Genomic DNA, 576,716 nt, shown 5'->3' with positions numbered 1-576,716 from the left:
GGAGGGGAAGAAGTAGAAGATTCTGGAACTGATTAGAAGGTTATAGACAGTGAAGCGAAAATATTTTCAGGGAAATTGTTATGACATGTGTTTGGCAATTTCAGTCCTTAAACCATCACTTACCGCAAATATTTTAAGGATTTTACCTTTATACGTCATCATTTACTTTTTAAAATGTTGGCTTTTGAAGTGTACGAAATACCTTGAGAAACTCTGTTTTCAAAAGATCAGAGTCAGGCACGTACTGGACAAAGTCATGTGGCTCTGTCTTGTCAAGAAGATATCACAGTTACCAGAAGGTTCGGCAATATCTGTTCCTTGCATAAACAGAATTAGACACCTACATTTACCCTTCGTTTGGATGACTTTTATTAGATTCATTTGTTTCAATGAATTTTTATATGAGTAGGCACTCATCACATCAAGAAGGAATAGAATCATATTTGGCAAGACCTGGGTAATTTGTAATAACATTCAGTGGCTGTTTATAGCTGAAAAAAAAAATGCAGAACTCCCTCTGTAGTCATACTTGGCTTGATTTCTCTGGGTCCTACAGATGATTCTCCTAGTAGTTCTTGCCCACTTAGAGTGGAGATGCAAGCTCCTGAGAATTTGCGATTTGTGTACAAAATTAGTTTTACTTTGCCAATAACATTGGGATCTGTCATAGACCTGTCATGATATATCTGCCATTCCCTCAATTGCCCGAAGGCTATGAAGGTTAAATCAGAGTTTTTACTCTGGTAATGAAAAATATTGAAAAGCTGAACAGCGGAGTGAAGAGTGAAGGTCCCATCAAAGCTCTGGTGCTCTGAAATGGAGCTGTCTGCACCACTCCAGCGGCTTATACAGAAATGTCTATGCTAAATTAATCCCATGGCTATTTGAATTTATAGACAATGAAGTTTTCTAAACACCAGAGTTGATAAAGAAGCAACCTTTAGTTTAGATCCCTTAACACTGTCTTTGGGCTGTTTTGCATCAAATTCCTTTAATACATTTGTGTTGCTAAATCCTACATTGAGGTTCAAACCTGAGTGGCTGTTTTTAACTGTAACCGAACCAAAACCTGTACGAGTTCATAGCTCTAAAAGTTTTCTAGCCCGAACTGTAAATTCAAACTTTCAACAATGGTTGTTAAATGGAAATGCAATTTCTGTTTTCAGGCTGGAATGACTGGCTTTTTATTGTCTGTACTTCGTTTACCCAAAACCTGTGGTTCTTGTTCAAGTCTTCATTAAATGCTTTAATCTAAAGGCAGTGCTTTCTTTTGTAGTTTGTATTTCAACTACAAAATTTTTTATGAAGTTTATGGCTAGCTCTACTTTTGACTTCTCCGTGCCTCAGTACCCCATGTGTAAAATGGAGATAATGCTGCTGCCTTACCTTGTCAGTTTAATTAATGTTGCGAAACATTCAGATAGTGACAAACAGCAGAGAAAAGCCCAAAGGAAATGAAAAATTCTTTATTCAGAGCAGTGTTTGGACAGTAGGTAGGAGATAAGGCCTTAGACACATTCTGAAAAATGAGGCGAAACCAAAATATTAAATACGCGTTCATCAAGTAAAAGGAATTCATTCCATGTGCTCAGGGAGGCAGAAGCACATGGGAAAGTGTTGATAATGCAATTAAAGATGTGTAAATAAAGAAGATGCTAAGATGGTGGAGCTGAGATTGCAGAGGCAATGTTACATCATGCATTTCTTTGGACGCCTTAAACTGGGCGTTCCTTCTGTGGGTGTGTTTTGGTTTTTATTTTTTGATTTTTTTATTTTTAAAATGTAAATGCACTAAAAAGACTAAAACATAAGTACTCTTATTAAAAACATAGACCACTTCAATTTTAAAAGTATTTCCCTGTGAAAATCAGTACTTTTCTTATTGCTCTGAGTAACTTCTGATGGGAAAATATTATGGGTTACAGGGCCAGGTAGCCTATGAAGGAAAAAAAAAAACACACGCTCTATTCTGCATTTAACATTTAAAGAACAAAGAAATGTAGACAGGCATTGAAGTGTTGGTTTTTTTTAGTTGGGGTTTTTGATTAATACAAGGTTGCCCTAACATGGCTAAAAAGCTGAATGCTTCAGGATGTATTAGTTTTGTCATGCACACAATTTTGTCAGTGACATCAGGGAATGATATCCAGTGCTCTGGAGCTTCTAGAAGAATTTTGACAGTTGGGAGTTCATGGGATAAGTGGCCTGCACATATATTAATTCATTACTTTTATTGGCTGCTAGAGAATCTCCAAGCAGATAATGACTTGATTTAGATTTTACTCTTGTATTGCTCTGCTGAGGCTGTGAGGAAACATGAAGTGAAGGTTGCTTAAGAAAATGTAAGTAGTGCATGTTTGTGGTCTTCTGTGTTTTAGAGGAAACACAAAACATGTTGTAAATATTTACTACCACATTGCTCCAGCACTCTCATCTAGGTCAAGCATCAAATGTTCTCTGCGAAGAAAGTCTTCAGCTATCTGTTCACCCATTTAGCTGTGTTAACCCAAACAACTGCATGCTCCATGAGGGCAAGGAGTTGATTAACAGATGATTTCCTAAGCAGTATATGAGAGTGAATTGGATTAAAAAGATCATGACTTGTAACCAAGGTAATAGTTCTGTGGATGGATAGTCCAAGGGCAGCCAAAATGTCAGTCTAGTGAAACAGGCAGCCTTTCAAGACACTACAAACTTTAATTGTGTATTATGGAAGGCTTGAATAGTAATACACAGGGCTTGGAGATCATAACCATTTGTCCTTTGGAGACCTACTATGGCGTTTGCAGGATTTCCTTGGGTAGCTCTTGAACTCGGAGGCTGAGTGTGAAGCTACTGTCATTGCTTGGATATGTCTCTTCTCAACAAAATTATTTTAAATACCTTTTTCCCCACCCCCTCTTCTACTAGGAAGATTTGAGTTTCCTTACTGAGACACATTGGTGCCCTTGATGTAATACCTTTCACCGAGGAAGATGTTGACATTTCTCCTAGAATTCAAAAAGACCACACTCATCCATTTACTTTCTGCTAGCTGGATGTCTGACCTTACTGCGCTGCCCTGCTGATCGCAGCGGGGTGATCTTCCCTTTGTTGCAGAGATCTTAAACACGTGGTGTGAATTACAATATTACCCGGGTACTTCTTTTCACTTTTTATACAAAGTAGTACAGCTTCATTATATACAGCAAGAAGGTTCCTGGTGCCTTCTGCCCAACACAGTGTCATATTTTTTGTCCAATATCATTCCTGTCATTTGTGATCTACCGATGTCTCTCGGGCTGCAGGAGCTGCATGCTAAGAGCAGCTTTGTCTGATCATTTATGTAGTGCTGAGCTGGCCCAATTGTCAGGCAGCAGGTCAGTTGTTTTCCTTAGAAAAAGAAAAAAGGGGAGAGAGAAGAAGGGGGGGGGGGGGGGAAAGCCCAGAAAGGGAGGAGGGAAAAGAATTAAATAATTAGGCATAGGTCATGTGTGGTTCATATAAGGGCAAAATTTAAGTTCTGAAGTCATGATGTGCAGGATCCATGAGATGCTCTGGGTTGCAGTGAGGTCAAACACCCCAGTGACAGACCTCATGTCCTCCTCCTACTAAAAAGCAGGATGAGTTCAACTCTCTTCATGCTAGTTAACACAGATACGCAGGGTAGTTGCTGCTCTTCATATAAGGTGAAGGCCCTCATATACATATACACAGAGATCCTCATTAGAATATTAAAATTATTAATTGCAATTCAATTCAAATATTTCAAAAAAATGATTTTTATTTTTCTTTGACATGCAATTATGTAAATTTTTTTCAGGGTCTGCACCAGGAGACAGTGTCTCTGAAATTCTTTCAGGTATGTAGTCAAGCTACATTCATAATTGAAGGCTACAGTAATAAGTGTAAAGTCTGAGTATAGAATGAAGCAAGATTTTCTGTTAAACATCTAGAGCTATTGTTGAATTATGCATGTTTAAATACGATGCAATACTCTCTCTTAAGAACTCTGAAAAGAAATAACGTGGGATAATCTGTGAACTACGGAGGAATGGAATGAATTCTTACGATTTACATTTGTTTTATTCCTGAAAAGATAAAATGCTTTTCCTTGTATATGCATAAAGAAACTTAAATAAAGAATCTGGCTGCAAATTTCCTGTTTTCTGAGCCAATTAAATCTTTTTCAGATGCTTAAAAACATACGGATTTTTTCTCCACATGTAATGGCATCTCTTTGTTGCTGGATGTTAAAAATTGTGACTTTCCTGAAGTGTTCATATGCTTTGTAAATGCATGTGAATCTTCCCATATTTATTGAAAGCAGTCTTTTCTGGGAGGCTTCCCAGTACTCTTGCGTGACATAGTCTTTTATTGAGAGTGCAGACTGGTTTGATGTTGTTTGTGGTGCAATGTAAAGCAATCTGACATCTCCTATGATCTTGAGGATTTGGGGGTGAAGGATCCTGTGAAAATAAAATAAGCCCTTATTTTTTTCTGACAGTAGTGAATGCCTGTGAACCCTCCATCATTCATGCCACTTCTTGCATCCAGGGATGTGAAAAGTGATAAATGCTGAGAGCATAAACCCACGTGAAAGCAATGTGGCACTGCTGCCACAGGAGAAGGAAAATTCTGTTTAGTGAATATATCTGAAATGTTAAGCAGAAAATCCATATAAATCTATACCTGTTCAAAATGTGCCATTGTGAAGTTGTTGTCACAGATGGCATGGAGAATAACTTAAATAGTGTATAGATGCATAGAGGCGCTCATTTACATAGTTTTCTGAAGTAATTTTTTACAACACTTTGGGTTTCACTGGGTTTCTGTATTTTCAAGAAGATTAAAGTAAACTAATATATTATTTTCTAGATTGACTTATAGGAGAAAATTATGGCTTTTATTGAAATGATGAGCAAATCTTTTAGGAGACACTAACCATGTAGTTAATTGTGGTTCCATCCTATGTGGTGTGAAATGTCTTTGGAAAAGGCTTATGACATGTACTGAATGAATTTTCTTCAACTACTTAGATGCTGTGATCAGTCAGATCTGCTGTTTAAACATATATCATGATTTAACACCAGCTGACAGCTAAACACCGCACAGCTGCTTGTGCTCAGCACGACGCATTTCTGTGTTATCAACACTCTTTCCAGCAGAAATCCAAACCATGGTGCCCCATATAAGATGCTGTGAAGAAAATTAACTCTCTCCCAGCCAAAATCTGTGAATGGGGACTAAGTCTAAGCCAGTGGACATAGTCTTCATTGGTAGAAATATGATCCCTAGGAAACACTTTGTATGCAGATACACAACCTTCTATGTATGATTGTAGTGGAGAGAACTGATTTCCCGGGTTACTGTAGTGGCTTCCTACAGCCTGTTCTCATCTGGATTGTCTAACGTTGGTGCCACTGTTCCTGTCAGCTCGTGCACCGAGAGATGGACATGATGAGCTGGCGTACAAACCCCTCTAACAGGGATGGACCTGTGTATCCGGCTGTTCCAGCGCTCGTGATGTTCTGCTTAGAAATGCTCAGTTGCTGAAACAAGTTGTTTTACAAAGGCTGCCTGTCTGTCATGAAACTCAGTGGGTGGATACGAGCTGAAGGCAGTTTATCTGGTTTATATACTAGTTATATTCAGCCTTGCTATCTGCTTTTACCCTAGTTAGGTGAGAATTCTGTTTATCAGCATGCACCGGCCTGATGCTAGGACCTTGCTGTGGCTGTACAAAGATGCTGCTGAGGATGTGTGAGGCTAAGCCGGGTGAGGCAAACTCCTGAATCGCAAGCTTGAACACGCCTCTGCCTGGGGAAGTGCCTGGGAATATTGCTTAATTGGTTCTCAATGAATTCTTCTGTGCAAAGAGAGTAATAGTACCTTACGGTTCTACAGGGATGTTGAGAGCTATAGCTAACTGCTACCTGTGAGTTCTTGACGAATAACTCTCTCTAAATACAGAGTATTTTTAAGCAAGAACTTGCAATGAGTCTGAAAGGAGCTGCCATATTAATGATGTTTCATCACAGCTGCGTGGCTCTGAGTGTATTAACTCCCTTAGTCCTTCCTTGAACCAGCCTGTCAGCAAGCAAGTTCTCCATTTTGGTGGCCCTTTTTAGCACCTGTCATGGCGAATTTTCTTGAAGCAAGGATTTATTGCAGTACCGGCACAAGTCAACCCCTACTTCTTTGAATTACCCGCCTTTATTTGTTGGTTTGCAGTCAGTTTTAAAAGATTGTCTAAAAAACATAAAAATAGAGGAGGAAATAAAATGCTTATGTGCCATGGAGATGGTGCGATTTATGCATGTCCCTAGAGGTCAGAATAAATTGCTTTTCAAGGCTATGACAGAAAATTACATTGAAAGAGGGGTGGGCAAAGGTGTTTTTCTTAATTCCTGCTAATGGAATATCGAGGATTACAAGTTAAGAAAGTTTAAACGTCTTTTCTTCATAATTCTTTAGGCTTTCCATATCCTCCAGCAAAGCATTATCTGTTGCTCTGCATTGGTAGTACTAGATACGGAAGACAGATGTTTTGTTTCTAGGTGTGTGTCAGTCTTTCCACATGAGTTGGTCAGAATATTTAAGGTGAAATCCAGCAAACTGTACACTTAATTTTCCTGTATGTTGTCCTTTCGGCTCTTTGTGAAGTGGATGCTGTTGTTTTCTCTATTTTGCACATTTAGGCTGTAAACTCTTTGAAATATGGTTGTGGTTTTTTTCTTGTATAGATACCTATTAAGTCTCCAACAATGGATCTTTGATTTCAATTGTGCTACTGCAATACAGGTGATAATAACGCTACATGCAGATATGCCCCCTATTACTTCTTGCAAGTTGATTACAGAGACTCCACAACTCCACATGCTGTGAGGCTTTGACCTGTGCAGGATCTGCCACCCAATAATTTTTGTGACATTGGGAAATTTGATGAGATATCAATTCCTGCACAGATTGTGGTAAAAGCAATGGATACATTTCCCCAAATGTATCCTGACATATACAGTCAGCTTATTAGGTGTGTTTTCAGTCTTTCTTCCAGTGTAAGAGCCCACGTTTACAGCATGCAGTGAATTTCTGATTTGCACGTGAACCTACGTTGTAAGTTTAAACTTACAACTTGGGAACTTGGAGAAAAAACTGAATATGGTCAGCTAGAGACCATATTCTGTGCTTGGGAACTATTACTGGGGTAGCCCAAGAATTCTGACTTTCATCTGATTTTTGAAGGGGTGGGTGATGCTTTTTCTGTAACTTTTTTTACAAGATGAAATGTTCTTCAAGGGTGCTTTGGATCACTGTTCATATATAGAATTTCTTGCTTGACCTGCCATGGTTTTCACGTTTGACAAACAGCTCAGCACCCTAATTCTGATTTTCACAGTTCACTGCGTTTTCATATAGACAACATCCCTTTTTCTCCCTGTGTTTATACTGACCCTTTCATTGATTTACTGTGATAGTTCTTTTAATCCCTTACGAAAGAACAAATTGATTCTTGGTATTTCATATCTTTTAATTATAAATAAGTTAAGAGGTAGAAAATCCTGAAAAGCAAAAAAAAAAAAAAAAAAAAAATTAACTAGTTATATTTCTTACAAGAGATTTTGGTTGAAAAATAATTGAAAATAAAGGGAAGATTCTCTAAGTCTCATAAGGGAGATTATTCTGAGTTTATAATTATCCTCTGTGGCTATTGTTGTGTGTCAGTGAAATCGGACTTGCCATCTTATCTGCTATAGCTATTTAAAAGATGCCTCATAAAATAATTTCTCGAACCCCTTTTTGTTCATCACGAAATTATTCTCAAGGAAGTTATCAGCAAGTTAGAGTACCCTACTTGTGTGGCAAAAGGGGCATAAACATCTCCCACAAATTCTGATTGAGTGGAGGGAAGCAGGGATGGATTGGTGTGCTGGGCCATCAGTATGTGTAGAAGCATTTATAGAGAATCTAAGCCAGTGCTGGAATAAGAATGGATCCTTCCAGGTAGCAATGGGTGCTATCTGCTGGCAGGGGATACAGTGGCAGATGTGGTGTATGGATGAGCAGGATGTGCATGTAGAATTAAAGCAGTATAGGAGGGCATCCATCCAGGAATTTCAGACATGTCCCTCCACCAGTCCTTTGTGTTGGCATTAAGTCTTTCCCTGCTTGAATGCTGCGAAGATTTTTATGATAAATATTAAACAGACTGCTGCCGAGATGCTGAATTTCATACCCTGGACCAAGATGACTTTGAGAAAACTGATTTAAAAGCATGTAAGTCAGAACGGCTAATTCCCTGGAGCTATGGGATAAGACCTTCGTTTTGGTATCCTTGTGGTGGGCTACAGCAGAAGCTTTCCATCTAGGCAGTGCTCTTTTTTTGGAAGAGAGAGGCTTTAGCCCCTCTGGTGTCCCCTAGGAATGGGTCAGTGTTTGGGATCAGGGCTGGTTTCCTTTGTACAGGAGGAGGTTTGTGGCTGTATACTTGCCTGGTGTTTACCTTTGCACAAAGCAATACTTTCCTTCTTTGTGCAAGTTTTTCCCCAACAAAGCATAGATCAAACCCACCATTATCAGCAGATCAGATGGTGCTGAGTTAGTTTACTCTCTGTTGCTGCTTTTTTTTTCTCTTTCTTAAAAAAAGCCCCATAAAATAGCTAGAATTACCAACTTTTTACCTCTTTTTCTGGTCAAATGTTATTATCTACGTAAACAACTCCACTGAAACCCCTTTGACTTCTCCTAGCTGTTTATGTTATTTTTATTAGGATTTTTGGCTGATCTTTGGACTTATACCTGTGTAAAGGAACGGGACAGGCTTCACCAAGCTGTAATTGTAAAATCGAGACTGGGTGGAAAAGTGATGTTGGGAATTAACTGCAGTTTCCCCTCATGTATTGCAGGTGACCAGCAGCTTAAGTGTCTGTATCTCAACAGGGTTTTTTTGGGTTTTTTTTTTGTTTGTTTTGTTTCAAATGGGAGTCTGCAAATAGCAATATTTGTGCAGAGGTAAAATAGGCATTTTATACAAACTCCTGTTTAGGTGTCTAATCTCTCTTATGTTTGATTGCACATTGTCATTATGTTAAATGTGGTATTCTCCAAACAGTTCCTGTTCTACGGCTTGGATGTAATTTGAGATTTTTGAACTTCTGCTGTTTTGTTACCTTTTACAGGTTTCTCTCTCACAAACAACAGGTTCTACTTCCAGGTCTGCAGAGACATGCACTGTTTTACTGTGTAGGTAAGTTAGTAGTAAAACTTAGAAAGTCCACAAACTACCACCTGTACAGACAACTCAAATGTCGAATCACAAAGCTCTTGGATTCCTCCTGTGACCCAGTTTTCTCTAAAACCAACTTCTCTATCCATGCGGTTGAGAGGTTAAGGTAAGACCTGTTTTCAAATGGTTTGCACTTTGATTGCTAAGATAAATGTGTAACTATAAAACCCCCATATATTAGCATAAAATAAGATGATTATATTTGAGCGAGAAACTGTGTTCTGTTAATTTATTTCTGGAAGATAGTTACAGAGATGGAGCAAAATTAAATTTTTGTATACGTTCCCTTTCTAATCTCAAGTAGCAAGAAGTATGGTAATTAGCTTTCACAAAAATTAGGTATTCAAAAGAAGCTTAATTGCATAAAGTCAAGTGTATATATAAGCTGATAATTTGCTTACACAAGGCCTAAGGCAGAGCAAATATTTGAATAATTGCATTTGGCCAGGAGCCTGTGATTCTGTGAAGGAGGCACAGTTAGTGGCTCAGCCATGTGCATTTCTTCCACCTGAGTGATGGTGTTTGTGTAAAGCATTCACAGAGAGGCTTAGACTGCGCTGTGGATAAACAATAAAGTAGAGTTATTCCCTGTTGGGGATTTGGAGTCATAGCTCATTAAATTCTTTGGCATAGTACAAGTTATTCTTCTATTGTGTGAGGCACAGATAGTGCTTTGTTTTGGGCTGATTCATGTGGTGCACGCAGTATATCCCAAGGTGCTTGATTGAAAATACCTAGTCAAAACTGCAAGGTGTGCTGATGATTCTTTTGAAGTTATGTAACATCAGAGCTTATTGAATTGTTACATTTTTGGTTCCTATTGTGAATTTTTGTCATTAAATTGATTGATGTTTTCCAGGAAAGACTGATACGTATAGCTGGATGAGACTTAATTTTAGTTTTTAAATGCAGTTACTGTGTTCTGGTTTTTATGATAAACCACCAGACATCTGACTCCTTCCCAAACTGTACTCCTCTGCCCAGGATACATCTAATGTTTATATCTGAATTTTGCTGTGTGTCTTTTATTTCCCAATGTAAACCTTGTGAAACCCTATACAACTGCCGTAATGACTTCAGAGGATGTGATCTGGTTCTCCTGGCTTTGCAGGTTATTTATCAGTGTAACGAGGGTGCCTATGATCTGCCTCATGGGCTGGGAACTTGTTGTAATTTTGACCTGATCACACCTACAAATATGTCTGCATTGGCTTGCTGCAAGCCCTGGCTCTAAGATAGCAAAGCTATTTAAGCTGATTTTAACTCCTACAACACCTCCAAAGGCTGTATCAGTATCTGAAGTTCTGTACATTATCCACTCCATGTATGATGATTTAATGTTTAAGTTGGAGGTGAACAATTAATTTTTTATGTGCAAAACCCTTAAGTCTCTCAGAAATACCTGGGCTATTTCTCAGGAAGACGATTATTTCAAAAGTCATATGATAATATCAAAATGTCACTGCCTTCTGCACTTCTATTCACACCTTGGCATGAGGGAGTATAGAGAGGAATGCAGTGGGCTGTGTTCAAGGATGAAATTGTAGCAACTACTGTAGAAGTTCCGATCTGCTTTGTCTGATATTGGTGATGTTCACTCCGTCAGGTAACGTATTCAACCAACGAATACTGCAGCTAAGAAATTGAAAGGTCTGTGGATGGTTATTAATTTGCATGCACCCTGCAAGCCTGAAGATCTTTCTTCTTTTCAGAGCCACATTCAACAACTGGGACCCAACTTAGTATGGGAACAAAAGGTGACTGACTTCAAATAATGTGGCAACGTTTCAGGAACCGACTGGGCAAGATTTATAAAGGCAGACACTGGTACAAACCCATTGCCTTCAGTGAAATCCTTTTAAGAAGCAAGGCTATTGATATAGAAACCCCTGAAATAGGGGTGCCTGTTCCAGCTTTGGCTGCAATTTAATAATGAGAGTACCTTGAAAGCATTTTTGGTAGAGTGTTCAGTGTTCATTCCTTGTGCTAGTGAGACTGTAAGATAATCAGAAACGTTTTTATTTTTTTCCTATTTTATCCCACTATTGTTTTTCAAAACTGACTCCAAAGGAACAATAACAGTATATTCTTAATTTTATATCAAGATTTTGTTTGAACTGTAAGTATTTTGATACAGAGATCATAAAGTTTATTAGCTGTTTGAGTGACTTGCGTGGTTGTGTTCTGCTGCACAGCTCTTCTAGGTGATGATAGATGATGAACAACTATGTCAATATCATGGTATGTGTCTGATATGAAGGACAACTGTGTAAATTTTGTGAACCAGGACTTAAGAGAATGGAAGAGTTTGAGAAATGGGTAATACCAAAGGTTCTTCAAATTCGTTGGTGATTGTGGATGACTAAGTGTAAGGCTGGTGCAGTTGTGCATTGGTACTTCCCTAGTATACTCCTCATTTTTCCTGGGCTAGGAATGATCGCTTTGTGTTTAATAGCCTTCATTAAGTTCTGTTCTACTAGTTCTTCTGAGTAATTTCCTAAATGATGTCCAATTTATTATCCATAGCGATGAGTTGTGTAGACTGGAAAACTGTGTAATTTTGGAAATCGCTGTTATTTTAATTTTCTCTATTATGAACTCAAACAAAATACATTCCCACACGTATATATGCAAACAGTAACTCCAGATTAGTGCTATAATTCTAACAATCAGTTCTGTGGAGGGCATAATTGAGAAGTTTTTCAGGAGAAAAAAAAATGCCTAATTAAACTACTGGGAAAAGTCTCTATAGAGATGACTTTGATAAAAAACCTCTTCCTTTGGCTTAATCTGTGGATGTTGGTAGGAATTGTCTTCGTACAACATAACTATTGTCTTTACAATCTATAAAGCTTGCTGGCTTCTTATGATAGTGTGTCTTTATGATGTTTTGCAGGAATTATATTTAAAAGAAAACAATCAAAGCGTGACAAACAACGGGTCTTTTTCTTTAGTTAATCAATGCATTCTGTCCTAGAAATGCTGAACTAGCACGCGTGTAAAGCTTGGCATCTACTGGGCAGTCCTTTCTCAATAGGAAGTTATTGTTCAAAAAAGTAATTGTTCTAGCGGTTGTTATCTTGTCTAAGATGAAATGGGAGAATTTATCATATATATCCTATTGAATCAAACACAAAAAAAAAGAGGATACTACTAGTTTTGTGTAATTTCTTGAAGTGGTGATAGAAATGGGTTTATGCAGTAATTATTGGAGCAAATTGTCACGTGAGATAGTAGTGGGCCATTGAAAATGAAAGTATCAAGGAACTCTATTCAAAAGAAAGACATTTGGCATTGCTTCAGATATTGTGTAACTTGCTCAAATCTCAATGAACTTCATGTATTTTCTGGAAATGGCTATGCTAACAACCTCTTTTGTACTCCAGGGATGAGTTGTCCTTAGTAGGCTGAATTGCTATCTAGATGTTCTTCTGTCTCTCAGTTAAATTTAGAGGTAGGGAAGTTGGCTGTAAGTAAAGAGGATTTTTATTTCTTGCTATAGGAATTTTATATCCTTATCAGAAGCCCTCAAATCTTTTGTTTAACAGCCTAAGTTTGGACAGATTGAGTTTTATATGATTGACAGTTTACACTCTGGTTCTAGGTCACAAGTAAGCAACAGGGTATCACCTTGATTTTTAATGCTTAATAACTAACCAATTTACAGGCTAGGGGAATCTGTAGATCTGGAACCACAACAGAGTAATATGAAAGCTATTCTGCTCAGGGAACACTTGAGTAAGACCAGAGCTGGCTGGACGTTATGAAAATCTGACTAAAGTGTTTATGCCATGGATATAAACTTTCATTCTTAGCTCTCATGGCATGAATGATGCTTGTGCCTTTGCTCCATTATATGAAATAATCCAGCACTCTTTTTTTCTCTGTCATTTCTGCTATTTTTGAAATAATACTGTATCTCCATTATTTGTATAGTCATCAACAGGGTGTTTCAGATAATCGCACTCCTCTGATTCCAATTCTGAACTCAGCCACTGTTAACTCTTTCTGGTTATATCTAAGGTGCTTTTTTTTGTGAGACTTTATTAGCAGGTTGTTATGATGTGCCTCACTTCCCAATTGCCAAAAAATCCTAAATATTACCAGCAGAGTTTAGAGAGAGAGGGATTTACACAACTGCTGTTGGCAGATCTAGTGCTGACAGATCACATTTTAAATTCAAATCTTTTATTTAATGTAAAAAAAAAAAAAAAAATCATCGAAAGTAATATCCAAAATAAGAGAAAACAGTGGTAAAGCCACGAGTGGAATAATTTAGCTTTCCTAAGGAATGTTATTTTAAACAAAAGATTTAAACTTTTGGAGGTACGTAGACATAGGTGTACTGTATATACGTATCTAGACAAATGCTTTTTTTCTGATATTGAAAGCTAGTTTCTGATTGTTTAAGGGTGTTGCTATTTCTGTCATATCATTAAGTGATTAGATAACTGACAGAAAATTGTCTACTCAATTTTTTTCATTGTTTTTAATGCTTGGGTGAAGCTGATTCAAACCCTTTTATGAAGTCTTTTTCTTCAGATTTATTGAGAAAGACTAAACCCCATATGTTGATTTGAACCAAAACCTTTATTCTAGATTGCTGTTCTAGTTACAGATGCAGATAGCAACAACAGTAACAATCTATTGAAGAGGCAAATATAAATCCAGCATTATTTTTTGTATCCTGGATTTATATTATTTTCCACATAACATAATTTAGAGCACGTGTCATCATTTGAGCTGTTGAACATATGTGCGAGCTACTTAGTCCTTGATTGGTTTCTTTGAGATTAATTGAAAGAGTAAAATGGAACAAATATTTGCCTTTTGGGTGGAGAGTGGCAGAATGAATCTGACTGTACTGCTCAAAGATGTAGCAACTTCAGCATCAATAATACATAACATACAGCTATATGAATAAATCTCTTTTTGGTATTCAGTTCAGTGGCTCCTCATCCTTAGAAGATTAGTTTTGTAAACGCATTCTGCAGTGGTGTGGAAATTATTACCTTTCGAGAAATATAACACGTTTACTGTAGAACTACTTGGAAGGTTCAACATTGTGTTACTCGGTAATATGAGAAGCACTGACCTTGGATAGATGCACCAGGGGCAGTTATCGTGACTGACATACAATAGGGCAAAATGAATAAATTGTAAAGGAGTCCATTACTCTAATGCAGCCAGTTCATGGATCCTGTTGGATTGTGTAATAACAGGACAAAGCACCTTATTTTCTGTTCTGGTACATACTCATCTCAATAATAAAAAGATGGGAGTGAATTTATACTTTATTGCTGTAATAGTGAAATAAGTTGCTGAAACATTTTCTTTGTATTTTATTAAAGGATTCAAAGCATGTTTTCTGAGTTTTTTTTAATGAAAGAATCCCTTAATGAATCACTTTTGAAGATATAATCAATCATTTCTGAAAAATCAGTGTATGTAGTGGTCATATAATACTGTGTAGGGATGGAACTGTAATGTCTCCCAGGCACAAATAAATCATGATCAGTACTTTTAATAAAACTGGCTTGTACTTGACAATGTCTCCAAAGACAGGGGCCTCAATTACTCTTACTGCTTAATATTGGGATTTTATGGTGAACTTTTTGTTGAACCTAACTCCAACCCTTTGGAGTCCCTAAATTTGGGACTTACAGAACCGCCTAGATCTGATTCCTAGAAACTGTCATGTTCTTTCCAGGTTCCTGACCTTGGGACAGCCCATCAGCTGGGATATCCAAGAATCCAGCTCTGATTCCAGAGATGGTTTTGACATGGGGTAGCATTCTGTTTCTTAAACTGGTTTAAAAACTGGGATTCTTTTCTTCGAAATGCTGTAGATCTCACTTAATCCTGAATTGCCCCAGCCTTGCTGTTCTATCCCAAAATTCAGGGCACACCTTTTCTCATGCTGCTTTTCTAGAGGATGGTAATTACTGTGTATTATTTGATAACCTTTCCACTGATAAGATACTTTTTTTTGGAAGATTATAGAACGTTCTTGGTATACCAGTGTAATACATAAGTGCAATATACTGGTTGAAAACATAGGCTGAAGTGCCAACCACAGTTAAAGACATTTACCCCTGAGCACAATGTGATACAGAATTCCCTCCACTTTGTTCTGTGCTGCCTGGTGATGCCAGAAGCATCAAATGACCCTTCTGGAAGGGTTATTCATGAAAATATCTTGAGACTAGAGTTTCAAAACACAACAATCTGATTTATGAATAAGAGGAAATTAAAGTGCTATACCAAATTATTTTTGACTTAGAAATATCATAGCTGTCATAAAACAAAATTGTCTTCTGATTGTAGCAATGTACATTGAAATAGTCTGTAGGAAAGTTAATTTTCAGAAGTTTATGAAATATTTTTTGTACCAAGGATACATTACTGAAAGTGTTTTTTCATCTGAAATATTTAATTTAAAGAGTAAAATGAAACCGAGCATGGCACAGATGTTCTGGTGAGGTGTTCCCCCGTAGGAGGGATGGGAGGGCAGACAGTCTGGATGATTGACCTTGCCACTGCTGAGGGCTGTCTACATGTTTCCTATAAATACCAGTATGTGGGGACTTCTTGATCTTCTGTTATTGTTATGCCAGGGAGTGGGCAGTGGAAAAGATGAGGTGGTCTTATGTTGAAGTCACTGGTCTTTGCACTGTCTTTACCATGGTTTCCTCCATGGCTGTTAACAAGTCAATTCGTCCTTCTGCCTTCAGAATTTGCCTATGGGGAAAGTCTCCTAACACCTTTTTATAAAGATTTTTGTTCTTTTGAGGATGAGACAAAACACCACAGTCAGAGCACTAGGTGTGACGGCTTACATTAGATGTTGTAGAAACAAAGCTCATCCCCTCGACAGCTCTCCCTGCTGCCTGACATCTGGCCTGATAACAGATGTAAAGTTTTAAGTATTCCATTTTGTACATCATTGGCCAAACCAGAATTTACTGAATAATATTCCACGTGAAAATTGGATTTCAAAGTACCTTTAGGAGTGTTGCAAGAAAGCAACTGGTCAAACAAGATTATTTTTTGTGATATCAATGCATAATATAGTCGATGAATTAAATATAACAACCCAGAGTTAGATCTGTTCACAGCATATAAAGGAAACAGATGAAAATGAATTTTTAATTGAAAATACCATAACTATTTTTTTGCTTCAGCCAAAAAGTACATTACATAAATACATCATATGTACAGTTGTAAGGTAAATGCTGTTACACTGCGCACGTTTAATCTAAAAATAAAATAATTGAATGCTTATATTCGCCGTATATAGGGTGACTCATAATAGTGCATCTATGTTGGGAATCATGAATAATTATACCCAATACAGGTACATCGTTCACCTTTTCAGGCAGGTGGAGAATACATCATATTAATTAGAATTAATTTTAAGTCTAGTGTTTTCTCAGGTTTGTTACTTGAATGGAAAAATAATTTTCTTAGGTTGAGTTACACACAATATGCTTAATTTAAGAAGAATGTAATTTTACTTTAATGATTTGTTAAAATCCCATTTTGTTTATGGTTTCTCCTCACTTAAATTATCAAATATTTCTTTATTTATTGCAATGTAGTATAATAACTTAAAATTATTTCAATCTATGAAATCTCTACAGATCACCTATGTTGGTTGTTTAGTTGCTGAGCTATTAACAAAATTTAAATATGCAGTGGCTTTTTTCAACAAACACTTCCTGAAGTGTTCTTTTTTGACTTATTTTTCTAAATAAAAAAAGTTGAAGATTCAAGTGACGCAGTGGGATTGAAATGATAGACAGTGGAATGAATCATTCTGGGCTATCACATAAATGATCTTTGTATTAAAAATGGATTTATTCATTGAACCGTAACAGCTTCTTCCAAAATGCTTTCCAATTTATCAAATTAATAAAATTGTGCCTTTTTAAAAGGGGCAATGTATTAATGTTAAAAGAAATCAAATATATCAAAAGTTTAGGAAGAACCAGCAGGCTTTTTGTATGCAGGTATATTTTTGCTGTAAAAAACCCCACAGTCCTTTCTAGACTTTCAAGCTTGTTGCTCCTGTGTGATTACCTTCCTGCTGTATCTAGTTCAGAGAATCCTGTGGAATCCATCACTGTCACATCTAAGCTGTTCCTCAGTAAACAGTGTGCCCATTTTGCTGCCTTTGTACCCTTAACAGACACTGCAGTTGTATTTATATTATCAAATGTCTGTGACTTGTGCTGCAGTAATTAATTTAGTTTTTTCAATTAGCAGAGTGGAAAGCATCTGGACCTGTGGGTTCCTCACTGCAGGAAGTAACAAGCAGGAGCGTGGGCTTGCTGCAGAGTCCTGTTACTCCAGAAAATATTAAATATTTATATGTGAATGTTAATCATAAAGGGCACATCAGGTAAAGTCAGCAACTTGTCCTCACTTTCCCGTGAGTATTTTGAGCATTGACTAAATTATAGGCCAGATTGACTTGGTGGCAAGGTCATTTTAATTTTCAAAGTTGTACAGAGATTTGAAGAATTGTGCTCCTCTCATCGCTTGAGTTAGGACTTAAGGTTTTTTTTTAAAAAATCACTTAAGTTAAAACCGTGGCTCATGCTCCTGATTATTAGAATACCTCTAATTTTGCATGAGTTTGAGAATTCCCTCTATAGTTCAGCACTTATTTTTTCCTTGGTATTAGAGTTATATGTTTGAATAAGGTAAAATGTTAAAATTGTATGTTTTGGTGTCCTGAATTTCTCTGTGGCTTCATTGGTGCCCTCACCAGTTTGGGTTTTGATGCCTTTACATCACGTCAGGTGTTTATACATTTGTGCATGTGTATGTCTACTATTATGGTGCAACTATATATTGCATTTCTACTGATGCTCTTACATAGAATTAGGGAAATATTGATTTGGTCTGTCAGGTTTTGCAACCTTTACCTGGTGTATGTTTGAGTCCAAGAGTAAAGGCTTCTGGACACAATGGGAAATGGTGTATCAAATACCTGTGAAACAGGGGAAAGGACTGCAGGCAAGCTGAACCGTGGTGGCCAGCACCAGCTTTTGGCTCTGGCTTCAAACAGGATAACCTGTATCTGCAGGCTTGGCTCTGAGTCAATCTTCATTTCAGGTATCACCTCTCGTCTCTGGACGGTGATGAACCATCGGGTACCTTCTCCTTTTGCATCCTTATTCTCTGAGTGTCAGAAAGGTAATGGGATAATGGCAGTATGTCATTAAAGCTCTCACTTTCTGGCTGCATTTCAGAAGTGGTAAATTAAATCTACTAAAAGCAATTCAGGCCACTGTGTCTTCCTGGCAAGCCGTGATAACTGTCAGAGAGGCAGGAATTAGGCTTCTCTGAATACAGAAAATCAGAAATGTTTATGTATTTCAATGAGAGGTGCAATAGAATACATACATATAGGTTGAAGCTAAAGCACTCAAAGAGGGCTGGCTGTAATGAGATGATATATGTTATAACTACGAACAATTATATTCCCATTACTAAAATATACCTATGGAATGATGACAATTATACTGCAATCGCTGTGGGGCTGTGAACACGTTACAGAATATACCTAGGAATCAGACACGCGTTTTATAGTTTAATATGTGTACTTTGGCTCCCACACTGGCATATATCAGGAATATTTTTTTCTGAAATCAGCAGAGCCAGAAAAAGGGAAAAACAGGCCAACAGAATTCACATTTTTTTGTGAGAGGGAATGCAGGTGGAAAGCATTTTTCTGCTAACAATCAGGATCTTAGTGAAATTTAATTTGCTTTAAAGGCGTGTTGCTAGAATAAGCTCTGTCTCATGAGTTCCTGTTTTTTAGCAGGTATGTACTTTTACTTCCTGTGTGATGTATGCAAATCAACACAAAATCTTGTATAGCCATTCAGCCTGAAACTGCTTTGGGCAGCATTAATGCTGGACCCCTTCCGAAGTTCCTGTCCAACATGACCTAGTATTTTCTGATGTTTTCCCTTCTCTTGGCTATCATCTGTGGCTTCTTATTTTATGCTTTTTAGGGCAGGAATTCTATTTTCATTCTGTGTTTGTGAAGTTTATAGCATAATGAAGTTATGGTGTGCGACTTGAGATGCAAATAACTTAATTGATGACTGCTTGGCAAATAGATTTGTCCAGTTATGCAGTTAAATGTAGGGTTTGTTCCTACAGAGGTAGTTGCTTTCCTGGAGCCCAGTATCCTTGACAGAACATTGGGCTACTATGTTGGAGCATATGACAATATTTTTTTTCTCATTTGTAGTGTTTTTGCAATGGAGAGTGGCACTGCTTCAGTTTGCAGCTTTCCGCACAAACCCATTGCAGGAAATAGAAGCCTTTCTTTGTTGCACTTTCTAATCTTAGGTCAGTCAAGATACTTTAAAAATTGTTCTATATAAATTTAAAAATTAATTTCAAGCAAAACTCAAACAATTCTTGATATTTAAACAATTTTCCTCTGTCTCAGAGACAGAATAGTGACCTATTATATTTGGATGTGAAGAATTATTCTCCTGGACATTCCTGCAAGCTTTTGAGGTGTAATCAAACCTATTTGTATTGTATTTTATATAGAAACAACAGCGTGGTACACTTAGTTTCTATGTTTCATTCCACCGTGAGGAGGAAAATAAATCCTTTTTACTATAAAGGACTTATTTCCTACAAAATTTTTATGGTAATATGACCATGCAAACAAACATCCATTGTCAGCTTCACAACTGGCTCTTCGCAGTGTCTTTTGCAATGGTGTCAAACGGGGGATATTGGAGAAGATCTGTCTTTTAATGTGCTGGGGAGCTTATTTTTTCCATTAAAAATAACTTATTTATATGCTTTACTTACTTGTCCATTATGCATTTTAGAAGACTGTTATCCTTGAGTTGCCTCTTAACCAGCCAAACTCTGAGAAATTTTTCTTCACCTGGACTCCAGCTGTGTGGGCATCTATTGTGGTGCCAATTGCTCACTCCCCAGCTTCACAGATAAAATCATTCATAGTATGCTTGTGAGAATTTTATGTCTCAAAGTTGTCCTCCTCTGAAATATATCCAGACAGTTCTTCCAGGTCTTCATCTTTGTGTAGTTGAATGTAGGTGATAAATGAGCTTCACTCAGTAGATGAACACAAAGACTGGGGCTGAACTTTTGTATTTAAATATGAGTTGCTAATGTGGCCTACAGCAGAACAGCTCACTCTGAGGAATTTACTCTCCTCAAAGAGATATTTTTATTGCTACCTAATGTTAAGAAAATACACACAAAAAGAGCCTTCTAAAGGTACTTCATTCCACTTAAAATTCACTTTATTGTACAGCTTATTTCATTTGATATTTGTTTATCGTTGAATAGCATCAGCAAAGCTTTATTTCTAATTAACCTGTATACCAAGGGATTTCTCTTGATGCTCCGAATGCATGTCTTCTAAGAGATAAATTCATCTGTTCTAAAGAAAGATATGCAAGCAAGTACAGAAAATAGTCAGAGATGCTTTAGACTCTTATTAAATTTCCAGTACAGACCTCAGTGTTACAAGCGTCTGGTCAGAGACAATCATCTTTTCTCGAACTCAAGTTAATATCCCTAATTTTCCTTTATTTCCCCCCCCCCCCCCCCTTATTTTATCAGGCAATTTTCTCCTTTCTTTCTCCCTACAGGAGCTCAGACACAGAGCAGTTTTGATGCAGTTATGTTCTTAAATATGGAGCTGGAAAAGCGATGGTGCCAGAGGAGGCAATTTGGTCTGTCCTGGAGCTCAGCCTCTAACAGCTCTGTCTCTACTGCCTCTCGGTAAGGCAGAAAGCATGCATGCCTGACTGGATGTTTTGGACACAAAAGCCTTTTGACTTCCCTCCTCCTCTGCCAGAGATGTCTTCAGAACCTTGCTTTGTACTTATCCTGCCACACCATATTCAGCTTAAGTGCACAGTCTCACAAAGAGAATGTGATTTTGCAAAACATCCTATTTTTACTCAAGAGTTGTTCAGCGTATAGCCTGCCATGGTGTTTGATCAAACTGGTTCTTCTGAATCAGGTGTTCAAAGTTCCTTGTGCGACTAAAGGGACAAGCAGAGGGGTAGATGGATAAGCGAAGTGCTCAGCTGCCGTGGAAATGGATTGAAATTGGGAAAACCATTAAAACTTAAACAAGTGCCATCACTTCAGGAAGCTAACTACATGCTTCTTTGCATCTTTTCTCTAGAGCTTTTTCCACCTTAGATGTGTGTGTAGTTTAAGTTTTAATTTGTTACCACGTATCAGCTTAATGAAGTAAGTTCCAAATGAACCCAAATTACCTTGCACAAGCTACAGATCGAGTGTAGGCATAGGCAGAGAAATCCAGCTCTGTTCTGAGAAGTGGCTCTTGCACAGTAACCTACTTGTAAGTCTGAACTCCTAGAAAATTTATCCGTGAGGGCTGAATGCTCAAATGAACCTGGAAAAAGCCCATTATCAGTGACAGGATCTAGGCATCTGTGTCCTGTTAATGGCATAGCTGGTCAGTCTGGAGAGGAGTTTTCTATAAAAAGGAGTTTTCTATTTCTGCCTGTTTAAAATAATAGAAAATGTAGCTAGTGATAATGATAACTGGCTGTAAGTAGGTAATATTCATTTTATTAACTGTTTGCATGCAGTATATGGAATACACTGAGACCAGGCTGGGCTTTGTCCCTCTTAGAATCCCTGCCTGCTTTCCCTGGTCTGCGGCTGGGGAAACGCTGCTGCTTCTGCTGTGGGATGCAGCTCTCCTGTGGGATCTGTTTTGTATTCCAGCCACCACTCCCTGTTCCCTTTGGTGTTTGCTCTGTCTCCAGGCTCCTGTGGCTCAAACCTGGAGAATGGGAATCTGGAGAAGCAGCTACATAGTCTAAAGCATTTATTTAGCCTCTTGATTAATAGATCTACCAGCGTGTATTTCTATTGCAAAAGAAAGTTCTAAAATCAGTCTAGGAAGTAGAATGTTTGAAATGCCCTGGAGGGTGCTAAAGGACCTTATTCAGTGTAATTCAGTGCCAATCAAATCCCAGTCAAAAGTTCTGGCTTTTTGACTTTTTTAATTGACAATCAGAATGAGATTTTTTTTTTTTTAGCTGTCTTGGGAGTCAAAGTTCCACTGAAAATCAATGGGACTCTTACACTTCTAATGACCGAAACACCTTCAGAAATCCTAACTTTAAATTACTATCTCATTTTCAAAAGTTCTCAGCAGCTTTGACTGGGTTTTACTGCTGCTAACTACCAGTTGGGCCTTTCTAAGCCTCCTCTTTTAACAATCATGAGAGTCGTGGGAGGTGTGCTTGGGACACCTGGAACCAGGACACACATTTGTGAATTTTTTGTAAGTTCAATTTTTAGAACACTTGCTGAAAATCTGTAGCATAGACCAGAAGCCTTGTATTATTCCTGCATCCTTCTCTGTCAAGGTTTCAATTCCCTATTTGATCTGCAGGATCTAAATAAATTGGCATGTTTGCCCGTCTTATCTAATGTCTACTTTAATATGAAGATGACAGATGTACTCAAACTGAAAAATGAATGCTTGATATATTTTCATTGAGATCTGGATTTATAATTAAATGATTTATTTCCAAATGAGAAGCATTAGAAAGTTAGTGTTTGTACTTGTGATTGCTACAAAATGCTTATATTTGCATCTCATGATTTTATATAAACTCCTCTCCTCTCTTGTAGAAAACTGCTCTGAGATGATGATGTTGCCCTTCTGAGGTTTTTTTTTTCTTCCTTTGACTATACCTTTCTAACTGAGTACAATGCTTCTCTAAGGGAGAAGCTGAGCTTTAATATATCACATTTCTAGTTCCAGTAACTGAACTACATCCGAGGCTTGAAATGCCATACTAAAAATAACACTTGGGATTGCTACAGCTACTTTCTTGCCTATGGTTTAAATTTCGGATGAATTCCATAAACTTGATTTAACACTAGTATCTAGTTTGATATCTTTTCTTTTTTCCTCAGGAATATTTTTCAATTGCTCCTTAGATTTAGAAAGTGTGTAGAAGCCATAAATGAGGCTCTTCCCTCCAAAAAGTTGCTGAGATGAATATGGTGAAACATTAAACTTGTGCAAAATCACTGTTTATCTTCATGGTAACAAAGTCACTTGGTATTATTCAATGACCTAGTTGTCTTTTATTTTAAGAGAGAAGGCTGACTGATGGGAAGGGAAGCAAGATAAAAGGTATTATGGTCGTTCAGAAATACGCGGGTATGTTATTGAGAAGAGGGTGTAGTTGATGACTTTTAGCTAGTAAACAGGTGCATGTGCAGGAAGTTCCTGCTGTGCAACTGGCACAGTCAAGGTAGGAGGCACTGCGCAGACATGTTTCATGATGGTTAAAACGAGATGTTATGGAAGAAGAAGAAGAGAAAATACATAAAAACACTGATGGAAAAATCAGTGTTACTAACCTGGCTCCAGACCCCAGAACAGCCGACTGTGAAAAAAAGAGCGTGGCGACATGGACCTTTATTTCTTGGAGATGAATCAGAATTGCAGAAGAGGAAGGCAAGCGTATGTTGCGTTAGCAGGTAGAGTCCCTGGGTTACAATGCTTGTTGTTGATATGGGTTTTATTCCCCCATGGTAAGACCTGGAGTGAAGTACAAGCTAGGATTAGAAAAGACTTTGCAGTCAGTTTTGTCCTGACTTACAGGTTATTTGCAATATTGGTATTTGACAAATGAATGAAATTAAGAAAAAGATCTTGCTCACTTAATTAAGAACCATACAAATAATGGCATATATTAGTAAAAAAAAAATCTCTTATCTTTGCTTTGGGTTTCTCATAACCTGGCATAAAAATAATATGTAATATAGATGTGTTTGTAACTTAGTCTATCTTGTTAAACCATTTAAAGTTAACTAATGTTTGGCTGTTTCAAAAGTTTAATTAGCATTTAACAAGAAAGCAATAGTATAGCCAATTGGAGATCTAAGCAATAATGCACACTCACATTTTCTAGCAATTAATTGATAACTAGTTTACTGTGGGCTAATAATTAAATGAGAAAACATTCTGAGCAAATTGAAAGCACTGATGCAAATGAATTCTCCATTTATTCTTTTCAAATTCACTGACCACATTACCTAATCTGTCAGAAACAGAGAAATCCGGAATTATACTAAATATGTACTTGGGCTGACTAACCAACCCTTAAAGCAACATTAGTCAATTTCCGTAAGCTTTAATCACGCTGCTGAAGGAAAGACTTAGAGCAGTGCTGAAGCAGGTGAATGCAACGCAGCGGGATCACTGGCACACAGGGTGGCTCACGCTCGGTGGTCCTGCTGGTCGCTGCCTCGTTGTCAGGCTGGTTTCTCTCTTTTTCTTGTGCTTAAGATAGCAACACTGAACAGACACCGTGGGGATGAGTGCTGAGGCTGTGCAATCAGCTATCACATCCGTGTCTTTCCCAAGAAGAAAAATCTCAAACATGTCTAAAAACGGAGGAGTCACCGTTTCAGCTCCACTGGCCCTGGCAGCAGACACGAGTCTTGTAGGTCCTGCCAACTGCAAGACAAATGAAATGTTTGACAAAGAAGAATACGAGTTGGCAAAATCACTTGGTACATTCTGTACATGAAAATTGAAGATATTTTTCTACTGAATGTAGCAGTGATCACTGGGAATAGCTCCTTACAAACAGGAAATATCCCCATCAGCCATGCTTGAAGTATAGCAGTCTTCAGGGGATGTAGGAGAAAGTCTCATTTTGTCTTGAAGTTCATCCATTTATGATATCTTCCTCATCTGGATGGGCAGTAAGGTGAAATTGGCTGAGCTCTATTAAGCTTTAAACATCAGCCATCCATTCCAACAAAACAGTCCACAAAAGCTGGTATTTCTCAATACCACTCTCACCTCTGACTACTGCAAAACTACCCCGTTGAAATGCAGGGAATAAATCCTGGCCATTTCAAGCGCTTTTCTGACAATAGGACTGTAAAATAGTAAGATGACACCAAGTATTTTAAAAGACTTTTTTCCTCCTAAGATTCTAATTTGTTTATCTTATTTCAATCAAGTGCTGTTTTTGTAGCGTGAAATCAGTACAAGGGACCTCATGGCAATACTTGAACAAGCATTACCTGAAATGGTAATTTGTGTTCAAATTTTAACATGTTGTGTTTTCACTTACTAATGTAGATTGGGAGATTATGGAAAATTAAGAATGTTAAACTACATCTGGTTCCTTGTTTAAGACTTGTATCCTTCTACTTTCTGTATAAACACAGCCCTAGGAAAGGAGCAGGTGAGAGATGCTGAGGACAAGCCTTGGAAGTCACCAGAGTGACACTGAACTGCCACGTCTCCTGTGAGTAGATCACCTGATTTCTGCCACTGGTACCTCCACCTTAGGCTGAGCACCCCATTTCTTTGCTGCTTTATTCCCAGAGACCCCATCAGCTTTGTGGATGATGTTTGTTTTGTGGCTGTCTTGATTACAATAAATACAATCTATCTAGAGTTTTTTTTGCTATCTCTAGACAGGATGATTGACGCTATGTCACTTTCTTGTTTATTGAATAAGTAACATTTATGGGTATCCCTAGTAAGAGTTTTCTGATTCGAAGCAATCTGTCTGAAATTCCTTCTGAGCTGAAAAACAGATAATACTAGAAGTAACTTAGACATTTTGGGATATTTCGTGTCAAAGATGTATGGTAGAATTACAGAATAAGTATTGATTCACATTTATCACTGTTTCATAACACTTTTTTATTAAACTTTATTTAATCCTCACTTTTCAACTCGCTGCTTTGTCTCCAGTTGTGACAGACTTTTATGATTTATTATGTCCTCTTAATAAATATATGTTTTGACTTACAGAGGGATAGAGCCATATTAGTTCTTTCAATCTTTTCTAGTGTCAATAGATGATTACTTTGGGAAACGGTTGCTTAAAAATGCTTCCTAAAGCTTATTTCTAGCATGAAATAAGTCCAGTGATAGGTTTTAAGCAACTCAGCCCACTGCTTGAGGAAAAGGATGCTGTTTGGGAGTCTGGATAGTATTCAATAGTATTTGGTTTTCTCTTCCTCTTGAGTGTCGTATGCTTTAGTATAGGGGGTTACAGAGTTTGTAATGTTTCGATGTATGGGCAAAGCAGACTTCATCCTTACAAATTTTCAGTCATTCCCACCAGCTGTTGCAAACACAAATATTACCACATTGAATATGCACATCTATAATTTAAAATCACAGTGTCTAATTTTACGGGTATTTACTACACAGACATAAGTAGAACTAAGACTAACCAGAAAATAAAGAATATTTATGTTTTGTGTAGGTGTCAGTGTTAGCTTGAATTTATTTTAGGCTGATAAAGTATTATATATAATTTTTCATCAATGATATATTTAATTAAAACAGTCTATGATGTAATAATTAAAAGAAAAATATTGAAAAATAAAAGTACTATTTATTAGAAGCAAATAACCATGTCCAGTCACCAGAAGAACGGCTGCTTATAGTAAGTGAATAAAATACAATCCTGGTACACCTGTCATATATATTTCAGGTAAAAAAGTTTATTTTTTATATAATCTGACTGAAAGTTCCGAGATCTGGAAACATGATGAATAATAAGAAATTTATCAAAGGAATATAGTTCTTTATTTTTTTATGGTATTTGAAAGAAACATTTGAGCGTTTTTTCTCTCTTTTTTAACCTTGCTAATTTCTCCTGAAGATATAACTAAGATTTGTGGTAACCATAATACATAGTACAGTGTCTTCAAAATCAATTAATGTCCTCCAAATTATTTCAGGGAGCAATGGAGAAAATTTTGTAATGAGGTGAGGTCTGGGATGGATTCTAGCATTGGATAGCAATGAAATTTTCTTTGAAAATTTTCTTTATGCCTTGTTGCTAATAATATATAATTTCCCTATTGTTGTCACTATTATTTATTAGCCGCTATTCCGTTGCTTCAGTCATGCTTATCATTCAGTTTTACATTAGCAGTATCAGCATGTTCACCACGTCCCACGTTACCTCATTGTCATCACGACTATCTGGAGCATAGCCTTTCAGCGCAAAGATCTCTAGAGGCTCCTTGGCTCCAAGTAAGCACAAAACACCTGGTGATATTTCATAGGATGTATGATTTGATGTGCTACTAGAATGCTATATTTCCTCTTAAATCCAGCAAGCCATTGGTTCCTCAGAATTCCACAGAACCACTTTTTGATTCCCCAGAGCTTTATCTCGTCCTGTTCAACACCAATGACGTGAAGGATTTTTTAAAGACTCCTCTTATGAAGAAAGATAACGTAAGCATCTTGAAGTGTCAGCGCTTGGCTGTTAGAAGACACCGAAAGAGACCTCTTTGTGAATAATAGTTACTGGTCTATCCTGAATCCCAGTTTATTCTTGAGTGCAAGCAGTAAGTGGCTCCTGTCTTTCCTGTGTTGTCTTTTACAGGAGTTTCTGCTTGAAGGAAGAGGTGATGTTTTGCTGGCGGACATGGAAATTCAGAATAAGCTCCAGGCAGGCAAGATAAACACTAGAGTTTAAGTTCCAAAAGCAGATTTTTAATAGGAGTTTTTTAATCTGCGGAAAAAAAACAGTAACTCAAGGAACAATAACATGGAGAGCCACCCATATGGCAGGCTGCCAGCCTAATCAGCCAGCTCAATCAGCAGGAGGATAATATGGATGTAATCTGAATATTCTCTGAATGCTGGACATGTCATGGTAAGCTCTTTTGTGAACCATCTGTATTATGTGCAGTGTTTGACCATCAGAACATTTGGCTTTGTGCCCTCAGTTCAGTGACTTACAGCACCTCACTGTCAATGACAAAGACCTAGAAAACGTGTATTTATTTTATATTCTCACAGAGATATTTTGTCTTAAAAATGCACCTATTAAAACTGTTATGAGATAATTAGCTAAGTTTAAGATCCCCTTATGCCATGAGAACCTCAATAGTGCAGTCTTGGTCGTCAGAAAAACTTATTTTTTTCATCAAGACGAGTATTGTGTTCTGAGCAGTGTGTTTTAATTAGCACATGTTCTAGTCAAATGACTTTTTCACACTCCTTAATTTAAACAAATTTAACCAAAAGCCCTTTTAGTGTGTGACAGTTTCTTGTATCCTTTCTCCTAGTGCATCACTGAAGCTTCTAGAACGTGCAATGTTCTTTCAGAGAAATATCTAAGAAACCTTTCCCTTGCTGCATACTGTGGCATCAGGCTCTTGCTGTGAGCATTTCATCTCCTCCAGCCTCTCCTGGCTTTGCTTCTGTTTCTTCCTTGCCCTTCTCGTCTCCTGAGAGCTGCTGTTTTAGAGCATTCGTGCAAGGCTGCCTTTTAGACGGAGTTTCAAGTGTCCCTCACGCTTGGAGATTGCTCTATGGGTTTAAAGGTTTGTTTTTAGCTCACTGGTCTCTCTCTTGTTTTGACTGTTATAAATTTATTTCTCTCTACTTTTTTTAGCTGCATTCAAGCCCCATGAAGACCAATATGTAGTTGTAAACTAAGAACAGCAACATGCTACCTGATGTTCGCAATCAATATGTGTGCATGACTTTCTTTTCTGTGGATCAATGGGTAACTCCTATTTTTCCTTTACAGTAAGTTCAGATTGTTTTTTGACATTCTCTGAAAATGTTATTTTTCTTGTTTGTGAGGCTATGACTATAAAATGACTTATTTCTTAATTTCTCTACATTTTCTAGGATCCTAGCAAGACTGGAAGCCAACACCAGGATAAATATATCAACATTGAGATCTGCATACTAGGTAGGAAGCTACTTTGTACATTTGCATTTCTCTCCTGTTTTTCATCACTAATTAAATGTTTGACCAGATTCTACATTTTGCTGAGTATTGTTTAAGGTATGTATATGTGTCTATAGGAATTTTTATGAGAATACTTTATGAATTCATTACTTCAAGTTGAAATAATGAAGCAAACTTTCTTCATCCACAGAAGGGCTTATTAGGCATCATGTCTTGCTCAGATTGCAGAGTTGCTCTTATTGTACACTAAGATTATCTTCCGTAGTCACACCAGTGTTTCTCAGCATCTGCCAGGATTTCTTCCACTTTTCTTCCAGCAGGGTGCATTGCAGTAGTGCTCTTAGATTTTTCATGAGCTAACCATGCTTTTCTTGTTTTGTTCAGTGCGTAGTTGTTGATTTTTTTCTATTTTTTTTTTAATGGATTGCTTTTAGGGAAATCATTACCAAACACATAAAGAACAGGCAGACTGTCCTTTCCATAAGATATGCAAAGTATGATCTCCAGCTGAGATGTGATTAGCAAAAGCTTCTGCTGTCTCAGACAAAAAGAGCCGCTCTCATTCCACCTGTGGAATACATTTCTTATAGTGAATTACCCAGCTGTGCAAAGCTGGGTATGGGAGATGGAGTAGAGCAGGAATGGGCTGTCCTGTGCAGGCTGCTGAGGGAGGACAGCAGGGAGCTCTTCTGGGCACCACTCTGCTTCCACTGTCTGTATTACAGTGTTTTCTTTTTTAATGGATAAAAAACCAACACCTTTAGAGGCTTCTATGCTGGGGCTTTTTTTTTTATTTGTTTGGGTTTTTTTAATCTATACTCATAACACACTCTATCTTTGCAGTTTTCAAGTTCTCATGATTTAGAAAAAGAAATCCCAACAACTCCAAAACAAAGCATGTTTCTACCCAGAAGAATCTTTTATGACCATACTATGAGATCCTTGCGGTCATAGTTTCTGCTGCAAATCTGGAATATTTACCTTGGATATATAAATCTCGCCTATTTATCCTTGGCTTGGTGGTTTGCAGCTGTCACAGTAGTGTGAGACCCCTGACTTTGACCTTGCTGATATGAAGACTTAAATGTGAAGCACTCGCTGCTCGACAGTAAAGCTGAGATTTGCTGGAGGGGCCCTGAGACACCCCTCAGAGAGTTCTCAGACTGTTATCCATAATCACCCATCTGAACCAGCTTGACAACACACTGCGTACTAGCAGTGCCATACAAAATGAGAGCAAGAAACATTTCTTCTCCTTAGCCCATCATTGTTCAAATGCCTTTTGTGATGGTTTCCTGCAAGGAAATGCAAGTTCAAAGCAGTTATGTAACTATTTAAAAGGTCTTCCAACCAATTAACCAAAAAGCCATAAACCCTGTGTCTGTAGCATCTGGAGAAACTCACAAGTTCCTCCTAAAGCTCAGGTTTTTATCTTGCCGGTACTGATGAATGTGTCCAAGTGAAGAGGACCAACTCTATCATTGGGTACATCTTCTCAGAGAACAACTGCTCTGGTGGTCTCTGTCCCATAGTGTGAGGGCTGTGTCAACAGTGCCAGGACCACCCGAAGGAGCTGTGCAGAAACTGTCTTTGAAGGTGCGGGTTGCTGGAAGATATGACAAAAGGGGTTCTACAAGGTTGTACTTCTGCAAACAATACTAAAAGCATCACCTTTTCATGACCTCATCTTTTTTTTGGTTCCTGGATCAGTTCTTGATGTCCCTGCCCTATATTAGCATTCTTCTACAGAGACCATTTTGTCTTTTCAGCAATCTTTCAGATATATATTTCATTCCCTTCTGGTCCATTTTGTGGGAAAATTGAAGAACCTTCCAGAACATGTTGTTTTGACAGAAGGGAAATAACTTTTTTTTTCCTTTACTGGTGGGAGAAGCGCTGTCCCAATTGTTGAGCTTCTTCCACTCCAAGACACTTATGCCCTCTTGGAGAGAAAGCAGGCACTCATTCTCTTGCCACATGGAAAATGAGAGTTTAGGTATTGGATTTTAAAGCTATAACAGGATGCATATGCCTACACCACACAGGAGAACAGTATTGCAAAATCAGCTATGAAAAGAAAACTTCAGAAAAAACGCCCATGACAATGGACTATTTATAATTCATAGCAAATCAGTTGTCTGCCTTAACTGGCTTCTTGGAATATATCATCCCATGCAACAGTCTTGGAGGGGGAAGGAGGGGAAGAGAACGAAGCCCATTGTGAAATTGTATGCCCTTTTCAAAATTGTATTTTGAAACAAAGGAGTTCGGTTTCTGTTTGGATCTCTGTCGCAGGGCTGTTAACAGAAGATAATCTGTGGCAGAATTCTTTTCCCTGTTCTTCCTCCATCGGTAATTCTCTTTGAGAGAGACTAATGTATCACCCAGATTTTAGGTGTGGTGACTTTTTTTCTAAATATCTGCAAATATCGAACCAGTGCAAACACAGCGCTTAGTAAAGTAACAAGTCTTGCTGTTGTTCTGAGTGTGTGAACAAATCTCATTCTTGTACCTTTGCTTTGTCAATGAATCCATGGATGTGAAGCTCAGAACTTGTTCTGAATTGTTTGAATGAAGTGAGCACTGTACACCCCATTTCTCTTACTCAGTGACTGTGCACACTCTGGAGTGCCAACAGCGTAAACAAATGAAAAATGCAATTAAGATTGGAGAGTTCTCCATTCTTAAGCAATTTAATCCTACAGGCTAGAAAACCTTTTGGTATAGCAAAATCCAGGATGAAATATCTCTTTTATGGTCTTTAAATCAAAGAATCTTGACAATTTAATAATGGGCTACTGTGCTCTTGGTGACAACCATTTTGCAGTGGCAGCAGTTTGGCATTGCCTTTGTCATTGCTCCTGGCTGGACATGGACTGGCTTTATATACACATCGCTCACAAGTGGTGTTGCAGAGCAGGAGAAGCAGGCATGCTTATGAAATAAATCAAAATTCTATGCTTAGACTAAAGTGTGGAGGTGTGGATCCTTGAACTGGGTAATAGCAAGCAATAACATTGCAAAAGTATTGAGTAACAGCTGATTACTACAAGGACTTTTGTCTTTGTAATACAACGTGACTAAGATTTTGTTCTTGTGGCTAATTGTCGAATATTTCGATAAACATATTTACGTTACAGAATGAAAAGAGTCAAGGTCAGCTCTTCAGGGAGATGTTATATTAATAAACTGGTTTTATATACTTTCTTGTACTTTTAAGGCTTTATAAGAAAAAGTGTAGGTATTTTACCCTTGATCTTATAAACTTCTTTAATACTGTTTTGAAATGAAATTATTTCTGTGCTGAAAATTGCGTGTGCTTAAGTGTTCTTCTAGAATTGTGCCAGCACAACCTTGACACAGCTAAATCTCCATCTTTCTAGCACTTTTTTTTTAATGTTTTTAGCATCTTTCAAAGTGAATCTCAGTGAAAATCTTTTGAGTCTTTCCTGGCTAGCACAAACATGTATTTATCCAGAGTTTCTGAGAATGTTTTTGAGTTGTTAATTTAAGAGCCTTACTCGAGGTGTTTTTCTTTGTTCCAAAGTGTAATGTATTCCCAAGGAGCAGATTTTCAATGCTGATTTCAGTCTTGTTTTCCATATCCCCATTTCTGTGTTTGTTGCTTACCTATGTATTTTATTCAGTTGTAGTGCTTGTGGTTCCTAGAACAAGCTCACTCCAACACAACTTTGCTGTCCTTCTGCATTTGCTAGGTTTTGTGCACAATAAATGAATTGGCGTAAGAACAACTTGGGCAATGCAAACATGCTTGAGGCTGTGAAAATCCATCTTTCCTGATTCATGTCTCATGTGGTCCCACACTGTATGCGTTGTATGGTTTCTGGGTGCAACCACGAGTGTTGAGCAGCAGCTCGCAAGTGGCGGGAGGTATGGTGCAGCATCTAATCTGTGTTTGCATGAGTATTTGATTTATTAGTGCAGTACGCTAGGTGTCTACGTGCAAAGTAAAGGTGATGTATCTCATCTAAAGATGTGATGTGCTACATTTTGACGAAGCAAAGCCTCTATGTGAAAGGACACTTGTGGATGGTGAAAAAGATGATGACTGGAAATGGCAGTATATGCACGTGGGGAATGTTTTGCAACTGGTGTATTTTACAAGTTAACTTTAGAAAGTCTTCTAAACAGAATCGTTTATCCCATCTACACTGTATTTCTATTTCAAACAGTTCATTTGAAGTGACGTCAGATATACATCAAGTAAATAGCTTAGTAGAATGAAACTGTCAGGCAACTATAAATAAAGTAAGTTATATTAGACTTCACGGTTTCTGCAACTCCTGATACACCTTGCGGCTTTAGCATAGTGGTTGGACTGACAGTAAGACACCAGTTGACAGGATTATATTTTATTTTAAGAAGCCTATTTACTGCTTTCTTTCTCTCCTACTTTAGTTTTTGTCTTGGAAACAAATGATTATAAAACTTGAGCTTCCCTGTATCTGTCTAAATTGCCCATCAGTTCACATTTTATTTTTTTCCTCTTTTCCCCTCCATTATATGTCCCAGAGCAGAACACTGGTCATCCTTTGCTGCTGTCACTTATAAGTGAATTATTGAGGTCAGATGTGAAGTCTGATGATGGTACCAGGAATAGTGGACCAGTTCCCTTTTGATGTAGGAGCAAATCAGTGCTAGTCTTTTCATGGACAAAATAAAAATAAATGGTGAGTTATACCTGAGATTTATTGGCGGTTATTTAATACTTCTTAATACCAAATGTGCAATGGTGATAGTTTACATTAAACCCATGGAGCTCCTCTGACGTTGCCTGGTGTGGGTTGTTGGACCACACAGATGGGGCTGAACCTCTGGGCAGTCTGAGCTGCTCTGAGATTGAGTGCACACTTCAAGTGCCGCGTGCTGATTGTCATAAGAGAAAGACAGGATTAACCGATTACTCTGGTAGGGCAGGGTCCTGCAAAGATGGCTGCAATACTGCCTTCTTTAGAAGCTTTAGGCAGGGATAAAGATACAAACACTACCTTGTCCTGAGTTCTACCAGGCAACCTTATTCTGCAGGTGTCAATTGAATGGAAGCCTTCAGCGTATCTGGTAGCAGCATTTAGTGGCATCAAGACTAGAAAATGAAGTGTAGGCTTTTGTGGGTGCTATGTAGGCATGATCAGGCTGAAGTCTGCATCCCTCGTACAACTACAATGATCACGAGGACAAGGTGCTGCAGGAGGAAGGTATAGAATAGCTCTGCCCTGATATTAAATATGTATCCTATGGTGTCCTCATAATACAAAAACATGTCCTCATGTTGCTGTGGATTCCTGTGAGAAATCAGACTTCAAAAAATTCTGAATACTTCCCCACGGTCTTACTTCTGAATGTAGATTTTTTTTCTCCTGTGTTTATTTATTACCTTTTTCTTGTTCATGAATCATGTTCCTGCTTGTCCTTCAATTACAAATTAGAACATGATTAAAAATTATAAATAGAAGATATTGTGGGGAAAAAAAATCAATAGGACACTGACTGAAAATATAAAAAGAGAAGTACTGTGCTCCTGTGCTTTGCAAATTGTTATTGGCCAGAACTATGGCAAAATATTTTTCCTGCTGAAACTGTCATCTTGGGAGGTGCCTATAACAGATTATCACTGGGTTCTGTGGATAACATTTTAAATGACTCTCCCTGAATTTCCCAAGGTTTAGAAATAGAAGGGCCTGACTTTCTGAAATTTTTTGCATCTTTTATGATTAGGTTCTGAACTGAGATGAATGTTCTTATTTTGTAGCTCAACGTAATGATGATTATTATGTGGGTTGAAAGCATTGGGCAGAACCTGCTTCTTTACCAGCACATCATTCCTGCATGCTGTCCGGCTCTGTTATGTGGAAGGAGTAGCTGAGTTCTTCTGAAGTGTTACCCTGTTGTTTGGTACAAATAAAAATGCTGCTGAGGAATTAACAATAGAGCCTTCCTTGATGCTTTTCATTTGTGATGGTATGTATTTTTAGGAACTCAAGGGTAAATAATTATTTGCACTCTGGGAAAAGGAAGAGATGAGTTAATATATATTTCTTGCATGTGGAGGAATCCATTCAGGTGCTCGTACACTCGCTTGTTGCTGTAATACGTGGTTGAGTTCACCAGCTTGTGTATCTCCAGAGAAATGGACCTATCAATTTATTTGGGCATTTGTAGCCCTTCTTCCACTTCTGTAACAGCTACTGTATTTCAGCCATTTATGTACTGCACTAAAACCTTTTTTGTTCAGAAAATATTTTTGATATAACCTTAAAACGTAAATTGCAGCTGATATAGTTATAAAAGCATAGCCCTTAGAAACACAGCACTATAGAATCGTAGTGAACTTTCTCATTCTAGAGTAAAAATGCCTTTTCAGTTTTGCTTAGAATTTTTGAAAAGCATCTTAATATAATTAAAAAAAAACCCCTATAGTTATACCAAGTTCTGAATGCCCACAAGTAAGTTTTATATCGCTTTTTAGCTATAACTAGAGTACTTCTGAGCTGTGGGTATAATTGGCTGAATATCCTATCTAGCCAGGGTCTAATACTGATGGGTCTGTGGCAGTGTGAAGCACTCAAAGCTGTTGGGCAGGTTCAACCCTGGTGCCTGCTAGATTGGCCACGTTTCTTTCCTTGAAATTTTTGCATTCCAAATTTTTCTAGTACTATCCCAGAAAAACTGAGATTTGCCTTGCTCCTGTGACAGAAACAGCTACAGAAAAGCTTCCAGGAGCAGAGGCAAAGATGTACAAAACAAAGGTCAAAAGGATTGTGGTGAAAAACTAGGAGCTGAAAATATTTGGATCCTTAAACACAACCAAGAGAGAAGAATGATCTGCTCAAACTTTGTCTCCACTTTTCAGCCTTTAGGATGTTGTCTTTTCTGCAGCTCTGAGTTATGAATGGTCTTCTCTTTCTCTACCTTACAGTTCAACAAAAGAAGAAAACATAAGAAAGAATAATCCCAAAGGAAATGGGTAAATGGAGACATATGACAATGCAGCAAGGACATTTCTATTGTGTTCTTTAAGTTATGTCTAGCAAGACAATCCACTGGTGCAATGCGTATATAGAGGCTGGAAACGTGTTGTACCCTGAAGTTTAAGAGCCAGGCTCATTGAGAGCCTTCACATAGCAAACCGTCCCACAATCATGCATGCACTTGCAGGTGCACATAAGTCCACTGAAGAACTGTGGTTTATTAGGCTTTTTGGAGAGCTACACTGGAGAGGATTCATGTAGAAAAGTCAGTGTGAAAAAGGAATCTTTCATGATAGGAATTAAATAATTGTTAGCCTTCTGTCTTTTTCTTTAAGCTCTCCTGTCTAATGCTAAATACCTTCAGGATAAGAAATATGCTTAAGATGAAACAGAGGAGCAGTACTTAAAAGCATTAAAAACTGCACTCAAAGCTCAGCAAGAGGCATGGTGTCTTATGCCACTTGGAACACATCACTAAGTAAAAAAGTGACAAATTCCTCTTTCATTCCAGTGCTGTCCCTAATGAGCTTGTCAAATATGCTGGAGCCATCATAAGCCAATCACTTGGATCAGTTTGTGTTTGGCTGCTTCATAAAATGCAGTGGCAATAAACTTGCTGTTACACAAACCTGAAACAATTCCCTGGGAAGCTACTTAAAGACTGTAGGCTCAATTCAGAAAGTACAGCTTTGTACTAAAGGAAGCCCTGTGACTTCCATGGAGTGCTTTGTACTTTACCTTGTTGTACATCTGAAAGGGTATAGGATTTCCTTTGGCTGCAGAATTGTTGCTGCTTCTCAAAGAAGGCAAAACCACAGTTTCTTCTATGCTCCACTGACCACAGTGCAGAACTGTTTTCTGTGGGATTGATTTTTTTCTTTTTTTTTTGTACACGGTAAATCATAATAGTACCAGTCATTATCTTTGGTTCATTAGCTGCTGTGGAGCTCTGTTGTTTACCCCAAGAACTCAAAAAGTACCAAAATGACTATCTAGGCATGTGCTGTCAAACTAGTTTACATGTTAATGTTTGCTAAGGGTGATCTTGCAAGAAAAGTGTACTTGCAGAAAATGAAAGATTTCTATGAGGGTATATGAGAGTATTTTAATTATGATGTCTACATTTAAACAAATATCAAAGGAAAAGGGAGTGTGTCCTGTTTATAATTGCCGACTTAAGAGCAGAGTTTGTCCACAGCAGTGTAATTTTGAGTTGTACTTGGGATATTTTTAAACGAATTAACTTTGGGTACCTGAACCACATAGACATGAAGAGAAATAAATTGGCTTATGTGGATGTGTGTCCTTCCTGTAAGAAATCTAGGTCAGGCTACTTCTGCCTTGCTTGATTACAGCAGAGGTGAGCAGTTATCTTGTCTATAAAGTACTACCATCTCTAAGTCTCTCATGACTTTAACATTAAGAAGATTGTTGAAGTTAAAACTAGAAATCCAGACAAATGCAGTCATTAGTTTTTCCTATAATTGCTTTTCAAGTGGACCTTTTTTAGACCTTGGATGGGTTGATCTTAAAGCTGCAGTGTATGGTGAAATGTGCTCACTGAAAAATTGCAAATGTGGTAGCAAAAGGAGCAGGCAGAATCCACAGGCGTGCCTATGTAATGAGTTTTTTTAATGAGCATATCTAAACCTGAAGACTTCTGTTTCTTGATGATTCTCCAGGAAGACCAACTAAAGGCTACTTTATCTTTGCGTCCCTGATTAGGTCTGCAAGAAAGCAATTATAAATGATGTAATGAAGGGATGTGTCAGAAGGTAGGGGTTTTTTTGGTAGTTAAAAGGTAAAATTAGGGATAAAGAAATACCATATCCAATTATTCAATTTTTGTATGGACTGTTTAAAGCACTTTGCAGCTTTCTAGACTGACATTGTCAGCTGCCGTCTTCTAAAAAGACGAGATGAAACGTAGATTTCTAATGCTGCTTCAGTTTGTGTGAAAGCAGGAAGTTGTTAACGTTAGTACTGGGCCAGGAAATCAAGGCCAGTATGCTCACCGTCAGCCAGGAGCTCCATCCAAACATAATGAGTGTTATACAATAAAACTCTGGAACTGCAGGAAATGGAGAGAGAGGTTTGAAACAGTCACTGTAGTAATAGAATAGAAGGTACTGAGACTTTAATTGATAAAAAAAAAAATATGTTAAGCTCCAGGAAACTTATCAGTCTCTTATAGCAATATTTAACTAGAGGAATGGATTCCTTTAGAAATGTGTGTAATTCAGATCCATCTGACAACTTTCTGCTTCTCTTTCAAAGTTAAAATATCTAAAGTCTTCAAAGAATTTTATTTAAGATAATACTTTTTCTCGTAAATTTAATTCTGATTAATGTTTTGAGATTATAGGCCATCAACAAGGCCATGTAGTTTTAAACAAAACTAGTATTAATTTTCTGCTTCTGAATATTTTGTGTAAAACCACATGGAGTTAATTTTTAAAAATTGTAGCAAGGCAAGTAGTGCCCTGAGAGCTCTGGGAAGAATTCACACTTGTTGACCTTATGAGAATTATGGCCTCTGTGCTTAATAGTAAGGAAGAGGTGCTTTACCACTTCATTCAAAGTTTTAATATGACAAGGAAAAAAATGGTTTTAATTTTATAACATTCTATTATGATGCATTAACTCCATTTCTATTCACAAAACCTAAAGGTTCATGTTTTGATGCCAGCAAAGTTTTCACAGGTAAAAATGTAATGTACAACACAGATAATATTTTATTTTCAATAATTCAGTAAAATTCTGATAGAAAATAAATAATTTGTGAAGTTTCAGCTTTCTTTGTCATAGTGTTTTTAATCAATCTTGATCATTTTGGAATCTAAGAAAAGCTTGTCCCAAGAAGAGGTACTCTGAACCTTCCTGCTTATAATCTTAACATAAAATATTAATGATGCAACACTAGTTAGTAGTTCTTGCATATTACAACTTTGGTATTGTTTTAATACTGTATTATTCTAGAAGTGGACACATATGACACCTTGCCACAATGATTATGTTTCATGGCCTTTCCTGAAATGTCTGTCTTCTCTATTACCTCTTTACCATCTCTTCATAGATTTTTAAAATCAAAAGGAGATATTGTGCTTACATTGTCAGGTCTTGAGCACTCTAGAGGGTGCCTCTAGATTTGATCATCTTGGTTTTGTTCCTTGTGCTGTAGCGTATGGCTATGCTCAGTAAGTATATTTTGGTTTTTTTAGTGTTTTCCTGTGATCTGTTGTCAGGGCTACTTCTGTCCCATGTTCAACTGCGAGGGACTGCTCAGGTGTTGAGTATCTATTGGTGTTTTGACAGAAAGGGCACTGATCTTTCAAAGTGTCAACCTGTTCGCTTAACTCTGTTCCAAGAATAGTCCCATTGACATGTAGGTATGAAGTTAAGTTTATACTTAAGTGTGTAGAGTTAAAGATAGGTCATAAATTGTGGAAAATTACTCAAGGACTAGTCATGGTTAAATAACAAAATCACAGTAAAAAAAAACCTTGCACGTAACTGGTCATTTTAATCTTAGCCTAAGATAGAAAACAGTTTTTTGTTCCTTGACTCGTAAAACAAATGCCCATCTTATTTTTCCACTTGGTATAAAAATAAATGTTCTTCACTGGCCTGATAAGAATGAAATTATAATTCAGTTTCCCTTAAATTTCATGTATTCTGTACTATGGGTGTAAACCTAGGAGCTACTTAGTTTACATTTAAACCTTTGTCATTGTCTGTTGATTTCTCAGATTATTTTATCAGTGTATCATTCAGAAATGTTCCGATCAGTTCCTGATTTTACCATCAGTCTTGGAATGGAGGATATTTGGACTTAAAGAAACAGGGAGAGAGAGAGGGGAAAAAAAAGGAGGGGAAGGGGAGAAAAAAGAAAATAGATTTGAAAATGGATTCTTGCAGAGCGTATAATCAGAAGTAATTTTCTTTTTGCAGAAATACAGCAGAAGAGAAACTCTGCATGTTTCAGTATTTCCCTTGTCTTGGAAGATCATTCTCTAGTGGTTGTTGTCAAATAAATTTTTTAAAGTACAGTGAGCGTACAGCAGTCCTACATCTAATTTTGTTTTCTTGTCATCAAAATTTACTGTTTATTTTCTCCATCTTTTTATTCTTCTTTGCAAGGCTTGGTGGAGCAATTTTCTCCTAAACAATAGTGGAATTGTCTATGATCTGGTATATGTCAAAGGAAAATGAAAGCTATAGGGAAAGTTTTGATCTCAAGAGTTAGCTTCACTCATTGGCATTATGTCCTGGCATGTATCTCTTGTGTAGAGGACATGTTGATCTACCATACTCTCTGAGAGCCTTTCAGGTAGGGAGCTTTCTGAAGATGGGCAAAATGAAAGAACATCAGGAAGGGATGCTCTGAGCTTTTGCTTTGAACCCCTTGTTCTCAGTTTTCATTTTATTGATTATATTAATTATTAATAATTTGATTTTCCACTGGAAGATAGATAGAAAAGACTTATAATGTGGTTGCAGATCATGACTCTTCTTGCCACACTGACTCTTCTGTTTGCTGCAAAATCTTGGGAATTGGTACTTCATCCTCTCCAAAGAAATGCTGATGCAAAAGTGAGAATTCGGTGAGGAGTATCCAGAGTATCTTTATGCTTAGCTAAGGTCAATATTTTTGTGGAGGCAGATTGCAGTCTTTACCCTTATTGTCTGATCTTGTTATACACTGTGTGATCTTGCCAAGCCACAGCTTTTCTTTTGTATAATTAATGGAGAGTGGTCTACAAGGTTTTAGTAGCTGGAGAGAGCAAGCTGTATGAATGCCATCTCTCCAAGAGTGAGACTGATGTTCAGAAATCAGTGAGTTCAACTGAGTGGACTGTCAGCATGGTGGTGGCTGTCAGAACCAAGCATGGCTGAACTGGTGCTCAGGAGAGTGAAAAAAGGTTGAACAAATATGTCCTCTTCACGTGGCTCTATGGGAGAAAGAAACACCAGGCTAGATGTTTTTTTCTTCTTTGCACTTCAGTATTTACCTTAAGGAGAGTGAAAAGAGGGGGGAGGGGAAATGGACCTTTCTAGGACTTCAGTTATTGGAGCTGCTGTGAGACTGCTACCACTGTCCATCAGCTAATACCATCTGTCAGTGTTTTTTGGTTACTCATAAATAACGTATTATCACATCAACAGAGATCTAGTTACATCACTCATACATAGATGAACAGACACATCTACCTCCAGTGACGAAGGTAGCTCTAAAATATATCTTAAAGAAAAAAATACATTAGAAGGGATGTAGACAAATTTTAAATTTAGAAACGGGAGTAGTTTACCGTAGTAGTTTCTCCGGGAAACAGTTTTTGTTCAATTTAAATTCGTATTATGTTTCCAGGAGACGTCAACCAGTGTCTATAAAAGACTTAATGTGTCTTTGATTGTCTTATAGTTACTGCTTAACCACCTCTCAGACTTCCTAAAGGGGTTCAATAGACAATTTCCAGAAGCTGGAACTATCATCCCTGTGTAAAACAGCAGATGCAATATACTGCTGAGAAGCTGGAGAATACTTCACTTTTCTTTGGGGACAAAGAACGTAAGAAAGTGATGGGGTTGTGACAAGACACATGGGCATGCCTTACCTGGGTAGTTGCTACAACGTACAGACTTTTACTTTCCATAGTAGAAGAACAAGGAACTTATAGATTTGCCTACAGTGAGGAATTCCTACAGCTGTCTGGTGACAATGTGACTTCTGTCTTGTACCTCACTGGGAAAATAGAAAAAGAAGCAATTCATTGCTGAAACCATCCTTTCCTTCCTCTGCCCCAACTCCAGTACTGTGAGCACTACTGTCTAGTATTTATCTAATGTGGCTATTCTTTTTTAAGTGAAGATGCTGAGCTTTCCTGTGCTTTGGGACTTTTTGTTGTTAATGTTGGGATTTTTTGTCTGGTTTATTTATTTATTTATTAATTTTCCCCTCTCCACGCTCTCTTGTCAGTCAAGAGGGAGAAAAAGCGGTAAGCTGAGTAATTCGATGAAGGTGGGAAGTTTGCAAATGCACCAGGTTCCCTGTTGTGTTTGTTTTTTTTCTTGTATTGGTTTTCAATGTGAGAGATGAGTAAGAAGTGCAGTAAGGGAGAAAAGTTTGCTTTATAGTAAGTAGCCATTGACAGTGGTGAGGGGTCAGTAGTCCAAAGACCCACCTTATTTTTCTTAATTCCTGCCTTCATGTCTTCACTTAATGTCAACAAATGGGTGGGTTCTCCATGCAGATAGGTTATTCTGTTGTCTGACACAATTCATATCAGTTTCTATGGTTTATTTTTTTTTCCTTTTCTGTCTGTGCATGGATCTGCTTCCCAAAGACTATCCCGTTGATTTATTCATGAATGGTCTAATAGGATGTATTTGAAAAGGGGAGGTCAGATTTTAATTAATTTTGTTCACCTCTCAGTAACTTAGCAAATAACAAGCAAGTTTCACCACATTCTCCTTTCCTTGCTTATTAGTAGATTTGTAATTCCCATTCATGCATGTAGGCAATGAGACTCCTAAGCAGTTTAGTGGATTTAGGTCTGAATATGATGCACGTTACTTTGCACACCAAGTATGGTAGGAAAGCTTTGCTTGTCACAGTATAATACCAATGGAATATTAGTTTTTTCTGCCATTAAGCTGTGATATACAGTGATTAATAAACTATTTCCTCTTTACATGTATTCTTGTGAAACATAGTATTTTCACTAGATGTTTAGTCTTTTATTTTCTATTTAGTTTCAAACCATACTAAGATTTTCATAATAACCTTCTTGTCAGAATAATTCTTTGTCTTTAAGGGCTGAACATCACTAATTGTTAAAGACTGCATTTTACATCAAACTCAAGTGGAAAAATTGCATTGTATTCCAGGTTTTACAGTGACTATGAGCTAATTACTGTATGCTTGGGTACTGGTTTTTGTTACACCCTCTAAATCTGGGGTAATACTACAGATCTTCAAGGAGGTACTGCGGAGTTTCATCTCTAACACTAGTTCTGAAGTTCCAGTGAAGGTGAAAAGGTAACAAATTTCTTTCCTACAGAAGCAAATAAAAAATACCTGTAATACAAAATATCTTGTAGACACAATTCAAGACACTGATTTAAAACCAGGCAAAACTCCAATGATCTTCAGCCAAATGTACACAACAGCAAGGAAATGCAATGGCAACTATTAAACATATTTGCTCTGTCAAACTGCTTCCTTTATGAGCTTTTAATTGGTGTACTTGACCTATGAATTCTGCTTGGTATAATAAAGGAAACCAGTACTGGTTAACCTGAGTGAGCTGGAAGACCATATCTTTTCTTGACATCATTCAAAGATGCATAGATAAAGCTGATAATTAAAATTTATAAGAAATCATCAAGAATTCCTAGCACAGCTAGAGACTTGGAGGAAACTCTGACCACAGTTCAGCTAGGATACCAAAAGAAGTGAAGCTAGAAGAGAAAATGCGTCCCCTAAATGTGAGAGGGTTTTTTCCAGTATAAATACTGAGCTGAAATTAAACTATAATATTTAAACTAGGATAGACCTGGTGAAGAGAAATTTATTCTGGGGGTGATGTAGGTTGAAATTTTTGCATTGATCAAGTTCTCCACAGTCAGCTCCAGTAAACCTATTTTTAAAGGCTTTCAGGCACCCAGTATAATTTCCAGAAGTGTTTGTTTAATTATATCAACAGGAGGTAAGTGCCTAAACGCTTTTTGAAATACCACTGGGAGATTTATGAAACATATAAAATGATTGGAACACGGATCACTTAGTTTTATGATTGTTAATGTTGGGTCTTTGTAGCACAGGAGCTTTTGGCACTACTAATTTGACTGTAATCACGTATGAACACAGTCATATGCTTGTTGTTGTGCCCAAAGTATTTAAGGTAGATTTACATCCCTGTCATTATAGGTGTTTCCACTTGCAACATTATTTCATTGAAACATAGGCTGGTCAAATTAAATGACTTAGTCACTTAATCACCTTTGAGCATTGATCTGTCTGTAACTGTTTTTACAACAAAGATTTAATGTCATTCTTGGAGGTAGGAGCAGATACCTGCATCTCAGCTGCACTTTAGTTTAGTAAAACTGTGGACACGTTTTTATCTTTTGAAAGTACTTTTTTAAAAAGCAATGTGAGGAGAAAAATAAATCTCTTATCTGAGCTACCTTAACAAGTATTTTACTTGCTGTTCAACATTTCAATGAAAAACAGTTTTCTGTACTGGAGTCAAAGATTATTTTGAAGATCATAGTATCATATAATGGCTTGAGTTGGAAGCGACCTTAAAGCTCATCCAGTTCCCCCCTTCCTTGCCATGGGCAGGGACACCTCCCACCGGACCAGGCTGCCCAAGGCCCCATCCAGCCTGGCCTGGAACACTTCCAGGGATGGGGCATCCACAGCTTCCCTGGGCCAACCTGTGCCAGTGCCTCACTACCCTCATAGTGAAGAATTTCTTTCTCATGCCTAGTCTGAATTTTCCCCTTTCCAATTAAAAGCCATTCCCTCATCATCTTATCACTCCCTGCTCATGTAAAAAGTCCCTCCTCAGCTTCCTTGTAGCCCCTTCAGGTACTGGAAGTTGCTCTAACATCTCCCCAGAGCCTTCTCTTCTCCAGGCTGAACAAGCCCAACTCTTTCAGCCCGCTGATACTGGCTTCCTTTTAAGACATAAAATTTACTGAAGCAAGACTTCATGATCAAACATATATAGAGTGGATTCCGATCCATTCTAAGTAGTGAAGTAGTTTCATTTGTGTTTCTCCAGACTTACCCTGGAGTCGTGAGTTACTGCAGTTTGGCTGATCCTTTACAGGAATCAGAATCTTGCCTAGCAATGGAATGAAATGGTTTTGTGCAAGTGAAAAGCTCCCAGGTAATCATTCAGATCCAGGGCACACTTTTCATGGGTGTAATAGCCTGTGAGTATCACCTTAATTCATCTCTGTCTCTGAATAAGGTTTGGATGGCAGAATTGCCCTGCTAACCTGAAATTGAGTTAACTTGACAGCCAGACGGTAGCATTGTTACTGGCTGAATACCATTAATTTTGATGTTACATATTTCTTGCTAATGGGAACATTTATATTATCTGTATTTTCTAAAAGCGGGAGGAAGGAGAAAAGATCTGCCACAACAGTATCGATATTTCAAGGACAGGCGAGGTAGTAGGAAACACTGCCTTCTGCAGCGTTGTTTTTGTTGATTGCTATGGGTCCACAAAAACCATTTTCACCTTTTTTCTCCATCTCTTTCCCTTCAGAGACTGCGAATGCATGTGAAGAGAAAAATTAACATAAAGAGGAGAAAATATGAAAAAGCAACTGTAGTTCCATAAGGAATAGTGAAATATTAGATGTGTTTGGTCAAAGAGAGCACTGTATAATATAAAGATCTCAACAGGAAAATGAAGTATAAAGCAGGCTGAGGACAGTAATCACTGATGAACATTCACACAGAAATTATTTGCATATGAAATAGCTTGTATTTGAAGTCCTGGTTTGCCCTGATTCTTATGTGCTAGCAGAAACTGTACTGGTTTCTATGGGATGACACTGGATGCTATAAAGATGAATATAACTGAGAATCTCAGCCCTACAGCTACAAAGAATTGTGGTTTTATTAAAGACCAAAGAAAGAACTTCCCTGATGGTGCCCCTGCTTTTTGAAGGGCTATGTAAAGCCCCCCCGCCGGGGCTGGAGTCGGTGATGCTGGAGGAGAGTGCTGATCTATAGCTCCATTGCATCATCAGAGCAAAGAGTCTCCTTCGTATGTTCTCTGGCATCATTGTTTGTGATTGTGCTGATCTCTGTCGCCTTGTTCTGGAAAACCTGAGGGCGCTCTGCACTGAAGGACTCTTCTACTAACTTGGGAAATAGATTTCCTCTCTGCTCCCTTTTCTTGTAAATGAGCATGGGAGGTGGAGGGTGGAAAACATGAAGACTCTTGTGGATCACAGCAGGGAAAATGAGACCAGAATTACTGCTTGGGACTGGAAAGTTAAAAGGAGCAACTGGGTGAATTTTTAAGTCATGCTCTCCATCCTGTAACACTGTGCTTGAATAGAAGGGGAAGGAAACTTCAATGCTGAAAGAAAGAATATCTACTGAAATAGAAAAAAAAATGTACTGGGAAATAACATTACAAGTAGCCTATCTGTGGTGTTCACCGCTGGAAGTGGCTGTCCCCTTCTGGAGGCTGCATAGAGGTTTTCTACAGAGCTGGATAATGTGCTCACGCTTCTGCATTTGATTTTCAAAGAATTGATGTACCTGCCCCCAGACCAACTGAATCTCATTTCACAGCTCTGGATTAATGTTTCTTTAATTTAGGCAATTACAAAGTAGGAAGCTTTAAGTGAGGAGAATAATGAGGTAATCAACAGGCAAAATGAAGGAGCAAGGTTCAATACTTTGTAGACATGTGAGAAGGTACGACAGTTCTCTTCTTTGCTTCCTTCCAAGATGATGTGTTGCATTTCGTTGAATGAAGGTTATGAACAAGAAATAGGTATAAAAGATACCAAGTTATCTCTAAGTCCTAGAAGGCAAGGAGACTGATTTGTTTGTTTGTCTTTAAATTATCTATAGATATACTTTCTGGTAACTGATTTCTGGATTGATAACTGATTTCATAATGGTATGAGAAAGTAGATGAACAGTCTTTCTTTACCCAGTACTACTTAATTTTTCAAGTAGTGATAAACTTCCAAATTTAGACTGACTTTAGAGGCACAACTTCCTTGAAATAGCCAGGAGGGAAGGTTATGAGGATAGAGCCAATCTCATATAAAATACATTGTCTTGGTCTGATTTTGCAAAACTGGAGAAGAGAATAATTCAGTCCTGTAGGTGAGTTTGGTCAGAGATTTCAATGGTATTTCAGCATGTTCTTTCCACCCTAGGTTTTGAGATTTGTTAACACCTCCTCACCCCCATATACCTTTTGAGTCACCTTTTGTGTCACTTTGGCACAACAAGGAATGCTGGACTTCAGCTTGCAATTTCCCAAGAACAGCATGGAAGCTTTATGTGCAATAGGAATGAAAAGCTTTTTGAGGACTATGTGAAGTCAAAACACTTCATGTCACTCTGGTTGAAAGGATTGTTATTTTGTGAAGGGAAAGCCCATTTCTCAGCAGAATTAAAATTAATCTATGACACCAGAAAAGACAAGATGAAGTTCTCCATTGTACTTTGCTTTTGGGAAACTGTTTTTCTAGTAAAAATTGGTAGGTGAAATAGCTGTATAACAAAAGCCCTTCAGATAATTTTCCACAGACGCCAGCATTTACAGGCAGATCTAGAAAGTCTTTGTAGAGCCCTCAGCCTCTGCAGTAGGTCAGCCTCCCAAATGCTGTAGGTCTTTGCCCCTTCTGCCCCTGTACAGGCCTTGCCTTGAGCTAAGGATCATTAAAAGCTTTATCAGATTTGATTCTGCATATAAGACATCATAGACCTTTAAGCCCGTTTATAAGAAAGCAAAAAAAGTATACATTAATGACCTTTAGTACTTCAAACACTGTTTTATTTAAAATGTCTGGGTATAAATACAGACTGCCATTGCTTTCCTCACAGGGATGCCTGATTAGTTTCTAACCTTTGGCATGCCTGCATTCCTATGGTATGAAAACATTTTTGCATATTTATATGTAGAAAGATTTTAATAATGTATTACATTAGTTAACCAAGGGAAAACACCGGGTATGCTCTCATGGAAGACAAACTACTGAATCCATGCAAAGCAACAGCTCTACGCTTCAGTGGGGAGCTTTTACTGACCTTAAAATAATAGCTCTCTGGGTCCTGGAGGTACAGAACAGCACTTTTCTTTGCTGACCCTTCATGCTTCTAGAAGTTACTCTCTTTATTTTGAAGCCTGAGTTCAGGCACTCCAGTTTTACTTTTGGATGCCCAGATCTATTATTTCAAGCTTGTACCAAAAGCAGAGTGCTCTGACTTGCCTTGAAAAGTTGCATGCTTGGCAAGGAGAGAGTGAATTTTAGCAAGGCTGGAATATTTCCTTTTGGAATTTCTGGTTTCTGTCGTTTTCAAGAGTACTGGACATGAACATCTAAAACTTGTGCTCTGAAAGATGGAGGGTTAGAAAGGCTGAGCCTGACAGCTGACACTTGACAGACAGATGCTTTGCGTTCTTCAGAACTCTTTCCTTCATGATGGATCATGCACGTTAAATAACAATGTTTATGATACTTATTTTGTTTTATGAAAACCTTAAAAGGGTTATAATTTGTGCTTTGATTTTTTTTTTCAAGTGACAACTTATTTAACTTTGTTTTCATTAAATAATATGATTCTGTAATGTGCCTGGGAATATTATTTTTATGACATTGTAGGTTAATTATTAAAAGTTTCAAAAAGTAATTAAGCTAATTATTAAATTAGAGTTTCTTATTAATCACAAAGAGATAATTACCAAGGTTTGAGGCAATTTATCTTTTGTTTTAAATAGATTTTCACTTGATTAAGTTATATTTGTCACTTAGATCCATGGTTGTTGCTGCAAAGTACTTTATTATCCTACAAAGTACAAAATTTCTCTGAATTTGATCATAAATGTATGGGCAACAAGTCAGCTGAATTCAGTATGAAAGAATGCTGTCGTTTGGGAGTAATATGTTTATGCTTCTGTCAAAGGTAAAGTTCTTTTGACTGAGTGGTATTTTACCGCAGTAATAGTATAGAATATATTATATGTGTAATAACTAAACTAAAATATAGTTTTATTTCAGGAAATCATAGGTTACATTGAACATTATATGCATGCAAGTTAAGTGTAATCAAATGCTTATAGTAAGACTTAAAAACTACAATAGCAAAAGAAAACATGAATTGAGTCTGCTCTTAGACAGCATTAATGTACTGTGTATAAGTAATGTAGTGGTTGTGGACATTTTAACCCTTCAATCTTTTAACTGAAAATCTCCATAATGGTCACATTACAAATGTATGAATTTATCACTCTGGATTTTGTCTATTGTACTATGGCATGCTGAATACAAAGGATCTATGAATGCTATGAATGTTTGTGCTTAAATGTGGTTGCAAATCATCTGTGAAATAGCTTTTTTTTTTGGGCTATTTGAGTCATAAATTCCAATTTAATGACACTATAGATGAAAACGATAACAATGCACTTCAATGTTAATAGATTACAGGAGGGTTGTGGTTTATGGATACCCAGTGGTGTGCAGCACCTGTGAGATTTTCTTTTCTGTGTTATGTTTTTTTGATGAGACCAATAGAGGACATTGAAGATATTTTCACCTTAGTATTTTTCTAGCAAAGTGAAAATACATCCAAGGTTTCCTTAAAGATGAGGTGTTCAGTACACCCACTGCAGAGAGGATGAATGCTCCCTGCTTCCTTTCCTGAAATAATCAGCTTGACGGAACCAGCCTGCTTCTTGTGCTCAGTCACTCTTCATCTTAGAATTCAAAGAGCATTATTTATAATCTGCCTTTTGGAAATTCATGAAATAATGCTTAATTTCATTCTCAGCTTACTGTTCTTTTCAGTGTATATACAGAAACTAAAACAATACTCAATTGTCCATCATGTCATGTCATTGCTTATCCAAAACCTGAGAGTAGAAAGATTTCCTCCAGGAGCTATAACAAATGCTCTTCGTTAATTCATATTAAGCAAATCCACAACAGGCTTCCCTTCATCAATGGCCTTTATGAGGAAGTGTTGCAGATCTGTCTCTACATTCAGGTAACACAACTGTGCTGTAGTCAGGAGGCTTAGACAGGCTAGAGGAAAAAATGGGAAAGAAAAAATTAACAGCAAGTTAGGATGCTATTAATCACAATTCTGGTGTAAGTATTTCTCTGTGCGTTGGAAGAGAGTAGTATTTCTGTCAACGGGATCAAGAGGGAATTTCTTGCGGACTGGGCATGGGGACACTGTGAAATGTGCTGGGCCCTCACGGACCCAACCAATGCCTTGAATTGTGAGGAGATGGGCAGCAGGCAGGCTCGTATGGTTTAACTTTTTAATATATTTCTCAATCTTAAAACCCCAAAACCTCTCCTAAAAATAGGGCTTACCTTACATTCAAGGACATATGACACTCAAGGAAATGTATACTTGACTTCTTTTTGTGTATGTATTGTCGTAAATTGGGTTTTCTTCAAGAGTGATAGGGATACTGAACCCCCATGTGAGTGAATTAAGCAACCTTTCTAAGGTCACTTCAAGAGAATGGTTTCACTGACCTGAATATCATACAGGGCTTTTACTGCTGTGTTGCTTCTAGAGCAAAATGCAATATTGGTGCTTAGCAGTCCTACAAACAGTGAGTGGGCATTAACTCATTGAACCTTCCCTCATCTGTGGGAGGAAGGTAAATATTTTTTTTTCTCATTTCATAGTTAAGATGACATGAGATAAGGCAACGTAATAATATAAGAACTGTGGTGCCTGGCCAAAAGTAAGGCCAAACAAAATCTGGCAAAGCTCTAACTGAGTCTGAAGAAAGCAGGATGAGTTCTCTAGAAAGAGCTTATTTTCCTAATTAGATTTTGTTTAGATGTTTTATGTTCTTTCCGCATGTGTCACAAACAAGTTTTGTATGACAAAATAACCATTATTTATGTAAATTACAGGCTTTGGAAACCCAGTATTTTACTCTGCTACTTTTTCTTCTTTCTGCTTCAGAATGAATTTTGAAACTTGGATCTTCACTAAATGTAAGTACACATGGCATAGTTTGAAGCAGTCCTTAAAGGAGTAATTTTTATCCCTGTAAGACTTGCATGGGTCTGGGCACAACAGAGAGGCTGTTTATATTTTATGTGTAAACATACACGACTCATCCACCAAGGGGAGTAGCCATGAGATGTTACGTGGAAGCTCTCGGGTTGCAGGTTTTTCCTCTCCAAGACTGCAACTGTGTTATTGTTAATAACCCCTCCTCACAAATCTGCTATGAAAACAAGCCAGAGTTTCATTCATTAGTGCTTACTGCTTAGGGCAGCGCTGTTTTCTTTCATTCTCCCCACAGATGCTCTGTGCTTTCCTGGGGAATACATATTGGGCAGAAATTGCTTCCAATCTTCAGTAGAACTGAGATGTGGGAATGGGTTTGTGCTTTAGCTGTTTTCACGCTACCAGCTTATGAAAAATAACAAAGCAAGCAGCCAAGTTGGGGAAACAAATACGATATTATATAGCTTATTCATATGTGCTGCCTTCCATCCCATTTGTCACCAATTCATCCCACCTGCTGCTGAAAAAGATTCTGTCGCTGAGAGTTGCCTTCAAGGCGTTGTTGGCGTGCTCATCCTACAAATGAATATCAATATCTGCTTTGAATAGCCTAAATGTATTTTAAACAAGACATTTCCAAATTATTGCAGTGTAGCTGTGTATGTTGCTCTGCAGAACACCAATTAAGGATCTGTTGACATTTTCAATATGATCCATTGTGAAAATTTATTCTGAGTAGAAATTTAGCATGAAATGACCAAGACTAGGAATTATCTTTTCCCCTTCCCCCATCTTTTCACTTTTTCTCTTCCTCTTTGTCCTGGAAAAAGATATCTGATGCTCTAACTGCTAAATAATTCAGATAAAAAATTGCTCTACGTAAGAGGACAGAGCAAGGCAAGGGACTGGCTGTTTCAAAGCAACACAAAATCTGTCTAATGACTCTTTGATGGCTCTTTGATGCAGTCCAGTGAGAATGGAAAAGAGGTATTTGGGTATAAAAAGTTTCTTATGAAATAGTAATATAACGCTTTGAGGAATGGAAGCATCCACAACTAAAGTAGAGCACTGGAGGTGACATACAGTTTCTCTTACGATCATCAGACTTTTGTGCTTTTCATGGGCCAGACTACAATGGAAGAGGTAACTTGGTGAAGTGCAGTTCAATTTTGACCGTATGTCTCTCCAAGTGCAGTGTTAACCTGTACAGCAGCCACTGAGTGTGGTGCTAAGCTGCACAGCCGCTGTTTCATGGCTTGCTTCCCCTAACAGAATTTATTGCTCTGTTTTCCTGAGGTCTGCACTAAGCTTAGCTTGTGATCTGTTGTAAAAGGTTAAAGAAAACCTTTGGCCGATCTTCACTTTAAGTTGAGAACTTCTGCTTGAAGGTGGCCATCAAATGCTCTCCTGAAGTTGTATGACTGTATGTTGCTGATACCAACGTTTTTTTTGACAGTTAAAGGGACTGTGATTTGCCCTGCAATCTGTTCTTTTCATTTTTTCTAATATTGAGTACTTCATGATACAAAGACTTTTGCTGGCTTCTAACCCGTGCTTTGCCAACTTCATTAGCCACCTTCGTTGGCAATTTGCAAACTGCAGTTCACTGGTTATTGCAAGATGTTACTTCTGGATTTGTTCAGGTTCTCATCAGTAGTGAGTAGTATAAAACAGCTGCAAACGATGAGAAGAGCTGGCGTAGCGTGTTGTAATGGCAGATGACATCTGTAATGCTGGCAGCTAAAGACTGGCACAGAAGAGCTGTGCTGAGCTATTGGACAGCATCCAGAAGAGGCGAATTTTGAGATATGATCTCAAAAATATAGTCAGTGTACCACAATGAAAAAGGAAATCCTGAAAAGCGTTGGCCTGAAGCAAGGTAGGGTAAACATATTTAAAATAAATGAAGTACTCTAACTGCAGCAAAATTGAAAGGTGTTAATAGTCAGAGGGAGTGCAGATGTGAATGTAATTTGTACAATAGGATGTTTCCTTGGCCTACGCTACCTCTGCAGTAAATGTTTTATCTGTAATATTATGTTAATGCCGCTAATCTTACTATACAGAACCACGTTTGGCTCTGAAATCTGTAGTACAGAAGTACAGAGTCTGATTTCATGCATATTCAAGATTAATTCAATTGAATACTGAAATACTTGCTTCTAGAACTGGTACATCTTTGTGGTTGTGAGACGATTTCTCTTAAAGAGAGTGGAATCTGTGTGAAATAAGACATTTATGTTGAAAAATGCAGTCCCTCTTCTTTTACACTCTAAATTCTTGTTTGTTTGCAATGGTATGTGTGTTGTAGTCAGTAAATACTATAATCAATAGGGGACTAAGTCTTGTGATGTCTGATTTCAGGACTTCTCTCATGATTTAAATGACAGCATTTCTCATGAAAAAATACAATAGCTGTGGAGGGATGTTATATTTGTGTGGGTTTTTTTGTTTTTTGTTGTATTTTTTTCAGGTATTCTTTAACATATCTGGAACATCTCCTTATGTATAGTCTTTATGCGTACACTCCTTTGGAGACTTGAGATATGCAAAGAATGTAACAACAGTTTCTGTGCCTGGATAATCTGGATTTCTGCTTCTATGATTTATGCTTGTTGACTTCTAATGCTTGCCCCACCAAAAAAAGGAGTCATAAAGCTCTTGGTGTCAGGCAGCTCTTCTTTTATACAACTCTCCAGTCAAATAAAGGAATGCAGAGTGCTATAAGAGCAAAATGGCGAAAACAAATCGCTCTGTGTTCCCTGGTTTGATCCAGGACTGCGTGATCCTATTAAATAGACTTCACAGAAATGGTTACTGGTGACCACATACGTGCTGTGTGGATGGTCATCAGCCTTTCTCAAATTGCCTTTGTAAAGCTCTAAAATAATTCTTTTGTCTTTTTTGTTCTGACGTTCCTCTTATTATATTTTATCATGTAAGGATAATGGATCAAAACCTCTCTTGTCTGAGAAGGCTGAAGATCCAGTTTAACTTTTATTCCCTTGGAGTAATCCCATAGGCTTTTAAAAATGCATTCTAATAAAAGGGAACTATTAATCTTTCAGGCATTTTTCTCTGATTTGTCATGCTGAAAGCTGGCATGGCACCATATGCCTATTGTCCGCTTGGGGACAATTTCCACCTCATGATTCTGGGATGACTAAGGTAGATATTTCATTTTAACAGGGCAGATACTATGATGTTACAACTTATAGCTGAGCTGCTTCAGCGACTGGGCTGGTCTTGGAGGGCATAATTCTTTCTATAGCTCTTTTACACTGCTTTTCTACTATTATGAAACCAAAAATCCTTGTAACGCAACTCTTAGTCATTTTGCTGTGGGGAAATGTAGAACAACATGTAGTCATAGAGAAATAAGTCAAATGCCATGGATTTTGCCGAGAAGACAATGAGATTTTAATGCTGTTCTCGGTTATTATTTTATGATTTTGGAGGAAGGTATCTTCTTCATGTAATTAAGGATACATAAGCTGTCACCCTCTAAAGATGTGGTAAACATCTAGAAGTATTTATTTTACCTAATTATTTGAAAATTATTTCGAGCATCCAAAAGGACTAGGGGAAAAAATTTGGAGACAAAGGCGATAGAGCATTTGCTTATAGAAGTCTTTGGATAGGATATCTAAATTGCAAATTTCAGTGACCTCTAGGTATATAAAGAGTTTATAGGTGTCCTTAATCCAATTCAACGTTCTGTCTCTGATCTTAGTAATATTACAAAGCCCAAAACTTCACATCGATAGAAAACTTGTTCACTGCCTTTGTGACAAATATGTATTCAGTCACGCATTTTTGCTTTCCTTTTCTCCGCCTCCCCCAACCCTCTCAGGTAACTGGCAGAGAGATTTTGTTCCTAACAGTATATGTTCAGGGCAATGTTAAATGTACAATATGTAAGTGCTGAGGGTATAATTAGAAGTAAGGGGATGGAAGAATGAATCAACCTCATACTCTTCTCACTGTGAAAGCTGTTAGAAAAAGAGTGAGTCCTCCTTGTTGTGCTTCTCTCCCTTGACTGCACGCAGTGCTGGAGCCAGAGGTGCTAAATTGTGTCCTTGGAAGACAGGGCTGAAGGAACAGCATTGCAGAAAGATGGACCAAAGAGTATCATAGATATCCAATTTCTGTCTCTTGGAGGAGTCAGCTATTAGCCTCCTGCTGTAAAAATCTTGTCATCATCACTTCTTTACTGACAGTGTCCTGATGTCAGTCTGGAGGTCCTATGAGGTGGCGTTAGTCTTTCTGAGTCCTGTGAGGGGTAAGCAACCCATAAATCTCTGTGGAGGAGTACTAAATTTAAAAGTCACTTACCTCCAGCTGGGAAAAAGCACAGTGTAATTACGTAAGACCAAATGCGAGACGTCACTGGAAATGACAGCAGGAAAGTAGAGTGTCTGACCTCTCATGACTTGATATTCATCACGGGCTGACTGTGGGTCTACTTTAATTTCTCATCATTGGTAGGTTTGGCCTTGGTAGAGAAATATTCCTTAGGATCAAATGGAGTTTGCTGTGTCTAAAAGTGGTACAGGCTTAACACAGCACACAGTTTGTACCGCAGAAAATTTTAATTTGAAACTTATCCCCAGTTAAGCTCCTGTGCAAGTGAGAGCATTTTCTGCCTTTTCTGGGTGTGTTGCACCTGATTACCAGCTGATTTAATGAATAGGAGCTGAGGATGAAATACTCTATTTACACACTACCCAGAATGCCCCTAATGACATCCCCTGGGGGGAAAAAACACAAAACATCTCATATCTGCTTTGGAGTCTCTTCTGTCATTAGCAGAAAACCAAAATTAGTGGTTTTATCTGCCCATAAGTCTGAGAGCATTAATTTCTGCTCCCAGCACTGTGTTGCTGAGTGGACCTAGGAGGTGAATCCTGAGCCACATGTTCCTCTGATCCTCTGCCTCTTCAGGGCAATCAACAAAGGTGTGACCTGTGGTGCTCACTGAGGGATGTGTATATACTTCTGCCAGCAGCTGACCAAATGCACCATCCATTTTAAATAAATTTCAGGAAATCAATTGGGTGGTTGCAACACTCGGCAGCCAACAGGGAGAGGTTGTCACTCGTGATCCTGAGAGTGAATAACGGCTTGGCTGTCCATTAGGTCAGGTGGCAGCATCTGCATCTCTTTCTTTTTCTTTAACTTCTGTTTAATGCTCTCCAGTGTGGATAGCTTTTGGGAAGAAGCCATCTGCACAGCAGTAATCTGGAATCATGAGTTTCCATTTCTCACACTTGGCAAATGATGCTGGGAATGCCCCAAAGCAAGTTCATTCAGTTTTAGTGTTGCTGATTGGCCTTCAGAATCTTGTGTTCTATAAGCAGCTGATGATTCCTAAAATCAACCAGAAGACTTGGCTGAATCGGAAGACTTGGATTCAAGGATGATGAGGCTGCTATTCTTTTGTTGGAACCCAATGCTTAAATTCTCTTGCATTCTTCATTCTTTCCTTTTGTTAATTTGCATTTTAAGATTTGTAGCTAACATGGCTAAGCTGTATCCCTAGTTTATATAAGCTGCGTATATCACCCCGATGCCATTTTCTGGGCATGGCTCACTGCAAGTAAAACACTTCTTTTCTTTTTTCTGTGATAACATGTTTTGAAATATAACCTGAAGCGTAAAAGGTAATAACTTGTTTCATTTGCATTTTAAATATTTACGAAAGTGCTTGTTTTCTTGAAATGGAATATCACACCAGAAACAGCATGCATGTCTTAAAGATGAACTTCAGTACTGTGTGCTATGAAGAGGAAGGATTTGCCAAAACATCTGTTCAGTGTTGCAGCACTGTGCTCAGCATAGACTTTAAATGCAGTTAGTCCAAGGAGAAGAGGAAACGTTTATTTCAACATAATTCCATTATTCATTGTGCTGAATGCTTCATTATGAGAGGTTGCCCAACATAATAATGGTATTACGGGCTTAAAGGAGCTATAAAAATAATAGCTTACCTTACATTTATATGACGCTTTTCATTTGAAAATGCCTTACAGAATTGATTATTCTTCACACAACATCTGGAAAATAGGTAATTGTTATTGAATTTATAAAGCAGCAGAGGATGAAAGAGAGAAATGTTGAGCTTTACTTAATAATATGTGCAAATTCTTAAATATGTTGTCTGATGCGGACTTGGGTGAGGCACAGCCTGAGAGAAGTGAACTTGTGGGACAGTATATTGTGGCCAAATTTCTGATACCAGCAAGGTGAGAGGAAGAAGCTACAAAGCTGTTGCCAGCTGTGAAGAAGCCCATCAAGGAGATGAGAGCAGGAATCTGGCCCGCTGACTGGAGAGGTATGGGAAGTTTTGAAACAAAACCCAAAGGGGTGGAAAGGAGAGTAGACAGATAAAGCACATATTTCCTGAATAATGGTAGCAATGCCGATGATCAAGGATGTGCTCAGGCCATGGAAAGGGTTGCCATCAAAGCCACTGACATGGGAGAGGTGAGCACTGGTGAGAGGAGACAGGTAACTGTATCCAGCACCCCTGAACACTGTCTGGGACAGCTGCAATTCAGCCAGCCTGAAGCTGTGGAAAATCAGAATTCTAAACGTTATGTTCTTAGTACTGGTTAGTGTCAGTAAAAAGAGAAAAACGTTGTATTTGAGCAGTCCTGATGTAAATTACCTGTGTCAGTACTCTTCCTATTAAAGACATGAAGTCTTTGTCATTTTTGTACCATTTTGTCCCAGTGCCACTCGGGACACAGACAGATGTGTGATCTATCAAATTGTCAGAAGGGAGGAGGATTCAGACTGTGCTTAGATTAAACCATTTGCTGGGGTGACAAAATAAGCATGCACTTCAGGTGACTCCCTAAATGGTTTTACTAAAGGCCAGTGTTGCAAGGTAGATCTCGCATTATGTGCTAAAAGAAATACGCCAGTGAATGTGGTCTGGTGCAAGAGGCAAAAGATGTAGAGTGGATACTGAGCAACCCTGAATATAGAAGTGTAAGAAACTTCCACCCTTACCATACATAAGTTCTTGTAATTATTATTATGCTCTGTCTGAAAAGGCTGCATGAAAAGGGAATTAGATGTAATGTTTCTATGAAATAGCCTGTGGTCAAACGGACAGGCATTTCTGTAGTTGTAAATTGTTGTTTACTGTTAATGAATTGTAATTTCCCTGCAAGGAAATAATAATTACAAAAAAAAAAAAGTGCAACTCATTGTTTGCACAGAGGAAGCAGTGTGGTGGGAGGTATGCATCTATACTATATGCTTTTGAGACATAAATTTGTTTGGAAATTGAAGCTTTTCCTATTGCCAAGTGTCTTGCAGGAAGGTCAGCCAGCGCTTCAGGAAACTTGTTTTTCTAGCTTGTTAACTGATCTTTCTGAGTCAAACCATGTACAGAAGACTTTGTGCATATGAGAATCAGACTGTGGAATGGCAGGGAGAATGAGTCTTGATTTGACATCTTAGGCTGGAGCTGATGCTGCTTACAGGAGATTGCAGAGATACGGATGGATGGATTTTTAAGACCCTGCTTGTTCTTCTTCTGTGGCTCTTTCAGGACTTTGCTGGACTTGTGGAGACTGATTCCACTTTGGTTTTGGGAGTGGAGGGGTTCCAAACCCATGCTGTGAGCATGATTACAGGAAACTATATATTTGCATATTTCTCTTTCAATATTTACATGACTGTTAACGATGAAGTGACAGTAGTGATGGCTTATAAATTATCATTGCTTGGCATTTGAATTAACTACCCTTGGGTGGAGAAAATCAGACTGCTAAAAGCTTGCTTCGTGCATTTTTCACCTCTGGAAAGAATAATTTTCTTCAGACACATTAGAATGAACCCGAGTTGGAACCCATCATGGCAAAGAAGTGTATTAGTTTATAAACACCCATAATATAAGAACAAGTCCTTTTAAATAATATATTATATGTTTGGTCAAGGAGCTGCTTGGTGTGTTACTTCACAAGTAATAAAACTCAATGCCCTTTATGAGCTCTTCAGGTAATTTGTAATATGTGCAGTTTAGGTTAATATCAATACCTTGCAGGGATGTCTATCATATCAGCTAATTCACGCTGTGCAGCTCCACATCGTCTTATGTGGACCTATAAGCTCTAGCCCAGATGAATTTCCTGAGCTGTGAGTGCAGAGGCAGTGCCTTCAGCCTCAGACGCTGCTCTGAGGAAAGCAGCTATTCTGCCTCTACTCCAGCAGTTTGGCCGAATTAATTTGGGTATAGTGGGATCTGCAGAGCGAATTTGAGATTCTCCTGTGTAGTTTGATAGTGTTTGTTCAAGTGGAACATCTTTTAGAGGTAATGTGCAAAACTGAGGTCCTGTCTGCTTTTCATGAGATCCCAACTATAGTTACACACTTGGCTCAGAGCATATGGACAGTTTTTTCTTAGGTTAGGGACAGATATGTAAATTTTAGGTCAGACTGTCTTGCCTTTAAAAGCTATACAACACAGCGCAACTTACTCTTGTTTTTTTTTTTTCCAAGAAGGAACTGTGTCTCATTTAACTTTTAGTCTTGCTGCTGAAATCCTAGCATGATTTTATTTCCATCTGCAGAGGTTTTTGATGCAGCCTGACTGCGTATGGAAAGGAAAGATCTTCTTGGGTGGTATGACGTCTTTACATCATCGGCTAGAAAGATCGTTCATGTCCATAAGAGATCTTGTTTGCAATGAGCTGTGTTCAAAAACCATTAGGAGTTTTTCAAGTTTAGTCCATGGGTATTACTCATGCAACTCCCACTAGCCATTCCCTGAGTGCAGAATGCAGCGCCTTTGTTCCCACACCTGGGTAGAAGTTGTTAGATTTTCTCCTGCTGTCTGGATCAGCCTATTGCTGTGAGAAGCGATTGATGGAGGCTATTTCTCCCTATGCACCAATCTAATAATAGAAAAAAAAAGTTATATTCCTTTCCAAAGAAACAAACACAAATATTTGGGGTTTGTTTTTTTTTATTTTTATTAGCTTGGATTTTTCAGAGCTATTGATGTCAAAGATTGACTGTTGAGATATAGTGGAGGACTAGGGAATAGTAATGATACAATAGCATTGTCTCCCAAGTGTGCAAATATCTGCAAAATCAGATGGAAGCTTCTCTCACCAATGCCCAAATAATTTTGAAATGGAGTATGTAACTATTGCAGCAGTTCTTAAAATTTTATGCGTAGTCTTCACATTAGGCACGTTTCATTTAGAATTCGAAAGGCAAACTCCGTTTTCACTTACCCGTGTAGTGCTTGCATGTGTAGCTATAAATTCAGTTTGACCCAGTGTATGAGTTTCAAAACTATTGAACCTCTCTATTTAGAATATGCTGACTGATTTTTCACAGATCACTGGGAAGCTTTTACTCTGATGCTGTGTCAAAGCATATTTTGAGTAACAAATCAAAAATTCCTCAGCAGTGCATTGCACGCAATAGTAATTTGAAGGTCTAAAGCCTTATACCAGGATGTTCCATAATCCTGTCTCGATGCATTTCCCTGAGTAAATACTCCTCCAAAAGGCTTGTCACAGTTCTGGTTTATAGTGCTCTATAATTGTAAAGTGTAATCAATAAAATGTCTTAAGCAGTTCCTGAGTAGAGAAAAGGGTTCATGTGTGAGGTGTCTAATGCACAGATACATCTTAAACAGCTTCTATAGTGAAGACGAAGAACACTTTCATGAAGTTAAATGCTAAGACGCTACTGCTGAATAACTTGCCTATTTTACTAGCTGGTTTACAGTTAGTCACTGGGGGAAACCTCTATATTATGAGAAACATACTATTGTTATACTGCTATTATGTGTATGTGTGTGTAGATGTATATAAATATTGCGTCACTGCATGACTGTCCCTCTGCCCTGAGCAGTGGTAAAGAAAGGAATTACATATTTTATATATATCTCATATATATATATTTCAATGCCAGGTTGGATGGGGCCTTGGGCAGCCAGATTTAGTGGGATGTCCCTGCCCATGGTGGGGGGGTTGGAACTAGATGATCTTTTAAGTCCCTCCCAAACCTAACTACTCTATGATTCTATATACATGATGTGTATGTATATATGTATATACTGAGTAATGAAGAATATTCCTACCTCTGCTTGAGCGTGTACTCTCACTTTGTGTTTTGAGAAATAAAAATCCCGTCACAAAGACCTCGTTCTTCTTAATCTCCAAATCGATACTTCTCTTTCTGTATCACTGAGAACTGGCTTGCAGGTTCTTGAGGTCTGCACAGTGCATGGCTCATTCATGGCAGGCAAGATCCATGGTAGGCCCAGATGGCACAAAGACTACGTACATCAAATGACAAGTATAGCTCTTAATTGGTAAATACTCCATGGATTTATTGGTAGGTATCGAATGATAGATATTGTCCTAAGAATCCTAATGCAATATTTGGTAAAGTTAAAATGATGTACGACTAAGATAAAGATTTTCTTTCACTAGTAATAGACCTTAGTCCATGCTACTTTCCTCTTAAGTCTTGCAAAATCCTGATTGATTTTAGTGGGAGTTTTGCTGAAGTGTGAGCTGAACAGGGAATGATGTGCAAAGACCTTTGTCTTTGTGATGGAGTTTAGTCATAACATAAAGCACCTGAAGCTGTTGTGACTCATCCCATCCTAAGAGAAGAACTATTGGGTGGTGTTTGTCCATCCAAGGGAAAATACCACAAAAGTGTTTCAATAGATAACCTATGCCACTAGAAAGGACACTAGAGTTCATGATTTTTCCTTGTTTAAGCATGAAAAAGGAGTGGACTGTTTGTGACTTGAATGCACTAAATTAAGTGTCAGTTTCAAAAAAAAAAAACCCAGGAATATTTCTGAGCTAGCAACACATGCGCCTTCTAGGAAAGTCATATTTTGAATGTCTCATTATCCCTGCAGTTAGCAACCGTTAATAAATATTGCTTATTATTTATATTTTACAATCCTTCCGTATTGGCAGAAAGAAGTTTTTTAAAAAGCTGTTCATTATTGATTTACGGTAGTTCAGTATTGTTAAGTAAAATTTGCTCAGTTATCTATAGGGTGGAATTAGGGACTCATTAGTATATAACAGGTTGCCATCCCACAGTTTTAACAAACACTGCCTGCTATTTACCCTTCAACATTTGTAGGATTCAAAAGTTCATTTGGAGGATGGTTCACGTGGTTTTTGAGGCTGCTAGTTCGCCTTTTAGTCAAAGTCAGGCTTGAAGGCCATTCAGCTCATTCAGACTTTGGCTAATTATAAAGGAAAAAAAAATGTCCCTGGAGCTGTTACAAACCTCAGGATTTCTGAAGAATAATCCAGGACAGTCAGACTTCAGCTTTTATAGGTGCTTGTGAACCTTTGTATCTCACATAATGTTTATACAGCTTTGCAAGTGCATACTGTACATTTTAGCCCATTTTGAATGACTGACAATGTGTTTCCTTCAGCTGATAGCCAGAGTTGCCAGGAATACCACCTTTTGCCAATGCCCTGATAATCTGAATGTGGATGAGCATTTGTTGTCCAAGATAATATTTACATACAGAACTTCTCCTTTGTATGATTTCTTTTTTCTCCATGATCTAGAATGGCTTTGTTTGTACCAGAACTGAACCCAAACCCTTTGTCCTTGTTCTCTGCTTTGCTGCTGCTGCTAATTCTTCCTCCTGAAACCCCTGCAGCGTGTTGCAAGGTATAGATGTTTTGAATAAACAAACTCAGCAAGTGGAAGCAACATGTTTGCAAGCTGTTTTCTTGTTTATTTAACTTCCGCAGGTTTGTTTTATGTCCTGCAGCTTTCCACTGTCAGAAATCTGTCCCATATCTGTATTACTAATATTTAATAGTGCGAATCTAGGCTTTCACTGTGAGTTACATGTCTTGAAATTGTGGAGGGACTTTTTCAAATGATGAGATGTTGTCAGAGGTGACAGATCAGGAGCTATCAATTTTCTGAAAAAAAACCAACCCAAACAAAACCCAACAAAACAACTCAAGTTATAGATTTTGTGCATTTTTCTGCATAGCATCTTTACTTGTAACATCTGCTGTTGCTGTGTAGCAAATTCTCAGGCAAGCAAGTAAACAGCTGGTTTTTCTTTGTCATTCATCAGATGACATGGAAACTGCAGGATTTGGAGGGCTACATCTCCTCCACGTGCTTGAGTTACATCCCAGGTGTTCTTTACGCCCTGCCCAATGTGGCAAGGCAGAGCAGGGCTCACGGCTGGCTAGCCCTGCGGACACCCGGCGTCTCTAGGTGCTCGCTGCTCTAAAGAAACAGTAAAGTGCAATTAATTATTGATGTCAAAGCCTTGTTTGCATCAACAGACCTACATCTGAGACTGCTGATTTTTGCATGAGATCTGTTGTTTCTCATCAGGATGAGTGTTTCCCTGGGAAAGGCAGGAGCTGAAGGAGAGCACCTGTGGCTCGAAGAGAGTGAGCAGTGCAGAGGAGCTGGAGGGCTGAGGTGTGAGACCGTGAGTATAGCTCTGCCTTTAGGCTTTTTCATTTTCAAGATAAAGCACCTTCATGAAAAGGAAATTTGGGTACTGGCCTTTAGGCTATGGGAGCAGTACAATGTCATGCTATTTTAAAATGGCTTTTGTGTTTGTTTATAAAAATAAATAAATAAAATCTGTGATCTGAGCCTCTAACGGTGTGGCAAAATAAATCATTTCATGGTTCTGATTCATCTGTAACTGACTTCTGTGCTAACAGCGTTTCACTTCCTCTGCTGCTTCACTCTTCCAGCTTCACAGTTCAAGGCAACTGTTCTCTAGAACTTTATTTGTGAGAATGCACACAGTAAAAATCTTGCATTTCCAGCACACAGAATTGTGTATTTCTGATTGGGATTTAAGAAAGGTAATGTCAGGCAAGTATCATCATTTATCAAAAAGAATAGTTAATTCCAAACTAGTTCCTGCCAGTCTTTGTTTCTTATGAGTTAAGGTTGAAGTTGTTGTTAAAATTAGTTATTTAACACAGTTCAAAGCTAATGCAGGTTCTCTATTCCTAACATTTTGTTTCTGCAATAGTTACATATTAATTTTAAAGACTGTAATACCAGTATTCTGCAAAAAAATTTCCCCCTTCATCATTCAGTGTGAACTGGAGTTGTGATGAGTGATCAAGGTGCTTTTGAATTTTGTCCATTTTGAGTGATGTTTTCCATGTGTTCTGTTTGCTATTAAGGCTGAAGTCCTATTTATATTATATGTTATTAAATTACAAGTGTTTAATGCATTTTACCTAAACTTTAAAATTTTAATTCAATTGATTTTCTGAACCTCTTTAAGTAGATAAGCTTGTCGTTGAGTATCACTTAGTGTGTATCATCTCAGTCTTTAAATACCTAATTTCACCCCTATCCAAAAATATATTTGGGTTCTCAGGTTCCATGAATGAAAAACATACCCAAGACTTCATTTTTCTCAGCACTGTTTTTTTGAAGTAAGCTTTTAATATTTTCTTTAGTTTTCTATTTTTTTTTTAGTTGTGTGATAGAGGATGTAAATGTAGCATATGTAAGAGATCTTTAATTTTAATTTAACAGCTAAACGTTTTTACTACAGTATAGTTATTAAATATTTGGCTTTTATTACCTTCTCTAACAACAGGCTTATACCAATGAGTCAGAGAGTATATAATAACATTAGAAATTATAGCAGTGCCTGTCTCCTGGGTGTGCTTCCAGATCCATGCAAGACACTTTCATTGGGTTGATGGAAAGTTTTTAAGTACTATGAAAGGAGATGTCAGAAAGCATTTTTTGAAGAATTTTATTTTTAAAAGAAGATACAAAACTTCTTCCATATTTTCTGAAAGTGAGACCTGAAGAATTGCTGCCTCTTTATAGAATAAAAATGCTGCCAGCTTCACTTATCACTCCCTGGCAGGTGGAAGCAGGTCTTAAACACCTTCTGCACGCACTTAGATGATAGAGGGGCTGTAAGTACTTACTACTTAGGTTCACTGTCTCCCTGTAATCCTCTTGTATTTACTATATTCATTAATGAAGATACACATTTATTCTTTTACAGGTACAAAATGGGACAATCCAAATGGAGAAATCTGCTCTCTTTATTTGCTTTGAGTTGACTGTGTTAGTCTTCATTTTTTTTCCAAGGGGAGAAAAACCCCCATATGTATTTGGTGCCTTTCTAAAATATTTCATTACATGATGATTTCACACCTGAGGGCCCCTCCCCTTCTCCAAAGGTGTGGTAGAAGGAAGAAAGAAGGTAGGAAGAAAGGCCTACAGTAAATTTGAGTAATCATTGCCGCTTTTCCTGGGCCTCAGTGGAGTCTTTTCACAACCTCCTTAGCCAAACAGTGTTGCCGTTTGGGGGAGTAAGTGATGCTTGAAAACTGGGGTTGTTTTTCTAGGACTATTACATAACATTCTTGTTTGCGGTTTCTGTCTTTCCTCATTAAGATAGATTAATATATAATATAATACAGTGAATTATAACAATAATTTGTAGTTGTTTAGTGGTTTTATTTTTCTGTCCTGAACTTGTGCAGTTGTCAAGCACATGGCATATCAATGCTGGTATTCATGGGGTGTCATAGGTAATAAATGAATGCATAGTAACTCTATGGTTATAGCAGTGTTGGAGGGGAGGATATGTGTGTGTCAGTTGTCGAAGATAAACTACATTTTCTTTGATCCCAGAAGAAAGTCTCTGAAGAGTAAAATGTTCTTTGGGTTTTGTTTCACATGGTGTTAGAATTAAAAAATTTGATTTTGAACAGGTTAGAAGGGGTTATTCCAAGAGTTGCTGAGTTCGTACAGAGCTTTTCATTGGTTTCAACAGGTTATATGGATCCTCTTAAATCAAACTGCATCGATGTACACAACCTTGAAAGGTTTCTGTAAATTATAGCATCACAGGGAGGAAACACTCTTACTGTGGGGGTTTATTTCTGATTTATTTGCCATCTCAGGAGACCCAGAGAAGTAGAATGACTTTCATGTGCTGAGTCAAACAAAAACTATCCCAAACATTCAATTGTTTGGCTCTCTGGCTACTTCTGATAATTACAACACAAATTTTGAACATCCGTAGGACTATATTATGTTATATGTAGATAAAATTCTGAATTTTCATATGAAATCCATCAGCTTGCAAATGATAATAAAGACTATTCTAGGTCTTTGTTCCGTTTTTTTGTGAAATCTGAAGTGAGCTTTGATTAGGAAGGACAAAACACTTTTCTCCACTTAGTTAACACCCACACATGCTACACAATCAGCAAGACAGGATTTCCCCTTTCTGGAGAAGGCCACGTGACCCTTCCCCTGTCCTTGATGACCTTTCCTCGGTTGCATACAACTGCAACTCTTTTGCTTTCTATATATGAAGCTTCATCTAAAACATCTTGGGTTTCATTTTGATGATTCATGGTGTTATGTGTGTCTTTGGAGAAAAGAATATAAAAATGTGTTGAATAATAGAGTTTGAAATATTTTATGGAATATAAAATATGTTTCTGTAATGTGGAGCTATTTTAGAATGCTTATTAACGTTTTATATAGTGTACAATTTATGATAGTAATGGTCCAATTATTTATGGGGCAAGACATCCCTAAAAATTTTCATATCCACGCTGACTGTTTTAATAAGGTAGTAAAAATTACTGTAGTTCTCTGATGCTAAAGCTTTTCTTGGTAACGGTCCTCAATTATATCTGTACTACAGTTTTTTTTAACATCTTCATTAAATCTATTTTTTTTTAAGGTTTTAAGTAATCTTAATGCATTTAAATGGCAACATTAAATCATACATGATTTTTTTGAACGCCCTCCCTCTCTCAATGAGAACTGTAGTAACATAAGAGTCTCATGCTGCAGCTATTTCTCCATATGCTAATACCTCAGAAAAGCATATTTATCCAATGAAATGAGTAAATTCAGGACTGGGCCCTTTATGACCATGTGTTGTATTCAGGGCATTATCATGAAATAGCTTTAATCAATCTGGCCTGCTGGTCACATTACATTACAAAAAGATTACATGATTTTTAAAAAAGTCTTTCTTCCAGCATTTTCAACAATTTGGAAGTTACTTTACAATGAGCATGTTTCCCCAGGCAGCAATGGGCATTTTTGTTTATTTTATTCATAACTGGATAATCACCTTCCATCTGTCCAGAGAAGATAAATGCAGATGTTTTGTTTGAAAGTCTGAACATATTAACCATGAGAAAAGCCATATGTTAAACTGCAGAAGTATGTTTAAGTTTGCCCTTATGAGCACAGAAAGCTAGTTTTTGTGATCATGGTTTTGTTTGGCAGTAAGCAAATCACCAAATAAATGGAATAAAACCAGTATAACCCTTCCTGAAATGTAGTAGGTACTCATATACGGCATCAAAATGTTTTTGAGATGTTCTGAAAATTATTCCCTTAAGTTTCAGCTTTAAAGCTGGGAAAACAATTTTTTATTGCAAGGGAATAAAAACTAAAATAGATATTAAGCAGTGTTGACAAATGAAAAAGGTGCAAGGTTAGTTTTCAGTAATCTGTAAATCTAAAAGAAAAGATGAATTATTATTTTATTTTCATTAATAAATAACAATGAAAACAGTTTTGTGTTACTGATGAAGGCAAAGTCAATTGAACACCTGCAGCTCAATTAGACATGAAAGGGATCTCCTTTTGCACTGTCAGAATGAGTTGTCTATGAATAAAGCAATTGCATGGTTACTGATTTGTCTTTTTCCTTTGGTCTTCAGTATTAACCAACAGGTAAGCATGGCTTGGCAGGATTTATATTAAGTTTAGGAAGGACATTGATGTAAAGTGACGAAGAAAAGGGAAGGAGAAAAAGAGAACTATTGTTGTCTGTCCGTTTAAAAGGAACCCATACAAAAGCTGGAGATGGAATCTTTAGAAGGCCATGTGACAGGACAAGGGGTAATGGCTTTTAACTGGACGAGGGTACATTTAGATGAGATACAAGGAAGAAATTTGTTACTGTGACGGGTGGTGAGGCACTGGAGGAGGTTGCCTAGAGCTGTGGATGCCCCATCCCTAGAAGTGTTCAGGACCAGGTTGGATGAGGCTTTAAGGAAGCTGGTTTAGTGGGAGAGGGGTTGGAACTATATATAAAGGTATCTTCCAACCCAAGTAATTGTATGATTCTGCCTGTGAGGGAAGGATAAGGGGAGTAAGGGGCAAGAGAATCTCACACTGTACGGCAGATGGAGTGCTGGGTACTGACTCTCACTCAAGTTCTCATTCTTTGGTCGTGCATACAGAGCAGTGAGCTAGCGTAGGGTAGAATGAAGCCATAATTCCCACATGAACACAGTCATTGGTTTTAACTGTCACTATCAGGAAATCTGGTAATGGAACTGACAAATGAATATGGGAGGTGGAAACAGTTTTCTTTGCTTCTCTTGTGATCCCCATGCTGTTTTAAAAATGTCTCTCAGGAATAGATGGCAGCACAAATTATCCACATGTCTCTCTACCAATTTTAATGACATTTTGTTTTTTATAATGCTGGAAACCTTTCTTTGATTTAGGCTAGCATACCGTGCAGTATGAGGGGATGTTCATCCCTGCTTGGAGCCCTGGACAAAAAGCAGAAGAATAACAACCAGATCTTTTGTAGCAATAAACTGTAGCTTTTTGCATGCTTTCTTTTGCCTAGATGTGTTACATTAAATGCTGATTGGTGCCATGCACCAATTAGAAAGCAAAAAGCACAAGTCTAGTTCCTACAAAAACTAATTTTGCACATGGATAATTACCATCATGCTGGATTTATTCTCCTTAGTGCTGTTAGTTAGCCTGCATAGAAAGAATAAAAATCAAAGACCATCTCACAATTTCTATGCCTGTATATAAGCAAGTTGAATTAACTGCAGGCAGGATTTTTAGTGTCTGATTCAAATAACTTTTAAAATTTAATGAGCTTGCATCTGTGCCACCCGTGTGCTTAAGCACTTGTCCCTTATACAATTTTTTTTGTCATCAAAATCCAATCAGATTCTGCATCATCACAGAGGAGTGGTATTTCTACACTGAATGAAATTGATGAATTTTAAGCAATCTTTCTTTAACTGATGATCTTAGTGAGACTTACTCAGACTTCTGAAGATGACACTGTTTAATACTGAACATACTGAATTTAGGAGTGCATAACGAACATTTCTTTTCTTTTTAGGTTATTATGTTGTTTGTAGTTTTATCATAGTTGTACTGTTTTTTAAGGATGACAGTCTGATCCTGAAGTAACCTAAGAGGGTTACTATTATAAACAAATGCATAACTTCACTTTCTGTAGTAAGTGTGTAACTGAGGTAAGTTCATAATACTGGCCATTAAGAATGAGAAATGCCATTTCAAGAAGTATTTAAATGAGAAACATATAAGGAAAAATATGAATCTGGTTTATACAAGTTAAAGACAGAAAAGCCTGTATGAAATATTGGTTGACCTAAATGCTGTAAGTCTTATTCTTAGGACAAACAGCTGATTCTCTGGATGTGGGGCATCAGACTACTATGAACTGTAGCAGCTGTACAAGAACTATGTAAGAACCCACTTCTATGTTTATAAATTTAATGCATTTTGTAAGGTTTTTATTCATGTAGAAACATATGAACACCTCTGCATGACTTACACATGCATGCGATAAATTTACAACAGTGTTGGTGGCAGCAAATAGAGAGTTTCTGTACGACACGCTGCTTTTGACATTAAGGTGGATCTTCTTGTAGTGATTCAAGGTACTACTGGTGTACTGGTGTTAGAATAATAAAACAACAGTCCTGTGAGTTGTCAATTACTCTAAATCTACCTATGGGGAAAGATAAGAAATTCTAATATTATGGGAGGTGATTTTTCTCTTGCTTTTCCTGTGGATTAGCATTCAAATGGAATCTGAAACTACAAATTACATAAAATATCTTAGCAAACGCCCATGTAATATTTGGTAGCTGTAAGCATAGAAACTTTGGGTAACTTGTCGCAATCTATGTACAAGTTCAATATAATTTTAGTCAAGCATCATGTTGCTACTATTCTGTGAACTTCATCTAACGGTTTTCCCTCTGTTTCAAATAAAATGTTCTGATTTCTGTAGCTTTACAATAAGTTAGCGCAAATTCAATCAAATTAACATCACAGCCCTTTAGAGATCTCAAGTTTTTTTCTGTGGTTTTACATAATACTTTTGCACAGGAACCTGGCGTATATATTTGTCAAGTAATTAACATTCTGTTGGCTGCTTTACTTACTAGCAAATTTAGTTATTACTAGATTATTGATGATATTTTCCCCTTTATTTCAACCATGATGTTGACTGTAAAGAAAAGCCCAAATCAATGATCTGAAACTTCTCTAAAATTCTTATTGGTATTTGGTGCATTTGTTCAGGATGTGTCTGAGATCCCTTTTGGCAGGTTTTAAATAGATTTCCTAATAAGGCTTTGACAGAGTAATTTACATAAATACTAGCTGTAGAAACCTAGTTTGGTGTAGCAATATGTGATCTCCTCTGGTGAAACTCCAGAAAGCTTTAAATGCTCAAAAGTGCACATAATTATAAAAACAATATTTACAAGTTGATTAGATAACATTGCCTTTGCTTCACTTCAATTCTGGAATAAGTTCTAAATAGCAAAACTGTAGATTTCAAACAAATGTGGGCACCCTTCTTTAACAGGTAGTATCTAACTATGATGTGTATTCTCTGCCTTCATAAAAATTTCATATTTTTCATCTATATTTTGTTTTTATTGGAAATCTTACAATTTCAGCTTGCTAACTCCATAAGGGGGCTGGGTTGTTTTTTAAGCTAATCCTAAATGAAAGACAGCTGTTGCACACACCAGCTTCAATAAAGCTAATCCAACTCATAAAAGTCTTGTAAACAGCAAGATAATTATGTTATGATTTAGAAGGGATTTCATCTTGTAAGATGCTTATAACCCTGGAATGCTCATGATTTCTAATTTCTTTTTTTTAGGTTAACAATCAACTTCTGACTGGTGTTAGTGGGGATTTTCACCCCTATTGACATAGTTGCAGCTAAGAATCCTGCCCAATATCATGTGGCTAATGAAGGAAGGAGTTATGTGCTATGTAAGCAATGTGATGGGGGAGGTTGTTTTCCACCCCAGGCTCTTCTAAAGGAGGAGTTTCCTGGTGGGGTCAGAGGCAGGTATCCCATCGCTTTTTGTTCGCAGCTGCTGACTGACATTGCCAACCAACTAATGTTTTTCTGTACACATTGCAGTGTTACTCTCATGAACATTGTATAGAATGATTGCTCTTCTTTCATTAGATATTGATAGCCTTAGGGGGGGAGAGTTCATACAAATTATTACATCTTATAGTAATAAGTTGATTCTAAACACTTTCAAATGATGAATGGCAGGGTTTTTTTTGGCATAGCCAGGAAAAAGCATCATACTGTTAATCCGCCAATTAATTATTACTATTTGTATCTTAACAAGACGTGCGGGTGTATCTCTGCACATGGTCCTTTTTGCTTCATCTAATTAAATATTCATTCGTGTGAGCACATATTAACTGCCAAACACAATACGGAACACAGAATTAGATTCTTCTTTTAATACATGCAACAGAATTAAATTAAACCTCAACATAAGCAGGGCAGATTTTAGTTATTAATCCTCCCATGAGCAACTATAATTATTTTTGCCAGCACTAATTTCATTTGCATATGTATTGTTAAATTGCAAATCACAGTGAACCAAGAAGAGTTTCTGTATGTTTGGCTGCATTAAGCAGTGCTGCTCGAACGCATCAACTATGGTAGATTTAGTTCTACTTAGTAGAAGGACTGTTTAAAGGGGAGGGAGGGAAGCAGAAACACACTTGCATAAAAAGACAAATTAACAACTTTTAGTGATTTCTGATCTTTCCATTGTGTTGAAGAAGTTTCCTTGGAGAGACTGTTTTCTTAAACATGCCATAAACTACTGGATTTGGTAGTAAAGATCACAAGGTGGATTGGCTGAGAGAACACAGCTCGGTACATATGCGCTTGTGATTTATTATTTTTTTCTCCCTCCCCTGCCTTAAAGTTCAGTGATACCAGTGAAAAATTCATATAATTTTCTGGAGAGGACCAAGCAGTTAAGTTAACCTTGTGCTGTACAAACACAAATTTGGAGATTGTTATTGCAGAAATAGCTCGTTAGCAACCACATTTATTTTTCAAATATGAGTAGTTGGAACCAATAAAAAAATATTGAATTTGAAAATCTGCAAAGTAAAAGAGAGAAGCCAGTTTTGTTAATTTGCTGTGCTCTTGTTCAGTGAAAGCCTGTGGTTCAGCATTTAATGGAGCTTTCTTTGCTGTTATCAGGAGTTTGGATTCAAATGTTGCTTTAAAGCCACCCTGGCAAAAATGCCGCCCAGAATTCACTTGTTAATGTTGCTGGTCAGGATGTTATTGTAGATGCCTTTCACACAGCCTTCAAAATGTGTTATTAGAAATAACAAATAATAGTGAAAATTATTAATAGTTTTCCTGAAGCATGAGCTGTTCTTTTGTAAACTTCAGATACAACATCTGTAAGAGGTATAAATGAAGAGCAAGTGAGTTGGTTCAGCTAAGCGGCGTTTTACCTGCTGTTCCATTCGTTTGCTGCCTTCTGCTCAAGTACCTGCAAGTGAAGAAAAGGTGGAAGAGGCTTCAGTGCAGTGTGTCAGAAAAATAGTCCTGGTTAGTTTTCACAATGCAGTAATAACAACTACTTTTGTGGCAAGTCAAAGGTGGTGTTTCTTTTATTGGGTAGAATCCTGTAGTTGATTTATACACTGAAACTGTGTTCGTTTCTGCACCAGATGAATAACATTATCAGTTTACTTTGCAGTCAGGTAATGTATTTATTTCTAGGCAAATCTTCTAGGTACCATTGTTGGAAACTCACTGCAACTCATTTTGGATATTTAAGTGGCCCTTGTGATTTCACTGAGGAAAGACAAGGTGTAAAGTTACAAATACACAGAGTTGTTTGTGCATTAGCTTAAAACCAGAACTCCAGATAGGCTAATTTAAGTTTGCTTTCAGAGTTTTATTAAAAGAAGAAGCGGCTGAAGAAAGGGGTTTCCAATTTTAATGGAAATTAGTAGTATATATTTTTTCTGTGAAGATAAATTGAAGATTTAGGTTTAAGAAATTACTGATCTGACTTCTCTTTTTTTTTTTTTTCTGAGCTTTTTATTTTTAAAGCATTAAAGAATTTAAAAGATTCTCCATTACTGTTCTTCAGAACTTTGGAAGGTTCAGAGCCAGAATTTATGACATCAGTTCAATCCTGGTAGTTTTTGATCATAAAATAAAATAAAATAAAATAAAATTAATTCATTGTAATATTTGTTAGACATGCCCTTGGGCTCTATGTGACTTTAGAAACGCTGATTTTATTTTCAATTGTTTTTCAGTTGTAGATGGAATATAAGTTTCATAGGACTTTGCCTCACGTTCTGTATGCTCTGTTCTGCACTGACGTAAAACAAGAGTGAAAATGTCGTTTGGGGCAGTGGAAAGGACACAGACTTATATTACAGCATTTTAGAAGCTTCATTCTGTATCTCTTTGCTTTGTATTGCAAATTTTTGTTATGGATATGGCTGATACGGTGTACCTTTTTTTTTTGGTAATAATTATTACTGTAAGCTAAAACAAAAAATACTAATGTAAGTAAACTCAGATGCTTCTTCCTTTCCCCTCATTTTTCATAATTTATTTTCAGATTTTGAAATTGTCACTCCTGGCTGCATGTTTACAGGCTGTTGGATAGTACAACACGGGTTTTGGATTTTCCTTACGCTGTGGTAAGAGAAGCAATTTTCATAATTTTTATTGGGATTTTCCTAGAGAATTAGTATGTGAGGGATGATGAAGGAACAGTTCAAAGAGAAGGTGAGTTGATTAGCATTTGTTTACCTTTGCTTAGCAGCAGTGCCAGGCAGAATATACAACGAATGATTGGGTATTTTTTCATTTCTGCTGCTCTGCATTGAAGAAATATCAGAAATAATAAGAAACTTGTCACTTCCTAACTTGTTCCCTCTCCTTTATTGTTCATATCTGTGTCTGTCTGAGCACACTTTCCTGGAAGTGAGATCTTTGTAAAGGAGAGCTGGCTAGGATCGTTAGAGGAGTACTTGCCATACGCAAGCAAAGGTAACAGCCTCAGAAGAAGTGGAAGAGGTTTTTTTTCCTCCCTTCCGATAGAACCATGAGTCTCCTACGGATGCCTCTTCAGTTTTTCCCAATGGTCTTTATTTGTGATGATCAATTCAGCACTGAGAACAGTTTGCTTAGCTCAATGACTGCCTGCAGTAGTTCTGATGATAAAAAATAATCGTGTCCTGAAAAGAAGATATGACTGGGCTTTACTGTTGCAACATTGCTCACAAAACCTCACAGTACCCTTTTAGTACTGCATCCATTTAGCACTGCTACACTGAGATGCTTTGACCTTAAAAAAATTATGAAAATATACATGCTAATAACAGAGAAGTTGCCAAGAAATAGGGAGGACAACAAGGAAGCAGCAGTATCTCAAAGCCACAGCTGGGAGTGTCACAAAGCTTTTTTCTTGCTCAACAGGCAGAGTGAAATAAATTGGTTTTATTAATGGAAATCGTTTTTTTTCTATAAGAGACCTCAAAAGGCAGAGGAGAAGAAAAGGGAATGGTCAACATAATTTCTCAATGCAGAGCATTGCGAAATAGACTGCTTTTTTACAAATAACAAAATGAAGTAACATTTAGTACTGCTGAAACTGAATCAGAAATAAGTTTCATCCTTGAAGAGCTTGATTCATGTAGTCATAAGTGATCCACCTGCTTTGCATTTAAATCTGAGCTTTTCTTCAGTGCTGTACAACTTCCTACATTTAATATTGAATTCTTGATTTTCCATGTTATTTCTGAGCAAGATCTGTGTTTTTTCAATTTCTTTAGTTAGCTTTCCTTAAGTCACTAAAAATATTTAACATTCAACATTCTTTTCTCCCTCCCTCAAACAAATTAACACTGCAAGTAAGAAAAGAACAGAATTTCATTTTTAATGCAGAGGGCATAAAGGAAAAAAAATCCCAGTGCTCCCTTGTCATATTTGCACTTTCTCTGTATCAGATTTCCTATTCTAGCCCAAGGTTAATCCAGTACAATTATTAACAATGTGGGTATGAATGTAATCTTTAATCAAGAAATAAGAATGAAGGAAAATAAAGAACTTAGCTTAGTACGGTTTTATAACTAGGTAATTCAGAATGATGCTCTGCATCACGTGTGTGGTATGGTGTGTTGCTAAACCAGGAGACTCCCTTATATAAATGGACCACAAATACATGAAGAAGGAAGCCACAAAGCAAAGAATATTTAAACTTGAATACACCATTGACTCTTAATTTGTTTTGTTGTGTGATGAACAGTTAAACCTATAAAGGGTTGTAGAGAGGGTACAAGAATATTTCTGAAATTTTCTGTTAATTTTAAGAAGTATCAAAGTGGAGATAATTTGAACAGGGGTGGGTAAAGCCCCCTCATCCTGGGAAGAAGAAATGTTTTGAACAAATAACAGAAAACGATTGCTGAAGGGGATGGTATTAGGAACATACGAACAGCTTTAATGAATCCAACTGAAGCCATGCACCTCCTTGGCCCAGCGGCCAGCAGCAGTGTTCCTGGGAAGCCGGCAAGCATCCAGCAGAGCTTTCAAGTGCGCTCTCTCTGTCTCCAACCATAAGGTTTTGAATTTGTGTGGACTGAGGATTTCAGGCTTCTTTTTAGTTTCTAATAGTGATTTCCTCTAGCTCCATCAGCAGCTCAGCTGCAGCCTGCTCAGGAGGGGAAGGGTAAAAGATTGCCATTAAAAATATATTGGATTGTAAGAAGCCATGGGAGTTGTCATGGGGACACGGAGGTTTATGAAAAACTGCAGCTGTGAGCAGAATCTCCTTAGACTCCATTGCTCCCGAGGCACTGGGCTGATGATGGTATCTGTCAGGCCTTTAAGGGATTAAGGAGTAGGAATGGGCAATCGTCTGCTTGCTCTGCTTCTTCACATCGCAAATTAGCTGTGCTGTGCACATCGCAACTTTTCTGCGGGTCTTTTTTTGTGGATAAGTTCAATAGTGTTCTCGCCTCCTCTAGCATTAACTCTGTGAGAAAGAAAACAGACGGGCCAGGAATTGGGTCAAGTGCAATGGGCAACTTTTATTTCTCTGACCTTTTTTTCTTTTCTGTGCCAAGAAGAAAGAGTAAGTGAAAACTAAGACTTACAGGTGCCTGCAAGATGAATTTGATAGTTAGCAAAAATATGGCCATACAGAAATCTATCCTAATTGGCCACCTACTTGGTAATAAAATAATCATGTAGGGATAGTCAGGTTTATATGGCACAAAGTGAAATCCACTCATGGGGCAGAGATGTGTCAGTGTCAGCATAGCTGAATTGAATTTGTGTGTTTTCTGCCAAAAGAGCATTTGTATGTTTTTGCTCAGACTATCTCCATCTATCTCCAGTGTAGGAGACTATGAGAAGAGAAGTAACTGTTGGGAAAATCCTTGCCTTGAAATAAGCAGAAAATACCTGGTGGACCTCCTGCTCCAGGGATATGCAGAGATCCCTGGAGACTGGGGCAATTCTCCCTGAAAATTATCCTCCCGCAGGACTTTCAGCAGCCCATCTCCTTTCTCACTCTTAGTACATCCTGGACGTCATCCAATGGCCTATTTCCTCTAGTCATTGTTCCCGCTTTGATTTATCTTCAGTTTTGTGGGCAGTAGTTCAGTACAAGTATCCAATAAATCTTCTTTTTACCTTCAGAATCAGCAGAAGGGAACAGCTCAGCGTTTGCATGAGGAGAGCAGCATCTGGAGTTTTCCTCTGGCTAGATAGGGAATGTAAGTATGATCCCAGCAAGGATGGCAAGCCATTGCTAATTAACTTAATCTACTGCTTTACAGTAGGGTTTGCATAATGTTTGAAATAATCATCATTGGTATTTGTTCCAATAACTTTCTGAGTGCTTTGTTTTCGCTCTGGTAAGGCAGATATGTATGTAAGTTCTCACTGGACATTTTCTGCACAAATAGTGTTGTGTAATTTCTTTTGTATATTCTAGGATGACAATACTGCTGTTAGTATCTCCAGGATGCGTTTTAGACTAATATTCTTCTTAGAATCTCAAACATGAAGTGATGTAATACCATAAATGCTGCTTTTAAACCTCTGCTGCTTCTCACTATCAGCTGCTCCTGTAATGAAGGTGATGGAGCAAGAATGCACTAGTAGAAATGTTTATTTTTATGTGTCAATCCATTTCTACCATACTGGATCAAAGTCCACCAGAAGGTGACTTTGGATTTGCTTTGAACAGAAATGGATATGCAAAAGCAATGGGAAATGTGCAAAGACAGATGTTATTAGCATCAGGCTGCCTGCCTTTGTCAGACACGTTGTACTTGGAGTGAGGAGCAGATGCCCCAGACAATGCACGAGGACAGGGGTTTGGCTAATCACCAACACATGTTCCCTCTGGAAAAGATAGGTGGTATCAAAACCCACGCTTTGCTGGATACTTATTTGGGAACAACCCTGGAGGCAAAATCTGCTGGATAGTTCTGTCTTAACAGCACCTGTTATCCCTTCCAATGCCAACTAATTTCTCTAGGGACGTTTCTGCTGCAACCTGCTCTGCATCGTTAAGTTTCACCACTGACTCCCGTCTGTTCTGACTTTCTGCCTTCCCTAGGACTTTCCCACCAGCTGCCAAAGTTTCAGAAAAGAAATTAGTGGAGCTTCAATTAAAACTTTTAACAGCTTAAGTGATCGTGAGTGCCTCCCCCACCCCAGAATTTGTTGGTTTTTTAAGTTTAACTGGATGTTTGCTGCTCCTTTAAGAGTCCTTGTGTATATATATGCAAATTACACTATATTGTAGGAATGAGTTGTTATTTTGTGTTGCTTCCTACACCAGTATTCCACAACATCAAATTTACACTTTTTTTTTTGTTGCCCTTATCATGCGTTTTTAGAACTGAACTTGCTTATGTAGGTGTAACCTGATGTGCAAATAAAAAAAGGCATAGGACAAGTGAGCTCAATTCTTTGAGCTGAATACAAAAATTATTCATTTTTCATTCCAGACTTGCAGCACCAACGACTTCGTTCAGACAGCTCAGCTGTCTTTATCAAGGTTGGTTGTACTATATGTCAGGTAGGTCTTCCATGTTATTTCAAGGTGCAAGTATAATACTTGTTAATTTTTTTGCTGTTATAAAATCCAACACCAAATAAGACTACATGAGCAATTTTGTACACCTTTGTATTTTTCCCCTATCCAAGACAGTACATGTTCCTTAAATCCATCACACAGGCAGCTGGAAAAACTCTGGGTGTTCCAGTCAGTAAATCTGCATGCTATTGCCTCTGCTGGAACAGTTATCACATCTCCTCTGAGTGGCTCCTGCGGTGGCCTAGCAGCATGAAATGAGCCATCGGTGACCTCACAGTGTCACCCTCTTTCTTTGGGAGAGATGGCTGCTATTATCCTTTTCACTTTTGCATGAAATAGTAATTTTTCATCTTTGCTTTATGCAGCAGGAAATTTTCGAAGACCGAAGATGCAGAATACAGTGCTTGGTACCAAGGTGTCCCAGGTCGTAGGACACCAATTGAACAAATTGCATATTTCATGTGCTGCTGCTTTGGTGACTATAATCCTTTCCTTATGGATTTTTAACCAGGAATATGTCTTTTATACTTGCATGTATTTTCTTGTCAGATATAATTTTGACATATGAGATAGATTTATTGAATATACAGTCTTTGAATATGTGGTCAATGATTTGGATGAATCTGTGCATGAATCTTTCAAAATTTTGGTAAATAATGAAGATTTAATTGGAAACATATTTTTAGTTATCAATATATTTAAGCACATCTGTAAGTGTGTCCTTTGAGTCATAGTCTTGAAGATGAGCACTCTTAAAAGGGAAAAAGTACTGATATTTTTCTAGGAGAAAAACACAAAAAATAAGAGTGTAGGTTGGATGACAAAGAGTTGTTCTGTTTAAAACTACATCTATTTATTTGTAATTCCTTTGCGGACAGTGGAGAGCCCAAATGATCTGTTTGAAGATGTCTCAGTCACAGCTTTATCCAGTTCATTTGCTCAAAGCAAAAGGTTTAAAGTCTAGAGAAGCCCTGTTATTTAATTAAATACCTCCCTTCTATATTTTTGCTCAAAATGTGATTTTAAAATTAAAATAAAAAGAACATCTTTCTTTTGTCCCAGAGCTCTAAATGGTTTCTAGAGCTCCTGTCTTTGAAGTATCGTGACACAGAGGAACCAATTAAAACACTATTAACCGATCAGTTTGAATGGTTCAAACATAGACTTGGTGTGGAACTCAAATAAGCATCTGGTAGTTTTAAGGAAAAAGGGAGACAAGAGTTGGGCAAGTGAAAATAAATCAAAATAATATTGTGTATTAAGTTCTTATTTCATTTCAGGTGCTTAAATGTTTATAATTATTGGTTGTTGGCACTGCGATAGGTTTATCCTGTGTGTTCAGCTGCCCCATATTGCAGGTTGCTTCCAAACAAACATCCAATAATCCTGCTCGACTTGTCTGCATACATTTTAAACGGTAAAACTGATGTGCAGTTGCACATTTAATATCCCAAAGCTGTTCGCTGAGTGGAGAATTGTCTTTAGGCTGCTCTGGAGAAGTCTTAGAGCTCTCTTCTCCCTGTTCTTTTTATGCAAAATTTTTTTTCCACAGATAAGTGAACATATGTCCTGAATTGCCTGTGAGTTCCTCTGTAATGAGGGCTGTTTGTAAGCAGCCGTACCAGGAGGCCCCCATTGCCCACAATGAACGTAGTAGTAAACCACTAGTAGAAGAACCACAGATTCCTCTCAAAACAATAAGTCCAAGAATCAACAGATACAAATTAGAGCATTTTCCTTCTGCATTTGTTTGTTTTGTTAAGGCATTTATTTACATTTTTTTGTTTGTTAAAAATCTCAGTCCTATATATATTTGCACACATATTTGCATGTGAAAATGAAATGCGGCTGTGGACAAGATTAAAGATTATCACAAATAAAAAAAATTTGGTTTCTAAAATTTATCTAACTCTACCTTTTATGGCAGATGAAAACAAAACCAAACCCCTAAACCACAAACCCCACCTCATTGTATGTGAGTTGACTTTTACTCCTTCGGACTGTTGGCTGACCAAGTAAGAAGATAGACTGATATTAACTCTCTCATGCTGAGTTTTTCATGTTCCTTAAGTGAAGGAAGGGCTGCACCACTGAACCTCTTTGCAAAGAGGCCACACGCGTCACAGCAGACAGCGGTTGCAGTGTGAAGCACCATCCTTACCGTCTGAAGAGGGAACAAGACGACTCTTATCATTAATAAACTTCTTTTGAAGCCACTCCACCACAGCTGCAGTGCAAAAAAGACCTTAAAGTACTCAGGAATTCCAGAGCCATGGTTCAACTGAGTCGAGTCATGAAGGTGAGCTCCTGTTTTCTGCACAGTAAGCTGATGTTGCTCAATTGCACCACTTTTAATTACCTCACGATAAACAGAAAGTTATTTTTCAAATGAGAAAAGACTTTTCTCTAGCTGAAATCTTTCTCCCAAGGTCTAATTCATAGTGTAAATAAATAGCACCTCTAGAACAGAGATCATGAGTATGTACCTGCTGGGTGAGGAATGACGGGAGTGGTTTTGAAGAGGAAATCAACTGCGATACCAGCTCTCTGTACTCTGCTGCCTTCAGTACATGCTGTTATGTAACGGGCAGATTTGAAAGTTCACTGGAAACAAAAAAATACATCTGAAACCAACAAATATTAAATATAATGTTGCATTAAAGATAACAGAGAACAGAGACACCGTACAGTACATGCCCAGGGGCAGTCTGGCTGGGAAAAGGAGATCCCTAAGCCAGGGTCTGAGTCACTTTTAAAGAGGTTGAAAATGAACAACTAACATGAGTCAAATGTTCTTGGTTTCTATTCTTCAATGACAGATGTATTTGTGTATGTTTAATTTTGGGCTTTATGTAAAAATTACATAAGCATTTCTAATTTCAATTACAGGAGTTAGCTTTTGAATCAAAAATAGGTCCAGTACTTCTATGCCATTTTAATTTACAGTGCTTATTCCTCTAAAAAGTGCAAAACCCTATGAAATGTCTGTCATCAATGCTAAGCTACCTTTCTAATTTTCTTAAATAGAGCTGTAAATGACAGAGATGTCCTGTCTTTTTCCAGTAGAACAATGCACCCCAACAGGAATTTGAATTGATCCAATATATAGATTACATTTACACTCAGCTCTTACCTTATACAGTATTTTTTTTCTCCATCTACTCCTAAGAAAGGGAAAGAAAGAACAAGTCCTGGTTTGTTTTTGTTGCAGTCTAGCTCAACTGAGAACAAATTCTGGTTCCTCCTCTGGTTCCAAGTTAAACATTTATCTATCAAAACAGACAAAATTAATTTTCTTTTTTAACATTTAGAATTTAATATAGGATTAGAGATAGAATATCATCTGCCTGGTGCTGTAGACCTGGCAGCATGACCTGCACAGGAATTTCAGCACCCCGTGCTGGAAACTCTTTTCTAGATATCCATATTCAGGTTTGTATGGTGTCTTGGCTACATATGAATGCGTCTGCCTGGGTGCACGCTGTTTGTTTGGTGTGAATTGTTCATGGTTTTAGCCCCAAGTATAAGGAATTTCTAAATGCCTGTGCCCCTCGCCTTATGCAGAACTATAGGGACAGAGCTGGGGTTGGATTTTGGGATAACCTAAATATGAGGATGGAGAGAAGAAATCCAATGAGGGGTTTGTAAGTGTTTCACTGTAATACTTCTCCTCTGATGGCCACATTTCCTTTTCTGGTTTTGTCGCACAAGGAAATTGTATAGTCATTTTGTGGTGGCAGTGAAGGAAATAAGCAAAACTTTTTATTTCTAAACTGAGGAAATAAAGTCTGCAAATCCTGGAAATGCCCCATACACTAAGAACCCAGGGTGCTGCTTTTGTAATTTGCTTATTATTGCTGCATTTTAAAATGCAATAATTTCACAAGTCAAAATTGACAATGAGTAGATTAAGGGATTTCCTACCACCTGTTGAGCTATTAGAAACAGCAGATGTTAGGTAATTTTGGAAATACAATTCTAGATTAGAGTTTATAATTCTTAATTTGCATATTTCTGAGAAATGAAATACACATGATTCTTAGTGATTTAAGTTATTATAAAGAAAGAGAATGTATTAAAAATCTGATGTTCCAATAATATATCTTAATTGTAAATATAAAATAATTTCTCTAAAGACAACTGAATATTGTACAGAAGTTACAGTGGCCCAAGAGAACATATTACGATGGAGTTCCAAGATATAAAGCAGACCCAAACTTTTTTTTGAACCATAGAAACTCATACTTCAACAACAGAAACACACAATATTCCAAGGTAGTCTAATTTTATATCTTGGAAAACAGAAACATTTTTTCTGTATATGCAAATTGCATTTTTATTACAGTAATGAGAAATGTGTAATTTTTTTCAACTCACAGAAAAAACAGCTGATGTAATTGGACATTTGATGTAATTGCATATACGATTGGAATAACTGCACATGCAACGGAGTGATTATGCTCACAGTTATAAAACTTTTGTGAGCAGTTACAGTGTATTTCTATGTTTCTTAGACACATAATTGTATGTGTGTTTTGCACCCAGTTCTTTTATGCAGCATCCTACCTACTTATTTATTTTGTAACGTGGCTCTTGCCTAAATATGAAGTATTCTTTACACAGCAAGCAATAAAAATAATGGGTTCACCATAATATTCAGAGTTGTGAATACATTATTACTAAACTGTTGTGCATTTTACTTTATGGGGAGTGAAATAAACACTTACTAAAGATAAAACCTCATTTAAGCTCCAGTCGCTTTGCAGCAATTGGCAATGTAGAGAGTATTTTGCCAGTTCCTGCAGCCGTGTAAGGGGAACATAACACACAATTGTTTACAGTAGTTTTTTAAACCTGCTGTTGGCTAATGATAAATTTTAGGTATAATCATTTTTTCTTTCTCTCTTCTCAGTTTTCTCGGCATCAAGAGATGTGATCTATGACCAGGTAAAATCCTCATTCATTCTATTAGGCAGCATATACCACAGTATTTTGCAGCCAAAATATTTCACAGTTCTGTTTTCAGGATCTGTAATTAAGAATGGAACTGTGCACACTGAGGTAATTTCTGTTGCTTATTTAATACCTCTTCTATTTGTTTTCCCCTTCTTTTTTTTACCCCGCACACTGTAGTGGAGGGCATTAGCGGTGCGTTTCAACAGCGTCAGGATTTCAGGGGAAGTGGTAGAGCCAAAGCAAGGAAAAATGAGCTAGGTACAGTTAAATTTCGCCTTTTATTGACTTCTGTTATTATAGACTAGGAGTCCTCACAAGCTCCTCATTGGCTAATAAAGGAAACGCTTTGAATTTATGAGGCAAATAAAATCTCGGATCAGAATACCATTGTTAGTAAAATCCAGTAGTGCTATTGAAAGAAAATATAAATGCTAGCCTCTGAGTTATACAGTGACATCTGTGCCTAATATCTGAAAGAGCCAAGCAGCTTGCCTGTTTACATGCCGAAGGAAAGCTCTGCTGTTTTGAACAGAAACATACAGGTTTATGTGCAGGAATTACAGGAAAGCAGAAAGTGCCCAAGTGCAGAGTGGGGCCGTGTACTTGTCTAATTATTTCATTATCATTGATTAATGGATTAATTGAATAAACGTATTTACTTTATTCTGTTACATAAGATTCTCACACATAAATCACTAAGGATATGTCAGAACTAAAGCTTCTGTTGAAGACAGTTTTCATCTTTCTTTTCTTAGAGCTGTTGTCTGCCAGAAAAGCTGCCTGAAAATGATGGTGTGTATATACAATTCCTCTGCTATGGTGTTGAATGGTATTAAAAATAGGCTTGTAAGTGTTTATAAGACAATTCATGCTTTCAAAACAGTTTGAAGATGTTTTACAAGACACTTGATTTCATTATTATTTTTATTAAAAACATCCAAAAAGTTAATATATCAGGCATTCAAAATGAGAGGCAGGATTTTTCTGAGTGCATCGGGTGGCACTGGTAGGGCACTGGTTGACTGAAATAGATGAATTATTCTCTGAAACTTGTTTTCTTTTTCTCCTTATCTATTCTTAATACTCAAAGAAAAGTTCTACAGGGTTTAATGCTTTCAAACCTAGTATGTGCTACATGATGAGCTGACACTACACACACATCATTTCATAGAAGGAACTGAGGGAATGAAATCTTATGAATATGGAGTAGATGGTCACGTTTTTGTGAAATCTTGATTTATAAACTAATGACGTTTCATCTGTAGTAAGAAATTAAAATTTCTGGTTTTAATGGTGATTACTTTGCTCTGAAATGTGTGAGCTTTTTCATCTTTAGTTATGCTAGCTCACTTATCTTCCCTGCAAAGATATCAGCAAGATTTATTCCATCCTTCAAATTTTATCTTGTCATCCTAGTTTTAAATCCAGCTGAGAGGTCATTTTCCACCCTAGGGGCCTCTGGTCAAGTTCTCTATTATAAACGTATGAAGCATTTAAAATAAAATAAGATAAATAAGAAAAGACACACATACCACCCTGCAACAGTGGTGCTTTCCTTTGACCATAAACAGTAAAGTGTGGAGATACCACTTTTCTTATATATGAAGAAGGGGCTGGTGGGTATAGAAGCCAAACCCTTCTAAAATGCCTATTAAGATAAAAGAATTTAAAGTGCACCCTGACCCAGAGGAAGACTAACTTAAAATCTATAGGCCAGATTCTTGGCAGTATGGGTCAATACACATCCATTGATGTGTACAGTATGTGCTTATTTATATAATCAGATAAACATCTGGTCTGATATGTATTTAAAGTACTTAAGCTAGAGGGGTGTCTAGTAAGATCAAAAATATCTTGAATCCAAAAATATTCTGGGCAAAAAAAGGAGCCAAGAAAAAAAAAGTTTCCAGTTCGTATATTTCTGGCACAAGAAATTAATCTCTCAGAGTAAACTATCGTTTTTATTCTGGTGATGCTCTGCTCACTGATTGACCCAGGGAAGATGTGAGATGTTTCTTTTTTTCTCACCTGTGAAGCCAATTTCCATACCTCTCATATTCCTGGTTCAAACTTCATCTTCCTAATAATTATTTGAAAATTGTAGTGACTCTTTTGGAACGGCTGTAAGGAAGAGGATATTTCATTCTCAGAGGACGTGCTTCCTCATAAATTCCTCTCTATTTAGGTTGGTATTGAAAAACTTTATGAATTCTTGCTTTGAAAATGTATTAACACCTAGACACTGCCAGAGACTACATTATTTAGATTTTTGGCTCGATGCAATCTGGGAATTCTTGTTACAAAGCAGTGCTCAGCAGACAGCAGAGATGCAGAGCCCCAGACACTCGTATTTGTTTTGCGTAGACATAGAGATGTATGCTCTGAAGAGCAAATAAGCCCAGAAATGACCTGTTTCAGGTGGGCAACTCCAATTTTGGGCTTCAGAAATGCTTTGTAGACATATGGACAAAGGAAGGATTGCAGCACTTTCACATCCTATTTGGAAGTGGTAAATTGGTTTCTGCTAGAGATTAAGGAGTGTGCTGAACGTGGACGCTCAAGCCTTGATCTAAATATGGTATAACTGCAGTATTACTTTGTGTACATGAGCTCTTTTGATTCATAGTAGGCAATACTAGCCACAGCATCCAGTCCCAAAATCATTGCGCCCTCGTTGACTCTTCTTGACTTCACCCGGGCTGTGGACCACCAGGTGGTCAGGAGGCTATAGTGCCAACTGGAGAGCATCACTGCCTGGTGCAGAGTGAGCCTGCTCATGCACTCTTCCCCTCCTTGCTCCACAGGACGTCCGGCTGAGTATCCAGCACAGTGTGCCCATGGCAGAAATTTCCTCTCCTGAGCTCCCTTTTTCACATCATGCCTGTATTTCCCTTCCTGCATTTCAAATCCATGTGAATGTGGTAGCTGGTATCTTTGAGCCATGCAAACAGTAAAATAAACACTTGGGTAAATTGGAATTTTTTTAGTGGAAGTGGAATTTACAAGAGCTGCTCACTCTCCAGTGAGTCAGTGCTGCATTGTTTAGGTTTGTGTGTCAGGCAAGGGGCACATGCATGTTAGAGGATGAACTGGGGGAGTGGGCAGGACATTGCTTTGCTATTTCATGCAAAACACGTAGCCTGTCTCTGTTTATCCTTTGAAAATATGTCCACAAAAAGAATGAAGTTTAAGAGTAGTATTATTTGAAATGTATTACTCTGTTTAACCTTCATATGCAAGTGCTACAGTATTTTGTTGAGCAAACATTCATGTTAGATTGGAATTTGATCTTTATGTAACATTTGTAATGACAAGAAGAACCTCTGGCTTGATTGGTTCCACTGAGAGGTGAAGAATTACCTTTATTTATCAAATTCATGTACAATTTTAGGGTTAGTTCTTCAGCTCATGTAATCTGATGTGGCTGCAGGATTATCAACAGTGCTGCTCTGCTGTATAATACTGTCAAATCTTGTGGAGAAATTCTGGAGCAAGGAAAGGCTTCACTCTTGCTTCATTTCACCTTCTCTCATTCCCTTTACGTTCTTAATTCCAAGAGAAATACAGAAAAACAACAACAAAAAAGTCTTTTTTGCTTTGTTTTATTCCCTCAGGGCTGCAGGGTAAGAGCTTTCACTGCTCACCCATTGTTTGTCCACTGACTGCAAACACCTTGTCGCTCATCCAGATTCCGATCACCCTCACCTACCCTGTTGGGCAAGTGAACATTTACTTTCTGTTTCATGTCCATACCTACATGAGTCAAGTAAGTGGAATATGAAGTTCGCATTATTAACCGTGTTATTTTCGTCATTACTACTACTTATATCTTTGTGGCTTCTGAACAAAAAATCCTGTGATGCTCAGTAAGATCTGTAGAGGAGAGTTAAACTTGAACAGCATATTTATCATACAGCAAGCGGATGACTACTTACGCAATATAATCTTGCAGCCAAGTCATCTCATAGCATGTTCCTCCACATACTGAGTTTTCTATATGTAATTTCCTGGAAAAAACCCTCCATAAAAGGTCCCAACTCCTGCAGATTGGGATGGAGTCGCAGACAGCAGTGCTGGCAGCACTCCTCAGACATTACCTCGGTATCTGTGCTTTTCTGGTATCAGTACTGATAAACTGCTCCCTGCTCACCTCTGTAGTGGCACAAAAGAAATATTTAAGAAGCCATGAAATAGTTTTCTTTTTTTTTTTTTTTGTACCCTATTAATAGCTTTAACCCACAGTTGCTTTTACGCAATGCTGCCATTCTATAGACATTTCTTACAACTTTGTCAGTGTAAAGACGATGATTTGCTGTCTTGTGTCCTAATTCCTTGTATAGATCTGACACTTCTTCTGATAACATATGTTTAATCCCTACTATGACGTAGGGATAATATGATATCAGTTTGCTGAAATCCACCATTTAACTTGAAGGTCCTAACATCCAGAAGCCAAACCTTTGTACATAAGCATTTGAAAAGGGAGAAAAAAGTGGGAATATATTTTGTACTATTTTTCTGAAAAGCTGAATTAGTTGCAAGTATCTGTAGCATTCAGAACTTGGCGCAGGAGCTTATTAAATCATTATTCAAAATGCTTTTCTGTTATTCGGTGGAATGAAACTTCTGTAGAGCAGGTTTTCTTGTCAAATATTTTGTTGAAATTACGTCTTCAAATTTGAGGCAAGTAAAAAAATATTGTGGCATGGTAACTTCTCAGTGTTTCTCTTTGTATTTGCAGTATTCTTGTTACTGCTGAAGTCAGGAAGTGAATGACAACAAAGAATAAATTTCTTTTTATTATTTCAGATTTCTGACAAGTCCATGTTGCATTTCTTCCCTGGTCTGGGCTCTTCTGAATCACACTCTTTCTGCCCTTTAGAAGTGATCTGCATCACTAGTCAGAAGAACACTTATTTCTAAGTGGAACTTTATGCCGAATGTTTTAATTCCTTACATTCAAGACGCTGGTGAACAGTACAGCGAGGTTTCATGCTTGCTGAAGGAGCGTGGTAGGAAACACCTTGTCAGAAACTCATCTGTGCACCTGGCAGCATCCCAACAGAGACCCAATGGGGAAGAGCCCATCCAGCATTATGGGCTGTTGAACTGTGTACCCCCTTCTAGCAACGTGCCAAGCCTGGGGCTGGACTGCTCTTCCTGATGCTATGAGCACTGCTGGCTTCTGTAACGATACCCATAAAATAATTCATAGTAATTGCAACATCACTGCTAAAAATGATGATGGTGCATGAGAAAAAAGAAAGATCTTCACCATGAAAAGTTGTAGGCAAGCATTATGGATGTTTAAGGTTTTTAAGGTGGCAAGATGAGAAAATGTAAGCTAGTGACAACAATCCTTTAAAGCATGGAGAGGGAAAGCTGGTAGTTCTAGCCACAGTGCTGCAGTTTAAAGTATATAGTTCAAAATATAAAAAACTGTTTTATAATACAGATGCATAAAACACACATTTCTTGGTCAGTGGTGATTTTTAAAGAGGAAAGTAATTGCAATCCTAAGCTTTTCACTGAATGGAACTATTTCTGTGTCATTATTCCTCGTACAACAGCTCTTTGGCTGACCTAGAGTACTACCTCCTTACAGAGACTGAGCTGATGCTGCAATAAGATCTATTTGTAAAACCCAAAACTGAGCCTTGTATTAAAACAAATCCCCCATATGGTGGCAGCCTTTTGAAAGATATGGGAAAAAACACCTTCCATTTAATGTTTGTTTTAACACAGTTGGAAAGAAACATAGTGTAGAATGGTTTCTCTTACTTCAGTGGGGAAAAATGGTCATCTGTGATGCAGTTTCACAGGAACAGGTAAGTGAGTAAGATTTCCTAACAGTAACAAGATCACTTCAGTTCAGATCTTATTTCAATAGGTGACTGTTTTTAGTCATTCCATTACTGCTCAAGTTCTTAAAATAGTCACCCTCTTAGATTAAGAAATACAGACCCCACTTCAGTTACCAGTGTTGTTAATGCTTCAGCGTAGGCTACACAGTAACTGTTGGAAAAGCTTGTTCCTTTTCCAAGAGATATTTCAGCTTCTATTCAGCAAACTCTAAAATCAGGTGCTCAGCAGTCTTTGTTTCCAGACACTTTTCAATGAGCACTGTGTTGGTATCTCCTCTTCTTTCTGCCAGTACTGGAATGGGAGCTGTGGAAAGGGTAAGGAACAGTAAAAAACTTTGCCAAAGATTTAAGTCTGTAAATCAAGGACACAAATTGTAAAGTACAACAGGGAAATTGGGGCTAATTCCTTTAACTGTCCATTAGACTTGCTTTTCTCCTTCTTACTTAAAGTATCTGATGGCTGAAGTAAATCTGTTTTCTGAGGAAGCTCTGACGTTGTTAAATGTTTTGACTGTTTCTAGATGGCCAGTTAGGCAACACCAGTAGGATCAAGAAATGATTTAAATTTTGTTTGAAGAGATTCTGTGCAAGGAATATTGGGTTGTTGGTTTTTTTCTTTTTCACTTGCTTAATGGATGATGCCCACTGGACTCAGCTCAGATGAGCAGAGATATTGCAAGGCAGGAGGAGAATGTCCCAGCAGACTCAAAGGCCATTTGCCTTTGAGATGTTACAGGGAAGAGCAGACTTCCCATACTGTGGCATGCAAGCAAAAAAGTAGATTTTTTTGAAAGCGGATTCAGAAGTGCTGTAGTTAATCATAGGATCATAGAATAGTTTGGGTTGGAAGGGACCTTAAAGATCATCTAGTTCCAACCCCCCTGCCATAGGCAGGGACATCCCACTAGGTCAGGCTGCCCAAGTTAAGTGGTCTTTTTTCTTATTGCTCAGAGTAGGACTATTGTACTGCCTTGAAATGACCTGTTTCTGCAATATTTTGTCCCAAAATAATAATAATAAAAAGAGGAGACACAGAAATGTACCCAGTGGTAAACACATTTGAGAAGCACTGATAACATCTGCCGTATCAGCTCCTGTTTTCAAGTTCTCTTATCCCGCGGCTTCACTACTGACCGTGCACCTTTTTTTCTGCAAGAGGCAGGAGCTGTTTTCCCAACAGGAGCTGTGAAAGCAGGGGGTAGACAGTGATGCTTCTCCTATGGATTCTCCACCTATTTGATATTTCCTGGGTTGGACCCTTCAGCCCCTCTTTGTGCTGAGCACCCTTCGTATCTGCAGTAAGGTGGCATGTTTTCTTTGTGAGCTCTCTGCACCTTGCTCACGCAAATGAAATTGCTCTGTTCTGACTAACGGCTCTGTGAGTTACAGCCTGCTTGTTGTTTTAGAAATAAAGATATTAGTATGCAAACGACTCTGGAAGGTGTTTCTTCTCATTAGAGAATGGAGATCATTTGATAAAAGATGCAGTGTGCTTTGTCTGTAAAAAGGCTTAGCAAATTTGTCTTGTCTCAACAGCACTCTAACTACAAGACCAGTTGGATAATGCAGCAAAGAAAGCACCAGAGACAAATGGTTTATGACACTCAGGTTACCTTTACTGTGCAAGGTGGGCGTGAAATTTTTTATGGTGAGACAAAAAAGATGATGGGCAATTAACTACAAACTCATGCAGCAGGTTTATCATATGCTCAGCTCATCCATCTGTGTCTCAGTCTCCAGTAGACTCGTGAGTTTCATCAAGAAAACCATTTTCAAACCAGCAGACCAAAACAGATCATTTTTGACTCCAAGCTCCATCGAGGCTTTTCAGTCGTGTTACCTTATGTTTATAATTTGTGGGTGCAACATACACAAGTAGCAGAAAAGAGTGGTCCAAACATTTTCCCCCTTGCAGGGTATTTGTTTTAAAATATTTCTCAGTCAGGGACTAGTTCTGCAGACACTCTTATGCATATGGATAATTTTATTCAGTTTAATTCCATTAAATCCTTTGAGGTGAGGTGGTAAATGTGGTATGTAACTGCATTTAAATTTCAATTCTGATAGAATGATGATTCTGATAGAATAGGTTCAGACAATTACAAGAGGAAGGATGAGCTGATAGTTAAAGCACTAAATCAGTACGTGAAAAATTGGTGCTCGGATTGTGCTCCTACTACAGACCTTATGGCCTTGCATGAACTTAGTTTTCACCTGTAAAGTCAGGATGGTTGTCATTACATTTCTGGCAAAATAGTTAATATTTAAGTATTACCCTTCACAATATTATGCCAATGAATATCTTATTTAAAGTATTTAAGAATAATCTTGTATAAATATTTTTCCTTAACTAATTATTTTGATGTAGTCTTGCCAGAATGGGTAAAAAACCCCCAGATTTGCAGAATCAAAGTTAATTAGTTTTACCCTATGAATTCTTAGGTCTCTCTTATCTTTTTGATCTCTACATCTAACTGCTTCACAAAATGCATGCACTTCTTCCCAAGACATCATGCTGCAGAGGGAATCAATAAAGTTGGAGCCACGGGACTAACGAGTTCAACTGTGACAAAGCATGATGTTTGGTTTTTTCACCCTTAAAATGGGGAAGAGTGCTAAACCTATGTCATGTAGGAATTATTCTAAAAAGTTTTATGGAAAATGAACCAATAGAGGTAGGACGGTGCTTTCCTCTGGTCTGCCACAGGGTTCATTTGTGTTGGTGGACAAACACATGATGACCTCACTATGAAAATTATGATCTTCCAACTGTTGTCTTCCATGCCATGCTCTCGTTTGCTTACATTAAGACGAATATCACTTGAAGGAAACAAAGTCCAAATTTTTCATTAATTTCTTGGGTACATAACATTATTGTTATTGTTTTAGATTAATACTAACTATTGATGTAGCACTATGCAACTCTATTAGGCTTAAGCAAGTGAAATGCTTCCTTTAAATTCACTACCTGACCGCTCAATATTGCTGAAGAAAGTGAACTACTGAAGAAAGATAGGCCTTGTGGTCTTTCCTGACAGTCAATAAATCGGAGTTTTGTCAGAGCAAAGAGATGCCATAAAGAGAGCAGATTAAAAGGGATTAGTTCTGCCAAGTGGCCTGAAGAGAGAATTTACGGCTCCCCTCCAACTGCCTGGCAGAGCCGGAGGATGCATAGGCTCTAGAGGTCAGTGAAAATCCTTCTGCTCTTTCTGAAGGGCTTTACATCAGAGCTAAGACAAAATCTACTGTATTGGAGGGGAGGAGGAAGAAGAGATAGAGATGCTTGGTTTTATTTTCTTCTGTCTATGTTACATTTACAACAAATGCACTTTTCTGTCACGAAGTATTACCTTCACTCTGATTGACAGTTGTTATTGCTATCAAAGTTGTATAATTTAATGAAAGGAATAACAGTGGCCTTAGAAAAATCTGTAATATCAGCGCAGTAGTGATGCTTTTGTTCAGTGGCGCCTGTGCTAGTATTCATATTAGTGAATGTCTTAAAAAAGATGTGAAAGGTGCACAAGTGATGGTGGTGGGTTCCTCGCAGCACATCCCAGGAGACCAAGTGCTGCGAGGTGAAGGGAGGGGAGATAGAAAGCTGACCATAAGCAAACACCAGAAGTTCAGATATTGGTCATAAACGTAGTTGAATGTTGAGGTATCTTTCAATATTTGGATACCTCAGAAAAAAATAAGACTGGGAAAATTCAAATTCACTTTCAGGCAGGTCTGAAAACGTGACAACTACAAACATTATAACTGGGTTTATGTTGGCTAATCAAAACTTCATAAGCCTGGTCTTCATGGCTCAGAGCTTCCCTTGACTTCAAAAAGGACTGTAGCCTGAGGAGACCATGAGAATAGTTAGGCAGCCCTGGCCAAAAGAAAACCTGGCTAGAAAACAAGAATAAAATTGGGTCACGTATTCTGAAGTAATGAGGGAAAGGGAGAGCTTTTACCAGGGAAGCTAAGAGGGAGCGAAGGATATCACAAACACATTGTCGCAAAAATGCATTAGACCTAAACCAGCAGAGTTGCTTTAATCTCTTTGCTCATACAGTGAAGAGCCATTACCGTATAGAGAGCCCTTTCACACCTCATATGAAGACAAAATGTGTCTTTTTTTGCTACATTGCCCCACAGAAAGACAGCAAAACATTGCAGTTTGATGTCCAAGTTTTAAGCACGCTTTATATTATGCACAAAAAATCCAAGATGTATGTCTGTGTATATAATTAGCGTAACAATTGTTTCTGGTTTATAATTTAACTTCAGTTTTTCATAGGTAAAATTACTTCCATCCCATTTTTTCTCCCTAGTTTTCAACAGAAAATTTCTAATTGCCATTATAAATGCAAATATTTTATAAGTCTTTATAATGTGATGCTGCAAATATGTTGGAGTAATGAGTTCTCTTTGCAATTGGGAAGATGCCCCATAGATATTTGGATCATAGTAAGCTATGGAGAGAAAATCTGTGAAAAGACAAATGCATGTGGTAGACATTTTCCTGTTACCCATTTTCATATTTCTGTCAAATATTCTTTAAACCCTTTGAAAAGTCTTTTTTTTTTACATTACTTAACAAAGGAATCCAAGATGAAGGCACAGAAACTTAAATGCTTGGAGTTAATAAAATAAATGTTAGAATCTAAATAGATATATTGGTATTTAACTCATCGTTTTAAAAATCCACGGTATATTTCTAACCTTACTTTGAAATATTTTGAGATAGAATAAAAATAGATAGAAAACATTAAAGGAAGATTGTTATATCCATGAAAATTATTTTATAACTCGCTTTTTCTTGTGGTTTTATTTGCTTATGGAGGAACCGTTTTAGAGAGAACAAATTCATCTAAAAACATATATTTAACTTAGTAAAGAAGACAGTTTCTTGCTCCCAGAAATTGAGTATTCTAGCCTCATTTGCTTCACTGAAGAAAATTAAATGCAAAATAAGTAGTGAGAGGAGAGCTGTGATGGTAAGATGTATGACCTATTTGTTTTATGTACATCATGCATGCCTCTCAGAGCTTTCAAATGGTCCACTAAAATTTATCTTAATGTTAAAGTCAATGTTTTTTCATTCATAAACAATAATAACATGCAAAGCCGCTGATACAAAATAAGATAGAGAAGGTTAATTCCATCTATGAAACTCTGTCTACAAACATAAATCCTGTAATTTAGATTGCAAAATCACTGATGCAGAGGTTATAATTTATTTGTACAGCACACTGCATGTGATGACTGCTGTCCAAAACTGATGTTCCAGAGCATCACTGCAATAGAATTGGTAAGATTGATTTTTACTATAAATAAAGGGAATGGTAACATGCCCATTAATGCCAGTATTGAGGAACTAGTCCTGGTGTCACAGAAGATGTTTGAAAGTGTTTGATGAAGCTGCCTTGCACTGCTTCAAAACATTGTTTAAAATTCCAAATAAGCAGTCATCCCATTCTGAAGTGATCAAGTGAGTGTATTTTAAAGTAATTAATTGCTGGTTAATTGCCATGCAATTTACTATCCCATATAATAAAATTCCTGAAAATTTTAGTTACTGTAATAAGCTAATATATTTTTGTATTTGTGTTAAGATTGAACAATCCTAAGTTAGCTGAGCAGCTTATGCCTCGTGTACAAATATCAAAGACGTGCTCATAAATTTTTGAAAAGCATGAGTCGGCACTGTTTCAGTAGAAGAATTTAATCAAATGAAAATCCTGAAATAAGTTTCTGGGAAGCTTAATTAAAAAAAAATGCTCAAAGAAATCACTGAGGGATAAGACCTGTATATAATAAAAAAATTAGAAGTCTCTAAAATGACTTCTCCTTTGAAAAAATGATGTTTGCCTATCAAATTTCTGTTAGAATTTTAAAGAATTTTGCTGTGAATGGCACTGAATATGTTCTGGTTAGGGAAAATAATTTATTGTGATCTTAAGTTCTCTGTTGGCTTTGATGCGCCACGCATGGAACACAAAAATTATATTCCTGCTGTAAAACAAATTGGGGGATTGACTAGGTCTGCAGGAGTAAGATAACTGTCAATAATTAATTGATCAAACAACTCTGAGCCTGTTTGGGATGCCATCAGTTACACTGAGCAGAAACAGTCACCCTGCTTGTACCTTTGTTGTATCTGCTTGGACTGTTTACACCCTCCCTAAATTTCCATATAGCTTATGTACTAGTGGGCACATTAAATGATGCTCAATATGTATACTCCTATCCTATCCCAAAGGATATACTGTTCAATAACCAATATTCAATGGTTTCTGCCCTGCTGTAGGAATTCTGATGTCATTTTGGTCTGATGTCCAACTACAGCTGCTATGACTTACTCTTGCTGCAGCAGAGAGCATTGCCAAGTCAACACAGCACAATCACTTGAAGCTGACAGACCTATGTGCGGATCCCACTGTCTGTATTGCTTCAACTTGCCAGTCATTGGTTTTGCCATTTGGTAACTCTAACTCTGAAAAAAAAATGTCACTGAATATTTTGGCCATTTTAGTCATCCTGTAAAAAAAAAAAAAAAAAAAAAAAAATCCTTCTTCCTGACGTGGCAAAAACCCCAAATTGCCAAAATTCTCCTGAAGCCAGGTAAGGCATCTCAAGGAGACTCTGCTAACGTCTGAGCACCTTCTGGATCAGGGACACCGTTCTCTATACCACAACCTGTGCAAGAGTGCATAGCGAAGTGTGAGATCCAGCACCAACACTGGTAAGATTGAATTATTCCTCTAGCGATGGAGCATTGGCCGTATGGAGGGCCTGTGGTTTGCTTGCTGAAAGTCTCAAAAAGAGAATGCAGATGTATTAAAGCCAGTTCTGGTTGTTTTAAAATCTGAGCTGTTCTTCTGTGTATACTTGGATATGTTAAAAGCCTAAATTAGTATTCAAAGTACTTTTGGCAGTTTTGGGGCCAGATTTTGCTCTTATTTGCCTTTATGCAAACCAGGAATGTATAAGTAGAAATTGGCATGGTACAGAGGACAGATTTTAGCTTGTTTAAACTGAGTTTCTGGAATTGCTTTGCTCTTCTTCAGTCTGTGTGAGTTTCCAAATTGGTGCTTCATTTCGGCACTGCGCTTTGAAGAACGTCATCAGCTCTGCTCTAGGCTATTTCCATGGTAAAATCATGACTCTGCTCCGACTGAAGTCCAATCCTGCATAACTTTCATCAATCTAGTGTTTTGTACCAGCTACTCCTATTTATGTGAATTCAGATAGATTCAAGGTATTTGTGTGTATCCCGCGAGCTTTTGAAGCAATTGCTGACTCTACGGCAGCATCCCTTTGATGAACCGATGCACGGCAGCTTGTAGAACTGGCAGCCAGGTGGACATGCTGCAGTTTCTATGCCCATATTCCGATGTGGGGTTTTTCATTCTCTGTTTGGTCTTGGAAGCGATAGAGAGCCTTTACATGCAAAACTAAATCACTGAAGTAGAAAGGAAATGATGGAAGTTTACAACACATAATATAAAAAGTTGCAGTCTGTTGAGGTTTTTACAGTCTCCGCGTGTCTTTAACTTTTGTTAAAAGGGATGGAGTAGAGATCTTGTAGGCCTTCCTTTCTGAGAGGCTGTCTTTGGAAAAGGTGGGTATCCACCCTTCTTGATTGGCTTCAGGGAGGTTATAAATTGCAGGTAGTTGCAGAGATTTTGATTTTTTTTTGGAAAATATTTGTACTATGAAACCCAAACCTGATGGATTAAAATCCTGTGATACACAGAATGAATCTAGAGAGACTCAGAGCCGTATGCTTTTAACGGCCATGGGCCCCGTCACTGCTCTCCTTACCGCTCGCAGGGAACTACAGGAGATGGTTTGCTTCTCAGTTTGCTGTTAGTAAATCAGAAACACCTTTCCTTTATAAAGCTATCTCCATTTTTCACAAGAAAAGTGTTTTAAGTTCATTATCATTCTTGCTCATCCAAACTGGTTTAGAATATGCATATATAGAAACAAATTGTGACTAAGAAAACTTCCATTCAGGTCTGAATGCTTTCTATTAATGCTCAGCCAATATAAGATTTTATGCTTTCCTCTCAGTCAAAACTCAGCCATCTTTCTGTAAGTTTGTGTTCAAAAAAGGCAGTTTCCCCCTTTTCAGCTGTTTATTTTTAAAGGATAGTCTAATAAAAAGCAAAGTGCTTTAAAATGGAGGGGTTTTCCTCATTAAACTGTGTGATCATTAACTTGAGTGTTCATGCCCTTTGTAACACATTTCTCATGAGAAAGTGCCTTTTGGTTCTTTTTGATGGCCCATCTGACCCTTCCTTCCCACACCCGGAGCAGTGGAAGGGCTATGGGTGGAACTGCTGGCTTCTAATCTGCTTTTAGTGTTTGCTGCTGGACTCCAGAGTGCTTTTGGCAGAAGCATTCCCATATTTTGTTTAAATTTATATGTTCCTTTGGAACTTTGGGATTGTGGGCAAATGTTGAATTCCCTGCCTTGGCCCATGAGCTGCGGTAGCTAGAGCTCTGCCTCTAATTTGTGCAATATTTAATTAAAAGGAATGAAGAGAGGAAATTTTTTGCCCTCTTAAGTAAGTTTGTCTTGCACTTCCAGCATTTTTTTTTACAGTGACTGGCCATCTTGCAAAAAAACAGACAAGGAGACACATAATTGCAATAGGAATAAATGGTAAGTGATGACATTGAAAGGTAAAGTATTACCTACTAACGACGTGAACCAGGCCTGAGACTTTTAAAATGAGTGATTTGAAAGTAATGATTTGTGCCAGAAAATAAAAGCAGAAAAATATATCAAGGATAAAATGTAATTGCTGTGATTTAGCTGAGCAGAGAGACCTATAAGAGAGAAATGTAGTTTTGAACATGGAAGAAAAGCCAGGAATGAGTCTCAGAGAACTTTTAATCCTTTTATGGATGCATTTTCTCCCTAGCTTCCTGCAAAAACTAGGTTAATACACCCACGTATTGTCAGAATGTAATTACTTCAAACAGAATTGAAGATTAAAAGTGCACATTCAATGTTGCACACTATTGCCTTACTGATTGTTCATTCATTTAGCAGGGAACCTTTACTGTTTGTACCTTAACTACTGACCTTGCCATGCAACCCTTGTGAAGTCACTTCACCTGTCCTATGTTATGAAGTGTACTCCCCCTAAAAGAAGGAGAGAGCAAGCCTGGCCACCTTTCAAATGCAAGTGGTGGAAAATTGTTCAGAAGTGCTAAATATTTTTAAAATAAAGAAAACAGTGCAGATTGACCCATGATGTTCTGAAGCTACAATTTCTCCCCCAAGGGCTTATCCATATGCCAGCTTTCAATATGAAGTAAACATTGCAAGTGACATGGAAGGTCACTCTTCCATGACTCTTCCCAATAGCTACCAGGCCGTGAACAATATCTCTGGGAACACTTCTTGGAAAGACTTGGATGTTTACAGAGGGAAAACAGTTTTTTCAACATTTCATAGGAGCCACTGAGCTACTCCGTGACACCAAGGAAACCAACCTTTGACTTTGACACAGTTATCAAAGCAATTAATTCTTCCATCAGATCTGAAATTACTGGAAGAGCAGGTTTTTATCCTGATCTGCTGGCACCAGCTCGACTTCTTTAGGGTGCTGAGTTATAACATGAGCTTTGGCAGAGGTGAAAGTCCTGAGGCTCTGTAGGTAATCAGAGAAACCTCTGCGTGAACACCACAAAGAGCATGCTTCCTCCTTTTATCTGAATATGCATTCATTGAGTCTATTCCTTGCTCGTGTAACTGTAATAGGATCCTCTGGCTTAGGGTCAACCTTCTTCACTGTAGTTTGTACTATAGTGGAAAGTCAGTGGTTTGCTGTAGTAGTCTTTCTGAGTCACACAAATGCTCTGCCTCCAGCCACTGGTTTTGTTTTTTACAGAAGAGGTTCATTGGGGGATAGATGACCAAATTGAGGACAATTTAGTGCTTCCACTAAAGAGGTCTTGCATGCTGTGAAAACTTCCTATATAACGCTCTACTAAACCCATCATGCTGCCTTGTCCCAAATTGCAAAGACCTCATCATAGTCCACTACTATCTTGACTTCCTAAACTGTTCCTTGGCACTGCATCCCTTGTCCAAGATAGATGCTCAAAGACGAGTCGTGCCTACCGTACTTAATTGTCACATAGTCCTGTTTTATGCTGTCTGTCATAGCCAGAGTGCCTGGGTATTTATGATGCTGCAGACAAAGTCAATATACCAGGAATGAGTCATATTTAAATGTAGTTTGTTCTTGCTGTGTAGAACACACCGATTCTCTTTCACCAAATGAACTCCCGCTCAATAACAAACAGCTGTTGCTGCCACATTTTAATTAAAATGGAAGCCTGGTTTGAAAAGTTCTCTCATTGTAATATGCAACACTGACAATACTAAAGGGAAAAAACGTGGGTAAGTTGAGAGGAGAAAGGAGAAATTAATGTTGTCTGTATTATGGAAAATTTGCTTCTGCATTAATTCTTGGAGACAAATTCCATTTTACTGGCTTCAGAATGATGGCAGGTTACTTTGGAAAATGTCCAACCTTAAAAATACATTCAAGGTACAGATACACTTGGAGTGCTCTCATAATTATGGTTACGTTGTCGCCTCTGCGCTTGAGCATGGAGCTGTGTTCATATCATCATTCATTGTGCTGTAAATTCAACATCGTCTTCATGTTAGTTAAAGATTATTTCTGGTTGTCTTAAGCTTTTTGCTGTTACGTCTGTAATAAAATAGGCGTGAATCAAAATAAAGCCCTTCCTATATTTTAAGCCTTATTTTCATCTTTAGAAATGAAAACCTTACCTGCTCTGAGCCTAGTGGCAATGTTTTTGGAGACAGATTAAACAGGGCTCCAGTACTGCAATTCCTTGTAGGCTGTAAACACTCTGAAGATTCTTTACCTGCTCTGCTATCTGTGTTTTATTCCATTTTTCCATGTTCAATGTCAATGTCACTGCCTAGTTCTTATCCTGTCACACTTTCCAGCTAAGGACATGCTTTTGAAGGTAATGTTCTTGGTGATGAGGGTTTAGTCCCAAGATAAAGGACTGCACGGTGAGTTCAGAGTCTAGAAGAGCAGCTTTAGGAGGGCTGAACAGCAAGAATTCAACCCCAATGGATGAGAGGGGAGTTGGATTGCCCTTGCACCTTTTTGTGAAAAATAGTCTCTTCTTGCAAACTCACTCTTGTGTGAAGGCTATTTCTTTAGCAGGAATCCTAAGTCTTTATTCAGTGTGGGTACAGGAATTATTTCCATAAACTATTGATGAAATTATATAACTCAAAATCTATTGGAGCAAACCAGCACCAAGAGAAACTTACAAATATGTCAGCAATAACAAATTAAGATAATGTATTCGCAAGTGGTCCACTAGAATCTGTACTTAAGCAATAAGATTTTAGGAGAGATTTCTTTTAATTATCTTTTAATTATTTGATGGCCACTCTATTTTCCCAGAACTCTTCCTGTCTTCTCTGCCAGCTTTATTCATGGAATGAAGCTGTCTCAGTAAAATGAATGAAAATTCTTCCACGCAACTGGAAGTGCAGAAGTCTCATCCACAGCCTGTTTGGAGATGTAACCAGACATACAATGAAAGCAGCAGTGAGTACTTATTCATTGTGTCCCCATTTCCTCTTCCTTTTTTACGAGCTGAAAGGTCTACTGAAAAACATATCCGTCTTCCAGGGAATGCCAAAGTGAATGAGCAGGGGCGAGTCTCTTTGAGAGATGTTGTACCCATGTTGACTTTTCTGCCTTTGGTGGCTTACTCAGTTCATACAGCTTAGAGTTTTGGGGGCTATAACTCTGTAGTTTTGTTTGTACTTCTCTGAAAATTGTTGTATGGAGAACTAGTCCTGCCTCTAAGCTCCTTGATAGTGGGTTTCGCACAAGTAACGAAAGGCTCTGCTGTAAATGCATTAGATATGAATGTATTTTAAAGTTTTTTAAGAATTTATCCCTGATATATAGAAGTAGGATTTTCATTGATTTAGTCGTTAACACCTAACTTATATGCAAATGTTGATACATATACTTAGTTTTTGAAGCCAAAGATTTCTCTAAAATATATCACAAAACAGAACAAGCCCTCAGCTGTAGGCATTGGAAATTTAACTTCCAGAAAATCTATGACTCCTAAAGTGAGAAATAAACAATATACTCCCATAAATAAAAAACCCTCTTCTTTTCATAATAAAATAATAATAAAATATTTCTAAAGCAAATGGCCTCAGTAATCAGCGTGGATGTGTCAAACAGTTCCAATTATTAATTTTTTTTAAGAAAGATCTTACCAGTATGTATTTTTATACACAAATAGAAAAATCAAATGATATTTAAAAATTTAACTTCCTCCTGTTCCTCAGAATTTTCATAGTTTTTAAAGGATATGGTAATACTTTATCAGCAATTGTGAATCATGTTGTTTCATGTACATTAGTTGCACACTGCATCTAGATTCACCAGATGCCCACTGATAAGTAGCCAAACAGAAAGGAGCAGTATAAACCATGGTTATGAGAAAGGCAGTGAAATGAAAAATGCCTACCCAAATTACATCTATTTATTCTCCGTAATCTTTGTGCCATGATCCAGAAAACTGATGATAATCCAGGAATAAATGTGTACCTTTTACACAACATTAACTTACTTTCTTCTAGCTTGTCAAACAGCTTTGGGATTTATTATGTGTTTATTGTATGCCTCACCAGTTTCTTTCCAACTAGGGGACCGCGTATTTATTTTTACCGTCCACCTATGAACATTGGCTTTGGCTTAGTGAGGCATATTTGGTAATGGATTTTAGCACTACAAGACTGTGAATTCTGTGCATTATTTGGAATGAAGGGACATGGGGACCCAGGGGTAGAACTGCAAGGAAATGAAAAGCTGCCATTGAAAGAAAGAGAAAGTTTTCCCCTCTAACAAGGATTAATATAATTTTTTTTTCAGCATGCTATGTATCAGTGTTTATAGGAAACTTGATTTTTTTAAGAACTATTATTATACCACTTTTGGATTGTCCCTTAATACTTGCTGTTTTCCCCAGTTAGTGCTGTCCATTGAACACAATACGTCTGGAAATGAAACTGAGCCCATTTCCATCTCAGGTCTCTAGTGCTGTTAATGGCTCTTTAAGTAAAGTAAGTACAATTTTTATTCAAAATTATTCCTGAATGGACACAGCTTAATTCTCCCTCACTGCATTAATGCTCTTCTTCTGCAGCTGATTAAGTGCCCTCTATTAATCCTGTGATTAGAGAATTACTACAGAAATATATACCAAGTCCCATCTCCACGCTAAGTTGTGGCTAAGAATTTTTGGATGGATAAGCCTATATGTAGAGAAGTTGTGACGACCCCAGAGGTAATTCTGTAAACTAATGACAGGCATTCTCCTTGTCATTCAGAGATGTGTTTTGATTAGTGCTGTTGTGGGTTGCACAAAAATAAGCTGAAAATGTACTTATGCTTTTAGTGATGCATTACAGTTTAATTGGGTGCATACAGTCAAACAAATTCCTATCTTTCTTTTGTGGCTTCTTTTATAACTGGAACAAGGTTTTGTTTAATTGACCTTTTGAACCAGCCATTTCCAAAGAAATGGGAAATATGGTGATTCCTGGAATAGGGCGGAGACTATTTAGGTCTATTATATGAATACCATAGGAAATGAATATTACAAATTATCTTTTCATTGGGCAGGTACTCCTCCCTAGTTGGCCAAACTCTGCTGTACTTCTCTTACCTTGAACACTTTTAACAGATTTGAACTGTTCTAGTTGAAAATAGGGATCAAGGGGATCCTGTGCTCCCATGCTGTTTATCTGCAATGTCACTCAAACATGTTTCTTCGGGAAAATTTAGGTGTCAGAGATCCAGAAAGGAGTGGCCCATACCTGAAGACTAACAATTAAGAAACATACATAATTACTGTCAAAATTATTTAGTTCTGACAAGGTTAGATACCATTTCAGTTTCTCAATTATCAACACATGCAGACATAACAGCTTCCTTTGGCGACGGGGAAAAAAGTCTTGAAATTCTATCCACTACGAATCACAGCTGGGCATGGGAGCTGAGTAATGAATAATAATGTTATTTCTTTGAAGAATTTTATAGTCTCCTAATGAAAACCCTGCATGGAAAGTTGTCACACTTTTCTTCTCTATAATTGGAGCCTGGTGCCCTCCATGTGTTGCTAGGAAGGATCTGTACCACATTTTATACCCTGGGAATTGGGTGTGTGTGTGTGTGTGTGTGTGTGTGTGTGTGTGTGTGTGTGTGTAACAGGTTGTCCACAACAACATATCCATTAGTCAGCTACATCAAAAGAAGAAACTGGAGATCTTCAGGGTTTTTATTTTTCCTTTTAATGTTTATCCTTTTCTTATAACTTGCTCTGTCCTTGCAAACCAGAGCTGAATATTGGCCTGTGACAAAATTTACCAGTGTAATCATTTATATAAAAGAATTAAGTGAAGCATTTCCCTTGCATGAGTTACTGTGAAGGCAGACATATGGACTGTATTTAAGAGCTGGGTAAATTCCAGAAGTGAGTGTTAGACAGAGAATCAGTGCAATAACTGTATCACTCTTCTTTTAAATGTTAATACAGAAACAGCTGTAGATTTTGGTTCCTTTATGTGTTGTCATAAAATGTAGTGATTGAATCATACTGTTTCCTATCACTTTTTCTTTAATAAGTTCTGGATCAAATTCTGTTATGTTTTTTAATTGTAGCAGCTTTCACTTAAGGAAAGAGGTAGGGAAAATACTATCATTAAAAGAATTTTGGATTAAAATGGGATTAATAATCATTGCCAGAGAATATAATTTGCTTTTGTGCGTTCAATGTCAAAACGCTCATTGTGCCATATATCTCAGGGCAGTGTTTATTTAATTGCTGTTTCTAAATAAAGAGAGATGGAAATCTTTAAATAAGTTGATTCTTATTTTTGAATATTTTGATGATTCTGAGTCACAGCTTGTAACTCTGATACATCCCCTACCATGTCAAAGCACACCAAAGAGCTGAAAGTGATTCTTAAAGTGTATCAGAGTACCTGAAAACAGTGCATAGTCATCTTAAGAACCTGTAATGCCAGGCTGCTGCAGTTGTCTGCCTAGGCAGAAAGTTCTCTTGCAGTTAATCATAGGCAGGGCTAATATATGCCTTGAATGCCCCTCGATGAGCGTCAGGATTACTACTAGAGATTCAGTCTAGATCACTTAATTGGGAGTTAATCCTGCATCTTTCAGTCTTTTGATCCATCTTCAGATCCAGCACCCCAGTGCTGCACCAACTGGTGCGATAGTACCCTTTACAGGGGTACCTACCTAATTTGCAGTAGATTTTGGATTCAGTTGTCCATTCTTACTGAATTTCATGAAATTGTCTGTTGGACTTCACTGTGAGCTCATACAACGAACACCGAGCACTTATTATGTAAAAAGCAAAGCGGTTATTTACCAATAATATTTCTTGGTAGCTTGGAACAGAAAACTTTTCCATTTTAAGTTTTATTGTTTTGATAATTCTAATAGTCTTATAGGGAAGAGTACAGTCTTACAGTAATGTTGTAGACATTGCCTCTTACACATTGGTACCCTCAGCATTGCACAGTGGTCATGGAATAGTGACCATATGTAACTAATAGTGACCAATTATATGTAACTAATACTTATAAGCTTTGTTTAGTTTTGGTTTGTTAATTAGTATGTTTATTTTCTAATAAATCAGGTCCATCCACTACCACTTCCATCATGCTGCCAAAAAGGACTTGTGTTTGAGGCAGGTATGCCTGTCCCATGGAGCTTAGCTGAAGTACTCAGATTACTTTTGTAGGAATCTGATAACTTTGCGTAGTTCTGAAACCAGCAGTTAGCAGTGAATTTATAAATGGGAAACAGCGTTTCAATGGTAAAATCTCATCTTGCTTTGAAGAGAAGCAGAGTCCACGCTTGCTTCTCCTGAAATGATGAGCTACAGTGATAGGTGGTTTCTAACATACAGCACAGAGGAGATGGAGGTGCTCCGTGTCTGGTGAGAGCTGCTTGGCTACAGTGCAGGAGAAGGCATCTGGCTTGACTAAGACATGTATTTAGCATACATGTAGAACAACTTTAAACTCAATGGAAAACAAATAACTGATGCAAAGAGACATTTATGGACTCTGTTCTGGGTTTTACAGCTCTCACATAAAACAACTGGATTAGCCCAGTTGCTCTGTGGTTGTTCCTTTTCTCTACGAATAAAACAAAAGCAAAATCTTATTACACTTTTAAGAAAAAGATTTTTAGTTACAGGTTCAAATATATGTAACTAATACTTTTTTTTTAGTTTTAGTTTGTTAATTAGTATGTTTATTTTCTAATTTATTAGTCCTTGGGACTTTGTGAAGCCTGGTTCTTTTTTTTCATGTGTTTTGTGAGTAAGTGATACATAAAATGCCTCAATGTTGTGATTAATGCTTTGGAGGATCCTGTTAATGATTATGGAATTACTGCATGTTTGAAGGTTTTGACAGGAGATGATTTTTCTCTACTTCCCATGCACTGACAGACACAAGATTTAGACCTGCTGACACTCCACAAGAAAATTTCTCCTTATGAATCCCAGCCCTGGTCCACAGAACCTAGACATTGTGATGGCAGGGATAAGCTTAAATAACTTGTCTGGCCACGGCCAGCTTATCTAAATGAAAACCCAAGTTACAAACCCCTTGGAGTCTTTCCCATCACTACTGCAAAAATCCATATTTAAAAAAGGAAATGAAATGTTTCAGTTTTCAATTTAAAGAGGTATTTCAGTTCCAAAAAAATTAGATGGTAGATTATTAAAAAATGCTTCAGTGTCCAAAAATGACACATTGCAAAATTCCACATTTTATTTGAAGTAAACAAGAATAATCAACCCCTTTCTGGTAGAAAATGGTGGAAATATCAAAAAAAAAAAAAAGTTGTTAATTCTCAGATCCCTCTTTTCTCTGAAACTGCTCACCATTTTGCGTTTTCCCTGCACAAGGTAGCACTGCGTGGCTGGATTAGGGCTGTTTTGGGAGATGACCAAACTCTGCTGTTACACTCAATGCTGCTTGATTTAGCAATGCTTAACACATGATGTGATGTCCATGGGAGCTGATGTGAACTCTGATGGACATCAGCACGACCTGCAGCCTCACCAGTGGCTGCTGGCCAGGTAATTTGCAACAAAACTCCATGTTCCCATGCAAAGAAGGAGACAGTGCCACTGCAGCAACCACAGAAGACACTGGCACGTGGTGGGGGAACCACTCTGGGTATGCACAGATCATGCTGGGAAAATAATTACAAGAGTATGTTTTTAATAAGAGTGAATGTTTTATTCTTTTCAGACTTGTCTGGGGCATAAATTGGAACTCAAGCACCCAACAAGTTTGTTATATCCCTGCTGAAAGTCTCCAGGCTTAATTTAGTCAACATATTGAATTAATTTTCCTACTAAATGGATGCTTTTTTAAAATGTCGGGGGGAAATTTTTTCACTGATAAGATTGTTCTGTGAACCATTCCTAATGAGCTGCTCTGTCATTCCCTTATGTTTTCTATTTGTCGTGTATAGATTGCTTCAGTTTTAAGTATTCCAGTCCTTTGCTGCCTCTTAAGACTCCATTTTATTGTAACAAGGAGCTTCAAATAAATTTTAAAACTGTTAGAAAGCATAAATTTATTTATTTACATTGGCCTTTATTGAGGTGAACGGATAAAAAGAAATATTTTAACCTCTTTTATCTATTTCTGTAAAATTAATAATCCAAATTTTGTGTTCAAAAAATGTCCTTTTTCATTCGCCAAAGCCTTTTCTTTCTTGCCCCTGAGAATGCATGCGAAGTCCGCAGGGGTTTCAGAAGCCTGGCTGCTCTAGAACCACTCATGAGCCTGGCCGTAAGGTAGGACTTCAGAATTTAAATCTGCAAAGCAGTATTCTGCCCTGGACAAAACGACCTGCTTCAGCAGAGAATCCCCTTGGTTTGGAGCAAACAGTTCACAAAGGTCAGTGTGGTTATGACCTCAAATAATAACTTTTCTAATCAGTTTTATTACATCAGTTTTATTATATCAGTTTTATTTTCTATTTTAACTTGGCCGCAGTAAACATAAGGACCTGGTTATGTTAAAACTTATTTCTTAGAATATACTGACATAGCTAAGGCACTCTGTTCTTCATACTCATAATGCAACTATGTCGTCAGCATTAATGTGCCTTTCTAGATAACTATTGCAACTCAGGAAATGAATTGGCTATTGCATTGCCATTGAAGGAACTGTTACGTATATGAAACTGTTTTGTTTCATGTAGGTATATCAGTAGAATTTTCAATTTTAGCTCAGGCTTTACAGAACTTGCAGAAGCAAATGGGTTAGACATAGCAGAGGTAGATCTTTAAGACGTGTTCAGCAGCAGGTACCACGCAGTGAAGAGCCCCATGGCGTCACTGGAGCTCTGCACAGCAGCCTGCCAGTGGGTTATGTTGTCTCTGCCTTGGATGGCAGCTCTAGATTCTTTTCACTGTGGTAAAACGCTCATGTGGATATTAAAAACATTTATAACTTGGATATCCATTTTTGAGGCACCTTTATAAAAGAACAGGTGAACACTGATGGGGAAAAAAGTCTCTCAAGATAAAATAGTCATTTTTAAATGCTTCAGGCTAAAACAAGGCTTTTATTTTCTGACTAATTCAAGATGACTCCCAGGGCCTTGAACACCTTAAAACACTGTTGTGATTACAATTTTTTTGTCCAAGGATATTCTGGGAACATTTTGTGGGATTTGCATAGACGGTTCTTCTCTCAGGTGGTGTACTGCAATCCATCTTTTCCTATTCAGCTCATCTTTTTCCCATTTTGTAAGAACAGATCAGATTCATCCTCAGTGTTGTCGGTTTTCATTGGATAGCACAGCATTTTCTCTCTCTCTTTTAAAGCAAGGTTCTGGAGAAAACATCTGTTGCCCAGTTCCCACACAGGGCTGTGGGTGCAGGCAAGGGCTCAGCACACCGTCCACACCGCTGCTGCGGGTGGGATAACCCGCGTGGTGATGCCCAGGCTGGCTGGGGGACCATTGGCAGAATTTTTTATCTCACTGAAACTCTCCTCCACCTCTATAAATTTCAGTTAGAGGTTTTCAGCTTCCCAGTATATTCTAAGGAATTGAGTAAATTAGAAAAACTATTGAAGCGAGAGCTTTTCTCTCCCCTCGATCAGGTAATGCTATACTCTGTATTTATCTGAGGAAAGAAGAACTTTCACAACCCAGTGATTCCACTTTTTATTCTTTTTACACTATGAAGTATCATAATACTGTTTAATAGTGTCATACTTATATTTCACGGTCTAATCCACTTTTCCATTCCCATTGTATTTTATATAGTTTGAAGTTTTAGAGACTAGAGTATGTGCTCATGAGGCAGCCTTCTGCCTGTGCTTTGTGAATAAAGCACTGTTCAGGCATTCGTTAGAATTTTAATTTTTTTTTAACTGAAACAGTGCAAACTTTGTACTTTAAAGAATTATCATGTCCTGTGCATAATGTGTGTTTTTCTTTGCCTTTTCCATTATCTACTCCACAGCACAGCACATTTGTCACTGGTTTTCTCTCCTTCTGGCTTAATGAGAATCTCAGGTTTTGGAATGTGCTGTTTCTGTCCTTTGTGTCTAATCTGTGCCCTCTATTTCTTTCCCCCTCTCGGAGATAAAACTGCATTTTGCTGCTGTTGCAGTTCCAGATGAATTTGATCAAGATAGAGGAACTGACTCATCACCTTTTCTTGAATTTTTAGGAACGGTACTGGCACACATGCCCTAGAGGAGATGGGCTCAGCATTGTATGATGTCTGGCTGGATTGCTAAGAGAGAGAAAGGGATTTTATTGTTTTCACCCACGCTCTGCTGAGGGTCTTTTGAATCTTGGTTCTGTTGATTTTATCTTCTGTAAATGGAGAAGGAGGCAAAAATTTAAGTTGATGACTGCGGGAAATTTTGGAAAGAGTACTTGAGAAGAAGAATGTCATAAAGTGTAACGCTTCCCAGTGTGTCCCATGCATATTATACCAGTATCGCACTCAAGGGAATTGTCTCAGGACCTGTGTTTAGTGTTCTGTCCCAGGTAACGCCAGACCCCTTTGCTACATATATCATTTTTGTTCTGGCATAATAACAGGGCTCATAACTCTGGCTTAAGAATTTGCCCTGTAATTCTAATGAGATCAATGACACATTTCTAAAGGCCATGTACTCACACTAAGGCAATACAAAGTGGAGTTTAAATTGAGATGTTAGCCTGTAGGAAGTGCTGCTTTGACAAGCAGGGCCACTTACTGAAGCCAAACGCCATAGCTGTATGCAAGATGTGGTGGCAAAGGTCAGAATGCATTGAGACCGAATTGGAAGCTGAATTTCTGCGGTGACTGTTTTGTCAACAAGACTTATCAAATAGGCTCCTTTTTACATGATAATAAAAATACGTTTTCGATCTTATTTTCAGCTGACTGGCTGTTATTTCCTTGGGACCTCTGAGCCCTTTTCCTTGTGGCCATCGCAGAAGCTTGGGGAGTGAAGGGCTTTCTATAAAGGAGCACAAAACATTTGGTTGCTTTGGTCCAGCACCTCTTACGAATAAGGAAAACTGAATCTTATCTAGAACTTCAAGCGATAATTTACAGAAGAGAAGTAGTGTGTTTGCTTTGAGTATGTTCAGATGTAATTCCTTGTACTGCAAATGAGAAGACTTTTAAGTAATTTTTGCAGTATTTTCCAGCGAACAATCAGCCACCCATTTCCTTCCCCCAGTGCCTTGTTTCTTGCTGCTCCAGACTTGAGGAAGGTGAGCAGCTTGCTGCCGCCTGGGCTGTGCGGGTGGCCCAAAAGGGGCGAGTGAAGTGGGACTGACGTCTCACTTGTTTCACACGCTGAACCAAACCTATGCAGGCATACACAGCTGGTGCTTCTCCAGGCAAAATGCGTTCAAGTAGGTGGGTTTTGGATGTGGATTGTTTTGGGGTTGGACCACAGTGGTTAAGTGGCAACGAAGATGAGAACGATCCAGGAAATTATGGTGATTTGACCTACCTGAATATGTTGCAGCAGCACAAAAAATATATGAAAGTCTTTTGCAGGCTTATTCAGAAATGGGGACCTAAATTTTATTTTTTGTCCTTTATTATGCCAGAAAAGTTACAATTTATTTGGATTCTGTTCTTCTCAGCTTAACTGTTACATCTAGAAATCTGTCTTTAGTAGGTAGTTTGTAATCTGTTCTTTTATCCCCTGTATAGTTTGCTTTACTGCTCCTCAAATAGTTATTGTGCCTATATTGCCATGACACTTGGTTTATGTTTTTTCCCTATATTCCCTTAAGCCTCATCTCTGCTAGTCTGTTTTTATAAATCACTGAAATGATAGTTTTCATATCCAGTGCTGCACTTCGGCAAGGTGGGCAGGAGGAGTTTTTGAGCATAATAATATTTTTCTGTGGAGATTCAGTCTCCTATGTTTTAATTAATACTCAGTCCAGGTAGAGATATTTTTTTCTGGAAAACAGTACTTATTCTGGCAGTGCTGATCTGCACACCACTGTTGCTATGCAGCAACCTCGACCTCAGATTTTTTCATGTCTTGCTCTGTGCAACCTCCCCAAAATCCAAAGATTTCTCTTTTGTTTGTTTTGCTCTCTTGGGTCAATGTTTTTATGCTGCATTCAATGCTATTAGAAGAAAATATTAAAAATTTGCTTCACATTCGTGGCAAACGGGCCCAAAACCAAAGTGTCTGTGTGGAAGGAAACTTTGAAAGGAAAAGCTGTTGGGTTATGCAAAATAATTTTCATGTTTCTTTTAACTGTATCTCTTGAGATTATTATTCTATGACTTCACGTTTAGCATTTCAGCTAGTGGTAGATAGGATTCATTCATTTTGGTTTATCAAATAGGTAAATACCATTTTGACTTTTTTTTACAGCAAAATGAGTATGCACAGTAAATGTAACAACCCGCTGAAAGTAAAATGGATAACTTGAAAATGCATGCAGAGTTCTATTGTATTCATAATATTGCTATTAACATTATTTTTAAATTTCTGAATGTAGAGTCAATCAATTCTCATACAAAAAATCATAAATGAAGAAGAGGCAGAAACTTTAAGTGTTTCATATCTGTGAGGAGTTTTAACATAATTTTATGTTATAGGGTGGTTTCTTCTAGTGAATAATTGCAAACTTATAACAGGTTTTACTAAAACCAAGCTATTTTCTTTCCTTTCTTCTCTGACAGGTAGAGAAACACAGTCTTTTAGTTTTAATCTGTCCTTTTAAAATCCACCAGATCAAACTTTTGATTTGTGCTTTTAATGCTATAGAAACAAATGCAGTGAAGAGAATTGGGTCTTGGTCTGAGCCATGATCTTTTTCTCTGTAATTTGAAGGTGAATTATTTGCTTTACTCAAGCAATCGACAGGGCAAACCTAATTAACTTTACCTGAATATTGAAACTTTATTATACTTGTAGGAAGGAACAGTGTTTGAGAAAATTTCCTGCTGAGGTTAGAAGAAATGTGAGCTCTGTGTTTGTGTGCAATGTTTAACTGCCTCCAGCACAATGAAAACCAAAATGCATGACCCAGAGACTTTAATCTAAATGCCATTTATGCTAGCAGTGTTATCTGAAGCTAGTAAATATATTCACAATAAATGCCTACACCTAGTAAGCTTAAGCTGATCTGAAATTTTCCTATGAACTTCTGACTCATCTTTGCAAATATATTACGTTCATACAGTTGAACTTCTTGTGCACTTGATATCTGAAATTTAAAGTTCATACCTGGCTTTAGCACAGAACAATGTGAAAAGGTGATGAAGATTTCAGTGGCTTTATGTAGGCTGTCTTGTTCAGAATGCATGGAGCCTACAGCTTCTGGCAATCTAAATCAAAAGGAACATACCACTACCTTATTAATAAAACAGTATTGGCTCACAAATATTTCTATTGAGTTTATTTTCTTGAGGCTTAGAAGTCAGAGTTGGAAATTACACCTAATTTTACCCATTTTGTTAAGTAACTAATATTATCTTTTATAAACAATTCTTAGAGTCACAGTTTTGGTGTTGGCTCGACCTCCTCAGGGTTCAGAGCCTTTGATGTCATTACATATTGTACATTTCACAGAGCCTTTGTCTTGGAGGAGAATTTCTGCCTGACAGACACGTACACAGACCATCTCTCTCACATATATACACTGTCAAAATATTATGTGCTATCCTAAATTATTTGGTAGCAATGGGAAAAACACCTGCTTCCTGAGAACATTTCTTCCTTTCAATTATCCACAGGAATTTTTTTGGAGATGTATTATTTAAAATGGTAATGACAACCTGATGTAAAAAAATAGGTAATTTATGATTCTTCTTGTTCCAGTACTTGACATTAGGGTAGATTGTTCTGATTCCCATTTTGACATATGCAAATGGCTTTCATAAGGTGATGTAAATGTATCCTATTATTTATCCATCACATCTGTGTGGTATATAATATGCAAAACCTTTTAGGACTTACTGTGCAGCAGTGTAATTAAAACTGCTTTTTAATTATAAATACATATAAAATATGTAAAAAAAGATAAAGTCAACATGAGCAAAGAGAGAACAGGAAGATGAGATATGTGTCTTGAAACCACCATGCTTTTAAGGGCAGTGGTAATTTTTGAAAATGAATTAGTATGGTCATATTCAGAGGTGCATTTTAAATAACTTGAAAACTTTGGAACTTTATATTTTAGTCAGCATTATTTGTAAAAGATACTTTTCAGTATGGGTGTCTAAATACTTCATATGCAACATTTTTATTTGTCATATGTCTCTGTTTAATTAGATAAATAACTTCTTTAAGTACCTAACTATGGTATGCAAAACATTTTAAGATTCTTGTAGGTTTGAATAGTAATTGTTGCTTAACAGGTTTTCTGAGATAAGAATATCAATCCCTTTTACAATATTATGAGCTACGTAAACTGAAATACATAAAGAGATGCACTCTATTACTCTTACAAATCCTTGCAAATATAATCCAAGGAGTGTAGGAGCGTGAATTAGCTATACAGCTTTTTTGTTATTTGTGTTGAGGTGTATCAGACAGAGGGCTTCTGCCAAAATAATGGTCATTAGTTGATATGAAGGGTGGAAACAAACTAGAGAGGCTCAGGACCGAGATTATTTGTGTCAGACAAAGGAGGACTCGTACATCAAGCTGAGAGTGACCAGTGGCAGGAAAATGAGGAGGTGTCAGGGATGGTGAGTGGAACTCTCCAATGTGTTTTGGTGACAGATGGCCTTATCTCAAGGGCCATTGTGAACTGAGGAGGTCATTGGGAGAAAAACTGGAGCTGAGCTGTGTCAGGTAAAATAGTGTCAAAGAAGGTTCAGACTTTTGGCTTTTACTGTCACCCTTAGCTCAATTGTGTCAGGCCAGAGTTCTGTGGGGGCAGCTGGACTGTGGAAAACTTCAGATGACTGAAGACATTTCATTTACTTGTTTCTTTACTGGACACCTCACCAGCCTCCAGAGTTTCCCTTGTCCAGAAAGGAAGTAGTTGTGAAGAAGAGCTTGCATGAAGGAAAAAGGATGGAAGGAGCTTCTGCTTGCTAGTGGGAATGTAGATGTTGTCATGACATCTGGTGGTCATAAAATCACAGCTAAAGGTGAAAATGGTAGTTGAAAATCCTCCTGGAGAAAATTCTTCCTTTTAAGACATACATACATACACGCACATATATTTATTGTATTGGACACTTATGTTCCCTACCATCTCTTTCTTTATGTCTTTTGCTTATTTATTCTATGGAGTTAAAGATCATCATATTATTCAGAAAAAAAAGCTATAAAATATTAAAGATGGGGGGAAAAAGAATGTTTATTTAGGAAAAAAAATAATTGAAGTGTAAAATATGTTAGCAGAATGATTACATAATTTGGTCCATGTTCAACAACACTTGAGATTACATCACATTTTTTCACTTCAGCATTCACTTTACTCAGCCCAAAAAACAGTCATTTTGCTCCTGTGTTTTTGTATTCGTCATTCTAAGAGTTTTAAACCAAAAGAGAATTTCACTATACACTGCAGGCACTGGGAGGGAGATATGACAGGATTTATTTATATTATTACCAGCTCGAGGAAATAGATACTTGCTACTGCACAAAATGATGTTGTGTAACAGTGTCATTGGACATGGGACGAATTACTGAGTTGGCTGTTGCAATTAAAAAGATGGGTTGTAAGGCTTCATCAAGACTAAATTTGATGGAAATACTACTTTAGTTGGCTTGGCTTCAGCCTGTTGAATATTGTGTTTCTTACAAAATACCTACTAGAAATCTAAAGACTTAAAATGCTCGCTCATCACAGGTTTATTTTATACAAATGATATTGTTGGCTTTTTTTGTGACCTAAATTATTACGATAGTAAAAAATGAAAAAAAACCCAAGTTAAATTACTCTAGCAGAAATTTCAGGCAATGGACATTTTTTCATGAATATTTCATACAAAGCTATAAATAATTCTGTTGGATTTTGAAGATCAGAAAGTGACTACTTGGATGATGTAGGGCATTTATGTAAGTGTTATCACTTTGTGCATGCTGTAAGAGACATATTCATTCATGAAATTTAAGTCATGTGTGGTTAAATTTGACATTTTTCCTTAAATTTCTTTTAAGCAGCTATTTGTTTCAATTGCTTAAGATTGGAATAGACAAATATAGCACCGTCATTCACCTTTTCTGTTACGTGAGAACTGTGCACACTAAAATGTTTTTCATAAAGCCTTTGCATTTTAAGAATGTTTTATTCATTATTCTAATACTAGGTCTGAAAATATTGTGTTCATAAAATACATGTTTGTTAGTTTACTGAAGAGTAGGTCTCTCCAAACCTTCATTCAAATATATAAATCAGCTTCACTTGTTTGAATTTGCCTCCTTCTGAACCAGCTTGGATATTTTTTTTTTCTGTAAATGGTGGTAATCTCTTCACATTAACTGGGGTGGGGTGGGGGGGAAGAACTACAACATTTCTTTTGTTGTGTCACAGTTCAAGTAATTTAGGGAGAGAATTTTGTTATTTATCTAATAAAAAAGTAGATTTCTTTATTATGAAGAAAAAAATTGAAAAGGTGCTTAATTTCATCATAAAACACTAATCAAGAAGACAACGCAAATACCTGAGATTTGCTACTTGAAGAGGGAAAGAACTCCTGATTCATGAGTCGCTACTTACCATAAATGTAACTGTTAATTACAGCCCTTTCTGAGTGGCCAGTTCCTCCCTAAATTCTTCTCCAAAAATCAGATTAACACCAGCTTCCTCTTCATTCAGATAAGTGCTAGTATTTAGGACTAGCTGTCCTGCGAGGTCTTCCTGGGTGAGGCTTTCCTTCTTCTCCTCATGACTTTTCTTCCTCTCCCCAGTTTGAAGGATGGAGTTTCTGGCAAACAAACAAAAGAAATCATACAAATATCTAAAGAGGTTTTTCCTTAAATCCCAGAGAAAACAACTGCAAGCTGAACATCAAAGCACACAAATAAAATTTTGCCATATTAGAGTCTCCCACACAACGGGAGGTTTTTTACTGTGTGCAATATGCTTGTCCTGCAAATACAGAAACGCCTCTCAGCCAACAGTCAGAATAACTCCCTACTTGTCAGCATCCCCTCCTACTCAAACATCTGAGAGAAACTAGACCTCGCAGTATCTTCTGAGGTTCACCACTGCCCACGGCTCACGTGGGGACTGGTGGCCCCTTCCCGACTCCTGGTAAGTCCTGTGTGAGCGTCACGGCTGCTTTCCCTGCAGAGGGACCAGCAGTTGCTTAGGGATCCGGATCCCAGCTCATTTACAGCTTTGTGAATTCTACTGAAGCTGCCAAATCCAAGCCTGTGAGCAGGAATAACAGTGTCTTTAAGGTATCGCGTGGTCTCTGTCTCAAAGAGATGGAACACGAACCCTCCTGGGTTTAGGCAGAAGGGAAGGTTGCAGTGTGTCCTGTGGCAAGGGCTGATTCCCAGGGTCACAGCCCCCACCCTGCGGAGCTGCTGGGGCCTTCAGTTAACACAGCAGAGACCTCGTATCCCTCAGGTCAATAGATGTCTTACTCAACAGGTTCTGCTTTTAAACTTCATCTATATTTTATGTTATTAAATTAATGTCATTGAAAATACTATCGATTGAATGCTTATATATAGAGCTTAATTCTTCTGTTCTCTTTCTGATATTTATTATTTGTCCCAATCCCAACCTGATTTTCTATGCATAATTTTTCAGAAATTGTAATGATCATTCAGTTAATTTTTTTTTAACTCTGCTTATATTTTTGCCTCTCTTTTACCATGGAAAAAAATAGGATTCTTTATAATATATCCAAGCTGTATTTGATTAGCATTTATCACAATTTATATGATCACTTTTATAATGCCAAATATGCTGCTAGTACATGACAAATAGATACAACATCAAAGAACTTTTTTGTTTCTCTTCTGGTTACAGCTAATCTGTTAGTATGACAGAAAATGTTACTTGCATAGTGATTTGATAAATACCACAAAACAAGGTCAAAGGAAAATGATTTAGCAAGCTAAGCAAATTTACCAGGCTAGAGTTAAGAACATAATATATATCAAACAAAATTCAAATAGGTGGGTAATTAATACAAGACAGCGATAAAACCTATTATGAGATGATTGGATGAAACACTGAGATTGGGTAGAAAAAATTCATCCACCCAGATGAGAGCCCAGAAAGGTTACTGCCAGATCCTCCCAAGGTAATGAGAAGAAAGCAGGAAAGCTGATGTGCTGGAAACATTATCTCTTTTGTTTATTTAATTTTTTTTAATTTATTGCTGTGGCCATGCCTGCCTCTCCTACAACACTTATGCGTGTGGTAAGTAATTGCATTGCTTTGGAATTTGATCAGATTTCATTTTTTCAGTGTTTTTCTGCTTTACATTTGGCCAAAATTTAGAGCTTTTAGAAGTGGTTCCTTATAGATGTGGATTTCTTCTAAGATGAGAGTCTGCTTCTTCAAACATGAAATAGCAGGCGGGCTGACAAACTACTGATATGTGGTAGATCTTTGCATCATTGTCTGCCTGAAGCACGAGGCTGAAAGTTCTGAATAAGATTGGGACTAACCGCCAATGGAGATCTCTTGGACCTTGTTTAGAAAGTACAGAGCAAGATAAATAGAACAGGGGTAGAAGGATCTTCCCAAATTCATAATACAAAAGATTTGCATTATGTCTAGGGGTGTCTGCATACAAATAAATTGGATTAGCAAGATGTAACATTGTATTCATCATAAAAATATGCTATCTCAAGTTATTTCAGGATATTTTCAAAATAGATTGGGATTGGATATTTGTTTTAAACTATCAAGGGAAAACGTTCTGGGCTTCTTGCACAATCACCTTTATTGCTTTTTATAGACCTTCTCTACCCTCAGTCACTTAGCAGTTCCATTTCCTGAAATATGAGCAGTAACTCTCTCTCCAGTCTTGTACACATATTTGCTGTGGTGTCTTTTCATTCCTCAAAATAACTACAGTAAACCCCTTCTCATTACTTTGGTACAAGTGTAGACAGACTATTATCCGTTAGCCATAGCTGCAGATGCTTGTCCATCTCCTAGTGTCTACATCACTTGCTGTGAGTTTTGCAGCCTGACAGGTTTCTAATTTACCATGGTATTTCATATTCCATACTTTCTGTTTCATACCTTGACATTTAATGATTACTGACCCCTGGCAGCACAAGGCTTCAAATCACAAGAGAAACTTAATGAAGAACTTTACATGTTAGTCATAAAATGTGGGAGAATGTTTGCTGCTGTTCTGAATCTGGACTTATTTTCATTTATATCTTTCATAGCCAAAGGTAACATTGCAATGGGTCCTTTTCTTGCTTTTTATAAATTGGATATCCAGTTTTCTTCAAGGTTCCCTTAGGAACCTGTGAGCAAAATTGTTTTCCTCTCCTGCCAAACACTTCAGAAACTTTCCAATCTCAAATTGAGGTGGGTAGTTCTGTTTCTTTATTGTTGCTTTTTCTGAAAGTAATATGTTCTATTTTCTGGTCATTTCAAAGCACTTTGATTTGTATCAAGTTTGAATTTTAACTTTATTTCTTTATATTTCAAAAAGAAAAGTTATTTTCAGCTTCATGTTGTTGTCACTTCAGGAATTTTTTTATATCAGCCTTTTCACATAACCAATATTAGTTTGATCATATTGTATTTTTAAATGAAGATATTTGGTTGAAAAAGTTCTAGTCATTTCTCGTACTTAACCGTTGCCTGTTATGTGAGTCAAGTGTCTTCAGATGTGAGGATCTTTTTCTTTGAATCTTAAATCTTTCCATCAAATTTTGATGTTTAAAATTTGTTTCAAATTCTCTTCACACCCTTATTTTTCACTTCTGTCTGTTCCAGCTTCTCCTGTCTTTAATTTCTGTGTATTTTCTGAGTTTTCCTCCTATTCTTTGAAATCTATTGGGCCAGATGCAAACTGGAAATACATCTAAGGACCTTTCCTATTTCTCGGTTCTTCAGCATACAACTACAACGAGCTGGTGAAGCAAGCATTGCTTCGCTCTTTTAATAACATCATAGCATCTCCAACCTACCTGTAAGGGCAGCTGTACTCTACTCGCTGCTATGAGTAAATCTGATAATGTTTATAACAATCATGAAATCTTTAAGCAAGCAATAAAAGGCACAGTCATCAATAGATCTGTCTTTGCAGCTTTATAACTGGAAATGTCTTCTTTTGAGGTTTTGTTTGTGTTTAATTAAAAGCTGTATGTCTCTTATCTCCATATACTCAAGAAAATCATTTGGTTTAGGCCATTAATGAGATTAAACTTCATCAGCTGCTTAATAAATTCTCAGAGAGAATGCAACTAATTATTTCAGCACCTCAGACTTCTGGCACTGTCTGCTGCAGAGACCGTGCAGTATCTCCTGCGGAGTGCATTACATCTGGCAGCACTCTGAAAGTCCCAGGCACGTGGGATTGCTGGGGAAACTGGAACTACAGGTAGTGGTTACAGCTGTAACTGAACAGTACCCCGTCACTATGATGTTGGAAAGTTTCTTGTGGTGATGCTATAATTCGTATTTTCTGGGAATCCTATGTATCCACAATGTGAATTCACCTCTCTTTCTGTAGACTGCTTTGGTGCTCAGATTGGTGGCTCTTGTTTTGCCTTTCATTTTCTCTTCCCAGTATGCTCTTTGGCATTTTACTGAATGTTATTTCAATCCCGTTTCATTCTATTTACTTTAGATATTTGAGTATGATCATGCTTTTTCAGTGTGAGGCCACCCTGGGGTTTACAGGTGTACTAAATAATGGATTTGGTTTATGTGCTTTAATCTTTAATGAAATTCTCTTTTGGCTTTTTTTGCTGTCTTTCTTTTGTTTCCTGAATCATGTAATAGAATGCTCTAAATAATCCCTCCTAGTATTTTTCTGTGTATCAAAGTACCAAAAAATTTTCTGCAGCTTTCCCTGATCTTCTTACCAATCTTCCTCAATTTTCTGGATTCTCACCTATTCCACAAGATTTTAAAGACAATTACTTATGGCTTCCAAGATCACAAAGATGAATTTTACTGCTCTCTGATGAGTTGAATTCTTTTTGTTTCTCCAAGTGATTTTCATTCGTATTCTCTTCCTTAGATCTGCAGTCCTTTCTCTGCTAATGCAGTGGATATCTGGTCACAGGTAGCCTGATGTACAAGGACAGAGGCCAGCTGGACACTAACAGCTTCTTTCCCCTTTGCGTTTTCTTAGTGTTATTTGTTTTTCTTTCTCATTAAGGATCTAGCAATTCCTCCATCTTTCATGTGTAATAGCCTGCAGAGCCTTTGCCTTCCCTACCTCCTTTGACACTTTAGCCTATTGAATTTTACTTTCCACATACCAGAAGAAAACTGTCAAGTTTCAGAAGCCTTTTTAATGACATTTTGAAGCAACTCCCTTAAAAAAAAGAGTTAATCACTCCCAATTGCCTATACATTGCACTTTAACAGCTGTCAGAGGTGTTCTTTCCATGACCTAGAGGAACCATTCTTTCTCTCTATGTCTGTATTTTTTTTCCATATAGTTTGCCTGCTATGAAAAGAATCAAACATGATACAGTTTTTGTGGGTCTTCAGTAACACAATATTTCAGTGATGGTCTTTCTTAAACCATTACAATCTGAGAAATCATCATAATTCCATTAAGGGTGTGCACGGAAACTTAATGTTTGGTTTCATTTGTGCTTGTTTAGAAGAGGTGTGAGGGCTTGCAGCTTTTCCTGAGGAAGGTGGAAACACACATGCTCATCATTTAACACTACTGAGCTGCACAATTCATTTGCCCTATCATATTTCAGGTATATAGCACGTACTACAGGAAACTGTTCAACTCTGCACTACTAAAACTATGTAGTTTGAAAGCTACAGATTGCCATAGTCATTAGCACAGAGAGAACCCTTTCCTTTCTTACTGAGAGTGACCTGGGTGTAAAGAGATGGTAAAGCAGTGAGGCCAGAAAAGCTGCCTGTGAGAATTTTTCAGTTTATTTTATTTTAACACAAAAACTCAAAGCCACAAAGCACAAATATTTCCCATACCCAAAACTTTGTAAATATCCTGAAATATGCTAATCTAGATATTTACATGCTGCTGCTTTGATTGTTTTCCATTTCTTTCTAACACACAGAGTTCTGCTAAGAGGTTGGCAAACTATTTAAACTGTTCAAAGAAATTACCATTTTTCCCTGTTCTCAATCATCTGTTAATTCTTTTCCTTTTGAAAAGTGCAAAATTTTCTTCTCTACCTGTCAGGCTCTATGTAATTAATGCTGTCTTCCTGTTCTCCCAGCTCCCACGTTTATTCCTTCCCATCTCTCCACGACACCATTTCCTTTGCAGGTTTGAACAAACTGATTATTCTGCTACAAAGGCAAAAATGTTCCAACTGTTTTTCATGTGACAGCAGAAACATCAGCTGCAGTTTTGCTTGAAAACTGGTACGTAATTTTCTGAAAATGGGTTTAAACTTCCTAACTCCAGTTCTTGCTGGAAGCGAGATCCTGCTCCAGCCCCTTTGGGATCTGTGAAGGAGAATGTGGCACCAGGTGCTTCCCTGGGGAACACGGCTCACGTTCCTCTCTACCCATGAAACTTCACATCCTGGAAAAGGAGACTGGAGGAGGAAAGCATTCCTGATCTTGCTGATGTGCAGTGGGAAAGGGCAGGGGAGTGGAAGAAGCACTTCACCACCAATTTTTGAGTTTGATGATTCTGGAACTCCCTGCCTCCATGCTAGGGATCTATCACCTTTTTCCAGAAGATATAGGGAACACAATAACTAGTGTCTTCATACACAAAACCACATATCCAACATGGTTAAAAACGTGCCCTAAGTCAGCAAAGAAACAAGCTTAACTTTCAAAATCTAAAATGAGGGATACATCTACACTATAAGAGAAATCTTTCAGCCGTCACTCAAAATTTCTTGCAGGATTTCATGAAAATATTTGCATTACAAAACCAGATTTCATGCAGCCTCTGAGTTTCTCTACAAATTGTTACAAAGCTTTTTTTTCTTTTTGTTTTTTTTCTCCTCAGAGACAAAAAAACATTGAGGCTAAACTGCAGGTAGGTAATACAACATCTCTTGCACTTAAATACTATGTATTTACAGGATAACTAACTATGATTCTTTTAATAACAAGAGGAGTGCACTTTGAGAAAAGGTAAAACCAATGGCAGTCTTAGCATAGTAAATTAAAAACTATGGCTGTTGCCTGAAAGCTACTGTCTGTCTGATGGAAGGTTACTGGTTTAATTAGTTTGGATTTTTCAGAACTTAACTCTGTTCTGGGGTTTAAACACGGTTAAGATGCATGCTAACTTTTAGGAACAGGTGAATACCATGCAGTATTGAAAATATAAGAGCCTATTGAGAGGGGAGTTAGTTTGCTGTATTCTTTTGTTACAATTCTTGCTGGTTTATAAATGTAAACCAAGTATTCACTGGTTTAGATTTTGTGGCCAGTTGCCATGGTTGTGCCTCTTTTCCATTTTTGCTGTAGAACTGTGCCAGAGAAAGCTGCCACTGTAAGAAGCAGGATAAGTCACAACTTTGGGGGCTGCACTGTCTCATGGCCCCAGCAACTCCTCCCTTCTACCAGCTTGCTCAATTTGACCTTCCTTGCCCAGCTTTCTATAATTATTATTATGTAAGAAGATTTCTAAATTAGATTTTGCATTTTTTTACAACCATAGCCTGTTTCAGTTGAGTAGGATTTCACTTGGCTTATAAAATAATGTGAGCTGATGTCAAAATGTCTTATAGACTTGAGCTGCATAATACAGTAAATAAAAGGGTGCAGGGAGTAGCTCAAATGCTCATCTTAGAATCAGCAAATAGTGGTGCCTGAAGCTTTTTTACAGAAACTAGGGGAAAAAGTAAATCTCTTCCTCAGATGGCCTTATTAAACATATTGCTTCCTTCCAACTGAGCTAGTGTAACAACTAAGAAACCGCTTTATTAGGGAGCAGGAGTCACCAACATATCACAGCATTAATGTGGGGAGAACATAACCAGTGTAGATTGTGATCTGGAATAAAAATTACAGAAGCAGTGTGATGAGGAGTAGTAGCAATTCTTGTTTTATAATACTTATGCTAAGTTACTATTGTCCAAGGGAGCAGGAAGGTGAAGTTTGGAGTTGGTTTCAGTTTTATGCTTTATATTTTTTTGAAGAAATCCATAAAAAATGAATAACTGTTTTTTTATTTTTAATATGGATATTAAAGATTCAGAGCAGAGAGCCTGCTTCATTACGAATATCACAGTAAAGGGTTACTTTGGCACTATCTCTTATACAAAAAGGGAAGAGGTTGTCCTAAACATATTGGGAATATATCCTTGATTGGCTCATTGATTTAATTAATAAACATAATTCTTACCAATGTGAGCAAAAATAACAATAAAATTAAAATAATGTCTTATTCCTCCTATATTGGCTAGATTCCACACTGGATTAGCAGTAAGGGAACATGCAGCAAAATCCTTTTCTGCGTCAACACTAGGGTGCTTCAAGAGAAAGTATGGGAATTCTGTTATCTGCATATTTACGTGGTGTTGTACAAGAGTCACCGTTCATGGGCTGTCAAGTTACCCTCAGTGTAAAGCACAATGAAGAGGTGTCAACACGCTGTTAAGGGGTTTGAGAGTATATTGAGTGCTGCAAACTCCACTGTGATACTTATGGTCATCCTTACTGCTTTCATTGCCCAGGAGCCCCTTGGAAACAGGGCATCCACCTGGATTTCAAACCCTGCATTCACCGGAAGTGTAAATACTACAGCAAAGATCGTGTTGAGGTGGTCTATGGGTTACTCACACGCCAGCACTCTTTAGTTAGCAAGTCCTGCACTTAGAGCTCTACCCTTGAACAAATTATCATGGACTCATATGTTGTAAAAAAAGGTTTACCGATTCCCTTGCTTGAAAGAGAGGAAGAGAAGAGGAAGGGAATCTGCCAGATATATAATTTTTAAAAATTATTTTCCGTTGGTTCTGCTTTCCTGGAGAGCATTATTAACAATCCTTTGTCAGGATGCCAGGGTTCTGTCATCCTAAATGTAGCATAATTAAGTGGGCAGTATCTGCAGAGTTGTACAGACATTAAAACTGTTTAAATGAGAAAAGTTATAGAACATAATTTTGGAAGGACACTGGAGAATTTTATTTTCTGAGCGGATAAAAGGACAAAGACCTTGAACAGTAAATAGTGGCTACAAGATCTCATGGGACAGGACGTACTCCTTGAGTACTTCTGCTTTCTGTTATATCCACTGAATAATATTGGTAGCCAATCACCTTGAGGTATTGTTCAGTCCCAATTTAATTACAACTAGAAACAATAAAATGGGAAACAAACAGATTGGAGTTTGATGAGGGGAAAAAGGTAGTGTTATGGACAGCTTTGATTGATAAATGCAACATCGAGGTAGTAGAAATTGTGATTCTCATTATTTAATATTTAATATCATCTGTTAGCTATAAACTAATTATTGAGCTGTGATTGCCAGTGCAGCCCATTAGTTTCTTTAGTTTTGCACTGATTATGTTTGAATTTAACATACAAATATAGGTATAGATTAGCTGCCTTTTGCAGATTCTTATCCTATTGAAAAGACAAAGAGAACAAAGACACTCACAAGTGAAAAGAGTCAGACGTTAGTAAGAATACAGCAAGCCATTCTGTTCTCAATAAGTCTCATAGCTGATCAGTATTGATTAGGGCAAGGTGATCTATTCTAATACAATACAGTTCTTATGGTCTCAAATTCAAATTAGCTATAGTAAATAAGATTAATAAAACCAATTTGCTACTGCCAAGTAACATTGTAATATAGCTTCGTATGAATGGGAAAATAAATTAATGGCCAGTAAAGCACAATGGAAGTACGGTTATGAATTTCCAGAGCAGTATACAGCCATTAAGTCCTTTCTTAATGTGAACCAGATAATCAGCTGATGCAAAGTGACATGGTTCTACAATATTTAAAGAGTTGTCACAGACTTTTATCTCCAAAAAGTTCTATCTCCAAAGTTTTATCTCCAAAGTTCAGCGTGTTTCAAAGTGCTCTTTTACTTCTGTTTTCTACATTTCTGGTTCAGTTTGCCTTTGATCAACTATTGCACAATGGTGAGCTTGGCTGGGTCACCTAAACATGCATAAAGGTAGCAGATATAAAATGAAAGTATTTTTATTTATTCTTTGGAGAGAAGACAAAAGAGGAGGCTGATGGTGTGTTTCCATTTCCAGTATGTAATAGATAAACATAACAGGATAGATTTTCAGTCTAATTAATCTGAATAAAATGCATACCTTACAGTGTTAACCTTTCATTGTTAACGTAGCCCCTTTTGGGAAAATAAGAAACTATCTTCTTAGACATAGGCTATCTTCTTAGATGAAGACTATCTTTTAATTTTGGGAATCTTGCTCTCATTTTCCATTTTACACCTATTTCCTTCATACTAGCAGATTTCAACACTTCTCTGAATGTTTATTACACCTAGAATGATGTATACAGCTTGCCAAGCAACAAATTACATTCTCTAGAAAAAAAAAAATGCTACTTATGTCTAATTAACTTCACTACAGCATGTTCGACATTATGGGAAAGTAACCTGCTGAGTCCAGGGCAGAACTGTGCCAGATTGAAACTCTCCCAAATGACTGCTATTGATGAATAAACAAAGAGGGTCAGCTGAGGTGGTGGTAAACAGTATATCTTCATGCATGCACTGCTTGTATAAACAATGTATTTGCTGTTGAATGTTCATTCAGCTTATAAGAGGACTATTAAAATTACTCTGGTATTTAAAAACTACAGATGCTTAGAAAAATGCATATTAGTTTTTTCTCCCTAAGAAAACCAAATAATATTGAATCAATATTTAATTTTAGGGGACAGCCTCAAGATGCTCAGAAATTATGTCTAAGCAACTCTGTTTCCTGAAGGAAGAAATCAAGGGGGCTGCTGGCAGTAAGCCTTGTAGACCACAATGCTACTTGCTCTTAATTGTTTCCCTCTGTCTTACATGATGTAATTGTAAGCATAGAAGCTGTTTTTTTTCAGCTCTGTATTTCTAGATGCCTAACATGAGGGGGTTAACCTCTGTAAGGTAATATAAATAATAAATAACTAGGGAAGTTGCTGTGCCAGCTATCATGCTCGTTCAAGCGAGACTTTTAGGCTAAGTTTTTAAGCTCCTGAAGCGGGGAAAGGATTTCCTTGTTGTGCCAAAGACTCTCACACTGTGATTCCCACTGATTTATGTCTGCTACAGAAACAGCCCCGGAAAGAGGCAGCCAAATTACACTAGTTCTATTGCTTTTGACAATGTTTATCCTTCACTTTAAAATTTCAACTTTCTTTTTCTTTTTAGGCCTTTTACTTTTGTCTTTTCATATCAGTTTTGAAGAGATGTAGACTTCAAGCTAGTGATGTACAAACACCCTGGCACAAACAAGAGTTACTTTCATGGGCAATCACACAGCAGATATTTTTTCTAGCAGATCCTGCTGTTGCGTCTTTTGTTCCCCAGCATGTTAATGTTTTATCTGTTCATTTGGGAACAGTGCCAGACGATAAAATGAAACATCTCAGGAAAGTGAGACACAGAAATTTAAATAAATACAGGTTACCTAGAAGATATTATTTCATATTCACTTCAGGCACATCAAGATATTTCAGAGCTGAAAAGAGTAAAAAAAAAAATGACATGAATGTTAAGAACATTGCTGAATTAATTACATAGAGAATTGAAGGAAGTTCTTGAGCAGACTTGTACAGTAATGTATGACCTACAATCACAAGAAGAGATAACATTCAGTTGTGAAAACTGATGTTTGAACCCAGAATGGCAATGAATTCTTCTGTAACAGCAAGTTTGTTAAGGTATGGCATATCCCCTTTGCAGACCGGTTTTTATTACATTGGATATTTTTATATTACACTGGATTTTGCCCCAAAGTTGCTGTAAGCGAAGGGTGAAGCTGAACACCTTACAATGAAAAGGTTGCTGAGGACTAAATAACAACACTATGATTTACAGCACTGTGATGGTGCTCACAGTGTACAGAGTATAAACAAAGTTAAAGTGCTTTAGGCGCAGTAATTACCTCTTTTGTCTTTGGTGTGCCAGAACTATAGAGAAGATTTTATACTGCTGGAGTTAATAAATCGTTCACTAGGAGTACAGCGCAGTGGTCCTTGCACAACATAATTATCTGGCTTAACTGTGACTAGAGCAGAACCAGCTATAGAGAAAGGTGTTTAATTAAAAGCTGGATGCTTCCAATGACTCAAAACTGTTTCAGGTTGCAATTTCAGGCTTTTAGATAGTGGAATGTTAATTCAGACTTTATAAACTGAAAACAGTCACAATGATCACAAAGTCCTGTATCCCCAGGCAGTAATGAGATTTCTGCTAGAATTTTTCCTGAATATTACATTTTTTAGCTTAACACCAAATCCGGCGGATTCAGCCTGTCTGGGGAGAAAAGTGCCCCTGCAAAAAATAACAATGAAACTCTATATGAAGGCTTTGGTGTTGTTTGGGTCAGTCTTTGCTTATGCAAAGTCAATCTGTTTGTGCATTATGTTCCATAGCTGCATTTCATTTACATGAAATTCCACGTGAAAAATCAATGTTTATATTTGTGACAGGGGCAAACACAGCCCAACGTATTTAGGTGCTCTGTTCTTAGGAGATGTCACGTTTCTTATATATACTCTGTGCTAAACTTGGTTAGGTTACTTGGACTCGGACCTTTGAGAGTGTTTTGATTTCTATTGATTGTAGATTTAAAAAGTAAGTACCCAAGCAGCTTTCAAGGACTTAAGCCTTTGATCCTCCTCGTATGATGCAGAGCGTGCATCGGATCACACAGGCCAAATAAAACTGTCTTTGAAGTGTTTTCTGTGCTCTCTCTCTCTCTCTCTCTGGAGCAGCGCTCTGTGCTGTAGTGCACCACGTTGGGAATGTGCACATGTTCGGCTACCTCAGCTCATCTGACGTGACCACAGCTTTATTCAGCTTTTAACCTAGTTTAGATTTTTTAAAAATTCTCATCAGTACTTGGGTGTAACAGAAAGGGAAATGGCTACAAATACATTTTAAAGATTAATGAGTTTTATAATCCTGATATTCTGGGTCAGATACACGTGTGTTACTAAAACACATACAGGTTTGCTCCCTTTGCTGCACAAAATATCTCTCCTGTGGAACCTCTTGGGAACTGCTAAGGACCCCTGGAGATCCTGGGGTGCCTGTTCTTGCATGTCATTCCTCCTGTATGCTGTTGAATGAACGAGCTATGCTCCTCGCCAAAATCTTTTCAGTACTAAAATCTGCATTTCCCATTATTAAACACTGCAGAATTGTCAATACTTTGGAGCAGCATCACAGGGTAAACGTCTGTCTCTTTTTAATCTGTAGTATATCAGATCAAAATATTTCAAATCTGAGAGTGGACAAAAGCACTGAGTAGTTTGTGTTTCAGAATCGGCCGGTAGCGCTGCAGGATGCCGATGCTGCCGCAGCGATGGCGAGCAGTTGCCACGCAGCGTGTGCCAGCCAAGCTGCTCAGCTCTGATTACTGATGAGCCCTTGTAATTGAGAGCAGCCCCAATTAAGGACTGCAGCCTAACAATCTTAGTTAAAACTAAATTTAAACAAATCAATTCCTTTGAAGTTTCTGAATAGTAATGGGAAAGATAGGTTTTGCTTCTCTTTAATTGTTATTAAAGGGTTGTATTAAGACAAGTCAAACTGCTTGTTACCATAGGAAATTGCAATCTTCAGGCAGCAGCTCTCACACTTCTAGATAAGTATTTAAAATGCTAATTGTGACTGTAACGTGACTTTGATTTGTAAAATGTGGGATATTTCATTGAAAGTTATTTTTAACTTATTCCAAGCATCTGGAAAACTTAGATTAATAAGAAAAATTGTACTATTGCTCTGCCTTCATGTTAGACGGTGAAATGCAATCTTAAATATGCGGGAACACAAGACACTTTCTCCCTATCTCAGAAATCTTCCAAAAGAAAGATTTTGGTTATGTAAGCTTACTATGGCTCATCATCTCTTTAAGCCCCCACTGTTGTGGTGCTCTGTTTTAGCTCAAAGACAGGGAGACAGAATGTCTTTTCAGAATCCAGGGAAAAATTATTGTAATATACATCTGAACCTATAATCGGGTACCTAATTTTGCACAGGTTAACCTTGCAAAATAAAAATGCCTATCCAAATTCCACTCTCCTCTATTACCACTGAAGATGAATTTACTACTGTAAATTCTAAAGAATATTATTGTTGTGAAAATGCTATCTTTCCATTCACTTAATTAGGCAATTATATATACATATTATATTATGAAACATATTAATTTAAAAATGTGGGCTGTATTTCTCGCCCAATAAAACAATGTTATTACCAGCAAGCAGGAAATGATGAGTTAGACATAATGGAAAGACTAAGTCCAATGATTAACACACGCTCCCTATCACAGGGAAGAGTGTGTGCGTGTTCAGTTTCTTAAAGTGAACAGCTCTGAACTACACTGAATGAGATTGAATTACCTGTTGCATACAAAAAAAATCTATCCTTTTATTTCTTAAGCCTCAACTCCAAAACTGGCTCAAGACATACACTAACTGTGTGCTAAGAAAGAATCTACCAGGAACTAGGTATGTATTGAAGTCTCTGTCTGAATCTCAATTACTTTGGTCAGGCACTGAGGGCACACAGAAGGTAAAATTGACTTTATTGTGGGAGGTAGCATGCCCGGGCTGTACTCGCTGGAGAGAGCTTGCTGCTGCGGCACTCGGTAGTGTTAGTGGCAGCGGCTCCTCCAGTGAAGGACGGGGTTCTGCACACCCCACCATGCTGGCAACGTTGCAAAGATAGGTTTATTATCATCATTTGCTTATTTATCTGAAATACGCTTTCTAGGAGACTTAAGGTCTAAAATATTACACTATTTAAAATATAACCGTGATAATTTATGAGGTGAAGTCCTGGGGATAATGACATTGTGTCTTCTAATTTCCTTTGAAATAAATCTTACTTGAATCAAATGAAATAAGAAAAGATCAAAAGCTTAATCTCTGTAGTAATATTCAGACTCGCTAGTTATAAAAATTATTTTGAAAAATGTATGTTTCCTCTTGCTCGATGACAAGTGTTTTGCATTGAAGGAGCAGAGGCGGAGCTCACAGACAGACCTGCAGTTGCATCCCAGCCTTACACCACCATAGCAAAAGTTACAATGAATTCCCTGTTTACAAACAAACACATCGCTAACAATTCTGAATCCTGAACAAGGAGTAGGGGAAATATCTTCAGAAAGATAGCAGAAATCTCCCTACTCTATATTAGAGACAATTTATGTTTAAATGCTTGTTTATTAGAAATAAGAGAAATAGGGCTTTCTTGTTTGATCTAGAGTTCTCACCTGTGGGTGACTGATTTAATTTTAATAAAAACGGTTCTCCTATGTGTTCTTACATCCTCCCTCAGTGTCCCTGCTTTCAGTACTGTAATTACTGAGATTACTGATTCTGCATATCAGGTGTGTTAATGTGGGGGAGGAAGGAGGCTGAACAGTTCAATTAATTAAGCCAGGTTGTAGCAGATCATCATCATTTTTCAAGGTGTCAATTGAGAAGATCTCTGGGAGTGATGCAGATTAGCCAGGACCACCTGGGAATTCATTCTCATTTAACATCACAGCATTTCAGAGTGTTTGGAAATAAGACTTGCCAAAGTTTAATGCTAAGCCCACAAGAGCAATAAAGCATACTTGCGGGAGCGTACTAAAATACTGTTAATTTCCACCCCTGAAATACAGAAATAACCCAGTGAACCCAAGAAATTTTCTCATGTTGTGTAGAGCTGGATTTTATTGGTGGGCTAATAAAGTAAGTCAGAAATGTGGAAGCTACTCTTAAAACAGTAAAGGAAGTGAGGCTAGTAAAGTACATATGTGGTATAAAACACAAAAAGATAAGCATGAATTCTATGTTTTTACCTTACGTGTCCAGTTAAAGAAACTCTCTGAGTTTATGCCGAAATAGATTCAATATGAAGCCATGCAGACTCTTAGTTTGCATCTGTTTATATAGCTTGAAACTAGATGGTCTGGAGAGCAGTCACGATATTGTCATGCTTTTAAAAAGTAGTGGTGCACCTATTTCAATACACATGATTACAGAAATGAAAAGCTTTTAGCTTGTGATTTATGCTGAGCATTCACAGCTTGGAGGGTCATGCAGGGATGAAAGCATACTGAGCTGAAGGGGACACATCTTGTTTCCTGCATGTTCACAGCAATGCTCTTTGGGAAACTTCTCTGGCTTGCTTGTATTATGGACCAGAAAGATCCAGCAATAGTTCACCCCGAAGTCATGTTTGCATATTTATCATCTGCAAGCTTTAGCATGGCTCTTTGATGAAATTACTCTGCACGTATATATATCTTTGAATATCTAGTTATATTTCTGAATGCCAAGAGCACACGCAGCTCACCTAAGGTGACCTCAGTTCTTTGTATGTTATGAGCAATGGCCTGGGTCTGTAAGACTGTATATCTCTATAGCACAAGGCTTTACTGATTTCATTGCTTTATCACTATTTATTCTGCAGCTGTTTGTCTGTTTGCATAGCAAATCAGAGTGCTGAGGGCCTGGAGAGGTGGGGCTGTTGAGTCTGTTCACCTGGGAGGAAGGTGTGGGGTAGCACTGTGATGCCTGGCTGGAGCTTGGTGTTTCTGTATAGCCAGGGGGGCTCTGACCAACACCGCAAGGTCATGAGAAGAGACTTTTCTGGAGGCTGCTTGAAGTAGCTGGAAAAGGGAGCGGAATGAAGATCTGGAAAAGGTAATTTTTAAAAAATTTTTTTTATTATTTTTCCCCAGTACATCTGCATTTTTGATATTTAGAGAGTGATGTTCTAGTTTTCTGTCCTAATACAAGAGACTGGAAGTTCTTTGATATCTTTATGGAAAGTTTTGGCTGTATGATTTAGCTGAGTCTGAATCTCTTCGTAGTGTCTTTTTAAATTGACCTAGCATAGAAAAAAAGGACATCCACATCCTGAGGAGTGCAGTGCCCGGTGTTGGGGGATTGGTATAGCAGGCAGTAAAAGCATACTACTAAATAGAGAACTGCCATGTAATGGGTAGGACCATTAATTGTCTTCTGTCTGGTCTTTATCTGCTCTGCTTTCCGATCTTGGTTAATGAGAGGCAAAGTGCTCATTCTGATTTCATCCAGGTCAGTAGGGGCAGCCCCCTTGTACAGTAGCTGAACTTCTCACACTTGATTCCAGACTTGCTGTCTTCAGCTGGGAAAGCTCTAAGTGCTTCTGAATAAGTATGTGGTGGTTTGCAGTAGAATAGAAACGTACGGGTATTGGAGTGTGATGTTTTTTGTTTTGAGAAAATAACATTTCTTTGGTGATTATATGTCTGGTTTAGAATACTATTCCAATCACAATTAAGGGAACTGGTTGCTGAGAATCTTTATCTATCAGACCTTAAATGACTCCTAGGACAATAAATTTTCTCTAAAGGAACAATATAGGTAATATTTACTATTTAACATGAAGAAACTGTGGTGTGGTACTTGATGCATAATTCCAGAATTTTTTTTTTTCTTTTGATATATAATATGATTTTTTTCTTGTCACCTCTTGTATATAAGAAAATATTTTCTTGGGTTTTTTTTAATGTTTTTGTGAAGTTGTATATAATGTACAATAATTACTTCAATCCGAAAATCTTGGGTAAGTAATTATAGACTTCAGAACTGAATGCTTTTACCACTAGTAATTCATCAGTGAGCCCAGTAACTGACTGTATGATTGGTGTAGGATCCTTGCCTCTCCTCAAACAAAGAAGGCTTGTGCTGAAGTTAGTGGAGGCACAATTAATTAAATCAATATATTGGCAGGTGACTGGTCTTGGGTTTTTCTTTCCTGAAGTTTTGCCTTTAGTAAAGTCCAAAAGGGACAGTAAGTCTTTTATCACAAAGATTTGTTTCTATACTGAGCTTGTTCTTATGATTACTTAGAAGCGCTTAATATCAAACACTGGGGCAACTCTTTCAGAAAGTTTGTTTTCAGTCTCTTTGCTCAATATCCCTATGAAATCAGCTGCTACTCACTAACATTTGACATTCTAGGTACCTGAAAACTAGTAAACACCATTGGGTAGCATGCAGCAGCTGGTGTCTCCAGTATTGACCTTCTTTAATATTCAGCTACATACCTCTTTAGATCACCATTATCTGATACTGTAACTGCATGTTTTTGCCTTTTAAGTGCTATGCTTTTTCTGAGATGATATACATTTCATCAAAGATATTTAATTAGTAGGTAGTTTTCTGATTTTTGCCATTTCACCTGTCTGGGCTGTGATGTGTCTGTGTGTACCCGTTCTCATCAAACTTAATGAGCAAACAGGTAACTTAAGGTGGTGTGGAAAGTCTGCCAACCTGATGATGCACCATCCAGTTTGTAGATGCTCTGCATGTGAAGACAGTAAAAATGCAAGAATCATAAAAAAAATGTAAGCATCATCAAAAATGCAGCTGTAGTGGTGACCGAGGACCTGTGTGTGTTCTCTTGGGTAAAGAAGTGATTTTCACAGGCATCAGTACTGCAACTTCTTTCATAAAGTGATAAAGCCTAATCATATAACTTGTTCAGTTAATTCTTCTTCTGGAGAGCTGGAAGTTTACTCCAGAGCTTAATTTTTCTGATTGTTAAAAGCCTTGGTTTTTCAACCCTGGTTTTCAGCCAGCTTTTTTTTTCTCTTTTCTAAATTTATCTTATAGCATAACTGTTTCTTCTCTCTTTCTTATTTATTTACTAGCACAAAATCTAGCTAATTTTTCTAGGCTAAATAAGCAATTTTTTTTCATTCTCGCCCTCTTTTCCCGCTTCTTGATCATCCATACAGGAATTTGCAACACTCATATACACTGTAATTCATCTTTCTTGAGCAAAGGTAATATTGAAAATTAAGCTCTTTGTGTTTCTGCCTATTGGAAAAATGATGCTTAATAGGATTTAACCTTCTTAGTCACCTATTCCCGTTCTACAGAAAACATACTTTGTTTTCTCTTCTTTTACTTCTAATGGGTGGGTTCCTGATATGTAACCAAAATCCTTGTTGTTGCTTCCAAAGAGTCTCAACTTTCACTTACCTATAGCTATGTTTCTGCTTCTCCACACGTGTAGTAGTAAAATTGAATCATTCTGTGACTCAGCATCAATTAGTTCCTTCCAGTGATATCTGGTATTCCCCAGTGAACGAACCCTCCTGACGTCTGTTAGCCAATTTAATTAACATATTCATGTTGGTACCAAATAAAAATCAATAAGGGCTTAAGAACAACCTGTTATAAGGCTGATATTTCAAGAATTCAGTTAATAAACTTTGGGCAGCTTGATGACTAACTTCTCCTTTTTCCTTACTTGTACCTACTTAAAATTCACTTCGTAATGCCTGTCTCTTCCTCTTGAATTCATAGTTTCCATATTGAATGTTCTACTGAAATTCATTTGTAATAAAACATTCAGCATCAATCATAAGTATAACATTAGTGAGGTTGGATGTGGAAAACTTCTATTTGTTTGATTAATGTTGTAAAAACCGTATCTGTTGCCTTTCCTGAGGGAACTGCTTTTTTCAGTCTGGATCACAAGAAGGCCCCTGGGTAGACAGGTACCCATACAAATACATCTAAAGCAAGTTAAAATTTTCAGATAAAGAAGTTTGAATTGCATTAATTTATTGGGGTTTTTCCCCAGAAAAAAATGTCAGAGAATAATATTCCCATTAGCTTTGTGAAAAATAGAATGTCTACTGATTCCTGCTACTAGTCTCGATTACAGGGCTTGTGCTGTTGGGGGAAAGACTTGTTGCATTCAGCACTATCTTCTTGAATAAAATATATAAGGAGCACATGCAGCAGCACGGTTGCTTAGGGAATAAGTTCTGGTAAATATTGTAATGTGATATAGATGACGAGTAGTTACAATTTAGACAGTAGGTAGTTACAAGAAAAAGTAATGTGAATTTTTCTGTTTGATTTCTTAATTTGTCAGAAGACAAATTTGGGCAGGTTCCTGGGAATAAGGAAATAAGGGATATTTCACAAACTGGTAACAGCCTTTGAGTAGCTCTTGGATCTGAGAAACACAGATTTGCTGCTGGCTTTATTTGCAGTGGAGACTGATGCTATCAATGAGACTCACTGACTTTACAGCAGACCTGCTTACTTCTGAGGATCTGTTCCAGAAAGTGTCTACTAATATTTGTCAAACTGAAAGAAATACAGCTCAAAAAAACTTTTCTTCCTGTTGGCAGAATCAAGTTGACAACCTGTACAAAGTTCGGAGGTCTCTTGTCATTTAGTGGGCAAGCTTGGTAGGTGCTGTAGGGCCAAACGCTCTGTCGGACACCTCAGGTCAGCAGCAGCCTCCAAGGAAGCCCCGAGGGATTGTTCAAGCTTTGCCTGGAGAAGGAGCCAGCTGTGCCAGTGAATTAAAATAAGCTGTGTGGTGGATGTGTACTTTGTTAACACTGCCACTTGTTTCCACGTGAGGCGAAGGGGGTCACTCTAGAGATTTTAATCATGGGTTTTTTTATAGACAACCTGACTGAGCACCTAACAAATGCTTTTTCACAGACTGGTGAATGCTGCTTGAAAGAAAGAAACAACTCTTGCCAAATGACGTTGTTGGCTTTGTGGTGGCTGTGTTCTATTGCCCACCCTTCTCCTTGTGCAGGTGGAATTTTGGGCCCCAGAGAATAACTTCATGAGGATCTTGGGCTGAAGAGGTAAAGGGAGGGAGACAAGAGAGCAGGGGATGGCACAGGAGTGAACAGAAGACCTCACAGGAAGAAATAAACTTTTCTGAAATGCTTTTAATGGACAGTGATTTACTCATTTTCCAGAAGCAAAGAAGTCAAAGTTGCTTGGGGTTCTGGAAAGCCTGCATGTTTTGTAAACCTCTTGTATTTCTCTTTATTGGCAGACTTGGTACCCGGTCATTTCATGAGCTTTCATTACTATAAACTCTGTCCTTAGGGAAGTAGAAATCTGTGGATCCTGCATTTGCAAAGGTTATGGCTATGTTACATCAACCCTGAAAATCATTTTACCCAGATTATGCTCCTGCATGACATACACTTCCGTCAGAATGAATTCAAGAATTCTGTTGGAATTTTGGCCTCTGATTTAGGCTGACCAGCTCTGCCCTGCTTCATCTGCAAGAAACTCTGTCATCCTTATGTTTATTTACTGACAGACTGCATGGTAATTTTTCTTCTTTAATATTCTGTTGAATAATTGCAGTTAATTGTGGTTCTTAATCTTGCTAATTACTGTAAATCATGCTCTGCCAGCCACCCTTTCTTTCAATGGCAATAAGTTTTTTTCCTCCTCTGAAGGTACATGTAGTTTAATATAATAAGAGTGCCTTAATAATGAAGATTTATTGGTGAAGAGTATAGAGACTGTGTGGCTGTATGTGAAAGCAACATACTGGGTTACGAAAAAAAGAAGAGAAAATTCAGAGCCTGTAAAACTCATTATTGATGTGAGTGGCAGTCAGTATAACTTTGGCTAAACTAAGGTGGCTAAATGTAAGTTCTTTAATTAAAAATATTAGAAGCCTGTAATATTGCTGACAAACTATTTGACAGGTGGAATGTGGCCTCTAAGTAATTAGCATTTCAAGCACAGTGTACTGCATCTCAGTGGTCTTCCCATAGGTGTCTCATCATTTAAGAATTTTTTTATACTGTATGCTTTTGATTACATTGCTAATCAGTTGGTCAGATAAACGTATTCTACTAATATGTATAAATCTGGTCAAATTAGGTTCAAATTTTTATGTTAAACATAGCTTTGTGTAAAGGTTACCAGATTAATCAAAGTTTTGTCCCACTATACCTCTCACAGAGTCTGGAATTTGCACACTATCTGCCTGAATATTTTTGTACTTACAGGTAAGTGTTGGTGGTAGAACCGGCTTTAAGGTTTTGGATAATTTCTATGAAGTAGAAACCACTTGTGTTTAGAGGAAATATTTAACTGGCATACTCTGTGGAATGCAGATTCACAGTTTAGTATTATGAAGAAGAGAAATAATTGAAAAGTCATCAAAAGTAGTCCCTGAGATCATGTTCATAAAATTTAACAAGTAATGAGACTTGTAAGAAGATGACTAAAATTTATTTCTGTTTAGTAAGAATGGGTGCATAAAATGCTGGAGTTGCAAGTCATATCACTGATATTCTAGACATCAACTGAGAAATCTCAGGTCAGGCATGACTGGCTCCTGTTGGTGTGGTTTTATTCCGCTCCATCCCTGTGCTCTCCTACTGGAGTCTATAAATAGCTGCTAATGAAAACCTACTTTCATTCCCCTCTGCTCTTCTCCCACTTGTTATTTAACAACTGCATGTTGAAGCTAACTGAGTAATCACAGAAAAACTATATTAGGATCTCCATCCAATGTGTCATTTTAGAAGGAAAGTTTTAATAATAAATTAACTTCTAATTTTCAGTCTTCTGCAATGCTATTTGCATATATGCTTTTGTTACTAATTACTTGGCAGAGCTGTAAAGAACGCATATTGGCACAGCTCACACGTTGCTTTTTAAATGTGCAGCATCATTTAAAAGTTCATCATGGAATTTCTTGTAAGATACAGTGTTATTCTTGGCAGTGTGGCTAACATACTCAGAGGCATCCCCCCCGCAAATCCTCCAGTGGTTATCAGCTGGCATCGGGGTTTTTCCTTATGAGACGCTGTGGGGGTCAAACAGTAGTAAAAAGTCCCAGTTAATGTGACTCAGAGGGCAGGGGTGTTTCACTCTCTCTGTGGTGAAAAGGAGACTTATAGGGGATGGTTTGAGCCTGCTGAATGCACCTGAGGCAAAACTTCTTGCCTGCCTAGCCTTGTTCATCAATTCCTTTTGAAAACTCCATGAGAATATCCTTGTTTGTCTATCTTGAGGAGACCCAAGAGACATTCCACCAAGTTTTTAAAGCCATTGCAGGATCCCTAAGGCTGTGTGGATATTTTCTGGAGAAACTGCCACCTGGTGTGCTTAAAGTTCCCCATGAGGATGTATGGCACTATCAACCTCCTTACATTCAATATTTTGAATTTCTAATATATTTCTGCAGAGCCTTCACACACACTGGTACTCACTGAGCCACTTAGCCCAGAGCAGTCTGCATGTCAACATGTGAGAACACAGGTCTGATGTGTCCTCAGCGGCACAGTTCTTGACAGTATCTGTAAAAGCAATGCTGAAGTACTACAGAAAGCATATGGTTCCCATATACTACCCCATGTCAAAGACAGTCCATACATCCTGCAGTCTGACTCTCTTCAAAGAGCAGGGGATTAAATGCAAGCTTCTAAAGTCCCAAACAAGTTCCTTGGTTCTTGAGGTGATTTAATCAATTGAAGAGGAGAACCGGGTAGTTAGAGCTTGAATATTACAGTCTTGATCAACCAAAAAAGTAATAAAATCCAAAAGACATTTCTGAAACTTGAATTAACTGAAAAAAATTACAGTTTTCTCCTACATATTTGAGAAATAGAAACAGGTTAAATATTATTTTAAGAGCTCTTGTTTTCCTTCCTGTATTATGGTGAACTCGGCTCCTTCAGAAATGAGCCTTTTCCAACTCAAAACTTTGCTTTCCAGTGAGTGAATTTATTTTAATCTTTTACTCCTTTTGGATTTGCTTGTTCCTGCATGCCCCTGTTTGTGCATCCAAATATGTTCTTATTTAGCCTGGTTTTCCTTTGGCAAATATTTTTGTTCTCTGCATCAACAAACAGAGATACAGAAACTTAACTCCGATTCCTCTGTTGGAGATGTGATTGCCCTGCCTGGGGAGGTGATAAAGATTGACAGGGGCACTGACATTATGGTTAATTTGTCTTCAGGATCTTTGGTCGTTATGAGCTTGACCTGTGTTAAATATGATTTTTTTTACTCATGAAAAGGTTGGGAGAGTAATATAGGGAAGTTGCCGACTGGCAGAGGAGACTCCTCTCCCTTCAGTTTTGGCTTATTCAAACCATTGAGGAAGATGATATTCCCCCTCCCCCTTTTCAGTTTTCTTACTTCCCCCCTCCTTAAAATATAGATAGGAGAAAATATATTTTTGAGAGGAGTTGTCTCTGTGTTGATTAATTTTTGAATCTTTCTAATTAGATGATAGATTTCTCAGTCCTTGAAAATAACGTCTGAGGGATTTTCAGAACAGTGACTTTTATCTGTGTTTTCAGCTACCTACAGAATATCTGAAGTAAATGTCCAGTTAAATACCTCCATATTTTAAATACTCTGAGTTGTGCTTTAACAGATCTGACGCCAATTTTGTAATTGGCCTTTTGGTTCCATTATGTTTAAATCCTTAAACAGTTTTAATTCTCTCTTCCCGGAAATAAAGCACCAAGTTATCAAATTAATTTGGAGATTGACCACTTTACAAGACAAACTGAAAGATTACTGTTTATTTCGTAAAATTCTGATCCTCCGAGATGAGGTCTTCTGTTAAGATAATTATTTTCCTCAGTTCCAGCGTCCTCTTCATATTCACAGAATAAATTGTGTTCATCAGTAGTTTACTCCACGTTCTTGACTTAAGAAAATGCATATTTTCCCACTGATTTCCAAGAACCATAGAGAGGGCTTCAATCTCTTAGAACACTTTTTACTTTTGAGCTGTTGACATCTTAATCCAGTCTTGAATACATTAGCTAGCTAGTCAGACAACATAAATGTTTTGTTAAATGCCCTTACTTCCAGCGCTGCTTCCCATGACAACTGAATCAGTAAGTCAGAGTAGATGATGTGTTGTCACGTACCGTCTCTGTAACAGTGCTTGGAGTATTCCCAGACCTGGAAGAGAGGGAGTGCAGGCTCAAACCGCAATTGCAATGAGGAGAGAGACGACATGAATATACATTCCTTTGACAGATGGGCTAAGTACTTCAGTATAACAACTGAAGTCTAAAATGGAGACAGAAACAAAAGAAAAATCAAATATAATGATCACTTGGTTCAGGGCTTCTGAAACCTGTGATTTAAACAGTGCTTGAAAATCCAGTAAAAGATTATTTTGCCTTACTGTTATGTGCATGATCCAAACAACAAGAACAGGTGTGTCATAAATGAGATGAAGGCATGACAATTTTATTTGCCTTTATTTTTACAAGACTTGCATATCATGAAGAAAATGTGTAGCTCAAGATATTGATTTTCTAATTTTTACAAAGGATCTATATTTACCTTCCTAATTTTAATTGTCATTTTAATCAATATTATTTCATATTGGTTATTTCCCTTGTGGGAAGAATCTTGAGAATTTAATCTTAAAATTTACTTTGTGTCTGTCAAAGTAGTACTTTGCCCCTGGGAAGTGTTAAAAGCGTTCCATTTGTAAAAAACTCATGTTTTTCCAAACACGTTTAATTTATAATTCATTATAATACTGCTCCTTTGAAATAATGATTAAATGAAGATATAATCAAGGGTGTAATTGTTAACATCCTGGTCTGTGGCAAAGCTCTTCAACTTGAAAGGGGTCAGACTGCCATGACTTTGGCATCATTGGCACAGTAGTTGTATAACAGCTTGAGAATACTTGGATGCCAATTCTCTTAAATAGTCACGAATACTTGAATATCTATTTGATTCTTAGATTGACTAACTCCAGTTGTTTGAAAATAACCCACACCTTGTCTCCAGATCAGCAGAAGAATTTGAGACTCACAAAACCGAGTTCTGATTTGACCCATTTGTAACTACAGCCATAAATAGCAGTGACATGCTTTAGATACATTATTGTGCAGCAGTTATATTTAGTATTTCATCAGTTTTAATTATTCAGATCATACTATTCATGTGATATAAATCATTCTTTGTTGTGATGTGATAATCTGAATCTCCAGACTTTGTATTCATCGCCAGCTTACTGCAAAGTGTTTGTACTTTTCAGATTAGGGAATGGTTTAGAAATGAGTTAATGAACTCTTGGACATGATTTCCTTGTCTGTACCAGATATAGATCTCATGTCTCCATCAATCTTTTTAATTTGCTGTCAGTGGTAGTTATTTCTTTATTATCTCCTTGGAGAATTTCTCCCTTAATGAGCAAATTAAGACTTCTGGGTTCATACTGTTAAGAGTATTTGACTTGCTCTTTGTGCTCTGTCTTATGACCAGTGTTGACTGCTTAGTTGGATGTGGTTTCTACCTAGGTACCCGCTCAGAAAAAAGCATAAATAGCATGCTTTAAAAAAAATATGTTTAATAGTTATTTGAGCAGGTTAGCAAGTTCCTTCTCTCCTTCTGCATCCAATTTTGTACAGCATACAGGTACATATGGTCACTACTTTGGCACACTCAGCAAGATCTTATGTTTGCTTGCCATGTATATAGTAACTCACTCAGTAAGTTAGGGGAAAATATTGAGATCTGTAGAGGAAATGTGAGGAAATCTGCTTGTGCTGACTTGATGAGGGCAAAGGATGGAAGGGTTAGAAAATAGGAGTGAATATATGAAAGCAAGTTGAATAATTTCTGTTTCTATTAGTAATCTGCCAACAATGGGCTCCTCTTATATTTCTTTCTGACTCCCACATTTTTTTTTCCCCTCTCCTCCTTCCCTGCATGGTTCTTGCATCGTTTACAGTTGCTCATCAAGTTAATCCTATCAAGTTCAACTCAAGAAATCACTTCACACCGTGTTGCATTAGCCATCCTTACAGTGTTATTTTATTTCATTTGATTACTAATATAATCTAGTTTGACTTGCTGGAGTGTAACATATATCAATTGGAAAACAGAAAGGGAAATCTTGTTGTTAAGTGCAGCTAAGACAAGCTTCTGTTTCCTTCTAAAACTAAGAAAAATGGGTGAAGCCTGTAGCCAATGTGGATACATATAAGAAGTTGTCAGGAGACACCCACACAACAAAAAACGTGGTTTTATTTTAGGAAGCATCTTATGTTCTTGTTGAAGACTGGTGGTAAATCACTTGAGATCATATATTATTTATATTAGTCGTAAAGTCAACTTTAGATTTATGTGAACAAGAACTTCATGATCAGGGACACTGAATACTTTGTGTCAAATCCACCAGGAACAGAACTGGTTAGATGCTGAGCACTTTGGAATTCTGCTTCTTAGTCAGTCTTGATATTTCGATCTTCAAGACTTTGTACATTTGTTCATCTTGTGTTTCTGCTTTATTAACAAATTGTCAATTCCGTTTCTGCCTCTCTGCAAAATAAATCTTCTAAATTACAGGGCTCTGTTAAAGTGGTTTCAATTATACATTATACAAAAGCTAACAGCCCACTGCTCTGTTTCGCTGCATGCTAACAACTAATAAATCATGGGATCTGACATGTCCTGGTTCAGATACTCTGCTGTTTCTAAGGAGAAATTATGTAATATGATTACTAAAAAAGGAAATAGTATAGATTTTCTGTAGTCCTTGTATCATCAAAAGAGCGTAAATCAGACCAGTCTGAAAAATCTAAATTGATTTATTGTCTATAATGAGAATTCCTTAATATATTTTTATGTATTGCAGAACATTGTAGCTTCCAAGTATCATGCTTTGAAAAATGGAGCTGCTATCTGTAAAGAGACTTTCTGAAAGCGTGAATATATGAAACTGAAGCTGGCTAAGGATAAGAGATATATATTCCTGCTCTCCTCACCCCCAGCTTTGGAAGAGAAAATCTTGTATTTTAAGGAAAGGAGAAATGTTTCCCTAGGGCTGATATCCCTAAATTTGTCAGAAATGATGCAATATTTGACTAAATAATTGCTTTGTTTGACCAAAAAATTCATCGCTATCTCAGTACACTGTTACATGGGCACAACTCTGTATTTACATGGCAAATTCTGTAGTCTGTAAAAAATGTCATTTGTGGTTCCTCATTATTGACTGTCATAAAATGCAATATGTTGAAGAGTAGCTGGTTCTGCCGTTAGAAGCAGGATGGGCAAGGGGGACAGGAAACTATGCCGTAGATCTCCTGATCACCTAATGCCAAGCAATTGTGGCCTCAATGTAGACCCTCAATAATTCAGCGTGGCTTTCTTAGCTTCATTCCTAAGACATCCAGGCGGTTTAAGATAAAGCAGTTGGATCCTACTGCTTCTCTTCCCCCTTTCCGTGTCACTTCACTCTTCGGTGCTGGCTGAATAAGCAGGGCAGTGCATGGATTTTACCCAAAGGTAGAATATTTTGGCAAGGTGATCTGATAAAGGATCTTTATGTACAGTTATGAGTGCTTGTAATATTTATGGGGCATGGAAGATTGCTTTCTCCTGTCTTCTTGCATTTGCTTTCCCATGTCTTCACAGCTGGTGTTTTTCTTTGTAGTTTTCCAAATCACATATATAGTGGTGTCTGACCTGAGGGACAAAGGCTAATTAATTGCTCAACCATCTGCAGAAATCTGCTCTGGAGAAGTCAGTCATGGGCTCATTGCAAGTGTCTGTAACAACAGCTCTTCCAGGCTTTGTAAAGAAATTCTACAAAGGGATCTGAAAAGCACAGAAATGGACGTGATTTTTTGGATCTCAACCTCCAAATAAACAAAATTACAGTGGAAACGGCAGAGTGCTTGAGCCAGATTAATGACAGAAGTATATAGCTTGGTCATGAGCACGTTCTCCTGCTATAGGTTCTGACACCTACTGGGGTTTTTTTTCTGCCAAGGTAATGTTCCAGCCCAGCAAACACTGAGATGTGGCAGGAGGCTTGCAACGCAAAAATATGATGCTGTGCTTTACCCAGGAGCAAGACAGCGTGCCAGATTTAATGCAGGAATTTCAAAAGTAGAAGAGATACATACGCTATTACATAATTTTTAAACAATAAAAAAGTAGGCTAGATGTCTGGAAAATTCTGGCAATGATTTATAATATCACCATTACAACATTACTGTTATTACTGTCTCATTGAGGCAGTGGTCTACCTTGTTCAGCAACAGAGTTAAGACTAATGAATGAAAGGCTATATATTTTACATATTTTCATTACAGCCTTTTCAGTATTAATTGTCTTGGAGATTCTCAAATTAATATTGGGTTTTATTTCCTAGTAATATGTTGATTGTTTAGCTTGAATCCTTTTTATGCAGCTTCTTTTTACAGATTATTGACAGTGCCACAGTTAGATGTAGTTTGAAATGACATAGCGAGTTATAAAGTGGGTCTAGTCTGGTGTTTGCACTGTAGAGCACTCTCTCTGCCTCCAGGCTTGTTTGGACTGGGTGCAGAATTTTACAGTTTCAGGTATTATGTTTTAAAACCATCTTCTGGATGGTATATCAAATCTTGACCCTCGCTGTAGGCAACGCTGACAATTTCCCCACTATATATTGGCCAGAGCATGAAATTAAGTCATCCCAACCACTATAGGTGCTGCAACCTATTATCAGGACAGTAATGATGCTTGAAGTGTGTTGTATTTTTATGACAGGGAAGTAGATTAAAATACTATTTACAATGCATTTTTTAAGAGAAAATTTGGCATTTTTGTGAGTTGTTCTTATAAAAAGTATTAATTTCATAAAGTTCTGCTTTCCAGTGAAAATCCTTTAAAAACAAGGGTTGTGAATCCCACGTGTGGGTTTTTTTATGGCTCACTGGAGAACAGAAAATTTTGAGGTATAATTGAATTTCACTCATTGTTTTCTATCTTTTTTATCTTAAAATAAAACCAAGAATACAGTGGTCATCTCTGGTGAGATGGCTGCCCACCTCACTGTTCCATCTTTTAACTTCAAAGCTAACATATCTGTTTCTTCTTCTGCTGTATCTTATACGTTGGGAACAATGGAATAGAGCAGGTAGTTTCAAAGCCATCTTCTTAAGTGAACTCCTGGGCACTTTTTTTTAGAAAACTAGCTAGCAAAATAGTTTAATTCAAAGTTGCTAATTTCTTAGCAGATTTAATTGACAAAGTTTTAATTTCTAAACTGTTTTGAATATGAGATCATGGCTTTTCCATTGTTCTGTTATTAGAAGTCATTTTATAAGTTAGCTAGACAATATCTGGAATATTTTGAACTATTCATTATTTAGTTTTCAAGACGTGCAGCTAAAACTTGAATTAACATAAGTGATGAACAAAGATGATTCCTATTATGTAACTATAATTTCAAGAAGGAAGGGGGAAAGAAAAAAACCTAAACCCATCAAATAAGTTATGCATTGCAAATTACTCAATCAGATTTGATTGGGTGTTTTTTAATATAGTAAGTAGAAAGTATATTAATCTAGTCTTTAAAACTGTCTGTCTTAGGGAAATTAATACAGAAATATGTTCTCAATGGAAAATCGTTATGTTTCAAGACTACTATATTAAGAGAGTAATGAATACATTATGAAAATTTAATTGCATATTTTAAAGCAATTATCCAACTAATAATAAAATTCCTGTTGCAAGTAGCAATTAGGAAAATATTTAGATATATTTAAGTATAGAAACTGTAAAATGACAGCAATGGTCAGAATCCATAGTAATAAAGAATAGTTGTCTGGCTATGGACCCTTAGAATTCTTTACAAATATTTAAAGCATTCTGATTTTTAAATAGCTTATGGAAGTTGGACAATACGTTTCACTCATATTTTAACAGCCTCTAAGATGATCTTCAGAGGAGAGGGGATGCTGAACTGGGACTTTACTTGAGAAAATGTCAGAGGAGAACTACCTTGACTGCAGCCTGCCCAACAGGAATACATTTTGTCCTATTTAGATTTTAAGATCGTGTTTTCATGTTCAATTACCTTCTGTAAGATGGAGATAATTTTAAGCTCCTGATTGCTACGAACGGCCTGGCACAGAGTTAATGTTCTTCTGGCACTGAACCAGCGCTCACGTGGAGGTTTCAATCTGCAGGTGCTCCAAAACCTTCCATGAAACTGCTTTTGAATTCGGTGAAATTATGTATGATTTTCTGCCCTAATAGTTCAACTATCTTTTGGTGAGTGGTGTGGCGGGCAGGTAAATAATGTTTAGGTTTTGCTTCAATAGCTGCTTTTTTTTAACACATTTATACAGAATCTCTAAATGTATTCCACTTGCTTACATAGATTTATATACACGTACTTCCTAAAACAGGTCTCTGCTTGTGGATGGCATCTTTTGGACAGTTAAAAGAGAAAGTAAAACCAGCAAGAGCTCTGAAATGTAACCGAGGCACTGCTACGCTGTCCCTCCCTCGCCCCCGTAATGCAGGAGTGGCGATGAGATTTTTTACTTGTGAAGGTTCAGAGCATTCAAAAGCAATAAAAATAAAAAGATGGTGCTTTTGAATGCTACGAGGCAATTCAGAGCAGAGCATCCGTGGTGCCTCTGCAAGTTTCAGTGACAGAGAGGGACTGGGAGAATGGCTCTTATATCCGTACTGTCCAAGGAATTAACTCAACCTTTTGAAGCTGGAGGTGCACCAGCATTCATGGCAAATCTGCAAAGTACGGATGATTGCATGAATATTGCCTTCTTTACAAAGCTGCAGGTGTGTTTCAGATCAGCTGCCGTTTCTGAATGGCACTTGAGTGCAACTCTGTGTGGATCTCCTTGCAGCCGCCTGCTGGGGTTGTGTCAGAGGTGAATCACAGTGAAGCTCTCGGGATGAATGCGCGTCTGCCAGCCGTAAAAGCCTGCCTGTCTGTAACAGGTACCGTTCTGCAAGGCTGAGTCTCCAGTTACGAATGCAATGAAATCTCGGTATTCGCGTGCCCTCACGTAAAGGGGGTTGGGATACTTTTGGCCCTCAGTGTCTCAACGAAGTTGTTTCGTGCAGACTGACCCTTCAGCAGACTGCAACCACCTGCTCTCCGGGTTCATTCTTCTTCCTTGAAGCTGATTTACCTGAAAGTAGTTTTGAAGTCCCATCACACACAGGGAACTTGGGACTCGAGGAGGGCATGGGGAAACTTTGAATATTATTTTTTATTTGGTTGTTTTTTTGGTGATTTTTTTTTTGGCTGCATCTCTGTAAGTGGGTCACTCAGAAGTGGAGAGGAACAGTTAATTAAGTTCAAGAGTGTGTATCCGCACTGCATGTAGAATGGGGGTTTTCTGCAGAGTATTTACAGCCTGGTCCCAGGACCAGCTACAGATGCAGTTCAGTCATATGCACTTGGAGATTATCTATATGCTTTAGTGTAGTCCACACTAATCTATTTGTTTTTTTCTGTGCTTCTGGAGTGGAGCCATTAATTTAATTTCCTCTCGAAGAAGTCTAGTTGGTGTTCACCAAAACTGCTCTGTGAATTGAATTGATATCAGGTAACTGGGGTTGCTTAGAGAACTTGTTTCTAATCTGTGCTGCCTCTCTAATCACAACACTAACGTATATTTAGCCTTTACAGCTGACATTGAGATGCTACCATTGAAAGATAAGGCAAAATACTGTAATTGTTAGTAATAGGTTGGGATTTCCTATGGATAAATTAAACCACTGGGTTTTGATATGATATCTCAGAATATTAAAAAGATTTACAGAGGAATTCCACCTGCGTAGTTATCTTAATACTGGTATTAAAAAGCAGTTTTCCATATGCAGCTTATGCAGTGATGCCAGTTTGCACACTGCATTGGCTTTTGTGAACCTACCTCTCAATTTGCATGTGAAAATTTTTTTGCTACTTGTCCTCAAGTGGGATTTTCAGACGTGTATTTATATAGGCTCATAAGCAAGGTCATATGAAGGAATGTAGTCTTCAGCTGGTGCTCTGCCAGTGTGTGCACGTTGCTATTCCATATGGAGAGTCTTTTCTTGTCTTTCTTTCTCCTTGTGACCTACAAATATAAGTCTCCTGGAGACCTGCTACAGTGTATACCTTATCACCCTTCAACTTAAGGTTTGGTGATGTGGTGGCTACAGACATAGGCATTGTGGCTATCTAGCATTGTTATTGCGCGTAACATCCAAGCCAATATTTCTTCTAGGTCTTTGTATTTGTGTATCTTGATGAGAATGATCACTTACTTAGCACCCTCTCTCCCTCAGCACCTGCTAATGTAACAACTGATGATTTGAATCTTAGCACTGATTCCAGCCTAAATGCACTGAGCTTTGCTAATTGCCAGAATCAATTCTTATTGCTGGACTGAGTTTGCCTGCGTAGCGTCTCTTCATATTTCTCTTTTTATTTTAGACTAGAATTGGGTATATATCTTCCTAAACTAAATTATTCAACATTGCATCTCATAAATCTCAGCAGTGTGCACACTGTTGTGCATGTTTTATGCTCTCATCTGAGCAATGCCTTAGCACTGTATAACAGGCAATTTAGGGAAAATATCCTTTGATCAGATATCTTTGTTGCTGAGAAGAGAGAGCAGAGTGAATGCAGAGGAAAATAAAAAATACTTTTTTTCCCCCTAAAAATTTGGTATATTTCAAGATAAAATTAAATAATTCACGGAAATCTACTACAGATTTCTAATTAAAGCTAACTACAAACACTCTTTTATCACGTGATCTACCTCTGAACAGTTTCATATTCTTCAAGGTATTTTTATATGCGTATGTTTAACCTATCATTAATATAGTTTTAAAAAGCTATAGTTTTCTAAGTGTAAAGCTTACAAAAAAAAAGGTTGGTAGTCTTTTTTCTTCATGCTGATTTAGGGCTCTGAATAAAAAAATAATCAACCTAGTTAAAGGTTAGTGTCTTTAACGCTGTTCACAGGAATCACTGGGATGCTTCTAATCCTCAAAGTATCTATTTTTGTATTCACCTCTTGTGATGCTATTTACTTAAAACTAGGTTGAGTTAATAACCTCCCTAAAGCAAGCTATTTTGCTGAGCAGTACATTTTGACATGTTTTTATTAGTAAGAGCAACGCTTCAGGTTGGTTTGTTTGCATGTTTTTGTCCTATTTCAAATACCAGTTTGTGTGCTCGGTTGTCACTGCAGTGACTGGGTTATTTTCTGCATCTCTTTGAATACATAATTCAGAGTTGAGGCTGTGGTTGGAGCTGATGGAGCTGCATGAGTGGCCCCTCTGCCTGGTAGCAGCACAGTTGTATAACGGGCAGTGCTGCCACTGGCTTATGTCTTACGGTCCTTGTTCAAACCTCTGCGATATGGGGCTGTGAGATTGGGTCCTGCTGTTTAGGTACAGCTGTTAAGCCCCCTGTGTGGGAACACCATGCCAGGGTGACGTTGTCTCTCGAGATGCAGATGTTGGCACCATGAGCTGGTCCCTCCTCAGGTTGGTGTTGTCTCCAGGAGGCATTGTCTCGCATGGGCAGCTCCCGTATTTGCAGTGTTACTGCTCATTCCTGTGCAGCCATGAGCTTCTGGGAGAACATCCAGTGGCAAAAAGGCATGGATGCTCTTCTGCTGCAAGCTTCCCCAACCCAGGTGCCAAGCTGAAAAATGTTTGTAAATGAAATGAGAATCACGAGGGAAATGAAGAAACAGGATAGAAGAGAAAAAAAATGTATTTACTCTGCCTCAAAAAATGCTAGAGGTGCAGCTGGGTGAAACTAAGCTCCCTGCAGAATTTAACTCCTGCTCTGACCCACTTAAATTCTACTTCCCGTACTTTTCCTTGCAGTTACCAAGGCAAACTCTATCAATCCTTTTCTCCATATATTAGGGTACAGTGCAGCTTGTCATGCTGAAGTAGTGGTGGCTCTGTCAGGACTTGATGGCATTTCAGGAGCTGCATCAAATGGAAACTGGTCTCTGCGTGATGTCTGAAAGTTTGCAAAATAGACGTTAATTCTGCAACTGAAAATATGTGTGTGATTATACTACTTTTCTTCTCTAATACAAATGCAGTGTTAGCAGAGATTAGATGTCTTTTTTTTTTTAAAGATGCAGCTTGTTTTCTCTATTCCTAGAACTTAACATTAGTGAATATTTCCTTTGTAAATATTTCACAAACATTATTAATCTCCCCAAGTAATTGGATTGTAATTGCACATATTTTCACTTATGGTATGGTACCAACATAGTGTTCTTCTGTCTTCTGAAAGTACAACAGAAATAATTATCAAGGGCTATAAAAAGGGTAAAAATTTCTTCTGTGTATGTAGCCTTTGACTATGAAATCCGTCTTGTGCTGACTATTAAGTAAAAAAAATAAATTAACTGTTCAGTTAAAAGATGTTTTAATTTTTTTTCCTTAATCAAGGTATATGGCTATTATATCCTTTAAATTGTGCTTAATAACTGTGTATTTCTTCATATCTTAATTAAGTACTTATTAAAAAGTACTTAAACACATTGAAATGACAAACCAATCTTGGTGGTTCCAGTGAGATATCACAGAAATATCTTTTGACAGTGTGCCTCGATGCCACATTGGGAGGGCAGCTGCCTGAATAAGAGAGCATTTTACACAATAAAAAAGACACCCAGTGTGCAGTGATGTCCCCACAGGCAGAGTTGTCCCCTGTGGAGGAGTGGCCCTGTGCCGGCAACAGCTCCTCAGAGCAGGGGCTGAAATGGGGAACAAGTGAAGGCAGCCAAGCCACCAGGGTAGGGGCGGACAATTAACTCCCAGGGAGCTGGTGTCTGCAGTTCCACTATTCCAAGGCACCAGTCGGTGCCTATGTTTTTGGAGAAGACTTTCAGTTTTGGTGTTACTGTTTTTATTGTCAGATACTCTCTAGGAATCCAGTAGCAGCTTAACTTCTTAAGTTTGCTTAACTTCTGCTAAGCTCTGATAAACCTATTTAATGCATTTGTTTGTAGCTTACTTTCCTTGGTAGTGTAGGATGAGCTCTAGTAAATTAGTTGGGTCTTCTTTTATGCTTATAAAAGTAATGTTCGCTCAGCCAAAAAAAAAAGGAGAAAGGCACTGGATGGGATTTGCATCTCAAATAAAGGAAGAAATGATAAACTCTTCTTGAACCTGTTTGAGCTGGTAGAGGTGCTCTCATGGCCACTGACGACTGTAGACAAACCTCTGTGATCACAGGCTCCAGCTGACTCTAAGACAGGCTTGAAGAGAAAAAACTTAAAATATCACAGTGCTGCTTCTCCTTATTTTAATTGGAGAATATTTTAGCTGCAGTAGTGTAATGGTTGCAAATGAAGCTGCTTGGAAGGCTTCCCTAGGATGTTTGATATACACAGACATGCTTTTATCCTTGTCATATTCTCCCTGATTTTGCATACTTCTAACTGTTAAAATACACTATTAATATCTGATGTGACAGATACATTTCACCACTGTATAGTCCATATAGGACTGAATTTGGCCAGTGTTCTGCCACCTGCACAGTGATGCTTAGAGGCTGGGTAATTTTTTTTTTTACTATAATAATCAGTTGTTTAGATATCAACATTTTCTTTCATTTCAACAAGCAGTCATAAAGACATAAAGAAAGACTTGCATTTGGAAGCTAATTGTTTAATTCACATCATCAAAAAAATTGTTGTTCTGTTGTTCTTTTACAGATATTTATAAATTTATTTCAAACAATTGTAAAACAGAAAGAAGAGGAAGCTTACAGGGAAAATCATTGTTATTGTACAGGTCCAGGCTGAACTTTGCTCTTGTCCTCCACTTGTACATTCAGTTAATTTTTAAAGACAAAAGAGTTTTCAAAAGCTTTTGAAAGATTAGTGGAAGGTACAGCTGTCTTTCTTGTATCCTATGCTTGTGTTGATTGCACCATTTCAGGGAATGGAGATCTGAGGCAGAATTGGGAGAAATATTGAGCTAATGTTGATGGAAAAGGCACCTCACTTCTCAGAGGGATTGGAGGTATAGAAATGCTACTACACTCAAAGCAAGGATAAAAGGAGCGCATTGTAGCCGTATTATCCCCTTCTCATTGCTGTCCCTGTATAGTAGAAGATACATACCCATCTCTCCCCTTTTAATGGTAACCTCCTGAAGAGCATAAAATCCACTTACCATTAAATGCAGGACATACAGTCTGTGATGCAGGAGCCTATGGTTTCTTGGATAAAAGTAGAATTTCATCAACTAGTATTTTCCCTAATATAAGACCAATGCCACTGAACAATAATCTAGTTTCATTGCTAGCAATAGAAATTGTTCTATTAAGTTCATTCAAGTGTAATAACTCCTGCTAATAGATTGGGTGAAGAAAAGTAAGACTTTTATATGGTATGTCTAATGGCACAAACATCAGGGATGTCATGAGTTCCATGCAACCTGTAAACTGTTTTTTCCAGGATAAACTTTTCATTTATACTGTTGAACGGTGGAGCTAAAAATTAGAAAGTCTAGATTCAGAACATAATCATGTAATTTTATTAAGAACAGATGGGTGGAAAACTCCCTTGAGCTCTATAATAGCTGCTTGCCATTCACAGGATGGCAGCTGATAATGTACTTGATGGACCTTTGTGTCCATCTGTTAGTCGATCTATCCAATATTCCCTGGCTAAGGAAACACTTCAAACTTGAAGCTTCAAACAGCGTAGTCAAATGCCAGAGATGTTTTGAGTATTTATATATTTTTGCTAGTTCACACTTGAGAACAGTTTCTGTGATTCATGAAACATTGCCTTGATTTGTATCATTTATTATGAGTATAACTTAATGACTGACTTAAGGTACGTTATGTAGCTGTACATTTTGATATTCAATGTTCAGATAAGACACTCTGAAATAACACTTTCTGTGATTTATTTCCTTACTGACTGATTATCTTAAACTAATTCCTGCACCTTTTAAAGTATAGATTTTGCTTCATGGGACTGCAGAATTTTAGGAGAAAATTATCTTGGTATTTTCAGAAAAGAAAAAGGCAGGGGAATATCCAGGAGCTTGATATTGGGTGATTATCCATGTTACATGCTCTGTGGAAAAGCTATTAATCTGGTTGTCAAATAAAACAGCCATGTCTAAAGAGAGAACACAATGAATCTGGGGATTTTGATTTTTTTTTTTCACCTTATTTCTTGTTGTCTTCATACTTGATTGGGAAAAGTGCCTTGAAAAAAAGGGAGCCTCATAGCTTAGATTGGATTGCTCCTCCTCTAGCGAAGAATGTACTCTGCAGCTCTCCTGTGTATTGAACAAATAAATATAAAAGGTTTAACACCAGCTTGTGTGGTTACCAAGAAGTTAAAGCATTACTTAAAGCAGTAAAAACAATGTGAAGATTTAGTGCTGCCGTGTAGTGCACTAAATAACAGCAAATTAACTCATAAAACATGTCAAGACTTGGTACTTCAGCCTCTCCATTTGTGTATGGCTGCCCTTGTATTTAGGCTGCCTACTGTGCTGGTGTTGGGGTTTTCTAAGCGCCTTCAGTGAAAATGCTCAGTGGTGCAACATATTTGTGAAGAGACTTAGCTATGCCAGAGCTGGACTAACTCTACAGCATGTATTTTTTTTTTTCCCATGCCCTCAGTATAAATGCAAGTGCCCGTTCTCCATGAAAAAGGTTCTCAAACCGGAATTGTGGAAAGAAAGAGCAGATAACCGCTGGATTGTTAGGGTCCACTTGGGGTTTGCTATATAAATCTAACTTACAGTTGCTATGGCTGCTTCTAAGAAAGCTGTTTAAGGTGCTCGGAAATTTTTATTGTAGTGTATTTTTTTCTAAAATATTTTCAATATGTGGACAAGGTCAAAGCTCTGTCTCCTCCCTCACACAGTAACGTCTGTTCGCTGTAGTAACCACCGCAAACATTTTATTGCAAAACTGACAAAGCTATTTTCACAGTATTTTCTTTAAACTACTTCTAGTAGGAGAACAGGAGAACAGACGCTGTATCTTTCTCTTACTTTTCTTTTGTTACCTGCAATCATTCATCCCTTTTGTTTGCCTGCCTTCACCTCTGCTGCATGGGTTCTTCCCACTCCTGTCTCCAGTGCCCTCTTTCCTTCCTCCTAGGACATAGATTAGAATATTTTCTTAGTCTCATGTCTGGTCTGAGCGAGGTTTTTACTTCTCTTGAGTAAAAAGAGTAACTTCAGCCATCAGTAGAAGCATTTGTGCAGGCTCTTTTGCTTTTCCAGATGCATCTACATGTATCTTGACTTGTCCTTGGCACTGAAAAGTTTGAAGAATGGTTCATATATTGGAAATGCCCATGTTACACGGCAGCCTGGCCTCTGCAAAGTACTCAACATTCTTGTTTCACAGTTATTTATGAAACATCTGTTCTAGGTGGCTAGGAAAAAAGAGTTTTAATGATTTGGATCTAATTTCAAAATTGTAGGTACAGTCTACTCACCCTTGATCTCCATTTGAATATGCTATCTGAACAGTGTGCTCTGCAAAATAAAATGATGGCGAAGGTTGTTTGTGCTTTGGATAATAGAAGCTGATTCATCAGAGTACTAAGGGTATTAATTACATACCAAACAGGAAGTTATTTTGTTCAGTCAACAATGACCGCTAATATGAACTCATTCTCTTATGTATAAATGTAAATAATCTCCCTACTTGTCAACAATTCTAAAATATTATTTGTGATGATAAAATTTATTTAGAGCCCAAGAAAAGTGTTACAGAAGTTTTAAGTTTGTGGCTTAAGTGTGGAGTGTATTTTAGTTGAGTAGAGAAACTCTGAAACATCTTTCACTGTTGAATTTCAAGACTTGATTTTTTTTTTGGGGAGTAGAGAAGAGATGGTCAGGACGGCCTCTTGGTAGCACTTTCAGCTCCCATATGGGAGTGGCATGCAAATGCATCCCAGGAGATCACAACTCTTAGAGTCTTTAAGAATGGAGTAGTCAAGCTTTCACAAGTCTTGAGTTTGCTCAAGGCTTCATGGTATCCTTTTAAAAATTCTGGAGCATCACTGTTTTTTAACATGGGTTTTCAGATCTTATTAATGTCATATCTGATCATCTTAAGAAAGTAATTTGTATCATAGCTATCCTCACAGTACACTTGCAAGGCACTAGAAAAAGTTAACCTTTCACATCTGGGAAAATTGAGGGGTAGAATAAAAAGGGCAGATGAGAAAAGGATTTTTAGTGCCATTTTGCATCCGTGCCCAAAGCTGGGATTATGAAAATCCCATTCAGTTAGTGCCTGAATTCCTGAAGTAACTTCTCTTTCAACCTCAGAGGTCCTTGTCTGTCTCAGGCTCTGCTTCTCCATGCCCCCAGGGGAGCTTTGGTCAGTGTGTTCTGAACACTAGGACTTGAGCAGTTTATTTAGCCTCATATTTTGTGGACTTCTGGCAGTCCCAGACATCAAAGTCTTGAAAAAGATGAGGAACAGGACCACATGCATGATTGGTACTTCTGCACATCAACTTTGAGGGATCTGCAGGTAGAAGATGGCACTAGCTACTTACTGCATCCTAATTAAAATGCTTAATTGTAGCAGGAAAGGCACAATTAGGTAAGTAATATCTTATTTCACACATGTACTTTGTCATGCCCACTGTAACATTATAATCTGTGGATTTTTTTTTTTCCTATTCCGAAAATAAGCTGTCTGGTCAGTTCTAGAAGCTTGTTCTAATTCACCCTTTTGTTCTAATTACTCTAAAACTGCTCCTAACATAATTTTGAAGCTACCTCTTAAACCGACAAAAACCTCCCTCCAGTGATAGATTGTAACTCTTGCTGCTCCGGAGCCTGACTGCCCTTACAATTGGAGCACTCAGCATAAAACAGTCTGTTTTTCATACTCTCTTCTCTGTTGATATGAAGAGCTGTTTACTCCCTTAGTTGTTTGGGGTTTTTTTTTGGCAGATCTTACTGCACACCATCTGTGATCCTCTTCCATTGACTACAAAAAGAGATGCCTGGGTGGAAAACCAGGGGAGGGTGGAGAATGACAACCTCCGACCACATTGTTAGTGATGATCACAGAGTTTTAAATAAGAACTTTGAACTCTAGATCTATTTACAAAGTGGGGGATTTGATGTCTAGATACGAAGTTTAGAGTGTGAGCTTTTACCAGTATCATTGCCTTTTCTGCGATTATGTTAGGTGTGTAAAATTTAGTTATCAGAGCCACCTGCAAGTTAGATGATTGTACATAAGTTTCCAAATACTGACAAGGAATAAATGGTAGGCTTAGTATTCCCTCTGATGGAGCAGCTGGGAAGTCTACATCCTTTATTTATAGAGAATTAGAACTTGTGAAATTGCCTAAAATGGGTATGGTTGGTTTTTATAGTGAAACTTTTTCTCTATCAATGAAAAAAGTGATGCCTAAGCCTTTGAAATAGATGTCTCAATTGTGTACGTACTTTTATTTTTATGATTAAACAGTATAAAAATTAGCTGAAAATATGGCAGATGAACATGTAATTTGAAAATATCTTGAATTTAAGTTATTATAGGAAGTACAGGGGTAATTTGAAAACAAAAAAAAAATCATAGACCACTACCTCTACTATCTATATCCACTTGTGCAGCTTTCAGATACCAGCTTGGTAGTTCCTCAACAGCTGAATTCTGAGACTTCTTCTCTACTTCGATAAGTTTAATGCATTTGCTGTGCTATATTATACTAAGACAACCTTCATTCAAATTGACTCTTTGTTTTCTAGTGTAAACATACGATTTATTTTTCAATATAGATGAATGCATCCATCCCAAATACGGCTATAACTTCCATCACTCCAGAATTTTGTGAGAGCCTTTTTATGTCATGCACAAGTGATCTACTGAAGGCTGATTTAATTTCTTCACATATATATTCTTAAGCAAAGCAAAGTGAGGAGTAGTGTATTTTAGTAGATCAGAAAAAATCCCCACCAAAGACTTGATTGCTTGAAGACTTGCATCTCTACAGCAATTGGTCTAACAAAACATACTTCTTCCTGCGAACTTCCTGTTACTTTGACTGTCACAGCTATAACATTGTGAATACTACATACATTTTTGTACGCTTGTACAGTATTAGGTTACTGATAAGATTGTAAGGAAAGTCATGTTGTTATGAAGTTGTATTTTCCCCTTTAAAAAATGTAATCCTGCTTTGAAGGAGATGATGTGTCAAATTATGGGATCAGCATATGCAATCTGATGTCTGAGTCCTCAGTGGAAAAAGTACAGAGAGAAGAATTGTAGTTTTCCATTGCTTGGACAAGATAAAATAAATTTGGTTTACTTCCTACTTCATAGGCATAATTGCTTAATTCCTCTTGGCATTCCGAATTAGCAGATTTAGTGACTATTCTCTCCCGAGTCTTCTGAGGCAAGGTAGGCCACCAAGCTGCCACTTTGGTTTTTAGATGATGATAGCAATGAGTGTTCGAACTCCTTTCCTACCTGCATTTTCAGCTCCTGTAAAACACCTTAATTTTATGTGGCAGGAACCCTTTCTGGCAGTGTAGGTGCGTGCTTGCCTGTGGCTGGTCCATCATCACTGCCCAGCCCTCACATGCTTGCTAACATAGGTCATTTTTTAAAAAGTAGATGGAAACATAGCTTTTTCCAGTTGATTTCCTGACTAATTGGTGCTTAATGCAGACTTCATTCTGATGTTTAAAAGTATTATATTTGATTATATGTTAATTTACTTTGAAAAGAACCTAGAGGTATTATTTATTATAGTACGTTAAAGTGTAGTGGAGAAAAATTGTGTAGAAGTTGACAAAGATGAAGTGCCCAAAAAAAAATCTTGTATGGATTCATTGAAAGGGTGACCAGAATTTATATACCAAATCTTTGCCTATTTGTATAGTTATTATAAACCAAATTCCTGTATTTAAGGAAAAACAAAATTTGAAATTAAATGGGATGCAATGTTTTAGTTCTTCACAACTGTGTTATTTGGATTTTTTTTTCCCCCTGCCTTCTTCTGTATAGTGCCATAACAGAAAAACTGGCTGTAGTGAAAAGTGAAACCAAAAAAATAAACCAAACAAAGTTGCCTCTAAAATTATGAGGGGCTCAGAGGTATGCATTCATTTGGCAGCAAAAGCAAACAATAAAAAAACCCTTACATGACCACAATGCGTAGCTTAAATACCATGCAGGCTTTGAGCCTGCCCTGCAGTTGGTTAAATTATCAAACAAATTTCAAATTCATTCTATTTCCAGTAATTATTTCAGGTAAGTAACTGTGGACTGTGAATTTACAGCTAGCATAATGCAAAACTGTTATCAAATCTACAGTTCACTGATGGCTTATTCCGGTGAACAGCCCTGGATTGTCCTTGGATAGGAGCATGGGCGTGGATAGAAATATGAGGTTGAAAGAGTGTTCCTGCTCAGAAACAAAGTCTAGGGATTTCTCCCACTCCCATAGGTAATTATATACTAAATATTAATGTGCTTCTAGCCGCAATCACTTCAATCCCCTTCGTTTGAAATTGGATAGAAAGAAGGATAGATTATTTTAAAATTGAAGACATTTATCTATGTCATTTAATTAGTGTAAAGAGACTTCTCGTGATCCATGAAATTCCCAGTGCAGCATAAATATATCTAATCCTCATCAATTATAAGGCCATCCATCACCTCATATACTCTTCTCTGTCACCAGAAGTTTATCCTCAGATCTAGCGAAGGCCATTCATAAATTCATTTTAGAGGTATGATGTTTGGAGAGGATATTGTATAGTATAATTCCAAGCTCAAAATCAAGCTGTGATAACAGCTTTCTATCTGACATACAAAGCCTTCAGTCACACTTTATCAGTTGCAGATGTCTGTAAATGAGCAGGTTTTTCCCAGAAACAATATAGATAAGCAAGGTTGGCTGAGAAGGTGAGGAGAGTAATTTAGAGAAGAAAGCAAGTCTGCTAGAGGTTTTGCTTTTCAGTATCCTTTATGAGAAAAAGAACATAAAAGCCTTATATTTAAAAATTCCTTTGAATAATTCAATAAGATGATTCTCCAACCCTTATTTGTCTGGTCCAAAGTAGAAATAAAGGAATTCATGCTTTGTCAGTTGCATAGGACCTTCCTTATATCAAAGAGCTGTTGCATGTATCTAGGAAAGCTGCTATGAGAAGGTGAAAGCTCCCTTCACTTTCCATTAAGGTGAAGGGGATGCTTGCATGCCTGCACTGAAACTTGGGTCTCAAACGAAAAGCAGAGAAGGATTTTATTAAGCTAGACTGACCCTTGTAATCACATGAGCTGTACTCACCGATTACCAACTTGGACTGACCCTCCTAGTCACAGATGCTGAATTGGGAAAATTACTATTTTTTGCTTTCCATTTTCTCTGGATCTACAGAAAAAAAAATGTTGGTACTGAAGTTTGCAATTGAGACAAGGATTTATATTCTCTCTTATTTTTATTTTGTTAGAAAAGCAATTTTGAACCAGATGAAATATTTTATTTAAACAGATATAAAACAGCTTCTTTTCTTTCTCTTGGCATTTTTTAATCTTGAACTTGAGTTTCAAATAATTTAAAACATCAGAAAGGTTTTAGTGCAAAAACACTAAACCAATGATTTGACTTCTCCAGAACTGTCCAGGTTCCCTCATCCCTGCCACCCCCAGTGAAAAATAATGCAATACATTTGACAAGCATGACATATTGACTTTTAAAAGTCAGTACGAATCAAGTGCTGCTGGGAAAAAGGTGAGGATGGGATCCTGAGAAAATGATTCAGATAAAAATGCCTACTATTTCTAATTCTTAAATCCAGTTTCCAACAAGATTGTACATAAATGACTCAAAGGTGTTGGAACTGGATGATCTTTAAGGTCCCTTTCAACTGAAATCATTCTATGATTCTGTCTTCTGTTGGAAAAAAATGATACCTCCAAAATATGGTATATTGTTTAACCAAATGCACTGACATTTGTGAATTATTTTGTCAGATCTGCTTTCTTAATGAAACGCTTCCATGCCTTCCAGGTATGGTTATGCAGTGATGCAGTCTGTGTTTCTTAATGGTAGGCAGAGTTACATGCTTCAGCTTTTATTATGTGATTGATTATTTTGCGGCAAGAAGAAACTTAATTGGGCTTGTACGAGTTCATGCTATATTTAAATTTGGTCTAGTGAGACACTTCTTCAGAAACTGTTGTATTTGGATGTAAAACAACTGCTCTGAAAATATTCTCTGTTATTTGAAACACAAACCCAAATGTTATTTCTTTTTTTTTTTTTTTGGTATTTTTTCAATTGGTGTCTGAGTACTAATTAGCTTTAACTCAAATATATTAGAATTACAGTGTGGTAAGGTTGTCTTACAGATGTAGGAGAAAAAAATATGACTTGTAGAAATGTATGAATTAATTGGGAAAAGAAGCCCTGAATTTTCTTTAATAGACCACAAGTTCTCATGTATGTGGTAGAAAACGAGACAAAAATGACTTCCTGGTGGTAGTTGACATGCCTTGAGCCACAGGCTTCACCAGGAATTTGTATTCAGGCCTGGTTTTCAACGGAAAAGTGGAGAGGGTCAGAAATTTCTACAACCAACTGTATATTGATCAATACTCCAGTATCCCTGATGCACTAAAACTTCTCTAATGAGAAATTAAGAATGAAGCAGACCATGGAAGTGAGAAAAATTTGATTTATGCTTCAGGAGAAGTGGGTCAATAGTCCCAGGCTGGATGCAAGGTTGAAATATGAAATCATCACGTTAGCGTCCATCACTGCAAACCTGTGGTCGTTCTTGAGAAAAGGGCCTGCCAATACATTGCCTGTTCCTTGGAATTTATTAATAAGAAAAGGAAAAATTATAAATCACATCTTAAGGAAAATATAAGGAGAATTGGTTTCATAGCCTGAATCAATGAGCAGCATTACCAGGTTACCTGTTTCAAAACTCAGATTGTTTTATGACTAGCATGTATTTGCACAGAATCACATCAAAGTGCATTTCAGGAGAAATAGGATTTCTGTATAATTTAAACAGGCAGCTTTCCTTGGACTTAAATAGGAGTTGATAACGCCATAGGCACTTCTATGTTCATACATGATTTAAGAATTATTAAGATAGATTATCATCCTTACAGATGCTGCTATGAGAAGCATAGAGGCACCTAAGTCATGAGAGTAATCTGCAGTTGCACACAATGGTCTGTAATTGATTTCTAATTATTGATCTAGCAAGATGCCTTTTACACAGTAGCAATAAATGTTAGAGGATAATTTATATTCATGGATAATTATTACCAAACCCAGGTGCTATAATCTGTTTAAAAACCTTTGAGATTTACAGAATGCAGAATATTTTCCAAGTCCTTGAGTGTGGTCTTCTCTTGATCACGCAGAGGTCAAAGCCAGCAGCTATTGCTTTAACACGATTTCAGGAAAATAAAGGAAAATTCCCAGCAGAAGACAGCTGAGCTTCAGTAGGACTTCAACAAGTCCAGTGGTCTAGACCAGTCATTAATTCTGTGCATTACTTTACATGTAGTACCTCCTGATGCTTTATTGTGATTGAACCATGATTCTCCAATGACACTGGTTTTCATGTTGGATTAATTTTTAAGGGTAGATGTTGTCTATTTGACTAACCTGATGGCTGAAAAATTAACTGCTGATAAGGATAATTCATTTGGTTGTTTTTTAAAGCACACTTCGTACAGGAATCTAAGCCACAATATTCTATTACTTCTCATCAGGCTGTACCCTAGGTTGTGTTGTCTTTCTAGATAACAACCTTGGGACACTTAACAGTGTGGGCAGGAGGTGGTTCCATCTTCTCTTTCTTTCTTCCATGGTAAGGTGGGAATTTATAGAGCAAAACAACAAGTCTGAAGATTTTTCTTTTTTTCCAATTTTCTGCTCTGTGTATGGAAAAAACTCTCTCACTGTAGAAATGTGACTGTGAGAAGGTGCAGAAATGCTTAATTCTTTCCATGAAGAACAAAGCTGGATGGAAAGGGAAGAGGGAAAAGGGCAATGCCCACTGCCTGCACTGGGGGAAGAGCTGGAACAGGAACAGGCTGATCAAGGCAGTGGAGAAGGGGAAAGAAAGCAGATCTTAGAGCTGCTTTGATCTTACAAGTGAGATAAGAAAGAAGAGAGTTAATCCAGCGCCATTGAAGTCAACAGAGGCTCCTATGGAAATGGAGAGGTGGTGGTGGTGCAGAGGGCATCCCCAGAGAGGTTCTCACCACCTCCCTACTTTTCTTTATGGATTTCTTTATTAACTGGACACGAGGGAGGAATTTTCTTGTGACATTCCTTCCAGCTGGGTGTGGGAGGTGTTTAGCTTCATAGCCATCTGCTAAGGAGGTGTTAGAGAACAGAGAGGGCTTTTTCCCTGTTCTATTTCAAGAAAGGGAAAAAAGGAATTTGTGTGTGTTTCTGTGCTAGTTTGCGTCTTACAGCAATAATAGCAAACGCCCATATAAGAGCTGAAGAAATTTTCATGTACTCTTATAAGGAAGTAATTATTATCATCAATTATTTTCAGTGTTATTGTAATAGCATTTTTTTTCCCCCAAAGCAATATTCTTGCAGACAAAATGGGCAAAGAGTTAACAGTCAGTTCTGTACTCCTATGCTAATAATTTATTATTATTATTACTTTGAATTGATATTGTTGGGCTACTACATGAAGGAAATTGGAAGCAATCAGTCAGTGACTCTAGTGTACTTGCTTTTTACATGCAGCTGAGATAAAGGCTCCAGCACCCTATTGAAAAGAGAAGATAATTTAGGTCACGGCAACACTGTTAATATAGTTCAATTTATTTGTGTTGCTCTGATCCTCCTGCTTCTGATGACTGTTGAAATAGAAGAATCATAACCTTTTTTTAATAGCATTTTCACACATGCATCAAAGCATTATAATGAAGTGGTTCACCATTTACTTATAGCACTCATGACCACACACACCAACCTTTTTGTGCCTCTGGTCACTCTCTGCTGAAACCAGGAGGGTCCCATGCACAAATCTCAACAGAGAAGAGATGGCAGGCTGAGGAACAATTCCTCTTTTAAAGTACGGGCATTATAAAGTTATACCTATATTTCTGAATTTACTTATAGAAGATTGGTATTTCCTTCCATGGCTAACAGAGCTCACCAAATGATTGAATATATTTTATGAACAAAAAATTAATATATTCTGCTTATTTGTCCCTAACTGATCTCTGAAAATCAGGTCATTTAGTCAGGATAAGCCTTCATTCTAAACGTTTTACCTTGTCTTAAGGGATGTTTTTCTGTAAATCTGCATTTCTTTAGATAGTGCAGCACAGTGAAAATTCCTATAGTTCCAATTTAGTAATATTTGAAATTTTTTTGTATGTTTTTACTAAGACTTGATTCAGCAAAACCTTTTTGTGGTTGCAGGAGTCTGGATTGAGGTCAAGAAATATTTTTCTCACGTACAGACTGATAATAAGGTTAATGTATTTCAGTCTTATTTATGTTTGCATCCATATTAATGAAAGAATATAATTTTCCTGATATATAAAATACTACATTATTTTCTTATTTCAAGATAAACATTCTACTAAAATACATCAACTCATGATGTTAATTTCCCCGGGCTTATTTCTGCTTGTTCTGGGCTCCTGTTTCAAATGCAACCTGGATGTGGGGGATCAGCACGCTTTGGGGCAGCAGTGTGACACAATCTGAATGGCCTAAATGACATCATTATTTCAAGCTTCTGCACCTTCTAATGACTGCACCAGCTGAATCACCACGTTTCCTCAGGTTTCCCGGCCTGGTACAGCACTGACTAGTAAATACTTATTGATTTAATTTTGTGCGTGACTTCAACGCATATACATGTTTATTCTTTACAAACTTAGCAAGAACTCTGCTGTTTAATTCGTTGGAATACTGCAGCTGGTTTAATCCCTTTGGAAAGGTGCACTGTCCCATCCTTTCTGCTAATGCTGCTGCGGGAAAAGGTGAATCATATGTACGATGTGCATCAGTCAGGTTTCTGCAGTTTTGTTACAGTCTGAGGGCTTTGTGTGTCAGTAGGTGTCAGCATTCAGTTACTGTGTAATTGAGCAGCCTGATTGAATACTCATGGCAATGTGCCTGCAGAATTGATGCCAAATACTCCACAAACTGTGCTTTAGGATAGGATTATTCATCAAGAGCTTTCTTGACACGCGAAAGGAAAAAAAAAATACTTAAAGCTCTATTCGCTGCCCAAAACCCTAATTTCATCACTGAAAATAATGCTCTGTTACTTTATGGTTGTTTGATAACAACGCAAATATAAACACCTATCTATGTAGACTCATTTGTGTTTGGACTTGGGCTTGTGTTGGTACAGGTGACGCTTGTGCCTTGCAGGGTGCTGGTTACAGCATGTGAGGCTTCAGTTAGCAAGAGCTATTGCTCCTTTCCCTTGAAAAGCTGAGATAACTCTCAGTTGAGATTCTGCAATAAATCTTTGCCAATTGCTTCGAAGTGCCCACAGCCGCTCCTCCCTTTCTAACGATGTTACAACCTCAGTTTGCTCTCCAGGCTTGTAAATCTATTTTAGCCTTTGGTTGATGGGTTAGGATTAACTACAATGTATGCCATAAGGACTACCTTGCCTGGGGATGCTGCAGTCCCCTTAGGGTAATGAGGAGGCTTTTAGAAGGGGTTTTGTAGGTGTTTCTGAACAGACCTTAGCTGAGAAAGGGGAGTGGTAGGACTATCACTCTCCTTACTGCTGCCTACTCATTTTCAGGAAAGATGCTTTGCGAATGAGGAACTCTACGGCTCTTCCGTATTTCAGAGCTTCAGTTTTGGCTCCCTTGTGCAAGGAAACCATATGGTAACATAATGAATCTGCAAATGACACAGATTACAATCTCTGTGCTGCTGAAAAGTGAATACATAAAAGCCCTCCTGTATAAATACAGATAATATGATATGATTTGGGATTTTAAATGCACTATTGTGGTTAATACTCTTAAATTACCACCCCAGCTCTGTGCATGTAATGCTTCACAGGATCAGTCCTTGGTAAATGCTCCAGCTGTGAAGCAGTATCTGCCTCTTCACATAGATTGCAGTTCATGGGATCTGATTAATTTGCTCTGTGTAGTTGGTTTGTGAGGAGCAGAGAACCCCTTCAAAGTAAGATCTAGTGCAGCTATTTTCATACCCACCTAATACCATTTCCTCCAGTAGAAGTGGAGATTCAAGTTAAATCAGAAAGACTCAGATGTGCCTATACTTGCTATTTCTTGCTTCTTCTCTTTCTTCCCATCTGCTGTAACTGTTGACATCAGTTGAAACAGTAAGAAGTAATGCTTTTTTCACAGACCTAGTTTGTGAATTATATTGGATTTGTACACCTTAAGGGGACTTGCTTGCCTTCCCAGACTTGCTGTCTCAGAAAAATTTCACCTTGGCTACAAAATGCATCTGTAAGAAAAATCTGTTGTTTTCTTCGATGAGTACAGAGGACAGTGAAGCGATCAGATGGCGCTTGATGGTGTCTGCGTCCTCTGCTCGATGTTAGGAGCAGATTAAATCTTCTGTTAGGCACCAGCAGTGCCCAAGGCAATGTCTCTTCAGCTTTGTGGTTTTTGGTTCAATTCAGTCAATTAAGGATCTTTTTGTATCTTGAATTAGAAAAGGGACCTATTCTGGGAATCATTTTATGCCCCGTTTATTTCCAGTATCATGATGCCTCAGAGGTCAAGAAATCCAGTTCTTGAGAGATTATCCAGAGTGTTATCGCTTGCCCTTACCATTACTGCCTCTTCCCTGCTGAGTCAGGGAAGCAGTTGTGGACTCTCTGCTTCCTCTGTGGCCGCGAGGCACTGCTCCCATACTACTTCATGAAACATAACTGTCTGATATGAACCTCTTCTCACTGTGCCTTTGACACTGGAGGTGTGACGTGTCTTAGTCAGCAGTGTGCCACATTGGTGTGTGAATGTAGGGTATCGTTTGACAGTTCCAATGTGTGACCCTGTCCGCCTGTGCCCCTTGCTTCATCAACATGGGTCTCTCGGTGTCGCTCGTAATGTAGTTAAAATCTAAGGGACAAAACTATTGTTAATCATGCAGCAGGGGAGATGACAGTAGAGTGGCTTTTATTATTATTACAGATCCACAATATTGGTGAAGGAAAAATAATTACCAACTATTCATCAAGCATTCCTTTTAACCATCACGCTGAAAGAATATAGCTAGTGCAGGCAACTAATCTCCTTGTAGGCTTTTGTGAAAAATGCAGGATTATCCCCTTCATTTCACCCATTCAGCTTGTTTCTAGATCATTTTGCTTTGCTATTTCTCTAAGGAATGTTAATTCTGCTTCATGACTACATCCTTTCCTGGCTAACACATTGATCCTTCCTCAGGAGGCTCTGTGCTGCCTTCTTCAGTAGTTCAGTATTATATTGTAACCTCAGTTAAATAATTTCATTTAAAACACTAAGACTTTCTCATCGTACAAGTTTGAAATACACCACTTTTAGCTGTGGTGCTGTCTGCATTTGGTAGCCCAATGCAAGAAGAAGTGAATGGGGAACATTTGCAGTATGAAGCTGCATCTTCTAATGGAATAATTGTTTTTAGGAGAAAATGCAATGGTGTTATATCTTACAGTATTTGGACTTTTCAATTGAACTCTCTTTCTTAAATGCTCTTGGAAGAAGAGGGGGGAAGCCTTCTGTGAGTGCAGAAATGGAAGTGCATAAGGGTGTTTGGAAGTGGTACTGGGGTGTGGGTGTTGGCAAATTCGAGGCTTTATGCCGCAGATTAGGTACGTACTGGTATGAATTATGCTACAGTGAGCGTGATAGAAGCTCTTGGTAATCCCTGATCTAGGACCAGCTGTTTGTGCCATGATATGGCTGCAGATGAAGATATGCATCTCCTGAGCTGCTCGTTGGTGTGCATGCTCAGGCAAAGTGGGTGAGGTTAGGACACGGTAAGGGCCACTGGCATGTAATCAGGGCTCCAAGTACAAACCCAAAATCCAGAATCTTGGGAAGAGAAAAAACGATTAAAAAGAGTGCTGGAAGATTTTTCAGTTGGGAACTGCTAGTAGCTGGAAGAAAGGCTTCTGCGTGGGTGTCAGTCTTCCTATATTTCCTAATGTGATGCAAAAGCTTTCCCTGAAAGGCTCCTCAGCCGTGTCTTCTGATAAATATGGGAACACTTTTAGTTTTTGTAAAAATCTACATCTCTGCAGTGTTGGCAAACACTTTGCAAATAGATTGTCTACTATAGAACAAATAAAAACAAAATTACGTGCAATTGAACAGGAAAAAGTAGAATCTTGGAAAGAAAATGTGTTTTAAGATTTGGATTATAAAATATTTTCAGTACTAAATCAAGTTTCTTTTATTTACGTTTTTGTTTAAGAATTGCAGTTGAACCAAACAAGTGGTGTGGATTTTTATTTTTTTCTTTCTCCCTTATTTTCACGCAGTGAGTCCTAGGAAGTGTGCTGCGTTCACGCGCGTTGTAGGCTTTTGCTGGGTGATATCTAACTGGGCTTACCTTCCTGAGAGTGGTAGATTCTACCTTTGATAATGCCAGTAACTGACCTTCAAACTAGTAGCAAATGAAAATAAACATTTGTTACAACCATCTTCACAGAAATACAGAGAGAAGTTTCTGATGCATTTTCTTCTCAATAACCCCAGAAGCACTGTGGCCATCTCTCACAGAGGCAGTGCTTCAGCAATACTGCAGCTCTTTTCCTACTGTTCCTTAAAATAAATCCCTTGTATAATATGCTGCCAGAGTCACAAGAAAAATAAACAGGGATCCTGCCTTAAACCCAGAGGTGACATGAGCTCTTCTGCACCTTAATACCTTGACTCTACTGGTATTTACTCTCTTCTTCCCTCCTTTTGTGCTTGGTTGTTGGTGCTAATTTTTGTGCCTGTACTAACCTTGCATAAATTCTGATGATGCTTAGAGTGAATACTTCTGCATTGTTATTTAATCTCGTTTTCTTTTTTTTCCACAAGCAATTTACCATCACATGGTGGTTTGATTTTCCTGGCACCCCACTTACTTTTCACTTTTCTTTATCAGTTGATTTACTGCCTCTAGACAGAAGATGAATAGTTTGCACTTTGTACTCTTAAATCAAAATGGAATGGAAAAGACTGGTTTAATCATATTTTATTCCAACCCCACTTATCTGTATCACCTATTGCTTAGCCCTGTCAAGAGTGATATGTCTGCAATATCCTATCTACACTGTTTGCTCACCACAGTACCACAGGTTTTGCTTATTCACGATTCCAACATTGTTTTATAACAAAACTGTGTGAAAAACTCTGAACAGCTCATCACAGATTCCAATGGTTTATACAATGAGACCAAATTTGAATAGCAATTCAATAATGGTTTACATTTCTAGTTAAGCCTTGCCATATTTTTAATATGAACTCTGAGCTAGGTCTTAGTTCAGGATGACATTTATACGTGTTCTTAACATTAAATTTACATCAAGTTTTCCAGCTACATATATATTTTACCTGAAATAGTAATGTCCAATGTACCTGAAAAAGTAAAGTGCAACAGTCATTGGACTAATTGTTACTTTATCATGGGTTTATATACCTTATCAAATCTGAGTCTGAATGCATGAAGTGATCTTGCTTTCTGATTTGAATTTGATTCATGCTGGATTCTAAAGCAGCTTAATTAAAATATTTTTAAAAATTTTATACACACACATATAAAACACATTTTATAGGTGATACGGTATCTTTTTCTTGGATAAAAAGTCGTTTGTACTAGTGAATGAATTTTGTGCTTCAAGCTTCATGGATACACCTCCTTAATGTTTTGGATAATGCATCTGGCAACAAGCAATCCATTTTTTTTATGGTCAAGAATACACCATTTAAACTATTTCAGTGTAGCTTGATGATACAAAGTTTTTTTTAGATCTCAGAATACTACAGGGTGAAAAAATTAGATTTGAAAATTAAATAATCAACTGAGTAAGCTTCTCGCCATACATACTATTATGAATATATATAGGGAGCATTCAAATTACTTTTCATCAAAAGAAAATTTCTGACAGAGGCAGACAATGGCAGGGTGGGGTTTTGTTGCTTTGTTTCTTGAACTGCATTTGAGCTGATTTCTAGTGCCCTGGAGCTGTATATTTTTTATATAAAAAATGGAAGAACATTTTTTGTTTGGTTGGTTTTGTTCTCTAGGAGGAGTATTGAGATTAATTTGTTCTAGTCCATCAGATTTGCTCAGGCCAGTCTCTGTTTTGTAGTTCTACCTGTGGTCTGTAATGCAACAGAGACTAAAACAACGATAGATTTGCTGTTATCTGCGTTAAGTTTGGGTTTCGCCTTTCACACATCTGAAGGGAAAGCAGTGTGGCCCCACAGATCTGAAGTGCAAAGAACAATGATATGGGAACCAATTTTTCCATTTCTTATAAAAGTGACTTCTAAGTAGTCTTGATAAATGTGAGTAGGAAGTATTCTGCGGTCTGAAAATGGTGTGATTATTCACAGAACTTTCTACTGTCTGTGCATAATTGAATATTTATTGTTAAATATAGCTAGCAATATAAAGATGTACACTTAGTCTGTTACAGGTCCAATAATATGCAGAACCCTTCCCCTGAAATTTAAATATGTTCTGTCAGGCTGCCCTTCACTGCATCGCCAGTGACGTTATTCTGTAAAACACATGTGATTTACTGAACTTAATTTTACTCCTTTTGTCACAATTATTAAGGCTTTGGTCCTTACACCTTCAGTTCATCATTGCCTGTCTTCCTCTCTTTAATATGCAATTACTATACGTTATTTAAAGTTTCTCAGTGTGAATTTGGAAGTAGAGGTAAGGTCTAAGTGTAATTCAAAGTGCATTACTGTGCATGAAGAAAATCTCTAGTAATTATTCAACTGAAAAATACACACTGGAAAGCGAAGAGAGACACACTCACACATTAAGCATGCAGGCTAGAGCTCACAGGCAAGCGGGTAAGGTGCATCTTGAGCCAAACTTGTCAGGTGTAACCCCAGCCACTGCCAGGCGCTGCTGTTGGCAGGAGTCTCTTGTGCTGCAGCGATGGGTTGCAACACATGAGCTACCAACTCCACTGACTAGCGTGAGTAAAACCAGCTGGATGGCTATGGTGAATAGGAAAAAAAACAGAAATAAAGTCTGGTACTAATAACTTTGTTGAGGATCCAACAGTGAATAATAAAATGCCTTGTCAGTGATCCACTTTTCATTCCCTGGCTATTTTTCCCATAGAAGCATACTCTAGCCTCTCTTTCTCATTGATTCACTATTTGCATATCACACTTGAAAACACATTTCTTCTTCAGTAGTTACATGTTTTAAATTATTTTTTACTCAGCTATTATTTTTACTTCTTAACTTCATTACATAACTCCGTAAATCATTGCGGGAAATAATTTCTGTGAATTTTATTATGTGGAACAAAGGTATATTGTACTGAACTGTGTAAGTAATTTATCTGTAAAGTCTTGGTACAACACTCTTCAAGTGGGTCGGACACTGAGCAGGGGAAAATATTGCATAAAACCATTCATCAGTGGAAAACTGTCTTGAAGATGAAGCTTGATAGATTATTCTGGTTGTCTCATGAATGAGAGTAAAGGTTTTACTCTCAGAATGACAAACAAATAAATATATGTTTGTACCAGGGTTTCCAATTGAGGACTGATAGAGTTAAATAAAAGTGATAAGAGATGTTCCCACCTTTGTTTTTATAGCCTACAGTGGCTGCGGTATGTTGCAGTGTTAGATTCCACGTATTACTAATTTCCAGTTGTTAATGAATCCTCATTTGAGCTCCGTCATAGGCTCCACGGGTATGCAGTGCTCACAGAAACCTGCACAGCACAATAGACAGTATGGTGCAGTTACGTCCAAGTCATGTGGCATTTAATTTGATTCCCATTAAATGATTTTATTGACCAATGATATGTAAATACTGCAAATATTGCAGATTAATATGCAAATAACATTCTTTTGTGGAGGGAGGAAGGGAGGTCGGTGTACACTAATTAATTTGGCAAGTTACTATTGGCATGCATCTGTTTAACTAAATAGGTCAATTAAACATTCAATCTGATTGATGTCTGTGATTGCAGTTAAGGAAGGGTTGTTGACATAGAAAGTTCATAGCAACACTTTTCTAGTCTTTTCCATGGGTATTTTTGGAGAATCATCCTCAGTTTTGGGCATTACACAACTTTCTGAAATTAGTCATTGGTTTAATTCTTAATCATTCAACAAATAATATTAATTTAAACGAACATAGGATAAGTGTTTTATAAATGGCTATCTTCATCTTAAAGTGACCAAATACTCTTTAATCTCTGACATTCAATGTATGCCTGACACTGCAGGGTGGAAAATGCTGGTTAGGGCCTGATTCCGGGAGTACTGTAACAGAGAATTGACTTCAAAAGCGAACACTTAATGTGAGCTTTAACTTTATCAAAACACTTTGTTCCTTTCTGTCTTTACTACTACTTCTTTTCCTTGGCATTACTATTAAGTTTACCGATTATGAATTTTTAAACACACTAATAAATATTAAGATCTTTGTGCTTCACTCGCACCATAAATTATCTAAATGGAATCTCAGTATTTTTCTTTCATGATTTGTGTATTCTTCAAAAATAACCACATAGGCATTTAAATACTTTATATGGGCCTGTTGCTCATTGTAAAATTAATTAGCATTTCTGAGTAATACATTCTAAACATGATATTAAATAAAGCATTGAGGAGCTCTGACCTGTTCACTACCTGAGTAGCTTCTTCATTTCATTTTCTTAGTTTTCTTTCTTAGCTGGGCAGTTTAGCTGTGATTTGTTCGTTAGGGGTGGGGGGAAGATGCTTCCTCAATGAACCTCCTGGTTCAGCCCACGGGGCAGAGATGCTTAGTAAGAACAGGGATCCGTGCTTGCTCACCTGGCAGAGAAAGCCATCATTCTTCAAGGAAACCCTGTTTTTAATGGAAATTGAGTTCAAGTGATTTCTTCTGTGATGTTCACTGGAAATTGGAAATTAAATTTTTCACCCATTCTGAAACAAGCTAACAAAACCTTTCAGCTGAAACTTGTTCTTGATCCCAAGATATTACAATTTTGATTCTCATTTTGTTTGGTTTTGATCAGAAATCAAAGATTTCTATTAAAAACACTAGACTTTCTGACCACTTCATACACCCTCAGAGTATGAATACATGCATGCATATATTTAATTAGGTTTCTCTAGATAGGATATAACATCTTTGAGTATATTTTTTCTGGTGATGGTAAAATGTATTAACCACTCTAATTATGAAGGGTAAAGGTAAAAAAAATCTATGACCCTGGCAACTGCCTTTCTATACTTGTGACTATCAGTGCTTGTGACTATCCAGTCATCCTGATTCCTTACTGACAAGCTTTGCAACAGAAAATGTTGGCTCTTCGACTGATTTTTTTTTTTTGTTTTTTTTTAATAATTTTGCTTTGTTTTTACGGAAAGACTTAACATCTGTCTATTTGAGCAGGTAAAAGGAGAGAAGTCTATTTGCAAGAATACATGAGGGCTTTGGGGCATTAATAAAAAATAAAAAAAAAGCCTGTCACTGCAGAGTCATGGGCTTTCCCAGCCTCCAGCAATTTGCAGCTCTGGGATTTCCCAGTCCTTTAACCTTCCTTTTAATGCTCCGCTTAGCTACAGAGCAGCTAGGTTTTATTTCCCTACTTGTGCACCTTCATCTTGACCCAGAAAGACAATTATTTAAAAATCCAGGGACCGGTTAATCTTTGACATACTGACTACAGACGGAGCAAATCAGATGCCTGTATAATGTAGACATCTATCTTGTTAGAGATGTTCTGAGATCAAAAGGGTACACGTGAACGAGGAGCCAATAAAGATTTATGGAGCTGTTTCTGCAGTTGAGATCTCTCTTCAACAGCGGCCAATTCCTTGTGAAACACATCTGGAGATTTCACCTGGGTTGTGGTTTTCCTCATCGTCATGTTCGCGGACTACCTTAGATAAAAATTTAAGCCAGCCTTTTGTTGAAAATGAGTTTACATCTGGAATTCATGTTAATCCATGTCACAAAAAGTTGCACGGACAAGGAGTTTTTCTCTTGGCTCAAGGTCCAGCTCTGTGTTAGTTTGATCACAGGACTGAATTATAAAGAAAAATTTTCAGTGTTAGTTCTCCTTTTATGGATGAGTGCACTTTTTCCTTTTCTCCCCTGCCTCCCCCGACCCCAACAGAGCAGACTGAAGGATATATTTGATCACCAGATTTTAATTATTAAAGAGGGAAAGAAAGATTTATTTCAAAAAGCAGATGATTCGCAACATTCAAGGCAAACAGGTACCAAGTCAGTTATCTTCAGACTCTGCAGACCTTTACGAATATGCAGCTGAGTAATAAATGAAAATAAATAATTCAAAGAAAATTACATTAACCTTTTTTTATTCTTCTGAGGATGTAATATGGCCTTTTCTAGGTAGCCAGCAAAGCAAAGGAAGCAGAGAGGATGAACTCTTGGGATTAGTTCCTGAGTCTGCACATTTCCATGATTTACATGCCGTGTTGCATCTGTTCATCAAATTAAAGCTATTTGTACAAAGAACAATGCAAGCTACTATACTAAAGAGAAAAATTTATCAGCAATGGTTATATGTAAGGCAACAACAGATTTATGTTGATAAAATATATATGAAATATACCTTTAAAGAATATAGTGATCTATTAGTTCTTTAGTTATGGAAACTATTCAGTGTGTGTGTGTGTACAAAAAGTCAGGCAATTAATAAGCATGCTGCTCATTGTCTCCTGTACTTGCGCTGATACACTTTGATAAGCATTGGATAAAACCCCAAATTCACTGCTCTCCATATGAGTTTTGAGTCTTTCAGGGCTTTCACTTAAAAAGTCATTAGGAAATAACCATTCTAGGCAGAGCTCCAACCAGCTGGCATGTTGGCTGCCAACCCTTTCAGAAATAGGATTTAAGAGCTTTCACATGTTTGCAAACCCACCAGTCTTGATATGTGTGAACTTTCCTTTCCTCCTCCTTCTATTGCACCTCATGCATAAAAATACCAGACAGTTAATTCTAAAAAATGCTGATGCGTTTGAACAGTTGCTTCACTTTTACTGTGAAAATAGCCTAAGGAATTAACGCTCCCAATTTCTAATGCCATACATAGATAGGATCTACAGAAAGTTTCTTGGAAGATCATAGGAAGTAGAAAATTAAACTTCGGGGTTTGTTACAGCTGTATAAGACCATAGGTCATTCTTTTGAAAACACTCCAATGACCTAAAGGCCTTAGAATACTGCTAATAAATTCATTTCAGGATAAAATAATCTGCCACATACTGCTTGAAAGCTTGATTCCTTCTCTAAAGCAGTATTGCATTTAACTGAATATTTGAGTTATTTTGAACCATAACAGCAGCATGGTCTGGTGTTACTACGTGCTTTGTTTTGAATTATCAAGAAATTAGAGTATGTCCCATATGGAAAGTGTGATAACGTCATCTGGCATGTTAAACTGGATTTTCCTATGAAACTTGCTCTTAACAATATTAAAACAAATTCCAAATGAATTAATTTCATCAAAATCCCAGTACAGCAGCTTATCTGGAATTCTGTGAACACTGAAACTTTTGAAATATGTTTGACTCTCTACCTATGAAAACAAACAGTTGAGACTGATATTAATCACCTCAAAATCAGTTTGTTTACTTTTTCCATACCTGAGGTGCATTTTCACTGTAGGAACTGAATCTTTGCATCTCTGCTGACCCCTGGTTGAGCCCATGCCTCTCCTCTTCCACATCCATAAGCTAGATTTCTGTCTGTGATTCACATCTGGTTTCTGTGCACAGTCATTTCATCTTGAAATACTTGTAATAGGCTGGAGGGTAGGTTTAGGGTTTGGATGCTGTTCTTCCTGATTGGTAAAACACCTGATTTTGTGGAAATCTGTCCAAATTGTTCTGCAGATATAATAGAGATAAATGTCCAGTCTAGACTGAATGCCAGCTAGGCTCTATGCTTCAATAATAAGCACAATTATCTTGATAATAAACACCAACTTTGAATGAAACTCATGTTTATAGATATATATGATGCTTAAAGACAAATGGAATTAATTCAAATCTGAGATTCTGCTACAGGCAAAGATATATAAATAATTGTGTCTACTTTCGATATTGCAGCTACCTCACTTTCTTGTAGAACTTGGTATTTACCTTAACTTACCAAGGGAAAATAGTGTCAAAGCTGTGATAGTTTTGCACAAACACATATTTTCCCCTTAGAATAATAACAACTGAATCTAATAATAAGATAGAGAGACTTATCATTACTATAGACGTTTTCTGTATATAGACTTCGAGTCTCTGGAGAAGACGGTGATGTTAACCCACCACCACATGTGCTGCCAGAAGGCTTTGTTAACACACCCACTTGGTGCATGCTCAGATTCAGGTGACACCTGTTGGTTAAAATCCTGGTTATTCTCAGTCACCTTTACTTTCTCAACAGAGATATCAGAGACAGTCTTGCTAATGCACTGTACATAGAGGAGTACTATCACAGTCTTTTAAGTAGTCTTTATCTTCTCTTTCCATTTGTCACTACATGTTGCATCAGTTCCCTGAGCATCACTGAAGATGAGTTGTATATGAAGTATGATCCCAAAAGAGACTTTCACAAATGCAGAAATGTATTCACTTTTAACAACATGGAGACAGAGCTAATGTTTAGTTCAGACAATTAGATAGGCTTCAAACTTGCTGCCAGCTGCAGTCTTTAAAATATTTTGTCATCTTTGTCCTATGCTGGTGTCACGCAGCTCTTAGAAAGAAGTGAAGAGGGTAAGTCTTATCTCTTTGGTTTTCCTTGCTTTATAGACTGGAGAGTTTTTTGTTCCATTTCTGTCAAATACTGACAGACATTCTCGCAGTCCTTCGAAAACAGTTTTGAACATCTGTGCACCGTTTTCTTCCCTGCTATTTTCCTTTTAAGCTTTAGTCTGAATTGTGATCCATATAGATGTGTATTTATTTTGTCATACTGAGCAACAGTGGAAGAGAATATTCCCTCCCATGGAAATAGGCTCAGGAGAGAACTTCAGGGCAGGTAGTTCTGTGAACACCCTGGCAATCATAAGAAATTTTCCATTAAATCTTTTATTTTGTGGGATTTGTGAAATCATTGCCATCTGTAGGTTTCTGCACTGACTTTAATTGAGCTCCTTTGCCAGATAGCTCTTACCCATGGGCCCCTCTTAAAGAGAATTTTCTAGTTCAAAGGCTCTACAGAAATCCAACGCATCTCAACTATCCCGTTCAGTGACATCTCTGAGCCAGAAAGGAGTTCGTTGCTGACATCCCTCAATCCATAATTATAGTGAGGTTTTGTGTGATGTGGATCCTTCATCCCAGTGGGATCCCTCGTACAGGTGGGAAGGCAGCGAGCGCTCCTTTTCTTCGTTCCTTTGCTTCCTGCCATTTCTTTGAGGTTTTTTGAGTTTCACCTGCCCTTTAGACTAAACCTCTCATGTACAAGTAAAGACATGCTTTCTTCTCCCTTTTTCCTTCCAAAGTAGTAATTTAGGTTCAGATATAATTTACTGGAATAGCCATGTGTCTAGCACTATACACTTGCAGGAGAACTTTCCAGAATGCTGCTTGCATGCACAGATATGGCTTTCTACTTACCTAAGGTCCTTGTGTTCATTGTAGATTGTTAGAAAAGGTGACTAGCTTGGACTTTGGGAGGACAGATATACTTGTTTGAACTTAGAAATGCAGTCATGACTTTCTGCTGGAGAAGAAAAATTATGATAATGAGCAAAATGCTAATTACAATTGATCTTTTTAACTGTAGTCTAGAAAGTACTAATGAGAAAAACATAATTGGAAAACACAATGTTAACAGAGGGTGAAGCAGCAAAATAGAAGACTGAGGATATGACACAGAATAACAGTGCGAAGAAAGGAAAAAATAAATAAAAATCTGGCTTCATGTCTGCCTTTAATACAGAGGAAATAGTCCATGAGAACTGAGAAGCAGGTGCAGTCTCAAGGGGAGCCGGGAAGGCAGTGGTGTCTGAGGTGTGCATGATGCTGGCAACACCAGAGGTGGTGGCTCCCCTTCTTGGGAAGAAATCATTGTGCAGGAGCTTAGCGCTTGTGTAGGGTTGGTGAGGAACAGCCCAAACACATCCAAATGTCTGTACCTCTGGGTACCTGATGTGAACATGAATCAACCTTGCTGTCTTCAAAACATTGCCCAGACTGTAGGGTGGCTATGATAAGCTTAGATGAAATAATATTTTGCCATTTTTAGGTGGTTTTTTCCCTGAAAGAGATGATTCCACGTTAATTTATCCGAAGTTCTCATGGCTTCTATGGGAATTAGAGGTATCCTCTGTGTGTCTTTCTTTGACCAGTACGTTTAGTGGTGTAATTTACAATAATTCACAGGAGATAGTTTAACTCTTCTCTACGAGTTAAATTTTTTAGAAAAAAATTAGAAAGCATACCGACAGTTACCAGATTGTTTCTTTCTAATCAATCATATGGAGATATTCCAAATCAAAGCCTGTGCAAGAAGGTGGTTTAATTTGGGGTGATTTATCTTACTCAATAAAAGCTTTACAAGTAACTGTAAGGATCAAACAGCTTTAAAGATCATGTTATCTGATAACTATTGTGTTATTGTGTCAGAAATAGAACATAAAATCATTTAATTACCCTATTCTGATGTTCAGCACCTCAGGATGTTTTCCCTTTCCAGATCATGAAATTGGCACATCCTCTGGCAGATTATAAATTATAAAATATCACTGTCAGAGGTGAGTATCCTTGAATGCAGGAGAGTATTTGTTTTTGAGGAAGGGGGAAGGAAAATACAAAGAATATTCTCTATAACTTTCTTTGAATTAGTCTTCTTCAAAGTGAACTAATTTATCAGGCAGAATATTTGCAGACATAGGAGGCAACAGAAAATATTTATGAAAAGTGAATTTTAAACTCAAACATGAATATTAATGCTGGAAAGGTGAATGTATGAGTCTGTTTTGTGTTTTTTTTGCTAGTGAAGATATCATGAGCGTTTCACTGCAACTTAAATATCTCTATGTGCAGCAATACTGAAGCTCACTGTGGAATGGGGTAACAAATACTAGCATTCAGCTGCTCAAAAAACATGGATGCCATTTGATTTGGACAAGTAATTATACACAGATGTTGTCTTATCAATTATATATTTTAATAACTTGTACATGGCCCAGGGAACTTGAGGAGAGAAAAGGATTGCTCTTATGCTACCGACGGTAATAAAATCCATTATTTGTTATTATTTCATTCACAGTTTCCATGGCTGTCCATACTTATCCCAACTGTCTGTGATAATTGAAATAATAATTTTGACCCAGTGTAATAGATCTCCTGCTCACTTGGTAGCTTCTTTTAAACTCTACAGAGAGATAAGCTGTTGAAATATGATAGATGTGATTAGACCAAAAAAAAAGGAGCGAATCTGTTGTTGGTTCTTTGAATGGTGGCTTAAGAGAGGAAAGTCGGTGTGTGGAAAAATGACATTTTAGTTTTGAGTAAAGAAAGGGAAAATGGATTGTTAACATCTCAAGCAGCTGCTGCTTTCTTTGTGGTTTTTTTTGGTTTGTTTGTTTTTGTTGTAACAGCTGCCAGAAAAAATGCCTTTGGGAGTAGGAATATTTGACATTTCAGGGGTGATAAAATGGATGCACTTGGTCAAAAAATTTCTACTGCCTTTTTCCATCCACCCTGGCCCCCTGCCACTGACAAACAATTTTGCTCACAGGAAGGCTGGGTTTTTTTTTCTCTTGACAGCTTCGAGGATTTTGTCTGTCTGATTTTTGACAAAGTCAAGATCAATGTTACACCAGACTTGCTAATGTCTTATAGCCTTCTCGTGAGAATTCTATCACGTTTATCAAGGTGGACAAATTCTTCTTATAGGTAAGCAACCATGACTTTAGACAACATCATGTTCTTAGCAAAAAATAACTGCATCAGTCTTCCACTCCACTGGGGATGGCTAGAATTCAAATGCCCATCATAGAATATCAAATATTTTTATTAGCTTTTGGTGAATAGAGTCCCTTATAGTTTTTGATCTCTATAGAAGTAAGGAGAATGTGCTTTTAACTTAGTTTTTCCTTTCTCTGTTGTCTACGGTAAGGCATCGAGTCTTGATTATTAGTACTGTGACTTTTATTATGGTTCATCCAGGGTTTTTTTTTGGTGGGGGGGTTGGTTTGGTTGGTTTGCTTTGTTTTTTAACACATTACTCATACCTCATTATTTCTTCTAGTCCATTAGAGTGGCTTTTATTTAGAATCATGGTTTCTTAGGGCCTTGTCGGTTTAGGTGCTGAATAAACATCAAGACTCCCCAACCTCTATGGGCAGCCTGCTCGTGCTTGATTATCTTCATTGTAAATACTTACTAACCCACAAACCGCTCTGTCTTCCCTCTCTGATAACAGTTATTGTAGGGATGGTAACTTCTGAAACTCAGTCTTCAAATCCCACAAACTTAATTAAATATTACACGTTTTTAGTCTTTCCATTTCTTCCAGGAATTGTGAGTTTGAAAGACAACCTTTTGCAGAATTTATGAACTCTGCAATTCAAAAGTATTCATTGAGTTACATGTGCCTGGCTTTGCAGGAGCTGCCAAGAGCTTAAAGGCATCTGCTTCTCAGGCACCGTACCACTACCTTCCCCGAGGATGCTTTACCTGGTAATAGAATTTTACTCTATTTCTCTCATATGATCCCCTAGTTTAAGTACTCATGGCTGAAGTCCGTATGTAATACAAGTCATAACTCCTTAAACAGGTATAGTTTCTAATTGCTTATTCTACTGAAATGCCAGAAGACCAAGAAATTATGTGTAAGTTCTCTTACAGTAAGAACTATGCACACACAGTCTGGATTGACTTGCATGAGAATTTGAGAGGACGTAAAGAAAGGTAGCGGAGGGACTGGATAAATAAGGTAAACAACAGTTGCTATGTATTCTCATTGGCTTGCAGTGCATTATTTTTATACTTATATATATAAATATTTGTCGATAGTTCTCATTTTTAGTTTTATTTAGGAATCGTTATGATTGAATAAGCACATTTTTGATTGCCATCTTCAGAAAAGCTTTAAATAGGAGCAGACTGTAGCAGAGCTCAGAGTTTGTCCATGAACTTATTATAATTCCCTGTTCATACTAACTGAAGGATCAATATCATTATTGTTAACGGGCATCACATGCATTACTCAAGTTGAAAACAGCTGCCAAATGTTGACTTGCATTCAGTGTAACTGTCTTGGTGTTGTGCTCTTGCAGCATGTTCCCAGGTAAGTATGAGCATACAGGATGAAGTCCTGCCTTTTGTGAATTGGGGGATAAAGAACTGTTTGCACAAACTGTTTTTATAATACAGCTTTATCTTTTGCTATGTGAAACAGTGAGTCTGAAGGTCAGTGGAAGAAGTATTGTCCTTTCACGTATTTGCACACGTCTCTTGCTTTGAGTATCTCAGGGATGCACAAAACTATTTAGGTGCCCAGGAGTACAGATGAATGTCCTTCAGGACTCAGGTATGTGGCCCTGGGTTTGTACCATTGCGTATTTTAGATGTTTCAAAGTGCATGCTACTATTTTACGATCTGACTCTTGAACATTATATTGCAATTTAAAATGTAGCCTGCCTTTAATAGTTGGAAAGATATATTTTATCTTATAAATACATTTGCCTTTGTTCAATATAGCTAGCAATCTTTGTTCACTAGAGTGCCTAAAAGAAAATCATAATAATCAGCTGTGTAAAAATGATTTTATAATACAAATTGGCTTGCTGGGACTGCAAGAACATTTTGATTGTTATTTTCTCAGTGGAATAGATTGATGTGACATCTAAAATGACAGTCAGGAATAGATTCTGAACTGCCACCTTCATCTCTTAATTAGTACAAGTAATTCTTTTGAAGAAAATATGGTTACCATTGAGTTCGTTCTGTCCCAGTGAGATTAAAGAGTGCCTGAATTTCACTTATTTTTTTTGTCCCAGGGGTGGGATAATCCCTGTAATTACATCATATTATCCACTGTTATTCATGTATCATCTCTAGTGATACCAGGATCTTTTGCCGATCACTTTGAATATTTAAACAAGCCTTGCCAACACACTGCTCATTCAACAGCTTTAGTGGAAGTTGCAAGTTTTCTCTAGCGGAAGTTGCTACTTTGATATACAACTACACATGTTGCTTGTTAAATATGTAACAATCCTGTTACATGCTATTCTTTAACCTTACTGTATTAAAAATATTGTATTTTGTTCTATATAAAAGAAACCGTAGCCATTCATTACTTCTATTCATTATTATTTTAATTATTTATTTATTTAATTATCTATACATTATTTTACTGATGTATGTGAAGAAGTTGCACAGTGAAAATATTTCATGTAGAAGTCTTTAGCTGGGATAGAGTTTTACTGGCTATAGTATACAGTAAGTTCTGGGTGGATTGCTGTATATGTGGAGAGATTGAAATAGAATTGAAATATTCTGTTGAAATAGAAACCCACCTCTCTCTCTTTAACTGATTTGCAGCATGTTTAGATCTTTCAAGCAAAGACTATGCCTGTCTTGTCCCTGGCATATTCAGTATGCAATAACAATTTTTTACATATTCAGTATATCCACTTTATTAATTTCATTGTTGCTTTCAAAACTTTTATTCCTAACTTGCATTTGGGATCCCTAATAGGGCTCTAAGGAGCTAAAGAGTAGGAGTGCGTTCCCTACTTTGCTGGCAGGTGGCCTCATTCTGGATACACAGGTACACAGTGAGGTCAGTTTTTCAGCTATTTGTTTGACTTACCCTGCTAGCCAGGTCACACAAGGATTTTGTTCTTGCTTGTAGATATGAGTGACTTCCATCCTCTAGCAAATATTGACTGCTCTCTGACAAAACCTACGGGCAATCCCACTGATTTTTGTCAAGAATGGGTTAATGTCTGGGTTTTCTTGCGGTGATCAAACCTACAACCCCTTCTGCTGCCAGGGCAAACATTGCTCGGCTGTCCATGAGGACTGCAAGTTCTGTGCTCGCACTTCCAGATGTGATGTCTCTAAAACCAGGTATCTTCCCCTGCTTGATTACTGGCATACTGGCTGGTGAGTAAGTTTTCTTTTGGGATCATACCCCTACTGCTTTAAGGTTGCTTTAAGGTCTCTGCAGCCTTTATTTTTGCAGGTGGCTTTCTAGGGGAAATTGTGAGTTTCTAGCTTTGCCTTTTCACTGTATGTTTCAATTTAAGCTTGAAAGTTTCATTAGCGTCTTGTATCAGTTCTTTTTTCCTGGCATTGTAGTACTAATACGCTGTTATTGAAAGAAAGAATTGGATAGAAGAACTTAATCTTTATAAAGCATAATACTTTCTATGTATTTGTTCCATGTCTGGGTTTTCCACACCCCAGTGTTTCAGAATAGGTTTGGTCACACAGAAGGTGCTGAGCTGGCAGCTCAGCCCACTAAGAGAAGGCTTGCTCAAAATTGTGTGTGTTTTTATGCAACCGATTACAGTTGAAAACTCCCAAGTGGTTCTGAGAAAAGTTTTGTCAGAGAAAGCAAGGCTGAATGGGGCTCTTGAGGAGTAACGCTAACGAGCATGTCCCTTAAAAGCAATTAGATTACATTAAAGTTTTGCCATAGCTCCTTTGTCACGCTGCAGTCTTGAGTTCTGTATGACTTGTGGTAAAATTGATTTATGTCTATTTTATCGAATTTGTACTCATTCACAACTGCAGTTCTTGGTCCCTCTCCCCTTCATCTCAGAGAAGCTGGCGAACACATAACTCAAAACTTTGTGATTCATCAAATGTTTGCATTTTGTTGGCAGATTCAGCAGTGAGTGTTGCTTTTCTGCACATAACAGAGAAGGAAGAGAAGGGAATAAAAAGATTTAAATTATTTCAGGAAGGCTGACACAAACAGGTTTTCAAGCTCCATTTCATGTATGGCTAGTGAACTTCCACATCGTACAGAGACAAACCAAAAAATGTAATTCATGTTAGGAAATTCTACATATTATACCCTACAGAAACCAATGTGCTCCTTTCAAAAATGGTGTCACGTATGAATTCCTTAATACTGAAAGTATTAAGCCATCCTAAGCTGGTGAAATGTCAGCACATAAAAAAATATATCAAATATTCATATTTCAAATACGAAAGCCATAGCAGATAAAAAGGTTGAATGGTTTCCAAAAGTTTGAAGGTATATTGTATGTTGAAAGCAACAGGAAAAGGAAGAGCTCTGATTTTTTTTTTTCCTCCAAGTTCTATTTTCAGTCTGCCAGTCACAGCTTTCCTCGGGCCTATCATTCATCCTGTATTCAGTTTGTGTATATGTTGGTAACCAGATAACACTTTCCAGCTGTTTGTCAGCCCAGGTTATCCTACGCGCCCATCACCAAAGGATATAAGGGCTTACTTTGGCTTTGTAATATAAACTTGCTCTCCTTTCCACAACATCAGCAAATCTTTTAAATTCAGGGAGAAGAATCCAACTTCCATAAAGTGTGATGGCAATCCATGAAAAGCTCTTTCTGGTAGGAAATTATTTTCTTATAAAAGAGAGGTGGGAAACAGAATGGAGTGGCCTTGTCCAAGTTCCCAGCATTTTCTCTAGTTGTATTGTGGAGAATGTACACATAACAATAATGCACGTATCTTATAGAATTATTTTTCAAGTAATGGTGTTTTTTACTGGACATGTTAGGGAATTAAAGCCTGTGAATCCTCTTTGGCTGCTCTGGGGATCGTAGCCTTCAGAGGACTTCTATAATTTCTCAAAACCTGTGATCAAATGCCAAATAAATGAGCTAGGAAGTTGTCAGAAAAGACTGCAATGGCCGTTTAGGAAGGCAGATTTTCAAGGCAGTATCAAGAAACAGTGGCATATGAGGTAACCGCTTGAAGAGAGATGCAACAGCATGCTGGTCTCCTCAAAATGGACCGAAAGGCTGCTCTAGAGATGGTAAAAATCGGAGTGAGTGATGGACTGGGTCTTGGATATCCCCTGCTTGGTGCTAGTGGGGTTTAGGAAAACGCCCACTGACTCTAGCAAGTGTCTTCCTGTGCAGAAGGATCAAACAGGCAGAGCAAATTTGCTGTACCAGGACTGCTGGGAAAGCAGCAGTGGCTCCCTTTGCTCCCTGCTATTTTGCAGGGGAAGGGATTGATCATTTTTAGCAGCTTCAGGAAGGTTAGACCAGCCTACCCATCACAGAAGTGGATAAATTAGCACTTTATGCCCTGTTGTCTGCTGAGCTTATCCGTGTCTATTGATAATGCACATATTGGTTTGGAGGGCATTTATCACACACAAGGGAAGGATGAGAGGATAATCTTAGAAAAAGGCTTGATCTGTGCTAGCAAATTAGTAAGACTTCGGCTTAGAAATTTGACAGTAAAAGTGTCACATCCAAATGCAGTCTATAAGTAAACTGAACCTATTAAAATAAATGGGCTATAAGTCTGTTAATATAACATGCATCTGAGGATCCCACACAGTGCTGACATAGACCTAGCTTTCATATTGTCTGTTCTTCTTCACTAGTTTCCTCTCTTAATCACCCCTCCTCAAGCTGCCGTGGATTCAATCCATTTGTCACGCATCCCATTAGCTTTAATCGGGTCTCGGGCCAGAAATGAACTTCATCTCTAGACTGCAGGTCTGTTGTGCCAGTTTAATTTATAATACAAATGAAGCAGTACTGCAAGTAAGCCTTTGAGTGTTCCTAGCACATGCCCAAAATGAAACTGAAGGATTAGTCACGGGTTTGAGGGCTTCGTGGTGATTCTGCAGCAGCAGCCTTGCACGGAAATCTTGCGCCCAAGGTGCAGGTGAAAGTATTGGCAGGAATTTCTCTAATAACGGGTTCAAGGATAATTGACCCATCTGGGATAGGGTAGACCCAAATCCCTGGCTGCAGGAAAGGTAGGGTTGGTATACTGTACTCATCACCTCTATATGAAAGGCAGATACTGATGTCATATGTTACTATAATTAAGAAAATTTTAAGGTAGCCAGTTACTTCTCCTGGAATTACACTCACTGCCTTTAAAATTTCGTTAGATAAGAGTCCAAGTCACAGAGAATATAGATATTCATAACCACAACTACGTAGTTCAAAGAGCTCTGTCAAAAATGGGATGCCCAAAAAATATGACCTACCTTTCCTTCCATTTCAGATTTCCAGGGAGTTATTAAAAATTAAAGATGCCTTTAAGGAGCTTCCCAGAAAAGTGTTAAAATGGAGGACAAAATGTACCAGCAGGTTACAAAATGAAATAACTTTTATGTAATATATTGTGCACAAAAGCAGTTTTGTTCCAAGTATCAAAAGTCTTTCAATTAAGAAAAATAATGATCAAGGGCAAACAGCGTTTTAGCGGGAAGGGATTAGATTATTCCTATGGTTACTGTACTGGTGCTGCAACTAGATTTCAGTTTTTAAGATCCAGCTTATATTTAGTTTTATTAAAAGATTGATGTTAATGGCCAGTTTTTCATACAACATAAACCTTTTTCTTGTTTTTTAAAGACAGGTTATTGAAGAGATCTTAAGTTATGACAGCTTTATCTGTTTAAAGTTATTTGCATGTTTCACTGCTTTGGCACCAAATATAGTGAAGGTTTTAGCTATTCCAAGTCTAGATCATAAAACACTTAATCCATGTCACACAGGATCCTGCAAGGAGTGATAACATAGTGTTGTTTCATTTGTTCTTATTGAAGGTAAGTCCCATGCAACAAATAGGGATAAAAGTAGTATATTAATTTATCATCCCATCAAACTTTTACATCAGGGGGTTGAGGGCTGTTTTTATGCTTTTGGGGTAAGGATGTTGCTTTCCTTTTAAATCAATATCTCTCAGAGAGCATCATCATATTGCCATCCCTGTTTTGCAGGCAGTTCAGGAACAAAGTGGTTTGCTTTATGTTATCCAGCAACCACGCAGCACAGCTAGAAACTATACCTAGGTAAGCCAAATATCCTGCTTGGACTTATTTGATCCGAGTATCCTAAGTAAGCCAAATATCCTGCTTTGGACTCATTTGATCTAAGCTGTAATAAGCACGGAGTAAACAGGTCTCGCAAGACCTAGAGCAAGCAACTGTCTGTCAGCGCCTCTCCTATTGTAATAAACTAGGTGAAGCAAAATGGGATGAATATAAAATTCTTGTGGGTTCTTCCAGTCTGCCAGGAAATGCCTTTTCACAGCTGTGATCTCTTCTTTCCATATGTTCTCCTGGAGCAATATTGTTGTAACTGTGATTAATAGGGGGGTCCTGAAATAAGTATGAAGCAGTATTTACATTAGCAGTAAATGGTTGTACTTTGTTATGGGGTTTGGGGATGGAAGTGCCTGCAACAGTTGTGCTTGAAAGTATTTTTAAAGGTCAAGTGAAGATATTGGAAAAGAATAGAAAATAGGCAAAATTTATATTTTCTCTTTTTTTCTTTTTTCTTTTTTTCTTTTTTTTTAATTTTTTCTATTATGAAAGAATTTAATTTTTAAAAACATTCATATTTCTTCTCTGTCTGTAAAACTTATTATAAGAGCTGCATCTGTGAAACATTACAAATAACCAAATCTTTCATTTTCTTTGTGAAGAAAGGAAATTGCTTGAATTGGGATTGTTGCTCTTGTTGTTAAACGAGTACAGACAAAAGATGCAGAAATGGCAACCAGGGAACTTTCCTGTGTATGAAGAACTTGGGAACCCAAATCGTCCTGTCAGGCCCTTGGCAGTACTTAGAAAAGGTGATGATAGGAGGACAATAATATCCATTATCTTATTTCTGTTATATTAAAAGTTAGAGGGACAGTACTTCTTTTCATTTCTCTTTTGAAACAGGTGTTGAAACCTGATGTTGATTGCACTAGTATTGCATTAAGATTTAGAAGACTCTGCTTACGTTTTGATAACTGTTTTGTAAATTTTTCTGTCTTCTCAAACATCCAAAATCACATTGCTCTTAATCAACTGCAGCACTTCATCCAGACTTAGCAGGAAAGAACTAAAAATCAGTTTTGTTATAATGACATTTCACATTCAAATTAATTTAATTAGAATATGAGTTTGTTTTTACTGATTGTCCCTTTTTCCATGACAATTAAAAATTAAAAATGCTTTCTTGTAATTATTGTGACTGATTTCTAGATTAATTGCACGAGGCGCCTTTCACAGTCTGACCAGATGCTTCGAGAAGCATACTGAGATACCCTTGCTCTACAATTAGATCATTTTGCCACTTTAGAACTCAATACTAATTTCAACTCGGAAAACACTAATCGTGTGCAGCCTCTGAAGGGGAAGAAGGGTGAAGGTGGAGCTGGATGCAGTGTGCTGAGCCGCCCCTCTGGATCCAGTGCAGAGATGCGGAATTGCTGGAGGGATGGGCAGTAGTTTGTATTTTGACAGTTTGTTTATTGTGGGTCCTCAGACTTGTTAGGGAGATTCAGTTAATGTTCTTGTTCTCTCTTCTCTGGATAGGAAAATTACTTAGATGGGACGTTTAGGGGTTTTTTTTAATATTGTTTTCCAGTTAAAATACAATAAGAAATAATAAAATAGAAATGATAACAAAATAGGGGATTAAAATAAGCAATCTTCTGAAAATTTAGATAATACATATAAAAATGGTGAATTTTGCCTTGCTGTGCTAGCTACGCTTCCTAGGCCACACTTTCCTCCCTACACCGGGTTTGGATGGAAAACAAGAAATAGTGTCATCATCTCCACGCAATTCTATCACTAAATTGTCAGAACATAGTCATATTTCTGGCAGCAATGATTCAACTCCATTTCCACCTCCACATGGATCAGCAATGACCTTGACATTCTTGGTCAATGTTCATGTAGAGATTGCTTGGCAGGTGCAGGTGCCAAGCTGTGACATATAATTTCCTGAGAATGTATGGTATCTGGGTGTGTAATTGGCTTCTGGGCTGTCCCTGAACAGCTATAGGGTCCTTTCCCGAGTCTCTCAGCTAGTAGTTTTTAATGACCAGGAAACCATGAACCATCTGTTTGTGCAGAACTCTGGAACCACACGGGGTAGGAAGTATTATTAATATTGTTTTTGCTCCTCTCAAAAATATTTTAAGTGAGATCCATTATCTAATTTTTTAAAAGGACTATCAGAAAAAGAGTAGGATTATTTTTTTAATTAGTGGCAAGGGTTGATTCATTTACATGCAGGAGAACACTAAAAAGCAAAATTGCACAAGCAGAATCAAAAAGTAAAGTCTGTAGCCACAACAAGCCTTTTAAGCTAAATCATGTCCCTGGGGATGAAATGATGCAGTAAAATAATGGGCTATAAAGATCTCCTCCCCTCTGCTTTGCACTTGCTGCTTTGTCCATTAATGCCTGGGCATTTGGCCCATTTGGCAATTAATGCCTTTCCTGTGCAGGTGTGCAGGAAAGCATTAGGTGTAGGTATAGCTCTGGCTCTTTTTTCATAGATGCTACCCGGCACAGAGCTGTGCCGGCACAGGAGGGAGAAATAGGATGGACCAGAGAATGTCTTGGAAGCACATAGGGTGGCTCTTTGGCATGCAAGAGCCACATGGGCACTGTCTGTCTTGGAGCACTTTAAAAATCTACAAATTTGTCATCACAGATTGTACTTCCTTGAGAAGCAGATAAGTGGTTATTATTTGAAAGGAGTAGAAGATAAACAGCAGCCTTACACCGAGCCACGCCACTGCTGTAGGCAGTATCTGCCAGGGTGGCTGCAGGGACACAGGAGTTATTTATCTAAAACCTATTTCCACTGAAAGCGCAGCTTGCTCTGGAGAAAACCTGCTCTCCAGAGGGGAAAATAACTTCACGATTAAAGGATAATTTGAGACTTACCTGACAAAAAAAAATGTAACCTAAGTGGAAAAGGTTTAGGGTAACAGTTTTCAGAGTCAGCCTCTTAAAGTTGTTTTGTCTATTCAACTATTTTTGCATAAACTTGTAGTTCCCCACATCCCTGGTGTGCCTGTCGGCTATGGAGGGAAATTTGGGGTGCATGTGAGACGTGTTCATTTTTTGCTCTTCCAATTTAGTGATATTCTAAATGCACAGGCTAGAGAAATGACTAACAGTGCCAAATGAAATATATGCTCATCAATGCATCATTATTTCCTTTGCTTAATGTCTTATTAATTATGTAGGCTTTTCAAAAGTCATCTAAAACTCGTGCAGTTCGTATATGGGACAAGATGAGAAAAGATAATGATTTATGGACGTTGCCACTTCACAGAAATAGTTAATAATGTGATAATGACAAACGTGCCAGATCTGCTTTCTTTCCTCTTCAAGCAGAGTGTACTACTCCTCAGTCACTTTTATTTCACAGTGTTAACAGTCCATCTACCTCAAGTCAGCAAAGTGCTGATCATAAAAGCAGTTTGGGGCTGTAGGTAATGAGAGGGGCTTAATACCCTGGAAGATCTTTTCTACATTAAAGTGATATTTCCACCTACTTCCATGGGGTTTTGACAGTAAATCCAGGCTCAGTATCATTTTCATTGGGATCTATAAAAGAACAAACCGAAACAAATCCAGGCAGCTTATTGATCAGAGCTGGAGCCTCTTCTGTCTCGTTTTGGCAGTTATTTCCTCATGTTCTTGTCCTAAATATGATCTGTTTTGGTGGAATGAGAGATATAGTTGCATTTCTAAAAGAAAATAGTTATAATTTCAAACTCAACCGAAAACCTACCTACCTGCATCTCACTGAAAGCCTTAAAGCTGGAAATATTGGTGAGGATTAGTGAATGTATACAATAATTCAGCAGCAAATTAAATCTAAAGCACTTAAAAGTATGTTTCTTTCTCAAATCCAAACATTTTGGACAGTTAGTGATTTGTTTCCTTAATCAATAACCTGGAGTGATAAAGTTACATGTCCAGTGTATGCTCACAATCTGTATTTCTTTTTTTGTTAGTAGCAACTCATGGGAGATGCAAACCAGCTGTGAAGATTGAAATTATTACATCCTGTGGAAGCTGTAATTTCACTGTTTGATGGTATTTTTGTTTGTGTGGAACTAGTTCCTAATCTTTCATGATCATTTAACAAGATAAAACTTCATGAGTGCTTTCTTCATTTCTAGGAGAATCTGTAAGAGAAAAACTCTGGCTTCAGCTGCTAAGATTTGGTTATGTGAGCAGTCAATGAGTTTTTCTCTAATCAGGACATTAATGCTCTATACAATTTTTTTTTTCCCCTCTGGTGTATTGGACAAGTTGTATGTGTGAAAATACTGATTTGTTTGGGAATTCCTTTAATTCTCAGGGACAGAAAAGACTTTCCATATCTCCAGATGCTCTGCAAGCGTCCTTGGCTCCAGCCTTTATGGAGGTGTTAAGACAGCGAAACATAGCGTTGGTTGTCTACTGTACACTCTGCACTGGAAATATGTGCCCATTTCCCATTAACAAATTGAAATGGAGTGAGATGAGGCGGGTACATGGGTTTTTAAGTACAGCTTTAATTTTAGGTTCCAGATAATTAATTGTAAATAGATGCAGTTGTACCTATGTGGCTGTTCTCAGTGGCCCACATCTGAACAAAAGTCATCGTAATGTTCTTTTTCCTCAGAGATACCAGTTATGCAAACTGAAGTTTTACATGAGTAGGGATTAGGGTTGTCCATGTTCAACTCAAACCATTTAATGGAAAGTGATCTATCGGTGGGGAGGGGGAAGAAAATTAAATAATACCTTAGACACAAGCTTCTTATTTTATTGATACGTCTTTCTTAAATCCTAAAAGCTATTTTGTTTCTGCCAATGCTGTATTGTTTAAAAACAGCTTATGTTTAGAATACAGTAAGAAGGAGGAAGAACCAGATTCAATAATTTTCTTATGCTTCCAGTAGTTGTTCCTCACTTTATTACTTGCCAAAGTGCCAGAACTGACAAATTATCCAATAACACAAAAGTGAAGGCAACACTGCAGTTGTTGTAAAGCTGGATTAGCTTATAAAGTATCCTTGTTGTGCTCAATAAAATGAATAACTAATATTCTGCAAACTTGTTGCAGATTCTTTCCCTCTTCTTTCTCTTTCTTCTTTTCTTTCTGGCATTAAAAGAAGCACAAAGTTAGACATTTATTTACTTGTCAAAAGAGAGTAAATTCCTCAAAAAGAGAAATTGTGTGTTACCTAAACCATTTCAGAATGAGGAAAGAAATGCATTGGATTTCCAGTCTGCCTGGCGCTCCTTTGGGTAGCTGTATTCCTGTCACCAGGGAGGAAGGGATTTTGAAGCTGGAGAGTTTTCCAGTATAGTACTCTTTTTTTCTTTTCCAAAGGGTAATCCTGAAATTAACTCCGTGAATTGCTAATTACTGTATGTTGAATTATAACCAACAGTTGATTTAATATTAAGCTTAGAATTTGCTGAAGGCTATTGTAGGAAAACATAATGCATCAGAGCTGACAGTTATGGCTTTCTGGGGTTTTTTTGTGTTTTTTTTTTAATACTGTGAGCTGCGGATGCAGGCTGCTGTCTCTTGTGTAGGTGTGCACATTTGATATGCCTTGTTGTATTGCAAAGATGACAGTGTTTCTGTGGAAATTGGTGCCTACAGTGGTAAAACCAGTACTGAGCAGCAGCTTTAAAGGCAGCAGATTAGGCTCTGCATGGAGAAGTTTCTGGATGAGTTTTTATGTTTTGCTAACTTTGTGTTTGGGGCAGGTTAAGCAAAATGCTCCACGGGGAGCACTGCAGGAGCCTCACTGGTGCAAGAAGGAAGAAACATTAACTGCTTTTATATATGTACGCTCTTTAAAAGCTTGAAGTATAGCAGTGCATGTGCATGAACACAGCTACACAGCTTCCAAAATAAAGCTGGGCGGAATCCAATGGTTTGTATTAGGGATGGAGCAAACCTGCATTTCTTTAATTGCTTTGCAAAGCCATTCCTCCTTACCTCCTTCTTCGCTCTCAGGTTGTAGACAGGGTGTGAATAACTCTATGCTACTTTGCTCTGCTCCACACACAATAACAATCACATTCTGGCCCAACACTGTGCGATTTAATAATTAAGAAATATTTTATGGCATGGTTAGCAGTAAAAAAAACAAGTGCAAGTCATGTGGAAAGCAAATTGAAAGCTGTGTTTAAGATCATTTGGTTTGATAACTGTCCCTGCAGCTCATTCCTCTCATGTCACAATGCACAGCCAGAAGGATGTTCTCCTTTATAGCGGGTTTCAGTCTATAAGGTCCAGAACTCGCATTTAACACCTAACACAGAAGGAGGAGATCCAACCACACCTAACCCCCTGTAATGATGGATTTTTTTCAGCCTACTTCTTCCCAGGAGAATGACTTAATTGAAACCATTTTGCCATGTGGCACTAAAGGATCATCCTGATCTTCCACTGATCCTCTCTGGATTATTTTTAAACTGTAACTGGTATTTTACAGTGCCATTAGTGTGCCAGGTCACTCCTGAATGCTTTTATGAGTATGCCTACATAACAAGGTACCCAAATTAATTCTGAATGCGTTTGTTTACAAGGGAGGAACATAGTAGCAACATTAATGAATTAGTTGGTAACAGTTTGCATGTCCTAGTTTGCAATGAAACTAATTGACCGAGTAACACCTCATGCCAAAACCATACAGTGGTGGGACAGTGAATGCAGCTGGGTAGGTCTTCCAGTTTTGATGAGAGCTGCAAAATGCAAGTGGAGTCAAAATAAAAAGAACCTGTAAGTTGTTATATTCAGTCATTTATATTTAGCACCTATTTCTAGGATGTGTGGGAAATTGGCACAAGATAATTAGGTATAGATTATGCTAAAAGAAGAATTGCTCTGTAGGACTACAATTATTAGAGTTCATTAGGAACAGTTTTGAGACTGGTGCTTAAATTGGCAATGTGCTAATGAAATTTGCCAGTGACACAAAAGCTAGCGAGGTATTGCCAGTAAAGAGGTTTAGCATATAGGAAGAAATAGATGACTGGGAGGGCTGCAGAATGAACATATTGTGAATAATAATAAAGAGTACAAGACTACGCAGTTTGGTACTTAGAAATGAAATATTTCTGCCATAACTGGGAAATTACAGTTTTAGATGACGGAGGAATAGGAAGACTTTAATAGTCTCATAAATCTCTTCATATAAACGAGGACTTGGTGGAGCTATCCAGACCATTGTATGTAGAATGTCACTATAGCTCTGGTCACAATTTTTCAAAATGAATGTTAATTGTCCCCCCCATCAGCATCACAGCCTATCTTTCACAGGATTCCAAAAGGGTACAGTTAAAGCAGCCCAGCAGAGCCAGAGAAGACGTCGACTTGTTTTCTGCAGATGTTTTGCGATGAAATATCAGATGCTGACTACAAAACCGGAGGAATGGCATAATAACACACAGTCAGGTCAGTTTAAATTTCTCTTGGCTGAGTTAAGAAAAAAAATCCCCTAAAGGAGTGAGGGCCTGAAACCACAATTCTGCAGAAGCAGACCATGCAATGAACCTCACCAGCTGTGGTGTGGAGACATCAGTTGCTAAATGAAAAGCTGCATTGTAGTTGCCTGTTCCAGTGAGTGGCTCTGTGACCCAGGCTGGAGTCTTATGCTTTACACTGATTTTTTAAGTTAGACTATGCTTTTGAAAGGCCTGCTATGCAAGTTTTGTGGTTAACAATATTGCAGACGGTCCATCTGTCTGTATGTTCCCTTTGTTAGCAGCATAGATGGTTTGCTAATTAGGAGAGGTGTGATTTGTTCTCTCCTTATGGAATAAAAAGCAGATAGGACAAGATTTATTAGGAAATCTTAAAATGCCTTCAGAGACTGCAGGTCTGGAAGAGGGGAAGGCAAAGCATTGATAACTATTTTTTTTTTGTGTTGCATTTACGTCACCACTGCAGCCAAGTCCCCAAGGAGAACTTCAGGCAGGTTCAGGGTGTATTTTGAGGTTGTGGTGAAAGCCGTTGCATTTCCAGCACTCTGGGAAGAAATCAAGAAAGTGTCGATGGATAATAGCTTGGCAAGTAAGCAGAAAGTTCTAGAAATTCCCTTTTAAATCTGAGCAGATTAGAGCTTCCCCTCAGTGGCCCATTGCCACAACTAAATCTTCTGTTTTCTTTTCAGCATGTAATTACACAGCAGTCTGATTGCTCTTCCACAGCGTTTTCATCACACTGTAAAAGAAAGGAGAAAATTACTAACAGTTAGCTGAACTCTCCAGTCTTCACTCAAGCAGAACCGCGTTGCCTTCACTGGGAGCACTTCCCAAGATTGGATGCAGATTTTTTTCCCCATTTATCATTTGGGAAATAGCTGAACAGAACCCCTACGGCACCCAAGCACAGTGCTGGAAGAAAAGGTCTTTTTCCTTCTTGTTATTGGATGCACTTAGAAATATTTCTAGACAGTATGGTATTTTTATAAGTGTATGCATTACATCTGTGAATAATTTGATTTAAAGCAAGGCTTAGAATCAGCAGTGATCTGGATATACCCTATAAGTGATCGAGAAGATAGGTTTTAACTTTTGTAATACTGTAATTTTTTTTTTTTTTTTGGTGAAGTACATTTCAATGCGTGATACATAGAAAGCATCAGATACATTCTCTGCATTCACGTTGACTGAGTAATTCTGGTACTTTCTGCTTTTGGATTGTGGCAGTTTTCTTTGCTACTGCATTTTATCACCATTCCTCACCACTCCAGGCATTTCTTCACAGCATATTTTTCATGACTGTTGCAATTAAATGATATTTCTCTTCCACGTCCACCTCCTCACTCTGCTTGACATGGAGCTTTCCCTTGGCTGATGGTCTTGGGGTGGGAAGGGTGAGCAGGACTTTTTCCCTCTGAGTAAAGGTGAGCTCAGCTGAGCTGAGGTCTCAGGGAACAAGCACATCCTTTAAAACCACTTTTCTTCTACAGCAGGGAGGGACTAGCTGTTACCAGGTTAGGTATCACCACGCTCAGGTGATACCTGAGCTCTGCTGCCAGAGGGGCAGCTACAGTGTTTGCAGTAGATGTCAGTGGAAGTGTAGTCTAAATTTAATCTTTAATTAGGAATGGTAAAATGGATATTTTTAATAGATCTGGGACTAGGTGTCTTTTTCTGAGAACAGAGAGTATGAACTATTCCCATAATAAAATAGATCTTTCTTTTTGTTAGTTCAAACTTATGGGAAGAAAAATATTTTTGTTAAGCCAAGAGGCATTTGCAAAACATCAGGATTTAGAAAGCAGTTATTCTTTTATGCTCCTAAGTGCTGTGTTTTTTCCTCTCTTTGTTTTCAAGTCTAAAAATGACAGGAAGGTCAGCATGACCGTGGCTTAAAAATTGAGACCATGAACTTGACAAATGCTGCAGCCTCACATGATTTTACTTCCATGAATATTTTTTTTTCTTCCAACTAGATCACTTACTGAGGAGGGAGAAGCTGACCCACAGAGCCCTTCTAAAAGACTCTCTGATAACTCATGTTTTTTCAATTCAGCAGTGCTATTTGTTTGTGTGCTTGACATTTGTCCTACATTTTTGTGGCACCTACTACAGTTCCCTCTTTGAACCGCTGCTGCTCTTATTATTTCTCTGTTCCTTGACTTTTTCCAATGAACTGAAAATACTTTCATTCTTGATCACATAATCCACAGGTCTGAGCTGTTCTGACTTACCCAGGACTGCAGGTTGATGTATTGGAGAACAAATACGTATAAGGAGTAGTTTACACTTTTTTTCTCTGTACATACATAATGTTTTAATAGTTGCAATACAGTTTTGATGCATTACAATTGACAGTAATTACATTACAATGTATCTTATGTATTTCCAGGAGGGGTATCTGAGTAAGCAAACTAACTAGTAATTCTTTTGAAAATACTCAGCTCTGCTCTCTTCCCCTTTAAAAAGCCTTCTGCTGTAGATAAAATAATTGGTTTGTAACTAATGCCTGAACACTTTCAACAAATTTTAAACAGTGAAAATGTTTTAATTCTTTTCAATAGGGGAAGAAGTCTTTTCTCAGTTGTAGTGAAGACAAATGTATGCTCTTCTGTGAAGGGTTTCCTTTAGCTCTTGCCTTCCTTGACTGGTTTGGTAAAGAAATTTCAGACAACTACAGGCAAAGGGATGCTGTGGCTCAAAAAGCCACAGGCACGAGGTGGGGTTCTTCCTTTAAGAGTGGTTACATTGCATGGGTTTTTTTCTTCATCATGACAGGAAAATATGATGCTGACTAATTTAGTAGTCATTAAGTCTGATATTTCTGATAGAAGTCTCATATTTTCTATTTCCCCATCAAACATTTTCCTCATTGAGTGCTGCTGCTGCTACCTGGTGATAGGGGGGAGATTTTTGCCATTTAAGGGCTAGTTAACTGCAGTCCTTTGCAAGAGAATGCAGTTTCCTCTCTTACATCTGGATATTCTGGGGCAAAACTATGTGGAAGTATCAGTCCACAACAGTGAAATGATTGTAATGAGTTTGTGTGGCAAGATTTTGATAGGGGATGGGCTACAGATGTGGCTTCTGTGGAAGCTGCTAGTATCTTCTCCCATGTCCAAAAGACCCAATGTCAGCAGGCTCTCAGACGGAACTGCTGCCGGCTAAATCTGAGCCCATCAGCAATGGTGGTAGCACCTCTGGGAAAATATATTTAAAGAGTTGGAACTGTGCAATGGCAATTGCAGCGGAAGAGAATATGTGAGAGAAGAAACCCTGTGGACACCAAGGTCAGTGCTCCAGGCACCAGACCAGAGATTCCCCTGCAGCCTGTGAAAAAGACCATGGTGAGGCAGGCTGTCTCCCTGCAGCCCATGGAAGTTCATTGTGGAGTATATATCCATCTGAAGGTATTTGGGGGATGATTTTTTTAAGATCTAGTTTTATTTCTTATCATACTACTCTCATTTGATTATTAATAAATGAATTTATTTTTTTCCCATAAGTAGAGTATTTTGGCTGTGATAGCTCTTAGTGAGTGATCTCTCCCTATTCTTGTCTCAGCTCATGAGCATTTAATTCTCTCTGCTGTCCAGATGAAGAGGGGAGTGACAGAGCAGCTTTTGTGGACACCTGACATCCAGCCAGAGTCAACCCACCGCTATCATACTTAACAAGTGTTGCATGGGTTTCTGTCTTAGAGTACGATTATTCCTGTATAGTTAAAATTTCGTAAAAAGGCTGTCACAGTAATATCATTAATAGGTTACAATATATCTTGAATAACCATAAATATACTAAAGTAATGCAGAATTTCATCATTAAAGGTGGTGAGTCAAGTTACTTTCAGCTCTATCCTCAAGAAAGACTGAGAGCACTAAATGTTTTTGAATGCAAGATCATACTGGAAAGATGGAGTTGTTCTTTTGAAGTGTATGGAAGTCTCTTGCTGTTGTTCATTCCCAGAATCCTGCAATGGGATGCAGCACTGACACAGAAGAGATGCATGGCCCCCAGCACATTGCCTGGAGTTTGTAAAAATAATTAACAACCATGCCTCTGATTTTTATTTTTCAAAACTTACCTTTGAGACCAAAATATCTTCTTCTCCTTAAGATACAATAGCAAAGATTTTGGAAACTTTATCTGGCTCTCTATATTTTATAATGGGTTGGACCCAGGTTATGTGGGGAGCTGAGGCTGTATATCTCTCTCCCTGTGTGAGCTCTGAGTGTTGGTAGGCAGCATCTGGCCTGCCTTCATGGCAAGAGGAAAGGGCTAATGCAACAGCTGTTCCAGGTTTCCGTCAAAATTGAAGTCCATGAAATTCTGGAGGTGAGATTGGGTGCATTTGCATTGAAATTGAACAGAGCTTGCAAGTTTTTACTGCTGCCTAGCTGGCCACCTGTGCTGCTCAGCAGAGACTCTTCCAGGAGCTTCTTCAAAGACTTCTGGAACATCTGAAAGAAGTGGGATATCTGACTTCTGGAACATCTGAAAGAAGTGGGATATCCACAAGGTGGATTAGCTTGACCTTAGAGTCTGGACAATTGATTAATTCAGGTGTTCATGCAAACCAATCTCCGAGTTATTTCTCTGAGAGATTATGAATATCAGGGTCAATATATAACCTCTTCTGACTTTCTGTGTAATTGCAGCCAAGAAAAAAAAAATTTCTTTATTTACACTGCACTGTTATTACCACCCACATGACTACAGAGATACAGAATTATAAACCTACCTGCTTCTACAATTGAGCTGCATTTTTACTGCATGGTTTATAGACCTGTGACAAGGAGACCCTTCTCTAATAATCCAAATGAATTTGCATCAGTTTCATAGGTCGTACTCATCACTTCAGTTCTTTTGTCTGCCATTCACTATGGCTCTTAAACAGCTTTAAAATTAAAGTGTGATTATTCAGAAATCACTTCATAAAACATTATATGCCATTTGCCACTGTTTTTTTTCCTTTGTCTCACACCAGGCAAAAGAAACTGCTGAGTTTGAACTAGCAATGGAAAGTTCATTATGGTTAATTGTTGGTTAGATAGGAAAGTGAATTACAGAAAAGAGATCAGAAACATCTAATTGTCTTGGCCACAGACGTGATGCTTTATAGATGGGGAGGGAACGTGTGACTTGGAGTATCATTGATGGCACTGAGATTACTGATAGATCTTTTGCTAATGCAGACTTACAAATGCAGGACAAATTGTAGAATATTTCACAGTCTTTACAAAGAGCACTCCCTGGAAGACGAACCAATTAATAGTAAAGAATATTTTTAAAGAAAAAAATGTGTTGATGATATTGCAAGTTGGGTACATTGCTGAGGAGGAAGGTGGGGTTTTGACTATCAGCATAAACAGTTTTCAATCACTTACCTAATATTTCTTTCTTCAGGTTGATCTCGTGATACTATTGGCCTAATGAGGAGCATCTGACTCCTATCCCTGGTAAAGCACATAGAGCAGATGTTATTGCATATAGCCCAAAAGAGGACCAGCTTGTGGTGAAATGCTTCTATGGATTAGTTCGTCCTTCCCAAGGAGTGAAAGAGAGGGAATGATAGGAAATTGTAGTTGCCAGCATCTCTTTGGTCTTAAGAATAACGAAATGCTAAAATAACAACAGCCTCAGCTGCCTCAGTGTTAGTATTACATAACTTTGAGCACAAATACTTGTGTATAGGATGGTATAACACCACCTGAGAGAAGTGGAAACGTGAGTAAGTAGGGGAAGGATCCTGGAAAAGGATTTTATTATTTAGAGTAGATGATAACAGATGGAGGGGAAAATAGAAGGAATTAAAACCTAAACATTCATTTAGGGGAAAAAGAAAGTAAATTTTATTTTCTCTGTCATTAAGTAATCGCCACCAAAATCAACCGTTCAACAAGTAATGATTAGGGATATTGTGAGCTGGAAAAGAAGCCATGTCCTTCTCCCATACCAGTGCATGAAAATAGGGAAAGAAAAAGGCCAATCAGTGAAAGAGTGTACATGTCAAGTAAATAAAGATATCTTTTGAAGTACGGTGACTTTATAGCTAACCTAGAAGACAGAATGTTCTGCTGAAGTTAGTGTGCAAGGTTAAACCTGTACGTAGTTCTCTCCTCCCCCAAGCCTGCTTTTTCCAAGCCTCATTAACCATTTTTCTGAACATTACAATCATAACTCTTCTGCCAGGTTATGTCACATTTTTCAGCCTTTTAGGTACAGACCTTAGAATTATCGATCCATTGAATCATACTGACTTAGATGTTAGCTGCTGCTGAAATACTTCTGTAGAAACCAGGACGCTTGCTAAATATTGAGCTTTTTTTTTTTTTCTGGTTATTCTTTATATGTAAGGGAGTATTTTTTCACATGGAAGCAGCAGTGGCACAGGGGCATCACCTCTTTGCAGCTTCTATGGCACTGCATGATGTGACAACGATGCACAAACACCAAAAAACCCCAAACAGATAAATTTTCTTCATTACTGGAAATAATGAGAACTATATAGCACAGAGGCATTCTCTGCTCAATACCTGAGGCTAGTGGTATTAATTTGATGCTTATTTGCTAGCTAGGTTAATTTGGCATGCAATGAGGGGAATATGAACAGGTTTGACTTCTTATGGTGGTAACTGCCAGCAAAAGGTTTATAAGAATCACCTGTTTGCACCAACACAGTGACTGTTGATTTTATGTCTACAATATCTACAGCGCTGCCATAGACATGATAGGTGCAGATAGGCATTGATCATCCCTTGTTTTCCTGTGTTTTGGGGACGTCAAAAGACTAAGCTATTTGTGTGAGCAACTGATTTTGAGTGAACTGAAGAAAAATCCTGCCTTAGCTGCCAGAAGGCATATGTGTGCATCACGTTAGGAGCTTTGGAATTTTGTCTTGTTATTGGGATTATGGTACTTAAAGATTGGGCCTAGAGCTTATCCATCACACAAATGTTTAGTATAATTAGAAGTCTAGAATAAGCATGCAACCAGATGTGATGCTCTCTCAGAGTGTGTTGATGGTTATTGAACCTGGCCATTAACAACTGAAATAAAACATCTTTTAAAAGAGATGCAGTGAAATTAGTGATGAAATCAACAACAGCTGAGGTGTGAAAAGTTGTCCTGTTCCTGATATATGTAGTCTAATTGCAGAGCTGTTAATAAACTTTGATCAGCTTCTATGAGAGATGTGACAAGACAATAATGATAAACTAATTAAAGCTAAGATATTAACAATTCCCAAGCATCTGCTAAGTCTGAGATGAGACATAAGAATTAATAGTTTAATCCTGAAAAGCCTGTTTCTGGTGCACTCAGCTCAGATTGGATCCAGATGTATTTAGAGAAAAAAGGCAGGTCTTGTTACATTGGAATTTGTCCAGGGACAGGGCTGAAAATACACTCTATTAAACAGAGTGTAAAGAGAAGGCTTGAAGGATCACATCTTTTGAGCAAAGTATTATTTTTATTTTCATTGTTTCAGTGCCAACAGTAGAACAGGAGCAACCACCTCTTTCATGGAAGAGCCTGAGACAAGACCGGGAATGCACAGACACTACCTGTCTTGCACATATTTCGAGTTGCTGCAGGTAATTTGTAATAGAGTTAGGAACGAGATGTCCTCAGTCTTATATGAACACTTGAACATCAGGTTTCTTAGTCTTCTATCTCAAATACTTCACATTTGGTTTATCTTCTGTACCCTGGCTTCTTAAAGCTGCCAGAGATATCCCTCACCTTCCTCTGGCATGCCCTAGACAGGACTACAAGACTGTTCTCCCAGATAATATAAATGAGATGCATGCTTTTTATTGATTAAGTAAATTATCATAATCTTTTAAAATATCAAATAAGCTAATTATATTGTAAGTACTTTTCTGTTTACAGAATGAAAGGCATAATTCATGAGCCTAAAAAGTCTCAGCACTAAATTAGGATTACAAAACTGCATTTGGATATTCAATTAACCCCAAAATAACTTAACTTAAGACAAATTATTTTGGCAGATCTGAGTTGCTCTCTGCAAAGTTCAAGATAAAGGAGCTCTGTGATTTATTTTGTAGAAAAATATTTTGATAGAATAGTCAACAGAGTTTCCCAATTGCCTTATCTGTTTTCTTTGTAAGACTGAAGAGATTGAAATAGTTAGTAATTTTGAATGAAATTAACTTTTCTTTAGAAAAACAAACAACAACAAAAAAAGGCTGTGGTAATTCTCTTGCAGCTTTCCAAAACAATTAGGCGGTAATGACTGCTGAAGAGATTTTCATGTTGTTTCAAACACTGGTTGGAACAATTGGAAGCTACAAATTTTTCTCATTGTGACTTTATTATCTGAAAGGAAATTACTAATTTGGAGTTTGTTATTATTGTTTTATAGTCCATGAAATATAAGTGTATAAGTAGACATTTTCATGAATTTAAATATATAAATACATAATGTGAAATAGTTAAAAATTAAATAGTTCTTTAGCTGAGGCTGAGCCAGGCTAAATTATAACCAGAGCTGAAGTCTGTGGATTTCAGTACTCCAGCACAGCCTGCCTGGAGTGGAGCCACTGGCGGGTTCCACACAGAAAATTATCCTGTTGATGCAACTGGGACTCGGCCTTGGCTGGCAGCACAGCTCCGTCCTCCTGGTCTGGAAGGCTCCACTGGCTGAGGGCTGCCAGCCTGTGTCTCTCTTGCTGCCCGAGGGGCTGGTGGTCTGACCTGCCCAGAACTGCCACACCAGGATGCTCGTGCTGCAGCCTCGACCTTGTCAGGACAGCAAGACTAATGCTGTAGCCAAAGCCTTCCAGGCTTTCCCTGAGGTCAAATGTATTGTAAACAGAGGTGTCTTGGTGAGCAAGACATCTCTACTTCCTCTGGCTGGAAACTACCTTGAGCAAACACCTTCATAAGGTAAAAAGGGTGAGGACTGTCGGGGGAAGATGTGGGCTTATGGGTGCTGCTGGCTGTGAGAGGTGAGAGCTGACCCCAGGTATTTTGCAGGTAATACAGTTTATACTACTTATTCACCACCGATAGTTATGTCCCTTCCAAGAGGCATATCTATATTAAAAGAAGACCCATAATTAATTTAATGCTGACCTGTATTTAAGAATTATTGTATGTTGGCTTTCAGTGAGACTGCTTATCGAGAAACTTTTTGGTTTAGAACTCAATTTGCATATATGAATGAATAATGATATAGGAATAAAATTTGGAAAAATCAGTTCCTCACCTTTGAATAACTGTTGATTAAAGTAGTTCCATTAATAAGACAGCAATGAGAAGCATTTTTTCCTTTGTGGATTCTATAGCATGTAATAAGGTCTGGATTTATATCACAGCCTTTTACTTCCCAGAAACTCCCATATAAATCTTGCTCCTTTGCATGTCAGTCCACACACTATCTTGTTTATTCCTTAGGAGCTCTAATCTCAATGCTCCTTTGACTTTCACCCAGCTGTACTGCCCCAGGTAACTCCATACAACTACACACCAGATGCTCTTTCTGGCATTTCACCTTGCTCCTCACCTAGCGCGTATGATTTAACCATCCCTGAGCTCTACTCAAGAGGAATTTTTCCAGGCTGTTTTGATCCTCGTCCACACCATATGTGTATCCTTCTCTTTCAAGTGCAATAAATGTGTCGCTGGAAGCAACTTCCCTGTCAATCGCATCCTGCCCATTCCGCCCCAGAAGCACTTGAAAAATGTTCACCCCATGCCGCATCTTGCTTTGCCAGCGCTGATGATTCCCGTCACCTCTGTGCCTCCCTCCTTCAATATGTGTTACATCACCCTCGTGCACAGGAAAAGAAAAAAAAGTCCAAATCATTTTTGTAAGTTGTTATGTTAACCTTTAAATCCCTTTTGAAATCTCGCTGTGCTCTGATGGCTGAGCGCTTGGCCCTCTGGCACTGCTTAGGTAAATGACAAGCTGCAACTTCTGCTCCCTGTTATTTTGCTGTCCCCATCTCTCAACCTTTGCCACTCTGTTTTTCCCTCCTTTAGCGTCCTGTCTGTCACACAGGTTATTAGCTTGCCAGCTGTCTCCTCTGCTCTGTTTCTTACAATGCCAAGAAAAATGGGATCCTAAATCCGGATTCCTAGACTCTACCATAAAAATAAGGATTATGATCACTGATGCCATTCTGATTTATTCCATGATAGTATCTGTTTATAGCATATGAACTTCATTGTACAGTAATGATAGAGATAAATTTTGGCCCCATATTTTTCATAAGCACTTGTGAGCTGTATATCATCAATTTTCCCCTCATTTAGATACTTGCTTCTACTTTGGGAAAAATAAAAATATCCCAGTTGTCTAGGTAATAAAGCTGGTGAAACAAATTCTGAAATGTATTTTACAATGGAATTTGATTGTGATAATTTTTCATGAGTTAAAAAAGAGCATGCTTGCTTTCTGTGGAAATGTTTGGGTTTATGTTTCATTGGGATTTTTTACATGCACAGCTTGTGGTTATGCGGAAGATCTCCTTTTTTTGTGGGAAAGCGGAAACAACCCAGCTTTTACCAGCTGAATTCACTGAAAAAACTGTATTATAATTCAGTGAGGCTTGAACTTGTATGGCTAGCATTTGAAACAAAAATTTTAATGGTGTGGTGTGAGCCTAATTTTGAATGTACATCTCCCTGCAAGTCTGGTGTAAACAACTAGGAAAAAAAAAAGGAAATGCCTGATAAATTTCAAATTATATGAGTGAAGTCAGCTACTGGAACAGGTCTAGATGTTTTTCTGGAGAGCTTTGACTAAGAAGACTTTTGCACCCAGAGGTCAAGTGATCAGTCACTGGAGGTTGCATCTCACATGGTTTGTGACTGTGGTTTTGAGCAGCAAAACTTGGGCTTTGTTTTTGTTGGAGTTTCACAGCTGGCCAGCAGGTTTGCCTATGGGGCAACATGGCTCTCCTATGGCTTTCAGGATTTCCATGTCTTGATGCAGCAGAGCTTTGGTGCTGCTGGCATTTGTACATACCTTGTGGCACGTCGCTTTGTGCATTCTTTGCGGTCCTCCACCTCTGTGGCTTGCAGGGTGTTGCAACCCTGGATGGAAAAAAGACTGTAGCTTTCAGGTTTTTGAAGTGAGCCCAGCATACTCTCATACCCATCTCCATGGGTTTGCACAGTAGAAATCAGAGCTGCTTAAATGCTTTCACCGGGACCTGTACGTGGTTTCTTTTTTTTTTGGTTCATTATGGCTTCTTTTCATGGTTGGCCAAAGCGTGGCCTGGAATGGCTCCACCTCTTGTATTTCTTAAAGCAAGACTCATTCTCTTGACTGCCCAGTGAAATAACATATTTTGCTGTGTTGTTTCAATTGCAAAAACTACAGATAGATATCTTGGCTCTTGCTGTTTATCATATTGTAGAAATTTTCTTGTCCCTTTGGGAATTCATATTGAGGGATTAGCAAAATGGTCCTCTCAGAAATCCCTGAAGAATATCCTGTTTGCTACAGGCAACACAGATGCTCCCCTCTCCCCACCTCCTCTTCCCTCTACTTTCCCAGCTAGTATACACGAATTTACCAGCAAAATGTTCTTAATATTATTTACTATGTACTATTAACAAGGAAATTGAAGAAATATTCAGATAAGTTGGAAATCATCCTGTTGCACAAGAATGAGAAATTATCTACACAGTGGTTCTGTGATATTGTTCCTCAGCTGCAGTCCTTGGGAGATTGCCACAATTGTTCACATTCAAACAAAAGGCGTCTAATGAAAGTGTTTTAATCTGTTGATCAGCTATTCAGAGAGAAAGGGATGGCCGTATTAGGTGTCTTTGGAAACTGGAAATGAGTGCAGCGCTGGTAATCAGAATATTCAGATTTATTTACACTACTTAGCAAGCTGTTTTGTGCATAATGTTGTTGGAAGTGGCCTTACTTTCAGATTTCATTCCCTGAATCTTGGACCATTTATAGAGATCCACGTCTGGTTATGCTGCTGGTCTTGATGTACCAAAACCAGGAGACTGGGATCTGTAATATCTCTGTATAGTCTAGAGTGGAAAGATCTATTGGAAAGTCATTCAAAGCAGCTAATTTAAATGCCTGTTCTGCTATCCTGAAAACAGTTCTGATAGTGCAGTCATTCATTTTACCTGGTTTAAAGAAAGGAGTTTCTGACGAGAGACCAGCTCTTAAAGCTTTCAGAAGATGTTTTTTGGCAAGATACCTAAATGAACTCCCAGTTTTCTGTCTGGGCAGACATCAACAAGGGTGAAACCTCCTTTGGAAATCATGAAGATGACAGAAAGTCCTCTGCTCCTCATTCATGCCATGAATATTGTGATCAGATAACAAAAGTGTGGTGCACCAGGAATGACTGCAGAAGACTGTCAGCAATAAACATTTAATTCATCCTGGTAGACTGAATGAGATTTGTCTTAGGTCTCACAGGTAAAGAGATCTTGCCAATGTCCCATCATGCACTGTCATTCACCATTTCACATAAAATCCTTTTACAACAGAGCCTACAAGCCATCTAGTCCTCGCTGTTGCATGTATGCACTGCAGGACGCTTGCCTGGAGTCAGCCGGAGATATGTGTCCTCTGCTGAGATGAACCCACCTGAGCATCAAAGGAAGGATGGAGGTAAGCAGAAGGGCTCTGCACCTGCCTGCTTAGCAGGTTGTGGTTGTGTCACATCAGCTGTTTGCTTGGGATATTCGCACAACAAATATATGGTGAAGTTATTTCTGAATGCAAATTCTTTTCAATGTTGGAAATCACGTGTCCTCTTGTTTGCAGTAACTACAAGAAGAAGGAAGATAAGAAGTACGTATGATTGTCTAAGATGTTTAAACAGAGGATGTGATCCAGCATTGAGGAAGTCTTCAGCTGTTAAAAAAGCAGCACTAAGTGGAGTTATATTAGGTAAGAGAAATTAGTTCCACCCATATGCTTATAACAAAAGTAAGAAAAGATAGTTTAGGAAATAAAACAGAGTTTATGTTTCTTTAGTTGTATTTAGGTTCCATATTGTGTTTAGAAAGGTGAAATATCTTTTACTGCATTTGTTTTGTTACCAGAAGATTATTTCTTTTTTAATTTTACAAAAAGATATGCAAACTCTCACAAACGCCTACGTGGCTGTGAATAATCTGGTGATGGAAAGAGACCGCTGGATAAATCAGTGGCTCACCCCAACACATATGGAGGGTCAGAGCTGACTGAAGCTGTTGAAAATTACAGCAATTGAGTAAAAATTTCCTCTAAAAAGAATAGATCAACTAATAGTCCTATTCCCGATACTCTGTGGTTATGAAATAGTGCTATATAAATTTCAAGTAAGTTCACATAATTGTACATCAGACTTCATAGGTGTTGCCAGAGGAACCAACAATAATTAGTCTTTTGTTGCTATGATTTCATATACACTTCAAAGTGCAGCATGTTGTATAGAACTTCTAATTTAAACAAGCTAATTTTTGTTAAGTACTTCTTATTTCTGTCCGTCTCATTTCTATACCATGTTATGACTTTCTGCACTGCCAAAAACTGTTGAACTGTCTCATCAAATGACCTGAAAATACCACTTTCCCAGAGGAACATACTGCACTTACATAAAGGAAGATATTTTTCTTTTACTGAAATGGATCCTTTAAAAATATATTCTGAAATAAGTGAAAAGAAGGGACACAAAATGCAAGGAAATTTCCATATTGCGAATGCAGATTTTGTTCATGCTTTGTCTATGTAATACCTGAAGTTCTTGTGCTGCTGCTGTTCGTAGTAAATTATATATCACCTTTTTTTCTGACTCTTCTTACTGTTATCTTCTCTGTTACCTATTCTTCTTTCCCCTACTCATCATCTTCCTTCCTCTTCATAAAACGTTATAAAAGAGAAAATTACTAAGTTTGAGGATCAGATGAGAAGAAAATTATGTGCTTCCTGTCCCTGCGATCAGGCTTTGTTTGTGATCATATCTGCTGCGGGTAAGGCAGATGACTGTGGGACCCCTGTAATAGCTCCACCTGAGTACATTATTTCTGATGAATAGTAAATACTTTGCCAGTCATTCTGACATTACTTTCAGCTTTTGGCTCAATTAATAGTTTTTTAATATGCTGGACGTGAGAAAAAAATCCAGGAAACAATCCCGCAAAACTGCAGGCAGCTCTCTGTTTTCTGTCCGTCTGTATATATATATATACACACATATATATATTGTGGAGCATGGAGAGCCAAATTTTGTCCATTTTCTTTAAAAACAAAAGGGAATTGTTTCTATTTTAGCAGTCAGGAAAGTGTCTGAAGCTGTTTGTTATACAGCTAAGGCCGGGCTGGGGTCTCCCCTGGTGATACTCAATTCTCCTTTCACAGCTGAATTCCATTCGTGCACACCCTGATGCCCTCTGAAACATCACAGCGGTACAGCTGGTTGAGCATACCAAGAGTAAATACAGGATTTGCTTTCTGCATTCAAGAAATTCCACATATTTCACTGAAAGGACAAAAGATAGCAATGTTTACCCATCCCTTATTATCAACCAGGAAGTTCAAACGTCCATAAATAAAACTCTTTTGTAGTCATTTGTGGTGATTGCACTGATTAAGACCACAAGATCGAGAGCATCAGACTCTGAATTACTTTTGACGATCCTTTGCCTGTCCATAAGCTGATATGAGTCTTGCCCTTCTTTGTGCGTGTGCATGTATATTTTATGTGTAAGATGAAAAAGAAGTGAATCACTTCTATTTTCTTTTTAGGGAAATAATAAATTTTGTACTAGAGTTTCACTCTGACTCAAGATTTTAGTGAAGTCATTAAGGAGACAGCCTCATGGAGTCAGAAAACTCGTATTTGGATCTTGGCACCTGCAGTGAGATGCCGCATAGCCATCAGTAAGAGAGACTATCATGCTGTTCTCTGAGTAAAGAACTTGCATAGCATTTCAAATACATTTGCTAAAATGCATATAATGATGATAGAGCTAGGGTGAGTTTCAGTCTGTGGCTTTTTCCCCCTGGTAAAATAAATGAGGGTTATTTTTTCTGACCCTGCTGTGTGTTAGTGTAGCATGAAAACCCTATTTATTGAAAAAATAAGGTTGTGTAGTTAGTTCTAGGGCTTGAATTTACTCTCAAATTGCAGGGAATACGCTGTGGCTTTCCTATAACATTTAAGACTGTAAGGGTTAAGAGTGAATTATGTGCTTTTAATGGGATGTTATCTTGAGATAATAGAACTTCAGCAACAGGCCTTAGAATACACTTTAAATAGATTTTGTACTCAGTAGCAATCTTGACTGTATTCCATTACAAGAGGAATTGAAAGCAAAACTCCTCTGTCCTCAGTGGAAATACCCACCATAGCGTGTCATAATAATATTGCTGTTTATGTAGGCGTTTGTTACCTACAGTCTGTTTCCAAGGCAAAAGAGACATTGCTATTAATATGGCTCAGATAGATATCCTGTGCAGAGGATATCTCCGTTTTCAGTGGTACGGACCCTGAAGCCACAGAGAAATTTTCGTTCAGTGGCTAATGTGTTAAAGGACCTCCTGTTTGGGAAGAAGTAATAACATTTATGTGTGTGAACTATGGGTACTTCATTTTAAAATAATAATAATAATAATAATAATAATAATAATAATAATAATAATAATAATAAAAAATACCAACAATGAATCTAAATAAATGTCAGTGGTCAATGCTCTTCTAGGTTGGCCGAATAGTCTGTACTCTGACCAAATGACTATTAGCATCATTGAAAGCCTGGATGACAGGGCTTAAGGAGAGCATTAGTTAAAGTCATTTTGCAGAGAATTCTCTTCCTCGGGTGGGCAGCTTTATTTGCACAGGAATCCTTTGGGAAGGAGGTGGGATTTCAGCCCGGTTTGCAGAGCTGGGCGTTTGGTCCCGGGCGCCACCTGCCGGCCAGCCCGGGCGCTCCTCCCCGCTCGTGCCTTGATTAAACCTCTAAGCCTCTTTCTTTCTCTCTCTCTGGGCATTACACCCCTAATATTGCTCAAAGGAAAGATCCCAGTAACACTCGTGTAAAAGTTGGAGGTGTTTTTTCCCTCCTTAACTGAAACTGCTTTTGATCAAGTTCCAAGCAGATCTTTTATAAGCAGCAGGTGCATATGCACCTTATTTCATTAATTGTAGATTGTCGCGTGTTTTGGGGTTTAGATTACGTACTTGTGAACTTAACCTCAGCCGAGATAGCAGAAGCACTCACAGAGCTTTAGTTTTTCCTGTTGCCACCATTTGCACTAGTTCCTGTGCATTTCTGCATCATATGGTATGATCATAGCCACAAGGCTGCACAATCCCCCTACGTGGGTCTGAGTCTCTACATGTTTGATATTAATATTTGGGGAACTTCAGACTTTATCTCCTCCTTGGGAGTACTGAAAGCATGAAGAAAGGCCGTGTCACCAACAAATAAGAGATACTATAAAAAGAAAAGAGTGGAAAAAAAAAACCTGTTGTAAATGTTTTTACTGTTGAAAAGAAGCGCTTTTTATCGCTAACTGAGATTTATCTTCTCTGGGAACATGTTTTGTGCTGTAAAGAAACAGACATCCAGTTCCTTGTAAGCTCCTCAAGGTACAAGTTTGTGAGAGCTGTCAAAATACATTGTGTTGCTGAAGCTTGCTGCTAACATGCACTGCGTGGCAGGCAGGAGAACCACTGGCTTTGTGCATTCAGGTAAGTCTCTGCCTCACGTGCAATTCCAGTGGTTGTTCCTAACTCAAAGTAGGGAAGATATCCGCATGTTAACAAAAATAACTTAAGAAAATCTTCCTATGGGTTGCACTGCTTGCCACAGTGTTCAGGGAGGAGAAAGAAGGTGCGTCACTTGCTGGTGATGGGAAAGATTAGAAGCGCAGTTCATTATTACTTCACACTCTTTCAGCAGAGCTGCATTGCTTCCAGAAACCCTAGAAAGCCTGTACGGGGGGAACAATGCATGGTGTTCCTGTGCAACAGGCACCACGTGTCTTTCCCGCTGTTCCTTGCGAGTCTGCTCAGGCCCTCTGACCAAACTTCCCCCAGATCAGTGGTACGGGCAATGCGTGCTCCAAGCACGACCGATCACTTGCTGGGAGCTCTTCTAATTTGCTGAGAAAAGAGAGAGAAGTACGTATCCACTGAAAGAGGAGTAAATTATTTCTTGTTGCTGTTAGTCACAGCACCGTTACACTATACATGACTCCTCATGGATCAAAGCTGCAGCAAAAGGCAGCTTCTCTCTCTTGTTAGGGATTAATCTCTTTGACAGAGAGATGGCATCCAATAACCTCTGCTTTTCTGCATACACTGGTGGGCTTTCACCCTTTCCTGCAAATGTTTTATAACTGCCATTAATGTTATAAATATACAGAGGAAGAAAGTATTTGTTATTGCATTGTGGTAGGGAAAATCTCAAGTACACCTGTGATTTTTACTAGTGTTCTCTCTTTCGGTGCCTGCAGTGCCTTAACAGGATGTATACAAATGTTGTACCACTTTTGGAAATGTTAGCTGAGATAATCTAATTAGATGTGTTAGATAAATCTATAGGGCTGCACATATCTTGCATCATTAGCTTGCAGTTCATGTTAATTTTTCACTGTATATCCTGTTCCTTGCCAAGAAGAAAATGCATGGGACATGTTTGTTTGGGGTTTATTTTATGTTTCTGCTCCTTGAAATTCCTTGAGTATTTAAAAAACAAAAATCATCTTTCACATAAGATGAAACAATTCAGATTTGTAAGAGCCAAAAAAAATGAATAACACAAAATTCTGATTTCAAATAATTTTAATTTCTAAGTTTCACGTTATGATTTTTTTGTTTGTTTGTTTGAAATAAGCACAATTTGAGCTCAGAGGCTAATGGAAGACAAGATGTGATATAAGACATAAAATACTGATAGGATTTTAAACAATGATTCACACACACAAAGTTTGCTGGGCTTTCACATATTTTCAGGCTTGAGTTCACCACCACTCAGGTTGAATGCAAAAAAATTAGAAAGAACTGACTTCATTACTTGTACTCTGGAAGTGACTTGACAGCCATTTAGAAAAATACTTAACATTCACCAATTTCTCTGTTTCCCCTGTCCCTTAGGAGCAGACTGAGAACAGATCCATTCGTCTCCATCCTGCCCAGTAGCCTGGTACGCAGTGGCGCCACAGAGGCCTCAGCCACTTTGATTCATGTGATCAGTAATCCCAAGGCTCTACCTAAAAGGACGGAAAACACAGCGTGACTCGGGAGATGAGCAATGATTGATTTCTTAAATCCTTGCTTTAAAGGTGGCGTTACTCTCAGTGTTAAATACGATCTGGTACCACATGAACAAATTCATGTGTGTTTCCATAAATCTATGATTTATTTAGGTCTTATTGCCTCCTTCAGAGAAAAGTTCATGTTAATTGGTTCATTAACTTACTCTTAAGTTTCTATCGTCTTCATTTTGACTTGCCTTCATTAAATATCAGCCTTCATTAAATATCAGTCAGTTGAATAACTCTGTGGTTGCTGTAAGGGTAAGAATAATGGTTTGGGGGGGGATGCTGTTGGTTGGTGACGTCTTCGATACAGCCATGGGTTTCCTTAAACAGCTTCAACCCTGACCCTGTAGCCAGCAGTGGTCGGAGAGTCCTGCTCTTCATGTCCATGAAGTACAGAAAAAATACTCTTTTGATATCAAGGTAAATCTAATATTTATCATGCTACAACTTATTATATGTTAGGAAAGAACAAATGTTGTCTTTTACTGTGACAGCTTTTTGTTTTATCCACCAAATTCATTGCTGGATCAAGATGATGCTTGCTTCTCTTGAGTCATACGGAGGAGGTTTTTTTGGCACCTAATACATTAACATGTGTGTATTCTTTGTGGCTACAATTTGAACAAATGTTTTGAAATTATGACAGAGAAAATGACTTTTCTTTCTTCCATTAACAAGTAGGTGTCGTGTATTTTAATTACTGTGACCAAGCAGCAATTACAGCTGATAAACATATGGAGATTAAGCTGCAAAAAAAGAGAGGAACATTTACATCTTCTTAGGTAATTGCCACAAAGACAAATAGAAAAGAGAGGAAGGAGAAAGTATGGACAAAATTGTGTCAAATTTAGTTGTTATTACCGCAATACAGTGTATTTACTGTATATAGCACACCCCATGACTTCAAGGAACTTAACTTGTGTAGCAGAGCTTTATCTCTTTGTGACAAATAGTAGTGTCCTTAGATCAACATAAGAACCGAGATATTAAGGAGTAAAGATATCGCTCCATGCATAAAATAAGCCTGCAAAAGTTTGTACCACAGCTTGGCTTAGATGTGCACCTGTGCCTCTGTGGTTGGCAACAGTATCATCTCAGTGTACTGTAGGATGAGAACATCACTACAACCTTCTGATCCAATAACAAGTATAACAGTTTAATTGAAATAAAATGTATCGTAGAAAAGTCCCCAATTTTTTTCTTTTTTAAACATTGAGCTGCGTGGGAATTCCCAGAAGACCTTGGGAAGTTTGTAAAGGCTCACAGGCGCTCTTGTTTCTCTCAAGATTCAGTATTTGCAGACTCATTGGAAAAGTTTTCCTGTCTTGTCCAAGAGTTGGTGGAGCAACTGCTGTGCTGTGAACTTGCACCACGGCTGTTGCCGCAAAGTGCGTCATACTCACGTACTCAATCCAAAGGGAGACAGAGTATGGTGATGTATTTCCTCATGGTGCGATTCCCAGAAACATCAACTGGTGCTAAAACATACCTAAAACATACCTTTTTCAGTACAGTAAAGTGACTAAAAAAAAGTGCTTTGGAGCCAAACATTAAGCAGTTTCCTAGTAGCTTTTGAAATAATCATATATTAATGAATTAACACTGGCCTTTGAAATCTGTTCAGAACTATCCTTCCTCACCTTTATTGTGTTACTGTAAAGTTTGTTTTAGGATGGAGACCTGGATGTCTAGCAGCGTGCTGCAACTGAAAAAAGAAAAGTCTCTTCTGTGACCAGCTTAGGAGACAAGTTGGATACATTTTACTCTCTTAAATGATAGGATAACATATTAATCCAGAGGGAGATAACATTTGCCATATGTTCAGCACTAAAGTTTTCTGCCTGAAAGAACAAGATTTGGCCTCAGACCAAGACTCTGTGGTTAAACTTCCCTTGATCTTTGAGGAAATTCTCAGATTCCTTTAGCAGCTCTTCTAGGGTTAAAATAGAAGAGGACAGATGCGCTGGGCATCAGTTGCCCTTATCTCGGTCAATCCCAGTGTCTTTATGGCCTGTTATAAAAGCTGAGGATCTAACCACCTGACATAAAACCTGGGATCCCTCAGAAATATTTCTGGTGAGTGTCTTCTGGTGGAGATATATTCTATGTTTTTGTATTATTGTAATGTTGAAACAATAACTTTTGAGAGATTCTCTTAGTTTAAATTTATATCTTTTGTGATGTACCCTATCTTACAGGTCTAACATAAAGACAGCAATATGATTTAAACCATGATATGGAGTTCTAGTAATTTTAAAGAACTTTGCAGCTACCTAGTCTATAGAAATAAAGAGATTTTTTGGTACTTTATACACTTTACATTTGTGAATGCCTTTGAATTTTCTTCAGATAATGCTATAATACTTCCTCGCAGACTGGATTTAGTGACTTTTGACAGCTGAACTGTAGGCCAGCTGGCTGCCCAGAGCTTCTGTCCCTTCCAAGCCTTTCTCCAGTCATTGGGCTTTGGGAACTTGAAATAAATATTGACTATTTTAATTTACTAGAGACAGCCCCACACAATTGATGCTAACAGATAAGCATGAGTGCAATGAATCTACCACTTGTTAAATAAGTTTCAACTGGTCATTTGATGTTATCCTGCCTGAATACTCTCTTGGGCACCTAAATAGACCTATGTATGTCAAACACAAGGCACTTATACTTCAGAACCTGGAGATCAGCTTGTAGTTGGCTTCCCTGTGTATTGACAGGGCTCCCACCAACCTGCACACTCAGCATTCGGTTGCTGTCAGCTGCAGCAGAGAGTGGTACCAACACTATGTGTCTTCTGCATTCTCTGTATGTTTACTTCAAACAGATAAAACGGGGTATTATTCAGGCGTTAAGTGTTGAAATTTCTCTGTAACCTCTAACTTGCTGGTTTTGCAGTGGCATTTTATCTGACAATAAAATCAACAGCATACCAATCCCTTTCTTAAGCATAGTCACCATCAAGGGAAAAGTTCACTGCAGATACCGAAGATTTTCTTTCTCAGTAATAAACACAGAAGCCTCCAGCCATGCCTTTTTGCTGTTAGCATGAATAGAGGTTAATTGCCACATTTTTTGCGTTCCCTTTGTAATTGAGATTTGAGCCTTCAGTGCTCTTCATTGCAGTTACTGACAACTGAAGTTAATCTTTTTGATCATTGCAGAAAAAGGCATGGACTCGAACAGGTCCTACTTAAAATGCACTGGCTGTCTGTATTTGGAAGCATCTCTACATCTAGGAAAAGCTGGAAGTGTGTATTGGGAGAATATGCATTTTAAGAATAGTAGTTTGAATTCTGATTTGTCTGAGAGTTGATTGAATGTTATGCAAATGGCAGTTAATTCCCTGGCTGAGGCTGTTAAGGGACAAGTCATGACTACATTGCAAGCTGCACAGAAATTACATTGCCAGAAACTTTGCTCTTATGTTCTATTCCATTTGCTGCCATTTCTCTGTGCTTCATATTTTTGTTGTATTAAAAAATTTTTCTATTGTAATTTTTTCAGGCCCTTCTTCATTCACACAATAAAAACTCAGTTGGGGCTGCATTAGTGTAAGAAACTGGGGGTTTTTTTCAAACTACCACAGGTAGCCTTTGCTCTAGGAGAGCAGGTGGTGGCAGGTCTGCAGAAAGCGATTCTACTTCTGTCAGTGAGGAACAAGGGGGTAAAGTGCGTGAGCTCATCACGCACCCTGACAGCTTTATATTGCACAGACAGCTGAACAAATACCTGTCATTACATTGCTTGGGTATTATACACTTGTTGCTGGTACACCACCCTTGCGAAACTATACCTGATTGGTTGTGTTAATAAATAAGTCTTATGCTTAAGAAATTAAGTCACATGGAAAGATCTGCTGTAGTATACAATTACAGGAAGAAAAATGGAAAAGATCACCCTTAGAGTGATTTGACAGAATTTCTGTCTTGTCTGATTAGGAGAAAAGGCTTCTTTGTCTTCTTAAATTATTTTTTCTGCATTTAAATAAATCTTCTGAAATGCTTGCATGCCTGCAAGAGTTATAAAGGGCTGTTCAAACCTAAATCAAGTGTTCCAGTGTTGCTGCATGAATCTTCCAAGGCAATAAACTTTTGGTACCTTTGACAAGTTTTATGATTCAAGATAGGTGCACTGTGTTATATACCATATTTCAAAGTAATGCATCAGAATAGATCATATCAATTTTTATAAGCTAATAATTTGTTTTGGTATTTAATACCAGGAGCTATAACTCATATTTATCATGTTCCTCAGAGGTGCAAATAATTTGAATAACATTCAGAGAAAAATCACTTTAGGAATACCTCCACTATTGCAATTTTCCATTCTGCAAATAAGGCAAGAATGAACAACTCTAGAAATTTAAAAAAAATATACATTGAATGAAAACCCATCATCTTCAGCTCAGTTTTGTTCCCTCTGATGTTTTTCTTTCCCGTAGCCATAGCACATTTTCATTTCTCTGAGTGTTTGGGCTCTTTTCCATTTAGTGTAGTAAATTCTTGGATAGGCAAATCAGTCTTGCTATTTGCACAATCTTTTCCCCTGGAAGTATAAGCCAAGTATTTCCTTTCTTAAATTTACCTCAAACTCCCACTGATATTCAAGGTGTATTACAAAGTTTTATCCATTCTAATATATTACATGTTGTGGGAGTAGTTGAAACTCAATTTTCCTGTTGCAAACTGGATAATGATGGCAGCGATATTTGCAGTAGGAGCAGTGGTGGGAATGTTCTGGCAATATTGGATAGTTATAAAGCCAATTGGAAACTATTTTGAGGGCAGGCATTACTGAAAAACAGTATAATCTCTACAGTTTTTTGTAGCAACTCAAAATTTCTCTTTCTAAACATAAGATGTATAAATGGCCATGAAAGCTCACGGGGACATGCAGGGATTTTGAGTTTTTTATACAAAAGAAAATAAAGCAACAATAAAATGAGACAGAAAGAATAAAAATGTCGGGTGGGGGGGTGGATTTGAAGTGTCTAAACACAGGGAAGATAAATGAGGATAAAAGCCTATTCTTAATGTCTCTCTGATAAAAATACCTTCAGTGTTAAAATGGAAAATCTCATTGTATGGCGAACAGTTTATCAGCAACCTGGTCTTGAGTACCTTTGAAATCCCATCACAATATTTGTACTCAACGAGACAAGCTGAGAATGATTTCCTTTTTCCCACTGCAACTGCCCTGTCTCTACGTGCATGTACCTATCTTTATTAATCACTATTTGTCCTTCTGTTTTATATAATTAATTGAGTTTCAAAACTGTTTTGACAGAATGCTCCATATTAGTTCTGAAAGAAATGATTGCCAAAGTGTTCAAGGTATGAAATCTGCAGACGTATTTGTGAGGCTTTCCCTGTCCCTCTTCAGCTTCCAGAAGCAAAGTGCTCTGGCGATTATTAGCATGCCGGTTAATTATCCAGGAGTGAAATTTCAAAAACAAAGCACAGGGGGCACTTCACCTTCACTTCCCTTTCACCTGCATTATTTTTGTATTTTCCATGGAATATGCACTTGTTTATGACCTTTTTTTTAAAAAAAAATAAAAATCTTCTCCTCAGGTATGGCTTGGAGAGTGTTGCTGTTCATATGATGGTGTGATTTCATGGGTTTCTTCATTCCTGCCAAGAACCCAATGCAGCCCATAAGCACACCAGAGATCAACAGTGAAAACGCTCAGAAAAGCCCATATAAATATTGGCATCACATCCGTGCCACGGGGAATTTCTAACATTTGCCAGCTTATCATAAGCACCATGCCTTGGTGCCACTAACCGTGGTTGTAACGCAAATCAGCATCTCACATCTTCTGCTCTCTGTGTTGACTTGATTTCTTATTTTTTCCTCTCTTTCTTTCCCAGGTTTCCAACACGCCTTGCTCTGCTCTCTCCCACAGACCGAGCAGAATGCACAGGCTTTCCCCTATGCTGGAATATTGCCAGAGAGCTGAGAGCAGAGCCTGGACATGGCAAAATGATCATTCCTTTCTGCTGGGAGAAATAAACACAACCAGCCCTTCCTTCCTGAAGACCCATGACCTTCCCAACCATAGAGGATCTCCTTTGGCTCTGAGTTTCATCTGAAAATGGAACATCCTTTGGCATCCAGCAGATTGTCATTCGAGTTCAAGACCAAACAAACATTTCAGCTGGTGAGCTTTTCACATCATTTAATCTGTTCAAAAAGATTGATTTTCAATTCACTACAGAAAAAAAAAAACCATTGAAATGGAAGGGCATCCTGACTTTTGCAGTGCTCCTCACGGCGTGCTCATTAGCCTGTCTTTGACAGGAGCGGCTTGTTGATGACGCGATGCTTTATCTCTGGCTGGGATTTTTCATGTGCTTTAGGTTTTGTTTTAAATATCCATTAGTTAAAAATAAATTGGCCTTCACAAAAAGGCCAGAAAGGAAATTGAGAGACAAGGAGGTAGCAAGTTTATTACCAGTTCGCTTTTTCCTTGAAAAAAAATAGTGTCATCCTACAAGGAGGTAAAAAAGGGATACTGTGGGGAAAGAAAGGGAAGCAGGGCAGTATTGCAGGGGCACAGCTCATGGGTGAGGTGGCAGCAGCAAAATAGGGTGTGTACGTGCAGGTTTAGGGCAAGGGACAGAGGTACAGCTCATGGTGTCTGGCAGATGTTTAGGCTCTTGCCTAATACTTCTGAACGACATTCAGAAAGTCTTTGTTCTAGTTGTCTGTCATGGAGAGTGTCAGCTGACTGCTCTAGAGGTACCCTTCACATCATTGCAAGAAAACAAAGGAAAAATGTATTGAAAGGAAGAAAAAGGGTAAAACCTTTGCATTTGAGAATTTTCAGGAAAAAAATTTCATTTTTGCCCGTGTGAAGATACCACCACTTCGGGGAGCAGGGCAGGGCAGCAGCATTTTCCAGGTGAGTTTGCGCTGATTTAACACTTACAAAGGTATATTCAGGGATGTATCCAGACACCTTACTTCTTTCACAGTTATGTTTCCTCATAGAACCAGAGTGTAAAATGAAGCAACTCCTCCCAAAGAAGATTTTCTTTTTCTTTTTGGATGACTGCATTCACATATTTCTGCTCAGGAGATAATTTTCAGTGCAAATTATTATTTGCTTGCAGTAAAATGATGGTATGAACCAGCTAGCATGTGCTGCTTTATCATGTGAAGTGTAAATGGAGTCTTACTTGCTGATGCTGCTTTTTTTTTTTTTTTTTTCACCATTTTACTGCAAATATTGAGACCGTTAATGAGCTCCTTCACCAAGTTCTGACTTCTGTGGGAATGAGACACAAATGGGGCTTCTCCCCACCTCATCCTTTCTTTTTAGGACCTTTTCTAGCTTTGGGGATCACATGCAAGCAGCGAGAGGTGGGAACAACAAAGTTAAACATTGTGAAAGACAGAACTAAAAGGAAAATTAACTGCTAAATCATTTAATATTAAAATCTTGAGATATTTAAGTGCTTCTTTTGTTTTCTGAGTTCTTAACTGAGACTGAATCCTCCAAGTTGGCTCTAAGGCAGACTCAAAACACGAGAGACCTGGAGGATTCGGTGTGCTCCCCTTCCCCTTGCTGATACCCTCCCTCCATCTTTCACAGCTCAGCTGTCAGTAATGTTCACCTTTAGCCTACCCAGGGCTCCCATGGAGAAAATCCCAGCTGGAGATCGTGTCTGCTCTCTATGGGACAGGTCCTTCTCTTTAACCCTGCCTTTTATGTGCCTGTGACAGAGAGCTGTCTGTTTGGGCTGAGAAGTTACAAAGATTGTGAGGTAATTTATCTAAGCGTATCTAATCATCACTGCTTCCACCTTGAAACAAAATATCCCTTGTCTTTCAAACCAGTGACATGCCACCCACTTCTACTTGGCTAGGCAGAAGGAATAGAGGTAGTATTTCAAAGCAAGACAGAGAGGATTTAAATAATGAAGTTGAAAGGGAAGCAGTAGCACTAGAATGCATCAGCAGCTATCAGGAGTGTGTATATTGTACCTGTAAAACTGTGGAAAATTACTTATTTCACACCTTCTGATGATTATAAAGGAGGCTAAAAGAGTGGTAATTGTATTAGAAATTAATCCACTTGTCTCCTCAGTATGTTGATTTGTCCCTTATTACAGAAAGGACAAAAAACCCAGAAAGGTTGGAGCCTCCCCTAAGCCTGCCTGCTGAGCGGGGCACAGGGAGGAGGTACACTTTGTCCTCCTCCTGGTGCCAGCTGGTTTCGTGGAGACTTTGTCTTTCAGCTACTTATGCTCTGGGGTAAGTGTTTCAGTCCTGCACTTAAGGCAAGCCATAAAATACTGTAAATTGTCTGTTATTTGGTTTTCTGTACCTCGATAATTGAAGCTAATAGAAGCAAATGGCTAATATTTTCTGGTGGGATGACCTTGGGAGCAGGAGACCAGCTACTTCTGTCTTTCTTCAGGGAAGAAAGTGAGAGGAATTACTGCCAAATAATAATAATAGCAGCAGCAGCAGCACAAGCTGTAGTCCCCACTCTCCTACTTCAGTGACACCTGAACACCAGCATGAAGAAAACAAGTCGTTTATCAAGCATAATTTCTTGGAAACACTGGCTGTGTGGAACAGAATGAGGGAGAAATGGGCAAACTGATTTCTACCTCATCCCAGCCGTGAAGGAACTAGCATGTAATTTTCCCATTTTGGTAATTTGTGCTTGCTTAGGCCAAATCTGGATGAGGACTAATATGACTTCCCGTATGTCCCCATTTCCTTTTTAAGGTGCTCTGAGGTGTATGCTTTGCTGCACCCACCTACACTTCCTAATGAGGGATCTGACCTCATCGGTCTCTGTGTTTCTGAGGTTCCTGTGCAACCACAAATCACCCACCCCAGCTCTCATTTTGACCTAGTTTTTTTTTAAGAAAGTGAGGTTCATGTGATACCCGCAGAAATGCTGAGCCTCTTGCACCTGTTTGTCTCTAAAATCAACTAGATTTTACAGTGGGAGGGAATTCTCAGCCATAACTAAACACTCACTAAAAAGAATTTGGTTAAAGGAAAGGACTGCCCTAAAGGAAAGAAGGCAGAACTTGGACATCAAAAACTGTTTGGCAGCAGCATCTGGCCAGGGAACCAGCAGATGGAGAAGTCTGGGAGTCAGGCAGCAGCATAAAACATAGTTCATGTGCAGTGAGGTTTTGTTAATCATGAGGCTTATGGAAAAACTTGCAGAAAAAAACTTGTTCCAGACTCAATTCTTTAAAAAGTGCAAGTGATGGAGGAAGAGGAATGGACTAAAGATTTGGGTATACACATCTTGGCACGTGACAAAGAACTGAGTGAGAGGTATTGCCCGATTTCTGGATGATATAAGTTGGATATATCCTTGGTAAAAGAAGTAATTCTGGTCAATAATGAAGTGAACTTGGTGTGTCTCTGTCTCAAAAAGGGGAATAAGAACCAAATACCAGAAGGTTATACTGTTTTTTCTGGGGAGGAAAACAATTAAATACTGACCAAAGTGAGATGGCTGCAGAAGAGGGGTTGTGGGCATAGTGATTCCTGGAGTATGACATTCAGCACAGCCTGGGAGAGAGAGAAATGGGTAACCTTGAGCAGTAATATGCAAAAAAATCTTAAATAGAATGAGAACCTGCTGTGACACATGTATATTATAGAAAAGGTTTGAGTGGTTTTGAAAGCTGCAGATCTGCAAGCTACCCCTTCATCGGCATGAATGGTACTAAACCAGTAATTGGAAAAGCCACGTCTTGGGGGTGAGAGGTCTGGATTGAGGAACGAAGAGTCTGCACTGAGCTATTAAAAAAAAAACCAAACAAAAAAAACTGTGATTGAAACCACTCAAGTGATTTCAGCTGAGCTCTCCTGGGCTGAGGATCATGAAGAAGAATAAGCTTGGCACAATCCTGCCTGCTAGGATTTTTCTTTAAGGTCTCACTTAACTTCCAAAACTTGTTTCCCTGTAACACTTTGCCAGGTACAGGTAGCACGACCAGTCCTCCCCAGTTGTGCCTCACTGCCCCATGCTCTTTTGCCCACTTGCATACATTCTCTTTTGCATAGAAAATGGAAAAAGTTGAACGTGTTACAGGACCTGACAGAATCTTCTGAGCATTTGGAAATGTATGAGGAAAGGAGGGACTTTATATGGTAGAAATTGTTGTAGTAAAGAATAAAATGAGAATAACAAAGAATGAAGAACAAAGACTGACAAGAAAAAGGAGCTTGGTTCCTTGTTGTTAGTCTATCAGTTGGAGAATATAAAGCAGCAATTGAAGGTGGTTTTGTTTGTTTGGTCCTGATACCAAACTTGTATGAGATGAGCTCTAGGGAGTTCCTCTTCATTAGGGGAAGGATTAATATAAAAGGTAAAAGAGTGAAAAAAACTCTGTGTGAACAAATGACTTCTGCAGCAGAGTAATTAGGTAAGACATTCACAACATATTTATTACAGAGATTTAGTTACTTAATTGCTCAGTAGATAATGTGTGTATGTATATACACGCACAGAAGTTATGGATGTTTCTGCCTGTAATTATCTATGCATATGCTATATATCTGTAAAATGGCTGATAAGGGTGTAAGATGACTATCTGAGTTTAAAATGCCTTTGAGCTTAAATAGCTTTGCTGTTTAACTCAGCATTCCACTAACAAACTGAAGTTATTAAAAAAGTTAGAGGGCAGAACAATCCAGCTTTGCAGAATCTGAGGATAATTCAGGTGTTGGAGGGAAAACCAGGACTGATTAGTAAATGCGGGTTTTACCTTTAAATCTTTTTCTAACTAAGGACAGTCCATAAAGACAAGCCATGGCCAAGGCCATAGAGTTACTGAGGCTTCATGAATGAGTTTGCGTCCCTGACGCAGCACTACATGGCTGTGTTATATTCACATCCAGTTCCAGGGAAGTAAGTTAATTTAAATTATTGTGAAGACAAGGTTGGCTTTAAGTAAGTTGTTTAATCTTTCTTTATAATGCTTTGAAGGAGGAAATTTTGCTTCTTATGTAACTCTTGAGAGCTGTTATTTCCAGCAGCCCAGCCTGCGAGTGTGAGGCTGAAGGACATGGTTTACAAGGTGTAGCTGTTGCAGAGCCATAAACATGCTGGCTGTCTTTACTGAGCAGTCTGGGGTTTCTAGAGGAACCGAGGAAATTAGTCACTTGCCTTTCCACATAAATAAATTAGCAGCATGCTTTGCAAAGATAATTTTCCCATAGATAAATAAATCTCGGGCAAAGGGGAGGTATTGTCATCACATGCCATGACCCTGCATAAAAAGATGGGAGTTCTGCAGAAAGTTTAGTAAATGTTTACTCTGGAGGACCTACATGTCATGCTTTTCCCTTCTGCTTTGAACTGTACATCTCCTAGGACCTTCTGAGGACGTTCTATGCTCAGCTTGAGCTGTTTGGTCAGGAAGGTGAGCCTGGGGCTTCTCCTTGATGGAGCAGGAACAGGTCTGCAGAAGGGGTCTAACCCTCTCAGGCAGGGAGCTCATGTCACCTGAAGAGGGTTAAACTCAACTGATGACATATATAAACTAACCTTTACTGGGCTAATAAAGATTTTCCCCAGGGCGTGCTATTCTGCAGTTACTCATCCTGAGGTTTCTGGTTTGCTCTACTTCCCAAGCTAAGCAAATGGAATAAACTCATTTAGCAATATCTGGTTAGGTAAATCAGCATTGGCACAGAACAGCATGCTGTTTGTCACCTCCTTTCTACTTCTCCCTGAAGAAACATTAAAGTCTCACCTTCATCACATCCTATCTATTAAAATCTAAACCTGGATGATCACATGAACAAGTTCAGGTCCTACAACAATAAAATAAATGTCTGCTGCTATAGAGAAGCCAGTTGGTGACCTTTCCCACCCAGCTTCCCTGGTGATTCACAGGTTTTATTTTTTGCTGAGTACAAAACCATTTTCCCTGGCAAATGCTCCCTTACTGAAGGTGAAAATGAATAAAATAAGCCCACAAAACACTGAGGGGAGGGTTAGGTCTTTTCACAGTTATCACTATTTATAACTTAAAGCCGCTGAAGTGTGGTGAGCTCTATGGAGAAATGCATGCATTTCCCTACGCCAGCCTGAGCTTAATTCCTGGGTTAATTTCCTTGTGCTAAAAATTGTTTGGTGTCTTGTATTTTCAGCAGGGAACTTCTCCACAGCCTAGTCTATCAAAGTGATCTCTTTAAATTATAGGTCTACTACTGAAGGTATTCAGCACTTGACTCTGTTAAAAAATTAATCAAGGATTGATACACTGCATTTTTCATTTGAAACTCCGCAATCAGGTAGCAAATTCTGAATATTCATACGCAAGTAATATCTATTCAGCATTCATTAATCTGAGTCAGTAATGAACTACAGGTAAAATTGAGTGATAATTTGGAACAAGTAATGTATTTGATTATTTTGCTCATCTTGTTATTAAATATCTATGAACAGATTACTTGACCTTCCTGAATTTTTCATTTAACATTCGAAGATTTTTTGGTAAATGGTTTGCAGGGCCATTGAGTGTTTGGTGTCAGCAGCCGGCCCGGCTCGCCCAGGCTCCCAGCGCAGAGTGGTGGCACCTGAACAGCCAGTGATGGTTGATCCCTGTGCTCAGGGTTGCCCCTGGGGGAGTAGAGCTATTTCCACATGGAGCTCTGTCCTGTGGGCTGTGATCCTTAGTGGGCATCCCTGATATTTACCCTCAATCTTCCTTGCTCAGTTCATGACTGATAGAGCAAAGCCATGAAGGACAAATCGTTCATTTCCTCTCTACTGTTATCTTGAATATATTTTAATTTTCTAAGTTCCCTCTTTTTCCTTTTAAGGATCAACTCATCAACCTTGTTTCATACCAACCCCGGTGATGTTTCTCAACCTTTGATCTCCTTCCTTGTCATTTTGCAGTTTCCTTACTTTAGTCCACTACTTCACTAACATGTAGTATGTAAATATATACACGTATATTTCTCCACCGAGGGCTTATTAGAATTGAATTTAGTGGACTATTTCCCATGTCTTAACAGCTGTACTTCCTTTTACCATCCCAGAATTGTTGCCTCTTTCAGAACAGCCATCGCTAGCTGCCTTTCCCCAACCTGTTCCCCAGCTTACAATTATGTAATCGATTATTACTGCCCAAGTATAGTATCTTGTATTGTCTCCTTGAAAACGTGCCTTCTTTAAAGATTATTTCTGCAATTTGTCAAGACTTTTCTGAATTTTAATCTTGTTCTCTTGCGTGTTTGCAGTCCTTCACTACACAGTGTCATCAGTGATTTTAACAAGCATATTCGTTCTTCTGTCATACAAGTCATTAATGAAAACATTCATATTACTGAGTCCAAAGCAGGTCTCTCTGAAACTATAATTTTGAATAGAACTGTTTTCTGGAAATGACTAGTTTTCTAGTAAACTTTGTAGCTTGTATACATGTTATCAAATGCCATGTTAGTAGCTAAAGCTAAAGTCAAGCTATGCCTCTTTAATGTCCCATAGAAGGAAATGGAATTGGTATGGTGCAACTCAACTAATGCTGTTTACTGATTCTCATGCCTTTGGTATCTATCTTGATGCTTTTATAGAAAGACTGAGTATTTTTCTGTGAATGGATGATTTGTGAGCTGGTACATAGAGGAATATCTTCTCCTCCTTCTTAAAGATTTCACTTCTTTTCCCCCATCTTTCCCTCTTCAGTCTTTCACAGTTCTGATGCTGCTTCAAAAGTTCCTTAAGTATGCAAAGTCAAAGCTCATCAGCATAACCAATTTGAAAACATCTAAATTAGCTAGACATTCTCACCATTCCCATTTTATGAGATTACAATCTTCCCTCTTTGTTACAGTATTATTGTGCCGACCATCTGCTCTCAGTTGGCCTTTTTCATGAAGATTGAAGCAAAGAAAGCTCATTAAACACTCAGCTTACTTGGTTAATGGCTTTCCCACTCCTTTTTTGGTCTTCCTTTATTACTAATGTACTTACAGAATAATATCTTGTTAATTGCCCCATGCTTTGTACCTTGACCTCTCTGAATTCCTCACTGTACTTCTCTGCCTGATGAAATACTGAATTTATTTTAAATGCTAGAGCTCAAGCTGTGCCGTGAAATTCCTTCACATTAAATCCAGGGAGAATGTATAATCAGTTTTCACCTTCCAGTGATACTTATGGGTCAGACCTCTCGTATGAAAGGCATGGTGGTGGCAGCCCCTCAGCCAACACTGACCTGAGCCCATGGCCAGTCACAATTGATAGGCAGGAGAAGGAAAAAGCCATAAAGGAAATTATTTGGATTATGATTTTTTTTCTTCCAATCTAATTTATATGCAATTTCTTCAAATTGCCTTAATTTTTTTCTTCCAAGTTCTCCTCTCCTTGCTCTATTCTTAGTGCATCGCCTAGATTACTTCTTAGGTCTTTAGAGTTCTCTATGGATTTCTCCTTATTGGTCCCAAGTCTATAAGTAATTGTTCTCTGTCCTTGATCCTTTTAAAGTAGCTACTGCAGCAAGTTTCACCTTTGTAAGTATGTGATATCAAAGGCACAAGAAAAATCCTTCTCAATTACATTGGATGGGTTGTAAACACATTTCCAGATTACTCCAGCCACGTGTAAACATATTCAGGTTTGGGAAAAAAGCAAGTATTTCTAGTCACAGATATGTATATTAATAGAGATTTCTGGTTTTAATTCAGTCATAGTATAGCAATTTAGATAACAAGATGAGGAACATAAAAACGTAAAACTTTACTGTTGCAACTTCATTATTTACTCTTACACTAGAGACTCAGGAAATGAAAAGGACTGTGATTTGCAAAACTAAATAAAACAAAAGCACAGAGGAACCTAACTGGGAAGACTGACCTTCTTTTCAGATTTCCAGCAACTCAAAACTGAATCTTACTTAGAACTGGCTGTTATCATTGTTTTCTCTTGCAGAGCCATTAACCTGTAGCTTACTGAAGCAAGCAAACTGTTCTTTTCTGGTATAAAAAAAATCCTAGCCTTCCTCATTTTCATCTGAAATTGGATAAGCTTTTCAGAACCAAATATTTCTAACCTGCATAAGATACTGGAAGAAAATCAAAATGTACACTGGAGGTTATATAAAGCAAAATGACTGAAACTTAGCAGAAATTTTGAATCTATCTCAATTCTCGGAAACTGAAAAGCAGGAGCCTTGTCTGCATGATACTACCTTTTTTCCAGAGGAGTGGTAGGATAGACTAGTCCCAGCTTTTCTATACCTGATGCCTGGAAATGGCACTGGATAGCACTGAGCAAGAATCATAATTTGGTCTCTGAGTCAAGTTGGAGAAACCTATTTCTTGCAGCAGCCAAGCTGGAGGACAGTTAGTGGGGTGATCTGACCAGGAAATATAATACATATGTTGCATGTTGGTAAATTCATATGTTGGGCTGCAGGAAGACGGAGTCTGAGGTGGACAATACCCATCTGGATGCTTCTGTCTGGCGACACTTGCAGCAGCTCTATCCCATTGTGCTCTTCCTTGTTCTCCAGCCTAGTTTCAAGGGAAAACAAGACCAGTCTTCCAATCCCGACTGTACGAAGAAGGATGGCAGAAAATGAGGAATTGGAGACTGAAGGTACGATTTTAAACTGCAGCTTCCACAAGATGTCTTCGTTTATAGCTATGCAGGTCTCCAGCCAGTTGTACCTTTTTTTCCCCAGCTCTTTCTTTGCAGCTTTTTGGTCGAAAAGAAGAAATGGAAAGCTTAGTCTGGAATCTCTAATTCCGAGTCAGTTGCCCTCAGGCAGATTGTTACTGGTTGATCATTGTTTGAGATAACTGGATTTTCCAGACTTGTTTCAAATGCAGAAGTTTTTGTAATAACCACAACCAGTAGACTGTGAACTTCTGCAGAAAGTGAGCAGACTTTAGGAAGATGTAAGAAAAGAGGAATCCACAGAGAGATCAGGTTGTGCTTTTTGAGAAAGTCTGTGTTTTGACAAGAGAATTGAAATATCAAACCAATTAAAATACCAAAGAATTTTCAAAGAATTGTATTAAGAGAGAAAATATGCCTTTAAAAGTAAATTATGTAAGCAAATAACAAAATTTTGGTAGCTGACACTAGCTAAAAGTGGTTTATAAATAAGGGCTTTTTTTCCTTCTTATCCATTGCTTCAAGCAGTCAGCTTGAAAAATTTAGCTTCCAGTTCAGTGAGTAAAGAGTTTAAGGTCTGTCTTTGGTGATGGGAAGGACGGTCTCTGCAATGCAAGCATGCATGCTTCAATACATTGTAATATTTTCTGATATATAAACTCAAGAGTAAAAAGACAGAGAGTGGTCTAAAGGTCAGTGCAATAAAATAGCAGAATCTAGAGATTCCCCTCAGAGTTTATGATCCGAGGAAGATCTCATGTTTCAATTGATAAGCGTTCCAAAATGCTGTATTAAACTTTCAGAGAACACGAAGCCATTCCGAGGGTGGTGGTGATGGATGTATGCCTGGTATGACTGATTAACTTCTTGCTTGAATTACCTGAGAAATAATTAACCCATGACTGCATTTTTTTGAGGGAACTCACTTGGGATCAAAAGGAAAAATTAGTTTTCCTCCTCCCCATAGTCTTTTACTAGAGATGTTTAAAGGCAAGGCAGAGCTTTCCATCTCCATCCCGGAAGCCCTTGAAAATGCAGAGGTGGGCACCAGCCACACAGTGTGTAATGAGACACATTTTGCGCTAGACAAGTGTTATGGTACTCTGATAGCAGGAATGCTTCTATTTTGTCATTTGCCCTTCTCACCCTAGAAAAATAAAGACCCTTGAGCTTTTTTAGTTACTGAATTGGAAACTATTAAATTGTGCCGAGCCATTGCTTGAAGTAGTGGAAAAAATGGTTGAAAAAGTAGTTTGCTCAATAATCACACGAGGCGGAACTGCTTGTTCTCTGCCACCCTCAACGGCCATCGCCCATCAAGAACATTTTCTGCTGAAGGTCAGTAAAAACCCTCACCTTTTTTTGATTTTTATTTTTATTTTTATATGACATTGGAAAAGCTAAAGCATGTTTTAGCTCCAAAAATCTGATTTGAAACCTTTTGACAGACACTTAAAGCTTTCTTATATGCCCTTGCTGCAGGGCCTGCTTTTATCGTATTTATGCCATTGGAGTGCCTCTATTTAAAGACATATTCTTCAGGTTCAGGTGCTACAAGTAGAATCATAATGTTTGTTTTCTTGTTTGCCCCACTCCCAATGTTTTTACTGAGCTGTTGAACTATACTTGCTGAGTTTTACCTTGACACTTTAATTTGGAGGCAATTTAATCTGTTCTGACTGAAAATCTTAAAGTGAAAGTCCCAGTGCAGAGCAGAAACAAGGCATAGATTTCACCATTTTTGACCCTTTATCAGTTTTTTTTTATCTACTGCTTTAGAAAACCATGTGTTGTTTCACTCCACGTATTCTAACAGCTCATTTTAGTCTTGCTGACATCGCTGTGTCATGGTTCATGTCTTTTCTGACATGAAGCTATCAAGTTCTTCCATTTACTATGTCATTTCACCCCTGCTTACAAAGGAGGTCTAGAGAAGCTAAAACCTTTCTGCGTCTAAGGTCTATTTTATATGAATCATGTTGTCTTTTGTATTTTATAATTGCTGATATATGATTTCAGTTGAAGGATTGTACATCCTTGTAAAATACTTTGAAGAACGTCTATTTTAAATGAATATTAGAAAGCAAAAATTGTTAAAAATACATCAATGTATCTTTTATAGACTTTAAATTTCTATAACGTCAGAAAGTTTCAAAAAAATCCCAGTGTTTCTGTTTACCCTTGAGACTCTTTGCAAGCTTGTCTTAAAACTTAGACCAGAATTTGACCAGTCTGTGACTATCTGGAGCTCATGGTGTTTCCAATGTGTCACCTGCCGCTCCCTCCCTCTGCTTTAAACCAGCCAGGTCTGAGCAAGAAGGAAACTGGGTACCCAAGCAAGCTCTGCTGGTATGTTCTCCAGGCAGCACAAAGAAACTGGAGGTGTCACTGTCTGCATTATAATGTCTTCATCCTTTCACACAATCATCTGGTGCTTTTCAAAAAACTCGCATATGTTTTATTTTAAAATATGGCAGGAGCATGTTTTTCTGTCTTTACACCAATAAATATAGCTGGAAGGATGCGTAGAGGAGAGTTGTGCCCCCTCGCTGACTGATGCACCGTGACACAGGGTGTAGAGGAAATGCAACACTTTGTCACTTCAGCAGCTGACAATGTGAATCACCACGTGGAGGTCCCAACTTCTCGTGTTGATGCAGATCCAGGCTCCTCTCTACAAACGCAGGGTGTTAGTCAGGCAGCCCAGCCTACAGTACAACCAGGAATACTGGGTAGGGGAATAGCTGGCATAATTTAGCAGGATGCTGTGCATCAGTAAACATTCATTTTTAGTTTTTTACTGTCTGTACTAGTTAGTGGGATGAAATGACTCACATAAGATAAAGTTGTAGTTATGAATGGTCGCCCAAACTATGTATTTTTATTAAAGCTCAGCAGAGCTGAACTGGGTCTCAGTCTCAGTCTGTAGGGACCACCAGATCTGAGGTGGTGGAGAGGAGCTCGGCTGTGGAGGTGGGTGCGCTACCCTGGCTTGTTTTCCTTTCATCACAGAGCCTCACACTATTATCGTCTTTGTGGTACTAGTGGGAACAATTTGGGTTTTATTTTTGAGCTCTAGAGAAGTGTTTTGTTATATGAGTGGCCAATTTCCACCTTGTGTGGCTCTGAAAACTTCAATTTCCTTTGCTGTTGTCATGAAGGAAGGACACAGAGGATCAAGTGTGTAACATTATTTTGGGTAAATTTGTAGGAGAAATGTTATAGAAACATACAATATCTCATTATTGGGCAGTTTGTGCCAAAGCATTTATGGCTTCAGATTCATTGACCAGCAGTCAGAGCACAGCCTATCTCTTCTCTTGCTAACACCAGAAGGAGGGCATCCTACTGGGAGCAAGCCACACCTGGATGAAGGACGTTTAATTTTTTCTGGTCATGTGCTATTGTTGCACATGGCTAGTACCGGTGCTTGCATCATTTCTGAAGCCGGATCCAGCTATGCTGATAGTTTGTGTCTGATGGGACACTTATGTAAAAGAGGAGCAAATCATATGAAATTTTGCTATGAGAAATAAAAGGCAATGCTCAACTGCTGAGACATTGATACTATTTCTTTCTTTTTTATCTATAAACCAGACTTCTGTTAACATGAGCACCGGAGGAATAAGATCTAGTATTTAAAACTTAAAGAGACTGAGGTCCCCATTTCATATTTGTAAATGAAAGACAACATTTATTGTTCTTTATCTTTGAGTTTTAAGCCCGTTTCCATGCCAAAAAAAGTGTGGGAAAAGAATAAGAGATAAAAATGTGTTTGAAATACAAGCTATTCTTTGAAGCTCTTACAATATTTTAAAGCTTTTCCCTACAGCTATTTATTCTGTACACTTAATGTCTGGCTTGTGCTTTGATTTATTTTGCAATTATTTTTCATCCTTAATTTGATTTTCTTTTAATAGTATTGTTCAGAACAATACTGAGTGACAAAGATGACGAGGATGCATCAGATAATCCCTATCTGACCAAGATGATTTGCTTTAATTATGTACATATTGTGCCACAGATCTACTCAAAGGTTTTATGATTCTAGGAGGCAATACTATGGGAAAATAACTTTTCAAAGGATTCAAAATATTAGTTCAAATGGCCTTGCTTTTATACAGCATACATGTTATGGTTTTCCACTTATGAAACAACAATTTGCCATTCACTTAACAGGTACAATGTCAAGTCTCTGTGTAGGAAATAACTTAGAAAACTGGATCCTTAGCAAGGATGCTGTCATTAGGGTATTTCCCCTAAAAATCCCAATGGGGTTGTGATCACTTGATCCTACCGAAATGATCAGAGATGCCACGCAACAGAAGTCTGACCTCCCATTTTCATGCTATACTTCAACTTGTGCAAAGGGGGACGCTATCTCATTAAAGTAAAAAATAATTTTATTATGAATTATGAATATTATACATATTGTCTCTTTTCCTATTTCTTCCTTTTTTTTCCCAGTTTTGTGAATCAATGAATAATCATTTTTTCTTGACAGTGTTTGATTAGCTTGGTTGTATACGGCCAGACTTGATTTCATTGCTGGTAAGTTTTGTCTGAGAATTAGATACTACTTAGATATACAGGCACTACCCTAACCAGGCGGCTCTGCCTCTGACAAAGGAATGGGGAGGTAATAGAGTTTTTCAGTGTTCTCTATTATGATTCTATTATATTTTACTTATATGGGGCCTAGCTGCAGGCAATATATTTCTTTTATGTCCTGGCAAGTCTAAATTTCCAGGGGAAAAAAAATAAAGCTTTGTTTAAAATAAAAATGATAAAAAAAATTCATTTAATCGCAAAAACTTAACCTTAGATTGAATATTTCATTTTAGTTGCTAAATAATTGACTATTTTTGAACATGAAATAATATTCAAAATTAAATATTTGACACAAAGTAATTTGATGCAAAGAAGGTGTTACTTAAGCACTTCTAAAAGATTAAGGCATCTTGCTGAAACTGGTGGATAGTTGTGAAGCATTTAGATCAGCCTGAATTTCTGGATTTTTTTTTTAAAGGAAAAGTTTTTTAACAAACTTTTCTCCAGCTCAAAGTCAGTGCCTGCCACGCTGTGTATACCATGTTTTACATTCAGTCAGACTTGTACAGATTTATGGTTTTAAGAGATGAAATTTATCATTGGTACCTCAACTCCCTAAAATGTAGTAAATAGTACCCCCCTAGAAGCGGAGCTGCTAGACTTCATTTCCAGTGATGGCAGTGCAGTAGCTATGACCTGCTACTGCTCTGTTCAAGGAGGGCTTGGAGATAATTAATAGTTGCTTATATTATCAATGTTATCTGGAGGTAATTAACAAACAGCTATATTACCTGTGCTATCTGTACAGTAACTGTGATGATAATCACCAGAAGTACATTTATTTTTTGTTCTCACCACATGCAAATACCATAGATTTTCTCCATTCCCCTCACCCATGGCCACGATTTTTCTTTTTCCCATTTGTCATCAAAACATTCCTATCTTTCCTTCTCTTTTTAATAGATTTAAACTGTATTTTCTTACTTTTCAGCTGAGCATTCTCCCCATCATGATGAGAATGGACATATTTGTATGACTCCATCTATCACGAGAGCTGCCATTGTCTCTCAGCTGCCCAAAATTAAGCCAATCCATTTTTACTGGCTGTGGATCTTCATACCATGAGCCAGCAAGGTCTGCTATGGGGATGGGATGTCCAGCCTTGTGAATGGGATGTTTTGAAAGAACTGTAATTAAAATTGCGTCTGCTGCTTCTCCTATCCAGTAGCCGGGAGCTGGGACACAGGGGGAGCTGGAAGGAAAGAAGAAGGGGAATAGAAACTTCAGCCGTGCTGAGCTGCGATAGCCTCCAAGCACATTTTGCCTGGGGAGCTCCAGGCTAGAAGGGGAGCTGTTCACTCCCCAACGGACAATGTGCTTGAGAAGCCCTTCTACCCCTAATCTGCTCTCTGTAACCACACCTGACACAGAGCAAATTAGAGAATACGTTGTGGATCTAGTTAGTTCAGTGAGACCATGAGCTCCTGCACAGGCATTGTTATGCTGTAATTTGTTGCTACATATTCTACATATTTTAGACTAGATGATGACCTTTAAAAGGAATTAGTATTCTTATTTTTCAGTGCTGAGGTATTTTAATTGTTTCCTTATACTCCCTTTTAGAACCATTTTTATTATTTAAGGCCCTCCTCTGTGTGCCTTAGTAAGAGACTCTCATTTGATTTCATTTTATATCTCTAATATAAATCTCTAATCTTTATTTTAGCATTGTCTATAATGTCACCGCTAAGGAAAATGCTAAAGATGTCTCATTTTCTGTCGTTAAAATTGGGATCAGGATTTTCATAGAATTCAGTGTGAGGTAGTGCTTCTGCATTCTAGTTCTCACATTTTAAGAATAAAAGTCAACAAAATGCCACTACAGATTTTTTTTATTCTAGTGCTGTAAACTGCATTTTGATGATTCTCCATTACTGAAAGCGCAGTCCCTGAGCAGTGCCAGGAAGCATCCCTTGTTGCTTCTAGCAAGAATTGTCATGGTGATGCATTCTGTGGACCACATTTTGAAACAGATTGTTTCTAATTTTGTTTCTTTAATTTACTCTGGGTACTGTAATATCTCTGTTTCTTTCTCTTGCTCTCTGTTTTCCTGAGATGTTTATCATGACAAACTATATATGTACATATATACACACTGTTATCTGCTCTTCACCTTCATACATGCAAAACCTTGTCTGATATTTTCTGCTCGGCTTGTCCGTACATAGGTCTGCAGCACCACTATGTTCTTGGCATCACTGGTTCAGCAGCACTGGCACTGTCTTCTCTGTGTGCTGACACTCGGCTGCCAAGAGGGCATCTCTCGCGACGCTCCTGGACTGCCACATCAGAGAGGATTCAGAGTGCTCTTCTTGCCGGTGCTATTTTGCAACTGCTATAAAAGACATACTTCAGATATTGAATTGCTCTTTGCGAATGCAGAAGAAGAATGGGAAAACCCGACTGGGTATTGAGTGCAGGGTTTGTTACCGGCACACAGGCACAACCTTTCTGTGGCTAATTGTGCCTCCAGAGGGGAGGCCAGGCAGTGGCCTGAAGAGTGGTCCTCAGGAAGGCTGGCATGCTTTTAACTGAGCTAACAGGCTGCAAGAAGAAATTAAATTTGGCAGTGAAAGTGCAGTACTTAGGTTAGTCTCAAGTAGTCTTGAGATATAAATTGTTTCTGTGGGAGTTCTTGGCTAAGTGTAAAGGCTGAGAGAAGAGTCCAGCAGCTTGCAGCGTGGAGTGCTACTGCTTTGTTTGTTTTGTGGTTATGTTGATGGTTTTAAGAGCAAGGATTTGCCTGAATTTGTATCTAAGTATTTATTGTGCTTTTGTGCAAGGACCAGAGGAAGGCTTTCCTCTGGTATTGGTTCATTGGAAGCTGGTAAGGCAGCATGGGAATTCCTGCTCTTCCAGTATACGAGGTATGAACAAAATCCTAAGTGCCAAGTAAAACTGGGTGCACTGGGTATGAAACAAGCACACCTTCTGCTGATACTTCTACATTTCTCCAGAGACCTAGAGATACCACAAGCTCAGTTCAGACCCAGACCCCAAGCATGGAGCATTTCCCCTGCTGTCCTGATGATTATGACTAACGAGGCAGGGTCTTTCCCAGGGCACCGTGCCTCCACATTGTGTTCCTCCTGGCCAGGGACCCTGTTGTCCCTGCCTGGGACACACTCAAGAGTTCAAACAGCTTTGAGTTGATTGCTGAACCTACTTCCGCTCAGAGGTCTTGATATTCCATCTGCTTCTGGGGGTCCATCTCTCCTAACTGCTTTTACTGAAAATGTTTTACTCTTTAGAAATAATTAAGTAGGTTTGGGGTCAAAAAGTGAGGACAGTTTCTGTACAGACTGACGGTGAAGGGCTTCTGGCTTGAAGACCACTGCCCGAGCCTGTGTATGATTGGCTATCTAACCGCTAATGTGCAGTGAATTGACTTTGGCAGAGAAATGGAGATTGTTGTCCACTGGACACTCTACAATTGTCCTTAGATGCTTTGCAGCTGTGGGAGTGAGAGATCTGGATGTAAAATGCTGCAGCAAAACAGGCAGAGGAGGAAAAATCCCATGAATTCAAGCCTCTCCCATCTCTATACAGTCCCCTTGGCTGTAAATTAGACTTCAGGAAAGCGCTCACAGCTGTGATCATGGAGGGCAGTGGTGTGGGCTCAGGTGAGACTCAGGTATCCAGGTGTGTGGGCTGAGCCCTGGAGATGATGAACCAGGACACAAACCCCCAGGAGTGAGGGGCAATTTGGGCAGCTTCCCTTGGGCTCTGCTTTGCTTTTTAACGTCCATGCCTAAACACAGCCGATGGAGGGACATGTGGTTTCCAGCCATGGACAGAAACAGTAAAACACCTCGGACAGCATTTGTGGATATTAGTCAGAAAACCTGCTTTATTTCTAGAGAGAGATTGTTCTTTTTGTCTTCCTAATCTCCAAAGGCAAAGCTGTCTAGCAGGAGTTTTTCAAATAATAAACCCAAGTATATTTTGCGTATGTTTTCTTCTATCGTTCAAAAGCTATAAATTGAATTTAAGGAATCCTGTTTGTTTTGGCAGTTTCACATGAGCCATTCCTTCAAGGTGAAGAGGAAAATAATGAGAGCTGCTAGGTCTTTCTTTCCATGTGCCATGGACAGCATGGTCCTTGCTTAGAGACGTGCAGAAAACAAACTCCAGAAGAGTCAGAGAGGCTGAGCTACACCCGCATGATGTCAGCTGCACTACAAGTAACTGCCACATTTTTATTTAAACATAAACATTTTCTGTATTTAAAGAAAAATCAAAGATTGTAGGAGAACACTATGGCTTGAAAGGCACCTCAACAGAAACTTGCCTCTGAACTGTTGTCCAGGGGTGATGAACAAGTAAGGATATGAAGAACAAGTCCTGAAGACATGGAGGGAAACATGTTTGATTTCAACAAAAATGTTGGTTTATAAGAGCTGGCAATTTCATATAGTCGATATAAATTTCACCAGGTTTTTTAAAAAGGTACAAAAAAAGATACTTCAGCATCAGCTGGAAAGGAATGTAAATTTATCTAGTCCTAACTCACAGCCTTGCTTGCTAGCAAAGACAAGTCTAGAAAAGCTGTGTTTCCCATTGAACTCCTAGAGTGATAGTAATGCTGACACAAAGTTTTGTGATTTTATGCTATTGCAAAGAACAAAGTCATCTAGTTGGGGATCTAATGCTTTTGTGGCTACATTTTCTGTTTTTTACACCCCAAAAAATGCCATTGCTTAGTGTAAGACTACATAAATATATAGGAGAAATGCACATTATGCAAAACATCCCAGAGATTTCAGCACATGTGTTAAGACTATAAGGACTCTGAAACAAGTTAATGTATAGTTTGTGTGAGGCAATGCCAATATTCCCTGTTGGCTAACAAAGGAATGGTGTGTGTGCTTGTGCAGAAAATATGAAATTCTAGCTTGCGTTTATATAGAGGAGGTAGGACTGGGTGCCTCGGTGTCATGGTAACAAGGCAAGGCACGCGGTTTATAAATATCTGAACATCACAGTCTTCACTTTCTTCTGGGATGTGCTGCTTTACAACTTTGTAATGACCTCAGTCAAAAACTAGGCTGAACGCCAGCGTTTCTCATCACAAAAAGGACATTCTTTTGGCAGGTAACATTTGTAAAGTGAGTTAATGGTAGAGCTTTGTTCATTAAAGAGGAGAGGTAAAAAATGCATGTAGAGGTTTGCCTTCTAATTTATGATTATCCACAATCTTCTATTACCTTTCAGTACCACCATCAAATATTTAGAAACACCTTAGACCAAATATCATTAATGGTGGGTAATTATATCATGGGATCCCTGCCCAGGCTCCTCACTGGTCCTTCTGCAGCCACATCCAGCTGTGCCCAGCTGTGCCCCAGCCCCAGGGGCCCCTCGCCAGCCCTGTCTAGTGCCATGCTTAGAAGTGGGGGTTTTAAAAAGCTGCTGAGCCGAGGCAGAGCGCTGAGGGGTGGTGGTGGTGAGGGGGTGTTGCTGACACATCTTCTGGGACAAATCCTGGCTGTCGTAGAGGAAAATGTGAATCATCGCCATCCTGAAAGCCACGGACGGTGTGCTGCCAGCCAGCGGCTCTCTCTGATCTTACAGGTGTGGGGCTGGGTGGAAATGTCTGAAAATGAAAAATTAAGTGCAAATTAAATTCCTTCGAGTGTTGGATTTTGAACCATGCGGCTCTTTTCTCCATAGTCTGCTGCTGATAACTGCTAGCTAGCTAAATATTAGGGTACTCATCCAGAACCTGATTCATGAATATTTTTTTGTGATTAAAATAATACTAAATTAAGATTCTTTATATACGCCATGCATTTGGACAGTTTGTGAACGTGAACACTTTTTTAAGCAATTCTGACTTTAACAACAAAAATAACATTGAAATATTTGAATAGCTGAATAATTGTCATTACTTTGTACATCTAACTTTTCCTCTGATCTCATATTCTGTCCTTCTTCAAAAAATGTTTTACATATGTTCATTTTTCATATTTATTTGAAAAAATGTAAGTATTTTGCTGAAGAAAGGATCTTTAATATGTATCACTGGTGAACTGTGAGACCTTTGTGGCTAAATGTAACCAGTCACGTCAACAAAAACCCTATCATGGTTTTAGTCATACTCTTTATTCAGTGTGAGAGTGTGTCTAGAGTTTGTTGGACCCTTGAAAAGATGGTTTTATAGTGAGCCTTAGCACTTACAGAAAGTCATCTGGAATCGATCCTCCAGAGATTTAATCCTCTGCGCTGGCACACCATCAAGGCCAGTGAAATCTTGGCCTTGTCTTCACTTATTTTCACTCCTTCTTCAGATTAGAGTTGAAGGAAGCAATCTGAGCAAAACCAGATTGTCTTGAAAGTAATGTTTTTTCTTGTCTCCAAATTCTCCAAAACCCATTTTAATTTTTTTTTAAATTTAGTTTGAAGCTATTTGCTAGAAAGACGAGATTTTTTTAGGAATCTCTTCTAGACACTGAAAAAGCAAACTTTTTATGTATTTTTGTTTTTACATTTTTGTTGTATTTTATTTGGATAACCACTCATACATTTCCCTGTGGTACCCTAAAAAGTGTGCCCTACCTTCTCCTTGGTCTCTGTTTCCTGGTTTGGCTTTTCTTGCCTGTAATCATATTGTGAAGGAATTGATGGGAGAGAGTGTATATTTGAATTGCTTAAAGAGAATCAATACGAGGCATATTTAGCACCAGTCGTCTCCTATGAGGATCGGTGATCTTTTTTATTCGATAGATGTTCCTGTTACTTAGGGAAAAGATTTCATGTTTGAGACCTAACTATGGAGAAGTGTGAAGAACTAAATCAACCTGTGATAAAATAGTTATGTAAATGAAATGGGGAGGGAACATTTATCTGATAAATTACTTGGGAATAACATCCATCACCAGTATCAGATAATGAAGCCCTATTCCTGCATGGGAGAACCAATGCTGTGGCCTCTAATATCTGAGCACAGAGAAGGTGATTTATCAGCTTTCTGTGGGAATTTTACATCTGCTCTGTGTAGATGTCACAAATATTATTTTGCAGTCAGATTTGCTTTTGTGCAGCATGGGTAAATTATTGGCTTTGCTAGCAAACCTCACTCCTTCGTAAATGTCAGAACAGCAACAAAAAAAATCAAAAAAATTTCACTTAATTTAAAATCATATAAATATAAACAATATTTTTAAATGTAATGTAATATGTATAATATGCAATAGGTAAATTAGAGACAAATTTATACAGGTGCGTTAAAAAATGTAAGTTTTTTGTTTGACAGTTATATATTTAGAGTGCATTAAAATAAGCTCTAGGTTTATGTAAAAGACTTTAGAGGTGAAATTGCTCTTTTGTGCACTCTGCTGTTTTCTGAGACGCCCACACTGTTTGTCCTGGATGCACTGCGCTGTTCTTGAAGCAGTGGTATCCTGAACAGGAGGAGGCAGCTCATCCTCTATCCTGGTGTTTTCCTGGGACTCTTCCCTTGTTTGCTTGTCTGCCTGTCATAGGGTATTTAGATGGAAGATTTTACTTTTGTTCTGTAATTATTGGCTGGATTCAGAAATAGAGAGGGAGAAGCGGAGTCTTTCCCAGACTCTGTAGCATGGAAGGCGATGCCAACATAAGCGATGCCAGCCAGTCAACAGAAGTGAGCAGAAGTTTTCCAGGTTTCTCCCATTATCTCATTTACTGGAGTTCACAGGGGCCATAATATTCTCTATACAAATGCGGTAGGAATGGGATATGATAGAATATAAGCCATCATTAAGCAGCTTTTTAATGAGATGCCAGTAGAAATAAAATGTAAGTCTAACGTAAAGTTGGTGATAATAACTATATTGATGACGGTGTATTTATCCTCTCAAGATGCTTAGTGCATGTATGTCTGTGTCTGAAGACTATAGGACAAAGCAGGAAGAAGAAAGCTCTGAGAGATCTTGGAGCAGATAATCACATAAATGCACTGCTGTGTTAATCTGTCTCAATTTGAAAGCTGGAGAAGACCTCAGTGAAGGTTAAGATGTAAAATTGCAGGCAAGAAGAGGGCATTAATGCATATTGGTTTGAGAAGCAGATACGGCTTGTCTGGGGTGGTTTCCTGAGCCTTCAGACCTAGAGCAGCATCTTCACGAATCGTCAACAGCTGGGGGAATGGGAGGTGCAACATACCCTGTGATTGGCCCTCCAGTAAGGCTGTGTCACATTGTAGATGCAATGGCTGAGATTATTTCCCAGACTGTACTATGCAGTATCTCGGGAACTACAGAGCAAACTCAGTGATTAGAGAGATCTTTGATCACATGGAGAAATTTTCCATAGTTATAGTGTGTTATACTGGGCTGTATTGTGACAGTAAAAGTAATAATGCTGTTGTTATCCTGTCAGCTAGGATAATTAAGAAATATGTAATTTTTCCACTTTCTTTTAACTTTAATTACAGTACGAGCATCAACAACTGCTTAAGAGCAGAAAACTCAGTATTTGTTTAAGTAAAGGGTACATGTATATAGAAGTCATCTTTTAGTCATTATTTGTACAGACTCTCAAAAACTATGATGAAGATTGATAGAAGGAAGAGTACAAGAACAAAACCTGAGCTCATCTAAAACATTGATGGCAACTCCAGTCTTTAACATGCTCATGGTGTAATTCTGACTGGTTTTGAAGGATGCCTTATCCAGGCCAAGTGAGCATGTCCCTTTAGAATTCCACACCTCACTGAACAAAAATTGGATGGAAAAGGCCTGGTGTTTGACCTTCTTTTTGGTTTAGCCCATCCATCTTTTCCCACAGTACAAAACAAAACTTGCTTATTTTTTTGATGACAAGGGTAAAAGTCCTGAGATGCTGGTGGGGGCCAGAACACCTTTTCCTGTCAGACTGGGAGGGAAGCTGTCTTCCTCTAGCTCTAGGGTCTGTCCTGATTCCATTGCTTCAGCAGCATAGAAATTAATTCTCTGATAGGAAACTGCGGTCAAAGGGTCACAGCAATAGCTGTGGCTAAAGAGGTCTGCAGCGGTGATCTTGCTGCGTGGCTGTGGATTCTGGAAACCACAAAGCTTTGTAAAACTCCTCTGCCTCCTGTTGGGAAATGCAGTCAGGTAGATGAAGGTTTTGACTGTCACACTTGTGAATGTCAAGAGATGGACAATAATTCACAAAAAAAAATATGTAAATAATGGATGGAATACGTAATAAAGATGTAGCTGATGCATATAATATCTTATTCAGTAATTCATTAAATATCTGCCCTAAAGCTATACTGCTATGCATCCTTCATACAGACTTAAACACAAGATTAGCTTAGATTGCAGTTTTCTATTTTTTAAGCAAAGAAAACCTTATTTCATATTATTATAGCAAAATGCTTGGCTTAATTAGTTAAGCCTTTCCAACTTTATAGAGAAAGAAATTGCATGATTTTTCATTTCATACCATGCCATGTTGTTACGATTGTCTGAGTGCTGAGGAGAGACTCTTCAGAGACTGTTCTTTTGAGTTCAATGCAAAAATATTTTTTCACGTCACAAACTGCACTGAAGAGTAATTCTCTGTAACAAGTGGTTGTTCTGGATCTGTTTTACACTGCCGACTGCTTCTTATGTAAAATGAGGAAAATGATATAAATTGGAGGTAGTAGGATAGACTGTGGAATGAAAGAAGATTATATTTTGTACTCACAGGGCATTTATCACCTTGAACTTGTAAGATTAATGAGTTTGTTTCTGTTCATGCATCTTTCGCAAAGTTGTTGTCTGACTCTTGACTGGGAGAGCTGTTACAAAGATCATGCAATGAAAAGCACAGAGGTATTTGACCTTTAGGACCCCATAATACATTGTAGCATGGCTGACAAGAGGACTAAAAAGGATGTGCCTTTGTAGGCTGGGAGAATTTGTCCTGAGATCTGAGAAACTTCTATGAGAGGCCTACAATAGCCTTTTTCTTTTTACACTACGTAAAGAGAATCCAAGATGAAGTTGTTAAAATTATAGGCATACATACTTTCTTCTTTTTATTGCTTTTCAAAGATAGATGAAATTTAATATTTGAAATTTTAGATATCTTGTAAAGTTGAGACTTTAAGTAAAATTGTGATAGCATCTCTGGAAAAACATATCCTTTCATTAGTTAAGCACTACAAATGCCCTGAATGCTCAGCCTCAGAAGACACAACCTCATCTTGTAAAAATATATTCCTTCAGTGTCATTTCATGGGATCCTTGAAGTGAAGTAGAAATGTGTGTGCGATAATGAGAATGCTATCCCAAAAAAATGATAAAAAAAGGCTACCTGAAATGGAGGTACTGTTTTGAAACATATTTCTTGTTAGTCTCATGCATGGACCTGGGGAGGGACACGGTGGGAGCTGGGGGGGCATGTAGGGAGCTGGGGAGCGTGCAGGAGTGCTCTGGGCTGCCGGGCTCCTTCCTTCAGCCTCATCAGAGCACACGGAACTTCCTTCTTCAATGCCAGCAGTTACCAGTATAAGCAAATTATCCTAGATGGCTTCAAAGATAAAGAGCGCTTTAAAATGCTGCTGATTCACATGAGTATTTGGGAAAGCACTTGGGAATCGCCTCCAAAGCTACCTCTGGGAGCAGGCACATACTCTGCCTGTCCACAGGCACTCCCTCTGCAAGGAATTCTGCTGCTCTTCTTTAAAGGTGTGTAGCTTTTTTTTTTTAATGTGTTGCTTTGAGGTTAAAATATATTTTCCTAATCACACTTGTCAGGGAATGAAGGAATTTCATATTGCAAAGATTTATTTCGTGAAGAAATTGTCTATCTAAAAGGTGATATCACATGATCACCGAAAAGCACAGTATTTATGGAAAGCTTAGGCTGTTCCATCAGTTCAGCATCTTTCTTGGGCAAATATGGATTTTATGTATGTTTTATACACAGAAAAATAACTAAGAGAGGGAGAAAGTTTTTTAGATGACGATCAAGAAAATCAATAGCAGTACCATGATTAAAACCAAAAGCCAATTGACTCCTCCTGCCCAGCCACTGGGCTTTGCTGCCTGCCTCATCTGGATTAGAGCATCTTTCTCTGACTGTGTGAGCACTGGAAATATGTCTTATCACTTTTAGCTATATAGGACTTACTGATAACTTTCTGTTCTTCAATTCTATTATTTATGGCAAATAGTGCACTCTGCTGCAAAACCAAACATAAAAGCAAAGGCAGTACATGGCCCAGCTTAAGATGTTTTGCAAAATACAGATGAGGTAAGAAAAGCCATAAAAGCTTTTGAGGCCTCTTGGTTTTCCCCCTTTGAATCCATCTGTCATAAAATCTTATATAAGATAGGATGTAGTGCAAACTCAGAGGTAAATCTAATGTGCTCTTTGATGCTGCTGTTTGTGAAATCTCTGACATATTAGCAATAAATTCAAGTGATGTGGTCGTCCTAGAAGTGAGTTTTTTACCAGCTTGTTTATTGTACATGGCATAAGATAAATGCTACCTTCAGTTTCAGGAAATGCAGAAAAACACTACAAGTGGTCAGGTGCTGCACTCGAGGAGATGAATAACCAAAATACTTCGTGTTTTAGGAGATGGGGTGTATCCAAAGCAAAGGAGGGAAACCACTGCTGGTGTGCAACTTCTGCCAAGTAGGTATAAACTCAAATCCAATTGGCAGAAACATCACGTAGAAAGTTGTTAGTTGCTGGTTGGTTTTTTTCTCGAAAAATTCACTCTGTTGTGTATAAAAACATGAAAAAACTGTTTTTCTTGTTGTGTTCAGCTGTTAATGGAATTTGTTGTGCTTCTCCTAAATGTGTATGGAATATCTTTTACACATGATGGGTGCAATGTGATCTTGATCACACCCTTAATTACATGATGCAATCAGAGAGGCAGCATTATTTTCCTGCAGAAATCTGGTTTTGCCTTTGCTGCTCATTTCTTTATCCAGCAGAAGTTGTCAACTCTGCAACATACTTGAAACTACAGAGAGTGGCTCGAAAAGCTAAATACAGTTGAAGCCTTTTAGGGGAGGGATGGAAAGGCTGTGCAAGCCACAGGTCTGAGACAGATGAGAACAAGTCAGAAATGTGTTTTCTTCACTTGTTGCCAGTCAGTTTTTGACAGCTGTAAGCGCCGCATCAGTGTGGTGGCTGAGCACCAGTGTGTGCCTGAGCAGTAAAGCAAGCAGGTGTCCGGCAGCAGCGGAGGTGCACGTCTGCTGTGTCAGATATTGTTGTTTTTAAATACATTATATGCTCTTCTTATGCAAAATTGAGGAGAATTAACTTTACAGCACTGTGCCTGGCATTAAAAGCACTCTTCATCTGTACTAATGGTATTCCTTGAATTCTCACTTGGTAGTAGAAAGTATGAATTTGATGACAATTTGTGATTCACTCACAAAAAAACCCCCATATGACCTTTTATTCTTCTTAATTCAACTTCAAGAATTTTCATTTAATACATAAACTTCATGGCCTGATCCATCCCTAATTCATACTGTCTTGTCTAGCAGGTTTTATTAACTGTGATACCTCCAGCTGTAGTTTTGTTTAGGTAATAGAGGACATTCAGCAAGAATAAAATTCATTTTCCTGTTTCACATGCTTTTTTTGGTTTTGCTTCTTTGTTTCTTCTGGTAGTTTTTAAATGAATCCTAGAAAATAGCTGTAATAGTAAGGAAAGAGAGAAAGATAGATGTAAATATTAATCTTTTCAGTGTAATAATTTATGGTATCAACTTAATAAGTGGTGTGACATTAGCATTTCTCCATCCGTTTATCATGCATTGATAGTTTGATACCTGAATTTCTAACATCACTGTTCACTTTGACATAATGAAAGACCTGTCAACATTCCCATTAAAACCATGAGACTTCAGGACTTTCTGCTTTGGCTATAAATATCAGTATTTGTAAACTATGAATTATTATGCAGAGTAGCAATCTATGAATTACTCATTCCAACTACTATATTAAAAAAAAAAAAAAGACTGACATTTTTGAACCTCAGGAGGACATCTTCCTCCTTCCAGAAGAAAAGGTTTATGAATAATTTTAGTTGTATCTACCATAAAGAGTTTACAAACTAAAAGACAGCTCCTGAACTAATATAAATCACTTTAATTCTACAGATGGCGAGAATGAGACAGCAATTTACATTAAAACGTTCTGATGAGAGTTGTCTTGAGCTGTAGTTTGCTGGCATAATAGCTTCAGGCTAATCATGTACACTTCCAGTAGCTGTAGTGTGGTTATAGTCAGGGAAATGAATGTACAGAAATAGCATTTGAGCTTCCATGTTTGCTCTCAACAGTTCCATCTCAAGGACTTCCTAGTCCAGTTTGGTCAGCATGGAGGTCGCATTGGAGTCTGGTGACTGCAAGTCTTTCAACTGGGCAGCAGATAATCATGTCAAGTCAAATTATTTCTGCTTCTCACTTCACCTTTGTCTGATTTAAAAAATGCTATGGAGCAGAATAAAAATCTTGACATTCATGTGCCATCTGACTTCTCTGTGCTGTCCATAAGAAGCCCAGATTGTCAGTGGCACAATGCAGAAACCTGTTTCAAATAGTTTTGATTTATGTCCAGGCTCTCCATGCTTGCTTTTCCTAGTGAAATCCACTTCCAGTATAATGCATGTTAATAATTTCAAACATATGGCTGGTTTGGGTACCAAATTTTTTGAATCTTCAGATTTTCGGAGTATTTTTAGGATGTAGTCCTGTGAGTTCAGCGCTCGGTGTTAGCTACCAAGCTCGTTTAGCAGTTGTGGACATCCTTATCATTGTGTTTTATGGTTTTGAGGAAGTGTGAGGAGGCGGGAGGGATGTTCTCACCGAATGCTTTTGCAATAGTCTTAATCTACAAAGTTTGTTTCCATAGAAATACCTCTGGGAGAGAATACACTCATTGTTTCCAGAGACAGCCTACAGCATCATCATTAACAAGGTGCAATGAAGGTCCCTCACAGTGACAAGTGTGTGTCAGCTAATTGGCTCATTGCACTCTGCGTGCTTGGAGTCCAAGTTAGAAAGAGCAGACATGGGCACAGAGTAAGTTCAGAGCTCTCATGTAAAGATGACGTTACGAGACATCTGGAATAGTTCAGCATGCACTCTATTCCTAAAATATTTTTCAACTTCTCAAACTGAAACCTACGTTCTTAATTCCATTTGTTCTGGAAAATATATGAATATCTCTAATGACTGAAGACTCTGAAGTGACTCTATTGGTTTTGCTGTTTCTAGGACTGATAAAAGAGAGACATAGAAAACAGAAATCATGGATAATGGGATAATAGTGAAAAATAAGTTAACTGGTGTGCTAAATTCCATTTATATTCAGAGCTTCTAAGGGATTGTAATGAAAAGATCTTGTGATTATGTTCATTTTATCTTGGCTTGTAGGGATTTAACATACCATTTATAAGTCATTAAACATTTTTGTTGTGACATTTGATCTCTATGTTGACACTTTATTGCTGTAGATCATGTAGTAATGGGAAAGGGAACAGTGAAATTCAAAACAAGTTATGTTTTTTTGGGTTTTTGGTAACTGGAACATTTAAAAGACCCACTTTTAGTATGAAATAATGGCTCGCTTTATTTAGAGACTATAAATGCTCTTGAGGTATCTATTGAATATTTTAACATAACAGATAAATCAGTAACAAACTCAAAATTAGTTCTGCACTTTTATATATTATAAGTTCAAGATTATAGTGTACGTTATACATGCCTTGTACGCTTGCATGTTAGATGTAGAGGAAGAGTTAAAGTATATTTTCAAAGCTATTTCTCACATATGATCATTCTTAGCCTCTGAAAATCTGCCAGGATTTGTGTTTGAAGCACAAAGCTGGTTTATTTGTGTATTTGTGGATGGTTTCTGATAGGCTGAAGCTGATGGGTTTTATGGCATTTTTCTCTTTTGGTGTTGTAAGTGAATTATGAGTATATCCAAAAGTGATATGGAGAGAGGTGGTTGTTCACCTGAATTTTAAACTAATTAAACTGACCTTTTTCCTATCAGAAATAATGAGGATAAAACCTGCACTCCCTAAGTAGCTCTTCAAGATGGAAAACTGAGCATCAGAACCTGATGCTGGAGTTGCTGCAGGTGAACAGCCACACGCTGTGTGGGTAGCTGCAACGCATGCCAGCAGCCGATATCGAAGCCGTTTGTTCTGTGATGCCAGAAATACTAAGCTGCTTTCTTTGCTAACGGAAAGATGCATTTGTATTAACTTCATGCATTCTCAAGTTAACCAGGTCCTTACTGGAATTAACCGGAACCTTTCCACTACAACAAGCATTTGCTTTAATGTATTCCTGCAAGCAATGCTGCTGTTGGACCCCTTGTCCTGCCGGCATTGCCGACTCTAATCGTCTGTAATCACTTATGCATCTTCCTTAACCACTGGGTAAGACTCATCTACCCAAGGACAAGACTTGCCAGCCTTTGGAAGGACAGTGAACTAATCAGGTGGTGGTGCTTTTTTTTCCCCGACAAACACCGTGAACATTCACTAGAACTTTCCCCGAAAACAATGTTTGGCAAACAACTGCCTCTTTGCTTCAGAAACCTGTTTTGTTCTAAGCTGAAATTCATAAACTCATCTCAATTGAGCAGACCTATAGGGCTAATTCAAGCCAGCTGCCTTTGTGAGGGATACACCAGAGCTTCAGAGCTTTGTTGCTTTTACTGTTGGAGAACATTAGTTGCGTTATCTTAAAAAAAAAAAAAAAGAGAGAGAGAGAGAGAGAAAAGAAACAACCTTGCAGATAACAGACAGTCTATCAGTGGTATGATGTCAAATACCAGCGTGCCAAGCTCTTCTCTCTGCAATAACCACAAGCATTATGTAATATTTTATCTTCTTTGGCCTTGGACCCTGTTATTCAGAATAACATATAATAATAAAGGAGCATTTTGAGTGATTTTGTTAGAAATACATCAGACTGTCTAACAGTCTGGTGGCATCAATAATTCCCTATTAAGCCCTCTACACCCATTATGGTTTTTGCTTTTACTTTTTTTTTCTAAGTTAGTTTCCAGGCAACCAGTAAGAACTGAATTACATTAAGCTATTAATTCAGGACTGCACGCCAGCTCCAGGTTCTGCAGCTGATTTGTTCCTCTTGCATACAAGTTTCCTCGTAAGAACCCTTTTATTGGTTTAATCTTCAGTGGTACCTAACCCAGAGAATTGATTTTAAAATGGCAGCGCCCGTACTTGATATTTGTTTCTTGTTTGTTTTTTTAATGTTTGTTGTTGGAGTTTATTTTTGATATGTAATAAAGCAGACGCCCGTGAGGATGATTTGGTGTCGGCTACCATAAATATAAATTACTATCTACCAGTGTATTCTTCAACACCATGTAATATATTGGCTGCTATTAAGATATGAATTGAGAGGACTCTTGTGATTGATTTCCTCATGGGATACAAATACACATGGATTAAGAATGCAGTTTATTAATGAATACATCAATCAGGTGAAAATAAAGAGGAACCATTAATGAGATGTAACGATCCGGGGTGTGATGTGAAAATCTTTGCTGATATTAAAAAGGAGTAATTTTGGTGTTATGCTCCATTGTTAAAAAAACAGCAAACCCAATCTGTATGCTGTAAAAAGTTATCATATCTCTTATCTATATCTAAAAGATCAGAAAGGTCATTAACCATTTCATAACCTATATTCACTAAGACTTCTGACATCCAAGTATTTGTATTGTCTTCGTCTTTGTCTCAGTTTTTGTATTGCTGTCAGTGAGCTGTGGACGTCTGAGACACTTGAAGTTGTGATGATGATTTTTGGTGAGGCAACATACAGAATAATCTGTCTTAATTAAAAGAATTTGTCTTCATCCACCACAAAAAAAAGAAAAAAAAATACTACAGAAGGCTGAAAACAAAGCACCAAGGCCGTTTCAGATAAAGAAGCCATGGCTTTTATAAATTAGTTGACTTAGGTTGGAATTTCAAAACCAGTGATTTTTTAGTAACTTATTTATTTTGAATATAGACTATTGAGCTGTTCCTATATTCTGGGTTTTTTTTAGAGATCTGTGATATGAGTCTGAGTCATAGAGGTGACAAATTCAGACCATAAAAGATAACCTTGTCTTCATAAAACTTCACTTGAAAAACAAAATAATTAAAGGTCTGTTGTTTATAAGCAGAGCATATAATATATGCTCTTCTCTGTTGTAAGAAGCAGTAAGAACTTGTATAGCTGAAAAGGATTTTTATGCCTCATCGGTTGCTCAGATCTTTTGGAACAATTATAATCACCAGTCTAAGTGGTTTTTCCCCCTTTGCATTTATCACGCCAATGAAGAGTGTGTTACCATCCTGAGGATCTGTGGTTCTATCAGCAGATCAAAAAAAACCCCGTGGTCAGTGTGTTGAATCTAATCATGTACTCCATTTCTGGGACTTTATTAAACATTTTCATCACTTTCAACTGTGCATTCATACCTCAACAGATTTATATCTGTAATTAGGTGAATTGTTATTTACCAGCAGAGATGAAGCTAGTAAAAAGACACCTTTCAGCAACATAATTCAAATGTCATGAGTTATTACCAGTTCCAGATTAATTCTACAGTTATTTCTTTTACTACAGGTTAGGAACATGTCTCTGTCAGAAACCTTTGGAAATTGTTCAGAAATACTTGCCAACAATTATTCATGACTGTCCAGCAAAAAATATCAGAAGTATATGAAAGAAGTGATCCCTCTCCAAGAGCTACACTAGGTAATTAGATATTTCTATTTAAGAAAGTCTCTAACAGATGGTGTTTCTAAATTTTGATTATTGGGGCTGTTTTTGAAAGAGGCCTCCACATAGTCTGATGTACTGCAGAGATTTTGCATTTCAGCTATAGCTAAGAGCTAATTGTGCTGCCACTTCAATTGCACTAAAGCATCAACTCCTGGCTACAATGCAGGTGGCTGCACGATGACATCCTTTGCATTTGCAGCCACTGCCATCAAAAGTACAGTCCTTCTGTACAGGTCTCCTATTAATGGCATTTGAAAGATGTTTAAAAAAAATTAGTAGCTTATTGTGTGTGTTCTGTAGAAGGTATCTTCATATACCATTGCGGTTTCTTAGTCATTGCTACATGAGAATATTTTAATGTTGGTTACTGGAAGGTCCGTACGTAACACCACAACCTTTATCAGACAATTTTCTAATCTTCTGAAACCAGACTTATTCATTTGAGAAGCTGTATTTTCCATAAATCCATGTTGCCCTTGCATTAAGAGGACAATGGTGATGCCAAGCAAGCCTAATCAAGAGCCTTGTTGTTTCCTGAGGCTGAAAAACTGGAAATGACCAGTTTCTCACCAAATTCAGTGCCACAGGTGACACCACAGCATGGCCACTTTACTAGACATCATCCCTCTGACTAATTGCCTGTGCCTTGGTTGCTCCAACAGAAAGACTTGGTCTACTGATGGTAAGAAACATCCTATGCTCTCCTCTAAGCTTATTAAACCCCACTTATAATAATTTCTTCCGTTGTTTTCTAAACTGTTCAAAAGCTTTGGTCTGCTTTTGTAAACACTCTCTTATCCTTTGAAAAAGTAGTAAGGTGTGTTCTTTGTTACATTCCTGCAGATTTTTTTCAGTATCAGAATTGTGTTCCTAGTTGTTCAGTCATTTAATGAATATGAAAGACACCTAGACTGCATTTTCGCAGTTTAATTTATTTTCTCTGTAAGCAGTACACGAAGATTTTTTTTTTTTTACATGGAAATGCAAGCGATCTAGATTAAGGGTGACTCTGCACATGTAATTCAAGAGAGTAGCTTTGGGGAAACATCAGCTAGGGGAAGTGAAAGAAAAGAAATCTGAATTCAATTGGATTTTAGTAACTTCAGATTGCTTTTGAATCGTATTTACATACTTTTCTGTTTCTCATATGTTTGCAAGTTTTATTGCTATAGTTCTAAGTGTCTTGGAGCTATGTGAATTAGTGGATATGTTATTACCAAGCAGAAGATGAACTGTGTTAGCAAGAAATGAGATCGTTCCCCAGAGTACTACACAGGAAAGCTGTGGGAAACCTGGAACTGAACTCAAGTCCCAGGAGACACAGAATGGCCCAAAAACGTATGGTGTTATGGGCCAGGAACTGCCACCAGGAAGCTCAACTCAAGTTTCAAAACTCAATTAGCATGAAGTATGCTGACTGATATAGGTACATTTTAGAGAAAATGCTTCCTGCCTCTCATGGAGACCCAGGAGTTTTGCAGCTTTCTCTCTATTGCTTCCAGCAGTGTCTAAATGTGAGAATTTTGTGCAGTTTCAATTTGAGAATAAAAGTGAGAAATCACTTAACACCCAGAGCTCCAACAGGAGCATCAGTGGCAGCTGAATTGATGGAAATGTCAAAAATAGCTGGTGTTTTTAGGGTGGTTGTTTTCATTGTTATTTGTGACTTTGCTGCGAATGCTTTTATAACTATGTATTTCAGAAGAAGGCAAAGACTTCTTGCCGGGTGAACCAAAGAAGAAATTATGGTTCTTGAATGAGAGCTGCATCCATGTATTGAAAAATATGATGTGACACAGTAAAGACAGAATTGTTGTCCTGAAATCTTTAGATCTGCATTAAAAGGATACCTTGAAAATTAATCATCAAATGATTTTTCTCATAGCAATTTGATTCAAGTATTCTTTCTTTATATCGAAGACTTAAATTATACAGCTCCTCATTGTCCGTTAAATGATTTTAAATAATGCAGCTGTTAAACTTGCCTGGTTCGGCTATTGGCTTTCCGGTATTTGGCCTTTCACCTTCTTCATAGTCCTGTTTCTCCACCACAGCCATGTTATCTAGAGGCCTCTCCTCTACGAGTGTGAGAAGGTGCAGTTCCTTGCCCTGTTTATAAATACATAGAATCTGGCCCATGGGGTGATTTAACCTCCGATCTCCAGCCCCTCAACCTATGTGCATTCAAGGTCTGGAGCGCTCCCAATGCACTGCAAGGTCAGCTGCACGCAGCAAAATGACCAAGTGATGGCATTGACTAAAGACTTGACATCCTGCTGATAAACCCAACATGGAGGAGCTGAACACCAAAGACAAAGGTGATGGTAGATAAGGTCTGTTTCCTGCAAAAAAGGTACTAATGGTCATTTTTCCCTTCTCCTGATTTTTAGACTGTGTTCCTTTGATGTGAAAAATACAATTGTATTATATTGGAATAGAAATGGAAAATGAACTTCAAAATACTTTGATATAGAGAATTCAAACTTAGTTCTAGTGGGAATTAAGCAGGTGAACTTTCAAGTAATTTATGTTCAAAATGCCTTTGTAACTTTTGCTTCATGAAAAACAAGAGAGCTATATAATATGATAGTAAAATCTCGTATTTTGGAAATGGACATTCTCCTTTCTGGCAATAAAAAGTAAAGGTAATTTGCTCTATTTCAAAAGGATATTAGTAGTTTACGATGATTTTAAATGATATAGCTTTAATGCTCGACACATCTTAATCTTGCCGATTATAAAATATTCCTGTGATGGTCAGTTGATCGAATTATAGAATAGTTTGAATTGGAAGAGGCCTTAAAGATCATCCAGTTCCAACACCCCTGCCATGGGCAGGGACATCTCCCACTGGATCAGGATGCTCAAAGAACACTAGCCTTGAACACTTTGAGGGATGGGGCACCCGTGACTTCTATAGGCAATGCGTGCCAGTGCCTCAACCACCTTCATAGCATAGAATTTCTCCTTTATATCTAATCTAAATCTACTTTCTTTCAGTTTAAAGCCATTACCCCTTGTTCTATTGCCACATAAACTTGTAAAAAGTTCCTCTCCATCTTTCTCCTAGGTCTGGCAGGCTGCTACAAGGTATCCCTGGAGCCCTCTCTTCTCCAGGCTCCCTCAGCCTGTCTTTGTTTGGGAGCTGCATCAGCCCTCTGATTGTCTTCGTGGCCTCCTCTGGACTCTTTCTAACAGATCCATGTCCTTTCTTTGCTGAGGACTCCAGAACTGAACACAGTACTCCAGGTGAGGTCTCACGAGAGCGGAGTAGAGGGGCAGGATCAGCTCCTTCACCTTCTGGTAACACCTCTTTTGATGCAGCCCAGGATACTGTTGGATTTCTGGGTTGCAAGATAATGATCTGTGGGTCTGAATCAGAATTTATGTTTGAAAGTAAAGTCTAAGTTAAAAAGACAAAATAATACTCCTGCAAACTCATGTGGTTTCCTACAAGCTAAAAACCAGTTGGCAGCCTTGTCGAAAGCTTTCTTGCCATGGCAAAAGCTTTGCCCTTTGGAAATACAGACAGCTGGGAGTTATTGATGCGGAACTTCCTTACGTAATATTCTTACTACTGAAATACTTAAGTGTAAATGTACAAGTTATGAAAATACAAGAAGAAACACAAGAAGATTTTTTTTCTCCTTAAGTGCTTTCATGGTTTTGCCAGTCTTTTACTCATTCTTCTTTCCTCCAAAATTCCATTTTTTCCTTTTTGTTCCTCAAAGAGAATGAAAAGGCATGTTGCTAATGAGTTAATAAACAAGTAAAGTTGGTGAATTTGCATAGGACACTGATTTTATTCCTTGATTGTGTCAGAGCTAGAAACGTAGTCCACACTGTGAGTTTACAGGCGCTCATCAGCTGTCCCTCCAATTAAATTAACTGTCCGAAATTAACATACGTTCCAGCATCATTCTTTTAATTTAATTTTGTTTCCCCAAAATGAATTGCCTTTAAAAAAAAAAACACTTATAAAAAGAGAATTTATTCTTATCTACTAATGCCAATCTTGAGTCACCATTTATAGGTTTTAAATTTTTTAATTTGATTTAGCCAGAGTTATACCCTAAGTTAATGGAGAAAGCAGGGTAGGAATATAAGAAAATTTTGGAACTTAAAGATAATGCAGAACACAGTCAATGCAGGTAATTAAAGAGAAAGAAGGAAAACTCTCCTCTTTTAATTCAAAAATAAATGATGGCAAACCTAGTACTGCTGCATGAACATTTTATTTCCCAGTAGTAAAAGCTTGTTTGTATCTAGGTCAAGAGAAAAAAAAAAAGTTACCAAAATTAAGCAATGCTTCAAAGTTTGGATTTATTATATGAGCGAGGTTCAGTAAGAAATACTGACTCATCGTATACTGCAAACGATGCTTTCTTAATGGGATGGTGAGTTTGATTTTGATGTTTTTCTTAAAAATTTACAAGAAAATTAACCCCTGTGTTTTGGTCCTGTAAATATCAACAGCAGTTTTTCATCTTTTATTAGAAGTATTAATGCTTATAACTATTTGCTGAATTGAATCCATGACCCCTAGGTGAGTTATACAGAGATTTGACAGGGCTCTTGTCGATAAAAAGGAGTGCTTGTATTCAAACTGCAGAGAGTGGAAGGGTCCATCTACACTGTGCATTTCTAACAGAACCAAATGGGGGGGAAATGGTTTCATTTCGAGCCTTTTCTGTTGAAACACATCAAATGACTGAACATGAGACATTCTTTTCAACTCAGGTGAAGTATCGCAAATTATCTCCTGATACTCTATACCTGATAGTGCCTTTTGGACTGATGTGTGTCTCATTTCTCCTTGTATCTGCCTTTGCTTTTGTGGTAACATGCACACAAAGAATCTTGTTAGTTTTGTTATTTGAGTTTGGTATTACGTCCTTTGCTGGGATTAATTAACTTTATATTTGTAACTTTATATCTATGGAAGTTTGTGAAAAATCTCTTAGTTTTTGGAAGTCCCTTATAAACAACAGATAGCAATTACGCACTGCAGCAAAGCTCAGCATCCCTCCTGAAGGTGTTGTATGTTCTTCTGATAAAAACTGCTTACTTAAAGCATTCAAAATCCCTGAGTAAAATCTCCATCTAAGTTTTGGGTTTCAATTTGGTTGGTCTATGAGCTGTAGATTCCTAAGTATCATTAGCCCAGAGATGGCATGTGTCAAAGAAATTCAATGTTTCCCAACCTATGGTAAAATAGGATTTTTAAAAGCCCCTATGTCCCCCTATTCCCTGATTTTGGAATGGGTCTATATGTTTTTCTAGTCAAAAATTCCATCGTATGTTTGTGTGGAAGCCCTCAAAATCTCAGCTCTAATTTCCTCCCATCTCAAAGCTGTCTTTTGAATAACAAAACCCCCATTGTTCTCGTGTGTTCTTCTGAATTTATTTCATGTTATCTTCCTACTTTAAAAAAGTACAGCTTCACTCTCTTAGCACCCTTTGGGACAACCACTGCAGATGAAGCGATGCAAGCAATCAACGTGTCAGGATAAAATCAGATTGCCACAGTACAAGGTTTGATCCAATATCTATATCAGATTTGGTTTTCAGCTGTGCAGATCACAATAAAATAAGACAGCAAATTGTTTAGCACAAAGCAGTTCTGAAAGTGGGCAATGCTTTTCAGCTATGTAAAAGCTGGGAAATGGGGAGGGGTATGAAATTAGGTATTTTGCATTATTACCTCGATATTTAGATATGCTTATAAATAAGAAATCAAGGCAAGAGTTGGCACTTTTGCTGCATTTCCATACCTCAGAGCAGGATTATGCATGTATTATAGTTGAAGACCGATGGAGTTACCAAGGAGCGGTGCCTGCAGGAGTGATCTCCTTGAGCTCCGGTGCGTATTTTATTCGCAAATCTCCCAACTGTTTACCATGCTCTGTTTTTTTTTCTGGGACATGGTTTTGAAATGAGGAAAATTGATTTGTTTTGGTTAAATGACACGGGAGATGGGCTCCAGCAGCATCTCTAGCATGCTCCACTGGTATCCACCCCAGAGCAGAGCCAGTTACAGCTCAATGCTGGGTCCTCAGCCAGGACCTTCGCTCTGCAGACCCAGTACTGCTTGCTAACGTGGCCATAGTCCTTACAGACAGGGCCAATACGGCCAGCGGCTGCTCAGCATCTGGATTAGAGCCTATTAACATCATTTTTTTCAACAAAATGCCCTAATAATTTTGAGAAAATAATTATATTTGCTTCGATTTAATTCCAAAGAAAAACCAATAGTGAAAATGTTTTATATGTTAATTCAAAAATGTTTTGTTTGGATCGAAGTGGTTTTTGTTTACTTGAAGCATCTAACAAAACTGAATTGCCAGCAAGCTGGAAAATGACAACTACACGCAGGCACAACCGACCCTGTCCACGCTTAATTAAATAAAACCCTTTTTCTAACTGTTTGTACTTTTTCCACTAGATTTCTGGTTAACAGCAATTGTGTCTCAGTCATCAGGATACCCCAAGTCTGCGTGGGACTTCTGGGAGGGTATTGAGTCAGCACCTGTATTTAACCCTGGGGCCACACAATTTGTACCAAGTCTCATCTTCAGCCGTTATAAGACCTTTGAGCTCCCCCGATAATGGCAGTCATTGATTTGAACTAATTGAGGATAAAATCCATTTTCTCTCAGGTGTAAAAAAATATTGATACACACACAGCCTTTTCGTACCACTTGTGGCCCAGTTAATCTCCTGTTTAAGGAGTTTAACCTAGTTCTGCTTGTACCCAGCTATAGGATTCATATTATGAGACTGTGAGGATGTCCTCTGTCTTTGCATTATTTAATTCTTCAGACCTGCTCCCGCTGCTCTGTCAATAGCTTTCAAATTAATGGTCCAGTCTTTTAAATTAATGAGTTTTCATCGACTTCAGTGGAATTGGATCAGCTTCGAGACTGTCAGCCCACCCTGCTGTCCTCACTAGTACTTCATCTAAAAGTAGCTCACCTACTTTCACACAAAAGTCCGGCACCTTGGAGCACATCGTCTGAAGCTGTGTCATTCAGATCTCATTATAGCAGCCATACATGTCCTGCTGCTCCAGATGAAGACGGTTTTAATAAAGAAATTTTTTTATTGTTCTGCAGAAACTTGAAGTAATTTCAGGTGCCTTTCTATACTCATTTAGCTCAAGCAACCTGTCTAGGGATGTTTTATTAGCCCAAGATTTCCTGAGAGTGGAAATTCAGCATCTGCATTTTCCAAATCCCTAAGTGAGCTTTGAAAAAATCTTATTTCAGTAATCGCAATAACAAAGTACCCCAAACATAACTATGTTATCAGAGCAGCTCATAGGTGATGAAGACTTTTCCGGTCACTGTACAATATATTTTTCTGTGGAAAACACAGCAAGACCTGAAGAGGAAGCACTCTGAAACTGCTAGGCTGTCACTCAGCACAAATCTCAATATTTGAAGACTCTGAGGATTTGAGTATGTCTTGATATTGTTTTAAAATGCTTTCAAACGACTGTCACAGGCACTTGAGAGGACCCGGGAGAGTGAGCAGCGGAAGGACTGGGAAGAAGACTTCTTCGCAGCAGGTAGACTAAACCCCGACATCCCAGACCATGCTGTCACCCGTGGAAGTACCTTGGAGAGGCTTTGCCCTGCCCGAGCTTTCCCAGGGGCAGCTGGGCAAAGCGTGACCCAGCTGCTGATTTCTCTGGAGATTAACATCAGGGTCCAGTGGCCCACAGGGTGAATACTGAGACAGGTGAAGGTAAGGAAAAGGCTCGCTTTAAAAGGGAGTATAATAGGACATAAAAGTAAGTAATGATTAAGAACCAAAAAAGGAGGGGAAGTCGTGAATGTCTAACACTCAGTCTAATAAAGCAAATGAATAAAGGTAAAAATCTATAACATAAGACCACATCAACAGAAAAGAATCTGATATCATTAGCTGAGGAAACTGGATCATCAGTGTATTTTGCCTGAGTTTGCTTGTTGTGCACAGGGATAAAATCTTCATAGACCAGACTTTCTGCAAAATTAATGGGGAGAGACATCAAGGGAATAAATAAAATAGATGGCAAAAAGATCTGCTATCCTATAAAATGTACACAGCCATGAAGAGACCTTAAAGAAAATTTAAAACTTAATTTGCAAAGAGCACTTCTGATTTCTGTGAAATGTTCCAAAACAACCTCATGACTCAATTTCTGCAGCCATTGAAGTAGGGAGAATTACATAAGATTCTTGCTGTTTGCTTTATTTTATGCTTAACTCATATTCTCAATGATTCATTATCAAGATTTGCCAGGACTAATTAAGAAGAGTGCAGCTGTGATAGCGTTTGATATCATGGCACCTTTCTCAGTGGGGACTCAAGCAAGATAGCTCCTTGTGTACAATTAGCTAATAGAAACTAGCGATTTAGTGGCTTGCTGCGAACTGTGGTCTGAGCTGTTACAAAGGTGAAGGTATTTAGCAGCCCCTGTGGATATGTTGCTTCTTTACATGAAATGGAGTTTTCTGCAACTCTATTAAAACAACCAAGTACCAGTATTTATTAAATTACATGTATGATTTTCTTTGCCATGCTAAGCCATCTCTCTTTATTTAAACAAAAAATAAATACACTTTAAAAAAAAGAAAACCACAGTTTTAAGTTCAGGAAGGCATAAAGGTGAAAACCCTACATATGGTTATGACTTTGTGGCCAAAGGTTTAATTCTGATGTATGTGGGCTCATAAACCTCTGGAAGTAGTTTACAAATAAAACCTTTCCGACCTATATTTTATACAATCAAAATCATCCACTGCATAATCTATACACAGTTCTGTGCACCCTACTACCAAAAAAAAGTAATTAATTTCTAGGCAGCAATGGCAAAATCATGGGAGGCTCATTTACAAGGATGTGGGCAGGATGGGTTCCAGCATGCAGGGGTGGCTCTAACTCCTGCTTATCCCAATGCGTTTGGCTTTGCCCTGGCAACATCCAGGCTGCTGCAGCATGGAGCTTGTGGGAGCACTGCTCAGCACAGGCAGTCTCTCCAGCTCTTAAAAATAAGATTACAGAAAGCAAGTCTTAAAAAAACCCAAACCAAACAAAACTCAAACTCAGCTCCTAAAATCAATGGTATTTTTATCTTAATCGTTCTGAGCCTGTTGACCAGTAGCTGTTCTGTAAACAGGGATAATAACACCACTTATCTCGTGAAAATAAATTACTGTTTTTGAAATACTCAGACGCTATAGTGATGATCAAGATAGAAAAACCCAGGAAAAAGTTATTAATTCTGACTCAGTATGCAGCAAGTGCCCTGTGGTAGGAGTCTTGGGGACACACGCTGAAAGCTGAGGATAAAGCAGTGTATTGAATAACTGTGGATTAAGTGAGTGTTGCCTATTCTGTGAGCTGGATGAGGTAGGGGCTAGGTAGAAAAGAAAGTGTTGTTTGATCATTTAATTAAAGGCTACGTCATAACATGTGCAGAAGGGGCTGAGGAAGCAATCGTGGTTCTGGTATTTTCAACAGGGGATTCTGCATAATTAACGTGGCTTTTTTGAGTAAGCTTTGTGGCTTTTTCAGGGAAATATTCAAACAGAAGGCTGAAAGGAAGAGGATGCCTGCAACTTGACTGTAGGAAAAATTCCCTCTTCTCTCCTTACGTCTCAGCTGCAGTGGAGCATCTCAGCAGCCTGTTCTCAGGCCACTGGGGGTGTGGAGGATGCAGTCCCACCATAGCCAACTCACAATGTTTTCCCATCTATGTTGGGGTGTCTGGGGGATGGTGAGGCTGGGTTTGTGCTCATGGTTCATGCACAGGTGGTGCACGCCGGGCTCTGTTTGGTGCTAGGAATGCATTCACTGTGCAGATGTGTATTACATATTTGTCTCCTCTGAAAGGAATCAAAAGCTGTGACCTAATCAAGGGGCTGGTACAAATATTACCAGTTAAAGGTATTTTTCAGAAATATTCTTCTCAGAAATAGATGAACCTTTTTCTGTAGGAATTCCTTTGAAAAAAAATAATCAAACAGTTTTAAGGCCTTTTTCCTAAAAATTTGGAAAAGTTGTAAAGAACAGAAATGGGGTGGAAAAAGCCTTGTAAGTGCATCCTGAATGATTTTGGCAGCCCAACCTATAGCTTTAAAGCCACTTTGTCCCTTAGAAAACTCCAGGCACCACAGACAGCAGGGAAGGAGGAGACCTGCCTGCACTGGAAGGATTAGTTTATTGTCTGACATTACAAAACTGTTATTATTTCGAGAAAGCCATCTTATTTAATTATTGTGAATGCGCAGTTCCTTCATTCTTAATTCAGCATTGGAGGAGACGTTCCAAGCATTAAGTGAATCAAAATATTCTTAGTAAAACAGAAACCAAGAGAATAATAAGTGTTTGAAAAGAAAGTTATTGTTCTCTGTGGATTGCAATGATTTTAATGATTTGGCTGAAGTGCCCATCTAATAGAGCTGCTTATTTGAAACATTTGTGATCTCAAAGGAGCAGTTTTAAAGTGTCTCCCATGTAACTGATTGATCCACGCCTCTCAAATACTTGGATGGCTTTCAAAGCCAGGGGACAGCTATTGATGGGCCTTCAAGGGGGATTTGTGTGTTTTACGTGGTCTGATGGGAAAAAGGCCCCAATTCTCCTCCTGCACCGAAGGCAGAGGTGACTAAACTAAGGGAAGTTCCCCTTTGGAAAGTGGGAATTGCTCAGAATTGACCCAAAGCTCATTCTTCAGAGGAGCAAGGGCTTTTCTCCTCCATCATCTTTGTCTTTTCCTGGCAGTGGGAGAGCTGGTACCCAAATCTTGCACTGAGACTCCTTTTTCTAAACACGTGGTACACAGACAGGATTTTTTCATGACATTTTGTTTTCCAAAATATAGCAAGTCTGGCTTTAAAACTGAGTGCGCTAGTATTTAGGAAAAAAAAAAAGTATTTCATTTTCAGTTATTTCTGTATCTGTCTTCCTCTTAGAGACAACTGTGGTTTGAAAATCCAAACAAACTCAAATAAAGATCCCAAGAAAACATTTTCTATTGGTTACCCTGAAGGTTCTACATAGTATGTTATGCTGTAGGTTATACATGTTACTCTGATGATATTTTACATAAATAGCCTACGCTGATGGAGATTACAAAATTCATCAACTCTGCACTTTTAAAAACTTAGAATGTGATTATTTTTTTGATAGTGTTATCAAAAATTATATTTCCAATTATGTTGAGCTCCTAATATGCAGGATATGATGTAAGCTATGATAAAAATACGAGCAGTGGCTGTTACTGCACACTGCTGCTCTTTTAGCAAGGAGCCTGCTTTCACAACGTAGATAACTTCTGAAGGGTGATACCTGGGTAATAAGGGCTTGGAGCTCTCTTGCAGGCTTGGTAAGTGCTCCTCTATCCCATGCCCCAGGGGAGAATTTAGTGGCTGGGAAGTAACCCAGGGATGAGACCTCTTCACATTCCATGCACAGAGCAGCAGGTGACGTCTCCAGCCTGAGCTGCGCCCGCTCTGGTGGGTCATGGAGCATCTGCCACCCTGCGTCAGGTGCCAGAGAGGTCACCCCATGTCACAGCACCATGGGGACTCTTGCTCTACGTCAGCAGCTGCAGAGTCCCTCCTGTCTGTGGCATCTGCCATCACTGCGGTGACCTGCCTCAGCCGTGGCCAGGCGGCGAGGAAGGAAACCTCATTGTCAAGGATTTGGACTAGTCACCGCAGCTAACAGACTGGCTTCAAGTTAGAGCCAAGGATTTTCTCATCCTCTCAGAGCCTTTTCCTTTTTTAAGCAGTAGCAGCCTGTGCACAGGAGGCAAGAACCAGGAGGTGACTGAAAATGGAAAATAACTGTGTATGTGTACATTTGTGGATATTTTCAACTATCAAAGAAAGAGAAAAATTTCCCTTCAGAGCTTTAGTGCTTTGATTTTATGTGGGCTCACACTAGGATTCACTCCTAACACAGAATTAGGCTCAGACACTTTGTGGTTTCATTGCAATTTTTTTCCTTCATAGCCTTAGGAACAATCCATAACATATATTTTACTTAATATGTATTATAAATTATATTTTATTTATAATTTATAAAACATTCTAACTCTATAATTCAATTTATAAAATGATAGAAATAAAAAAATAATCTTCTATAAATTAAGATCTAGCAAGAGATCCAAGCTGCTATATTCTTGAGGAGAATTTGCTGTCCTCTGTTCTGCCTGGAAACTAGAGCCACACTGACCCTTCTTCTTTGTAAACAGCAACAGCAAAACACCGAGTTAAGGATAAGAGTTTTTTACTGGCCTCTGCTCCAAAAATTCCTTATTTTCTAAAGGCCAGATAAGCAGGAGCTCTGGCTGCTATCCCAACACGGACTTCACCCAACAAATTAATTGCTGGTACCATGTCTATTACTGTTGTTCAAAATGACCTCCAACTGTACATGGCATCATGCTACATTAACAAAATTTGAAATATTGTTTTATTTCTCCTTTCTGCTCCTCTATTGTTCTTCATTTTACTTCCACTGACATGCTGTAACACAGTTTGAGTTCACCCTGCCAGTTGTCCACATAAAAGCAATGTTTAATTATGCAGCATCTTTGAAAGTAGATATGGGTAAGATCCTCCTGTGATGGGAGTTGTGTAGCTTCCCGGAAAGATGCCAGTTATGATTCTGATTTCTTTCTGGCAAAGTCTTTGCTTTTTCCAGTAGCAATTTGGCTGAATCCATGATCTGATTTGACAGACAAGTTAAGAAATATTTTAGAATATGCTTTTGGATGTGTTTAACCACTATTTACTTCTAAACAAAGTCTCTTGCTAAAACAATCAGACGGTTTTTGGTTCGGTTTTGGGTTTTTTTTGGTGAAGTTTTGTTTTGTGGTTGCGGGGGGGGTGGGGGTTGTGAAGAAAGCTTTCACTGTGGGATATGGAGTGCATCACCCGGTGCTGCAAAGCATGCAGGCAGGGGAAATGTGACACAGGTGGCAGGGGCATGGGTGGGCTTCTGGCCTCTGGGTGCCTGGTCCTACCTGGAGTGGTAATAGTGCTCAGGTGTGTCAAAACTCAGTGCTGACCTCCCCTCCGTATCATTCTTTGCGTAAGGAAAATAGAATAGCTTCATTCTTATCATAGGAGGGGCTGCAGCCTGTGCTGGTGTAAGCACTGTCCTCTCATGGTTGAATCAGGACACCTAAAGAAAGTGTTCGCTGCCTCTGGGAACAGAGAGAGTGACTTGCCTCGGAATTTCATTTGGTACAAGAATGACTAATTGTGAAGTAAAACACAAAACATCACATTGAAATGACTTTCCCACCATTCTCATGTGCTTCTGTCAATATTCCCATCAAATACATAAATTGCTGTTTTACTGTAATAATGCTTTCTGAGAGTCATTTCAGATTATGGCTACAACTTTAATATAATTTAGTATGTCGTAAATCAAAATTGTCACTGACAGCTTTAAGAGTGGGTGAGTTTGGTTTTTAGTGGACATAATCTAATTTTGGTTTAGGAACTGCTTGTTGAATCCACTTAGTGTAGTTGTTCTGGTGGGCTGTAAGGAGGAGAGGATTTTTTTAGATTCAGTGGGATACGGGCTGTTATGCAGCGCAGGTGTGATATGCTCATGGAGGAATTTAGTCAATGTTGTCTCACCTCCAGGTATTCGGTAATCCAAACCGAAATGAAATGCTTCTTCAAAGTAAAATATGGCAGTGACAGATGCACAGGCTATTATATTTAGTCTCTTGTCTGAGAGGGCCAGATTGAATGTAGGTAGCTGACTGCATACAGTGGATGTGGGGATCAGGTATGATGAAAGGGAGATTACTGGCTATTTTAAGAGTTAAACTTAAAAAGCAGGAAATGGAAAATTGATAAACAGAATTTTTTTCAGGCGATGTCCAATTAAATGGTAGTACTTGTTACCACGGGAAGCCACTGAAGCCAAATACTTAGCAAGAGTGGAAGAGGGACTGAGCACTTTTATGGATATCAAGAATACCCAGAGTAATGATTAACTCTATCAATTTTTGTAATATAATTAGAATAATTTTTCATGCTTGAGGGCTTAAACCAATTTCTATATATGAGAGACCAGGATGAGGCTTATGGTAGAAACCGATTAAAGACATCTGCATACCACAGAGCTCCTGCCTTTTCTTCTAACACATCTGCTGCTATTCCACGACAAGATATCAGACTAGGATGGACTCTGGGTCTGCCTTGATCGACTGTGTCATTTTCTATGTTCCCTTAGGGAATCTGGTGTGGAATATGTAGACTAATTTTTTAGGTGAACCAGGATGTGAGGAAAAGGAGGCTGGAGTCAACAGCAGATGGGTTTTCTGTAATTTAGAGAGGATAAACATGTTCGATGCAACTGCAGATTTGCCCAAAGGGGAAAAAAAAAAAGAAAAAAAAAAAAAGAGCAAGCATTCAAAAGCATAAGGTTGCTTCCTGCAAAACAATGAGATTTATTAGAAAAGATGACTTATATTTGCATCCTTTTTGAATCTTGAGCACTTAAGGCAAATTTGGGTCATGCTTGCAAACTCTCCTTTACAACCACATTTTTTAATAATAATAAATGCAGCTACGATTCTCAAAGAGGAGCTTCAGGTGGGCAAGAGGTAAATAATCGCTGAAGAGTTTACACTTTAACTGCACATATTTCAGATGTAAAAGGGGGATGGAGCTAATGTTGCCAAGGAATAGCTGAGAAGAAAATCACACTGTGCAGCAGATGAACTGACGTGAAGAGTTAAAACGTGCGTGGGCATCAAGGGATGGTAAATGGGCAGTAGTTAGGCTGCAGCTCACTGGAAGAGGAATGGATGTTTGATCCTGGGGCTGCAGGGAGGCAGCAGCCAAGTCACCTGCAGCTGTGAACGCCCCCCAGCATGTGTGTGCCCCATCCTGTGCAGGAAATTTCCACTCTCAGGATGATGGTGGTGGACAAGTGTGGGTTTTTCAGGGAAGTATGGCTGTGCTTTCATGCAGTGATGAACAAAAATGATAAACAATGAGGCCTGGGTGATGCCACAAGTTGGATCACAACACCCAACCTACAACGAAATAATCTCTTAGGATGTTTTCAGGTCGTGGAAAACCTAAATTTTGGTCCTAAGCTGCAAAATTTTAATTTCTAGTGGAGAATTTCAGCTGCTTTTATCATATCCTGGCCCTACTGTAAAACACTCCAACCTGCTATGTCTGTTTGGTTTTGATGCCGCTCTACAAATGTCCACTTTCAGAAGGAAAATGCATGTTTTCTCTAGTGATGGTGGTAATTGAATAGCACCAGTTTGGAAACCGTGGTTTTAGTAACTTCTGCCAAATGCAAGCTGACACGAAGAACCACTGTTCAAGGGAAAATAAATAAATAAATTAAAAAAAAAAACCCAAACAAACTGAAAAATATGGGAAGGACATGATTAAAAAATACAGACTGTTTTTAAGGTGTTAAAATGCCTAAATAATCATTCAAAGATGCGTTTTTAACCCCTAATCATCTCCATCTCAGTCAAGACCTGAACATCAAAGCCACTCGCTTGTGTCTGCCACACTAATCATGTTGCAACATTTCGTGGCTAGGTTGAAACAGAAAAACCCAGCAGTTTGTACTGATTGTTTTGCTGTTACAACAGTAACAAAACGCTACTCTGAGTTCACAAAATATAATGTGTTTGGAATCGAGCAGTCACTGTAGCTGTCTATTAGAGAAATGCTTTAGAGTTGTGGCTGGACTGGGCAGTCCCAACTACACACTGGGAGCTGCTGGTCCAGTGTGTGTTAGGGACCAAATGATGAACAGGAGCTATACGTGATATGGTATTTATGAAAGAGCAATTAAAGGTTGTTTCCAAAAAGCGTGCTTGTTCTGGCAGTAACCAGGTGTCGAGAGATGTATTTTGCATGACTCTCGAATTGGAAGTGTGCAAGGATGTGCCGGTCAGCAGGGAGCGGTAACAGGTGTCCCCTTGGATATCACAGTTTTGGAGTGAAGGGAACAAAACCAGGACGTTCCCACATCCTCAAGATTTCGGCGTGCCGCACAAAACCGGGTCTGAAGATCTTAAAATAGAACAAGACCAGCTGCATTCCTTCGCTTTTGGGAGTATGGGGTTACATCCAAACTCCTCCTCCTCCTCCCTGGCTCCATCGGTATCCACCTTACTGGGGAGGAGGATCTCTTTTTCCGTGCCAAACTCCGGATTGCCGGTTTCGATGCGACGGGCTCGCTGGAATGTCCCCGCGATGGGGCTCCGCGGCGCGGGCTGCAGCCGTGGCACCGCCGCTCCCCGCTATATCTCTCTAGGGGTGGCACTGCCGCTTCCCGCTATATCTCTCTAGGGGTGGCACTGCCGCTTCCCGCTATATCTCTCTAGGGGTGGCACTGCCGCTCCCCGCTATATCTCTCTAGGGGTGGCACCGCCGCTCCCCGCTATATCTCTCTAGGGGTGGCACCGCCGCTCCCCGCTATATCTCTCTAGGGGTGGCACTGCCGCTCCCCGCTATATCTCTCTAGGGGTGGCACCGCCGCTCCCCGCTATATCTCTCTAGGGGTGGCACCGCCGCTCCCCGCTATATCTCTCTAGGGGTGGTACCGCCGCTCCCCGCTATATCTCTCTAGGGGTGGCACTGCCGCTCCCCGCTAGCTGGGGGCGCCCCTGCCCGAGCCGCCGGCTCCGCTTTCCCTCCGGGAGGAGAAGGATGCTCGGAGCGGGCGTCCCCTCTCGGAGGCGCCTTTAGTGGGTGCTTTCGAGCCGCGGGCAGCCACGCACCGTCCCCTGGAACCGGGGATGCTCTCCAGCTTCCCGGGCAGCGCCGCCGCGCTCCACCTGTAGCCCCCCGGTGGGGTCCGTCCAGCGGCAGCCGCCGTCCCATCCCCATCCCCATCCCCATCCGCGGCTCGGGCGGCCGCACCGTGCGCAGCGGCGGCGGGCGGGGCGGCGGAGGGGGCGGGAGGCGGAGAGGACCGGCCACCATTTAAAGCGGTAGCGGCGCGGCGCGGCTCCCCAGTGCCGTGGTGCCGCGGAGCGCGGCGGAGGCAGCCGCGGCCAGGGCGGCCGGCAGCGGCCGAGCCCCCCCCCCCCCCCGCCCCGGGCCCCGCGGGGCGAATGAAGGCGCAGGGGAGCGCGGGGCATCGCCCGGGGCATCGCCCGGGCGGCGGCGGCGGCGGCATCACTATGGTCCCCCTGGGCAGGCTGCTGCGGCTCCTGACTCTGATGAAGTTGCCCTGCTGCCTGCTGGAGTTCTTGCTCTCGGAGGCGGTGCAGGGGCAGGAGATGTACGCGCCCCACTCCATCCGGCTGGAGGGGGACATCACTCTGGGCGGCCTCTTCCCCGTCCACGCCAAGGGGCTCCAGAGCGTGCCCTGCGGGGACATCAAGAAGGAGAACGGCATCCACAGGCTAGAGGCGATGCTGTACGCCCTGGACCAGATCAACAGTGACCCGGACCTGCTGCCCAATGTCACGCTGGGTGCGCGCATCCTGGACACCTGCTCCCGAGACACCTACGCGCTGGAGCAGTCGCTCACCTTCGTCCAGGCTCTCATCCAGAAGGACACCTCCGACGTGAGGTGCACCAACGGGGAGCCACCCGTTTTTGTCAAGCCAGAAAAAGTAGTTGGAGTGATCGGGGCGTCGGGAAGTTCGGTGTCCATTATGGTGGCCAACATCCTCCGGCTGTTCCAGGTAGGCGCGAGGGTCGCGGAGCATCTTCCCGGCCGTGCCGAGAGGCTCTGCCCGCCGCAACTCCGTTCGTGCTCCCCCCCAGGTGCTCCGTTTGCCTCCCCTCCGGAGCATCCCTCCCTGCCACCCGCTCTGTAGCAGCATCCTCCCCTGTCTCCCTTCTCTACGGTGCATGGCACTTTCTGGATTTATCGCCCCATTTGCAAGAAGCAATCCGTGAAGGGAGAGGAGGAGGAGGAGGGGGGGAAAGAAAAGGCGATGATCGTGATGGGTTTGCGTTAGAGAGAAATATGGCTCGGCGGGGATGCGGGCAGAGGGAGCGCGGCCGGGACGGGCTTCGCGCATCAGATTTCGGCCCTGGGCGAGGGCTGGATGCTGGCAGCGCCGGGGTCGGGGGGACCCGAGGGGGGCTGTCCCCGGCCGTGCTTGGCGGAGACGAGGCTGCGCTGGGTAACTCCAGGCATCCAACCTCTTTAGAGGCTGTCTCTGCCCTCCCGGAGCCAGCCCGGTTGGATGGAGGGGAAGGGGAGCGCTGCCGTCCCGGGGGAGGCTGGCTGAGCTCCGGCTGCCGCTCCGCGCCCAGGCGGCTCTGGCAAACGCCGAGGGATGAGCAGAGCCGGTGGATTAAAGAGCCGTGTCGGGAGCGGGGTGCGGGGGAAGGTGCGCTGCAGTGCCTGCCCGTTCGGCTCCCCCCACCCCCGGGGAGCGCAGCCATCGCGCCTCTCTCGGCGCCGGGGCTCAGCCTCGCTGCCTGTTGGGGCACGGACACCTGTCCCCCTCGCTCCCGGCTGCATCCCGCTGCCGCAAGTCCGGGAGAGACCATCTGTCCTGGGCTGAGGCGGGGTTTGGTTCCCTGGAGGTGGGGGGGTCCCCCCGGGGCGCTGGGTGAAGCCACCGGGACCGGGTGCCCCCCGGCAGCGCTCGCGGGTGCGGTGGCAGCGACAGAACCGCCACCAGATGCATCGTGAGCAGCGGAGTTTCTTGCTTCCTATCCTACGCCTTCGCATGCGGAAGGTGGTGGTGGTGTTTATTTTTGAGCAGCGGGTGGAGAGATCCCCCGCTTTTCCCAGCTGCAAACTTATGAGGTTTTCACAGCAAATCCGCTCTCTGGTGTCTGAAGTTGTCGTTCCTCCTTATTCCTACCTGGCTGTCGGTGCCAGGTATGGCCACCACATGCAAGACAAACGGAGCGATGCACCTGCTCCCATCGCTGCTCTTTGCACTGCCTGGTTAGGCTTGGTCCTGTCCATTTTCCTGGAAGAACACTAAGGATCTAGTTTTGTTTTCCTCTCTCACCTCCCCCTCTTGGCAAATTAATATGCGACTTGTACCGCTTCTGGATTCAGCGGTGCGCTGAATCGCTAACATTTGTGCGCCTTTACAGGTCTTTGTATTGAAATGCTGCCTCTGAGAAAGCAGCATTGCGTGTGTGTGTGTGAGAGCAAGCTTGGCATCGCAAAGTGCACTGTACTTATTTCTGTTCGAGACTTCTTGCGTTACAAACACCCCTTCCTGGGCTGCAAAACAGATGATCTCATGTTCTGCTTGAGCTGGAGCTGAGAAGCTTGGAAGGATGCAAGCGGTGCTGAAGTTCTGCTGAAGTACTGTTTTAGCAGACGCTGATCTGCTGTAGACTTCCACCAGCCAGCAGATTGAAATGAGCCAGCTGTTTTATACCGAATATCATTCAAGAGCAAATCCTGGGAGCTCCGTAGTAAGATCTCGCTTGGAAGGAAATCCTGGGCATTGGGAGCCTTTTGTATAATGCCACGATACCTGCAAAATCTTTGATGATATGTTATGTAATGGAGTTTGCAGAAAGTAAGACATTTGGGCAGTTTCTGCATGTAGGGATATTTATATAAATCTAAACATTTTAATGTATTGTGACTAAGCATCTGTTCAAAATAGCTTTTTAACCAAATCATACAGGAAGCAGGAACTAGTGCATACTGAGAGAATTTTACTGGATATGTATTTTACAGCTCGTTTCTGCCTGCTTTAAGCAGATTTTTCATGCAATAAAACTGTCCCCTATTGTCCTCTCATCCTTCAAAATAGTTTATAACATGTCCCAGCCAGAAAGAAATAAGAAAGAAAGAACTATTTTAAGAGAGAGGAAGAGAACTGGGCCTATTAAACAATTGAGTAGCATTGCATGGGGGGTGGGTGAGAAGCTCTAAGTTATTGGAAAGAAGAAACCCAACCAACTACCCATCAAAAAAAGCTTGTTAACCGAAATGCTTTCTCAATCACATGAGCTGTTGCAGCCAGCTTGCTTCTCGTGGGTTGCTGTGGGTTTTACTGACTGTGGCAGTGATAAAGGGTGGGTGAATGGCTCTTGAATGCTTATTTTCATGCCCAAACTGGCGTTTCCCTTACATCTGGTACATGAAAACTATTTCCGTCTATGGAAGCCTCTGCAAAGAAGTCTTACTCACTGGTGTTCACATTTCTCTGACAGTATCTTGGAGTATTTGTACTCTACCTTGATGTAGGGAGAAAATATATATATATAACCCATACAGAGCACAGTGGGGTTTCCTCAGCCAGCTATTAATGCTGAAGGGGCTTTCTCTCCTGGATAGGTAAGATTGAATCTATTCTTCTTTCTCTCTGCATATGAAGTTATGGCATCTCTCCGTGCCGCTCACCTGTCTGCTCTCAGTCTAGCACAGAGGTTTCAGAGATTCTTCAGCTAATGTCAACAGGTGGATCAGCAAGGGGAAACAGTACTGAGGTGCTCTGCTTTGAATTCATTCATGTAATTACTGTTTGAAGTTTTGCAGAAGCTTTCTTGTGGTAAAAAATGGTGTGAAGGTTCTACATTAGATTTTAGTTTTTCCTGGGTGATGGAACGGAAAAGAACCTCCACTTGCCTTTTTATCTCTCTTCCCACTTTTCCCTGCCTTGCACCTTCAATAAAAGATGATGGGACTAGTCAGGGTTGGGGGGGGATTTCTCTGGAACCATGGGGGTAGCAAAGAGTCCCAGCTGCCCACAGGTGCTGTCGGAGCAAAGGGAAACTGTAACTTCGACTCTGTCTTCCTTTGACTGATGTGCTTGTGCTGATGGAGTGAAGCTGTCAGCACTGCTGAGACTCGGGCATAGTCAGACTGGGTCATTGCACTCTGAGTCACACAGGATGCGTTGATGTGTTGAAGATGGGCACAGGAATTGCCAATGAGAGTAATATATCTCCTAACGCCAACTACGTGAGGATTTCTCTTCCAAAATTACAACTAATGAGAGATGAAACAGCCCTGGACAAGTTTAGGATTTAGAGGAAGGGGGAGGCTTTACACTGAAGTTCAATATCTGTCATTGCTACGGGATTTCTGTGGGATCTTCTGTGTGTTGCTTAAGTTAAAATGTTCAAAAGCATGCCAGCCGCGCACCAAGGTCCCACCTTCAGGAGCAAGTTAGATCCCACACTTGGGAGGTATTGAAGCACAACTGGATGTTTGACTCACTTTTGAAGACTATGCAGGTGAGCTCTCCCCAGTTTGACAGTGGCTTACCTTGCAAGGGACGTGAGCTTGAGGGAGCTGGGTGCTTGGTTTTTGCATCCTCTTCAGAAGCAGGGATGTGAGTACTCTGGCAGGAGTTATTGTGAGACAGCCTTTCTGACTATGTTCTTCTGTAGACAAGGCCTCCTGTTCTCCAGGGGTTGTGCCCCATCGCTGTCCTGGAACCTGGATTAAGCCATGAACTCTGGAGGAAGGGCTGCATCGGGCGTGTGTGCTGCCCAGCACCAGAGGCCTCTTGTCTTTGCTGCAAGACCTCAGCTTAATGCAACAGAAGGGATACTATAACACGCGCTGGACCATGGAGATATAAATGCATAAATATTCAAGTACATCAAATACAGTGACTTTTTCAAAACATGATTCTATTACAGCACGACAATAAATAGTGCACTGATTGTAAATTAAATATCTGTTCTAAAAATAAAACAGAAAAAATTTGGAAAGCTGTTTCCACATGCATCAAGGAGTTGAAGGAATGTGTTTTTAGGCTGCTAGTTTTGCACTGTAAAAAATACTGTTACTTCAGTGTCATAGCTTTCCTTAAAAATTTGACTCTATGAAATTCAATAACTATGTTGAAAAAAAATTGCCAAGTGCTTCATCTGTTTCATATTTTCTGGGAGCACAACCATGCAATATGGGGAATATCTGCACACTGATTCATTTTTTAATACTTGAAAACTAATTTTTTGACCCCCTTAGAACTACAGGCTTCTCATTACAAGCTCTAATAATGAACTAATTACTGTGTCAGGTTTCTGTCTTTAGTGGATATAATTTTAAACAGTCGATCAGCAATCATTCTTTCTTGTCTAAATACCTTTTTTCTTTTATCAGTGATGGTTCTTGTGGCCCTCAGAGGTGTTACCAAACCCCTCCAGGGAACTTTTTAGAAACCAGCATGGGATAAAGGGATACAATGAGATTAGAAGTGTAAATTGAAATGTCCCTTATATCCCTCAGGGGCTGTTGGCTATATTTCTTTCTGCAGGCACCTTTGTACTAAATGAGAAAGATGAAAGTTGCAATCCTGCTTTCTGCTCTAGACACCATGAAGCTGGTAGAAATGTGATTATTTGGAAAGGAATACAGCTTAAAAGTGCTGCTCTGGGTTGAATGCTTCTTTTTTCTTAGAAAAGGGCGTGCATTTTCCAAGACTTTCTGGCTGAGGATATTCTCTTTGCCAAAGTAGAGGTAGCTGCCTGCATCAACAGGTTGTAGCTGGCTGAGCTGCAACATTCATGGTGCTGCGACTGATATTGATGGACTGGAGTGGTTCTGTCTCAGTGGCAGTCAAATGTGGCTAACGGCACTCATCAGTGCCTGTTCCTACTGGGTTGGTGGCACGGTCACAGGGAAGGAAGATAAGGGCTGTGTAAGGATCACTTTACAGAACCCTGTGATCCCATGATTTCAAGAGATTCTTCTGAAGCATTTGGTTTTTATTTAATGTTACACTGCTCGTGATCAGTTTCTATGAACTCCTTCACTGTGGAAAAAGCATTCGCAAACTGATTCCTCCTCCTGGTCTCTCTCATTTGCTTACGTTTCCTGCAGGAATATGGGATATAGGCCCAAAGGTTTCCATTCGTATAAGTTCTACCTGCAAAGCCAAAGACTCCTGTTGAGCCCCCTCCTGATGAACTTGACTTAATGAGATGGTGGTACATGACCAATTTAATTGACTGCATCATACCTGCCAGGAGGGGACTCTTGGGTTATTGGTATTTGGGAAGAAAATGAACACACTGTAGCAATATTTTTCTTCAGATGCCACTATATTTTGAGCTCATTGCTAATTTGTTGCATTTTCCTCTTCTAACTTTTAATAAGACAATGCTGGTTTTAGTAAATGGAGTGAGGATTCATTTTTCAAAAGATATTTCAGGACAACTGCATGTTTTCAGATAGGCTCATATAACTCATACAGAGAATTTAACAAAAATCTAAAACCAGGAGAGAGTAAACTTGAATTCTTTGCCTATTTTCAAGAAATGAGTTTTGTGTTTCTCAGCAAGCTTTCATTTTCATCAGCTTCTAAATATTTGTCCTTGTTGTTAGTGATGCACCTAGTAAATGTCAACAAGGTGACCATGCAGTTCTTCTGTATTGTTATTGAAATATACCATGTTAATAGATGTGGAATCTTATTTCACCTGTATAAATCAAAAGTAAAGGAAAATCCTTGCTTCAAGAATTCACGTTTCCATGTGGAATTACTAAAGGGAGGTTGGAGGTGCTATAAATATATTTTTCTGGAACATGGTGTTTTGGAGGTAAAATTTATTTTCTTGACAAGGCAAAATTCAATATTAGCAATAATCTCAGCTCTTAATCTATTTTCAAGTGTCTCTGTAGATGTTAGGTAGAAGAGACTGCAAAAGAGTCATTTGGAAGAAGAGTGGTTCTGCTAGGAGGGGGATGCTTACCCACAGAGAGGGATGATGGTGCTTATGTGAGCAAAGGATTAGTAGATAATTGGGACTGGCATGGGGGGCAGCACAGGGGAATGCTGGAACGTGTCAAGCTTGTATGGTAAAAGCATATATTCAGCAAGTACATTTGTGCAATTCCCAATTTACTCTTTGAAATGAAATAAGGTGACCTCTTTGGAATGACAAATGGAGGGATCATTTCAAGGCATTAATTTTTATGAAAGAAATATTGATCTGGTTTTGAGTCTCATAACACTAATACTGCAAAACTACCTGTACTATTTTCTGTATTTTGTTCTATTAAATGAGTTTTGCTCGGAGGCATTAAAACTATCCAACGCAATACTCTGCATTGTAATATCAGATGTTGTTATTTCTATTTATAGTGATATTCAAATTAATCTCAATGAGTGACAATGCTGACTGCCCCAGACATAAGACTATAATGATTTTTATCATAATATTGGAAGACACGAAGCATGTAATTAAGGCTGTTTGGAGAGCACAGAATTCAATATAGTCAGGTCATTAGTGTGGTGGAGTGGTTATCCAGGCAGAGAGAAATCTGAAGAAAAACAAGTATTTCTAAAGTCTTCCCTGTTACTGATGATTCACGAGGTCCTACAAAGCCCTTCTGCTGAAAGCAGTAGAGGTATTTTGAATAATCACCCATTTAGCTGAGCATAAAGCATGGTCCTATTATGGACCACTGAAATATGGTAGCTCTGCCCTGCTGCAGCCCACCGGTCACCCGTACAGTCACTGTGGATTTTACCTTACTGGAGTAACTCTGCTTGCAGAACTAGCATGGTTCTTCCATGCAATTGTACTACACCACAAAGAGAGACTTCAAATGACAGCAATTAATATGTAGGAATGGTCTAAAACCTCTCTAATTTCCCTGCATTCCCACATCACAGGGCTGTTGTGCCATCGCTGCACAGAGAGCACAGCAGGCGTTGCCATCACCCACTTTTTTTGCAACTCAGGGGCTGTTAAGTGTGACGGAGTTGGGGTACTTGATCCTCCTGGTACTTGAGATCAAGTACCAACCCCAAGTACCAACCAACCCTGTGAGGTTGGTACTTGATCCTTCCTATTGAGGCCTCAATCATTCTGCAGGGACCAAGTGCCTCCGTTTGACAAAATTTGACAACTGGTGTTAAATTTACAGAGAAACCGTAACTCCAGCAGCATTGCCCAACTCCCCCCTAATTTACTCTGCATTGTAGTAAGTGATGCTTTTGCTGTGTCATTTGGGATGTTTGGGAGAGGCATTAGCACGATGCATGAGTGCGAGTGTGCTGCAGGTATATATATCCTTTTATTCCTTGGCTGACGAAGTAGCGCAGGCCGGTGCTTCACTTCCAAGTACTTTTAAATGAACTTGGCAAGCATGCCAAAACCCCCATGAAGTGCTCCTAATTAGAGATCGCCTTTCTCTTTGCGTTGAGATCATGCAAAGCACTCAGACTACCTGGCCTCTGATTTAAATGGGAAGAGAAGGCAGACTTGGAAGACCTTCCTTTTTGAATATTGTGTGCTGCGTGGTGTGGCACAGATAAGATCTTTTTGCATGCAGGGCACGTCAAATAGCTCTATTTTTGTTAAAAAAGATAGCCTGACCTAAGGGGGAAATGGACAGACGGACTGGTAGGAACAGTCTTTTGTGGCAAGATTTCGTTCTGATGGTGTTTCTGCTTAATTTCTCTGAATATGTTTGTGAATAAGTTATATGTATATAAAATATATATATACACTTGCATATATATATATATAAAACATATTTTTTTGTCAGTATTCTTGCTGTAAATATAAATGACGTCTTTTAAGGTCTTGCTCAAGGATAAGGCTGGGAAAGGGAAAGCAGGCATGGGCGGTGGGCAAAGGATGTGATGGAACATGCCTTTGCTTTCATTGACTGCCACTGCTGTCAGTGTGCTGACAGTTGTGTCACCTGCTTGTTTGGCTTTTTGATTCTGTCTGTCTCACATTGTTATGATGTTAAGACTCAGAAGAATCAATGAAGTGTGATTAATAGAAAAAAAGACTTGTTTTAGTAATACAGAGCCACCTCGAAGGCATTCAGCAATACACTAAATGGATTGTGTTTGGCTCTTACTACCTGGGAAGCGACAGAGGGAAGGATGGGCAGAAACAGTGATGGAAAACAGGGTGAAGAGACTGGAGAAGTTGGTCTGTTGCTGGTGCAGAGTGAGAGGGTGATGGAAGGAGGATGCTCTTCAGGACCAGGGCTCCTTCTCCCCCTACCAGCAGGGGCCTCAGGTCTTCTCTTGGCAGCAGCTGGGGAGGCTTTCTGGACCCTGGTACAGACGACAGGGCTGTGGTGGCTCTTCCCTTTGTGGTAGGCTACTGACCATGTGCCTGTCACCTTGGTCTCTGCCTAGAGACTGCTCAGATGGATCAAAGGGAGAGCCAAGGTTGGCCTGGAGGAGCTGAGAGCGGTCACTCTGCAGTGCATTGTCCTGGTAGGGGCAGCTGGAAGCATCTGAGGTTGAGTCTGGCATCTGCACAGCCCAAACTGGTGATACAGAAGGGCCTGTGAGGACACAGCCCCAGTGGCGTGTGACACGGTAGGTAACTGGCATGGTTCTGCTTTCCTTAGCCCTAGGGCAATACTTTGCTGGAGCTCCTTTACTGCTGCCAGTTCAAAAGCCAGGTAATCTGGACCTGGCTTTGGTGTGGTCCCTGTGCTCCCTCACATGCTGTAGATATGCCTTTAGATCTTGCTCTTACAGATTTACAACTGTTTTTGGCTTTTCACTTGAGGGTATAACAACTGCTGACAAAGCCAAAACCTTAAGCTGTAGTTGTCCTGAAAAATGACTGTGATCCAGGTTCTCCTCAGGTGGGTTGATACAAACCCCTATCTCCACTTCCTTCATTAGAGATTTCATGTTCCTGTGGCTGATAGCAGGATGTGACAAACGGCTCAGCGCTGCCGGAGGTGTCCGCTGCCGGTGGGGCTCAGCGATATGAGCCCTTTGGAACAAGCAAGCATCGCCACCATCAGCGCTGCAGCCTTAATGGGAGCTGAAGGGTGAGCCGAGCTCTGTGCTGCCTTTACACCCCCTTGTCAATGGAAATGTGAAAACGTTGATTGTAAAGTGTTTACAGCGGCTTTCCAGGGCTTTCTGGAAAAGTTGTCTTTTTTTTTTTTTCGTAAACTAAATTTCAGTTACAGAAATGACAGTGTACAAGTGAATATAGATCCCTGCATGTGGTTTTTATAGCAGCCATTTATTACTATTCTGCACAGGCCTTACTCCTAATGTTTTCTTAGAAGCGTGCCCATTCATAAATAGGACTATAAATCCAAAGGTTGCAGAGGACAGAAACACATGCTTATCATAGCACAATTTTCCAGTGTTTTCTTTGAAGTCTCCAGCACTGGCTGATGTTGATGGGAAGGCAGCAAGCTGGACAGGGATCTGGCTGATTCACTTGGACATTTTCAGGTATCCCCTTATCCTGGTACTGTTACCTCAACCTCCCACTCCGGCCCCTCATGTGCTCCCCTCCCATTTGCTGCGGGCACAGATTGTTGGTGTGGCTCTATGGTGTCGGCAACTTTGGGGGTGGTTCTCTGTACTCATGGGGAGTCGCTGATCTGAGATGGGACCCATATTGCCAGGTTGGTCCTATCAGATGTTTGGCTAACTTCTTTTATAAAGTTTTCTGAAGAATATTCTGTGACCTCCATGAAAGACTATTTTTTTCCCCTCTTAATAGTCAGCTTTCATCCTCTTTGCTGAAAATTTTCCTGGTTTTGTTTTGGCTATGAACGTAAGTGCAACACAGGATGCAACAGGTATCTTTCTAAAGCAAGACTTTTGCTCTCCCTTCTATGCTGGAAATGCAGTACAAAAAGTAGAGTTTTTGAATGCTCGAGTGGGAGAGGTTTATCTGGGTGATTAACATGCACTCAGCTGGGACTTGTGGAACTCCATCTCTGTCGAGTTCAGGCTAAATATATAGGATATTAGCCTATTGGCTAAATATTTAGGATATTAGCCTAAATTTCTAATAGTCTGGATGGGTACTACTCGTTATTTTCAATTCTGTCTCATTCCAGTGATGCACAGTGTAGACTACTACTAAAAAACAGCCAAACAAAACCCCCATGAGACGTTTGTTTCCACAATAGCCCCTGTTTAAAGAACTGAAAAATTTTCCAAATGAAGAAAAGGATAAAATCCCAATTCTATCTATTCAGTATGTTTTATGGGGGGCAAGGGGTTCAGGCTCTCAGGAGGCCTTTGTGCCTACATCATCTTGCATGGAAATGCTCAGGTCTGGTGCCTTGCAAGTTTGTTTTCTCTGCTGCCATTTTATAATTTGCAGAGAGTTACATTCTGCAAGCTGAAGATTTTTCTAATAATTTTATTATTTCATAAATATTTTAATAGCCGTAATTACGCATTCATCAGAATGGAGATTTGTTACAATGTCATTAAGTTCAGCCTCATAATTACATGCGTGGTATTTTTGTACACAGTACAAACTGAGTGCAATTGCTTTGGAAACGTATTGTAGCGCTTGGTGGCACAGGAGGAATTTACATCTTTGCAGGATTGTCATCTCCAGCTATTGGCATGTTCAGTGTACCAAGAAGAAGAGTAGGGTATGAAATTTTCTTCTATGAGAAAGATTTGGCCTTATGAACTGCAGCAGGCTTCTGTTTCCAGCAGCAACAACAAATGAGCTCTTTAATACAAGATCAGAGATAAAATGCAGATTGTGAGATGGAGAGGTGTCAGTTGCACCACAACTGATTTGATCCTGCTGAAACCACGCGGACTTTTTTGGTGGATCAAACTTCAGGAGCCCATTTTCTAATCATTGCAGCAGCTACCATTGCTTGCTGTGCTATCAAAATACTGCTATGATCAACACAAATTACTTTTGAAATAAATTTCTAAACTATTTTTGTGATAAATTATATTTTTTTGAACACAAATTTATTTTTAGACATCTTGAGATAAACACAGACAAATTATCGTAAGTTCACTTGTTGCCAAAGAAAGCTTGACTAGGCTTGACAAGCCTGATTGCATATTCCCATTTTACTGGGAATATGGTCCTTATCCTGGTAGAGCCATGCATTTGCTGCTTTCTAAGTACCTCTGCTTGATAAACACAACTTGGTAAGATTAACCAATATTTTTGGTTTTAATCATTATGTCAGAGACCACTAATGTTTAATCCCAGTAATACAAGACTGCATGTAACATGCTTACTTTAAACACTGAGTAGAGATGCAAGCATATATTCTCTAATTTAGCAGTGAAACGAAGATCATTGTTTTTGCAGGATGAGTTCAACTGCCTGTAGATGTTTGATAGATCTCTAACGCTCATCTTGAGCTGTGACAGTGTATCCCGTGTATCTCAGTGCTTAGTTTCCACGTTAAAAAAATAAATAAAGACAACTTGATTAAATCCCACATATCAGCCTGTATCTTGTGTATCTCAAGGACAACAGTTTAGTATTCACTGTGTTACATTCTCCATTGATTCTCCAGTACTCAGCCTTCAGCATTTGAATTTTCTTTGACGCTCAGTTCTATAACCACCTCTCGTGTGCTGTAACAGGTGTTCTGGCTGTATCAGCATTTGCTGCTGCTTTCTCTGTGAAACTACAAAGTTCAGAACTTGCATCTCTGCTGATATAGCCAGAAAAACCTTCCTGTACTTTCTGTTGCATATAAAACAGAGTTGATAAAGGCCTCTTGGGGGTATTATTAACGTTACCTTCCTTATCATGTCTTTCCTACTTGCTATCTCTCTTGCGTTTTCTATCCCTACCTGCAGGGATAACTGTTCCCGCCCTGCCTGACATCACATGAGGATGTTCTGGGACCATGGCTTCCCGGAGGACCACCTCCTATTCCTGGTTAAGGAGAGCTGATGGCATAGCTGGGTTTGCTCAATTTAAAAGAAGTGATTCTGTATGATTGGGGTCAACTTCTCTGGTGATGGATGTAAGTGGAGCTCTGACAGCTTACACCAAATGAGGCTGTGCCTTTCTTCTCTGTGCATTTATCCCCTCTGGAAACAGGTGCAGTCCCCAGTTCTGTAGTCTTTGGGGCATCAGGTACGCTGAGATACCCTTAGTGTGTGGTCATTTCTCAGGGCAATGCACGATGAAGAGATGAATATGAAACAATAGGATATAGTTTAATCTAATGGATGGCTGAAAGCTAATAAATTCTCCTATTGTATTGAATTAAATGACGGCTTGGAAGAGGCTAGACAGCATCACCATCAGTTTTAATTGTGCTAGTGCCTTGCTGCTATTGAGACAGGACTAAGTGCCCAGAATCATTTCCCGTGCTGATCCCATCAAGATGTAGTCCTAACAGGTAGGATCAAGGCCAAATCCTGTTTAAAAAAAAATGGCAGGAATAAATCAAAAGTTAAAAGGAAACTGTCAATTCAAACTTGGCTGGAAGTTTTTATTTTTATGCAAGTAAAATCCAGCAGTAATAGAGGCATTGTAGTGATCTTTAAAGAAGGTAATTTTTTTGGTAGTACTTGAATGCACAGAAATGATATTGGCAATAAAAATTAATTAAATGACTTTTTGTGGTTTTGTAGTTTTTCTATCTGACAGCAGTGCAGAGAATCTCAGAGTATTAGCAATGTAAAGGAAGATATAAGTATACCACTACTACAGCCAAGGATTTTAAAAAAAATAGGAAAGGCTGTTTTGATGTCTTGATTCCCCAGCAAGTCTGTGGCAACTGGGAGCTCCCAGCATCTTCTAGTGCTTGAAAACATTTCCTGTAGCAGTGTTAGTGTTCTAGGTAAAGATGATTTGTGTACTGTATGGGATTCTGGAAGCTGACACAAAACCATTACTTTTCCATCTCCCTGCAGCAATCACGATGGCATCAGCCCTTAGGGAGTTATAGCTTGTTTTCACTTTGTTAGTTAAACTGGATTCATGGAAATAGAGAAATGACTTGACTTCTTTCAGCTTTATGGAGGATGTCCAGCACAACCGCAGAAGTAAGCCTGTAACAAGTTGAGTTCTGTACCACATCTCAGCATGAGACAGGGTGGATAGCACACAGGGATACGGAGCAGAGGTATTGAGGTCCATTATAAAGCAGCTTTGCATCCTTGTCACATAATCTTGTGATACGGTAAACTGTGAAGGGCATTAAATCCATGAAATAATGATGGAAATTGCAAATATAGTTTTTTCCCACCTGTAATAAAAGTATTTTTCTAGAGAATCTAATTGTTATTAAAAAAGCCTCCAAACTTTGTGCTTATTTTCTCAGGAAGAATCTTCTTACATTTCAGGGGAAAATAAATACCTCTAAGCAAAGAACGAAGCTGATGTCTTGAGCATTTTATAGAAGAGTTAAGCAGAGCTTCTACTGCTCTCCCTAAGAAATCCATCAGTTTGTGAAATAATCATTGTTTATTCAAATATGCGCTGTATGGCTACATTTGTGGTGAATGTATGTTTGTGAAATAAACCCATATTTGTTTCTGAGCATCTCTACTGTGCTGTAACCCTAAACCTAATATTTAAATATGAAATGACTCTCTCGTGATGATCATTATCCAGCCATTGATCCTGGCTCAAAACTCTTAGCCCCAGTGAAAATGCCACATGCAGAAGCAGAGCAGGATTGTCAGCCCTTGCACTGCAGCCTGGCTTTGGGGCAGATTTGGGACTCCTCTTACAGGTAATGGGGTTTGTTAGCGAGCAAGAAAGTGCTGCAGCAGTAAGGGAGCTGAGATACGTATCAATCATGCTTTAAACTATGAAAAAAGTTGTAACAGTTTATAAAAAATATTAACTGTTCCACGGGGCAAACTAACTGATTTGTGGTACCTCTATGTGGCAAATTATTATATACATTTATGTGCAATGGGTTATTTAAACGTATTGCTTTGCTTTTCCTTTTGCTACTTTTTCAAATTGAATTTTTAGCAATGTGTATGCTTCTCCCTCTTCCATCCCTCCGCTCTTCCTCACTCAGCTCTTGAGCAGTCTGGAAAATTGGTCCGACAGTTGATCCTAATCACCACGGTGAATTTTAGATAAGATGCTGTTGGGTTCATGAAATGAATTCTTTCTTCTTGTGCCATGATGAAGCTATCACTGAGCTAGCAAAACTAGCAAACTGTTCTTTTTGCCTTTCCTGCTGTTTTTGTAGAGCATATTAAATCTTATCACTTAAATTATAATAAATATGGCACATATTAAAAATAACAGAAATAATGAGGTGTAGCTTAAACATACAGCCAGGAGAAAACACAATCTTTCTCAATTTAGCTGTGTTTTCACTGTTCATGAATCTTTTTGTCGTATTTGTTGACTGAGATTTTTTTTTAATATGCTCCATGAAGACAAATTAAAAATGCCAGTTATTAATGAAATACAATTGCCCTGAGGTTTGTGCTGCTTTACGTCTCAGATTTGTGCTTTGCGTTAGATCGGGTATGCTGAAAGCTTCTTGGTAGTACTATGGTTTGCTAAGAGGCACAACGAAGTCTGGGCTGTAGTATTGGTTTGCCATGGTATTACCTGGGAAGTGTAGAAGTACACTGGCATTTGGAGAGGCTGAGGATCATCAAAACCAAGAATTGGAAGCAGAGTACATTTCCAGTTCCTCCAATTTTCATTTTAGCCCAGCCTATGTCTGAAAACCAAATAATTATGTTGATTGTTATTATAAAACTTAACAAGACATTTGTTTTTTAACTGGTCTTTTGGAGGGTGTTTCCATGGTGAAAATTAAAGTTACAATGAATAACTCGGATCCCTTTGTTTGCAGTCATCCTTCTTACTGCACCTGTGCTCCTTGGGTGATAATTTTCCCACAGACAAAAAGTTTGTAGGGTCAAATCCTTAGTTTGCTTTGGGATGGCTAAATCCATGTTGACTGTGGTTATCCAGTGGGTATCGTAGAGATGCTTTGGCCCTCCTGTATTGGGAATGTTTTCTCACAGTCCATGGTGTTCCCCGGGTGACACTGGGGCAGGAGATGATATGGGACCTAATGACTCCATTACTTTTAGTGAGCCTTTAAGGGAAGTGTCTATGTGCTTAGTGAATTACCTGGGATACTTATCTCAGGGAAGGAGCGTGTTCAGGCTAAATGACAGCCTGTCACTGCACAGAACAAAATACTCTTATAAGCTACAGCAATTTCAAAAATAGAAACCAGGGAGAAAATGGATTTGAAGGTACGTAGCACTCAGACAGATGGGAATTGGTCCTAATGGGCCTAGGGATGGAGGGCTCTGAGCTCAGCCAGGGCAGCTAGCTGCAGGTGGGAGCAAAGTTACTGCTCTCATATGTCTCCCCTTATCAAATTTATTTTTACTCCTAATGTGGATAAAGAAGTCCCTCAGACTTGAGCTTTTCCTTGCTTGGCTGCTGGGGCTGGGTGTGATGGGGAAGTCAACTGCAAAAACAGGGCTTTACTTTGTAAAAGCTTGTATCGTATGAAATCTGTTTCTCCTAGATTAGATAATACCTCATTTCAAAAGGTAATACACGACCTCACTCCAGAGCCCAGCAAATGAGTACTGGGTGTAAGCCTAGGAACGATGGAGATGTGATTTTTACCTGCTCTTGAATGCTCCTTCTTCTCAGTCCTGCAAGCTTCCCGCGGGAGCCTTCCAGCAGCCCCGGGGACCCTGCTCAGGACTAAGGACCAGCCAAGTGACTCCTCCATCTCCCAGGAGTCCCCCATGGGCACTCAGACCAGTCTCACTGCTCTTTCTGCAGCCAAGGCACGCGTGGCAGATCCACAGCACTGAAGGCTGGGGTGAGCAGGGTCTGTCTCTTCCTTGTCCTCAGGTGTGGAGGATCTCCCTGGAGCCTCTGAAACTTGGCAAGTTTATTGTCATAACAGCAAAAAAAAAAAAAAAAGAAGAAAATATTTTGCTCTCGAGGTCATTCTCCTCCCTCTCATTTCTTTCTCTCCCGGTGCTCATGTAAATTAGGCAAAAAGTGGTACAACTGGAATCTGTTTTCCTTAACATTTGGCGAAATGTAGTGTGTGCTATTAAATCCGAGAAATTAGGTTGTAAATCAGCGAAATTTGTGTGTACAGTGTATAAATCCTTCAGTGTGAGGACTATCCTAACTAAATGTGTCTGGAAAGCTGTCCAGCAAGGTTTTGACCTCAACTGGGGCTTCTAACTGACAGTGTAACACTAAAAATATACAAATTATTGTGAATTACAGTGCATAAAGAGGATTTTTTTTTTTCGTGTCTGGAGTGAACTTGTCAGCAGAATTGCAGAGGTTACTCTTAGTTTAGGATTCTGCTCATTGTCTTTCAGAGATAAACACAAAATCTATCCACAAATAAGCAGCTCAACTCTTCCACATCTCTGAAAAGAAACCTTGTCATTAGTCTAACAGAGCAATAAGGTGAACTGTGTTCTCATGCAAAAGAAAATCTCGTCCACTTTTAATATAGATCAATCTCTGACTGCCAGGATTGCTGACTATTCAACGTACCGTTTATCGACTTGAGAATCCCAGCTGATCAGGAGAACTATGCATGTTATATTGGCAATTAAGTATTACCTTTATTGACTTCAGTCAGAGGGATGTGCTGGTAGTGTCAACAGTTTTGACATAATGGTATATGGAGAAAGTTGTGATGCAATCTGATTTCTGCACTAATATTTGTGCCTAACGTAGCTTTGGGCATGAACCAAAGGCAGTATGGGTGAACAGAGAGTTGTGAGTCTTAACAGCCTGCATGAGGATTAGTGCCTTTTTCTTGGCAGTACAGAGGAAATCAATGATCTCGTTAACTTCTGTATAAGAAACTTTATCCCCGAAGTGTCAGGAGTAAAACCTTGCTTTTGCAGCTTCAAAAAAGCAGGTGGTTTTTACTGAAGCTCTGTTACAACCAGCTCACTGATGTCAGTTTGAACTGCCAAGCACTCTGCACTGTAAAAATCCAGTCCACCGAGATTTTTGGTGCCACTAGGACGCTAAGAAAAGCCAAAGGTGTTCTAGTATTTTTCTTTTTTTTGCTTTGTGTTATAATGAACTTCTCAGGTTAATTAGTTGATTTTTTTTCCTCCCAGTTTGCACTTCATCATTTTGTGTCTCCACATGAGTTTGTACATTCACACCTTGTTGACAAGAACATTATTCTGGGAATTAGTGATCACAATTTTGCAGGTAATGTGTCTAACCAACAGCATGTTTGAGGTCCTGGTAAGACAAGAGCACTGCACTGGAAAAAGCAACACATTAGAGCTAAAAGGAGAAATGCGATCATCTGTTTTATTTAAGATATGCTCATACTTGGCGAATTTTGGGAACTAGCATTTTTTGCAAAACCGACCCCCTACCCAGAAAAAAAAAAGCACTTTAAAAATCAGATTTGTTAAAAATCTGCCCAGAAGGCTCAAAACTCAAAAATGCTGTAAAGTTTTGACAGATTTTTTTTCATAGATGTGTGGATTCTAATAGCAATTTACTGCTACTGGAACTAGGATTATTAAAAAGTCATGCAAATACAGTTGCAATGGCAGTAAAATTGCAAAGTACAAAGCTCTGAGTATGCTATAAGATGCTCAGGACATTTCTCAAGACTTTCTTCAATACAGAAAAGAATGTAAACTTGAAAAAAAATGTTTATAGGCAATTTTAAAATTTTCATTCAGAGGATTTCATTGCTTTGACAAGTGAAGGCAGACGTTAAAAATAATAAGGACTCATGCTCTCCACTTTAAAAATACTCAATAGTACAAAAAGCTGTTGACATTTGATTGAAATCTTATATGGTAAAGAATTATTCTCATGTGGTGTGTGAAGCAGAGCTTGCAAGGATAATTCACATGTGCTGTGGACCCACCAGTTACCTCAGCTGTGGAGCTCTGAGGACCTATCGCATTGATGGTTTTGCACTTTTGGACTCTCATTCTTGCATTTAGCTCACTAATCCAGTGCTTCAGCAGGTTATTTTGCATCCCAAGTGCTTGATCCTCTTCAAATAGTTGACATCCTCTCAGTGCATTAATTCCTCTCTGGCATTGTGGTGATAACGTATTGATGAGCAAACTTGGAAGATTACGACTTGAATTGAGTAAGAGTAGGACTAACCCTAATTAATGCATGTTACTGTTTCTTATATGACAGTTTATCTGATCTTAATTAATGTTATTCAAAGTACATTATAGATATGTGATTACAGGCTTATTTAAAAAAGCGATGGTGAGTAGCTGTCATGATCCAACAAAAGATATACGTAGATGGCAAAAGAAAAGAGGTGGTTACCGGTACGGTTAAGTCATCTGCGCTGCAGGAATCAAATGAGATGACTGCCGGCTTTAGCTGACCTCTCCATCTCTGAATTAGATGGAAATTGAACTGAGCAGCCTAGTGAATCTTTTTCAATTTTCCCCATTTTTATTGACTCCTGTAATTGTCCTAATGAGACGCTGCCTTTAAGTCGTCTAGTCTCTCCCACCCACTATTTCTTCTCTAGCTTTTCTGAAAGTCTATTTTTTTACATGGGCTGTTCTTGTATACATTTCCTTACATGAACAGTTTTAAATGACAGTTCTTCTATATCTTTTTTTTTTTAAATGTTCCCTGGGGAATTATGCTTCAAGCAGGGAAATTGTATGTTTCATTATCAAAGAGGTTTCAGGCTTTATCGGAGCCTTTTTGTTACAATTGTCACGGAGGTTTTTATTATTATTGTTAAATTGAATAATGGGGAGGAACCTGTTTTTAAGTCTTTGTACAAGAACTAAAATTTAAATCCAGGTAAATCTGCTCTGTTTGTAAAAGTGACTTTTTAAGGTTAACTGCATTTAGTTACAATCATTGGAAGTGCAGCTTTGTTACTTACCTGAATTAGAAAGCAAGGGGTTTTGCAACAGTAATAAGGGGAAAATGAACCTGAGTTTTAAATGTAAATTGAATATCTGGTTGTTGTTTTTCAGGGACTGTTATTTCTTAGTAATCAGAATAAATCCTCCCTTAACCTCTCAGGGTTGCTACAGGACCCTAGCGGAGCTGAGGTCTTTCGGTACTGGCATGGAAAGAGATGCTTCAAAAAGACCTGCAGGTGGATTTTCTTTGCAGTAAGTTCAAAACAATTTCTTTTAGGTTGGGAATGAAATGCTCCCCAGATGGAGCAGGTTGGACCTGTCACCTTGTTCATGGTCCTTAACAAGGACAGGCTGAGCAGATGTTACTGGCACCGCTCATTCTCCTTAACTCCAGTGGCCTGGTGATTTGAGCCAAGTATCTGTGGACTGCTTTCCTCTGGCTTTCCCTGGTTGATACAGGCAGCACTGCTGATGCCGCAGCATCCTCACCCGTAGCTCCCTGATGCTGTCGCCAGGTAGCATCACCTCTGTGGAAGTGTGTTGTGCACCAGCAGCTCAGCTAGAGTATCATGAAACTAGAAAAATCACTACAGTGGAGTCAGGATGCTAATTAGTATTCTGCATTAACTTGTTATTATTCATAGGTATCAAACATCCCTGGGAAAACAACAGCTCACGATTTCTTGGGGCTGGTATGGAATATGAATAAGCAATAAAGAGATTAAAACCTTGGATCTGAGTGAGATCTTGCAGCTGGGAATCACCGCAACAAGAAAAGCAAAAGCAGCGGAGTGTAACCTTGTTGAAATGTGGGTCAAATTAAGCAAAGTTACGTCTAAAAAAATAATGTAGAGGAATAGTTTGAAAACTAAAAAAAAAAAAAAAAATCATTTCAGCATATGCAGTGAAGTCCAGACTTTAGGGAACTCTCAGTTCAGAGAAAGCATGAAATGTAAACATTTCATATGTTCTCTGACCATCATGCTTATTGTGCCTATGAAATACACCATTTTTTCCTTTGGATGCTGGAATTTGTTGACAGTCGGGAAGAAGAAGAGTGTCCCAGGATTGTTTTGGTGTTCCCTTGTAATTACCACAGTAATGCAAATTGCAGTAAGCATTTTAAAATAACAAGTTTAGATACTGACCTTTTTCAACAGCTTTGATGAAAGATATGAAAAAATGGAATTCATTATAATATTTCTAATTTCCTGACATTAAAATAGGAAAGACTTTCTCAATGTGCATCTTCTCAAATAGTTATCATCAAATGTCCTAGTTTAACAAAGGTTCCTTGACTCCATGCATGCCAATGAACTTAACTATTGAATTTATAAATCAATGCCAATGTATGCTCTACAAAAGGACAGGATTTCTTTCTGCATATACGTTGCTGTCATACAATTTGTTACTGCGGTGTAAATGCCTAAAAGAGCGTGGTCTAAAGGTACAAAAATACATTTAAATGGATTTAAAATTGGGACTATTAAAATAGCTACGAAAATCCTCCAGATCATTTTGCGGCAAAATTAAATTCAGGACACACGATATATATATAACATATATATATATATATATATATATATATATACACATACACACTTTCAACACCCATAATTTGTTTTGCATTTAAAGATACAAGAAATCACAAAAATATTCCTTAAAGCAATTTCTGAGATCAGGGAAGGTAAACAAAAGCATCTGAACGCTGTGTACTCTTGAGAAGAACAGGCAGAATCCTGATTTCATGCCAGTTTATTTATTTTTCTGCATGTGGGGATGTTTTTTGGGGGGAGGGATCACCGACTTGAAAGACCCTAACCAAAGCCATTCTTCAAGGCTTTGTTTAAATATACAATGAGACAGTCTATGCTCTAAAGAATTTACCATCTAAGCAGGAAAAAACAAAGGGTTTGGAGGAAAGATGAATTATCTCCCTCTTGCAGATGGAAAACTGAGAGGCATAACAGATTAAGTGAATTGCTTCTGATCATTTCAGACAATCTGTGAGAGCTGTGCAGTGAACTTCAATAATGTAAGTCTCTGTGAGAGCTGCAACCACAAAATCATCCTTCCCCATTCGGACGATGGGAGAGAGGGGCACCTTCTCCAATGTGACATAATTTCTTTTTCTTCTTCCTTGCAACTAGGGCTTGATATTCATGCTCTGTTTTCCTTGGCATCCTCCCCAGTGCTCCTACAATCTCTAAGGCAAAAGCCTTCCCTTTGGAGGACTAGTGGGTTGTGACAACTCTGGTTTGTTTTCCCAGTGTGTTGAGATTTCTTATTTGTAGGTGAATGTGTCGACAGTAAGCCAGGTAATAAAAATTAACCGTGGGTGAAAAGGATAGTTCTTAAGCACCTGTTGCTATTTACTGATGAAATTGGATATAAAGCTAAAATGATCAAAGTATCAGTATAGGAGGAAGTTAATGCTGTTTTCTTCAGAAAGGAAAAAAAAAAAGAAGGAAAACAAAAAGTAATACTCCAAAGCAGCAATATAGCGTGTCCAAGGAGGGAGTGAGGCTAACACAGCCGGGAAATGGAGATGAATTAAGGAGAGAGTGACACAGATGGGATCAATCAGGAGGTGAATGAAGAATATATAAACAAGAGAGGAGCTGGCTGCAGAGGAGGGAGAGTGGCTGGAGAAGGGATGTGAAGAGCAGTGTGGGGGAAAGAGTGTGTTTTTATCAGGTGAGTGATAATCTATGTTGACTTGAGGTAGTTGCTGGTGTTGTAGGATGAGCATTCAGGTACTGTAATGTGCTGCATTTATAGGATATGTTCTTTGAAAGGAATATCAGAAGATAATTGTAGTGGAAAAGGCCCTTTATCTTTCCTCTCCAGAGATGTTTCCAGGGGCCTTAAAATAAAAGATTGAAAATTCACCAAGAAAATTTCTTTCTTGCCATCAAGTATCTGGGACCTGAACTTCTCTTCAGTAATTGCCTTCTTTGTCTTTTAAGACTCTAAAAATCTGTATGTTAAGTAGCCACTTAGATGGGCAGAAGAAACTTTGTCTTCTTGCACACTGATAAGCGACTTTGGTAGGACCTTGTTCTGGACCTCGGGAGCTGAATGGAAGATTTGACATTAATGAATCTGAGTTAGTAGGAGAAATCTCGTGACTTGAAACAGAAATTTAGGTACTAATTCTCTTTTTAGTAGAGTATGAAATGTATCACATGAGCCTTATGTAAGGGTTTTTACTTGAGAGGGAAAAAATGGAGCACTTTGGTGCTCATGCTGTGAATTTTTGAAAAAAAAAATTAAATGCACTGTTTGTAATGCATGACTTTGTTTATTTTAAAAAAGGCTGCATTATTAAATTTGGTTTTGTCTGTAAACAAACATGAATTATTTTGCTAACTCAAGTGTCTTCTCAGTCACTGATAAATAAGAAAATGACTTGAAAGTACAATTGGTCAAAAATAATGCACTGAGTTTCTCCCTACAAGGGGACCATTGAATTTGGAGTTCTGTCAGGTCATGAATTTCTCACTCATCCACAGAAAGCCTTTTTCCTTCAAAGCTGCATTTCATAATAATATCTTTGTTTTCCATAAATGATGCAATAATTCAGATCTATCTGTGCTCATTGAGGGAAAATAGAAATGAATTGTGTGTGACACATAATGAATTTCCAGCCTTTCCAGAGGGAAGAGGTAAACAGATCTGACAGCTGGCTCTTAGTTTCTTCCTGATGAATAAGGGGCTGTCCAGTGGGTGCTGTGCTAGGCAGATGAGAAATCTTTCCAAGTGCATTAAAAATGAGTGGAGGTGATCCTGGAGAGGAACATCTGGGATGCCCTTGTCCTTCCTATGGGCTTTTCTCTTTCAACCATCCAGAGGGTTAGAATCTTGCATGCTGTGGGTGAGGATCTCAGGCCATGGTTGGGCTGATGATGGGACCTCCCAGGAGGAGATGCTGAGGCTGAGCTGGTCCTCATGTCCCCAGGGAAGAGGTGCTGGGCTGTAGCAGCTCTGCTGTGTGAGGATGAGGGTTCTGGCTTCAGCATGACTTGCTCTCTTTCTTGAGCTGCTTGTATGGGCTGGAAATAAGATGGATGGTCTTTTGCGTCCAATCAGCGGCAAGGGAAGTAAGGAACTTGCATCCTTACGGTTTTGTGGCATTTCTATCTCCAAAGTGAGTTTGATTCAAATTTTGTTGAGAAGCACTTACATTTGCTTAAGAAATGATATCAGGTTACTGTTTCCCAGAATGTTCTCTTTTTATCATTTTTGTAAGTTAAAGGTATGGGCTTGGGATCGCTTGTGTCAGCCTCATGGGTTGGGTTTGTGTTGAATTAGCAGCTTTCAAAGACTGCAGAGTTGACTGTAGAATGCCCTGGCTTCTGTGCGTTTCTGCCAGCCAAACTTTTGGCTTGACTGCCCTAAGAAAGCCCTTACAGATACCATGCCTTTAGCAGGAAATTATCTACATATTGTTGCAAATCCGTTTCACACAGAAAGGATGGATTTCCAGACTGAATTGTGATAGCTGCTGCCACAGTGATGCCAAACCAGTATCTGTTGCCACCTCGTTGTCTCTGTTGACTGTTTTTTGCTCCCTGCTGTTATAGTCTGTCTCCTGCATTGTTTGAGTGTGCCGGAGGCCTGGAATTAGGAGCATCAAGAGAATTTTGACGGGATCAGGTATGCAGTTAAGTAGATTATGAAATGTTGGCTGTAAAACTGAAGTTTAATAAATGGGTCAAACTTACTTCAGTTCAGGGAGCTAACGCAGCCATATTCTCATTTGGAGAGCCCAGCTTTGATGCCATTTAACCTACATGTTACTGGTGTTGGGACAGATGCACTGAAATTAATTTGATCTGTTTGACCTACATAGTTACACAGAGTGGAAATAATAAGAAATAAACAAGAAGATGAGACTGCATTAGAGCAAATCCTATTTTTGTCCTCTTTTTTTTTTCTGCCTGGTGAATACTAATGTACAAATCAAAGGAATATACTTAAAAGTGTTTTAAATAACCATCCTTGTTAGAGGCTGGTGAGAAGGGAAAGGCTTGTCATTATGCAACACAAAAGATTGAGGTAATCTTTACATGCAGTAGGGAAAAATAAGGAGCAAAAGACTACAGTAAACTCCTCTTTCTTGAAGAAAGGAGCAAACCCTTCTGGTGACTGTTCCAGACCCAGAGCAGTTATAGACCTGCACAGCAGAAAAATATGCCTCAAGCTGTCTTTTAGTTGGCACTGAAAGATGTGGTTACTGATCTCTGAGCTATATTTTAAAACACTATGAAAGAGAAGTAATTATCAAGGTTACAGGGGATTTTTAAAAACTCAAGGTAATTTGAAGTGCAGTTGGGTACGTACGTCTAACCATAGTATTTGTTATTCCTTTCCGTATGTGGTGAGGCGTTAATGTTCTTCAAGGGGAGGGCAAAGAGCTGGGTGAAGTTACCTCCTGCCTTGGGGTGTAGGCAGGTTGTTTCCAGAGGTCCCATCAGGGCAATCTGTGGACAGTGCTGTGGCAGAAGGCTTCCAGGGAGATGCTGGGGCAGGAGATGGATGCTGACTTCATGATAGGTGTTTCTTTGCTGGATTTAGATAATGAATTTGGAAAATTCAAGGAAATGAAGGCAAATTAGATCAGCTGTGTACTATCTTGCAACCTTGTGCATGTGTGCATGTTTAGGGAGGAATGCAGTCTCATCAGTTAAGGTGGGAAAGAAGGAATTAGTTCAGGGGTGAAGACAGCCTGGAGGCTGTGCGATCATCTGAGATGTCCCCAGTGTGTGTATCAGGCTCTGCTTGTTTGTAGATGCACGAGAGAGGAAAAGGAGAAATTCTCAGCCTTTCTTGTCTCGATAGGGCTGAAGAGAAGGGGGAATGAGATTCAGATTTCCTCACTGAAAAAATAAAACCTATGAGGATTCGGCCTCTAGGCTGGCATGATTTTTCTTAGTTTTGGGTTTGGTTTTTTTTTTTTTTTTTTGTAAAGTTAAAATTGTACTCTTGGGAAGGGCAGAGGAATGATTGCTAAAAAGGCACAGTCACAGCATCTGAGCATGTTATGTAACTGAGTTTTGGAGAACCAAAAGGAGGTGAGGTATTTATGATGCTTTTAGAATGTTATCTGCTGGGGTTTGAGAAACGAATAAAAGAATAAAGAATTGTAATGAAAGGGAGAGACTAAGTGAAAGAAGTGGATCGCAGATATCATGACTTCAGAGATAATGGTAAGACAAAATCTTAAGCACAATTAAGCTGATGGGTCCAGAGAGGACCTTGAACAAGAAAGGCAGCAGTGGGTGTTTCACCAAGTGCCATAGAGCACAGAGAAGCTCCTGCGCACGTGATGTTATTCTGCTAAGTCGAATAGCCTCCCAGGCCTGTAGTACCTGTAACATTTGATTTAGTGATTTCTCCTGTTCCAAGGGAGAGAAGATAAAAATCTCAGTTCAGCGTTCCTAGCTTCATTGACATCTCAGGTTTCTGTGATTGTGAGACTTACATACATCCCAGAATGGGAACCATAATGTATGATCTCCCCTCTTATACTACTTGGATTACTTATACCCCTCCTGATTCTGTACTCAGATGTGGTCACTCCCTTCCCAGTCGTCCTCTGTAGCTCTGGTGCCCACACTTGGTTTTCAGATCCCATGGCCATACTTCTGCCATGTTTTTTCCCTTTCCTTTCTCCCCCACCCTTTCTCCCCATCAGTCCATTACAATAAGGACCAATTACTAGAATGTTGTCTCATAAGGATATCTGTTTATCCACTTCGAAGATGGCTGTGGCTAAATGTTTTCTAGAGACTGCAGGCTTTTCTGGCTTCTCAGGAAGGCAATTTTCATCATATACACTGCACATCCACTGCAAGATTTTTCAAATCTCTCAGGTTTCGAAACTAACTGCACCAGTCTAAAATTATGCCATTAAATATCAATTATCATAAATCATCACAAGATGCTGTTCAGGTTAAATATGCTCCTACTGGGTCTCTCAGTCTGGAAATATAACCAAATGAAGAAATGTTAAAATGAAGTGAGTTGTATTTTCCATAATTTTTTTTAGTGTTAACTTGGTGTCTTGGCTGAGTTTCTTGACCATTTACAGTAAAATAAAAATAAATCAAATCTTGTAAACCTTATTGGATGAAGTATTCATATCTAAATTTGCATTGTGTGTTCTCGTGCACATTTCCCCTTCCGCACCAAGGTAGCCTGTTCCAGCAGGGATTGGCACATTCAGGCTAAAGGGAATCAGTTAAATTTGGCTCAGATTATTAAAGCTGCATCAGCTGTCTGTGTGGAAGTCTCCTGCAGAACTGACTGTAGTTTGGTTTAGTTTATTTCACACTGGAACTGGATTAAGCCTCCTTCAGCCTTGTTCTCAAATGTGTGTTCATATGCAAGGCTGAATTGAGATGGCTTCATTTCTGAATTGATAGAATTAACTATTGAATTGTTACCACGTGGGCAAGCCCTAGATCTTTTAGCTGACTTCCAGATTGCAACAGAGTTGCTCATATGTGTGTTGTTAAACTTTGCAAAACAGTGTTAATGTCTTAAATATGAAAAAAATTCTCATTAAGAGGTGAAGGAGAACAAAGAGGGGAGACATTAGTGTTTTTTTTCCTTAATGGTGATCGTTTCACACATTTCTATTAGTAGAAGCAATGATGAATACATATGTTGTTTTCCAACTGATTTCTCCAATAGCTTTTGCAAATTAATAAGCAGTATTTATTCTGATTTGTGTGTCTGCAAAACCAGATATTATGCTTTCCTTGAAGCAAGACTGGGCGTAGATCCCAGATTGCTGGACTTTTCAATTTGTGCCATTGAAGCTCCGGTACCTGCAGTGGTAATGTGCTCTTGGGTGCATTGCCTGCAGAGAGTTACCTTTCCAGAGCTCCAAGAAGCACACGCAGTATGTGTACTGCAATCTATAAGCATGTCTTTACAGGACTGTTATCTATTAGAGGAGGTCTTGTTCATAATCTTAAAAAATTTATTGCCACTCTCTGTTTTCCCATCAAATGTTCCAAGTAAGGAAGTGGGATATGTCAGGCAGTTTGTCTTTTATTTATTTTTTAGCTACTTTTACTATGAAATGAGAAAAATGGTGACTATCTTCCCCATTCCATGCCAGGTGCTTTAAAATCTAGTGATATCTAGTGATGGAAAGATGTACTTTGGATCAGAGAGACTATTTTTTAAAATATAATTTGCATACACTTATAGTGTACAAGATGATGCTTATAGGGCAAGTTCAAAGATGGCAATTCAGTTCAAGCACAGCTATTTTTCAATAGGAAGAGGCGTAAAATGTTATGCATTTTAATAACTAAGATGATGTTGACATTTAGTGGCAAACTACAGTCTGCATCCAAGTTGTATCAGTATCTGCTTGCAGAACCCATATGGAATTTCCAAGTCACTCATTCATCTGACTGAATGCTACCAAATGACGATGGCATAGGGCTACCAGGCTTCTGGCACAGTACTGGATTAGCAGGCGAGACCTGCAGCGAGCAGTGGCTTCGTTGGTTATTTAAAGCACTCTGCTTTCTTGTTTTGCTTTTTGTTTAAATAAGAAGTGCGTGATCCAGATGCTGTATCGTGGAAGCTTTAGCAACATCTGCCACTTTGGCAGCATTCTCAGACAGTTGTGTCAATGGTTTCTGAGCAGATTGGGTTTCACAATAGCTGATTTAATCTATTGGGCACTATTTGTCTTTCTGACTCATCTTTGAATAACTTTGTTCCAGTCTGAACTGATTGTAAACCTTCGTACAGTCCATATAAGCAAACCTGTGCTTTTAGCCAAACAGGGCATTGACCTAAGAAAAATGCATGCTCTTCACACCTTGCAACAGATTTTTGCAGTTCCTTGATTACAGCTATACATCCATTTAAAAGTAATTTTGAAGATAAATGTTACTTGGTGATTAAAAGAGTGTGTCTGTGTGTTTGTGTATATGTGTATGTAACCCCTCCACATGGATTATTTTTTATTGTTAATGTATTAATGATGAAATACCGCATGTTATTTGAAAGATGTGACTAATGTTCAACAAACTCCACTGACAGGCAGTAGCACAGTCTTGGCACTGAGTGGGATGCAGATTCAGACTTCAAACTGAGCTACAAAAAGAAGGGGATTGGACCTCCTCGGGTTGAATTTTACTCTGCCTGACTGAGTATTATGGTCTTTATTTTGCACTAGTAGCTTACTCTTATTCTGCACCAAAGCTGCCTAGGGCAAATCTGTCTTACAAAATAAGTAAGAGATGAGATATTCCTCAGTTTGGATCTATATCACTGCTTCTGAGTCAAGCAGTCTTTAAAACAGGTAGGAAGGGGTAAATGCTCGATGCATTAAGTCTAGGGTTGTATTTATACTTGACTGAAGTCAGTGAGATTATATCAGGCTGAAGAGTCTGATCCAGATGCTAGTGAAACCAGTAAATGTCAAACTCCTCTGCTGGCCTTTGATTTGCACTCTGATCATCTGTTACAAAAACAAAATATGGACAACAGGATCCGATACTGCTGGAATAGCAGACTTGCACCTCTTGTAATAAACACCTATTCTCTTGGGTGACTGTTCGGTTGGTTGGTGTGTTGTTTGGTGTGCAAATTATAGTACTCTTATTTACATTTACTGGAAAAGAAAATACAATAGGAAATACTACAGGCAAACTAGCTGAATGAAAGGATACGTTTGAATGTTTTTCACTCATCGAAGACTGCCTTTAATGAGAGGCCAGTGTTCATACTGACGTGAGCAAATTTGAAGCGAGAAAGATAATTTTTTTTTTTATCTCTACCAATGCTGTAGTGACTGTTTAATTCATTGATCAGTCATTCTAGTATCTGTTATCTTCTGGAGGCGATGATTCTGGGAAGGAAAATGAGTCCTTGATCCCAAGATGGCATCATTTCACGCTCAGATAGAGCCAAGCTAGAGCTGGGAGGCTTGTGAACAGATCACTGTTCTGCTTTTATGACCTTTGTGTGTAACACTTTTTCTGATTTGTACGCGAGTTTAAATAAGCTTATTGGCTCTCACTTTGGTGCTTCTGGAGATTGATGGAAGTTGCCTGTACTGGTGGTAGTGCAGGTGTTGGCAGGTCCAGGCAGGGCAGGAGGCAGGCAATCACACCAACCCCCCAAGGAACATCCATCCGCTAGTGGGGAGCAATATAGACATAGCATTTCTCCTGCTGTTGTTCTGGAAAACAGCTTTTCTTCAGGCTTTTCAAGTAAGGACTTGCCACTCAGCTTCTGTTTGGATCATTTCACACTTGGGCACCTTTTCTTTTCACAGGAGCCATATGAACTTATGTGAGCTTTATGAACTTCTGTGGGTGATGTATTACAGCTAAGTTATCTTGTTTCCCAAGTTACGTGGGAAAGTGGAGTTCAGACAGTTTTGTGATGCATCCTTGTTTCTTTTCCACATCCCATGAGATTTGTGTCAAAAGACTTATTTGGTAAAATCTGCTGCATTACAAGCTTTAATGCTGCTCAACAGGTCAGGCTAGATAAGGCTAATATCTCCTGAAATTCTTTCTTCTCCCTTTAATCTTTGCAGTCCTATTTTTCATGAAATCTGACATTTCAATATGGGTGAATCCATTACTGGAAGTTAATATGCTTGTTTAATATGTAGGGGTGCGGATTTCTGATGTCTGATATGATGTCACGGAAATACAGCTTGGATGCTTTTTGCATTTTATTTAAACTAACACATGAGTGTTTGGTTTCTCAGCCACATAAGATTAAGAACTGTCTCAATAATATCCTTTAATTCTTTCTTATGATCAAGCTCGTGCTACTGATGCTACCCAGATGCTGAGACTGATTTGCAATATTGTCTGAGGGAAAGATAAGTTGCCGAGCATGATCTGCAAGCATTCATGAATGTATATGCATTGATTTTATTTTTGTTCCCTCTTTCATATTTGTGTAGATGACTTAAAAAAAAAATAAATTGGGACGTGTATTTTGCTTGCTGTAAATATAAATCCTCATCAGAAACTTTGTAATCCGGCAATGATCTCTCTTAAATTGAAACAAATAATAAATTTTGTGAATAGAGCTGAGGATTGATGGGGTCATCCTTGCAGGAAGTTTATATGTAAAGAGCTTTATATTGACTATGCAAATTGACATTTAAATAAGACCAGAAGGGAGCAAAAGATAAAAGAGCTGTTAAACCTTCATGTGAATACTTACAAATCAGCTACCCAAGCCTGCAAGCATTCTCCTCTTGCTTTCCACTAAAGGTGAGCAACCTGCCTCGTCCCAGGGACAGCTATGACTTGGAGGGGCTCGGAGTCAACACTCTGGTTTTTCCTTTGCTTGGGCAGTTAGCAAAGACTTGGGAGCTCCCAGAGACGGCTCTATTAAGATGGTATATAGGTCAGTTATGTCCTTAATGTAATGCTTATTTATCCTAACTGTCCTGGAAGACCTTCTCAGCTAGCAGAAACACACACAGACTAAAGGAAGCCATTTCTTTGTACAGCTGTTGGTGCAGTATATTAGTTGCAAAACAGTCCCTTTTCCTGCCATGTTCATGTTTGCAAATATGTGTGGTTTTCTCTTATCTCTAGTAAGTGCAGATTGAGACCACCAGTCATGCCCCCCCTGCATTTGTGCTCAGGAAAACACACTGGACTTTGCAATTTAACTCTGATATTCCCTATGACTTAGTGTTTCAGAGAGTAAACCCGAGTCCCAAGCTGTACTTCTGATAAAAGCATTTAATCATGCCTCTGTCTGCAAGAGTAATTGTTGCAGGCTTTGGCTTGAAGATCCCTTGACTAGGGATACAGCCCTCGCCTACTGCATCTTTTAGCTTTTCTCAACATAGTATGAATCCCTTTGTTTTGTTTAAACTCTTCCTTATAGCTGAAAACCAAATTATACAGCTTAAAACATACATGTGGTTTGGTCTCCCCTGATGATCCTTCAAATAATTTAGTCTGAAAAATACTTGGGGAAAAAAACCCTCAAAACATTGACACCCCAAAGCACATTTTAATGAGTTTTTCTCAAGCACAAATAACAAAAATAAAACTCCACCCTCTCCTCTTTTCACAAAAAAAAAAGCAACATCAAAGAAGAGGAGAAATTGTCAACGTAATTACAGAAAGCAGTGACATTACAGAAAGCAGTGACATTCTTCTCCTAGAGGAATTTTAGGAATTTTGCATTTTAGAGCACAGTCCCTGTTGAGGGTTGTGTGCTCGTGTGTCTGTGCGTGTACCAGCGGCTCTTGCTGCTCCCTGGAGCGATTCATGTGTTTTTAACTGCCGAGTCCATGAGATGAGTTTAAGAAGAAGTGGTTGTTTTTGCAGCAAGGATTAGCCTTTTCATTACTTAAGGGCCCCACTGTACCTGACCTGAAACTCTTGCCAGGCGAGTGTTCTCCATGACCAACAAATGGAGATGAGCTGTAATTTTGGGCAGGAATGGAGTGCACTGTGAAGTAAATCAAAGTGAACTTTGGAAATTATAGAGCTCCTGAGTATCGGAATCTGGGTTACTGTACATTTCAAAGTTAGATTTTTTTGTTTATTGGAGTGGAATTTTTTTTGATTGCTATGGTGCTACAACAGGGGACCTCTTCTGGGTTATTAGCCCACTGTTTGAGGATGGACTCTGTGGTATTTAGTAGCACATCACTGGTGTTACAAAATGGGAATAGGTGACCTATCTTTTCTAAATTACTTTTTGTAGGCAATGCCTTTGGTCCTGGTGTAGCCAGTAGGGTGCCTGATGTTGAGATGTGGATGAACTCAGCACTGGGAATTCTGGAGCGAAGGAGCAATGGCACGTAATTTCTTATTACCTCACTAAAGGTGTAAGCAGTTGGATACCGATCAGTGGGGAGACAACACTCTAACTTCCCCAGCTTGTGTGCCAGGCTGGCTGCAATGGTAGACTTCAGATGAAAAAGGGGATGCTGGTGGGGCCTGGCCACTGCTCATCGCAATGCGTGTTGGCCACGAGAGCAGTTGCTTGCCCCATGGGGGCTTTAAGTCCTTTTCGGAGGCATATGGTAATGCACACCTTGCATTTCTGCATGCGAGGGTCTTTGATTTGTTTGAGTGACCGTCAAAGCAGCAAGGCTTCAGCAAAGAGGGCAGGCTCCTCCCCTTGGTGCCAAAAACCTTTTGCAGGTTAGTTCATCCTGAAGTGCCCACACTACAGGTATGAAATTCACTCAAGATGCTGTAAAAAACTCCAGTGAACTGGATAAAATGTACCATGGTACTAAACCTAAAACACCTCCCAGGGCTGAATCTGCCACCAGTCATGGGTTTATTGTGGAAGTAATCCTTCTGCAGTCGGCAGGATTATTTGTGGAGTTAGCTGCTGTTCAGAGTAAATAAGTTGTGAAATCTGGCCTGATGTTATCAAAGAGGATATTTCAAATTTATATTTATAGATTCACGAGTATTATCTGAATAAATACGTTGGTCTGCACCCCACTTGCACTGCAAGCCTTTGCCACTGCAGTGATAAACACAAGGCAGACAAAGTACCAAGCAGGAAATTTGCGGGTAAAAGAGGATTCATTAATAGAGTGTGATTTTTTTTCAATAGCCTTTTTTGTGTGTTGGAAATGTGCTACTAATGATGTGATTGAAGTGCCCCCCAGGGGAAAAAAAGCTGACTTTAATGGGACCGAAATTATATGGTGAAACCTTTATTTCTTGCCATGCTTCTGCAGTGCCCAGCAGCAGGATTTCACTTATTTCAGTGTTGCTTGTGCTGCTCTCCTCTTTCTCACGTGGAGAGCTTTTAACTGAAGCACAACTGCCAACAAAAGGTTCGGTCACTTTACACAGAGCAAGTAAACCGCACGTTTCTCAGATGTTTTCACTAGAAGAAGCATAATTAATTGGTCAGAAAGGCAGTTTTCCAGGCTGAATAACTGAAATGGTTTCTGTAGGACAAGGCTCCTAAAGTAAAATATTTTCTACCTCAGTGATTTTAAGTGAATATGTTGCACCAAATGCAGTAATATTTCTACCCTTAGTCTCACTTCTACCTGCAAACCAGATGTTTGTGTATCCTCATTCATCACCTGGCAGCTTCTTGCTTTTGGAAATGGTGATGATTTGACATCAGATCATTCGAATTTCCTTAGTGACTGGGCTGGAAACCTCTGGCATTTTTCATCACTCTCCCTTCATGTTCCTTACTCGTTTCTCAATTAGACTGATACTGAATTTCACTGCAGCGTATAAAAGTATACCAAACTGGACATCACATGACATAGAACACATACTAATGCTTGGGAAATGTGACATGTATTTGGGGAAGCAAGAAAAGAGAGTGGAGTTGCAAATAAGAATAGCAGTAATGCCAGTGTAACTCGGGTAGGAAGGAAGGAAGGTCAGAATGTCTCTGGTCCAGCTTTTGCTTCCAGCAGGTCTCTGTGCCAGGCCATAATACTTAAGGATTTACCCAGCCCTGTCCTGAAAACCCCCAAGGATGGATCCTGCACAGCAGCTCTGAGCAGCATGTTCCAAGGCTTGGCTGCCCTCATTGAGAAAAGGTCTTCCTTAGTGTCTATACGCATGCTCTATTTAGCTTTATAGATGTATATACATACATACAGGGATATAGTCTGATATATATTATTTCCCCTCAAGATTGTGAGAGCTGATGGAAGAGTTATTTTTAGACTTTGGTGGATTTTGCATCAAGCCTATAGGCATTAGGCAGTTTCTTTACTATGCATGACTGTATGCCAACGTACAGAGGACAAACAGGGTTGCAGGGCCACTGGACCTCCCCGAGAGGGCTGGAAGAAAGAGCTGGCAATTAAAATACTTACTGGCAAAGGACTTAAGTATAGAGGAAAACTGAATGGCTGTGGGAAAAATAAAAGTTAATGGAAAGTAATTTGGCAACTTAATCTGGAGGTTGGCAGGAATCCAAGTGGGTAATAATTTGATTTCAGCAGCTTTTGTGTACTTAGTCATTCAGATACCCTGAAGAAAGTTACACCGAGCTCAGCTGGGTTAAGATAAAGATAGCAGCTCATGTCTTGAGCTGGTCAGTCTCGGGTGTATGAAGGGCCACTTCTTCAAGCAGTTCATCAGGGGGACAAACTAAGGTTTGATGTAATGTACACTGATGTATTGATATAAAATCTTGCTTTGCTTTCCTATCATCATCTTGTTGTAACAACATTCAGTTTATGCAGTCTAAGTGTGTATCTCCTCCCCCTCATCTCTGTATTACTAGCACAGTTTGTTAGAGCTGCTGTGACAGTTAGACAGGCATTGTATCTCTATATGTGAGTGGTATCCCCATTAAGATAACGAGAAAAGCTTGACCTAGCACTCAACATTTCTACACAGAACACAAACTTAATGAAACTACCAGCTATTTCTGTGCCTTCTGAATATACTGAATTCTCACACACTGTGTAATTAAATTACTAGGGTGCAATCATTTAGCCCTTCCCTCAAGTTCATGTCTGAATTCTTGTGCAAAAAAACTTGTTGTTTTGTCATGTGGCTTTGCCATTGGGATACTTTTAAATATTTATCATTAATGGAAGTTTTCTGATCCAGGGTGTGCTGGGCTCCAGGTGATGAGAATGTGCCCATCATCTGGGCTGCTCCACTAAACTGTGCTGTTATTCATCTATTGAGTGTGTTGAGTGGTTATTCTTACCTGTTGAGAAACACTCGAGTAGGACGCTAGTACTACAGAAAAATACCATTATTATGTGTAAGTCGTGTCTTTAAAAGTATTTTTCAAGCTCAGGCTCTTACTGTGTAATTTCAAGAGTTTCTTTGCCATGTGTGGGCAGCTTATGCCTGGATTTATTCTCATTATGTAGTTGTTCTTTCTAATGAGTACTAGAATCATGGAGTGTCCTGAGTTGGAAGGGACCCACAAGAGTCATCAAGCCCAACTCCTGTCCCTGCATAGGACAACACCAAAAATCACACCGTCTGTCTGAGGGCGTTGCACAAATGCTTTGTGAATATTGTTGGGCTTGGTGCCATGACTACTTCCCTAGGGAGCCCGTTTCGGTGCTCCACCACCCTCGGAGTGAAGAACCTTTTTCTAATATCCAACCTAAACCTCCCCTGGCACATATTCCTGCCATTCCCTCAGGGCTTATCACTGACTGCCAGAGAGGAGCGATCAGTGCCTGCTCTTCCTCCCCTTGTGAGAAAGCTGCAGACCCCGATGAGGTCTCCTCTCAGTCTCCTCCAGGCTGAGCAGACCAAGTGATTTTAGCTGCTGCTTATAAGACTTCCCCTCTAAACTCTTCACCAACTTTCTGGACCTCCTCTGGACAGTCTCCAGTAGCTCTATATACTTTTAGTACTGTAGTGCCCCCAAACTGCACACAATACTCAACGAATACTTCTGTATATAAGGACCCTGAAGAATCCAGTTTAAAAAGAAAACAAAACAAACCCGGAGATTACTGTTCAGCTTATAATGTAGGATTTCTAAGTAATCAGTTCTCTAAAATTTGTATGGGACTGGTAGGACATTTATGTGTATTTCATTTAATTTGCATGGAGAGGCACCTATTGGACACTCATAAATGCTGTGGAAGGATGCTTCAGTTTCAGCTAACAGCAACAGAGGTTGGTGAATGTTGAGTGCTTAGGAAAATGAGCAAACACCGAATTGTGTGCATTCCTCGTGAAATGCACCGAATTTTTTATGCATTCCTCTGTCTGTCCAATCTAATGTCATTAGCAAGATGAGGGGGGAAATTTCAAGAAAGTCTCTCATGCACCTTTCCAGGCTTTATATGCCTCTCTCTTGTTTCTGATTTCCTTGTCATCAAATTGCCCTTCAAAATGGTGAGTGATATTCTATAGTGAGGGAAATGTGGCTGTGATAGCTGAAAGTAAAGTGTCAGGAGTGAAGTATTAACCCTACTGTAATGTATTATCTAATTAGTGTAACTCGCTGCGAACTTCAACTGTCTCAAATGCACTGCTCTCAAATGAGCCCCAAATCAGTGCTTATCTCAGCAGTAAACTTATTTAATATAAATATACCAGGGACTCTCTTGGAGTCTGTATGCGTGACTCACCCTTCCATCTATTTGGGATATGAAGCATAAGTCTCTGCATTTCTTAGTTTTAACTGCGCTTTGTCAGCTGTACTGTTGGATTTGAAGATTGGAAAACGCTTTTATGAAAGTATTTAACTTTTGAGGGGAAAGAGTTTGCAGATTTTGGCAACTAATTACTCTAGTTGGTTTAAATTAATAAGGAGATCTGCCACTATAACAGTAGCAGTGGAAATAAATTACTTGTACTGCTTCCAAAGCAGAATACTTTTCCCCGACGAGCCCAGGATAATGCCTGTGCAGCTCAGAACTGCATTTATTTTCTTCTCTAGGATTCCGCCTTCTGCAGCAAGAAAGAGGGAAAGTGGCATTGCTTTTCTTATGGGTCTAAAGATTAAACCTTTCTATAAGACCTGAGGCAGCTCTTCCAGAATGCAGGGCAGTGAAAAAGCTCCCTATAAGTAGCTTAGCCTTTAATACTAGATGGAAAGATGATAACAGTAACCAGTGATCAAAGCTGCTACCAGTCTTACAGGGATGTATTTACCAATCTTCTTTCACACCACTCAGTTTCCCATTTGTTGTATATTTCTGCAGAATTACAATAAGTGGGATTTAAGTTTTAAATATGAGGTTTTAATTTATGATCCTGCACCCATCAAGTGAACTTGAAATTTTGTAAAGGTGTTTTTCTTGTCCTGAAAAGCAACTAATCCAAGCAAAAAAGGTTTTTTATGCCTTTGAATTCAGTTACAACAGCTCTCGGGTGGTGTTCACCAATGGCCTCATTCTTTTCTTGCTGCATTATATCGTGACAACAGTGTGGCCAAATACCTGTGCATATTACATGTTAAGCAGAACTTCATAGGAATGGGAGGATTTTCACGGCCTTGGTATTTACATTGAGCTTTTTTAGTGGCGTGGAGGCAGGTGAGCTTGTGAGAGAAGTGAAAGATGAGTTATCTGGTTGCTGACATTCGTCAGTCTCAATATTGTAAAACTTCACACAACCACATATGTTACAGATCTGTAACCTGCTAGACAAAGTCGTAAAACTCTAGACAGTGCTAAAATGGTCTGTTGTGCACTATATAAAGATAGATATCCCGGTTTCCTGTGAAAGATGTCATTATTCTGTGATGATTAGGAAATAAGACACACTCTGGAAATAATGTGACATCTAATAAACATTATCTATGTGAGATCACTGGAGAAAAAAGGAGTAGTTAATTATTTTTTTTTTTTTGACAAAAAGTCATCAAGACTGTTGGATTTCTCTCTTTGAAAATTTCCCTTCCTAACCCAGCTAAACTCCATCCCATGTTTTCAGTGTTGTAGAAAAATCTCAGGTTACGCTTGTATCTGTAGGCAACAGAAAACGAGAAACTTCTAGGAGGACTATAAAAAGTGTGGAAAAAATAAGGTCTGATGCTCTTCACGTAGTCCTAGTGCACAGGTTATCAAGATACAGTGCAGGTGTCCTCCCTATATAAGACACTCATCTTATTTAGGTACAGTTCATAAAGAATTAGGCTTCAGTGCCCTTCTCCTCTTTGTACTTGCTTCTAAGGTTGTGATAATTCTCAACTTTCAGGTTTGGTTTTTTTTTTAAGAGTAGTTGAATAAAAGCAAAACATGAATTAAAAGTAGGAATGTACTATTTATAATTTTCAAAATTTATTTAATGTTGGTTTTAGAGCTAATTGACTATGTTCAAGGACATTGACAAGCTCAAGTCTGAGGCACATTTTAGTTGGAGAGTTATTAAGCAAGCATTGCAACCTCCAAAGGCAAATAAGTATGGCCGTGTTGTGAATGTTCTGAAGAAAGTAAAGAAAGGTCTTTAGCAGCCCAGGTGGGCTGCTGAATAGGTCTGATATTAGTTCATCTCTTGTTACTGTTTCTTATCAGCTTGGTTTCAGTTACACGCAACTGTTGATAAGTCAAGTCATTACTAACCTAATGACCCTCGTACTTGGTATTTTGCTTGATCAGTTTGTTTTGTTTTCTGTACCAGAGAAGTGACTTAAGACATTTTTGAGTGGGAACCATTAGTTAACAGTGAGAGTTATTGTTACAGATCACATGATTTAAGTTATCATTACCATGTTGGATATATACCCCCCCTTTAAAATTCTGCAGATGGGAGTAGGAACATGCTCTCTGATTAGCAAAATATAAAGTGTGACAGTCCTTCACATTGGGATTTGCAGTGTCAGTCCTGCAGCCAAACAGCTGGTGGGAATCTCCTGGCAGGAGGTGGCAGTAGCACAAGGACTCTTAAGTCAGGTGGGTGCTCACAGCAGCTTCTGTGAGGAAAAGCAGGTGAGCTCTGTGGTCAAATATTTTTACCTATGCTTTTTTTGGAGACAGAGGAAAAAAAAATCTTTTATACTTTAAAATCAGGGGAAAGTCAGGTGAAGCAGACAACAAAGCAAAAGATGCAGCTTTTAAAGGAAAAGCTTGCAAGTAAGGATATTTCTGATCTAGAAATCAAAAATGCAAGAATCTATTCTTTCCTCTAACTGAAACATTGCATGAGAGTCAATGAACATCAAAAGTCATTGTATTCTTTCTGGCTGCTCTGGTTCTTGAAATGCTTGCTGATGAATTGGAGATTATTTTCTGGCCATCCTGAATTTCTTGCACTGTAGACATCCATACTGATGATAAACTGTCACATATTTTTTTTCTCAGTTGTCCAGTGCTTGAGGCAACAGTCATAGATTCATCCAATACATCATCTTTTTTTTGTAATTTGGAAGTCCAGAAACTTGCACAGACAGCGAACTCATAAGAGGTTGAATAGCTGCTTCTCACTCACACTTTGTGGATCAGATTCTCATTCCATCAACTGTCAGATGCTCTCTATGCACATGTAAGGTTTCTGCATATTGCAAACCTGGCTCAGCCAGCTGGCTGGATGCTCCGTGCTCTAAAATTCCTTGATTTAAGAGAAGTAATTTTTTGTTCTTGAAATTAACAAAGTACAAACCAAATAATTATGTGTTTTAATGCGCTACATATATGCCTGTCTCTGTTAACAGCTAACGATGCAAGTTTTAGAAAGCATGTAAATGTTATTGGATTTAAACTCTGTGAAAGAAGAGGGTGACTCTGAAATGATGCAGCTTTTGTTATTTTTGTAATCTCTGTTAAGCCAAGGCGTTCCAGTTTTAGATGGAGTATTTAAACACTAACAGTTGTAGTTTTAGTGACTTCACGTTTCAGTCAAGAGCCAACCAATACAGCAAAGAAGTATTTTAGACTCCCAAGTATTTGCTGTTATTTTTCGTACGATCACAGTAGTCATTCAAGGCTCCTTGGCTGCTCTCTGAAAAACAGATGTGTTTACTGGAGTGTCTCCTGCTAAATCTCAGCTCAAAGGAGTTAGAGTTATCTTCTGCAGAACTTTTCCTCTGAATCATATATTTTTCTCTGTGCATGTGTAAGGTGGGTGTTGTAAATTATTCCCTCTTGGACTTTCAGTATGGAGGTAGATACATTTTTTTTTTTTTATTTGAGGGGAAGTGATCTTTTCATGTGAATTTACTTATACCTTGCATTGTCGTTATCTAGTGTTGGCAAAGCACTTTGAGATCCCTCTGCTGAAGAGACTATTAGATCTAAAATGCATTATTGCTCACTTTTGTGAATGACAGAAATATAAAGAGCTACTTTGGCAGCAAGAACATTTTGAAATATTAGATTTACTGAAAATTGTTGTGTCCTACTAGCAAGTCAATTCTAGCAATGAAGTCAGTAGGCCAAATATCTGTTTGCATTATCATTACTGCAGGCTGAGTGCTAAATAGATCTGCATTGCCTGTAAAAGCAGTCTCCTGGTAGCTGAGATGAACTGTAGGTCCTCTGCTGCCTGGTAGTGAATAACTCTCAAATTAAGAAAGGTTTTGTTGTTGTTGAAGATACAAATCAGATGGATTCAAACATAGGTATTCAGAATGTGTCTGCTTTTGGTAAGCTTCATTCATTTACCAGATGACTGGAAGTTTAATGAGTTGATGAAGTTAGTGCAGGATGAGAGAGTTTCCCTTGAGGAGCAATGCTCCATCAAGAAGGACTCGGACCAGGACAGGGTCTCTATTTTTTTTTTTTTTGTTCCTCCTCTTTTTAATGATTTTTTTTTGCCTATGTACTCAGTCTGAAATCAGCCTAATTTAATTATCTTGTTCTTTGAAAGGAGAATTATAGTCTGTCCTCAGCTCTGTTCGTAGTGGGCAACCATTGACTAGTCATTGGGTCTGACCAGCTGGTTTCAGGTCCTGGGAATGTTTTTACTATATGGAGTAATTTCAAAATCGGCTTTCAGCTGTAATGCTGTCACGTGGCCCTTGTGAGAAGGGAAGCGATTTTAATTTTAGTCAAGAGCTTTCTAATTATTTCCATAGCGTGCTGGTGTTACATCTGAGAGTTATGATACCAAACAAGCAAAGTACTCCTTTTGTATTGTTTTCACAGAACTTCGTATTGGGTGTAATTTAGACTATTCTGTTTTGAAAAATAATTTTTAAAAGTACTATATTGATTTATAATTATGTTAAAAGAAATTCACTTCTCTCTTTCCAGAATTACTTGTTTACATTATACTTTATTTTATGCCAGCAGTGTATATTCTGAAATATCTTTTATTTCTAGATGAAATCAAAGACTAGAAAGTAAAGAGCTGAGGAGAGTGCTGGCTGGCTTTTGCACTTAGAAGTTGGCTAGGAGCCACTAAGATATTAGGGCACATTACTAATTTAGTTATTGTCAGTTATTAGAAAATTTAGGAGGAGGATTGGCTGATTTCCTAAGTAACAGAAAGGACTAACGGTTGGGTTGATTCTTCCCCTGCTGTCAGGCAATTATATGTCCACTACAGCCAGAGATTGCGTAGGAGAACAAAGATTGCAGGACATGACCATTGATTCTCCAGGAAAGCTGACAGTAGCTGTTGTGTAATATGTCCTGATCTTATGCATGTCACAAGCCCATGTGTCACTTCCATTTATTTTCAGTGCTTGTTGTTTCCACAGTGAATTAATATGCAGAGTGCTTTAGATTTAATGAAATATTTCTCCCTGCTCCTTTGAACACTTCAATGCAAGTGTTTGCTAAGTCAGCTCGATGTTGTACTTGGGGGTTGAAATCTCTTTTGTTTCTTTCAAAATGTCAGAGTGTGCCTTGCAATAGGCGCAGGCTCATGAGCGAGACATTCAGAGAAAGAAAGATAATCTGTATTGGTGGCAGTGTTTTGTAAAGGATTACTGACAAATGGACACAATCTCTTTAGCTTTTACCTATGTCAATGTGTTGAAGGGCTGCAAAGCCAACCCAAGTCAGGGTAGGTTCTGTATCTGGTGAGCAATCAGTGCCTCCTAACTCCTGCCCAGGGATGGAGTACTCTGCTAGGAACAAATTTGCTGCTATCTTTCTGATGTACAGCTAGTATTTCTTCCCCCAATAGCTTTCTGGGGTTCTTCCACAAAGTAAATTCAGCTAAATGCATGATGAGGTTACTGCAGTTTGTGTCAGAGGCAGACCTGACTCTCCACAGCCTCTGGACTAGTGTGTAGAGCTGATGGGAGGCCAGCTTGGTAACTTGGCATGACGACCACACGTGGTGATGAGCAGCAGAGAGGCAGGTCTGGTGGGACTCCAGCTATATTGGAAAACCTAGTGTGAAACTGGAAGAATTGCTCTCCAAACAACATTAAGTGGAGGAGGAAAGAACGTATTCTGGGATATGTATTAAAACCTACTAAAGCTTTCAGTGGCTTTCACATCAGGTACTCTAATGTTCCAGCTACGTTGGTGTCCTATATTTTTCATATATGCACTTTGTCTCACAGCGCTGTTTTGGCTTGCAATAAACTCATCACTATGAACTGAATACTCTTCTAGACTATAGAGGGGTTATTGCTCAAGGTGTCCAGACTCTGCTGTTGCATGCTAACGGGGAACTTTGGGTGGGTAATGGGAGTGCTGGGTTACTAAAGGATATGAATGACCTTAACAACAGTGTTATACATTTGTTCAGTTGCATACTTTGTTTTGTAAACTATTATTGTTCTTTATTTTTTTTATCCTCCTCATTCCTCCATTCCCTAACTTGGTGCTCAGCCTTGGTTAAGAATTCAGCTCACAACCAGAAAGAGGGTTAGTTAAGTCAGGGTGCCTAATTGCATGTCAGATGATGTGCCTTATACAAGTCTTCCATAGCAATGTCATCTTTTGATGTGTCTGAGTATGTGATGTAAAAAATCTTACTGTAGGGCTTGCTATGTGAGTGGAGAAACAGGAACAGACAATGGTGGAGGATGACTTGCCTAGCTAGTTCTCAGCTTTCAGGACTTAAATGCACATACTTGAAGACCATGGGGTTTTTACTTATTTATTGACCTCAGTGAGAATACACCAGGCTTTCATGTAGATTTCATTTAGTAATGTCATTTCTGAAGACCTGTAGACACCTTCCACCTCAAAACATAGCTTGCTCTGACTGGCAAGACTTGTAGTGGCTCCCTTTACTAAAATCATGCTGAAAGAATAAAGTAAAACTTATTGTGTATTTAATGGGAATTTCACTGCTGTTGTCCATCTGTAATTAATTGCTCTTCACCACAAGAAAAAAAAATATTCTGTCACAGAAACCAATTATTGCTGATGGTAATTATAGGCTGTACGTTCAGCTAATAGGAGTTTGAACTGTGTTTCCAAATGCATAGCTCGGTGAATGTGTTGTATGCTCTGGGAAGGAGCTCTGAGTTAATTTATGGACCTCAAGAGCTCCCAGGGTTTTGACTAGAAAAATCATTGTGGTCTGGAGTTGTTGGGAGAGCGTGTCACTGTCATCCACAGACACTGTAGGAGGATGTTCTGTGACTTGGAAGGAACAGCTATCCCTTTTGCTGCTAGGTGGCTAGTGGAAAAGGTCTTTGCTTGGATCTTGATCCTGCAGGTTTTGTAGCATCCACAGGAATCTGTGCTGAAGACAATTGATATAATATGACGCTTAAGCACAGTCAGCTGTTGTTTATGAAGAACTTAATGCCAGTGATTTGAATAGTCAAGCAACATCTGGAACAAAAAATTTGGTAATATTAATGTGAATTATGAATCCCTCTGTATGCTGGTTTCAACGTCTTATTTTGTTGTTGTTTGAAATAACCTGATTTTTCCAGAAAGTCTCTTTATTGCTTTCCATACGCGCAAAAATTTAGCCCAGTTTGTCGAGAGAGATTAGATTTTCCTATTGATATCTGGATGATGTCCTATTTGTTTCTGAGCTCAGCACTGTGTGTGTTGATAACAGATACACTATAGAGCGGTAGAACTATAGGGGCCGCTTGGGTTGTAATAAATTGTGTACTACATGTGTTCTTTGGGAAGATGAAGGTGCAACTTGTTCTCGCTGTCTTGTGCACAGATTTGGAAGGGAAAAGTGAGGAACCCCAGTAAAGCAATTGGCTTTTGGTGCTGCTTCTTTCTGTTCGAATCACTGCCCATCCTTCTCCACCAGGAATGACCATCTTTCACTTGGGTTTGGTATTGGTCCAGACACAATCTCCTTGTAACTCTTTGTGAAAATCGCATTGTTAAATGAGCCCTTGATGTAATGTTGTTCTTCTCAGATGATTGAGAAGCTCTTTTGTTATTGATACTTCAACACAATAGCCTGCACTCTGCAAGGAAAAGAAAAAAAAAAGTCCCCTAGGAACTTTATACTTTAAAAAAAACACGAAACCAAAACAATTGCAGGGAAAGAGAACCACTGAAAACAGTAATCATTCATTGCTTTGACAGAGCTCCACTTGTCTGGGAACTGCAGTTCATCCTTACACTAAAGGCATTGTCATCTGCAAGAATAATGTAGTTTTTCTAACCCCTACAAAAGAAACAATTACTGCATAACAGATACTATACACACTCTTAAGAAGCCCAGAAGGCCTTCCTTGGCAAAACAAGCACAGCTAAAATTTAGCAGTGATGTTGTTTCTGTGGAAGGAGAAAGTCAGATGACTGCCTCTTGTGGCAGCCTCCAGGGTAGGAATGAACCAGCCTGAGTGGGCACCTACTGGGAGGCTGTGAGGATGTGATGGGGTATATATGTGCCTTATGTGTGTGTGTGTCTGTATACAGAGGCAGAAGGGATCTGCAGTGATGGGTTAGATGGGGCGACCCCAAAACTGGTGCCTCCTGCATCTGAAAATCCAGTCTGGCTTTCTCTCTGGGCTTAAAATTATTTATGTCCTCTTTTTTTCCCTTTGATTTCAAGGAGCTGGGGCTTGTTCTCTAGGCTAGGTCAGTCTGGTGATGAGGTTCCTAGATTATTCCTTAAAACACTTGTGTCAGATGAATTACGAAGGCTGTGCAGGGCAGGCAATAGCTAAATGTGCATTGTGACTGAAGATCTCCTGCCACTGCAGTCGTAGCCTGAGCTGCTCTTTCAAGAAAGAAACGCTGTAGTGCTCTGACCTGACCTTAGTCCTTATCCAGAGTGACTTGGGGCTGAGGGAGAAACCAACTGCTGTCAGTGTGTGGGCAGATGACCCTTCTGCTCTCCCATCACAAAAGTCAAACCCCACCCTACCAATTTCTTGCCTTGGTTTGTAGCACTGATTTGTGTTCCAACACAGGGATTACTTAAACATAAACATAGACAAGAACAGGGCTTTTTCCTTCTCATGCTGGAAGTTGTTTCTGTCAAAGCTTTCTGGTCAGAGCCCCAGGACCTGAAGAAGACTAACGTGTGCGGGAAGGTAGAGATAGTAACATCTGCATTATTCATTATTCCTCTGCAATTAATTTAAAAAACTTTTTTTTTCCCCAAAAAGATTTATTTTTTTTTGTCTATCATTAACAAATGGTAAGTGAACATATATTTGAAATAACCACAGGAATGGTTTCTAGCCCTGTATTAAATTAAATGTATGAAAGCTTCCTTATTTTGGAATATAATTCAGTGGTAATTATATCATACAGGGAAAGCAGCAATCGCTCCCTCCTGATCTCCTTTCTCAGCCATAGCACTCCGATGGAAAGCTAATGCATTTAAGGAATTATGCAGTAATAGTTTTCTGAATGTGACCACGATACTTTCAGCAGAGCAACACAATCTCTCCCACACTGTTCCAACCAATTTAAATTGTTACTCTGAAAGGATCCTCAAATTCCATTTCTAAATAATTGTTTGCAACCAGTGGCTGCTGTTTACACAGATACAAGCTCCTATATTCCTTGTTCAAATTGCATTGCAAAATAATTACTTAGTATCACGCTGTTGCCAGTAATGGAAGGAACTGTTTCCCTCACAGGTGCCATGCACACCAAGAGCAATGGCATCGTCTGGTTGGCGCAGAAGAGAGGAGGATTTCTGCAGATTTTATTCAATTACCTTGAGCACAGTTCCAAGACTAGCTGGATGCTCGCACGGTGCAGGGTTACAATGTCAGGTGTCGTCAGAGGTTCAAGTTTCATTCTGAATTCTTAATGTGCACTGGTCAAAAGTAAGAATAAAACTTGCAGGAGAAATGTTGTGCATCCAATGGATCAAACCCCACACTTTGTTTGGCTTCTAGGCTTGTAGGAAACTGTATTTATGTTTTGCTACTGGTCAGTCTCCCCTCAGAGATGCAAAGGGCATCCTTGCCACTGCATGGAAATCCTATGCTCTAGTGGTGCAGCACGCATATAACCAAGCTAAATTTTAAAGCCTGGCCAAATAAGATCCGAGACTCTTTAAAAACATGTTTATAGAGAAATGTTAAATGTTTGTGGTTTCTCCTGTTGGCTTTTGCTATTGTATAGGTTTAAGTTGATTCCTTTCAGTAGAGGACAGCAACTTCATGTTGCAGTGGCAATGGAATGATTTTTAACATCTAGTTCTGTGAGAAAAAGATTTTCTAGGTTTATCTGGTAGCTTTGCATCATCTTTTCTGAAATTCACATCCTGCGTAGTCATCAAACACGGAAAAGAGCAATTAAGATCAAGTCAGGGGTTTGGTTTGGTTTAGTTTAGTTTATCCTTGTGAAATCATATCAGGCTAATATCTCTTCTGAAGCAGCTGACCATCAATAACACAAAGTAATGCGTTAATTCACCCAAAGTGAATTGTCTTGTGATTATTTTTATAGACTAGACTATATCAAGACCTGGAAAGCGCTTTACTTCTGTGGCTAATACTGAACCCTTTCTGATGGTTAATTCTGGCTTAAGACTGGATCTGAGCTCTGTGGGTCTTTCTGCTGACCTTGTTGTTTGTGGTTGTATGATATCACTCTGTGCGATATCTGCCATCCCACGACTTCCCTAAGGGGGAATTTTGTTGTAGGTGCTCTTGGCTGCTTCTTGTCTCCAAGATATTTAATAGCAGAAAGTGTCTGCAGAGGCTGGCACAGGGGCAAACTCCACATGCCAAGCACCAAGATGTGGCTGTATATCACATTTTACCTGTATCCAAGAGGCATTGTTAGCACGGGGCACGAGGTGATGGCTTTGATCTCATTTGTGTTGTCTGAGAGCAGATCACTAAAGGAGTCAGTTGCTAACAGCTGAAGAAAGTGAATTCATAATTCTATCTTGCCCTTTTCTTCCTCCTTAGAAACAGGAAAAATGCATCAGAACAGAATGGTCTTCACCTAATTACAACCCATTTGCTCTTACAGCCTCAGGAGCTGACTCTGGATGGTTAAATGCGTTAAACATTCAAAAGTGTTCAGTTAGGCACAGGTGTATATACTGTGGTTACTCTATTGAAGGCAGTGTCTTCAGCTTGAAAAATTTATACCAATCTTGCCCTATGATTCATTGATCTAAATCAATTTTTAAAGGAACATCTGCAAGAACTAGAGGATTATAAAAATGAATGAGTAATTTTTCCCAGTCCATTGTTGGTATGACTAGCAAAGGGTAGATGATTTACTCCCTGACAATCTATAATTCTAGTTGTTAATAGGCTGGGTGAAATCCTTCATATTTATGACAAGGGATTACAGGACTCTCCAGTGAAGTAGCACAAACCTGAAATGACTCTACTACAAGTGGCAGCATAGATAAGGATTTATAAGGATCTGATCAAGGAATTTTCTGGAAAGATTTGCAGTGACACACTTAAGTTTGTGCATATTTCCCAAAACTTCTGTTTAAAAATAAAGATTATATAAATTAATCAATAGTTATTGCATCATAATCATATGAAGGATGTAGTCACAGTAATATTATGGAATTCAAACTTAAGAATGGGGCAGCACCTTTTAGTAAATTAATAAGGCCAACTGTTAATTAAAGCCAACTTGTAATTTTAGTTCTTTGTTAGGCAAGCTCAAAGGACGATACAGAAATTTGTCCAATAGGCAGTTGTCACCAGCTAATTAATTATGCATCATGGTAAAACAAGCACATCTTTCATGAATAACAGATCATCAAGGGAGACTTTGATATATGATTAAAAATATAGAAATGTTTGAGACAATTAGCAGATGCTGAAGAAGGGAAGTAAAAAATGATGAAGAAGTAGAAGCTAGCAAACCCAGGCAGCTCTAGGGAAGTCCACAGACTTGATATCTCGCCTGCCCTCAAAATGGGCGAAAACAACTAAGGAGCAGAAAAAAGAGCTTGAGAGAACCAAATGAAGGCTGGACGGAGGCTCCACAGTAACAGTCTTACCAGGGTAGACAAGAGGAGCAGTGTGTGAAAAGCATGGGGTGATATTCTGAAAATTAACAATTTGTAGCGAGAGAGCAGTAAAAATGCTAATAAATTACTAGCTTGAACAAGCAAAAAGTTGAATGAATATATCTATGTACAAATGACCTGTATTTGCCAGTAAGGAAATAGACTCCTAATAGTCCCGACAATTTCCCAGCAGTCTTGTTAATTTGATTTGTCTGCAGCAAGGCAAAAGTGGATGATCTGAAAACCTTTAAAATGCGTTGAAATGAATTCTCTTCTTGAAATGATCTGCTAATAGAATTGGATTGGTGAAAGCATCCATGGACACTTGCCAGTTTTCAGAGATATGCGAGAAGTCTAGTTTGAGTTTATAATTTAGTTTTCTAGAAGCTTAAACTTAACCGAAGCGCTGTCAAACTGGCCTCGTTCCTGCACCTTGGTCAGAAATGTGGCTTCTGCTTAGAGCTTGAGAATTGCATTTTGAGTTCTAGGATTGTTCAAGGCTGAACCTCAAGGACTGGATAGCAGCCTCTTACCTGCTCCTGACAATGCTTTCCTCGTCCCTGCCCTGACACGGACAACCTGTGCTGTAGGCTGGGACCATCAGTGCCGCAGATCCCGTGTAACAGCCTTAGAGCAGCAGGAGAGACCTGTGCAAAAGCAGGAGCCCTCCATCCGCGTGCACTGAGGGATCCCTTCACCCTGGTGCAAATCCCCAGAGGGATTTTGATGTAGCTTGAGGTTGATCCTTGCACCTCCTGATTACTTCAGAATCTGTTCCTGCTTTAGCAGTCATAGCTGATTGTACTGGAAATGTGGCTGTGGTTCCTGTATGCCTTGCGTGTATAAAGGAGTAATTTAATTAGCCGTTTGTAGAGCCTTTAGGATGGAGAGTCTTTCATAAAATAACAATGGTTCTGTAGAACAATTAGAGTATTTGCTGATGTCCTAAGCTGCAGAAACACAACTTAAGGGTTTTTACAATTCATAGGACTGCCCCTCCTCTTCTTTAAATTTTATGCCACCAATATTTAATTTCTGCCCCTTAGTTTTAGTTACAATACACTCAATGTGTTTTTTTTCTGTAGCTTCACTGTCATCTTTGTCATCAGGAGAAAAAGATGAGAGAATATATGCAGCTTTAAATTAAGAGGAGTACAACAAATTGCATATTTAATGCAGTTTTGCTTAGAAACTCTTTATAATAATTTTCCAGTGTTGTGATTGTGAACAGAACTTACTCCAATGAAATGTTTTGTCTGTCATGCGTGCAGGTGTGCACGCATGCACACATACACACGTGCTCACTTTATCTCATTCACCCTGTTTGTGAGGATAATGGGAGCAGGTGGTAGTATCTGCTCAGAGCTTTTAAACCCAGATGAAGACATTTGTCTGCCCTGTTTTCTTAGTGCTATTTTTGTGATTGTCTGCTTTAATGAGGAGCAATTATTCTGGTCCTGTTCTGCGTGTTGAGAAGACGAACACTTACAGGGCATTTTAAAAATCTACACTGTAACCACCACTGCACATGAAATAAGTATCTTTGTGCCAAAAAGGACCTTGTCGTCTTGCACAGGGAAGGTCAATGTGAGGCAAAGCAGATGTTGTATGTTTTATTGTCTTATGTTGTTTTACAAGACAGTGACAAATGGCTGTGCAAACCCAGCCACTCTAACACTGCACATGTGTGGTGAAAACCATTAGCTAAAAAGTCTCGGTGTTGACATGGGCCATGACTCTGAAATTACTGAGAACACTTCTGTTGATTAAAAGTGTGGAAAGCTGAGGCCAAGAAGTCACCTGGGAGGTGCAGTTCCTTCTGCAGGGTCAGCGATAAGTGCTGGAATTGAGCAGTTGCATTTTAGATTGGTTTGCACCATTGTGCTGGAAATGTTTGTTCCTTATTATTCCAGATAATGCTGAAAATATGAGAAGGACTTCTTTCGCAGATTTCTTTGGCAAACATGATGTTTGCTTACGTCGTCTGCTAAGTGTAATCACATTTGAGGGGAGGGAGAAGGAGAGAAGGTACCTGCGTTGTCTGTGTAGTTGGAAAATGTACAGCAGCTTAGGTTAAAAAGAAAACATTTTCTTAACTACAGCTGAGTTGGACAACACTGGAATGATAATGGCATTGCAACCACAGAATAAAATGCTTTACAGGTGGGTGGAAAAGTGCATACAGCTATAAAGCAGAGCAGGGAGGTCAGCAGGTAACAAGGTGGGTCACTGCCTCTCTGTGGTCTCACCTGCGTGTGCTTGGTTCGGGTCAACTGCCCACTCCAGGGCTGTGCACTGTGTCTGTCTGCTCTTGTACAGGAACTGGAAGCAGGGATCTCATGCTCTCTTGATTTCACTTGTTATCCAAATAGCCTTTCTAAGTCTCAGATATAAAAGCAACTGCTTGAATCAGGACAATATTTGAATTTAAGATGGTCCAGTGTCACAGTCAGACTGGCAGAGTAAACTCAGAGGCAGCATTAACTGTGCAGTATCTGTCATTGCTCTGTGAATTACAGCCGCAGGTTGCCACACTTACGGCAAGGCTTCTGCTGCAGTAATGGATATTGATGTAAAACTCAGTTGTATTAGACCAAGTGTGAAAAAACAGCTTTCTGGAGGAAAAAGATGGCATTCAAATTTCATGTTATTGCTTTTTATCGAAAAAGAAGTCCATAAACCTAAATGTATTCCTGGAGCAAGATGCAGATAAAGTGATGCCGTTTGGCAGGAGAAGAGTTGAGATTTGCAGAAATGAAGGTGCTTTCCTGCGGTCAGTGGCTGAGGCTCTGCTCCTCCAGAGGCCACGGACAAAGGCAGAGCTGGCACAGCCTGCGCCTGGACCTGTGGCAATGGGAGCACAGCCCTGGGGTACATCGCAACCAGCCTGGCATCTTTCCTCCTGTGCTGAAGACAGCTCATTGGAAAGACCAAGGGACCCTTGGGGGGCTTTGGCAGGGTCACGCTGGGGAGCACCGGTGCTGAGAGCACTCCAAGGAGACTCCTGTGTTTCTTATAGGGAGGAAAGGCTGAGCACAAGGCAGGGAGAATTTTTGCACAGGGATGCTTTACAACAGAGCGTGCTTGTCACTGAGGGTTCTTTCCTGGAAAGCACTGAAGGTTCTTCTTGTGTGACTCATTCCTTCACAAACCTGCTCTACTCATCGTAAAAATGGAGATTTGTCTTTCTTCTGCTAAGGTAGTGCCATGATTTTTTTTTTTTTTCTTGGTGGGGATTTTCATTGTCAGGATTACTAAAGAAATGTTTTTTGTAAGAAGCTCAGATTTGTACAGAAGAACAGGACTTCAGAGGGACCCCAGAAACCGCACTCACAGAGCACCTAGTTCCCACCAGTAAAACACAAGTGCTCATGCATTTACTACCTGCACTTAGTGAGAAAACAGCTTCATTCCTAGTTTCCTTTCAGCTGTGTTGTCTTTGGTGTGATCCGACTTGTTTGTGAACATCTTAGGAGTGGATTGTGTTATAGTCCATTACAAGGGTTGAATCTTTATCACAAGAAAACTTTTTAAATCTCTTAAATTGATAAAGCATTGCTTTGTGTCCTAATCAATGTTCCTTTAGTGATGCACGATGCTTTTAAATGCTTTCACCAAGTTTGGGAGAGATGTGGGATCCTTATAGGGGGGAAAAAAGAAAAACCTAGAGGAATAAAGACAGAGGAGTTCTAGCAGAATATATAGGTTTTAGTAAAAGACAGAAACAAGATTTTTGCATATCTATTGTGTGAATTGCAATCTATTATAAGAATTGAAGGTAATAAAGTACCAATGTTAATCACTATGTGTAAATTCCCTGCTTTAATTTTGTGCATAATGGGCAATACATGGCAGTACCAATTATCCTGTATTCTCCATTTGCAGAGGTAGCAGTAAAGATAATGCTGATGTTCCTCATTGCAAATTCTATTATCCCTAAAAAGAAACAGTTAATTAACCCCATAAAACCATTAGTAGATCATTCTTAGTGTTTAAGAGACATTGAGTTCTGGGAGAGATACTTTTGTCAGTAGAAGCCAGCAAGATTAGCTTAAAGTTGATCAAAAAATGATGGCCTCATACAGGCACAAAGTAAATAACGTGTCGATGATCAGCATTAGGTAGGAAGGATACTCTTGAAATGTATAGTCATGACTATATGACTAGAAATCTTAAAGTGAAATATAGCAAACTTATGTGGTACTGTGGCATCCATTATGATATTGCTGTAGTCTTTATCTTTTTTTTTTTGCAGTGTAGTGCCCCTTCAGAATAACACATTCTTTCAGTGGAAGAACATCTTTGAGTCAACATAGATGATACAAGTTCTGCATACTTAGTGTTTTTCCACAGCGTGGAGTGTGAAGGCTCCTTATTCACTCAAAGGAAAGTAGCATTTTTATGTTCAATATGACTTCAGTTTTACGTTAAAAAAATACCTTATATCAAGGTTTAATTCACATCAAACAACCAAAGAGTTGCATAATTATTTCTTTTGGGAAGGAAGAAAATAATCCCCAAAACCCCACTATGCCAAAGAAAAGAGAGGCAAACTGTAAAAATACACTGGGAAATGCTGATTTTATGATTGAAATGGAGATAGTGGACACTACGTATTTCTTTTAGGCTGTACTTGTAGTTCTCTGAAATAGCAATTTTAAAATAACATAGTTGACTTGAGATTTCTATGTTGCAGCACTGGTGCAATAGCTCCTGGGTTTCCCAGGAAGCTGCCCCTGTACGCCCCAGTAAACCCAGTTCCCTCAAAACGGCCTGCGTGCCGTTACGTCCCCTGTGCACCCTGGCCCTGCACCTCCAGCCTGACCTCCTTCATCCTCTTAGCCCTTGTTCTGATCCTGTTATATTTTTCTTCTGAGTGGGAAGTAAGACATTCGAGATGTCAATTTGAACTGTTTTGTTTTTTTTTCTTTTCATTTTTGGAAGGCTGCCGTCAGCTATATATAAATGATTATATAGATGCTGAAGGAAATTAATGTGCTACCCAGACAGAGAGTAATATGTGGCTCACTTGCTCCTCTTTTCCTGCTTTTCTCCAAAATCAATCGGACTCTGTCTACAGATGTCTGCTTAATTCCCAGATGTTACTGAGTGGATCAGGTATGCCATTCAGAAGTTATTACAGTCTATTAAAAGATGCAGTTTCTAAAGGTTAGGCAATCATTAAGGCCTGACTTGACTTAAACTTTTTGTAGCAAAAAATATTCTTTTTCTAAGGGATTTATGAACTTACTGATTGTAGTTCATTGTAGGGAAATATGTGTTTCTGTAAAATTGAATAAAGACCATAAATCTGTAAGTGAATCTTCTAACTTGTGTGCAGTACCCGCTCTCTCTAAAGAATTCTAAATCCGTAGGTTTCTGTGGATACATAGAATAGTTGGAGGGGTGTGTGTGGTTTTTTTGTTTTGTTTTTTTTAAATCAACTACATCCCTTTAAATTTTTCAGGTTTTGCACTTAGTATTGATGATCTCCCTCTTGGGAACAGCTCTCCTGGTGTCTTGCTTCTTCTCTTACAGTCCTACATCTGTCACTAAATATTTGTTATTGGGCCACACCTGGTTTATTACTTCCTATACCAATGGGCAATTTACTTACATTTTAGTGTCAGTAACTTCCCCTGGGGAAAGAGTCTTGACTCTGTGTTCAGCCTTGACCTCTCCTCCCATATTCAATCTTTTGTCTTCATCTGCCCCATCAGCTTTTGTTCATATATAATCTGCCAGATTTAACAGAACAAGAACTAAACATCCAAAACCAGTTGCTCCAACAAATCCAACCATCTGTCCCCTGCTCAAAGCCATTCAATGACCTTTCCTTATTTCCTATATTATCTTTTCACTGATTTTTTGCCTTCAAGGTACTTCTCAATTTAATTGTGGCCTGTTCTTGGGGCCTTTCATTTCAGCTTTACATTTCTTGTCTTCCCTTCAGTGCCCCGAAGTGTCTGTTTCCTCCATTTTTTTCCTCCTGCCACCCTTGCTATGATCGTGCCAAGCAATGTTGAAGAATATGCCAGTCATGATTATCAAGTTCAACAAATCACAATTCAAAATGATTAGCAATTATTAAAAGTCACAAGAAATATTTAAATTACAGATTTACATGCATTTACAAGGAACTGCTCTGTCCTGTGAGACAACAGGGTGATAAGAAGAGAAAAAGAGGCAGTAAGGAGAGCATGGGAATAACATTCAGGTCAGCACAATGCTTCATCTTTCTTATAATCTCTGCCTGTTTTCTGCCCGTCTGCACAGCAAAATACCAGGGAATGGAATCTCTGAATAGGACACACAGATTCTATCCATCTGCTCCAAGTCATTATAAAACTCTTCCTCCTACATACAGAAAAGAAAAACCAAAAAGATAAAGGACTTGCGAAGGGGGAAAATCCCCGAGTGCGAGTATTTTGCAGGCAGGTCACAGACTTCAGTGCTTGTCTCACCTATGGACGTAGCCGCAGAAAAAGTTCACGTTAATCGTATGTTGAGTCTCTATGAAAAGAAGACTAATTGATCACTTTAGAAACCAGCAGCTAAATTGTGAAATAGTCTCCTTGTAGCTTGCTGTGAGACAAAGCAACGCAACGCCTCTGTCACTTCCCTGCAGCCGCTGAAAGCGGAGACACAAAGCATATGATAACCCACAGGAGCAGCACTGGTGCCAGGCTCTCCCCCCACCCCTACATTGCACCAGGGGTTCAAAATCGCTGTCAAAAGGATGCTTAAATACCACTGAGCTAACACTGCAATTGGTAATTTAATGATGGCCAAGACTGTCCAGTTAGTAGCCTTTGCACTTCACACATCCATATCACAGTCTTCCAAGCACTACATAAAGTGCATTTAAAAATGTCTCTTATGTTTTTTCTTTTTTTTTTTTTTTTTTGTCTGATGCAAGCACAATTAATTCTAGTGATCTTTCTACGTAAGCAACTTGGGAATTTTTTACCTAGTAAATCCTCTTATGTATGAATAGTGACTTTTACTTATGTTTTCAGAGTTACATAGTGAGGACTCTGCGCTGTAGATACTATCATATTTTTATCAACAATAATAATGTTTGTTTACTAAAAAGCTGCCTTCTGTAGCCAAACTGGAGATTACTTAAACTACATTTTATGGAGTGAATTTTTACTTTATTTAGGCATTAATCCATTGACTTTGTCTTTTGAATGTTGGCCTTTATAATCTATTTATTTTCTGTTGAAAAATCCCTTTAAAAATTAAAGTAATGTTTTAAAAATGAGGATCAGACACAGGAAAAAAAAAAGGCTACCAAAACCCAATATCCATCTGGATGTTTCTGCTTTACCACCTGTGTAGGGTTTATATGGCCTATTCATTAGAGGATGACCTTGCTTCTACTTTCCCCCACTTCAGGATGATAGTAAAAGGCTGTTTAAATCCAATGCTTATTTTACAGTACAAAGCTTAGAAATAAATTACTATTTTAGTGTTCCTGAGTAAAGTGCTCTATATCTTATAATCTCAAAGAAGAAAATATCTATGTTGGGGAATGACTGAGTTGTATTGAACATCTGTTAGAGCATCTCTGATGTGAAAAGTGCATGGAAATGTACCAGATAGGTCATGTTTTCAATTTGAAAAGAAAGAAATCTTAACGCTTATTTTTGCTCTGTCTGCATGGTGAAGAGCAAGAGCAAGCCAGATGGGAGGAGGGCTGAAAAGACAATGCTGGGCTGGGTTTGAGGTAGTTAAGGAGGAATCCTGGAGCCAGCAGGAAGTGGAAAGTATGGAAAAGCAAAATCTCCTTGAGAAAGAGGAGGTGGGCCCAGCAAACTGGGAAGGAGAGTTGAGGTCAGAGCAGTTTTGGAAGAGCAGCACAAGCAGGGGTTGGAGGGAGGGGTGGATAATGTGGTCTTGGGGAGCAGGCTCATCCCATCTATGAGAGTGGCCACAGGATATTTTCCTCCTGTTCTTCTTGTGGTTTTTATATTATGAAGGCGACTTCCTAGTGTTTTGACCACTGTAGTGACTAGCAGCTCTAGATCTTTAAGAAGTATTTCTTAGCTCCCCGAAGTGGATGTGAAAGCACATCTCAATGTGCAGCCCAGTGGAGCAGTTAACTGTTAGCTGCTCAGCAGTGATGTGAGGGTATTTGTTGCTCAATTGCTGTGCTTTGCCTGTTGGTCTTTTTGGCTGGTTCCTGTGAACACCAGCAACAAACAGCTTCTCCAAATCTCTATGTTGCGGTCCCAGACTACTTCATTTGATAACTTGTCTTATCCTTGAATAGAAACAAGTAATTGGATCATCCAGGCATGGTCCTCTATGTGATGCAAGCTGGCCCAACTTGACACATTTGGGTGCACGAGTCGCAGTCTATCAGGAGTCTCCAATTCTGGGACCATTGTTGGGCAAGCCCTGCCTGCCAGGACCACAGTCCCAGACCTGCTGCAACGGGAGCTGGGAGCTCAGTGGACCTCTCGTGCTTTTTAAGAAAAATGTGGCCAATGACTTGTCCTCATTCTTGCAGCTTGAGGGTGATCAAGGTATAGAAAGAAAATAAGATAAAAAGAGAAGTCATGCTTTTCTTCATGAGCTAGAAAGGAAGAGGGAAGCTGAGATGTAAAGCATCTCATGTCTGGTTTCAGTATTTGTACTCTAGTCCGGGGAAAGGCCAGGAGCCAGGACACATGCACTACATTTAAAAGCGTTTAATTGAAATGAAGTTTTAAAAAAAAAAAAAAACAACCCTCCCATTTTTGTCCTCAGACACTGATATCTTTCTATATCTGACCTATTCCTAAACTATTTTAATTTAAACTGGCAAGAAAGTATATCTACTGTGATGCAACTTGGCACCAATAAGTAGTCCAGCCTGTGATTTTCTCCAGGATTTATGAAGCGTGATTAAGATTTACCAGAAAACTTGTCATTGCAGGGATCCTTCACAAGGGAGATGTCGTATGTGTTTATTGGTGGGTTCTTATGAGAAATACTTGGAAATCAAATTATGTTAGAACAGTGTTACACTTGTACCCGTGCTTTTCTAAGGGTACAAGTGAGGTCAAGTTTGTAGAGAAATAACCTCATTTACAAGATTGGATGCATAGAAGATATTTCCTCCTCTATAAGGGTAGACTGTTTTTTAACTTTCCATATCATATTATCTAGAAAGTTAAGGATCATTTAGCTCACATTTGGTCAGCAAACTGCTTTCCTGTGTTTACCTACCTTTCAGCAGTGTTACAAACATACATTGTTAGGCAATTGTTAGGGAAAATCCTCTCTCTGCATGAATTGTCTTCAGCAGTGAAATAGCGCTGGTATCAGTGGGTTTAGCTCAACCCTAAAAACAGCCGAAACAGAAGTCTACTTCAGGGGAAAAAGGGACATCCTTCTTCCCCACCTTCTTCATCAGGAGAAAGAAACCCAACTTGTCGATTTTAATGCGTTAGGTTTCAGAAGAGAGATTTGATGCAGGGGCAGAAGTGGCAGTTTTCTTTGAACAACTGTCTGAAGGAGTTGGCTGCCTGCTGCAGTCAATCACGATGTTCAATAGAGGTTTCCAACTCTGTGAATGTGCAGGAGCAGGTGATGGCAGCTAGGTTATGTCCCTGTCAAATTAGAGAGCCCAGAATACTGATAAGCCATCAAGTCGTTAAAGCCCATTTCAAATGGAGTCACTTCAAATGAATGGAAAAGGATAATGAATATCATTGGCTTCAACAGAGATATAACATATTTAGTTTACAGGTGTCTTAATGGAAATTGATGATCCTGATTTTGAATTTAATGGAATTCCTGCAGCCTTAGTGCAACGTAACAGAAAATAATATTCTGTAATTGAAAATCAATTCAGATAATTCCTATTAATAATTAACACTCCTATCTCAGAATCGTCTAACATCTATAATTTAGTGCAAAGAAAAGAAGTACATCTGACAGTGAGGTGATGCTCAATTCTGGATTTCAGGTGTGTAGTCTGCTGAGAAGATAATACAAAGCTGAACTGATCTTCCCTGGGCTGGGAGCGAGCGGCTCCCTGGATGTGAACTGAAGTGACGGGGCTCCATGGTCACACTTTGAGATGTTTTCCTGGTTACTCATGGAGTTGCACCTGACCTTTTGTCCTACAACGTTAAGTAAAAGAGTGTGCTTGCGTGTGATGTGCATTTAGGTGCCAGATGAAGAACAACTCAGCTGGAGCTGCACTACCTCAGTGCTTAATGCCAGCAGAATTTGAGCACAGATCGCATGAACTGAATTAAATTTGGATTTAAAATGAAGTGTAGATTAAGGCACGGCTTCCTCCCCTTGTTCTGCAAAAGTACCAGCACTACTGTCAGGCATACTCTTGCTGTGTCTTATGTCCAGTCCAGCTCTGTCCTCCTCTATTTACTCTTTCTCAGGTGGATTGAGAACCTAGGCTCCCGATGAGGTGGTGGTGGGCCGAGCCAAGGTCATAGTCCATCCTATTCCCAATGCTCTAGATACAAGAATCGGGAAAGAACAAGGACTTACTCTTTCTTTTTTTTCTTAGTTTAAAAAAATGATGTTCGTCATCTATTGTAAGTGGATTTCTGCAGGCCCTTGTAGGGCACGGGCATTTAATCCTCAACTAGACATCTTAAAGAAATGTGCCCCTGACTGTTTTTTGCATTGACTGTTTAGGGAAACTTGTTCGCCCACGGGTGTCTACATGAGGTATACGTAATACTAGTTAATATAAAGCCCACCCCATTACCTGTCTATGTTTCTGCATTTCCTGGCAGCTGTTTTAAGTGTTTAAAGCAATTTGTTTTCTCTAGAGCTATGCAAATAGCATCGTGTGCTGCAAAACTTTCTGCCTGTGAAGAGACGAGATGGCAATGCAGCCTTTGCCACCTCTGCAGTCCACAGGACAAGAAGGGCAACTTGTACTTGCAATGTGGTTGCTCTGTAAACTTACTCGGGGTGGGGGGGCAACCATTCTCACTGTGTGCTGAGTTCCACTGTTGCACTTCGTTAATATTCTGGAAAAAACTTTGTATTATAAAAAATAGTAAAATTCTTCTATTTCCCACCGTCTCTTTTTTGTTTGGTTGGTTTTGGTGTTTTTGTTTTTATTTCAGATAATGTGGGTGGGGCAGAGGATGTATGTCATGGTCTAGATTAAAAATGTAGCTCTGTTTGGAGTGTTACGCAAAGCCCAGTGAAGCCCTGGGAGTTTGCTTTGTAGGAGGAGAGAGCACAGCACTTCAGTGGATTTAGCGGTTAATTTCCCAGTTCAGTGAACAATTGCGTTCCCAAAGAGAACAGCAGTGCAAAATACATTTCAGCTAATAAGTAATGGCACTATATTGTGAGTATTTTTAATTGAGAAGCTTTTTTGTTCAGGAGACTTGTACATTAGCAGCATTTAACAGTACAAACACCCGTTTTCCATTTCATTTTCAAACAACCAATTCTAAATAATTCAAAAATAATTCTTCTGAATGGAACATTTGTCAGGTTTTACAATGATATTATTAAGCAGTATCATTTCAACAGTAGCTCCCTTTCTAATTATACATTCAGGTCCATAGAAATTCTCCTTTCTTTTTAATTACTCTTTCACATTTGATCTGCCGAATTTTATGGCTACAAGTCATTGTTTTTTCTTTTTTTTCCCTTTTCCTCAATTAAACTCATATACTGAATCGCTTCTCTTAGAAACTTTGTGTTTTTGACTTTTAGAAAGGCTGTAAAGTAGAATCTTTCTGCATTAACACCTGTGGTTGAGAGGTAGACTTAAATATTGAGTGTATGTCTACTCTAGCGACCAAGTCTAGATAACTCGCTGTTCTTCTAAAGAAGAAATTGGTTTATGTCATTTAGGATGCTCTGCTTAAGGGAAGAAATGCTGGTATTAAGCTGTCAGGAGACAGGGATCTGGTCCTGCGTTGCATGTGTTTACCAATGGTAGTGGCAGGTATTTAAGCTTATAAACAATGAAAAAAAATAATGATAATTTTAGTTTTACTTAGTGAATTCTATTTTCTTCACAAGAAAAAGAATGAATCTGGTTTACAACTGACTGAAACTTATAAAAAACCTATCATCACTCTTTCTATTGGGCTCTGGCTCAGCAGGGAGGCTGCTTTGGCTGCAATCCATCAGGGCGCTCTGCGTGAGAGCTGCTTTGCTCTGAGCACTGCATCAAGAGACTCGGGTGTTTAAGTGATGGGGTGTCACACAAGTGATGCTTAGGGGTGAAATCCTTGGTGGTCGGTGCTCCCATGGGGAGTTTGGACCACAGGGTAGGACAGGGCACGCTTGCATGCCCCGTGGGGGTCTCTTGCTGACAGCATGCACTCATCCAGGGCTGTTCTTTGGATCCAGGGGTTGCTTAATACAAAAGTAGCTTGTGGGCAGAGAATGGGACCTCATATTTCCTCAGCATGGTCAGTCTTAATGTCTTTCTTACTTTTGCATTTAGTTATCAGCATACTTGCTGCTATTTTGTGTGAGTGGCACAAGTTTGATGCAGGTGTGGAAGATGCTGTCATGCTGAATGCCTCCACAGCCTGGGAGTGGATGCAGGGCTCTTGCCTCCAGACTGGGTGCTCCAGCCTCAACTCCATTGCTTGGGAGGGAGGGCTCTGACTCCAGCTGCTCCGGAAACTTTACAATTGAAAACCAAAAACATGTCTCAAGGATTAGGTGGCAGCTGAAAGAGGATTTTCAGGCATGCGGTCTTAGACGTCTGTACCTAAATACTGCTAGAGTTTTGTTTTGTGGTTTTTTTTTTTTAAAGGTCTTAGCCTAGAATTGAACAGCTTGCTACTGAGCTTACAGGCATCAGGGAATTATTTATGAATTCCAAGTTAAATGTTTCTTCTGGATCCTCAGACAGATGTTTCACTTGCACCTTCCTCCAGTTTCAAACAGCAAATGGCATTAGTTTTATCATGAAACCTGAATTTCAGCAGGTACTATTTAGGATAGTTAGTGGTTTTTAAATAAGTGCATTAGCTGTTTGATTAGCATGAAGAAAGAGATGATTTTAATCAATGAGATAATTTGAAGTTTCTTGCCCCAGCTGATGTGGATAATTTTGTCAGTCTGAAAGGTGTGCCCTGTTTTATATTGTTTTACCACTTGCTTAATTCAAAGGCACCAAGGCGTTATAGAGAGTATTTATGCGTGTGTGTGCTTAATGTAGTCTCTGTGTAACACAGCATTTGGAAGATCCTTAAAGTAGGATGATATCAAGCACTGTGTGCAAATATCGTGTGACGAGCTTGCTACAGACTAGCATCTGTATAATATATCTTTAAATGCTTATCTAAAACTATAAAATAGGTTTTTCTGAGGAGAAAACTGAGATTCCCTGAAAAATAGGAGGGGGGAGGGGGAAGAGAATAATTGAAATAAAAGCATAATGTCTGCTTTGAAATATTCACCACAGTAAAAGGAAGACTAGCTGTAGAAACTTCAGAGGGAAATGATTCAGTAGGAAGTTTCAAAGGCTCTATTAGATGGTAAAGTTTTCAACTTTTTCCCTCGAGGATGCTGTTGAAGTAGCCGCATATTATATCATCCTTTATTATTTCTGTGTTGTGCCCTATAACTGTATATAATCGCACACAAGTCTTTGCACCCACACTGGTATTTTCTACAGTAAGTACGGGCAATGCAAGGTATCCTGGATGTATCTCCTAAACTTTACATATCCATATTACGTATTTACAAACATTGAAGATGATTTCTAAAACCACACATTTCTGTACTGGCTCTGCCTTTCATCTCGAGTCATCTCTTCCGCTAGCGGATGAGGAACTGGGATTTATTTTTCTCTTAAAATGTGTTTCTCAGCGGCAGAAACAATAACCAGAGAGACAGCATCCAAGTGACTACAGTGAAATGAAGTCAGCTCTTATTCTTACCCCCACCGTGTAACTGCTTCTTTCAGTGGAATTAATCTGCAGAAGCAAATGGAAATAACTCAAACACAGTTCCTAGAGTTGTGCAGCTATCAGCTGTCACAGTCCCTATAGCAGTCACGTAAAGGATTACTGGTCCTTTGTGTGGAAGATGGCTCTTCCCCTGGGAAGCAATGATCTACGGGAAGCTGAAAGTGAGACCTATGATGACAACTGAGAAATTGCTGGTTCTCGGGCTGTATTTAGGCTGTATCCTCCTCTGTTTATGCTAAGAGGAACGGAGGAGCAGGGGAGCCGTGAGTGCTTCATCGTCGCTCAATGAGACCTTGGAGCACACTTTGGAGAGGCTTCACAAGACTGTGTCTGGTATTTAGATGCATGCGTTGCGTATCTGAAAACTACTATGGGTAATTACAGGGGGTGCTGATGGGGGCATCTGGAACAGAAATTTTGAGAGGAACTAAGAGTGTCATGAGAACACAGACCTTGTCAGCTGGTGTGTCTTGTGGTACGCAGGGCAAGGGATATTATTTTCACTGTAATTTCTTTGAACAAATTAATGCCTTGGGCAAGGAGTACAGTATAAAGCAAATTGATGTAGTTTTAAGTGAACTGTTTCTTATAGGGATTTTAGGTGTAGAGGTTCTGGATAAACACTGTTTAGGTGAAAAGTGCCATTTCTGAATTGGATTCAGGTAAAGAAAACCTTTATTATGTGAGTTAGTAAAAGCTTTTCCTTTTAAGTTGGGCTTAGCTGAGGTGTATAATAATACCGTGGCATGAAAATTATTTTTCTCTAGGTAGGGAAAATAAGATGTTTTCCTATTTATAATATCGTTTTAGTATGTGCAAGCTACAAAATGCAATAACTGGTCAGTAATTCCAAGTGAGCTCGTTACTGAGAATACTCTGACCTGTTTTGTGTGCTGATGCAAGGAGTTTGAAGGAAAGACTTCCGTCTCCCTGGCATTGGGCTGCTTTTTGCTGGAAACAGGTAATGAACACCACTGAATGAGGGCCGTGTCCCACCAGCACTTCCCGAGGAGCTCATGGGCAACTGAAAGTGAAGAACTCAAGTCTTGGCTTTATCTCTGGCTGCTACATGCAGCAAAGCTCTGAGCCTGATATTTCGTTATTGTCATTATTTTTATTATATCTGCTTGAGGTGTAGTAACCACAGCCTTCTTTCCATCCTTTGCCCCACAGCATATCTTTTCTTACCGGCTGTCGCTGGTTGTGAGCTTCCTGTCCTGACCACAGCAATGCTGAACACTCAGTTGGAAAAATTCAAGTTATTTTCCTTACTAGAGAATCTTCTTTCCCTTTAATTGTAATGATGGGACTTTTACACTTGAGATCAGAAATCCAGATGTGATGCACAAGTTAGTTGTTTACTTGAGGCAACAGCAGCTGCTGTAGAGAGATGACTGCTTGGGAGGCAGCATTTTAAGTGCTGACACTGATGAGGCAAAACAGGACAGAAAACCATCCTGGAAGATAAATGGAGGAGAAAAAAGGTCTTTTGGAGATGCTTTCCCTGAAGTGCATCCATTTGTCGAAACAGTCAGCTAGAAGAAACTTAAGATCAAAGTATGTGTGCAAGAAGACAATGAAAGCAAAATGGGAGATTAAATGTATTAGGCACCATGCAAAAAGGAGCTGGATGAAACCAGCGAAGCAAAGGCAGTAAGGTAAATGAAAAGATGAAACTGGCAGCAAATATGGGGGAAAAAAAGTGCTCAGTGGTGTATATTTGGGGGGAAAGCAGGACAGACAATTTTAGACTTTTTTAAATAAAAGCAGGCACTCAAAAGTAGTACGTAAAAAGTTGCAAAAATTAATGTCGAATTATAAAAAAACCCCAATTAACTGCGAACAGTTGCAATGAGCAAGAACAAGACATGGTAGGTGCAGCTGAGCCGCTCAGTGCCAGCATCAGTAAACAAGTGTAATGCATGGAGGAGACAGGCAAAAAACATGGAGATGAGTTCATCCCCCAAGGGACAAGTGTTTGTGAATGAACAAGACCTTCCAGGCCAGAGAGAGACAGCTCTGAAATCACTGGAATTGCTGTGGTTCGGGAGAATATCTTGTCAATGCAGCATATACTACATTATGATAACACATTTATGCAGGTGCACTGAGCACCCAGTCTGGCCAAGGAAAGTGAAATCACAGTTTCACATGCAAGCAAGAGGTGTAAAAGCTGGATAAGCCAGTAATAATGATCTTAATTCCGATACTGTTGCATAAGGTCATGAAATGCCATATTGTGGCAGGTTACAAGGAACAACATGCTGACACTATAAATAAATACATCTGGGAACTGGCAGTGTACTGCTAGCTCATGGGAGAGAGACGAGACTTCTTTCAATTTAATCTTAAAATGTATATTTGTATGTAGATTTTTCATGAATTGATTCCCTCATCACTGATGTCTTCTTATGGCATTAGACAATTTCAGCCACTCTTACATTATTATAACAAAGGTTGGAAGCACTCTTTATTAAAAAAATAGTAGAAAACGGCTGGATGAAATGGTTTATTAGGGGATGGGTGAAGACACAGGACCCTTCAGGGAGGGAGGGAGGTGCCCACGAGGCTCCAGCAAAGCTATCTTCTAATGCAGACTTTCAGTTATGCCAATGGCTTGTCTTAGTCTTTCGGATTTAAAATAACACAAACGTTCTTTCTTCACAGCTATAAAAATGTGATTAAGAAAGGCTAGATCAGAAATACTGAAGTTTTTTTTTTCTGCCATGAAAGTATTTAAATTGCATTTTGTTGCCTATGATGAATCTGTCGCCCCAGGAGGAGCAGCTCTCCTGAGCTCAGCTCTGGGAATATTAAAAAAGCTCTGTCACAGGTTCATATATTTCAATCTTCTCTGACTTGCTAGACAGATATTGCCAGGTATGGGAGCTAAGTGGGTAAAAATTAGCTATTTATTTATTCCCTCCACCCTGCATACTCCCAGTAGTGTTATCAATGCCTGAACGCAGTTGAAGTGACTGGAACTGAATCTAATAATGGGTCCACTGATTTTATTCAATAACTTTTTCCTTGATGATGGAGAAAAATGTATGATTCTTAACAGGCAGAGTTGTATGTGCTAACCCTGTGATTGTGTCTTTGCCTCTTCCTTGTGCCCCTGGACTTTCAGCATCACATACAGACCGTGGGGTGCGCTTGCCACTTGTTGAAGAGGGCTGGTCCTCTGCTAAGCCACTGTTCAGATGCTCTTAGTCTGCAAATGCTGGCAGTACTGCCTGTCTTCATGAATTAATCCACAAAAGCACCAGTGCAAAATGCTATAATTTTCACAGCAATCTGCTTATCGATTGCTGTGCATTGCAACAGGATTAAAGCGTGCATGGGTGAGCATGGAAGAGAGGGCCTGAGCGCAGGAGGGGCAGGGATGTATAGCCCAGGGGCTTTCCCAGCAGTGAGGAAAAATACCTTCTGTCTAATCCGTAGCAGAAATTGTTTCCTTTCTCCACTCTCATCTAAGAGATCGCATTAGAGATGCCTGTGGTCTGCATCTTGAAGTATGTAACCCTCATGTTTTTACTTCTAAAATGTAAATTAGTCATTCCTGAACTTCTTCAAGTAGTGTGATGACTCATCAACTGTTGAACTGGTTAAAGCTTTTGGAAAATTGTACTTGTTGAGGAAGGATTTTTAAAATGCTTTCTTTACAGCATAATTATCATGTTTGATATATTTTCTACTTTCTGTGGAAAATGTCGTGCCTTTCTAAGCTAATTCAATCTTATTTGAAAGCCACATAAAAGTACCATTAAGATGAATACGAAAGCGACTGACCAAAAACCTTAGGTGTGTTCTTTTTTGTAAATAAAAAAAGGCTTTATAGCTATTTATCATCTTTTCTTACATTGAAAAAAAAAAAAGCATGGAATGAAATTAGGAATGAGTGCAAGTTAAAAAGATGTCTTGGTGAAATGTTTTTGAAATCAAGATGTCCCACTTTCATGAATGTAGCTGTGGGTATTTGTTCTGCTGATGTGTTGAAGCTCTCTACTCCTCCACCTCCCATTCCCTTTTGCAAGGGTCACCATGGTGCTGACAGCCAGCAGGGCCTTGGGAAAGGCAGCACATCACTTCCTCACACTTGGATGGTATCAAAACATTTTCTTATTGCTTTGGGTAAAACTAACCCCGCAGGTATAAAGCTTGCATTTGGGAATCTATTCATATCTATTTCTTTTCCCATTGCAAGAGTAGCTATTGATTTCAGACTGAATAACATTTTTAAAAAGATTCAAGGTGGATAATGAAACAGGAAGGAGCTTTGCTGTGATATATCAACCTATAATCTGTAAATCAATGAGAAACTTTATTTAATGGTTTTAAAACTAAATGGATTCATCTAATTAACTCTGTAAGCTGTAAAAGATATTTATGAGAATTAAATTTTAATATGTATTCCCTAAAGGGAAGATAAAGTTGCTCCTCTCTTAAACAAAGATTGCATCTCCTATTTGTTTGCCCCTCAACTCAAAAATAATTCTTAGGGGGAGGACGAGCAGAGCGGAGTCAGATTTCATTAGAAGACTCTTAGATTCTTGCGTTCCTCTCCACTGTAGTATTATGTAGTTCTCAGCAGGACGGTTTATGCCATTTGTCTTCTGAAGTAGAGATCCTGACTCTTCAGGAAAAAATTAACTGTGTGCATCTTCTTTCTTACATGCGCACATAGCCGTCTTCTCTGTCTCAGTAGTATTAGAGCAACTCTTTGTCTTTCAGTGAACTCCTGCCCTCAGCAGCACAGTGCAGGATCTGCTGTTCCACATGGTTTTGCCGACAAGGAGCTGAAGCACCAATAGTCCAAAGGGCAGATATTTAATGTATTTCCTTATATATCTCAGTGACCTGTTGCGCAGAAGCTCTGCTCTCCTGCCAGGGCGCTTGGCACACACTGATGTTTCAGGTGCTCGGAGCAGCTGTGCAGGGTCAGGCTCAGCTGCAGAACAAAAGCTTTCTTTACTTGTTCTCGGCTTTCTCCTCAGCCTTTCAAACCTGAACCAGCTGGTGAGCATGGGATAGCACTCACCAACCAGGGACCCTGACTGCACCACAGGCGTCATCCAGCCTGTCTCTCCATGTATGGCCTTAGGAGCCCTTGGCATGGTCCCACCAGCCTGCTGCGTAAAGCCTCAGCCAGGGTTGTAGCTATTAAAACACCATTGTACAGCAAGGCAGGCTCTGCCACCTCTGTAATGCCTGAGTTGAGAATAGAGGAAGATGGTAATCTCTTGAAATGTGTTTTTTCCTCCTTTGTCATTTGTTCTCATGCACGAATTCCTATTGTTGTTTGATCCTGCTTGTTTTGTGTTGCTGGGATTTTATTCAAAACACTTTTTCATTGATGGAAAATAATGAATTTCTTCAGAGTTTCAAGATACATAAATGAGAAATATTTCTCAACGGCAAAATTATTTTATTGTCTCCATTTCAGAGGAAAAGCTTCATTAGCCAAAAAAAAAAAAAAGACAACAGCATTGATGAGCTTTTCCTTTTGGTCTTATGCACTGCAGATCAGTGTGTGGCTCACCTGGCAGCTTTCTCTGGTGCCTCCTCACAAGTGGCAGAATGGTGACACTAAGGAGAGCCACAAGGGGAAGTGTGGCGAGCATCAGCAGGTCCGGTTCTTCTGAGGAGAGCTGCGGGATTTCCCCTCTTATAAAGCATTGACTTGTTTAGTGCCTCCACCCCAAGGCCTGAGAGCTTTCAGAGAATTGCAGCTGACCAGCTAATGGGAATTCAAACTCAAGGACAGTGTATAAATTACTGGGAGAGATGCAGTTCTGACAGCCTCCAATCAGCTTTGAGCAGTCAAGGTGTTGAAAAGGGTGGGGTAGACGTGATGGTGCAATTATTTCTGAGCTGGGCTCTTCTTCTGAGCCCTTAGAATCCTCAGTCCCTTATTCTGTATGTTTTGTGGCTTCAGGCTGAGATGCGTCTTGTGGTGCATAATGCTTGCAAGTACGTATGTTTATATAATATGCAGCCATAATGTATTTATAGGTTTTGTCACTGTACAGTCAAGCATCTGTTCTCAACTGTGACATAATTTATCCTTCAATGGAGATATGGGTGGGTTTGTTCTGAATCAGTGAGCAGATAGCCAAGATATCAGGCACATTATGTGCCAATGTATCTTCATGATTTTCCCTGTCAGGAGCATAGCAACCTATGTGAAACCCAGCACAGCAGCTTTGCTCTTCCAGGCGCCAAAGTCTGCTACTTGTTATATTTGCCTGACACCAAGTGCAGTCCTCTCTTCCCTGACTTTACAAAGGAAATCATGTTTCATGTCTTCAAAACAGCGTGGAGCCTCTTTCTAAATGGCTTGTTATTCTTTATTTATTCCTGTTTTCTTTTCCTAAATGCATGTTGTTCCACCATTAGGTGAGTAGAAACTCCCCACTTCCATTTGTCACTACAGGGTAGTCCCTTAGCAGGAGATCACTCAGTGTGTTGCTTTTGTTTTGAAAACAGTTGGATCAGTTTTGTTAATGAAGAGAAGCTTTCAACTGCTCCAGGCCGTGGCGCTGGGTACTTGCACTCAGCAGCTGGCACTTCTCGGGCTGTATTTTCTCGAGTACCTCTGGAGAGCCAGGGCTGGGCTGGAAGGGATGGCACAAATCTCTGCTTAGCCTTTAAGGAGAAGCAAAAGGGAGCCTGGATTCTGACTCAATGCAGAGACCAGCTGCTTCTAGAACCTGGAGCTGAAGTGAAAAAAGGAGTGCGGGCAAGTGTTGCTGTTCGTCTTCAATTCCCATTTGTTGTGACAAGTGCCTTATTATGCTTTTTCTTTGATTCTCTATTGCCTATCCAGCTGGATTTAAAAAAAATACACGGTAAGGACTATGTATACAGTGATGCCACGAGGATGGGAAATTTGCAAGTAACAGTGCCGGTGGTAAAGTCTGTGCATAGGTAATCATTGCATCCACACTGTATCTTTCAAAGTGATTTAGGAAAACCTCAGGTATAATGCACTGAAGGATAAGACATATGGTTGTGCCCATCTTTTAATATCAAGCTTCTATTTTGGTACCTGCTGTTCAGGTATATCTCATGTCGAGGCCCTACGGATTGGCTCCAATGCAGGAACACATATGGCAAGTCTGCCTCATTTTTAAAGACATACTAGGTAAAACTTTTCCCAGTTTTCCATTTACCTCACCGGCTATTTAACGTCAGCATCTCTCACATTTTCTCCTGTGCGCAGTAGAGGAATAAGGCATTATTTATTAGGAACTGCAGCAGGACTGGAGTGAGCCGCTCTGCTGGGTGATCTCTTGAGCACGAATGAGTAAGACAGTGCCTGTCCCAATAAATGTCAGTAGAAAACACATCACACAAGTATAAAATTGCAGAAGCACTTGCGTAACTAGTACTTTAGTTTTCCATTGCACAGCTTTCTTCTTGATAAACTGGAGGTCATGATGGGGTGGTTGCTTCAAAGGAGAAAAATAATTACGGGATGTTTTACAGCTCTGCAGTCGTCAGATGCACCAGGAGGTGGTGTTCCTGTTATCAACTGGCCATTTCAGGGTGTCTTGCTCCAATGGTATTTTTCTAGTAGGTTTAATGCAGATAGAGATATCAAGTTTGGCTGAGGAGAAAAAATTATTCCTCTTTTCCTGAGTTATAAATTAAGAAAATAGTCAGGAGAGAAAAATAACATCGCCACAATTTTCAGGGAAGAGTCGATGAGAAAGGTTTTCCCAGATTTGTGAATCCATCCAGTCCATTCACCAGTGTCAGAAATCTGTAGCATGTATTTCTTCTAGCAGTTTTACCACTTAATCTACCGCTGGCTATGGCTACTAGAGACTACCTGTCTGCTGGATGCTGAAAGTGAGGTGGCATGAATTTTCAGCCTTCCTGCAATGAGACCTGGGAAAAGCATTACCTTCCTAAGGCTTTGCTTTGCTGTTTCTTTTTTTAATTTTCTCTTCATCTTGGTGTGCTTTGAAAACATACATGATAATACATAATGCCCTTCTCGAAATTAAGACATTGACGTTTTCAGGCTGCACACCTTGCCCATGCCTGTCAGAGTACTCGGCAGCCACTTCCACTTCCAGATTTCAGTTCCTTTTTTGAAGTGTTGTCTAAGGATTCAGCTGGGGGAAAATGTGCAATTCCTTGCATTTCTCCGAGCTCTCCTAGCTGAATCTCTCATCTCTGTTACTCACCTCAGGTTGCTTTTGGATTTTCTTTGAGTTTTGCAATTAAATATATATCAAAAGCCTGCTCTTATTCTGATGTATCTTAAAGCTTGTGTGTTCAGGTATTCCTACTTTCCCTGGTATAGCTGGTGGAGTTAAGCCATTGGTTTTGTAAACCAATTCAGTTGTTGGCTTTGCATGCATTACTCTTCCTGCTGCAGAACATTCATGATATATCTCCTGCATTTTTCAGCGTCAGTAACCAGCTCTGCACACGAGTGTGAGGGATGAGGAGCGTGGATAGTGACTTAAACATGACAGCTGCAGCCCTTCTCCTGTGGGATATGTGGGAATTGTCCCTGTTCTTGGAATAAACCAGATAAAAGTGATTGATGGATGGACAGAGCAGAGAGACTGGCTGCTGGTCCTGGCCACTGACAGCCCAGATAGCTCTGTGTCTATTCCCAGACTGATTGACTGCTTTCTGATCTCCCATTTCCCTCCAGGAATAACAGGATAGTAGTGTCCTGGGCTTTGTATGCTGTTACTGTCTCAAAATGCATTTCTGTTTTCACTTAGCTTTCCTCTACCTGCAATAGAATCTCAGTCAGGGACAGCTGCTAGTTTTCCTTAAATCACAGAGGGTAAAGTAACCAAATACTTGATATAATTGTAGTTATGGGTTTGCTTGAGTCAAGTAGCTGAGCACATGTTTAATCTTGCTTGATTTGTTGCAGTGAACTCCAGTGTGGTTCTTATGTGTTTAATCTCTGATTTCTCAAGGTGCTTCAAGTGTGTTGGAGTACTTTGGGTATTAGTTGTGTTTCTGGTACTTCAGTGGTAACAGCAAATTTTGAAAGAATAACTCAGCCACCAGACGAACAGAATCATTCTGATAGCATAACAATTTGTATATATTGGAATTATTTTTAAATTTCTACTTAATCTAAATTTGGGCTGGAAGTGTCTGAGTCTGAAGCTGGCATCCTGTGGTGCTTATGGGGGCAAGTGAAACCTCATAACTTGCTAAGCATTGAGGGAGACTGTAGTGCGAGATTGTGATGAAATAGGTTTATTGGCTTATTAAATTAGTACCAAATGGAGATTTTTGGTAACTCACCTTGTTAGCTTTTTTTATTCCTTTCTTTGTACATTATGTGTTTTCAAATGTATCTAAGTCGTTACCCTGCAGTGAGAATTTGGGGAACAGACTGTCCTCAATCCACAGAGGGGTTGAAGGAACCATGCATTCAGAGCTTGAGGAGAAAAAAGCTCTTTAACTTCTGCAATTTGTTTGCTTCCCGTGAGAGAGTACATTATATTAAGGTAGAACATGGTGCAGATTGCAGTTGCCTTGCAAGTTTGTGGAAAGCAAAAGCTGACTTGCACATTCTTTATATTGAAACCATAAAATTTTGATGAGCATCGGCTCACTTCCATTGTCATTTCCTGAAGCCCATGAGATAGCTGGTGAGATCTGTGCCTGATCTGGCATGTCCCAGAACCTGTGACTGGGTTTAACCTGGGGCTGCAAAGCGCACTAGTGATGCCATGACATGGTAAGCTCCCACTGGGATTTTAAACCTTTGACCAGTGGATTTGTTGTGAATAATCTGTCTGTAGCGGCCTCTGTGGGTGCCTTTTTGCTTGGTTCAGAAATGCAGATGCTGGCTTCCCTTTCCTGTGGTGGGAATGCCCTGTGCTCCCTCTTTCCCACTTAAGCCAGGGCACCTGCCTTCACTTGGAAGGCAGGTGGGACACAGACTGGGACACTGTCTGTTTTGAACACAACATGTGAAACAGGACATCTTGGCTAAATCCTTCTTTCGATCTGGTTTGTGAATAACTCAGCTTCTGTGGTCTTTATATCAAACATGTATTTTGTTTTAAGTGGGTTTTTTTTTGTTGTTTTTTAAACACAGTTTAGTGATAAGTAGATTGTTCTCATTTTCTCCTAATGATAGAGTATGATAATATTGTTAAATTTGCTTTTGCATTTATGCAACATCATTTTGAAATCAGATCTGAGAACATCGTTTTCCTTGCCTTCAAACCTTTATTTTTGTTTCCCTTTGATACTTGTTTTTTATTAACTGTATCATTTAATTATGTGTAAGGCATTTTCTGGTAGAACTTTTGTGAAGGAGGGTTTTTACAGCAGCTTCATCTTGTACTGTAAACAAAATGGGATTTTTCTCTCCTTGAAGCTTAATTCAGCATTTAAATGCACGATGCTTCATTCACAATTCTTGCACAATTAGCTGCTGCATACAGCCCCTGATTTTATAAGATAGGCATCCATATACCTTCGGGCACGTTGTTGCAGCTCGGATAAGGGACATTGTTTTCCATTCCCTGTTTCCTCTTGCAGGGAGAATGGGTGCAGGCATCCATGAGATGGTTTATCCGTGACTCCCTCTTGACACTCTGAAACGACAGTGTTTTGCTATAGATGCTGTATTTCACTTTGTTTGCTGAACAAACTTGTGTTAGTGACTAGGAAGGATGGCAAATTGATGGCTCTGGTAAGAAAGACTATGTGAGAGATGGAATAAGTTTCCAAAGTTTTCTTGGACAGGAGGCTTGACGCTGCCCTGCAAGGTGGGATCAGCTCCCGTCTGCCAGCACGGGGGTCAGGAGGGTGAGTAGGACAGTAATCCGCTGGTTGTGACATGTCAGGTGTCACCAAATCCTTTTGAGGACAGGGGTTGGAGGACAGGTTGTCCTCCTTCTGAGGACATCGGTCCCCTGCATTGCCTGGGCTGGATTGGCATGGCTCCCACAGCGAATGAATGCTCTGGGGTCCTGTGCCCACTAAACCCCAAAGATAATGATTTATCTAATGAGGATTACTCCAGGGGCTGCAGTGGGCTTGCAGTCAGATGTGAGGGTGATTTTTTTTTTCTGGTCTGGGTGGATGTTGAAGGGAATGAAATTTGACCTTCTGGTGCTTCGGAGCATCCCACTGGGGACACCCAACTCCTGCATCTGTTGAAGCAGCAAGGCAACACAATGCAGGTCTGTCTGTAGCAGCACTGGAATGCAATGCCTGCAAAGGAAATCATTCTATCTATTTTGACTACTGTTCATTTTTCTGTTCATTTTATGCTCTAGCTTTCTGTGTGATCCTTTTAAAAAAAGAGCAAGTACTTCTTAATATTTTAGCAATTAAAATCGCACTGTTATCTGAAGAGAAAGTGGTCACAGACATTTCATATTCTCAGGTGGCGTGTCTGCGTGAAGAGCTCCTTATGAGGACTGGTTGCTATAGAAGTCCTTGAAGAGTGGCTTATTTATAGAGAAATTTACAGGAGTTCCTAATTGTCTGTGAAATCTCATCCAGCCAGGCCCTTGCACAGCCTGTATGCCCTAATTTGCACCAAACCTCTCCAATTCGAAGCAGTCCCACTCCTGATAATGCTCTATGTGAAGGTGGATAATTTCATCCTCTTCAGCATCGAAGGTACAGTCTGAAACCAGTCATAGATTAAGTTTGGCTTGTGTTTAAGCTGTAGGGGGATAAAGAATTAGTTTCTATATGTACTTGAAAAATTAGCAACACTTGAAAAATCTTAAAATAAGGTTGGCTATTTGATGATAGGTTTGCATTTAAAAATGGGTAGGATTATAAGTTTGAATTCTATCCAGCATGCAAGAAGCTAGATCACTGCTGCACTACAGACTCATAAAAAAGAGCCAGTTTTGAAACTGTGTTTTGAATTATAGATGCAAATTCCTACTAAACTACAGCTGATAATCATGAAGATGAAAAGAAAACAAAGAAGAAAATGGAATCAGTTAAATAAATATGTGGTGTATACACTGTGTAGGTAGTTGTGAACCTGAAGCTGGAAGTCTACATGACCTATGCCTCTAATAATTAAATATGCATGGGCATGTGTATATACATGTTGTGCCAGCAGCTTTAGAGGTGGGTAAAGATCTGTAAATCCAAGAGCTTCTTGGGAGTAATGCGGTCTCACTGAAAAGTGTCAGGATGAGACTGGAGGCACAGTTGTTGCTGAGGATGTAGAGAAAAAACTGCAAGTACCGGAGAGCTGCCAGGCTTGCACTGGGTTTGGACTGAGCATCTGCAGAGATGGCATTGCATCTCGGTGCTACCCTGAGCTGCTCCTCCTGTCCAGGTCTCTGGATACAGGACTCTGGATGAAGCTACTGCCTCATCCTCTGCAATTCAGGGATACTAGAAAATCAAGAAGGGCCCCTGTGACACCTTCCTTCCCTGCCTGCTGCTTGCTCCCAGCCCCAGCTGCAGCACCAGAGGCAGCAGAGCACCAGGACGTAGCTCAGGAGTGTGGGACCCACCTGCCTGGTGGCACTTGGGCCATTTGACAGTGGATATAGTGGAGGGGAAGACAATATAGGCACAGGCAGTTGGCAGAGGGAGGTGGCGTCAGCAGGTAGATGCAGAGGGGATGTGATTTTGTTTGCATGTGGTGTGGATTTGAAGGACTCATGAACGCACGAGGAACTTCTCGAGACCTGTGCGGCTTGCTCAGTCCCCGTGTACCCAAGGTCACTTCACTAGCCATGAACGACCTGAAAGTCAAGAGCTTTTTCCTCCAGCAATCCAGGTGAATAGTACAGACTCAGTAGTCTGAAGTGATTCTGTGCAGAGGAATGGGCAGGAAGATCTGACAGGTCCCTTCTTTTTCATCAGTGCAAAAGGTGGAAGAGACATTGTTTAAAGCATCTGTTTCAGTATTTCTGAAGCTGTTGCTGGATTCATTCCAAATAAATCTTAAATTGGAAGGTGTTGCAAGTGCCAGATGGAGCAGGGATGCATAACAGAGTGGTATGAAAGGCTTAGAAATATAGACAATATCTTTAAAGATTAACACAAAAAGAAAAGCTTAACAGGCCTTGAGAGGAAGAAACCAAAGACTTGGTCCTCAATGGGAGGGAGGGACATTAAAAGAAGCCGTGACAAAGGATACAGTTATCTATAGAGCAGGTCGGAATGTTTTTGGTCTTTTTTTTTGGTCTAAATATGGCTGTTTTACTGTTGTTGAACACTTTTGTTCTTTTTATCCTATTTGTACTTCTGCAGCTTTGATGAATAAGAGTGAGAAACAAATTCATTACTGTGCCTCAGCCGTGGCCCTGGTCTGGGCTGTTCTGCTCCTCACTTGTCCTCTCCCCTTCATGCACCATGAGCTGCTCCTCCCTGCTTGTTCCAAATCAGACTGCTTAGGGATGTGAACATTTCTCCAATATTTCAGCTAGTGTTTCAATTTCTGGGCTGGCAATTTGCATTTGAAAACTGGTCTTTGGATATAATTCCTTCTGAGACGATGCAAATGATTTTGTAGTGTTGGATGACAAAATTGCAATTTCTGTGAAAGACCATCATTGTTCTTTGTTAGCTGTTGTAAATTGGACCTGCGAATGCACGTCATAGCTGAGGGTGTGCGCATTGCCACCCTGAAATAAGCATAGTTGATGATACTGTATTTATAAATAGCAGCTTCTTGGAGAACTGCTTGTCTGGTTGGGCTCACCAAAAGGAGAGATACTCGGGTTCCATCTCATCCTTATCCTTGGTTATCACCAATGCCGTCCCCCACAATGCTTCTCTGTGCCATTTGGCCTGGAATGAAAGTCCTTTGTATTTGGGGTGGGTGACATAAATGATATTTGTGAGAGGCACTTTATTTTACAATAAGAAGAATAAAAAGCCAGAAGCAAATAAAAGCTGATGCTTGAAATGTATGACAGGGCTCGTTCTGAAGTGGTCTTTTCACATTACCACACTCATTTTGTTTTGAAATAACCCTTTGCAGTATTTTTTGCTCATTTTTGACTCTGTGTGTGTGTGGCACACACCAATTTCATTAAATTATTAATGCAGAGGATGAGAAAGGCCTATGTGAATAGCTTAAGTGCATAATTAGTTTGGTTTTGATGATTTCTTGTACAGAAACACATTTGGCAAAGGACCCGTATAAGTAGTTTGTAACTCTTGGTGAAGTCATTCACTTGGTGTCAAGGCTTGTGAGTGGTTTTCAGCAAGGATTGTCTTGAGGCAGAACTGAAAATCTGCGTTGCTGGAGGGAGCCTTGCTGGATCCAGCTGGACAGGCCACCTTGCTCCATGTGCAGAAGAGAGTTTCTGATCTTGGCATCTGACCTGCCTGTGAGCAGCTCTGTCGTGGTGGGTTGTTCAGGTGATAGTGATGAACCTTGTTGGGTCTGGGTTGGACTTGAGAGCTCGACGAGGGATCTGCTCTTTGAGCAGCCTCTGGAGTGAGAAGGGCTACTTGGTCTACATGGAAACATTAGATTTTTCTGTCTCATAATGGACCTTAGCATGCATTGGTGACCACCTACAGCATGTATTTTAGAAAGTAAAACGATGTTCAGATTATCAGCAATTTTCTACTTCTCTTTGCTGGGCAGATCAAAAAGTGACTGACCACCAGGCAAATGTCCCAGCAGAGAGCTGCTGTTGGCCAAGGTTCTTGTTCTTTTGGGTTTCCAGTGTTATAGAGGTTTCCTTGACCTTTTTGAATACCGAACTTTGTAAAGTATGTTCTAAAATACATCCATGTGCAATACATCAATGTTTATCAAAATTGAATGCAATAGAGCAAATGCCATTTGAAATAGTACTATATACTCTGGAAATATAGTGTATTTCTTTGAGATGACCAAGGTGGTCTGTGTTGCTTCTGTGTATACATTTGGGGCACTATGCACAGGGGTTGTTATCCAAGGACAGAATACTGCATAGAAATGCTGAAGATGATGGCTACTGTAATAGATAAATCTGACTTTTAGCAAATCCTGAATTATGTACTTCAGTGCACATCACAACAGAATTTGGCTCTAATTCAATATTCATCCCAGCTGAAAGTTGTTAATAGTAATTATCTCTAGGGACAATTTTCATGAGGCTATTCAGTTGTTGGTGAAAGTGTCTTCTGGAAAATAACTTCTTCTGAAATATTTTGAGATTGGTTTTCACCCAAATAATAATTATTTACCAAATTCCTCTTTGTTGGTATTACCATTGATATCATGGTGCTGTCATAGAGACTATTTTTTCATTTTTACTTTCTTTTTATCTTGTATGTAATAGCGTCCATTATTTGCACAGGGATGTGTCAATACTGCCAAATGAATAAATGTATTGTGATTCAGACAATTGTAAAACTTGATATTGTGGCTGAGTTACAGAAAGTAGAGAGCAACTCAATGCTCTGTCGTGCTGCTCTGGGCATGTCAGCAAAGCTTCAATGCAGTGATTGGGCTTTGGCCACAGGCACAACCCATCCATAATCAGTTCACAAGCATTTTTAACTCCACCGATAGTGCTCATCTTGATCGAAAATTATTATGGTCTGACCAGCAGGTGGAAGCAGAGAAAAAAAACCTCTCAGAGCCTCTTTCATGTTTCCATGCTGTTCACAGAGAAGCTGTTTTCTTCTAAAATTGCAAACCATTAGGAGATATAAAATACTGTATAATTTTGAGCCTTGCATCTGGTCCATAACAGCCTGATCTGTGTGATTTTAAAACAGCTTACTCTGTCGCTGATGGTTACCAGTGGGGATTTTTCTTTTTTTCACTTTTCAGTACTTTTATGCATCACAAGCAACAGGATAGCAAATTTATGCTTGGAGCCTATATATTTTATTGCTATTTATTAAATTGAGTTGCCCTTTCCCCGAAATATAAAAGATCTTTGTTAAGCTTCTAGCACAATATTAGCTATAGGTTGGCTATTTAGACAAGACTACTATGGTTGGGACTATCAAGTCTGGATTTAATTATTTAGGACCCTACGCTATCTCTCTTCAAGCGATTGTTTTAGTAAATGGATACTCATCTACTAGAAAGTGCTGTTGCCTTGTCCTGCCCACAACAACCCAACCCCCCCGTAGAAATAAATAAAAAGTATGAATACTTGCATTGGTGTATGGTGCAGGTGCTCTAGTTCGCAGAGGGAAGCAGTATCAAGGTTTAGAGCCAGCATGGGTGCTGGGCTCGGGGGTCCCTGCCGGCAGGGATGCAGGAACCACGTACAGCTGCTTGGGCTTGACACTGCCTCGGGCTTTCAGGGATACGCATGGTGCTTTGCTCGTGGCAAGGCTCCCCAGAGGGCAAGGATACCTGGTTGTAGTCATGGGGGCTGATGCGGACATCGAGTCGTGGACAGTTAGAACTGGAAACTTATCTCTGTAGCCCATATGGCCGTCACATAAACTTGTTTTCTTTGAGAATTAAATTTTGACGCTCTGATTGATATGTTAGATGTTTAGTAATGTCTCATAGTGCTATGAATCTCATAAATTATGTACATCTATAGGTACTAGTTAGTTAAATCATGATGGACAGTTATGAAGCAATGGAAGTCTTTAGTTCAGAAATAGAAGTGACAATTTACCATAGTTCTGAATCAGTATAACTTGATAACACAATCTAAATGTATATCATGATTCTTTTCCCCGTTACATAGTTAATTCTTCTGTAACTTCAGGAGATTTTAGCTTTATAATTTCCCAGTATTGGCAGTGTTTGCAGAGAGGGGAAAAAAACACAAAAGGAATTAAATACAAAAATGTAATCCTATATGCATAATAAAAATATACTTGAGCTTTAACATGTCATATAATCAATCGACCATTTCATATACTGCTGTCTTTCTGAGAGCAGGGGAGTATTGCTGTGAAATCTAGAAAGAGAATAAAGATTTGAAATCAGCAACCAGTTCATTGGTTTAATTGGTCTTTCTGTCTTTCGCAGTGTTAAGTGTACTATGCTTGAGAATTTAGGAACAGGAGATGACGAACTTCCCTGTGTTCAATCTGTGGTGATGGGAAAGTCTGTGTGTATATTATAATAGAAAAGCAATCTAGGTTAGTGTTGCAGGTAAAGAGCCAGCATGACTGATTGACACAAGCAGAAAGGCAATGACTGTTGCTATTTGAGATCAAATAAAATATCGGGTCATAGATGCTATCACTCTGATTAATGGCTATAAAAGCATACCCCAAAACTGTATGGGATATTATTTCTGAGTGAATGATGGAGACATCCTTTTTAGTCTTAAAATATTTACAGATTTTATATTATTTTATTTAGGGAAAAAGAGTTTCGAACTTGTTAGTGTTGTCTGAGGCACGATAGATCTCTACTAATAGTTGTTCTCTGTCTCTTAATAAGTGTGATCTTCGTATCAATCCTCAATTTATGAATTGTAATAGAGATGCTGTAACAGTAGTAATTGGTGAAATTAGTTTGGATGGTTGCATTAATATTCATGCATTCTTGCAACAGCACTGAGCTAATTAGTATCTCTTCCTTCTCTATTATGGTGGCAAAATGGGACAGAATAAATCTCAGAGGCCAGCTTCTGTGTTACATGTGGTCACAAGTCTGAGATGCAAAATATTTCCGGCATCGTTACTGGTAAAGAGAATTACTGATGTGTTGGAGGCAAAGGAAGGTTGTCCGTGGGAGCCCTACAAGTTTGTGGATATGAGAAAGATGTGGAACTTTGCTGCTGGGGAAACATGAAATCACGTTGTTGGCTGTAATTATTCCGCAGCAAGCAGGAGAGAACAGCCAGGAATCTGTGGGGAATACTCCTCCGCATTGGCCTAGATATGGAAGAGGTGGTCTGAAAGACTTTTTTTCCATCTCTAATTTCCATAGTCCTGGAAGATACCAATGAAAGAACTGAAATTTTACTGCCTGATTTAATGAGTTTTGCTGTAATATTCTTTTTCTTTCTCATTGAGAGCTGTAAAATGAACATAGTGAAATTCAGGGTATGACTGAAAGAGGACAGAGTCATCACTGTTTCGCTTACTGCATTATTTAGTATTTTGTTGCTTTGTTCTGCTGTGTTTTGTAATGCCTCTGTAGGTGGGGAGCTCTGAAGTGGAGAGTTTGGGGACACTGGAAGAGTGCTGAGAAGAGTGGCATGTTGTACACAATCTATAGGTCTGTAGGGGAGGTTCGAATGGTTCCCTCTCTTAAGGGAGAGAACCATTAGGAGGTGTATCATCACCTAATACTGAGTCTCAAAGCACCCATGCTGTGTTCCCTCCAGGTGGGAGTGCGGCTGCCACAAGGACAGGACAGCCTTGCCACGTCCTTGGTGCGGGTCTGAATGCGTTCCCATCTGTCACATCCACATTCCTGATGGTTGAGGTTGTATCTGGGGCATCTTCAGGAGGATGTAGGGGTGAAGAGAAACTCTTCAAGAGATCTGCAAGGCTTTTGCTATCTTATTAAGGAAAAAAGAAAGTTGAGAGGGATGGTAAAAGAGCAAACACACGTAATACCCCTGTTTGTTTCTCCAGCCTGGAAAAAAATAGAAGGTAGCATTGCAGCGGGGGAAGGAAGTGATTCGAAGACCGTTTGTCTCTTCTGTGATCCACCATGTTATGCCAGACACCTTTCTTTAGAGTGCTAAATTGATTTGCCATTTCCCTGTGTTTGGGTGCTTGGAGTGGCAGAAAGCCCTCCCATCTGTACCTGGTGTGCACCGTGTCAGACGCGCTGCCCTCACTTGGCAAGTGATTAAAAAAATGCAGTACCATGGTTGCAGTAACTGTTTTCTTGACTCTGGATCTCTGTACCAATTAATTTAAGCCCTGTATAGGATTTTTGCTTAATTATGCTGTGTTTATTCTCTCTCTCTGCTTTCCTATCCCACCCAGGGTAAGTTTATGCCAGTTAGGGCTTTCAGTGTAGTAGGGATCAGGCAGGGGAAACAGAGCCCCCAGGGATGTACGAGTACTCACGGGTACTGGGGCTTGTACAGCTAGATAGGCAGTTCTTTTAAATTCTGAGCTTTTTCTATTTTTCATTTCTTTTTTTTCTTTTGACACCATGGGGAAGCTATGTGCTTCACTCAACCTGTTTCACAAACAAATGAATAAATAAAATAAAGCCATAAATGAATCAAACATTTCTCTTGAAAGCTTGAAAGGAAGAAATAAGGAGGAAATGCTATTAGTTCTATTTTTAAAGACTTGCAAGCTGCTTGGATACCATGGTGATGGAATTGGTATAAGCACCTAGACAGATATACATCTCCTACATGTCTGGAATAATGTAAATGGACTGGGACAGTATGCAAGTGGAAAGTATTTCTGTTTATCTAGTTTCCCTTCAGCTTTCTGCTATTAAACGTGGTGATTTCCAAGCTGTCAGCATGGATGTTAAAATCTTCTGGCATTTCTGGCTATGAAAAAGTCCACAAGAAAACAAAGCCTGCAAATAAAGCAGCTTCACATGTATATTTCTAAGCGTGAGGAGTGCTGCGCAGCAGCCCCAGTGAGTGTGGGGCACTGGGGAGCAATGCTCGGGGGGACCCACCAGCTGCAAACCATGTAACCCAGGGGTTTGTGTGGCACCTGTGCCTGCGATGGTGTCAGGTCTCCTGCCCTGTGCCCAAATGTGTAATAATGACTGCATCGAAGTGGTAGATGTTGTATTAGCGAAGAGTGGCTTTTGCTCTATTTTGAGTAGCTCCTCAGCAGCTTCAGAAAATCACAGAACAACCTGGTAAGCAACTTGGTAAGCGATACAGAGGGGAGCTTGGGGGGTCCCTGAAGTTCCCAAGCGCAGGGAGGTGGCCGGCATCCTTGGCAAGGGGTGCAAGGCTGCGCCACTGGGCGTTGGGGCCGGCCACTCAGGGAGCTCCTGGGCACAGGGCAGGGCTGCTGTCTCCCCCCACCCTCCTCAACTGACAGCTGTCATTCCCAGCTATTAACAATAATGTTGCTGCCATTTAATGTCTGCCAGTGAACTGTCAGCTAGCAGCAACGCATAACTGACTAAGGATACTCCCAGAGCACTGTTATTTAGGGAGGTGGGGGGGAAGAGGAAAAGAAAGAGGCTTGAGTCACTCAGTTGTGACCATATAATGACTCTGTATACAAATTAGATGGATTCACATAGTGCTTATCTAAATTAGGTTGCCATTTTACAATGCTGATTTTCCTGTTGGTTGCTTGTGATACCAGAACACAGCATTTCAAAAATTCCCGTGCTTCTCGGCTTACAAATGTGGTGTGATGCAGTGCCTCAGTAAACTGCAGGGTTAGCATAACCTGCCGAGCTTCAGCAACGAAACGCTGCCCTTGATCCTTTTGAACTGCTTGTAAGGTTGATAACTGTGACTGCAGTAATTAGTAGCAACTATACAGATCTTGATGAAGTATGCACAAGGGGCTTGTTCCTTTGCACCGTTCTTTTACCCTCCAGAGGAATAAATAACTGGAGGGCAGAGAATTGAGAAAAAAAAATAATGAAGAAGAAGGAAATAAACCCTGCTATCCTTATTGCAAAAGCTGACACCTCGGTATCTGACAGACACTTACAAGATCTAAGTGTGAAGAGGCAGCATTTAAAAAGCTACCGGCATCCTGATAAAAATGCTGTTGTGCCACAGAGTTAGAGCAGGAGGTGCAACAAAGGAACAGAAGTCACGTGCTGAGTGTTTGAAAAAATATCTGGATTTTTATTTGTCACTTGTATTATTATGACTTATCACACAGAAATAAGACAGTCTCAGTTTCCTTCTTGCCTGGGAAAGCTCACATTGTGAACGCTGTCACTTAGCATTCATGTAGGTACTTTTTTTTCATTCAAAAGTCTCAAAATATTTTCAAGTGGAGAGCAAAGACCCCTTCCCCTTTCTCTTCACCATCTTCTTCACTATCTCCTTTCTCTCCACCTCCCCTTTTCCCCCTCTTCTCTCCCCTCACCTCATTCTGTGGAATTGGGACTGGAAGGACCAATCTGTTCTTGCAGCGAGCTCAACCACTGTGATGGCTTAAGGCTTCTGTAAACATGGGTCAGAGAGCTTGTCTAATTTCTGTCAGCAAGGATGATGTGCAAAGCATTGCCCTGCTGGTCAGGGACTAATAAGGAAAATCACATCCCATCACCACCATTCAAATGAGCTCTTCTTCTTGCGGACCTTCCGGCACTGCATAATTTGTGCTGGTGATAGCTGATGAAGACCTCTTATATTCAGTTGTTCAAAATGATCTGACACATGACATTTTGCATAAACTTTCTTTTAGAAATATCCGTTCAACGAGAATTAAAAAATACAGTGATTTAGGGTATAAACTGCACATGCATAAACAGGAGTCGATCTCCAAAGTCATGATACTTATTTGAATATGATAAATACAGATGCACGATTATTTGCAAAGTGTCGTTTGTTGCAGTGTTAATTTTGTGCATCAGACCTTCAAGCTGTGAAACACGGTAGAGCACCATTGAAACCAATGGCAATTTTCACCAGCTGAGAATGTGATGCTCTATGTACAACTTCTATTTCATAAAAGATCATTCCTTCTTGCCTGCAGCTTTTCCTCTACTCTGCTTACGTAGTTCACTTACTTCACATGGTTCCTGAAAGTAAACAGGTTTCTCTGCTCTGATGGCTCAGTGCATTAGCACCTTCCAGGATCAAATCTTAAATAATGATAAGCATGAGGACTTATAGCATTATCAGCCTTTTACATAGAGCAGGGATCTTGAAATATTTAGTGCTTTCCAGAAATGGGTTCTGTACCTTTTATCTTCAGAGCTTTTCAGGGTCAGAAGGATCTCTTTCATCTTGATGAAGCTCGCTTGCCCTGTGCATGGATCAGCTAAAAAATCTTATGCAAAACTTGAAGACATAACTGCCAGCAAAATCCCCACAACTGAATGAGAGTCAAACATGGAAAGAAAGGTTATAAAAATACAAGACTGCTCAGGGAGCCCATTAGTTTGATCTCTAAGAGCTTAAAGCCAACTTGTAGGCACAGTAATGAACCAGCCAAGGAGCCCATCCAGTGCCAAAGAGAACTCAATCAAGCTGCCAGTATGTTGCAAAAAACGTGCCAAATTTTGACATTCGAGACCTCCAGGTACCATTCAGATTTCCAGAGGACCCGTGTCTTCCTTGACAATGGAATTGCAAGAAGGAAACTCAAAATTGTTGTGAAACTATTTTAGTAGTTGGGTAAAAGTGGCTTTATTTGCACTTGTTTTTCTTCTTTCATTTCAAAGCATTATATAAACAAGCCTAGTTATATACAGCTATGACAGCGTACAACAGGTTGAGTCTCTTGTAACACTTTTGATATCAGGAGAGTAAACAAAATAGACCTAATTTACTTTAGGCATGACTTTGCACAGGCATTTTCTTTGATTAACTGTTGCACGTAATACCCTGTACCAACAGCAAATTTGCACACACAAAACTTGAAAAGGATGCTTGATAGAGAATTGTGATCCTTTGTTAATGACTGAAAATTATGTTAATTAATGACTAACATTGGGCGGTTCAGCAAAGGTAAGAGAGAGGTAGATGAGAGTTAGGAAAGGTTGTTTTATTCATTGAAAATGGCTGGTACATTTTGCTTAGGATTAGTTTCATCATAGACATGGATAAGCATTTTCTTGAAGGATATGAAATTTTCTGTACTGTTTGGTTGGTCCATGCACCTATAAATGTTTGTCATCTATGTGATTTTACAGGAATGCCTGAAATTGCTAGAGGGAGAAAAGTTTCTGTTCTAGCAAATTGCTGGCCCAAATTATATGTATTGCATTCTTTTAATGAGAAGCTTTAAGTAACCGAAAGTTTGTATCTAGTTCAAAGAAAATCATACTTCACAAGGCTATTAAGGAGACAAATGATAAAAATAATCGTGTGGAGAACGTAGGAGATTTCTGCAGTTTTCCGTAATCCTTTAAGCGACTCAGTTTACCAGCAGCCCTTTGACTTGTGGGATTAATTGCTGTCTGTGATATGTTGCTATATGAGGGTAAGGCAGAGAAATGCATCTGCTCCATACTCAGTACTTTTACCAGCCAGACTGGTTCTGGTTCTAGTTCTCACAAGTTGGAGCTAGGGCCTCTTGCTGAGATGCAGGCTGAAGCACCAGCAGAAGTTCAGCAAGGAGCCGTGTGTGGAGTTGCACTGCATATGAGAATATTTCAAGATGATTTATACTTACAGGTGAAACAAGAACTAGAAATTTATAATTTCTTATGAAATGAAGTAAAAAATAAATAAATAAGTAGAAAGTAAAATGAATAAATAAGAGATCATTGAAGAAGAATAGAATTCTGTTGGATTATGGCAGTAAAATCTCAGCAGGGTTGTGGCAAGGAGCTGCCCTAATGGCAAGAAGCTTTTCCTGCTGCTCTATAGTCTAGCTGGTCCCAGTCACCCCAGGGAAGTTTTAGTGTCTTGATGGCTTTGGGGACCACAGGGCTGGTGAAACTGGCACCTCATGTCTAGGCAGCCACCTGGCTTTGCTGCCAGCAGCTTCACTCTGTCAGGGAGCTGAGTTCAGGGATTGAGATAATACTGATTCTTCCCTCTCTGTTTTGGCAATATTAGGTTGGGTTTTTTTTGGTTTTTTTTTTGGTTTTGTTTTTTTTTTTTAAAAGACTGTGATCCAAGCCATGCAGCTTCTTCTGAATGTTTTTTTTTCTGCACAGAGTTCACTGTAGGCTCCTTTCTGCTCCTCTGCTCTGGGCTTGCTGCACTGCAAGGGGTGGAGTTGGTGGCCTCTGTGGTGTGGCTTTCATCAGGGTGCTGAAAGGCAGAGCTGTTAGAGACCTTTTTTTAAAAAAAATATATATTTCTATATCTGGTTGCCTCTGCATGTGTCTAATAACATGGCCCTTAGAAAGTAATTTGGATTAATTAGAATGTCCGGACACTTTTGCGATAAAGACGTGCAGAGTAATTATCCAGTGTCCAGAATAATCTATCGAGCTTGTGAAGTTTAAGTCTGAAAATTATTCTCCCCTAAGTATTTGTCTTTCTAGCTGTATTTCTGTTATTAAATTTGTTTTCCCACAAGTTAGATAAAAAGAAATGTAATTATTTGGCTGGCAAGCTTAATGTTGAGGTGAAGAAAAGAAGTGAACATAGAAGTGTGATTCTTTGTGCTTTTCCCATAATAATACATAAATATTTATATGCATATATGTAGAATTACATGGTGATGATTCACTTTGTAAAAGGCCAGAGTTGAAATATAAAGAAATGAAAAGTATAGATATTCATTGAAACTTCACTATGCCCTATAAATCTTGTATATGTAGTCGAAGAAATGTCAAATGCAGATTATGGGAGCATAATTATAATCAATTCTCGCTTACATCTCTTCTTGATGCATTTCCTCACTTCCCTTTATTCCAAATGTCTGTGTCCTGAAGGACCTTGATAGGCTTCTTATGCTCAAAGGACACAACTGGGCTTTTCACTCATGACAGTGTTTATTTTGGATTAAAGAAAACATGAAATCAAAGACAGTCTAAATATAATCGCACAGTTTCACTGGTGAAACCCATCCCCACAGTGAGGGTCAGCACAGAAGAGCCTCTTAAACTTGCGGAAAGAGTATTAAATGCTGTCCATGACTGCCTTATTTCAAAGGAGTGAATTTCTGACCTTGTGGGTGATGAAGGGGAATTGAAGCATTTTGTACTGTCTGAGTATTTGTCTCATTGGTCTCTGCCTCTGACACAGTGCTCATCCTTGGGGGATAAACAGGCAATGTCTTGGGTGGAAACCCAAGGGAAAACAGTGGCAGGTGCTGTTCATATGGTGAAAGCTGTCATCACTGGCCATGTGGGAACACAAGGGTCTTGCATGGAGGGGAAGCTCTTGGAAGAAGGCAAAGGTCAATGTGTTGGTTGCACCATGCTGGGAAGAATGCTGTGGGAGAAAAAGTTCGGTTCCCAAGTCAGGCAGCTCTGCTGGAGGTCACTGGCTGGGGTATTGGGACGTGAAGAATTTTGAGATGAGTTTGGAGATGACAAGTTTGTGGGAAAAGAATCCAGAAAGCCATCCTGTAAGCAGATCCAAGGGCTAAGGGTAAAGCTTTTGGGGCCAAGGAGGAGGAAAACCAGGTGGGGTTTATGATCATGGATGTTGATAGATTACAGCTTCTCAAGGAAAGAATTACAGTCATGATCAGATCTGATTTCCTACCTGATACAGCCTGTGTCAACTGGTGTTGGAAAGTTGTAGTTCACCAGCAGAATCTCTTTTATGACGACACCCAACCTGGCTGCAGTGATTTCAGGGAAGCTCATTGTCAGTGGCTGGAGTTTTTCTGTCTTTGCTTTTCATATTATGGTGCAATTGGGATACAGCTGTGCTACAAACCAAAGCGGAGTTGGGTTCAAAGCAGGGCATGGCAGAGCATACCTGCAGTTGCAGCCTGCCCAAGGCTGCTCCGGAGCGTGGTATGGCCTTCCTGGTGCTGCTGGAACCGTGACCTTCTCTCCTCTTCCCATCTGCCTGTCTCTTCCAGCTCTACCGGTCAGATCCTAGTCCAGCTATTTTGTTTGGTAAACCCTAAAACTGTGAAACTAAAAACAAGTGCAAGCTTGCTTGAAACTATCATCTTTCACCTGCTTCCATTTCAGAGCTCTGAAATAAACGTTGCATTTCAGTGGACTTAGTCACGACTTATAGCTTACAGTTCAAGGTTAGTCCTGGCTGCAGTTTATGTAGCTCATGTGCTTACAGTAAACTTCTTTTACATGAAATTTCTTTTTCTATGGGTTAACTACAAGGTTTTTCCTGTGGTAGAGTTGTCGTTACTACAGCAGGTGATAACTTTTTAATAGAGAGATAAAAATCAAGGATTTTGTTACACAGAGGCAAACTGAGATATCCTAGACTAGTGCTTTAGCACTAATGAAAACATCTAAACAAAAGGCTTGTAAGTGGTATTAAATGGAGACTTCGCTCCAGTTATTGAAATTGAGAATGCATTTGTATGTTATCTTTAATAAAATTGTATATGGGAATTTCCTGTTCACCACACTATTTGTAAAGGGATATGAGATAAAAATACATAGTTGTGTTCTTCCCCCAACACAGTGTTTTTCACTTAGTGTATGAAACAGTTCTTTGTTCTATGTGCTGGATGCCACTGAAACTCCGTGCATCATAGATGCTCTGAAATGCTCTTCTGTGTTTCATAATCTACAAGAAGGCAAATTGTGTCAGGGAAAAGAATAAAAAGAACTGAGAAGTTAGATTTTATCCTTTAGTATGTTTAGGCCATAGTTTGTCTCTACAGTGAGTTGTAAGCGTTAATTTATGACAGAAAGAAAGTACATGTAGATGTGAGATAGTCTGCTCTATGTATTCAGTCTCATCCTGATTGCTACCATTGCTAGATATTTGTATAATATTCACGAGACTTATTGGTAGCTGTGACAAGTTTCTCCATTACTCTTATCCCCACCCGCAGTGCCATGTGTGGAACTAGTGCTTCTATGGTTCCCTGCAGTGTCAGACCATCACAGGCTCGTTAGGAGACCCTTTGGCTTAAAGGGAATTTATGTTACTTGATATCACTGGAAATGCTTACGGAAGCGACACTATTCCCATAAGTACAGGGTGATATTTTGGTATGGGGAGGTATATCACTTTGTTCATAAATGGGGATTACTTTTAGATTTCTGGATTCATCATTTCCAGTTGTAGTTACTTGACTGTGGTTTCACCTGAGGCATTATCTGCAGTCACTGTAGAGAGCCATTTTCAGGACACGATAAAAGAAGTGGAAAAAACATTTGAAGTATGTAGGTATACATGACCAGAAGTGAAGTGATGCAAATAGGAGCTTACACATATTCTTTTTAACCCAAAGCTTTGCTCTTGCCTCAACCTTTTAATAAGATGCCAATCCAAATCAAAATAGTTTCTGCTTAAACAAAACCATTCAGAAAACCACAGTGTGTGAACATGTTAAACACTTAGTTTTCTGTATTATTTGATGCATTTTTGAATGCAAAAATACTTCTAATATTATGTGCAAGGAAATAAGGAAAGAACTGAGCTCCAGAAAGCCTGTTTAAAGCAGCATTTTACTGCTTGAAATGCATGTCATACCTTTGTGGGTTGTTTTTTATAGAGAGCCTAGTGGAGGGAAGCTGGGGGAAGTCTCACTTTGTAAGACTCTTAAAATGAAGACTTGGAGAAATGTTATGAGTTTAGATTCTTCACTTTGCAATAGCTAATCAGTGGAAGTCATTCATAGGAACTTAGTTTTGCTCATCACGATATACAGCTGCATGCTGAAAGTTTAGCTTTACGATGGAATTGTAAATAAATGCTTAATACAGACAAATTTTTATTGACAGATTTTAGATCTGTTATTCTGTAAAGACAAGAAGGCCATAGGCTTTATTCTTTTTGAGTATAAGGCACTTTGCTATATTGAAAATTTAGGAATAAATATTCAAATCACAGCCTTATTTTCCACAACATAAACACGGATGCTCTTCTAGAAATGCAATTATGTGATATACTCAAATACTAACTCGACAGCTTTCATTTAGTTTAATAACCAAGCTTTGAAGGATGATTGTTTCACATTGTACCACACTGCAATTTGTTTCCACTGTAGTGGGTTCGTGTATGTCTGTGTTCGTGTATTACTTGCAGAAAACTATGTTATGCTATTAAGCTTTTCTGTATTTCAGCCTGTCTGCTGAATAAGTCTTCACTGTTGTTGTCTTTATTGGGCTACTTTCAAAATCAATGAGATTTATATTTGCAGATTAAAAACCTTTTAAAATATGCACAGACAATATAAGGTTCAATTATATGTTTGCAATGAATGGAGCAATATGTACACATAAATAAAACATAAAAGCTGCTTTGCTGTGTTTATCTTCTGGTCCTGGTTTATTTTCAAAATAATTAGAATTTGTGAGTCCGTATTTGGATGTGTGAGCTCCAATCACTGCGAGCATATTTAAGCTTAAATATGTATGCACTTGGTGTACATACATCACTTCTGTATCTGCTCACAGTGACTAACTTGTCAGGTTTTGGAAATGCAGACAGTGTATGGGAATGGTATATGTAAAAGACGAGAAAACAAATTACCTACTGCTATCATGTTCCATAACTGAGCGTAGGGCATACATGGACTCTGGTTCTCTGCTAAGCACCTCTTTAAATGATTGAAATGACCCTTCTGAGAATGCCTTCCTTGACGTACATCTGCATGCTGTAGGAAGTAGGCTCCAGTCCTCAAGGGATTATTTTGGGGCACCTAGATGATCTTGAAGCATGTGTTCAGATCTTGTCAGAAGCAGCCATGCCTTCTGTTTCTCTCTGCTTCATTGTGCAAGACTTGGAAAGCCTTGGCATCAGCCTCTCCAAAATGTGAGCCTATCTAAAATAGACAGCATCCTTTCCCATTCCTGAGTACCTAAGGGGTTAGACAACCTTTATTCTTATTCTTAGCAATGTGGTACAAGTGCAGTTGCGTTTTTAATACAAGTTATTTTATCTGTAGTATTTAATGGACAGATCTTGGTTTCTTCTCTTTTAAACAGCATTGTCTGTTTTATCTCCTGGTGATAGTGCTTATGCTTTCTTAGGCCGTGCTAAAAGTAAGCAACCCCGAAAACCAATCTTAGCACAAATTGAAAGAAGACAGCATACGCCTCTTTTAAAATTGTTAATTCTCTCTCTTTCATACAATATCTTTGTAAGTATGCTTTAGCCATTGTTGTGTGTCATGGGATAAAAGTGTGACAGAATATCCATAGATGTTATTTGCAGGCTGAATTTAAATCACAGCATGAGGTTGAAAAGACTGTTGCTGCATAAGCAGCTTTGTTGTACCATATGATTACAAAAATGTGGCCATTAGAAAGGTTATAGGGTCCCCATACTCCCATCACCTTATGTGAGTTCAGCTAAAAATTGGCTTGAAGTATCAGCTCATAATATACAAGATCCTTTGATGCTTTGTTAAGATTTCAAATTACCTTTAGCAGAGTGCCATCTATTATTTTAATGCTGCTCTCAAGCTTTCATTCTATCAGGGCTGAAGTTAAAATATGAAGAGCTGTGCATTCTTGCATTGCAGTGGATGGGCAATCACTGCTGATATTTTAACTGATGTATCCTAGGAGGAATATTCTAGTTAATATTGTAAAATCAATAAATATGCACTAGTATGACCAGCACAGCACATTTGTATATATCTCATCCACGAGATCTGCAAACGAGTAGAGCTTTATCACCTTGAGTGTTTATGAGCAAGGCACCTAAAATTGTTAATAAGTTAAATATTTCACTTATAAACATTAAGTGCTGAAGTTTCGTAATCATACATGTTCCTTTGTCTTTATTATCAATAATCTCTTTGGTGCAGTAGATAAATATTTCTGTTTGCAGATGGGAGCTCTAAGAATTTCCTTATACCAGGATGTTTGTATGTAAGCCAGGGGAAATTTTAGTTTCTGTCTGTCTGCCATGCCTGTATGTCAGGAAGGATGGAGCCAGCCTGCAGGGGCGAAGGAGCACGTGCCTCTGCCTGCACTCATCAGCGGATGTGTGAATGTATCTCTGCAATATGCAAAGGGATCGGGCAGTTGGATATGTGCCAGTCCTTGCCCAGGTGCAGCGCCATCGCAGGTGGCATCTCTGCCAGTGTGTGATGCTGGGATCCTATAGCCCAGGCTGCACAGCTCATTAGCTGCTGGAGGGACTATTGGCTTCTAGGCAGTCTTCCCACAAAATAAAGAAAGATCTTTATGTATCTAGGACTATGAATAATAATAAAAATTAGAAATTAATTTTTTAATTTAATATTGAATCAAAATATAAAAGATAAACCAACAGAAATTAAAATGCAAGTAATATAAATAAAAATTAATTTTCCTTCGCAGAAGTGATTGCTACAAAGTCATCATCTTCATGATTACACAAACACAAGTTTATGCCCAAAGAGGAATTTGTGCACATAAATCAGGCAAGTGTCTATCTAAAAATCTTTTTCAGTGTAAATTCTAATACTGATCTCTGGTCATTTTTTTTTCTCAGTCTTTTTCCAGGAATGTTTTGAAATAAAAGAAATCTCAAGGTATGATATTTTACAGGGAAAAATAAACAATTCAGATGATAATGATTGGTATTGAAATACAAATATCTGCAAACAAAAAGAATCTATTTTTTTATGTTGTTGTAGGCGTGCTGTAATACAACAGCCAAGAAATGTTAAAGAACATGACGTCTTTCGATACACAAAGGAATATATTTTTGTCTTCAATATGCATGAAGCTTTTGTGTCCAAGCTATAGTATAGACCGAGATTTTTATTTAAGTAATTCTCTAAAGGACACAAAGTGAAAGAACAGTTGAATTCCACTTGGGCCTCACCTATTTCTAAACGAACATGCAATAGTGACAGTGTTGAAATCCTGCTCAGCCTTCCTCAAAGGTGTTCTATTTTTGTAGTAGCAGTACAGTGGGAACTGTGCTTTCTGGCACAGCTTCGTCCAAGGGTTTGAATGAATTATTCTTAAGTATCAAAACTATATTGAATTGGTTCATAGATGCTGCTCAAAGAAGCTTGATTATAAAGAATACTTTTTGCCCATGGAAAAGATCATTAGACTGTTAACTGCAAAAAAGGCACTTACTGGAACTGTAAATCTCAAAGTATCCGGCAAAGTAGGTTATATATATATATTGCTGCTTTCAAACCTTTGTTCATCTCTCCATTTGCAGCAGGTCTTGCAGGTGGTTCCATGAAGGTAATGTAGGTGGCTGTGCCTTAAGGACAAAAACCTGGTATTGCAACTCATTCTTTATGCTACCTGCTTAGCTCCTGTAGCTTCTCCTACTGGATTATAGATAAGCATGACTGATGAGACTTTGTTTCTCTAGTTTGTTTTTTCAAGCGTTTTTACTGTCTTGTGGCAGTGTGGAAGAGTCAGGACCAGCTCGCTGGTCAAGCGGAAGCAAGTTTAAGTGTCTGCAGGAATATGAGAACCTAGATCTGAAAGGAGGGCGGTGTCATGGAAGAATTTTTTTTCTAAATTTCATTTATATCTGTGTAGGAAGAGAAGTGAGCCTGTAGGTTCATTATAAATTGATTCAGAGTACAAGAATTTGTAGGTCTTAGGCACTTGAGATACAATTAGTGTGACACAAGTATCTTGTCTTCACGTGCCTCAGCACCCCAATGCACGGATGAGACAAATGAAACTATTAACAGTGAAACTATTAATAGAAACCTCTTAATCTGCAACACTTAAACTTGTTGAGACAGGTGTTATGTTCTCATTTATTAGCACAGAAGTATTATTTACAGCCTTATAAGGAGACAAGACGTGTATTTTTGGGCTAAGACCTAATTATCATTAAAATTATGGATCTTGCTATCAAGTCATCCATCCAGGGATATTTCAGCATTCAAAAGCTAGGAGATCACCTCCTGTTTTGCCGTTGTAAAAGTCCAAGATGTGCCATAAACTCATCACTGTCACAAGTAGACCTAGTTCCAGGCAGAAGTCATAAAGATAAGGATATTTCATATTTATGGACTCCTCCCATTTTACTATGTGTCCATAGTTGTTTTCTTCCTGCTTTCTGTCTCATTTGATAAAATGCTCCTCTGAGCGATGTGGACTTTACTAATTGCTGTAATTATTGTTTCCTTAATTGCTACGATTATTTTTTCTGGAGTAATTCATACGAGTACTTTCTTATTTTAGGACCTTGTAGATATAGCAAATACTCCCAGCTTGGAGATATTATTCAGGGCATCTCCCTACTTTAGTGCTGTCACAATTATGCTAGCAGTGAAGGTTGATTTATATGCCTTGAAATGGACTCTTTCATATGTTCTTTTCAGGTTTGAAATGATTTTTTTTAAAAATACATTAATTAGAAAGACAGTTGCAGTTGTATTTTGTATTTGAGAACATCAGAGTAACATTGAATGTGTTTGTTTCAGTGATGGATTGCATCCATTATAATATTGGTAATCAAGAAGCTGTGAATTTTAGGAGGACTTATTAACCAGGACCATTGTTCTGGAAGCCTGACAGCTCACTGCGCTGCTCCACAGTGTTGGGACTTCAGAGCACTGGTGCATTGCTCTCATAACAGCTCTGTTAAGGTCTGTTAGTGCGCTGTTCCATTATAGTAAGTCCTTTAATAGGAATGGCCTTCTCTCTTAGTTTCCACCCAACGATTTGCACAGTGCTTCTAATGTTTCTTCATTAGGTATTGAAACCGAAGTCTCTGCGGCACAGCAAGACAATTTAGTGACACAAAATTACAGATAACTTCTCCCTGTAGTTCTCTGTGTTATGCCAGTCCGTTACCCTTCCCAACACTACTTTATTTTCTTATCGCTGTCACTCTTTAATCATCTGATACTGAGCGATCTGGACCTCATCCAGTTTGTTATTGACAATTTGTCAAGAACACCTATAGTTCTCTCTGTTTGTATGGAATTTTGCCATTCCCCTTGAAAATGCCCACCAAAAAAAAAAAAAAAAAGAGGGGAAAAAAAAATAGGTCCTCAACTGCAGCTGCAGAGCACTTTGAAAATCTGTCCTTTAAAATGCTCTGGAATGTGGTATTTACTCTGTTTGATTGACAACATAGTCCTTGTGCTCGTAAGGTCTAGTTGAGAGAACCGCAATTCACCTATTAGCTGATGCCATAACACAGGATAAGGGGCGTGAGCCGGAGCTGATAGAACTCAGTGAGGGTTGGAGGAATGGGCCACCATGGAGATAGGAAAAACTTGTGTATGTGAAACATTTATTTGGTTTATTTTCTTAGCGTTTCTTTTGTTACTCTTGAAGATATTTTTGTTTTATTAAATGCACTTCTCCTCCTCCAGGCTCAGCTTCTCATTTGTATTTTATGATGTTTATATTTGTATATCTGTACCTTATGAAATAGCTATCCAATTCCCTTGTAGGTGATTGTGTTGATCTCTAATACGTCATTAGGAATTCACTGTGGGATAAAATAAGAGAGGTGGTGATGTGAGCAAACAGGACCTTGTTTGAACACAGGTACCTTTAGTAATTGGTAAACACAGGAAGAGAAACTGAGGTGAACTGTAAGTAGATTTAATGGTTTCGAAAACTTTCGGTTATACAAATGTCCTTCTTTAGATGTGCTGCTTTTTTTTTTTTTCACTGCTCAGAAGAATTTGCTCCTGTGGTGTGAAATTTGCAAAGAGCAACAGGTTTGTTAGATGTAAATAACTTACAGACTATGGCAGGGCTGTGCATAATACTTAATATTGCTCTTAAAATTTATTTGCATGAATTTTTTTTCTGTAAATTCTTTTGCCTCTTTTTCTCATTGTCAACATTTGATTCTGGAGTATAAAAATCAGCTGGAAATGCACTGCTTCCAGAATTTCATCATAAAACCTAATAAGGGGGGATTATCAAAGCATTTTAGAAGGAAGGATTTGTTCTCATCATTACTTAAGACTCTTGGGAATATTATTCACTGGTCTTTTAAGAGCCACAGAGCAAGAATTGCAGTAATATTTTTCATCTGCACCTTTCAGGGCAGTAATAGGGCACACGCTGCTAGACTGACGCCTCCATAAAATCTACCAAGAGCTACTGATTTAGCAGTGTTTAGTTTTTGGAAAGGCTGGGAAGGAGGAGAACAAAAGGCAGGAATATTAGCTGTTATGTACACCCCCATGTCAATTAGCTGGCCAGCATGTCGTGAGGCCACCAACTGCTGCAGGGCAGGCAAGACCTGAGGACATTGCACCACCCCATGGATGTCAACTTCTGACAAAATGGAGTGAGCTCCAATTCCCCCACCAACCGAGTGGAAATCAGCAGGAAGATTCGTTCCTATTATTTCTGCAAGCTTTGAGTTATAGTCTGATCTTTTTTTTTTTGTATCTTGGGTAACATTTTCTTCCTGTTTAGAACAAAGTGAAAATGAAGAAAGTGTAGAGGAGTTTTGCCCAGAGAAACAGCTAGTTAGAAACTTCAAATGATTTTAATTTAATGCAATGAAAACAATTTTATCCAGTTCACAGGATGCTGAAGCTGTTTGTTATGCAATTTGAGATGTAAATGCTGAACAAAGAGTAGTTGTACTAACTGATGATTAAATCCTGACAGGATAAATTTCTACATGAATAAAATCTGAGACCTAAACAGATTTGAGATCGTTAGTCATCCATCAATTCACACCAAAGAGTTTTGCAGCCAAGTGAAAAGTCTTCAGGCATCTTTTTTTTTGGTAAAGTTGCTGTCAGGATTTTGCAGTTTGTGTGGACTGACACTGCGCTGCCAAATGAGATGAGTTCAAGAGGCTCTGTCAAAGTAGGGCATTTTCTTTGTCTATTGTCAGGAAATCATATCAATAAAACTTAATAGGAAGTTGAAAGTAAAATTGCGGCAAACTGTGAACTTAATATTACCCTGGTGGGAGCTCATTAATATCTCAACAGGTATACTCATGCATTATCTTAATTGCACATGGTCCTTAGGGAAATTGCCTTTTCTGAAGTTTTCTGACTACTTTCATTCAGTGAGTTTGGTTCAGGTGCACCATTTTATCAATCGTTTAATAAATTACTGAGGAGATGTAGCCGAACTCAATTACATTTAAAGTAGCATAGTACCAATAATTATTTTTATGGTTTCAGTTATCTATGAGGTTCTTGGCTGTGCAATGAATTTGCAGGCAGAGGTGATGAGGACGTGGGCAGTAAGTCCATTGCTTCTGGCAGTTGTTTTGCCTGAAAAGGGTCTATTGAACAGTGAGAGGAGGAGGATATAGGATGAATCAATAATACAAAGTAAGTTTGAAATGAAGAACTGGAACAACGGGTTTGTATTTCAATTGCTTTTTACTCTGAAATACGCAGTTCCAGACCTGGTATTGTGAGAAATTTAATGTTGCAAAGAGTGACTTAGAACATCAGAGGGACGTGTTGATTCTTTGTGTGTTTTCTGCTGTGGCTTCTGGTGCATGTGCTCACAAACAGGACCTGCTTTTCAAGCAAGATAATCAAATGTGGTTTGGAGAGAGATATTCATTAACAGAAGTAAATGAAATAAATGAAGAATAATGTTCAATGTTAAAAATAAATTAACATTAATTAATTGCTGACTAATGCAATGTTCCAGGCATTAATCATTCACTCTTACTGCAATTAGAACATCAGCCAGGCAAACGACATGTAAAACTCCTGAGCAGGATGTTTGCCATAGTCCTATAAACACAAAGGCTGCCTTCAGGAAAATCTGCCTCCTACATCAGTCATCTGCTTACTCATCTGTTGGCACCTGAGTGTCCTTCAGAAAGCTCCAGCTACAACTGTGTCTTGTGGTGGCGGAGAAAACAGTCAGTATGCCTCTTCTGCAAACGCTGAGTACTATGCAGTACGTGAAGGAAGACCACAGGCTTTTCTCACTTCCAGCCTTGCTGTATAAGGGCCAGGGGAATTTTTATCCCTTGTGCTTTATCGATCACAACTCCTCTGCAAAGATTTTAGAGCCATTTGGAAAGCAGACGGTAATTCCCTAGAGTTTTTTAATGTTTCAAACATATTTTGGAACAGAAAATAGGAAAAATATGATGGAAGAGAAAGCATTCTTATTTAAACTAAAGTTTTGAATGTGAGATATTGATGACAAGTAGCAGGTTTTACCAGAGTGAAAGAAAAATAAATCAGTTGAGAGACAGAAAATATTTATCTGCTTAACTTAAAACTCCCAACTTAACAGCCTCGTTTAAAATACTTAGTGCTGTGATCCTGACATGATGTTGTTGTAATGCTAGCCCGGTTTGTTGACATTCCAGTTCTTCCCATGGAAGCAAGACATGATATCTCATACTGGACCCTTGCAGGACTGAAAGAAGGATGAGTATGGCTCAGGAGAAGAATGATATGTTTAAAAACTTGTAAGAATTGGGAAAGCTGTAGGGAAGGGGAGTTTAAACGTTATTTTTATGCTACCTATTCAGTGTGTAAGATGAAGTGGATAAATGCCATTTTTTCTTGTGGTTACAGCATGGCATAAGCTAGTCAGCACTGTCAGATGGATTTTGTTTGTAAGCCTGAACCATAGCAGCAGCTTTCAAAACCAAAACAGAAAGAAAACCCGCAGTGGCTGGTACATCTGAGAGTACGTTTAGGGGACACGCTAGGCAGTAGTAGGACTACATTTAAGATCTACTGCTCAGGCATACTGGGCATCATGCTGCAGCTTGTTCTGCCTTTCACTCATTCTCGTGTCTGCACATGAATGGGAGACTTCCCGTTATAGAATTGGTTATTCAGCACCTTTCGGCAGTGATCAATGATTGTTTTGCAAACTGATCAGGGTGGAGAAGAGTTGATTATTAAACATCCAGCTATTTAACTGTGGCTTTATGAGGATAGGTTTACTAAGGCTTTTTCTGCACCTCCAAATCTGAAATCCAGTGTGTGTGCACCCAGCCGCTGCTCTCCTCGCCCTTGGGGCAGGAGGTTTGGTTGTGAGCCTGGAGGCTGGGGAGGCTCCAGCCTTGTGCTCTGAAGGTGATATCTGGGCTACTTTGAGAAGCACCAAAGTGTTCTTGAGAGAGGTGGACCAAGAGGAGGAATTTTGTGATTAGAAAGAGTAGTGAAATTATAGCCCTTCTTGTTTTCCCTTGGCCGCTGCCCATCCTCGTTGCATGGTGAGAACACCTGCATAATCTTTGGGAACAGAGCACAGTAACGTTTGCCCAGCTTAGGGCTGAGTTTTGGTAAACTAGGTCAATCCATTCTTACTTTCAAGTGTCCTTCAGCATCAACAGGAGCTGAAGGTGCGTGTCTGTGAGCTTACCTGGTGAGCAGCCATCACTACAGAGCAGCAGTGTGTGTCGACTTTTGAACATTGGTCTGATGAGTGTAAGCTCTGTGAAGAGATCTTGGAAGGGAGAGGCTGCCTGGCGACTGAGATTTCACTGGAGTGATCATGGTGTTTGTATTTTTCAAACTGAAGTCTCTCTCAATAAAACCAGAAGAGTAATACAGAGGAACATGTGAGGTGAAGTATGGGAGAAAGGTTTCCATCTAAGTCTATGGGAGATTTGTCCGCATCCAAATGGATGTCAACATTAAGAAAGGAAGAAATGTTGAAATGTTAGGTTTTATCTAAGGCAAATAGATGTTCAGTTTGGACACTGGGATGCTGCTTGCAAGTATGGGAAGATGTGTGGGAAGGGAAATTGTTTTTGTAGATGTCTGCAACATGCTCTGACACAGTGGACAAAGTTGAACTCTAATAGCTACAGTCTACGTTGAATCTATTTAAGGACTTTTCTCCACATATTCAGACAAAACCTTGTGAAAATTCTACTCCTTTTCGTATAACTTAATTTTGCTTTTAGATATCCTATAAGTAGCATTGATAACCCCTCCAAATATATGCTTTTTGAACTCCAAGTGATTGAAACTGAGACAGAAGTGGTTAAGATTTTATGGACAGAGGAAAAAGACTAAAAACCCCAAAAGTCTCTTAAGCAATGGAGCAAATTTTGTAGAATCTTTGCTTTTTTTTTTTTGCAGAATGTGCCTCTTTTGGTTTTTAGTTGAAAAAGCCATTGTTGGCTAATTGGAATACAAACACTTGCCACAGATAAAACGCATCATATTTCAACCTTTCTTTTACTTATAATTAAAAAACCCAGCACTCTATCTCAGTATGGCTCTGTGTGTGGGACATTATGTTGTGTACTGGGTGCTTGTCTAATTAATAATGGATAAACAGCACCCATAAAGTCAGCCTGGTTAACCGTTCTACTTAATATAATACCATCCAATGAATAGATGAAATAAGCTTATAAGCAGCTGAGCAAGCTCTGTTAACTGCTTTGTACAAATGAGAAGAGAGCGATCCTAAAATGTCACCAATCATTTATTACAAGAGCAATTGTAGGCACAGACAAATTAGGAATTTCAATTATTTTTGACGGCCAGGGTGGCCAGCATTTTCTGTGCAACTGCAGTAGTTGTTGTTAGCTGAAAGTCATCCCTAAGGTAGATTAAAAATAAAGAACCCTGATAAATTAGTGTAATCGATCTATTTGTCTTTGAGAGTGGTCCCCAAGCTTTCCTGGCCCTAGGCGAAATACTGAGCAAGTAAATCATGTACCAGTCAACACCACACTGTGTTCTTCCCGGCAGCCTCAATTTTAACTTTTTTAATTTTCTGTGACTGGAGCACTGGAAGGTCTTGCTGGCAGCATGCTGTCCACAAGCCACAGATCTAAAATAAATTTGGCAAGGCTTTGTAGATGACTGCTGTCTTGCATTAAAAACCTAAAGGATCCCAGCTTTCAGCTTGATTAGCTACCTCTCTGGTTGTAAAAACAGCAGGCATGCAAAGGAGTGACAGAAGGAAAGACTGTGGCAAGTGACAGAGATTTCAGTTCTCCAACATCCACAGTGACAGCCCCAGGACCTGCTGAAAGTTTTAAGTGTTTGCTTAGGTCTAATAATTCATAGCAGCTAAAAGGGATACTCTGGCAGGGCCCTGATTCTGCAAGCTCCCCATGCAGGGCTCCTCGTGGTGCAGGGCTTTGAGCCGCGTCTTGCTCTAGGATGATGCTGAATGAGGCTAAATAGATCTTAAAGAACTTGTGCTATGGTTTGTTGTGTTGGTTTATAATAAAACAGTAGATATTATCTTTACAAACAGGAATGTGTCTCAACAAACTTGGGAGTATTTAACTTTGCATGATTTGGATAATCTTATCTGCAGGGTCTTCAGCAGCAATTTTGCGTTACGGGTATGCTTTTAGTCTGCTGTAGTAGTTGCTCTTGTACATACAGATGTACAGATATAGTGGGTATTCTGTAGAAATGCTGTATTTGCTCTCATCTGCTGCAGACTTCTGTGGGAAATGAAGGTACCGAACCCTTTGCAGTATTGAGCCTGGGGAAATAAAATGTTTATTCTGCTGAGAAGGCAGGAGAGCTAATAAATACTTGTAGGAATGGTGTGTGCAGATAGAATATGAGAATGCAGAAGACGCTTGTACCGAGGCATGAAATACTGACCTTTCTGCAATCTAGAAGTCTCAAGTCATTATATATGATTATGTTTGTGTATATTGCAAATCTCTTTTTTTTTTTCTTTTCGCCCCTCCTTGGCATCTCAAGTGAGAATTATGGCAGGTTTCTTAATTTAAGGAACAGTCTGAGACTGTTACTCAAACAATCGCATAATGTGCTTGGGGATTAACATACTGTCAGCTTGATAACTGCTTAGGGATCTTTGTTATCAAGGAGAACATAGCCCTGAACTATATTCTGGTCTCTCTGTTATAAAAAGCTTCCTTCACACTCTGCTTTGAGAAGGGAAAGAAAGAGAAAAAGAAATTTTGCCCATTTGTCATGGGCAAATAGAGTTTTAGGATGGAGCTGAATTGTGACCAGAGATGTCATGCTCAGCAATCTTCCCAACTGTTCTTCGTGGGAAAGAAAAAAAAAATAAAATATTAGTTTGCTTAAATCTGAAGTCACAGTTTAATGTTTAAGGATTTCTTCATCCTCCAAAAAATGAATGAAGGTTCCTTCTGGCTTTTGAGCAGCAATGACAAGTATAGATTTAATCTCAGTTCTACACAGAATCCCAAATAATCTCATGCTAGTAAAACCAGAACACCAATAAAAAGGACAATAGAAAAATGGCTTCTGTGTGCTGTACTTGATTGAAGAAGAATTGAAGATTGCTTGAATGGAAGAAATTATGAATGTGCAAATACACAGCTTTCGATTGATTAATGGTTTTTTTGTGTAACTGGAAGTCAATGGAAAGATTATTTCTTTGACTTGTATGTTTTAAAGGAGCATGGTGGAGAAATATAGATGGATACAACAAAGATAAACAGACTCAGCTGAAGCTAACTTCTTTAGCTAACTGCTGCAAGAAGTGAAATACGTGTATGAATATGTATATTTATCAGAAATTATTTTTTTCTACAGATCCCACAAATCAGTTATGCCTCAACTGCACCAGAGTTGAGTGATGACAGGCGCTATGATTTCTTCTCACGCGTGGTTCCTCCAGATTCCTTCCAAGCACAAGCAATGGTGGACATTGTGAAAGCTTTGGGATGGAATTATGTGTCAACTTTGGCATCTGAAGGGAATTATGGAGAAAAAGGAGTCGAGTCCTTCATGCAAATTTCCAGAGAGGCAGGTAGGCAACTTCCTTCCTCCTCGAGCAAATGTGCTGTAGAAGTAATAAATATTATTTCCTGTCAAGTGTTATATTATTTTTCTAGAGCATACATTTGATTCTAAAGTTGCTCCAGTTTTTTGCAATTCCTCTGTAATGGCTGCTAGGTACCCTCATTCCTCAATTGCTTACTGAGTTTCAGTGAGTGTGAAACCTTAGTGGTTTTTAATCATTTCTGGAGAAAACAGAAAATCCTGAGTCTTATCGAGCTTCTACTATTCCACTGGATGGCATTCTATTATGTTGACATGGGTAGAAGACAGATTTTAAAATATTGAGCTTTTATCTTTCCACAGCTAGAAATTCTGTGAAGACTGCTTGATACCAGATGTTGTCTTGTGTCATACTGTTGTTGTTCACCTTTCAGATCGCTGCTGGATTTGTGTTGCTTCTTTTTGATGTTTATCTTGACCAATTCAGTTGAGAAAATTCATAGTCTCTTTCTTGAAGGCTCAAAGATTACTAGGCTGGGATATGGAAGCAATGAACTTGGTGATATGGTGTGAGGCTCATCAGACCTTTGGTGTGATTCATCGTGTTTTTTCTTGTTACTGGTTTAATTTAGTGTTGTCCCAAGAAGGCCAAACTATGTTGGACAATGTCATTTTCAGTAAGAGGTGTTCCAAGAGGATGGGGAGATGTCTTGCACTGGGTCGGGCTTATGGAATAGAGTCAAACTGTTGTAATTTTGTTGACAGAAATCTCTAATTTCACTGCTTGTTTTCTTGTTCTGATACAAACTGTAGAGGAGACTATCTTGAAGGTGTGACTGCTGTGTCAGTGTGCTCACACGTAACTTAGTCTTCAGGGTAAATAGCTCTACATTTCCTGAGAGATGCCAGAACATAGGAGGACCTTAGATAGCACTTCAGGGAACAGAGGTATAAATCCACGGCAAGCTGATTTGCAATTGAGAATCATGAAGGTTGATTCCCTTATGCTGTTAAGGAAAATAAGCAGAATGTGTAGTTTGTTATTGGTGATATATGCAAGGCCCGTTTCCAGAAGCCTTCAGTGATGTATCCTGATCAGGAAACCCTCATCAGTGCACAAGAATAAGCTCTGTTGTATTCCCAGAACAAACTGGCAGGTCTTCCCACCCCGTAACTGCCCTGGCACTGCACGAAATACAAACAGCTTAATGCAATTCACGGTTCACTCACTGAATTTCACAAATCAGCAGCCACATTAGTGAGTGCATGAAAAGAAAGGATCGGGATGGGACAGGTGTTGCTCTGAAGCAGCCATTGGAGGTTTCCATCTCCTTGTTTGTTGCAAAGCTGGTTCCGCAGTATATGCTCTGCTTTTGCAAATCGTCTGCGTTATTTGCGAGTTGGAGTGTCAGTTTGCTCCCAAACTGCCACCGTGCAGCTGATGGATCGCTCTTGGCAACATCATCCAGGGAGAGAGCAGAGAAGGCGGCTGCGCTTTAAAAGAAAGGGGCTTTAGAGAGGGGAATCTGGAATTGTTTCATTATGTTGATATCAGAGAAGGAACCTATATTTGCATAAATTTCTCTGTTCGTTTGAATGCATATTTATGTGGTATTAAAGAAAATGGGTTTGGATTTAATACCACAGGAAGTGACAAATACCAGCGTTCATTATAATTTAAAATTGACTTTATTTGCAAATATCCACTGTTGTGAAGTCATACCAGAAATGTGTTCTCTGTCAAGGACAAACTCTAGCTGAATAATACCATATCAGTTTATACATCTTCCACAGAATTAAATTAATAATAGGAGCTGTTCATGTAGTCAATGTGTAATTGAATGTCCTTCATGAGAAATAAAACATAAGACCAAAAGAATATACTTCTTAAAACATCTTTGCATGCAGGGTGATATAGGTCTTGCCTACAAGATTATACACTATCCCTGTTAGTGTCTTAAACTTTCTTTCATATATGCAGCTTGTCTTGTCTGGAAACTGGAATAATCTAATCCCCAGTGCTGCCCCGATCAGTACAGCTGCTTTTTCTTCTTAAGGCTGCAATGAATTTTTTTGTGTTACACAGATAAAGCTTAGGTGAACTTCTGAGGGAATTTAATACCTGTCAACAAGTTCCCTGGCTTTTTAAAGCCCTGGGAAGTATAAGACAGTCCCGTTTTCTATATATTTAATGGAGCACCCATTGTGCTTTCAGATAGTGCTGCCCTGGAGATGGGTCCTGACCTTAGTGCCCTATGAGGAAATGGCATCTTGTATCCTGATTTCAGGAGTGGGTTGTGACCATCACCCAGATGCCATTTTGCAGGGATCACATTGCAAAGGGACTTGCCTGTGCTCTGGGGACATGTCGTGGAGGGTGCAGCAGTTTTGGGGTTACTTGCCTGGGGATGTGTTTCTTTGGGGACATTTTGTGCAAAAGAAATTATTAGCCAGGGTGTCAGGTACTTGCTGTAATATCAGGGGTGGACAGAGCCTCCTGAAGATGTTATAAACGGTAATAATTTTGCTGACTTACGGCTGTGGGATAGTTAGTAGCTCCTTGATCTATCTATCTAAAAATATTTCAGTGGGCAAGAGCTGTGTGTCTGAATGGGTGAAGTTAACAGCCCTCTCTAATGGGGAACAGAAAGGACAGAAGATTTCACAAGATAAAGAAGTATTACCAAGATCAGTGCCCTTTGTATATTGCATCTATTTATATGGGTGTGAATATGTGTGGCCTGAGTGAAGTGTATAATTATACAGTACCTTTGCAAAAGCTATTAAGGATAGCAATGCATCCTGTGCTGTTATAATACCATAGGGACAGGGAGGAAGGGATGGTAGAACACACTTGTACACGCTTGTGATATTCCTGCTGCCGTGTGAGTAGATTAACATGGTGCTTGGGGTGCCAATCAAAACTTGCGCTAATTAGAAAACTCATGCCAGAAGCAACAGAAGTGCAACAGCTGCAGGAGGAATTTTTGCCTTAGTCAAAAGTTCCAGTTTTTCTTGAAATCAGTGAGGCAGTGGATTATGTCTTCTTCCCAACTCGGTACTCAGTGTACCTTGTAGGGATGGGGGGAGGATGGAGGACAGGAGAGAGGCTTGAGTATAAGGCAGTTTACCTCATTTTCCAGCTGGCTAAAATGTTATATTCACCAGGAGTTGTGCTCTGCTTAGGGCACTGCCCATTCCATTTCTGTGTTCAGGCTTTGGTCTTGGTTTGGATGCTGCGTGGCTGACAGTTGCCCGCTCAAAGCAGATGTCAGAAACCAGCAAGGCTGCAGTGAGACTTTGTAGAAACACCAGGTCTGTGTGCAGGCAGGCTTGTTGCTACACTGCTCTCAAACCCAGCAGCCCAGCATGCATTAACAGGGCAGTGCAAATGAGGGAAAGCAATACATGCATATATAGCTCCATTTTTTTTTAGTCCTGGTTTATTCATGCTGCCTGGGCTGTGACAAGATAATGCAGTCCTGGCTTCAGTTTGCTGTTCAAGAGCTTTTTCTTGCTGTAAGGATTTCAGAGCTGGTGTGAATCCTGCCCCTTGTGACACCTTTTAAGGAGCAGAAGAACAGAGTTGGGAGAAAGGTCAGAACGAGGTCCTTGTGTTGGTTCTCCTCTCTGTGGCCCCTTCTGCGAGGAGCAGGAACAGCCCAGAGTGGAAGTAACTGGTCCAAGTTTGAGATGCACTGGGAGTAAGCAGTCACTGTTAGCTCTCAGACAATCACCTTGTATCTCATAATCAGTGTTTTTTGGCAGAAGAGATCTAGTTCCATAGGTACCAGCGTGTTTGTTATCTTTGGCATTGTAGCAGCTAATTATCCTAAATTCAGTGTTTTATCCAAACTTGTTTCTGATTCAGCCAAGATCTTAGAAATTGTGAGGATGAGTAGAAAGTGCTGTCCTTGCTTAGTTTTTAAATATGCTTTATCTTATAAAGACTTTGCTTGATCCTTTGAGTTAATAATTCTTCACAAAGTGACTTTTATTATGAGTACTTCAAGAGAGTTTGAATATGTCATTGTGGCAGGAGATGAAGATTTGAAACATGCTCTGCAGTCTGTAGGATTAATAAATTAAGGGAATGGTCTAATTATGGAAAATCTAAAGAACAATTTCAAATTATTAATGAAACTCTTGAATACTTGAATTTCAAAGATTAATTCATATTTGATTTTTTTTAAAGATTAATCTGTACCAGAAGGTTAATTGCTATCTGTAAGAAATACATACATCGAAGTTGTTAGCAAAAGACCACTTGAATGCTTCCTAACAGATAAATGAACGATGTAGTATGCATTTATTCATCTTTCTCCTCTCCAAAAGTCATCCCTTTTCACAGATGAGTACGCTGGCTGCTTTGCTTTTGGAGACTTTGGTGCTCGCGCAGGCTGCAACACAAACTGTGTAGGAAGAGGGTACTGGGATCTGCAAACCTGCATGTCTGCTACCTTTATCTCTTTCTGCTGCCTTTCCATAGCTTCCTTTTCCAACTCCATCTCGTTTCTGCTTGGCAAGGCTGACTATGAGCACAGTTCTGCTCGTTTGCACGCACTGGACACATTCTATTGTACAGAGCAGGGTGTCATTAATAAGGGTATCTAAATCTAAAAAACAAAGAATTGATTAGTTTATATGATGTTGTTCTCAACCATTTGGAAGGACCAGAGAAGATTAATTCTGTCAAAGCATGCTGCCTTTCTCTGTGTACTAATGACATGGGGAAAAAAAAAAAAGGATTGAAGCTCTTGTAGCAGTGTGCTGATATGACTATGTATACTGAAGTTTCTTCTGAAGACTTTTAGTTTAGTTGTTGTATTTATTAAAACGCTATCATCACCTTTACAGAACAAAAAAGCAGAATAAACTTCAATCCATTTTAACATAGGAAGCGCAACACTTGGTGACAGTCGCTTTATCTCCCTTCTTTGCTGAAGACTTTTTTTAAATATTAATTTCTTTAATTCTTCTGTCTCCGTGATCCTCTAGTGCTGTGTAGACAGCTATTACGTAAGGTTAAGAACATCTGTAAGCAACAGGGACGGCCTAGATGTACAAGCTACAGGAGCTGGATTTCCTCAGAAACAGGAGAAACATAAAAAAAAAACATTCTTTGTCAGGGCAAAGAAGATATCTCTGACATTTTGGATCCCTCTCCTTACACTCATAAGTAGAATTTTTTCAGTGGTGATACTGAATAGTGTTTCTCTTCTATCCCCCAATTTAAACTTGAATTTCCTATTTATCTTGTTTTCCCAGCTTTTTATTCTCTATGAAAAAAACATAAGTATGCACACATGCATACCTATATGAGACACATTGCCCTTAAATCTAACAAGCTTCCCTCTACTGAAATCAGATGAACCACTTTTTTGCATGCCATTATAATCTGTGCATTAAATAGTATAATCTCCTAATGCATTGGTTTCTTTACAAATTGGCTACATACAATTAAGTACCACCTACAGAAATTATTTTCTATGGGATTCTTATCTGTAGCAAAGACTATTTTAAACCCTGTTAGCGCCCTAAATGTGAAAATACGACAGATTTTCCTAAAGTCTCGATATTTCTTTTCTACACTGACTTGTGTTTCAAAAAACATTTGAATCTTTTGATTCAGGTTTTTGGTGATCTGAATCATCTCATGATACTTTCCGTTAAATCCTCAACTCAGTACAGTATAATATGGTGCTCTAATTCAGAACTTATCTTGTATGGGAGCTGACACTGTTAAATGCCACGAGCTACTATATCATCCGTCAGTGATTCACAGAGCATTTTTGTAGGCTCCTATGGGTTTGTTCAACTGCCTGCCATGATCCTGAATCTGCATTTTTGTAATAGAACTTAATTTTTATGCTGTCTGTTGGGAATTCCATTAGCACTAATTAGTGCTGGATAACATAAGAGAGTTAAATCATTGCTATGAGGGAGTTGTACAACTCGCTGTATCTTAAGAAGGGAGAAGAGTCTGTTCTATCTCAAATAGAGTGCTGATTTCTCTTCACAATTAGAAAATCCTGATTTCCTTTTGTCTTATGTTCTGATGCTAATGAAACATCTCTTTTTTTTCTTGATCCGTTATAGCTCTATTGAATGGATTTAGAATACTCATGACATGGAGAAGTCACTTTACAACACAACCTAAGGTTAAAAGAAGTCTAAATATGAGAAAGGAAGGTGAAAAAATTTAGGGGTGTCACCCAGCTGTTCTGTCAAAATCCTGGGACTGAAATGTTTGTCCTGCTAACACCAGTGAGACAGTCAGAATTATCATGCATGCGGTGGGCAAAGATTGCATTGGCTATATTAATGAATAAACAAATTCAATTCATAAGTGAAGCTTTGCAAACATGCTGGCAATAGGTGATATCACAAATTGTTCAGTGATGCCCAAAATTTACTATCTGTGATATCTATTCTTTGTGGCAGCTAACAGAACCCAACTTTTAACAGAGTTACTCTTCAAATATTCATTTGAATGAGTCATTGTTTTGGAAGAAGATGGGCTTAAGGTGTTGTACTGTCCTTCGTGATGACTATTTATTTAGCTGAAGGAATAGTGTTTTGCAGACTGTGCTTATTGGATCTTCCTCTGCTGTAACCCAAGGGGCAGAAATCCTCTATAGTGTTTCACTTGAAGCAAACAGTTGAGCTAACGCGTTGACAAATTGGTCTATAAATATCTTTTAGAAGTGTAGTCCAAAAATCATCCTAAGAAAACCAGACATTGTCAAAGTGGTGTTCAGCATGTATCTCATGTGCTGTCACTTCAGGGTGTAGCAGCTCTCAGGAGGTTCACAGACCCCAGTGCTTTTGTGGAGTTTGAGGGTATAGAGCATGGTTTGAGGCTTATGGAATTTTCCTTGTGAATTTCTGGTCTTTCAGACCACTCTTTTTGGTGCTTCCCTGCATGGTGGGTGTCTCAATGTCTGTAAGAAAGGGGTGGAGGTCTTGATGGGTGGGAGTGGGTGGGTGGAGAGGCAGCAGTGCAGGATTTTGTCTTCAATTCTGTTAAATGATTATGCTTTGTGATGGCAAGGGCCTTTATTCATTTACTTAAGAGCTTGTTGGCTGTATCAAACATAGAAAAAAGAAATACATAAACCACTAATGAAATCAAGTTGTTTGAGCACTTCAAGTGGTTTCCAATTTTCTTTCTATTTTTCTCAAATAATTACGTGTCTATCCCTTTTGGTGTTCAGTGATGTTATGTTAAATAACAACGTTATGAAACTTATTATTTTCTTTCCTGTTTTGTCAAATAATTTTTTGTCAGTTAAGAAAAAAGTAAAGAAAAATGGCTTTCTAAAGATGTATGGACTTGTGTCGTATGCTGCAGTCGGTCAGGTTTAGTAGGTTTAATAGGATTTTCTTTTAATTGTAACTGATCTAGTAGAAGATGTACAGGACTTAATCCTCCAGGGTGTTTTGGATTGTGTTTAGAGTTTAATAGTCCAATTCGGATAATGGAAGAGAAAATCCAAAGTCCGTCTCTGCAAAGTAAATTTGTTACTCTGTGTGCATGGTCGATGCTGCTGTGTTTCAGTAGCTTGTGAGAAGTGATGTCATTTAAAAGAGTGAATGGGTAATGTCCTTAAGGTGATGAATGGACTTTTGACTTCCCTGTAATATTGGGTAAAACTCATTAGTTGCCTGACTTAGATGTTGAGAAACCCTCCAAGCACCTGCCTGTATTTTTAAGTTGTCAAAACATTGTGAAAGCAATCTTCATCTCTTTAGCGAGGCATCTTCCTACCTAAGACATAACAGATGTCCTAAGTTGGTTGGCTCTGTTCCCTCTGCAGTAACGAAGAGTGATGAAATCTGAGTTGCCCTTTTGAAACATCTGTTTCTCTCTATTGACTATGCAGGCAGCGTAGGCACCAAATATAAGCATGTCATTAAAGAATTTGAATTAGAAAAAAATCCAATCATTGGTATGTATGTGAGATATATATATTTTCCTGTCTTTCGTCAGCACTGGAAGATAAATACCTGGTGGAGATTTATCAGGTTCTTATGATATCGTTCAGAAAAGCAGTGAATCTGATGGGCATTAGGAGCACGTGGTCTGGGTATGTACCTGAAAGCACTGCAGCAGCAGAAACCCCTCTGCCACAATAGTGTTACAATTCTGTGGTGGAACTAGAAGGGGTCTGAGTAATTTCTCCTTCTCAAATAGACACATGAAAAATCAATAAAATAGAGTTTGGGGAGAATAAAAAAGGTAAAGATATAACATTATGATTACCTTCATGTCTCTTTATGTGAAACGTTGAGATCAGTCCCATGCTGATACATGCAGAAACTTGCAGTCTGTCCTCCTGAATGACCCCACACAGCTGGTTTCTTGGTGAAGTGTTATTGGATAGCTGTAACAGGCTGTTGTCACAGTTACCGCATAAGTACTTTAATGATAAATATCTGTCTTTTTATAGTATTTATTGAACATTTAGGGATATCATTTCAAGGACAGAATAAAATTGAAATAGGCAAGTTTTGTTGCTAAACAAATAACTGCCAATATCCTTTAAAATTCTACTTAATAAAGCATTACTTTCATCATTATGTGAAATGTATCATGTGGATCAGCTTAAAACAGGTGATTGGTTAAGCCCTCGTTATTCAAAACAGGAAAAAATACTGTTGAGCTTTTATTAAAGTTGGACACCCCCAGGGAATGCTTCTGCATTTTCGTTGTGCGTGTCTCATAAAGTAGAAGCGAAGAAGTTGGTTTGATGCGGATTCAATAGGTTATTCATCCTCATCCATTTTTTTCATTTGTTCTTTGGAAGGTTTTCTGTATCTCATGGGTGTTATGTACCTCCTGGTAAAGACAGCAGTATGGAACAGAAGTGGAGAATCAAGAGTGTTTGTGTTTGTTCTGCATCCAATTTCTACTGAAAATAATAGAAATTTGCAAAATTCAGTGATGGAAATACTAAGTGAATGTACAGAAAGTAAGTTAATGTGCAGGAAAGGTCCATTGGAGTGCAAAAGCTGATGTTGTTTTGATGAGGATTGGGGGGAAAGAAAGGAGCTCGGATTTACTGAACAATAAAAGGAATAGACAAGTCTGTGGAAACAGTAAGAGAGGTATGAGGATTAGGAGTAGAAATGAAAAACCATAAAATGAAGGTTGATAGAGGTGGCTGAGGTTGGAAAGACTGAGCCACAGCAAGGAGGAAAAAAAATTAATCTATGGGTAAGGAAGCCTTGCCATAGAGAGTGTGCTAGAAAATCACATTTATGTCACAAAAAATAAAAAAAAAAAAAAATTAAGAAATTTCAGAGACAGAATTTTATTGTGAAATCTTAAGACTTCACGAAGGTTAGAGAGAAATTCTTTCCCAAGTCCATTTTTTCTGCCAGGGAGGGCAATGAAACCAGACTTCCTAGATGATTGCATCTGAGTGCCTTTACTCTTCACTATGCTTTTTTCTGTCTCCCAGCCTACCCGGGGCAAGAAGTGGAGCCTGTGAATCCTGGCTCCCATTTCGCCTCCGCCTACAGTGCCTATTCCTGTGTGTGGTGTGAAGCATCTTGTCAGTTTTCCTGAAGGAATAAAATGAATTTCATAAAAGCCTTCTGCAGAGGAAGCCCCTGCTGTCATTTTGACTTTCCCTGTGGAAAATAGAAATATTGTGATTACACTGAGATTTTCCCATGGGATATGTCTGTTTTGCAAAGGAGGATGAATTTGTTGGAACGTCATTTGAGACCAGCTCTAAATGCATTTCTGCATCTGAAGGGTAATATATAATCGAATGCCGTAAGTTATTCCAGTTTTTGTTACTGAAATCCTGCATCCCAAGAGGAAATACAAAATCTTGCCTTGTCTTGTACCTTCAATACTTCACAGTCCCTTTTCACTTTGTGCTAATGCAAAGAACAGCTTTCACAGCCATGGGGGAGTAGCAGCACATAAATAATTCTAAGATGCCTCTTCCATCACGCGCCCTCCCCTGCCTTCTTCATTCCTTATCCTTCCTCAGACAACAGAGGATGACAAACGTCCTGAACCCTTCACACTCTTGGAAGATGGCTTTCATGCATTTCTAGTGATCTCCCGGGCATGCCAAAAATATTCCCTGGTCTGTCTCTGAAGCTGTCTAAGCCTTCCTCAGCCCAGCTTCCTTGTGCAGCAAAACAGATCAATGAGAGGAGATAGTCATTCTAACCTAGTATATGTACCCCGCTTTGCAAAATCATAGCAGGTAGTAAATTATGATCAATGGAGTTGATACTTTTTTCCTTATGTGTTCTTAAGAAAGTAATTTATCAAGGCAGTGTTTGAAATATCAAGACTATTTGCTCCGGTATACTCAACAAGATATCTGACCTGAAAATATGAACTGCAGTATGGCATTTTAAGTGGTTTATACCTATAGTGAGTACATTAGGAAGATACATATATACAGTTTATATTGCAGGCTGTTCTGTTTCCATTCCCTTAGGTACTTCAAGTTTCATGCGTTTTCAATCTATAAGGAATCAGGAGGCTATCTAGCTTGTTCTCATAATGGAGAATATTGATATTATTTTAACACTTTACTAATTTCCATTACTTATGCTAAACCCTCATGCTGCCAATACCTCTCCCTTTTCCCAGCCAGGTTGCCCTGTGATCCTGTATTGTGCGATGCTGCGGATGTGTACACTGGCACATGTCACCTGACATGTCAGCAACAAATCACCCTGTGTGAATCACAGTGCTTTCAGTATTCCCTGTTAACATAACCTTTTGTTAATAACAAAAAGTTGGTAAAAAAGCAAATTATTCAATTACTTTATTATCAAAACCAATCCTAGCATGTATTTCGTTGTGTAAACACGCGAGATGAAACAGATTAAACTTTGAGTAACAGGCAACTGAAACATGCAGATCTTCATTTGAAATTTGAATTGGATTTTATGCTGATGCTGGATGCTGCAATACGCACTGAAGCAGTTCCTTTACTCATGATAAACGGCAGCACTTCACTAGGTTGCTGTTTGTTTGGGAGACCCTAAGTATGTCAGAGACAGCAGGCATCTGTATTCTAGATTTGTTTTTAAAATAAGATATTCTGCTTAAGGTTAGACACAGACATTGGCTTTGCTGCCAGTGGAACGTGTATCGCTTGCAGGAAACGTGGTCGCGTCGTGGATCCCTTGGGGGCTCCAGCTTCTCTCCCCAGTGAGCTTGCTGCCTTCCTTTAGGCAAACACAGCCTGATGGAGGAGTTAATAGAGCCAATGACAAGTGACTCAGAGGTCGCAGTGCTATTCTGCTCACCTGCCTAAGGCTGGGAGCCTTTCTGATCCAGTGTTCTCCCAGCTCTGTGCTTGAGCTGTGGTGTGCCAGCGTGTCCTGGTGCTGCTTTGCCAGAGTGAGTACCGCATTCTTGCATTAGTGGTGCTGGGTAAGCTGGTTCCCTGGGTAGCAGCATTCCTGCTGGTGCCTCGGCTACAGGATATAAGGGTAAGTGGCTTCTGATGAAAAATAAAAAAGTAGAAGTGTTTCAGGCAGCTTCTTTACAGTGGAAGACTTTATCCAGATGCGAAAAGTCTGAAAGGGGCTATCTCAGGCCATGATCAAGAAAATGCCCTCTTTAAACATTGCTTAAAGATAAATTATAGTTTAATTCCCAGAATATGTTTTGTTTCTTCCCTTAATTTCACTAATCCATGTCTAGTCAACCTTTAATTAACTCTCAGTTTATCTTATATCTATATTTTGTTCATTTTCCACCCTAATACATTTTTTTCCTTAAATCACTTGGTTCTCTTTCTTCTCAAGCATCCACTTTGGTCCCATGCCTGTTCTTCTCCTTCAGGAGCTCTCCCCTAAGATAGGACTGAGGTTCGAGCTGAGCAGAGCAGTAAGGAAGCAGCTGTGCTCCTGCCTGTCTGTTCTGCCAGCTCCTGCAGAGCTCTACTGTATCTACTGCTGCATCACCCCAGATGAGAAGCAGGTCTTCTCTTGCTTTCTCTGCCCATCTGGGGTGAGTCAAAAGTAGTTTTCAAGGAAGTTCTAGCTCTGCTCTATAATGGTGTCTTCTTTATCTAAGCCCCTGCACCATGTCGTCAGTGGTATTACTGCATCAGTGAAAAGATTGTTTCAAAGCAGGTGGGTCCAAGCCTGGTGTACTCTCAAAGACAAGGCTCAGTTATGAACATTTCTAATGAATTATCTTCCTCAAGATGAAGGCCCATGTTGAGCTGTGTTGATCAGAGCTTTCTGGGAGAGATGTCCTCTGGTTAAGTTCTACGCTGGCTGGCAAGTCAGGAAGCTGTCTGTGAACTTGCAATGCAGTAATTCCAAATATAGCAGCTTTTCTGCTTAAAAAATGAATGATTTTACTTAAATGATCATGTTGTAAGAAGAGTACAGGGCACAGATGTGGAACAGCAGGAAACTTTTTTTGACAGCTTTTCATTGACTTTTCATTGCCGTTTATATATTTCTTTTAAAGCCAATTTTATATTCAAAGAAAAGAAAGTCTAGACAGATTGTCTAAAAACTTTTATTGGATAATTAAGATTATACTGCTGGTACATCACTGCTGGATAACGTGTGGACTCTGGTTAAGAAATGGCCTTCATTTCTGCAGCATGTTCCTCTTGCCAAGCTTTCTTTTATTGTTCCTTCTGAGGGTTTTTTTCATATCTGACTATTTAAATGTCAGAAGCAAATGCCACTTGAAGTCTCAGGTTTGGACATCTGAATCTATATAAAGGAACTTGAATGCCTCGATTATTCTTTTTTTTCCAGGATTCCGAGCATATGTGGTTTGCATTCAAACTGATTTGAGATGCAGTTGCCCTGTGCATACAGAAATCAATCCAGCCCTGGTCATGTCTCAATGCTGTGCCGTCAGCATTCGTGTAAGGTTGGCAACCCTGAAAAATGCAGCTCTGCCGCTGTCATGGAGCAGCTTGGTGAGGTGTCTTATCAGAGGCAAAATCCCCGAAGGAGTCATGCTTCCGGAGCAATACTCCTCCCTTTGATAAATAATTCACCTCTGATATGAGCTGGCTGGTGTATCAGTGTGTTTAGAGGTTGGGATGAGGCATGTTTTCTTTGGATGCTTATGTATTAAAACTGGTCGTATTTTGCCAGCTCAAACTGAGTGATAAGAACAGTGCCTTGTTTATCCCAAGCCAGAATGAATTTGAGCTTGGGTATTCCCAGGTTCAAGATTTTACATCTTAGTAATTCTCTGAACCAGTTCGTTTCTTTTGTTCTTCATACTTAGGAAAGCACAGAATACTCACTATAGGCAGAACTCATCTCAAAACTCCAATTGTTGTAATCAAACAACTTATTTATTAAAATTGGGAGGGAAGACAGAAGCAACATCACAATATTGCCACGAAAGTCTGTAGTACACAAGCTGTTCCTTGAAACAAACATCTTTTGAAAAATCTCTGCAGAAGGTCTCAAAGTATAGTCTCTCTCTAGGTTCTTCACACTTAGATGCCCTATAACGCCACCACTCTGTGAGGTGCACTAAAAAAGCAATTAGCACTTTTGAGTGCTTTGCAAAATTTTATTGGTCTTCTGCCTCTTGAGGCTCTAGCAAATAATGCTGTTTCATTCGAGGTTTCTTTGAGGTTTTTTCTCAGTCTTTTCCAAGCACAAATGCAAGAATTGGAGTTATAGTGCAGTCGATGCAGCAATTTACAATCCTTCTTCTTGAAAAATTCAAAATTCATTAAAAGCAGCGCCCCTTTTTATAGCCACACCATATTCTTTCTCTGCTTCACTCTTCTTCCTTTCCTCACATTTGTGTTACGGCCTCAGGGATTCTGGGTTACAGGCAGTAGAATCTTTGTCCGAGACAGTCATTCATTTGACTTGAGAACAAATGTGTCTTCTAGGCCATTTTAGCCATTTCCTCATATTTCACTGGGAAACATGAAAAAATTGTTGATTGACCCTCTAGGATTAAGAAAGCACACAAACAAAAACCAGTTGCTTGCAATGGGAGAGGTTCTGCCATTTCTGTAGCTTGGAACTGCGCAAACCCCTCTCTTATGGAAATTCTGCTTTGGAGAAGTGTGATTTTAGTTATCTATTTATTTACTCCGAGAGCTAATTATCCATTAAAGGGCCTTCTTATTTGTGCAAAGCCCTGGGGATGCCGAGATGAAACGCCTAGAGCTGAGGGTCGTGTGAGCAGACCAGGAGCAAATGAACGCTTTGGCGTGCATGTGTAAAGCTTAGTTGGGTTATGAATCACTTTATTAATATTTATGGCTTGCACAAGTAACCTGTTGGCCACCTCCTGCCGCCTGCCTGGCTGCATGAAAGCAGCCGCTGACTTGGCCTTGGCAGCCCCAGGCAGCCACTGACACTTCCCACCAGAGTTCAGACACAGGCTTTGCCACTTCATTAATGCTGAGCAGGGTGATGCTTGATGCTAAAGGATTTCTTCTCTGTGTCAGTGAGAGGGAGCAGAGTGTGGCCCTGAGTAAAGTAATGACTGAATCCAAAGATGATAATCTTCCTGATTTTTTGGTGGAATATATTTTATTATATTGTATTGATCTCTGGCTTCTAAACATTTCCAAGCTCAGCGAGCGCTCCAGCTCAGCAGTACATCCTGCAGCGAGCGATGAGCTGCTTCCACGGGCAGCGTATGCAACTCTTCTCCATGGTTTCAGCCCTGCATTGCATGTAAACAAAGCAAGTTACTGTCATGTTTTGTAGTTGCTGTTTGATTTTACTGAGAAATTTCAATGACCTCCCTAGCGTGAAAAAATCCCACATTCTTTTTATCATTTTTCAAATTTAAGCGTGTTTCAAAGCAAAACCTATGCAGTTTTGTCAGGTACAGAAAGCCTTTCTTACAGGAGAATGCTATTGATTGAGCGCTAACAACATCTTTTTCTTAAAAAGAAACCAAGAATGATAAACATTAAAGACAGGAAAGATGTAATTGGGATGTCATTAGTACTTTAAGCTGCTTTTCTCTTCAGTACATGAATGTGCACATGTGTTTTAGCAGCTGGGTTTGAATATAGGATTTTTCCTGCCTCATCCTGTATAAAAAATGCTTGAAAATGCCTGGTACTGAAAGCTTCTTTGCAGATATGTCCTTTGCTCTTCGAAGCACTTGTGTCACGAATTGATCTCGATCCAAGAGGAGCTCTATCTTTCTTTCCTTTTTAACCAGCTAATCTATATATGTAACATTGCTTGCGATGGCAAATCCATATAAGACAATCCTTTCCTAGCTAAGATCTCGATCCTGCTATCGACAGTGTGCAGGCAGAGGTCTGCATCCACGGGTTTTCAGCTGTGTAGTGATGGCCAAAGTGGCCACAGGTGTGGGGGGGCTGCTTGGTGACCCCCAACATGGACATGGGACTGCTCAGGCCCCAGTGGGTACCAATCATGGGTTTCCGCTTTGGCTGCTCCAATAAGTCCAGGTGATATTAGTGATATTAGCCGTGGTCTTCAGAATCTCTTTAAGGGATTTGTCTCCAATTTAGTTTTCAATTTTAAGTAGAAGGCATACAATTATGTAGATTTAAAGCTTCCCTTCCTCTCTACTCCAAAGATAAAGCTGTCTATTCTGAAATGAATTACATTACCCTGTACTTCAAGAGCATTTCTGCAATGTAATATGTATTAGATATGGCTTTGTGTTCCTGCAGGAGACCCCTAAATGCGTTTGTTGTGTGGGACACAGAGGACAGCTGTGATTCAAAAATGGTGCATATCTCAGCCTTGTCTGTAAAAGAAATGGTGTGGAATAGATGGAACAAAGAAGAAATTCACACTTTTGCCTAGTTATGTTTATTACTGAAACACAGATGGGTACCAATTTCTTTTTCAAGGTTAGCACTTAAGCTTTGTCTGTAGGTTTGTTTATTGTGGTACAGAATTTCATTGTGTGCTGAATTACAGGGAAAAGCATTGCTAGGGAATTAATCTAGCAAAAGTCTGGTTGACAGCTCCAAATATACAAATAAAGTAATATAACGGAAGCCAAAGATTTGGAGACGGGATCAGAAAAGAGCAAAATCTTAACTATTCAAAGGCAAAGTATACGACAATAAAGTGATGAGACAAAGAGTCACATTATTTTAACTAAGAGCCATATTTAGAACAGCCTGAGAGAACATTTTCTGGGTAGCTAAGTCTGCCTAAGTGAGAAAAATTAATTACCCTCTCAACTTTTGCTTTTCATGATCCAATGTATGGACATAGGGAAACGGTTTTAGAATAAAGATCAGCACTGTCATTCTATCGGTATGGTTTATTGTTAAGTATTGGACACTGTGGCTGGAGATGGAAAGGTTGCCAGGCTAAATTAATTAGAGGAAAAGCATGAAAAATAATTGGCAGTAGTGCTCATGATTGTGGTTACTGTCATTCTAGCATATAAGGAAGTCTGCTGTTGTCAAAGCATACATCATACTTGGGAAAAACATCTTTCAGTTCCATGAATAACCTTTGAACTTTATTAAAGATCGCTTTATGAATAAAGGATACCATGATGTGTTTCCATTCACAAATTGCAGCAGCCAACACCAAGTCAATAAAGTTAATATTATGCTATCTCAAAGATAAACGGAAAACTGAAAAGCAGCTTGCACGACTCTTAGAATCTAAATGTGTGAGACTTCCGTTCCTTTAAGAAGTCAATTAATTAGATTGTAAAATTTATCATCTTTCATGGAAAGATGAGAGGTGTGACGCTGCCCAGCTACACCTGCAACTCCAGCACTGCACCAAGAAGCATAGAAAATGTAAAAGGAAGAACAAACTGCAAGTTTTCTGTGCCATGGCCACAAGTGAATTCATAGTACACCTTTACGGCTGGTGGTGTTCCAGGCCCGTTTGTAGCTATTCGTGCTGCAAGTTGCATATTTCTAGGATGATCTCCTTGCTTGTGTGTAGGGAGGAATGCAGGACAGTTTGGACACAGCAAAGCAAGGCCGATGTCTTCTCTGGAGATCACCAGTAATAAATCATTCCTGCCTTGTTAATAAGTCTGTCTTGTGCGGACATGTAATTTAGCATACCATAGGCACTCCAGAATATCAACTGATTGTGGCAAACTAGACAAAAAGGAGATGCATTAGTCAGAGGGGATGACAGACGAGATGATAAATGGCAACTTACAAAGCTACTTCTGGTTGTATTTTATGCAGAGCAGTGAATGGTATACCTCCCATCGCTCTTGACAGACACAGTTTCTTAAAATAGTTTAGAGAGAATTTTAGAAAGAGGGGAAGCATCATCAGAAGGGATCCTTCTTGCCAAAATCAGGGGTTATACAGAGATGCTTGAGGAGGAAATGTAGGTGTGATTTGGGGCTTCCACATTAGAAAAATGATGGGGTCAGATCCTCAAAAGAGGAAGAGAGCTTGCAGCTAAAGCAAATTAGAAATGAAGCAACTGAAAGGTTAATTTACTCACTGAGGCAGGTTATTTAATGACGGCCTTTCAATTTTACTGGAGGGAGTTGAGTAATGCTGACGCCAGTGGTAGTGGCCCCTCTTATGCATCATTTCCAGATCATCACTAACAGGCATTTATCACTCTGTGGTCTTCTTTCTCTTCTTATTCCTGCTTGAACTACAACCTACAGCACAGTCACTGATCTCATGATCGTTTTGATCATTTTATGTGAATATAATTAATTCTGTTGTAGCATTAGCTCTTCTTCAGTCAACAGAAACATATATGCTGGCTGTCCTTGGGGAAGACCAAATGCTTCTCAGAGTAAGTTCAAATAAACAAGTCCGCTGAGATTATGGTGAACAGTTCTTAAGATCTCATCACTGACATTCAGGAATAGTAGTTTTATTTGTATGATTTTGAGGAATTATGGTAGACAGAAACCAACACCTAAACTCAGCTCTCTATTTTAGAAAGCTCCGGCTATTTTTAATATAAACATTCCCATGTGAAAGAAAGTGATTTCTTCCCTTCCAGTCAAACATGTATGTTTTTAATCCTTTCAAGTGTAAGGAGCAAATAGTTTATACCACTTTAGTCAAAGTGATTCTTCTTCCCCCACTGTTTAAGTCATTGGTGCACCATTTGCAGCGTCTTCAGTTTGCAATGTCAGACTTTGGGTTTCTTATCTTGCTTTTCAGCCTCCAGCATCACACAGGCTAGAATTGCACGGATGTCCGTGTATATATGTATATGCATAAACATACATGTATGATCTCATTGATGACTTATGCATCACTTCCTTTGTGATATGAGTGAGTACTAATATACCTATATTAGAGATGGAAAAGTAAGACAGAGGAGAGAAATGATTTTCTCCGGATGTTACTAAGAGCATTTGGCTGGTAAAGAATTTGAATATAGCTACCCTTGAATTGTTTCTAGACTGCAGTAGCATGAGCTGGAAAACCTTGCTGTTTGTAAATTTAAGACAAGAAATCTGTTGTTGATGAAATTTGTTGTTAAAAACAAAAATGCAGGGAGGAATCTTATGACAGGATAAAGAGCAGAGGAAGCTGGTAATGGCAGGAGTCAGCCTAGTGCAGGTGTTGGATCGGAGGCAGTGGTAGGGCACTTGTTACTGCCTGGGCTGAGCCAGTGGCACAGATGCCTTGCTGCTGGATCATACCTAAAGATGCTCAGGGACATGGTTTAGTGGCAGATAGGAATGGTTGGACTTGATGATCCAAGAGGTCTTTTCCAACCTGGTGATTCTATGATTCTAGTGCAGATGATGCCTGCGGGCACGTGTGCCCTGCATCCGCTGGAGCAGTGGGAGTGCAGGCAGCTGCATGCTGCAGTATGGGGCTGCTGAGTTGTAGACACTCATGGCAAGTTAATTTTTCAATGGCTTTTGCACACCTATCTTAGATGTGGAAATTCAATGCAGTTTCTCTTCCATTTGATCCGGGGGCATATCAGTTTTTGTTAAGGGCAAAATTCCAGCTCTTGCAGCCATTCCAGAGGTTTCTAATCCTATTATAGTAGGATGGTGAAAGTTCTCTTTACGAGTCTTTAAACATTATTATCAAGTGTAAATGTCTCATTGCTTTGGCAGCTGATGTTTTTCTTGAAAAAATAACTCTTCTATAAAATTGACATACTTGCAGTGAGATAAGCCATTCGATTCTGTCAGTTTGTTTTCTGAGCTTGCAGCACCAACTCAAGTATGTCTCAAGGAAAGCCATTCGGTCATCATTTAAGATACTATACATTATTAATTTCCTTATAGTTTAAGTAAAATGTTATTATACCATTTTCCTTTGCACTGATGCATTCTTTTCCGTAATTTTTATTTAGATGTTCAGAGACTCATGTTTTCTATGAAGATAAAACAAAGAAATACATTGGCAGCAAAATGAAACTTACTGAAAATTAGGTATATATTAAAATGAAAAGGTACAAAATTAAAAAGGGTTAAAATTAAAATCTGATGTTTGTGTTATTCCTATCCCCTTTGATATTTTTCCAAAGGTCCTGTAGGTACTTTATCTTTTCCTGTGGCTAAATCTTCCATTTCCATTGATCTCAATAATATATAATATGTATCATGCAATAATAATAATACTTTTTTACTTGTTGTATATGTGAACACTTTAGGGTTTGGTTATTTGAGGGAAACGTAATATAAATCTAAACTGCTTAAATAGGACATCTCTGTTACAGTTTGAACTTTGGCATTGCCTGGAGAGCTGGGCTGTGTGTGATGGGTGGGTGCCCGTCAGCACTGAGGAAGGGAAGGCAGGAGATGGTCAGTTTAACTGAAAAGCTTCTTGGGACAGGAGGGGCAGAGGGCGTTTGACCTTTCCAGGGTTTGCTTGTCTCTGGAGGCGATGGCCTTGTGGCTTGGATTCCTTCAATTAGCGAGCATAGGGGCAGAGTGGGTTCCATCAACAGTCAGTGCAGCCTGGCCGTGGGTCGGAGCCCACAGTGCCCGCGGGCAGCACGGAGGCAGGTGCAAGGTGGCAGGGAGGATGGATCCTGGCAGGCTGCCTGATAATAGTTGGAGTATCTGTGAATGTCACGTCACATCATTCATAAAAACGTTTCTTAAGAAGCTCGAGAACGGGAAAATCCATGCAAATAGTGTTGTGTGTTTCCTGAATTCCTACGTATGGATAGGAGCCCCTGTGCTCCGTGATAAGACCAAGCCTGGTCAGAGGAGGGAAGGGATGTAATTATTCAGCACCAGACAAACCCCGAGATTGCTTACAGAGACGTAATCCTCCCCAGAGAAGCGCGAGTGTGTTGAGAGAGCACATTACCGTTAAACTTGATTATATAGAGCAGCTCAGTATTTCTGATAACATCATTAATCTAATTTTTGTGTATTTTTCTTATTCTTTATTTGCTGTTACAGCTATCCCACATTACTTTCAAGCTAGTGGTGAGGCAGAGGAGGCTGATTAAATTGCAAAGCAGACTTTTATATGAAAGGATCCATATCTAGCTACACTCATTGGCAGTTCCAAGAAATTAAATCTACCATAAATTATTTACTCTAAAACAAATCAAATGGGCATTGGAAAGACAAAGGGCAGAGCAGCCACAGAGATTGTATCATGGTGGAAGGAAGCAGTGACTGAAAAAGAACCAGATAAAATGCAGACTTGCCATAAGGTCTCCAGCTTTCTCTGCATCAGCTTGCAGCTTTGCACAGTGAATCTGTGGACGTGAATCCTTGTGTTTGCCTGGAATATTGTGCAAGCAGGTCACACAATTGTGTTTATCTCAAGGAACTGAAAATGCTATTTTTCCCTAAGCTCTTTTATTACTGACCGTTGCATAAGACACTAACACTTAACATTGGGCTATATGTATTGTTGCCCCTCTCTGCAGATTTAAGTATTCATTATTCCTTCAAAGATGTGAATAAAAATCCTCTAGAAATTCACCTTTGCTCTTGCTGAACCCAGACATAAACAAAATCATCTAGGCAGAGGTGTTCCTCAACAGGCTGAGGTTAAAAACCCTGCAGAGGTGATTTGGGCAGTGCTGCACAGGGACTTCCAATCCTCTGCTTTGTCTCAAAGTTTGTGTGTGTTTCTGAGTATACATTGGAGTGTATCTCTTTCTGTGTATATAATTGTGTGTGTGGTATGTGTATATATATATATATATGTGATGTATCTTGCAGATCAGCATCTTCTTCATAATCACTGCCCATCCATATTTCTTAAACCTCATCTAGATTAATGGTCTTATTGCACCAGACTTCTGCCTGGCACCAGAAGGGAGTGCAAGGATGAGGGTGATTGCTTTTGCACGTGAGGCAGCAGGGTGGGAAAGGCAGCCAGGAATGTCAGGGGAGCCAAACTGGCTGCAGCGTCCTGTGAAATCCAGTCCCACTGTCTGACCCTTGTTACATTCCTCTTTTGGAAAGAGCGGTGGCTGCTGTCACATTCCAGCAACCACAAGCAAATGCCCCAAAGCTATTATTTTTCTCTGTGAATATTACATGAATCAAAAGTGGTGCCTTTTCTTAGGCTCAGTTGGTTCATCCCTTCACCGAGAGCAGGTAGGTGTGCGTGCTCGGCACAGTGGAGGTAAGGGCAGGTATCACCGGCTGGGCTTTGAAACAAACTTGATGAGATAGAACGAGGGATGCTGAGCAGCCGAGTGCCTATGGATATGAAAGAGAGCAGGCTGAAAAGCTGCTTGTTACTATGCTGCCGTAACCAATTTGTTTGGTATATGAAATCTTTAGAAACGAGCTGCTGAGTGAGGATGTACGTGAGCAGTAAGAATATGCCGTTACTCTGACAAAATTATATACCCACTGGCCTAACTCCTGTGCAGACCACCTAGTTGGTTCAGTCTGCTGCCTGGCAGGCTGCCTGGAGCAGATGCTATCCTTATGTTTAAGTTAATAATAAAAAAACCCATTTTTTTTTTTTTTAAAGGCAACTCCTCCAACCTCTATTTCATTATTTTTAAAATGACATGCTTTGTGTTGTTCAGAACATTCCTGGGCTTGCTCCAGTCCACCAGTGACAGCAGACATTCAAACATCTGGTGCTGGGAAGAGCTGGAGGCTGAATCTACAGCTCTGCTATGGGTAGAGCCAGGTTTTTGTGGAATATTCTAAGGCTGGTTGAGGTCAAAAGAAGTTGGTGAAATTTTTCACCACCCTCTTTCAGCTTCCTTGAGGGTAACATCAGAGGGATGTAAGTTTACTTTATGTTTAAGCTTCTGAATGTTTTCTGCTAATGACTTTGAGATGGTCTTGGAAGAGGCTTCAGGGCAGTAAAGGTGGTGTTGTTAGATGGGTCTGTTAGGCACAAGATGTGGTCAAATATAACAGGTCTGTGCAAAATCACTGTGCTATAAGATTTGCTCATCCTCGCCTTGCCTTTTATTTCAGGATCTATCCATATGGCTGTTGAACTAGCATTTTATTTTGAGTTTTAAGTTTTAGTTAGCTCCAATTCACACATTTATGAAATGTATATAATTTTTACCTTAAGTTCACTTTTCAGGCAAAAAATGACGTGTATGTGGAACTTCATCTTACCTCAATACATGAAAAAGTTTAGTTTTGCTCTGGCTGATCTGGATTTTTAATTAGCCTGAAGGAAAACTAGTAGCAAGATGGTTCTATGTTTTTTGCAAGAAAGAAGAGATGAGTGTTATTCTGAAAACTTTCCATATTCTTAGACCTACCCAGTTAGGTAAAGTCATGATGTTTCTGGTACTCAGGTTGCTATGATGCCTTTGGTTTCTGAGAGAATCCCAGCTGGATTAGCTGGACTATCTAACCCAAGACCTCACATTTATTTAATCTTAATTCACATTGTAAACTTCTAACTCGCGTCCAAATGACCAGAGGTGGTGTTTGGGTCTTTTAACCTCTATCTTTTGAGTGAAAGAGAAAGTTCAAGGTGTGCTCTGGTATCAGAACTTTCAGAATCCATTTTTGGTTTAATTGTGTTCTGGGTTTGTGAAGTCTTCGGGAAAGTCTTTCAAGGGCAATCCCTGGTTTTCTCCTTGCATGGGTGGTCCACAAGACAAGCCTCTTTCTACTTCCTTGTTTTTGTAGCGTTTTTCTTTCCATGTGCTTTATGAGGTTTGAATCAGTACAGAGGAAAAAGAAGGGTAAAGGTTGTTATTCTGTTATTTTTTGAGAATTAGACTTGAATTTTATTTTCATTCCATACCCTATCTTCTGCATATATATGGTTACAAATAAACAGACAAAGATAACACTGTCATAGCAACTTTGAATAATGATTTAAGTAAGGTAATTAAAAGCACAGGATTCTAAAAATTTGTTTTCACGTGCGTCTTAAAGTTTGTAAATGTGTTTTGGAGTCAAACCGGCAGTAAAAATGACAGTGCAGGGAAATCTAAGGAATGGTCCTTTGAGACATTGAACTCATTAACCCAAACTCATAAAGTTTTAAAGCACCAAATGGTACTATTAACTTCGGTGGGTCTGCTAGCCTGTTTACTGTAATGCACAGGCTTTGGGGTTTTGCCCTCTTGGGCCTTATTATTGACACCTTTCTCTATCAAGTAATGCCTGTACCTGTGGGAGAAATCAATCAGAGTGTGCTGCTCGCATATGCTTAATTTTTCCCCAGCTTCGCTCTATGCGGTATATGCTATGTACTTACTGGCTATGAAATTTTGACCCGATCAGATCTGCAGATAGCATGAAAAAATTAAGATGGAATTACTTTCATCGTTATCTTGAGATCTTATGATGTGTGATCACCCATTAAAACATCACAAGTGCTTATTTTCCTCCAAAACTGGAGCAAAAGTCTTTTCTTTCGTGCTGCGTGCTCCTTCCCTGAAACTGCCATCAGCTCGAATGGAGTGGGTCATGTTGCTGATGGAAATGGCTGTGTTCCAGTCAGCAACTGGAATTCAGATAAAACCATTCACTATTAATTTAGGCAAAGTGATACCTGATGTTTATGCATGTTTTGGGGTTTGTGAAACTTTGATGTATCTGGAAAAGATGTATGGGCATAGTCAGATTTTTAGACCGGTAACTGAAATACAAAGCACAAAATATACAGCTCTTGCCTGGAACAAAGCATGTTCCTTAACGTATAATTTTCATTTATTATATACTTATATATGTATAACTTTGTAGCTTCACATAATCTTTTTTCTGACTGGTGTTAATTGAATTAGTTATGCTTACAGAATATTAAAGATTTGCCTATGGGAATTTCTCTTCAGTTTTGAGTCAACAGTCGATTCACAGGATTTTGTTTTAGTTAGTGACTTCTTTATTAAAACAAACAAGATTACTGACAAGGAGAAATGTTGTCTCTGTAAGTATTAAAAGGAAGGATGGGAAATGCCTGGGTAAGGAAACGAAGATGAACAGAGATGGATTATAGTTTCTGCATTTTAATAGGTATACACGTTGTTTTGGCAGGCATATCCTTTTGCTATGTTTGTTTCTAAATTATTTTATCCCCTTTGGCTTTTCTCCTCCCAAACAGGAGAGCAGTTGGGTGATGGCAGCTAATAGTTTTCTCCTGTTCTCTTAATTCTTTGACTCTGCTCAGCTGGAGTTTGGTATTTGACGCCATTGCTTGATCATCCAGTGATGAAATATATTTATTGGCCACACCCTCAAGATTTGTAACAAATCAGAATACATGCAGAATACCAGTTTTTAAGCTCTTCAATAATTTTTTTAAAGATTTGTTTTACTCTTGTGTCTTACCTCTCAGGTAGCTGTTTGCATGGCCAGTTTTTAGTTCTTGGTTTGTTTGAGAAAAGCTTTTTCTTTAGTTCCTATAAACTGAACTTACAAAATATCCATTGAATCCTTAGCTGAATATCAATTACTTGAGTACAGACAGAGTGTTTGGGAGCCAGGAATGAGCTGCACTCTCATCATTCGGATCTTGTGCTTTTAAGTCCATAGCTTTATCTCCTGTGACATTTTAATCTTATTTCTGCTCTTGGAGCATGGACAGTGAAAGGGAAACAAACAACCAGCGCAGGCTTTGGGGAACACCTCTGAGGCTCATCCATGGGGAGATGACCTTCTTTATGATGTGTCTTCTTGTTATTTCAAATGGTTCCTGCTTTCCCATGAGAGTCTTGTAGCCCCAAACTGACCCTCTGTCACGGTCCTGCTGCAGCTCTCCACTTTTTTCCACTTATAAAGGACAGAGACCATATTGAGGGTAGTCCACGTTTGGATCTGCAGGTCATTAGAGGATGGCTTATTCAGACAAAGCCGTGCCGAGCTAATATGAGGAGACGATGCCTGGTGCTTAAGAACTAGTACAGTTAGGGTCACAGTTGCAAGGCTTAAAATGGGTACAAATAATGAGCGTGGGCAGCAAGCTGCACAGTGTAGGCTCATTGCCAGGCTTTTGCTAGTCTTATGCCTGCAATTCGGAATAATTTTTGAGTAGTATATTGCTCTCCTACCGGGGTTGCAAAATCCCATTTGTCCTGGCTTTGCTCAGCCAGCATCTCTGTGTATGCATCCAGCACTTCAGGGATGTGCTCTGTTTATCTGACCCTCTCCAGCCAAAGAAGAGGCTTCACATGATGAAACACGCATTATGTATCACTGTGGAAATAGGGATCCGTGGGAAGGATGTTGCTAAATAAAGCTGTGAAAATGACTGTTTTGCAAATAGTGTGTTCTAGGATTGACAGCTGAGTTATATGTACAACTTCTGTACCTTTGTTAAAGTCAGATATGATTAACCAAATAACCAAAGTTTTTCTTCTGTTTTATGACACACTGATTTAAGCTATGGGCCTGAAAATAATGGCTGTATGTTGTTTGGGAAATGGCAAGCGAGGCCGCTGTTGAATTTTAGGGAAAAAGACGGTGAGACAGCCAGACAGGAAAAACAAGAGGTCCGTCTTTTAGCAGGATTAATTTATGACAATTATAGGGTAACAGAATAATAGACAAAAGGCTTGAAATTATTTTGATGTATCTGTCTTCCTATCTTACAATGTTTGCTGCTTCTGCTAAATTGATAAACGTTGACAGGGACTGATGGAGAAGTTCCATCTCCTCCTTCCCACAGGTCAGTGATGGCTGGCTCTGTGGACTGAAGTTCTTCAGTGTCATATGAGTGTAAAAGCAGTAAGATTTATGCTTCAGTACAAAATAATAAGACTCTTTTTCATTGCTGTGTCCTTCTATCAAAAAAAGCCAATACAACGTATCTGAATTTGGCTTACATATTGGACAAGTCTGGAACATTTGTTCAAATTTGATTTTTACAGCTCAAGAGTGGCATGATAACCAAGCAAACAATATACATTTGTGTTTATGTTCTACAAAAATAGTGGAAAGCCGTGTGTGCTTTCTGTACTCTAAGTATTATTATGTAGGTCAACTAGGATTTGGATCTGTTATCAGAAGCGACATTGCCAAAGAAAAATTAACAGAAAATAAAAGAAACTCTGAATAAAAGTATCATAAGTACTGACTCCATGTTGTGTCTAAAAAAGAATCTTTAGGCACTTTTCAGCACTATATTTTCCTCTCCTCACCTCCAGACTCTCTACCAAATAATGGTGGCAAAAATGCCAATTGTCGTTCATCTGAAACAAATAGATGTGTTAAAGTAGTATAAAAATAGATAACTGCTATAATGCTGATAATTTATGGGAAATTCAATGTGACTCTTTTAGATGATGTCTCATTTTGCCTGAGTGGACTTGGAAGTCCTTTGTCACCTTTGGAAGATGATCTGCCTTTTCTGAAACCGATCAAGAAATTGGAGATATGATTGAGCTCTGAAAGGATGTAGTACCTGCTCCTCTTTGAATCAAAACTGATGATAAAAAAAATCTTAGGAGATACTGCAAGGGCAATAGGAGGGTTTGTAGGGTTTCACCTGAAAAAGAAAGAGAAGCTAGTTTGCCATATAAGATATGCTAAAATCTGGTAAAGTGAGTTATTTGAAGAAAAAGTAACTAAGAAAATGACTGAAACATTAAAGGAATTGTCAAAAATTCTTAAACCTTTCAGCATATCATGTTTTGAATCTAGTGAGCGGTTGCATCCTTTACTGCCACTGTGCTTTCCTGCATAATCTGTTCCGAAGCAGTAAAAAATGTTCTGTCCTTCCTATCCTTTGTGTGCTGGGATTTGGGCATTTGGGGACTTACTTAGCTGGTGGTGCCTCAGGCCTCCAACACATTTAGAGATGGGAATAACATGTTTCTAGAATTGGGTTTGAGATGCAGATACTATGAATATTTAACACAATCAGAGTAAGTTTAACTTTACCATAAAACAAACTATTTCTGTTGGCCCTCATTCCCCACTAATTTCGGATCTGGGCTTCTTCAAAGACACAGGTAGAACCTCCATGATATTTGTCTTTTCAAATGATTTTTGAATGGTTTTCTTGTGTTTTTTCATCACACCAGATGCTCCAGGTGCAATCAGCCACCATTTCAAGAAGGCAGGTGTATAGATCGTTAATGAAGCAACAGAGATGTCTGTTTTCTTGTATCTGTTGTGCATGAGCCTATTCTCCTTCTCGTTTTGGGGAAAATAGTGTTGGGACAACTACCATAAATTCTCAATAAACAGCTTCTGCATTAGTGAACAGATTTGGTTGCATTTAGATTTAACCAAACTTAAAAGCTGACTGTGGCCTCATAATTCTTTGTCCTGAATATTATTTTCTCTGTTCTCTTCAGATTTGGAAAAAAATGGTTCTTGGAATAGATGAAAACTTCCAACAAATGCCAGTTTGTGTAGTATGACCCTTTCTGCTTCTTGTATAGTCAGTCCTATCTGAAGAGCTTTTAAACTCTCCTGCAAAGACAAGAACATTCCTTTAAAGGCTCCTAAGTTTTACCTTAGAAAGTTTTACTGTATGTCATCATTATGCAGTAAAACTTAAGGGAGAGGTTTCTAATGAGCACCAAGTTCCTGTGGAGTAGCATAAACCTTTTATTTGTCTTTCGTGGGGTCTGCTGGCACCAGTGTTATGAAGCTGAAGTGATTAACGCCACTCGTACTTTCGCGGCAGCTGGCCTCAGCACTACGGCAGCACGCGGTCCTTCAGGTGCTGTTAGCTCTGGCGTGCAGTGACTCATGAAGCTGCACTTGCCTGGCTGGAAACCCCAGCTAACGAACTTTTTAGGATGATTGGGAATTATAAAATTTATAACAAATGTAATGACAGCCTAAATGTTTGCAGTATCCTACTTTAAATGTCCCCTCTTGAGTTTTAACAGGATAATGTGTTAAAGAGCCATAGTTGTCTAAAAGATGCTCTTGACACCATTGTCTCATTGAGCAGCCCATTACTTTCACCTGTGTGCAGATTGATTTGGCTCCACTGACCACCTCTCTAAATCCTTAATTGTGGAACAGATGTACTGACCAGAACCAGATTATAGTAATCTTATAAATCTTTAAAAATTATCTCTAAGTGAAGACAATTTCTGTCAAGGCAACTGAATAACTGTCTAAAAAAGTGGAATAAACTTGTGTGAAGGAATTAATCATGGCCTTGGCTGCAAGAGTCTTCTTCTCTTGCTCTTCATGTCTGACAAACTTCTCCATGCGTTGTCTGAGACAAAGGAGATGTCTTCTACTTGAAAAATTGCTCTTGGAACTGTATCATCAGCAAAACTATTACATGATATACCTTACTGTGGACTCGGTTTATTTCAGTCCCTAGGTGAGTCTTCTTGCTAGAATACTGGTTTTGAGGATGAGTTTGAGGTATCGGGAAGTTTAGAGTTGCAAAAATTCAGCAGTTTGTAAGACGATAATGAGGATCATTGTTCATATGTACATATGTGCTCTCAGTGCTCCCCTGGGAGCTCGTGTGTCTGCTCAGAGTCAGCATCTCTTCCAGGTAATGCTGAATGGATGAGGTCAGCTGTCCCATCCTTCTCAGTGCCCCGCTGGGAATCCGGTCACAGATAGATAGATTTGATTAGTTTTATACACAGTCATAGTTTAACGAGCCTAATTCGGTGCAGTTCCTGTTCCTTTTTCCATAATGTTATTTTGTCATAGATTCGACTTTCTTTACTTAAGTGTTGTTCATCCTAATTTGCCATGGAAACAGGAGATGCCTGAATTATATCTCTAGTACATTGTCTGAACAAACTGGCTGACAGGGTTTGAACTGGCCGGATCATCCACTACTTTAATGATGATTGAAGAACCTTGCTGCAAAATTGTGGGCATTTTGAATTCTATTTCTGCCAAATAAAGGAAGAAAAGACCGGGTAGAAAATTTTGTCTGTAGAAAATAAGAGTACAGCCAAGGTGAAATCCTCTCATGAAATAAATAGGCATAAGTGGCCATTCACAGTAAAAACTAAGTGAATTTAACCCATAGAACCATTCCGATATCACTGGACTGACTCCTGGGAGTCCTTTTCAGCTGCTAGCAGGAGGGCTATAATTTCACTTTAGCTCATATTCCAGCTGGCAGGCAAAAATCCAAAAACATTCACTAAAATTTGGAACTTATGGTCAGCGCCACGGACTTATTTAACCTTTCCACCTTTGACAAACTCATGAGAAATTGAATCTGATTCAACACTAATTCAGGCATTGAGCTAGCCTGAAGCCAAAGGGCTACAGAAGGTGGGGCTTTGGTTTCTCCTTGTTTTTATTAGTTTATCATTAAAAACAAATAGCTTTTATAATTTTATCCAAGGAAATTATTTTTGCTGGATATAAGAATGGGGAAAACATTGTATAACAGTGAATTTTGCAATGATGACAAGAATAAACCACTGTCAGTATTAATTGTGTTTCTTTCCCTTCGTTTCCCTTTGGCATAGTAGCAGTAGAATGCAGGTGATGAATTTCTGCAAGTAAAGCTCTCATTTGTGTTGCTAGCTTTACTTTTTCTATAGAAGCTTACTGCAGTTGTTTCTTCTAAGTACTTATAGGTATTACATCCAGTTGAGTTACAGCAAAGAGAACAAAGATTGATGGCAGGCTGGTTTAATGCAGCTCTTACCAACAATTTGCAGACATTAGGAGGTTGTTTTGTTGGACATCTATCACTGGAAGCTTGGGGACTGCTTTCTGAAGTCATTTTGAATTGGCGAGAAACAGATAGCTTTCTTTGATAGCTCTTTTACTTGAAGGTACAGCTAAATGAAAATCAACCACAAAGGGGAATGGCTCTGTTCATTATTATTTTCGAATTTCTTTAGCGGTGCGTTTCATGCATCGCTGCTTTCCAGTCGACGCGTGGCAGCATTAGAGCAGTGCCATGGGTAGAAGTTAGCAATTCACAGTGGCTGCCTCAGGGCTTCTAAAACCATGAGAGTGGTGGAGAAAAAAAAGCATTTTGCTGCAGTCTGCAGCAGCACTTTGTTGCATCTGGCTTCTACCTCAGTACTGGTAAAATGTGCGCTATTCTTATCAAAGATAGCTTTCATTTGTGAAGGATTAGGCATTGTTGGGAGACAAAAGGCACCAAACTAACCAGGAGACACTAATGAGAGAAAACTTGCCTCAAAAAGTATCCACACATGTTTTTGCCTGGCCAAATTCAGACCAAAGTTATAGGTATAAACAGTCGTCTTTGTGTGGTTTTTTTCACCTGAATGTTGCTGTCTCTTCTAATTTGTTTTCCTATCTAGTGTTAATAGAAATTTCAAGCTATTCGGAGTGTCTGGTTAAAAAAAAAAAAAACACAAAACTAAACAAACAACCCACCAGTCTGTTGGTTTAAAGCAGATATTGTATCAACTCCTTTTGAAATCTGATTATATTAGCAAATATCAAACCCACTCAGAAGGTAGAATTGATAAAGAAAAATTGTTAAGTATATGTAGAATCTGTGAGTTGGCAAAGAGCATACACTTCAACAGCAATGACTGTTGTTTACTGGTTACCAGCAGCCCACAGTATTTGCAGCTAATCTGCACTAACAGAACTGTTTTGTTGTTTTGTTCCTTCCACTTCTGCATTTCTCCCTGTTTGCTTTTGTTCCCACATCTTTTATTTGGCTTGTGCCAACATATTTACTGAAATCTATGAGGTCTCCTGCAGACTTAACTGGTCACTATGCAAATTGTTGACTATGGAGTGCTGGGTTCCCCACCTTCTGGGAGTGCCCTGCACTCCCGTAGCTCCTCTGCAGCAGGAATGATCAGTGGCAGCAGTTTCTGTTGGCTGACAGTTTCTTCTGAAATAGGTGGCTTACCTGTTTCACTGATCATCCTTCAGGAGCTGTATATGGAGTAGGCGAGGTTGCAGCGTAGGCCCCCCTTCACCTCTGTCTGGACAAGAGAAGACCTCTGAAGTCACAGGCTCGCCCAGTGATTTTATATATAGTCATATTTCAACTACTGTTGAACTGCTTCAATTTTGTCTGGTCTTTGGGTAAAAATGCTGAGGGTTTGTGAGTGGCACAGAAGAAAATGCCTGCAAAACCTCAGCATCTTCTTTGACATGATCACCAGAGGTTTTGACGGACTGTTGCGTGCTCGTTAAAGTGCTTGCACTGGAGCGCGGGGAGGGCGCATTCCCAGGAGGATGCTAGCTGAGCCAAAAGTGCTCCAGCGGCTGAGGCTGACCAGAAGAATCCCTGGCTGTGCAACCCCTGCACTCTCAGCATCAAGCACCCTGCTGCCTCAGCTGCCCTGGAGGATTTTGTTTCCCTTCTCCCCTATAAATGCCTATTAGAAAACAGTCTTTGTCCCATTCTTAGTTTCTGGCTATGTAGAAAAGATATTTCCTTGGCTTTAAGTTTTGTACTTGCTTTAGGATATGTAAGATGAGATAAAGTTGTTACAATCTGCACTTATTTCTGCATCTTGTCATCAGACCTTTGATATGCAGGTGCAGCTCTTTGCTCTGTTTTAGGTGTTAGTGATGCCTTCAGCTGTGGCAGGGGAAACACAGAACAGTGAGCTCTATATTTTGGTAGGTAAAAAGTGTTTCCATTTCTATTTTGACCATTAGTAAAATGCTATTACTAAGATTTAAATAAAATAGAAAACCCCCATTATATTCATATGATGAATATTCATATGCTGTACTTCAAATAATATTGCAGCATACTGTGCCTTTCTGTCTATCAGTTTCTGTTTCTGCTCTGTAGCAGTGTGAAGAGACCCAGATTATGTGCAAAGGGGGTGAGTGGGAAAACTGGTCTAGGGCATGTGAATGTGCTCCTGAACCATTTCAGTAATCTTAGCTTCTCCCCCGGGTTTAGCAGAATTCAGCACTCTTAACGCAACTGGGCAGAACGCAGGCAGCAAATGGTGTGTATTTGCACAGCTGTCTTGGACTTGGCTCTGCACTGGGGATAGGATTCTGTTTCTACCCTAAAACTACTCAGATTTTGGATAAGAGATGCTGAAGACGTAAACCAAAATTTATCTGTGTATAGGATGTAGATCAGCTCTGTATGTCTGTTTTGGACTGAAAGGAAAAAGGAATGGGAGAAAGGAAAAAAAAAAAAAAGATCTCTGATAAGTAGAAGAACATTTTCACTTCCCTGTCAATTAGAAACTATGATTTTTCTTTTTTTTTTTTTTTTCAAAGAATCTGGTTTTGGGTGGATTAATTGGCTACTTGGTGAATTCATTCAGAAGTCTCTGGACTTCATAACATTTCCAGTGCTGGTCTGCCTGACACGCACTGTTACAGAAACATTCTTGTTGCTGTTTGCTATTGATGGATTTTTCTCTGCTATCGGCTGTGCACACACCTCATCTGCAGGGGATGAGCTTTTGGGGTGGTGATTGTGAAGATGCATGTGATGTGTGCCTTGGCACCAGCAGTGCGAGTATCTTACCAGGATTTTTAGTAATTAAAATAGATCAAGACGGTTGCTTTAAGGGAATTGGGTGTGGTGCGCTAGGTTAGAGCCAGGGAGAAAGGCTGATAGAGCAAACCAGCTTGTGATGCAAATGGATACTCAGGTCTCCAAATATAGAAAGACAAAGAGTAATGCAACAGGAGAGCCTGTCTTGGTGCCCACCGGCGTGGCCCAGAGCCTCACTTGAAGCTCCTGAAGTGCAGCCTTAGATTTTATTGCATGCGCAGAAGAAATCACGCCATATGAGGTCTAATTACAAGGTCTAATTCTACTCTGTGAATGGAATGGGTGCTTAAAAATTTCAAATTACATAGTTGGAAATTAGGATTAAATGCATTGACTTTTCTAGAGTAACTGGGAAGAAATTTGCCCCAGCGCTGGTTACTGAGTGTTTGGAGGGAAGGAGAAATAGCTTTTACCCACAGCAGCATCTTGGCTATTCAGGACAGCCCCACAGTGAGACGTTTACCCTGAGCCAAGGCTCCTTCTAGACCATGAAGCACAAAGATCTACAATTCTTATGCAGTTGAGCCTAGTTAGCATAAATATGTCATTTTCCTGAAGGAGAAGAGCTGTCACATGTCAGAGGTAGAGTGGGGTATTAATAAAGACGACCAAGAAGGAAAACACAGCATTGCTCCAAAATCTGTCTCCTCATTATCTCAGAGAGGTCTTGATGAAGAGGGTTTATTAGCTCTCCTGTTCTGTTTTATGTGAAGGTTTCCTGTCAAAGAGGGCTGGTTTTATTCAGGGAGAGTAACTCTATTACCAGGAAGTTATTACTGCGTATTTAAAATAATTATTTTTTTAGAGTATGCAGAAGACACTATGTCTTCTTCAGAAAAAAAAAAAAAAAACCAAAACCCAAACAAACACAAAAACAATGCAACAACAAAGCAGTGACTATGATGACTCAAAGTGATGCCCCAGGGAAGGACCCTGTTTCTGATGCCTCGTATTAGAAAAGGCTTTAATTCCCAAAGCCACGTAGGCCCTTCTGTCCTGCAGAGCTGTGCATCCTGTGATACTCGGGCTGAGCCAGCGTGGCTGAATTGCAGCTTTCTTGGCATGACACTGAAGTGTTGTGGGATTTTTAATTACATCTGTCTTTTATAGCTATATTCCCATACCCATCTCACCTTCCCTTTCAGATCACAATTATTCTTTTTAATTTATCTCTTTTCAAGACATTTGAGCTCTCTTCCTAGTAAACAAGCAGAGGAGGAAAAAAAATACAGGAAGAAGTGAATGCAAAGAAGGAAAAATGTGTTCAAACAATTTCTTCCCAAAATTGAAAATATTTTCCTACAGTTCTTCCTTCAATTCGTTCTTCTCTTACTTTGATATCAACCTTTTAGCATATGCTGTGAACAAAAGCGTTGCCTAGTGATTTTAGCCACAAATTATCCTGATATTTTATTTTACTAGATATGTTTTAAGGGAAGACTGGCCTGAGGACGGTAGGTTGAAGATACCAAGCTAATAGCAGAGAGACTGTGGTGCGGGAATTCAGCGGAGGAAGGCAGGAAGCACTGTCAGAGTGGCTTTCTGATGAGGCAGTGTGAGATAAAAATATTCAGCTGCTGTTTATTAATTACCAATAAGATAATGCTAGTAAATAATATTCCTGGAGGACAAAGATGAAATTATCCCTTCAAATGGTTTACATCTGAAAAGATTTCTCTTTTCCTTTTTTTCCCAAAAGTTGTCTTTTCACCCTGATGAAACCACGTGCTAAGTATAACCTGGGTTAGAGATTCTGAGGCAAGATCAGATGGTATATCATGCTTATCCTCCTTCACATATCATTTGTAGTCTATCAGATAAAAAAGGGAGTTGCAGCTTATGTGAAATCTTGAGCAATGAGGTTGTACTGTGTAATGTCACATCATCTGAACTACGTGTACATTCCTGCATTTCCCTGTTGTGTTCTTGTTCTCTGCTGTGAAGAGAGACAGAAGGAAAGTACCATAGAAATGTGTTCTCGGGTAGTCTCACAGTATCTGACTTTAAATCCTTTTCATTCTTCCTAAATTCTGTGTAGGCACTTTGTCGTGAAGCTCTACACCATGCTGTTTTACATGTCTCTCTCATTGTTATTACAGGATTCTATGGGCAGTTTTGTGAGGTTTGTAACAATACAGAGATTCCAATTCTTATTTTCATCTGAATTTAAAAAAAGAAGGCTTACCAAGTATGACCTCACCAAATTCAATGTCCTTGTCTGATACATTGCTAGACTCACATGCTCATGACTTTTGTGCAAAACCACTTTATTTATTGGTCTAAAAGGTATGCATATACAAATGATTCATTTTGAACCCCTTCCATTCAAGCTGCATGCAAGAGTTTCGTGTTCACACACTAACATGCCCTCTATTAAAAATAGAAAGTCCTCCCACTACTTTAGTTTTTTGCCCTTCAATTATAAGAAAAAACCAAGAAGCCTCCTTCCATCTGAAACATTTTATCTGAAGCAGAATGTTAGCTGAGATTTAAAGGTTTTTATGGCTTAAATGCTGACACATCATAGCCATAGTGGTGCCGATAGCAATAGCGTTATAAATAGTGTATGAATATACACTTGTTTATCTTCTCAAAGTGCATTTCCAATTCTGTCAGTGTACATGTAAGAGGCTTTAAGTAGCTTGTGTTTTGAATTCAAATACTATTGTGAACTGCAATATTTTTTTAATGAACTTGAATGAAATTATTGAGGACATCTGATAAGTGAGATTTGATGAAGCTTTAAAACATGTTTTTATCAGGGGATATTAAGAAATATGAGACTGAATGTTGCAACATAATATCCTTTTTCTGATGTTATTTCAGTGACTTAAAGGGAATGATTTGAATCATCATGTTAAGAATTCCATTTATTTATTTAAAAAGGAGTAAACATTTGAAGCACATTTCTTCTGCAGAGTGGATGGGAAGTCATACTTTAAAAGTTATCTCTCCAATGACAGAGCGGAATGGGACATCATAAGTGTTAGGGATTAAACCTTTCATGTCTTTTCCGTCATGTCCCGAATGACGCCAAAACAAATCCGTAAGACTATCTTGTACTTTACAGTGTGATGGGGAGATAATGATGTGTGAGTTCAGAAATGGGATTCCAAATAGTAATTTTTCTTTTCTTGTTTTCAGCAGCTTCTATGTGGTTTTTAGGAATGAAAGCATATTATAAAAATATTTCACACTGTGCCTCAGCTCACAAGAGTTGTCTTAAAAGAAAGCCCTTATACTTACTTAAAAACCTGTGGGAACATTCATTATATGTTGAAATGTGAAAAAAAAAAAACCCGTTTTCTATGTCATCCTCTGCTACACAAGCTCAGTGCCGTGAAACAGATTGCATTAGTATGCTCTAAACCCGGTCAGAGGACATGAAACTCTGAACTCTGTGTTTGCTGGATAAAGCAAACAGTACATCGTGTTTCTAAACTTCTGAATAAAGTTAAAATAATGATAATAGAATGAAACAGGCTTTTTTCCTAAGAATCTGTGGGGAAGGAAAGGCTAGAATGTCAATGATCTTGAGAGATAACAATGCATTTTTTGAAAACTGAATACTTGGGAATTACTTCCTTGACTTTGTCAAGGAGATGGTTTTGTGTTGTGTGTGGGTGATGACTGCTGTCTGACAGTGCCACCAAGTTCTACAGTGGGATGGATCAGCGCGATCCACCTTTCATTTGGCCATTATCTTAGCAGTCCTGCTGTCCTACCGCCTTATGTAGAAGGTCTTCAGGAACACATATCTGAAGAGTGGCAGGCAGAAGGAATGGTTACCCAAACAGCCTATGGCTTTGAAGTTTGGCCAACTTATATGGGGAAATTGGATACAGCAGTTAATGTATGTAATGTGGACAACAATTAATTAGTCACATTAGACTTAAGGTCTGAATTTAGCTTTGGCTCCTGATCTCATTTGTGACCCATGACTGTGGTTGTTGAAGGGAGTCATTACTTTTGAGATGCCAAAGTACCAGCAGTCAGAGATCCACAGGAGACCCATCCCCAGGGAGTTTCAGTAACCTGAATTTTTATCCATTTCCTCTAAGAAAGGAGCGATTAATTCTACAGCATCTCACTGGCCTGAGTGGTGATGCAGATGCACACGCTTACTACAGAGCTGCCCAGCTCAGGTGGCTGGGGTAGGAGGTGGCAGTAACAGCAGACACTTACTCTAAATAGAAGTATTTGTGTAATGGTGGTTCCAGCTATCCAGTTGCAAAGTGGGACAGTACCAAATTGCCTTACAGATCTTCTGCAGGTTACTGTCTTCTTATTGCAAGTAGAGGGATATAAATGCACCTCATTTTTGCAGAGTGACTGAAGGATGAATACATGACATAGACAAATTCAAATCCTGGAAAACATATAAATAGCCAGCTGAAAAAAATTGGAATACTTCTTTTGTACGAAATGAATACAGAATTTTTAATTAAGAAGCTCAGAATTAGATATTACTGTTTTGATATTTGAAAGACAAAGTTGTTTAGTGACAGTGACATTAATGCTAATAAAAGGCATGTGCAGATCAGCCAGTACTATGAATTTAAAAGGATTTACAAACAAAGAAAGAAAAAAGGTCTCCTAGGCAGTGTAACTTTTTAACAAAAAAATATTGAATGAGAGCCCAAAGGAACTACTCCGGATCTGTAAATCAGGCAGACAATTTGCATGTTCTGCTGTTTCAGCTGGAATTTTCCTTATCCATCAGATTATTTTGGTATTATATTTTGTGAATAGTACTGCTAATTAAAATTTATCATCAAAGTAATTTTAGTTTTAACAAATCTTTTTCCGGCATGACAGAAGTTAGGTTTGCTTTTGAAAGCTTTACTGAGATCCTCAGTGTGATCTGTGCTTCTTTATGCCTTTATCACTCTAAGCGAGCCCAAAGGAAGCACTGGTTACTACAGCCCATGGCGCTCCTCTGAAAAATGCATGAGTGGGAGTACCTTTGTACCTCTCAACTGAGTGTTTTCAGGTGAATTCAAGCTCTTGAAAGGTTCCTTTCTGACAACCTGCAGAACGAAGAGTTTAAGCTAGTTGCACAAAAAGAAGGCGGATTTCCAGTAATGCCCAGGCAATCGCTTCCCAAAACATTATGCACGGGATGCAGTCCTCCTTCAGCGGAGTATTGGTGCCCATCTCACCTCCAGCCTCTTTGTAAAGATATGAAATAAAATAAGTCTTCTTCCATACTTAAAAGGACTGTATTATTCTCTGGGGACTAAGGAGTGTTGAATGTAGTGATACAGTGCTGTTGAAGCCGTTGGCAGCCCCAGATCACCAGATCCCACACGGGCATTCTCCAGGCCAGAAGTTGGGACGAGGAGCAGCCAGCACAGACCTGGAGCAGCTCTCGTTTCAGATGACAGCAGCTCTCAGGCTTGATTTGAGGTGATCAGGAAATTACCATACAAATGATATTTCATTGAAAACAAAAGCAGACAAATAGTTCTGTGGTAAATATTTTCCAAGGGTTTTTAATAGGAGCCTGGATTTCAGTGAAGCAGCTTGCAGATGAAAGATTTGGTCTCATGTTGTGAATTGCTTGTGTGTCCCAAGGACTCTCCAAGCATGAGAAACCAACAGCTTGGTGGTTATTTTTGTATTTTCTGTGGTCTCAAAAAGGAGCAGTTTTGGGACCTTTCATCCCCATGCCATGGGGTTTCCATCCCCGCCAGAACTCCTGCCCCTGCTCCTTGGGTTTGAAGAGAAATGGTATTTTTATAGATCCTTCTCTGACACTTGCAAACTGCCATCTTATCGTTAATAATCTTTTTTTTTTCCTTAGTCTTGCTTCTCTCCAGGTTTGATTTTACATCACATCTCTACACGATAATCACCTGGCCTCTAAGTTCCCAGTTTTCAGTAAAAGCTTCTTCATTAATATTTGAAGCATATGATTTTTGCTTGTTATCAGCAATATCCCGGGAGACAGCAAGAGAGACTGTGTAGGAGGGCATTTTAAAAGCTTATCTTTAAAACCATGGTGTTTTGTGATTTAAAAATTAAATATGGATTAACAAATGGAGAACTTACACTGTCTGGGGAATCAAGATTGGATGTAGAGGGAAAAAAAGCATGATTCAACAAATTGCTTTATCACAATAAACTAAAGCTATTGGTGCGGATATGTGGCTTAAGTAAAGTGGAACTGTTCAAAATATTTGACAGTCAGATATTACCGAAATAACTATGCAGTCAACTTAATTAATAACATTTATTTCCCCAAAATAAGAAGTCTGTAGTACAAATGGAACCAAGGAGATTAAACAAGACTCACTGGAATTATACATATATTCTTTTATCCTTTTTTATGCAGAGAACATTGCCATCCACGTTCTGAGAAAGGCATACAGACGTAAGCTTATTGACTTTTAAAAAGGGCTACTTTTTTTCAGGAAACTACCTCTCCAGATGCAGAGTCCTTTCCTGGCCTGGAGCAGCATCCAACGAGCACCAGAAAGAGCAAAACTGAGACTCAGGCTCTTTCTGCTCCTTTGTGTTGGTCACAGGCAGGTAGCAAAGTTGGTTCAAGGACAGTGCCTTGCAGTCCCAATCACTGCTCCGCTGCATACGTCAAAACCTGATGTATTTGTACTAATTTTTTTAAACCTTGTCACTAGTCAAGCACTGCTCAATGAGAAGTACAAAAAGAAGGCGCGATTGGACGCCTGACCCTGTCTGTGTACAGTATTGCAGAGACAGAGGAGCTACTACTACCACACTCTTGGTGCACACGTGATGTCCTTGCTGGGGTGAGAATATCTAAATAAACTTATTCTGGAAATCTTAAAAAGAAACGAAATAAATGGAAAGACAGTGGAGCGCTGTAGATTAATGGTTGAGTGAGTTCCTATCCTCGAAGCCTTCAGGGCTGTGACATCTCTAATAATTGCAAGTACTAATGCCTTACTTTTACATGTTATCCAAGAAATGGATAAAATTATCTGTAAAGCAATCTGATGTAATTTAGTCAGCAATGACCTGTGCTTTGCTGAGCTAGCAATTGTTATCTTGAGTTTGTCAGTTTTGGGAGCCCCAGGCTTGCCCTGGAAGACCCTGTCTTGGGATCAACAGCAGCACTGTGGTGTAGGTTGCGGGTGCCGTGCAAGCCTGGATCCCGGGGGCTTTCCAAGGGGCAGCCGCCTTTCCAGCTTCTCTTTGTGCCTGTCCTCAAATACGAGAGCTGTGTTGCCACAGCATCCAAAGACTGGGTTTGCTGCCTTACTGTTAAAATAAAAGCCCTTTATCCAAGTCTTCATAGGGTTATACACTCCTGCATGAGTGACGGGGAGATTTGATGTGGTTTGCAAGTGGCCATAATGCCTTACCGTGATTTTGATGTGCGAAGTTTGAAAAATATCTATAAATGTTATAACACAGAGATATGAGCCATGAAATGAACTGATGTGTGTGTCAGCTTTGAGAAACAGAATTTTAAATAGAAAACTCAGTGCTCTCCATTCAAATAGATTTGATAGGAAAGCTGTGGTGTTAGCGTAAGCTGTAAGTGAATAGGTAGGCATGAAATACCAGAGAGAAATTTAATAAAATTGGTGAGCTGTCTCTTCAGTCATTGTTTTAGAATCATTCTAATCAACTTCTTTCAATATGCCAAAATATTGGGAAGAGTGATTAATTTAAAACCTTTGAAACTGAGAGGAATATTTTAAATTAATTTTCAGTGTTAATTTCTTCTACATATCTGGAAGTAGTTTATGCCAAATAAAGATAACTTTGGTTATCTTTCTGGTCTCAAAATGAACTGGAAAATAAACAAAAGGGATGTTGTACATGAATTAAAAGTTAACTTCTCTTTTCTTAGAAGGTACATTGAATTACCTATTTTTAATTCATGTAGTACTCAGAATATCTTTTAAATTTCTTCATACGAGTACTAGGCCTAACAATTTCAAGAGAAAAATATATTGCCTAGTATCGCTCATTCCAAAGTGAATACCTTGAACCTTTTAGCCAATCCCAGCTAGTCTTCTGGCTGGATGAGACAGCACAGAGGGGTAGAGTTGGTACAGTTTTGCATGGCAGTGTAGTCACGTCCTGAAGCAGAGGGATTTTATAATACAAGCAGAAATTTCTCTTCATACTAATTAGTTACACATGTACCTTTTCAGCTATAAAGTTGAGCTTTTTCTCTTTTAAATTCTTATGAGACATAATAAATTACAATTGAAATAATGGGCTGCTCAGCAGCGTAGCTGTAGGTGCATGTCATGAGGTGGAGGTGGAAGAGTGTGAAATTTGATCTGCAAATAATATAAGAAAATGTAATTAAATTTAGACTAATGTGATGAGTGCCCAAACAGTAAGAGAAAGGGACATATCCAGCATGCTAATTTTTTCTCATCCTTTTTTTTTTTTGTGTCTCTTTTTGGTCTTCTGAATTCCAGATTTGCTAGTATTTCCTTGCCATATCAAGATTTTACAAAAGGTGATGCAATAAAACTTTTTGGTAGAATAACAATTGTTTAAATATTTATTGATGTACTGATTTTAAGGGCGTGACCTCATTTCTTGCCACTTAAAGTACCAAAGACCAGAAGATAATAATATTTTGACTCTCCAAAGTTCTTGCTGTAAAGTAAATTTTCTTGCTTGTGTTCTTTCTTAGGGTAGTACAGTAAAGTGGTACAGCATGTCCTGTGCTATACCAGTGCTGGATGCACAGTTCATCGAATCGGGACTGCAGGAGACAGATCTCAGACAACGTTGACACTCAATCTTTCTCCTGCTCACACAGTGAAAAAATATCTATCAGAGTCTATAGGTTTGCATCAGTGCAAAAACAACCTCTGTAAGTGTGTACGAGTGCCTAATGTTAATTGATGCTTATTGCACTTCTCCTGCCCTCCTTCTGGGCACTAGCACAAGCCTTATGGGATCTTTAAAATGTACAGGGTAAGGAGTGAATCTTGACAAACCATTGGTGGTGGATATTCTCCCCTACACTTTCATTTAAGGAAGATATGAGCTTTTTTCCTGTTGCTTAACATTGGAGTTTAAGAAATGCTGTCTGAAAATGAAGTCTTACCTTAAAATCTTGAAAACTTTGGATTATGTGTTTGCTGCTATTTTTTGTGTGTATTTTCACTTGATTTCACTCATTTTGGCAAGTCTCACTTTTGAGTAAGTAAGCAACAAGTTCAGTTATTAGAACATGCACTGTCCTCTGCCCTTCTCCCCTGTGACCCTTTTGCCTCGGTCGTTACAGGATCTCTCAGAATCCCTCCATTGTATCCTGAAAGATTTTGATTTGTCTGTTTGATTCCCCTAAGTCCTAACGCTTGGGTTTGAGCTTTTTATTGTATGCAGCAAAGGGGAAAACAAAAGTCTATTTTTCCTTTGTTCTTCCTTTTGTCAAGGAAAAGGATGTTTTTCTTAAAAATTGGCTTGACAAAGATACAGGTATATTTGTGCCGTAACTCCATTTGTTGAAAGGAAAATGAGGACTTTAAAGATTCATAATGGTTTTCAATGCTTTATAGGGCAATATGGACTTTACTGGAAGAACAATTTCTGCAGCAATCACTTTGCTTTCAGATAAACACATTAGGAAGTCCAAATATTGCAAGTATATTTCATACACCTCTTGAATTCAGAATCAAATGAAGAGAATCACGTTGTTTTTAATGGGCTGTTCATTTAAAAGGCTCTTTAGAAAACAGTCAATGAAGAGCTCTGTGCTGAAATAACTCAGGTATAACCATGTTTAATCCATCTTCTGAGGTTCCCATGTGAAGCGAATGCAAATGGCCATGGAGCAGTGGTGGTTCCCAGTTGCTGGGTCAAGCACATTTTTTGCTTATTAAGTTTTTCATGTTCTTAAACTTGCATGCCGGTATTTGTGGCTTGCCTAGATAGCATTACAGGCAAACGTCAGAGATGAAATGCACTTGCTGGGCAGAGGCCACGTCTCGGGTCTGCTACAAATTGTATTAAGGTCACTGTTTGAGATACAGCAAAATTTCATCCGAGAAAGAATGGATTCAGACATTTCAGGAACTACACCATGACTGCAGTTCAAAGCCTGCAGAGAAAAGCTTTGCTTTCTAAGACAGAGGGTGATCTTTGCACTGTGTCTTTTATATTTACATCACAGCAGCACTCACATCTCTCGAGTTCGCAGTGTCCATAGGAGCTGCTGCAGTAGTTCAGAGCAACGTGTGTGGATCAGCACCCTACACACCCCACTGGTCAGGGTCAGTAAAGAAATCCCAAACTGAGTGTAAAGGTGCAAGGGCGGACGTGAGCAGGACCCTGGCTCCTGCCTCGCATTACTTGGTGTAACTGCTTTTGAAGTCTGCTTTTATTCAGTCCTGTGTACAAGCATTCCTCATTCACATCTGCATACTAACAACAACTTGACAGGGGATGTCACCTCTTCATCTCTTCGGTCATCTCACTTCCAGGTGGGATGACTCCTGGGGACCATAACCACCCCTCTGCCAGCAGTTGTCTTCCCTTCCTACCTCCTGCCCTTGACATCTTGCTGCTGGGTACATATTTCAAGCCGCACGCAGAGCCTGTAGCCCCAGAACTTTCCTGACCGTATGGCTGACTTTCACTTCACACATACTTTGCTGTGAAGTCCCTCTCTCAATCATAGTCCCTTAAGTAGAGTTTGACTGAGTTTTAGTCTCTAACTGTGCTATAACAGCGGTTGTTTTACATGAGATAAGGTGATGCTCGGATGAAATCTGGAGTGCCTTCCCAGAGTTTTCTTCTTACTTTTGTGCCTTTTACCATGTTTTGTTGCAGACATCCATTAAATCGAATTGATTATCCACAGGCAGTGGATACTGCTGCAGTAGTGATTTTATTGGACTATATTACATTTTTAGTACTCATTTGAGGGAGGGTTATTAAAGCACAGTATTGTTCATTAAGAACATTACTCTAATGTGAAGATGAGTGTTATGAGAAAGACAAGGAAAGACCAAGGAATTTAAGTTTTATTTCTATTTTTTATTTCCCCCATCCAAGGGATGGAAACAAAGCCTATTTAAATAGTTCTTAACTTTGCTGAATGTACATATTTTGAGTCCCAGAAGGCAGTGGACAGTGTACAAGCTTGCAGTAAAGACCATCTATGTAAATCTGAGAGAAAACGTGCTGCAGGAAGACTGAGGAATAATCTCAAACCCAGGTAGGACCTAACAGAAAAACTATATTCTGATATCTCAGTCATCTCAGGTGTCATCTGCAAATCCTATCTAGCGATTATTTGTTCTTGAGACTCTGCAGAACGCTGTGCTTAGATGTGCTTTTAACAAACATGTTTGTGAATCAGAGCTTTATTGGCTTTCGCTAAAATGCTTTGAAATATGAACATACGCAATATAATGTCAGTTTGATAATGATACTTAATGAAATTTTCTCTCAGTAAATTTAGACCATGTGTAGTTCGCTTCTGTTGTGATCTCCATGCAAAAAGGACCTGTGGAGCTGAGGGTAAGTACTGTATGAGAAGCATCATTTAGAGCTTCAATTAAACTTGAGAAGCAGCAAGCAGAATAGAGTGTGCTAATTAGAGCAGTTTCCCAGAAGAGGGTTGGGGATGTTTGTTGAAGCATACCAAGAGGAAACCTTCATCCTGTTAAAAGTATATGGGAGTAATCAGCAGATCTCTTCTACCTTCTTTTAGATGAGACACAAGGAACTGGAGATGAAACAAAATGTCACGGAAACCACCTTCTTTTCCTCAACCCTTTATTTCCTTCTGCCAGATGTTCTGTTTTCTTTTGTTTTCCTGCCAAAACATTAGTTGGTCTTTCTGGCTAAGTGAATGCCAAATCCTGTTTTCCTGGATACTTACCAGTGTACTGGCCCCATGTCTTGCTTTTTGTCCTCAGAAACTCAAAGCCCAGGAGTTCCTGTCAGCCTCTTTTCAGCCTTTGCAAACCCAACACTGTCTGTTCTTGTGTGGAAAAATTAGAAAACAGGTTTCCTTCCAAAAGTGTCCTTAAAAGATTTCTAATCCTTCCTACCTTCCCACTGAGATTTGTCATTGTATCATTGCTGTTCTCTGGGTTTCTCATTCTTTGAAGAACTGACAAGTCTTTACTTGCCCTAGCAGATATGTAACAACCAAGAAAATACCATTAAATGAAAGAAGGCTAAATGCTATGTTACCTCTCCAAGAAAAAATGAATTAGGAACACGGGAACGCTCTAAATTGTAGTTAGAAAAGCTTCATCATTAGAGATCATTTTATGCTTGCAGTTTATAATGATTCACTATCCAGAGGTGGCATCATTATTACTAGGGGGGGAAATATCCCTGCAAGAACAGCACAGCACTAAGCAGTCTCCTAAATTACAGTGTGGAGCTCCAAGAGGCAGTTCAGACAAATAAAACCATGTCATAGAGCACAGGATTCTATAGTGTGTGTGAAGTTTGCAGGAAATTGCTTTTTGCAAGGGAGCCAAACCAGCCTCGGAAGGTATTGTTTGTGAGCAGTCTTGCATTCAGGCATTTTGGGAAGCAAACAAATAACTGGAGATTAGAAGGGAGTGAGCCTACCTGCCCACTGCCCATAGTTACTGTGTGCTGGGAGGTGAGATGCAGCCAGCCGGAAAGTTTTCACGGTGTTTAACAGGTCTGCTTTTCAGTTGCCTTAATGGCTCAGAGCCTCAGCTGGGAACACTCAGGTTTTGACTGTATGTATCTTAATTGTAGCACTTATTTACAGGAAAGCAGGGCATGTTTTATCAGTTTGCTTATTTCTTTATTTCCTGGAGTCCAGTCTCCTTTCATATTGGTCACTTTGCCTTTTGGGCAGCTGGGTTACCCTCTCCTGAGGTTCTGGCATTGTGTGCCACTGCCTAGGCTCAAGAAAAATCTGTACTACCGTAGCGCTCGGTGGGGCCAGGAGCTTCCCCCCCCAGGGCTGGAAAGGCTGCGGTCAGGAACTGCCTCATTTGGTTCTCACCACAAATTTCAGTTTAGGACTTCAAATTTGCCACTTTGGAGGATTTATTAACCAGCTGCAAGAGTAAGATATTTAGCTGGTGTTTTGTGTTGAGTATAGTTCTAATTTGTATCATTGCTTGGCTGTACATTATGCTTTTAAACATGGTATTTTTGGTGCTTTGTTTCTGTCTCTACACGCAGCCAGATATTTTGCCGCCTACAGTTGTTCCTAAAGAAACTGTGTTTTATAAAGTGTTCTGACACTATTTCTGAGAACTTTGCCTTTGCTATTTTTATGCACAGTGCAGCAGAACCAGTCTTAGTCTGACTAAATCAAAGTCTTAAAAGACAGAAGGAAGATTGCATTATTTTTGTATTTGTGCCGTCCAGGATCATACAAAATGTTTTGTGCTCCTGTGGTTCTTCACCTGCAGACTGGCAGGTGCACCCAGGGCTTCTCATAGTCCTCAAATTATATTTCTTTCAATTTAATTCTGGTGTCTGAATTTGCAGTGTCTCTTTTCTATTTGTTAGAAACAGTAAAATTACTTCATGTTAGAAATGGGAATATAGCAAAATTCAAAACACAAATAATGTTATTTACCTGGGAATCTGCTTGCTCTGACAGCAGCCCTGGGAATTCATCTAGTTCCTCAGTGCAGCAGTTATTGCCTTTTTGGAGACCTTACAGGGCAGTCCCGATCCAGACTGGGTCATTTAAGTACTACAGTCATGAAGTTGTAACAATAAAAGTGTTTTAAATGTTTGAAGCAGAACTGGAACTTTTATTTTATATTGCTTTTTTTCTACATGGTTACACTATATGGCTCAAATGTACTTTTTGTAGTAGAGATTTTAGGAGGCTAATAAATCTCAAGTCCCTTAGATTGCAAATAGCTAGACGGAGTCTGTTCTCCAACACTTCAGAGCATTTCAGCGTTAGCAAACGTGAGTTCATGAGCGTGGTTGGCTGTTGATCCAACAAGCTATCCAAATTTTCATTTTCTGTCTAGCAAACAGAGCCTTTCTAAACCTTTGAAAACTATGATCCTATATCATTCTTATAATTCAATTATGTGATCCAGAGTGTCTTAACTGCCATAATAAAAGACAATTTTTGAGGTCATAAAATGCACTAGGAATATCATTAAATATGCAGGAAAGCTATGACACAATAGAATTGCACATTAATGAATAACATACTGGAAATATTAGTCTTCTGTACCACTTTAGGTCTTCTGATCATTGGCTGTGATGAGGTCTAACATGAGAAAAATGAGACAATAAACAAGCTTGGCAAAAACCAAACTTTAAAAGTATTCAGTTGGATCTTAATGAATAGGAAGTTTCTGAGTTAAAGCTGTTGCATATCTGCGATGATGCTTTCCCTTGGATAGATTGTTGCAGGTTCATGGTTTAATGTAATTTTATTATCGGTGCAGGTTTTATGTTTACAATTGAATTATAATACTATGGAGATGTAATTTATATTCTAGCCCATCTGCACAACAGTGCACTTATAAACTTCTTTTACTGACAAATACAAGAACTTCATAACTCTTTGTTAGTAACTATTAACTATTTCTAGTAAAGAAACAAAAGCCTTATCCAGACCCTCATTAGAACTTGGAGATAAGGACCTGGCTATCATTTCTACATCTCTCTGTAAGTAAGATTTTTCTTCTTTTTTCTTGAGGATTCTGCATGCTCCATGTTGATTTAGCATACCTTCCTCTTGTCTTTTTTTTTAACTTCTTGAAATGAGATAACTTCATGTTCCTGAATTTTCCATTCAAGAGTTCTGTATTTGTTCTGGATGGAGCTGTGGCTACATTAGCCGAGCAAATGCAGTCAGCATGAAGTGCAAACAGTCCTCTCTGAATACACCTGGCTCTATTTTTAGGTGTCAGAATAATTCCACTTCTTTCTGTTTCTGGCTGGCAGGAACTTTTCTAACAGCAAGCTAATTTCAATACATTAAAGTCTCTTTTTACTGCATCTGCCAGATCTGACACTGGAACGGATCGCTCAGGGCCATCTCCTATAGGCTGTGTGGCACTGCTTTAAAGAGGAGATGGATCAGTACTGAAATCAAACCTTTGCTGTTGGCTGAGTGCTTGAGAGCTTAGATATGAGGTGTGCTGATGGCCTCAGACCCGTCCCTGGTAAAGTTTCCCGTCTTGGTGGGACAGGGGAGTAGTAGAGTTTCAGTAATGTGTCTAGGATTTATTTTGCTATCTTGGTTTACTCTGAATTTACAGGTTTGGGAGTGGGACTGGAAACTTTCCTACACTAAATTAACTTAGTGAAATGCTTACTATTTCTTGAATGAGGCTGATGACAAGTCCTGTAAAGTGGACATCGGGGTGGAGGGGGCAGTTATTCTGTTTTTTATTTAAAACAATAAATGTAAATTCCCACACATAACAAAGAATCGCCTTAAAACTCCGACCTGACACACAGGCTTCTGGTGCGTAACATTCACTCTTCTCTAAAGCAAACCTATGAGTCATGTATTGACTTCCCAGTGATTGTTCTTTGAAGATTTTGTGGCTTGTGTGTCAGTTGTTTGAATAACTCTTTTTTACTGGTGAGGAGTTTGACAGCAAACAAGCTGGCAGGCCCGGCTGTATTTCAAGAATATGAAATAATCTTTATTGTTCCAGTTCCTTTAGGACATAATTCTGCTTTATCAGGGAAATAGCCTCATTTGTGGTACCAGCGTTTTCACATGGGGAGAATACTGACTTCTTTAAACTCAGTCTTCAATGTTACTACTACTGATTTCTTTTACTTCTATAGAATATATGAAGTTTAGAAGTAGAATTCATTGCAGCTAATAAATTTTATTTGCAGGGTATATAAGTATATGCCAAAATCCAGCAATGGAATATATAATAAAATGTACAACAACATGAAAAAAAATACTATATACCTTTTGATGGGGTTTTTTTTATTTGTTTGTTTCTTCCCCTATTAATTCCTCACCATTGTGCTGTCCCAAACTTAGTAAAACTGATTTATTTCCCATTGTGAAGCATAGGGTTTCCTGCTCATTGGATTCATTCTGCTGAGCTTTTGATGCAGGGCTTGGCTGAGCATCCCATGTCCCTTGGCAGGGGCGCTGAGAAACCACATTCATACACTGCAGGATTTCTTTCAGGGGGATAAGAAGTCCTTGGCACTTAAGAATTTGATATTTTCATTGTTTAGATTAAAAAAATCTGGGTATCATCTTTACTTAAACTAGTTTTTTCCTGCCCTTCCCAAAAGCCTTTCTTAAAAATCTCACTTTTAAGTGTTTTCTGTGCTGGTGTGGAGTGAGAAAGGTCTTCAAATTCCTGGCAGTGGGGGAGTAGCCGTGGTGAGCCGTACTGAACCGAGCCATTCAGTGGGATGTCCCTGCCTATGGCAGGGGGTTGGAACTAGATGATCTTTAAGGACCCTTCCAACCCTAACTATTTTATGACTCTATGATTCTATGCCATGCTGAGTTGCCTCTCCGCAACAGGGCATCAGGGATGGGCTGCCCTCAAACGGGCCAGGAGGAAGGGAAGAAGAGTTGAGGAGAATCCGCAGTCTTCCCCCAGGAAAGGAAGGAAAAGGGTGAGGGGGAGCTCGCAATAGCTGCAGGCACAGCTTTTCATTGGTACAAAGCTGAACAACTGTCAGACCTTGTAATTACCCTGAAAGCAGCCTTGTGAGCGTGATAAATCCGTGGTGGGGGAGAAAAGTCTTTAAAAGCAATCAGCTGCTTTCTTTCAGAAGGAAGCCATGAGAGCCTATTGCTTTGTGTGTTGCTCCCATAATTGTAATAAACATCCAGGAGGCATCTTTTGAAAGCTGCTAATTTTAAAGTAACGTATTAATCAAATTAATTGAGAGTTCCTTTTAATAATTAGCAACAGCAAACATAACTTTGTAAAGTGATGTTTCCAGTATTGCTAAAAATGATCCCCCCAAAAAGAGTATCTCTGTAGATAAATCATCTGAAAAAGTGTTAAATTTTCCCTCTTGCAGCCTGATAATCCAATTAAGTGGTGATAAGAAAAATAGCTCCTGGAGAATTTCAGGGAAGCAGAATAATGTGTTTAGTGTTGTACCAGAATCAAAATACCTCATAATCATGGGTATCCATGGATACTGAAGCAACACTTTGATTACTAGATACATCCATTACCCTTAAATACCAGACTTAGGTGTTTAATGCCCTGAACAATTTAATGCATGACTGCTTGAACTTGCACAGAGAATTCTCCTGAGGTTTTGCCTTTCAGAGGCACAGTACAGAATCTGTCAGCAGGCGGGAGGAAGGCAGCTATGATATTTTTAAGACTGTCTTCCTCCAAGTTCCTGTACGCTTTGCCACTGATGCTGCCCAGATGGCTCCATTCACCAGCCTGTCCTCGAGCTGCCTGTGAACTGGAGCATTATGTGATGTGGCCTGATCTCTATCCCACATCTATGACATATGAGTGGGATTCCTGTGAAAAAAAATTGTGTAATAATCTTTTACAGTGCTTGCAGTGTTGAGACTCACTCTGCAGCAAATGGATGGGCTTGATGTTGTCTCTGCAGCACAGACCTTTTATCACAGCAAGATGAGCACGTTGGTTATTTCACAGTATAGATTCCATCATGAGGTTGAAGCCACAGTTTCTGGAGTTTTGACTTCTTCTCCATTTGTTTTGCAAGCAGGAATGAGAACCTTGGAGAAAAGCTTCCCTCACACAGAAACTGTTATGGGTTCTGAAGACAGCCCAGGAGAGGGACATGTGGGGCTCACGCTTATGTGGTCTCAACAGGGTCCCCTGCCACCAGCTTGGCTTTTTCCTTTCTGTTACATGAAAGAAGCCAGTCTTTTTTCCTAGAGTTGATAGTGAGAAAATAAGATACAAAAGGGCAGAAGTAAAATAGCCATGTAAAAAATGCTTTGATAATAAGCCTTGGAAGTATGATTATTTCACTATGTTTTTACGAAGGGGGTTCTAGCACCTTCTCCTGGCAGGCATCTGAGCAAGCAGCACCATGTGGATATTAGCGTGTCTGCTTCTACTCCTAGAGTGTGCCAGGGCCAGGCTTCGTTCCTGTACTCGACCATCCATGCAACACTGGATAATTGGTAAAGTGAAAATACCATAAGAATCAAGAGGTTGAAGACAGGAAAAGTATGAGTACAAACTTTTCATTTTTTTCATCTTTTGTAAAGATTACCGGTTTTGTTACTTTATTTTTTCTTTTTTCTGCTTTTTTTGTACTCGGGATTTTTTTTTATTTTTTTTTATTTTTTTTGTAATATCAGAGTTCAAACCCAACTTCCTTGGATGTCTCTATAAAAGTTTACATAGAAAAACATTTTTTTGAGTATACTTGTGATGCAGAATCTTACCTGCTGTCATCACTCTATAGACAGAAAATAACTGTAGCAAACAACAGGAACCCTCTCTAGCCAGGGTGGCCCTGCTAGTGAGAGCAGGCCTGGGGACGACACGGAGGCTCTCGGCGCCGTGCAGCCTGCAGACCGTCCCTGCTGGAGATGTGCAGAGCACAACCTGTTGGTTGCAGAGTGCAGTGGGGGTTTGGCTCCCAAACTGCTATTAATTGCCATAGCAGCTTATAGCTATTTGGAACATTTGCCGCTTCTCCAGTTCTGTCAAGGGTAATACATTACTGCAGAAATCCTACCACAAAATCTTGAATTTCCAACTTTCACATTTTTACTGCTTAATTCCCTTGGTGGTTTCTACCTTGGGAGCACTGTGAATTAGCTTGACAGTTTAAATAACTGTGCACATGTGTTTCCTATTGTAAGAAGAATGCGAGATGAGAATATACATCCAATTCCTTGGGTATCTGTTATTGCTAAAGAATGAAAAATGGCATGTGCCTCTGCCTGCCATGAGGTTCTCTGCAGAGATCCAAACACTTTTATTCAGGCTCCTAAGCTTGGATGTAAACAGAAGCTAATGTGACTAGTATTGTCAGGTGTCTGGGATGGATCACCCTGCTGCCACCATAAGAGCTTGTACTCTGATGTCAAACGGTGCACAGTATGGACTTGAGCAAAACAAAGCAAATAAAATAATACACGTTGACCCATTTCGGTGACTGGGAGCGCATATTAGTCGATTTGTAATAGCACTGCTTTCCTGGAAGAGGCACTATCAGTGTGAAATCAGAATATCCATCAACGTGTCTGAATTGTACCATCTGGGTTTTGGTCCTCTCACATCTTACTTCTCTGCCTTTTTTATTTGCTCTTGATCTGCCTTGTATGGCTCTAGAAGTTTCTGTTCCTAATGTTGCTTCAGAGAGTGCTTTCAATTGCTGCTCTCTCCTGCTGCTCTTACATTGAAAGTATCATAGCTACCATACTGTAGATAAAATATTTTGAAGTTATCATTGATACTTGCCATTTATCCATAATCCCCACTTACCATTTATCTATAATTCCTTTGGCACAAAAGTTAATGGAGTGTGACGTCAGCAACTCCATTTAGGAAAGCTCTTCTACCATCCTGGCTGTAGGAGCAGCTCTCCATCTACCTTGGGCTAAACACACAATATCTGACCACGGCACTCCTACCATAACTGGCATGTGAAAAAAGAAGCTCTGTTACCACCCTTCACCAGTGGACAGCAGAGAAACTAAGAGCTGACCTCCCAAAGGTAGCAGAAAACTCTGTATCACAAAAAAGGCCTGAAATCTGCCCTCCAGAATTCCAGACTCTTCCTATCTTCACCCTGGCTCCTCTTTTCTTTTAAAAAAACAGGGAAATTACATACTTTGAAGCTGTACTTAGAGGCTTTTTTCCTCACAATTGAGAGCCTGGCCACAGCTGTCTCTGTCCAAAAATCTCAGTTCAGCTGTAATCATTATCAACTACAATAAGATTTTTGGCTTCTCCATCCAGGCAACAGAGATTGCATGACCAACACAATAGGTGTAATTATTGTCAGAATGGGTTGCTGAGCTAGCGTTCTTTCCAACTATTTTAGCCTTTTTCTCAAGCACTTGAATCATGTAGGTCACAATTACTTAATATTAAATACTGATTTTTTTTTCTAATAATAGTTTTAAAACAGCAATGTATCACCTGATCTAGGGTTTTGTTTATTTGTTGGTTTTTTTTTTTCCTTTTTTTCCCCCTGCATACAGGGATTCATAATTATACATAGACTCTGGTGGAGTGGTCATTTCTCTATGGTGAAATGAAAGCGATGGAGAGCTATGAGGGTTTGCAAAGGGTCTTTGCAGCAGTTTCCAACATATCTAAATAATGGCCCCATCCAGCAGGCGAAAGCTCTTTGGTCTTGATGCTATAAGATATATCTTCTCCTGTTCTGCTGTATCCAAGTGGAACCTTCTTGAAAAGACACCATGGAAAGAATGCATAAATTTTCAAGTGACAAATCTCAGACCTTTGCAACAGTCTGTAGGTTGGGTTTGGGTTTTTTTCTTTTTTTTCTCAATGAATTCTCCAAAGTTGCCTTGTCCTTATCTAACAAGAGAAATTGGTGTCTTTCACGGGAGCAGCTTGGCTTGATGTGGCATGATGGAGTGCCAGGAAAGTCACTGATACTTTCCAGGAGCAGCTATTAACTTTGAATTCTCCATGATGCCAGAATGGAGGGATTTTCCTCAACAGAGACACACTGATGGCCTCCCCCCATTTCCAGTGGTTTGTGGCTGCCCTGTGCTTGGGAGTTGCCTTGGTCCTTCTTGTGCAACTGGTTGGGGGGTAAAATGCTTTTAACCAACAGGTAATCCATGCTAAGTGGAGTGTTTCAGGACAGCTGGATAATTCTGCTCATGGCTCTGAGTTGATTCTGTCTAATTTTTTATGGGGAAAATTAAAGGAGCATTTAAAACCTGTTAAAATTTTTTGAACTTATAACAATAAGACTTTCCTCATTTAAAAATGAAATTTACTTTTAAAAATAAGTATTGTTTCTTTTAAAGAAAAAAATCAGGTTGCAATGATTTCAGGTTACAATAATTGTAAAGCAAAATGGAAGCATTCTGTGAGTTCAAGAAAAATGTGGGGGTTATTATTTGGGTTTATTCTTTCTCAGGCTCTCCTTTTCTCCAATTTATTTCTTCCCACCTAAACCAATGTTTTTTCCCAGAGTTTTTGGATCAGTTATTGCCAACAGGCCTGGCCTGACTTCAGGCAACCTCTGTGTTTCAGCTTCTCTATGTCTAAAAGAAGGAAAAATGATCCTGACCCACTTTGTGAAGTGCTCAGAGATCTGCACTAGAGCAACGTTTTGCAGTTTTGAAACCATACATTTGGTCTTTACAAATGTCCAATGGTTTTCCTCCAGGTGTTTGTACGTCTGCTTTGCTGTGGTTTAGGACGATTATGTTATCCTTTGGCAGTCTGCAGGCGGACAGCTCGTGCCGATGGTGGATAAGCGGCCTCCTCTGTGTCCTTTCTCTGGGAACACCTTCTCTTACTTCATTTAACAGTACTTTGAAATCTGTATTTTAAAACATATCTGTGAATATCTCTTTTGTCCTACTGTCTTTAAATTAACTCATTTCCACTGCTGTTTCTTATTATGCATCTCTTATACTTTATTCATTAACATACTGCGCATTATACAGAGGAAGTTGGTATCTAACATGCCAGAAAAGATGAAAGTGTTTATCACTGAGAAATGAAATAATGAAGGCAAAAATGTGTTTTTATCTGCCAGCAATGACAAGCAAGATATCACTGGAGATGTGATTATTTTTTCGGTTTTGTTTTCTTTTTCCCCCTAGAAACAAGTTAATAACTGTAATATGTGAGCTGTTCTAAAACTGAGTATCTTTTGGTATAGATATATTTGTTACTATTACTGTGTTGATACTATTTTTTTCCCAGTGATACCTGTGTATTTATGAGAAGTCCAGCACAGATGTGTATTTTATCACGAGGATTCATGCGTTACTTGGGCAGCTCCATCCATTTGGTGATGGATGTTTGAAGAGTAAGGATTTTCTTGATCAGTCTTCACTTTACCAATATCTCAACTCCTTCGCTGTTTCTATTGCAGATAAGTTGTTTCTGTGGAAGTATTTTCCCCTCTTTCCTTCAACTCACAAAATTATAAAGAATCTCAGCTCTTCACCAAGATGAAATCTGGGTTTTTTGAACATTTTCAATATGGCCTGCCTTTCAGTCTGTTGTTGGTGTTTGTTTGATTTTTTGAAATCAGTTTAAACTTGTTCAGGGTGTTGTTTGTTTGTTGTTTATTTTTCAATCCCTCTACTGACAGGTTAAATGTTTATTTTGCTTTTCTGTGATCTTGATTTTGTCCACCTGCTTAGTCTCTGCCCCTACCCAGGCATGCAGATTCTGTGCATCCCAATGAGTGCTCTGTGCAAAAATAATTATATGAATCCCTCAGAAAGATTGACATGAAGATTAACTGCTTCAAAAAGACAGCAATCCAATGGTAGATCTTCTCTTCCTCCCAGGCTTCCCTTCCATGTGTATTTCCCACAGTCTTTCCTGTGTTCACCAGTGATAGAGTTCTTTTCTTTATTCTTTCTTAAACAGGTGGGCTCTGCATTGCTCAGTCCTTGAAAATCCCGCAGGATCGCAAGGACAAGACCATCGACTTTGATAAAATCATCAAGCAGCTCCTAGAAACTCCCAATGCCCGGGCCATCGTTATTTTTGCCAACGATGAAGACATAAAGTAAGGATGACTGAGGGAATTAATTAATTTCTTGATAGCTATGCAGAAGAAAAAAGCAAGTAAGAGTATAATGGAGTGGAAATGCCTGTTGGTAAGAGCAATGTGGGGATAGGGAGTTTATACTGTGGAGGGTAAGCACCAGGCACAGAGGTGCTGCTTTTGCTACCCTGACTCGCATGTTGCCCTTGATTGTGCATTGCTGTAGTGGAGGGATGGGAATGTTCATCAAGGTTTGGAAGCTTTTCCTGCCATAGGGTTACTCATGTATTGGAAGGCAGGCCTGACCTTCCCTCTCAAAGAGGCATTAAGAAGATATCTCTCTTTCCAAGCTCACAGTACTACATATTATTCATTAATTCGGAGTCTATTTTATGGCAAGTAGGGGTTACTAGTAATAAAATGGCTTGGGTGCACAAGGTTTAACCACATATCACTTGCTCATAAAATAATATAGAGTATTTTAAAAGTGTGACTCTCATTTCTCTCTTGCCCGTGTTCTATATTCTGTCTCCAGAATTTTAAATTAGCTTAAATTTTTGATGTCATTGTCAATTACTGACAGACCCAGTCCTCCAAAACGAGACAGAGAGAAGTTAGGATAAAGTTTCAGTAAAGTCAATGGCAAAACTTTTAAGTTTTAACGGAATCAGGATTTTAGTTTTGAGATACAGAGTTAATTAAAAGAAAGGGTCAATCCGTGCTGCATGAATTGGGATATAGCGTGTAGTGAAATTCCTGAACTAGAGTGGTTACAGGAATATGGTATTTCTCTTCATTCTGCAGTTGCAACATGTCATTTTTTCCCCAGCAATTATATGTTTAAATGAAATTAATTTGTGAACAAAATGTTCTTCTCCTCAGGCAAATCCTTGCAGCTGCTAAGAGGGCGGATCAAGTTGGTCACTTCTTATGGGTGGGCTCGGACACGTGGGGCTCTAAGGTGAGCCCATTACTTCAGCAAGAGGATGTCGCTGAGGGAGCTATCACCATCCTGCCCAAGCGAGCGACCATAGAGGGTAAGAGCTCCCTTCTGCTTGACTCTCTCTTTCGTTTCCTGAAATGCTGGTGCTATAAAACTGATTGTCCATATTTCTTCCTTGTATGTTTTGTGAATAAACGTATACAGACATGGTATGATACAAAGAGTATAAAGTATATTGAATAAGTCTTCATATCCTGAGATTTCCTTAAAAGCCCGTGTTTCTTGCTTAAAAATATATTTTATTTCCATAGGTAAGAAGCTTCCAGCAGTTATTTATTAGAAGCACAATTTCAGAGCTTGTGGTAATATGACAGGGCCTTTATCACAAAATAAAGTAAACCAAAACCATCTCAACATATCATGTATATAAGTAGGGAGAAAAAAATCTTTTGCACTTTATGTATCATCTCTTAAGCAGCGGGTAAGTTTTCTGCTGAATAAATAAAACTTTATTTTTAAAGCAACAGTTTCAATTTAAACTTACCTAATTTCTGTTTCATTCAGATCAAACACGGTATTGATTTATACTATTGCTTGTGTGCTTCACAAATATGTATACTTATGCATGCCTACATAAAAATGTGGGGACTCTCTTTAATACTCCCTACACTTCTCGATGTTTCTCTTTTTTTCTGAAGTATTTGTTGTATGATCTTTCCTCATTTTGTTATTTCTCTTGTCTGTATAGATGCTTAACTATCTAAATGGCTTCCTCTGAGCAAACCAAGTTTGCTAATAAGAGTCTATGTTCTCTGTAATATGAAAAGAGAAGTTCTTTATAAGGGAGACATTGAGTGAAGAACACAAACTCCTCAGCTGGCACATGGCTTTGTGTTGGGCAGGGTCTCCAAAGAGTCGTTGAATATGTTGCCCACGTTAAAATAGGCTCTGATGCCTTCACTCACAGGAAAACCAAATATTTGGATTCATTTCTACTGTGTCTACACCTTATTAGTTATTCTTCTCAGGTATATAATATGCTTCATTCTTTCACAGTTTTTTAAACCCTGGAGGCATTTTTGCATGTTACTGCTCCATAAATGCGTAAAGTTGATAGACAATGAAGTGGTTGTTTCTGAAAACCAGGCTATTTTAATATCTTTTCATACTGTTTGTATCCTTCCCTGAGGGTTTCTGACACAGAAACAAAAAGTCTACCAACAGTACACAGAACTAAAATCTTCCCAAGTTTGTTTGTTCTAATATATTATCCTTCTATATTACACATTAAATATATTGTGCGTAATAGGAACTATTATGTTTGCTTTGGACACAATAAGGGAGCGACAATAATGGATTAGAAGGGTTCAAGTATAGAAATAATGATGGTTAAATAACGGTTACAAATACCAGCATATTTAGTGTGTCTGCAAAAAAAAAAAAATCTATTTAGCCTACAAATATCTTCATATTCACTGACTATATTAGACTATTGTCAAAAAATTGTCTGCTTGCATTTTGCACTTGTCATCGTGTAGATTGCATGATTACTTGTTTGTGATGCTTAAATTACATTTTGCCTTGGTAATATAATAGTTTTCATTCTTCAAGAGCAGGTGCCATAGAGTAGGTAAATGTTTTGAGGTCCATGAGTTGCATGTTCCTTTCCTGAAAGGGAAAAACACAGCCAGAAGTAGGTACTGGACTTGGTGTGAAAGGCAGACCGAAGTATATCAGAATAGCAATTGCGCTGTCAATAGTAAATGTTTTCTGGCTGCTCTGTGACGTCTCAGAAAGGTTCAGGCTGGTTCTTACCTTTTTCAGTCCCATTCATCCATCCCTAATTGCCATCTGTATCTGCCATCTGCTTAGTCCTGTTGGGAGGAAGAGTAAAGGGATGTTTAAGAGGACAGAGAAAATTCCCATTCTCCTGAAGCAGTTTTCCAAAACTGAACATTTCCCTTTTCTGACTGATTCCATTTTGTGCACTAAGAAAAACATGCACTGAAATCTTTGTTTACAGAAGTAATCCCTAGGTATTAACATTTCTTTGCTTAGTGAGGCTGTTACCTATACGTATTGTCTGCCTCACTTGCATTTAGACTGCTGTACATTGTTTTCTTTTTCTTTCTGTTCTTGTAGGAATTTCATTTGGCTGTGAATCCAGGAGAACTGGAAACAGACATTTAAAATTCATTCTTTTATCATCCAGCAATGGACATGTTCTTAAAATTTAGTAATGCATTTCTTCTGATGAGTATATAAAATAAATGAGATAAGAAGCCTTGATTGTCCCTATAAATTGATGGAAAAAAATCTAAAGTAGCAGAATGGAACTCAATTTGCCCTGAAGGACCCTGTCTTGAGCAGTATTCCAGCCAAGCAGTCTCCTTTCCGTGCAGTGGTGTGCAGCAGTGCTGCCGCCTGCCCCTGCGGCTCATGGGCTCCAAGTCAAGGCAATAGTTAAGCATCAGCTTTCTTCTCACTGGATTTGATTTCATGAGAACTTTTTCAGTCATCATGAATGAGGGGGTTATCCTTACTTTACTACTTAAGAACATTTTTTTTTTCCCTTTCCTTTTATCACTCTGGTAATTAGCTCTGTTCAAAAAAGTCTCCTAACAAACTTCATTGGAAACAGAGAGCACTGCATCTCCCGTGCCTTAACCTGAACTATGTGATGCTGCTACCCTCTTCTCAGATTTTGGGGAAAAATGTTTGGCTAATAAGCCAGGAAATGTTAAATTGCATTGAAAATTAATGTGTCTGCAGGTTGAAGTATATGTGGTACCCTTTGGGTTATATAATTTTTGGTGTCTGTAAAGTTACCGGTCACATAAGTCATAAAATGAAAGAGTCATTACACAGAAAAAGACATTCTTCAAATAATACTTATCCCCTGGTTATGACTTTTCAATTCAAAACACAGATGTGAAATATAGTGTGTTGGTGTATTTAAACCTATGTATATATATGCCATGCGAAGTTCTTATTTTGGTAACCATGGGAATATCACAGCAGAAAGTCTAAAGTACTCGTTTTCACGCAGAATCAGGCCCCGGATACACCACTGTTTGTCTTGATGTCACTCTTAGGACAAAATTTTCTTTGCTGTACTCCCTTGAAGTGATTTAGGAAATTATTACATGAACTGAATTCATTCGTCTTAAGTCAGTCTTAATAGAGCCCAATTGTTTTTGATGTACTTATGCTGAAAGGATAAAGTTGCATCTTATTTGAATAATTGCGGTAGACAGTGAGCCAGAAGAAGTGCACACTTAAATAGTAATCATTCATGAAAACTTGTGTTTGGAACAAATTGCAGAGCCAACTTAACCAAGTATTAACCAAGTTGAAAGTCTTGCGAAGTTTTCAGGGTAAAACAACCAGAACGTTTATATTTTTAGAACAGATACGGCAGCAGAATATTGTAGTCTGGTTATTGTTGCTTTGACCTCTTCCAAAAAAGGGTTGTGATGGTGTGTCCTCACACTTTGAGGAGATTACTAAAATATCAACGCACACTTGAAACTCAGCATATGCTTAGAGGAACAAAGTGATCTGCTTTGCAGAACTCCAAGTGCTTGTGCTTACGTGTGTAATGATTAGCAGTCAAATGCTTTATTGCTCAGAGTATATTCTTGTAAAGTTTTTGTGAAGAGGTGTAACGTAACCACAGAGCAAGTGTTAGTGCTGGAAGATGAGAAAAATTAAACAGTTTAAACAACACAAAAGATACATTTTCTAATTAAATCTTGAATGGGATGTAGTAGCATAATTATTATAATATTCATTTTACAGTAATATAGGAATGATGAACATCTGTTGTTCTGCATGCATTTGACATTTGTTAAAACAGCAACACAAGAGAAAAAAAATCCACAGTAAGTCTTCCTTCAAAACGCATTTGATGGGATTTTTCCTAATGCTGCTTTGTTCCCCAGAAACCTGTACTTCTTTCACTTGAGCAGAAAGATGAGCATTTGCACATGGGGGAGATTCCCATGTCAATTCGGTGTTGAAGAACAGAAAGAGTGTCCTGCTAATCACAGGAAGGGTGAAATGCTGCTAAGAGGAGCAAGTGTGAGCTACAGAAAGGCTTCAGGCAAGCAAAAGCAGGCTATTATGGAGCAGTGATGTGAGCAGGATCATGGTGAAAATGGAAAGTGTTGAGGCAAGTATAACAAAATTTCAGGTGTCAGAGGGAAAATGGAAGCACAGTGGAAAACTAAAAGAAAGTTGAAACTTCAGTGTTTTGCTCTTGCAGTTCAACTGAGCCTCTTGCCTTCAGACTAGCAAGTTACTATATGTGCTTTCCTTTTTCTTAAGCTGTAGTAGTCTAAAAGAAAGTTGTTCATTTATTGCATGATTTTATGAAGTCCCGGAAGTATTGTAGACCATCTAGACCAGCAAGAGACAAAATATGGAAACACTCCCTTAGGTTCCTGTGGATTGGACCATCATTCCATCTGCAGGCTTCCACAGATGATGGCTGCAATGAACAGCAACCCTATTTCTTTGTAGATGGAAATGTACTTCTTTCACACTAACCTCTTTAATCACAAACTGACCTTTAAGTATCCCACTTCCATTTTGCCTCTTCTTCTTTCAGTAGATTTAATAAACTTCAGAGCACTTCCTCCTCTTGTTACCACTACTACACCCAAATCTAATTATACGTTTTAACTGCCTGGGGTAGGTCTCTTTATTACACCGTATAGAGGTAGGTAAGAGTTAGCCGGGTGACCCTGTGATTAAAGATGATAATACTACTGGTCCAGACATCAATTAGTTCTCCCTAGCAGGCTGATTCAGGATTTCAAGTTCCTAAATCCTTTCCCTGGAGGAAAAGCAGATTTTTCTGCCAGTGATATTATCTGTGGCATGAGGAATGGAAAGGCCCAATCCTTTTGGAGCACTTTTGTGCCATACTTGCTGAATTCAATATGGAAAGCTGTTAGACAATGCATATCCAGAAGATACTCAAGTCTGAGGAATGAGGTCAGACAGGCAGTCTTGTGTTTCAGAATGATCTTTCCCATTTTTGTTCTTTTATTTCCCATTTTTTCTTAAGGTCTAAGCCACTTCAGTCACTTCCACCTACAGACATATTTTTAAGGAGTCCAAATGCCTCCAGTAGGTCTTACAAAGTTTCAAACATAAATATATATAATTTCCATGAACTGAAAATGTCTCTCTATTCAGAGATATCTTAGAAATTGCTTTCCTCTTAACCTCAACTGTAAAGAAGATGAACAACTATATACGTACCTCTTGCTTTCTGTTGTTCCTATGCCTCTTTTCTGTGCAAAAATTTTTGAACTGGGCTTTTATATTGTGGCTCATGTTGTTAGCATCTACACTACTGACTTAGTATATTCGGTGATACTGACTTCAAATATTCGGTTCTTTCTCTAACTTTTTTTCTTTCAAAATAATCTTCCTTATCATTCTTACTTACATGTGATCTGTTTTCATGGACACCACCTCACAGTGAAATGAAACCAAGGAGAGGAACAGCCGTAAGAGAAATACAGAGGCTAATAGTTACAGGTATACAATGTTAATTATTTTGAAAGTCTGGCAGAATGCTTTGCTAATAGTGAAAAAAAAATCCTTTATGGTCTGAGATCAGAATTTGATGCAACTAAACAATGAGATTCAACAAGATTTAAGATTAATGATGCAATTCCAGAAAGCTGTGGATGTGATGAGATTTGCAGTCTTGTGAAGCTCCCAGCTATGAGGTTAAAGGACGGCTCAAATTCAGAAGAAGGAAGTAAGGAGGTATGTAGCTGTTTGAAAAAATAGAAGCATTGCAAATGATGTAAACCAACAGAACTGACCTTGATTTTTTCAGTTGTTTGTCTTCCAAGAGACGGTTAATCATGTTTTTAATCTTTTGTTTTTATTTCCAACAAGAACTGATTTGCTTCCCTTTTTCTTCAGGCAGCATTATGCCCAGAAAAAAACAATGAACAAAACCCAGAGTAGTGATTGAAGAAAAAATTAAAACAAAATTATATCTCACTATTTAGTGGCTCTCACATAGTTTACTTTCACAGTTCCAGTCTGGCAAAACAAAGGGTTCAAGGTTCATTTTCCTCTGTATTAGAAACAGTATTGAATTTTACCCAACATTAATAAATACTAGCATGCCATGTCTAGATACGGCTGCATTTACTCTAGGATGTCTCTCTGGGAAAGATATACATTGTGCAACACTTACCCACCTTCTTCCTGAACAGAACAGTCTTATCTCTCATAAAAATGTTTGTAAAATAATCAATTTTTTATTTTCTTTTTTTGTTTACAGCCTGGTTCAGAGTTTTTTTACAGTGCTCTGTTGTTCTCAAGCTTTTTCCCTGTGTCCCCGGGGGGCAAGCTTGTGCTTTTAAGAGAGTAAGTGAGATGGAAAGATCTGGCTCAGGGGGTTTGGTTCATTCCAGGCTGTGAGACTTCCACGCCTGTCCTGCTGCGAGCACAGCAGAGGGATCTTTGCAGCCTTACTATAGCAGAGCCCATGGATGCCAAAAGCGTGAGGAGACACCCATCGTAAGGGAAAAGGCGTAAGAGAAGCAGCATGGACCATCACTCCTGGAATTTACTCATTCTTCCCATTACCTCCTGCGAATTTTCCTCTCATCTCCTCACCACCTCCAATCTGACCTGTTTTATTTTATATACTTTATTTGATTCAGTGAATTTGTTCTTCCTTGGCACCACGAGGTTAGCTGTTCACGTGCAGTGAGTCCAGGGCAGCAATCTTCCCTTCCCTCCGCTGCCCACTGGGCTCCATCATCTGAGAGTGGGCACACCCCACGTTTCTGGGGGTTTAGATACTGTAATTGTGCCCGAAACAATCAGGAAATACGCTTCGAGACTATTTTGTGTCAGTAGTTGGACAGAGTGACTCTGGTTTGGACATTATCTCTGACAAGCCAAGTTTGCTCAAAGGTCAATATATATAAACATTAATCTGCATTTTTTTCCCCATGAGCAAATTGTCTTTAGCAGCTTTGGCATTAAAATGCTAAGAGTGTTTTGTGCTCATGTTCTTAAGAAAGTAAATACAGAAATGTGCCGTCCGTTAAGATAGGTTTGTTATTTCATCTCGTACATTTTGTCAAAAAAGTGGTTTCAAATGGCACTTCCTATTCCTTATAGAAAACCCGTGAGCTGCCCAAGGGAAAGAAGAATTTACCATTTTGTTTTTCTATATCAATCACATAGTATTTAAAGTCATTCTACGCACAGACTTGTTGGGAAGATATCTTTTCCAGTGCTGATGAAGCCATTAATTGAATTTAAACTAATACTGCAGTTAGCTGGGAATCCAGGACACACTTGCAGCCATGAAAGGTTTATTGCATATTGATTCCATCCTGTTGAAAAGTCACTCTGGGAGTTAAGATTAGCTTTGATCCTTCCTGGCTTAGTGCTGAATCTCATTGCCTCTTCCCTGTGTCTATATGGACTCACACTAGAAGAGTGCAGCGTGGAAGGACAGACAGACAGACAGACGTGTGCAACAAGTCGGGCTCTGGACTGGGCTGAGCACTGCCGAAGTGAGCGTGCTTTAGCTGGGGTGCTTAGTGAGCAGGCAGCACGCCTCACTTGTCTGATACGCCCTTTCTTGTGCTGCCTTTTTGAAGCTTCATGATTAAAAGTGTAGTGTGATTAAATGTTGGCTTAAGTACTGCTGCACGGTGATGCTTAGTCTCCTGACATTGATGGATATGGTAATGCCGGAGATTCAGGCAAACGGGGTCTGTTCCCTGACTGTAGGCAGAAATTGTACATTCACAGTGGCATTGCTGTAGCAATGCAGTGCTTAACTTTAAAGGATTGAAGCAAAGGCTTTGGGGAGAGCTTTAGTAAGTCCAAATAGACAGTAGCTTAAGGGTAGCATTATTTTTTAATATGCAGATATAGAAAAGTTAAGAAACAGAATTTTTGTAAAGTTTCAAATTAATGTTAAATTTGTAGTTTTCTTTTAAACAAAGGCATTGAAGCCTCTGGCTTATTTTCTTTTGTGTGATTCCCTGTAAGCGTCACTGACAAATACAGTCTCAGCTGTAATCTCTGTGCTGCTGCAGTGCCCACAGCACCCTGAACCTGAGCTACTATGAGGGGAAAAAACACATATTCTTGCAACTCAAAAGGTAAACTTCTGCATCATTTCAGTGTAGTATCTTGCTACGCATCTGGCTGTTTTGTGATATTCAGTTATTGGAGTTCTCTTGGGCTTTCTTAGCCAATTTGAAGGAGTTACCTGCCACTGCTCAGTGCAAAACACGGTTTTATGTCAGCTGAGGTTTAAACCAGTACTTTTTCAAATGCCGTTGCTGTTTCATGGCAAAGAAATTAGCTAGAAAGTTCAAATGGGACCATAAAGTATCGTTGTAAAAGACACATTTAGGGAGCTTTCTCTTTGGCCCCTTGAAATGAAATAAACTGGTTGCCCAACCTACAACTGCCTTGCTCAAAATCGAGGTACTGCTCTGGTTTGAGCCAGCTGTTAGTTTGAGCCAGCACGTCTCTCTCTGTATTTCTGTATCTTGTGTATTGCTCCCAGGGCTTATGTTGGCATTTTCCCTTTGGTGTTCATATTTAACTGTTATTTCAGGACACTGGAGATTGTGTGGGTGGTTGTTTTGAGAGGGATACGTGTGTACACACATACAAACTAGGATGATGGATGCTGTAAGAAAAGATAATTCACAGAACAATGTTTAGCTGTTGATAATTGATCAGTGGTCTTTGCTTTGGAATATCCTGAATTGCATCTTCTGAACAATTTTCTTCTCCATGTTCTAACACTGAAGTTGACTGAGCTGTTTGTAGGATGCATTTGGGCAGAGCATTTCCATCGAGAAAGGAATAATTTTATTTTTAGAAAGCCTGCTATCTTTGTGTGCCAGCTCCTGATCTGCATGTGGTCTGGTAGGAAGCTCCAAGCCTTCCTCTGCAGGTTTGCTCTACACAGAAGGCATTAATAGGTATCCGTGATTAGAGCAGCTTCACAGGGGAGCATTTCTTCCTCCACACAACAGACAGCCATATGCTGCTTTCCAGCATTTTTGCAAGGCAGCAAAACCAAGGGCAGCTTGGGTTGGCAACCAAACTTTCCATCCTTGTGAGAGGTGTTCAGCAACACGTGGCTAGCGTATAGCTAGTGTATGAAAAAGGCAGATGATGATTTACTGTACAACCCCCTCTCATTAGGAAATCTGAGTGTTTTCTAGTTCTGTTAGTCTTTGCTTCTGTGCAGAGTTTCAAGCCTCATTTGTTGATAGGAATTCATTTTCTGTTTGTTAGTAAAATTGGCAGGATTTCTAGGTTCTAGGGAATGGTGAAGCTCCGGGGACCTCATCAGACCCTGTGTGAGTGAGCCCCTTCTGGATCACTCACACAGAGCTGGCTCAATGAGAATTATATAAAAAATCATGTTTTAGTTTGGAATTCTGTTTAGGCGTAGAGACAGAAGTCAAGAAAAGATTTTGCCACTTTCTCCCACTCCCTTAGAGCAGTACCGGCACTGATACCGTGCCAAGCACAGCACTGCTGTTGTGTTTACCTCCTTAACTCAACCCAGCTGATGCAGAGCGCTGAGAGGGTGTTACAGTACTGAGTTGAGAACATGAGTGGTTTCATTGCTGAAACAAAGAATCAGAAGGGAATTAGGGAGGGTAGGTGGTGAGGTGTTCCCGAAGCATTATACCCTGTCTGTCAGCATGGCAGGATCCAGGTCTGGGGCTGCTTCTCTGGAGATGGCGAGGAAGAAGGAAGGACTCCCCACTCCTTTCTGCATGACACTTGCATCTCTTCTGATATTTCTTACGCTATGCTTTAAGAGATTAAGGGATTTTTCTAATTCACAGGAAGTACACCGGCAGAGTATTTGTTTTGCCATGTGTGTTTCATGTATTTTCATGTGAAAAACAAATTGCAGGAACTAAAGCAAAAATAAATTCCCAGGCTTTTATTAGAGTGAAATGCAAGCCTGGCATCCTTGTTTGCAAGCAGCAAATTAGTATCCCTAGATTATACATTAAAATTGTATGCACTGTAAGTTTTGTATGTTTATTAGTGTCTGTATTTTCTTCCACGGGTAGATATTGATTACCATCCTAGTTCTCAACACGGGGATCTGGAGCATCCCGGGAAAAATCTCTGCATGCTCCAGCTTCTGTGCCACTGGGGCTCCATGCATAGCAACACATGTGAATTGGGTGTTTCTGAACCATTCTGAGCTCCACTGGATAAGACAGGTTGAGACACAAAAATAAATGTGCTAATTTTAGGAAGCGGATGGAGATTACAAGGAGATTTTTTGTTTGCTTGTTTGTTTTTGATTGTTTTTTCCCTTTAGTTTGTGTTGTTAATGCTTGAATGATTATAGGCTTTTGAAAGTAATAGTTTAGGAGATAATACACATAATAGTGCACAATTTTCTTAAAGATGATACAATGAATGCTAAAGTGCCCAGTTTACTCATGCTGGGCTTGCAGATCTGCTTGGGAATGTGTTTTCACTTTGTTAACTGACTGCATGACAACACTCTATTGGCCAAAGGAAATGGAAAATAATGTAGAAAAAAATCCTCAGTGTAATCACATATGCTAGTTCTTTAGTAAACTGAAGCAGGGGTCAATAGATCAATAATCTTATGGTTAGGACAGATAATACAAACCTTTTGTCTGATAGTAAAAATATATTTGAGGGCTGGTGAACAGCTATGTATTTGCAAATAAAAATATCCCTCTGTGCAGTTTAAAGTAATATGTCTTCAAAGTGTAGTTCAGTCTTTGTTTCAATTACAGGGCATGGCCCAACTGGAAATGAATTCACTTACTCATGATAACACAGTGGTAATGCAACCAGCGTATTCCTGTTTGCATCTCAGTCTGCTGTCCTGCTTCTGAGTCTGGGGCTGAAAGGTGATGATGAATGTGGTCATGGGAAACACCTGCTGCTTACTAAGGCATCATACAAGATGGAGAGCCACTGGTTAAATTGTCACACTGCCTCTGACCACTCTCAAACTACTATCAAAATTAGGGGAAAGAAAGAAAAAGATCTAGAAAGAAAAAGCACAGGCTCGATGTCTGAGACTCCAGTGATCACCATTCCCCTTCAAGGAGTTTTCAGCTGATCGCTGTTTGCCTTCTGTTTTTTTTTTGCTGCTCCCTACTAGTCTTCTGCTTCGTGCAGCCTCCAGAGAGCAGCAGCTCTGAGAACTCCTTTGGCAGTGGTGTTGGTTTGCCGTCTGCTTCGCTGAAAGGTGTACTGTGCGTGTTGGCGCACCTCTCCCCCACCGCACAGTCCTGCACTGCTGCCCTCAGGGAGGAAGGCTTGCCAGGTACGCTGAGCACTGCATGAGATGGGGCAAATTAATCGTGATTTCCTCTGCTAGAAAACTTCCATTTTCATTGAGTGATGGGGATTGGGGGAACAGGGACTGCTGGCGCAGCCCAAGCCCAGGTGCTGTGTCCGCTCTGGCTGAGGCACCCCTGTGCTGCTGTTCCTCTGCAGCTGCGACTGCTTCTTGAAGAGTCAAAAGCCATTTTTCTCTATTTACAATTCATACATATGCACAGTTCTGTGGGCCAAGAGCTACACCTGCTATCAAGCTGCAGTCCTTCCTCCCTTTTAATTAATTAGACACAATTAATGTGATTAATCATACAAGTTATTGATAAAAAAAGCCAGGGAAAGTAAAGGTTTTTACTAATCCAATATATAAAAATAGAGGAAAAAAAGAGAAAAGAAAACCAAAATCCCCCTCTCATATGGCTCTCTCAGATCTGCTTATGGTTCAGCAATAACATGCTGTGTGTGATCCTGATCTATCCCACCTTGCAAAAAATAGTTGTGTTAGAATTTGTAAGAATGGAGAATAAAGCAAGTGAGTGGCCTCAAATTGATTATTACTACTGAAAAGAGAATGGTGTAATTGCTTGTGAATAATGATTAAGCCTAATTAGAGTCAGTGTTTTTCTATTCCACTGATAAAAGCCACCTGGAGTGCCCAGGCCTCAATAGATTTTCCATGAGTAGGAAGGGTATCAGCATCTTTGCTTCTCTGCACTGAAGAAGTTCTTGGCTTTCTTCCTGTATGCTGTCTGTGTGAATACCTGTGATGCAGGAAGCTCCCACTGAATTCAGGTATTTCTGAAGTGAAAGTAATCTTTTCTTTTCTTTTCTTTTCTTTTCTTTTCTTTTCTTTTCTTTTCTTTTCTTTTCTTTTCTTTTCTTTTCTTTTCTCTTCTTTTCTCTTCTTTTCTCTTCTTTTCTCTTCTCTTCTCTTCTCTTCTCTTCTCTTCTCTTCTCTTCTCTTCTCTTCTCTTCTCTTCTTTTCTTTTCTCTTCTTTTCTTTTCTACTTACAGTGGTTAACCTTTTTAAAGTAGCCTTCAATTACCCTTGTAATGATGGAATAATTTTAATCTTCGTTTTTCAAGTTTAGTCTGTGTTTCTCAGTTTAATTACTGCTTCAAATAGCATAAGTTTTCAAAGAAAAAATATTTTTGTATTTAATGGAAGGAGTTGCTAATGACATCTGGAAGTTATTGGCATCCCTTCTGTTCTTCAAGGTAGGTGTGCTGAAGCTGCCACATTGGCTTAGTTGCTAAAGATATTTTCTAGAAAGAATCTGTTTATTCTCTGGCTTTGTCGCTTGGTTTGTGATGCTTATGGTTCTGTGATGGTTACAGCTGGCTGGTGCACAAAGGGTTTGAGGACAACACGAAAATGATTGAGGCATTGTGGAAAGAAATCTGTTGAAGATATTTTTGTGTATTATTATCAGTGGCGATGCTCAGCTGAGGCATTGGGTTAAAGGGAAATTAAATCAGGGGAGTGGCTGCTGCCCCCTTCCCACAAACCATGGGCGCTCACGAATGTATATTGTCTGTGCCTGGAAACTGCCTCTGAGACTTTCTGGGTGCCATAAACAATCGTGTAAGTCAGTGATTAAGTAGTGAAATAGTCTCTTTGCAAAATTTGGGTTGTTTTGTTTGTTTGTGTTGTTTTGGTTTGTTTGTGTTGTTTTGGTTGGTTTGTTTGTTTTCCCCGGAAGTCTATTGGTTTTATTGGACAAGAGCTAGGCAGAAATGAAATCAGGTTCACTAGAAGCACATCTTTCGCCTGGGTGATGGCACAGGTTTTCTGCCTAGCAAGATGGTACCTGGCTCGTAGAGGCTGTGGACTGCTCTGCTGTGCCACAGGGGTCTGTGAACTGAGCACTTCAGAGGTCCGGCTCTGTCTTATAGTAATTTTCAGTTACATAATACTGCTTCAGACATCTGTTTCTCATACCTGTTTCTCATATATTGTTTTCACTAAGCAGCCAACTTACAAGTGGTCAATGCAAAGTTTAATACAATACTGCAACAACCTTTGCTGTGGAATTAGATGGATGTTCTTTATTAAAAAAAAAAATCAATCTAAATCATACCTGAGCTCTTTCTTTAATATCTGCTTAGAATTTAAGTTTTGTTTTTAGCTTTGGCAATTATTTAAAATGCTGATGTGTCAATCCCCAAAGACAGAATACTTGCCTCGAGTATTGCCACTTGAAAATTTTGGGAAGCCACACAGATGTTCATCTCCTCATTATGGAAATAATGTATTTGGTTAATGTGTTGGTATAGAGAGAAGGGAATACAAATTATCTTGCAACTTGAGAGCTGTTTAAAAGTTTCCTTATGTTTAGACTCTCAGAGATACCTTAGTAGAAATAAGTTAGACAGAGGTCCCCTCAACGTGACAGGTTTGGAAGTATCTCTGCCAGTTGCCTGCTCTGGCTGCCTCGTTTCCAGCAGCTCTGCCCTGGCTGGTGCTTGGCACTGGGGCACTGAGGTGTGTGAGATTGTCTCACTGCTACAGCCAGGGGAGATGTTGTTAGATATTTGTCTTCTCAGAAGATTTGTGTACTCTTTGTTGGGGATGAGGCACAGATCTCCTCAAGTGCTTTCATTGCAGCCTCCTGTCTTCTTGGGTGCAGTCAGAAACACATTAAAATGAGGAGAGGAGCTGAATCAGGAACTGAGCAAGGGCACTTGCTTTGTGGTCCTTAATGCTGGCTGGGATCCCAAAGCAGATGCTGAACCTGGGGATGGAGTCGCCCTGTTGAATGGAGAAAAAAATTAATAGAAGTCATGAGAGCGTGAGGAATGGGTGCCTAGAGCTTTTTTTGCTCCTAAAATATTTAAATCAAATTTGAAAGCTCTTTTGCTTTCCCTAATATCTGCAGAGTATTTCAGTGACAAGTGCTTGGTGTGATGCAGGTATTCCTGTGCAGGACTCCATGGCCTTTGGGCCAGCCCAAATGACTGTACCATATTCGCCAGCCTCAGAAGTCATCCCCACTATCGTTGTCTGTCTCTTCAAATATGAGTCTGAGCATTCATTCTGGATAGCACCTTGTGGTTTGATGTGATTAATGCTCATAGCTGGAGTGGAAGCAGAACCTTTGTATTAGCAGCTTCAGCCAAGACTGTAGAAAGGGAAGGAGAGAACAGAAATAATATTGCTCTGTCTTGCATCCTAGCATACTCTGGCTGGCTGGCACTAAAATCCCCCTTATAATCAAGTAGTCAGTTGTCAAAAAAATAAAGGATGACATTTTTTTAAAGACATATTTTCTTAAAGAAAGGGAAGAACGCAATGGAGTTCTCAGTTTTCTTAGGGATATTATCTCAAGGGGTATTTGAAAATAAGATGGGTAGCATATATAGCAGTTCAAACTGAGGCATGACTTTGCTGTGCATAGCCAATTATATCAGCTTCCCTGGCGCTATGCATGAATGGCCTCTGTGGTGCCGGTTTATGTATTGGCTCCACCTGACTGCAGCTCGGAGCTCAGGCTTCTGAGAGTCTGCCATGTGTACTATTTAAACGAAGGTTCCATAGAAGAGAAGCATCACATTAAATAGCATTCTGAAAGAGCAGTGTTGCTTTCACCTAGCCAGTGTTAAGGTGTCAGCAGTAAAAAATGTTGCAGCTCTCAATGTCTGATTTGAGGGTGTGCGTGTGTGAGCACGGGTCTGTGAGCATGCATATAAATTTTAGGATACACAAATATATTTACACGTGCTGTAATTATTCCTGTTGACATGGTAACATTTTGCGAGGCACACGCAAATATATACAGAGAAAGAAAGAAAATTAACTCTGTATGTTGAAGGAATGGAATGCAGTATAGGGAAATAACAGTTGAAACCCAGTAATTCTGCAGCCTGGGGCTTGGGCTGCGGCTGCCCATGTGCGTGATGGGGGAAGGAACAGCCCCGTGGGCTCCCCTCCTGCAAGGCAGAAGCCAGGTACGTCTCAGCCTTCATCGGTACACATCTAACCTTACTCTCCCTCTCCCACCACAGGCAGGAGGAGGATGGGCTTTGATTTCCTTTCAAGTTTTGTTTGCAGGGAGGATATAACTATGCAACCAAGCATTGATTTGGTTTTTTTGCAAGTTGATTTTAAGTACTTGTGCTGGAATGGCACAGCTGGGGGCGGGGGGGGCATATTGACCACTGCCTAACTTTATGGCTCAGAATTTATGTTGTGTGTCACAGGAGGATGAAAAGTTACCTTTTGTTTAGCATCGTTGTTAGTTCTTGTCTCATCTACCGAATTAGAGCATGTATACAGCAGTAGTGCGGGGTGCGATCTTCCAGGCTGTCAGGGTGCTCTGGGGAGACTGCAGCGCTTACCCTCCGCTGTCCTCTACTGCACTGCCAAGCAGTGAACGCAACATCTCCTCTCTAGACAGCTCTGACCTTCCATTTAGTTTATTTTGGTGTATTCCTTATGTGTGTTGATTGATTTTCTTTTTTTATTTTTTTTTATTAATTTTAATCTGTTAAACATGCTTAGGGGTTGCAGCATTGCAATGCAGAGGTATTTCTGTATTTTTAACCTCGTTTTAAATTATGCAAGCAGATAACTTGAGTTTAAATGCCTCTAAGGGTACGCAATGTGCATTTTGTCTGCTGCTGCTATCAAAGGGAAGAAAACCACTCTCATATTCTGCATTTAGACCTTCTGTATCTCTCTGATTTTACTGCTCTGCATTATTAAAGTGAGACAGGCCATCTGTGGAGCAGCTTCTCCTGTTAGTTAAAAAGTGTGGGAAGGAAGAACTCAGAAAACTGATGGGAAGAAGACAACAGTGCATACGAAGGGTTTTAATTAAGTAGTTAATTGCAAATGAAAAACTGAAATAACAGCTCAGAATTTGGGGGTATTATTAATAGGAAAGAGTGGTCTGCATCCTGACCTGTGTGCCTGACTCGCCACTGCTTTGCTTTATGCCTTAGTGACAGTGTTTAAGTCTGCTTGAGTTTTACTGCTGCCAGATGAGATTAATGCAGAAGCTGATCTATTTTTCAGAAAGCAATGGATGATTTCAAGAAGACTGAGTATGGAAGTGAGAGGGAAAGCTTGCTATTAACTAAGTTGCCTTGTGATAAGTATTAAAAGAAAAAGCTTTTTGCTCATCTTTAGCTATAAGGAAAATGACTTCTTCATGGATAAGGTTCTGGCAAGACAAATAGCCTATTTTCAATAACTGGGCAGCAGGAAAGGATGAATTACTGGAAGAGACCATTCTGCTTCTGGAAGTATATTTAAATCTGTTCTGTTTGGCCTGATTCTGGTGATAATCTTTAAAGCAGATACAGACCCTCACTTGCAAGAGTAGACTGATGTGAGCAGTGTTTCTCCCATGGCTGGGACTCTGCATATTGCAATTGATAAAAATTATCCATTCCAGCAGCAGGAGCCATTTGAATAAGTGGAGTATTCAGATGAAAGAAGAACACCATAGGCATTAAGCAACCTGGGTGACTTATAACCATGTCAACCTAGAAAGTCCTTCTGTGGCTGAAAATGTGTTAAGAAATTTGCAGTTGTTTCGGGGAAGAGGAGCGCAAGCTTTCTGCCTCTCCTGCCCCTTAACAACTCTCTCAATGCTGTCGGGTATGGATTTGGACCTTCTGTTGTTCTTAAAGAAAACAGTGGATTCCCGTGGGTTAGAATATCAGCCTTCTGCTCGGGTAAGAGGATGATCCTGATGCCATCCAGAAAACCACGACAGCAAGGAAACTGGGGATGGGGATGAGCTCCTTGTTGTGTATGTCCAGGTCCTGCTGCAAAAGGAAGATCTCATCCCTGGCTGAGGTCTCTAACTGGTATGGCAATAAAAATTACAAATCGGAGAAATCAATGTAGGGTTTTCTACTGTTTATATTGATGTAAGTGGAAGCTCTGTGAAAGTAAGAATGCCTGAGGCCAACAAAATGTAGAATAATAGATAATAATATACTTCTATATTTACCTTTCTATTACAGCACTGGATAGACACCACCTAGGTCATGATCTCATTGCCGTTGAAGCTGTGTAATTTTATAAAAGTAATAACAATGATACTTGGCCAATACATTATTTTCATAGTAGAAGTTTTGTAGCTTAAATTCCTAGATTTACCCTAAGTATGGCAAGCTGAATTTTCTTTGTACGTGCATTATCATGTATATAAAAATTCAAATGTGCCATCAACTAAAATACCCTTTTCACTCTAACAATCGGCAACTCTTAAAAAACAAAACAACTACAAAGCATTTTTATAGCATGAAGGAATTTAATAAAATCACTTACTATTATGACCTTTAATTGAGTAAGAAGGTCAAGAAAATATCTGTAGAAAATCTAAACAGCTCCATAACACTATTATATGGTGTGAGCAACATAATAAAATCTGAAAGACTAGCTCTCTTAAAATTGATCTTATCACCTAATTCTTTCATTCCAGATTTAAAGTCAATAAATTATTTATTCTTGAATACTAGGAAGATCAGAAAACTATTTGTGTAGCTGCTTTCTGTTCATATGGCATCAGTAATCATAGTAGATGATGATTTGCTAGCTTGGTAAATGAAATTTGTATAGCTAACAATCATTAGTATGGATATACTTCAGACAAAATAGAGAATAAAAATATCATAAACTGATAAAATCCTTACTCATATGAAATTGAATCACTATGTTGTATTTGCTCACAAGGCACATGGGCTTAGAATGAAAACACTTTAGGCACATGAGAAATGCAGTAGGTCAACAACTTTGTGTTTTAATTAGGCTTAAATATTTTTCTTATTAAATATCCACACAGTCCTCCAATTCGCTGCTGACACATGAAATAGTTGCTTCAGTGTGTGCTAGTGATTTGGTAAAAAAAGAAGTGATGGAAGTCTCTTAAAAAACGTCTGGTTCATTCATGTCAGTAGCAAATTATCATCGTGGATCTTTTCACAGGCCACCTGCCTGCAATTCACCTCCTCGGATACTGGAAACTTCACTTGGCTGCTGATGGCTTCACTGGGGCCAGTTCAGCATTAGATTCTTTGTTTTAATCTCTTTCTTTTCGTCGGGGACTCCTCTTGTTTTGCCTTTCTCTACAGTAGCCTTTCTCGTCTGCAACCAGTCCTTTCCTTGCTGATGTGTGCCTGACACCTTCCCAGTGATAAACGCCTCTGCGAACCTGCCTTTTTCCCTCTGTAATGCAGCTGACCATGGAAAACCACATCATTAGTCTTAGAGCTTGGTTTATCCTCCAAAGCACGTATAATTCCCTCGGCCATCCCTGCCAAAGAAGCTGAGTGTTATGCTTTCAGGCAGAAAATGGGCAACACATAACATCAAATGGATGGAGAGATGCAAGATTAATGTTAGGAATAAATCATTTGGGTTGGGGGTTGGGTGTAATAAGCAACCACAAGTCGGCAAGCCTTGCTTTGTGGTTGAGAATCGAGCCACTCTTCTAAATGGTCCTGGCTGTGTGGCGCTGTGGCATCTTTCTTCCTTAGTGCTGCCTTGGTTTGGGAGGACCCAGAGGGATTTCTGAGATCAGAGGGAGAGGCTGGAGTGCTGTGAATGTTTCCTGAGGCAGGGATGGATGCTGTGCTGGCATTGCCATCCAGATGACTGGCCGTAAATGGCGCAGAGTAAAATGCCCAGATGAAATTTGACATGAAGAGCCTGACTCCAGCAGGCTGGAGATGAGACACAGCCATCTCCTCCCAGTAATTTCTAACTTAAACCACTTAAGTACTGCTGATAACTCGTCCCCTGATCAAGGAGGTCCTTAGGCTGGCACTGTGAGTATCCTGCTGAGTAAAGCAGGGAAACAATCAAAAGTGCTTGGGTTTTGGTGACATCACAGCCAAATGACACTTGTCCCTCCTCTCTCCTGGATGGACTTCACTAGCCTTCTGTAGTGCCTGGAATTGATTCCTTTTCCCATAATTTTCCCCATACTTTTTCCCCTTTTTTTTTGAAGTCTGTTTCATTGCTATGTATTTAATTTATATATTAATCTTGGGGTGGAAAATAAATGAACCCATTAGGCAGTATCATCTCTCTATGTGTAAGAATAATGATTTAATCAAATCACAGTGATGTAAAGTGATAAGAGATTTATTTTAATTTGTAAAATCTCATAAAATAACTATCTGTATCTCTTAGAGGTACTTGCTGAAAAAAGTAATTTTCTTAAGTATGATATAGAGGCAGCATTGGGAAATCGCTAAATCTTGTCACAGACGCATAGTACTTGGCCACGTACAAGAGTAAAAAGTGATTATTCCTACTTTTACATTTAAGTATCCAGCTTTTTTGGTTGGGTCATCTAATTCCCCGAGTCCCCAGAGCCAAAGCTCCTACGTTTAGCACTATGCATTTAAGTTGTCTTAATGTCTTCAGTTCAAAAAGATTAAGTTTAAGCACGTGCTCAAGTCTGTCATTATTATAGAGAGCACGTTTGCCCGTATTTCGACTTCAATGATTATAATTCATATTAATTAAAAAAAGAATCTAAAATTAGATGTGTTTAAAAAGTTCCTCTGATTCAAACCCACTGACATAGATAGGAATGCTTGTGTTTGCAGGACAACTTTGTGGTACGTGTGTAGCCTAGAAATGGTCCTGAATAGTAAAATAAAACAGAGTGTGTATGTTGTATGTTTTTGAGACCACTGCAAGCATTGGCTTTTTCTAAGAGTTAATTATGGATCAGTCTGAGCCTGGTGAAAAGTCACCTAATGTTGCTAATGTTTATCCTCATCACTTCAGGAGTTTCTTCACTTTACACCAACTTGCAAAGGTGACACACTGTATTTTGCAGCGTGTAACCACGATTTTTGTCAGGTGTGATCAACACTGGAACAAGTGAAGGAAAGGAGCTGCTCATCCACCACACACTGCTGCCCAGGGGCTTGTAAACCTTTTGCCCATCTCTGTGCTTCATGATGGTTTGCATCACTATCCTCCTAAGAAGGTGCTTGTGGTTGTTTCGGTTGTGCCGATGACTTGGAAGGATCTTGGCACAGTTAAAGAATTGCTGTAGTCAGGGCTGTTAAATAAACTCATGTGACATAAATCTTTATGCATTAGCTCACAATATTTCCATGGCACTAATCTTTGCGTAGATTCATCATAGCATTAAAATTAGCATTTAAAATACAATAATATAGATATGAAACTACTTTGCAAACTGTTCTTTAATAGGAATTTAAATCGTGAAACTCATCATGGGTTTCCTAATGTTTAATTCAAGTCCACTGACAGAGTTGTTTGCGTGATAGCAATAACACTAGCAGAAGATCAGGATTTGCTGAGAATTGAATATTTGGGGCAACAAGCGTTTTCAGTTCAGCCAATGTGTTTCAGAGAATCATAACCTCTCTGGCAGCATTCTCAGGAATAATATAGGGGGAAAAAAAGGGGGAGGGAGGAAAACCCCAAAACAAACCAGTTTAGGAGCAATGGATTCCACTGACCATTCTTTACTAACTTTTAAATTGGATGAAAATCTCATGCACTGTCATCTGGCACAGTTCACTTCATTCAACAGAGGTGCACAGGTTTGCGCCTGATGGTATGAAATATTTTAGGTCTTATTCAGTGGTGTTTCATACCGCAGCCATGCACACATGCCAGTGCTTTGTGTAAAAATTGTAAATATTTATCAATTAAAAAATGGTGCCTTTAAGCACACTTGTGGCTTTGCTTCTATGGAGAAATGTAGGTCTCGTTCCACTTGGTCCTGGCTGTGGAGGACTCTTCATGTCCTAAGTATGTTGGATAGGAGGTCAGTTCACGTAGGTGATGCCTTCTAGAGGTCTTCTCCATGATTTTGTCTGTGTGGGAGCAGTAGTCCTACGATCTGCGATGCAGCCAGAAACAGCGAGTGGATGCACATTACTTACACACAGTAAAGAATTAACAGAAATTTAGCCTGCTACTTAACTCTGTTCCTTTGTCAGTCAGTCGCTTGCTTGTCTTGGTCCGTAGAAAACAATGATAAAAAACATACACTTTTTAATAGGCATCTGTATTCCTTCTTGAGAATGCAGAGGGATTGTTAAAAAAATAATCAATGAGAACATTATTACTTGTTATGAAATCTGTAAAGGCTTATAGTAATTCTTATGGAATTCTATTACCATTTTATCAGGACATTGATTTTTGTCTTATTAAGTTATACAGAACTTTTCCTAGAGGTCAGTTAGTTTGGCACATTGGTAAGGTATACTGTTTCTCTTTCTGATCCTTACATATATTGCACGCTTACGACTGTATATTCCCTTTGAAATGCTCTTTTAATTATGAGTAAAACTAATGCACGTACATTTATAGGTTTATCTTGTATGTAGGTAAAATCTAAGAGTGTTTTCTTAATTTTATTCTGATTATCCACACAAATATTTTCCTTAGGAAATTTCAGCTCATAAGTTCTAAAATTGTGCTGTCCTTCCTAGAGACTGTGCACAGAAATATTTGTAAGTCACCAATTTGTCATTATTTAAGTAGAATCCAGCTGTGGCAGGAGAGTTTTATCAAATTATTTCCCTAAAAAGTGGAAAACCAAGGCTGAGTCCTGGCATAAATACAGCAGGAAAGGATCAGTGGTCTCTGGAGTCACAGATTGTCTCTTTTCCTGCAACTTCATAGAGTTCTATTCTGGAAAGTTTTCATTTCAAGCTGCAAAATCCATGTTAAGGGCTGGACAAGCTATAGTGAGTACATGGAGTTGACTGAGGTTTTCTCCTATCCCATTTTGGTGGTTTGCTTGCAGGTTTCCATGATTTGATCGCAGCCCATCAGCTGCTGGCTACCAGCTAGGCACCAATGGTGTTCAGTTGCATGTTTTGTTGCTTAGGGTTTGTCATAATTCTGAAGCACACTGGTATATTCGTTGCAGAAGAGACACACGTATTTTCTATTGAGGCTGCAGGTAAAGTTTAAAATTGTTTTCAACCTGTTTCTGGAAGACCCTAATATTTATTTTTCTAGTAACATTTTTGGAGATGATGTACGTTGTGTCTTACGAGCAGTGGGCTCCGGATCTGAGTCATGAACAGTAGAGTGAGAATTAGAAAACTATCTATAATAGTTGGGTCAATAGTGCACAAATCTAATACAAAGCGACAGATTAACCCCACTCCTAATCTTCTTTCTTTTTTGAAAACATCTGTTTACATGCTGTCTATTTTAATCCCATAATGGATAGATCGCTATGCTAATTTAACTAAGCCATATGTTTTTCTTCTGACTCAATTTTGTTGTGTGAAGTGCCAGATTGAGTCAATTTACCCACCTTTTTCAATGAGAGAAATTGTTGGCTATGGTGCAAGGAACTTTTTTCTCTCTTTCAATGGGATATGTATTTACTCTGATTTCTAACTGCAAAATCAAAAGGAACCATGTGATCATGCAATAAAGAGAGATGGATTAGTATCTATGAGCTTGCTGCTTCTGTGCTTCCACCCTCTTTTGCAATGCTAGTACAAGCTGTAAAGCCAAGCAAAGGGAAAAAATAGATATCCTGAGATTTGCATCTTCAATGGATTTGCACTTTTTGAATGCCAGACAATTTACTTCTGAGCTTCTCAGTGTTTTTCAAGTCCTCTTTATGACTGATCTGCTTTATCCAGGTTTTAGATTTGCATAGTTTGAATATCTCAACAGCCTTCTTAGTAAAATGAAAAACTTTTTTGTAATTGAACTTGAACTGGAATTGCAGTTCTGGAATGTTATGTATATAATACTGACTATAACTGTTTCTATGAGCAAAGGTTCTGATGCTGCTCATTGCAGGCTGAAGACAGATAACTAGAAGGACTTCGGAAAATTTCTCGGTGCTACTAATACTGGTGAATATCCTACTATTGGAATATGCTTGTTCTAAGACTGATATAACTCTCTGAAGAAAATGGGCATGGACTTTTACTTCACAGGAACTCTCAGATTTGGGAAGGCCTGTAGAACTAGGCAGAGATTTCACCTGCCAGGAGTCTGTAACTTGGCTAAAGGGATGGAACAATGGTTGCCTGTTTTTTTAGCTGGTGCAGAGGTGATAAACCTTTCCATGTTATGTGCCAAGAATACTTGACCATCTCACTCCATGTGCTCTTCCTTGCGAACAGACAGGAGCATACAGCTTCTGTCCGCTACAAAAAGGAAACACAGGAAAAAAGAAGACAAAAGACTTTGCATACGAGCAGATACACACGCGTTAATATTTTGTCCTCATGCAAGTCTTTCGTTTGCTGAGGAAATTCTGTAGTATTCTGGGATGGATAAAACAAAAATGTTGTGGGAGGGCAGTGATCTCCCCTCGTCCCTGCTCTTGTGCTCCTGAGGACGCACTGAAGAGAAGGCACCCCAGCTAGGATGGGCCCTGATGTCACACTGCTCTCTGGGAGCTTTAGTCATAACAAAGGTCAGATTTCTGCCATCATACTGGTACTTGGGTTATCTGTCTATTGAGTTGCAATTATTTGTATGCACAAAGATTTCCTTAGTCTCTAAGGTGTTATCTCAGCTTTGAAAGAGAATAACAGAGAGGAGTGCTTCAACACAGCAAAGTGAAGCAGCACTGTGCAGGGTGCTTAGTAATGTCATGTTCTTTGTGGTCTAAAGTTACTTTTGCTTATTGGGAAATTAAGTATTTGCTTTCAGAGCTCTGTATTGCATTGTGAGAAAAATCCATTAAAATCAGCGTGATTTCTGGAGGGGTATTGTCTGAGCTGTTAAAGGGTATTTGTCTCACTTTTAAACTACAGAATTTGAAAATTTGATAGAGAAAATCTCTACAATGTGGAAGGTCTAATTTGTTATCAGAATTTAATAAACTGTATGATTTTGTAATTCAGTTTTAATTCTGTTTTGTCATTCTGGTTTGTAAGCCTTTATATATATATCTTTTCTTTAATTGTTATATGTACATGTGTACATACGTATATATACACACATATATGCACACGTGCATATGTGTATACACACACATGTATATGTGTGTGTGTGTATATATATATATGTATAGTGGTATAGGTTTCTGCAAAATCATAAAGCAAGCCAGGGCAAGGTATGTTTCTGGTAAGCTGGTGAAATCCTACAGAGTGATAGAATGTGGTTAAAAACTGTATGGAAGCCACAAGCTAGTCTGCTACACAGCTATTTAATAGTTACGTGGTTTCTTTCAGTGAACACAGAAGACTATGTGTCTTGAGAAAAAGATGACTCGGGGGCTTCAGATGTCTTTACTGAACTTCAACTCAGCTATTAAAAAAATATCATTTTTTCCTGCTATTTTAATACTGGAATTGTATGTAATTTTTACTCTTGCAGCACTGCAGGCTCTTTGGAGATACATGGCTTCAGTAATAAACTGAATCTCACAGGTCTAAGGAAGGAACCCACCCCCACACTTCAGGATGTCTAATCCAAGCCTCTAGTAAATCATGGTGATTCACAGTTAGCCCTTAGAAGTTTTGCTCTCTAAGATTATCTGTACGTTTGTGAAAGGAAATTAGGGGCAATTACTTAAAATATACTTTCATTCCTTACTGGTGTATATCTAATCCATGGGTTTTGCATATAATTTTTTTTTTAACATTAATCTCTGTTTTACCTATATTTTACATAGCTTTATGCCTCACATTTAGTAACAGTGTAATTTACTTGGAAAATGTAGCTGAATAGATAAAAAATGCAATGTCTTTCCACTGTCATCATATATGGATGGAGGTGTGAATGCGTGCTGGGTATTGAAGAAGGCATAAACAGAGTATTTGTTTTTCATGCTGCAGTACTTCCTGTGCAACACGAACTAGGCTTCAGCTTTCTACCTGTCTCCTTCTCCAGGGTTCGATGCCTATTTTACCTCCCGCACCCTGGAGAACAACAGAAGGAATGTGTGGTTTGCAGAGTACTGGGAGGAAAACTTCAACTGCAAGTTAACGATCAGTGGGTCAAAGAAGGAAGACACGGACCGTAAATGCACAGGTAACAACTTTATTCACTTCATCCTCCATATAATGCTGGACATGGGCTGCAGTGAAAAGACTGCACGGCTGGTGTAAGGAAGCTTTGCTAGAGACAGATTGAAAAAATAATCTGAATTTTTCTAGGTTGTAGAGGAAATGGAGCAGTTGCATCAGACTTACAGGACAAAAGAATTAAATGGAACAAGTCAAAAAACTACTTTCTTCTCCTTGTTTTTTCTAGCTGACCATTTAGCAGGATAATCAGTATTTTCCACAGGACTCAAGAAGTACTTTTGTTGGCGTACAGGATGGCTTGGGTTTTATTTTTCAGTTTGTTTTAAATGGAAAATATTTCTACAACTTTTGTCTTGTCACCCATCTGCGAATCACAAACTGACCACCTGTTCTGTAAAAGCTCTGGCTGCTCACGTCATATATAAACCGTGTGCATTTGAATTTAACTTTTGAAGGAAATGCACCTGTGGGAAAGTATTAGCACAGAGTGAAATGATTTCATTTTAGGTAGCATAAAGTTGTTACATTCTTTAAGAAGTTGGGGTCAAATTAATTTTTGTAGCCTCAGTTCGGTAGCAGTTGTTTGACCTCTGTTATTTTCAGGTGGCTGACAGATTCACTCCTCTCCTCCCATGGCAGCGGGGTTGGAACTAGATGATCTTTAAGGTCCCTTCCAACCCAAACTGTTCTGTGATTCTATGATTCCTCTTGTAAGGTACTGTCCGCCATTTGAAATATATTTTCCAGGAATTCCTGTTTCTGATCGCATGGAAATTTAAGGAATTATTTTTAGTTAAAGAGATACCAAAGTAACCGTGGGTGCAGTTTCATTTTTAACTGACTTATGCACTCCTCACACAACCGTCTTAATGATGCAGGGTGGTACAGTTCTTTGGACTTGAAGAGTTTGTTTTGAAAGGAAATGATGGGATAGATGTGTGTTCTTGGAGCTACTCAGACCTAAGTAAGTGTTAGCAAGTGATCCGTAGGGACAACAACAGCATTGCCAGTTTAATGATCCTTGTGCTGAATTAAGGTATTAGATTGAGGGTACTTGTCTAGAAAAGTATTTCTAAAACTCAGATGTAGGGAGTCTTCCCTCAATCTGCCAAGTCCCTGATGAGTCTGTATTTGTGGTATGAATGTAGTGTGGAGTAGGAGCCTTTGCCTAGGCCTTAAAATACAGTGGTTAAGCTTTGGCCAGACTCTATCTCCTCTCCTGTAATACAGATGGTAAAGCCAAAAACACTGTCTGATGTCCACCTTGCCCTTGCCTCCTTTTGCCCTTCTTCCCCTCTCCTTTTAATTTTTCACAGCAGCAGTTTAAATGTGTTGTGTTGAATAATTGGCTTGAATTTTGATCAAAGGAGATTAGTTCATAGCAGGATGTGGTTTACTTTGATTGAAAATTGATGAAAATTTTCCATATTTCATATCATCTGCTTTTGGGTTTAATTCATGGATGGGAGTAGGAGTGTTGTGCTTAGAAACAGTGGAGTTACCGGTGGGAATATTCTGCTGTTAAATTTGGCATTTGGAATCTCCCCCAAAGGCTGGAATTTGACTAAAAATTGCTAAAAAATCATTAGGATCATTTCTGAATATGTCTTATCACCCTTATTGTTTATGCCGTTATTTTAGTACAATTTGCTCAAAAAACTTGTGCTTTCTGATATGAACATAGAAATGGTGTTCTGCCTTCTCTCGGCACAGATTCAGCAGAAACAATTGTTTTTGATGGCTACCTTACCCTATTGAACTGAAATGCTTCATTATAGCTCGATATTGTACCGAATGACATGCCCTGACATCTTCCTTCCCTCTTCTGCAAACTGAAGTAAATTGTGCATCAGAAAAAGCATTAGCTTTGAATTATATTGCTAGTATGAGAGTCTTAATGTCCCGCTGATGTAATAATATTATGAATGATCATAATCATTATTTTAAAATTTGATTGGCAATTTGTAATGCAGCAAGGTACTAGGCTACAGGCCATCGGTTTCTGACAGCAATAGTGCTCCCGAGGACTGGTGTGAGGTGTGAGAGGCTTGTACTCCAAATTGAGAGGCTTACACGTAGCAGGGAGCAGCTCAGTGCTCGCAGCCACAGCGTGAGATCAAGAATAGCTTATCCAAGAAAGTACCCCATGGGTGACTTACCTTCTCATATCACAACTTTCTGAAACATTTCTATATGCAGAATTTCTACATTAATGTAATTTACATTTATTTAAGCAGGAACAAATTTCCCTGAGTGGGATGGATAAAGTATAGAATGAGAAAATGAAAATATTTAACCCATACCACCTTATTTCTTGGTAAGATTAAATATAGCACATTCTGTAATTGATAATGCTGTTTCTAGTGATTGACTTGTGACTGTCTTTGCAGAAGAGGAAAGTACTGTTGTTCATAACTCTGATTCTGCAAAGGATACCGTGCTGACTGCTTTGCCTACACTGAGTTATGTGGGGTCGGGGTTTTGATTATGACCTGAACTGAATGTATTTCTTATTTCCTGTGCCATGAGATTTAGGGAGTTGGAATTAACAGATGATAAGACAATCGTTTTGTCTATATATTGTCATGAACCAGGTTGTTCATGGGTTTCAAAGCAATAATTGAAATCACATATATTTAATAATATTACACCGTACACGTTGATGCAGGCAGCCTCAGTGCCTGCGGGTTCCTCTGCTAACAACGGCCATCAGTGCAGTAGCCCTGCGGGTGCTCACAGTGCCAACAGTAACATCTCCACCTGCGAGTACGGAATATTTCCTGCTCTATCAGAGGCACCCGTGCTCACCTGCAGCAGAAAGAGGCATCTGCTATACCAAGAACATCTGCATTTTTAATAACCTGCCTCCTTAGTGGGTAACAGTACCCGAAAAGGAAATTGCAACTCTTGACTGTTTTCACTTATTATACATAGCTTTTAATTGCAATAGCTTTACACTCAAGGAGGCTTAATAAAATGATATAAAGATGATGTCACCTTGGATGTCATTTATCGGAATGTAGATCACTCGAAGAGCTTTTCTAATTACCTGCGAATGCAATTAGTCTGAAGGTACAGCCTAGATGATGGTTCAGACAATGACTTGCTCTAAAGAAATGCTGGGAGAAAACTCCCTGGAAGATGAAGTGACAGAAATCCAGCAAAAGGGTTTGTGAAAGAAGGACAGTTGTGTTTAGAATTTAAATTAGAACAAGGAGAAATGCCTCAAAGGAACCCAGATTCACCCACCCAGGCAGTGCAAAGGCAGGAACAGTCTTAGGACTCTGAATCCTCCCAGTGCATAGTATCCAGAGGAGCATCTCCTGCAGCCTTGTTGTGAGCAAATTCACATGCCGCAGTACACAGGCAGTGAACTCCTTCATCCATCCGTTCTGGTGCATCTCTTAGCCCTGGCCTAACTGTTGCTCAGGGAGGGAACAAAAGCTCAGATTTCCATTTAATAAGGGAGAAGGTTAAAGTAGCAAAGGGATGCGTGTAAAATAGAAACATCTAGGTTAATAAAGTCATGCTGTGTGTGCCAAACTTTTGTTCAGTTTCTTGCAGCTGCTTTTTGTCTGAAGGGATTTACCCTTTGAAGGGGAAAATGCAATACAGGGTGCTGAGAGCTACGCTTTATCTTGATTGTCTCAAAACAAATTATGATTCTGAGAAATATATCGTGTAGCCAAAAAGCTGGAAGCCCAAGTTTGGATATCCAGGATTTGATGTGTAGTCCCAAATTTGTCACTGCACAGTTTCAGTTGCATGAAAGTGGAAAAGGAGGGGTAAAGGAAGACACCCCAGGTAATTTTGGCATACTATTTAATTATTTATGGGTTTGGTTTAAAATTATAGCAGTAGCTGGGATTTTTTAATTTCATTATTATTATTTAATTATTTATTATTTATTGTCTATTATTATCGTGAAGATATTAGCAATATCCTGCCTTTTTTTTCCACCAGCAGTCAAGATGGGTTGTACTGTGAAGCCATATGTTAGGGAAAGAAAAACAATGAGAAACAAAATATGCAGCAAATAGCAGAGCCTGAGGATGTCAGAATATTATTTATAACTTGACTACAAGTGGTCTAGTGTATTAATGATTAGCAAAGTGCAATTTACTATGAAAAGAAAAAGAATTTTCAAAATGCTATCAAAATTTCTTATCTCAGGAAAATATAAATTGTCTGAGATGTTTCAAGCAACTTAAAGGCCAGTATCTAAAGCAATTTTTTAAAGAAATGCCAGGAGCCATAGTTTGTGATTTACTTTTTACGAGAACAGCTTTATGGTATTCCTTGGGATGAATATCTATCGGACGTGAGGGTGTCAGAAGACTTTAAATGTTCACAGTGCCATGTAAATCATGTCAGAAAGAGAGACTAAGTTTAGACTGATTCCCACTGATGGTCTTGAGGGCTGTGAGTGCCACGCGTGCTCCATCTCCAGCACTGCTCAAGGTTTGGGATGGCAGCTTTATACAAATGATGCAGGGGCAAAACCAAAACCCCTTTGAAAAACCACCGTGTGTTTGAAGGCAGCACAGTAGCAGGGCTGCACCATCGGCTGCTCCCAGCTCTTCTCAGCTTCGTCTTCCTATTCATGATAACGCTTGTTGATATCACTGTATCTGGATCCTACTGCAAATATCAAGATTTCCTCAGAAAAAAGCAGGTTTAGGAGGGTCCAAACCATCCACAGTAAACTTTTCTTTTGTCCAAGAATCTGCAGCTTGAAAAACCTTCTCTCCTGTGGGTGTGCTCAACATGAGTGTATCTTGAAAAGTCTTTCCAAAGCCACACAAGGGCGCAGCAGTGCAGTCAGCCCTGTTTAGTTATCAGTCAACTTTCTGTGCTTCAAGATGATTTCTTTTTTTTCCCCAGCAACTGTGCTTCATAAAGCTGGGACAACTTTATTATCTCTGTGCATAATGCAAAAATAAGTTGACAGACTTTCAAGCTCTCTTGTTGAGCAGCTATGACCATGCAAGTCCAGGCGTTGTTGTTGTCCTTCCTACTGTGTTGGTTCTTTTCTTTCTATAACAAAGCAAGTTTTTGTTTAAAAAGCAGCAGGTTCTTTTGTTGGTTTTTTTGGTTGTGGGTTTTGATTTTTGGCAATCTTTTTTTTTCCACAAATCTTGGCCAATGTTATTAGATTTTTCTAACTGACCAAGTCCTTTTGTTAATGCCCACTGTCATCGTCTATAAGAAGTGCTGCCTAAGCAGTAGTTCTAAATTGTAGTCTAACTGTGAGAAGTGATTAGTCAAGGTAGTGACATACCAAAATATTTAACATGAGGCTGGCTGTCATGAAGCCAGTGTACAAACAGTAAAATAATTTACTTTAGGTCAAATATTCAGCTCAGATGCCCTTTCTCTGCTGCTCTGGACACAGCAGGATTTACGTGCCAGTGACTCAGGGTGGATTTTTGTCCAGGATTTTGTGCTATGTGATTGATGACATAGGCATGAGTGGAAAAGTTTTTGGTTAGCTCTTGTTATGGAGATTGTTCTGTGGATTTTCTCCTCCAGGCTCTGAGGTATGAAATGTGTGTTAATATGTGTGTGTGTGAAGTATGTAGTAGTTCAGTGCAGAAAGGGTAAAGACTAAAATTTATCTTCTTCTGCTTGCCCCTCAAGCTACAAGTAAGGTGAAAGGACAGAGCAGGATGTGAAATTTATATTCTCAATTGTGCCCTGTGCTCTGATGCAGGTAAAATAAGTGGTTTGGTGGCTGTTTTCCTGCTTTGCTGGTATAGCCTGCCTCTTCCTTCCCTCTTTCTCAGGAGACCTACATAATGTTTGCTTGCTGATCAGTATTTTTGTAACTTGTTTCCATTGACAACTTCTATTTGCTTTTTATCTTTCTTTCAAGTTGTCTGTGATATTGGTCATAGGCTCCCTCCCAACTGGTGGGGGTGGGTGTGTAATCAGAGATCCATCTCGTGAGTGAAACAACATGCTCTCCAATAAGCTGCTTTTTACCAAGTCCAGCTCATCTTTGGGTGACTGCTCTAGCTTCTCTGGGCCAGTACAGCTACTGATGTACCTCAGAGACACCAAGACTTACGTGAGGTTGCGTGGTTAACCAATGCTTGACCTATATTTGCAATCTAGGATTTCAGTTTTCTGTTCTTTTACTAGATTGCATTGCATCTTATTTTGTAAATACTTCAACAATCTTCAGACTGACTAAACATACCGATGCTAACATCCATGAGAAGGAGAAGGGAACATTTTTTCCTGAAAAATACAATGTGCACAAGTTTAGGAGCAAATGAACCATGTTGCATTAGCTTTCAAGTTGACTGACTATGTGTACCTCTTTCTAAATAAAATGTTTTCCAAGTAATATCAAATTGTCCAAGTATGCGTTATAGCTTAATGCCCTCTATGCTTCCATTTCAAAAAAAGTTAATCTCATTCAGTGTCATGGTACTTCAAAATATATATAGCTGAAATTCCTAAAAGAACTCTGCAGTGATTGGTTCAACCAACATTAAACCAACCTTTGGAGAGTTTATTCTTAAAGTAAACTAGTTTTATTGATTTCTAAACTCTATTACCTTTCAAAAATACATTTCTTAGAATTGCTTATGTTTCTAGATTGCCATGGTGATTTGCCAACAAAGCCCTATGTTTCAAAGGACTGTTGTCTTTCTATTTACATACATATTCATCTATTTGCCAACATTTTTATCCAGGTGCTCAAATATAAGATAGGTCCTGTTTAGGCCTTCAAATCTTTAGAAAGTGCTTATTCTGTGCATTTGCTTGATCAGTGGCTTCATTGGCAATTATTGCTACAGGAAGCTTTCCTCATTTGTACCCAAGCAATATAAAGCTGTAAAGTGTCTCTGATTTACATCACTGTTGACTGGGCTGGTGTTGATTTTTTTTATGACTGTAGAGCTTCAGCACTGGAATATAAGTGAGACCTACTGTATATGTTTTAATAGGAATGCTGAATTCACAGAAAACATCTTGCTTAGAAAATTAATTCAGTTCTCTAATATAATCTAAAGTCTGTTCTTTTAGATACACATACACACCAGAGAACAGAAACTGTTATGGTGTGTTAAATCAGAGTAAGTGAGGGAAAAAAAAATCATTGTCTGACAGAGGAAAGTGGATGTAGCTTCACAAAACTCATTGCATCAAGCCTTTCTGTAAGCTGCTGAATTATTAGTAGTACTAGTAGTATTCCACAATATCGTTATTTCTTGTATTGGAATAACAAATTTTCATTAGAACCTTATTCTGCATTGTGCTCCTTTGGGGTTTTACTTTAATACTTGTGAGTGAAGACCGGTAACAGTATAGGACTTTTGTTGTTGTCCTAGATGAATACATTTTAAGGTACTTCGAGAGCCTGGTTTCCAAAATTCGATTAGAGTGTTAGCTGATTAGGCATATCTAAATCTGGCTACGTTTGCTTTCTGTGGTTTTTGGTGGTGTTACTTGGAGTCATTAAGTTCAGCTGTATCTCTGCTTGTCTTTATATAGCTGTTGTTGCAGATGTCTGACTGTGGGTCAAGTGTATCCTACCTTAAAAAAAAAAAAAGACTTGATAGTTAAAAGAGGCTTCCCTGCTTGTCATTGGCGTGGAACAATCATCTGATTTTCAAATTTGTTGTGCAATGTGAGGTTACCTCTCTCCATGAGTCTGTAGAACTATGCTGATGCTGAACACTGCAGAGAAGATTAGGGAGAAGTTTCCTTAGCCATTAGAAAAAAGGTAGAAATGGCATACCACCAGCATCAGGGAGGTGGGTGCTCTGCCCATCCTGGGCTGTGTTGCTGCCCTGACTGCCAGCTTGCTGGAGCCTGGAGGAGGTGATGGTTAGGCTGAAATTTTATCCTAGCACAGAAGGATGGTCTTATGTGGTTGGCAGTAGAAACTCAGAAGTTCATCTGCTTTCTCCAAGAAAATCCACGGGGATTGGATTGATGGTCTTGAGATAAAGGCTTTTGTCTATAATGAGATCTTCTGAATTAGGATGGGCTGAATAGAGGACTGTAACTACATAGCTGTGTTATTGGATATTGTATTTCTTTGTAAAATGACAATACATGGATTATATTGCAAAGGAGCCTGATTGTCATACTCTGTTTATTTAAATTACAGTGTTTACTTTAGCATATTGTTGGTTTTTCTCAAGCTTTAGTACTCGGCTGCTTTCATATAAGGAGCTTATTTGGAGAAGCCTTCAGATTTTACATCTCCTGTGTGTACAGTAGCTTCTATACCATGAGTGAACAAAAGAGTAATAGCTCTGATCTTATTTTGGAGAGCCCTGGACGCATGTACTTGTCCATTAAAGATGGATCCGTTTGTTTTGTGCTGTTGTGCGTGTGTCTGGAGAGCCATGAGCGCAGCCGTTGCAGCTGCACAGGCTGAACTCTTTGCGCTGTGTTGCTGGAGGAAACTTCAGTGTCGTTATGAAATAGCATATATGGGCACTTACACAGTTATAGACTAATAATTGCAGCTGTTACGTCATGGATATCTCTTCACTTACAGGCACCAGGGTTCTGATGATGCTAAATCTGCTGGAGATGAATGAAGAGTATATATTTTTCTGTCAGTGCTTAAAACAGCTGCTGAATTCTAACTTGTACGAATAATAGCTGCTTGTTTGATATTCTGAGAATTCTGCAATCGTTAAATTAAAACTCTTGTTCATGATGACTATCACCAGGTTCTCAGCAGTACTGTTCTGTAAGTTCCATTGAAAATTGTGCTTAATCCTTCAGAAACTGAACTAATGTCTGAATTCATCTAGTGTGAGCACCAATGAAGTGGGATTTTAATGTCTGTCTGTATGAATCTCATGCCATACAAATTGTCCTTGCAACACTACTTATACATCATAAGATATCTCCTACATTATGTGATGATCAATGATGAGTCCAGAAAATCAGTTGAAGGGAAGATGCTGAGAAAATGTAATGTCAAAATCAAGTGTTGTCAGCTCCTCTTCCATATGAGGAGGTGTTAAGCATCACCTTTATGGAGGTGCAAAAAGAGTGACCAGGAGTTTTTAAACTTGCATTTCATTTTTGTGTCACCTGAAGGAGATTGTACAAGAGAACTTCGTTCTTTCTGTAATCTCACTGCTCTGGGTTTGGGGGCTTTTTTTCCTGTCTTGTTGCAGTACTTTTCTCTTGTGAAGATTTGCCTGAAGCAAGAGATCTAGCTGCTCAGTCTCTTAGGAACCATGATGATGAGCACTTGAGACTAGAGTAGAAAGTGAGGTTAAATTATTTGTCATCACCTTCAAATAGGTTTTTTGGAAGCAAAAAATGCTCATGTCAATAAATTGCTTTTGTGTTTCATTCTTCTCGTGACACTCCAAGGTACTCTATTTCAAATCCATGAAACAAAAGTGCATTGTCTTGAAACAACTTTGTATGCGTGTGTCTTGGGTGTCACTACGTTATTGGTGAAGGAAATAATGTTATTGTGTGGCTCCTGAAGATCAACAAGTTAAAAAAGAAAGCAAACAACCTTTAAAGAGCAGAGATATATAAGAAGAACAGAAGATTCGCACATCACGGTGCAAATGGGAGTTTTGTTTACATTGTCTCCTGACAGCCTGGAGGGTTGCATAGTTTTTTGCTGCACCCAGAACTTGAATTCATACGTTGATTCTTTCACTTGTACCAAGTTTCACACCTCAGATCCCCACCACGTCCTGACAGGTCTGGGCTGAGGGTTCAAGGCTTCCCTTTTGCCAGGAGGAAAACCAGCACCCATGTTGCTGCTCTTATGCGTAAGAAGCCAGTGACTTCTGTGGATTTCCTTCTTTTCCAAGAGTAATTAATAATTAAGTTTCTATGTGCCCAATACGTGAGCTATTCTTGCAGGATGTGGCGAAACATTCTGCTTGGCTTCTGCTAAGGGTGAAATAATTGCAAGAATAATGTTGAAGTTAGAATTAAAATTGTGCCCATCATTTAGGTTTATCCCTGTCTGAAAATGGACTTTGGGACTGATTTACTGCTCACTGGGATACTGTGATGGTAGTTTGATGTAAACAAGAGCCAACACTGTTCATCTAAGCCCATTAGTTTGGATGCATTAAAATTTTGTTTAGTGTTGAAGTCTGAAGACTATTTGACATATATAAAAGATGAACATTGTTTTGCATGTTCTTCCTGGTTCAAATTTGGGCTAAACTTCTAATTGCAATAAAGTCTTTTTAAAAAGTAACTCAAACTGTGTTTATATGAAAGATAGCATGGTCTTGTTCTAATTGTATAAATTCACACATGTTTTTTGAGTGGGCAGATACATTTGACTCCACGTCTGGATTTATTATACACAAATTCTTGATGTTTAATACTCAACTAAATGACTGTTTTCAGTACAGGAAAGCATTTATGTTACTGGAAATTCTATTAAGTTTTTCAAATCCTTGTTATTTTCTTATTTGGACAGTGTTAACATTGCTCTTGTGGTTTTTCAAAGTGGATTTTGCTCAGGTTCCTTTCACAGATATCTTCCCAGGTTTTCTTTCTGCTGTGCTTTTGACCAATCGTGCTTCTGGAACTCGACATGCCTAATCAGTATTATTTGTGTGCAGCTTTTCAATCCCAGATTCACTTCTCTTGGCATGCGTTTCGGTTACATTGCTAATTTGGTTATGTAGCTGAGTTGAAACCATTTAAAAGCATTTTCCTTGTCAAGGCCTGGAAATGTAAAAAGTTCTGTAATCAATGAGAGGGGAGTGAAATAATGAAAAGGACAATAAATGTATCTTCACAGTCTGGAAGCTCTCTTAGCCTGCTGAATTATTCACAGGAATTAAATGTTTCCAGTGCAGCTGAGACTTAAATTTGAGGTACCTTGGTAGAGGGTCTCTCAAACATAATATATAAATTGAGTGGATCGGACATCAGTGGTGCAGTTTGGTAATGACAGAGGAAACCAAAGAAGGAGGGAAAATTTAGGAAATTAAAAAGTTCACACAGGGTGATTATAAATTCTCTTATCTTCAAACAAGTCACTTTTGTGGACATATTTATTTGTTCTTTGTGCTTGCAGAATTTCTGCAAAAAGGTGGTGATCTCTGTGCTTATTTGTAATTCTGTTCTTCTGTCTCTCCACTCATAGAAGAAAAAGAAAAAAAAAAGAATGTTTTAGACTCTGTCTTCTTCTCATGGACTGAAAACAAAACTGAAAAACTTTACTCACAGGCAAGCTACAAAATGATTCAGCCTGATAATTGAATCAAGAGACTGCTCCAAAGGGGAGTCACGTTGGAGAAAAGCTGGGTTGCTGCCTGATGTTGGCTTTCTGCAAACCCAGTGCTGCTGTCAAGGGAGGTGGCTCAGGGTGGCTTTGGAGAACAGGGTCTGGTGACAGTGAAGCCGCCATTCATTAGGGCAGGAGGGAGAGATACAAACATTTCAGCTGAGCAGCAATGGGAAAATAGCCTTCTTGCCTCTGTTACAATCATCAGTTCTCAGTTATTAATGACCTGATTTCCTTTCCTTATTGGTATGAATCAGCTAAGTTAAATTCACTCATCCCTACTTTAAATTAAGTATGTTAACAAAGACATTTTCCCCTGCTTATATCCTTCAAATAAGAATTGATTGAACATCTCTCAAATATTTGCAAGAGATTACTCTGAGGGCTGTTTTTTTGGGACCTCCTGGCATTATAGAGACCTGCAGGTAATGCAGGAAGGTGGTCAAGGCTGATGTGGAATTAGAAAGAATTGTGATGCTGCAGGTGGAACAAGTAGGATGTGGTGTTGCCACCCTCGGAAAATAATAGATTGCACTTCTGCTGCTTTCATTGATGCAGCTCGGAACACTTCACAAGCAGTAATTACATTTCATGAAACCCTGGTGAGATTGGGAAGTATAATCACACATTTTGCAGCTGGACAGATTGAATCATTCAGGTGTTACATGGACAAGGGAAAACAAGAAGTTAGTGGACAATTTCTGGAGGAGGAAAAAAAATAAAATCAAAGATTCCTGATTCTCAACCTGCTGTGGCTTGCTTCAAGCACTGAAAATACTATCTGGTTTGCTGCTTAATTGCAGAAGCACTCAGTTATCTGTTCATGCAACCATAAAAGCAAGAAGGCCACCCTATTGCCTGGTTTTACTGTCACATTACCAGGTTATGTATCCATCTCGTGTCTGAGAGGGAGAGAATGCTTAAGGCGTGACCCTACCACTCAATATATTTAGATTCAACTTTTTTTGTTTGAGTTCTTTTGGCTCTTTGTAGTTTAATTTTCATGTTCTGATTTTCCAACTGCAAAATGCTTCCCTTCCCTCAGACTTCTCTTACGCTTTGGCCTGCTGGATGAGATCTTCTCTGAGGGACAGGGTTTATAGTTTCTAGAATGCTGGGTGCTGCAGCAATCAAGGAATGACTTTCAAAGCACTGCTTTCCCCCCTTTGATGTTGGGAAGACATTAAGCATTTGGATTTCTTAAGTTGTCACCTGCTAAAACATTTTAAAAGCAATCAGTGGATTCTGAAGGATATTTAAGTCTCTGCAGGTTGAGGAGAAGGGGGATGCATAGTTAATACTGAGCTTCCTGAGGTGATGATAGTTGCAGGTATGTTCACTCAGTTCTCTGGAGTGCCCCTTTGGTTCCATCTCTAAGTGATTCTTTCTTCCCTCAATCTGGCTCTTTTCTTTCAATAAGAGACTGGGATTTGCGGCAGTACAAAACACCAGACTTTAAAATACCAGCTGTGCTTTATTTTAAATGCTTTCTTCTTTCAAAGACACACTCTGAGAGTATACAGAGTCTGGTGTTTTCTCTCTCAAAGATAGTCCCTGTAGGTAAGAGTTTCAATTTTGTAGTTATGATATCTGGATTATGGTAGAATAAGTTGCAAAAAGAAGTGTTGATAATTCTACTATCAAGAAAGAATATTTGGTTTTGTTTTAATTAGTAAAAACATACCTCAAAATGTTTTATTGTATTGACTAAAACATACGGTCTTTTACATGTGCTCCGAGAGGATTCATTTGTATTTAGTACCAGGAAAATACTGTTCCTTACTGTTCTTCTGTGTGTGTATATGTGTGTCTTTGTTTTTAACATGTAGGACAAGAGAGAATTGGCAAGGACTCCCACTATGAGCAGGAGGGGAAGGTCCAGTTTGTGATCGATGCTGTGTACGCCATGGCTCATGCGCTGCACCACATGAATAAGGACCTCTGTGCCGACTACCCAGGGGTCTGTCCTGAGATGGAGCGTGCAGGAGGCAAAAAGCTGCTCAAGTACATACGCAGCGTTAACTTCAACGGTGAGCTGAGACTGCCTTTTCAGCAGTGTATTTACCCCTGTGGCTTTTTTTTCTATTTAATTTCACTTTATTTTTTATCCAGTGCAGATCAAGACTTTTTTTATTGTTTTATTAGAGTTTGTGGCAAAAGACCATGTTTATTTAGTATCTATTTGAAAACATCATGTTTTAGCCAAGGCAAATAGGCTACTAACGTCCAAAGACAGAAATCACTTCTGCTATTTTAGGATATCTTCCAGAAGACTGATTTCCTATGGGAGAAATAGCTGGGTAAAAGCCTGATCTTGTCTCTGACTAAATATGCCTATTTAAACCCTGGAAGTCTGTTAGCCTAATACATAATTTTTCCTCTTTGTATTGTTTCTTGGCGAAAACTAACTAAATGAAATTCTGGTACCATGAACCCAGCTTAGCTTCACGCTCAAGAGGAGAGGACAACCAAAGGTTCAGATCCACTTGCAGAGCCAGAACTGCGTGGCTTAGACAGATAGGTTACTCCAACCTTCATTCCTCCAGTAAGACTTCAGAAGAGATGAAACATCCTGAGAATTTTATCTCCTTGTCTGCTTAAAATTTACCTATCTATACTTCCCATGACTGGCAGTGATAGATGTAAAAAGCCCTCTGTTTCATCAGTACAACGGGCTTTTGTGTACTTTTCTGTTCTTTGCACTGTATGAACATCAGCAAAATTTCCTTGCCTCTATATGTTTTGCTGTTATTTTATTAGTTGCACTAGCAAACGTTCACCTGCAACCAGCCCAAAGGCACCAGAGGAGATTGCTTACAGCAGGTAACATTGCAGCAACCTAATGTTGTTTCTGCTTCTCAGAATCGTAGAACAATTTAGGTTGGAAGGGAACTTAAAGCTCATCCAGTTCCAAGCCCCCTGCCATGGCAGGGACACCTCCCACTAGCCTAGATTGCTCAACGCCCCATCCAACCTGGTGTTGAACACTTCTAGGCATGAGACATCCATGACTTCTCTGGGCAACCTGTTCCAGTGCCTCACCACTCATCATGAAGAATTTCTTACTTATATCTAATCTCAATCTACCCTCTCTCAGTTTAAAGTCATTACCTCTTGTCCTATCACTACATGCTCTTGTAAAAAGTCTCTCTCCAGCTTTCTTGTAGGCCCCTGGAAGGCTGCTCTAAGATCTCCTCAGAGCCTTCTCTTCTCCAAGCTGAGCAACTCCAACTCTTTTAACCTGTCCTTAGAGCAAAGGTGCTCCAGTCCTCTGGTCTTCGTGGCCCTCCCTTGGACTCGCTCTAAGAGATCCAAATCCTTCCTACTTTGGGGGCTGAACACAGTATTTCAGGTGAGGTCTTATGAGAGTGTAGTAGAGAAGGAGAATCACCTCCCTTACCTGCTGGTCGCACTTCTTTTGATGTGGCCCAGGATACATTTGGCTTTCTGGGACGCAAGCACACATTACTGGGTCACGTTGAGCTTCTGATAAACCGATACCTCAAAGTCTTTCTCCTCCGGGCAGTTCGTAATCCATTTTCCACCCAACCTGTAATTGTGCTTGGGATTGCCCCAACCGAGGACGCAGGACCTTGCACCTGGCCTTGTTGAACTTGATAAACCTTGCTACTTTACTTGCCAGGAAGCCTTACTGCTCCACCCTGGCTCTTTATAAGATGGATAGCTGAGATATCACCAGGAGCCAGAAGTTAGACTTCTAAATCCATATTTAGAACAGATTTAGGGAAGTGCTGTATAAATATCCATTGACATGTGTGAAGCAGCCAGGGTTATCACTCTCTGGGAAGAGGAGTTTGCACAAGCTTCATGTTCTTGTTTGGCAGCACAAGGAGGTGTTCCCTGCTGCTGTCTACTAATAAACATTTTTATTAATAAACTTAAACCCCACACATAGCCAATAAGACCTGAGAGATTTAAGGGTGGGAACACAAATGGTATTTCATTGTCAAGCTTGGTCGTTTGTGCCAAGTATATTTTACCTTCCTGTATAAATCATCTTATAAACAGAAAGGTGAATATGAGGACGTTTTAATTTCTTTCCTTGAAGTAAGTGGTGTTAACTACAGCCAGGAGCAAATTTTGAGATGAATGATCTGAGAAAGTCTGCAGAGTTCTGCTTTCCTCATTTTGGAAGGTTAATTATAAAGGACAAAGCTCCTGTAGAACTACAGCATTCAGTTATAGGATTGTACTTTGGCCATTTTAGTACTGGAAAGCTGCTTACACAGGATCATCTCTAGACAGTTCTTGCATATAAAGATGGTGAACGGTCATCTAATCTTTTTAATAGAGCTGATAAAAATGGTAATTTGAGAAAATTAGTCCAGCTAATGTCCACCTCCAAGAACTGGTTTGCACCAACCTTCATTTTTTCATTTGTGTTTGCTTCTGAAAGGCAGTTTTTGATTGATTTGCATGACCATGTGGTGTTTTTCTTTGCTTGTATACATGTAACTCATATCCAGCACAGCACAGGGATTGAAGAAGTGGTTTGCTTTTTAATGTAGGAAGGAGAATGGTTGCAAAACAGAGATAGCTTTAAACCTTTTTAATTCTTGGCTGTCTGGGTCTAGGCATTTTTCATGGCAAAAGAACCAATTCCTTTTAGGGTTCATTATCCAGGGACAGAGCTTAGCCTTTTCATGTTGTATTCATAGTGTATAACAGCACATGTGTTTGTACACCTGGGCTTTGTATTCATCTGTGACCCTCCTGGGGCTCATTCCTTGGGCTGTGGAAAGATGCTCTGAAGCCAGTTTCTTCTCAGTAAATTCCCACAATTGCTGTGAATTGACTCAGTCTTCTCCGTGGTGAAGCATAAATAACAATCATGTAACTGACATCAAACTGACAAAGCCAGGCTGAAAAATGCAGAGGAATGAGGGAATTGAAGACAGAATGAAAGAAGCTTTGGCCAGTCTAGATGGTGCATTTCTGTTGAGAAAGCCTCTGAGCCTTTGGGGCATGAGCACTGCTGCCTATGTGTTCCTTGGCCATCATTTTGTGGCTGGGAGGGTGAGGACAGAGCGCACTGCTTGTGTCAGCTGTCTTGGTTTTAGCCTTGATCATAACCTGTACTTCCATGAGTTACTGATGTTCCTGTGCAACTCCATCTCGTGAAGGTTAGGACTTAGAAAGCAATATTTAGTCTATGCTTAACATCCTATTCTCCCAGTCTTCTACCTACATTCACAGTAAAAACAGAAAGTAGAGTGACAGAAGTGCTCTGTCCAAATTGTATCCCAGAAAAAAAAAATAAAAATGCAGCCCATTTTCAAACATCCTGAACCCATGAGCTTGAGATTCTCTTTGCATGTACTGGATCTCCTTGTCACCGCTGAACTCATCCTGTCTGTACCTGGTTTTGGAGTCTTTTCTTCCTTGCAAAGGTAATCGCATTCATGCACAAAGAGCTTAAGCAGTGCTTTAATGAAGGGAGACTGGATTTATACCAGGAGCTCAGTATGAATTTTGATACTGTCACGCTACCTTGAAAACAAAAAGACCCAAAATATGGAAAACCTAAAACCTTAGATGCTCATGCAGTGAGTTGCTGAAAATCTAAAAGTGTGAAGTAGTTGTATTTTTGCCAGCGAAAAAGCTAAAGATTCTGTTCGTACAAGCCCTTCAGGTCAAACTGCAGTAAATGTGGACTGAATAATAAACACCTTAGCTAGTTACACCTGTCTAACACCCTGCCTTTCTCCTATTAATTAATTTCTCATCTTGTGGTGATTAAGAGATTGAAATGATACAAATTCAGTCAGACCATGTCTTTTTTTTTGTATGCATCCTGCAGGTGAAAAGGTGTCATGTACTTTGGGGCTGTGTAGTGAGAAGGCAGCTTATTTGTTGAGAGTCAAAGATGACTTAAATTGTCATAGCCTCTGAATGAGCAAGAAGCTGCACTCTAGAGCTAATAGTTTGTGGAGTGCTTGCTGGACCTTAGCAATTTTTTTTCTAAATCTTACTATAAGGAAAATAAATTCTAAATCACGAAAAAAAGCCCTAAGCAACTATAATCATCAGAAGATTAAGAAGTCAAGTAACAAATAGGATTGTGTTTGAAAATACTGTTTCTTCTCTATGATGAGGCCTTTATACATTACCTTTTATTGTTTTTGTAATTGCACAATGAAATTTGAATTGCAAGTGGGCACTGGAAGCTGCAGCAATTTAAAACAGGACTGAAGGGTGCCTGTAGACAGGTGGCATGAAAAGAGCACCAAAACATGTGCCAGAGCCCACAGAAAGGTTAAGAAAGGTTTGCACTTACTAAGCAGATCCTTTGTTGGGAGTCTAGTTACTCCAACTTCAAAGTGAGGAAATGGCATACTTCTGCTTGACTTATGACCTGAGATTATGACAGTTCTTTACTTTTTTATAGATATACACCTTCCCTGCAGATCCCAAACTGTTCACAGCTTTTTCTTCTGTATAATTTTAAAGCATAAAGGGTGATATACCTGAAAATAGCCAGAGGTGTTTACTACTGACTGTCAAGTACCCATATCCATGGATGAGGTTGATGTCCCAGGGGACTGTGCCTTTAGAGGCATCTGGAGGTGACCTAGCAGACAACACTGTATCACGCGGTGTGGCTGTGGAGTTTGAAGTCCTGTAGCATCCGAGTGCATCCTCTGCTTCTAAGGATTATTTTAAATGTCAGTGTCTAGAAGCTGACTGCATGCAGCTACACAAAGCAATGATTAGCAGTAACCTACAGAACCTTTTCTTGTTCCTGCAAAACACAGAAGCTATGCAATTTTGAGTGATAGCTCTAGTATAGTCTCACTTTAGGACCTTTTAAGTCCATGACAGCACCTATGCTTCACCTTGGCCTTCTGCTTATTGACCCTGTTGTCCACTGCGTGCACCTTGGGCAGGGCACAGAATGCAGCAGCACCGTTGGCAGGCAGGTGGGTAACCTGCCTTGGGTGCCTCACTGGGGAATGGAAAGATTTGTCTTTACCTCATGTGCAGTGGTGGGGTGGCTGTGGCTTAGCCAGGAGAGATCTGGGCAACATTCCTGATGGCCTGTGAAGGTGACCACAGGCTTGCTCTTGGCTGCCACCCCTCAGCCTACAGAAGACTTTGGCACAGCATAGTTTGTCTCAGCACCATTGACTTTGGCATGGCTGTGACAATGGCATCCCCTCTCAAGTCTGCCTCCAGAAGTGCAGACAGAGAATTCTTTGTGTTCATGCTGGGATTTTGTCAGGGTATAGGGAATCCACAAATGTCTGTGTTGCATTTTGGAATCCTCAGTTGAGCTCCTACTCTTTGAATTATACTTTTCTTTTGCCAGCTCTGGCAAAACCAAGCTTAAGTAATAATATACGGCCTTTTAAGAGTCATGATTAGCTAAATCCCATTTACCATTTGTGCTGATTTTTTGAAGAAGCCGAGGAATTACAGCCATTTCTTCTTATTCACTTTAAGTGTTTTCACTGTAAATGTATTCTGGCTACATTAATCTGTAGTGACAATTAAATATCTGCGTAGTGCTCATAAAGAACCAGCGAGGGGAGATTTCAGTGGAAGATTTTCTGTACCAGCCTTTGAACAGAATCTGTATCTGATCTCAGAGGATTGTAGGATAGACAGGAAACAATTTACCAAGGCTAGAATGGAAACTATGCTAATTCACTCCTTCAAATCTTTTTTCACTCACTGGAATTCAATGAAGAAAGGGATTCATGAAGAAAACCATAATCTTAAAGTTCAATGCTGCAACAGGAGAGATTTTTCATTGCTTTAGGGAAAAAAGTTACGTGAGAGGAGGAAGCTTTGAATATAGATATGCTAGAGTATTGTCATAATCTTCAATCTTGACACAATATTACTCAATCCTACTGAAACCTATTTTAATATGTCTTGAAATAAATGTCACCCCTGAAGTTTTCACCTAGAGATCTGAGGAAATGCAGTGCTGTTTTGAATTCTCGTCTAAGGAAGGGTTGATATCTAATGCCATGGTAATTAAATTATAAATGTTCTGGTAAGATCTTGCCTGAGGATAAGGAATCATCTGTCCTATTGGTCAGCTGTCGGCGCACCTCCAGGCTGCCGGCTGGCTTTGCCCTGCACTAGGAGCAAAGGGAGGCGTATGGGGGTATTGCCTTGTTGCTTGTGCTGTTAGACACCTTACTATATGGCAGACAAAGTCAATTCAGGATCCTGATCCCGAGTGTTCAGTACTGAGGTACTTTTCAGCCTGTGTCAGTGTCATCGAGTCTAAATAAGTGAGTACACAAGAAACAGTCTTCCTATAGCTTAGTCTGTTCTTTTCCATCCCAACTGTGTGCTGATTACAGGAATAAGGACATATTGTGGAGGAGGAAGCTATTTCTGGATGATAGTCAAGATTCACTAGACCTGGGCTGACTTCTGACAGCAATATCTCTCAGAAGCAGATGGAATATTTTCTGGGGGGAAAAAAATCATTTAGAGCCTCCATTCACAGGCATGATTTTCACTAAAGAACTCCCTGAGGAAAGAGAGATGGGAGGGAGGCTGGAGGGCAGCTTTCTCATATTTCTTGCTTTGTGCAAAGCTGGAATGAAATAAGGTTTATCTAGTTTTGCTTCCTCTTATTTTTAGTCACTAGGTTTAGGCGGTGATAATTAATAACTGGAAGAGGGCTAGGATTATACCACTGAAGTATCTGTTTTAGAAGGCAGGGGAGATAGATAACCTTTGCCTGAAATGGGTTGCCAGTCTAAAAGCTATCAACCATAACTAAATAAAATAGATGCTGTAAAGATTTGGCTTTTGTTGGTTGGTTGGATTTTGTTTTGTTTCCTTCCCCCAGGCAGTGCTGGCACTCCAGTGATGTTCAACAAAAACGGTGATGCACCAGGGCGCTATGACATCTTCCAGTATCACACCACCAACACCAGCACCCCGGGCTACCGCCTCATCGGCCAGTGGACAGATGACCTCCAGCTCAACGTGAGTCTATTTTATTCTTTGCTTGCAATTTTTTTGTCAGTTACAGTCACTGGTTTTTTATTTCCTGAAAAAAAATTAATTGGGCTCCTTACTACTTCTTTGCAGCTACATAATGTTTGTTTCATTGGGTTTTTTTTTGTATGTGATCATCTTGCATGCAACCTTTTCTCTGTACCCTGAGCACCAAAGCTCCTAAGACTAATAGAGACATTAGATTATCATGCAAATTTTATTACTTTTGTATCTCTAAAGTCCCTAGTCATCAACTTGGAAAATGAAGCAGTAGCACATTGTAGTTTGAAACCAATTGGCTTTCATTTCCAGATGCTTTTCGGGTCTTCTACTTACATTCTTCAATTTTTCTACTTCTAGGAAAGCTGAAACTGTTTTTTGAGTGACTCACTTTTCCAGTGTTACTTTTAAGCATGTAGTGAAGATATCCATATGAATGAGTTGGCCTTTTTCTAATGGTGCCTAAAGGAAAACAAGCATTTAAGAGCAGGCGATCAAAGACCCCCAAGATACTTTCATGTTTCCCAGATGAAAAAAACATGACTGGTGGCTGAGAAAGCTGGAGACTTTTGTGTCAGCTTTGACAATACAAGGATGGCATGACAGGTCTCTGGAGATCTGGGTTCAGGCTTCCTGCTTAACTTTGTGCGAGTTGCTTGAGCCTCATATTCTTGAAGAAGGGATGCCAGTTTAGCCTTCTAGTTATTTGACTCTTTGGAGATTGTTATTAAAGCACAAAAATGGTGTTTTCAGTTTGGTTTGACTACTCTTCAGCAACAGAGCCAGAATAAAATCAAGGTATTCTCAATGTGAAATGCCACTTGCTACTAAAGACTTTTTCTCTCTCAAAGTTCCTACCTGAGGCTTCCTCTCTTAACATCATCTATTCTTGATATGTTATGGCTCCTTCCCTGCTACCGCTGCTGGATTTCCTTTGAAAATAGGGTGTAGGGTGAAAGTGAAGACTATGTGAGCATAGTCCAGTGTGGTACGTACTCCAGAAGTGGCCAGGATCTACCTGGCATGCAGTGTGTGGTCACAGCAACTGTGGCTTCTCTGTCTGTAGATCTGGCATAACTTTTGGGGGATGAGACCCATTAATTGCGGGGAGATCTGAACTACTCTTCCAGCTATGCAGCTCTTCAGCTGAGATGCAAGCCCTGGCTACCTAGACAGACAAAAACACCATTGTTTGGAGTGTAACTGAATGCAGGACGCTTTGTTTTTAGTGTTTTCACGTCTTTTGTTAAGTGAAGTAAGTAATGCGGATTACCAAGAGCCCAGTCTTTGAGACTGACCACAGTATTTTCTTCTTCTTGAATTTTGGTTCATTTTGATGTGCTGTAAGCTGTTTAAGGGTTTTTTCAACTTTTCTTGTTTTATTTAAAGAAAACTATATTGACTTGCAATTTAGAGTTCTTTTAGCCAAAAAAATTAATATTTTATTAAGCAAATCCTTCTTCACGTAAACTACACATCCCGATTCATTAAAATTTAAAGCTAAATTAATGGAGCTTGATTTATATTCCTATTAATGTGTTAAACGTCTCCATAAAAAGCACACTTTCCTCACTTTCATGTCCTCACAGTTATAGGTTTATATGAGTAGCTGAGGTTCTCTCAGTAACTTTCTTTCTACTCACTTATGGGTCCCAGTTTCTCGCATAGCATTAGTATTGCTATGATAGTCCCTGCTTGTTTTTTCTCACAATAACAAAGAAAATTGTGGATTTTAGAGAAATCAAGGATTCCCTAAGATAATCAACCAAAACAATAGCTACTACTAAATACATCACAGGAAAAGCTACCAAAGGCTACAATTTGTCTTCTGTAATTATTGTGGCGATAACACTTCGGAATATATTTCCCCAATTCTTATTTCTTTGATACTAGCACAAAAGGGGAAACAAAAGGCTGTTTGGTGAAGTGCTAATTTTAATTTAGAAAATGCTGAAGTGATGCTTTGTTTTCCAAGCGAGTTATCTTGGGCAGTCTCATTTAGTTCTGTGCGCCTGAATTTCCTCAGTTACAGAAGGGAAAAGTTGTTCTGAGCTATTATGCAGGCCTTAATGATAAGGATACTCCAGATCTGAAAGGCTGTAGGTAAATAAGTGCTGAAGACCATCATAGGTGAGTATTTCCTTCTTTATCATTGTCCTCATTCAAACAAGAGAAAGAATGTTCTGCCATTTCATTTTCGTAGAAGCAGTGCTCCTGTTCACTCTGTCATTGGTCTGATCTACAATGGTGGATGTCACTTTCCCATTCTCTGTAGTTTAGACTGAGAGGCAGAAGTGTGGTGGGCACAGGGCTTATTAATCTTGATAGCCACACCAGATTCTTTAATGTAAAATTACGGAAGAACTTTTTTTTGCATTCTTGTTTCTATTGCTTAAATAGTAGATAGACTGAAGAGGTCTTTAGACAACATTATGTGCAAGTCTTAAAATATACTTTATCTGTTTGTTTTCTTTTTGCTGTCATGAGTTTATAAACCTGTTTTTATAAAAACCAGTCTGAAACTGTACTTCTCTCAGGATTGAGAGACTGCTTCTTCACATCTTTGTATCAACTTGGCTTTTTTCTGTCTGGCAGAAGTGTTCAGTAAAGGCAGGTGTCTGCTGCCTACAAGCACAGGAGCCAGGATCCGCTCTCCCTTTAGCAAGTTTTTATGTGAATTGTCTCCTCTGAGTGCAGTTGACTCACCCTGGATTTATATTTCTGTATCTGAGGTCAGAATTGGTTCAGTAACTGAGAAAATATTTTGTCTTTTCACTGCAGCAAACTTGGGGCATAATGTAGTTTTTACGTGAGCAAAGTATAATCACTAAACTTTCTTTTGCTTGCTTGATGTCAAGCAACCTAGCACAGCTTAGCCTAGTACCCAATGCAATGATTTAGTAACAATTTTGGCTGTATTTCACAAATGTCTATGCAAGTATAAAATGAGCAGATGTCTAATTTTAAATGGTTTGGCCAGCATTCCATGAAAAACTGTTGCTTTGTTCTCTCTGCGGTGAAGTTGTGATTACAAGATGCCCACCCACCTCCCATAAGAGGTCATGGAAGATCGCCTCCTGCTTCTCTCTTTTTTTATGAGTATTATGTCAAGCTCTGTCAGCCCCTTTTCATCCCCCGGGATGCAGATTTAGTATTCAGTATTTCTAGTTGGCATCCTCCCGCAATTTGAAATGCTTTGCCCTGAATTTTAGGATGAGAAATTTGGCCAGCTGCTTCCCTATTGAAATCCTGCATCGTAACCCTCAGAGCCTGTTGAATAGCAAAGATACAGCTAATGCAATTACACAATAAAACTGTTGACCACAGTATTATTAGCATCTGAAAACAGGATAACATTTTACCATGCTAGTGTTAAAGGTAAACTCATGTGTTACAAGACAGTTAAATTGTAATGAGGACTATTTTGACTGCATTTATCCTTAATGTGTTTCAAAAGCCAAGAGTGCTAGTGGTGGAAAGGAGGAAATCTACTGTGGTGAAAAGGAGGTGTGCCATGTACCAGCTGTTTTTTGGCTGTTTTGCTTTTCAAATGGCTGACTAGGTCTCTAATGGTTGTGTTGTTCAAGCAATAGGAAACAGTGAGGATGACTGTTGGTTAAGCGTGAAGGCAGAGTGGCCAGGAGACTCGGCTTCTAGTTTTGTGCCTTATGTTTCACTTGAATTTTAAAAATGTAATTAACCCTCCATGCTCTGTTTTACCCCATATACACCACAGATCCAGTAGATGAAGAGATGCCTTCTTGATATGCATGCCTTTTTTAGGCTCTGTAAAGCACTTGAAGGGTTCTCAATAGGAGGCAATAGCAAAATGCCTAACCACCTCTGATGTGGGGCTAGATTCTATGAATGCAGTTTCTAATGCTTTGAGGTGTCTGACAAAAACAAAAGTGTACCTTCTCTGGAGGAACTGATGTGCCTGAAGGAGGAAGAAATGGATCGCTCCTAGGGGGACTGCAGGTTCTCATGGGAAATCTGGTGCTATTGCTTCTCTTTCTCTGTATAGAGTTAACTCAGCAGGTCCCACATTTATTACATTTTCACATCCAAACCTCTGCAAGTATCCCTGAACTGTCAAAATAAAATAAAATAAAGAAAACAAGCCCCGTGAAATTGCTGAATCATATTTCTCCAAGAATTTGTTTTCTGCATCCCCTGTCATAGCGGCACTCTCCATCATGTTCCCTGTGAATCCTTCCCATAGTTTCCCTGCAGTGCCTGAACTGCCTCCCACACTCCTGTATCATTTGCCATGCAAGCAGCAGTCTATTTTATGAGTCTCATTGAATTACATGTTTACCTAACTGGTTGGCTAGCTGGCCGAACCAGAAGAGTGAGAGACATGCTCAGTGTTGAGCGGATCTTTCTTCTAACTATCCACTGAATTTTACTAATCCTGAAGACACATCCTTCAGAAATCTCTGCTGGTAGCAAATGTGCTTCAAATTAGCCAGGACATTCAAAAGTTATTAGGAAGGAAGTTGGTACAGACAGATGGAGAGGCAGACAGCATGCATATCTTCCACTTCCAATTTTTCTCTAAAATGATACCAACATTTAGAAATTCCCAAGAGTTATGCTGAAGAAAAAGTAAAGTTAGTTTTGTTGTTAATGTTTGTTAAAAATGTGTTTTATGCGTAAGTATTGCCCAATAAGTAGATTGCTATTGGATTTGGACAAGTTCAATACTGGTTCAATCCCTTGTATTGCTGAAGCGAGTGTCAGACTCGCATTTGACTGACAACCCAGATTTTTGGCCTTTTCTCCCACCTGTAACTTTGTTTTCCTATTTCATACTGACAAGATTTTGGGGGACATTAAAAGGCTGAGCTCATTTGAAGTTTTTGGTTTGAGTGGCTTAGTCCTGGTTTGGACGAGTTGGCACTACTGAGGCTGAGCTTTGAGCAGACTGGAGAGACCTGTCTGGGCTCCTTCATATGGACACCAGCTGCTTTCTGTGAGCCAGTTGCAAATGAGCTGTTGGAGTATTGAGATCCTGCATGATAGACTAGAGGGCTTGACTGAATACCAAGAAGGAGTCTTTATATGATGGAAGTGATCTCTCCTCTGTTGTGTGGTGGAACACTCAGCTGAGATGTGGTGTTAATTTTGTACCATCCGTCACAACTTGTGTCATCAATTTTCAGACTTGGTGCCCTGTTTCACCTTCACCCTCGGCTTGGTGACTACTGAAATGGTTACAGGAGACCCATTTATTTGTGGTTAGAGAGATCTTCTTAGAGCAAGATAATGTGGGGTTTTTTTCGGTTTGATTGCCTAATTAATGCTATACTTCTAGCCTATTAGTGTCCACATAGGGTGCATCATGTTGCTTTAATTGCATCAGCATCTCCAGCTTGTCAAGTGCACTCTTCCATCTCAAAGTTACAGATTATAAAGGTGCCACTGGGCACTCAGGTTCTGATCAGACACTGCAGCACATTTTCAGGATGGCTGAAGGAGGTATATTCTTGACTGATAAAGAGCAATGATGGAAAACATGATATCCGATCCATTATTACACTTTAGAGATTTCAAGTAGCTCTTACTTGAAACGTGTTTCTCTTCCAAAGCATCAGACAGGGTAAACTGTAAGCTCAAGATAAAATTAAAACATTTCTCTAATAAATTTGTTTGAAAACAGAAACAAATACATATTAAAGATGCCTAAACATACCGTATGCAGAGATTAAACAAAAAAATCTGTATTGTTTTATAGACGTGCCCTAGAATTGTAAATTGTTTGGTCATCTGAAGCAGTGTACAGCTTGAAACATGACTGCTGGTTAACTAGAGCCTTTTGCATGCAGCGTCGGGAAGGCTGGCTGCTTAGCGATTCCTTATGCTTTTATTAATTTCCTCTAGCAATAAGTGATACATTGCTGCAATCGTTCTAAACAAGTCCCTAGAAGATTAATAGTATTGATAATTATCAATACGGTTCCATAAACATGTACGTTAACATAGATCTAACTCCCTTATAAATCCTGGCTCATGCTATACGGTGCGAAGGAAATCACTGTGTACCTATTAATAACTCCCTCCTCCATGGGGAAATAGCTGTATTATGTTGTTTTCTTCACTGTAGGTTTGGGCTAGTATTTTAGAGGAACATGAGAAATGGGAGAAAAAGTCTTGCTTTAAGGAAAATAATGTTCCTGTACTTCAGAGTCTGCTGTCTTGGAGCAAACAGAGTGCAAATAGCTTGAGGTCATCTTTCACCCTACAGAGGATGGGGAGCCATTGCTGACCCTCACAGCAGGCAGGGACAGTTTCAAAGCAAATTCCATGCTGTGATTCTTTTTTTTCTCACAAACAGAAATATATTAAGTAAGTTTGTAATCGTTCTGTGTAATTTATGCAGACCCTGCACACTTCAACACCTGCTGAATCTGTTTGGGCTCACACTAGTCTATTTGCATGCTATGAACATCTCTGTTATAGAATTTGGAAATAAATGTTATGAATAGCAAGCTAATGAAAAGAGTGATTAAACGTGTAACCTGCTCGTAAGAGACTTATATGTACCTGACCTTTTTGGTGAAATATTCATAATGGTGGTTGAATCCAAGCAACTATTTGGTGAAGTCTGATGCTCAGGAATATTCTACCAACAGATGGTATTTTTCTAAAGTGATGTGTTGAAATTTATTTCTGTTTGTTGTTTTTCGGTTTTGTCATTGGGATTTTTTTTCTTTTTCCCTTGGAATAGAGCGTGTTTAGAGCAGATGGATATTGTTTACATAATATTTTACAGCAAAAGGTAAATCTTCCTGGATCATATGCAAATTTCAGTTTATTGAAAGTCTGGGATTTTGGGTGTTTCTGGTGGAAGGAGGGGAAAAGTACACATTTCTGGTCATTTAGAAGGTTTTCCTTCAAACAGCAAGGGATGAGAGAGTTTCACCACAATGACCATAGGGCAGTTTTAGGGATTTTTAGATGCTTTTAAAAGAATGTTTGTTCAAGAATTTATCTAAAATGTAAAAAATAGAAATTTGGTCTCTTCCAACAATGAAAATTTCAGCTTAAAAAATTTAACCTTAGTGAATTTTCATATAACTGAAAGCACAATTATTGATAGCATTATCAGTTCTAGCTCCTGTATGCATGTAATGTATAATCACAAAACTCTTATTTGCAATTATATATGAAAAATATGTTTACATGCCTTTATATGTATATATATGCATATATACATACATAGACCTTTGCAATACGTAGTCCTGTTGATTTGCAATGTCTAAGTGAGCTCAAAATCATGGCTCAAAGATTACATCAAGGTAGATAAAAATTGGTATCAATATCCTTTCTCATTTCAATTATTGTCACATAAATTGACCCTTGTAGTCTCATTTCCTATTCCTGTTACAGACTGTAACGAGTAGCTGGTACAGATAGTACATCTCTATTACACCCTGGAGCCTGAAATCTTGTGAGCTGATGGGTTAACAGGAGGTATGCATTATTCAGGTCTTAGACAGTTTCATTAACCAAACTCAGCAAATGAGGTCAGGGTGTTATTTAAAATTAAGATTTTAAGTATTAAGCATGATTAGTATGTTTTGTTTTCGTATGTCAGTGCAGAACCTTGAGCTTTCAGCTGATGCAGCCACTTGTTCAAAATTACCACCGTTCACATTTTGTAATGAAATTGGCTAAACCTTTAGATTTAATTAGCTGTACGTTACAACATATTGGCACACATGGATATGTAGTTGTATCCAGAAGTAACTGGGTTTCTGATAACTGAAAAAAATGAATTATTTTAGCTGCTATTGCCTCACTGACATGTTTGGAAAGAAACTTACTCCAGGCTGTTATTTTCAACAGAAACACTGCTGAGCCTGTACTGCTGCCTCTGGTCTTCAGCTGGGGATATGGCCAAATGTAATGGCATTCTTTTGTCTTCTTAAGGCCCCAAAATAACTAATTTTATCATACATAAAAAAGGGGCTGCTTCTTAGAATCACATAACCATAGAACTATTAAGGTTAGAAAAAACCTCTAAGATGATTAAGTCCAACGATCAACTGAATGCTACCCGTGCCTACTAAAGCATGTCCTGAAGTGCCACATCTACAGTTTTTTGAACACCTACAGGGATGGTGATACCACCACTTTCCTGGGCAGCCTGTTCCAATGCTCTGCCACTCTTTCAGTAAAGAATTTTTTCCCAATATCCAAACTAACTCTCCCCTGATGCAACTTGAGCCTATTCTTCAGGCGTTTACACTCCATGAGATGAACTAAACCTACTTGAAGACCTTCTCCCCCTTGGTACTGTTACTGGCTCTCTGTGTCTTCTGGTCCCCTGATCCTGGTCCTGTGCCTTCACCTATTTTTCAGTGTTGCATCAAACAGCCACCAGGTGACGCGCAGCAACAGCCTCACTCATGGCGTCACAGGTACCTGGCTCTTTGGTTATTATCTCACAGCACAAATACCACTAAATGTAAAGTCCTTCCAGAAAGGTCAACAGCCCATTTGCAAAGATCTTTTGCCATAGCTGGGTATTTCTGAGCCCAGTCTCCATTACACTATTAGCCAAATTGTACGCAGTCTAGTTAGAAATCTAAAGGTGAATAATTACATTAGTGTGTTACTGAAATACATCTCAACTACGTGTTTTGGCTCGCAAGTGACCATGCCCGACGTGTCAGTAGCTGTATTGTATACTATTATAATAGATGTTGTTCATTTTGCTCTGTCATTAGGTTCTGTAATCTTTCATTGCTCACGTCAACCATGACCAACATGAACGCCTTTAATTTTCCTCCCTTGTAGTATTAACTTTCAGCCAACTGGAAGGGAACTTTTCAAACCACCAGCCCACCGAATGACCGTATGCTAATTCCTTAGACCTCCATCTGGTCTCCAAAATGCATGGTAACGGACGGTGGGGCTGAAGTCATGTAGGTTCTGCTCTCAAGCTGTGATTACAGCCTGACTTGGTAAGTGTTCTTAGAATAAAACCAACGCGGATTGTAGTACTGCAGATGGTTTTGACGCATTAGGTTTAGAAATGGCTGCTATAAATAATTTTTATTCAGATAAGGGTGCAACCTCAAAATACGTGATAGTAACCGTGTGAATGAAGTGGCACTTCTTCTCTATCACAGAAGAGTGCTAAACAACTCATACCAAACATTTAGCATGTCATGTCAAATTAAACTAGAAAATCTTGGGAGTACCGTGATGTTGACTGCCTTAACATCTGCATATATGCAATAGAAATCTATGAGGTACGTAACACTGGCAAATAGTTTCTGTGTGCACTGCAGCAACTGGTAGCCAGGTGGTAGTCCTGTGCAATCCTCTCACAGCAAGTTCTTGTATGAAGTGAATCAGAAGTCCTGCCAGGGTGACATTTCTTCATGTGGGGAAAGTAACTTACAGAACTTATCAGAGACTTTGATATGGTTGGGTGTGAAAAGCGCTAACAAAACCATACAGGAAAACAAGTACCCACAGCTGTCAGTCACTTCTGTCTGATGAATTAGAAAATAATCCACAAAGAGAAAAGCCAGACTGGTGTGGACCCCTTTCCTGTCTGCTACTTGCCACACTTGAAAATCATGAAAACTATGGGCTCTTTAAAAAGAGAGGTTATTCTGTTAAGTGAGCTTTCTGTATATCTTTCCACTATATAAAAATAGAAAGGCAATAGTTAAATTCTACATCTCACTCAAAACTAGCTCAGGCTTAGAATTAAAGATGTGAAATGTCATTTCTTCTTCGTTATTGACCCATTTTGCTTAAGTGGTAATGTATATCGTGTGAGCTGTACTACCTTAGGCAAAGCAAAGTGAATTAAGCTGTATCAGCTTTTGGCCACTATGAGCACTGGTATAATTTTCCTCCAGGTCTGAGAATGTCAGAAGGTAAAATATTTGCAGGGATATAAATGAAACCAGGCTGAGAGAATATCTATGGTGTATTACATATCTTTTCAAAGGTAGGGGGAAAAAAAACGGAAAAGTAAGGAGCCAATGAAAGCTATAATGGAAAAAAATTACATAGCAGAACACTTGTTGACTTCTGAATTTTCTTCATTTAGTGTTTTCTCTTAAAAGTCCATAATCCTGTAGGCAGACAGACTTACCATCTTAGAATGAGAAGCGTAACAAATAGAAGGTCAAAAAAACCCCATGACTATGGTTTTAAATAGGTGATGGTTTTGCTCCTACACATAGTTTAAGTCCTTTTTTGAAAGTCTAACGTATTTTTGTCAGAAAATATTTTCAAGATCAAATGTTTTGCTGGGATACTTCGTGAGTAATTAAAAAGTTTGGTTGTTTTGGCAGGAGTAATAATGTCAGCTTGTGTGTTCTTGAGGGTGTAATATACTTTTTTTAATACCTGACAGCAAAAAGATGCTTTTCAGAGACAGATGTGATCTGTTGCATTTGGAGAAGTTCACCCAGTTATGTAGAGAAAAACACCACTGCAACAAAGCTGTTTTTCTGCTCATGGAACATCTATTCTTCCAGCACTCTAAGAGTAGAAAGCAGCACACAACAACTTATCCAACAGCATGTGAACACTTGGCATTTTGCAAGTACCTGTCAGGTGATCTGGTAGAAAACTTGGGTTTCTGATTAGATCACTTGGTTTTCTGATTAGATCCTCTATAGACTTTAGCTGTGGTTTTGCCAAACTTTGTCATCCTCTACCTTGTTTGAGTCTGGCAGCCCCGCTCATAATTCCTGTTGTAAAACTGCATCATCCGTTGGCTCTATCAGTGCATCACAGGTGCTTTCATCACCTTCAGTCACAGTTAAAGGAGAGCTACCTTCTATTGTAGCTAATCTGCAGTGGCATAGAAATGTTGTAGCAGCTTTGAAGTTTGCATCTCATCCTTGCCCTGACAAAAGAAGCTTGACAGAAAATATTGTCCTTGTTTAAGTGTCTGAATTGCAGGCTGAAGGTACACAGAGATGCATGGTTGGAGTGGTAGGCAATGGCAAGTCAAGGCTGTGCCTGGAAAAGGTGGAGAATCCAAGTAGCAACAAAATTGTAATTAAATTTCTGCTTCTAGACCAAGCATATTTAGTTTTCATCTTTTCCTTTGCAAAAAAAAGTGTGTGGAGGTAGTGAGTAGCAGCATGGAGGCTCACATGCAGCAAGCTCAGGAGGACAACTGCCGAGACACTTGCCACATTTCTTTCCTTCACGTCTCCTTTCTTATCCAGTCTATATTTCCTTTTGCAATTTGTCTTGTGTGGTAGAAGCTTTTTGTTTAATATCGCTATCTCTGTGAGTCATGAGTGCCTGGTGTTCCCTTTCCACAAGTCAGAAGGTGAGTGGTGGGGGGTTGGTGGGGACTTGCAGGGGTGGAGTGCAGGCAGATCAATGGGCAAATCAATGATGCATCCTGACACAAAGAGAAAAAAACACTTTTATTACTAAGCTTGCACGCAGAGGATGAAAGAAATACACGGTGGTTTCTGTTGAGATGTTCATGTTTAGAGAATTGAGACATGCTTTCCATGTGCAAAACTTAGAAATCAGAGTAGTGAGCAGGTTTACAGGCTTCTGGACTGAGATTTTAGTCTGGCATATCCTCAGCAGGTGTGGACTGACGTCCTCCAGTCACGCCAATATTCCTGTGACTATTAACAGCATTGTATTGAATTTGCATGTAAAATTTTCAGATGTATTGTGTTAACAGATATGAGAACTATTGGCTTAAAGCTATTTTTGTGGGCCCAAAATATAATCCAGCAGTGTTTTGCAAAATGAAATGTTGCTACCATAGGGACGCAAGTGCCAAGGATAGTAGAGTAGAAATTATGATGATTGCATAATATTGTGCCTGTTTGCTTTAGGGGGGAGAAAGAAATCCCATAAAGGGTATTTTAAAAGCTCTGCACATATCAGGACCACGTGAACAGTCCTTAGAGTTTCCAATATTTAAACAAAGCATAAAGGTTCCTGACAGAGAACATGTATTGAGTGGGTCAAAAATAATCACTTTTAAAATGTCCCTGAATACTGATTTCTGTAGAAAATAGACATGGTTTGCGGCAAGACTATAATACTGTATATATGTTGTGCATTTTAATATGTCTCAAGCTAATCATTCACATGATAAGCAATAATGGCCCAAAATAAACTGCTGGAACGGGTCTTTAGCCTGCTCTTAAAATTTGAGGGGAAGCCTTTATTTGCTTTGTTTTCCTTTTTTATTTGTTTCTTTTTCCACTGATCTGAAAATGTACATTTTTTATGAAAATGCTGCATTAAATGATTCCCATGAAACAACCTTGTTTACTTGTTAATTGCACCTTTTAATGTTGTAGAGGATATGTACTTGGCCATTGAAAGTAGCAGCTGAGCATCTGGCTCCCAATGGCAGCCATAATTAGATATTTTATTCCATTCTTGTAATGCCCATCCTCGAGACAAGCCAGTGAAGTGTAGTACAAACTTAAACCTCCCTTTGCAAAAGCAGATCTTGGGTCTCTCTTCCTTTCAAAATTACAACTGGAGAAGGTGGTGCATGCTTTTCTCCTTGATCGCTGTTATGTGATGTTCGAGTTCATTCGGGATATTGTAGCTCAGCTGGTGGGAATAAGTCAGCAGTCCTGGTCCTTCTTTCACTTTTCAAAGAGATGGAAAGGAGTAGGGAGAAACAACCTCTGGGGTTTTGATTCGGGTGGTTTTTTTGTTTCTGTTTTTGGGTTTTTTTTAGGATTTTAGTGGAATTCCAACTAGATCAATACCGTTTAAAGCAGGGTGTGATTGGGGGGCCAGTATTTTTATTCTTACTAATTTAGGTATTAAATCCATAGAATGATCTTCATTTTCAGCCTATGTTGTGGTGGTTTTCCATGGCGTACCAGTCTACATGCTGGGACATGCTAGTTCTGTGCAGACAAAACCAGCGTCCTGCACAGCTTTTGAAACAGAAGCAGCTGCCAGCACCAGCTTTCAGCTACCTTCCCTTGCAGCAACCACCCATCACAACATCGCTTTCCCCTTCCTCACCATTTGGTTTTGGCGAAATGTGACTGTGGCGTTGATGGAAGAGAGGCCCCAAGTGCAGTATAATTAAATCCCATCAGCCAACCCTAATTTTCTGTGTACTATCTACAGTCTTTTTAGGGACCGATTGGCTGAGTATAACCAGAGCAAGATAATTTAATAGTATTAATAATGCTGCAGCAATCCAATTAGGACCTAAATGAGTTAGGTACTGAGTTTCAGTTAGAATTTTTTATTTCTTTCATCTTGCTTCCCTGGCCTCTGTGCCATTATGCCATGAATACTAGATATGATGAGAAAATTACTGTACCATTGATGCTAATCCTTTAGAAACGGAAAACTGGGACCAAATAATTTTTCTAGCAAATACTGGTCTTTGAATCAGCTTGGGAATTAGTAGGATAAATAAACTAAAGTATTTTGAGTTGGCAGGCACTTCAAGATAAATGCAATCCAAATTACGCACATGCTATTTGGTACATCTCTAGTTATTACCCTTTGCATTTGGAAAGTAGTTTATCAGATTTGGCAGATATAGTCCTTTTTCACAATCATAAATAACAGGTTAAAAAAGAAGTGATGAGCTCATAAGCAGAGATAAATAAACATACAGAGCTAATACTTTTCTCAAAACTGGGGTTAGGTCAGCTCATGGTTATACCACGAAAAATAACTAATGGAAGGAGTTTTCAGGAGAAAAGCAGAGTTCCTAGATTTCCTTCTAGACGCAGCATTGTCGTCTTGTTATTTAGGACTTAAACTTGCCAACTGTTGAGCATTATGAACGTGTTAGAAACAAACACTCGAATATTTAATTTTGTTTACTTGCTTTGCCCTAATGTTGAGCTATGTTTTGGATGCTTTGGTACTCTGGATTGAGACTTGCTTGTCATCCTGTACAGTGAAACCCTTCAATGTTGGTGCTGTACAATGGGCACTGAGCAAGTAGAACTACAGATACATGAGAAGTTCTGGTAGAGTTAGTGGGCACACACCAAAAACTGTCTTGATGGCTTTGACCTCTCAACTCGCTGTACCGTGGCTTCATTAGACCAGATAGTTTCCTTCATTTTATTTATCCTGTACTGCTTCATTCTTGTATCACTCTGAGATCTTCAGGTGGAAAAGTGTGGGAGTCAGCTAGACCATTGTAGTTTTCTCAGCTAGGAATCGTACGAAAGGTATCCTTGCCTGATGATTTACTCTATACCTCATGACATTTAAATTTCTTATTTAAATTCTAGTTTCTACACTGGACACTTTTAAGGCTCAGCTTGACAGGTTGCTGCATCATTTCATTTTAACTATATATCACCTAAAAGTTTTGGACCAGATGATCCTTGAAGTCTCTTCCAATCTGGCATTCTATGATTATAGTTGCAATATGGGTATATTTGAAATAAGATCCATACAAACTTATCCAACTGACCTAAAAAGCAGAATAAAGCAAAGATCTGAAATACCTTTGATTGAATGGAACTTTGTTAAGGCTTTTTCCACCAGAATAGTAAAATATTGAACAGTTTTTCTTACATAAGTATGTAACTGGGCCACCTCACTTTGAAATGAAGTCTTTCATCTTTTCCCTTTTTGTTTTGTATGGCAGTGTATATGAAGCCTGTTGTGATCAGACAACTCCTGTTGACATTCTGGTGTCTGATGTGCACAAGATGGTTTGGGACACAATGCTTCATCTCTCTAACAACAGACGCTGAGTGCTGACCAGACCAAGAGATGGGTTGAGTGGTCATGCCAAGGCCATTTGGACATGGTGACCTGTTGTTAGTGTGAATGAGCATGATCCTCACTGTAGAATGTTCTTGTTTGTCATAGGTGCCAGGTTTCATTTTCAGCTGTTTCCTTGAATGTGGTGACACTAAAGGAGAAGCCAGCTTATACCAAAAAAACATTAAATGCTTAAGAGAGGGGTGTCCAGGCCACTATTTCCATAGGTCTGCTTTCATTGTCCCAGTAAGTTCCCAGAAAGGCTGTAAATTGCTCCTTTAATTAAGCAGAATGTTATCTCTTTATATATGACGAGAGAAACATCAGGAGTTAGCAAAAGATTACGAGAAGGAACGTAAGTGGAGGGGTTTTCAGGCTGAAATTGCGATTTATGAGTTCTGCCAGTGACATCACCTCCGAGCTTTGTCAAGTAGCACAACAATCCCGTTCCTGGTCCTGACTGCTGAAAAAGTAACAGATTTTTAAAAGGATTTGATATTGTTTAATGGACTGCTTTACATAAATTCCTATGAATATATGTAGGCACGTCTGCTCTAAATACCTCTGAGTTGAAATCCTAATTCCTACTCTGAGTTTGTGCAGTCACTCCCCAGGAAGAATGTCAGGAATATAAACTGTGTCAAGACATCGCTATTTTTGACCCACATCATACAATTAGTTTTTCTAAGAAATCTATAGCTGGCAGATTAATCATTTTAAAGAAATAAAATGAGCCCTTGCCATTAGCGTGCAGTGGGTATTGCTCACATCTCCTGCATGTTCTAAGTGCCATATGACATGTGCTCTCTAATGAGGCTTATGTGCATGAGGTTTGATGCAGCTCTGTAACAAGACTAATGGCAATGCAGTTCAAACCAGCTTGGTGAATTATTTGGCTCAGTTCAGGGGGCCTGGGTTCATAACCAGAAACGTGACAATATCTGAGCTTCCCTTTGCAAACACTTGAGAAATTCTTAGCGTTTTGTGATGTTCTGCTCTCTTCAAGCATAATGGATTGAGGTTTCTTGGAGCACAGCAAGGACAGCATGGTGTGGTGTAAGCTGGGAAATGTGCACCTACAGCACAGTTATGATGTCTTTTCTGAAGATACAGATGCTAAGGCTTGGAGTTAAACTGCACCTAGCAGAAGAACATTCTTTGGATAAAATATCAAATACAGGCAGAATGACAGGAGCTTTCTCAGCTTTGGGATTGCAGGGGTTTCGTGTCCTCCTGAGCAAAGCACATACATATTTTACTGTCTGCACAACTTGATTTTGTTCATGGATTCTTGTTTGGTCCGTTAGTCAAACTGATGGACCATTTAAACTAATATTAATATCAAATGATGAAAGAAGTTGATCTTTCTCTAGACTATTTAGCTCTGGAGACTGAATAAAAAAAAAAAAAAGTCTCCTGACTTTGGAAGTTTGTTTGTAAAGGTGAACTGAAGGTGTAAGTATTTCTGCATAGCTCTTATTTTGGGTGCTGCACGTGCTTTGCGCCTTATGGCTGATGAGGCATGGTGCTTATCACCTTGCCTGTATGATCAGCTTTCACACACTCCTGTGAGTGAAGGCTATTGTATTATTTATTAGTGAAAAATGTCTGATGCTTTTAGTTCTGTCTGTTGCTGCTGATGTTAAATGATTAAACTTTCTTCTCTACAGATATCTCTGAGAAGAATATTTTTTTTGAAACATTTGCTTCCGTGATTCAATCTAGAAAAAAATAGCAGTATTTCTGAGTGATGCAAAAGTGTTGGTCTGAACCAAAGACGGGCACAGACCTTTGTGACAGGGAACTGCTTTTGGTTAAGGCCATTAAAATCCACCCTCATCAGGCCAAGCTAGAGGATTTTGGAAAATAACACTTTGCATGTATTCAGTAGAGTTCCATTTGACAAGTCTCATGGAGCACCGTAGTGAGCATGGTTTTAGCTCAGGAGGATCCCAGAAATATGGGAATTTAGCCAGGAAAGAGACAGAGCTTCCTGGGAGCAGGGTAAGACACCTGGTAAGCAGGTTTTGGAGGACATCTGACACTGCCAAACTTAAGCATTGGCAGGTTACTTGTCTGTGATCCATAAAGTATAAACCAGTAGCTGAGCTAAAAAGAGGTGATTATTTTTCATAATCCCTGCACTACATTAGTTAGATCTTTCCCCAGAAAAACTTAAAGAGTATTAACATTTTTCTGGTAAATTCTCCCTCATAACTGTGTCTCTTAAGTAACCTGCTGGTGATTTCAAGGTGATCTATAGTATAATTAAGCACTCATCTGTTATTCCACACTGAAGAAAAGCTCCCATTGAAATCAGTGGGGTTGTCACCTGATGAAGACATTCCAGACTGGTCCCATTGTAATCTGTTTTCCCCATATGAAGCTGAAATCTGATGTGTTAATATCTCCCTAATGCTATGCAACAGGTTTTCCTCCATGTCCCCCAACAACAGATACCTCTCAAGCACCCCTCAGAAACAGCAAAAAATCAGATAACATATGCTTCATGGGTTTGCACTCTGATAGACTCTAGCAAGGACTGAAGGAAAGCACTTGGAAACCGAATATTCCCCTAGAAATTTCTGTTGTTGGTTGAGGGGAAAAAAAATACTGCAGCAGAAGGAACAATGATAGACAAGGGCTGGCTTTATTAATTTTCAAATGATATTCTGAAATTAAGCCCAGCTTGTAAGAATGACAGCGTTGCTCCCCATGTGGGAGGTTCTGCATGTGAAATACTAAGGACACCACGAGTATCGCCTATTTAGTGAAATATAGATGACAACTATTAGACTGGATTCTCTTTTGACCAATTTGACAATGAAATGCACTGAGGATGAAATGCTGGGCATACCACAGAGGGCAGCAGCGTAAACCTCCAAATGCCCTCTCATTCAAGCCTTGACTTGGGGCTGATTGCAGATACATTTCAAGCCACTCACTTAAGGATGAAAAATTGTCGAGATTATCTCTGCTTCCAGAAGATAGATTTGCTCTAACTTATCAACTTAAAGAGATAAGAATTGTGTACTATAAATGAGCATTTGGAAGTACATGCTCTTTTTTAATTGAAAAAAATTATGCGGGGAATGCAGAATGAACACTGAAGATGTATGGTCCATCCTTTTCCATTAGTGAGAAAACAACACAAAGCTGTAGTCAGATATAAAAGCACTAAAATAATTAATTTTCAGTTTTATTTTGTATCAACAGAAATATATGATAATAAGCACTTTTGCAAAAATTGTAGATTAAGCACTTTTCTTTACATCACTGTTGTGTTAAAAGTGTCCTTGGTTTAATGTAGAACAAATAGCCTTTGGAGCTCGTTAAAGATACTATTTCAAGTGCTCGGTGTAACTTTCTTCTGGTGTTCTTAAAGCAGGTAAGATTGGTAGAAAATCGTGACATATTAAATGAAAGAAAAAGTAGGATCAGGAAAGGAAAGAGCAGAATAAATTAGGTTTATATGTAGGTTAAGAACTGCTTATTATGAGATCATTAAAAAGGAGTTAGAGTAGAACAAAAGTGATGTTTTTAGTTGAAGTTTAAATCATAATTGATTTACTGTGTTAAATAAAACATGATACAGGTGCTATGCGGATATTTTACCCAAATGCCAACAGTCTTTTAAGCAATGAGAGCCAGTGCCAGGGAAATTTTTACCCCTGACAGGTTATACACAGCTGAACATTCAGTGCAAGAAGAGTGGAGCAGGAGGGAGACTCTCCTGGGTTCACCCACAGGTGGTGTTAAAGAAGTTAAAATGAAGTTAGAGTTTTCTTACTAGAGAAAATCAGAGATAGAAAGTGACCTCCAGTATTTCAGTTGAAGCCTCCACCAGTTACCCAGTAAAACACTGGTGTGCCAGCCCCGAAGGCACTGGCGACGCAAACCCAGGCAGGAGCCCTAGGGCAGCAGGTCCGACAGCACCTCTGTGTCTCCCAGTGCCATGCGGGGTGCCGGGCTTCTCACCTGCAGAGTAGCCCCATCCTCCTCCCATGGGAGTAACTGAGCAAGCCAGTACCGTGTCTTACGAAAGCTTCAAGGAGGGTTTATTTTCCACACGTATTCATACAACAGTTTTCGCTATGGGATGCCTGTCCACAAGGAGGCTTCCCAAAAGCTGTCACAATATTAATTAGAGGAAGAATTTGGAGCTGTGCAGTTACTGGTTGAGACTAATTCTGAGACCATTCTCCTCATTAACAGGTATCTGATATAAATCTGCAGCTGTGAAAATGAAGGTCTGGTGTCATAGGAATGTTGTCATCATTTCTTGACAATGTTTCTGATTTTTGCTGACAGTGAAAAATTGCAATTTTTTTGGCTGGAAGACTTTGAAACGTGGTGAATTTCCATCATCTTCAAATAGAAAGCTATGATTTTTATGTCCTGCATGTGTTTATGGACAGGACACTGTTATATTAGAGCTGAAACAAGGAGGGCAGCAGTAGGAGAAGCCAGAACAAAAAAACATATAATGATGTTTAGCTTCTGTTTATGAAAGGCATAAATTGGAGGGATTTAAGATAATTAATACAGCAGAACAGGATAACTTAGGAGATTTTGCTTTTCCTCTAAAGTAGCTTTCTTTTGAAGTGTCCCAAGACACCAAAAACTACTCGCTAGCATGAATTGCGTCGTCTCTGGCGTCGGGAGGGAGTCAGTGCCAGGCTGATGCTCTGTCTCATTGATGAGTGTTCCAGTGGAACTGCACTGAAAGTAGGAGGAAAACCAGCTGTTCTGAGGCAGTGGTGAGCTGCAGAGCTCGGGACCAGATTTGGGGTGCTCTGTTGGGAGCAGAGGTGTCTGGACTCTGCAGAGGCCACGGCACCCCCATCCCAGCAGAGATGCTTTTATAGCATCTGGGAATCGGGTTTAGGCACTGTTAGCTCTGGGTTGGGGACTGCTGGTTAACGTGTCCTACTTCTGCCCTGCTAAGATTTTGAAAGCTCCTTTGAAGTAGCTGGATTTTGACTTTCGTTTAAAACAAGAAAAGAGAAAGAAAATTAGGAGGCAGGAATGAGCTCAGTCTTTACCTCATTTGGGAATGCTCGGGTGTAATTGGGCTCAAACCTGTGCTGAGGGCACCTAAGTTAAGCGGATGACTCCCAAGCCAGGGGGTGCGAGAGACTGGGGTGCGACCATGGCTTTATTCCCTGTGGGAGGGATAGGGACCAGCGGCTTCCTACAGATAGTGTGCCGCAAAAACAATCATTCTGTTTATATAGAGATTTTGTAGTTTCTGGGGATATTTTTATGCTATTCTGAAAATGCACTAAGCTTGCATTACTCAGAATGCAGTAATTTGTTCATCAAAAGCAAAAACTGTCAAGACTTTTTGCCTCCATCACCTTACAAGCTTCAGACTCGTCTTAAGGCTTTCCTGTCATTCCCCTGCAGGCAGTGAAATCAAGATAAGTTACAGTATGAGGTAAAACACCTTATTTGCAGTGTCTGGGCAGGTCACTGGGAGTAGCTTTGCACCTTTCTCTGGTAGCCTGGCTTATCATTGCTGTTATCTGTTGAAGGGATTTTAGGTGATATTTTGCAGAAGGCTCTGTTGACTATATGTTATTGACATATTCTTAGCTTAAAACCATTACCATGTAAAAGCCCTAGATTTGGAAACTAATTACAAGACACTAATAGCTAACCCTTAAGAGCTACGTCATGCAAATAGTGTTATCTTTAAAGTTGAATATATAAAATCTGTTTGAACTGCTGACTTGGTAAGTGGAGTCTAAAAGCAATCTGTAAAGGTGGCAATAAATCTGAGCACAATCCTCCACAATTGTTTTCTAATGTGGCCATGAAATAAATGGCACAATTGTTATGAAAGTTGTATCAGGGAACATGGCTATTTTTTTTCCCATGTAGGTTAATTATCACTAATGTAATTATTTTTTTACTGATTTTTATTTTAATCAAACATTGCATGAAACAATTTAGTTCATAACAAATAGCTTATTACAGAAATGTTTGTGGTGGTGAGAAAGAAAGCAGTGAGGTTTAAATTATACACGTATATTGAGTTACTTTATTCATTAAAATGAGCAATTATGTTAGGCCTTGTGAGACAGACTAAGCATTTCTTGTTAATGTTTGTTCTGTAGTTGACATAATGAGAATTTATATTGGAAATGGAGCCCATCCCTCTAGATGAAGGCACTTATGAACTGGGTAATATGCAGGAGCTGGGAGAGCTTACGGAAAAAATGAGTTAGAGTTAACCTCTAACCATGACAGATGCTGTGTTGCCCAGTTATTGTGGGAAAGGCACTGGATCTGTGAGGAGGCTTTTTCTTTTCTTTGTGGGGCTTTTCTATTGGTAGGTTTTGGTTTACTTTTTTTCCTCTGTACTGTCGTGGTAGGGCAAGACATAGTCTCTAGAGGATCCAGGTACCATGGAGTCAGATCAACTACAAAGTCCTTTTTTTATCAGTTACCGTCTTGAATGTCCTACAATGAACCAGTTGTGGGTTTGTTTTGGTTTTTTTTTTTTCCCATTGTCAGATCATTTAATCAGTGGATGAACTACAACAGTATCAATCTGCACATTATATTGTTGAAGATGTGCCACTTAACATGCTGCTAAGTGGGTGATGGGTAGATTGTGATTTTTCAAGACATTAAACACATATCTACAGTATTTAGTTCAGTCTAAGTTTTGCACCCTTCTGAAATCTGGCAGAATTGTAATGGAGGAATTTATTGTGTATCTCAATACTGACTTGGTCAAATGCTGAGTTCAAGATGTAAATTTTTTTGATAGCTGTGAGTACAGTCTAGGTACATCTCTAGGTGGTATTTGTTTGGGAAAAATAAATTCCCTAATCCTCTCTGTGCTGTTTCGAAACATGACTGAAAAGGAATGTCCTACATAAAAAAGCAACATTTGTGTTAATTGCACAGTAAGTACTTTCTCACAATTTATGAAATTGTTTACTTACTGCTTTCTAGATTCTGATTAGTGTTTTCAGATAATCACTTTTTGATTATGGAATAAGGGTTTATTATATTTGCTTATAGAAGCGTAGGATTTGTAAGTATATAGCATTCTTCCTCTATGGATTTCAAAAATTTCTATAGGTCTTTGTTATATATGTAATTGACAGCAACTCCAGCTTGTAGGTGAGGAAATGGAGGAAAAAAAACCATGAAGTACCTTGTCCATGGTGGTCAAACTGGTCTGGGGTCAGGGGCAGCAAAAGAGTATGAATATCCCGAGTCCTGGATCTGCCATTTCTCTAGTCAATCTTGTCATCTATTATCTGTGATTTTAGTAGATACGGTTGATTTATGAATCTTGGTGGGCAAAATTGGCTGTGTATTGAAACAGCTGTCTTGCAAATCATCATCCTCAAAACCATTTTTACTTCGGTCACACCTGTCCTTTAAAAATAGAAGGTAATGTGCAAGAAGTTTGGAGTTGTCATGGCAGTCTGGAGATCTGTTTTCTGTGGTTCGTATCTCCAAATGCTACTTAGATGTTTCCGCTGCTGGTTTGCCATCAGCAAAAGTCTGGGCAGGATGTGGTAGTGGGCTGTGCCATGGCCGTGTCCTGCAGACATGGTAAGAAAGAAGCAACACACCAGCATTGCGATTCCTGCCCCTGAATTAAATGCTCTGCTATTTTGGTTTTGTTGAAGGTCCTCTTACAGTAGTTGTGGATAAAAGTTATCCTTGCTGCTTTATCGGTATTTTATGATCCTGATCAGGAAACTCTGAACGAAGCAAAACCTTTAAGTAAGCAGTTTTCAGTTTGTAGTGAGTAAAAATATTGGGGAAAAAGTCATTGAATAACAAGTTTAGATTTAAGTATACGTGAAAAATGACTGAATTTAACAATTATTTGCCATAACAGAAGCTCTTTTTAGATCCAGATTTTCGAAAGCCAAGTTATTTCAAGGAAATGGCAGTAGAAGATGGAAGAAGGAGGGAGGGAAAAAAGGCAACAAAAAAATGTACATCAGGCATAATTATTCAATCCTAATGCAGCCAAATACACACATGAACATTTTATTGCTTAAGTTTGCATTTCTGAAAGGCATTATGAAACAATTTATTTCAAAGGCAGGTTTTTTGTTTGTTTTTTTTTCAAAAATAGTCTTTTCTGAGTGGAGAAAGTGTCTCTGGCTTGACTCAGATTCTCATCTCCCAACACTGAGATCTGGTGCCAGGTGGCTTATCTGACAGGCAGTTTTCATCATTAATTTTCTTGCCAGAAGCAGAATAACATATATCTTTCTGAGACCAATGATAGAGAGTTATCATAGTGTCATCCCAGGAGACCAGGAAAAGGACTTTCCATAATTTTCTCTGATCTTTTATTTATTGCTTTACACACAGTACCTGCAGAGAGTAAAAGTACATTTAGGCTGTCCCAACTACCCAGCAATGCCATGGGATATGGTTGAAAATATGAAGAGGCATCCTTTTATTGTCATAAGGAAGGTGTGGGAATATGATAACATTAATAATTTTGTGCTTTTGTGAGATTTCGCAGAGTCAAAACCTGTGCAGTTAGGATGCCTTTCTCTTCTCCTATCAATGCATGCTGTAAAAAGGGCATCGAGTAACTCCTGTGTTTAATAGTTACAATAGCAAATGGGGGCTCCAGACTGGATTGATGAGTCTCGCTTTTTAGCTGTACAAACCCAAGTAAGTAATAATTACCCTGTTTCAGTCTGCTTTTTCAAAGGGCAAGATACCAATCAGCAGTGAAGAAAAGTAAAAGATGACGCAAACTGTTGGTCAGTTGGTTTCTTAAGGTTTAACATGAAATTTTCACGCCTGCTTTATGGGTCAGAAATGTTGGCCTTGTTTCACTTTATTTACGGTCTCTTTGGTTCTCTTTCCTGCTAACAACTTTTGTTGTGCCTCTGCAGCAATTTACGCTCACACATGGCAGCTTAACCAATTGTCTTGTGAGACATAAGCACAACCTAGGAATTCCGCTCTAGGTTTGTAAAGGGCTTGTTAGCCTTTATTAATTGGACCATTGATGGAGTCAAGCATGGAAATGGATTTCCTGGCTTGTTATGCACTCTCTTCCAGTAAGACCAAACTACTTTTACCAGTGCAATAAAATGAGTCTTTTTATTGTCCTTTATCATCAGTATTCCTTCAGCCTCTGTGAGCTACTCACATTCAGTTCAGCACAGTATGGAAGAAGAGTTTATAGACCTTTTTTTTTTTCTGAATAAGTTCTGAATGTTGAAGGTTAATGAAGTTTCTCAAGCAGTGGCAGACCTCTAGAATATCTGTTATTGAAGGATTATTTTTACAACATTCACAGCAGAGGCTCTTGGTAGTGTAGTATCTGAGCAGTGTGTGACTTCAGGGTTTTTTTTTTTTCAAGTGTATGAAATGAAGATGATACAGGATCTATTTTGAATTAAATTAGGAAAGTGCAACTTAATCCTTCAATTTAAGACTTGCACACCCTAGTCTTCCTGTATGCATTAATAATCAAGGCAGCAGATTCAAGAAAGTAATCTTAGAATTTTTTGCTTATAAGGAAAATAGTGAAGTTTGTAAGCATTTAAGTACACAAACACACTCTCACTCATGGAGTCAGTGAAATTTTGCTGGGCAGTGGGCTGCTGAGTGGTGCAATTAATTGGTTCAGGGAATGTCATGACCTTCCTAGTGATTCTTATCTGGACTCTTTGGGGGACTCTAATGCTAAACCTCTCTTATTCTTGGAAATTGGTTAATGGCTTTAGTCTAGATGATTTTGGAATGATTTATGAGTCTGATTTTCTGCAGTACTTGGGAGCCTTTGCGCGCGTACTTTGGAGTTTAGGATTCTTGAGACTGCAGAACAAGTAAGACTTCCCATTTATTTAATATAAACATCTATAATTTGCATTCCCAGAAGCGTATATGGTATTTCAAAAGCAGAATGTGACTTTGAAATGAAATATTATCCAATTATTGCATTTTTCATTGGTGACTATTTTCTTCATCCTTCATATTTTTTTACATGGCTCACATTGCAGATCCTGCCATGTTCTCACTGATTCCATGCCATATATAAGACGTATTTCCACCTCATTTAAAATCAGTAGCAGTTCTAAGAACGGGAATCTCTTGTTCTAGTCTCAGTAAGAAGCCTCAAGCCCTAAATGCGTGGAAAACAATTTTGTGAATATAACTGCTGCCTTCCTCAAGCCATTGCAGTGTTCTTGCTGGTTTTCATAGAACAAGGAGGAGGTTTACTCTTCACTGTTTTATCTGATGTTGTGTGTCATTCTACCAGAATTTATTATTAATAAAAATGAAAAATTAAGGTTGTAAATACAGTCATACATTAGAGTCCTGTGTGAAGACACTCGCATGTGCAATTCCTGGAAAAGCAGAGTTTACCACATATGAAGTTTATCCATTGATTTTTTTTCTCTGATGTGGGTTCCCCCTTGGTTCCTCTCCACACACTGTCTAAGAATAAGGTCTAAATAACTAGCCTTCTTCTATTTCACGTGTCTTGTAGATCGATGAAATGCAGTGGGGCAAAGGAGTGCGTGAAGTCCCATCCTCAGTCTGTAGCCTGCCTTGCAAGCCAGGAGAGAGGAAGAAGATGGTGAAGGGGATGCCGTGCTGCTGGCACTGCGAGCTCTGTGATGGCTATCAATACCAGGCTGACGAAGTGACTTGTCTGCTCTGCTCATACAATGAACGGCCCAACGAGAACCGAACAGGATGCCGTTCGATACCCATCGTGAAGCTGGAGTGGCACTCGCCCTGGGCTGTGATACCCGTTTTTTTGGCTATGCTGGGAATTATCGCCACCATTTTTGTCATGGCAACGTTCATCAGATATAACGACACTCCCATTGTGAGGGCTTCTGGGAGGGAACTCAGCTATGTCCTGTTAACAGGGATATTTCTGTGCTACATAATCACATTTCTGATGATTGCCAAACCAAATGTTGCTGTGTGCTCCTTCCGGCGTATCTTCTTGGGCTTGGGGATGTGCATCAGCTATGCAGCCCTGTTAACTAAAACAAACCGTATCTACCGCATATTTGAACAGGGCAAAAAGTCAGTGACAGCACCTAGGCTTATAAGCCCCACATCACAGCTGGCGATCACATCAAGTTTGATATCTGTTCAGCTTCTAGGTGTCTTTATTTGGTTTGCAGTTGACCCACCTAACATCATCATAGATTATGATGAGCAGAAAACTATGAACCCTGATCAAGCCAGAGGAGTTCTCAAATGTGACATTACGGATCTACAAATCATTTGTTCCTTGGGTTATAGCATTCTTCTAATGGTTACATGTACTGTGTATGCCATCAAGACTCGGGGTGTCCCAGAGAATTTTAATGAAGCTAAACCCATTGGATTCACAATGTACACTACCTGTATAGTATGGCTTGCCTTCATTCCAATATTTTTTGGCACTGCCCAGTCAGCCGAAAAGGTAGGTGAAAACAGACAAATGTGCACATGATGCATCAGGATTCACCACAGTTACAAATTGCGTATTGATGTTCAGCTTTACATAGATTTTTAAAATGAGCTATTTAGTTAGCTCGTTACTGAGACTTGGAATGTATAGCACTATTTTCCTTCCCTGTTTAGCGGGTGGGCTATTCATTTGCTAAACTGGCAAATGATCAATAGCAATAATATTAGCCGTTGGTTTTATTGTTGTATCCATTTCAAGTGTACCTTTTCGGTAGGATAAGTGGGAATTGACTGTCATATTGTCTAGAAAGAGGCATCTTTTAACTAAATCATTTTGAATACAAGATGTAAGCAAAAAAAACTTTCAAAAAATAGTCAAGTAGACTCTGGCACTTCTGGAGCTCAGCATCAAGGGCAGTGTGGAGGCTGATGAGTGATGTGCTTCATGAAATAGCAGCCTTAGGACACATTTACACTGCAGGGTAAGTAGTTTGTCCTGAGCTCCAGCTGCTGGGACTAGACTGACACTGCTATCTGTATTGGTTATTCTTCAACTAGGCAGGGTAGACTTACCCTATAGCTTATGGCAGAACACTGGAGTGAATGCCAGGTTGCTTCTCTTCAAAAGTGAGGTCCAATTAAACCCATGGAGTTCATTCACCCAAAACCAGTCCAAAATGTTACCCTTAAGTGACTTAAGAAAAAGCATCTGAAAATTAGGATCTAATCCACTATTTGGATTGTTATGAAAGTGAATTATTGCAAAGGGCCTTCAGACTTAATTAAAAGATTCCTGGTAGCTTTGAGAGGCTTCAAATCCTTCAGAGAGGAGTCTGCAGCATGTCACAGGGTTCAAATGCATGTCATTTCCATCCCATACTCACAGCTGCTCAGACACTGGCAACTGAGGAAGGGAGCTGGGCAGTGTAGGGAAATACACCCTGGCAATCGGAGCAGACAGGCGTATGAAGAGATCCAAAAATTGGTCACTTTCTGCTTTACTGCCAACAGCAATGAGATTTAAAATACTCTATCTAAATATATTGAATCAGTTCTGCTGGGACCATCAGCTAGCTGGTATCCCAGCCCAGCGTATTCCAAGTGATGCTGTGGTAGTTTAGGTACAAATATTACGGCCTCTCTTTTGCCTTAAAAAAGGAATAAGGAGAAAGTAACTTTCTTCTTCCCATTGTTTTTATTGTTGGGGATGGTGGCCTTGGAGAAAGAAGGCAGTAAACAGCCAGAGGATGGTATGATTTATTTTCCAAAATAATTTTGGAAGTTCTATGGTCAAGAAAAAACCTTTTTAGATTTGCTCTTAAAGTACTGAAAAAGGGAGAACCTTAATTGCTCAGTGAATTTTGAGTGAATGGAATTCAAGAGCTGAAAAGTTGACCTGTTATAATGTGTAGGGCTAAACCGAACTCTGAGTGACTAAGCATGTCAACTTCAGTTGGATCCTGTGTGTTGGGCCCCTTTTGCACATTCCTGTTGCTGCCCAGGTGGCTCCAGCTAATTCTGGGTGATAGAGATCTAGTTTTATTTCTCTCTGAATTTCATTTGGAGATAGCTGTAATTTCAGAGTGATTTGGCAAATACCTACAACCCTAGTCTTCAGGCAGAAATGAAAATATTAGGCTCTCCTGACCTGCTGTCAGGCTGTTTTACTCTCCCCAACCCTAACCCTATCTACTTCCCCAGTCCAGAGCAAACTAGTGCCGTGTATCCTTACCTGCAGCGTACTCCAGCTGAATCCAGGCATCACTTACCTCTCATGGATCTTGTGTGGCTTTAAGTAGAATGCTGTCAGTTATTACCACTTACTGAACTTAAACTTCCCCATGCAGGAAGGAGCTTTGGCCTCTTGCTGCTTTTCCCTCCCTCAATCTCCATTTAATACTTGTTCTTTAATGCAAGACTTGGGCAAGATCACTGCTGTGAATAAAATTATTGCATCTTTTAAGTTAGTGAGCAAATTTCTGATCCTGGCTAACACATCTCATTTTGCGCCAAGGATATAATTTCCAGTTTTGCAGTTGTTAAGCTTATGGGATAATGAAGTAAAATCCCAGGAAGACTGTAGTGTTGCTTGGGCAGGTCCGTGCTTTGGCTACTAGTCGCTTCCATAGGAAGGTGCCTGCATCAGAGCTTTGGTCTTTGCAATTAAAGAGCTTCATTGTACAGAGATTTGAATTTTTTTTTTAGCCTCAGTTTGCCCATGGAAGTGGGGATCACCCAGGAGGAAGCAGAGGTTATGGAGGTTTTCATGTATCATCTTACCACTGCAATGGGCTTTACGAACAGCCATTGAATCCCTGAAGGGAATTAATTTCAACTGGAAAGGAAGTCTGCCAAGTCTTACAAATGCTTCAAACACCTCTGCTCTCCCTGTCGAGGGACAGATAAGAAACAGCATAAGCGGCTTTAAACACAGTTGGGCCCATTTGTTACTTTGGTCTGATGCAGGCAGTACAGCACAGCTTTTGTGCTGCTGCCTGGGAATGCTTTTGTCCTGCAGGTGACCAAGATGAAGCACTTTAAATTGTTGTCTGCACAGATTTAACCATCTGATAGAAAGACCCAAAGAATTTCAAAAGCTGCTGCCAGCATTGAAAAATATTTAGTAGCAAAAGCTTTAGGTTTCTATGTAGTCACAGAGCTGAATTTTCCAGTTCTTCTTTGAAAGCAGAAGTTTCTTGTAGAAATTCATGTGGGACAGTAAAAGACGTGATGATTAACTCAATTTCACACAGAGCCCAGAAGAGGGTACTGGGCAACGTAAACAGCCCTTCACTTTGCGGTGCTCCAGCCAAGGGGAGCATCCCGTGTCACTGCACAAAGCTGGTGGCACTGGCTGCTTCTGTTTGCTACAGCCCCTGGGCAGCCGTGGCTGGGGGCACTGGGGATGCTTCAGTATCTGTCGGCTGCCACAACCTCAACTCCGTGTTTTGCCCAACAAACTGCCCTATGTGATCATAGCAGCACTGGGGGCACACATGAATGCACTTATGTGTTGTCCCTATAGGTGGTCCATCTGGCTCCTCCAATCTATTGGATTCGGACATTGGCTGTAGCACATTTGACCGGTACATTGAGCCAAATCTGAGTGCTGTACCTATGGCTTTGCTGTTGGGGCTTTTCTCCCCTTTTGCTCTGCATAGAGATCAAGCTGCAGTAGTTTCAGTGCTTTGTTTTCTTTTCTTTTCTGTCTCCCTGGTTTTTTGAATGGGGGTGAGGGCTTTGTACATTTTTGTGATTGGTAGTGATTTCCTGTCAGATATTTTTCCCTGGAAAATATTGTGTTTAAGCTTAGCCATAGAGGTCTTTGCTGAAATGGAAATTGCACCTGCTGAAAATCTCATGCAACACAATCTTTTAAACTGAGAAATGGTGTTATGTAATATTGTTGTTTTCATTGTATGGATTTATTTTATTTTATCAATATATACAAGCATAATGTTGTTTGGTAGAAAACATATTGAAAATACCTACCTTGTTCAGTGTAGAAAACAACAACAACAACAAAAGAACTAGAAGTATGCTGCAAGTAATTCATAAAAGGCAAACAATTCAAGCAGTAGCATTTGCAACAGACTGGAGAAACATGGTTTGGTTTGAGAAAAGCTAGACATCAGAGTTTGCACTACAGGATGGAAATAAAACATTCAATGTATTGGAAGTGGTACTGGGAAAAAGCAGATTTTTGACCTTGTTACAGCTTGTATTTACTCAGACAGTTTCTTTGTTTGCTCTCTAAAAATTCAGAAAACAGACAGTCAGCTATAATTTACTGGTTTAGTTTGGTAGTGCAGCATTTTCTTTCCTAACAGGTGCGGACTATGGTTGTCCTTGCTGAGCTTCATCCTACTTTGAATTTCTGTAGCTTTGATGCCATGGTCACATAGCTGTTCCTCCACACGTGTGAATCACTGCCTAAGTTTTGGGGCCTGTGTATGGGGGGGTGTGTGTGTGTATTTTCCTGTAACTGTTATGGTATATTCTAAAATGCTAGTGTAGCCTTTCTTTGAGGACTAGGACACAGTACTGGGGACTGCAATTATGCCATGTCTTTGCTCAGAAAGATCCTTCCTCGAGTATGTATTTCGTAGAAAGCCACTAAATATAGAAAGGAGTCCTTACAGAGAAGAGGGCAGATCTTACTATTCAACTCTGAGCAGCTCATAATGATCTTAATAGGCTGTGGAAGAAGTTGTGGATGCTCCACTTCTGAAGATGTTCAAGACCAGGCTGAAGGAGGCCTTGATCAACATGATCTAGCGGGAGGTGTCCCTCTCCATGGCAGGGGGCTTGGAACTGGATGGTCTTTAAGGTTGTTTCCAACACAAACCATTCTATGACTCTATGAAAACCATTGTCAACTGAAGGGCTGGTGGGTTTTTGGGGTTGAGGACAGGGGGTGGTGTCCATCCCTGCTTGCTGCCCAGCTTCTGCTTTGGTGTTGCTGACTGTTAACCCGCAAATTTGGAGAGGAACTATAGGGACGAAACACTGCTTTTATACTCCTAATGTAATTGTTTTTGACAACAAAACTTATTTTAAATTCTCTGCAGATGTGTGGGTATCTTATCAGAAACAAAGTGGCCTCAAAGAGCTGTTAAACCAATTATAGGAGTCATAGCTCCACAGCAGAGTCAATACAAAGTGGCACTTGAAAAGAGCATAGATCCCTCTGTAAGGTCAGGCAAAGCACAGCTAAATCAATAAGCCAAATTGAGTCAAAATTTCATAGTACAAAAGTGAAAGGATGGGAAGGGATGCAAGTGGTATGGGAATGCATTCTGCGTGAAAACGTGCCATGCACTCTGCCCTGTACAATGCTGCACTGGAGATTAATTAGTACCTGCAGCCTGTTGGTTGCTAATCAGTTTTGGGATTTTTTTTCAATTATCTGTTTCTGATTTTAACTCATTTCCAGAGGCAAGGCACTGCCTTAAGGAATTGCTGGGGGTCAGCGGTTTGGGGTCAAGTCCCACTGACCTATCCCTGCATGCAGCATGGAGAGCTCTGCTGTGCTGCTCTTTGTGCGGCACTTGGGACCCTGGGCTTGCGCTGCTGCTTGGGGATGCTGCGGCTCACTGTCACAGGGACATTGTGTTTGTTCCTTCCACGGGAATGCTGTTTCCTGGCAGCACATTGCTGCTTGGGCAGTGTTACAGGAGATGTATTTGAGATTAACCTGGTTTCACAAAGTCCTTTTTTAAAAAAACCCAATTCTTTTTATACGTCTTGTTGTATGCAGCGTGACAGAGCATGTGATATGTTCTAATGCGTCTTGGAAACATCAATTCATAGGTGACAGTAATAATTTGGGGGTTTATTATGTTTCTCTTGTAATGTAAATATTTTTTTAAACTTACACCATTGCAGATTTCCAGAGACAATACTTTCATGATAAAAGCAAAGTGAAGGGGGATAACATCCGTAGTTAAATCAATGTGATACATAGCATTTTTAAAACACTGGTTTGCTTTTTTTTGTATGTCTTGGGTTTGCATGGCAAGGTTTAGGCAACAGGGGGGCTACAGGGGTGGCTTCTGTGAAAAGCTGCTAGAAGCTTCCCCTGTGTCCAGTAGAGCCAATACCAGCTGTCTCCCAGACAGACCCATCGCTGGCCAAGCCTGAGCCCATCAGTGATGGTGGTAGCGCCTCTGGGATAGTGTAGTTAAGAAGCAGGGAAAAAAATGTGCAGGAGCAATTGCAGCAGAAAAAAGGAGTGAGAATATGTAAGAGAAACAAGTTTGCAGACCCCAAGGTAAGTGAAGAAGAAGGAGAGGAGGTTCTTCATGTGCCAGAGCAGATTCTACCACAGTCTGTGGTGCAGACTATGGTGACGCAGGCTGTCCCCCTGCAGCTCGTGGAGGTCCATGGTGGAGCAGGTAGATGCCCAAAGAAGGCTGGGACTCCATGGGAAGCCTGTGCTGGATAAGGCTCCTGGCAGGACCTGTAGACCCATGGAGAGAGGAGGTTTGCTGGCAGGATTTGTCTCCCTGCAGAGGACTCACGATGGAGCAGTCTGTTCCTGAAGGATTGCACCCTGTAGAAGGGCCTTACTCTGGAATAGTTCATGAAGAACTGCAACCCATGGGAAGGACTCAACGTTGGAGAAGTTTGTGGAGGATTGTCTCTCATGGGAGAGACCCAACGCTGGAACAGGGGAAGAGTGTAAGGACTTCTGCTCCCTGAGGAGGAAAGAGTGACATAGACAATGTGTGATGAACTGACTGCAACCACATTCCCTGACCCCCTGCACTGCTTAGGAGGCAGGAGGTAGAGAAAATTGAGAAAAAAATTAAGCCTGGGAAGAAGGGAGGGGTGAGAGAAGGTATTTTAAGTTTTTAATTTTATTTTTCATTATCCAACGCTGATTTGATTGGTAATAAATTAAATTATTTTTTTCCCGAGTCAAGTTTGTTTTGCCCATGACAGTAATTGGTGAGTGATTTATCCCCACCCTTATCTCAACCCATGAGCATTTCATTATATTTTCTCTCCCCCATCCAGCTGAGGAGGGGAGTGACAGAGCAGCTTCGATGGGCACCCAGCATCCATCCAGAGTCAACCTACCATACTGTGTATAAAAGTCAATTTATTGTTAAGAAAAACAATACTTTTCAACACTTACTACATTTTTTTAACCTTTTTAGTGTAATACAGTTGTATTTATGATTAAGTGAATATCAAAACATGGCTGAGACAGATGGATAGAAGTATGCCTTCCAGGCATTCTCAATCAGTGCCTTCCACAGCAGAACAGACAGAAACTTGCCTTTACCATCCTCTGATGGAGCCAACGGGAAGCAGCTTGGTCCGTAAGGCAGGCTGTTTGGCAGTGTGTCCCCAGCCCCAGCCTTCCTGCTCGCTGGCACTTGGTGGCAAGTGGCAAAGACAGGCAGCAGAGCTTCTTCACAGTCTGGGAGCGTAGGAGACTTCCCAGAAGTGTTTCATGCCTCTCCTTGTTTGCAGGAGAATCTCCTAAGAAGGTAACTGAGGTAAAAAGCACATAACAAATTTAAAGTAAGTTTTGGAAATAATGTCTTTAAAAAAATTGCATAGGAAGGATGCATTAGAGGACCATGGAATGTTGAATTTGAGTATATTGTTGGTGGTGTATGCAGATGAATAGAGCAGAAGGAATTGCCTGTGGGTTTGTGTTAAGCAGCCTTGGTTAGGGTGGGGTTTTTTTCTTTCCACTGTATTCTTCCTTTATATTATGAGATCATAAGCTATTTTCTTCTCCTACAGTTATTTAGTATTACCATATATATACACACTCACTGTTCTTCAAATTAAATTTCCTGAATCCCTAGAATGTAATACTGAAAAATTAGATACCTTTAATGGCAAACCTGAACATCAATCTGCTTTTCATAGCAGACATGCCAGAATCCACTTGGGTACTTCACTTGCCCAAAACCTAGTGCTGCTTTGCATTACTGTACAAGCGTGCTTGGCATTTTACTAAGACTGACAGCATCCCTTATTAGTATGTACAGATATATGGCTTACTGTGAGCGTGCTCTTCAGATTTTGAAGGAGGAATGCAATTTGGAAATGCGCCAGAGCTATAACCATCAGATTAAAAGAAATCATTGTCTCTGCAGGTTTGAAGTCCGTATCTGTACTCTTTAACTATGTACAGACGTAGTTGTGTATGTTGAGTATTCCCCTAAGATCTTATTTTCTCAAATTATGTCATTGGACTAATATAGAGGGATATGTCATCATTATATTTTTATGTTTCACAAAGATTTTATTGCCTTGTAGCTGTGATTACTTTTATTTAGTAATTGCTAAGATTAAAGTAATATATTTCTGGATATGTCTACAAGCTAGTAATAACTGTCAACATCCTCCTGAATATATTCTCCAAATAGGATGTTTTTCTTCAAGTATTTTTAGGACTTTTTTCAAGTTAAAAAAAGTTATAATTGTCACTCTGAGTGAGTGATGATGGTATCTCAGCCTGTATGGTCTTCCTGCTTGAGAGCTTTATTCATCCTGGAATGAGGCAAAATGAGGAAAGGCTGACCATGCAATCTTTGTTTTCCAACAGCTTACTTTTACATCCAGATTGCATAAGCTCTTGGCTGTGGGGATTTTTTTATTGTAACACCACCACTATGAAATTAAGAAGTCCTTAATTCCACCTACTCTTCCACCTTCCTTCCTGTTTCTCTATTATTTTGATGCCAATTTTATTCAAATCAATAAGCATGGTAAGTCAGATATATTTGGCAGCAATATTTTTGCTTATTGTGTTGAGTGTTACACAAATACTATAATTTGAAGGCACATGCAAGGTAGATTCTTATTCAGATTAAATAATGTCACATTAACATGGTAGCACTTCAGTGTATGTTCTATTTTTTGGTGAAACTGAGTTACCCTTCAATTCTCTGTAACACAAATACCGATTAACCAGGTAGGACACACATTTATTTTCTCCCTTGGGAAGGCCTGAGATGACAGTTGCTATAGCAACTCTACGTATGTGGATTTTGGAGTTATAAGGATTTTAATGCAACATTTTTTGCAGTTTTATGCAGTTGGAAGATTGAGAAAATCGGGCTTTGAGGCTCACAGGCAGTGTGACTTCGAATCTACCCTTAATTTGGGTTCATACAGGAACAGTCATAAATTGCAGCTTTCATTTAAACATTCTAATAATAGTACCTGAATAAAAAAAAAAAAAAACAAAACAAAACATTAACCACGAGGACTAATTTCTCTCATTGATATTTTTGTGATTCACCCATCACTCCATTATCTTGGGGGTCTGCATGTTCAAATGCTGAGGTTCTCAATTTTATCCAGCCTCAAGACCGTATCTCTGAGAAAACTATGGGATACAGTGATCTGACATTAGACTTGTCCCAAGACAAGCCTAAAGTGAAAAGCAGCTTTACTTGATTTCAATTAGAGCCCTCCAGGCTGGAGCTGTAAGGTCTGAAGATTCTCCAAGAGAAGAGTATACACTGAAGTCCACTTCTGTGCAGTATTGGACTATTCAGAATGAGTGCATAATGTTTCATTTTAATTGAGAGAAAATTAATTGTTCTTTGAAATCTAGAAATTAAATAACCAGTGGATTTTTTTTTCGGTGATAATCTTTATTACAAGAATTACTCTGATCATCTGTATTTTTATCAAGATATATAAAAACACTGCTGTAAAAACATATAAAAACCTAGTGAATCCATTTAAGTGTCTGTGGAGTTTCAAAGTTAATTTCTGTAGAAATAATCAAAAATCTTCTAAACATATAACTACTCTGTGAAGTTTTTAGTCAGATTTATTTTATCTTCTACATTTGCTTTGTCTTTCAAGTGAAAAGGGAGATTGTTACTAGTCAAAAAATAGCACAAAAGGTTTGTAACGTGTTACTGCTACCAATGATTTAGCCCTCAAAAAAAAAATAATCAGTATTTACATACATATTCTTAAAAGCAGTAAGTCCTACAGTCATTTGGAGTTCTGAAGTTGTTGATATTTTGCCATATACTTTGTCCCTAAGCAAACAGATACTCACAGACTCACCATTTAGTGAGAAGAACTGGCTTATAGACTGTAGTGGCTGCTTTTAAGAATTCCATAGGGTAGCACAGCTCAGGAAAAATATAGTAGTGCTGACTAGATGGCTTCACAGTGTTTACTAATCACTTTGGGGTTTAGATGGCCTCATCAGGTATACCTACCCTCATCTCTCCCCTGCTTAGTAGGTTGCTGCAAGGAAAAAGAGAAAAGAACAATAATAAAAAAAAAGAGAGACATTAAAAAAAAGCAAAATGATGACCTAAACTTGGAAACCTGGGATTTCTGGATGTACTATACCCTGCGGTATAGAGGAGGGGAGCGTGGTAATTTGTCATTTCTGTTTGACGTGATGGGGAAACGGCTTAGGGCTCACAAAGAGAACTCGAATTAAAGCTTAAATAGAAAAAGTTGTTTGACTGGTTGATGCCAAAAAGGCTGGGAGATTGATACTGCCGGTGCCCTGCTCTCCCCTCTGCACTTAAGGCTGGGAGATGATTGAGTGTTCACTGCTTGGGTTGGTGATCCAGAGGTTTCTATGCCATGATGTTGTACCCGCTCCTGCGGAGGACAAGCGTGACTCTCATTAGGGGGAGATGGATCAGGTGAAGGCTCCGAGGTTCACAAGGAGATGTGTGACGGAAGGTAGATTTACCTCTGGGTAATGGTTGTATTTTTAAGAAAAATGGAAGTTATTTTACTTGGTGGCTATGCAGGATGTGCCTGAGGCAACATGTCTAGAAATGACAGGACGTTTTATAATTTCATTGCCTCATCTCAAGCTTTAAACATACCTTCCTGCTTGGTACGGGAGAGTTGTGCACAGAGAATGAAGAGAGTGTGGCTCTGTCTTTCTGCACAGCTGCCCATGCCCTGATGTGTCAGCCTGTCCCACCCTGCAGGGGAACGTGCTGCTCCCTTCAGGGCCCGCTGCTGGCTGGCTCTCTGTGCTGGTACTCCAGGGGCCTGGGATTTGACACTCGCTATTTCAAAAGCACTTTGAGTCACTGTTGTAAAATATTAAGTATTTCCTGAAGTTTCGCTACTCTCTGAAGTGAGACTAAAATGATATATTAGTATGTGTTGCCATGAAATTTCTGGTAATTGCATTTCTGCGCTGGGTAGAAAACAATGAATGGTGGGAAAATATCTTTGTATATTTAAGTATATTTTTAAAGCTTGAATTTTTACTTATTTCTGGAACTATATAATGATTCTGGATTTTTATCCACCACTAATTTATATAATGTTCAGCCAGGCAAAGATTGGAGTGTTTCAGAAGTGAATACAATAATAACAGTTCCTTGTGTGGAGAAGAAACATAAAATGTTTTAGGTGGATGGATTTAAAAACTGAGTTAGAAGCTTTGTATCAGCCGATACGTAGCTATTTTAGCAGCACTCAGAAATATAGTTTAAGATAGGTGGGTGTGTATAATTCTGTATCTGTTCTCAGGCTGTTTTCATCACTGGGTTATGCCGAGGGCCCTCTAGGATTGAATTAACCACATTAATAACAGCATCGTTGAGTGGGGAAGATTGGGCGATTCAAACTGGGCAGAAAATAATCACCCAGGCTTTGGCCAAGATGTGAGAGCTGACATCTTTAGTGACTGGAAATATGAACAAGTTTTGGTGATAAATATATTACCCACAATGCTGCATTGTATTCCCAAGTCAGAACTCTTCTAGGAAAGGGATTTCTGTGGGCGCTTGATCTTGTCTGGGAGATCTCCCATTCAGTGCATCTGACTATGTTCAACACCTTTGAAGTTCAACCAAGCCTGTAAAAGGCTGTAGGATTGCTAAAACTGCAGGTCTGTGTTTTCTATATTGTCAAGGCAGGTGTTTAAAGCGAGGTAACAGGGAAAAGTGCATACTCTGGGTGAAATAAGAGATGATTAGAGTAATTAGATCCCTCTCAGAAGACCATAAATTAATGGTGATTATGATTCTTGAAACAACAGAAGCATAAGGTACATCTAACATTGATCTGCTTTATCACATTTGGTGCATTGTAATGCTCCTTTAATGTTAATATGTACTTTTGTAGTAAAATCTAATTGAAAACACTGAGCTGGCAGAGCCCAAGGCCACAATCATGTTCCACATAATTACCTAAGGAGGAGGGTGTACATTTCCAATGAAGGGATGCCACCAACCGTTAGCCAGGTATAAGCTGAGCAGTCATTGTGTTCATGCTTATACAGTAATAGCCTTACAGAAATATATAGGTGAAAGCTAAAATATAATTAACAATCAATTCATTTTGTGAAATTTTCAATTATGAAACCAGGTATCTTCATAATGGAGTAATAATACTACATTTAAATTTGTATGTAGCTGTCTCATAACAGAGATGTATTCATTTAAGCAGAAATTACTTTAACTTAGCAAGCCTGCGGTAGTTCTGCAGTCTCCAAGGGACTCTTTGAAGCCTGGAAGCATGCTGCTTTGATGTGCGATGGAGAAAGTGAGGGATCTCTTTGCTGTGATAATTCTAGCCTTTTCCATTCCCTTCTGTGTTGAGGAGAGAGAAAAAAATCTTATTTGGAAGATGGGAAAATAAATGGAACCCAGAAACAAGCATGCAGTATAAAGGGGAAAATACCTCCACCCAAATCTGGTTAGAGTCACTGGTTCTGTGACCAGGACACAGTGCGACAGGGCTGCCGTGCTTCCTGCTGTGGTCTGTGGTCTCCCTCTCTGGACCACTTAAGCAGACCACAAATGTATAACTGAAAATATCCTCCTCTTGCAAAGAAACTGCAGGTCTCTGAGAACATCTCAGAGCAGGGCATGCTGCTGCAGGCCCTATCCTGGGAGAAGAAAGGGGATATTCTGGTACAAAATAATAAATTAATAATTTTTCATTGGCCTTTGAAGGAGAACCATCCTTCCACACTGCTGGTGCAGCATAGAACAGCTAGGCTGCTGCACTGAGTCATCAAAGTGGGAGTCAAAACCTTCTCCTCAGCCTTCTGTATTTTGATTTTGCCCGGTTAACAAAGAGCCACAAGATATATTAAAAAAATCTCAGATTGCCTGGGACAGCACACTTTGGAGTATTTTTCGTGCCTTGTCGTATTACCTCTTCTGAGCCCCAGAGTGGCAGAGCCATTTGCCCACAACTCTCCATCCGCACTGCCTCTGCTCAGCTTTGCTGAGTACACAACTGTCACCTTCCTGTGAATACACACAAGCACTGAACTTGTTTGAAAAGAGATTCCAGCAGAAAGCGTGGAAGGAGGGTACCTTTTTGGTCTGTGATTTCTAGTGCATACTTAACTGCCTCTGGCTAAAAAGCAACATAATTTTTAAAGGGAGAAATGTGTGGGTGTTTAATGCATAGTGTTGACATGTACTTTTTTGGTTCCTTATTTTTTTTTTAGAAAATGTAGAACTGCCAGGCGAGTTTTACATATGAAAAGCAATCTCTGCATAGGCCCCTGTTAGTGTTGCGTAACAATTTTTATCTGCAGCATAAACTGACAATACAACATGAAATAATTGCAGATCCATTGAGTCCAGAAAAGTAATTACTTTGTTGATGAAACTTTTCTCTTTGCTTGCATTTTGATATCTCTGCAATGTCAAACTTGCTTGCACTGACAACATAATTTCTCCAGCAGAACTGTTGCATCGACCGTGCAACTGCTGTTGGGTGTTAGTGGGGGAATTATTCAAGCTTGCTCTATTTTTACGGTAGCAACAGTAAGAAACTCAGTCTTACAAATCCCTGCTTTGTGAATAGTGCTTCTGAATAGTGCAAATAGCACAGGTACTTCAAGGTAGTTACATATATGAACGAGGGGTAACTGTATAATTATAAAATAGCTCTCTAAAGTTAGTTTACAATGAAGTAATCGTAAAACTATCTCATTTGCTCAGAACAGTGGAGGGTAAGTTTATTTTAATGTCTTTGCAGATAGTTTCAATTGTGATAATGCATTTTAATGGTTATTTTGAATTTCCTCTGTGTGTGTGAGGCTTAAGTTAAGTACATTACAAAGATGATGTGGTTTCCCAGAAATATTGATATATTCCTGCAACACTGATGCTTTTCTAGCATGCATTTTTTTTGGAGAGTCCTATTTCAGGGGTTCAGGTGGGATGATTTTGGCCTCTACTGAAAGGTCATTCCCTGTGCTAACATCTACAGGATTTTTCTACAGCAGGTGGCTGGAGGCTGGTGTGCTGTGCCACGTCTGTGCGATGTATAGTGCATTTGATTTTTGCTGCAGAAAACCTCAGTTCCCATTAATGCTCCTTTGTTTGAACAAGACTTAATCATCTTTACAGAAAAATCCTGTAGATCATGGCTAACATTTTAACTCAAATGCTAGGAGCTGAAGTAGCATTTTGTGAGAGCAGATCATAACCAGTTTCTGAACCCCACGGGTATTGTAGAAACATAATAATGTTATTTTGAGTAAGAAATAATGGCTGCTGATTCTAAGCTCATCCAGGAACAAAAAGAAAACCATGAAGGGCTTATTCAATACAATGTAAGTTATGCAGATGTTTCTCAATTTTCTTGTTGAATTTGTATGCCAGAGTCAGGGTTTCATTTGATCAAACCATTTCAGCAGAAAGAATGGGTCCTTAAGCACTTTTGTCATTCCATATGAACGGCTTATGAAAGCAGCCTGCAGAAGGGCATGAAATCAAGTACCCTTGTCAGTCCCACACGGAAGGAGCATCCTTTATTGCCGGTACTTGGCTTGTGCATTCAGAACTAAATATTTCTTCTATTCCTTTTAGAATAAACAGAAACAAAACGGAAGGAGAAAACAAACCTGCTAGGAGAGAGTCAGTCAAGTAAAGCTTTGCTATTGATTCGGTCAGAGTGAGCTTGTGGGACGGGCATCACAGAGCAGTGACTTACTACATGCAGTACAATTATATTATCCTGCACCAAATGAGTATTGAAAGAAGAGTGAATGCATGGCTTTGGAGCTAGTGACTCAGCCAGTGTTTTAACTGAGAGAGTAAGGCTGAACTGACTTCTCTGCAAAATCAGTTAAAAATCCGAAGTTGCGGGGACTGGTAAGGAAATCTCCCTCATTGCAAAGCAAAACCTCCATTGATCATGGAGATAGTTGCAGTTTGCTCTGAATAAGATCCTCTAACACAAAAATGTCAGGTCCTCTGTGCATACCAGTGAGCTAAATATAGCTGTATTTGCAAGGGAAGAAAACAGCTATTCTTGAAAATGCATTTTTAGTCTAGCAAGGCCAATTTAATGCAAAGCAAAACATAAGTTTCGCTATACACAAGAGATGAACTCAAAAATATTGACCTGAAGGATTTATTTGTTGTTTTAAATGGTTTAAGCAGGCATGTAATAATAATAAAAGTAGAAACCATCATACTCGGTCAAAGAAATTGCCTTATATTTTGTCTTTGAGGCACAAGCTTAACAGAAGGTTAAAAAGAAACAACAATGAATTCTCGTAGACTGAAGCAAAAATTTTTTGTCCCGAGTGTACCCTGTCAAAATTGATTTGGGGCATGTTTATACTTCTGCATTTTGAAATAATGGCTTCTTTAAAATCTGTGTTTGTATTTACCAGAAACGATTCAGCAAAAAGAGCCAGCAAATCTTCCTGCTTACCACAAGCAGGGCTGTGGAGCTCCTGCAGACCTGGTTGTGCTGTGTCAGTGCAGAATATGTCTGTTGTTCTGTGGGATATGGAGGTGTTGTGCCCTAGGAAGGACCACAGCCACCAGCACAACGTGTCCTATGGTCCCCAGCCAGCTCTCTGCAGAAGCTGAGCTGCACCAAAACAATTTAACCTGGTTGTGGAGGGACCAAGGAGTCGTCGTTCAGCGGTGAGCACAAACAAAACCCCCTCCAGTCCCAGGTGCAGAGATGTCACCAGTTCCCACTCTTCCCTTACTTCCCAGGCAGCTTTAGAAATTCGTGATGTTGTTTATACAGCAGAAAGCAGCTGACAGCTATTGTCGGAGGATCAATACCTTATGACAAATGAAAAGCCTCTCAAAGAGAAAGAGGTTAGTCTGTGACTGCCAAAACAAAGATGCCTACAAGCATATACAAGAGGAGTTGCTGTGATGCATGGGCAAGGAGACAAATTGGAAGAGATAAGGGAACCTTGGGGAAGAGATCAGGAAGAGATTATTATTTTATGGGTTTTCTCCCCTGTTAAAGAAGGGGTCTCTGGGGAAGTGCTCTGCTCAAAATGTCTGAGCAAAACTCCAGTAGGTGGGAGACACAGTAGCACAGCAAAGCTGGAGCTGTCCTGAAGCCTGCATCCGTACCACCATAGCAGAGGGCTTTGTAGGGGCAGGAGCCAGATCTTGCCTCTGCCCACAGCTGTGGTATAGCTACCCCATGGATTGTTACCAGATCAGGGTGATGCTCTGGCCAGAGAAAGGAAAAGAAAAACAAGGAAAACCTTTGCCTTATGCAATTCAGTGATTTGACATAATTTCCATCTTAAATTTTGTCTTTACTGTTGATAATATGTCCCTATCCTTGCATTCTCTCAGCAGCAGAAATTGCAGATCTGTATGTTTTCTTCCCTAAACTTAGTTGTGGGGGTAGGAAAGGGAGAGACAGTACTTGGAAATGTACCTACTGAGCTCTAGTGTTACAAAAGAGAATTTTTCAAGACAGGCTCCCTTATCTGGCAGGTATTTCCCAGCCAAATCTCTGTTAATGGGGTCAGTTGCAGTGGGCAGGAGAGCCTTGTTGACTTCTTTAATTGTCAAGGCTTTATGAAGGGTTTTTCAGGTTTAGTGCTTTCCAGCTAATGATGTCAGATACTTCACCAAGAGGTTATTCAATCTGTGTTCCCATTTGGCCTTTAAATGACTAACCTATCTGTGGTCACAAAACATGGGTAGGGGAATGAGGTGAAATTCATATTTACAAAGAACAGGTTGCTTGCTCAGCAATAACCACTTTCCTTACGCTGCTGATTGTCCATTAATCACCATCCATTCAGCCATTAACTCCTTCTGTCAGAGTAGGGAAACCTGAAGTTCTACCCTGCCTATGCCCCTGAGTCATATGGTTTCACCGATTAAGTAATATTCATGTTGCATTTCTGACAACCAAAAAAATAACTTATGTATTGTAAATTGAGTATTTCAAGCATTCACAAGATCTTCATTGTATTTAGGGTTACATTACAGTGACATTTATTAAAAAGAATGCAGAGGAAGTAGGAGGAAAAAATACATGATGAACAATATGCTATCATCTTCCTCTTGTTCTTTGTAATTTACATTTTCAACATCAGAGCAGCCTGTAATGTTTAATGGAGATAATTAAATATAATTTGAAGACAAGATAGCTCTTTTTAGTAGTGGAACAGATCCTGCTGACAAACTTAACTAGCAACAGTAATTCACCAGTAAGCTGAAGAGTAAAATGCATTTAAAAGATTAGCACTAGATTGTGTTAGGTGATGCTAACAGAAAGGAATGAAAATCAATTAGTTTAGCCAAGGTGCTTAAAATGTGATTACAGCTGGAGAGAAAGTCTTGTGAAAACTGATATTACGTAGTAGTTAAGATTTATTCTGGTACCTTAATTGGAGGACCAGGGAACTTTAAGCAGAAAGATCAAGTGATTTGATTCTCCAGAACTTCAAAATCAATGTAGTTTTAGCGTATTTTATTGACTGGAAGATGAAATCTGTTAATGAGTGAAGATAAGAAAGAAAGGTTAGGGCCTCTAAATATCCCTGTTGATAATTGCTCCGTGTGTTGAGTGCACAGAGCCCTGCACCTAAACCCAGCATCAGCACCAGTTTTAGTCCAATTTGGAACTGAGCAAGGACTTGCTAGGCAAAAATAAATATATCTTCTGGATGTGAGCCCAGGCAGCGTCTGTGGAGCATGGAGGGTTGTTCAGTGCCCAGTCCTGTGTCACTGGGCTCAGGAAGGTAATGTGTAAGACAACCTTTATTAAAGTAAACTTCCCTCTGGGAGCAGGACTGGCTTGATTTGATTGCACTCATACACAGAAAAATTTCTCCTTTGGATGCTTTTTCTCCCTCGAGGCCTAGGGCTTGCATTTGCTGACAGAATTTTTTTACGAATTCAGCTTTGTACTTACAAGCTTCCTTGTGGCTTCCACATGCAGAGACGAGGGAGCTAGTAGGCACTCAACATTTATTTCTTCATACATAAGAAGGGCTAGAAGACAATAAATAAATCTCAGTTAAGTATAAAAGCAGGTATGCTGTGCAACTATGAAGACAGCAATAAACACCTTTTTTTTTTTATCCTGTTAAAAACATATTTAATAAGGTACAGATGCACAATAAGGTCCGTGGGCCATCAACTTTTGCCAAGTCACGGATTACTTAAATGTGTGAGGTGATTTGGCTTAAAACTCACATTTTTCTGATCTTGTAATGTTCCAGATTGCTTTCTGTATAAGTACTCCAAATGAAACTGCTGATAGGGAGCTCTAAATAATTCATAGTAATTTGTAATGTTATCTCTGAGGTATGATGCATAGGAGTTAATCTCCGAGTTGGCTTGGAGCTGATAATGAAGAATGTGAGCTGTGGTAGAGTGACACAGGACACATTATGACTTCCTTAGACTGTATTGGAAAACGGCTTGGGTTTTGCTGTAAATTGCAATTGTAGCATCAAACTTTGAATAGAGATTCAGAGGAAGCACTTTCCTGATGCTCTGTATTAGCATCGGTATGCATGGATACCTGATGACAGTAAGGGGGGTGGTGGAATGACTAGAATTTGTCTGGTCCTAAAATGATAGACTTCTTGTAATTAAATTTCATTTGAACGAGCCCCTAAATCATCTTGTATTCTGGGATTACCCATTCCCAGTTTAGCATAACAACAAGCACCCATCTGCATGTCACAGAAAACCAAGCCACAAAGGAAGCTCGCTCCAGTTTATGAATTATGATGGATTGAGCAGTTGCCATAGCAACGGTTTGTACTAATTGTGATACATTAGTAGCAACAAGGATTGGATGGCTCAAGTCATTTAGTTAATTAAATGCAAACTTGGACGGCTTTGAAGGAATAATAGAGAAAATTAACACTTACTAGTGCGCACCTGTAAAATGTGAACAATTTGTCTGGAAAAATCACGGAGGGTTTCTGTATTCTTGATGTGTTTTTTCTGGCTTTGAGTGTCTTCTTGTGGGATGTGGTGTGATTTATTTTGAAGTGCTTGCTGAGATGGAGCATGAGGGTTCAGGAAAGCCTATTGTCTGGATCAGGGCAGTTGTACATTGGTTGGGGAGCCCAACTTTGAGTGACTGCAGTGGGAGAGCGGATAGTTTTGTAATGGGAAAGGCTAGCACAAATCTTTCTGTATTTGCAAGAATATGTTTGAGCATCACAGAAAGTGCGGTCTCATTTTTGCAAAGGAAGATGCTGGGGTTTGCTGGCGGAATTTAAGGGTTGCAACTGGGGGTAAACTACTTGAATTCATCGTTCTTGCAAGCACAATTGACTTGAGCTGTTGTCCATGCATGTTTGCTGGCAAAGCCTTTGTTGGTCTTTATCTGCTGCACACATGCCCTGTCTGAAATCCTTTTTTGAGTTGGTGGGGGGTGGGGGGGGAACCTGTTGGGCTTTAACTTTGTGGGGCTTTTTTTTGAGGATGAGAAGGTTTCAATACACTGCTGCCACCCGTAAAAGAAAACACCTTGAACATTGGCTATTCTGCAGTTGTGGATCAATACGGTCTTCTGAGAACCAATATATCTAAACAGAATGAAGGCAAAAGTATTTCAGTCTCCCTGTGCAGGTTTCTTTCCTGAAGTAGCTTTGGCTGGGTTGCACTGCAGGATGAGGTATCCTCAGGAACAGGAGAAACTTTCTTCTTGTGGACTGTGGAAATGGAGATTACATGAAGAAACCTGTTAGTTTTGGGCTGCCTCATGAGTGCTGCGAGAATAGATGTAATGACTGTAATTAGCATGGGAGTGGGAATGCTGTTGGCATAGTTCAGTTCTTAGATGTGCTAGGTGGACGAGAAGTTTTTTGGGGATCGGTTTGTGGTTTTGCACAACAGTTGCTCTTATGTAGAGGAATATGTTGTCGCTTCATCAGCCTGCATGAAGGGGTTAGGTGGAGACCTCCTTCCCTGTCAGCCAGGTGAAGTCTGCTCCAAGATAGAAGGTAAATTAGAGAGCAAATGAGTGTGTATGTGAAACAGATGCTCCCAGAAATTAATACCCTAGCAGTGGAATCAACAAACAAGGAGCTGATAGAATTATGAGGAAATCAAATAAATTCTCCATAAAATGTTCCCAGACCTAATGATACAGGTGAAATAACTAACCCATGGTCATGTACCATGGCACCGTGTTACCTCAATCTTATTTGGGTGCAAGCCGATAGACATCTCTTTAAGAAATCAAAAGAGAGTATCACCAATGTCTATGTTCAAAATTATGCAATTATTAAAGATATTACACCCAGCCGTGGTGGAGAATAAGTCTTACTCTTCTTGGAAGGCCTAAGAGGTTTTGTTTGGTAGGGTAATGTTTTGGGGAGGTGTTGTAAGTATGGTATGTTAGTAGATCAAGGAGGTCCAGTTGCTGAAGAGAGTGGATGGACGCCAAGGGAATCTATTAACTGGACTGTCTCAGAAAAAGAGCCATTTTATTTCAGCAAATGCCTTCCAACTGGGTGAAAGTGACTGGATATAAATAAAACATTCATATGGCTGGATTGGGGGAGACAAAATTGAAGGTGAAAGGACAGAAAAAAAGTCTTGAAACTTGCTCTGTAAAATGAATCTTCTGCACAGAGCCCTGCTTTTCATTAGGAGCATAGCATGGGCTCAAATATGTTTTTTCTTTTATTTTTCCCTTGTTAAAACTTTGAATTGACAGCTCAGGAAGACGTAGCGTCCTCAGAGCAAGTGCGAATGAGAACCTTGTATGCACATTGTCCTTTTCAGCTCCAACTGAACCCTGAGTCAAACTTGGAGAAAACACCCTCATGGAGAGCTGGTCTGCAGAGACTGGTCTCTCCTGTAAGGGTGGTTTGGGGCTTGACTTTTTTCTTTCACGTTCTTTTTGCAATATTAGCTTACTGGGGCACTGTGCATGGTTGTAGAACTATTAAAATACTTATGTTTATTTTGGATTATAAATTTAATTTTGCAAGACCTGAATACATGAAATGAAAGGGCTGCTTGTCATCATAATGCAGGGCTGACTGATCTACTGTGCAATAAAAATAAAGAAAATTGCAAACCTCAAAGTGGTTAACAGCATGTAGTGGGGAGAAAACCATTAGGGCATTCGTGCCTTTCTTATTTCCAGGCTATGAATAATTTTGGCAATAGTTTTCAGCACTGTCAAGGCAAAGCAGCAGTTCATATCAGCTGCATTCGCAGACATTTCATTGCCATGACAACTTTGTGCAGATACATGAGCTGCTGTCAATTGTCAAGCCTGTCGTCAGTTGTGACCTGCAGCTTCACAAAGGAGCCTACCTGCATAATGCATACCATGTTATCTCGTTTGCCCACACTGATAAATGTATACCAAGTGTAAAGAACCAGCCTGTGAACTAAAGGACTTTGAAAAGCTCCTGCTGCCTCTAGGTTTCCATCTGGCTTTTCCTCAGATGATGATTTTTAACGTTTTTATATGCTTTCTACCTTGCCTTTCTCATGCAGCTTCCAAAAGGCTCCATGTAGCTCCATGCAAAGAAAGGAAGAAAAGTGTTTGATCCTTCTGGCACGTGTATTTGGATAAGTTATTGCAGTGAGGTCGGAATATGTTTACCTTGGCAGGTCTTTTTTCATCCTAAGCACACAAGGTCCATGGGGAGGTGCACACTGTGGTGTTCCTGGAGCTTTTTAGTCTTTTGGTGCTTCTGAGTGCCCAACATGCAGCACTGCTGAAGGGCCATGACTCTCCAAAAGCCCTAAGGCTGTGATCTGGCTGTGACCATGACCTGTGGGGAGGGGAGGTTAAGCTGTCTGCCCAAAAATACAAGATCGCTGATCAGGTTTTTGATGCTGGAAGTTCTGTATTTAAATTGGCTGAAGAGAAGGTCAGTAGAGGTTTTGCTGAATAAATGCATGCTTCAGTGCTGATAGAAAGTTCACTCCCAAGTGAGAAGATCTACTTCTAGATAAAGTTAGTTACTTTTCCACATTTATTTGTGCTTTCTGCATAGAGAAAGAAATGATGCAAGAAGATCTTCTGTGGAGGCAAATCCAGTTAGCTGGATTATCTAATATACGGCAAAAATTGGGCATGTTGATGCTCTGATTGCTGTCTTCTCAAACTGTAGGTAGGAAAGGCATGCAGCATCTCTATTCTGATCACACGTAACCAACAGTTCATATGTTGTTCCTAAAGCCTGTACTGTTACAGCAATGCTAAAATAGACATATTTTATTTATATACAGATGTTGCTCTGCTGATCCGGCGTCTATGTCACCTTATCCCAGTGTTGTATGGACGTAAACATTTTTGCTGCGCCAGAGAAAACTAGAATTTAGGAAGAAATGAAAATGAGATTTACTTGATAACTATTACTCTCCGATATAAATTTGTGAAATTAGTATGTGTTATTAGCAGGCTTCTGTGGTATTTCAGTTATTTTATGTTCCCCTGTGGATTCTGCCATCCATGGCTCATGGATGCAAAATGGTACTATGGGATTCAGATTTCAGGCTGATGCACCCTTTCATCATGTGGCCTGAGGCAACTGATGGCTTGAACATCTCTATTTCTGTTTGTTCAACATCTTTGCACTTAGTACATCATCTGACATGCAAGCGTCAGTTTGTGGCACAATTTTCAGACGAGGTTTTCTCTGCATATTTAAATGTTTGAGATACTGTCATGAATGTTGGCCAGATCTTCACTGGCAGCATAGGACAGTCTCTACTGCAGCCATGATTAGATGCTTTCTTTTCATTTTCTCCTAACTTTGGTTTTTGGTTTTTTTTTACTCCAGGGAAAGGCATCTCTAATGTGTGAGGACAAATAAACCTAAATATTACTTAAGGTTTTCCTGTTATGAGTAATAAATGCCAGCACTTCTTTTGGTCTGACAGAGACCTCATCTAAGAAAATTGATATTCTTAAACTAGTGACCAGAGAGTTTTATTTAATGTGCTATCAGCATGAGATTAAGCATCTGAAGTTGTGTTGTTTTTTTTAAAAGAAACCCTTTTCTTCCTTTTTCTTGAACTATTAATTAGCACTATGTATCCTGAATACAAAGTAAAATTCTAGAAGGCTAGGCAGCTTCTCTGAGTGAAAATTTCTTTAGGATTGTTTTCTTGTGTATAACTATTTATGAGAGCCATAATATTTTTCGTTACCCATCTAGTTGTCCATCTGTGTTTCCAAATATATACATTAGGTTGCAGTTTGTCCTTTTTGTAATTGATACCCTTCTACTGGATATTCACTGTCATTTATTTCTCAGTCTAACACAAATGGAACTGTCTTGAAACTGTTTCACCTAAGTTTATTTTCTATTCTAGAATGCATTAATAATTTAAGAACATTTGAAATACAGCTTTTCCTCGTGTTCACTCAGCAATTATTTGGTGAGGAAAAATTGTACTGTGATAAAGCTGTCTGGTCTTTTCTGTTGTGAACAATGTTTGATCTGCAAGATATTTCTGGGAAGTTCAGGGCCTTCCAGTGGCTATTTTTGCTGCAGTGGCTTCCCAGTGGATTGCCAGCGTTTCTCTAATGGAGAGCTTTTTAGCACTTTCACAAATTTTCTCTTGAAAACTGCAAAGATAGTGATTTTGTTAATTGTGAGTATCATATTGCCTGAAAAGAGACAGTGCATGATCACACCTTCTCAAATCCCAGATTTCAGGATGAGGATTTGAGCATGCCCAGCTCTTGGCATCAGCCCGTGTGTCCTCTTCCCTGGAGCTCTCCTGAGGTGGCCAATCTTTCTGTGGCTCCAGTGCCATTCCTGCCATAGAGAGGTCCTTGCTGCTGAGAAGATTCCCAGTGCTCTGCAGTGTGTGCACAACAGGCTACAAAAGCACAGCCACGAGTAGTCAAAGCATCCTTGCTTTATTTTGCTCAAAATCTCAAACTGAGTATTGCAGGGGGGGTTGTTTTTTTTTTTCCTCCCTTTATGTTGAATTATTCAGTAGTTGAAGTGAGTAAAATTCAAGATTTCTAGACTAGAGACATTTGGAATATACGAAGGATAGCAAAATCTATTTCATTTGAACTCTAATCTCTGGTCATGTATAAAATGAATAAAATGCAGTGAGTGTGGAGAAATATGATTTATAACAGCAGCTGAAGTCTGGCACTGAATACCCTAAAATGCCAAGATTGTATGTCAGTCAATTTAGCAGTACAGCGGTGAAGGTGAAGAATGAAATGAAGGCTTTCTCTGATGATGTAATCTTTGGAAAAATGACAGATGAAGAATTAGTTCTAGCTCAAAAAAAGCCAAATGCTCATCTGGTGAGAGTGGGAAAAGTCAATATTTTAATAATAGAAGTTTTGGATGTACGTTACTTCTATTGCACTTCATGTTTGTCTATTTTAGTGATGTGTAACCTATTTTATAGTTATTATAATGAACATGAGTGTCAACCAAGAGATATTAGACAGTTCTAAGGATTGATCTGTGTTGAAATACAGCCAAACACAGCTGTGACAAATTTCTTATCATCTGAAGGCCCTTTAATGACCCAAGTGAAATGATTTGGTGGGTCTCTGGACACTTCTCTTGTGGGCAAAAAACCACACTGGATAACAGCACATCAGCTGAGACACCTGTGGGAAAAACTTCATCTGTTTAATAAATTCTTCCATCAGTTTATGGACATGTAAGTAGTATACAAGAAAAATGAAGGGAGAGATCCGTGCGGCTTTTTCCTGACTTCCCATTGCCATTACCTGTCTTAAAAGGTACAGGATTAGGAGGCCTTATCCTCATTGTAACCTGGGCGTGGGTCTCAGCCTTGCCCACATCTCTGGCTGCCCACTCTCCGCCCTTGGATCTGCAGTAGGACACACTTTTCTAATCACCATGCTGGCAATGGTGGCGTGTGCTGTGTGTCTAGAAGAGAAAACAAGAGCAGATGAATCCACAAGAAGACAGAACTTCATGTTATTTTAGCAAAGTGAACCTTGCTTCAAACATTACTGTCCTTCAAGATTGTTTTGCTGGCACAAAGCACCCTTTTGTGCCAAATTTCTACTTCAAAGAGACAACAAAATTCAGAAATCCTCATAAAGTCTAGTCAGTTCCAAGGAGTTACCAATTTGAAACAACTTTAATCTTTTGTTGACTTAAGACAGGGCCATCACTGTTCTTTTCTTGGCTGAGCAATTCCCAAATGATTCTAAGCAGTTCATGGGCATCTTTATCATCTCTGTAACTGATACAGAAAGTAATGATGGCTTTTTTTTCCAGTGGATGTGGAATCTGCTGAGTGTAGTCTGTATAAACCATTTCACTTGTGGGATCATTTTTTATACTGCTTCCATTTCTCTTTTAGCCATTTGATGTCCTTTGAAAGCAGCAACATTGTTTTCCATTGCTGCTCTGACCAATTATCTGAATAAATTAATTTCCTTCTAGATAAGCTGGTGGAATTTCTCTCAAAAGCTAGAGAGACAAAATTCATCCTCCTTCTGTATCATAACCCTGAGAACAAGTGCTTTAACATTTGGTATTTTGAATTACCATACAAGTTATGGATATAATCCATAAATATTTATTTTTTCTAATATATGCAAATTTCTTGTAAATGTAAGTTCCTATTATAAGGGAACAAACTTTATAAAATATTTAGTTCAAATAGCTAAAATATATTTAAAATACATATATTTACATCATCTTCACTCTGTACACTCGTCTGTGAAATGCAAGCTGAAAAGCTAGCTGTGTTGGGTGCTCTTAGGACATGAAAATTTAAGTTGGCTTTGGCAGTGTGATATTAGAAAGAACAGTTTTATAGTGCAGGGAGAAGGAATTAGAAATTAGTCCTTTTAGACCTGTTTACTGGTGTATCGTCTGGCTTTGTATTTGGCCTCTGTGGGTGGTAATCTTTCAGAATGTGGCCCCAATTTTCCCTTTGGTATGCTAAGCCTCCTGCTGTGAGAAACATACTGAAACATAATTCATCACACCCATTACCTGCATAACTCTGGTGTGTAATGTTGTCATTGCCAAGCTAGTAACCACAGAAGCAGTGGATGTGACAGCGCTTGTAAGCACGTCTAAGGGTTTATCAGCATTATCACACTCTTGCTCTTTCTCCCAGTGTGATACCTGTACATTGGTGTCTGCCATGTTTTACTGTATCTTAAGGAGAGAATGAGATTCCATCTGGCGTGTTTATGACAAATGGAATTTCACAGCTCTGGGCATGTTCTTCTCTCAAACCTCTACACTTTGGGATGTGACTTAGAGCAACTTTTCAAAACATCACAGGCTGTCTTCAGGCAGCCAGAAATATCAGATCTGACGTCAAAGCTTTCTTCACCATTTGCTAATTGTCAGTGGTTTCTTAGGGCAGGGGAGAACCCCTTGTTTGTAAAGCAGTTATGGTTACTCTGCACATCATGTTTGCTTTTTGCAGCGTGTGTGGCATCCTGTGAGTGGATAGTGGTTCTTCTTGTGTGCAGTTGAGAAGTGGCCGTCCTCATTGCTGTTAGCTGCCGTGACAGTCATCCCTCCTCTGCAATAACATGTGCTGGGGCCAGAGGTGGAGACAGGCGGAGGGAAGGTGGTGCTGTGCACAAGGCCAAGGGTCCTAGGGGCACAGGCATGCAGAGGGCAAGACATGAGCACTGACCTTTTGTAACTGAGTTATGAGGGTAACCCTGAGAGGTTTATACGTCTTTTTAGAAATGCCGTTTATTGGGGCCTGAGGCAAGGTGGGCTTGGAGCTATGCTGATGCCATCTCCAGAAACATCTAGCTCCTTGATTTGACTTTTATTTTGCCCTCAGCAAGTCAGTCTTTTAGACACTTTTGTTTGAGGCATTCTTATTTTGTTGATATAAATAACTGACTTTGCAACTTCAACCAATTGCCGTTACAGAGCATCATGGCTACAGGAAAGCACTCATAAAAGTCCCTGGGTTGAGCTGTTGGAGCAATGTGCCGTGCAGAGACTGCCGGCTTTCAGGGGAGCCCTGCTTCATTGTGATAGTTTCTCGGGGATCTCCCGGTAAAGTAGAAAGATCTTCGTTGCCTCTGTGCAGGTATTTTTTGAAGCTGGTGCCTGTCAGAGAGAAGACCATACGAGTGAGGAGGTTGTACTGTCTCATTGAGGTTAACGGAGGGGCATGTTTTGTCCCAGGTTGAAAAGGTGTCTGAGCCAGTAACTTGTGCAAAGTGCACAGCAGCGTGGCTGTGCGCACCCTGTGTTTGTGTCAGCTCTTGTACCCCCCAGACAGAGCTGCCAGAGGTGCCAGCGACTTCTTCAACCTACTACAACTGCCCAAGTCAAACTCCACACTGTGTTGGGTTTACTGCTCCCATGGCAGCAGATAAACACTGAATTTCAGTCCCTCAGAGAACTAGAGCAGAACTGGGCAACAGTGAGTGGTTGTTTATAGTCCTCAAAGCCAACATTTACAGAAATAATCCTTAGACTGAATCTCCTGTGTGTTTATTTTTCCAGGACAATGGAATATTATCATTAAATGTAACACTTTCTGCTGATGACCACTTTGCTTTTGATTGCTTTTGGAGATGAAACTCTGCAAACTTATCTGATGAGTCGACATTGAAGTGTATGTAACATGCAAGGCATGGCTAGTTTTTTGAAGAGATTAACGATTCTTACAATCTGAATCTTCTCTCATCTCATCTTGTTCTCTTAGTAGGAATAATAATTATTTCTGGTTGAATGCATGAAAGAAACTCACCCGGGCACACAATGGTTTTGCGATGATCTATGAGTTATTATTTCTGTAGCTTCTTTGGAACTCTAAATTTGTGTTTAGTAAAGATAAAAGCAGAGATCACATCTAAATAAAGCACAGAACAGTCTGTGAAATGTAGTCGTTTTATTATTAGCAGAGAAAAAAGGAGTCTTCGAGAGCATATGAACCTATTTGAAGAATGAGTTGTCTTAAAACGCCCTGACCAAAAAAATTAATTTAAAGGCAAAGTCTTTCTTCTTGCCTGTGTGAGCAGGTTTTCTTCTCAGCTTACTGAATTCTCCACTATTGCCCTTCTGGTGTACTGTGCCAGTGGGGGGGGGTATCTGGCCAGAGGGTAGGGCTCTGTATACCCTCTCATTACTGCAGAGCTGCTATCATAAGATGCACATTTATTGCTCCTTTCACTGGATTTCAGTGCTGTGCTGGTATCAGCTCTTGCTTAGTGAGGGCCAGCAGATAGTCGATGACCTCTTGAAGGGGTAAAGCATGATTGTTATTACTGGGTGTAAAAGAAAGGTAATTTGGGGAGCTAGTTTCCAAACTTTAATCTTCTTTACTTTCATATCTCTGAGGGAACTCTGATGTTACTCTGTGGGTACTTGCTGTTCCTTTGGCACTCTTTTTGTTTTTCCATTACGCTGAAATGTATCTACAAAGTTAACTTGCAGGTTTTTTCTGATCTACTAGATGCAATATTGTGAGAATTTCCAAAGGACGCTAGCTTAATAGACCAACTATTTTCTCTGATGAAAGCTATCCAACCTCGGGTCTGCTGCAACCAGTCAGTAAAATTATTCCTTTTAGACAGACAAAGCTCCTTGTTGAGCTGTAGAGAACAAATATGTTTTTTAGCTTGAAAATAGGTTTGGAGAAAAAGAAGAAAATGCTGTGGGGCTGCACACATGCCCCAAAGCCTATGTGTCCCACATGCCATGTGTAGCTCCGTGTGCCAGGGATGCACAGCCCATCCATTGAGCCTGGCCTCTGCACTGGAGCAGCACAGCTGCTCATGAGCAACGCTTATGCTGTCAGCCTGCAAAACAGCCAACCGTTAATAGGAAATTTTCTGAAACTAAAATCCCATCATTTCCTTCAGTGTCACCTTTCGTATAATTACTAAGCACAGAATTTATAATTAAACGGTACGACTGATTCTGTGACATTCCCATAGACATTTCACAAAGGCTATTTGTGTGCCTTGCTATTTTGTACAGTAATAACTGCAATCAACATAACTACTATGATTTGTTTATCAAACGTCCCTTGGGTAGTACGCGTTGTCATTTGTAAAACTTCACAAGCGTCACAATTTGCATACTGTTGTCTGTCTCACGTTGCTGTTTAGCCGTGTTTCTGGAGCACCGTTGATGCTCACCTCTGAAGAAGAACACAGTTGTCTTCCACAGATTCTGAAATGTGCACACTGAACAGCACAACAGCATGGATAAGGCAAAAATCTGTTAGTAGGCAGAACAAGAACCAAAGGATATACTTATTGAACAATGGAATTAACAGGTTGGAAAGTGAGGAGAAAAAAGTGCCTTAAATAATCATCCATGAATGAAGAGAGTCCTGAGGAATAAGAATTTGTGATCGTGTAGCTGATAGCTGTATTTTAGTGCCTGTGCACCAGGCAACCGCGTTGAAGTAGCACACGGAACTGTGGTTTGACATTATGGCTCTTGATGTTGCAACCTTAAGCATTTGTCATAAGTAGAGTATATGTGTTGGCATGTGCATGTATTTTTTGCCTATAAAATATTCAGATGTTATGAAAGTATGATGAACTACTGATATCATGTGGATTATGTTAATACCATTAGGAGCAGTAGGTTAGAACAGCAGATAAGTAGTGTAGTCACTGTCTCCCACCTGTAAAGTGACCTCCTGCAACTGGAAATCCCTATTTTCTGAGTCATTTGCCAGATGTTTGCCTCTTTTGTCTGAAATGCTGGAGCCCAGTGTCCATGGGGTGGGAATGGGGGGTGGAGGGGTTGTGATGTTTGGGTTTTCTTTTCCAAAGTAGTGTTAACTTAAAAAAAAGGGAATCGGCTATCTCAAAGTGCTGCTAATCTAGGAAAAGGGTTTGGGGTTTTTTTTAAACTGTTTTAGCCTTCAAAGGGCTCTGCTAAATAGTGGCTTGAGCAGATTATGATGCTTAAAAAGATGGGGATGGAAGCAGGTGACCTGGAAGTCATCAGTGATAAGCTTCAGGGAGGTGTGGTATTATCTGTAGTTGCACTGGTGCCATCCAAGTGAAGAAAGTGAGTGTATGCCTGTATCCACGGAGCCGGCAGCAGGAATCTGGGATGTGCATGGGCTGCTGGAAAGCCTCAGTGGGGCATGAAAAGAAGATTACTGAATCAGGTTGGTAAAGAGAGCTGACAGGACTGCATCACACATAATATTTTATTTCTCAGACAACACAAGTGCACAGCCCTTGTGGAAAGACATGGTTGCTTGGATAAAGTCGCCGTTGCCTGAAACTTCCATAAATCAAACTGTCTAAGGAAATGAGAGCAGTGTTTGCTTTTACAGCTGGATTTTTTTTCCCGTTGAGGTTATGGTGCTGCCAAAAGGAGGGGGTTGCACAGGGGACCTTCACCGCTACCATAGCCCATTCAGGGGCTGTGGTTTCAGCCTGCCGTCCCTGCCGAAGCCTCTGTTGGAGGGGCAGGAGGGGTTCCAAAAAAGGTGCAAGCTGCTGCTGACTCTTCAGTCTCTATTGAATTAGCATAGATTTTGGGGTGCTTTGTGGCTGGAGATTTTTGTACAGTGATATCTGCCCTGGGTCCTGACCATAGTCCACCATAATAACAGTTGCTCTGTGAGGAATGCGATGTAGCCCTTTGCAGAGGTCTGGGTAACAAATAGCCAACATTTCTGTTGGAGGTAGAAGAGCAATGTTTCTTCCTAAGCAAAGCATATTTAAAGTCAAGGTACAAGAAGCACAGGTTTCACTGGAAAACATATGTTTCCTTCCTTTATTTGCCTTCAAAATGATGTGAGTAGGGGTATTAGACACTGAAATACCTAAGAACCCATTTACATTCAAATCTTTTACTTTCCACATTTTTGCAAACATATAATGCAGTGGAAGCTAATTTAAATTTTTATTAAAAATGTTTCTCATTTTTATATTTGCACAACATAATGTAGAGAATGAGAAGAAATGTTCAAATGACCTGGAAGTCTTCTGGGAGATTTATAAACTGTCTACTTCATATGTAAGAACATTTGTTTTAATTCCCACATAAAAGTGAGATAAAATAGTTTGTTGATAATACAGTCCAAAAATATCTCAAGTTAGTGCTTTATTTCCATATTGCAAATAATGCAATTCACTGCATAATTAGAAAGCTGAATTAAATAAAAGGAACAGTTGCTCCTGATTGGACTGTGAATGCAAAGCATTAGCCTACAAAAAGTATTTCTGACTCCTAAAGATAATTTTCTAAAATCTGCAGCTCTAAGTTCAGTTATTAGGGCTCAGCAGCTGGAAATCTGTCCGCTGGTTTAATGAAGACTAGAAGTCCTCATCCTGCAGTGCCTTACTTCTGAGAGTAATCCTAGATCATGCAAAATTGTCCATTGATATAGCTTGTTCTATACAAATTGCTGGTTGTTAGATGTGTGTATTCAAGACCAGTCTAATTTTCTCTCCAGGTTTTGAAGGTAATTTTCATCATTTGCATGAATAAAGGAAGAATCTGGAAAACACAGAAATCTAAAATTCAGATAGAAATACTTTATGTAAAATAAATTATAAAGTCTAGGTGCCTTTGCATGTGAATGATATCCTTAGGGTTGAGTTTTCTCCAGTGCACTGCTTCAAAGTCTGATGCATTTGTAATAGCAGTGTGTTAAGTTTAAAATTAAGTTAAATTTTGTCAAAATTCAGAGTATACTTGAAAGAGAGAAAGAGATAGATGTGAGTGAGGATGACCCTCCAGGATACAATGACTTTGTCCTATGTCATGGCAAACATGGCTTCAAACCCTTCATAGAAGTGGGCTTGCAGAGATCAACACAACATTGTTTTCAGAAAGCTTTAATTTCCACTGGCAGTACTCAGTTCAGTCCCAGTTCTCATTCTTGTCAAGTTTGAGCATCTCTTACTAAATCTGCATCTTAATTTCTTAATTTGATCTCACGTTTGGAAACTCCCAGGTTTCAGCAGCCATCTGTAAAAAGCATGCATGAATTATTAGTCTCCCATTGTCAGTTAAATCTTATCCTTTGTATTTTAAGTCATCCATTTGCATTCATCTAAAATGCTTTCAGAGAGTTTATCAGAAGAAGTGAAATAAGAAATGGAATAGTTTCATGTAAACTGCATTTTTATGTTTAACTGGTAAAACCACAAAGCAGAGATAAAATACATAAAACTAAGGCTCTGCATAATAAGCGTATCTATTAGTTTCCCTTATCTTTATAAAGCTCCCATTTGTCATGAGAAGCATTGTGTGTCACTCATCTCGCCTTGTTCTACAAAAGCTCTTTTCTCCATTTTCTTTATCTCCGATTGGCATTTTCAAGGTAGGAAACTTTGCTGATGTGGTGCTGCAAAAGACCCCATTGACTTAATAATCATTTAACTTTCAACCCCTTAATAGCAAGAGGAAATAAAAATTAATACCTGTATACACCTAGATAAAAATGTTACTGGCACTCTGCTGGTTGCAGATTTTCCAATCACAGCAGCCCTGGGTTAAGGGCAAAATGCTGGGTCAAAGCATCCCCGGGGTAAGTCACCTCCAGCTAAGGGCAGATCCCCACCGGCATAGCCTATGGAAAACCATGCAGGGAAGCTGCTGGCTGTTGCATGTGGCTGTAAAGGTCCTTGAGCTCTGGTGCAGAAATCTGCCCTTGGGAATGATCTGCAATGTCTCAGGAATTCGCTGCCCACCTGCCTGAAACACTCATGTCAGGAGCAGCAGCTCAGCAGACAGCAAATTACTCTGGTGGTGGATTTTCACTGGTAGCTGATTTTACCTGCAAACCCACAAGCTCTTCAAATGTAGTTATTCAGCTCCTGCACAGGGGACGTGTTCTCAGTGTGGGTTGTGTGTCATAGTCCAAAAGACCTTGCAAAGAGTGTCATCTTCTCTTGCTGCACAATCTTCACTTGTTCTTATCTTCTCCTTCTTAAAAGAAATGTTAGTATTGCATAACAAACTCATCAGCTGATCCAAAACTCAGAAAATGCCACACATTGGTAACAAATGCTTCTACTGAGGATATATTTGAAAACTTCTTCCTATATAGTGTTTTTGAAAGTATCTGTTGCTGTAGATGCATCTTTCCTTCTGCTTTTCTAGGTTTTTTTGTTGCTATCACACACAGTGTGTCTGTGACATATGTTTCTATGAGTATGGTGATAGAAAATTATTTTGCCTAACTGACAAGTTAATCAAAATTCCTATGGGGAGCTGTTTTACGTGCTGAAGAAGTGAGATTTGCGTAGGGAAAATCTGTAATCAAACATAAATATGCTATTTCTGTCTGCGGAACTTAAACAACTAATTACGTGTGTCATGCTGGCAATACTGTGTCATTATTTTTTTTTCCCACTTCCCCTTCACCTTTTCCCCTCTGTGGTCCAAATCCCTGCTTTCTGTATCAAGATTTTTATGTTCTCTAGGCAAGTGAATCAAGAGTTAGTTTCAAAATATTACTGTGCCGTTTTCACCATATGGCTGTTTGAACAGACTTTCTGTGAGTTAAAGTCATCTGAGATAACTGCAGAACAAAACATAGCTTTGAAGAACCAGTACTACTTCTCTATTTGCCACAGAGCTTTTCACCGGCATAGATGTTTTCTAACCTTGTAGCAAGGTAGGTCTCATTCAGTAATACAGCTTAATGAGTATTCAGTGCCTGTCAGGTTTAGTTATAATGCATATCTTGTATATAGAAACAGAGATAATTCTTATTAAACACTTTACAGAGCTGCATCCTTTTCAGTCCTAACCAGAAGGACTGCAGACATTATTTAGGCAAGCTTTCTTCCAAAGCATTGGCACAGAGAAGTGTGGTCTGAATATAGAGCTGGGAGCCAGACAGTTCCTAGATGCGTTGTAATTTGTCAAGTATGCAGTCCACAGCATCCTCCTGGCCTTTAAGGGTGTTGGTACCTGCAGCTCCTCTAGCAATTGCAGGAGATCTTAATAAAATAGAAATACTAATCATTTTACTTAACAAGTATAAAAACTAATAATAAGTTAGAAACCCTTTCATCATAAGACTGATATCTTCCTGGTTATCCTTCAGCCTTTAAATGTTGTATTTTATATATTAATTTCCAATTTTCAAATACCTATTGAATTCAATTAATTAATATTTAAATCTATGCTATTTATATCAATGCAATGCAATTGACTCTGGCTGAGTTACAGCTGATTTATGTGAATATAACGTAATAGGATCAGCTCCAAGAAAACAAATGCATTGCAAACTATTTTTCTTTTAAATGTTCTTACAAGATAAATAGGCATACAGTGCTTATAGACATAGAAATGAAACTATAGAGCGTATATCTGTAGTGTAACAACATTCAGCTGCAAGGTGTAAGGTGAGGAATAACAGCTAGGTAGTAACTCTGCAGTGGAGAGCAGCGGGCAACAACACTCCTGAATGCAAAGAATAAATATCGTGTTTCACAGCAATGCTATAAGATAACTTCAGAAAATAATCTTTCAGCAAGGAGATCTCAGTAGAGCACCACACTCTTTTGGAGCATTGCATCTTGGTGGAGCAGTGGGTCAACAGCAGTGTCCATGTCAGAGGGAGACAGAAGGGTCTGAGATCTTCTCAGTGGCTGAAGTTGGAGAAATTACTCCTTTATCTGTCAAAGACCAGGGGCAACATGGTACCACACTGCTTTTTAAAAGTTGTTCAAAAGACAGTAACTATTTCAATATACAAAAGAAGGTAACAGAAGGGTATGGTGGCCACTTGCCCTCTGTGCCACCGGGAAAGGACTGTCAGCAGTCTCCCTTCAGGTACAAACCAAATGTTTGGGGAAACCTGTGAGCCCTGCAAGAGTCTGGTTAAGAGGCAATGAAAATTCCATCAGAGAATGGTTTTAGGATGTGGATAGACACGGTGATCTGACAAAAGTATTCTGGTGTAAATGGCTTTTTCTTGGGACGGGAGTTTAGACAAGGTGACCTCTTGGGTGCCTTTCCAGCTTCAAATGATGTAACTTGGCTCAGCGTGTCTTTTCACAAGATGAGATGGGTTATGTCCCAGTTTCCTGACTTTGCCAAATTTTCCGATGACATCAGTGTCATTTCCTTCTGATAATGAGCAAATAGAAACTGAGAGTGCACTTTAGTTTTGCTTTGCAGCATCTGTATGGAGATGCATCTATGCACAGCAAGTTTTTTATGTTTTCTATAAGGCATTTTATTGCTTCCAGTGGTGGTCTTAATCACTGTAATATCAACTGCTATGTAGATATAGCTAGCAAGTCTGGGGACATTTATATTTTTCTAAATACGGGAATTTGGAAATACCTAGGCAGAGTCAGCGTTTTAGTCTGTCATTATATTTATTCACGGACTTTTTCCACTAGAAATTCAGACTGATTAGCACTGAATAGGAGAAAAAGAGCAAATAATGTTCTGAAGAAATCACCCTCAATGTGTAATGATTTTCCCATCTATATGGATTTACAATAGACTTAATTTTTGAAGAAGATCCACAGAGACTTTGCTCCCTCTTCAGCTCTCCCACATCTGTATTGTGCTGTTTCTGTGCTTTTTAACTTTTAACTGTGCATAACTCTCTTAAGTCACAAGAATTGTTCTAGTTAATCTATTAAGTGTATCCTTGGAAAAGATAATTAGAAAAAAGCCTTTCTACTGCTGTATATTTGCAGAGTATGTTTTTAAATACTCGTGATTTCTTTGAATACTCGTCTCCTGATAGTACCTGTTCTCTGACTTGCATATGTACTGTTTTTTCATAATAAGCATAGCTGAATGTCATGAGCACACAAATCATTGTGTATTCTCTGCAAAGGTATTTTGGTGAATTGTAGAGAATTAAAGTACGGTAAAACCAAAAAAATCCCACCCTCACATTTAAAAAGAAAAGTAAAGGTTTGTTTGTTTGTTTAACTAATCTGCATTATTATAGTTCCTCTTTTATAACTTACAGTAAGCCTAAACTGGAATTTATACCAGCATTATTGAAATCCAAATCTGATCTTCACTCTTTAAAGCTATACCTTAAGCATACAGCAGAAATTGTATTTTTAAGGATGTTGAAATTTTCTAACGTTGAGCATCCAAAGTGATAGTGGATACTACAAGTAGCTGATGTGTGTTGGACCTCACGGTACTTTGCAGTGCAAAGGTCTTGGCTTATGCATATTTAGTTGCAAACTCATTAAAAAATGCTTTTAACTGGTTAGTTAATGTTTGAAATACTACAGCGTTCTTCCCAATCATCTTATTTGTAATAGCGTCTCATGTGTTGTGTCTCCTAGCTCTACATACAAACTACCACACTTACAATATCCATGAACTTAAGTGCTTCAGTGGCCCTGGGGATGCTTTACATGCCGAAGGTGTACATCATCATCTTCCATCCCGAGCTAAACGTCCAGAAACGGAAACGCAGCTTCAAGGCTGTGGTCACAGCAGCAACCATGTCATCACGGCTCTCACACAAACCCAGCGACAGACCCAACGGTGAAGCCAAAACGGAGCTGTGTGAGAACGTAGACCCAAACAGTAAGTACTGCTCATCTCCTGTTCACTGACTGATTGGGGGTTTTGGAGGCATTGACCAATACCTGGATCTTAGGACCTTCATATTATTTGTTGTTATCAGTTAAAGATTTTTTCACATCTCCCATACATTATTTTAAATTCTCTATTTCCTCCTCATATTTTGAGTTGGCAGCAACTCCTCACAAAGTATTTGGTAGCTGTGAGTAACTCTTCCTCCTTTCCCTCCTCTGAGTGAGAGATCAGCAGCATCCTTGTGTTCTGGACCCTGCAGTCTGTGTCAAACTCAAACCTTCCTAAACCTGGTAGGTGCAGTTTCCAGGATGGATGGAGGGACAAGTATCAAACTCTTTGATAGCTCTGCTAACTTAACTTATAATTTTGTTTCTTGATAAGTATCTTTGCAAAAATCTCACAATCCTTGAAGATTCTCATTTAAGGATTTTATCTGATCCTATAAAAGTGAACACAAATCTTGCCAGGGATTTAAAAGTAAAATAGATCAAAAAGATTCTTCCAGTTTTCTTAATGTGCATGGCATGGTATATTGTAGCACAAGATTACATACTGAGGCCATCAAATTTGATTTGCATGTGAATCTGGAAGGAGTTGAGAAAGGAGACAGCTGCACAACTTTGTAGCATATTGGAAAGGTCTGCAGTTTTTATGAAAAACGGATCTGAATGTGGAGAAATGCCCTTTCCTTGCCCATGATCCGTTCATCAATTTGCTGTGAAATCCCTGCCACTTCTTGTCTATTAACTGCTGTCTGAATATCTGCCTCAAAGCAGAAACTCTGCTGTCAAAGCAAAGTGGAAACAGCCAGCAAATTATTGACACAGCACTTTTCCTCCCTTTATTCACCCCTTAAGTATTTTCCTCTGATATCTCATGATGCAGGTATGCAAAACATATTCTAACTGGAAAAACAAAATTTATGTTTGAAAACTGAGCTAGCTGAACTTTCTGACATAAGAACTAAGGAAATGCATTGTATAAATTAAGGACCAAATTATGCCTCCTCCAGTCATATTCACTGCCACAAGAAATACGGATATTTCCCATGGTAGAGTATTACTCAGCAAGAGAGAGATTTGCGGAATCCTCTGCAAAGTTAAATTTCTGTTGGGTCATACTGGCCATGGTGAAAGAACCCCTTCCACTCTCCGTGGTCTCTGCCTAATGCCCACTGTAATTTTGCTGCCACGGAGCTCCAGCTGTCCAGTGTGCAGACTCCAACTGCTCCTTGAGGAGATCCAGGAGAATTGCTATCTGAGACCAGAAAGGGCCTTTGAGGTTGGAGGGAGAGAAAGAAGGAGGAGGGAAGGGGATTTGGAAAGACAGTTGGGAAAGGGCAGGTGAGTGTGTGTTGCTGAACTGCATTTCACTAATTGTTGTTCTGGTCAAATGAGCTGGAATTGCTTTCTCCTCTGGAAAAAAAAAAAAAAATCAAAACCTAAAAATTTCCACTCAAAGACTTCAACAACAGGAAAACTGTGGAAGTTCTGATGATTAAATGTTCAGTGTAGAAACAGAGGTAGACTCCTGGGGGCACTACAGCTTGAGGGTTTCCTGCTCTGGGTTTCCCCTCTTCACATTCTCTTGTGCTGCATCTTATTGTTGTTTTCAGACTTCTGAGAATATTTTCCCCAGCCAAAGAACAGTCAGATTCTTCCCTGGGAAGGAGATAAGTTTATTAAAAAGAAATGTTGCTTCCTTAAACCCCCATATTTTTGATAAAACGCGTTTTTTTCATCCAGGACTATATACTGGAATATGTTTTGAAGGGGCAGGAGAAGGGACAGAAACCCTTGCTGGTGAGATCTACCAGTTTCTGCCTGAAGCATTCAGTCTTCAGTCCCGCTGTTCTTAATTCTGACTTAAAGCTGGGGTTAAGTCCACTGGGGGCAAAACCCTGAGTACTTTGAAATTAGTTTGCGTGAAGGGAGAACGCTCTCTGTGAACTCATGTGCTTACATGTAATAAATTCTAAAGAATTTAAATGTGTTTGTTCAACCTAACCAATCAGGAAACATGCGGAGTATTAATTTATATGTCTTTCTCCAAGTACTGGCCTCTTAATTTTTTCATGGCTTGGAAAATAAATATTCTTTTAAATCTTTTAATTATTTATATACATAGTACCATCTGTTCGTATTATCAGCTGCACCTACCACTACTGTTTTATTCCCTGGATATGTGTGCTAACAAAAATTATTAGAAAATCAAATTAAATAAATTACTGCTGTACTTAAAGTATCTGGGTACATCTAGTCCCTGTGCAGGCTACTACTACAGTAGATGAGAGCTTTCCTATAGTGTTCAATAGGTTGACAATCAACTTCCTAATCAGGCAACATTCAGCACGTGTTGAATCTATACAAGTGATTCATTGAATACCTGAATGGGGTTTCTTTTTTTCTTAATTAAATAATTTGTTTAAAGAAAATGTTTACAGGTCCATTTTTATGTGGAAAAATTGAAAACCATACTAATGAGCTCAAAAATAATGTTATCCAAGCAAAACCTGGCAAGTGAAATTTTGAATATGGTGTCCATAAATAAATAAGGTTTTGAAGTTTTCATTGGAATTTATCTTCAAAAAGTATTTTATACAGCAGATGGGGAAATTTTCATAATTTTACCAATTGGAAAATAGGAAGTGTGAATAAAATATCCCCCCCAGTTGTTTACATCAATGCCAGGAGCATTTTTTCATTTTAAAACATTTTCTTTCAGAATAAAACAGAAAGAATGTATTTTTAGTATTTTTCTTTTTAAAATTGGTTTTGATCAAGTAACAATAGCTAACAGTTACCTACAGAGAAAAACCGTCCAGCTGCAGGAGGTACCTTCCTGGTTGTGACCTGCTGCTCTGAGGAGCACAGGGATAGAAAGTTCTGGTAGCAAATTCTGCAACAGGCTCCTCTGGAACTATGTCAGGCTGAAAGTAAATTAATTGAAGGGGTTTAAAAGATGAGTCTGAAACTCATCAACACTGGGCAAAGCTAAGCTGGAGTAGGGTTTTCTCGGAAGTGGAAATGTACAGTTGGGTTTTCCAGTTTGATTTTCTATTATATTTCCTGGTGATGCTGCTCTTCATGGCTTGTTCAGGTACTGGAGACTAGAGTTGCCATTTCTATTTCCTAAGAATCCATTAACATTGATCCACCAGCATGGGATTCATGTACCTCCAAACATTGGAGAATTTGGTGACAAAGCCCAAAATTATGTCCTGCTCTACTTATCTGCCAGAGTCAAAAGGAAAAGCAGAACGTGGACAGTTTTACAGAAAAAAAAAAGCCTTGAAAGAAATCTCCATGATTTAGTAGACCTGTAAAAGAATGCCTAATGAACTGAATATGTGCATGTAAAACTGAAAGGCCTATTACTTACCTGAGTGGCTTCCTAAGAGCAGATGGTCCTCAGCAGCAGCGCTGAGCATCATGTGGAAACACTGCACACAACTCTCAGGTGATATGAATGAACTTGAGCTTGGAAAAAATGTAGAGCACTTAGGGAGCAGGACTCAAGCACTGGGGTTTTAGTGTGAGTATAAAAGAAACTGCATTAACAAGACAGGAAAAGCACTTGAAATGCAGTAACCTTAGATCTTCCCCATCAAGAGGAATAGGGACTTACTGTGTTGCAGCTTTTAATTTAGGATATCAGGGAAGCAAGAAATTTCACAAGTTGAGCTCCCCAGCCATGTCCTGAGAGGGTTTTCATGCTGAACGGGACATATTAAGGCCAAGCTTTTCAATATAAAACTGCATTACTTATAAAAACTCTCTTAATCATTCTAGTTTGCCATCTGGCATGTGCATGTTTTACTCATTCAATAGCTTTTCCTGCTAATATGTGTTTGCATCAGATTCAGATGAGCAGAATTTAGTGCACGGCAGCTCTCATCTGTGTAATGAGTTCATTCTGCTCTTGTGTCTTTGGTCAAATTTCACACTATTTGGGAAGATGTTTCTTATCGAGTGAACAGGTACTGAGGGTTTCTGCTTGGTTGTTTGCTTGTGCTTCAGCTGCAAGAGCATAGTGTCAGACTATGAGAAAAACATTTGAACCTCCAACCCATACTTAACTTCAATTGAGATTGCATGTTGTTACTCCTTTGTTCTAGCAACTTGTTTTAATTCATGGCTTTGCCAAACAAAGTGACAGGAAAATCAGCATCTCAGTTATTTGGTAATGAGGATGTTCTGCTTCTCAGAGACTGGTCAAGCATATCTTACTAGAAGGGTATTTGCTTTCATGCATTTCTCTCCTGAAGCAGCTGTGAGAAGGAAACCAAGCTGGCCAGTGCTTTCTAGGAGTGGCATTTCTGAGAAGATGCTTTCTTGCAGGAACTGGAGTGGGGTCTTTTGGGACTTGGCAGCACAGGGACTGTTGGTCTCCCAGTGTCCCCATTTCCAATTTCATGGAAAAAGTCTCATGGAAAAAATCTCAGTCTGTGAAAATGGCTGTGGTCAAGTTTTCATCTTTTTTTGTTTTTTTCCTTTTTTTTTTTTTCTGCTATAGCAATAAAGCTCTGAGATCAGGATTAGTAATGCAGAGAGGCCAGCAGTGTACAGTATTGAACAGGAGACATGCAGCATCTCTGTGGCACAGACTGAGTGCATCAAAGAGACAGACAACTATTGGAAAGACAGAACAGCTCATGGGAGGATACTGCTTTCTTTGATGAGTTTAGTTGAGATTTATTGAGAAATGGCAAAGGAAGAGTGTGTTACCCTGAACAAGCCAGAAAACTTTAAGGTCTTAAAGCTTGTAAGGGTCTAATTTTCAACAGGGTTAAGAGGTTGTGGACTTTTAAGTTAGCAGGTGCTTGGAGGGCTCAGTGCCTGTGCAGACATATTCAAGAAGAATTATTCTTTCTCTTTTCGTTAGCAGTAAGTAGAACTTAGATGGCAGTCAATTCACTTTTCAGCAGTGAAGTGCAATCGCTGCCCATTGTCCCCAGGCAGACTGGGTATCATTTGCATGTTTCCATTTTAAAACTGTGCTTTTGTGTCAGCTCCTCTCTATCGCAACAGCAGTGAGAGCTGTGTGTCCATCCTCACCTTCCTCCATGCATTGAGAATGAACACTGACTTTGTGTAAATTTTCTGTAAATCGTGGATAGTGTATGTGGAACACAAACGTCTCCTGCCTTGGACAGACATATGGACACCACTGTGCTGTGCCCCGGTGTGTTTGTGTATTCATTCCTGTCCATCCTTAACATCACTGACATGACATTCCCTAGTCCACCGTTCTGAGTAAAAAATCTAAAATGGCTAATTGTTGACACCAAAGAACTTGTGAGCAACTGCAAGCGTGAGGAAGGACTGAGGGGTCTTAAACTAAAGCCAAAATGTTCCAGAGTTTGTTCAGGGGAGAGGAAGGGGAAAAAAATCATGCAGACCACTCTTCTGAGCAGCTGCTCCCATGTTCAGAGGTACCTGAACTTCTGTGTACTGGTTCACTTATTTCCAGCCCAGAGTTAATTTCATATAGTGGCGCCTCTCAGCTTTCCACTATCATTGCTCTAATCTGAGCTCTTCAGTTGGTTTAATGTCATGGCCTCCGTGACAGGGCAAAATTTGAAGAGTTTATTGTGAACAGACGTATTATACATACCAATGTATTTACTTTTCCTGTAGACTGCATACCACCAGTAAGAAAGAGTGTTCAAAAATCTGTTACTTGGTACACTCTTCCACCTACTGTATAGCTTTTGCCTGCTTTCCAAAAAGGTAAGGAAAAATCTAGTTTCTTTATTCTCAAATTGTTTTCATTATTGTAATTATTACAAATGAAAAATGTGCATTACTGCAGCTATGTTAAACAAGTATCTAACTTAAAAATTGTTCACACATCCATTACCATTTCAAAGGCTTTCATGTGAAGGGCTTGCTTTGAAAAGCAGAGGTGCAGGACTTGGGTGACTTTAATCCCTGTGCTGTGCCCCAACAAAACAAGAGACTGGTGGTCTTCTACTTCCCACCAGTGGATGTGAATCCCAATAAAGCCTTTGAAGATGTAGATATTTTATAACAATTTTTTAAAAAAGGAACAAACAAATAATCGTAAGTTAATTATGGCAATCAAATCTCACAAATAAGTTTTCAAGTCATTTCTAGCAGCTTTGCCAGCAGGGTTGCCTGGCAGAGTAAAAATAACATTTGCTAGTGTGTGAGCAATCTTCTTTACTCTAAAATTATAAATTGCTCAAAAAAGAGTTTGCAAAACATTTTTTTCACAATGGGTGGTCCCAGTGACCACTCCTGAATACGAGTGAACAATTTTTGAGGGATGACTTTTGCTGAGCGTTGTGCCTGCTTGCATGGTGATCTTGTGAGCTGATTTTGTATTTGTGGCTTCATCAGCCAGAAATTACTGGTTTTCCAGTAAGGGAACAAGAAAGCATTTGATATTAGAGATAATAAGCTAACAGCTATTAAGAATTATTTCTCATATCTTCAATTCCATGTGTGCTCTCAGAAAGCGTTGTCCACTCATTTGAGGTTTTGTCTAGGTATGAAAAGTGCTGGCATAGTTACTGTGTTATCATGTGGTTGGTGCTAGAAGAAATTGCTGTATACAGGCTTCAAAACGTTTAGCTGATCTGTTAATAGGTGAGAACTTACATCAGCAAAGGTAGGAATGCTGCTTGAATTGAGTCTATAAGTCACAGGAAAAAATACTAATATCTTTAGCTGTTGTAAATTGCCACAGCTCCCGTTTCAATTCAACTCAAATTCCTGTGTAGAGTTCCAATTGCTTTTTATTGTATGTGAATCATGTTCATTATTCTAACTTACACAGCTCAGGCAGAGGCCTTCTTTGAGGTGTGAAGCTCTTTAGGAACATCACGATGACCTGCCTCACTGGAGGGCCAGAGCAGACAGGTCGGTGGTGGCTGGTGTGGAGGGAAATGTAACAAAGTAGTCAGAGAGGAGAAGGAGCCACTCAAAGTATTATTGCAAATCAAATGTGAAAGAGAAAAGGGCAACTATATGAAGATGAAATTGCTAAAGAAGAGATGTGAGAAGAATAGGAGAGAGATAGGAGATACTTTATTTCTCCTGAGATTTGGCTTTTTTTATACGGTTTAAAAACCATTTCAAATTTAAAGAATAAGGGGTTCACACAGATTGCTAAAAGGTTTTTTTTTTTTTTTTTTCCCCATGTAACATTATTGTATAGTGCAAGGAATTGCTCTCTGCAAAGGCATACAATAATTTTGTCATCCAAGTAATAAAAAAAGCGATCGGCCATACGGATTCTTTAAGCAGATTTTGAAACTTGGGCCACAGAAAGCTATGAAGTTGCTACCATTGAGGATGGTTTGGGTTTGTGATGGTCTTGCCCACACCAGTGTTCTTGTGCATCAGGTGTTGTTATCCATTTCTCAGCCATGAGTGTTTCTGTTCCAGCTGGACTGATTGCTGTAGCTCTGGTTGCTACATTTTGATTTGTTCTTCCAGGAGTACAAAACAACAGTAAAAAAACAATTTATTATATTAAAAGCAAAGCAATAACATGAGGAAAACATCAACTTAGTTGTAAACTGACACGTTTTGCTAGCAATGTATTTGTATGTAAGTATGAACACAGTGCTTAAGCTGTTACTTGACTATATCAGTTTCTGCTGTGTGATTCATCGAGAAATGCGTTTATAATGGTTTTAAATTGCTTCCCATGAGTGGCAAATAGGACTTCTTTATTGTTTAGAGTGATGCAAATATAAATTTTGAAAAATTCTGTATGGTATCTGGATCAACAGAAAAAAATAGTCCATCAGCTGGTCAAGGCAAAGAAACTCCAAATGCTTCTGTAGAGATATTGAGTCCCATTTGGTACTGTAGAAATATCTGCTGCCCATTTCTTCCAATCCATCTCCAAGCAATATGCTTACAGGTCAGGAGGAAAATACAGTCCAGTGACTAACGTGCTTGTCATATCTGAAAGGCCTGGGTCAGTCCCTTGGGCTTTCAGAACCTCCTGGTGCAAGGCTGGCAAGTGGTGCCATGCTCCCTTACTTTTGCACTACGTTTTGTGGATGATGATTGTGAGACGCTCAGGCATTGCAGGTGGATTATTTAAGTCCCAGAAAGACAGCTCTTCTCTCCTGCTGCCTTCTGAATTTGGTGAGCAAGGACCATAATGTTTTGAGGGCATCTGTCTGATGCTTCACGCCAAGTTCAGTGAATTTTAGCTCTAAGCCGGTGCAAAGACCGTAGGGCTTTCTTCAGCGTGTCCCTTCAGCATGCCTGAGTCACTGAGCACTTTGCATGTATATAATACAAACTGTTTAATAAGGATTCACTTCAGTGTAATAAGGACAAAGATAATGCCAATCATTGTGTCTCTCTGCAAGGCTAGAGCTGGGAGAGTTGGCTTTTATACAGAGCAGGCCATTAACACCACTGAGGCTGTTAAACAATTGTTATCATATTAGGAGTGAAGGTAGATCAGCCATGGACCCACTCTCTTCCCAAGCCTTGGCCACAATGTGCTGCTTCCAAAAGGTTTTCGGTTACTTTTCAAGTAATTTTTTACTTGATCTGTATGCAGAGAAATTTCCGTGGTGATTGCAAAGTGCTGAGATCATTTGTAAATTATGCGCAGCATCACATCGTGTGAAGTCATTACATTTCTTGGTCATATTTCTCCTGGAATATATATACAGTTGCTTAGATTATGCTATAATGAAGCTGTTGTGATGTAAGTCATGACATGGTTTGAAACTGATCTTGGGCTTATGTTGAAAGAGGTAAATTGTTTGAGTTACCCTCTAGTACCAAGGATTTCACATCCATTTCCATCTCCTGTGTGCAGTCCCAGAGACCCCGAGCACCCCCAGGGCCACATCCACCATCCAGCATTGGCATCTCTAGGGACCGGGCAACTCTTTGAAGGCTTTGGGTCTAAACTGTGTAATAATTTGTAGCTTATCACACCTTAGAGTATGTGATAGAGAATAATTATTTTCTGGAGTGAAGCATCATTTTAATTTTTATTCTATCTCATTTTATCCTGAGAAAGCGCTCTGTGTTTAACCTCACTTGAAGGATTTTCTATTCAGTGGAGACTGCTAAAAAATGAGAATTCATAGTAAAAATTGATAAGCGAAAGACTTTGACAGTTCTTCACTGCACCTGTTTTTATTCCAGAATGGCTTACTGAAACATTAAACATTTACTATAAATATCCTTATTTTAAAAGTATTGCACAGAGATACATCCAGCTAAACTTGTGCAATACTCCAAAATAGTCCCTAATACATATTTTCCTATTTCCCAACATGTAAATTATTTTGTTGACATGGTAAATTCCAGTTTATTTGGCCGATCATGGCATGAGTCATGCTGCGGGTGACCCCAGTACTGCCTGGGTGCTTCTTGGGGAGCAGAGCCTCATATCTTGCCCTCAGTCTGTGCAAGAAGCAATGCAGGAGTGATGGCATCCACCTCTGCCGCCTGGCACACCACCACCAACCCCAGAAGTGCAGCTGCTACAGTGATGACCTCAGCGCCACGGTCTGTAAAACTTCATCTGCAGAACGGATTCCAAGCAATAGTGCAGGCACTGAAGCATAAGGTGTATGAACAAAGTCACTTCCTTTTTTAGTAAGTTTTTCAGTCAGAATTGGTTTTCTCTCACCTTCCTGGAGGAGGGCTCAGTTCTTGAAGAGCACAGATGCCCCCCAGTTAGCTGTAGATTAGAAAATGTGAGTGTTGTGAGCTACAGAAATTTTATTTCAGGATTAGGAGTTGGTTAGTCCCATTCTTCTGCAGGAGCTCAGCTTTGCTTCCTGTTTTCATCTACTTTTTACATGAAAACCTGAGCATTTTCCCTGCTCTCAACTGATAACTTAAACTGCTATTGTTTTGGGCGCAGGTCAGAGGACCATGAACAGGTTACCCAGAGAGGTGGTAGATGCCCCGTGACTGGAAATATTAAAGGTCAGGTTGGATGGGGCTCTGAGCAGCCTCATCGTGTTGTCTGCTCACTGCTGGAGGGTTGGACAAGAAGCACCTCAAAAGGTTCCTTCCAACCCAAACTATCTTGTGGGTCTATGACCATGTCCTGCCCACGGCAGGGGGCTGGCCTAGGTGACATTTAAAGGTCCCTTCCAACCCAAACTGCTTTATGACTCTATACCCAGCCAATAAATGGGAAATCAAGGGAATGTCTGTTTTATTGCAGCGAGGTCACTGCAGCATCAGGGCTGGTGCCTTTCCCTGAGTTATACTCTGTGTCTTGTCTCCTGCCTGTGACACAGTCCCAGACGCTGCCATCTGCGAGTCCTTTAACGTCCTGTCTAAAGGGGAGGACCAGGGCAAGACTTGTAATGTTTCTTTTTGGAGACTTACAGAAATACTGCTCAACATTGATCGAGCAGTATTTACTAGAGCATTAGCAAAACTCTGTTTGCAGCAGACTGTATTGTAATTGCTCCCTGTCAAGAACGTTAACTAATTTTTATGTAACTTTGCATAACTTATTTTGATAAAGCATATAAAATGCAATTTACTGCTGTGCCACACTATGAACTGTACGTGCATTTTCGATTGCCAGTTTTCTACAGTCCACAGGTGATTTTTTTTTATCTTTCTTATCATCACCCTATACTTTTTCTCTTGAGCTGCTTTACCAGTGGTCATTCCCTGTTAGGAACATGACTCCAATGCATACACACTGATCAAGAGATGCATACAGGTCCCTTCTGCTTGCTGTTTAAGCCAGAAACTAGCATGTATTTATTCCAGAAATTACTTACACAGTAGCAGATATTTTCCAAGCCATAGCTCAGCTACATTTGATAAGGTTGAACAGTTGAACAACCTTTAATTTTGTACACACCAAGGGGTGTCCGTGATGAGGCCTGTTTTCCATGGGTACAATTTTGCTTGTTTTATATTGTCTTACTTTTTAAACTAAAAGGTTTATACAGATACAACCGCTAAAGAGGTGAAGACATGGAGACCTAGAGTGCCTTAAGACCAATACGCTGGGAAACATAGTTTGGTATGCTCTGAATAGTGACCAGTGAAACTTAAATGTGCTGTTTGATAGGTTTGATGCATTTGTTTTGGTGAGTTCCCTTTCCTATGTTGTCTTTGGACCTCTTTGCCACTGATATAGCCAGGGGCTCTGGGATAAAGAAGAGTGCTCCCCATGGAGCAGCAGAAGAGCACCCCATCTCTGCTGTGACCAGCCTGGGGCCAGAGCAGCTACTGTCTCCAGATTTCTCCTTTAAAAAACTGGAAAAGCAGGACTTTTGTTCTGAGTACATAATTCCTCCCCCCATCCATTTACATTTGCATATTCAATTTGCATTTTAATTTTTACTAGTTTCTCAAGGTCTCAGTATCTATTTGAATCAATGTTTTCTTTCAGGTTTTATATATCCATGACAGCATCCTGTTGCCCAGCAGCAAAACTAGTGACAGAAATTATACTTTCTTTAACCATCTTGTGAATGATACAAGGTGGTTTGCAATTATCTTTCTTGGCAAAGCAAGGTTAGACTCTTCTGATGACATTTCAAACTTTGAAGGGTATCCCTCTGTCATGGTTTAACCCCAGCCAGCAACTAAATACAGCATAGACATTTACTTACACCCACCCGGTGGAATGGGGGAGAGAATTGGAAGCGTAGAAGTGTGAAGAATCATGTGTTGAGATAAAGGTAGTTTAATAGGTAAAGTAAAAGCCGTTGATGCAAGAAAAGCAAAACAAGGAGTTCATTCACCTCTCCCCATTGTCAGACAGATGTTCAGCCACCTTCAGGAAAGCAAGGCTCCAACACATTTAACATTTGCTTGGGATGACAAATGCCATCACTCCAAACATCCTCCCTTTCTATCTTCTTCCCCTATCTTTATATTCTGAGCATGATGCCATATGATGTGGACTGTCCATTGGGTCAGTTGGGGTCAGGTATCCTGGCTGCATCCTCTCCCTGTTTCCTGAGCACCCCCAGCCTCCTTGCTGGTGGACTTGGGCGAGAAGCAGAAGAGTCCTTGACACTGTGTAGGCTCTGCTCAGCAGTAACTGAAACATCCTTGTGTTATCCACACTGTTTACAGCACAAATCCAAAGTGTAGCCCGTGCCACCTGCTGTGAGGAAAACTAGCTCCATCCCTCACAATGGATAGATACTTCTCAAACCTTGACAGCACTTCGTATGGCTGAGAGAAGTCTGTGTTGTTTAAAGGTTTCATTTAAAACCTCTCTGAAATAATCTTTTGCAACTGTTGCTTGGATGAGACCTAAGAGGAGCTCAAGGGAAGCCATGTCTTCATCCTTTTGACTTTGTTAAGCACGGGTGGACTCCAGCTACTTATGGAATTATTATTCAAGACAATAATGTTGTTTTATGGCGAAGAAATTTTGCTGGTGGGACTCTTAAGCGCACCAGTAGATGACATGAGACCCTGGGGAGTTTGCCGCCTCCAGGTGCAGCAGCATTCTCCCTGCAGCCTGTGCCAGGTCTCCTCCTGTCTGAACATTTGGGGATTGGATTATTTTCCTTTTACATCTCAAAATAACTACTTTTGATGATGCACTTTAATATATTCACATAATTGCATTCTCCGATGTTAATTTTTTTGCAGACTGTCTGGCACTTTTGTGACTTAAATGATACAAGTCTTGTAGATATGCAGGAAAGTGTCAGACTGTTTCTTTTTTTAAACTGAAATCCCTTATGTGTTTAAATGATCACCTTATAGTTTTATGTTTGAACAATGCTGGCAAAATACATTATTAATGGCTACAATTACTTTGAATATTCAAAGCTAAATAGCTAGATATAAGACTTTGAGAAACAAATGAGTATTAATTAGTATATTAGTATTAGTATTCCTCTTTTGTTCCATGTTTTATCTTTGTCTTTTTATGTGATATGTTTTCCTAGGAAATTTGGAAGAAGAATGAGCTGTAAATTTTACATATATTGTCGTACCTTATGCACCAGTCCTTCTCTCACTTTTTTTGCATAATAAACTCTTAGTAGCACCAAATTCTCCCATTGACAAATTTATCATTCCTTACATCCTCTCAGGGAGAATTTGTCAAATTCATAAATTGTAATATCAGGGAAAAGACAAAGACTTTTGGCTCTCTCATATTCAATATATTTATAATGACTCTCCCTCTCCCAAGCAGGGTAAATGTCACCTTGACAGAACTCACTTGATGGTGTTCTCACGTGGAATCTTGCTGTAGTGCCCTCAGACCCTCATCTGTGTCGATAAGGTGACTCAGATAAAGAGTTGTAGGATTATGAAATCAAACCTGGAAGTCTCAGCTTAATTTCACTGAAATCATTGGAATCGCCCCAGGCTAGAACATAGCAGTATTTGGTGGTGTATTTCTTTTTCCCTCTACCTAAGCAACAGGAAGCACTACAATTTCCTCTTGCAGCTTTTGGGATATGTACTGTTTTAATTGATATTGCTACTGTAATTATAACAAAAGCATCCCCACGACTCCGATCAGGAATCTTCCAAGCCCAAGAAAGACTTACAAACTCAGATGTGCAATGCTGTCTGACCACTGAGGATGAACGTGTGGATACTTTGACTGGAAGTAGATGGAAAGGAATTTTAGGAGAGAACAAATAACAGCCTTTAAGTCAAAGACTGAAGGAAGCCTATGCTAAACCTTGTAACGTGTTTTGTCCCCTGAGGTAGTACAAAAGCTAAAGCTGAGGGTTTACACTTTAGAGTCTTTGCAGATTTTCTTCATGTTGCTCACAGTTGGTTATTTTTAATGCTACAAAATTGTTTTGTAGCCATTTTAGTTTGCCTGTGGTTATTACAAACAATTAATTGAATTTAATAAATTATTATCATTAACAATTAGATAGACAAGCAGCCGTTACCAGCTGATGCTGTGGATTGATTTCTGAGGCAGTGCACGTGGTGTAAGCCCCAAGTACTCCCCATCTCGTTATACTACCTCTGCAGAAAAGCCCCAGGGTAGTTAAATTATTCAGGCTTGGTATGCAGGCAGGACAGAAGAGAAAGGCCTTCAGTGCATGCTTGAGATGCGATATTCTGGGAAAGAAAATAATTCTAATGGACTGTGAAGTGCAGTGGTTGTGCTTAAATTTGATGCTCGGTGGCCGTTCCCTGCTGTAATCCAGTTACCTTCAGCTCAGTGAGAGCAGGAAGGGATTTCTTCACTCGCACACATCATCTTGCTCAGCTCTTCCTAGCAGCAGCCAGTAATGCGTGCCTTCAGATAGGCATTGTACTTTCCTATTTGCCAAAGCAAAGTATAAATATTCCTTTTTTTTCATTTAGAAGAAAAAAAAAAGAAAAATTCAGTGCTGAGTTAAAACATCTATGAAGAAACCGCTTCAGTTCCTGTGCAATCAGTTTATAGCCATCAGCACCCTAACAGCTGTCACATACTGCAAGGAGCAAAGGAAAGCAGAATGAATTATTTTAAGGACATCTAACATCTGGCTTAGAAGTGAGTAGCTTACATTTGTGAAGAAATCTCTACAGACAGTAAGGTTAGGTGTAAAACCTGTATCAAGTGAGTGACTTAATTATTTTCCCCTTCAGGTATAGAGGAGGTCTGTTCATAGGTGCCGCTGAAGTGACAGGATTGAACGCATGTGGCAGTGAAGTTCAGTCACTGTAAAAACCCTCCAGCAGATCTGATGGGTTAATGCTCCTTTTCACAATCACTGGAGTCCAGTCTCTAGCGGAACAGCTCACAGAGAAGCGGGTGCAAAGCGTTTCCACCAGTGGGCAGAACCAGTGACAGTGGGTTAGCTGAAAGAGTATTTGTTCACAAACCTATTGAAAATTTAGTAAGTGAGTTCAAAAAGCTAATCACAATAATAATGGAGTAAAAAGGCCAGGAAAACTGAAAATAAGCGATATTACAGGTGAATTAAGTTCTCAAAATAAAGGTGTGAATCCATGCAGTTTTCTGTGTGCATGATTACAAGCATGGAGAAAATTGTTCAAAGATCGTCTAGATAAGAATAGAGAAAAGCCTCAGGGGTACAAAATCATGGTGTGCTGAGGTGTGCTACAGTCAACAGAATTAGAAAAGAAATGATGGCTGTCACAAAGTCAAAAATATCCCAACAACTGCCCATTGATTATAGCCATTTTTTCCTAATAGCTGTCGTGCTTCTGGTACAGGTATTCTATTTGCAATGCACAGACACAGGTATCATTAACATTATACAGGCCAATCCCTGCATGAGATTGAGTATCTTTGGTGGTTTTGCTCAAACCTTGATGTATTTTGTCACCTTGTGAAAAACAAACCCATAGAAAATTTCAATGTTGCACTTGGAAATGACAGTGCTGATGAACTGGAGGAGCATGTGAGGAAAACGAGCGTGAGACACAGCTGAGCATTCATCACTGACATGAAATAATACTGTAAAATGAGATAGATATTGTTTTATGTTGACACGGATAGCAAATGGAGAATATATTTGTGCAACAGGAGCCTGGTTTTGTTTGTTTTTGGGGGGCCAGTAAGCAGCAGCAAATCAAAATATTGGCACAGAAGAAATTGGTCTTTCTCAGTATTTCGTATTGCAAACAGGCATCACTTTCACATGCAGCACCTCTGGAAAACATCACAAAGTTTTCTCTCTTTACTGGCTTCAGGAAAGAGACTGTGTGCATCTTTTCAGCGATGTATGCCGATTCATTAAAGAGAAGAACATCCTTTTGTTCATGAAAAAAAAGGTATTTTGACTTTAGGTGAGTTTGTTGGTTTTGAACTCTTTCTGACAGCAAGGAACAAAGGCGTGTTTTTATTTTCTAGCCTTACTGCAAAAAGCAAAAAAAAAAAAAAAAAGGAAGGTAATTAGGTTAATGGCTAAATACATATATGTGACCATGAAACACAAAGGAAACATGTAGTAGGAAAGAAAAGCATTCCAGTCCTGGCATCTGATATCTGGCTTAGTTACTCCTTTGTAACAAGTCTTACCTGGGAGAAGAGTCCAGCACTGCATCTACTAAGATGCCTGTTCTTGTTGCTCAGAAAAAGTAAGAAAATAAAAAATGTAGTTGCCATAGTTACACCACTTGTCATGATGCTTATCATGTCCATGGAATAAAGAGCTTCATATTAAATCTATACTCTTATTAATATCAGCCATTAAACATTTCCAGGATATTTGAAATCAAGACTCTGCAAAAAAATTAAATGTTCATTGCAGAAAAATTGTACTCTCTAACCATGCAGCCTAGAGTGTAGTTTTAATTATTATAGAATTATATACCATGAATAAATTTTCCAGTAAATTTAGCCCCTTTGCACTTCATGAACATTCTTGATTTTTCTGTTAAGAAGTTCATTACTTACAACTCTTTGCTAACTACTTCAAGGAGGCTAACTAGAAGAAAAGGAGGAGTGTTCCTTTCAGGTGAGGAACTGCATTCTTTCAGTGATATGGCATTGCATGTGCTCCATACTGAAATATTTCAGACTTCCCATGCAGTTGCTGTGCACAGGCATCTGCCCTCTTTTGCTTGCCAGTGCAAAAATACCCCAAATATTATCATCATTACATGATATTAAAAAATCCGAATACTATATTGTATTATGTACATATCTATGTAATATCTAAGTAATATCTATGTTCTATTTAGAATAACAAAAGTACACACACACGTTCTCTTAAGTGTGCACATCTTTTTAATGTCAATAGACCTGCAGTTTAAGGTGGTCTTACACATTCTATTTTAAACTGGTATGTAAACTACAAAGTATTTGGGGAATACTGTTTAAAATATCTTTTAACATGTTTAGCAGGTTCTGATATCAAGAGTGTCTTTGCTGATCTCTGATGAGCCTTGGACAGTCACCCCTGCCATTTGGTCTTTCTCATACAAGGTTCATCTCCTTTGGGGCACTAAGACAGTGTCATTCTCCCAGTGGTGGATCTTGCTGGAAATACCCCATAGCCAAACATCCCTGTACTGCACAGATTCCCATATATATGTTGTTAAACTTGCCAGTAGCATCACAGGGCTGCAACACTACAGACCCTGTCTCTAGAGGTAAAGGTAACACCATCCAAGCCTTGCAAGCAAAGCCACCCTGCGCTGGCTGAACCAGGTCCTGTGAAGCCAGTTGGGCATTGTCTGGGAATGTTGGGACACCTGAAGAGCAAAGGAGCCAGCCAAAGTCCTCACCAAGCTCTGCGTGTGTCACAGCAGGATGAAAAGTTGTTTCCTAAGGAAATGACCTGACAAAAGATTTGGCATCAGTTTCTTTCTGTGCTGATCCAGAGACACGGAGATGATCCGGGAAGGAGGTTTTAGTACAGTAGGAGTATGAGCAGAAGGAGACCTATCATGGGTTGGGTCTCATTGTACTGCTTGCTTCTCAGAAGACATAGTCAGTGCAGTGCGCAATCGGGATGTGTGCAGGTATGTGAAACATCTCCGTATCAAACTGTATGAAATACTGCTTTCTATCCAGTGTTTATTGAGTAGTTACTCTTTTCAGAGGAGAGGATGTACCTAGTAAGAACCGGTTACCTATGGGAAGTTGAAGTGTTGTTTCAGTCTTTTCTATCATTATGTTTTCCTGGAAAGAACAAATGGAGCAATAAATACGATGCTTGTTATTTAAAATAAAACTATGACCTTTTTCTCTAACACAGGGAGTTTGTATTGAGTGTAACTTTGTCATTCATGTCTGATGATAGCTTCAGATTAACAGTCCTTTGGTGAGATGTTGTTTTTCTCCCTGTTGCCTGGTTCCCCTGTCACGCATGTCAGAATCAGAGCTGTGGTTTGCTCAAAAATGTGACTGATGGCGTGCATGGGCAATTTATTGACTGGGAGATTGACTTAGACAAAATCTAAATTCTCCAAGTCTTCTCTCTAGGTGTCATCTTGGTTTCAGCTTTCTATTGAAAAGTAGTATGTTACCAAATTGTGAGAAATATGAACCTGGCTCTGACTCTGTGAGTGCCCGAGTTGCTTAGTTGAATCACACTGATTTGCTTGACACCACACAGAGATACGGCCATCACATTCAGGGGGTTGTTTGGAGGATAATGTGCTAGTTTTTAGGAAAAATAAGTACGAAGAGTAAATAATGGAATTGCTTGTAATTTATTAGATGAGTAAATAGAAAATACCTTTGTAATCTAACTCATTATGAAAGCCATAACTAGTACAGTTGGGGAAAAAAAGTTGAAAAGAGAATTGTTCAATCTTGTGCTCCTGTTGTTTGACAACTGCACAGAATTTTAGTTTCCTTGATTTTTTTACGAAATACAATGAATAATTAGAAAAAAATCAATTATTTCTTCACTTAATGGATAAACAAGTTAGACATGTGGAGCTGTATATACTCAATGTGGGTGTAAGTAAGGAAATTATTACTTGAGTGATTACTTTATAACCGTGTATTGTTACCTGCTTGGGTCAAAATCCAGGGATTTGCACCTAGAAGTGTCGTGATGTTGCTAGGAAGAGGGTTGTTTAGGCAGTGTCAGAAATGAGTTTGGGTGAGTTGTAGGCTTTTTTTAATTGGTCCTCAGTAGTTGGAGAGAAGGGAACAATGCATTCCAGGATTTCAGGTCAAATGATGGAGAGAAATGCAGCCAGCTGGAAAGCATTGCTCCTGTGCTGGGCAGCAGAGGGCAGCTGCAGAGCCCCCGCGGCCGTGCCAGTGCTCGGGGCAGGCGGCAGAAGGGGAAGGGGCACTGGCACAAGGCAGGGGAGGACATCTAGGAGCATGTTCAGGAACAAAGTCAAGAGGCAGAGAGGAATTGTTTTCTTACAGCTCTGACTTCAGGACTCCTTTGGGATCTTTTAGAAGATCACTTAGGTCATAATTTTAATTATGTTTCATGCACACTGTTTCACACTTGGCTTTAACATCTCTCAACAGAGCCTGGTTTTCCAGGTAAGATAACCAAAGTGCTATTAATTGCTTTGTTTTAAGCAGGTGAAAATAATTTGCTACTATTTGTTATCTTTCCAGTCCACAGCATTCAAATGGAAACAATTTAAATGTAGTTTAAATTAGTGTGTTTTCTGTACTGCCGGCTCCAATTAAGGGGTAATATGAATTAATTTTGTTTCTTCCCTGCCATAATCTCATAAAGATTTTCCAAGGTCCTGTACACTTCTCTAGCACGCTTCTGCTTGCGCTGAAGCACTGTGAATTTAGATGATGTAGAGGTTTGTACAGTGACTCTGCTTTCCTCTGAGAGCCAGCTCTCCCTGGATGCTCCCCGTTGACTCCTTCACTCTGAGCAGGGTTTTCCGCTCCTTGGCCTGATCCCAACTACATCACACCCCTAAGTGCACAAATGCACTGTGCCAGGTCTTCTTGAAGCCTCTTTGCAATCTTTCATTTGTGGAAGCATTGGTAAGACTTTCTGCTGTTTATTCTTTGATCTCGGTGTTGCAGATACTTTCAAACTTCACCTGACCCAGAAGTTTTTATCTGCAAAGCAGACAAGGGAGAGATAGGGGAAAGATGCAGTGAAACATGCTCAAGATTGATGTTTTTCAGCAGTACAATATCTTGTTGATTTTAGCATTAGTTTAGGGTAAAAGTAATCCTTTGCTGTTGCAATCTTATTGCCTGACTCAAAATCTCAATTTTATAGTTATCTCTCAGGGAAAAACATGATGATTTTTCAGACCCTAAACAGTATGCATCTGGCTCGACTTAAAGTCACATTTTCTTTCACTGGCTCGGATGGGAAAATTAATATTGGCAATCTCTGAATTTTTCTCTGAAGGCACTCATCTTAATAATACCTTGCAAAGTAGTCAAAGGTGTGGCTGATAAAAAATATCTTTTAGCCCAGTCCTGAGGAGGCTGAAAGCAGTGTCTGCCACTGCAGGTAGTTTAGATCATCTTTCCAAGTTAATAAAAAGGGTTTATTGATGCTGACAGAGTTATCAGTATAAGCAGTTCAGAGGCAGAGAAATAAATAATATGCTTTTTTGTTTGTTTATAGAAATCTTATCATTTTCATTGGTAAATATTCATAAATGATGAATGCCATATTTTGCCGTTGCAAAGGGGGAACGTGTATCACATGTCCCGTTTGTGGCCTATTTTTAGAGCTCACAACAATTAACTTATGATATTCTTCAGAGGAATTAATTTCTTCTGGCACTCAGTTTTCCCCTTAACATTGGCATGTCTCTCATCAGACACCATTTTATTTTGTTAATGTTCCGCAGTTATGGGCTTTGTCCAGGAATAGCACCTGGCTGCCAAGATGCCAGTGAGGATGGGCTGCCAGAGAGGAGGCACAAGAGCCATGGGATGCCCAGTTGCTTGCAGCAGAGTGCTTGAAAATGGCAAGAAACACAAAAGCATTCCATATATCCAAGTGGAAAAGTGCTATGGAAGCATCATAAGAAAGCAATAACTTTCCACATTGTTTTATACCATACCATAATTTTTTACAGCAAGCAATCCTGGCTCTGCCGAAATCAGCAGGTGCTTTGCTCTCAACTTGAGTGGGTGTGGGATTTCAGCCACAGAGTGCAATATCACTCCTGCCTGTGGAGCTGTACCTCAGCTGGGAAGTCGGGAGTTCACCATTAAACTGTCTTAAAAATGGAAAGTGTATGTTTTGTACTATACTCTATAGGATTTTTCCTTAATTTCTTTTAGAAGGACAGCTTAAATTTGCTGTCCACGGGGCAATGTTAGAGAAATGTAATGGTTACCCTGTGCCATTAGGCAAAACTTCCATCCACATAGTGTGTGGATGGAGAAATTGTGCTAGAAAAATGCTTTGAAATCAGTGCATGAGCTGTTCATTATTTATCTAGTACACTATGTGAAAATGTGCCCAACTTTCAAATAAGCAATTCATTCTTACTGTCTTTTTCTAAAGAGGTAAGCACCATGTGCAATGGTGCATACTGACTCTGCAGAATCATCTTTACATCATTTTGTGGGTTTTAGGTTGATCAGTATGATAAGCCTCCCATCCTTTCTGGGATTCATTGTGGGAAAGCCTGCTTTACTGAAATTAATGGGTATTATTCTAATCGAAATGAAGTGAGAATTTCCTAGCTTTATGTGGTAGTGCAAGCATCTGTCTAATACAATCGCTTTCCCTATGTTGCCTGAGCTTAGAGTTTCTTCATCCCTATTGAGATAAAAGTTCAACAGCAGATTGGTCTCAGTTGAATACACTTGCAGTACAACAAAGAAAACACATACTTTATGTACCCAGATCCTAAGAACCTGTCTTAGGCTATAAGAATGCCATGTCGTTGCCACTTTGACTTTAACTGATTTCTATAATTATGTCATTATCTCACCTAAGAACTGCTTCTATTATTCTTCCTATTGGATACATTCTGTGTTCTCACGAAAAGCACATCGTAAAAAAACCTGATGAATTAAAAATATACACCCCTGATAGCAGCTACTACTTGAAAGCCTTACAAGTTGAAATGGACTTTTGTTTAAAGAAAAACCTACTTCACATCCCAGTGTGCCCTGGGGAACTGGCAAGGCCATACTCTTGCTTCCTATTAAATCCTTCTGGGAACTTCAAAGCAATCCTCGTTAAAAGAATCCATTATATAGGATATTTGTAATTGTTACTTATGGCCCTGACACTAGTCTGTACGCTATTTTGCCGGTCCCCTGGGTTCAAGGCTCACTTGAAGTGTAGTTATATCATTCACTTGACTAGCTATGCAGTCTGAGTTTGCTTAAGGGCTGTGTGATAGACAGGGTAAATATCCGTTTCTAAAAGGGATAATAACAAGAAAGCCCTAAAGGTAAAATCTAGCCCTGGTTAGAATATGAGGAATTTAGAAGTAGAAGCTGTGTAAAGTGACAGACGTGAACACTCTTTAGATAGAAATACACCTGAAGCATTTGCCAAGCCCTGCACTGAGCAATACATTAGAATGCATATGCATAAACATAATTATTCTAATAATTTGAAGAAATCATTTTGTTATTAATTGCATTCTGAATGCAACAGAGGTGAAATGGGTGAATCCAGGTTATCAGATGTATATAAAGCAGCACTGAAGGGCAAGATTGCTTAGGCTGTTTTTCTGATTGTTCTCTCTTGGCATTAATCACTTATTCAAGATTTCTAGGCATTGGTGTTCACCTTATGATCTCCCTCTGAGGCAGGAGCTTATAAACATTATCAGCATTTTGCAGATTGGAAGCAAAGACACCTGAGTGGCATTTGGTGATGTAACTAGACAGATTGGTTGGCTTCCAGCCACCTTGCTTGTGTTATTAGAGTTGAGCCAGTAGAGAATCTGTCCTTGCCTTCCTGAATGAGTGTGTGCGTGCATTTGAGGGAGACTGTTTGGGCTTTTTCTTTTGCAGCATTTGATATTTTTCTGACAGCTCATTAGACTTCTAACCTTAAGCACTATGTTATGTGTCTATGCTAGGTAAAAATTTGTTCAGATGGCCCAACCTCACTCGTGATGATTTCGGCCAGTTTGGGGATTTTCTTCACCACTTCTCACTCCTTGTGGTGAACTCTGCAGAATTAAATCCCATACATTTGGGGCTACCTAGAGCAATGGGTGAATTACAACTGTGGGATACTTTAAAAAGACACTGCCACCGAGTTACTTTTGCTTGCTAGGTAGAGGTGGGATCATACTGCCAGTTCTCCATCCATCCCAGTGTACAGTCAAATGCAGTTAGATGAGTTTTCCTGGATTTGCAGTGGGAACAGTGTTTGGTGTGGACTTGCCAGCAGATTCTGATGTATTCCTCTATGCTCAGCATAGCTCACAGTGTAGGCACAGTCTACAATTTGGAGGTGGCATAAAGAAACAAATCTCTTGAGAGATATAGAGCTCAATATAGGAGTGCATCTCTGGCAAATAGTTGGAATGGTTACAGGTAGAGCAGTTTTTCTGGATCAAGGTGTTGACCAGAATGTCGCTTTTTTTGATCCAGTCTGAGCCCAAGAGGATAGCCTGAACGATTGCCCTCCCAGCAACTAGGCGGAGACAGCACCGCCAAACCCACACTGGTAATACTGTTCCCGCCTGTTTACACGGTGCCAACAGGTTGCAGGGAGATGATGAATTTGTTTTTACTCTCTTTGCATTGCATAGATCAGTACAGCCTCTGCGGCAAATCAGGTTCTGCAAATGTAATTGCATTTTGTTGCAGAATTTCTATACACATAGAAGTAGAAAATGAGACAGTCATATTATGAAAATCATGAAAAAAAATATCTGAATATATATTTATGTTTTTTAAAGCCAGACAATGTATTTGGTCTACATTTATCCAATGAACCTAGCTGTCTGGGGGTTTTTCCAGTTAAAATCTGCAGGACAGTTTTATTATTCATATTCACCTATTGGCTGTCCTTAATTAGTTTGAGGAGTTTGGCTTCAGAAACCTTACTCAGTGATTTTTTTTTTTTTGTGAGCTGTTTGCTTTATGTATATATGTTTGCAAGACTTTAATCTTCCTGACTACACAGATGTTCTTCCTCCCTGCTAGAAGGGGATATCCCAGATAACACATTCTGTGTTAAATAGCAGGAACATCTCATCTGCACACACCACCTGCTGTGGACAGGCCTAATTCCTCCATGAAGAGGTGCACAGGTATGGCAAAGGGGGGCAATTTTACAGGCTGCAGTTTGCAAGCATCTTTCAGTGCTTTCCATTGAATACTTCAAGCAATCTAATGAATCTCAGCAAAGCCTAAACAAATAACCTAATGGCACTGGAAATTCTTTGACAGCAAACTCATCTTTCAGGGAACATCTGAAGGTAATATTCAAATTGTCTTTGGCAGATTTTTAAAGGTATTTCTAATACGTGGTGCATTTTCTTATTTTGGTGGTCGTTACCTGGCAACCTACAACACTTCAGTTTATATGAATAAAACTCAAGAAAGGATTAGCACTAAAAAAACTCTACAAAAAGGCAAAACCCAAAGCAGAAGCAGATCCTCCAGGGACTGCCCATCAGAGCTGAGCATCCTCTCCCCAGGGCTAGAGTGCATTGCTGCCAACTCACGCTGTAAAAGCAAACATCAGTTCAGCATGTAAGTAGTTTCTCAAGTTATCACAGGATCATAGACAGTTGTTAAGGAAGTGGGCTATCAGCGGTAGGTGAGGAAAGACTGGGGCACAGAAGAGCTGCTGGAAGTGAGGTCTGACTTTTTGTGCACGAGGCAATCTGCAACTTTTAAAGTTATTTTTAATTCTTGCAAGAGAACTTTTTTTTCCCCCCCAGGGAAGCAACACAGCTGTGACTGCCTCCCACCTCCCCAACAGAAGTTTTTTGCTGTTAGAGCTCCAGCATGCCAAATAAGATGTGCTATCTCTGTGCCATCGTGTGCACAGGGACTGAGAAAGAATGGGACAGGCAGAGGGCAGACACAGGGCTGCTCTATCGAAGGTCACTGGAACAAAGCTACAATTTAGACAATCACGTTCATAATTAAACTCCAGCAGGAGTTCCTTTCACTGAACTGCAGGGCAAAAATATGGTTGTGGATGGTGTAGCTTCCCTTACACACTACTGCCTCGGCAAAACTGCTCAAGCTGGCCATGATCATAGAGCATGATATCTCAGGCTTGCAGAAGGCTTCTGACAAGTATCTGCAATGGGAAAGTGGCTGCAGTGCAGCAGTAGGGGAACTTGGAGAATTTCTGGCACTCTAAAAGAATATGGCTTTGGCAGCCCTGCAGACCACAGTGGCACTTCCATCCAGGAAAGTAAAGCAAAGTAAATTGAGAAAATATAGTCTCTGTGAAAAGCTGATGAGCCTTTAAACTGAACCCCTCCACCTGTAAATTAGAAAAGAGATACACAAACCTTATTTGGTTACTTCAAGAATGACCCTACCAGCCCAGAGTGAGATTTCAGAAGAACTATGTATATAGAGGTTTTGGTCTGATGTTACCTAAACCTGTTGGAGAAAGAATCCATGGTAGATGAAGAAGATGACTAAACCTTCCACATCATTCACTTTTTCTTGTGACTTTTCCCCAGAGGTGAATAACCTAACCGCGTGAGCTGCATGAGTTGTAGGAGAATGAATAGGAAATCTCAATGAAGCAGCCTCAAATCTCTTAAAAAAAAATTAGGTCTAGAGCAGATCTGTGCTGGAACAGGTCATCCCTGCCATATCAGGGATGGTAGGCATGCTTGCACCTGTGCTCGCCTGACGCGGTCTCATGGACCGTACCACTGCAGCACCTAACTGAACTTGTCACAAAGAGATACGGAAAAGCTCCTTTACATTAGAAGCAACGACTGTCAACCGTGCAAATGTGTCTGGACTCGCATAATCCACCCGAAGAGGTGGTGGTTGCTAAGCGACGTGGCCCCATTCTCTTTTTATGCCATTTTAGTTCCTTCTCAGCTTTATGTTCCATGTCTGGGGCTGCTTAATTTGATCCTATTTGCAGTGACAATTTAGGGTCTTGTGCCTTGGATACCAATTCACACAAAATGTACCAATCATCACACTTGAAAATCACATTTGGCTTTGGAGCTGGTGAAACTGAAATGGAAGCTTGGGGTTGTTTTCTGCTGGAGAGGCATTCCCAAGCCTGTGCTGTACCATCACAACACCATTATCTCCCCACACACCCCCTCCATCCTTCTGTAGCATTCTTTGATGGTGTTTATTGAATAATTATACTATTTACAGATTCTGACTTTTCTAGAGAATAAACCACCCTCAGGCCTCTTTCTCACACTCTATGTGGTTTTGCTGCTGTTGTAACTTGGGGAACATACTTCTCCAAAACCTGAACCCACATTTCTGAAGTATTAGTTAGGTGAAACTAGAAATGGGGCAGAGCGGAATAGGAGGGGTGAGGCAATTGCAGAAGTTAGGATATGAAATTTGTGGCTTTAACAATATATGATACCCAACCAAATTAGAGAAAAGTTATTTTTTATAAAGACAAACGTTTGCATTTGTCACAAAGAGTTTATGACAAGGTAGGGTTTCTGGGTGTCTTGAATGTCTCCTGAACAATCCCCCATCAGAGAAGATCCAGGGTCTAGCATTGGTCTAGAAATACAATTATTGCCGTTACACCTATCAGGATTCTGTGGTGACATCACTCAATACTGGAGGAAAAATAAGAAAGAAAAGCCATTTTCAAGAGCAAAGCAGAGGATGAAATCTTGTTCAGGAATTTGACATATATAAAAAACAATGAGGTAAGGAAAAGACAAACTTAAAATATAACTGACACCACCCACTTTCATTCTGGTTTTGATTTTCTAGCATTTCATGGAGATTACAAGCAGCATATTAGTAATACATACCATAACACACAGTGTCACAAGAACGGCAAAAGGAGTATAAGAGATGACTGTATCAAATCTCTGCAAATGTATTACATAATTGCTTTTCTGTTTCTTTCCAAAGTGTATTTATTCTTTGCAAGCAGCCCTTGCTTCTCATTACGGTGTTTTGTATAATGTGCTCTTCCTATCTTCCCTCTGGCCCGTTCTGGCTCTTCCTTGACTGAGTTCTTCAGTAATTGCTAAGGACAATCCAGTTATTCCGTGAGGAGAATCTAGAGGGCCATGCCCATCAGAAGTGATGTAGGAATGATCAGATAAGCCTATTTGGGTTGTTCAGTCCTCAGTCAGTGCTTTGACATGGGTATTGTTCACCTTGGGAATTAAATTATACTCGGTGCTGTATTTTTAGTGACACAGTTTTGATAAAACTTCACAAATAGAAACAAACTGTTCCTACAATGTTTGTCACCTGAGCAGGATGTGTCCGCTGTCAGGAGCTGGAGATGTAGGGAAATGAAATGCCGTGTGACACTGAGTTATCGCCCCTGCCAGGGCAGCGCTTGGGCGCAGTGTGTGCTGCAGCAGGAAACAACAGACCAGCTGCTGCCCCCTCTGCACTCGTCACCAGGTTGCCATCAGTACTGGATAAATCAGTAATCAGGAAACAGAAACAATCACTTTAGCAGTTCTCTGTCCCTGTTGGCATTTGTGATCTGCTGACAAACATCTCAGGCGACTGGAACACCACTGCTATTTATGGTTCTCCTCGGTGCTGAGGCGCTAATTGTTGCTGCTTTACTGAGAGTGACAGGGAAATATGACAGCTAAAGATGATATAATTTATAAGAAGAGAAGGCTGTAAAGCAATTATGCAGGAACACACTTTTTACTAATGTTATATTTGTAGTTTAATGTATTCATATTCTGGTATTACAACATGAGGTTCTCTGTGCTAATCGGCGTAAAAATAGCACAATTCTGGCTGCAGCTTGGAAACAAGCAACTGCCCACTGACTCATGCAATAAAATTAAATATTTTTTCTACAACCTTAGGCATTCATATACTCGATGAGTTGCCAGAACACTAAAGTAGGGAGCACAACAGGAGAGATGTGGAAAAGTGACACAGCGATCTATTTACGTTCAGGCACTAAAGTTTTCTCCAAGCTTCATTCCATTGTTGGGTTTTGGCAAGCATGTAGAATCATTTAGGACTGTTGCTTTCGTCTCTTTCTCATATATATTCCCCAATCTAAAGGCAACAGAGTATGTGCATAGGTCTGTCTGTCAGGCACAGAGACAGAGGAGGAGCCACATGCATCCATTTCCCTTTTAGGTGAACTAGAAATAACAATCAGCCTCTGTTTTGCGTGGCATGAATGATACAGGATTCTAAGCAAGAATTAAGAAAATAAAAAAGAAGAGGTAAGCATACTCTGCCACAGTAACTACAAAGGAAATCGGAGCAGAAGTTCCAGACTTGTAGCCATCACAATGTCAGTTCTTGCTCAGTGCTGAAAATACTAAGATCATGTTTCATATATTTGATAGCTTGAGATGCCTGTGGGCTATAATAAAATTAATTTTTTGCACTGTAAATCTTTTCTCTTTAAGCATGGAAGAGGTTACAAATGTGCATAAAATTGAAGTGGAACTGATTAAAATCTCACTCTGAGCAAGTATTGATAGATCTGCCTTGCTTTAGGACGCTGTGAGAGCTTCTTTCTTTGTGGCCCATGCTCAAGATAATGAAAACTAGTCAAGTGATGAAACTTATATATCTAAAGAGTATTTTTGCTTCTGTGTATTTGTTTTTAATATGTGATTGTCACAGAGATGCAGTTCAAATCCTGTTACTCACTTCTGGAAAGCGATGAGTGTAGACTATCACTGCCCCCACCGTGTGTTGGGCACATGAAGTAACAGCTGAAAAGGAAAGGCATTTAATTAATCATTGTGCTATAATCAAACTGTGTATTTTCGGCGTGCAGATATACAGGTTGTCTTTATCTGGCTTGTACCGCTGTAGGCTGTTTGTGGGTGTCTTAAAATGGATGCTTGCAGGGGAGCACTGTGGGATTCATTCATGGCCAATGGGAGAAGGCACGGCACATAACTAAGAGGAGAACTCACAGCTCACGTGGTTGTCAGTATCTTGTATACAGTCACATCCTTGAAATTAATGCCGTGCCTTGAAGTGTCTGGGGTTTGTGTTGACCAAGATGACTTCTTAATGCTTCTGTCAGTCCAGCTGTCAGGAAATTTAATGCCTGTCCTGTCTCAGTTCCTCTTGGAAGACATTGCTCTTGCCTTCTTGGTTTTTCAGCATTCCCGATTACTTTCAAATTGAGAGTGAGTGTAATGCTCATAAAACCAGAAGACTAACGGCAATGTCAGCAGTACAAGGCAGATGGGATAGTTGCACCTTCCTTCTATCCAGCGCTGCGTGTTAGCAGTAATGTGATATGACACACCCATCACTCTGTGCATCCCTGCAGCAGATCTTCCCGGCCTTTTTGAAGTGTGACAGCCTAGACCAGGTTCCACTACAATGTGGACAAAACAATTTTCCTTTCAAGCAAAGTTCAGGCAAAACTATAATGGGAGCTGAAAATCTTGTGCTACACTCTGCTTGACAAATGCATGGGATGTTTTTACCTGTGTCTGGACTGAGCCTGAAGATTGTTTCTAGTACAGTGGTCCTGTCTGTATACATGAAATTGTATTCTTCAGATATTCCTCATTCTAAATTCTTCTCCTATTAACATTTTTGCTATTCACCACTAATTAGCAGAAAAGGGCAGCTGTCACTAGCAGCGACATGTAGCCTCTTTAAAGAGAAAGGTCCTCTTTTTTCAAAGAAGTTACACAATGCAAATACTTCAAAAGCACATTTATTTAATATACAGGCAGTCAGTATCTAGGATGTTTCCTTTCTGCATGGTATTTAAAAATATCCAGCTGTCCACATTTATCCTGCAGTTTGCTTCCTTGTTTCTTCATGCTGAATTCAGGAAAGGGGGATGCAGTTTCTATGTGTATCTCTGTGCGGAAGGTATACTCCAGTGTTTCAGATTTTGCTTGCCACAGCTATTGGCTTGCTTCCAATACATCCTAGTCATTGACCATCTGAGTTTGACATAATTTTATGTGTATTAATTAACATGTATACGTTATTTGCAAGAGGGCAATCTGTTTTCACTGTTGGAAAGTTGTCATCCATTGACACTAAGATCAACACAGCGGCTGAGATCGCTATCTATTTACCATTTAAAGAACAGGGAACACTCATGTATTCTGGATTAAAGCGTGGTGAATTCTGTTAATGCTGATGTTTCATTAGCATTCTCTATTTTCATGTAAATTAATTTCTTCGAGAAAAAGCAAGTCCATACCTGGTGCTAATTGCCAATGATAATGATGAGCTGAGACTCAGTAGAGATTCATTATCGAGGTAGACTGCCTCTTCTGAAGTCTTCAAATCAAGACTGGAGCTGTTCTGGAAGTTATATATCAGCTGAGCACCAGGTTGCTGGAGTTAGTGCAGCAACAGGGCTGTGAAATGCACCAGCCTCATTACAAAAGACGTGATATCCTCTGGCCTAACAGCCTCTAGAATCACGGAAGATTGTCTGTCCTGTCCTCAAATAACCATGAAGCTTTTATTGATCAGTTTATCTAAATTATGGATGATGCTTTTGTCAACTACATGACCCTTGTGAAACAGAGAACTGCCAAAGATAATTTCACTGTCTGAGGTTTAGATGCGTGGAGCCCATCTTTTCACAGAGAGGTTACAGAGGTATGTTCTATCAACAGTATTTCTTGGCTGAATTCATTTGGCACTAGTGGTTCATTGTCATATTGAAAATAAGAAATGAGCTACTGTGGTTGAATTTGTGAACAAACTATCAAGCAAAATATCAGGTTTGCTGAAAGCTTGCATAAAACCCCTGTAAGCATTAGAGTGGTAGACATTATATGAGCCAGCATTGGAGAGAACAAAATTCTCCTTCTCTGTCATAGGAGCTCTATTGCTACTTGAAACTGGAGCATGTAATGGATAAAGCTGAAGTATATCAGAAAATAATGTATGTAATTACCTTGCAACCTGTTTCATGATTATATTTTTTCCACCTACATTTTACCTCTCTTCAGCATTTAATAGCATAACGCAGTTTGTTGAATATTTGCACCCAAGTCTTGAAGGATAACGAGTTTTTACCCTGCCATGTGCTGAATACCTTGATGTCCAAGAGAAGTTAATGGGAACTGAAGATGATCAGCAATTTGTAGGATCGGTCCTTGATCGAACAGACAGCTCTGGCTCTTGTATGGAACACGGTTAAATAGCTGAATAGGGCTTCAAAATAATACTGCACAGCACTGGGGTTACACAGGAGTACATTCTTAAATGACAGTCTTGAAAATAGCTAAGAGTAAAATTGTTTTTTTGTCAGTAAAGTTGATAGTGAACACCATGGAAAGTATTTACATTTGACTTCACTCTCATGCATTATACTCAAAATATTCTGAATTGTTGGTGGAGAGCTTGTCCTTCTTTCAGCAAGTATTTGTGAAAAGTAAGCCACCTGAAAACGTAAGAGTGGTCTCTAACTAATAATGCTATCTGGCTGTTGCACATGCCAAGGGAAAATAGGCGCTGACTGTGGGTAGCAGAGAGAAGTGTGTTAGGTCTCCAAGGCAGGAGGGATGCTCCAGAAGCCTGGCAGACCTCCTGTCCCACCCCAGGCAGGGCAGTGATGGAGGCAAAAGGAGCAGCAAAAATTTTCCACAGTCCCAGAAAATCAGCCCTGAGCCTTTTCCTTACTTATCTTCTAAATGTGTACTTTATCAGGGGATGCATTGAGGCTCGGGTTTGTTTACATACTCAGTTTTCTTGAGGTTGATTATGATTCACATTAACGTATTTTATGTAACGTATTTTGTTGAATCAAAGTTTCTCAAAAAACCCACAAATGCTGAATAGGGATAGTTGATAATAACAGCAATGCTTGGTAGTTTTAACCTTTTGAGAATATCCATTAGCTTAAACAGGTCTCATGATAACTCAGTTAGTTAGAATACAGATTTTAATCTTTACTGCAAGAGCACACATACTTCATACCCCCATTTTTTCTTCCCCCCCCTCCTTTTAATTGAATAAAGGGCAAAAGGCCTTTTCTGTATTCATTGAAACACAGTTCAATATAAAAATCTCATAAACCCGGTACAAGTAGTTACATATTAGTTACAGAATTTGCATATAAATAGCATTGGTTTGGTTAACATGCCTGATGGAGAACATGTTATCAGTTGATATGTCCCTAATCTGTCAGTGTGGCCAAAATATTTTTCTCTGTATTCAACTGCAAATATTTACAGTTTTTACAGACAGAAACTTGTAGGATTGTTCACAAAATAGTTATTTACTGGTATTATTTATTTATGTTTGCAAAGAGATTGAATTTGAAGGTCATATTTAGGAAAAGTAGTAGCTTAATCCTCACACTGAAAAATTCTCAGAAGTCATAAAACTTGAATAAGAGTCACTTTATCCTTGAAAAAATAAAACAACCCAAGCACACTTAGCCCAGGAGATTTAAGAAGTTGTAGAGAATATCACTTTTTTTTTTTTTTTCCCCACGGTGCCTCAGCAGTGAAGTCATACCAACTGCAAGAGTATAAAAAAAAACCAATCAGCAGTAATTTTGTTTATAGCCATAGCTAAAGCTGGAGACACTGCTTTGGCTGATCTAATAGCCATCTGCCTGGAGTCAAGTCTGTAAGAGGGAAGGTGCTCATGGAGATGTGGGAGCCGCCGGTGCATCCCTGGCCGTTCCCGCAGCCCTTGAACTAGCAGCCAGCACTCTCTGAAGGGGTCTGATCTGAAGGCGTTTCTGACTGTTCTGCGGTTTTCTTTCAGGCCCTGCTGCAAAAAAGAAGTACGTCAGTTATAACAACCTGGTTATCTAGTCCGTTTTGCCATGTGGGGTGGAGGACAGGTGAGGAATTTCATCCACCGCTGGCACAGACCTCCTCCCGAGCTGCGGGGTGTCCGCCTTGGGAGGGGCGAGGGCACGGCGACGCTGCGGGAAAGCGTGAGAGGAGCCCCGCGCTCCCAACGGCTGCTCCCTGAAATATCCTTCATCGCTCTCGGCTTAGTACGTCGCTGGCACTGCTGTTGGCCGTGGCCTTGGACCTGCTCCGGCCGTGGGAGCCACCGTGCCCACGCGTCCGGCTGCAGCACGGGAGGACGGGCTCCCCAGGGTGGGCTGCGTTCAGCTGCAAGGACTTTAAGGGGCTAATTCTGTCTTTCTATGTACTTCCAGACTGCAAGTTTTTGAACTTTCTGTACAGTTTGTGAGGATTTTTGCATATTGCCATCCATGTTGTTCGAGTTCACTGTTTGTTTTTTGAATGCACAGTTTCATTGAGGCCCTATTCTCTCAGACTTAGCACATCTAAAAAAAAAAACCAACAACTAAGGATTTAAAAGATCTATGTACATGACTTGTATGATTACAATTGTATCACTGCAATCCATAAACATTATTTTTTTTTTTAACCAAACAAACAAAAATTACTTTAAAGACCAAAAACTGTGCTGGCGAAGTTAGTCCCCCTCCCCTTCACAACTCTGATGGCCTGCAGAGGAAGCAGAAAGGATTTTTGCTGAGTTTTAGTAGAGGTCTTGATATTTGGAATGCATGCCAGTAATGTATTTTATGGTACATGTTAATAATTTATGTTTGATATTTGTATTTGTGTTCTATTTTGTTATTTAATTTAAGGTATATGACTATTTTGCAATAATTTCAATAATTCTTATGATATTTGGAAGAAAGATTATGGCTTTTACATGTCTTGAGGTTTTTTTTTTCTTTGTTGATGCCCCACCATGATTGACCAGTGTGATAAGGACTTAAAAAAAGCATGTATGTTTTATACTGTTTGTAATAAGTAATTTCGTTAATCTTGCTGCTTATGTGCCAATTTAGTGAAACCAATCTTTGCCGCAAACTCCTCCCTTCCTTTCCATTCTCTCAATCCTGTGATATTATCCAAGAATGTATCAATAAAGGTTTTTGGTTAACTTTTTTTATTTACTCCAATAAATATATTTTTTCAGTTGTTCCCTTCCCCTTCCCCCTTGTGACTAAAGTTTATTTCACGATGTTGTCACATGTGGACATCCGAAAACCTGACACAGAGGTACTTCAGGCTTTGTGCATAAAGAGTGGGTCTGGAGAAGATCTTAGGGAAACTGGATGCTAACTTGAAAAAAAACCAAACAAAACCAACCACAAAAGGTGCTTTTTTTAAGCACCCCCAAAAGCCAAGTTACAGTCACACAAAGAAGTCCCTCCTATCTGCTTGTGATGGTCTCCAAAGCTGTCTTCAACTGTTAAGTCATCTTTATGACCTTGAAGGATATTATGTTCCATAGCACACCAGCAAGCAATTAAATGAATGACTAATCAAAATCAATCTGCCAGGCAACTGTTGAGTGATCTGGGGGGCAAAACGGAAAAGTTTAGGCAAGAGGTGAGAGGAAACGCATTCCAATTGCAGCGCGGCACCTGTGTGTTGCCTTGGGCATATTAACAGCATTTTGGGTGCAATGTGACAATTACTTTGGAAAGTATTTAGCCTCCCGTTTTCTCTAGACAACTTGATCAATTATACTGATGAAGTTAATTAGCATCAAAAGAAAATTTGACAGCTGCAACATGGGCCACAGTGCATAGTGATGAAGACCTCCATGTCAGACTGACTGCTCAACGCATGCAAGCATGGGGGCTAGATAGATGTTTGCAAGGTCTTCTTGTTGTTTTACTATTCATAGATATAATAGTGAATTACAGCAGCCAAAAAAAATGAAATTCAGGGTAAGAAAATATTTTGTTAGCAAAAAATTATCAACCCAACAAATAATGAAAGCAGAGTCTCTGCAATATTATCCTTTTTCTATATATTGCCCATAAACACAAGGACAGAGACAGCATTGGGCTAAATAAGTACACTACTATCAAACAGATTCTTGTTCAATGACCTTGGGTTTTTTTCTGAATGGGCAAAAAAAATAGTTTGTTGGTTTGGTTTTCACTTTTTTTGGAGTAGGGGGAAATGAGGTGGAAGGAAGAAATGGTGCTTCTTGGGTTTGATTTCTTTACTATCTTCTCCCAGCTCATTTTGCATTTGATCCAACACAGAATAAAACCTGAGCCTTCCATTTTTCTGCTTGTTTTGTGTTCAATATGTGTGTGTGGGCATACACACACCCACCTCTCGCATGCATGCACACGGCGTGTGTATAGCAACTACAAGCCTTTGGTTCATGATGTGCGTTGTTCGTTAAAGGTTATGATGTTTTATACATCTGACTGGCATTTGGGGCTGAATTTCTTCTGAATGTGCACAGACTCAACATCAAAGTTCTCTACTCATTTACTTCAGGTTAACACATAGTCAGACCTAAATGATTTATCCATGCTGAATGGCTTTCTAGTTTGAGCACTGCCTGAAAAACTAAGTAAATCAAGGAGGCATGAAAAGCCTGCAAATATTTAATGTATAAAAGTACTACTTGGCATATGCTTGCTTTGATTTGTGTCATTCACCAGTGTCTTCTACATCCAGGTCACTGGTGAAGCCAGTGCAGGCAAGGTCATATGGTTATAGTTCTTCTACTAGGACAACTGAAAGTTCAACCAGCTTATGACTGGCACTCAGTGTAGAATTAAAGGAGGCAGACCTATGCTCATACATCTCTATTACACCTAACTATATGATAAAATACATTAATCGTTGTATCTATACATGTATAAATCTCCTTATATGCATAACCTCCTCGTGTTATGTATGTACATAAACATAATTTATAATCAAAATACAACCATGCTTGTAGTAAAATACTTATGGATTAATTTTGATATTTAATAATATTAATGCAATAGTAATTTTTTTAATCACCTCTAACTCTCTGTCTATGTATTAAAACTCTTCAGTGAGTCACTGAGCAAGGCACTTTTAACAGCTTTAACAGATGAAAATATTGCATATAGACTGTTAATTGTTTTTTTATTCCACAAGCTACACCATGCTATTAAACCCACACAGCATATTTTGAAACAAACAAACAATAAAGAGCCCCTAGCTCCATTTAAAGTCCTTTATTTTACAGTTGACTCTACTTAGCGTTAGTGCAATATTACTGTTGTTTTCATAACACCTTCATCTTAATGTCCTTTGACTACATATTGGCATTATGAAACTGGTTTTGGTCCCTTCAGTGTGTGCTTATACCTGTGAAATGAACAGAGGCAAATGTATCTGGCCCGTTGCATGTTTTATGTTGTGTAAACGATAGCTGTCCAGGATGGGGTGTTTCATGAGTAAGGATTTGGCACACAGACCTCAGGCTGTATAGAGCAGAGAAGTGGTTACTTGAAGTAAGTGTATATAGAGTAAGATGTGACTGTGGGCTCTGCACCTCCTTGGAAACCCATCCTTCAGCTGAAAGTGATTCAGCCACCCAAGTCACAGCCATAACTCCCCAACCTCCCTGAGGTGCTGCTGACACGGGAAGGCAGATCAGCTACTCGTATGTGTACTCATGCTCGGGCTCTGGAACACATCTATAGCACAACACTCAACAGAATAAATTCTTCCAGTCTCATCAAGATGAACATGCTGTGAAAAATGCCTGTGTGATTGCGCTAGGCAAAAATTGTGAAGAATGGGAGTGATTTTTTTTGTTGTTGCAATTTATTATTTAGTCTGAATTATACTCAAATTGTTTTGGTATGTTAATGCCAAGTTTATTGTTCATAAATATCATTGCAGAGTTAAGATTTCTGGGCATGCTATATGATAGATAATGACAATTATTTAGGCTGAGTCAGAGCTTAGTATTCATTTGTGACATTAATTGCCTTTATATATAATTAAATGCACTATAATGCTTCCATATACGGAATCTGTGCATCCATGAAAGTGCTAATCAAACATATTTATTAATTTCTAAGAGAGCTTTCTGTAAAGGCTTTGATGCAGTTGAGTGTTTTTTGGTAAACAGTCTTTTTGATAAAATGTTTAGCAAAATATTTTGATAATTGCTTTTTGTGCTACAGGCATAATTAATATTATTTATAATAAATTAATAAAGCCAAGGGGTGAGACACTGCTTCCATCCTGCTCAGCGAACGTTTTGACTCCCACAGAGTCAGAATTACACCACCAGCTGTCAGCATCCGTGGCCTTTCCCAAAAGTACTTCAAAAAGACAAATTTCGAGTATGGCAAGGTGGCTGTGTGCATGAAGTTACAAAAGCTGGTGTCCCACAAGATTCGGGCTGTGCCCTCTGGGCTTGTTTCTATTAGTTATTCACCTTCAGCCCACACTTTGGAGGACACAGATTTGAACTTACACCTCCCACATCTGAGGCTGCCAATTTCAATTCCCTATTTTATTGTAAGCTTGCCAGTCATCACAGCTTTATTTAATATTTACTGAGAAAAGAAGAAAGAAGGGTTATGAGGAGGCAAGTGAGAGAGTTGCTGCTTTTGAACCTGTTATTTTAGTCTCTTGAGAGCACATTGTGAGAGTCTGCTGGTGCACTCAGTTTCCAAGGAGGGACACATGCTGGTTTGCTGGCATCTCACTGGCAATCTCTGCTAAGAGGAGCATATTTCCTCACGCCAAATGTTTAGGAAATCCGTGTGGTTGCTTTCTAGTCACTGAGCAAGTCATCCAGTTGCTAAGAATTAGATGGCAATAACGGTGGGCTCCAGGGCAGGCTGCCCACCCACTGCGCCGCCTTCAGGGATTGAGCTCGTCACCCTGCAAGCTGCTGCTGTCCTTGCTGGAGTTAACATTATGACCTCTCTTCTCCCTATCTGCAGCAGCAAGATCTTCTTCAGCCACATACTTTGTTTTGGGTTTTTTTCTTTAAACCCAGGTCAGTAATTGCCTGAAAATTCTCTTTTTGCTGTATGCCTATCAAGTATTTACAATTTAAGCTTCATAATAGTGTCTGCAGTAGCAATACATCATAACACTTATATGACTTCTTTTGGCCTATATCATGGTCAGTAAATCCAAGACCTCTAGATGGGTCAGGAATTGTACCACTTTAACTACTACTATTAAGTTGTGCATAGGCGTGTATTTATTTTCCAAGATGTCTGTTTGCTTTTTCAACAGTCACCACACTTTGTATTTGTATCACACATTTATTTTCAGTAACTGTTTTATTTTCAGTAACTGCTTCTATTTTCTACTGCTTAAGAAGACTACTCTTTCTCTTTTTCCTCTTAAAAATGATCCCAACTTTATTTTTTCCCCTTTTTTTTTTTTATTCCTGTAGTATGTAATGTATATAATGTACGAAACCAAAAATAGACCCCGTGCAGAAAACGGACCTACAGGGAACACTATCAGCTTTCCCTTCCAGCTTCTGCTGGAACTCACTTAGAAGAGCTAAGCTGCATTTTGCATTCCTTAGGAGAAGAGCTGATGAGCAGCGTGCACAAATGCCTTGTAAATAGGCTTCAAGAGCCTCTCAACTGCTGCAGCCACGGGCATCGTGCGGCAGCAGCCACAGCAGAGGTCCTGATGGCTGCCAGACCGAGGAAGCAGTGGGGCCACAGAGCAGCGGGGAAGAAGGACAGAAGGGACACAGTGGTAGTTTATTTTCCATTATTAATACTTTGTTGTTGATGAATCCTTAATCATCAGTCTGTTACATCTCTCTTTGCCTCTTCTGTTTCTCTTCCCATCATTTTATTAGCCCCATGCTCATGTAGTCTTTGAATCCATTAAACACATGGCCCAATTCTGCTTCTTGGTATCGAGCAACAGTGTAAGTATATGTTCCTGCAATTATTTTTACACCATGCAGTATGGATGTAAAAGAACTTGACCAATGGTACCAGGAAACTAAAAAGGTGTTATTTTGCAGTCTGGATATATACAAGTGATGTAGTGAGGTAAGTGGTAGAAAAAAGTAGAGTTTTGGATGGCTGTGGACAGATGGCTGAAAATGGTAATAATCTACATGTGATACTGCCTGTATATATCGATTCTGGTAGACTAAATATTGTGAAGCAATATACTCAAATGAAAAATGAGCCGTTTTCAGCAAGGGCACAGAAAAAAAAGCTTGAAATCCCCCAGGAAGTAACCATTCAGACATGTGGTCAGACAGCAATACCTGTTCTTACGGCAGGAATTTGAGCGCATCAAGATGTGCTCCCTGCAGGGCAAGGGGTCACTGCATGAGGGCTGGCTCTGCCCCACGGCCACCTGGCTGAAGGGTGCAAAACAGCAAACCTGCTTCCACCCTCAATCCCCAGCAGCTTTCCAGCTCCCAGATCTATCAGTGCCAAGTCAGTTCAAGCTGTGCTCTGTAGTGACATAAAACTGCTAAAACACTGTAGCATAATCTCCAGGGTTTTCTGTGGCATCTTCTCTCTTTCTGGGGCTTTTTTTCATTTCTTTTGTATCTTTTAGTTTTGACTGAATCTTGAGTAGATCTGTTCCGTGGGTACAGGAGAATCATTTTAAGTCATAGTTTTCAGGAGATGAAGCAACTGTTCCCTGTAAAATCTTGCTGGATTCCAGAGACCTGCCAGCAGCATGCAGGTAGAGCACCGTGGGGCTGCTCTGCTTGAATTGTGTGAAATCATGGTAGTATCAGCTCTTTCAGAGTTCCAAGTCCCTTGCTTGGTGTGAGTCTTACTGCTGCTCTGCTGCTGCTACATCATCAAACAGCAGTTTTACGGTGCTGGTTTTGACCCTGGGGCTCCCTAGTGCTGTAGCCAAGGGCACTGCCCCAGGCACGCTCCATAAAAAGAGGGCAAGAAAAGTGTATGAATTACAAAGTGCATCTGAGCCCTGGTTATGTAGTTAAGAATAGTTACAACTGCAAAAGAAAGAAGAGAAAGGAAAGGATCACATCCCCTTTGGCAATTGCAGGTCAGACAACACCCTTCTGGCAGGAGTTCACAGAGGGACCCAAAATCCTGCAGTGGGAGTGCAGGAGACCATCAAAACCCTTGGCCAAGGAAGACAACAACTTCTGCTCCCTTTTGACCACAGAACGAAAACCTGTCTTTGGCATTATCCTTTCTCAGGCTCTCAACAGTAGGAAGACAGTAAAGTAAAGATGGCTTATGAAGTCAGTGCTGTTTGCACCCAACCAACGTCAGATGCTGCTGCAGACCTACGGAGTCCTCTGGCTTCTTCAAGACCTAGGTGGGCAGCATGGAAGACCTGTCCTATAGGAGGGTGCAGCATCTGTCTGAGAGTTATTTCCCTGTCGTGGGAGCCATAGTCTTCCAGCTGAAGACTGAAACAATTTTGTCTATTCCTACCTTTACGCCAGGGTGTCTTCAATTCTGCCAGCACCCTTCCTATACATTCACTGTTAAAGGATTATACTCTCCCATACACGGCCCCCTTTGTTTAACAGAACGTTGATATAAAAGACTGCCTTTTCAAAATAATTCATAAAAAATTATCCATATTACTTTTTTGCCTGGATTATTATACTCATTTTATTCATTTTGTAGACAGCAAAATCATACAGTGAATATTAATGACTGTGATTTTACTCTGGGATTATTTAAAGCTGAAATGGTAAATGTTTACTTACAGCCAGCAGGAATTCTTCTAAGCATGGATCATTTATTTCAGGCCACCGTGGGACTTTGCCACATATGAATTTGGGGTTAAGGAATGAGGCGAGCGAGGCAGTGCATGCCAGCTCCCCTGCACACGAAGCCTTACTTCTCTCTGATGTCGTGATGGAGAAAAAAACAGCACTGCTCCACCGTGCACTGATCTAGTAATGCAACAGAAGTGTCAGTTAAGCTCTTGCTCCAGGTCCCAGTTTCACCACAGTAAGGTAATTTGGAGGGGACTGGAAAAGAGGACTCTTTCTGTCTGTACGGAAAGCTGAGCTTAACAGCACTTATAGTGTCAGTGCGGAATCTGCAAGGACACGTATCCTTTCTGCTCCTGCCAGGTGATACTGGCCCCTCCAAGAGGAGGAGATGGAGCACGTTGCTGTGACCATCCTGCCAGGTTTTATTTTCTAACTTGGGCGGGTGTTGGCAGTTTCAACTCCAAAATGACAAGTTCAGTCCCTGCAGACAAAGATGCATCAAGGGTTTTGTTAAGCAAAGAGTTTTCTTTTCTTTCATCTTTTCTGACACTGCTGTTGTCCTCCAAAGTTGGTAAAAATCTTCCTTAATCTCAGGGACAAAGCAGGACAAAAAAGAGTGTATTTGTATGGTTTCATGCCTTTGAAGCAATAGGATTGCAAATGTGCTTTGCTTAAGACTTTCACATGTAAGAATCAAGATCAAAACCATGAACTACTTATTTAATGTAAACCCCTCATTGAACGTTAGATGCAGCCAAGACCACGGCGCAACCCCAGGCTGCCCACGTGCACAAGCAGCCAGCGAAGCAGTCCCAGGAGCAGCTGTGGTTCACCTCAGAAAAACAGGCACTCTCCCAAAGCATGCCTTGGAGATGCATCTCCTCTGGGAGGCAGAGATAAGACATGCTACATTCTCCCCAAATTAATCAACAACAAATAAAATGTCTATCATTAGAAACTCAGGTTTTTTAGGCCACTTCTTATTTTATAATTTTTTTACATGTCGACTCAAGCTGTTGAACATGTGTTAGTGAAAGAGGAAAAAATGAAGCCTTTGGGGTATATGTGGGTAGTGCTTAGTGAAGTATGAATTTATGCACTGCAATAACATATGGAAAAACATAAACACTCATTTTGCTCATAGTTAAGTGACTCAGTGTTAACTTCTATTTAAGAAATTTTAAGATGGGAAGATCTTGAGGAAGCTTACCAACTAATTCCTATTAATAGAATGAAATAGAACATTAGAAAATACAGAAGGCAAATGAAATAATCTTCCCTGTTCATTGTGCCTAAACTTTAGCAGGAACTTGCCACTCTAACAGTTGGATGCAAAGTATAAATCTTGTGGAAAAAAAAGCAGTTTCTTGGTGCCTTGTCTAATTGTTTTCCAGTCAGCTAGAACTTTTCATCTAGCCAAACTACATTTATTAAAGAGGTGAGCTGCTTTTAAGGGCTATTGAATTTAGAGTAGAAAACAGATTTGTCATCTTTCATTTACAAATGTACAAAAAATATGTAACTTATTGAAATAACTTACCAAAATGTGACTTGTCCTGGTTCATTCTTCAGCAGCAGTAAAATTAATTCGATATGTAATTCATCTCATAGTACTTATACAATGTGAATAACGTGTGAACTGTTGATGCTATTCAGAAAGAAAATACGTTTTCTTCGCAGCCTAATTGTCAGTGCAAAATGTATTTGAGTAGCTTTAGCTGTTTCCTTGAACCCATTAGCTGCTATAAATATCTTAATTTAATCTAATCTTATGACTCCACCCATCATAAAGTGATGTCCTGTGGAATTTTGGCAGGTTCTGGTTCTTTCTTCCAACCCTCATTTGGAGAAATGAGTACATCGTTTTTAATTCCCTTTGCGCTTGGTGTATAAACACTGATAAAGGCTGTCCTTCAGTGGCTTCTTTACAACCCTCATGCAGGTACGTACGTTCTGCCAAACACTTATTTTCTTCCCGAATTCTTAACTATTGGAAGGGGTAAATCTCAACATCTTATCTAACTGATAGGAAGTCCTGTAAAATTGATAACAGGTGATTTGTGAGGTTTTAATTGGCATGGAAAGGTGCTAAAATCAGACTCCACATGTGTCCCAAGCTTCTAGCGCAGCTCAAAGTGGTACAATAAGGATAGCTTGATACTTGCAGCTGGTTAGCTGCGATTCACAATTAGTGAGAAAGCGTGATAATTAGGCGATGGAGCATGAATCGGTCTATTGTTTAAGGTTTGTTAGGCAATAATTGTTTTTGCTGCCATGTGATTGGTTTGGGATAGCTTTCTGTGTAATTTCAGTCATTGCCAAGAGGATGCAACACTGCAGGATAGTGGTCCCTTGGTGAGCAGTACTGGGCAAGATGTTTCCACAGCAGGAGACGCTGCCCCTGCATCAGCGCCTTCACAACTGACCTGCAGCTTCTCACAGAGCAACCTTGTCTGCAAGGGTAAAGCAAAACTGAAGTCACACCTACAAAGGTTATATCACATGTACGGGGTTTATGTATACAGGGGCTGATATAGAGGCTGCAAACACCTCTGCAGACGGAAGGATGTGAGGGTGGCAGGCCGGGGAGGAGACACGCTGCTCTAAAGATTTCTTGACTACAGGAAAAAGCTTATTTCCTCCTTAGGCACCAAAGGATCAAGCCACATAGCCAGAGGAAACAGGTTTCCAGTGTCCCAGAGCCACAGTGTTGTTTTGTCCTGCCTGATTTTACTCTGATTCTTAACATATACATATGAACAGGAACACAAACATAAATATAAATTCTATACATATATACACTATGCATATATTCAGTTATACTTTTTCTCTTTTGACAGCTGCAGATCTCTCTTTTCAGCATTGGATAATTGATTTGGGGTGGACGCGACAGAAGCAGCAACATAACTGATACAAACTGATTCATCATCTTCTTGCACAAGTCCATCTCAGAGCTGCGTTGGGATTGAAGACAAATCTGAAATGTCCCTGAAAAGCTATTTTTCTCAATTTAACATCAGCTTTTAACTCTGAATTCTTTGTATCCTATAATCTCAATGCAAACTGTTTTTTGATGGAACTTGAAGGGGTTTTAAGAATGTTACCTAATCAGGATATGCTCTACCTAAATGCTTAGATTTCAAGAACCTTTGGTTCTTTCACATTTAAATTACATCATCCATGAGCTTCACTGTACAGCTTCTTGGATCAGATCATCTGCATCAAAGGATAAATTGGTAACATTTTGTCTGAAGAAACCGAGTCTATTTATAAGAAATACACAACTTTTGAAGAATGCAATTTTCCCAGGCATAGGAAGAATAGGAAAAAAGGTGACTACTTCCTTGCTCACAGTTTCAAACCTTTTTTGGTCCATGATTTTGGCTTTTTGATGGGATCTATGACTATGACTGCTGAATGTATGTGATTTTGGGTGACCTGTGCAACACATGTGGGAGCTCTGGGAGGAAGAGGATCATCCGACTGTGCTCACTGGAGTCTCCATCCTTGGAGACATTCAAAACCCAACTGAACAAGGTCCTGACCATCCAGGTCCTCTAGCCAGCCCCGCTTTGAGCATGGGACCAGGCAGACTCCCGCAGTCCTTTCCAACCCCAGCCATTCTCAGAGCCTATGATTATCATCAGGGAAAGACACTGCTTCTGCCTCCTCCCTGCAGATTCCAGGAAGGCTTTAGCATGCTCAGAGTTGTGCACTGCTCTGAATCACAATGACAAAATGTCTTTCCTTTCCACCTACCAAAATAACTTTTAAGCAATAGGCTTTTTCTGGTTTTATCACAGGCTTATTGTCTCAGCCAAAGACTTATTAAATCTGGCAATGACAGCAGTTCTTTCTCCTAGTCACAAGCTTTTATCTTGTTGTTCAAAGTTTTAAACAGTATCTCACACAACAATGAACATCACATACATTTCAATGAGCC

General features: G+C 39.2%; 1 protein-coding gene and 2 long non-coding RNA genes across 5 annotated transcripts; all 3 read left to right on the top strand.

The window, feature by feature from the left end:
- The first annotated feature begins 79,874 nt into the window (after positions 1 to 79,874).
- Positions 79,875 to 89,087, top strand: LOC128853279 (uncharacterized). Its single transcript, XR_008451711.1, has 4 exons — positions 79,875 to 80,343; positions 82,957 to 83,105; positions 86,615 to 86,766; positions 87,810 to 89,087. It is a non-coding gene; the product is annotated as an uncharacterized LOC128853279 (long non-coding RNA).
- Positions 89,088 to 97,213: 8,126 nt separating this feature from the next.
- LOC128853235 (uncharacterized) lies at positions 97,214 to 102,023 on the top strand. Its single transcript, XR_008451582.1, has 3 exons — positions 97,214 to 97,529; positions 100,336 to 100,482; positions 101,930 to 102,023. It is a non-coding gene; the product is annotated as an uncharacterized LOC128853235 (long non-coding RNA).
- A 164,243-nt stretch (positions 102,024 to 266,266) lies between these two features.
- Positions 266,267 to 569,381, top strand: GRM7 (glutamate metabotropic receptor 7). Of its 3 annotated transcripts, XM_009565813.2 has the most exons (11): positions 266,273 to 266,911; positions 368,376 to 368,592; positions 423,820 to 423,961; positions 424,823 to 424,977; positions 450,094 to 450,234; positions 463,320 to 463,520; positions 470,327 to 470,466; positions 495,716 to 496,651; positions 532,576 to 532,822; positions 538,474 to 538,566; positions 565,028 to 569,357. In XM_009565813.2, exons 1-10 carry the CDS (start codon positions 266,333 to 266,335, stop codon positions 538,542 to 538,544), a joined length of 2,829 nt encoding a protein of 942 aa, XP_009564108.2. In that variant the 5' UTR covers positions 266,273 to 266,332; the 3' UTR covers positions 538,545 to 538,566; positions 565,028 to 569,357. The 3 variants fall into 3 exon arrangements, with proteins under 3 accessions (XP_053932640.1, XP_009564108.2, XP_053932639.1); XM_054076665.1 differs by lacking the exon at positions 495,716 to 496,651 and having other exon boundaries at positions 266,267 to 266,911; positions 565,028 to 569,381; XM_054076664.1 differs by lacking the exon at positions 538,474 to 538,566 and having other exon boundaries at positions 266,282 to 266,911; positions 565,028 to 569,354.
- The last annotated feature ends 7,335 nt before the right edge of the window (positions 569,382 to 576,716 follow it).

Source organism: Cuculus canorus, chromosome 11 (genome assembly GCF_017976375.1).
Source record: "Cuculus canorus isolate bCucCan1 chromosome 11, bCucCan1.pri, whole genome shotgun sequence".
NCBI lineage: Eukaryota > Metazoa > Chordata > Aves > Cuculiformes > Cuculidae > Cuculus > Cuculus canorus.
This window is presented reverse-complemented; position numbering and strand designations above follow the sequence as displayed.

What these genes read in the sequence shown, in the direction of transcription:
- GRM7 (XM_009565813.2), top strand. Translation starts at nt 266,333, where the DNA reads ATGAAGGCGCAGGGGAGCGCGGGGCATCGCCCGGGGCATCGCCCGGGC. An exon ending in CACGGACCGTAAATGCACAG is followed by an intron (nt 450,235 to 463,319) that starts GTAACAACTTTA and finishes TTTAACATGTAG; the next exon opens with GACAAGAGAGAATTGGCAAG. An exon ending in CAGATGACCTCCAGCTCAAC is followed by an intron (nt 470,467 to 495,715) that starts GTGAGTCTATTT and finishes CGTGTCTTGTAG; the next exon opens with ATCGATGAAATGCAGTGGGG.